Source organism: Balaenoptera acutorostrata, chromosome 16, assembly GCF_949987535.1.
Source record: "Balaenoptera acutorostrata chromosome 16, mBalAcu1.1, whole genome shotgun sequence".
Taxonomy (NCBI): Eukaryota; Metazoa; Chordata; class Mammalia; order Artiodactyla; family Balaenopteridae; genus Balaenoptera; species Balaenoptera acutorostrata.
This window is the reverse complement of record NC_080079.1, coordinates 28,804,090-29,365,846: the sequence shown is the minus strand read 5'-3', so window position 1 is coordinate 29,365,846 and position 561,757 is coordinate 28,804,090. Positions and strand designations below refer to the sequence as shown.

Genomic DNA, 561,757 nt, shown 5'->3' with positions numbered 1-561,757 from the left:
GCCACAGATATGGAGACTGGATTCTAGTGATGAAAAATGCTTTTCCTATGGGCAGGTCCCAAATGGTGAGGTTCATTTCTAGTTTTTTCTGTCACTTTCATATTTATTACCTCATTTTATACAAACACTGCTCTGGTAATAGAACTGATGCTTCCGTATTAGGAGAGTAACTGAATCATAGTACGAAGAGCTTGCCCTTGGTCATGAGGCTAATTAGTGGAGCCTCTATAAATAGCATGCACAAACTTGGATACCAATGAATGTGTATACCAAAAGCCTTCTCTTTTTTTTAATGTGCCCCTTCCCTCACTTTTATTTATTTATTTATTTTTAAAAGATTTATTTATTTATTTTATTTATTTTGGCTGCGTCAGGTCTTAGCTGTGGCACGTGGGATCTTGTTGAGGCATGTGGGATCTTTTGGTGTGGTGCGCAGGCTCTTCGTTGTGGTGCGCAGGCATCTCTCTAGTTGTGGCGTGCGGGTTTTCTCTTCTCTAGTTGTGGCTTGCGGGTTCCAGAGCGTGTGGGCTCCGTAGTTTGTGGCATACAGGCTCTCTAATTGAGGCACGTGAGCTCAGTAGTTGTGGCACGCGGGCTTAGTTGCCCCGCAGCATGTGTGATCTTAGTTCCCCGACCAGGGATCGATCCTGCGTCCCCTACATTGTAAGGTGGATTCCTTACCACTGGACCACAGGCAAGTCCCCCTTCCCTCACTTTTAAATCTTAACTTCTTTCCTCACTTTTTCAGGTATGATTTCAACATAGAATATTTGCCAAGGAATTTATGAGAAATGAGAGGCAAGCTATTTTAAAACTAATAATAACCTCAGTGGTTTCTGTTAATACTGGTTTCTGTTAATAGTTTTAATATTGGCTTTGGAATATAGAAAGAGATATGTAAGTATCATGTACACATGCACACACATCATGTTTAGTATTTTGGCCTAACCCTCCCCCATGCTTGGACTTCACTGTATGATCCTCCAGAGATAAGAGCAGGCTATGCTATTATCTCTATTTTATTTAGACAGATTAGCTAGGGATCTGAGAGGTGCTATGAATTGCTCAAAATTTAATAACAAATTAATGTTGTTTACAAGACTTGAATGCTAGGCTACTAACCTCTAAGTCTTATGCTTAAGGGTGCTTCTGGTATCTGGATGTAGTACAGAGAGCAATACTCCTGGGCAAATCAGACACACCTGGAATCATATCCTCGCTTCCAGTTTAAGTTAACTTAATTTTTTGAACTTTAATTCCTTTATTTTTAAATCAGGAATAATAACTAAACTATGGCTTCTGGTTTAAGGATATATTAAAACACGAAGTACATAGTATGTACCCATTAAAGTTCTTTTCTTCTAGGTTAGTTTCCTAGTATCAGTCTTTGATAGTTTAAAAGTCCTTCCAGGAAGCTAGGTGTTGAGTACTGAAGCCAATAGTTTGTGCCCTACACTATGTGAATATAAAAGAAGCAAAAGGTAACCCCTTACCTTGATTTTATTTTTCTACACATAGTCCTGTTTTAAAATATTTACTCATTATTTCATGTATGTATGTCTTCTCATCAATATTATAAGTATTTTGAGACTAGGGAACCATGTCTTCATATTTTTATATATTTCTCATTACAGCCATCAATTGTGTACTCATACTGTTGATTTACTTTGCTAGTGGAAAAAAAGCACTGGATTGAGAATCAGGATTACTGACTTTGGGAACTATGCTAGATATCTTCAGTTTGCCCCATCGAGATCCACTTTTCACTTTGTTCTGTAAACTGAGTCCAGCAACATAAAAAAGATTACAGTAAGTCCCCTACATATACGAGTTGTAGGTCCAGTTTGTTCGTAAGTCCAATAAAGTTAGCCTAGGTACCCAACTAACACAATCGGCTATATAGTACTATACTGTAATAGGTTTATACCACTTTTCATGCAAATAATACATAAAAAACAAATACAAAAAATAAAGAGAACATTTTTAATCTTACAGTACAGTACCTTGAAAAGTACAGTTGTACAGTACAACAGCTGGCATACAGGGGCTGGCATCGAGTGAACCAGGCAAGAAGAGTTACTGACTGGAGGAAGGAGAGGAGGTGGGAGATGGAAGAGCTGAAAGATCATCAGCAATAGGAGACAAAGGGAAAGCTGCAATTTCACTCACACCTGACGTTGATGGCACAGGTTCTGGTTCCTTGCTGGATTCAATTTTATCTACCCTCCTGAAAAAACAATACAGTTATGTCTGGGTAATAGCTCTTTTTTCTCGTCATACCAGTACCAGCTACATCACCACTGCTTTTATGCTTGCTTCCGGACATCCTGGGCTTGAAATAAAGATACTGTACTACTATACTCTAAACAGAACTGTACAGTAAAGTATGCAAAAGCACAACCACTTGTAGAGGATGCACGCATGTGACAATGTACACCAGACAGGTAAACTAATTTACGTGATTAGACATGCGAATACACATTCACATCTTTGAAAGTTCGCAACTTGAAGGTTTATATATAGGGGACTTACTGTGTACTCTATGACCAAATAGGATTTATACCAGGAATGCAAGGCTGGTTCAATATCCAAAAATCAATCAATGTAATACACCATATTGATAGAATAAAGCACAAAAATCACATGGTAAATCTCAACACTTAAAAAGCATTTGACAAAATCTAACACCCTGTCATAATAAAAACACTCAGCAAACTTGGAATAGAAAGGAACTTCCTCAACCTGATAAAGATCATCTGTAAGAAAACAGAACATGTAGCTAACATCAAACTTAATATTTTCTCCCTAAGATCAGGAACAAGACAGGATGTCCACTCTTAACCACTTCTACTCAACATTGTACTAGAGGTCCTAGCCAGGGCAATTAGGCAAGAAAAAGAAATAAAAAGCATCCAGATTAAAAAGAAAGAAGTAGGGGCTTCCCTGGTGGCGCAGTGGTTAAGAGTCTGCCTGCCAATGCAGGGGACATGGGTTCGAGCCCTGGTCTGGGAAGATCCCACATGCCACGGAGCAACTAGGCCCGTGAGCCACAATTACTGAGCCTGCGCGTCTGGAGCCTGTGCTCTGCAACAAGAGAGGCCGCGATAATGAGAGGCCCGTGCACCGCAATGAAGGGTGGCCCCCACTTGCCGCAACTAGAGAAAGCCCTCGCACAGAAACGAAGACCCAACACAGCCATAAATAAATAAGTAAATAAATAAATAAACCCAAAGTTTAAAAAAAAAAAAAAAGAAAGAAGTAAAACGTCTTCTATTTATAGGTGACACGATCTTATATATGGAAAATACCTTTGTGTGGAAAAGAATCCACACAAATTTTTAAAGTTGAGCAAGGTTGCAGGATATAAAAATCAATACACAAAATCAGTTGTATTGCTACACTAGCAATTAACAATCCTAAAATGCAATTAAGAAAATAGTTCCAGGGGCTTCCCTGGTGGCGCAGTGGTTGAGAATCTGCCTGCTAATGCAGGGGACACGGGTTCGAGCCCTGGCCTGGGAGGATCCCACATGCCACGGAGCAGCTGGGCCCGTGAGCCACAATTGCTGAGCCTGCGCGTCTGGAGCCTGTGCCCCGCGATGGGAGGGGCCGCGATAGAGAAAGGCCCGCGCACCGCGATGAAGAGCGGTCCCCGCACCGCGATGAAGAGTGGCCCCCGCTTGCCGCAACTGGAGAAAGCCCTCGCACGAACCGAAGACCCAACACAGCCAAAAAAAAAAAAAAAAGAAAATAGTTCCATTTATGATAGCATCAAAAATGACAAAATGCTTAGGAAAAAATTTAATCAAGTGCAAGACCGTACACTGAAAGCTACAAAGCTTTTTTTTAAAGTTTTTTGGCCGCACCCAACGGCATGTGGGATCCTAGTTCCCCAAACAGGGATCGTACCCACGCCTCCTGCATTGGAAGGCAGAGTCTTAACCACTGAACCACCGGGGAAGTCCCTACAAAGCATTTTTTAAAGAAATGTTTAAAGACCTAACAATAAATAAATAGATGGAATGACATCCCATGTTCGTAGATTGGAAGACTTAATATTGTTAAGATAGCAATATTCTCCCATTGGTCTACAGATTCAAGGCAATCCCTATTAACATCCCAACTGCCTTTTTGGCAGAAATTAACAAGCCGATCCTAAAATTCATCTGGAAATGCAAGGAACCCAAAATAACCAATCTTAAAAAGGAACAAAGTTGGAGAACTTACACTTCCTGATTTCAAAACTTACTACAAAGCTACAATAATTGAGACAATGTGTTACTGGCATAAAGATGAATATATAGCTCAATGCAATAGAATTTAGAGTCCAGAAATAAACCCTTTTACTATAGGCAATTGATTCTTGACCAGGGTGGCAAGATAATTCCCTGGGGAAAGAATAGTCTTTTTAACAAATGGTGCTGGACCACTGGATATACACTTGCAAAGGAACGAAGTGGGACCTTACATCATGTACAAAAGTTAATTCAAATGCATCATAGACCTAAGTAAAAGAGCTAAAACATAAAATTCTTAGAAGAAAACAGTAATAAATCTTTGTGAGCTCAGGTTAGGCAAAGCCTTAGATACAACAAGAAAAGCACAAGTCAGGAAAGAAAAAATAATGCTTCAAAGGGTAACATCAAGAAAGTGAAAAGACAACCTACAGAATGGGAGAAAATATTTGCAAATCATGTATCTGATTAAGGGCTTGTATCCAGAATGTATAAAAAATACTTAGAATTCAACAATAAAAAGACAACCCAGTTTTAAAATGGACAAGGATTTGTGTAGACATTTCTCCAAAGAAGGTGTACAGTTGGCCAACAAGCACATGAAAAGATGCTCAAAATCATTAGTCATTAGGGAAATGCAAATGAAAACCCCACTGAGCTGCCACTTCCCACCCACTAGAATGACTATACCCCCCAAAAGACTGACCGTATCAAGTGCTGGCAAGGATGTGTAGCAAGTAGAACTTTTGTGTGCTGCTGGTGGGATTGTAAAATGGTGGAGCTGCTTTGTAAAATAGTCTGGGAGTTTCTCAAATGTTAAACATAGAGTTGCTATATGGCCCAGCAACTCCATTCTTAGGTTTATATAATATAATATAATATAATATAATATAGTATAATATAATATCATATAATATTTTATATATATATATATATCTCCAAGAGAATTGAAAATACATCCACGCAAAAATTTGTACATGAATATTCCCAGCAACATTACTCATCTTTCCGAATTAGAGAATAACCATTTTGCAATCCCTAATGAAATAAATCAGTCAGAGACTTTTTTTTTTTTAATTTTTATTTATTTATTTATTTATTTATTTACTTATGGCTGTGTTGGGTCTTCGTTTCTGTGCGAGGGCTTTCTCTAGTTGCGGCAAGTGGGGGCCACTCTTCATCGCGGTGCGCGGGCCTCTCACTATCGCGGCCTCTCTTGTTGTGGAGCACAGGCACCAGACGCACAGGCTCAGTAATTATGGCTCATGGGCCTAGTTGCTCCGTGGCATGTGGGATCTTCCCAGACCAGGGCTCGAACCCGTGTCCCCTGCCTGCATTGGCAGGCAGATTCTCAACCACTGCGCCACCAGGGAAGCCCAGTCAGAGACTATTAATGCTGAAACCATTAGGTAAAAGGTTGATTGGGGACTGAATATCAAAATGGTGCCAAAGTATCACCCTATGGGTTATTTGCTAGTCATGAAAGTAGAAACTTGACATTATAATGGAGCTATCTGGTTGTTACCATCTTTTTTTTTTTTTTTTTTTTTTTTTTTTTTTCATCTTGATCTTTTGTTAGCACTTTTATGAGTTCATCAGTTTTTCATTAGAGTTCTGAAAATGCTTATTCATTCAGTTCAGCAGTACAGTCAGTTACCAGAAACCTGTACTTGTCAGAGTCTTTTCCATGAATTTCTTGAAGATGAAACTCTATTATAGGAACATATTTGCAAAATCATCAGAGTACACCCAGAACTGTCTGTAAATGACAAAAGACTTAAAAATGACCATGGTTAAAGATTTGATGAAAGTTCATAATAATGCAGTTGACAAGAAAATTAGTTATTTCTGAGATATACATTTTAAAGTAATAACTAGGATTATTACTTATAACATTATACCAGAACACATGAGATTTTTAGACGTTTCCTGTAATGTCTGAAACATTTATATTAACATATTTCCATACATATTTCCATACAAATACAAATATAAGATTTTTAGAAATTTCATGTAATGTCTGAAACATTTATATTAACATATTTCCATACATATTTCCATACAAATACAAATATAAGATTTTTAGAAATTTCATGTAATGTCTGAAGCATTTATATTAACATATTTCCATACATATTTCCATACAAATACAAATATAAGATTTTTAGAAATTTCATGTAATGTCTGAAACATTTATACAAATATAAGATTTTTAGAAATTTCATGTAATGTCTGAAACATTTATATTAACATATTTCCATACATATTTCCATACAAATACAAATATAACATTTTTAGAAATTTCATGTAATGTCTGAAACATTTATATTACCATATTTCCATACAAATAACCCAATGAAAGTTTAGTATTAGTTGTTTTGTTTGTTTTTTTATACTGCAGGTTCTTATTAGGCATCAGTTTTATACACATCAGTGTATACATGTCAATCCCAATCGCCCAATTCAGCACATCACCATCCCCACCTCATCGCAGTTTTCCCCCCTTGGTGTCCATATGTCCATTCTCTACATCTGTGTCTCAACTTCTGCCCTGCAAACTGGCTCATCTGTACCATTTTTCTACGTTCCACATACATGCATTAACATACGATATTTGTTTTTCTCTTTCTGACTTACTTCACTCTGTATGACAGTCTCTAGATCCATCCACGTCTCAACAAATGACTCAATTTCGTTCCTTTTTATGGCTGAATAATATTCCATCGTATATATGTACCACAACTTCTTTATCCATTCGTCTGTTGATGGGCATTTAGGTTGCTTCCATGACCTGGCTATTGTAAATAGTGCTGCAATGAACATTCGGGTGCACGTGTCTTTTTGAATTACGGTTTTCTCTGGGTATATGCCCAGTAGTGGGATTGCTGGGTCATATGGTAATTCTATTTTTAGTTTTTTAAGGAACCTCCATATTGTTCTCCATAGTGGCTGTATCAATTTACATTCCCACCAACAGTGCAAGAGGGTTCCCTTTTCTCCACACCCTCTCCAGCATTTGTTGTTTGTAGATTTTCTGATGATGCCCATTCTAACAGGAGTGAGGTGATACCTCATTGTAGTTTTGATTTGCATTTCTCTAATAATTAGTGATGTTGAGCATCTTTTCATGTGCTTTGTGGCCATCTGTATGTCTTCTTTGGAGAAATGTCTATTTAGGTCTTCTGCCCATTTTTGGATTGGGGTGTTTGTTTCTTTGATATTGAGCTGAATGAGCTGTTTATATATTTTGGAGATTAATCCTTTGTCCGTTGATTCATTTGCAAATATTTTCTCCCATTCTGAGGGTTGTCTTTTCGTCTTGTTTATGGTTTCCTTTGCTGTGCAAAAGCTTTGAAGTTTCATTAGGTCCCACTTGTTTATTTTTGTTTTTATTTCCATTACTCTAGGAGGTGGATCGAAAAAGATCTTGCTGTGATTTATGTCAAAGAGTGTTCTTCCTATGTTTTCCTCTAAGAGTTTTATAGTGTCCAGTCTTATATTTAGGTCTCTAATCCATTTTGAGTTTATTTTTGTGTATGGTGTTAGGGAGTATTCTAATTTCATTCTTTTACATGTGGCTGTCCAGTTTTCCCAGCACCACTTATTGAAGAGACTGTCTTTTCTCCATTGTATATCTTTGCCTCCTTTGTCATAGATTAGTTGACCATAGGTGCGTGGGTTAATCTCTGGGCTTTCTATCTTGTTCCATTGATCTATGTTTCTGTTTTTGTGCCAGTACCATATTGTCTTGATTACTGTAGCTTTGTAGTATAGTCTGAAGTCAGGGAGTCTGATTCCTCCAGCTCCATTTTTTTGCCTCAAGACTGCTTTGGCTATTCGGGGTCTTTTGTGTCTCCATACAAATTTTAAGGTGATTTGTTCTAGCTCCGTAAAAAATGCCATTGGTAATTTGATAGGGATTGCATTGAATCTGTAGATTGCTTTGGGTAGTATACTCATTTTCAAAATGTTGATTCTTCCAATCCAAGAACATGGTATATCTCTCCATCTGTTGGTATCATCTTTAATTTCTTTCATCAGTGTCTTATAGTTTTCTGCATACAGGTCTTTTGTCTCCTTAGGTAGGTTTATTCCTAGGTATTTTATTCTTTTTGTTGCAATGGTAAATGGGAGTGTTTCCATAATTTCTCTTTCAGATTTTTCATCATTAGTGTATAGGAATGCAAGAGATTTCTGTGCATTAATTTTGTAACCTGCAACTTTACCATATTCATTAATTAGCTCTAGCAGTTTTCTGGTGGCAGTTTTAGGATTCTCTATGTATAGTATCATGTCATCCGCAAACAGTGACAGTTTTACTTCTTCTTTTCCAATTTGTATTCCTTTTATTTCTTTTTCTTCTCTGATTGCCATGGCTAGGACTTCCAGAACTATGTTGAATAATAGTGGTGAGAGTGGACATCCTTGTCTCGTTCCTGATCTTAGAGGAAATGCTTTCAGTTTTTCACCATTGAGAATGATGTTTGCTGTGGGTTTGTCATATATGGCCTTTATTATGTTGAGGTAGGTTCCCTCTATGCCCACTTTCTGGAGAGTTTTTATCATAAATGGGTGTTGAATTTTGTCAAAAGCTTTTTCTGCATCTATTGAGATGATCATATGGTTTTTATTCTTCAATTTGTTAATATGGTGTATCACATTGATTGATTTGCGTATATTGAAGAATCCTTGCATCCCTGGGATAAATCCCACTTGATCGTGGTGTATGATCCTTTTAATGTGTTGTTGGATTCTGTTTGCTAGTATTTTGTTGAGGATTTTTGCATCTATATTCATCAGTGATATTGGTCTGTAATTTTCTTTTTTTGTAGTGTCTTTGTCTGGTTTTGGTATCAGGGTGATGGTGGCCTCATAGAATGAGTTTGGGAGAGTTCCTTCCTCTGCAATTTTTTGGAAGAGTTTGAGAAGGATGGGTGCTAGCTCTTCTCTAAATGTTTGATAGAATTCACCTGTGAAGCCATCTGGTCCTGGACTTTTGTTTGTTGGAAGATTTTTAATCACAGTTTCAATTTCATTACTTGTGATTGGTCTGTTGATATTTTCTGTTTCTTCCTGATTCAGTCTTGGAAGGTTATACCTTTCTAAGAATTTGTCCATTTCTTCCAGGTTGTCCATTTTATTGGCATAAAGTTGCTTGTAGTAGTCTCTTAGGATGTTTTGTATTTCTGCGGTGTCTGTTGTAACTTCTCCTTTTTCATTTCTGATTTTATTGATTTGAGTCCTCTCCCTCTTTTTCTTGATGAGTCTGGCTAATGGCTTATCAATTTTGTTTATCTTCTCAAAGAACCAACTTTTAGTTTTATTGATCTTTGCTATTGTTTTCTTCGTTTCTATTTCATTTATTTCTGCTCTGATCTTTATGATTTCTTTCCTTCTGCTAACTTTGGGTTTTGTTTGTTCTTCTTTCTCTAGTTTCTTTAGGTGTAAAGTTAGATTGTTTACTTGAGATTTTTCTTGTTTCTTTAGGTAGGCTTGTATAGCTATAAACTTCCCTCTTAGAACCGCTTTTGCTGCATCCCATAGGTTTTGGGTCGTCGTGTTTTCATTGTCATTTGTCTCTAGGTATTTTTTTATTTCCTGTTTGATTTCTTCAGTGATCTCTTGGTTATTTAGTAACGTATTGTTTAGCCTCCATGTGTTTGTCTTTTTTACGTTTTTTTCCCTGTAATTCATTTCTAATCTCATAGCGTTGTGGTCAGAAAAGATGCTTGATATGATTTCAATTTTCTTAAATTTACTGAGGCTTGATTTGTGACCCAAGATGTGATCTATCCTGGAGAATGTTCCGTGTGCACTTGAGAAGAACGTGTAATCTGCCGTTTTTGGATGGAATGTCCTATATATATCAATTAAATCTATCTGGTCTATTGTGTCATTTAAAGCTTCTGTTTCCTTATTTATTTTCATTTTGGATGATCTGTCCATTGGTGTAAGTGAGGTGTTAAAGTCCCCCACTATTATTGTGTTACTGTCGATTTCCTCTTTTATAGCTGTTAGCAGTTGCCTTATGTATTGAGGTGCTCCTATGTTGGGTGCATATATATTTATAATTGTTATATCTTCTTCTTGGATTGATCCCTGGATCATTATGTAGTGTCCTTCCTTGTCTCTTGTAACATTCTTTATTTTAAAGTCTATTTTATCTGATATGAGTATTGCTACTCCAGCTTTCTTTTGATTTCCATTTGCATGGAATGTCTTTTTCCATCCCCTCACTTTCAGTCTGTATGTGTCCCTAGGTCTGAAGTGGGTCTCTTGTAGACAGCATATATATGGGTCTTGTTTTTGTATCCATTCAGCCAGTCTATGTCTTTTGGTTGGGGCATTTAATCCATTCACGTTTAAGGTAATTATCGATATGTATGTTCCTATGACCATTTTCTTAATTGTTTTGGGTTTGTTTTTGTAGGTCCTTTTCTTCTCTTGTGTTTCCCACTTAGAGAAGTTCCTTTAGCATTTGTTGTAGAGCTGGTTTGGTGGTGCTGAATTCTCTTAGCTTTTGCTTGTCTGTAAAGCTTTTGATTTCTCCATCAAATCTAAATGAGATCCTTGCTGGGTAGAGTAATCTTGGTTGTAGGTTCTTCCCTTTCATCACTTTAAGTATTTCATGCCACTCCCTTCTGGCTTGCAGAGTTTCTGCTGAGAAATCAGCTGTTAACCTTATGGGGGTTCCCTTGTATGTTATTTGTCGTTTTTCCCTTGCTGCTTTCAATAATTTTTCTTTGTCTTTAATTTTTGCCACTTTGATTACTATGTGTCTCGGCGTGTTTCTCCTTGGGTTTATTCTGTATGGGACTCTCTGCGCTTCCTGGACTTGGGTGGCTATTTCCTTTCCCATGTTAGGGAAGTTTTCGATTATAATCTCTTCAAATATTTTCTCTGGTCCTTTCTCTCTCTCTTCTCCTTCTGGGACCCCTATAATGCGAATGTTGTTGCGTTTAATGTTGTCCCAGAGGTCTCTTAGGCTGTCTTCATTTCTTTTTATTCTTTTTTCTTTAGTCTGTTCCGCAGCAGTGAATTCCACCATTCTGTCTTCCAGGTCACTTATCCGTTCTTCTGCCTCAGTTATTCTGCTATTGATTCCTTCTAGTGTAGTTTTCATTTCAGTTATTGTATTGGTCATCTCTGTTTGTTTGTTCTTTAATTCTTCTAGGTCTTTGTTAATCATTTCTTGCATCTTCTCAATCTTTGCCTCCATTCTTATTCCGAGGTCCTGGATCATCTTCACTATCATTATTCTGAATTCTTTTTCTGGAAGATTGCCTATCTCCACTTCATTTAGTTGTTTTTCTGGGGTTTTTTCTTGTTCCTTCATCTGGTACATAGCCCTCTGCCTTTTCATCTTCTCTGTCTTTCTGTAACTGTGGTTTTTGGTCCACAGGCTGCAGGATTGTAGTTTTTCTTGCTTCTGTTGTCTGCCCTCTGGTGGTTGAGGCTATCTAAGAGGCTTGATGGGAGGCTCTGGTCTGGTTGTTACCATCTTAACCCAGTATAATCAAATTTAACATTACCAGCAATGGAAGAGTATACTGCTGAAAGACAGGATTTGAGGGGGGAAGAGGTCAGCCAGTGTGTATAACCTGTGTTAGGAAATTGCAGTTGGGAAGTCACCCAGGTGCCTCAAAGAAGAGCTAAGGGTTGGACCACCTGGAAAGTGGCTGTAACAAAGTGTGATGGTTAGCTATTGATCAAACAAGAGTGAACTATAAACAGCACCAGCTCAATACGGTGACTAACCATCCCAATTTTCTTGGAACTTTTTCAATTTTACCATTGAAAGTCCCATATCCTAGGAAATTCCTCTGTGCCAGGCAAACTGGGCAAGTTTGGTCATCCTACCAAATCAGTAAAATTACCTTTGCCTCTTTTCTCCGGGTCCTCACCTCCCTGCCCCAATCCTGGAATTTGTAGGGGAGAAATTGAATAACAATGAAAAATGATAAAAAGAATGACACTTCCCTCCCCAGCAGTAGCTGGTCCCTGAGCCAAGAAAGGGGAGGGACTTTAAATTGGGTGTGAGTTTCTTTTGTGGGTGGTAAAAATGTTCTAAAATTGATTGTAGTGATGGTTGCACAACTCTGTCAATATGCTAAAAACCACTGAAAAAAAAATAAAAACCACTGAATTGTACACTTTAAGTGGGTGAATTGTATGTAATTTATATCTTAATAAAGCTGCTTTTTAAAAGTAAATGTGAGAGAGTTTTAAATTAGATTAAATTAGCTTGGACCTTTTAAACCTGAAAGAGACCAAAAAGCTATAGGATCTGCCTGAGATGTGGTTAAGGGCAGAGAAAGAGTTTTGATACAGCATGGTTGAAGACAATGGTAGAAGCAAAATATCGTTTCTTATTCGTTTTGTATTTAGTTTACATCTCACAATAAAATGGCTACACTGGTTGAATGGATTTCTGTTCCCTGCAACTGAGAGTTGTGACTAAGACACCTGAAGAATATTCATTCCATCTGTTCCTGTATAGATGCTAAATTTTACCCTTGGATAAAATCACAAAGAGCTCTGTGTTTGGATTGCATTGCTGTAGTCCCTCATAGAATTAAAAAAAAAAAAAATCAAACCACATTGGCATTATGCCACTGGTCTATATTGGAAATGTAATAGAAGACAGTTGTATAAAATACAACAACTGTGTTGTTGAGGTCCTAGAGGAAACATTTTTTCTTAAGTGTTAGTCTGGGGAGTAGCTGGGCTTCTGAACAATTGGTTTGTTTATATCTTATGTACATGGAATTACGTTGTTATCAAGACATTTTGTTTGCCTATCTTTTCCTTTCTGAAGCTGCCACTGAAAGATAATGCTTTCCTGATAGGATTGTCAATCATATAGCTCTCCCTGCTCATGGGAGAGGGCACATTTACCCAGGCTAACCAGTTAGAATGCCTCATTCCTTTGTCCACATTGTTTAGTCTGGAGATGAGAACACAACACAAAGAGGGCCAAACAGAATCCAACCAAGGATTTTTTTCTGGTGCTCTCTTTTCACTAGAATCACTGGCCGTAAGACCTGTGAAACCATAGAGCTTTTGAGGCCATCTTTGCCAGCAAGTGAAAAGAGGCTACTTGAGAATGAAACCAACACAGAAGTAAATGTCCTGAGAACCTTGTTTGAGTTTCTGGACCCACCTGTGCCTAAAGCTAGTTCCATTCACAGAGTGTTCTATTAAATGAGCCAATAAATTTCCTTTATGTATTTATGCCTGTTTGATTTGGATCTTTGACACTTGCAACCAAAAGAGGCCTGACTGATACAGTTACTGATTCAGAGTTCCTCTTTCAACTGACAGAAACTCAGAGTCAAACTTGTATCCCACAGGTAAACAGGATCATATTGAATAAATTTTGTGTAGTGGGCTTGTCCCTTGTTTTATCTTTTTCTATCCTTTTTTTTCTTTACTCATTTTATCTTGTTATATTTTGTGTATTTTTGTAAGTTGCTTAAAATCCTTTTTATAATAAGGCACTAAATAGTAGACATTGTTTCCCATATTATCCTGAATCTGAATTGGAAAAAAACTAAGAGTTTATTCCTAGTGGACATCATTGATTTCCTACCAAAACTTTCTCTCTCATTTCTTCTCCCAGTTCTGATTTTGTTGTAGCAGTCACTCTGCATGTAGCCCATGTGATTTAGGAAAGGCTGACCTCACCCACAGCTTTACGGATGGGCCTGAGGAATCTAAGGATAACCTTATTTTCCTTGTCAGGAATTGATTCAGAAATTTGGGCCATTGGGATGCCAGGAGAAGTTTGCTAGTGGCTTCTATTTCTAGGACACTTGCTGAAAAATGACCCTTTCTCTCTTTTCCTATATGTTACGTGTGAATATGAGTCTTGAAACTGTTGCAGCTGTCCCACTACCTGTTTGAGAATAAAACTGATGCCAAAAGAGAGCAAAGCCAAAAGAATGAGAGGGAAATGGAGTACAACCATTGGAATAAATCAATCCTGAGAACTGCATTATCTCTGGGCTTTTGGTTATGTGAACCAGTAAATATTTTCATTTGAGCCACATTAAGTTGGGTGTACCCTTTATAAGGGTTCTAATATAACTGGAGAGTGAATTTTTGGCAATGTTTTTTTGGATTTGACCAAAAGCAAAGACAACAAAAGCAAAAATAAGTGGGACTACATCAAACTAAAATCTCTATACAGCAAAGAAAAGCATCAACAAAATGAAAAGGCAACCTATGGAATGGGAGAAAATATTGGCAAATCATATATATCTGATAAAGGGTTATAATCCAAAATACATAAAGAGCCCATACAACTCAATAGAAAAAACAATTCGATTTAAAAATGGGCAGAAGAATCAATCCAAATAGACATTTCTTCAAAGAAGACAAAGCAAAGGTCAATAGGTACCTGAAAAGATGCTCAACATCACTAATCATCAGGGAAATGCAAATCAAAACCACAATGAGATAGCACCTCATACCTGTTAGAATGGCTATTACCAAAATGACAAATTATTGTTGGTGGGGATGTGGAGAAAAGGAAACTCTCTTGCACTGTTGGTGGGAATGTAAATTGGTGCAGCCACTATGGAAAACAGTATGGAGGTGCCTCAAAAAATTAAAAATAGAGCTACCATATGATCCAGCAATTCCACTTCTTGGTATTTATCTGAAGGAAATGGAACCACTATCAAAAAGATATCCATGTTCATTGTAGTAGTATTTACAGTAGCCAATACATGGAAACAACTTAAGTGCCCATCAATGAATGAATGGATAAAGAAATTGTAAGATGCTGTACACCTGAAACTAACACAACATTGTAAATCAACTATACTCCAATAAAAATTTTAAAAAAATAAAAAATAAATCATAAGGTACATACACACATACATACAATGAAATATTATTCAGTCATAAAAAAGATGGAAAGAAATCCTGCCATTTGCAACAATATGGTGGGATGGATGGACCTTGAGGGAATTATGCTAAGTGAAATAAGAGAAAGACAAATAGTGTATGATCTCACATGTGGAATCTAAAACAAAAGAGCAAACTCATAGAGAACAGATTGGTGGTTGCTAGAGGTGGGGGTGGAGAAAATGGGTAAAGGTGGTTAAAACAAAAAAATTGGGAGAGTGAGTTTCCCCTCCAGCAGTTGCTGTGAAGGTTTCATAGCAACCTTCTTGTGTAGGGTTAAGAACTTTCCAAATCTCTATATAGTTTGAAAATTGCAAGGGAAATCCTATCTTTAGAAAAACAATCTTACTGATAACCACTGGCTTGACTGAGCTCAAAGTCCTGTAAACCTCTTTATAGCTTAATTAAAACAGTCAGAGTTTGGGACTTCCCTGGTGGCGCAATGGTTAAGAATCCTCCTGCCAATGCAGGGGACACGGGTTCAAGCCCTGGTCCGGGAAGATCCCACATGTGCGGAGCACCTAAGCCTGTGCCACAACTACTGAGCCCGCATACCGCAACTACTGAAGCCCGTGCGCTGGGAGCCTGTGCTCCACAACAAGAGAAGCCACCACAGTGAGAAGCCTGCGCACCGCAACGAAGAGTAGTCCCTGCTCGCCGCAACTAGAGAAAGCCTGTGCGCAGCAACAAAGACCCAACACAGCCATAAATAAAACAAACAAATAAATAAATTTATGAAAAAAAAGATTCCACGTCTTCCTCAAAGACATTTAAAATTTATTTATTTATTTATCTATTTATTTATTTAATGGGATGATGTGAAGTAAAGACCTAAATTAATTACTTTTTTTTTTTTGGCCGCTCCACGCGGCTTGTAGGATCTTCGTTCCCCAACCAGGGATTGAACCCAGGCCAGGGCAGTGAAAGCACCAAGTCCTAACCACTGGGCCACCAGAGAATTCTCAATTACTTCTTTTTTATTCTAATACGCTTCTGTCTAAAAAACATCGAACTGCTCATCCAATTCTCTCTAGTTTGTCGACAGTTAAAAGCTTATTCTTTGACTCTACCAGGAACATTATTCTGTGCTGTCAATAACTTTTACTATTTTTTAAAGTATATGTTCTTTTTAAAAACTACATAAATCTTTTAGTAGTTGACTCTTTTTCTGGTAGGCTTTAAACCTAGTTCAATGAGTTTATTAATTATTCTTCCAGAAGAATTTTACTATATTTCAGGTTTTAATATTAAAAAAATAGGTTTACCATAAGTAAAAATATTTTAAAAATTAATTACTTGTACATCCTTTTTGGTCTCTGGTTATTCTAAATTTTTTTGTTTGTTTTAGCAGCACAAAAATGTACAGATTAACTTGGGAGAGTTTGGGAGTAATTATTTGATTAACTCATATTATAGTTTTTAGTTTATGCTATAGGAAATGAATGTTAGACCCAATTAAAAAATACAAAGGGAAATAAAATATTTTTACTGTTACCACTGGATATCTATTTTAAGATATTGCACAAGAAAGAAAACCTTTCTTAAGTTCATATGTAATCATTAACTAAAAGTATGCAACTCTTTGGTTATCTTGAACATTGAACTTTTGTAGATTCTTCAAAGTTACTTAAATGCAACCACTTACTAATCAACATTTGCTTACTAAGTAGAAGTGATAGAGCATATTTTTCCCTGAGTCACTATGATCAAATGTTCCCTCCTACTGAATTATCTCTATGCAATCAATTATTTACAGAACACACACATTGAGCCATTAAGAAGAGATTTTTGGAAACCATTAAGAAGAGATCTGGGAGAAATCATTTTACCTAAGACCATCAGAGCTAAAGCCAGAATCCAGCCAGGTTTCCTGACTCCTTTACATGCTGCAGTCTTTCTTAGTACAGTCTTTAAATATCAATTATTACACTTTAAAAGAGAAAATTCACAGAACACCTCGTCTGATAGAATAGGAGCTTTCCTGAAAATGTGCATGTATTTGACATATTCAGATTACATCTTCAGGGCAGTAGGAGAGCTTGTGATTTAAAGAAATCCTGTGGTGTATCCTTCAGTAAAGGGAATCATCACACTATTTTTGTCTTTTGTGTAAAATTTTATATACATTAAATCATAAAATTTTGGAGATCTTCTAGTTGGACTTTCTTCCCAGAGCATATTTTCTCCAGTCTTTTCTACCTTGTAAAGGGGTGGGAGGATATCTGTTGATGTTTTTGCTGTACCAATATGGAGCATTATTTTTTGTAAGTTGTGGAATGTAAGACAATTTTCTTAACCTTTCTGAACCTCAGTTTCCTAATTGGTAAAATTGGAGTAAAAATACCTCATAGGATTATTGTGAGGATTAAATTAGATAAAAATTTTAGAATGCCTAACATAGAAATGTTTTTGTTATTTAAGAAACCCATGTGAAGTTGACATATAATATGTCCATTAAATGTGAGTTCTCTTAATGCCTGTAGATCATTGATAAAAATGTTGAAGGTGCTGAAGCCACTGCAGACCCTTTTGGAATGCCAGTAGAGATCTTCCTCAGGTTATATCATTTATATCATTCTGTTAATTTCTTTGAATATACAGTGGTTCAAGCAATTAAAGGTCCATGTAAATATGCTCTCATTCAGTCCATATAAAACATGATGTATCTTGTCAGGTGCCTTGCTGAGTTCAAGATACACTACACCTGCTGCCAAAAAAGGAAATTAAATTATGTCAAAGAGTGTCCTGCCTATGTTTTCCTCTAGGAGTTTTATAATATCTGGTCTTACATTTAGGTCTTTAATCCATTTTGAGTTTATTTTTGTGCATGGTGTTAGAGAATGTTCTAATTTCATTCTTTTTATGTAGCTGTCCAGTTTTCCCAGCACATATTGAAGAGACTGTTTTTTCTCCATTGTATATTCTTGCCTCCTTTGTTATAGATTAATTGACCATAGATGCGTACGTTTATTACTGGGCTTTCTATCTTGTTCTGTTGATCTATATGTCTGTTTTTGTGCCAGTACCATACTGTTTTGATTACTGTAGCTTTGTAATATAGCATGAAGTCAGGGTGCCTGATTCCTCCAGCTAACAGTGTCTTTTGCAGAGCAGAAATTTTTAATTTCAATAAAGTCCAGCTTATTATTTTTGTTTTCTTTCATGAGTCATGCCTTTGGTGTTGTATCTAAAAAGTCATTGCCAAACCCAAGGTCATCTAGATTTTCTCCTCTGTTGTCTTCTAGGAGTTTAATGGTTTTGTGTTTTATGCATTTAGGTCTTTGATCAATTTTGAGTTAATTTTTGGGAAGGGTGTAAGGTATGTGTCTAGATTTTTTTTTTTTTTTGGCATGTGGATTTCCAGTTGTTCCAACATCATTTATTGAAAATACTATATTTTCTCCATCGTATTGCCTTTGTTCCTTTGTCAAAGATCAGTTTACTATATTTATAAGGATCTATTACTGGGCTTGCTTTCTGTTTCATTGATCTATTTGGCAGTTTTTTCCATCACACTCCTGAAGTCAGATAGTGTTAGTTCTCCAACTTGGTTTTTCTCCTTCAATATTGTGTTGGCTATTCTGTGTCTTTTGCCTTTCCATATAAACTTTAGAATCAGTTTGTCGATATCCACAAAATAAGTTGTTGGGATTTTGATTGGGATTACATTAAATCTACAGATCAAGTTACAAAGAACTGACATCTTGACAATAGTGAGCCTTCCTAACCATGAACATGAAATATTTCTTTGAAATTTTTCATCAGGGTTTTGTAGTTTTCCTCATAAAGACCTGGTACATATTTTGTTAGATTTATTCCAAGGTATTTCTTTTTTGGGGTGCTAATATAAATGGTATTGTGTTTTTAATTTCAAAATTGACTTCTACATTGCTGGTATATAGGAAAGTGATTGACTTTTGTATGTTAATTTTGTATTCTGCTACATTGCTATAATCACTTATGAGTTCCAGGAGGTCTTTTTCAATTCTTTTGGACTTTTTACATAGACAATCATGTCATCTGAGAACAAAGACAGTTTTATATCTTCCTCCCCAATCAGTATATCTTTTCTTTCCTTTTCTTGTTTTTTTCATTAGCTATGAATTGTAGTTCAGTGTTGAAAAGATATGGTGAGAGGGACATCCTTGCCTTGTTCCTGATCTTAGTGGGAAAGCTTCTAATTTCTCACCATAAGTATAATGTTAACTATAGGTCTTTTGTAGATATTCTTTATCAAGTGAGGAAATTCCCCTCTATTCCTAGTTTCTGAAAGTTTTTATCATGAGTGCGTATTGGGTTTTTTCAAATACTTTCTCTACATCTATCTATTGATATGATCATGTGATTTTTTTCTTCTTTAGCCTGATGTGATGGGTGACATTAATTGATTCTTTTTTAAGAACTTTTTTTAACTGTACAGGCCAAACACAACACTTATAAAGGCTGAATTCAGCCCACAGACCTCCAGTTTGCAACCACTATTTCAAACATTTACTTATTTATTTGGCTGCGCCGGGTCTTAGTTGCAGCACGTGGGCTCTTTAGTTGCAGCATGTGGGCTTCTTTAGTTGCAGCATGTGGGCTCTTAGTTGTGGCATGTGAGATCCAGTTCCCTGACCAGGGATCGAACCCAGGTCCCCTGCATTGTGAGCATGGAGTCTTAACCACTGGGCCACCAGGGAAGTCCCGACATTAATTGATTTTTGAATGTTGAACCAGCCTTGCATACCTGGGATAAATCCCACTTGTTTCTGGTGTGTAATTCTTTTTATATATTGTTCGATTTGACTTGCTAATATTTTGTTGAGAATGTCTGTATCTATGTTCCTGAGAGATATTAGTCTGTAGTTTTCTTGTAATGTCTTTGTCTGGTTTTGGTATTTGGGAAATGTTGACTTCATAGAATGAGTTAGGAAATAGTCCCTCTGCTTGTATGTTATGAAAGAGACTATAGAGAATTGGTATATTTTCTTCTTTAAATGTTTGGTAGAACCCATCTGGGCCTGGTGATTTCTGTTTTGGAAGGTTACAAGTTATTGGTTCAACTTCTTTAATAGATACAGTCCTATTTAGATTGTCTCTTCCTTCCTGCATGTTTTGGCCCACTGTGTCTTTCAAAGAGTAGTCCATTTCATCTAGATTATCAAATTGGTGAGCATAGCATTGTTCATAGAATTCCTTTATTATCCTTTTAAAGTCCATGAGATCTGTAGTGATGTCCTCTCTATTCATTTTGTTGATGTTGTTGTTAAATATTTATCTATCTGGCTGTGCCAGGTCTTAGTTGCAGCACGCGGGATCTTTTAGTTGAGGCACGTGGGATCTTTTAGTTGTTTCATGCGGGATCTAGTTCCCTGATCAGGGATCGAACCCAGGCCCCCCCACATTGGGAGCACAGAGTCTTAACCACTGGGCCACCAGGGAAGTGCCTCTATTCATTTTTTGATATTAGTAATTTGTGTCCTCTCATTCTTCTTTATTAGTTTAGCCAGAGGCTTACCAATTTTTTAAAAATCTTTTCAAAGAACTAGCTTTTGGTTTCATTGATTTTCTATTTTGGCTTCCTGTTTTCAATTTTATTGATTTCTGCTTTAATTTTTATTATTTCTTTTCTCCTGCTTACTTTGGCTTTAATTTGCTCTTCTTTTTTTAAATTTTTCTAAGGGGGAAACTTAAGATGATTGATTTTAGGTTTCTTTCTTTCTCATACATGCATTCAATGCTGTAAATTTCTCTCTAAGCACTGTTTTTGCTACATCCTACAAATTTTGATAATTTGTGTTTTCATTTTCATTCCATTCAAAATATTTTAAAATTTCTCTTGAGATTTCTTCTTTGACCCATGTGTAATTTAGTATAATGTTGTTTAACCTCCAAATATTTGGCATTTTCTAGCTACCTTTCTGTAATTGATTTCTAGTTTAATTCCATTGTGGTCTGAGAGCAGTATTGTATGATTCCTATTTTTTGAAATTTATTAAAGTGTGTTTTATGGCCCAGAATGTGGTATATCTTGGTGAATGTTCCTGTGAGCTTGAAAAGAATGTGTATCCTGCTGTTGTTGGATGAAGTAGTCTATAGATGTCCATTATATGTAGTGATTGATGGGATTGTTGAGTTCAACTATGTCCTTACTGATTTTCTGCCTGCTGGATCTGTCTGTTTCTGATAGAGGGGTGTTGAAGTCTACAACTATAATAGTGGATTCATCTATTTCTCCTTGCAGTTCTATCAGTTTTTGTCTCATGTATTTTGATGCTCTGTCAGGTGCATACACATTAAGGATTGTTATGTCTTTGTGAAGAATTGACCCCTTTATCATTATGTAATATCCCTCTTTATCCCACATAACTTCCTTCTTCTGAAGTTGTTCTGAAATTAATATAGCTATTCTCACTTTCTTTTGATTAGTGTTAGCAGGGCACAATTTTTTCCATCCATTTACTTTTAATCTATACGTGTCTTTATATTTAAAGTGGGTTTCTTATAGACATCATATAGTAGGGTCTTGTTTTTTACTGACTCTGACAATCTCTATTTTAATTTGTATATTTAGACCATTGATACTTAAAGTGATTACTGATATAGTTGGATTAATATCTACCATATTTGTTATTGTTTTATACTTGTTGCCCTTGTTCTTTGTTCTTATTTTTGTCTTCTACTCTTTTTGTCTTTTTTTTTTGGCCATGCTGTGCAGCTTGTGGGATCTTAGTTCCCTGACCAGGGATCGAAACCTTCACCCCTGCAGTGCAAATGCAGAGTCCTTACCACTGGACCACTGGACCAAAGAATCAGAGATTCTTTCCTTAGCTGTGTCCAGTCTACTAATAAGCCTATTACATGCATTCTTTATTTCTACTCATTTCTATTACAGTGCTTTTGACTCTAGCATTTCATTTTGATTCTTTCTGAGAATTTCTGTCTCTTTGCTTACATGGCCCATCTGCTCTTGCATGCTGTCTACTTCATCTCTTAGAGCCCCTAACAAATTAATCATAGTTGTTTAAAATTCCTAGTCTGATAATCCCAACATCCCTGCCATATTTGAGGCTTGCTCCGTCTCTTTAAACTGTGTTTTTTGCCTTTTAGTATGCCCTGTAATTTTTTCTTGATAGCTGGACATGACATACTGGGTAAAAGGAACTGCTGAAAATAGGCCTTTAATAATGTGGTGGTAAGTATTGGAGGGAGAGGAAATGTTTTATGGTCCAGTGATTAGATCTCAGCCTTTTTAGTGAGACTGTGCCTCTGGACTGTGAACTTCACAAGTGCTTCTCAGCTCCCTCCCTTAGGTGGGACAAGAAGGCTAGAGTGGGCTGGAGTTGGGTATTTCTCTTCCCCCCAGGTTGTAACCCAGCAGATTAAGCTCTGGTTAAATAGTTTCTTCTGAGGGCAGACTTTAGGAAGAATAGAATGCTCTGGTATATTTCAAATGGTTACTTTTCCCCTCCCCCTGCCAGAAGCATTAGGAGATTTTTCTCCGATATTCACTGTGAGAACCTCCTCAAGGTAAAACTCACAAAAGTGTGCGGGGTTCCCCTATAACTGAGTCCCCGTGGATCTTTCTGATATCTCAGACTTGACTGAGACTCAGTCATCCAGTAGAGATTTGTGAACAAGATCCAGAAGCAAATGAGTGCCATCTTGGAGGGATTCACAGAACTGCCTCCTACTGATTTGATTAAAAATGCTGATGAAAGTAAGCTGGAGTTGCTGATGTGCAGCCTTGGCAATGTGGACGTGAACGACTGGAGACAACATTTATTTACAAGACGGACTACTGCCCAGACCACCCTGTCAATCAGTGGTTCTGGAAGGCTGTGCTGCTGATGGACACTGAGAAGCATATCCAGTTTTACTGCAGTTTGTCACGGAAACATCCTGAGTACCCAGGAATGGATTTGCCTAATTTTATGGTTCCAGTGGTCCCCAGCTGTTTACAATATAGCAATGGAGAAGTCCTGAAAAACCTCCCAGAGCTCACACATGCTTTAATCGCCTTGACTTATCTCCAACTGAAACCTTTGAAGATTTATGAGAGAAACTTGTGGTTGTGGAAGATACACAAGGATTTGAAGGTGTGAATTAAGCGCCCCCTGCCTTGGGATGGTTGTTCGTGGAGCAAGTCCTGCTTGTGCTTTTGTATTTGCCTAACAGACTTGGTAGAGGCAATGGCGGAATAGCAGTTGCAGGGAGTGGCTCCTGGAGCAGAGCCTTTGCTCATGCATTTGTGTAACAGAAAGTGGGGTCCAGCTGCTCACAGCTCAAAAGCCAATAAACAGGCAAGGTTGGTGGAAAGGAAAGTTTGCCTTATTTTGGTTGCCGGCAACTGGGGCAGGGGGTGGGGGGCAGGGGGTGGACGCCTGTCCAAAGGCCAACTGCCCCCCAACTGACAATCAGTGGGCAAGGGCATTTATAGACAGAGGGAGGGGCTACATGCAGAAACAGCACAGTCAGCTCTGACGGTCAGGTTGAAACTGGCCATCAGTGGTCTGATCAGAGTCATCTTGATTGTTTTAAGTACAGTTAGTCTTTAGTTCCAGGGTCGGTTTGTCCCCATTTCTTCGAGGCCAGTTCTTGGAACTGTGGCAGCTTAAGTCATGGCTACAGTCTGGTCATCATGTAGTTAACTTCTTCCACCTGGTAGGGGTTTCAGTCTCTACAAGACAGCTCACAGGATATGGCTCAGAATTATTATCTATAGCCCTTGAGAGGAACTAAAAGTCCTTGACTATGCTTAATGACTAAATTATTATTATTTGGTCTCCTTTGACTGTTTCTGTATTTTCTCATTTCTCTGATTAAGCTTATTTTTTGGCTAAAGTTTTTCCACAGACAAAAGGCAGGCTGAGAACACGGGGGGCAAGGACCATAGGGTCCTTCTCTGTTTCACTTACCCAAGTTCAGATGTGGGAACCTAGTCCCAGGTCTTGCATTTTCCACCACAAATTATCAACTGGATGATATCAACCGGCTACACTAATTACATTTCAGGAGAATTTATTCTATTTATGCTGTGCCTCTGTAAGCAAAGCCCTTAATAAATATTTTACATACTTAAAAAAAAACAAAAAACCTCTCAGTGACCCTGACTCTCCGACACTGAGCCTCTATCAATTAGTCAATTATAGTTCAGCTTTTCCTACCCTGGCACTGGTTCCACAGAAATTTTTGTTCATGGATTTTTGTTCTGGTAAATAGTGATTCTCTGTATTTGCCTGTCTCTCTGATTTGGGGGATAGCAGTTTGCCCTGTGACCTCACTTCTCTTATCCATCTGAGAAAATTTTTTGACTTTTCAGTTTGTTTAGCTTTATCCTTGTTAGAATGGAATGGTAACTTTCACGCCCCTTCATGCCAGAACCGCCCACTTCTTTTTTCATTTAATATTATATGTATATTCCACCTGTGCCAGTACATATTCTATAATCTAAGCATTTGTTTTAATGAAATTTAGATCCTCCACTTTCTCTTTTTTTGGCTACACAAAATGTTTAAGCACAAACAAGTACAAATCCTGCTTCCTTTTTTTGGAAAATATATATTTATTTATTTGGCTGCACCGGGTTTTAGTTGTGGCACATGGGATCTTGGTTGCCGCATGCGGGATCTTTAGTTGTGGCATGCAGGATCTAGTTCCCTGACCAGGGGGTCGAACCCGGGCCCCCTGCATTGGGAGTGCGGAGTCTTAACCACTGGACCACCAGGGAAGTCCCCTGCTTGTTTTAAAACATGATTATAATCTCTATTAGTCACCTTTGGTTCCTCTTACTTGCAAGAGACATCATGGGGGTTCCATTTTATTTTTAGAATACAACTCATCAGGTCCTCTCTTAAATCTCGATGAACGTTACCAAGCATAGCTAATTTGCTCTCACAACTTACTTGCTAGACAAATGCAGTCAATAAATCCTCCTCCATTTGCTTGAGAAATAGAGGTCTAACATCACTGTCAGAGAATAACAGGTATTTTGTTAGAACTGCAATACTGGTGTTGCTTTTCAATCAGTTTTTTTTAAAAGAATAGAACTTGCTTAGAGTTTGGCAATTTATAAATCTTGATTTATATAATGGGTCCTCATTTAAATTTTGTAATTGCCTAAATTTTAATAACATAGTTTCTTCTCACTCTCTTGAGCCTTATTTAAAGAGTCCTGAAGGGACATGAATTGGAATTGTGTTAATTTAGAAACTTTAGTATGCTAATCAAAGAAAGCTGACCCCTGTATGCTAGAGACTTTCTAAGGCCCCTTAGATATTGTCCTTTATTAAAGTCAAAAGTTCCTATAGAAGTTTATGCATATTTTTATCATCCCTGGTAAAGGAATTCCATTTTGCAGATATTGACAACTAATGGGTAAATATGAAAAAAGCTATTGATTTAGAGGGAGGAAGAAGGCTCTGAGCCTTAGAATTACACACTGGTGTATAATATACACAGTGTATTCTAACTCTGATCAGAAGCACATGATAATGACAACTTCTCAAACATACAGTTTTAAATGCCAGTAAATGTAACCCAGCAGGACCCTGTGGGGCCTTCCTAGGACAGACCCCTCCCCCATATCCTCAGCTTTAGCTCCTCTCTGAAGTACCCAGATAATAGTCTTTATGCACATTTCCTGAGCTTTTTTTACAGATGCTAAAACCACCACCAAATGGAAGAAATTAACTACTTGATGATCATGAGCACGGAGCCCCCAGACCTACTGGCGCCTAAGGATTGATAATGTTAACCCCTCTGACACCGCCCTGTTACCTCACAATCAACCAATCAGAGAATTGTGCATGAGCTGATTGCATACCCTGGGACGCCCCTCCCTCATCTAGCCTTTAAAAATGCGTTTTGAAGCCATTCGAGGAGTTCTGGTGTTTTGAGCAGCAGCGCTCCTGGGCTCCTTGCTGACGCGCTGCAATAAACGCTGCACCTTCCTTCACCACAACCCAGTGTCAGTAGATTGGCTTATACTGCGCGCGGGCCAGTGGACCCAAATTTGGTTCGGTAACAGAAATACCAGAATTACGACAGGCAGAAGCAAACAAGCAAGCCTAACGAAGATTTCCTGTTGTCTGCCACCTGCCACAGAATGGTTTCCTTTTGAATGCCACCTGACAGAAATTGCCACTGATGAATGGTCAGACAGCCAAAATCCCACATTACTGACAACAGAGGGGAAGAATAACTTGATAAATGCAAATCTGAAAAGCGACTTGGCTGGTGAGAGCCAAAAAGCTCAATCACTATCTACACCACTCACCAGAAGATCCAGGAAAGGTGAGCTATGGGCCTACGGGTTCAACATTGGAATGAGGTTCACCTTCGGGCTGTATACTTCTCTTGGCTCTGTTGATAGAACTCAGGTGGAAAGTCTTGGTAAACCTCTCTGGGTTGATTACCTCCACTGCTGCTTCCTGCTTTCTGTTTTCTTGGGAGATCTCATTCAGCCCTGCTGCTGCTGCCCCCCTTGCCCATTCCAAGGATGATTGGGGTGGTCTTACTCTCTGTGAAGGTGGAATTGCATTGGAGGGGTTTCTCTCAGCTCTTCTGCCTCTGCCCTAACTTTCTGTCGGTGAAAGCTTAGAACGCCTTGGTGTTTACTCTCAGCTCTCCTAACTGCCTCCTCCAATTTTGTTGTACTGTTCTCAGCACTTGGTAAGACCAGTGTGGCAAAGAATTGGGGACAGTGCAGTCTTGAAACCGCACAACTCAGATGGGACTCGAACCCAGCCAAAACCCAGATTGGGATTTGAACCCATGGGCTGGGACTCGAATCCACTGTCTTTTTTTTTTTTTTTAATTATGTATTTTTTTTTGGCTGCACTGGGTCTTCGTTGCTGCACGCAGGCTTTCGCTAGCTGTGGAGAGCGGGGGCTGCTCTTCATTGCGGCGCGTGGGCTTCCCATTGCGGTGGCTCCTCATGTGAAGCATGGGCTCCTGGCGCGCGGGCTTCAGTCGTTGTGGCACGCAGGCTCAGTAGTTGTGGTGCATGGGTTTAGTTGCTCCACGGCATGTGGGATCTTCCTGGACCAGGGATCGAACCCTTGTCCCCTGCATTGGCAGGCGGATTCTAAACCACTGTGCCACCAGGGAAGTACCTGAATCCACTGTCTTTTAATTGAGTTTGCACACCTGGTCTCAGGGCTTAATGAAGCTCAGGTTCTTTATGTCTCAGCACAGAGGAATTCAGTGAGAGTCAGAGTAATAGGTAAGAAGTGGGTTTATTTAGAGAGATACACATTTCATAGACAGAATGCAGTTCGTCTCAAAAGGTGAGAGGCCCTGAAATATGGGGTGGTTAGTTTTTATGGACTGGGTAATTTCACAGATTAATGAGTGGTAGGATTATTCCAACTATTTTGGGGAAGGGGCAGGGATTTCCAGGAATTGGGCCACCGCCCACTTTTGGCCTTTTATGGTCAGCCTTGGAACTGTCATGGCGCCTGTGGCCCTGTCATTTAGCATGCTGCTGTATTACAATGAGCATATAACGAGGCTCAAGGTCTACTGGAAGTTGAATCTTCCGCCATCTAGGACCTAATCGGTTCTAACCGGTTTATGTCATATCCCCAACGGCTATGTCATTCTTTTTTTTTTTTAAATTAATTCATTAATTAATTCATTTATTTATGGCTGTGTTGGGTCTTTGTTTCTGTGCGAGGGCTTTCTCCAGTTGCAGCAAGCGGGGGCCACTCTTCATCGCGGTGCGCGGGCCTCACTATCGCGGCCTCTCGTTGCGGAGCACAGGCTCCAGACGCGCAGGCTCAGTAACTGTGGCTCACGGGCCCAGCTGCTCCACGGCATGTGGGGTTCTTCCCAGACCAGGGCTCGAACCCGTGTCCCCTGCATTGGCAGGCAGATTCTCAACCACTGCGCCACCAGGGAAGCCCTATGTCATTCTTAAAGGGTTGTGCCCTGCCCCCTTCCCTCCTGTTTCATTCTGACTGTTTCTCTGGCTCCTCTAGAGTATAATCTGTCAGCCCCACACATGGCCTGGAAAAGTTTGTTGGAAGATGGAGTGATTTCTGCTGGACCCCCTTTATGGTAGACTACTCCCTGCTCCATTTCAGGCAGAGATGAAAGCTGCTGTGGCTCTCTTCTGTCTTATAAAGGTCTTGCCGTTTCTGGAGTTTAGTTGGCAAACTTTTCTTTAAAGGGCCAAATAGTAAATATTTGGGGCTGTGTGACCCAAGAGGCAAAATTGAACAGTTCTTACTGAAAGGCTGTTCATGTTGAATAGTCTTTTTCACATTTTATAATTAAAAATGTAAAACCAATCTTAGTTCCGAGACCAGACAAAAATAGGAGTCAGATGAATTTGGCTCATGGGCCAAATCAACCTCTCGTTTGGTTCATTTAGATTTCTTTGTATCCTCATTGGTGGATTTTTTAAAATCTATGATTATGTCATCTTTCCAGCTTGTTTCTGTTTGTACGGTCAGAGGTCTGTTCCAAAGCCACTATAATAATGTCATGCCTTTATCTGATCCTGCATCTGATCTCATTTCAAGGCCTAAATCATTTTCTGCTGTTACAAACACACAGAAAAGTATGGAAGTCCATCTTTTTTTTTTGAGTCTTTTACTTTTCTTTTTTTTTTAACATCTTTATTGGAGTATAATTGCTTTACAATGGTGTGTTAGTTTCTGCTTAATAACAAAGTAAATCAGCTATACGTATATCCCCATATATCCTCCCTCTTGCGTCTCCCTCTCACCCTCCCTATCTCACCCCTCTAGGTGGTCAGAAAGCATCAAGCTGATCTCCCTGTGCTATGCGGCTGCTTCCCACTAGCTATCTATTTTACATTTGGTAGTATATATAAGTCCATGCCACTCTCACTTCATCCCAGCTTTCCCTTCCCCCTACCCGTGTCCTCAAGTCCGTTCTCTATGTCTGTGTCTTTATTCCTGTCCTGCCCCTAGGTTCTTCATGACCATTTTCTTTTTGTTTAGATTTCATAAATATGTGTTAGCATATGGTATTTGTTTTTCTCTTTCTGACTTACTTCACTCTGTATGATAGACTCTAGGTCCATCCACCTCACTACAAATAACTCAATTTAATTTCTTTTTATGGCTGAGTAATATTCCATTGTATATATGTACCACATCTTCTTTATCCATTCAGCTGTTGATGGACACTTAGGTTGCTTCCATGTCCTGGCTATTGTAAATAGGGCTGCAGTGAATATTGTGGTACATGACTCCTTTTGAATTATGGTGTTCTCAGGGTATATGACCAGTAGTGGGATTGCTGGGTTGTATGGTAGTTCTATTTTTAGTTTTTTAAGGAACCTCCATACTGTTCTCCATAGTGGCTGTATCAATTTACATTCCCACCAACAGTGTAAGAGGGTTCCCTTTTCTCCACACCCTCTCCAGCATTTATTGTTTGTAGATTTTTTGATGATGGCCATTCTGACTGGTGTGAGGTGATACCTCACTGCAATTTTGATTTGCATTTCTCTAATGATTAATGATGTTGAGCATTCTTTCATGTGTTTGTTGGCAATCTGTATATCTTCTTTGGAGAAATGTCTATTTAGGTCTTTTACCCATTTTTGGATTAGGTTGTTTGTTTTTTGATATTGACCTGCATGAGCTGCTTGTAAATTTTGGAGATTAATCCTTTGTCAGTTGCTTCATTTGCAAATATTTTCTCCCATTCTGAGGGTTGTCTTTTAGTCTTGTTTATGGTTTCCTTTGCTGTGCAAAAGCTTTTAAGTTTCATTAGGTCCCATTTGTTTATTTTTGTTTTTATTTCCATTTCTCTAGGAGGTGGGTCAAAAAGGATCTTGCTGTGATTTATGTCATAGAGTGTTCTGCCTATGTTTTCCTCTAAGAGTTTTATAGTGTCTGGCCTTACATTTAGATCTTTAATCCGTTTTGAGTTTATTTTTGTGTATGGTGTTAGGAAGTGTTCTAATTTCATTCTTTTACATGTAGCTGTCCAGTTTTCCCAGCAGCACTTATTGAGGAGGCTATCTTTTCTCCATTGTATATTCTTGCCTCCTTTATCAATAATAAGGTGACCATATGTGCGTGGGTTTATCTCTGGGTTTTCTATTCTGTTCCATTGATCTGTATTTCTGTTTTTGTGCCAGTACCATACTGTCTTGATTACTGTAGCTTTGTAGTATAGTCTGAAGTCCGGGAGCCTGATTTCCTCCAGCTCCGTTTTTCTTTCTCAAGATTGCTTTGGCTACTCAGGGTCTTTTGTGTTTCCATACAAACTGTGAATTTTTTTGTTCTAATTCTGTGAAAAATGCCATTGGTAGTATGATAGGGATTGCATTGAATCTGTCAATTGCTTTGGGTATTATAGTCATTTTCACAGTGTTGATTCTTCCAATCCAAGACATGGTATATCTCTCCATCTGTTTGCATCATCTTTAATTTCTTTCATCAGTGTCTTATAGTTTTCTGCATGCAGGTCTTTTGTCTCCTTAAGTAGGTTTATTCCTAGGTATTTTATTCTTTTTGTTGCAATCGTAAATGGGAGTGTTTTCTTAATTTCACTTTCAGATTTTTCATCATTAGTGTATAGGAATGCAAGAGATTTCTGTGCATTAATTTTGTATCCTGCTACTTTACCAAATTCATTGATTAGCTCTAGTAGTTTTCTGGTAGCATCTTTAGGATTCTCTATGTATAGTATCATGTCATCTGCAAACAGTGACAGCTTTACTTCTTCTTTTCTGATTTGGATTCCTTTTATTTCTTTTTCTTCTCTGATTGCTCCAAAACTATGTTGAATAATAGTGTTGAGAGTGGACAACCTTGTCTTGTTCCTGATCTTAGAGGAAATGGTTTCAGGTTTTCACCATTGAGAATGATGTTTGCTGTGGGTTTGTCATATATGGCCTGTATTATGTTGAGGTAAGTTCCCTTTATGCCTACTTTCTGAAGGCTTTTTATCATAAATGTGTGTTGAATTTTGTTGAAAGCTTTTTTCTGCATCTATTGAGATGATCATGTGGTTTTTCTCCTTCAGTTTGTTAATATGGTTTATCACATTGATTTTGTGTATATTGAAGAATCCTTGCATTCCTGTGATAAACCCCACTTGATCATGGTGTATGATCCTTTTAATGTGCTGTTGGATTCTGTTTGCTAGTATTTTGTTGAGGATTTTCGCATGTGTGTTCATCAGTGACATGGGCCTGTAGTTTTCCTTTTTTGTGACATCTTTGTCTGGTTTTGGTATCAGGGTGATGGTGGCCTCATAGAATGAGTTGGGGAGTGTTCTTCCCTCTGTTATATTTTGGAAGAGTTTGTGAAGGATAGGTGTTAGCTCTTTTCTAAATGCTTGGTAGAATTCACCTGTGAAATCATGTGGTCCTGGGCTTCTGTATGTTGGAAGATTTTTAATCACAGTCTCAATTTCAGTGCTTGTGATTGGTCTGTTCATATTTTCTATTTCTTCCTGGTTCAGTCTGAGAAGGTTGTGCTTTTCTAAGAATTTGTCCATTTCTTCCAGGTCGCCCATTTTATTGGCATATAGTTGCTTGTAGTAATGTCTCATGATCTTTTGTATTTCTGCAGTGTCAGTTGTTACTTCTCCTTTTTCATTTCTGATTCTATTGTTTGAGTCTTCTCCGTTTTTGTCTTGATGAGTCTGGCTAATGGTTTATCAATTTGGTTTATCTTCTCAAAGAACCAGCTTTTAGTTTTATTGATCTTTGCTATTATTTCCTTCATTTCTTTTTCATTTATTTCTAATCTGATCTTTATGATTTCCTTTCTTCTGCTAACTTTGGGGGTTTTTTGTTCTTCTTTCGCTAATTGCTTTAGGTATAAGGTTAGGTTGTTTATTTGAGATGTTTGTTGTTTCTTGATGTAGCATTGTATTGCTATAAACTTCCCTCTTAAAATGCTTTTGCTGCATCCCATAGGTTTTGGGTTGTTGTGTTTTCATTGTCATTTGTTTCTAGGTATTTTTTGATTACCTCTTTGATTTCTTCAGTGATCTCTTGGTTATTTAGTAGTGTACTGTTTAGCCTCCATGTGTTTGTATTTTTTACAGATTTTTTCCTGTAATTGATATCTAGTCTTATAGCATTGTGGTTGGAAAAGATACTTGATACAATTTCAACTTTCTTAAATTTACCAAGGCTTGATTTGTGACCCAAGATATGATCTATCCTGGAGAATGTTCCATGAACACTTGAGAAGAAAGTGTATTCTATTGTTTTTGGATGGAAAGTCCTATAAATATCAATTAAGTCCATCTTGTTTAATGTATCATTTAAAGCTTGTGTTTCCTTGTTTATTTTCATTTTTGATCATCTGTCCATTGGTGAAAGTGGGGTGTTAAAGTCCCCTACTATGATTGTGTTTCTGTCAATTTCCCCTTTTATGGCTGTTAGCATTTGCCTTATGTATCGAGGTGCCCGTATGTTGGTTGCATAAATATTTACAATTGTTATATCTTCTTCTTGGATTGACCCCTTGGTCATTATGCAGTGTCCTTCTTTGTCTCCTGTAATAGTCTTTATTTTAAAGTCTATTTTGTCTGATATGAGAATTGCTACTCCAGCTTTCTTTTGATTTCGATTTGCATGGAATATCTTTTTTCATCCCCTCACTTTCAGTCTGTATGTGTCCCTAGGTCTGAAGTGGGTCTCTTGTAGACAGCATATATACGGGTCTTGTTTTTGTTTCCAGTCAGCCAGTCTATGTCCTTTGGTTGGAGCATTTAATCCATTTACATTTAAGGTAGTTATTGATATGTATTGGCCTATTACTATTTTCTTAATTGTTTTCAGTTTATTATTGTAGGTCTTTTCCTTCTCTTGTGTTTCCTGACTAGAGAAGTTCCTTTAGCATTTGTTGTAGAGCTGGTTTGGTGGTGCTGAATTCTGTTAGCTTTTGCTTGTCTACAAAGGTTTTAATTTCTCCGTCAAATCTGAATGAGATCCTTTCTGGGTAGAGTAATCTTGGTTGTAGGTTTTTCCCTTTCATCACTTTAAATATGTCCTGCCACTCCCTTCTGGCTTGCAGAGTTTCTGCTGAAAGATCAGCTGTTAACCTTATGAGGATTCCCTTGTATGTTATTTCTTGTTTTTCCCTTGCTGCTTTTAATATTTCTTTTGTATTTAATTTTTGATAGTTTGATTAATATGTGTCTTGGCATGTTTCTCCTTGGATTTATCCTGTATGGGACTCTCTGAGCTTCCTGGACTTGAGTATTTCCTTTCCCGTATTAGGGAAATTTTCAACTATAATCTCTTCATGTATTTTCTCAGTCCCTTTCTTTTTCTCTTCTTCTTCTGGGACCCCCTGTAATTCAAATGTTGGTGTGTTTAATGTTGTCCCAGAGGTCTCAGAGACTGTCCTCAGTTCTTTTCATTCTTTTTTATTTATTCTGCTCTGTGGTAGTTATTTCCACTATTTTATCTTCCCAGTCACTTATCCATTCTTCTGCCTCAGTTATTCTGCTATTGATTCCTTCTAGAGAATTTTAAATTTCATTTATTGTGTTGTTTATCATTTGTTTGCTCTTTAGTTCTTCTAGGTCCTTGTTAAACGTTTATTTTCTCCATTCTATTTCCAAGATTTTGAATCATCTTTACTATCATTATTCTGAATTCTTTTTCAGGTAGACTGCCTATTTCCTCTTCATTTGTTTGGTCTGGTGGGTTTGTACCTTGCTCCTTCATCTGCTGTGTGTTTCTCTGTCTTCTCATTTTGCTTCACTTATGTGTTTGGGGTCTCCTTTTCGCAGGCTGCAGGTTCGTAGTTCCCATTGGTTTTGGTGTCTGCCCCCAGTGGCTAAGGTTGGTTCAGTGGGTTGTGTAGGCTTCCTGATGGAGGGGACTGGTGCCTGTGTTCTGGTAGATGAGGCTGGATCTTGTCTTTGTGGTGGGCAGGACCGTGTCTGGTGGTGTGTTTTGGGGGTGTCTGTGACCTTATGATTTTAGGCAGCCTCTCTGCTAATGGGGGGGGGTGTGTGTTCCTGTCCTGCTGGTTGTTTGGCATAGGGTGTCCAGCACTGTAGCTTGCTGGTCATTGAGTGGAGCTGGGTCTTAGCATTGAGATGTAGATCTCTGGGAGAGCTTTCGCCATTTGATATTACATGGAGCCGGGAGGACTCTGCTGGACCAATGTCCTGAACTTGGCTCTCCCTCCTCAGAGGCACAGGCCTGACACCCGGCCAGAGCACGAAGGCCCTGTCTGCCACATGGCCAGGTACATGGGGAGTTTCTTGCCTTTTGGGAAGTCTGAGGTCTTCTGCCAGTGTTCAGTGGGTGTTCTGTAGGAGTTGTTCCACATGTAGATGTATTTCTGATGTATTTGTGGGGAGGAAGGTGATCTCCATGTCTTACTCCTCCGCCATCTTGAAGGTCTCCTCCTGGAAGTCCGTCTTATGGTTATCTTCTCAGAAGATAACTAAATGACTGTTTGAATAAAATGTATACATCTTTCAGATGTTAATAATCAGGAACATATCCACTGGTACTAGTGGTAAATATTTTTATCATTTGTGAATTTAAGGTAACCAAAGGTATAGTTAACCTTAGGCCAGGCATTAAAATATACCTTAAATTATACATGTATGTATGTGTACATTAAAGTATACATTACTCTCTTGTAATTAATCTCTGTAGGTAGTCTGTATATACCCACAGAGCAAAGTGGGGTTTTTTTGTGTTGACAACCAAAATGGCTTTGCGTGATCCTCCAAATGATGGTGTTTACACTTTAATATGTTGGCAAGCATGTCTGCCTGCTATTATTTTAGGGTGCCCTAATTTTAAAAGAACATATGCTTTATTAGGGGAAGTGGGTAATGGGGAGTGGTTATCTAATGGGTATAGAGTTTCAGTTTAGAAACACTTAGAAATGGTTAGGATGGTAAATTTTACATTATGCTTTTTTTACCACAATACAAAAATTTGCTTTAAAAATATTATTACATAAATAATACCCGATAATTATGGAAACATCAGTAAATACAGACAAGCAAAAAGGAAAATAAAATCACCCACAATCCTAACAGCTGAGATTTCTTATTGCATAAATACATAAATGCATAAATTATATGTAGGTTCACATTTGGATTTGCTGCTTAATAACCTGACTTTTTCAAACAAAGTTTACACTATTTTTAACCATGTTTTAATTTATTTTTATTTATGGCTGTGTTGGGTCTTCGTTTCTGTGCGAGGGCTTTCTCTAGTTGTGGCGAGCGGGGGCCACCCCTCATCGCGGGGCGCGGGCCTCTCACTATCGCGGCCTCTCTTGTTGCGGAGCACAGGCTCCAGACGCGCAGGCTCAGCAATTGTGGCTCACGGGCCCAGTTGCTCTGCGGCATGTGGGATCTTCCCAGACCAGGGCTCGAACCCGTGTCCCCTGCATTGGCAGGCAGATTCTCAACCACTGCGCCACCAGGGAAGCCCCCTTAACCCTGTTTTAAGTTCTATGTTCTTAATTGAGAATGCAGAGAAGTAGGATGTTTCACATTTCTGTAAACTCTAAGGCCTCAAGACAGAAATGCAGTGGCACGTTTAGGGGTACATGCCCCTCTATTGATGCTTCTCTGTTTAAGTCATGTGTCCTCAGGAGAAAGAAAGGCTCCCCCACTCCTGATTTGTCAGTCAGCTCTACTGACATCTTTCAGTGGTTCCTTTTAAGTATAAACCCATCTACAGAGGCTTCTGGTACTTTGGGAACTGGTGTGTCTACCTGTCCCTGGGGCTCTTCAGTCACATGTCTATCCACTGGGGTAATGTAAATATGTGTCTCAGCAAGGTTAACGATTAAATTGTTGGGATGAAAGGTCAGAAGACCTGCCTTTGGAACATCAGAACATCAGAATGGGAGATAACATATTGCTACTTGCCTTCCACCTTCTCTGAGGAAAAGAGTAAATAAGGAACAACACAGTCATACCAGAGTCTTCATTCTAGAAGTGATCTAGGAATTATGCTGGAGAAGTTCTGCAACTCTACTTTTTGGGTAAGAAATTACACTTGTCCTCACTGTTGACTCTTCTCAACTCGGAACAAGTAGTAGATTAGCCTAGAGTGACCACTAATAAGAACTAGAAAAGTTAGATGTGCAGTTGGTCTAAAGTTCAGGGTTTCTTTCTTTTTTTTCTTTTTTTTTTTTAAGATAAGTCATAATATCTCCCTAGGATATTGTATGTGGGAGAGATAATATATTTCTGCTCTAAAATATGTTTATTGTATCCCACACTCTTTTCTCGGACTAGGTAGCTGCAAAATTGCCTTCTCTAAAGAGAAATATGGGAAAAGCTTCCAATTTCATCAATGTTAGGAGGGGGAATTGTTGTTTGTGGAGTATGAGGACAAAGAGAAGGTCTATGATTGAGTCTTGCTGAGAAATGTTGATGTTGAAATAATACTGATATGTTCTAGAGGAACTGGCAATTAGTGATGTGACTAGAAGTTGAGGCTAGGGACGCAAATTTGGGCATCCTGAGCACTGAAACAAATTTTTTTTTTAAATTATTTATTTATTTATTTATTTATTTATTTATTATTTTTGGCTGTGTTGGGTCTTCGTTTCTGTGCGAGGGCTTTCTCTAGTTGCGGCAAGCGGGAGCCACTCTTCATCGCGGTGCGCGGGCCTCTCACTATTGTGGCCTCTCTTGTTGCAGAGCACTGGCTCCAGATGTGCAGGCTCAGTAGTTGTGGCTCACGGGCCTAGTTGCTCTGCGGCATGTGGGATCTTCCCAGACCAGGGCTCGAACCCGTGTCCCCTGCATTAGCAGGCAGACTCTCGACCACTGCACCACCAGGGAAGCCCCTGAAACAATTTTTGAACCATTAAAGCAGAGAATTCAAGACAGCGAGCCTCAGTACCAAATGGTTTAGTGGAATAGAAATTTAGGGATTTTGAGGAAGTGTGGTCTGCAGACTCCTAGGATCAGAATCATCTGGAGTGCTTTAAACTGGTTTAACTATCTTAGGTAATTCTTCTGAATTCTAAAGTTAGATAATTTTATGGGGAGAGGAGAAGAGCAGGAATGAGATAGCAGAGCACGTGGACAGCACTTCCCATCCTAGAAAGAACCTGGACCCCAAGGCCCTCGAGGCCAGGACATGTGTACCACAGGAAGGTAGGGCTTAACATGCCCCAGGATCTCGCCAGGCCATCTCAAGAGTAATTCTTTCTGAGAATCATCTGACAGATCATCTTGGTCAGGGCACCTCAGTCTTTAAAGAGTCTGTGCAAACAGCTGAACAAAGCAAAAAATATTTGTAAGAAGAGAATAATCTACCCTCACATGACTCAGATGTAAGAACTGGTGCCCCACCTTCACCTCACAAGATACTTCTATTTATTGCAGAATGCAAAGACCAGTAGAAAACTTGCTGGGAATAAGCCTTCCCTCCAATGTGCCACTGCTGCTCCTGTATCTAAGGCCTCTTCATGATCCAACTTAAGCCCCTGGGGCTATAGGAGATTAATTGCCAAAATGTGACTAAGCATTCTGCTACCTGCAGGTTAGGTTTGAGTGTCTGCCAGTGAGTTCAATCAATGCTAAAAACTAGAATAAGAAGTTTTTATATCCCAGGACTGTTCTCCCCTTTGGGTTAAGGAATGGTCCCTCTCCTTCCCACAACTTGGCAAATGTGGTGGTGAAATTAAATCATAATAGATGGTGGAGAAATTCACTTAGAATCACAGAAAGAAAGGTTTTTAGAGGGTGGATTGGTCAGAGAAGTCACTAAATGACATTTAATGGTGAATTTATATCAATGGAGTTGGGTAGGAAAATACAGCTAGTTAAAGGGTCAGGCTAAATATGGATATAGAACTGGGTTAAAATTGTTTGGAAGCAAGGGTAGGGATGGGCGTGGGCTGGGGGCTGGTATTCTCTTTTTTAAAATGCATGTATCCAACAATCATTCCATTTTGGTCCCCCAGAATTCCTCATTCCTGGATAGCCCGGAGGCGGACCTGCCACTTTGTTTTGAGCAAACTGTTCTGGTGTGGATTCCCTTGGGCTTCCTTTGGCTCCTGGCCCCTTGGCAGCTTCTCTATGTGTATAGATCCAGGACCAAGAAATCTTCTATAACCAAACTCTACCTTGCTAAGCAGGTACGGGAACCCCACTATTTTCTAATTAATTTTGTGGTACACAACAGAGACATTTTCTTGGTGGTTCAACTGTCTTATTCCCTGTCTTTAACCAGCTTTTCCAGGTAGAGCCATGCTCTGGATGTCCCTGTCTCCACCTGTCACATGCCTCATTGGCCCCCTGCCATACTTCTTAGTTAAGTTACTTTGATTTTTGCATAAGAATAATGACTCTTAAATCTTATGGATATTGGACTCTGGAAACACCAATGATGAGTAATCAGTCAGTTGAATAGTTATGGTCTTTTCAGCATTTGAGAAGCAAACACTGGATTATCTATCTTTAAGCTGTTCTAATTAATCAGGAGACTATAATTCAGTTGGCATCTACCATGAGGTAAAAATGAACTATCTAATGTGTCCTCTGCACCATTCAGCCAATCCAAACATTGCTCTTCTCCCCAGGCTTGGATCTGAAATAGGGCTTCCATTTTTCCAAAATCAACTCTGAGTCTGGATGGTCGCTCAAAGTAGAGGGAGGAAGGGTGTGTGCTCACGGTGACATGCCTGAGTAGGGAAATAATGGAAAGGACAGGGGCTGCAGGAGGAATGAGGGTAGGAGCCTCTCAGCCAGCTGCACTGATTAATGCAGAGAAAGTCTTGTAAGAACCAAAAGATCCTCAACTGAGATTGTAAAACTACCTCTTAAAATCTATCATCTGCTTCTTTTCACTAGGTGTTTTTCTATCCTGATTATTAAACAGGGCTTTAGAGAGCCAAATTATATTCGGTGTTCTATGAGCATACAGGCCAATGGCCTCAGGTTACTGCAGTCTAAAAAGAAGGAAGGAAGAAATTTGGCCAAAGGAAGTTGGATTTGCATTGACACTCTGAGGTGGGGTGGTGGTGTGTTTTGTCTACTCTGGATAGAAGAAGAGTCTGCGAGAGCTTGGAGCAGGGCTATTGTCTCCCTCACTGACCTGAGTGCCCAGCACAGGGCCTACCACTTGGTACGCATTTGTTGAATGTTGGTATTAAATGCATTCTAGGAATAGGGATTGAGTCAAGAGTGTGTTAGACTGAACATTGAACAGCATGCTTCAGTACCGTTGGGGATGAGACAGAGCTTTTGGTTAGTCAGTCAAGTTAGAGGGCTTCTATCATTTTCTGGAGCTTCCAAGAAAATGTTGGGTAATGAGTAAATCAGTATCCCATTTTTATCATAGCTATTAATTAACTTTTAATAAACAATTTTATTGAGAAATAATTCACATATCATAAAATTTCACCCATTTAAATACAATTCTTTTTTTTTAAAGTATTTTCATATGTGTAACCATCACCACAGTCAATTTTAGAACATTTTTTTCCCTCAAAAAGAAATCCTTTATCAACCCCTATCTCCCCATCTCCCCTAGCCCTAAGCAACCACTAGTATACTCATTGTCGCTATAGTTTCCCTATTCTAAACATTTCATACGAATGGAATCATATAATACATGATCTTTTATTATTGGCTTCTTTTACGTAGCATAAGGTTTTCAAGGTTCATGCGTGTTGTTTAAGGCTCATCCATAATATCCCATTGTATGGATAGATCATGTTTTGTTTAACTTTTGTAAATACAAATCTCTATGGATAAAACTCTGTAGATAAAAAGAAATGTATTAGCTTTTTTTTTTTCCTGTAGCTAATAATCCACTCACCCTTGCTCATAGTTTCAGGAGCTTCGTTTTTATAACTTATACTTTTTTTTGTCCTCCTCCCTGAGAGTGATAGGCACAGAGTAGCGTCCTCTTAAAAATTTCAGAACGATTGGTTTCTCCTCTGAAACAGAAGTATAATTCCTCAGAAAGTAAGAATTCACTTCTTCTCTGAGAACCTTCTTCTTGGATCACTCCTCAACTTGACTTCATTTCTTCACTTCCTGTTCTACCTGCCTTTGGGCTGTTTGTTCCTTTCTGATTCTCTTGAACTGTCATTGCTGTTTGGTTATTAGTGCAGTGTTTACCTCATCTGGACTAAGTCAATTTGCTTGACTAAGTTAGTGCAAGACTCTACCAGTTTGTTTAAAGGTGCACCCTTACCCGAAGGACCCTGTGCATAGTAGGTAATTGAATGAATTGAATTAAAAAATGAATGAATGAATGAGCTCATATTTAGTCCCAGGGTAACAAAAGAGGAGTATTGTTCTGGAGGTTGTGGATCTGCTAAGGTCAGATGTGCAGCAAAAGTGGACTTACTGTTGAGCTAGTGAGACATGGGAATCATCTTCAAGTATTTTTAGAAGTATAACGTACAAGACTGCCTAGCTTATTCTGAAAAGTTTCAGAGAGCAAGATCAAGGTAAGTCAGTGTAGGTTGTTCCAGGGGAGCTGACTTTAGCCAAACATACAGAAGAACTTTCTTTCCTTTTTTATTTTTTTGTGGATGATTTACCCTTTTTATCCCTTACTCTTACCTAAACTTAAAAAAGACAGAAAATCAAAGATAAGTAAATTATTTTCAGCTGTACCAAAGTTTAAGAACTTAAATTTGAGACAGCTTTATCAGTTGACTTTTCTTTGAGAGGGTTTTAAATAAGTTCAGTTGTGAAGACCATTACAAAGGTGGAAGAACTTTCTTATAGTAGTAACTGTCTGATAGTAGAATGGTCTGCTGGGGGATGTAGTTCCTGAAAATATTGAAACTGAAGTTAGACGTTTGTCTGCCAGGGAAGTGATGGAAATAGACACCCTCTGTAATGGGTCGAAGGTTCAACCAGAGTGCTTTCATAAAGCACTGGGAAAAGAAGGACTGTGCAAAGGTGGAAAGATATTAAATATGGCCAAACCACTTTACTTTCTTTTTTTTTTTTTTTTTGGCTGCACCGCATGATTTGCAGAATCTTAGTTCCCAGACCAGGGATTGAAGCCATGCCCTCGGCAGTGAAAGCACTGGGCCCTTGGACTGCCAGGGAATTCCTTACTTTTTTTTTTTTTTAATATTTATTTATTTATTTATGGTTGCATCAGGCCTTAGTTGCAGCATGTGGGATCTTTTTTTTTTTTTCTTTTTTAATATTTATTTATTTTTGGGGCTTCCCTGGTGGCACAGTGGTTGGGAATCTGCCTGCCAATGCAGGGGACACGGGTTCGGGCCCTGGCCCGGGAAGATCCCACATGCCGCGGAGCAGCTGGGCCCGTGTGCCACAACTGCTGAGCCTGAGCTCTAGAGTCCGCAAACCACAACTACTGAGCCCACGTACCACAACTACTGAGCCCACGTGCCACAACTCCTGAAGCCTGCCTACAGCCCATGCTCTGCAACAGGAGAGGCCACGACAGTGAGAGGCTCACGCACTGCAACAGAGAGTGGCCCCCGCTCACCGCAACTGGAGAGGGCCCGCGCATGGCGGTGAGGACCCAGCACAGCCAAAAATAAATAAATAAATAAATAAAATTTTAAAAAAAATTTATTTATTTTTGGCTGCAGTGGGTCTTCCTTGCTGTGTGCGGGCTTTCTCTGTTTGCGGTGAGCGGGGGCTACTCTTCGTTGCGGTGCACCGGCTTCTCATTGTGGTGGCTTCTCTTGTTGCGGAGCTCGGGCTCTAGGCGCGTGGGCTTCAGTAGTTGTGGCTCGCGGGCTCTAGAGTGCAGGCTCAGTAGTTGTGGCACACAGGCTTAATTGCTCCATGGCATGTGGGATCCTCCTGGACCAGGGCTCAAACCCGTGTCCTCTGCATTGGCAGGCGGATTCTTAACCACTGCGCCACCAGGGAATCCTGGCACACAGGATTTTTCATTGTGGCATGCGGGCTTCTCTCTTGTTGTAGCCCATGGGCTCCAGAGTGTGTGGGCTCTGTAGTTGAGGCACGCAGGCTCTCTAGTTGTGGATCACGGGCTCAGTAGTTGTGGCACATGGGCTTAGTTGCTCCTCAGCACCTCGCATCTTAGTTCCCTGACCAGGACTCAAACCCGCATCCCCTGCATTGGAAGGTGGATTCTTAACCACTGCACCACCAGGGAAGTCCCCGTACTTTCTTTTTTAATACCAGTGATATTGTGTCTCTTTAGGAAGTTGAGTTCAGTAAACTACATGTGCACTTGAAACTTCTTCAGTGATTCAGAGATCAAGGGCAAAGATTATTTACGGACTTGGTAATCATTAAACAACCACAGTATTTCCCTGAGTGTGATTAAGAAAAGCCTATGTATGTTTCTGATTATAAAAAGAATGCATTATTGTAGAAAGTTTATTTGATTATTGTAGAAAGTTTGTCGACTCTAGGGAAATAGGAAATCATTGATAATTGTATCACTCCGACATACTCCTGTTAACATTTTGAGATGTTTCCTTTTACTCTCTTTAAAAAACTAAAGAAACAAACAAAAAAACAAAATGAAAAGAAAAAGACTCGTTCTCACCCCTCTACCTTCTAGTCCTGTTCTCCAGAGACCGCCATTTAAAATTATTTTGATGGTTACCTCCATATCTGCAAATAATGTGTTTATACCTGTATTTCTTGATCCATCAACTTGAAAAAATATCTATTTCTGTCCTCTATGAAAGACAAAGAATTTAGCTCATTGACCCAACTCCCTAGCTTCCTTTTTCTCTCTTCCTCTTTCTCTCAGTCTTTTAATTTTGTGTGAGTATGTTCTGTTCTTCTGTAGGTTACCTTTATACCTAAAAATAATCTGCCATCAATTTAATTTAATTTATTTATTTGGCCGTACCACACAGCTTGCAGTACCTTAGTTCCTCGACCAGGGATTGAGACCAGGGTTTGTACCTGAGGCCACGACAGTGAAAGCCCTGAATACTAACCACTGGATCGTCAGAGAACTCCCCTCCCCCTCCTTTTTTTTTGCCATCAATTTTAGGCTCTAGTTCTTCCTTTCTTCTTCCTTAATTCACATATAACATTGTATAAGTTGAAGGTGTACAGTGTGTTGATTAGATATGTTTATATATTGCAATATGATTGCCACCATACTGTTAGCTAACACTTCTATCATGTCACATAATTATCTTTTTTGTGTGTGTGTGAGAACATTTAAGATCTAGTCTCTTAGCAACTTTGAAGTATGTGATACAGTATTTTGACTATAATCACAAGTGCATGACAAACTTGCAGTTAGAAGATAAATAAGTTCTGGAGATCAAATGAGATTTTTTTTTTCAGTTTATAGTCTTTTTTAAAACAGGCATAATTGACATATAACATTATAATTAGTTTCAGCTGTACAGCATAAGAATTTGAAATGATCACTACAATAAGTCTAGTTAACATCCATCACCATACATAGTTACATAATTTTTTTCTTGTAATGAGAACTTTCGATATCTACTTTCTTTTTTTTTATAAATTTATTTATTTTATTTATTTTTATTTTTGGCTACATTGGGTCTTTGTTGCTGCAGGCAGGCTTTCTCTAGTTGCGGCGAGTGGGGGCTGCTCTTTGTTGCAGTGTGCGGGCTTCTCACTGTGGTGGCTTCTCTTGTTGCAGAGCACAGGCTCTAGGCATGCAGGCTTCAGTAGTTGTGGTGTGTGGGCTTAGTTGCTCCGCAGCATGTGGGATATTCGCGGACCAGGGCTCAAACCCGTGTCCCCTGTATTGGCAAGTGGATTCTTAACCTTGTGCCACCAGGGAAGCCCTCCATATCTACTTTCTTAACAGTACTGTATTGTATATTTGAAACTTCTAAACTATAGTCACCATGCTGTACATTATATCCTCATCTCGATGCCCCTTTGTGTAAGACAAGAGATTTAGTGCCCCCAATAAAATTTTCAGAAAGAACGATAGTAAATAAAGTCTCTAGGTTCTTGCTTTCTGAAAATGTTGATCTGACTATGGAATGCTAGGTTCAAAAAAAATTTTTTTTTAAGTTTGAAGATGTTGCTATGTCGTTCCCCCAAATCCTGTTGCTACCAAGTTAGAATTCTTCTCATTCCTTGTTATCCTCTCTAGAAGCTTTATCCTCCTTATTCTTGATGTCCTGAAATTTCATAAGAGTGTCTACATGGGTCTTTTTTCATTCAGTGGGTTCTATACTTTTAACCTAAAGACTCATGTCTTTCTTATCTCTGAGAAATTTTTATATTATTGTTTTCTTTCCTTTCCTCTAATTTTAAAATTCCATATCTCTAGAACTTTCTTGTTAGATAGATGTTAGACTCGCTGAATTGATCCTCCTTCTCAACTTTTTAGAATTTCTTTTTCTCTTTTCCCCTCTTCTGAGAGATTTCCCTAATTTTTTCTTTTAATCATCCTAAACAGCCTTTATTTTAGCAATAATGGGATTGATTCCTAAGAATTCTTTGCTAAATAATAGCCCTTATCCTATTAGTTAAAGGTGCTTTCTTCGCTGGTTTTCATTATAAAGGGCCCAATATCTCTGCCTGAGCCATTCTGGATGAGTGAGGCTTATGGAGTGAGTAGGCATAGATGGATGGGAGCAGGGAGGGGTGAGGGTAGGGGAGCTGGTACTAAAGATCTTCATCTTGACGGATAAGGTACTGGTGGACCTCCTCAGTGGAAGTAATAATTCTCCCTCCTGATGGGTGGGCGGTAGTCCTTTAGAACAACAAGATGTGTGTATCATGTCTTATGAGCTCATAGTACAAATATTTGACAGACTTGGAGTCATCTTAGGGTCACAGAGTTGCAGTCATTAACTTCAAAGTTGATATGGAGAGAAGGCTGGGAGTAATGACCAAGGAAAGGGAATAGAGCCATCCCAATTGGGTTGGAGGAATTCCCCCTTTAAATCTATTTTATTAGTTATCTATTGCTATGTAACAAATTACTCCAAAACTTAGCAGCTTAAAAATAAACTTTTTTTTTTTTTCTTAAATCTCAGTTTCCATGGGTCAGAGATTTGGGAGCAGCTTACCTGACTTCAGGGTCTGTCATGAGGTTGCTGTTATTAATATGCAGGCTCTGCCTAAGGTCACCTGAAGGCTTGATTGGAGCTAGAAGATCTGCTTCTAAATTGACACACCCACATGGCTTTTGGCAGGAGGTCTCAGTTCCTTACCAAGTGGACCTCTCCATAGAGCTACTTGAGTGTCCTCACGATGAGGCTGGAAGTTTCCCTTGCTGTGAGTCATCTGAGAGAGAGAACAAAGAGGAAGCCACATTGTTTTCTCTGACCTAATCTTGGAAGTCTCATACTGTCTCTTCTGCCATATTCTATTTATTACAAGCAAGTCAGAGTTCAGCCCATCCTCAAGGGAAGGGAAACTAAGCTATCTTTTAAAGGGAGGAGTATTGAAGAATTTGTGGACGTATTTTAAAACCGTGACAATCAACATTCCTTAACAACACTTAGCATACTTTGAACTTTATTCCATTACTTGAATTATATATATCCATTGATTCCATAATTGAGTGTGTTATCTGAATCATTGCCTACCATTTTTATTGAAGTATAGTTGATGTACAATGTTATATAAGTTACAGATGTACAATATAGTGATTCACAATTTTAAAGGTAATACTTCATTTATAGTTATTATAAAATATTAGCTATATTCCCCGTGTTGTACAATATATCCTTGTAGCTTATTTTATGCTTAATAGTTTGTACCTCTTAATCCCCTACCCTTATATTGCCCCTCCCCTCTCCCCTTTCCCCACTGGTAACCAACTAGTCTGTTCTCTGTGAGTCTGCTGCTTTTTTGATATCAAAAAGAATATAATATAAATATAAATTCTCTAGTTTGTTATATTTTTTAGATTCCACATATAAGTGATATCATACAGTATATATGTCCTTCTCTGACTTATTTCACTAAGCATAATGCCCTCCAGGTCTATCCATGTTGCTGCAAATGGCAAAATTTCATTCTTTATTATGGCTGAGGAGTATTCCATTGTGCTTGTGTGTGTGTGTGTGTGTGTGTGTGTGTGTGTGTGTGTGTATCCCATCTTCTTTATCCATTCATCTGTTGATGGACACTTAGGTTGCTTCCATATCTTGCACTACCTACCATTTTTACCATCCATTACTGGGAACCATTCTATTCTAAATGATACCTTCCTAACAGTGTTTTTTTTGCATTCTCAGGTGCTTGTTGGGTTTCTTCTTATTCTGGCAGCCATAGATCTGGCCCTTGCACTCACAGAAGACACTGGACAAGCCACAGTCCCTGCCGTTAGATATACCAATCCAAGCCTCTACCTGGGCACATGGGTAAGGCCCATCATCACTTCTATCCTCTTTATCTTCTCTCTACTCATAGCCATCCAGCTGAAATTTGCTCTTGTGGAATGAAATAAAGTCCAATTTCATCTACCTTTTTCAAGGGACCTATGATGAAGCAAAGCTTGGTTGTAATAGGGTGAAACCAATTTTAGCTTTTCATTTGCTTTTAAACACTACTTTATAATGCCTTCTTCCTAGGGTAAGTATTAGCTTTAATGATTAACATGTGTACCTTATGCCCTCATATCTTGCCATCTAAGGATCACAGATGAAATCCAAGTTTCTTGATGTAAAAGAATTTTCTACATGCTGTAAACATTATTTTTAAATTGATTGGTGACTCTAATCAATGGATCACTGAGTCTAGACTTGTTTGTGTAAATTTGATGACAGAAACTTATGTCTCTCCTACAGGCAGGGTTTTTTGTGGGGGGAGGGAGAGCTGTACAGTGTTTAAAAAAACAATTGAATTCGTTACCATTATTTTATTTTATTTATTTATTTTTTATTTTTGGCTGCATCAAGCGGCTTGTGGGATCCTAGTTCCCCAACCAGGGATTGAACCCAGGCCCCCAGCAGTGAAAGTGCCAAGTCCTAACCACTGGACCGCCAGGGAATTCCTGTTACCATCATTTTGAAAGAGGAAGATACAACATAATTATTTTGATTCCTAAACTTTCTTGAAAAATCAGAATGCCTGGCAACTTTGGGCCGACATTCCCACAGGGCAGCGGTCAGCTAGGACTGAGTAGCAGTTGGTTGCATTAGACCAGGTATGTGCTCAGTACCGTCCTCCACCCTCACTTCACTCAGTAACATGCTCTGCTTGGCCCCTGTAAGGACGTCGTTTTGTCACCGTTGTTATAAAACAGAGAAGAGTCTAGGCAGCGGTGCACTGGAGTCAGCTCACAGAGCTGACTGTGCCTCTCTTCCCAGCCCTGCATTTGGCGACATCATGTCGGAGATTGAAATCCACCACGGTGGGAGTATTTATACCGTGGAAATTCACACATGCCACAAATCATGGCTTTGTTTTCAGAATGCCAGTTTACTAGCACAGCACTGGGTCTGGGAAAACAACATTTAATTATAACTAAGTGAATAATGCGAGGCAAAGTTTTTTGCTGTTGCTAATTGCTTAGTCTAATATTATTAGAAAATACTGTGATACAGACACCTTGCACCTCTTCAGCAGAATCTGCCTCCCCAACCTGATTACTGTAGTGCCTGAAATTATTTTCTTGGGCCTTAGAAAGATTTTTCTGGCTCCCAAAGTTATTCTATGTAGATGCAGGTGGTGACCTTTTGCGTTCTTGTCTGACTCCCTGCCCAAGTGTGGTGAATAGAGATGGGATAGGCAAGGGAGCTCCAGAGAGAGCACTGGGGTCCTGAAAGAAAAAGTCGGATGGTATCAGGGAGGAAATGTACTATTTGGCACCAGATTAGTTACAACAATCTCCCCCTTCAGCCCCCGTGTCTTCCCCTGTTCTCTGACATCCTTCTTGCCTCTTGCCCTTGGTGTTAGTGACAATATTTTTCAAAACATGATGTGAATTTCTCTCCAGATCCTGGTTTTGCTGATCCAGCACAGCAGGCGATGGTGTATACAGAAGGACTCCTGGTTCCTGTCCCTATTCTGGATTCTCTCAATACTCTGTGGCACTTTCCAGTTTCAGACTCTGATCCGGACACTCTTAAGGGTAAGGAGGAAAGAGATGGTGATATAAGGAGGTACCGCTGGGCAACTTCTAAGTTGGAGTAAATGACAAGGTAAATTGAGTTGCAGGGTAGGATTGTATTTAGGGGATTTGATAATAGACTTTAATCACAAGCATTGATACATAGGGGCCGTTTAGACTTAATTCAGGTAAAAGGCTCATTTTCTTTGTTTCCCCCCACCCCCCATAGGGCAGCAATTCTAATCTGGCCTACTCCTGCGTGTTCTTCATCTGCTATGCATTCCAGATCCTGGTCCTGATCCTTTCAGCGTTTTCAGAAAAAAACGACTCATCAAAAGTGAGACTCTAAATATGACCACTTCATATATTATTTAATTGGATGGTATCTTGACAGATGCAACTTTGAGATGTTGAGGTCTCATGAAGGTCCCACAAGCCCAGAATATAGTAGTATAGTCCATTTTGTGATGTAAGGAAACAAAGTGACTAGAATTTGGAAACACTGACTTTTATATTGACCCACCAAGCTTCAGCATAGACAGTTAATTCATACATCTATGCCAAAAAGTCTGCTTATCATTCTACTGGTGACCTTAGGGTCTCCAAACAGACACGTTGACCAGCCTACTTCAGTGTCATATCTAGTTTCTAGCACAACATCATATTTAGAAAACTCAGCTTCTGATTTTCGAGTTCCATGGAATTCCTGTTTCTCATTGATTTACTGTCTGATTTTTTGTGTGTCTTGCAGCATCCTTCAACCACAGCTTCATTTCTGAGTAGCATCACCTTTAGTTGGTATGACAGGTAGGAAATACCTGGAGTGTGGCTTGTCTATATCCCTCCCCCCTCACTCTCCTGAAAGTGATGGAAATCTTAATTTTAAAAGTGCCTGCCATGGCTTCCATTTCTCCTCTACTTAGAGTCAGAGAATGTTAAAACATACAGATCAGTTTACTGCAGTCCCTTCACTGGGCAGGTGGGGAAGCTGAGGAGAGGAAGGAGGGGGATTTGCTCTTGGTAGCCTGAGGAGTTCCATGAGAAAAAAAGGATAGAAGGAAAAGGAGGCAGTAGGACAGGAAAAGGGAAATTTGGGGGCAAGGAGTGTGGCACAGACTTGGGTAAGGGATGAAATAGCTGTTCTGGGCTCCCGGAGGATCTGGAGCAGCCGTCCTTGGCCTTTGTAGTTCCATGGACCCCTTTGGCAGCCTGGTAACACCCATGAATCCCTTCTCAGATGATGTTTTAAATGTGTACAATAAAAGACTCGGGATTATAAAGGGAAACAAATATACTGAAATGTGGTTACCAAATTTGTGATATAGTAATACATGTGCTTCTTTATTAATGCATTAAATATCAAGACCTAATGCTGGCTGGGTTTAATAGTTTCGAAGCAGTGATGAGTGTAAATGAGCCATGAAAACATCTGTGACTTTTGTTACCTGGTAACAAAGGCACAAGTACTCTGTTTTAGAACTGTGGTGGGTTGACTACATTCATATTAGAAGGAAAGGCTAAATTTCAGTTAGAAGCTAATAAAAATAAAGATGTAATTTATTTTCCATCCATGTTCTCAAATCCCAGGTTGAGGAGCCCTGATCTAGAGAGAGAGAGTATTAGAGGCAGCCTCCAGGTCTGCTCAGTTCCTTAAGGGCATCGTGGAGGCTCCTCAAGGAGATGCCAGGGCAGCAGAGAGGCAGCCAGTGTTTGAGAAGGAAGGAACAGGATCGGGGGAGGTGATGCGCTTTTGGCTCTCAATTCAGCAGGACTCCTTCCCCTTCTCTTGTTTTCTCCCACCTTCCATCACCCCCACCCACTCCCTTTTCTGCTCTCCCCACTCCTCTTTCAAGTTCCAAGAGCTAGGAGCTGGGGTAGTAGAGCGAGGGAGAAGCCCCATTCTTCCGTCCCTGCATCCTGGGACTGGATGGTTTTGACAGGCAGCGAGGAGACAACCTCTGGCCCCACCTGCAGGGCCTCAGCCTGTGGGTCACTCTTGTTCCAGCGTTGTTTTGAAAGGCTTCAAGAAACCTCTGACGCTCGAAGATGTCTGGGATATTGACGAAGAGACTAAAACAAAGACACTAGTCAGCAGGTTTGAAAAGTACATGGCAGGAGAGCTGCAGAGGGCCAGGCAGGCATTCCAGAAACGGCAGCAGAAGAACACCCAGCGGAACCCTGGAGCCAGGCTGCATGGTTTGGACAAGAACCAGAGTCAAAGCCAAGATGTCCTTGTCCTGGTAACTTTCCCCTGAGTGTCTGTTCGAATGTGCTATATGTCTTAGGCAAGAGGACACCAGTGTCCTGGTGACTCTGTCCTTACATTTTGACAGCACTTTATACTTTACAGTGCATTTTATATTATTAGTAATATTCACAATACTAATAGTACCTTAGTGCTGGATACATGGGAGTATAATATAGTACTGATCTCTCTCCTTTGGGGTATATTTGAAATTTTCCACAATAAAATGTTTTTTAAAATAGAAAAATAAAAGAATACCTTAGCATTACTAGAATCTGCATGTCAGTGGGATTTAGCATTAGCAGCTAATTTATTTTTTTATTCACTTGAAAATATTTATTGAGTACCACTGTGTGTCAGAGACCATTCTGGGCACAGGTATAAGGATCAGCCTGAAAGAATCCTCACCTTTAGTGAGCTGGAAAATAAATAATAAACCGATACATACATTACTCTTTCAGAGTAGTAAGTGCTATTAAGAAAACATGTTAATGTATCTGGGGTGAAGTGCTTCCTTAGACAGAGTTAACAGGAGAGGCTTCTCAGAGGAGATGACATTTGGGCCAAGATCCAAGCGATGAAAAGAGCCCATCAGAAGGAAGCGTATTCCACTCAGAGGGGGCAGGAGGGGGAAGCTGAGAGGGGAACATGGTTGGCTTGTTTGGAGAAGAGAGAGAGGATGCGGGAGTATGGAGAGAGAGGCTGAGTGAGTGAGGGGTGAGGTGAGCTCAGGAAAAGGGGCAGGGATTAAGTGGTGTAGACCCTCATGGGCCATGGTGAGGAGTCTGGATTTTATTTTAAGTCTGATGGAAAGCCGGTGGAAAGTTTTGAGCAGAGGAGTAATGCAATCAGATTTACATTTTTGAAAGCCCACTGAAGCAGCTGCCAGGAGAACGGATGGTTGGGAGGCAAAAGTGGAAGCTGGGAAGCAGGTTGAAGCAGTTGTTCAGGCAAGAGACCGATCAGATGGGACTTCAGTGAGAGAAATTAAAAGAGGATGTCACTGAGGCTGAGAAGCTGGAATTGGGGGCCTGCTGGGACTCCTGAGACAGGAAAAGGAAGAGGCGGGTGAGTGGGTGGTGATATCCCATGTAGTAGATTCCCGGGGTTGCTGAAACAAAGCACCATGAACCACGTGGCTTAAAACAACAGAAATATATTGTCTCACAGCTCAGGAGGCCAGAAGTCTGAAATCAAAGCATTGGCAGGGCCGTGCTCCCTCTAAAACCTGTAGGGAAGAAACCTTCCTTGCCTCTTCCACCTTCTGGGTTTTACCAGCAGTCCTTGGTGTTCCTTGGCTTGTGGATGTTTTCACTCCACTCTCTACCTCTGTCATCATGTGGCCTCTTCCCCCATGTCTGTGTCTCTTCTTACAAGGACACCAGTCATATTGGAGTAGGACCCATTCCATTACACACTCTAATGACCTCATCTTAACTTGATTACATCTGCAAAGGCCCTATTTCCAAACAAGGGCACGTTCTAAGGCACTGGGGGTTAGGACTTCAACATAACTTTTGGGGGGATTCTATTCAACCCATAACATCCCACAGTAACCATGAGCAAGAAGGGAATGAAAAGGCTTTTAAGCATCTGAAATATTTATAGATATAGATATAGATGTATATAATCATGCCCATGCCCTTCCCTCCCACGACGCCCCACAGTCCCCCAGTCAGAGGCTGTTCTTTGTTTTTACATGGTATTCTCACCAGGTTTGTTGCCTGTTTTCCTAATCCAAAATAGATCTGAAGTATCAGTTAGGAGGGGGAGAGGGGAACAGTGATGGCAGCTAAAAGGGTGAATGGGACCAGGCAGTGGAGAGAAGACCGAAACCTGTACAAAGAAGGCAGCAGGGCTCAGGGGCTAACACTCGGGAACTGTTCAGTAAAGACAAAGTCTTACACCACGCAGCTCTACAAGCACTGATGTTGTTTGGTTTTGTACCCAGGAAGAAACTAAGAAGAATAAAAAGAAGTCTGAGACCACAAAAGACTTTCCCAAGTCCTGGTTGGTGAAAGCGCTCTTCAAAACTTTCTACGTCATCCTCCTGAAATCGTTCCTGCTGAAGCTGGTGTACGACGTCCTCATGTTTCTGAATCCTCAGCTGCTGAAGTGAGTGACCAGGCCCTGGGTTGTCCTTTCAGGGCCTCCTCTGCCACTCTGCTTTTTGCCCCTTGTATATGCAGGCAGGAGCCTATTACTAAGTTTCCATTTTTTTTAATGCTCATAATTTTCTTCAACCTTACAGCATTGTGGTCATGAAAAGCACAAGGCATTTTTCAAGATCTAAAATGATCTGAAAAATCATTTAGATCCTTTAGCCTCCCTCTTTTCCATGTCCTTCTCCTCATAGGAAGCCAGATGCATCTTAGGGGTGCTTTCTTCTTAAACAGAACTGCTGTGAGCTGAGTCATGTCCAAAAGGTGGGCCTCATACCCCAGGAGAGGCTTGTACATAGTCTTTGTAACCTCATTGCTCCACAGTCAGGCATTCAGTGGGAGGTTCGGGTTAGTCATGACAGGACTTCAGTCTGCCAGGATCTATGGAATGAACTATCCTCCAGGGGAAACCCTTCTAGCTCACGCTGGATACATGTCCTAATTCCTTTCCAGGAATAAATCAACTTGCTACATAACAGCCTCTTTTACCAGAGGGTAGGGAAAGAGAGCGTCAAAGAAAGCATTGCAGTGGCAGCTTTGTAGAGCACACATTATCCCGTCTCACGGTCATGGGTCGTCAACCCTTAGCCCTTGCTGCTCATCTCCAAAAAAGGCAAGAGTGCTGGCATGGCTGTGGAGCTCAGTCTTCCAAGAGCATTGAATAATTCTGGTCACTTTTGTTACCTACAGGGTGGGATAGCATAGCTGGCTGTGCACAAGGAGGGTGAAGAGCCCTCAGAGGCTTGATGGGCACCACTTACTTGGTTTTGCTCTGGCAGATTGCTGATCTCCTTTGCAAATGACCGTGATATATATCTGTGGACTGGGTATCTCTATTCAATCCTCTTCTTCGCCGTGGCCCTCATCCAGTCTGTCTGCCTTCAGTATTACTTTAAACTGTGCTTTATGCTGGGCATGAAAGTACGGACCACCATCATGGCTTCTGTATATAAGAAGGTAAGTGGAATATGCCAGGCATCACCAAAGAAAATCCCCTTTGTAAACGTGAGCATTTCTTCCAAGATTGAGGAAAATTTGATGGAAATGATAACTGACCTCAACACTGGATTTTGGCTAAATGTACAGCCTTCTTTAGGTATTTCTTTGGAGATTAAAATGAAAAGTGTGTATACAGGCATAGAGCGTCTGTGTGTGGGGGGTGAGGTGCACTCCAGGGAAAAGCTGGCAAGCTGTTCTCTGCCCGGGATCTGCCTTTCAGCTTTGAAGGCTTGCGTACCATCCCTCTCTTCCTCTCTCCACAAGGTGACAACACCTTGGGACAGAATGTAAAGTCAGAAATGAAGCTGGCCAAGGGCAGACTCTTAAAATCACCAACATTTAAACCAAATACTACATGAAACTTGGCTCATAAGACCTGGTGTGTCCATCTCAAATCACAATTTTGCCATAGACTAGAACGCTCTGTGAACCACGACTCCACCTCCCTGGACTGACTTTTGCCTAGCAACTTCTTTTTCTCAGTCTTGAGTAACGACCAACCCTTCCTCTGCCTGATTCCTTTTGTGGATTTGTAAATACCTTCACACTGGTTACTAAGTTCTGCAGACTTGGGAGCTATTCCATTTCCTTAAGATGATTTTGTCCATCTTCCCTCTGACACGTTGCTTTTAATGTTTAACTTTCTCAGAGCAACTTTATTTCCCTCTGTCCTAGACACCAAGGTGAATTCTCATTTTTTTCCCTTAAGAAATGAAAGTAGAGTCAAGTATATCTCAATTTAGAAAATAAATAAAAAGAAATGAAAATAGTGACTACAAGCCTAAGGAGAAAATTCATACATTAGGAGATGAGACTTTTTATAGGTCAGAACGTCAGTCGGTTGCCTTTTCTTCCTCTTTTTCATCCGCCACTGGAGTGTTCCATCATAGTGATTTCTCTGTTACAGTTCCTGATTTTATCCTTTGCTTTCCTCTCTTAAAACTCCAGTGTGTCTTTTGTCTTTCCTGAGTAGATGTTGACTCATCGAGAGACCCAGAGAGGTGATCCAGATGTCTTTAGATCAGAAGTCTGGTCAAGTTCTTTGAACTCCCAGATACCCTCACACTGGAATTTGTCTTCTCCAAAATTAAAATTTTAACCCCCTTATTCCTTCTGGAGATACTGTATTTCTGCTGGTTTGCAGGATATGAGGTCACTAACCAGGCTGTCTCAGACATTTCTATGAACATACACTTTTACAATTGTGATGATTCATTTCCACTACTTTGATTCTTAATATTGATATATTCCAGGTTTTGCAACTGTTACAATCCATAAGGAATGTGTAAAATAGAGCCCTTAATGAGACCTTCATTCAAATAAGTATTGCTACTAAAATAGAATTTTTTTTAAAGATTTTGTTTGATGTGGGCCATTTTTAAAGTCTTTATTGAATTTGTTACAATATTGCTTCTGTTTTATGTTTTTTTTTTTTTTTGGCCCCAAGGCATGTGGGATCTTAGCTCCCTGACCAGGGATCAAACCCGCACCCTGGGCACTGGAAGGTGAAGTCTTAACCAATGGACCACCAGGGAAGTCCCTAAAATAGAATTTAAAATTGACTAACTTTATGTTTAGATTATGCTTCATTTATGAAATGTTATGAAACATTTTTACATCCATTATCAATTCTTAGCCCTGGGAAGTAACTGCATTATCCCTATTTTACAGAGAAGCAGGGCTTAGATCATTTCAATGCCTAGAATCACATAGACAGGACCTGCCTCCAAACAAGGGCTCTTGGGACTAAATTAATGACTTTTCCACTTTACAGAGATTTATTGAAAAAAGAAAAGTATAGTGATTACCTTGAAGGGTAATTAGATGTTACATTTTGTTTTTGTTTTTCAATACCAAAGGGGAGGCATAGCAGTGAACTGATGTCTCTAGAACCTTGGTAGCCTAACATTTTAGGAAATTTCCTTCTTTTTACTGTACAACCAAGAATTCTGATATATTCTAAAGACTTTATTGATGGATTAAGATGACAGTAGAGCTTCTAGGAGGAGGATGAAGGTGATCTCTAGGGCCAGTCATAGCCCATACACTGCCTTGTGGGAATTAGAAGAAGGCTTTCATTCCTCTGGAAAGATGTAGCCGACACCAGAGGGTGGCTTGCTGAGCGTAGTACAAGCTGGTTTCATGCACCCACCACCCACCCCCACCCCCCCAGTCCCTTGTCTGGGATCATTTGTACAAGGCACTGCTGTAAGTGACAGACTGTGGGTCTCAGCCTTCTGATCTCTCTAACATGAGAACAAGAGGCTCATGCTGCAAGATTCAGGCATCTAGATATTGCCCTCAAATTCCTGACAATAAACGAGTCATTTTGCTTCCAGTGTGTGAACCCCACCGCTTTCCTCACCATTCTAAGATCTCTGTCCTCCTTGGGAATGGTTGCAACCTCCTCACAGCATGGCTCCAAATAACATTGCCACATTAAAGTCTGCAAGGCAAGAATGAACACATGCTTCTTCCTTTCATCCCTCCGTTCCTTCCATCCTTCAGTATTTGATTTCCCTACTGTGTGCATGTGAAAGCGGTAGTGAATTGGACAGATGTAGCCCTTGTCCTTACAGAGTTTACTACTGGTGGAGAAATAGAAAAACAAAGTTACACAGTGCAGTGTGATGAATGTAATGACAGAGGTAAGCACGGGTTGTTAGGGGAATACACAGGAGAAATACCTAACCTAAACTTGGGAGTCAGGGAAGTCTTCTGAGAAGAAGTTCCATCTAAGTTGACACTAAGAGATAAATAGGACTTTTCTGAGCAAAAAAAGTGTGTGTGGAGGAACAGATGTTGGGGAAGGTAGGAATAGCAGGAAAGAGTGGTCAAGAATGAGAGAATGCTGTGTGTAAGGTTTAGTGGCAGGAAGATCACAGCCCCTTGGAAAAGTTGTGTCCATATGGAGCCCATCCTTCTACTGTCTTTCACTTCCTTCCTGAATTTCCCCTCTCACTCCCCAGTATCCTTGGCCTTGTCCAGGTGTCCCAATTCCAATCTTTGTTTTTAGGCGCTGACTCTATCCAACCAGGCCAGGAAGCAGTACACCATTGGAGAAACAGTGAACCTGATGTCTGTGGACGCCCAGAAGCTCATGGACGTGACCAGCTTCATCCACCTGCTGTGGTCAAATGTTCTACAGATTTCCTTGTCCATCTACTTCCTGTGGGCGGAGTTGGGACCCTCAGTCTTAGCAGGTGTTGGGGTGATGGTGCTCCTAATCCCAATTAATGGGGTAATCGCCACCAAGAATAGGGCTATTCAGGTAAAGAAACAGTCACTGGGGACATGTTTATGTTCTTCAAAGTCTAAAGTTTTTTACTTCCTCTATTCTTTTTTTTTTTTTTTAATTTATTTATTTTTATTTTTGGCTGCATTGGGTCTTCGTTGCTTCTTAGGGGCTTTCTCTAGTTGTGGTGAGCGGGGGCTACTCTTCGTTGAGGTGCGGGGCCTTCTCATTGCAGTGGCTTCTCTTGCAGAGCATGGGCTCTAGGCACGCGGGCTTCAGTAGTTGTGGCACGTGGGCTCAGTAGTTGTGGCTTGCGGGCTCTAGAGCGCAGGCTCAGTAGTTGTGGTACACGGGCTTAGTTGCTCTGCAGCATGTGGGATCTTCCCGGACCAGGGCACGAACCTGTGTCCCCTGCATTGGCAGGCGGATTCTTAGCCACTGCACCACCAGGGAAGTCCCTACTTCCTCTATTCTGACTTGTGATTGGAGTTTGAGCAATGCAAAGCTGGTAGAAGACTTGCCACTGTCCCAGATGAACTTGGCTTTATCTTCCCTTTTTCATCTTCTGGCCACTCTTAGGGTTTATATACTCTGTCTTGATTCACGTTCCTCATTGGAAAGAGAAGAGCCGCCCAGGGACCCTGCGTATAACTCTTACACCCTGCTCCACTGGGCTGTTCTTAGAACAGTGATTATTGGCCCTGTTTCTCCATCATAGCAATGCAAACCAGCCACACAGAGCAGTCACGTGAGCCACCCAAACTTTAGGCCTAAATCCTGGCAATCAACCCTGCTACCACCAGGTAGCAGGGCTCCATGTGGACAGTCGTTAGCTCTGCCAGAAATCATATTTTGGATGGGTGAGCTCAATGGTGTATGTCATTTAGTCCTTCATTTGTTTTGCATTCATTTAGTTGCAAATATTTTAAAAATATTGTTTGTACATCCTATTTTGGGGGGAACACAGCAGCAAATTAGACAAGGCTCTTGCTCTCGTGGAACTTATGTTCTACTTGGGGTGGAGATTCAGGCCATAAACAAGTAAAAGCAAAGAAGGAAAATGTCAGTTATAAGTACTATGCAGAGAATTAAATAGGGTGATATGCTAGTGAGTGGGTGGGTGGCAGTTTTAGATTATGGGATCAGGAGAGATCTCTGTGAGGAGGAGACATTGAGCTGAGCTCTGGACAGCACCAACCTGAATGTGAAGGAGGAAGCCATGGAAAAAACAACCTAGGAGGAGGGCACAATCAGGCCAAGGCTGTTCAGGTTCAGAAAGAAGATGGGTGTGGCAGGAGCGGGGAGGCAAGGAGGAGAGTGGGAGAGACACAGCCCATCACTGGGTGCCTCAAGTTCTCACCAAGTGACAGCCACAAGCACCACTGAGATTTAGTATCTGCAGCAAATCTGGACCCTCTCACATGGAAGTGTGTTCTGTGTTTGTTTCACTTTTTCCTGGCAGGTTAAAAATATGAAGTATAAAGACAACCGTTTAAAGATCATGAATGAGGTTCTCAGTGGGATCAAGGTGAGAAGCTGAGTGCAGGTGACCCTCTGGGCACAATGACGGTAACAGTGGGTTCTTGGGCTTAACAAACCTGCTAGAGGTTGTGGACTTCTGCTTCTGGGCCTGTGATGTGTCCCATGACTTCTGATTCATTAACCCAGAAGTCTCCCGTTTCTTCCCCTGGTACTCCTCTCAGGACCTCTTTTGATCATGATTTCTATTTAATTATGTTAAATGGCTTGTTTTGTTTTTGTATTTTACTGTGGAGGTTGTCAAATGTGCACAAAAGTAAAGAGAATGGTTTAATGAAGCCCCATGGATTTATCACCCAGCTCCAGCAATTATCAGCGTGACCTAACTTGTTTCATCTATATCCCCACTCCCCACTTCATGCCCTGCTAGATTATTTAAAATCAAATCTCAGATATTTTGTCATTTCATTTGTAAATACTGGCTATGCATTTCTAACAAGGAATAGGAATTTCTAACATAGGAATGCATAGTGCTTTTAATCTACAGTAGCCCCTCCCCTGTCCCCTTTTTTGGTCATTTTAGAGAAAACAAGTTGTCTTGTTCCAGTGTTTCTTGTAAATTGGTGGTTGGATCTAGAGGCTTGAGTAGATTTCGGCTTGTTGGTTTTTTGTGTTTGTTTGTTTGTTTGGGGTGGGGTTGAGGGGCAAGGATGCTTTCAGAGAGTGCTTGCTTCCTAACTTAGCGATGACGAGTGTTTATGGGCTCCAGGCGTTGTCAGCCTGACTCATCCCTTATTGTGTTTCCTGCCGTTCTTTCACCCAGAGCAGTGATTTGTGGCCCCAGCAACACATTTCAATCCCCTGGGAAGTTTGTAAACCCACTGAGGCTTGGGGCCTACTTCAAACCATCTCAATTGGACTCTCTGGGGGTGAGGCACAGGCATATATATATATATACGTGTGTGTGTATGTGTGTTTATATATATATATATATATATATTTTTTTTTTAAAGCTCCCTAAGTGATTCTAATATGCAGCCAAGGTTGAAAACCAGTGTCATAAAAGTTTTAGCAGCCACTGATGATCATTGCCTTGTTCTATTATTTCATTAATAGTTGCGAAAGGGTGATGTTTTAATTCCATTATTCCTTTGTCATTGCTTAGCTGGAATTCTGTAATGAAGAATGATCTTTAATCACCTAGTTGGTTACCCTAAAATAAAGTTTGTACAGGATAGGCAGGATAAATACAAGCTTCTTTACTCTATTTACTAGTTTTCAAAATAATGCATTTTCATCCTTCAAAGGTGACCAATAAATTCTTTTTTAATATATACATTGTTTTGAATTCATGGACTTTAATATTACCCTAAACCTCTTGAAAATGAAAAAGAGGTCCCTTTGAACATCCTGATATTTCTCCACACAGAGCTCTATATGCCTTCTTGCCAATGTGGCAAAATGAAAACATAGACCTGGTTTTGGGTCTCAGCTCTACCACTCGCTAGGGTGGTGACTTTGGACAAGTTACTTAGTCTCTCTCAACCTGTTTCTTTATTGTTAAAATGGATGCAGAATTCTGTTAGAGTAGGTGACTACCTCTTCCTGGTTTGCCCAGAACTTTCTGGGTTTAGCACTGAAAGCCCCATGTCCTGGGCAACCTTTAATCCCAGGCAAAGTGGGACAGTTGGCCACACTTAGGACTAAGTAAGATAATGTATATAAAACGTTGAATACCTAGTAAGTTGTCAACAAATACAAGTTACCTTTCTGTAATCATACTTTATAATCTGAACTTCTACTTCCCCAATTTTGGGGAGCATATCCTAAATCATGGGTGGATGGTATGCACCTGATGTCCTTTGGGGGCAACAGTGTAAGCTGTGCTCTTTTCTATCCTATTAGATCCTGAAATATTTTGCCTGGGAACCTTCATTCCAAAACCAAGTCCACGACCTTCGTAAGAAAGAGCTCAGGAACCTGCTGACATTTGGGCAGTTGCAGTCTGTGATGATTTTTCTCTTATACTTAACTCCGGTGCTGGTGAGTGACAGGAGTCAGTGGGCTGGGTCAGCTTTCTGGAGAAGAAGGTCTGTTTAGATAGACTGCCCGCACCTGTAGGCCTGACCCTGAAATCCAGGGACTCATCAAGTCCTCATGCTGCTATTCCTACCTCATGTCCCCACATCTAGTTTCACCCTTGTGCGCAATTTGGTGGTCTTGCCGCCCAGATCAAGTTTCCACGGGGTTCAGCATGAATGTGGTATCCAGGCATGGTCTGCATGGGAAGGCTTCTTGTCTTCTTGGGGAGGCCACATGGGTCTGTAGCAGAAGGAACACTGATAACAGGAGCCAAGAGGCTCGAGCTCTGGTCCCAGCAATGCCATTAGTTGACTTTATGACCTCAGACAAGATATTTCCTCCTCTTCTGGGCTCAGATTTCTCATCTGTAACATGGGAGGGTTGAGATAATCCCTAAGACTCCTTCAACTCTGATACAGTACTGTGTTCCTGAGACTTAGAACAAGGCTGCTTGATCCCTTTTAGGAATAAATCACTGATGGCTTTGCTTTTGCAGGTGTCTGTGATCACATTTTCCGTTTACGTCCTGGTGGATAGCAATAATATTCTGGATGCAGAAAAGGCCTTCACCTCCATCACCCTCTTCAATATCCTGCGCTTTCCCATGAGCATGCTTCCCATGATAGTCTCTGCCATGCTCCAGGTAGGTAGGAACTCTCACTGCTAACTGATTAGCTCTGGTTAAAAGCCTTAGAGTCCAGAATGACTGGTCTGTCATATCTCATTTCTAGCTTCTGCTGGTGGACCTTCAATTAGATTTTTTGGTCTCTGGAGACCAACAGTTTGATTTAGTAAAATCACCAGCTCATTGAGCCCCAGTTTTTCTGACTATAAACTGAGGATAATCATCCCAGTCTCATCCATCTCCTTGTGAGGTATTTATGTAGCATTAGGGAAATACGGCACAAAAGGAGAGAAAGGGCTTCTCTTTGGATGAAGCCACGTACATGGTGGTGAAACCAAATGCAATCTGGGAGCCTCAAGCTGTCGGAAAACGGGCCATAGGGAGTGTTTGGGTCCTGAAAACTGAGCACGGTCACTGAGATAGACCAGGTACCAGACCTCCGGAGGACGTTCACAGGGCAGGTGGCAGACTGGCGAGGCAGCCAGGATGACAAAGTGTGGCGACCTGCATTCATCCTGGAGGTGGTTGGCTTCAGACCGCTCAGGCCATAGGAAGGACTGGGGTTTAGGAAAAGACCTCTGCCGGTACTGGAGGGTGTTAAGGAAGGCTGCTAGATTTGGCTGATAAAGAAACAACATGCTCTTTTTAGATTCAGATAGTTTATCGCATAGAGAGCAAAAGCAGGACCAGCAGAGGTGACAGCTCCCTGCATAACAAAGGGGCCCGAGGACCATGGCATGTGGGCATTGAGGCACTGTACGGGTCATGGACTCAGTTACAGAAGAACATGCCAGGGGCCCAGTTACCAGAACCAGACAGAAGTTTTGTCTTAGAAGAAGGCAGAAGACAGTTTCTGGAACTAGGTCCAAAGAGAGCAGTAGAATTGACCTCCCCCCACACCACAGTGAATTTTCTGAGGGGCTGAAATAGAGCATCTTTTTTTTTTTTTTTTTAAACATCTTTATTGAAGTATAATTGCCTTACAATAGTGTGTTAGCTTCTGCTTTATAACAAAGTGAATCAGTTATACATATACAATATGTTCCCATTTCTCTTCCCTCTTGCATCTCCCTCCCTCCCACCCTCCCCATCCCACCCCTCTAGGTGGTCACAAAGCACTGAGCTGATCTCCCTGTGCTGTGCGGCTGCTTCCCACTAGTTATCTATTTTACATTTGGTAGTGTATATATGTCCATGACACTCTCTCACCCTGTCACATCTCACCCCACCCCCTCCCCATATCCTCAAGTCCATTCTCTAGTAGGTCTGTGTCTTTATTCCCGTCTTGCCACTAGGTTCTTCATGGCCTTTTTTTTTTTTTTTTCCCTTAGATTCCGTATATATGTGTTAGCATACTGTATTTGTTTTTCTCTTTCTGACTTACTTCACTCTGTATGACAGACTCTAACTCCATCCACCTCATTACAAATACCTCCATTTCATTTCTTTTTATGGCTGAGTAATATTCCATTGTATATATGTGCCACATCTTCTTTATCCATTCATCTGTCGATGGACATTTAGGTTGCTTCCATGTCCTGGCTATTGTAAAGAGAGCTGCAATGAACATTTTGGTACATGACTCTTTTTGACCTATGGTTTTCTCAGGGTACATGCCCAGTAGTGGGATTGCTGGGTCATATGGTAGTTCTATTTGTAGTTTTTTAAGGAACCTCCATACTGTTCTCCATAGTGGCTGTATCAATTTACATTCCCACCAACAGTGCAAGAGGGTTCCCTTTCCTCCACACCCTCTCCAGCATTTATTGTTTCTAGATTTTTTGATGATGGCCATTCTGACCGGTGTGAGATGATATCTCATTGTAGTTTTGATTTGCATTTCTCTAATGATTAATGATGTTGAGCATTCTTTCATGTGTCTGTAGGCCATCTGTATATCTTCTTTGGAGAAATGTCTATTTAGATCTTCTGCCCATTTTTGGATTGGGTTGTTCGTTTTTTTGTTATTGAGCTGCATGAGCTGCTTGTAAATCTTGGAGATTAATCCTTTGTCAGTTGCTTCATTTGCAAATATTTTCTCCCATTCTGAGGGTTGTCTTTTGGTCTTGTTTATGGTTTCCTTTGCTGTGCAAAAGCTTTTAAGTTTCATTAGGTCCCATTTGTTTATTTGTGTTCTTATTTCCATTTCTCTGGGAGCTGGGTCAAAAAGAATCTTGCTGTGATGTATGTCATAGAGTGTTCTGCCTATGTTTTCCTCTAAGAGTTTGATAGTGTCTGCCCTTACACTTAGGTCTTTAATCCATTTTGAGTTTATTTTTGAGCATGGTGTCAGGGAGTGTTCTAATTTCATACTTTTACATGTTCCTGTCCAATTTTCCCAGCACCACTTATTGAAGAGGCTGTCTTTTCTCCACTGTATATGCTTGCCTCCTTTATCAAAGATAAGGTGACCATATGTGTGTGGGTTTATCTCTGGGCTTTCTATCCTGTTCCATTGATCTATATTTCTGTTTTTGTGCCAGTACCAAACTGTCTTGATTACTGAAGCTTTGTAATATAGTCTGAAGTCAGGGAGCCTGATTCCCCCAGCTCCATTTTTCGTTCTCAAGATGGCTTTGGCTATTCGGGGTCTTTTGTGTTTCCATACAAATTGTGAAATTTTTTGTTCTAGTTCTGTGAAAAATGCCAGTGGTAGTTTGATAGGGATTGCATTGAATCTGTAGATTGCTTTGGGTAGTAGAGTCATTTTCACAATGTTGATTCTTCCAATCCAGGAACATGGTATATCTCTCCATCTATTTGTATCATCTTTAATTTCTTTCATCAGTGTCTTATAATTTTCTGCATACAGGTCTTTTGTCTCCTTAGGTAGGTTTATTCCTAGATATTTTATTCTTTTTGTTGCAATGGTAAATGGGAGTGTTTTCTTAATTTCACTTTCAGATTTTTCGTCATTAGTGTATAGAAATGCAAGAGATTTCTGTGCATTAATTTTGTATCCTGCTACTTTACCAAATTCATTGATTAGCTCTAGGAGTTTTCTGGTAGCATCTTTAGGATTCTCTATGTATAGTATCATGTCATCTGCAAATAGTGACAGCTTTACTTCTTCTTTTCCGATTGGTATTCCTTTTATTTCTTTGTCTTCTCTGATTGCTGTGGCTAGGGCTTCCAGAACTATGTTGAATAATAGTGGTGAGAGTGGGCAACCTTGTCTTGTTCCTGATCTTAGTGGAAATGGTTTCAGTTTTTCACCATTGAGGACAATGTTGGCTGTGGGTTTGTCATATATGGCCTTTATTATGTTGAGGAAAGTTCCCTCTATGCCTACTTTCTGCAGGGCTTTTATCATAAATGGGTGTTGAATTTTGTCGAAAGCTTTCTCTGCATCTATTGAGATGATCATATGGTTTTTCTCCTTCAATTTGTTAATATGGTGTATCACATTGATTGATTTGCGTATATTGAAGAATCCTTGCATTCCTGGAATAAACCCCACTTGATCATGGTGTATGATCTTTTTAATGTGCTGTTGGATTCTGTTTGCTAGTATTTTGTTGAGGATTTTTGCATCTATGTTCATCAGTGATATTGGCCTGTAGTTTTCTTTCTTTGTGACATCTTTGTCTGGTTTTGGTATCAGGGTGATGGTGGCCTCGTAGAATGAGTTTGGGAGTGTTCCTCCCTCTGCAATATTTTGGAAGAGTTTGAGAAGGATAGGTGTTAGCTCTTCTCTAAATGTTTGATAGAATTCACCTGTGAAGCCATCTGGTCCTGGGCTTTTGTTTGTTGGAAGGTTTTTAATCACAGTTTCAATTTCAGTGCTTGTGATTGGTCTGTTCATATTTTCTATTTCTTCCTGGTTCAGTCTTGGCAGTTTGTGCATTTCTAAGAATCTGTCCATTTCTTCCAGGTTGTCCATTTTATTGGCATAGAGTTGCTTGTAGTAATCTCTCATGATCTTTTGTATTTCTGCAGTGTCAGTGGTTACTTCTCCTTTTTCATTTCTAATTCTATTGATCTGGGTCTTCTCCCTTTTTTTCTTGATGAGTCTGGCTAATGGTTTATCAATTTTGTTTATCTTTTCAAAGAACCAGCTTTTAGTTTCATTGATTTTTGCTATTGTTTCCTTCATTTCTTTTTCATTTATTTCTGACCTGATCTTTATAATTTCTTTCCTTCTGCTGGCTTTGGGGTTTTTTTGTTCTTCTTTCTCTAATTGCTTTAGGTGCAAGGTTAGGTTGTTTATTCGAGATGTTTCCTGTTTCTTGAGGTAGGCTTGTATTGCTATAAACTTCCCTCTTAGCACTGCTTTTGCTGCGTCCCATAGGTTTTGGGTCGTCGTGTCTCCGTTGTCATTTGTTTCTAGGTATTTTTTGATTTCCCCTTTGATTTCTTCAGTAATCACTTCGTTATTAAGTAATGTATTGTGTAGCCTCCATGTGTTTGTATTTTTTACAGATCTTTTCCTGTAATTGATATCTAGTCTCATAGCATTGTGGTCGGAAAAGATACTTGATACGATTTCAATTTTCTTAAATTTACCGAGGCTTGATTTGTGACCCAAGATATGATCTATCCTGGAGAATGTTCCATGAGCACTTGAGAAAAATGTGTATCCTGTTGTTTTTGGGTGGAATGTCCTATAAATATCAATTAAGTCCATCTTGTTTAATGTATCATTTAAAGCTTGTGTTTCCTTATTTATTTTCATTTTGGATGATCTGTCCATTGGTGAAAGTGGGGTGTTAAAGTCCCCTACTATGATTGTGTTGCTGTCAATTTCCCCTTTTATGGCTGTTAGTATTTGCCTTATGTATTGAGGTGCTCCTATGTTGGGTGCATAAATATTTACAATTGTTATACCTTCCTCTTGGATCGATCCCTTGATCATTATATAGTGTCCTTCTTTGTCTCTTGTAATAGTCTTTATTTTAAAGTCTATTTTGTCTGATATGAGAATTGCTACTCCAGCTTTCTTTAGATTTCCATTTGCATGGAATATCTTTTTCCATCCCCTCACTTTCAATCTGTATGTGTCTTTAGGTCTGAAGTGGGTCTCTTGTAGACAGCATATATATGGGTCTTGTTTTTGTATCCATTCAGCCAGCCTGTGTCTTTTGGTGGGAGCATTTAATCCATTTACATTCAAGGTAATTATCGATATGTATGTTCCTATTCCCATTTTCTTAAATGTATTGGGTTTGTTGTTGTAGGTGTTTTCCTTCTCTTGTGTTTCTTGCCTAGAGAAGTTCCTTTAGCATTTGTTGTAAAGCTGGTTTGGTGGTGCTGAACTCTCTCAGCTTTTGCTTGTCTGTAAAGGTTTTAATTTCTCCATCAAATCTGAATGAGATCCTTGCTGGGTAGAGTAATCTTGGTTGTAGGTTTTTCTCCTTCATCACTTTAAGTATATCCTGCCACTCCCTTCTGGCTTGCAGAGTTTCTGCTGATAGATCAGATGTTAACCTTATGGGGATTCCCTTGTGTGTTATTTGTTTTTTTTCCCTTGCTGCCTTTAATATGTTTTCCTTATATTTAATTTTTGACAGTTTGATTAATATGTGTCTTGGCGTGTTCCTCCTTGGGTTTATCCTGTATGGGACTCTCTGTGCTTCCAGGACTTGATTAACTATTTCCTTTCCCATATTAGGGAAGTTTTCAACTATAATCTCTTCAAAAATTTTCTCAGTCCCTTTCTTTTTCTCTTCTTCTTCTGGTACCCTTATAATTCGAATGTTGGAGCGTTTAATGTTGTCCCAGAGGTCCCTGAGACTGTCCTCAGTTCTTTTCATTCTTTTCTCTTTATCCTGCTCTGTAGTAGTTATTTCCACCATTTTATCTTCCAGGTCACTTATCCTTTCTTCTGCCTCAGTTATTCTACTATTGATCCCATCTAGAGTATTTTTAATTTCATTTATTGTGTTCTTCGTCATTGCTTGGTTCCTCTTTAGTTCTTCTACATCCTTGTTAAATGTTTCTTGCATTTTGTCTATTCTATTTCCAAGATTTTGGATCATCCTTACTATCATTATTCTGAATTCTTTTTCAGGTAGACTACCTATTTCCTCTTCATTTGTTAAGTCCAGTGTGTTCTGAGCCTGCTCCTTCATCTGCTGTGTGTTTTTCTGTCGTCTCATTTTGCCTATCTTACTGTGTTTGGGGTCTCCTTTTCACAGGCTGCAGGTTCGTAGTTCCCGTTGTTTTTGGTATCTGTCTCCAGTGGCTAAGCTTGGTTCAGTGGGTTGTGTAGGCTTCCTGGTGGAGGGAATTAGTGCCTGAGTTCTGGTGGATGAGGCTAGATCTTGTCTTTCTGGTGGGCACGTCCACGTCTGGTGGTGTATTTTGGTGTGTCTGTGGCCTTATTATGATTTTAGGCAGCCTCTCTGCTAATGGATGGGGTTGTGTTCCTGTCTAGCTAGTTGTTTGGCATAGGGTGTCCAGCACTGTAGCTTGCTGGTCGTTGGGTGAAGCTGGGTCTTGATGCTGAGATGGAGATCTCTGGGAGATTTTTGCCGTTTGGTATTACATGGAGCTGGGAGGTCTCTTGTGGACCAGTGTTCTGAAGTTGGCTCTCCCACCTCAGAGGCACGGCCCTGATGCCTGGCTGGAGCACCAAGAGCCTTTCTTCCACACAGCTCAGAGTAAAAGGGAGAAAAAATAGAAAGAAAGAAAGAAAGAGGCTATAATATAGTGAAGTAAAATAAAGCTATTGTAAAGCAAAGCTATACAGACAAAATCTCACCCAGACGCATATACATATACACTCACAAAAAAAAGGAAAAGGGGAAAAATTAATATCTCCTGCTCCCAGTGTCCCCCTCCTGAATTTGGGATGATTCGTTGTCTGTTCAGGTGTTCAACAGATGCAGGGTACATCAAGTTGTTTGTGGAGCTTTAATCCGCTGCTTCTGAGGCTGCTGGGAGAGATTTCCCCTTCTCTTCCCTGTTCGCACAGCTCCCGGGGTTCAGCTTTGGATTTGGACCCGCCTCTGCGTGTAGGTCGCCTGAGGGCGTCTGTTCCCCGCCCAGACAGGACGGGGTTAAAGGAGCAGCTGCTTCGGGGGCTCTGGCTCACCCAGGCCGTGGGGAGGGAGGGGTACAGAGGAGGCGGGGCGAGCCTGCAGCGTCAGAGGCCGGCGTGACGTTGCACCAGCCTGAGGCGCGCAGTGCGTTCTCCCGGGGATGTTGTCCCCGGATCCCGGGACCCTGGCAGTGGCGGGCTGCACAGGCTCCCGGGAGGGGCGGTGTGGAGAGTGACCTGTGCTCGCACACAGGCTTTTTGGAGGCGGCAGCAGCAGCCCCAGCGTCTCACGCCCGTCTCTGGGGTCCGCGCTGATCGCCGCGGCTCGCGCCCTTCTCTGGAGTTCGTTTAGGCGGCGCTCTGAATCCCCTCTCCTTGCGCGCAGCGAAACTTTTTGGAGGTCGGACGTTTTCTGCCAGCGTTCAGTGGGTGTTCTGTAGGAGCAGTTCCACGTGTAGATGTATTTCTACTGTATCTGTGGGAAGGAAGGTGATCTCCGCGTCTTACTCTTCCGCCATCTTCTCCCTCCTCTGAAATAGAGCATCTTAATTTCCCTCTGTTCAGAGTGGGCTGGCCCCCAGGGCTGAGGTGTGGTTGAAGCACGCTGGGGAGGGGGACCGGGGGGAGGGGGCCAGAGGTTCCAGGTGTGGCAAATAGCAAATCATGGGCAAGAAGCCTGGCAGGTTGACTATCTGCTTCCACATCCAAGGCTGATGACGAAGTCAAACTCCTCTACTCGTGCTTGTCATTGAGGTTTTTTTTATCCTTTATGTCCTTCTCTAGGCCAGTGTTTCCGTAGAACGGCTAGAGAAATATTTGGGAGGGGATGACTTGGACACATCTGCCATTCGACATGACTGCAGTTTTGGTAAGTGCATTTGGAAGTTGCATCCCATGTATATTCACAGTGCTGGCACCAGTACTTTGCAGCAAGAAACTGATGGAAAGGGAAAGCTAGGGGACTTACCTTGCACCTATATTTGCACAGTATGCGTACTGTTATTACTTAAATTATGCTTTCATTTAGAACAGATTGCTTAGCCAGATTGCCAAGCTAAGCTGGGGCAGCTGTTCTGAGGATAAGCAGGGAATCCTGCAAAGGATCTAGAAAACAGAAGTCAAGATGGAGCCAAGCATGTGGAATTGGGAAGATAGGCTGGAGTGAAAGAACACACAAGTTCTAAAGGTTTAAGGATTGGGGGGCATCCATAGCCAGAAGGAGCAGTGGGTCTGGAATCCAGGGCAGGGACTGGCTGAGTTTATATTCGGAAGTGGAATTTATACAAGAGACTAGGCAACAGAGGGCCTGGGAATGTACCCAGACTGTCTGTAGATCAAGAATCTGGGCTACCAACAGGCTTGGGACTCTTAAGTAAAAAAAGGACATCGTATGCAGGCAACTCTTGGTCTCATCCCAGGAGCTTTCATTTGCCTCTTGTCAGCTCAGGAGTCAGCACCTGACAGAGGCAATCTTGGGCTCTGCTGGAGGAAGCAGTGAGGGACACCTGAAGCCTAAGAAAGGGAAGACAGACATGTGGGGACCTACATCTGACTTAAAGAGGGGACTTTTTCTCAACAGACAAAGCTGTGCAGTTTTCTGAGGCATCCTTTACCTGGGACCACGATTTGGAAGTCACAATCCAAGAGTGAGTTGCCTCCTTTTCCTCTTGCTGTTTTTTAGGATTCTCCTTGCCAGTCTTGTTATTGAAAAATTCCATGTAATATAATACATGGGGAAACGAGCTATGTGCATGTGTTCAGTTAGAGACTAGTGCAGGCTAAACCCCTGAAGGGATGAACTGACAGCAAAGATCCTGAGCCCCTGTCCCTATAACTACATCTGCTGCCCTGCTTTCCTACTGTGGGACAGTGCACATCCAGCTGAGAGCCTGTGAAGACATTTATTCTCCAGACTGTGGATGGAGGTAGTGCAGGGTTGGCAGGTAGCCTAGGTCTCTGGGTATGGTAGTGGATACACACAAGAACCTGAACTCAACTTAAGTTCATTTATTCACTTAAGAATAGTAATCAAGAAAAATCTGCCTTCTTTGCCCAGAGTGGTTGTTGGGAGCTGCCTCTATAATCAACTTCAGATCTGGAATTTTTCATCTACATAACCCATTCTCACATTCCCCTGCCTTAAGCCAACCCTTTCTTGCCACATTGCTGCGTGTAATGTGTTCCTTAAGCACTGCATGTAGTGGTACACCCAACTCAGCCACTGAGCACAGCACCACGGAGTACACCAGGAGCCCAAGCAGGCCAGATGTTTTCTTCACAACTGAGTATACCTGATCATCTCCCTGCTACACCCAGAACTTTCCACATTTCTCTCCTATTCCTAGATCCTTTAACATGGACTCTGGAGCTTGCCCCAGCATGTGTCAGGCCAGAAGCCCCACCTCTGAACCCTCCCAGCCTGAAAGCCTCACTTTGCAGAGAGCAGAGTGGCCATAGCTCTCACTTTGCTAGTAGTATAAGTCTGGAAGGAGTCCAGCTCAATGGGCAGGTTCAGAAAGCCTGTGAACAAGTTCCCCATGTTCCTAGTGTTCTAGGGACTCAAGTAATAGGGCCAGAACAGAGAGTTTCCAGGAGCCTGGCCCAGTGTGGGCCCCTCCCCAGCCAGACTCAGCCAGATATCCAGGGGGAGGGGAGCAGGGCATCTGTGCTTTCAGCAAGTGTTTTATTGAATAGTTATTCTCATTGAATGGCCAACTTGGGGATACATTAATCTGGTCCAACCCCATTAGCTTAGAAATGAGAGTCCAGGAGAAGTGACCCTCCAAGATCATGCAGCTCGGCAGTGGCAGAGTTGGGACTTGAACCAATAAGGTCTTGTTCAGTGGTACCACGTTGGTTCTAAAATAATTTTTCCAGTGGAAACTCACATTTGGCACAAACAACTTATATATGAGGGCTTACTCTCTAAACTCTTAGAGCAGAAAAAAAAAATCATTAGAGAAATACTTTGTAGTATTGTATATGCAAGACAAATTTTCCAATCTTGAGGGAAAATCTCCTAATAATCAGACTTCCTATGGAGTGTCTGAGAAGTGGCTTGAACTTCTCCTGAACAACACTCCTCCACACACCTGTCTCCTTCAAGTGCACTTCTCTCTTTCAGCGTGAACCTAGACATTATGCCAGGCCAACTGGTGGCTGTGGTGGGCACTGTGGGCTCTGGGAAATCCTCCTTGATGTCAGCCATGCTGGGAGAAATGGAAAATGTCCACGGGCACATCACGGTCAAGGTGAGAAGGAATGCCAAGGAGAAGGCTTCTGACACTCAAATGTGGTCTCTTGGTGCTGCCTTCTCATTGGGAGAATGAACTAGAATCTGATAACTGCTCCTGTCATGTTGCTGTAGGTGAGGTTGTGGAGACATCTGGGAGACTTGTAAATGGTAGATTCTTTGCCCCACCCCACATATATAATCATATTCTGGGGTAGATTCTAAAAACCTGCATTTTTTTTTTTTTTTAATTTTATAGCTACTTTATTTATTTATTTATTTATTTTTGGCTGTGTTGGGTCTTCGGTTCGTGCGAGGGCCCTCTCCGGCTACGGCAAGTGGGGGCCACTCTTCATCGCGGTGCGGGGACCGCTCTTCATCGCGGTGCGCGGGCCCCTCACCACCGCGGCCCCTCCCGCTGCGGGGCACAGGCTCCAGACGCGCAGGCTCAGCAGTTGTGGCTCACGGGCCCAGCCGCTCCGTGGCATGTGGGATCCTCCCAGACCAGGGCCCGAACCCGTGTCCCCTGCATTAGCAGGCAGACTCTCAACCACTGCGCCACCAGGGAAGCCCAAAACCTGCATTTTTAATGAGCTCCCCAGGTGATTCTCATATGCATACTAAAGTTTGAAAACTGTTGGATAGAGATGTCTTCTATCAAAGTATAGGTAATTCTACTATATCTGTGTTTCTGAAAACCTCACGTTCTGCGAAACTGTACAGTAAAAATAATAGGACCTGGGGGAAAGAGTTGGAACAGATCATTACAAACATATGTAACTTTGTAAACAGGGTAGCAACAAAAACAACAACAGCAATAACAATAAAAACAGTAGCACTGTAAAATCTCCACTGACAATTACACCCAGCTTCACAATTAGTTCTGGGCCTCTCACCTCTTCCTTTGAGAGCTGGGTGTTTGAGGGCACTTGCTTCCAGTACAAAAACATGACATAGAGTATAGATGTCGTCAATCATAATTTTTTTAGAGAGGAAATGTTTTCATGGCATCTCCATCAGTACTCTCAGCTTCCCCAGAGAGCTAAATTTAGGGGAAATTATAGGTATTTGGAATCATTTAACCAGCCACTACTTGCACCAAAAAGAGGCACGTCTATAGGTTTGTAGCTTTTCTTAAGATCTTCATACATTGCTAAGCCTTTCTTCTTAATTATAAGAAAGCTTGCCCCTAATTGCTTTACACTGACATGCTTGGAAAAATTTTAAGAACCAACACTTCTTCCACATTATACTGACATTATTCCCTGATTTACTGATTACTAATGAGATAATTTGCATTAAATAAACATGCAGTATAGCAGAGCAGACTCTACAGACTTAACTCTGCCTCCTAACTCCTTTCAGGAAGCTTTTTCTTGCTAACTCATAACTGGGTTTGTCCTCAAACACAGGCATTTATCAGGCTCCATCTCTCATTTGACATGATCTGTTTCGTGCATCAGCCTGGCACCCAAATTTCAATCTCTTAGTTCTTGCTTCCTAAGATGTTGTCTGTACCATTCCCCCATCAGTGTTGGCCCTCTGTTGGTCCTAGTAAACTCTCTGGGGTCTGACTAAAACCCTGCTCTAGAAGCAGCACGTGCAGTCACCCTCCATTTTTTGGATCATGGCTAGAGAGTGATAGTCCATAAAAGGAGACTTCAAATGATGCATAGGATATTGAATCTTTCTCCCTGGATGGTGCAATAAATACATGCACCTTTATAAATATCAATTGCTCAGTCAGCCTGACATACATTTTTTAAAAATCTACATTCCATTTGTTCCTCCCAACTCCTGCCACCCCCTCCTTCAACACTGCATTTCCAGAGGTACAAAACTGTCATATGGTCTGACCCTTCGCATCCTAGGGCACTGTAGCCTATGTCCCACAGCAGTCCTGGATCCAGAATGGCACCATAAAGGACAACATCCTTTTTGGGTCGGAGTTGGATGAAAAGAAATACCAGCAAGTTCTGGAGGCCTGTGCCCTCCTCCCCGACTTGGAAGTGCTGCCTGGGGGAGACCTGGCTGAGATTGGAGAGAAGGTACTTGGGACACCAAGGGGCCTTGAAGGGTGAAGAAATAGTGAAGGAAAAGAGTAAGGGTGGTGAAGAAGTACATGACAGTAAAATAGTTGATCAATTTTGATGGTCAAGCCTGGAACAAACACCAGAACACATGAGTTTGCACAATATTTTGTGCAAATAACTCAGAAATTTAAAATTTTGTACCTAGAAGCAAATATAGGAACTGTGTAATATAAAGGAGAGATGACGAGGCTAGGATCTGAGAGGTTAACTAAGAAGCAGCTGACCCAAATTTGACCTCACAGGTGGAGGGCCAGAGGCAGACCAGAGCCTAGTTGTCCTGACTCTACTTCTGTATACCAGTGAGGGCCAGAGTATGGTTCTAATAATCTGCTTTGAACACATAGAAATTTAGAGTATATTATTTTCTCATGTTGCCAAATGCCTTTCTTAAAAATTAATTTTTAATGACTGTTTTGAATTATATGAATATAGCATAATTTGTTTAGCAATCCCTGATTACTACATATTTGGGATGTTTTTATACTCTTTCCCCGTTACTAAACATGAATATAGCAGTTTTTTGGGGAAAGATCTTGAGATGTTAGAAGACTAGTGAAGGATACAGCTCTAGAATGACTTTGTTCATTAATTCAGCGTATTTTTATTGAGTACCTACTATGTGCCACACATTGTTTTAAGTGCTGGAGTTACAACCACAAACAGAAAATCTACCCTGATATAGCTCTACATTCTCATGGGGAGGAAGCAACAACAACAAAATAAGTAGATTATATGATATAAAATGGTAAGTTGGCCATGCTTTTAATTATTGGGCCTAAAGTTATTTATTTGAATCAAAGATATTTATTTGTATAAAGGAACTTGTGTTACTGAACTGAACTTGGGTCTGGCTGCCCACCACACAGCACAGCCAATCTACTGACGTTGGGTTGTGGTGAAGGAAAGTACAGTGTTTATTGCAGGGCCCAGCAAGGAGAATGGGCAGCTCATGCTCAAAAGACCCAAACTCCTCAATGGCTTTCAGGGAATGGTTTTTTATTGTTATTATTTTAAAATATTTATTTATTCATTGGCTGTGTTGGGTGTTAGTTGTGGCATGCGTGGTCTTCTGTTGTGGCACATGGGCTCTTCGCTTCGTTGTGGTGCATGTGCAGGCTTCTCTCTAGTTGTGGCGCGTGGGCTCCAGAGCATATGAGCTCTGTAATTGCGGCACATGGGCTCTTTAGTTGTGGCACATGGGCTTAGTTGCCCTGCAGCATGTGGGATCTTAGTTCCCCAACCAGGGATCGAACTGGTGTCCCCTGCATTGCAATAGAGACTTTTTTTATAACATCTTTATTGCAGTATAATTGCTTTACAGTGGTGTATTACTTTCTGCTTTTTAACAAAGTGAATCAGCTATACATATACATATATCCCCATATCTCCTCCCTCGTGCATCTCCCTCCCACCCTCCCTATCCCAGCCCTCTAGGTGGTCACAAAGCACTGAGCTGATGTGGCTGCTTCCCACTAGCTATCTATTTTACATTTGGTAGTGTATATACGTCCATACCACTAACTTCATCCCAGTTTACCTTCCCCCTCCCCGTGTACTCAAGTTCATTCTCTATGTCTGCGTCTTTATTCCTATCCTGCCCCTACATTCTTCAGAACCATTTGTTTTAGATTCCATATATATGTGTTAGCATACTGTATTTGTTTTTCTCTTTCTGACTTACTTCACTCTGTATGACAGACTCTAGGTCCATACACCTCACTACAAATAACTCCGTTTCATTTCTTTTTATGGCTGAGTAATATTCCATTGTATATATGTGCCACATCTTCTTTATCCATTCATCTGATGATGGACACTTAGGTTGCTTCCATGTCCTGGCTATTGTAAATAGAGCTGCAATGAACATTTTGGTACATGACTCTTTTTGAATTATGGTTTTCTCAGGGTATATGCCCAGTGGTGGGATTGCTGGGTCGTATGGTAGTTCTATTTTTAGTTTTTTAAGGAACCTCCATACTGTTCTCCATAGTGTCTGTATCAATTTACATTCCCACAACAGTGCAAGAGGGTTCCCTTTTCTCCACACCCTCTCCAGCATTTATTGTTTCTAGATTTTTTGATGTTGGCCATTCTGACCGGTGTGAGATGATATCTCATTGTAGTTTTGATTTGCATTTCTCTAATGATTAAGGATGTTGAGCATTCTTTCATGTGTCTGTTGGCAATCTGTATATCTTCTTTGGAGAAATGTCTATTTAGGTCTTCTGCCCATTGTTGGATTGGGTTGTTTGTTTTTTATTGAGCTGAATGAGCTGCTTATAAATTTTGGAGATTAATCCTTTGTCAGTTGCTTCATTTGCAAATATTTTCTCCCATTCTGAGGGTTGTCTTTTGGTCTTGTTTATGGTTTCCTTTGCTGTGCAAAAGCTTTGAAGTTTTATTAGGTCCCATTTGTTTATTTTTGTTTTTATTTCCATTTCTCTAGGGGCTGGGTCAAAAAGGATCTTGCTGTGATTTATGTCATAGAGTGTTCTGCCTATGTTTTCCTCTAAGAGTTTGATAGTGTCTGGCCTTACATTTAGGTCTTTAATCCATTTTGAGTTTATTTTTGTCTATGGTGTTAGGGAGTGTTCTAATTTCATTCTTTTACATGTACCTGTCCAGTTTTCCCAGCACCACTTATTGAAGAGGCTGTCTTTTCTCCACTGTATATGATTGCCTCCTTTATCAAAGATAAGGAGACCATATGTGCATGGGTTTATCTCTGGGCTTTCTATCCTGTTCCATTGATCTGTGTTTCTGTTTTTGTGCCAGTACCATACTGTCTTGATTACTGTAACTTTGTAGTATAGTCTGAAGTCAGGGAGCCTGATTCCTCCAGCTCCATTTTTCGTTCTCAAGATTGCTTTGGCTATTCGGGGTCTTTTGTGTTCCCATACAAATTGTGAAATTTTTTGTTCTAGTTCTGTGAAAAATGCCAGTGGTAATTTGATAGGGATTGCATTGAATCTGTAGATTGCTTTGGGTAGTATAGTCATTTTCACAATGTTGATTCTTCCAATCCAAGAACATGGTATATCTCTCCATCTATTTGTATCATCTTTAATTTCTTTCATCAGTGTCATAATTTTCTGCATACAGGTCTTTTGTCACCTTAGGTAGGTTTATTCCTAGATATTTTATTCTTTTTGTTGCAGTGGTAAATGGGAGTGTTTGCTTAATTTCACTTTCAAATTTTTCATCATTAGTGTATAGGAATGCAAGAGATTCTGTGCATTAATTTTGTATCCTGCTACTTTACCAAATTCATTGATTAGCTCTAGTAGTTTTCTGGTAGCATCTTTAGGATTCTCTATGTATAGTATCATGTCATCTGCAAACAGTGACAGCTATACTTCTTTTCCAATTTGGATTCCTTTTATTTCTTTTTCTTCTCTGATTGCTGTGGCTAAAACTTCCAAAACTATGTTGAATAATAGTGTTGAGAGTGGACAACCATGTCTTGTTCCTGATCTTAGAGGAAATGGTTTCAGCTTTTCACCATTGCGAATGATGTTGGCTGTAGGTTTGTTATATATGGCCTGTATTATGTTGAGGTAAGTTCCCTCTATGCCTACTTTCTGGAGGGTTTTTATCATAAATGGGTGTTGAATTTTGTCGAAAGCTTTTTCTGCATCTATTGAGATGATCATATGGTTTTTCTCCTTCAGTTTGTTAATATGGTTTACCACATTGATTGATTTGCATATATTGAAGAATCCTTGCATTCCTGGGATAAACCCCACTTGATCATGGTGTATGATCCTTTTAATGTGCTGCTGGATTCTGTTTGCTAGTATTTTGTTGAGGATTTTCGCATGTGTGTTCATCAGTGACATGGGCCTGTAGTTTTCCTTTTTTGTGACATCTTTGTCTGGTTTTGGTATCAGGGTGATGGTGGCCTCGTAGAAGGAGTTGGGGAGTGTTCCTCCCTCTGCTATATTTTGGAAGAGTTTGAGAAGGATAGGTGTTAGCTCCTTTCTAAATGTTTGATAGAATTTGCCTGTTAATCCATCTGGTCCTGGACTTCTGTTGGAAGATTTTTAATCACAGTTTCAATTTCAGTGCTTGTGATTGGTCTGTTCATATTTTCTATTTCTTCCTGGTTCAGTCTCAGAAAGTTGTGCTTTTCTAAGAATTTGTCCATTTCTTCCAGGTTGCCCATTGTATTGGCATATAGTTGCTTGTAGCAATTTCTCATGATCCTTTGTATTTCTGCAGTGTCAGTTGTTACTCCTCCTTTTTCATTTCTGATTCTATTGATTTGAATCTTCTCCGTTTTTTTCTTGATGAGTCTGGCTAATGGTTTATCGATTTTGTGTATCTTCTCAAAGAACCAGCTTCTAGTTTTATTGATCTTTGCTATTGTTTCCTTCATTTCTTTTTCATTTATTTATAATCTGATCTTTATGATTTATTTCCTTTTGCTAACTTTGGGGTTTTTTTGTTCTTCTTTCCCTAATTGCTTTAGGTATAAGGTTAGGTTGTTTATTTGAGATGTTTGTTGTTTCTTGAGGTAGGATTGTATTGCTATAAACTTCCCTCTTAGAACTGCTCTTGCTGCATCCCATAGGTTTTGAGTCATTGTGTTTTCATTGTCATTTGTTTCTAGGTGTTTTTTGATTTCCTCTTTGATTTCTTCAGTGATCTCTTGGTTATTTAGTAGTGTACTGTTTAGCCTCCATGTGTTTGTATTTTTACAGATTTTTTCCTGTAATTGATATCTAGTCTCATTGCGTTGTGGTCAGAAAAGATACCTGATACAATTTCAATTTTCTTAAATTTACCAAGGCTTGATTTATGACCCAAGATATGATCTATCCTGGAGAATGTTCCATGAGCACTTGAGAAGAAAGTGTATTCTGTTGTTTTTGGATGGAAAATCCTATAAATATCAATTAAGTCCATCTTGTTTAATGTATCATTTAAAGCTTGTGTTTCCTTATTTATTTTGATGTTGGATGATCTGTCCATTGGTGAATGTGGGGTGTTAAAGTCCCCTACTATGGTTGTGTTTCTGTCAATTTCCCCTTTTATGGCTGTTAGCATTTGCCTTATGCATTGAGGTGCTCCTATGTCGGGTGCATAAATATTTACAATTGTTATATCTTCTTCTTGGATTGATCCCTTGATCATTATGTAGTGTCCTTCTTTGTCTCTTGTAATAGTCTTTATTTTAAAGTCTATTTGTCTGATAAGAGAATTGCTACTCCAGCTTTCTTTTGATTTCCATTTGCATGGAATATCTTTTTCCATCCCCTCACTTTTTTTCTTTTTAACATCTTTATTGGAGTATAGTTGCTCTACAATCGTATGTTAGTTTCTGCTTTATAACAAAGTGAATCAGCTATACATATACATATATCCCCATATCTCCTTCCTCTTGCATCTCCCTCCCACCCTCCCTATCCCATCTCTCTAGGTGGTCACAAAGCACCAAGCTGATCTCCCTGTGCTATGCGGCTGCTTTCCACTAGCTATTGATTTTACATTTGGTAGTGTATATATGTCCATGCCACTCTCTCACTTCGTCCCAGCTTACCCTTCCCTCTCCCTGTGTCCTCAAGTCCATTCTCTACATCTGCATCTTTATTTCTGTCCTGCCCCTAGGTTCTTCAGAACCATTTTTTTTAGATTTCATATATATGTGTTAGAATACAGTATTTGTTTTTCTCTTTCTGACTTACTTCACTCTGTATGACAGACTCTAGGTCCATCCACCTCACTACAAATAACTTCATTTCATTTCTTTTTATGGCTGAGTAATATTCCATTGTATATATGTGCCACATCTTCTTTATCCATTCATCCGATAATGGACACTTAGGTTGCTTCCATGTCCTGGGTATTGTAAATAGTGCTGCAATGAACATTGTCATCCCCTCACTTTCAGTCTGTATGTGTCCCTAGGTCTGAAGTGGGTCTCTTGTAGACAGCATATATATGGCTCTTGTTTTTGTATCCATTCAGCCAGTCTCTGACTTTTGGTTGGAGCATTTAATCCATTTACATTTAAGGTAGTTATCGATATGTATGTTCCTGTTACCATTTACTTAATTGTTTTGGGTTTGTTGTTGTAGGTCTTTTCCTTCTCTTGTGTTTCCTGCCTAGAGAATTTCCTTTAGCATTTGTTGTAAAGCTGGTTTGGTGGTGCTAAATTCTCTTAGCTTTTGCTTGTCTGTAAATGTTTTAATTTCTCTGTCGAATCTGAATATGATCCTTGCCAGGTAGATTAATCTTGGTTGTAGGTTTTTCCCTTTCATCACTTTAAATATGTCCTGCCACTCCCTTCTGGCTTGCAGAGTTTCTGCTGAAAGATCAGCTGTTAACCTTATGGGGATTCCGTTGTATGTTATTTGTTGCTTTTCCTTTGCTGCTTTTAATATTTTTTCTTTGTATTTAATTTTTGATCGTTTGAGTAATATGTGTCTTGGCATGTTTCTCTTTGGATTCATCCTGAATGGGACTCTCTGCACTTCCTGGAATGATTGACTATTTCCTTTCCCATATTAGGGAAGTTTTCAAGTATAATCTCTTCAAATATTTTCTCGGTCCCTTTTTTTTTTCTTTTCTTCTTCTGAGACCCCTATAATTCGAATGTTGGTGTGTTTAATGTTGGCAAGACAGATTCTTAACCACTGGACCACCAGGGAATTCCCCAGGGAATGGTTTTAAAAGGCAACATTTGGGGTGAGGGTTGCATCTTGTAGACTTTCTTCTGATCGGTTGGTGGTAAAGTGGCAGGGTGATGTTTCAGGAATCTTAATCATCAACCTTCTGGTTCCAACCAGTCTGGAGTCTAAGTGCTTGTGGTCAACATGTAGTCTCCATCCTCCACCTGGGTGAGAGTCTTAGTTTCTGCAGAACAATTCAACGATATGCATCTAATTGTTACATATACCCCTTGAAGAGGAGCTAGGACTCTGTTTTATAGTTGAACTGTTGTTTCTTGACTGCCTTTCCTTTGTTTCTGCATTCCATCCCTTCCCTAGTTAGTAACTGCTTAAGTCTGCTCCTTGGAACTCAGGGAAGGCCTAGGAGACTAAAGCTTTTTTCTACAAACAAGAAAGGGGGGACACAGAGGGGGTTTTGTACACAGGAGGGCCCCGCAGTGTCCTGCTTGGTTTCATTCCCCCCTTTTCTTTTATACTCCCTTGAGGGGAACAGGTATGGGACAAGAAAGGGCATGAAGTTTTGGTTAGAGATGTTAATCATAAATTCAGCAGAGGAACTCAGTTTTAGTGGGACTCAGTTTCAGTACTTAATAGAAATTATTTTCTTCTTCAGGGTATAAATCTCAGTGGGGGTCAGAAGCACCGGATCAGCCTGGCCAGAGCTACCTATCAAAATTCAGACATCTATATTCTGGATGACCCCCTATCAGCCGTGGATGCTCATGTGGGAAAACATATTTTTAATAAGGTCTTGGGTCCCAATGGCCTATTGAAAGGCAAGGTGAGAAATTATTTAAAGTGATGAAGACGTGAGGAGGGGCACACATCTCCTAGGACTGCTGGGTACTGAAGCAGATTTCCTTATTTACCTGCCCCCTGGGCTGCTGAGGAGATACAGTGTCTGACTGGTCTCCCAGAAGATGATTTGGTGAGGGCTCCCATCTTGAGATCATAGCTTATGTGGGAAATGGCTAATTTGAGCCTTATTCTCTGGCTCCAACATTGAGCCTTTTAGGATGATTAATTATGATAAAAAGTCCTTTGAGATCTGTGGTATAATAAGAAATATATTTGGTCTTTTTCACTAGGTCCTGGCACAGAGCTGCTAACCCTTAGAATTTCCTGAGTGATACTAAGAATGTCTTTTGTTATTCACATTGAGCCCCTTTAGATCATACCTGAGTTTATGCTAATGAGTGACTTATGGAGGGGCCCCTAGATAGCCTCTGGACAAGGCTGTTCCTCAGAAAGACCAAGTGATGGGAGGATTGGAACTTTCAGCCCCACATACCAACTTCTGGGGAGAGGAGGATGGGCTGGAGATTGTGTTATAAAAATTCTTGAATAAGGAGATTCAGAGAGCTTCTAGATTGCTGAGAACATTAAGGTGCTGGGAAGGTGGCACACCTGGTGAGAGATGGAAATTCTGCACAAGCACCCCACCCCCGAAACCTTACCCTATGCATCTCTTCCATTTCACTGTTCCTGAGTTGTATCCTTTGTAATAAACGGGTAAACAGTAAGTAAAGTATTTTCCTGGCGTCTATGAGCCATTCTGGCAAATTATCAGACCTGAGGAGGGGGCCATGGAAATCCTCAATTTATAGCTAGTTGGTCAGAAGTATGGGTGGGATCCAAGACTTTTGGCTAGCATCAGAAGTCAGGGCAGTCTTGTGGGCTCTGGGTAGCTGTGGGTTTCTGGGTAGCTGGTGTCAGGATTGAACTGTTGGACACTCAGAATTGGTTGGTGTCAGAAAACATGCCAGAGGACCCAACAATTTACCTTGCTGGGACACAGGTCATCCTGCAGCTATTAGAGCTCTACTCTAAGAAGGCACTTTCCTGGAACTCTTGCAGGATGTAGGAGCACTATGCCTGGAAAGGATGACTCAACCTGAATATAGAAATAAAGCCTATAGGTTTTGGGTATTCATTATGTCCCAGGCCTGTGCTAAGCACTTTGATTGCATTGTCTCATTTGATTCTTGCAATGCCCCTGTGAGATAGTACAGATAAAGTGGCCAGAGCAAGTCACTGGAGCTGGTCATAGGCTTTCCTTACCATAGGCAAGTTAGCTCAGTAGGCTGAATGGGAGAGGGGCTGACAGAGCCCCTTGAGGGTTTGAGTATGCTTCTCACCAGTAGCAAGTCTAGTGTGAGGGCTCTCAGCACTCCATCTGTGTTTGGCCTTTTCCCTTCAAGGTTTTTTTGAATGCTGCCAGTCAGAGGGTGGCAGGGTTGACTGGGCTGCTGTCCCACTGAGGCCTTTTGCCTCTCTCTTGGATCAGTGAGTCAGCAGGAACTCACTCTCCCTCCTATGCCTGGTGCTGACTTCTGTCCTTAAGGCTAGTTGGCTCCATTCATTCATGAACTGAATACCCACCCTGGGCCTGGTTCATTGCAAAGACTGGACACACATCCCTGCTCTCAAGTAACTTACAATCGAATTGGCAGACATACCAAAAAGCAAACAATAATATTATAATACAAGAATCATTTTTAATGGCAGAATATACAAACTACCGTGGAAACACTGGAGGAATACCCAGTTCTTGCCTGGGGATTCAGGAAAGGCTACCAGAAGAGCTGGCTTTGAGCTGAGACTCAAAGGATGAGCATATCCCAAGTCTTCCTGATAAGAGCAACCTAGTGTCCATGGGGCTGTGAAGTAGAGAGCAGAGGCAGTGGGCTTCGGCTGTCTCTCTAGAGGCCCATCTCAACCCCCTGGAGCCTATCTGAGTCTCATTAGTGATCTGTGAGTGTTTATCTTTCTTTGAGTGGAATCCCTGTTTCAGTAGTCAATGTAGTCCATAAATAGACAAGAATACAAGGGATGCCAAGTCTTCCACGCCAGGGAGGGCCTGGGCCAAAGACACAATTTCTTGCCCTATAATGATTCTAACATACTAAAATAATCTGGGCAGTTCCTGTTAGATCAGTTACCTGTTTAGTGGGGGGGCATTTAGTTTTGCATGCCTCAATTATATTGATAGCCCTTGATCTCAAGTGATGTCCCTAAGCCCAACTCTTGGCTACCAGGAAGCTGGAGGAAACCGTGTGCAGGGCAAACCTCACTGTCGCTACAGGAAAATAACCGTGAATATATCCATGATGACAGGAGTCTCATCTTACACATGGGGTCAGGTTTTAGGATGAGGTGCTGGGAAGTAAAGAGGAAGTAAAAGAGATCAAGTGGCCAGGACCACATTTTGAAGGAAAGCCCCACAGTGACTCTGTTTTTCCTTTTTAATAGTCAGCTAAGGAACGTGGTGGACATAGGGTAGTCAGCACAACTTACTGTTATTTTTACAGACTCGACTCTTGGTGACACACAGCATTCACTTTCTTCCCCAAGTGGATGAGATTGTGGTTTTGGGGAATGGTACCATCTTGGAGAAGGGATCCTACAGCACTCTGTTGGCCAAGAAGGGATTGTTTGCTAAGAATCTGAAGACATTCATAAAACAGACGGGTCCTAAAGACGAGGCCACAGGTATGTGAAGAGGATTGGAACAGGATAGAACTTGGGTAGGGAAGGGGTAGTGGTAGTAAACTACCACTGTTTACCTCCTGAACTGTTCAGTATCCAGTGAACTAAATTTGGAAATGAATTATCCAGAGATCCAGTATCTGTTCTTTCTGTGTTTTGTGTCTCTGTAAAGAAACACAAACATAGAAACTTTATATCTGAGCCAAACTGGGGGATAATCCTGCTCATCTAGTCTCTGACATGCAGTCAAAGGGCACTCTTTAGCGGATGACTGGAGGTTTGGGGTGATTAGCCCTTGTGGGAGAGACACCAGTGGCACAAGGGGCCCCCTTTTAGGGAATGCCCTGCTTCTACTGACTCAAGTCACATATTCCACCCCATCTACCCAAATTCATGAAAACCACTTCCTGGACAGCTTTGTAATACCTGGTACTAATAATGTACTGCTAAACTGTTGATAAGCCCTAACAAAGGGATCTTGACTAATACACCAAAAGCCACTGGGTGTTTTGAACCAGAAAAAAAAAGTCATGGCAGTTGCATAGTCTCACAGTATACCACAGGAATAGCCCCTACCCAATACCACTACCACTGGGGTCGCTGATTAGCCCCAGTCAGTAATGGAGCCCTGGTCTCTGGGGTCCTTCCCAAGAACCTGCCAGCAGTAGTCCTGTGCATGGTTCTGGGTATCTGCTTCAGGTAGCAATTATCAGCAGGAGGTCAGGACTGAGAAAGCAAGATCTGGAGGGTACAGGGTCATTCCAAAAGTCAATCCGAAGAGGCAGTAACTACAGAGCCTGCAAGTGGGATCACAGTCAGGCCTTGAGGTCAGGACACGTGATGGTTTAAAACCACGAGATTCGGAAAGAAAAGCCTAAACCAAGAAGTCTGTAAGCATTGGTGGGACAGGGCGGGAACAAAGAATATGATGGTGTGGGCTATAGGGACTGGGACCCAGCCCAGGAAAGTGGGGCAGGGATTCCAGCAGAAAGGAAGGGGTCAGAGCTTTCCATCAGTCTTTATATGCTCCGCGACAGGCCTGGAGAAGACAAAAAGCACCTGCTTGGGGACTGAAGATCTCAAGCAAAGGGCAGTGTCTGATGCTGGATACCCCTGAGTTACTGCTCAGTCAACCACATCACCACAACCTGGACAGTTTTCTCCTTCTAATTCTACCTTTATTTTTTTATTTTTTATTTTAAAATTCATTTATTTATGGCTGTGTTGGGTCTTCATTTTTGTGCGAGGGCTTTCTCTAGTTGTGGCAAGTGGGGGCCACTCTTCATCACGGTGCGCGGGCCTTTCACTGTCGTGGCCTCTCTTGTTGCGGAGCACAGGCTCCAGACGCGCAGGCTCAGTAGTTGTGGCTCACGGGCCTAGTTGCTCCGCAGCATGTGGGATCTTCCCAGACCAGGGCTCGAACCCGTGTCTCCTGCATTAGCAGGCAGATTCTCAACCACTGTGCCACCAGGGAAGCCCTCTCCTTCTAATTCTAAACTTTTTTTTTCTGATTTGTGTTTCTGAGTTTCTAAGTTCTGTTTATAAACCCCCATGTGTAGAGAGCCCCTTTGAAAAATCCTATCTTTTGTGTACAAAGGACAGTTTGCAAAACAGCTCATTAAACCCTTGTTCTGGGAAACATTGATAGGCCATTTCTGAGAAGTTGTATAAGCCCCACTGCGTGGCATGCTGTTGTGTTGGTTCTGGGGCTTAAGGTACAGACTACAAGATGGTAGAATAAAGGGAAGGTCAGGAGGGCAAAGGTAACCTATATCAATATTGGCTCTGTGTATTTCCTAATTAGCTGCCATAACAAAACACTACAAATTGGGTGTCTTAAACAACGGAAATGTATTGTCTCACAATAGAAGAGGCTAGAAGTCCAAAATCAAGGTGTCAATAAGATTGGTTCCTTCTGAAGGCAATAGGGGAGGATCTATTCCATGTCTTTCTCCTAGCTTCTGGTGGTTTGCTGGCATTCTTTGGCATCCTTCATATCAATCTCTGCCTTCATCTTCACATGGTGTTATACCTTATGTGCATTTGTGTCCAAATTTCCCCTTTTTACAAGGACATCAAACATATTGGATCAGGGGCCCATGCTAATGGGCCTAATAGAGATGTTCTCTATTTGGTGAGAACTTTTCTTTAGATCTTTGGACATGGTTTCCTGTTGTTCTTTGAATATATTTATCATAGCTGATTTAAGTCTTTGTCCGGTAAGTCCAACATCTGTGCTTCCTCGAGTACAGTTTCTTTTGACTGCTTTTTTCCTGTGTACAGTCCAATACTTCCCTGATTCCTTGTATGTCTCATAATTTTTTGTTGAAAACCGGTCTTTTTTTTTTTTTAAACATCTTTATTGGAGTATAATTGCTTTACAATGGTGTGTTAGTTTCTGCTTTATAACAAAATGAATCAGCTATACATATACATATATCCCCATATCTTCTCCCTCTTGCGTCTCCCTCCCACCCTCCCTATCCCACCCCTCTAGTTGGTCACAAAGCACTGAGCTGATCTCCCTGCACTATGTGGCTGCTTCTCACTAGCTATCTATTTTACATTTGGTAGTATAAGTCCATGCCACTCTCTCACTTCATCCCAGCTTACCCTTCCCCCTCCCCGTGTCCTCAAGTCCATTCTCTACATCTGTGTTTTTATTCCTGTCCTGCCCCTAGGTTCTTCATAGCCATTTTTTTCTTTTTTCTTTTTTTTTTTAAGATTCCATATATATGTGTTAGCATACAGTATATGTTTTTCTCTTTCTGACTAACTTCACTCTGTATGACAGGCTCTAACTCCATCCACCTCACTACAAATAACTCAATTGCGTTTCTTTTTATGGCTGAGTAATATTCCCTTGTATATATGTGCCACATCTTCTTTATCCATTCATCCAATGATGGACACTTAGGTTGCTTCCATGTCCTGGCTATTGTAAATAGAGCTGCAATGAACATTGTGGTACATGACTCTTTTTGAATTATGGTTTTCTCAGGGTATATGCCCAGTAGTGGGATTGCTGGGTCGTATGGTAGTTCTATTTTTAATTTTTTAAGCAACCTCCATACTGTTCTCCATAGTGGTTTTATCAATTTACATTCCCACCAACAGTGCAAGAGGGTTCTCTTTTCTCTACACCCTCTCCAGCATTTATTGTTTGTAGATTTTTTGATGATGGCCATTCTGACTAGTGTGAGGTGATACCTCATTGTGGTTTTGATTTGTATTTCCCTAATGATTAGTGATGTTGAGCATTCTTTCATGTGCTTGTTGGCAATCTGTATATCTACTTTGGAGAAATGTCTATCTAGGTCTTCTTCCCATTTTTGGTTTGGGTTGTTTTTTTGATACCGAGCTGCATGAGCTGATTGTAAATTTTGGAGATTAATCCTTTGTCAGTTGCTTCGTTTGCAGATATTTTCTCCCATTCTGAGGGTTGTCTTTTGGTCTTGTTTATGGTTTCCTTTGCTGTGCAAAATGTTTTAAGTTTCATTAGGTCCCATTTGGTTATTTTTGTTTTTATTTCCATTTCTCTAGGAGGTGGGTCAAAAAGGATCTTGCTGTGATTTATGTCATAGAGTGTTCTTCCTATGTTTTCCTCTAAGAGTTTTATAGTGTCTGGCCTTACATTTAGGTCTTTAATCCATTTTGAGTTTATTTTTGTGTATGGTGTTAGAAAGTGTTCTAATTTCATTCTTTTACATGTAGCTGTCCAGTTTCCCCAGCACCACTTATTGAAGAGGCTGTCTTTTCTCCATTGTATATTCTTGCCTCCTTTATCAAAAATAAGGTGACCATATGTGTGTGGGTTTATCTCTGGGCTTTCTATCCTGTTCCATTTATCTATATTTCTGTTTTTGTGCCAGTACCATACTGTCTTGATTACTGAAAACCGGTCATTTTAAATAGTGTAACAATTCTGGAAATATGATCTCTCTCCCCTCCATCCTCAACCAGGGTTTGCTTTTGTTGTTCCTCCTGTTTAGTTTCCTGAACTAATTCTGTTAAGTCTACATTCTTTGTCTCATGTGGCCATAGAAGTCCCTGCTTGGTTAGCTTAGTGGTCAGATAATGATTGGACAGAGATTTCCTCAATTGCCTGGAACCGATACGTCACTCAGCCTTTGCTGAGAGGCTCTGTGGGGATGGGGGGTGGGGGTGGACATGTCTAACATGCCAGCAGGCAATTTATAGTTCTGCCTCAGCCTTTTTTCCCTGCTTGCACAGAGTCTGAAGGTAAGCCAGAGGTAAGAGAATAGGACATTCTCAAGTCTTTCTTGGGTTGGCATGCGTGCAACCCTACACATGTGTATGACATTCTCGATTGCCAGGAATATACTGAAGATATCAAAGCTCCCTATGGATATCTTATTCCCCAGGTTTTTTTTCCTCTTAAGTTCTTGGTCAGTTTCTTCTTTGCCCCAACTGTTATCACTGCCTCAGGCAGCTGTGATGTTAAACAACTACTGCTGATTGTTAGAGCCAACTCCAAGTCAGGTTCAGTAAAGACAAGCCCTGTGAATGGGGTTTTCCAGGGAACTGCCAGACAGGTCAAATAATGACAATTCTCCAGCAGTGAGGTTTTGAGCATGTTCTGGATCCACTCTGTTCCTTCCAGCAGCTGCTAGGCTGGTGATTTTCATGGTTACAATGATTGTGAGGCTGTTGGTTTTCTAGGCTACAGCAGATCTAAGGAGAGGGGAATAGGAATAGGGTAAATTAAACTATTACAAAACTTACTGTTCTTTCTGAGATTTAGCCACTTTTCTTAAATAAATGCTCCTGGATTGTTGCAAGCCTTTGGTTAATTTCAAAGTTATGGAAAATTTGATTTTGACAATTTTTGGCCAGTATGCTCACTGCTTTTACAGAGGTACCAATTTCTGGAGGTCATAACTCTACCATTTTCACAGACCAAGCTGTTTTACCTTTTATTTTCAGGATATGTTTTTTTGTTTGTTTGTTTTTTATTTTATTTATTTATTTAAATTTATTTATTTATTTAATTTATCTATTTTTGGCTGCATTGGGTCTTCGTTGCTGCACGAGGGCTTTCTCTAGTTGCAAGCGAGCAGGGGCTACTCTTCATTGCAGTGCACGTGCTTCTCATTGCGGTGGCCTCTCCTGCTGCAGAGCAAGGGCTCCAGGTGCGTGGGCTTCGGTAGCTGTGGCACCCAGGCTTAGTTGCTCCTCAGCATGTGGGATCCTCCCGGACCAGGGCTCGAACCCACGTCCCCCACATTGGCAGGCGGACTCCCAAACACTGTGCCACCAGGGAAGCCCCCAGGATATGTTTTTAAAAATGCTTTAAATTAATAAAATTTCTCAAATTATTTGAATTTCAAGCAGAACATTTTAAATTTACACTCACTTTTTTAGTCATTTCTGGGGATTATGACTCTTCTGTCTACTGTAACCCTTAAAAGTTCTTTCCTGCTCCAAAGGAACTTACAAGCTTCTGGGAATATTCTTCTCCTTTTTGACTGTTTCTCTTCCAGTGGAATATTAACTCACCTCCCCTTTATCCTGGTATTTTTCAATGAGATGTCCTAATAAATAGTATTTCTGGAGTAAAAGATTCCAACCTGTGTGTACATCTGGGATCTCTTACTAAGACCAACAAGATCAGAAAAGACTTCTCTTCTTGTTCATAGGGCTATGACAGCTCTATGCAGCTATCTCCCTAACCTTTGATGTGTCTCCTAGTCAATGAGGACAGTGAAGAAGATGACTATGGGCTGATGCCCAGTGTGGAGGAAATCCCTGAAGACGTGGCCTCCTTGTCCATGAAAAGAGAGAACAGTTTTCATCGAACATTTAGTCGCAGGTTGGTCATATATTCAGCTGGCAGCCCCCATCACTTCCATAGTTCCACTTGATCATTCTCTTTTTCTCTGTGGACTTTTCCTGAGTGTCCACATGGACGCTCCCAGCTCTTCTTTTGTTTCCCTGCATGGGGAGGAGGGTTGGGGTGGTGTGTTTCCCCCATGACCATCTGCTCTGAAATGCACTTTGATGTGAGCAGAGCGACTGTGACACCTGCTTGCAAGAAGACCCTCGGGATTCATCTACATGCTCAGGAAGGCTTCCCCTCTCAATCTCTCAGTTCCAGGTCCAGTAGCAGGCGTCTGAAGTCCTTAAAAGACTTGAAAACTTGGAATGTGAATATCCTGAAGGAGGAGGAAGAACCAGTGAAAGGACAAAAACTAATTAAGAAGGAATTCATACAAACTGGAAAGGTAAACACCACAGTAAAAAGTACCATTAGAGGTGATATAAGGCTTGGGATTTGAACATTTTTAAGTTTGATGACTTGAATACATATCTACAGAGGGATATGTCTTGTGTGCTTTGCCAGTCTTTAAATTTATCATTGAAATGTTAGCAGAGGCTCTGGGCTTTTTATCAAATTGTATTTCCATGAAGAATGACATGTTTCCTGTGAATATCCTCATACTACACTTCATGAGTGTTTGATTCCATTCTGATATGTGGTAAAAACAAAAATGCTTTGAGATGCAATTCTGGGAGCCACAGAACACCAATATATCAAGCTCATAGCACACAATTCAAATTAATAAAACTTAAAACCAAGCTCTTAAATTTCAAATCTTAACTTAAACATTAATAAAACAGATTCCAAGGTCTGTGGTATAGCCTTATCTGTCCCACTCTGTTTTTATATCTTTTCCTCTTAATTGCATCTAGAAGCTCATTAATAATCTGATGGTTATTTACCCTGCATTATATTTCAGCATTGATTATCATCCTGGCCCAGTTCAGAAATGTGATCACAGACTACCAAATTTTGCCACCTGCTATCCACTTTCCAAAGGACTGTACTCCCCCTATGATTGGTATTCTAGGTAACTCCTCACCAAAAGCCGCTAGGAACTCTACTAATATTGAGGTGGGGGTTTTGCAGGTGAAGTTCTCCATCTACCTGAAATACCTACAAGCAATAGGATGGTGTTCGATATTCTTCATTATCTTTGGGTTTGTGCTCTATTCCGTGTCTTTTATCGGATCGAACCTCTGGCTCAGTGCTTGGACCCGTGACTCTAAAACCTTCAATAGCACCAACTATCCAGCCTCTCAGAGGGACCTGAGAGTTGGCGTCTATGGAGCTCTGGGATTAGCACAAGGTATGTGTGACGGCTACGGCAGCCATCTCTGAGACAGTCTGTCAGGTCCACGTCCTTTGCCTGGACTCATGAAAAATTTGCTATTATGTCCTGCACAAGTCTTCAGGGATCCCTGTGCATGGTGCTGACTAAACTGGTTCCATTTCCAGGCATATTTGTGCTCATAGCAAATCTCTGGAGTGTCTATGGTTCCGTCCATGCAGCAAACATTCTTCACAAGCAGCTGCTGAACAATATCCTTCGAGTACCCATGAGTTTTTTTGACACAACACCCATTGGCCGGATAGTGAACAGGTTTGCTGGTGTAAGTATCTCAAGGGCTGTAAGACGTGTTTATATTCTGAGGATCTTTTTATTTCTGACAGGGAAAGAATTCTCATGTGCCCCTAGTCAACACTGGGCAGTTCCAGTTCTTTGGTCCACTCAGCATGCAGATATTTCTTGAACACCTTGTGTGAGGTCCTAAGGATCCTGGGGTTACAGGGATGAACAACTCTTTCCCTTTAAGTAGCTCACCATCTAATGAGGGGGACGGCCAAGGAAGTAAAGGATTATGATAGAATATAGGAAAACCAGTAACAACGATGTGTACAGTGGCATTCTCGGAGTACAAAAGAGTGACAGAGAAAAGAAACCAGCTCAACCTGGGTGACTGAGGGTGGGAAATGTCAGAAAAGGAGGGACTTAACTCTAGAAGTTAGCCAGGGAGATGGCGGGGGTAGGGGATGGGTGAGTGGCAGAAGCAGGATGTGAAGGATTACTCTGCAGAGGGAAAAACACAAGTAAAAGCACTATCACTAGTTGTGACAGTGAATAAAAGAGATAGCAGGACAACCCTTTGCTTGGTCGCTGCCTCCATCCCGAAACTCCCATCTTTGATGCTTTAAAAATAAGTAAACGAGGTCTGGATTGTGGAATCCTATGATTTTAATGGGGTTCTCCATCGACTGCAGATTCTGGGACCCTTAGCATTCATTCATTCAACATATATTGAGTACCTTCTATGAGCCAAGGACTGTACTAGGCATTGGGATGCTCAGTAAATGTTAAGATCATATAGATGGCTCTCTTCCATGGGCCAGACCGAAGTCATTGATTCTCAATGAACATAAGGTGGAAATTTCAGGAACAGAGGAAACTAGACAATTCTGAATAATATTCAACTATCACCAACAGAATTTTCAGTCTTATGTTTGTAGAAGAGGGTGCACATTTAAAAAGAATGTCTGAGGAGCTCTGAGGCCTTATTTGTTTGGTCTTGGAGCAGACACAGAAAGTCTAGCTCCCAGCCCACCGGCAGGTTCTGGGGACATGGTGACTGCTTCAAAAGTGGGCAGGCCCCCACTTGTCACCTTCCTCTGGAACAAAGATGGTTGGGTATGATGTCACTGGAGACAACTTAAATGGGCTTTCTGCTCTTAAATAAAACCTAAAAAAGTACACAATTTTGGATGGGGAGATTTCACACAGGAATTTTGCAAATGTTGCACACTCTTTTCTGCTGTTGTTATATATATATATATATATATATATATATATATATATATATAATTAATCTTCTGAAAAAGAGATCTTACTGTGAGTTACTTAGGCAACAGTCATATTTTGCTAACTGCTTTTGCATGAAAAAGGAAACTGTCATTAATTATATAGTATGTTTTGCGGAGGAGGTGGCTCAGACCATAAAGGAGAATTAGACCTAGGGTCCTCTGGAGCCGATGACTGAGCCCTTAAGAGGAGATAAAGGAGGGGGTGGAGGAAGGAAAGATGGAGAATCTGTGCCAGGTAAGGGTCAAAATTAATCTGCATAGAACTAATAGCTGGTGAGGATTTCTTTTTTTCTTTCAACCCTGGACATATAGTTATTTGCATTCTGATGTGACTGAGCAAATTCCCTGCTGGAACTGAGAAGATGTAAAATGTCACAGGAATTCATTAGCACACCAGCTCTCCTTCTTATGTGTCCCTAGGATATCTCCACGGTGGATGACACCCTCCCCACGTCTTTACGCAGCTGGGTTTTGTGCTTCCTGGGCATCACCAGCACCCTGGTCATGATCTGCCTGGCCACTCCAGTCTTCGTCATCGTCATCATCCCTCTTGGCATCATTTATGTGTCTGTTCAGGTAGGTTTGGAAATGGCTAGGTTTCCTTCCTTCTCTACTTATAAAAGCCCAAGCTCCTTCCTGAGACTCTTCTCTTGTGTTTATTGCTAGTCACTCTCCCCTCTCCAGCATCTTCGTCATTGAGCCAGATATTAACATACCAAGGAGCCCGTTGGCCACTTTCTGAAGCTGAAGTGTTAGCACTGATGGGTGGGTGGAAGTTCACGGTCAATCTCACCTTAACTGCTGCCCCGCACCCCGCAAGTCTAAGTGGGGCATAGTTATGTTTGGATCCAAGACTATTTTGAGGTTGGCTCTGGACAAAGTCTTGAAGCTCTGTAAGACCCTTCACGATGGTAAGGTAATTGGTTGCTTCTAGAAGAGTTGTGCTAAGGCTGCTTCCCTGGTTGGCTTAGGATTATCTACTTGGAGAAGTCCCTCAGCAGGAGCCCGGTCTCTTTTCACTTCAGGGCAGCTCTCCTTTCACTGGGGTGTCTGTGGGTGGCTTAGGCTCAATTCCAGTGTGTTCTTGAGGACACAGTTAGCTTAAGAGCCAAGCCTCACAGAAAAACTAGAGCAAGTGCAAGGGGCTCCACGCCCATGATAAAAACTGATGAGGGGAGGGAAGCTGTGGAGAGAATTCTTGTTCCACCATTTACCTTTGGGATGAATTGATCACCTTGAGAAAACAATTCTGAAGCCCTTCAGTCAAGGGCAGACTTGTGGCCTGTGGTAAGTTGACACCCCCTGGTGTTTGTGTTGAGTTCCTCAGGAACATCGTCATCTTTGTCAGTAACAAACCAACAAATAAGAGGCAGGATTATTTGAGGAAATGTCCAGGTATAACATTTTGAATTCTGACTCTCAAATGCCCAGTTCTTTCCTAGTTTCAACAAATCCTCTTGGAATCTAGTAGCACCACTAAGCCACCCCACTGAACCTCCCCCTTCAGCCTGTGCTATTACATCCAGTTCCAGTTCTTAGACCCTCAGCATTCCACACACCTCCAAACGATCTTTACCTTCACACACTGTCGAAGCACAATTTTGGTCACTTACCTGATTCTATTCAATTTTTATCAAAACCTTGGCATACCTTTCTTGGACCATTTACTGCCCATCTCCACTTTCCACACCCCTCGGTTCCCAGCAGCATTTATAAAATCTTTTAGAGACTGTTTTTCTAACCACTACAAAACTGTCATTTAGACAATATGTGCAGATTCTTGGGACCATACAGATTAGGCTGAAAAAATCCTTACGTGGTTTGAAAATTCCAACCTCTAGGGCTGAGGTGTGGTGTCCTTGCTTTCGTGCTCCTCTGTTCCCTCCAACCCCAGATCTTCCCATCATCCTCTTCCTCTGAGCCTCTCTCATTTCTCCTCTGGTCAGAGATGAGACCAGAGCCGCTTCTCTGTTCAGATGTGAGCTGTGGCCTCAACGTAAAGAATACTGGGTCACGGCCATGAAGGAAGAGATATAGCATATGTGATATGATTGTATGACTGAGTCTTCACTTTTTTGGGTCCAGATATTTTATGTGGCTACTTCCCGCCAGCTGAGACGACTGGACTCTGTCACCAGGTCCCCAATCTACTCTCACTTTAGTGAGACTGTGTCAGGTTTGTCTGTTATCCGCGCTTTTGAGCACCAGGAGCGATTTCTAAAGCACAATGAGATGGCGACGGACACCAACCAGAAATGTGTCTTTTCCTGGATTACCTCCAACAGGTGAGGCTGCCCCTGGATATTCACCCAAATATGTGCTTCGGGGTTCTGCACTTTTGACATTAGCTGTGGGAGGGCAGGCATGGCCAGTGTTGTGAAATTCACTCTTGCCAAACACGCCTGTCATGTGAGTAGAGAGGAGAAAGCATGAGCTTTGGAGTCAGAGACTGGGTCCCTCTGTCTGCTCTGCCATTTACCAAGCTGGGTGAATTGTCTTGACCCCTCTCAGGAAAATCTCATTTTCTTTGTTTGTACAATGGCTGGAACACAACCTACCTCACAGGTTTATTGAGGAAGTCACATGACATCTGTGAGCATTTGATAACCCAGGTACTGTTCAGGTGCTGGGTGAACTGGACATTCTGTTTGCTTCCCTGAGAATGGATGTGAGATTCTCCATAGGCAGGACACTCTTTGTAGGGTGGTGAAAGAAGCAGAGGTTGGAGGGAGGAAAGCTGGGAAATTTTAGGCAAAATCAATGATGACAAAAATGAAAAGCTCACATCCTGTGAGGTGAATCCAAAAAGGGTGAGCATTCTTGATTCCTCCAGCTTCATTAGACCCTGGCAAGAAGTCATGTGTCCTTGGGGGAGGAAGGTCTTTTTCAGGAAGTGAAAACTCTTGAGTGGCTTCTACACTGTCTTGTGGTGTGAAGGGCAGGCTAATGATGCTTAGTATTACCTGGAACATGGAGAGGTCAGAAATTTGATTGTAAAGATATGTTATATCTTAGATACTTTCCAAGAAGGAAACAGGGATAAGAGTCAATTTTCTGTTGGACCCCCATTGTAAAATATGTATCATATTTATTTGTACACATGCTAGAATTATTCAAATTTAGTTAAATACATTTTACTGGGAAAGTCAGTTTTCATAAATTACATCAATCTACATACTATTCAGTTCTCTACAAAGCCCGACATACCTCCCTGTCATCAGCTCACACCTAATTTCCCTCCACCTCCAGCTTCTTCTCTACCTTTTTAAAATCATGAAATCAGACAGGGTACATTGAACCTTCCTGTGGTGATTTCTTTCTAACCTTACATTTGGATTCTTTATGCCATTGTTTCCCATGCCTAATCAAAAGAACTCATTTGGAACATTTGTTAAAATGCAGATTCCTAAAACCCATTCCCTGAATCTCCTGGGGAAGAGTCCAGGAATTCTTTGCATGAATTTGTGTATTTTTAACAATTGCCACCAGATGATTCTTATGATTTGGCAAGTTTGGGAGACATTGAACTAAAGGATTCCCTTAGTTTAGCAAACTCTTCTAGTATCTTTTAAAATGCAATTTATTTTCTAAAATCCAATTTAAAAGACTTTAGGAACACATGGTGTAGTCAAATTGAGGCACCTCCTAAGAACGCAGCCCTACCAACTCAAGCCCTCTGAGAATGTTCTAGGAACACCTAGGTTGCTGGGTAAGGTAAGGAAGAGGACACCCCTCAGTGACACCTCTTTCTCTGGTTCTGTTGCCCTCCAGGTGGCTTGCAGTTCGTCTGGAGCTGATTGGGAACCTGATCGTCTTCTTTTCATCCTTGATGATGGTTATTTATAGAGATACCCTAAGTGGGGACACTGTGGGCTTTGTTCTGTCCAATGCACTCAGTGTGAGTCTGAAGGCTGGGAGTTTGGTTGAATTCATGCATTATTCTTAAATGGAGTCTAGGGTATACCGTGGAGTCTGTGCTCTTGATTCCTTTCTAGATCCAGAGGGACCAGGGGAGACTGAGGTTCAAACCCTGGCTCCATCTCTTACTAATTGTGTAACCCATGGACAGACTCCTTTCCCTTTCTAAGTAGGTACCAGTGTCATCTGGGAAACTGGACATAAATTTTCTTGCCCTGGGTAGTTAAGGAAGCAATCTCAGATGATTCAATCTAATAGTTTCCTGTCTCTTTGCCTGATTATAATCAAAAGAGAAAATAAATGAGTTTCTATTATAATACAGCAGTAACCAGAAAGTCTTCTGAACAAATAACTTCGATGTTTATTTTGTTAAATCACAGAATAATTGGAGTTAATTTTAATAAAGAATATAGAGTCTAATGGAACTATATAATGCATCCCCCATTTGACTAAGGGATAGATATCAGATGTTATTTCCTACCACTCAGTGACTGGCACTATGGTAAATGTTTAATGAATGATACTTATTTAATGAGTCATTTGGCCAGCTTTTGTGGACGCTTTCTGAACTAATATACTGGGGGTCTGCATAGCTACCAGCAGGCTCTATATGGTGCTATTTTCAGTTGGCGTTAATAAGGCCCAAGGTGATCATGGCAGGACACCCAAAAGGACTCTGTCATTTACCAGAATCACTGGGTTCCTTGTGCCACTGCCCTTTCATCCCCTCATTTCTAGGCTTAATAACGTAGGACAGATGGGGCAAAGAGTTGGAGAACTATTATATTGAACCAAAACAAAAGAATTCAAATATCAACAATTCATATGGTCCAGCCTCCACCAAGTGGTTACTCGTAGTCCCCAGCCTCCTGTGCCCTCCCTCTCTCCAACCACCATGTGCTCTACAGAGATTCCCTATGTGTATGTGCCAGGACTACATTTTTGCCTGAAAAAAGCTTGCATGTGAGAAGCTTGCCTCTGAGTAACCCACAGATTCCCTGGACTCTGGCCCAGATCATGACAGTCATCTTCCTAGTGGTTAGATGTTATCTCTGTGATGGCAGGAAGGCACCTGGAGTTTATTGGGGTAACAGAGGACAAGGGTCCATGTGGATGTCCCACCTTGAGGGCTGGGTTCTCAATGGAGCTGTTGTTGAGAGCAGAGAGAGGTGGCAGTTTCTTCTCCTACCCTGTGCTTTCCTTATGCTTTCCCCATTGGTAGAATGCCACCCCTAACCCCTAAGGGCTTACGGGCAGGAGACCCGCACCAACGGCCAGCCTCTCCAGCCTCAGCTTTGGCCCTAGGCCACTCCAAGCTAGTAGTGCCTTTCCTGTGAGCACCACACAGTTGAGCACTGAACTGTCCTCCCACCTTTCAATGCACCGGCCTCATTTCCTCCCCCAAGGAGGTGCGGATTGTCTCTTATACTTCTCCTTGCTCTCTTGTAGAGCCGGGCATAGTGCTGCGTGCAGAGTAGGCACTAGATTGACCTTGTGGTTTAACTGGTTGGGTTGGTTTCTGAGCCTGAGATGATCCTTAGTCTTCCAGTTTTTCTGTAGATCACACAAACCCTGAACTGGCTAGTGAGGATGACGTCAGAAATAGAGACCAACATTGTGGCTGTTGAGCGAATAAATGAGTACATAAACGTGGAAAATGAGGTAAGGAGGAATCAGAGGAAGCCAGGGACAAGGCCAAAAAAAAAAAAAAAAAGCTACCGCTTTGAGAATGCATCTTCACCTTATCTAGAGATTTCACATGGGGTCATAAAGGTTCTCTGGAAGTCTCCCTTGCTCTAACTGAAAGAACCTAATTTCTTGAAACCTAAAATAGGTAATAGTTTGGGAGAAGTCAGGTCTTGGGATGCACCAAGTTAAACAGTGGCTTCATTCTGGAGAGGCACAGAACAACCTCGTGGGATAGGGTTTCTTTAATTGAATAAGGTAGGACCCTTCTGGAAGTACCAGTCTAGTTCAGGCTATTCAATACAGATGCTCACGGGTGGCTAGCACACTGCTACCGTTCTGTGACATGAGTCCTGTGGGGACGGTTGAGCGAGTTGTCACCGTGTAAAGCACTTTTCCTCCTGTCGCCTTGCCAGGCACCATGGGTGACTGATAAGAGGCCTCCAGAAGGTTGGCCCAGCAAAGGGGAGATCCGGTTTAGCAACTACCAAGTACGGTATCGGCCTGAGCTGGATCTGGTACTGAAAGGGATCACTTGTGACATTAAGAGCACGGAGAAGGTAGGTGGAGCTGAAGAAAGGCCTGGGTGAGTCCTTGTGAACATAGAGGTGGAGAGCAGTGGACTCTGGGCTTTCATTAATCTGGTCGAAGTGAGAGGGTTGGGGCGCTTCCTCTGCCCTGGGGAGGTGTAGGGACACAGCACCACCACCAGAGGGCAGGATATCCACACAGGATCAAACAGACTTAGGGGAGGGCTGAGCAAGAGAGCCCTTACAGGCTATCTATCTCCCCGTCCGCATCCTCTCCTCCTGTGGCTGACTGGGCTCATTTCCTGTAAGTGCCAAGGCTTGTAGAGGGGGGAAGTCAGGAAGCACCGGCCTGGGGAAGGAACTGGTGGGAACAGCTGTGTGGAGGTTTGCCCCTGCAGAGACAATGGCCTAGTTCTCCTTCTGGTCTGCAAAGTCCTGGTATGGTTTTCTTGTTCTCTGAGGACTTGGGGTCTGATGCAGGGCCAAAAAAATGTCTGGGTACTGATGCTCAGGTCCAGGGCAGGGTCTGCTTCTCAGACCTGATGTCAGACCCAATCCTTCCCTTCTCCTCACTTTTAACAAGGATTTTTTAAAAAAATCTATAATTTCCGAGAATAATTGCAACAGATGTGTACATTTCCAGCAGTCAATGTAGTTCTCAGCAAGCAACAAGTTAGGAGGTAGGATGGGAAAGCCATCCTTTTCTGACATCCAGGTACTTTTTTCCCCACCAAAACCAAAATCAGTTTAACATCTTAGAGATGGAGTAGCCAGTCACTGTCTTTTTCCACCTGTGATTATGAATGTCCCAGGCTAAACTGTTGCCCTCAATAATTACATGGTGAACTAACATGCAAAGGAACTGTATTTACAGATTGGCGTGGTGGGCAGGACAGGAGCTGGGAAATCATCCCTGACAAACAGCCTTTTCAGAATCCTAGAGGCTGCAGGAGGCCAGATCACCATTGATGGGGTAGATATTGCTTCCATTGGGCTCCACGACCTCCGAGAGAAACTGACCATCATCCCCCAGGTGAGCTGTAGGATGTACTCTGTCACATGCAGCTTGTTCTACAGGAAACATGTGCACCTTCTTCTTGATGTGTGTTCATTTGGTGGCGTCATTTCTGCCATCTACCTGGGATACCTAAGCTAGTTCTCTAAGACACATTGCTTCCAGAACTTACAAAAATAAGTTTTACATTTTTTGGTAATATGCTTGTGTGACTGTCAGTATCTAACCAGTAGGTGGCAGCAACACAGCAGAAGTCAAATGGAGCAGATGATTGATTAGCATTTCTATAGCCCATCATGGTTTGCAGGACTTTTGCAATCAGCATTAGCAGTTTTGCTGCTGAAGGTTGAAACTATTAAGCTTTGTACTCCCCATTTGATATGGTTAAAAGAGAGGGGAGGGAATCTGTGGCAATTTTTGCCAGTAAGCGGAATGGTTAGTGCACCAGCAAGAAAGTCTTCCCTGCAGCTTCCTCTCCAGACCCTCCCTAACAAGGACTGCCCTGGAGGCTCTCGGGGTATGTGGGTCCTCATCAGAAACTGTCCTCTGCTTGCTGCAGCCAAGTCTCTGGGGTGGCTTTGGTCTGTCTGGTGTTTGCTCCCTTTGTTACACTCTTTTCTCCAGCCTCTCCAACAGCGTTAAGAAATTCTTCTCTTGTAACTATATGACCCCTTCCCCTGCCTGCCCCTGATCCCTCCACCTCCAAACCATGAGTTTTCATTTGGGGGTGTGGGACGTTCCTCTCATCTTTTTAAGGGATGCTAAGGCAAATTTGGAAATCCATAAATGAATTTCAGAATGAAAAACAACAACAAAACCAAGGACTTCTCTTAATGCTGTGTTTAACTCCCCGTGTTTAGCTCAGGCCTTCAGCGGGGAAATCTTGGAGAAGCTGGACCACTAACTAACCAGCTTTCCATCTCAGACCAGTCCTGCTCACTTTCTTGGCCGCAAAGAATTACCGGTTCCTTTTCTTTTTAAAAAAAAAATTTAAATATATATATGTGTATATGTATATATATATATATTAAAAGCCAGATGTTTATTTTTTTATTTATTAAAAATTTTTTTTTTATTTTTTGGCTGCATTGCTGCACGGGAGCTTTCTCTAATTGTGGTGAGTGGGGGCTACTCTTCGTTGCAGCGTGCGGGGTTCTCATTGCGGTGGCTTCTCTTGTTGCGGAGCACAGGCTCTAGGTGCGTGGGCTGCAGTAGTTGTGGCACATGAGCTCAGTAGTTGTGGCTCGCGGGCTCTAGAGTGCAGGCTCAGTAGTTGTGGCGCACGGGCTTAGTTGCTCTGCAGCATGTGGGATCTTCCCGGACCAGGGCTCGAACCCGCGTCCCCTGCATTGGCAGGCGGATTCTTAACCACTGTGCCACCAGGGAAGTTCCTACTGGTTCCTTTTCTGACGTTAGCCCCAGTAACTCCCTCGTCCCTTGACTTGCAGGATCCCATCCTGTTCTCTGGGAGCCTGAGGATGAATCTAGACCCTTTCAACAACTACTCAGACGAGGAGATTTGGAAGGCCTTGGAGCTTGCTCACCTCAAATCTTTCGTGGACGGCCTGCAAGCTGGGTTGTCCTACGAAGTGACAGAGGGCGGTGACAACCTGAGGTAATGTTTTATAACCCACTTCCCCCACAGGCTGTGGAGGAGGCGAGGGGACCACTACTTTTTAAAAAATTTTATTTATTTATTTATTTATTTATTTTTGGCTGTGTTGGGTCTTCGTTTCTGTGCGAGGGCTTTCTCTAGTTGCGGCGAGCAGGGGCCACTCTTCATCGCGGTGAGCGAGCCTCTCACCGTCGCGGCCTCTCTTGTTGCGGAGCACAGGCTCCAGATGCGCAGGCTCAGTAGTTGTGGCTCACGGGCGTAATTGCTCCGCGGCATGTGGGATCTTCCCAGACCAGGGCTCGAACCCGCGTCCCCTGCATTGGCAGGCAGATTCTCAACCGCTGCGCCACCAGGGAAGCCCGGGACCACTACTTTTGTTACTCATGCATGGTGGCGCCTGGCATCAAAGAATTTTCACTCTCCAGGTCTAATTCCTAATGCGTAAAACGAACCTGTTGTGAAGATTAAAATAGATGTGAATGTGCTTGGAAACTCTTGAAAACCTTTGTCAGTAAACATACCCTCACAGGACATTACAAACATGAGCTTGCAGATCCCACTGTTGTGCGGGTTTTCAGCTGCAGTCTGCAATCAGGCTGAAAACAATCCCCATGCCTGGCCCAGCCCCAGAGAGTCTGATGTAACTGGTATGTGGCATTGCTGGAGATGGGAGTTCTAAAGGATCCCCAGGGGTTGTTACAGGCACCTCACTTTGAGAAGCCCTGATCTAAGGAGCACGTGGAAGATGGAGATGTGCTGTCCGCAGGGTCCTTGGAACACCATAAACCAGCACAAAGACTCTTTTGGCTTCACAGTTCTTGTTACCTTTTCAAAGTGTTTCTTCATATGATGACACTTCACACTGTCAGTTAACAAGTTGGCCTGGCATTTTCCCTACAACAACCTCTTTTTTCCCTCCACACACTGATGGTCAGCTCTCAGTCAAAGCTGGTGGCTCAGGGGCGGGCCTTGCTGCAGTCCTGGTGTCTTCAGAGTGGTGGGCAGGGCAGGGACCATTAGCAGTTGGAGCTCAGAAGGGAAGGCTCAGTAGCTCAATCAATGGACCCACTGCTCTGGCTTCACCTGGGAGCTTGTTATAAATGCAGAATCTCAGGCTCTATCCTACTACTCAGAATCCGCCCTTTATCAAGAGTCCCAGGTAATTTGTGAGCACATTACAGCATGAGATGCACTGCCTAGAAGGTTGAGTCTTAAGTAGGCTGCACGCTAGAATCACTCGGGAAACTTAAAGTCCCAGTGCCCAGGCTGTACCCCAGACCGGTTGAATCAGGGCCCCAGGTGATTTCAGTGTGTAGCCCCAGGGAACACTTGTGAGCCTTGGTAGAGAACACCAGCATGTTTGTTTTCCCTCAGCGACAGATCTAGGAACTAGCAGGACTGAAGTAGGTCTTCAGGCCTATTAAAAAGGCCATTCAAACATTCAGTCAACAAACATATTGAGCACCTACTGGAAATACAGAGGAAAATGCCATAGACCCATCCATGCCCTCCTAGCACTTACAGTGTGATGGAGAAGACACACCTGGTGTGAGTAAATTCTGTGCAGTAAATGCTGCAGGTGTGCAGGGCCATGTGGGCAGGATGTGATAGGGGCCTAAGAACAGAATCACACCATCCTTCTCTGTGCATGCTGGGAGACACTTAGGTGGCATTACCAGCGCCTTGATTTCAGACCTGGTGTGGGGCTGTTGAAACCTAAAATTCTCTGATCAGAGACTGGAGATCAGTCAGCTTCGGGAGAGTCAGCAGCTGAAAAGCCATATTGATGCCTCAGCAACAGCCTGTTAACTATGAAGTCCAACTGAACCAGGCGGGAGTTGGGAAGCGTTAAGTAAATAGTTTTTCAGTGTCTCTGTTCTTACATTACAGAGAAAAACTGGAAGTTCATCTTGGGTGACTTCTCATCTCCTGCAGAAATTTTCTTACAGAGAATTACAGAACTTTAGCCACCCCCTGTTTAATACGTTCCCTAATGGCCACAGCAGGAAAGAGCAATTCCAAATTCACGAATATTTCCTCCACATCATTTCCCAAAGCTTCTTTATGTAAGTAAGAAGCCCAGCCTTCATTACTGGCTTTTAGCAATTTAAAGTGATTTGCCTTTTACAGGCATATTCGAATTCCACAAACATTGCATCTCACACCAAGACATCATGTTCATTAGATAGCAACGGTTTCTAATCAAGGGAGAAGGCCTTGAACAAATAATTAGACTTGAGACTAGAATTACACATTAAAATAACAAATGGATTTGCTAAGGCCACTAAGAAATGCCACTGGGGCATTCTCATGCAGTTTCACCCTATACTAATGGTGTCAGGTCAAATACTGCTGAAGTGGTGTACTGAGATATCACTGTAGCTAAATGCAAAGCACTATTCCGGGGCTAGAGTTTTCCAAACTTGTTAAACATGATAATCTCCTGGGGTGTATTCAAAATACAGGTTCCTAGGCTCCTCCCCATTCTGATTGAGAGCAGGGCCCAGAAATAGGAATTTTTAAATTAAGTACCCGCGGTGGGTCTTCCAATTAATTGAGAAAGTTTGGCAAACATTGCCCTTGGTAACAATAAACAGCTAGTGAAAGAGGCTAAGGCATTCTAGGGGAATTTGGAAGTGTGGGTTTTGAAAGTCTGATCTGGAACATGAAATCTGCTCCTCCAACCCCCAACCCAGGTTATTCCTTGGTCCTTAGGGGCTAATGCTTTGTTTCTTCCACTGGCTGCAGCATAGGGCAAAGGCAGCTACTGTGCCTGGCCAGGGCTCTGCTTCAGAAATCCAAGATTCTGATCATGGACGAGGCCACTGCTGCGGTGGATCTAGAGACAGATCACCTCATCCAGACAACCATCCGGACTGAGTTCTCCCACTGCACGACCATCGCCATTGCCCACAGGCTGCACACCGTCATGGACAGTGACAAGTGAGTCGGGGGGCGGAGCCTGATAGCCACAGCTTAACCCTTTGTCAACAGCGATAGCATTGGCCGTGAGGTCTCTTTACAGAAGGTTGAACTACCATCATTTTATTGATGAAGAAATGGAGGCTGAGAGATTGCAAGTAATTTGCCCAAAATTATACATCAAGCTAATGAAGGTCAACAGGGTTAAGGGAACTGTCTTGAAGGTAAAATGGGAAACTGTGAAACTATTAACTGAGTATGGGGGGTGGAGGCCCAAGCCAGGAGTGATAATATATTGCTCCATAGACCTTCCCAACTAAGCTGGGTCTCAGCTGCTCCCCCTGTAAACAGAAGCTTTCTGTTCCTTCTAACTCTGACAATCTGACAATTCAAAATGGGGGGGTCAGTAATCTTAAAACTGAAGAGAAGAGGCTCCCTTTTTTGACCAAGGGGAAAGCTCCCTTTTTAAATCAGTGTATCCTTAAACAATGTGTATCCTTAAAAAAAAAGAAAGAAAAAAAACTTACATAAATAGTATAAGAATATATGCAGTATAAGTCTATTTTGTTCAGTATTCCACATGGAATCCAAGTTGGTGCAGATAGGCGCTGTTCAGTCATTCTCGCTGCTTTGTAGCCTGGTATGAATAAACATACTGTTATTGTATTGGTCACCTGGACCCGCGCTGGTGTCCTAGCCTAGAGGCCCCTCGTCTTGGCCAGGGAGCTTCTTTTTCCGCTCAGATTCGCACAGCCAATAACAAAACCGATGCTAAGACTTTCCAGCACAAGCTTTATTCAATGGCCAAAGAATGGAGAAGTGGGAATTAGTTCACAAATCAACTTTCTCAACCCGATTTGGGCGGAGACACCATTTATATAGGAGGGTTGAGGGGAAAAGGGAGGGAATTGGAAAGAGTGGGAGGAATATCTATGACTAATCTGAGAAGAGGGGTGTGGTTTGGACGGGAACTGATGCAACCCTCCTTTTCAGTCCTTGTATGGGCTTTTCCGGTTGTTGTCATGGCAATTGTCCATATCATGGTGCTGGTAGGTGTGTCATTCAGCATGCTAATATATTACAACGAGCATAATGAGGCCCAAGGTCTACTGGAAATCAAATCTTCCACCACCTTGGGCCTAGTTTGTTCTAACCAGTTCTTGTTTTTCTCTTTGCAGCTTCCTCCTGAAACTTAGATACGAGCACTTGGTTTCCATTTGAGGGAGGGGCAGGGGTATGATTCTGGGGCAACAGCCTTGGTAACAATATCGAGACTTAGTTCTGGTTATTATAAATGCCAAGGTTTGAGACGCTGCTTTCTAAGACTTCTCTCTTTTTTGTTTCAGGGTAATGGTCCTAGACAATGGGAAGATTGTAGAGTATGGCAGCCCTGAAGAACTGCTGAAAAACACTGGCCCCTTTTATTTTATGGCCCAAGAAGCTGGCATTGAAAATACGAACTGCACAGCATTCTGACAGCAAATCTTACAGGTTAGAGAAGGACTATTAGGATCATTCCTTATTTTTTGTGAAGCATATCATACATATAAAAGTGTGTGTAAAATGCATGTTTTAAATAAGGATCATAAGTGAACACCCACGTCCCTGCCAGCCAAGATTTTTTTTAATGAGTATTACCAGCTACATCAGAAAACCCCTTATGATCCACTTTGATCGTACCTCCTTGCTACCCACACCCCACAAAAAGCACCACCATCCTAATTTTTGTGATAATCATTGCTTTGCTTTTTGTTTTAGTTTTACCACTTTCCTTAAACAACATGTACCATATTTTTAGCTTCTATGAATGGCCTGACTCATACTGCATGTATTCTTCTATGACTTCTTTTGTTCAATATTATATTTGAGATTCATGCACGTCCATGCGTGAGGCTGGTTCATTCTCACTGCTCTGTAGTACAGCAGTGTGTGAAAACGCCAGTTTATCCAATTTAGGTTGGTCAGCAGTGGGGTTATTTCCAGGCTTTGTTGTTTTTCCCTGTTATGAACAGTACTGCTATGAACATTCTGGTACATAACTCCTAAGATACATGTGTAAGAGTTTCTTTAGGCATAACGTAAAGGAATGGGAGGTGTGCATATGTTTAAATGCATATAGTAGACAACGCCAAACTGTTAATGCCAATTTAAAACATTTTTGTCAATCTGATGAGTATGAAGTGGTGTCTCCTTGAGGTTTTTAAATGTATAGTTCCCTGGTTACCACTGAGGTTTCCGTATGCGGTGTCTGCTGGTTCTTGTTCACGGTGCTTTATTTCCTTGGATACCTTGTGAATGTTTACCTTAAGTTGCTCAATCTCCTTAGCATTTTTTAAAAAACTGAAGTATAGTTGATTTGCAATATTGTGTTAGCATTCTTTGAGGCCTGAGTTGAATCTGTGGACATTCTTTGAGGCCTGAGTTGAATCTGAGCTCTCTTAAGAGGAATTGTGAAAGCTTCTGCCTGCCACCTGGGGGCATTACCCAGAACCAATTTGAATTAAATACTTCACTAAGGGGTTTCAAACCTTACAGTTAGTGGGACTTCAGACCACAGTCCTGTGCGAGAGCCAGCTTGTGGTTTACAGAATTTCAAGGGAGCTTCTTCCCCTTGATCTAGCAGCAGGTTGGAGATGGACATGTGGCCTTGTTGACTCCTTCCGCGTGGCGGGGTTTATTCTTCACTTACTTGTATACCACAGTACAGCCCTTTCGGGCTCGGGTTCGTCAGAGGGTCTCCTGTAGCTTCTCCATCTTTGGCAAGCCTCGGCGTTCTCTCTTGCCTCAGTATCCTCTGTTGTCCACAAAGGTCAAGGTCTCCAGGTTTCAGAAGTCACCCTAAGCCTTGACCCTTCTTCTCCTTCCAGGGTTTTTTGTGTCACATTATTTTGGGTTCAGCATATTCCTTACCTCCATTTCAGTGATGCAGTTATGAAAGATTTTTATTTATTCATCACTGTAGCTATTTGTTGAATGAGATGCTCAGAGACTTAAACTTCCTAAATGAGGGGCTTATACAGCTGCAAGGCAGGATGAGGAAGGGACAAGTTTCCTCCTATTTGCTCTATTCCCATCAGCATCACTCTAGCAATGTTGGTTTCCCCGCAGTGGCAGTTTTTCCAATACTCACAAAACCATTGTGGTCTTGCCAGCACCAGCGGAGCAGTGCCCCCTTCTGGGAAGTCTGGGTTTCAGTTTCAGTGACGCCAGCCTCTTCCCTTTTGTTCCCGCAGCCCTAACTGTGATGTTTGCTTTTGCCCTTGCTAGCTCTCTGATACTTGTTTTCCTTTGGCCCGTTCTTCAATGCCTATTTAATGATTCTTTATATTGCTCTGTTAAAAATAACCTGTGGTTTTTGTCTCCTGACTAACCGAATATATACAACCTTGGAGATAATCCAGTTCAAGTCCCTTATTTTTCAGATAAGCACCAGACTGAGAATGGTTATATGATATCCGGAGTCAAAACATGAGTGTTCATGGCAGAGCCAGGGCCAGAAACCAACTTCCTGATTTGATCTAATGATTTCTTCTTTTTCCTATAATGGGAGAGGGTTTTCGATCTACCTTCTCCTGTGGATGCAGATGAAGAGAGGGGAAGCGTTATCTTTTTCTCAGTAGTGATGACTCAGACATCCAGTGAAGGTGGAGGGAACCAGAACCAGCCTGGATCCAAAACTTTGATGACAACTCCTTCCCTCCAGACCTTCTGTTGGCCCAGGACCCGGGTAACCCAATCCACACTATGGACCACTTACAACATAATCGCTTTTTCCTACTTTCCTTCTGAGGTCCTCTTCGCTGCTTATCCTTGAAGCATTAAGATGTCCCTATGTTTTTGTCCTTGACCCCCCAGTTCCTCTACATTTTCTCTGTAATTGATTTCATACACTCTTGTGGTTTCAACTTCTACACATACGATTCTCATTTCTAGCCTCTTCCTCTGCTCCAGTTTTGAGATTCATATATTCAGTTGCTTCTGGTATTATCACCTGGATATCCTTCAGGTGTCTGACATGCAAATCACCCTACCTTGACAGACCTGTCTACTTTTTTTTTTTTTATAGAGCAGGTTCTTATTAGTCATCAGTTTTATACACATCACTGTATACATGTCAATCCCAATCGCCCAATTCATCACACCACCACCACCACCCCGCCGCTTTCCCTGCATGGTGTCCATACGTTTGTTCTCTACATCTGTGTCTCATTTTTTGCCCTGCAAACAAGTTCATCTGTACCATTTTTCTAGGTTCCACATATGTGCGTTAATATACGATATTTGTTTTTCTCTTTCTAACATACGTCACTCTGTATTACAGTCTCTAGATCCAACCACGTCTCAACAAATGACTCAATTTCGTTCCTTTTTATGGCTGATTAATATTCCATTGTATATATGTACCACATCTTCTTTAGCCATTCATCTGTCGATGGGCATTTAGGTTGCTTCCATGACCTGGCTATTGTAAATAGTGCTGCAATGAACATTGGGGTGCATGTGTCTTTTTGAATTATGCTTTTCTCAGGGTATATGCCCAGTAGTGGGATTGCTGGATCATATGGTACTTCTATTTTTAGTTTTTTAAGGAACCTCCATACTGTTCTCCATAGTGGCTGTATCAATTTACATTCCCACCAACAGTGCAAGAGGGTTCCCTTTTCTCCACATTTGTTGTTTGTAGATTTTCTGATGATGCCCATTCTAACTGGTGTGAGGTGATACCTCATTGTAGTTTTGATTTGCATTTCTCTAATAATTAGTGATGTTGAGCAGCTCTTGGCCATCTGTATGTCTTCTTTGGAGAAATGTCTATTTAGGTCTTCTGCCCATTTTTGGATTGGGTCGTTTGTTTTTTTTTACTATTGAGCTGCCTGAGCTGTTTATATATTTTGGAGATTAATCCTTTGTCCGTTGATTCGTTTGCAAATATTTTCTCCCATTCTGAGGGTTGTCTTTTCGTCTTGTTTATGGTTTCCTTTGCTTTGCAAAAGCTTTGAAGCTTCATTAGGTCCCATTTGTTTATTTTTGTTTTTATTTCCATTACTCTAGGAGGTGGATCAAAAAAGATTTTGCTGTGATTTATGTCAAAGAGTGTTCTTCCTATGTTTTCCTCTAAGAGTTTTATAGTGTCTGTCTGGTCTTACATTTAGGTCTCTAATCCATTTTGTTACTTTTGTGTATGGTGTTAGGGAGTGTTCTAATTTCATTCTTTTACATGTAGCTGTCCAGTTTTCCCAGCACCACTTATTGAAGAGATTGTCTTTTCTCCATTGTATATCCTTGCCTCCTTTGTCATAGATTAGTTGACCATAGGTGCGTGGGTTTATCTCTGGGCTTTCTATCTTGTTCCATTGATCAATGTTTCTGTTTTTGTGCCAGTACCATATTGTCTTGATTACTGTAGCTTTATAGTATACTCTGAAGTCAGGGAGTCTTATTCCTCCAGCTCCATTTTTTTCCCTCAAGACTGCTTTGGCTATTCGGGGTCTTTTGTGTCTCCATACAAATTTTAAGATTTTTTGTTCTAGTTCTGTAAAAAATGCCATTGGTAATTTGATAGGGATTGCATTGAATCTGTAGATTGCTTTGGGTAGTATAGTCATTTTCACAATATTGATTCTTCCAATCCAAGAACATGGTATATCTCTCCATCTGTTGGTATCATCTTTAATTTCTTTCATCAGTGTCTTATAGTTTTCTGCATACAGCTCTTTTGTCTCCCTAGGGAGGTTTACTCTTAGGTATTTTATTCTTTTTGTTGCAATGGTAAATGGGAGTGTTTCCTTAATTTCTCTTTCAGATTTTTCATCAATAGTGTATAGGAATGCAAGAGCTTTCTGTGCATTAACTTTGTATCCTGCAACTTTACCTAATTCATTGATTAGCTCTAGTAGTTTTCTGGTGGCATCTTTAGGATTCTCTATGTATAGTATCATGTCATCTGCAAACAGTGACAGTTTTACGTCTTCTTTTTCAATTTGTATTCCTTTTATTTCTTTGTCTTCTCTGATTGCTGTGGCTAGGACTTCCAAAACTATGCTGAATAATAGTGGCGACAGTGGACATCCTTGTCTTGTTCCTGATCTTAGAGGAAATGCTTTCAGTTTTTCACCATTGAGAATGATGTTTCCTGTGGGTTTGTTGTACATGGCCTTTATTATGTTGAGGTAGGATTCCTCTATGCCCACTTTCTGGAGAGTTTTTATCATAAATGGGTGTTGAATTTTGTCAAAAAGCTTTTTCTGCATCTATTGACATGATCATATGGTTTTTCTTCTTCAATTTGTTAATATGGTGTATCACATTGATTGATTTCATATATTGAAGAATCCTTGCATCCCTGGGATAAATCCTACTTGGTCATGGTGTATGATCCTTTTAGTGTATTGTTGGATTCTGTTTGCTAGTATTTTGTGGAGGATTTTTGCATCTATATTCATCAGTGATATTGGTCTGTAATTTTCTTTTTTTAGAGTATCTTTGTCTGGTTTTGGTATCAGGGTGATGGTGGCCTCATAGAATGAGTTTGGGAGTGTTCCTTCCTCTGCAGTTTTTTGAAAGAGTTTGAGAAGGATGGGTGTTAGCTCTTCTCTAAATGTTTGACAGAATTCACCTGTGAAGCCATCTGGTCCTGGACTTTTGTTTGTTGGAAGATTTTTAATCACAGTTTCAATTTCATTACTTGTGATCGGTCTGTTCATATTCTCTATTTCTTCCTGGTTCAGTCTTGGAAGGTTATACCTTTCTAAGAATTTGTCCATTTCTTCCAGGTTGTCCATTTTATTGGCATAGAGTTGCCTGTAGTAGTCTCTTAGGATGCTTTGTATTCCTGCAGTGTCTGTTGTAACTTCTCCTTTTTCATTTCTAATTTTATTGATTTGAGTCCTCTCCCTCTTTTTCTTGATGAGTCTGGCTAATGGTTTATCAATTTTGTTTATCTTCTCAAAGAACCAGCTTTTAGTTTTATTGATCTTTGCTATTGTTTTCTTTGTTTCTATTTCATTTATTTCTGCTCTGATCTTTATGATTTCTTTCCTGCTGCTAACTTTGGGTTTTGTTTGTTCTTCTTTCTCTAGTTCCTTAGGTGTAAAGTTAGATTGTTTACTTGAGATTTTTCTTGTTTCTTTAGGTAGGCTTGTATAGCTATAAACTTCCCTCTTAGAACTGCTTTTGCTGCATCCCATAGGTTTTGGATCATCATGTTTTCATTGTCACTTGTCTCTAGGTATTTCTTGATTTCCTCTTTGATTTCTTCAGTGATCTCTTGGTTATTTAGTAATGTATTGTTTAGCCTCCATGTGTTTGTGTTTTTTATGGTTTTTTCCCTGTAATTGATTTCTAATCTCATAGCATTGTGGTCAGAAAAGATGCTGATATGATTTCAATTTTCTTAAATTTACTGAGGCTTGATTTGTGACCCAAGGTGTGATCTATCCTGGAGAATGTTCCGTGCACACTTGAGAAGAAAGTGTAATCTGCTGTTTTTGGATGGAATGTCCTATAAATATCAATTCAATCTATCTGGTCTATTGTGTCATTTAAAGCTTGTGTTTCCTTATTCATTTTCATTTTGGATGATCTGTCCATTGGTGTAAGTGAGGTGTTAAAGTCCCCCACTATTACTGTGTTACTCTTGATTTCCTCTTTTATAGCTGTTAGCAGTTGCCTTATGTATTGACGTGCTCCTATGTTGGGTGCATATATATTTATAATTGTTATATCTTCTTCTTGGATTGATCCCTTGATCATTATGTAGTGTCCTTCCTTGTCTCTTGTAACATTCTTTATTTTAAAGTCTATTTTATCTGATATGAGTATTGCTACTCCAGGTTTCTTTTGGTTTCCATTTGCATGGAATATCTTTTTCCATCCCCTCACTTTCAGTCTTTGTGTCCCTAGGTCTGAAGTGGGTCTCTTGTAGACAGCATATATATGGGTCTTGTTTTTGTATCCATTCAGCAAGCCTGTGTCTTTTGGTTGGAGCATTTAATCCATTCACGTTTAGGGTAATTATTGATATATATGTTCCTACTACCATTTTCTCAATTGTTTTGGGTTTGTTTTTGTAGGTCCTTTCTTCTCTTGTGTTTCCCACTTAGAGAAGTTCCTTTAGCATTTGTTGTAGAGCTGGTTTGGTGGTGCTGAATTCTCTTAGCTTTTGATTGTCTGTAAAGCTTTTGATTTCTCCATCAAATCTGAATGAGATCCTTGCTGGGTAGGGTAATCCTGGTTGTAGGTTCTTCCCTTTCATCACTTTAAGTACATCATGCCACTCCCTTCTGGCTTGTAGAGTTTCTGCTGAGAAATCAGCTGTTAACCTTATGGGAGTTCCCTTGTATGTTGTCATTTTTCCCTTGCTGCTTTTAATAATTTTTCTTTGTCTTTTTTTTGCCAGTTTGATTACTATGTGTCTCAGCATGTTTCTCCTTGGGTTTATCCTGTATGGGACTCGCTGTGTTTCCTGGACTTGGGTGGCTATTTCCTTTCCCATGTTAGGGAATTTTTCGACTATAATCTCTTCAAATATTTTCTCAGGTCCTTTCTCTTTCTCTTCTCCTTTTGGGACCCGTATACTGTGAATGTTGTTGCGTTTAATGTCCCAGAGGTCTCTTAGGTTGTCTTCATTTCTTTTCATTCTTTTTTCTTTATTCTGTTCTGCAGCAGTGAATTCCACCATTCTGTCTTCCAGGTCACTTATCCGTTCTTCTGCCTCAGTTATTCTGCTACTGATTCCTTGTAGTGTATTTTTCATTTCAGTTATTGTATTGTTCATCTCTGTTTGTTCTTTAATTCTTCTAGGTGTTTGTTAAACATTTCTTGCATCTGCTCAATCTTTGCCTCCATTCTTTTCCCGAGGTCCTGGATCATCTCCATTATCATTATTCTGAATTCTTTTTCTGGAAGGTTGCCTATCTCCACTTCATTTAGTTGTTTTTCTGGCATTTTATCTTGTTCCTTCATCTGGTAAATAGCCCTCTGCCTTTTCATCTTGTCTTTCTGTGAATGTGGTTTTTGTTCCAGAGGTTGCAGGATTGTGGTTCTTCTTGCTTCTGCTGTCTGCCCTCTGGTGGATGAGGCTATCTAAGAGGCTTATGCAAGTTTCCTGATGGGAGCGACAGGTCACTGCAATGCTTTTAAGAAGTTTTTTTTTCTGCTAGTGTTGGAGGGTCTCCTGCAGAGGCAGGTGGAAGCTGTGGCTCACTGTGGGGACAAGGACACTGGCAGAAGAAGTTCTGGGAAGTACTCCGTAGTGTGAGCCCTCCCAGAGTCTGCCCAGACCTGTCTACTTCTTTCTCCCCTCTAAAAAGATTTTTTGCCTGTACTTTCTAACTCAAGTGGTGACATCATTGTCAATACAAGTCCTACAAAATGAAAACCTGTGTATCACTCGCAACTTTTCCTTTTCTTTCCAGATCAATCAGCCACCAAGCCCTTCCAGTTTTACTTCTGCACCCCTACTGTTTTTGCCATAGTTCAGTTTCTCCTCACTTCCATCCTGGACTGAGGGCATAGGTATCCCTACTTCCAGTGTTGTTTTCCTCAAATATATCCACCAGTGGCTACCAGAGTGATCTATTATGAAAAACTGACCAGGTTACTCTTCTGCTTAAACCCTTCATTCAATAGCTATCCAGAATAAAGTTAAAATTCCTTAGTATGGTATAACGAAGCTCCCTAACATCCAATCCAGTCTCATTTATTCCAACTCCCATACCTCATGTTAAGCTCCAGCAACATTAAAATGCTTTTAGATTCCCCATACACACAATTACTGTTTGACTCTAGCCTTTTCCTTATCTATCCCCTCTGTTTGGAATCCCATGACTACCTCTAACTAACTCATTAAGACTCAGTAAGAAGTCATCTTCTCCCAAGAGCCTTCCCTGACTCCCTCTCCTCTCAACCCCCAGGCTAGCTTCAGCACTGCAGTGGATTTTCAATCTTTTGGGCAGCTCTGCACCTGAACCTCAGTTCTACATGGACTCCTCCAACTTAAGATTCTTTGTGGGAGACCAGGGTGCAGCACTGTGATGAGTTTCCAGTAATCAGATACAGCTGTGCCAGATTTTGATTCAGATGCTGGAGACAAGAAAGAGGGAAATGTGTTCTGGCAAAGGTGACCGTCAGTCACTGTCATTGTCCAGAGGTAGGCAGTGGTGGTGACTAGTAGCAGGATCCAGTGATGTTGTGGTGTGATACTGAGCATCGTTCCTGGCTTCAAAGACTCAAATCTGGCTTTTTAATCCTCCCAAAGAGTCGGTGCGCAACCTATTATTATTTGAAAACTTCATTTCTGCTTAAGTTTACGAGTTGGGGATTGTTGTTTACAACTAAATAATGCTCCTCAGCACACTTAATTTGCTTTTACTGTATTTATTTTGTTAGATAATTTTCTGTTTGCATCTCCCTCACTAAGCTATGAGCCTCTTGAAAACAATTTTTTACTCTGTTTTATATCTCCAGTGGCTAGAATATAGTAGCTACTCACTTGTTTGTTTAGTTTTTTTTTTAGTGTTTTTCTATGTATGGGAATACGCAAGAGCCTGGGCTCATTGAAAATATTCCTTTGATATGCATCTTTTTTTAAAAAATTTATTTATTTATTTATTTATGGCTGTGTTGGGTCTTCCTTGCTGTGCGTGGGCTTTCTCTAGTTGCGGCGAGCAGGGGCTACTCTTCATTGCCGTGCACAGGCTCCTCACCACCGTGGCTTCTCTTATTGCGGAGCACGGGCTCTAGGTGCGTGGGCCTCAGTAGTTGTGGCACACGGGCTCAGTATTTGTGGCTCGAGGGATCTAGAGCGCAGGCTCAGTAGTCGTGGCACACAGGCTTAGTTGCTCTGCGGCATGTGGGATCTTCCTGGACCAGGGCTCGAACCCATGTCCCCTGAATTGGCAGGCGGATTCTTAACCACTGCGCCACCAGGGAAGCCCTACTCGCTTGTTTTTGAGTGTTCAAAAAATATTTATACAAAATACAGTGGGAAAAATGTATGCCAAGAGTACAGCAACAGGATTGAAGATGACAAAATAACTCCAACAGAAAGACTAAATATACCAATCAATCAGACCTATATTTTTTGCCAGCTAATTTTGTAAAAGTACCTTTTGAAACACCCTCTGAAGAAATTTGTTCCTTTTAGGTAACAAATGAATACATTTAATCACAAATTCACACTGATCATGACTTTACCTAAAAATTAGCAAACAATATTGTACAAACACTGACATTTAAATTCCTAAACTGCTGCAACTTAGATTTAGTTAGCAAAAACCATCAACATGGATTTAGTCTTCCACATAAATTAGACACTAAAACCAGTTTTTGAAAGGCTTCATATTGTTTGAAGACTAATGAAAAGTTGTAAAAATGCATGAAAGAATTGGCTGTAAGAAGCACTCCATTTTCATAGTATTCCTTTTTACTTTGTATGCAAATAATGGGTTATGCTGTAGAATTTAAATGCTACAGTGAAAAAGTACTTAGGAATGAAGTAGAAAAAAGGGAGTTAGAAAAAGAGTATATAGTATTTCTCTTAAGACTATTTTGGGGGATTTCACTGTGGTGCAGTGGTTAAGAATCTGCCTGCCAATGCAGGGGACATGGGTTCAATCCCTGGTCCAGGAAAATCCCACATGCTGCAGAGCAACTAAGCCAGTGCGCCACAACTACTGAAGCCCACATGCCTAGAGCCCGTGCTCCGCAACAAGAGAAGCCACCACAATGAGAAGCCTTGCACCTCAATGAAGCGTAGCCCTCACTTGACACAACTAGAGAAAGCCCGCGCACAGCAACGAAGACCCAACACAGCCAAAAAAAAGACTACTTTGGCTCTCACTGAATTAAAAAAAAAAAAAAAAGACTAATACTGCTCCTTTCTTCAACTTTAACAGTTAAGGCCCTGGTTGACACACTGGTAATCTCATGAATAGACAGTCACCTTGGTCCTCATCATGATAGCCATCTGGCTATTCTGCCTGATAACCACTGTCACTGATTTCAGATCCACTTGTCCTGTGGATGACGGGCTCTGTCGGAGCAACAGTCTTTGCAATGTTTATTTGCTGCTCAAGCCCATAGTCACTTGTTCTCACTGGGAAACAACACTGTTGGTATCCATCTGTAAAGACTGTCGAGTTGAGAGGGCAGAGAGCAGAAGTACCAAGAACTACAATTCTGCAGCCTGTGGAACAAAAACCACATTCACAGAAAGACAGTCCCAATGAAAAGGCAGAGGACTATGTACCAGATGAAGGAACAAGATAAAACCCCAGAAAAACAACTAAATGAAGTGGAGATAGATAGGCAACCTTCCAGAAAAAGAATTCAGAATAATGATAGTGAAGATGATCCAGGACCTTGGAAAAAGAATGGAGGCAAAGAAATGCTTTAACAAAGACCTAGAAAAATTAAAGCACAAACACCTAGAAGAATTAAAGAACAAACAAACAGAGATGAACAATACAATAACTGAAATGAAAAATACACTACAAGGAATCAATAGCAGAATAGCTGAGGCAGAAGAACAGATAAGTGACCTGGAAGACAGAATGGTGGAACTCACTGCCATGGAACACAATAAAGAAAAAAGAATGAAGACAGCCTAAGAGACCTCTGAGACAACATTAAAGGCAACAACATTCGCATTATAGGGGCCCCAGAAGGAGATGAGAGAGGGAAAGGACCAGAGAAAATATTTGAAGAGATTATAGTCGAAAACTTCCCTAACATGGGAAAGGAAATAGCCACCCAAGTCCAGGAAGCACAGAGTCCCAGGCATGATAAACCCAAGGAGAAACAGGCCAAGACACACACTAATCAAATTGCAAAAATTAAAGACAAAGAAAAATTATTAAAAGCAACAAGGGAGAAATGACAAATAACATACAAGGGAACTCCCATAAGGTTAACAGCTGATTTCTCAGCAGAAACTCTACAAGCCAGAAGGGAGTGGCATGATGTACTTAAAGTGATGAAAGGGAAGAACCTACAACCAGGATTACCCTACCAAGCAAGGATCTCATTCAGATTCGACGGAGAAATCAAAAGCTTTACAGACAATCAAAAGCTAAAAGAATTCAGCACTACCAAACCAGCTCTACAACAAATGCTAAAGGAACTTCTCTAAGTGGGAAACACAAGAGAAGAAAAGGACCTACAAAAACAAACCCAAAACAATTAAGAAAATGGTCATAGGAACATACATATCAATAATTACCTTAAATGTGAATGGATTAAATGCTCTAACCAAAAGACACAGGCCTGCTGAATGGATACAAAAACAAGACACATATGTGCTGTCTACAAGAGACCCACTTAAGACCTAGGGACACATACAGACTGAAAGTGAGGGGATGGAAAAAGATATTCTATGCAAATGGAAATCAAAAGAAAGCTGGAGTAGCAATACTCATATCAGACAAAATAGACTTTAAAATAATGTTACAAAAGATAAGGAAGGACACTACATAATGATCAGGGGATCAATCCAAGAAGAAGATATAACAATTATAAATATATATGCACCCAACATAGGAGCACCTCAATACATAAGGCAAGTGCTAACATCTATAAAAGAGGAAATCAAGAGTAACACAGTAATAGTGGGGGACTTTAACACCTCACTTACACCAATGGACAGATCCTCCAGACAGAAAACTAATAAGGAAACACAAGCTTTAAATGACACTTTAGACCAGATAGATTTAATATTTATAGAACATTCCACCCGAAAGTGGCAGAATACACTTTCTTCTCAAGTGCACATGAAACATTCTCCAGGATAGATCACATCTTGGGTCACAAATCAAGCCTCAGAAAATTAAAAAAAACTGAAATCGTATCAAGCATCTTTTCTGACCACAATGCTATGAGATTGGAAATCAATTACAGGGAAGAAACTGTAAAAAAAAAAAAAAAACCACATAAATGGAGGCTAAACAGTGAATTACTAAATAACCAACAGATCACTGAAGAAATCAAAGAGGAAATCAAAAAATACCTAGAACAAATGACAACAAACCATGATGATCCAAAACCTATGGGATGCAGCGAAAGCAGCTCTAAGAGGGAAGTTTAGAGCAATACAATCTTACCTCAAGAAACAAGAAAAATCTGAAATAAACAATCTAACCTTACACCTAAAAGAACTACAGAAACAAGAACAAACAAAACCCAAAGTTAGCAGAAGGAAAGAAATCATAAAGATCAGAGCAGAAATTAATGAACTAGAAACAAAGAAAACAATAGCAAAGATCAATAGAACTAAAAGCTGGTTGTCTGAGAAGGTAAACAAAGTTGATAAACCGTTAGCCAGACTCATCAAGAAAAAGAGGGAGAGGACTCAAATCAATAAAATTAGAAATGAAAAAGGAGAAGTTACAACAGACACTGCAGAAATACAAAGCATCCTAAGAGACTACTACAAGCAACTCTATGCCAATAAAATGGACAATCTGGAAGAAATGGACAAATTCTTAGAAAGGTATAACCTTCCAAGACTGAACCAGGAAGAAATAGAGAATATGAACAGACCGATCACAAGTAATGAAATTGAAACTGTGATTAAAAATCTTCCAACAAACAAAAGTCCAGGACCAGATGGCTTCACAGGTGAATTCTGTCAAACATTTAGAGAAGAGCTAACACCCATCCTTCTCAAACTCTTTCAAAAAACTGCAGAGGAAGGAACACTCCCAAACTCATTCTATGAGGCCACCTTCACCCTGATACCAAAACCAGACAAAGATACTCCAAAAAAAGAAAATTACAGACCAATATCACTGATGAATATAGATGCAAAAATCCTCAACAAACTACTAGCAAACAGAATCCAACAATACACTAAAAGGATCATACACCATGACCAAGTGGGATTTATCCCAGGGATGCAAGGATTCTTCAATATACAAAAATCAATCAATGTGATAAACCATATTAACAAATTGAAGAAGAAAAACTATATGATCATGTCAATAGATGCAGAAAAAGCTTTTGACAAAATTCAACACCCATTTATGATAAAAACTCTCCAGAAAGTGGGCATAGAGGGAACCTACATCAACATAATAAAGGCCATATATGACAAACCCACAGCAAACATCATTCTCCATGGTGAAAAACCGAAAGCATTTCATCCAAGATCAGGAACAAGACAAGGATGTCCACTCTCACCACTATTATTCAACATAGTTTTGGAAGTCCTAGCCTTGGCGATCAGAGAAGACAAAGAAATACAAATTGGAAAAGAAGAAATAAAACTGTCACTGTTTGCAGATGACATGATACTATACATAGAGAATCCTAAAGATGCCACCAGAAAACTACTAGAGCTAATCAATGAATTTAGTAAAGTTGCAGGATACAAAATTAATGCACAGAAATCTCTTGCATTCGTATACACTAACAATGAAAAATCAGAAAGAGAAATTAAGGAAACAATCCCATACACTATTGCAACAAAAAGAATAAAATACCTAGGAATAAACCTACCTAAGTAGGTAAAAGACCTGTACTCAGAAAACTATAAGACACTGATGAAAGAAATCAAAGAGGACACAAACAGATGGAGAGATATACCATGTTCTCAGATTGGAAGAATCAATATTGTGAAAATGACTATACTACCCAAAGCAATCTACAGATTCAATGCAATCCCTATCAAATTACCAATGGCATTTTTTACAGAACTAGAACAAAAAATCTTAAAATTTGTATGGAGACACAAAAGACCCCGAATAGCCAAAGCAACCTTTTTTTTTTTTTAACATCTTTATTGGAGTATAATTGCTTTGCATTGTTGTGTTAGTTTCTGCTGTATATCAAAGTGAATCAGCTATATGTATACATATATCCCCATATCCCCTCCCTCTCGCGTCTCCCTCCCACCTTCCCTATCCCACCCCTCTAGGTGGTCACAAAGCACCAAGCTGGTCTCCCTGTGCTATGCTAGCCAAGCAATCTTGAGGGGAAAAAAACGGAGCTGGAGGAATCAGACTCTCTGACTTCAGACTGTACTACAAAGCTACAGTAACCAAGACAATATGGGACTGGCAGAAAAACAGAAATATAAATCAATGGAACAGGATAGAAAGCCCAGAGATAAACCCATGCACATATGGTCACCTTATTTTTGATAAAGGAGGCAAGAATATACAATAGAGAAAAGACAGCCTCTTCAATAAGTGGTGCTGGGAAAACTGGACAGCTACATGTAGAAGAATGAAATTAGAACACTCCCTAACACTATACACAAAAATAAACTCAAAATGGATTAGAGACCTGAATGTAAGACTGGACACTATAAAACTCTTAGAGGAAAACATAGGAAGAACACTCTTTGACATAAATCACAGCAAGATCTTTTTTGACCCACCTCCTAGAGTAATGGAAATAAACATAAAAATAAACAAATGGGACCTAATGAAACTTCAAAGCTTTTGCACATCAAAGGAAACTATAAACAACACGAAAAACCAACCCTCAGAATAGGAGAAAATATTTGCAAACAAATCAACAAAGGATTAATCTCCAAAATATATAAACAGCTCATGCAGCTCAATATTAAAAAAAAAAAAAACCCAATCCAAAAACGGGCAGAAGACCTAAATAGACATCTCTCCAAATAAGACATACAGATGGCCAAGAGGCACATGAAAAGCTGCTCAACATCACTAATTATTAGAGAAATGCAAATCAAAGCTACAATGAGGTATCACCTCACACCAGTTAGAATGGGCATCATCAGAAAATCTACAAACAACAGATGCTGGAGAGGGTGTGGAGAAAAGGGAACCCTCTTGCACTGTTGGTGGGAATGTAAATTGATATAGCCAGTATGGAGAACAGTATGGAGGTTCCTTAAAAAGCTAAAAACAGAATTACCATATGACCCAGCAATCCCACTACTGTGCAGATACCCAGAGAAAACCATAATTCAAAAAGATACACGCACCCCAATGTTCATTGCAGCACTATTTACAATAGCCAGGTCATGGAAGCAACCTAAATGCCCATCGACAGACGCATGGATAAAGAAGATGTGGTACATATATACAATGGAATATTACTCAGCCATAAAAAGGAACGAAATTGGGTCATTTGTAGAGACGTGGGTGGACCTAGAGACTGTGATAGTGAAGTCAGAAAGAGAAAAACAAATATCATATATTAACACATGTGAAATCTAGAAAAATAGTACAGATGAACCAGTTTGCAAGCCATAGAGACACAGATGTAGAGAACAAACATGGACACGAAGGAGGGAAGTAGAGGGTGGGGGGTGGTGGGATGAATTGGGAGATTGGGATTGACATATATACACTAATATGTATAAAATAGATAACTAATAAGAACCTGCTGTATAAAAAAATAAAATTCAAAAAGAAAAGAAAAATTAAAATAAAAAAGACTGTCGAGTTGTCCTCTGGTTGTACCTCTGAGCACAGATATCTCCCCTGGTACTTCGTGCTAACATTCCTGCCTGCTGGCTCCTCTGTTAGTTTGCAAGTAAACTGTGATCTGGTTTGTCAGGGTTTACATTCTGGCATCATAAAGATCTCTCATAGTTCCATAAATATCTGCTAGACTGATATATTAGTTCGAATCTGTAAACCAATTCTACTTTGGCTAGCTTTTCATTTTCCTTCATCAAAGCATCTAATTTTTCTGCATACGTGGCTTCAATGTTAATGGTGGCACAGAACCGTTTTGTTTTAGCGGGACGTAGAGTTAGGGGTATGGCATAAGAGCAAAATCTGGCCTGCTGTTTTTATAAATAAAGTTTTTTTGAAACACAACCATGCTCACTTGTTTCTCTATTATCTATACCTGCTTTTGCGTTACAGTGGCAGAGTTGAGTTGTGACAGACTGTATGGCCTGAAAAGCCTAAAGCAGGGGTCCCTAACCCCCAGGCCATGGACCCATACCCGTCCTCGGCCTGTTAGGAACCAGGCCGCCCAGGAGGAGGTGAGCAGCGGGCAAGCTTGCAAAGCTTCAACTGCCACTCTCAGTCGCTCACGTTACCGCCTGAACTGTCCCCGCCCCGTCCATGGAAAAACTGTCTTCCATGAAACCAGTCCCTGGTGCCAAAAAGGTTGGGGACCGCTGGCCTAAGGTATTTAATTATCTGGCCTTTTATGGAAAAGGTTTGCCAATTCCTGCTCCAGAATCAACAGTGTGGTCTGGACTGGATCATGTTTCCATTCTCAGAAAGACAATTTGCCTCAAAAATGTCATGTGTGCCATACCTGCAGTAGATAGAATAACGGTCCCCAGAGATGTCCACGTCTGCATCCTCAAAACCCTGAGGATTCACCTCACATGGCAAAAGGGACTTCGCAGATGTGATTGAGGATACTGAGATGGGAAATTACCCAAAGTGGGCCCAGTGTAATTACAAGGATCCTTAATAAGAGTCAGGAGGGTCAGAGTTAAAATGAAGACGATGTGATGACAGAAACAGAGACATCTGAAGATGCTATGCTGCTTGATGGAGGAAGGGAACACAAGCCAAGAAACAGAGGCAGCTTCTAGAAGTTGGAAAAGGCAAGGAGACAGATTCTCCCCTGAAGTCTCTGTAAATAACCAGCCCTACCAACCCTGACTTTAGCCCAGTGAGACTGATTTCAAACTTCTGACCTCCAGAACCATAAGACAATAAATTTCTGTTGTTTTAGGCTACCAAATTAGCAGTAATTTGTTAAAGCAGCAATAGGAAACTAATACAATACCATAAGCCCAAGCAGCTCTGATTAAAATTGTCAGTATTCTCCAACTGAAATCAGTTTAGTAATTCATTGATCTTCACTGAATCCCACTGCAGTGTGAATTTGTAGAGGATTATGTTATCTTTAAAGCCCAGCTAGAAACGGTTTCAGTGCTCATGGCTATCACCCCTTCTATCAAATTGCAAAGATCTTATTCAGCTTAATCCTATTTGGAGGCAATCTTTTGATCTCACCTGAGAGGCTGCAGGAAGGTCCTCTGTTCAAATGAGTCACAGTGATTCTGACGACAGGAGGCGGCCATGACAGATCGGTAATCTTTCACTCTCAGCTTCCCTGATCCTGGAGCTGGGGAAGGGCTGCCACGGGGAAGGATTAGAGCTTGACTCCTCTTGAAGTCCCAGGGGACACCCAGGCGGGTGGTGCACAGGCAGTGCCTTGTGACATGGTCCTGCTGAGTCTGCAGACCCCCACGGTCTGCTGCTGAGTCCCATGCACCTGCCTGCTACCAATAAACGTTCCCGAATGAACACATTGCTCGCTCCTACCACCACGGCACAACTTACCTCTGGGAAAGCACTACCTGCTCCTTCAGGGTCACCTCTGAGTGGTACTAAGGAATAGATATTCCTATGCAGCTTGCAAAGCCTGCAATCTGTTGTAGAAAACTCCCTTATTGATACAAAACACTACTACTGATCTTCACTAACAATCACAGTGGGCTGGATGAAACAAAGCAGCACAAATTGGAGACTGGAGATGATCATCCCTGCTCTGTGGCACTGAATGTCTGCCACACCCAGCCCAGGTGAAACAGTACAAACTTCATCAATATGATGTACTAATAGATGGGAGAGTTTTAAATCCTGAGTTGTGTTTAGCGACCAGAGAGAGGATTTAGAATTAAGTATATGATGCTCAAGGTTTCTCGGTCTTCAGGCCTAAGGTTCTGCAAATGAAACACAATTCAGAGCACACCGTGTTCTTCTAGAGCCTGTTTGTACTCCTGACCCTGAAACAAAATGCACACAGAGTTCCAGCTTCACAACTAATTAAAAGGGTGACACAAAATTCAATCTACTAAAACCATGTATTTCTAGAACTCACTGTTCACAAAAATTTGCAGAATCATCTTATTTGTTCTCACAACAATCTTGAGAGGGAGGTCAGAAATCTACACGTTTCAGATGATGATAGATTCCCACCACCACTCCCTGTTCTCCGAGGACACTTGGGAGAAAGCATAACTGAAGAGCTACCTCCAGGCAGGAAAGGGAGCAAATTCATGACAGGAAGCAAGCAGGCAAACTGGATTTGGAAATTTTCTTCAACATTTCCTTCTGTTGTGCAGGAAACATCTGACACCCTTTCCTTCCTTGGTTTTTGTAATTCCTACTTTTCCAACAGTAGAAAGTTCTACTAAAAATAACTGCCTACACAGGTGCTTCTCAAATATAACATGCACACACATCACCTGGTAACTTGATGCAGTAGGCCTGGGGTGGGGCCTGCATTTCCAGTGAGCTCCCAGGGTACACGGATGGTGATGCTGCTGGTCTGAAGACCACACTTAAAAAATCACCTAGGGACTTCCCTGGTGGTCCAGTGGGTAAGACTCCATGCTCCCAATGCAGGGGGCCTGGGTTCGATCCCTGATCGGGGAACTAGATCCCACATGCATGCCACAACTAAGGAGTCCGCATGCTGCAACTAAGAGCCCACATGCCACAACTAAACATGTCGCAACAAAGATCCCACGTGCCGCAACTAAGACCTGGCGCAGCCTAAATAAACAAATACTAAAAAAAAAAAAAAAGCACCTAGCAACCACTGTGGAGAATAGTATGGAGTTTCCTTAAAAAAACTAAAAATAAAGCTACCATATGATCCAGCAATCCCACTCCTGGGCACATATCTGGAAAAGACAAAAACTCTAATTAGAAAAGATGCAGGCACCCCAATGTTCACAGCTGCACTATTTACAATAGCCAAGACATGGAAGCAACCTAAGTGTCCATCAACAGATGAATGGATAAAGAAGATGTGGTACATATATACAATGGAATACTACTCAGCCATAATAAAAAGAATGAAATAATGCCATTTGCAGCAACATGGATGCAACTAGAGATTATCATACTAAGTGAAGTCAAAGACAAATATTGTATGATATCACTTATGTGTGGAATCTAAAAAAATGATACAAATGAACTTATTTACAAAACAGAAATAGACTCAAAGACATAGAAAACAACTTATGGTATACCAAAGGGGAAAATGGAGCAGGGATAAATTGGGAATTTGGAATTAACAGATATACATCACTATATATAAAATAAACAACAGGGACCTACTGTATAGCACAGGGAACTAGAGTCAATATCTTGTAATAACCTATAATGGAAAAGAATCTGAAAAAGAATATATATGTATAACTGAATCACTTTTCTGTATAACCTGAAACATTGTAAATTAACTATACTTCAATAAAAAATAATAAATAGGGGCTTCCCTGGTGGCGCAGTGGTTGAGAATCTGCCTGCCAGTGCAGGGGACACGGGTTCGATCCCTGGTCTGGGAAGATCCCACATGCCGCGGAGCAACTGGGCCCGTGAGCCACAATTACTGAGCCTGCGCGTCTGGAGCCTGTGCTCCGCAACAAGAGAGGCCGCGATGGTGAGAGGCCCGCGCACTGCGATGAAGAGTGGCCCCCGCTTGCCACAACTAGAGAAAGCCCTCGCACAGAAATGAAGACCCAACACAGCCATAAATAAATAAATAAATAAATAAATTAAAAATAATAATAATAAATAAAAATAAAAATAAAGAAAAAGACTTAGCAGACATCTAGTGTTTACAATACTCATTTTTCATAAACTTGCTACCATCCCAATGATCTCCCCTTTGTTAGGGATTCATCATTTCTTCAATTTCATATTCTTTATAGGATGTTGCTGCTCTTTTTCCATTCTCAAGCAATCTTAAGCCCCATCAGTTAACTTTTTCTTAGATTTTTCCGGCCTTCGATCTGTCCTCCCTCCAAATCATCCTGCTATCATTTAGCTTTCCTACAACAAGGAATCCACCTAGGTAATAAGGAGTTTCTCATGAAATCTAAATTCCTTGACTTGGGCCTCGGGGCTCTCCAGTTTATTGTTCACTATGTGCTAGCGTTCTAGCATTCTCCATGTATTAACTCATTCCATCCATACCACAACCCTGTAAGGCGGACAGTAGTATTTTCTACTTTAGATGAGGAAGCTTCACTATCACAGGTTAGGTAAGTTGCCAAGGTCACAAAGCTCTTAAGTGTCTGCAGTCAGTCTGGCTCCAGAACAAGATGGAAAGGCTCAGCCTGAGGCATAAGTTTAAATTCAGGATCCATCAAAAATTGATGTAAGACTTGGGCAAGTCACAACGTCACTGGACCCCATCTTCCTACCTCATAAAATGAAAGAGTTGGCCTCACTGGCCTGTAAGTTTCTTTCCCATGGAGGCTGTCTATTCACCTACATTTTCTATTCCTTAACAGTATCAGGTGATACTTCTGTCACCCACTGTCCTCAGTGCCACCTCCGCTAGTGCTCCTGCTAATTCTCCCCCTCCCACCCCCCATCTGGCTTGAGCTGCTGTGTGGACTTGTTAGTTCATCACTAGTGCATCAGTTTCCACATCTGTAATGGCTGGGAAATACTTACCTCTTCAAGATTCCAGCTTTTCTGTTTTGCTAGGATTTTATCATAGGAAATGGCTTAATGAAGAGGCCTGCAGCACAGACATATTTTGAGTATAGAGTGATTCTGCTGAAATTATATTTGACAAAATGAATATTTAAAAAATAATTATTTATCTATCTCTGGCTATGTCTTCATTACTGCACGCAGGCTCTCTCTAGTTGTGGCGAGCAGGGGCTACTCTTTGTTGCAGTGTGTGGGCTTCTCATTGTGGTGGCTTCTCTTGTTGCGGAGCACGGGCTCTAGGCGTGCAGGCTTCAGTAGTTGTGGCATACGTGCTCAGTAGTTGTGGCTTGCGGGCTCTACAGCACAGGCTCAGTAGTTGTGGCGCACGGGCTTAATTGTTCTGCTGCATGTAGGATCTCCTGGACCAGGGCTCGAACCCGTGTTCTCTGCACTGGCAGGCGGATTCTTAACCACTGCGCCACCTGGGAAGTCCCGACAAAATGAATTTTTGACCTGAGTTTCTTCAGTTTGTCTCTCCCATCTCCTGGGATCTGAGCATCACTGAATTGTCAAGAAGTTACCCCCAGAAACGCGAGAAGGTTCAGGCTAAACATGGAGGGAAGTCAAGAAAACATACTCATGGCCCTTAGAAATGCTTTTATTTATAAAATAACTACTTAAATATAAACATCTCTAGATATAAACACTATTCACAAGAGACTCTTGCGTTGCTTCCTTCTGACCAACCAGCAGACTCGGGGGGCCAAGGAGTTCACAGGTGTCTCCCAATTCATCATAACTTTAAGGCAAAGGTGCATTTGGAGGAGCAAGGTCTGTAAGGCTGTTCTTAATTCCCTTTCTTAAAAGACAAAATTCACGGTTTCCTGTTCCAAGGTAGGCTTTCTATCTGGGGCGGACCTTAAGAATCAGAGCCCTGCTCAAATAGAAACTTCAGGGGGAGATTCTTAGTGTTAGGATTAGTAAATATCTTCCTGAGGCGGAGGGAGGCACAATCAGGCACTTTAGATTCTGTTTGGCTTAGACCACGGTCTCTGAAGCACGGGGGCTGATGAAACAGAAAATGCTTATTTCCAAGTCTAGGATAAGCTACTTCTGGGACTGCTTATCCGAGTTCAAATAAGACACACGCGTTATGTTTTCTGCATCTGTGGACAGCAGTGTGCTTGGGTGAAGGGGAGAGGCACCCAGTCTCCCAGCAGGCTGGAGTGGCTTCAGCCCATCGCAGAATGAATCCCTCTAATGAAATGGCGGGAGCTCTGATCCTGTTCTCCTAGGAAAGTCTATCAGATATTGAGCTTCGGGAGAGAGGCCAGGAGACAGTATCACGCACAGACCATATAAAGTAGAGATGACTGTCAGCAAGGTGTGGAGGATAGCACCTAACGGGAAGAGAACCTTTCAGATGAAGGTTCAAGTTAAAGAAAGACCCTAAACATTTTTTAAAAGGAGAAAGAAAGTAGTTGAATTTTGCCCAAGCTATCTGGAAGTGCAGTGAAATAAATAAGAAAAAGATCACATGTGGTAGCGTTTTAGGGACTTTTAGAAATAAGGAGTGTGTGTGTGAATGTGTGCCAGACACTGAGGTTTTAAAATACCAGATTTGGTACAAGGTCGACAAACTCCTTGCCACATGCAGAGGCGCAGCCTGAAAGGGCTCCCAGAGAACTCTTTTCCTCCAAGTCAGTTTCCGGTCAGTCGATCACGGCGCACGGGGCCACCCCAAACTCAGTGTGGCACGACCAACGCCAGCTTCTTCAAATGCTACAGCACAGCTTCCAGCATATATTGGACACTGGTCTTCTGACTGGAGATTTCTCATTTCCAAAAGCTGACCCCAGGATTGGCCTCTCTTCTCACGGTCACTGAATCACTTGCAAGCCCCAGGGTCCATTTCAAATTCTAGAAATTCTAGCAAGCATCAAGGTTGACAACCCAATCAAAGAGAGCAAGACTTATCTTGTGCCCCAGTGTGCCATGGTTAAGCCATGCAGGCAGGGCCAGTGTCTCAAGAGCAGGCGCCCTCTCAGTGGACACCAGGAGCCTTCAGCAGAAGGAAGCAAAGGCAGCAAGGTTGAATGGGAGGCAGAACAGGTTCAGGTGTACTCAGTTTTGCAGATATAATTGGATGGAACATAGCCCTTCTTCCCATTAACTTCGGCTAACCACCATTCTGTATTTCCTGTAACATCTTTAAACTCCAGGATCTTGAGTCTCTGATTGGCTGACACACTCAGCTCGTTTGGGTTCCGTGCCTTGAAGGTGTAGACAGCAAAATAGACCTGTGTGAGGAAGAGAAAGTGAGTTAGGAAATGGGAAACAGCTTAGAGCAAAGCTGCCCAACAGAACTTCCTGTGGTGATGGGGACCATCTGTATCTGCACCGTGCAATATGGCAGCCCTTAGCCACATGGCCATTGAGCACTTGAAATATGCCTAGTGAAATGAAAGAACTTAATTTTAAATTTTGTTTAATTTTACCTAACTTAAATTTAAATAGCTACATACGGCTTGTGGCTACCCTAATGAACAGGGCAGATTTAAAGAAAACCAAAATTCACATATTTTTACTCTTTCGGAGTTGACTTAAAGAGTGAAAGAAACTTCAGTCAGCCTGGAAGATGGATGAGACATGAGGATGCCCTTCCATACCCCTAACACAGAAATTCTGAATTTAAAAAACTTAAAAAAAAAACACAAAAACACAACTAACCTCAGAGTAAGAAAGGATGCTCTCTAGGTGCCCATAACAAAGCTATCATGCAAAGCAAGGGTGGTATTCAGTGATCAGAAGTCATGAGGCCCACAGGGGCACAGGGATGAATACACACCCGAAGGCTGGGGTTTAGGACCTGCTCAGGAACTGGAGCTCATGAGGCTAGAAGTGAGCTCCTTGCACAAAGTCAGAATCTAAGAAAGGGCCATTTCCTCCCTTATCACGTCTAGAAAAACTGCCTGCTGGTGGGTCCAGAGCTGGGATGTGCGTCCTGGGCTGTGGTTTGTACCGGAACCACAGAGAGCTCACAGACGAAGGTAAGACACACACAGAGACTCACTGCTGCAAGTGAGCAAAGGCAAGAGGCAGGTGGCCAGGGATTCCTCAGCTGTGGATGTGAAAGTGGCTTTAAAATATGTAGGTTTAAAATGTTTAAGATACAAAGACAAGAGCAGGCCATTATGAAAAGAACAGGAAAAACTGAAACAGAGCCAGACTTTTATTTCTGAATTCTAGAAATAAACATATAGTTATTTGAATAAAAAACTAAGTAGACGAGTTAAACTGCAGACTTTATGGAAAAATCAGCACACTGGAAGAGTGGGAAAAGCTTCATGGTAAACCTTGTAAATGCCCCAAGACACAACAGCCTGTGAAGTCAGCCAGGGAAGGGCCCAGAAGGGGTGGAGCTGCCCACTCTTACAGCAGTGAGTTTCCACAACTGCTTTAAGGATTTGTCTGCGAGCCCATCTCCAGGTCACCCCCAGGCCCTGGGTAGGCCTCTGACACGCCCACTCCTGGGAGGGCATCACCTGCATCTGCTCAGGCGCAGTAACCACCGTACCCGGGCCACACTCACCTGGTTGCCTTCTGCCTCGCTGTTTTCCAGCTGTCCGTTTCTGTCATCCAGAGACAGGGCTGTTCTTGCACATCCTTTTACGAGGTCTCTACCCTGCCCGTTTCGCCCTGGCACGGAGTCACCAGCCATTTCTGGATGCCTGGGGTTTCGGGAGCTCCTCAGAGTGGGAGCAGGCTGGTGAAGGTCTCTGGCAGCGTCTACCGAGTCCCAGGACCCGTGCTGGGAGGGGCAGTCTGGGTCCGAGGGGCATCTGGAAGGACTGCTCTCTGAGTTCAAGGATGCGCTGAGAGTTCCTTGGTCAAATTCCGTCAGTGAAGATGTGTCTGGAGGCTGTTTCTGGGAAGGCCCTGAGCTAAAGGACACGGCCACACTGCTGGGATTGAAGGTCAAGGTGCCGCCGCTGTTCTGCCGCCGGGGGAACCTGGGGGAGGAGCTGCCGTGCTCCGACTCGGTGGAGGAGTGGCTGCCCACGGAGGCGTCGGAGTGGCTGCGGCGTGCATTGTAGGGCTTCAGGAAGGAGCTGTACACAAAGCCTTTGGTGACTGCGGGCAGGAAAAACAAACACGAAGAGCTTTTCGTGGGAGGAGGAGGGTGGAGGAAATCAGGAGAGAAGAAACTATGGTTTAAGGTCAATAGTGAGACAAAATAAGATCCCTAGAGACAAACAGAACAGACACCATCCCAGGGCACAGTGTGGGTGGTGGAGACAAGATGCTGCGGCCTCCTGCCAGTTCACACCTATTACAACTGCACAACAGGTGAGTGACAAGGGGCTTTGCTGAGAATTAAGAGACAGTAACATAAACAACCACAGACCACATGTCTGAGCGTGAGCAGATGAAGAAAACAGAAGGGCCAGACCATGGGAGCAAAGGCTAAGGGGAAGATTTAACTAAGGATGTGTTCAATTGTCCATCGAGTGTGGTAAAAAGGGATTTTAAAAACCATCCTCAGCATGACAGAGCCCCTCGGCTATGCCTCCCTGCCCTCTCCAACCACACACTTGAATCTCTGTCCCTGGTTTAGGAATGAGGTGGGAATACTGTGAGAACTAGCTGCTTATATTAGTTAGAATACACATCTAACACATGTTCATATCAATAAATTGCCTAAGATGAGGACAGAAAGGGCCCTCAGCTAAAACTTTTAAGCATAGATTAGGGATTGAGATCCCTAATCCATAGGAAAAATTGTTATATTTATTAGGAAAGAATTATCTGCTAAGGCAGGGACCCAGAGTATGTAACCTTGACTCGAGAAAGGGCCATCTCTGTCTTGATCTTCAGAGTGTTTCCTGGACCTAAAAAAAAGGCCAGCCTGCATTTGTTCTATCTGCTGGGCGATGGGGAGGAGTTCCCTGAGCAGATGCCAAGGGGTGGAGGGTCTAAAAGCTGATGCTGTGAGCTTCTGGCTGCCACTTTACCCACCAGGATTTAGTAGATAAGGAAGAACCCCAAGGACGGGGGGGCTCAAACAGCCTGGATCTTCACTAGGAGTTCATCTGTCTATCAGTGGCTCTCACCTGTCATCACCCTGGGGGCCCCATCCTTTGTCCTTCCTTTCCCATTTCAATCTTTATTATTTTGGGTAAGCAGAACAGGGGGCTGGGGGAGGAGAAAAAAATCCACACAACACTTTTAAAGAAACTGAGAAATGTTAAAACTTTCAGTTCTTGTGGTATGAACATAGATGTTTATTATAGAGGCCCACAATCCTTTTCTAAAACACTCGGGGCCGGATGTGTTTTGGAATTCAGATTTTGGGATTCAGGAAAGGTAATCAAGTATACTATAGATTTCATGATATCCCCAGCAGGGTCTGGGTCAACACCCTATAGTCAAATCCATTCATGTTTCTGTAGCAAAACGTATATGACTAGTCACACCAAAAGGGAAAAGTAATGATCATAAACAGCCTCACATCATTTGTTCAGGTTTTGTCACCAAATGAGTTCAGATCAGGGCAGGTTTTGGCAAATTAGTTCTGAAAAAGAACCCTCTGATTTTTCAAAGCTTTTCAGATTTTGGAATTGTGGAAAAAGGATTATGGATAGGCATTATTCTTTGTACGTTGAAAAAAAATTCTGTATGCCTTCCCCACCCCCACTCCCACCAGAAAAAAAAGCTGTAAGCTGTTTTTAAAGTCGTTCCCTAAATAGTCATGAAGTAAAATTGTTTGCTGGTAGTGGAGGGGGGGGACTCAAAAAGCAAACAACCCCTTCTTACAGGTTTTAAATTCATACGCTCACAAAACACACCTACAGAACTTGTGGTTCACTCAGGTTAGGATCGAGAGGGCAAAGGACCCTTCAGGCAGGATTCACTGCCTGTAAAGGTAAAGCAAGGCAAGATCTTGCAAGGTAAGTAATGGAGTCTCCTCTGGAATTTTTTAAAAACAAAAACAAAATCAAAGACTGGTTTTGTTTCAGTAATGACTTGAGCATTACACTCTCTAGAGATGGAGAGAAATTTTAAGGTTGCTTTTCCCTTTAATCGAAGACTCTCATATTTTTCTCTGGCCTACACAGGATTCAGGCACAGTCCAAATCACTCTTTCCTCATTTAGAGTTACAGTAATCTGTCGTCTACTGTTCTTACCTCCATTGTCAATCAGCCAGCGGTTCTGGCTGCCCATGGGGTCCTTTTTCTTGATCACGCCCACCAGGTCGCCTTCCAGAAGTGAGACGTCCAGGTCCTGGGCAGCATTGAAGTTCCGTTCTGCTTGGAAGAGCTTTTCAGGGGGATACCTTGCCAAGAGGGAGGCCCGGAGTTCTTCCGACTGAAGCATGTAACTTGGCTGAAAGGCAATATAAGAAATATAATCATCAAAACCCCTTCCTGGCTGTTATCCCAGCAGCCGTATTTAATCTCATATGCTGTCAGTCTCAGAAATGGAGGCAATGACAGCCAGCTCCCTACTCCCATCAGATGCCTTTGCGCCTGAGTCAGACCACGTGGCTAGGTAAAAATCGTAATCTCTTAGGTCATGTTTTGGTGCCTTTGTAGTAAGAAAATTTAACACACCCTTAGTTTTATATCTGTTATCCTGTGACAAAAATATTTGATTAAAGTGCCACCTAAAGAATCAAAATATCTAAGTAATATGAGTAGGTCTTCTTGTATTTTACTGTATGAATCTAAACAACTGAAACTTTCCTTATCTGGACTTCATATCTATAAAAACAAATAATATTCATAAAAATAAGAAAAAGTAAACGTGATTAAAAAATCTGATTCCCTCTTTTAGATCATATAAATTAATGTCTATGGGATTACATGGGGCAAAAATATTGTAAGCACAGATAAATCAGCAGTCTTTTAGATTTTTAACCCATATAATCTGGTATATCTTATCCTACTTTTCAGAATATGCAAGAATCGAGTTCAAAAAGAAAATAACTCCAGGTTAAAAAGCGGTCAGCCATTAACTGTTTGGCAGTATATCAGATAACCACCTTTTCCAATACATGATCAAAAATAGGGAGCTTGGCAGAATTAACATACCCTTAAACCAGTTCCTCTGACTGATCAAAGTACTAATATTAATCCTTTACTAACTCCTTTCATTGTATAGGATAGGATCCAAGAATGCTTTTCAGAGGGCATTCTGAAGCCTGTACCAGCAGGCACACTAGTGGTGCATAGTGATAGTGAGTGAAGGAATGAATGAATGAGAGCATGATAGATTTGAACTCAATAACCTTTATTCTCCAATTATTATAAAATATTTAAACTCCTATTAAATTGCTCATCTGTAGAGACAGAGCTGAGTCCATCAATATTAATAATAATAATGATGATGATGATAGCTTACTTGAATAATGCTAACTAGTGCCAGGCAATGTCCAAGTGTTTTATATATTTTAACTCATTTGAATCTCAAAACAACTCTATGATGTAGGTATAACTATTATCTGTGTTTTAGACATGAGGAAACCGATGAAGCACTTGCTCAAGGACACAGAGTGAGTCATTGTCAGAATTGGGATCTGAACCCAGGCGGCCTCACTCGGGAATTCGCACCTTAACCACCAGGCCATATGAGCCTCTCCAGTTCCACTCACCAGGCCCAGGAATGGCTTTCGGGTGGACTGGCGGTCCATAGTTTTCCTCTCAAGTGACCTCTTGGTGGCAGGAAGAGACTCTGGGAAGAAGGTGAAAACCTGGAGTTGCTGCAGGACCCTGCTGTGCTCCTCATGGAAGACGGCAATCAGGTTCCCTTCCCTGCCGGTGACTTTGAGTAACTGGAGTCCATGCACAGGGAGAGCAGAGACAGAGGAAAGAAGAGAACACACGTGAACGATCCCAGGACTGGCACAGTCTCCCTAAAACTCAAGTGTAAGCCACCAACACCGCAGCCCAGTGCCCACAGCCCGAGCTGGCTGGCTCCTCCAGAATCTCTCAGGGTGGAAGGAGAGCCATTTAAAGGCCACGGGTTCCCCGGCTCCATCAAGGGATCAAGAATTCTGATTCCCGACAGGCCTGACCTAGTGACATACTTAATCTACCTAGTTTAATAATGTCTCTGACAACCTGGCTGTGTATTCCCAGAAAAACTCCAGGAGAACTTGGAAGTCTACTTTTCCATGGGGAGGGCGGGCCTCACCGAGAGCAACGGCTTCAGCTGCTCCAGCGCCTGGCGCACGAAGTCACAGTGGGCCTCGGCGTAGCCATGCACACAGTTGCTGAAGAGGCCCTGCGCGTACTGATGGAACTTGGGCAGCTCGTCCAGCAGCTGGGCGTTCAGGGCCTCGTAGTTGTTCCGGGCCGACTGCAGCTCCTCCAGGGTCTTTTTGTCCTTCAGCTTCTCTGCCCGTTCTGTACAGTTATAGAAGTCCAGAAGCTTGTCAAAGCGTTTCTGCACCAGCTTGTGGGGCCCCGTGAACATGCTCAGTAACTGATTCAGGGGAGAGATGACCAGCCGCTCTGTCCTCTCCTTCTGTGGGGACGAGAAAGGCACGGTGTTCAGTGTCCCGAACTTGTTATTCTCAAAACTTTCTTCAGGTGGATTTTGTTATGTCCTGTACCACCTGCTTTGCTCCTGGTGCACGAGCTAAACCCATGCAGATCCGACAGTGTTCTGCTTATCCAACACCAGATGTACGCACATATTCCACAAAGCTTCTCAGCTTGTAACTCTTCACCCAACAATTTGCTCACGCCAAAGAGTGTGCAAAATAGCTGCATAGTTGATAACAAATGCTAAACTACATACATGAACATGATGTTTGCATTACAACCCATTTGTGACCATCTGTCTGGTATCACTTACGTGTATGTGTCTATATATAACTTGAATTTAACTTAATATTTAGTTGTTAAAAATAGAATTACCATATGACCCAACAATCCCACTCCTGGACATATACCCAAACAAAACCATAATTCAAAAAGATTCATGCACCTCTATGTTCACAGCAGCACTATTCACAATAGCCAAGACATGGAAACAACCTAAATGTCTGTTGACAGATGAATTGATAAAGAAGATGTGGTACATATATACAATGGAATACTACTCAGACATAAAAAAGAACGAAATAATGCCATCTGCAACAACATGGATGCAACCAGAGATTATGATACTAAGTGAAGTAAGTCAGAAAAGACAAAGCAAATAACATATGATACCACTTATACGTGGAATCTAAAATATGACACAGGACTTCCCTGGTGGCGTAGTGGTTAACAATCTGCCTGCCAATGCAGGGGACATGGGTTTGAGCCCTGGTCCGGGAAGATCCCACATGATGCGGAGCAACTAAGCCCGTGCGCCACAACTACTGAGCCTGCGCTCTAGAGCCTGCAAAGCACGACTACTGAGTCCGCATGCCACAACTACTGAAGCCCATGCACCTAGAGTCTGTGCTCCACAAGAGAAGCCACCCAATGAGAAGCCCATGCACTGCAACAAAGGGTAGCCCCCGCTCGCTGCAACTACAGAAAGCACGTGTGCAGCAACAAAGACCCAATGCTGCCAAAAATAAATAAATTTATTTAATTAATAAACAAACAAACAAATAAATAAATAAATAAATAAAATATGACACAAATGAACCTATCTATGAAACAGAAACAAAATCAGGGACATAGAGAATACACTGGTGGCTGCCAAGGGGGAAGGAGGTGGGAGAGGGTTGGATTGGGAGTTGGGGATTAGCAGATGCAAACTGGTATATAGAGAATGGACAAACAATAAGGTCCCGCTGTGTAGCACAGGGAACTATATTCAATATCCTGCAATAAACCATAATGGAGGAGATGCCGCCGTCGGCCCTGCAGCTGCTGCGGAGTTGATACTGCTCCGAGCCAGCCAGCCGCCGGGAGTGGGGCGGCGGCGCAAACATGAATGTTGGAGTTGCCCACAGTGAGGTGAATCCAAATACCTGTATAATGAACAGCTGGGGTATGTGGCTGACATATGCATTGGGAGTTGGCTTGCTTCATATCGTTTTACTCAGTATTCCCTTCTTCAGTGTTCCTGTTGCTTGGACCTTAACAAATGTTATACATAATCTGGGCATGTATGTATTTCTGCATGCAGTAAAAGGAACACCATTTGAAACTCCTGACCAGGGTAAAGCGAGGCTCCTAACTCTGGGAACAACTGGACTATGGAGTACAGTTTACATCTTCACGGAAGTTTTTCACAATTTCTCCAATAATTCTATATTTTCTGGCAAGTTTCTATACGAAGTATGATCCAACTCACTTCATCTTAAACACAGCTTCGCTCCTGAGTGTGCTAAATTCCAAAATGCCACAGCTACATGGTGTTCAGATCTCTGGAATTAATAAGTATTGAAATGTGTTCTGAAATGAACAAAAATTTTTACAGCTACTGAGTTTTCTGTAAGGAAGGAGTGGTTAGTAAACTGCACTGTTTCTGTGATAATGTGAAATGAGAGGTAGCTACATTGGAGAGCCAACTGCTGGTTCTTCATATGCTGTTTTGAAGTGCAGATTCTTACAAGAAGATGCCTCTGTTTAATGCATCTGGTATCCTTCTGAAGAGGGGCTTTACAGGCAGGCTGGGCAGGCCCAGCTTATAAGTTAAATGGCTATAAAGTAAGGGTGTAGTAGATAAATCCAAGGAAATAAGAGATTTATAAGAAACTGAGTCCAGCTTAGCTTATAATGAATGGGCATTATGTTAGGAGAAGAAAATGTTTAGTCATTCAGTCATTGTCAGTTTAAGCAGAGTTACATGTAAACCAGAATCATTTCTTTACAAGTTTATTATAGATTGTTTTTATTACCATGCATATTCCTCTTGTGTTATATAAGAGGATATATACCCTCTTGTTTTATACAAACCAATTCCTACCTTATGAATGTACTTTTTTGGTTTTGCAGGCTCAACACTGTGTTGATAGATGAGTTCATTTTTACATTTATTAAGTTACTGAGTTCATGAAGGTCCACCTTCATGACTGATTGATGATAGAAGATAGTTAGGCATCTCAGAAGCAGCCTCTGAGTCGGCCTTCTAATTTTGGAACAAAGTGGGTTTTGCTGCCTTTCCAGATACAAGGCTGCTAAACCAATTAAGAAAATAATTTATTGCTCGTAATTAAAGTATATGGTAACTTAAAGTTCTGCTTATTTGGTTGAGCAATCTAATTGTTGAAGTCTGCCATTCTTTAGCGATGGAAATTTAAAATGGACAACTACATAGCCAACCTGTGATCTGGCAGAAAACTGCTTCTCTAGCAATACTATCAGAGTAAATAATGGAGTCTTTTTTTAGCAGGTCTGCAGTAAAAGATATCTTTTCTTAGTCCTCCTGCTCTCAATCTCCATACTTTGCCCATTAATATTTTGCCTGTCAATACATGAGTCTTAGTATAGATAACTCAGAATGGTAACTATTTCCAAAGCAGCAACCATATTGAATCCTTGTGACTTAAGAGAAGCTTTCTATAGTTGCTGACATTACTTGCAAGAAATAACTATATTCTACTTTGAGAAGTAAACATGTCAAAAAAAGTTCTGATATGTGACGAAACTGAAAAACCTAGTAATGTTTGTAAGCAAAATTGAGTGAAAACAATTATAATACCAACTTAAAAATCAATTTGTTTCAAACTGACTTTTGGGGGTAATGATCATGGTTTTGTATTTCAAAAGTATTGAGTTTAGAAATCAGTTGTATGATAATGCCTTCGTATGTCTTTTCTCGTGTATTTTTAAATAACCAGTAATCTATACTTTAATAAATTTTTCTTTGGTGTAAAAAAAATTAAAAAGCTATAATGGAAAAGAATATAAAAAAGAATGCATATATATGTGTAACTGAGTCACTTTGCTGTACAGAAGTAATTAACATAACATTGTAATTTAACTATACATCAATAAAAAATAAATTTAAAAAAAGATTTAGTTGTTACATAAATCTGGGGTAGAGAAACTTTCACACACCCATCATACCTCTTCTACTCATAACTACTTAGTAATAATCTGTTTTCACTTTTCAAAAGTTTTTGTCTAATTCTTTCTAGAGGGATAGACATAGAGGGCACAATATTGACACAAAAGAACACAAATAGGTGCTTAGTAAATTACTTTTAATAAGATGCTACTGTTAGAATAACTGTATGTTCCCCCCAAGTTCCCCCAATGTTTTCTAAAGATGCTTCAAGCATCCAGAGATCTCCAAGAAACTATCAAAGCCCACCCATTTCTACTCAGGAGATATATGTAGAATATATATTTAGAATTTCCCAAGCAATTTGGCATTTAGTAGTCTTTACAAAATAGTTTGTGCCATTTCAAAAATCTATTTGTTGATCTCTTAACTATGCATAAATATTCCATTTTAAGTTATTAGTTCTTTAGTTGTTTTCTTTTGATCAGTTATCAGTAGTGATACCAGATTAAATTTCCTGGTTTTCCTTTGTCCCCTGAAACTGGGCTGATCACAAGCTATAAAAAAATCTATTTGCATACATGCAGGTCCTATCTGTCCTTTCAGCTGATTGAAAGTCAGGTTCTGAATATAAAATTCTGATATGAACTTAGCTAAAGGACACTAGGAGTCCTGGTCCATGGAAGTGTGTTTCTATGGAATTAACTTTTCCATGAGCTGGATGTTAGAGAGAACCCTGGGAAGAGGCTCAACCTGAAAAAAGTGGGCTGAAGAGTCACTTACAAAATTTGTGAAGAGCTGGTCACTGATGTAGCGATGCACCTTCTCGAACTGTTCCAAGTCTCTGTGTCCCTTCTCCATGCACACATCCCACATGCTCACGGCAGCCACCACCTTCACACATGCTGATTCCTGCAGCCAGTTACAAACACAGGTAAGACCAGACAGAACTTCTAGCCTCCGTCATTCATCCTAGATAGCAGTTAGCAGTCAGAACCAAACTGACCTGCCCGTCCAAGGGCTGTCACCCATTGCTAGGGAGACAAGTCTTTTTAAGAGTTGGGTGCTCAGGTGTATACTTGCTACACATTTAGATAACATGGGGAGAAAACAGCCAATAGGGAGATATCAAAATTAGAGGAATTGTAGGGTAAAGTCCTAAGGCAAGGGAACCATACTTGGTCAAATCTCTCACTTTAAGCCAATGTGTTCCTGGAAAGTCTTATAAGCCCTCATTTTTACTTGATCACATTTTCAAAACATGAAGGGAGAGAGTTTGCTATTTAAAAGAAGTGTCGGAAGCACTTCAAATCAGTGGGTTATACTCAATAAATGATAATGACAGATAACTAGATAAAAAACAAGAAGTTGGATTCCTACCTCAAACCGTATATACTAATGTAAATTCCAGCTGTATTGATGACTTTAATATAAAAAAATAAAATGATAAAAGTATTGGAACATAGGACATCTTTTTAAAATTATCTTGGAATGGGAAAGACCTTTTAAAGTATGACACAGAACTAAGAAACCATAAAAGTTTAGTTAGACTACACAAAAATAAAACTCTTCTGCACAGAGAAAACATTTTAAGCAAATGCAGAAGTCAACAAACTGTGGCAGGGGGTATTTGTAAGCCAGCATCTCAGAAGAAGGGCTCTTTTCTTCAACATATACAAAGGTGCTACCAGTCAATAAGAAAAAGAACAATAAATCAATAAATAAGTGCCCCCAAATATAGACAAATCACAGAAAAAGAAATATAATGATTTAAACATACGAAAATATCCTCAACTTCATTCATAATATAAGAAATGTAAATTCAAACTATATTAAAATAGCGATTTTTACCTTTCTTGCAGGCAAAGATAAGACATTTTGATTTTGATAACACTGTATGTTAGCAAGGGATGGGGAAACTGTTTCATACATTGCTGGTGGGGAGTTTTCACTGGTATGATATCTATGAAATTTGCATTGCTACATGATTTGGCTCAGAAAATCTAGTACTCTGGCCTTCAGATATACTCGCATAGATCAGAAAAATGATCTATGTTCAAGGATATTTCTTCTGCCAATGTTTCTAATTTTTTGCAACAACTTAAACATCCATCGATGGGGACTAGTTAAATTTATTATGGCATGTCCATAACAATTAAATACTATGCAGTTGTAAAAAAGAACAAGGCAGCTCTGTGTGTGCAAATATGGAATGATTTCCAAAATGCAAAACCCAAGATGCTCAACAGTGCATGTGTGTCTCTCTCTCTCCCTCACACACATATCTCTGACAGAAGAATCTGATAGATGTGTCCGCCTCTATAGGTGACTAGGAGACAGGGGAGGGGGAGGAGTTACTTTTACTTTATACTTATCCCTTTGGTAGTTTTTGAATTTTGTACCATTTTACTTAGTTAAAAAATTATAATAGGGGGCTTCCCTGATGGCGCAGTGGTTGAGAATCTGCCTGCCAATGCAGGGGACACGGGTTCGAGCCCTGGTCTGGGAAGATTCCACATGCCGTGGAGCAACTAGGCCCGTGAGCCACAACTACTGAGCCTGTGCATCTGGAGCCTGTGCTCCCAACAAGAGAGGCCGATAGTGAGAGGCCCACGCACCGCGATGAAGAGTGGCCCCCGCTTGCCGCAACTAGAGAAAGCCCTTGCACAGAAACGAAGACCCAACACAGCCAAAAATAAATAAATAAATAAATAAATTTTAAAAAAATTATAATAATAATAACAATAATGATTTTTAAAAAGCAAAGTATCTCTTTTAAAGGAAATTATTTGTTTCATGGGATGAGATTTTCCTGTGTGAGGGACAGGGGTATATGGTATACTTATATAAACACTTTTCTATTAAATCAACAGAGAAATTACAGGTATTAAGAGAAAGGATTCTCGTCCTGGTTCTGATTTCATGAAGGAAGCACTGCCTGAGGGAAGGAAGACCAGGGCCTGCCTGATCTCCCAAGTTCTTCCAACTCTCTAGACCGATCTGTGGCTCTAACAACCTTAGAGGCCTATGTACAGTTGTAAATAAATATTATTATTAGGAAGCACACCCCACAAGAACCATTCTCTTACTATTTGATCTTCAAAATGATTTTGACAAAATGAACTGTCACAAGTGCTTCTTCTATAACTGGGTACAGAAGACAGTGGGAAAAAAGGGTGATGAAGATCGAAAGAGAGGGAGGAAAGAGCTAGGTCCCTTTACTATGAATACAACAGTGCTGATCTTCTGACGCTGTTTAACTTTTAAATAACCTGTAAGAGGGCCTTCCCTGGTGGCACAGTGATTAAGACTCCACGCTCCCAATGCAGGGGGCCCAGGTTTGATCCCTGGTCAGGGAACTAGATCCCACATGCATGCCGCAACTAAGAGTTCGTGTGCCACAACTAAGGAGCCTACGTGTCGCAACTAAGGAGGAGCTGGCAAGCCAAAACTTGTTTGCCTGCTGCACCTAAGACCTGGTGCAACCAAATAAATAAATAAAACAATAACAGAAGGATATTCGTTCAGTATTTATATCTGTAAGAATCCCAATAAAAAGTTTGTCATGGCATACTGGTCATTTGAGTCCAGGTTATTCCACATTCATTAAGCAATATGCTGGATGAACAGGAGAGCGGATGGAAATACACCGTATGTGATTCTTTTTTTTTTTGGCTGGGATCTTAGTTCCCTGACCAGGGATTGAACCTAGGCCCACAGCAGTGAAAGCACCGAATCCTAACCACTGGACCACCAGGGAATTCCCCACTGTATGTGATTCTAATGAGAGTGATGTCTTTACTCACCCGGATATGCTGGAGGTAGAGAGACAGGTCTCGGATAAAAGATTTGATCAATCTTTCTTGCATTCGGAAGTTTTTCTCTGTTTCTTCAAATACTTCATCTTTAATCTGTTCAAAATAAATAAGTGCTGTTAGCAAATTGGGACTCTTCCTCAGTAGATCTTATTGGCAAAAGCATCTTTCTTAAAAGCATCTTTTGTTTAAATTTTAAGCCTTTGATGTTTCCCTGAATCATGCTGAATTGGATTTGACAGAGCTCCTAAGTACACACAGGCCCTCCTGGCTCTAACTGACCCCCTCTGTTCCTGATGGAAACCCTTCGCTGGTCAGGCTGTTTGCTTCATCAGTATTGTTGCCTTGCCTGGTTTGCCCTCCTCTCTCCCTATGCCAAACCTGCCCCTCTCCTTTAAGGCTCAGATTAAATCTCTTGCCAACATGAAGCACACTCTCATGGAGCTCCAGTTTTCTTAAGTACCACAGCGTGTAAAGAACAAACTACTAAGCTTAGCAACTGATTCTTTAGCTGGTATTTTCCACTGACTGTATCACATACACATGGTTCAGTGCATGAAGTCTGGATACTGGATCTACTCTGTTGATAACTGTTTTACAAATCACTCAAACCTTAGACTTTACATTTCCTCATGTGTGACATATGGTGTTGAACAAGGTGATCTCTTAAATCCCTTCTAGCTTAACATGTCTACAATTTTAATTTCGTCTCCCCAAATAGATTATAAGCTCCTTATGGGTGTCTAAAACCATGATAACTACTACATGGTGACCGATCTGGCCTCCTGATTTGCCTTTATACACACTGTAAGCAGCTCACCAAGGCTCGGATGGAGGGTTGGGTGGATGGATTTAAATAAACAGTAGCTGCAGGTTCCTGTATCCACCAGCTAGCAAACACCAGGGGAGGTACTAAGAGGGGAATCTTGCCAATTCACACCATGCAGGTTGCCCCGTGGAGCCCTGAAAAGCAGCCAAAGACAGGCTGAACCTTCAAGCGCAGGAACCTCACCTGTGGGGCAAAGCCGGTGAGGTGCTTCAGGTGACTGCTAACCCGGTTGGATTTCTTGATGATGGAGTGGATGTTCAGTTTGGAAATTTTCTCCATGAGACTATCTTCATCACCCTTTCGGTACTTGAGGACTGGGGAGTGAGTCAAATTGGTGAGTGAAGAAAGCCCTCTTCTGAGCATGGACAGACCACAAACGAGACTAACAACCCAAACTAGAGCTAGTGCTTGTTTTCAATGAGCTTATAACTGAGTACACAAAACATTAATCCAAATCACCATTTATGGACAGATCGGATACCTGGAGAACAGCAGAGACTGTGCGCAGACTGGAGAAGGTTAGAGACGAGGAAAGAAGGTCGCAGAGGTGTAAGGAACAGAGCCTAAGATTTGGAGTCAAGGAAACCTCTGAGTTCAGTGCCTGGGTCTGTCATTTCCTCAAGGTGTGGCCTTAGGGAATTCCCTGGTGGTACAGTGGTTAGGACTCTGCACTTGCACTGCCGGGGCCTGGGTTCAATCCCTGGTCAGGGAACTAAGGTCCTGCAAGCCATGTGGTACGGGCAAAAAAAAAAAAAAAAGGTGTGGCCTTGAATAAGCCACTTCTCTGAGCCCCATTTTCCTTTCCAATAAGATGTAGAAAGTAACAGTACCTGACTTATAAGACCACCTTAAATGGTCTCATATACAAGTGAGATATTTATATCCAATCGTCTCACATAGTGAAATGCTATGCAGGAGTTGTTTGATTAATCTATGTGTCATGCATCAGGCACAGTCTTCAGAAAAGCCTGGAAATAAGAGTAAAAGGGTAGCAAGGGAAGCCTGGGTGGTAGCAAAAAGGCACACTTTACTGTTGTAGGAGATGAAGATGACATTACATGAGGAGATACGAACCAAGACAAAGGGCTAGATGGCCAGAGAGCTTTAACATCCACAGTCAACATTAAACACGGGTGACATGGCTGAAGCAGAAGGGGAAAATGATTTTAGATAAACACAGAGAATAGTGGAGAGACAGGCAAAGAGGTTATATTATAGATTCTTTGAGGATATGAATGATAAATCAGTTTAGCATGGTCACCATGCTCTACTCATTGAGTGTTCAAAATCAAAGCCTCGACAAGAGATTTGATGAGACAAAAAAAATGGCTCAGTTTGTTCTATATTATAAAGAAAGAGAGGGTGTTTGGCAACTGACTGCACAGTTCTGTGGGGGAGGGGAGGGGCACAGACCAGAGGCAGGACTCATGGCACCAAGGAGGCGGGCAAAGCCGGGTCTTCTGAAAGAAGACAAAAAAGTTCTAGCTTGACTGGAAACACTAAAATATCCAACCAGACGTGCGGAGCAAACACATAGAAGCGTGGCTTGAAAAGGACTGCTTTCAATGAGTTGAGAAGGCAATCACTCATGCTTGAAGGAACTCTCCTGATCAGCCATTCTCTAATCGGTCTTTATATCTCTTAGGAAAGACTCACTGCTATAAGCTTTATCACAGATGCCTTATTTCCAACATGCATGGTTGTGCTTTTATTATTATCACTGCTTTTTTTCTTTCATTATCTCATTTTCCCCAAATTCTATTACCATTTCTTCACCACAGCCCTATTACCTACCATGTGCTTGTCCACCTCTGGTGAAGTAATTAATTCTTTTGAGAAGGAGAACATTCTCAAGGGTATACCTCCTTTTCAGCAAGTATGCTTTTCTTACCCAGGTCCTTTCGACGTTTATATTCATTAATGTTAACGTTGATTTCCTTGACTGCAAGGACTGCATTGGTTAAAGGCACTTTATCTGGGTGGGATTCGGGGGTGGAATTCAGCAACTCCATCAGCAGCAGTGGGTAGCGCATTACTCTCTGCACTGGTTTGATGAGGAAGGAGCCCAGGTTAATATAATTTGTGCATCCCCTTCAAGAAAAGGAAAAACAGAGACTTCAGTCAACTGTCAATAACACAGGGCCTACAGGTGGTATTTGTTATTCCTAATATAGCTCCGTTCTTTCACCCTACTTCCCAACTTCATTCATTCACATTTACTGGGCACCTAATAAACACCAGGCAGTGTTCTAGGTGCTGCGGATTTAGTAGTGACCCAAAAAAGTCCCTGCCCTGGTGGAAAGAGGCAGACAATAATCAAACAAACATTATATGAAGTGTCATTTGGTGGTAAGTGCTAAGGAGGAAAATACAGCAAGGCAGGTCTACTTCTAGGTTTCTGTCTATAAAGGAAGAAAATAATGAAACGAGCTTCTGCATCAAGTGGCAAGAACTTACCATTCATTGTACAGGCTCCTACAGGGCAGTGAGCATGAAAAGAAGAAACAGCTGATTAAAAGAAAATACTGATGCTGGTTTTCACATTCCTCTCAGAACATATTAGTCCAACTAATGCCTATTAGCTGGGCAGACAAAAACCACATGGGATAGAAGGGGAATTGTGAATGTCTATGGTGGCATATCTAGTCTATTGAAAAAAGTCAATAAGCCCTTAACTTCACTTTGACCTACTTAGGCATATATTATATCCTTATAGCCTACCTCCCTAAGACAGGAGACGCTCACCTGATGGTCAAGAATAACTGACTTTATCTTCTTACCTTTTCTCTTTTGGACCAAACTATCTTCCTGGCAGCTTCTTACCTGAAAATGCTAACTTAATACTTTGTGTGTATAGATAAAAGTGATTTTAATGGATAAAACTACAAGCAGGAAGCTACTTAAGATTTCCAAGATATAGAATAGGAAAAGGCAAGTTACATAACAGGACCTACAATAATGTATCACTTATGTTTAAAATATGATAGATCCATAGATGTTATAAGAAGTCTAGACATAGACATGGGAGTGACTTCCAAAAGGCAGAACTAAAGAGCTATGATGGAATGAAGTGCTCAAAACTCCTACTTAAGATCTGCCAAGGAGTCCTGAAGATGCTTCTGGATCTTCTCATCCTTCTCATATATTTCCAGCAATGAGATGGCCTCATCATGATTCTGGCAATAAACCTTGTATGTTCCTTCAAGCTCATCTCGGTGATCAAGAAACACCGGTCCTTTGGAATATACACAAACATACAGTGTTTTTTAGTAACTTTCTTCTCACCATACTAAATGGAAGGTATATAACCAAACTTTAATACCAGATAATCCTATCACAAGAAATGAGAATAAGACTATCCTTCAAATTAATATGAAATTTCCATGTAATAGCTTAAAATTCTACTTATTTAAAGCAAAATTTAAGAGAACTATCTCATCCATGTATTTATTTTTCAGAACGCATACACATGCACACGTGCATGCACACACACACAGCTGGTCCCTGAAACAGAGTCCAGTCCCTTTTTTGTCAGGCAGAGTAAGGCATTTGCAAGTACTCTCCATATAGGCATGTGATCAGAACCTGTAAAGACCCCTCAGCTCTCTAAGCCCCAAATCTCCACAGGGGTGAAGAGATCCTTTTACGGCAGCAGCTTCCAACCTTTTCTTTGCACGTAAATACACAGGACTATTGTTTATCATATTAATAAATATATTAATTTATAATATAAATTAATATATAAATTAATATATTAATAATATATTATATAAATATAAAACCCCCTGAATCTATGATATAATAATATATGTACTTCTTCATAAAGCACTGAATAGCAAAACATAGCAATGAATCTAATAATCACCATAATTCAAAGTATGATTAGTGACACAAGAAACTGGTATAACGTGTTGTTTCTGGTCATTGCTGGAATTTCGAGATACTGCAACAACTTAATGTGATATGAGCATGTGACTTCAGTTGGTGACAAAGTCACTGTTCCCTACAGTCATACCTTAAATCAATGCTGAATTTCTGTTATAAATAAAGAAACTTCTATACAAGTTGGTGGACTACTTGAAATCTACTCATGGAGCCCTGGTCTACACCATTTGGGCATAGGAGCAATTCCTAAGCAAGCTTCCCCGGAGCAATTTCATTTAGATCAGCTGCCTGAATGTGCCGAGTCCCTGAATTGTTAAAACTGCTCTTCCTCTTGCCCTTCTTCCCTCTGTGTACTTGGTCCTTCCTTCTTCAGCTTGCACTGCTCCCCAAAAGACAACGTCCTCTCATCCTTGAGCTCCTCCCTCAAAATATGGCCCTACTTACTGCTTCCCCTATAACTATTTCTCCCAGCCGCTCTGGGCATAAACCCCTCCCCTCAGGGAACCCCATCCCTTTCTCTACAAGGTCACCTCTGTTCCTTCCATATTGTGTCCTATGGAATTCCCTATTCTTGTGCAGAGCACTTTCTATTTAAATGAAATGTATTTCCTTAATTATAGCTACTTCCAAAAGACAGCCTTGACTGTGTCCATACAAACCACACTCGCGCTGCTGTCCAACTGGCAGCCTTTCTTTGTCTAATCCTGTGACTCAACAGGCACAGGAGTTAAGAGTGGGGCTGCTTCCTTTTGACCTTCAGGGCCACTTTGGAATCCCTGAGCCACCAATGTCTTTATCCAGTTTCACCATCCGGTATTTGCCTGTCTTCTCCCCTTCGTATCCATTCCCCACCAGCACTCCCAGAACCTTCACTCTCACACCGGTTACTCTGCACCCTCCTCCATTCATGGGTTTTACCCTCCCTGATGGTGACTCTTCTAAATCAACTACAAACTAACAAAGCTACGACTTAATTTACAGTGTCTTTCAAATTTGGGTCAAAACTCATGAATGGGTCATGGAATCTACTTTATGGGTATGATCAGCACATTTTTGAGGAAATAAAATGGAATAGAAAAGAAAATAACAGAAAACATTGAACATAGTAAAAGTAAGCACAGACACACACACACAAACATGTATCCTGGTCATTAGGTAAAATGTATTTCTTTCTGTGGGACATGTTTAAAATAATAAAAAAGCCAGTTCCTTTGATATTACTACATATCCAGAGTCTCCTGGTACTTCTTCCTCATCTCAACCTCCTCGTCTTCTAAATCATCCAAGCCCTGAACACCTACCGTTCTCTCCTTCCCTGTGGACCCTGTCCTGGCTGTAACTAGAATCCTTCTCCAATCAGGCCTATAAATTAATTCAATGATGCTTTCTCCAGCATCCTGGATTACCCTGGATTTTCACCAAGTTATCCCCTCACTGTATATTTTTCCATTTTTATTCCTGGGTCATAAAAACTGCTTGGAAGGCATACTTTTATTAAAAGGGGAATTAAGGCATAGTGCAGAACAGTTTGAATAGTATGCTACTGTTTATATAAATTTTTAAAATGGGGATGGGGGACCAGGGTCAAGAAATACATATGTAATTGTTGTTATGATAAACTGTCTCTGGAAGGAGATATAAGAAAACTGGTGGGGACTTCCCTGGTGGCACAGTGGTTGAGAGTCCGCCTGCCAATGCAGGGGACACGGGTTCAATCCCTGGTCCGGGAAGAGTCCACATGCCACAGAGCAACTAAGCCCGTGTGCCACAACTACTGAGCCTGTGCTCTAGAGCCCACGAGCCACAACGACTGAGCCCACATGCTGCAACTACTGAAGCCCGCAAGCCTAGAGCCCATGCTCCGCAACAAGAGAAGCCACCGCAATGAGAAGCCCGCGCACCGCAACAAAGAGTAGCCCCCGCTCGCCGCAACTGGAGAAAGCGCACGCAAAGCAACGAAGACCCAACGCAGCCAAAAATAAATAAATAAATAAAATAAATTTATAAAAAAAAAAGAAAACTGGTAACATTAGTTGCCTCTGGTTGAGAAGAGCTAGGTGGCAGTGGACAGAAGAGTTTTCATTAAGCAGTTCTTGGTACCTTTCAAATTTTGTGCCACGTGAATGTATTAAAAATAAGTTACATTTAAAATATACACATATATATAATAAAATATGTATTATATATTAAAATAAATTAAACTTAGGCAAAATAAAACATTGCTTATGCAATTCATGTCAATCTGCCCTTTGCTAGTGGCTCAGCGAAGCTTTAATTTGCCTTCCCTGACTTCTCAGAACCTTCCCTTATCAGACATTCAAAACCTTGTCCTTTATTAGTTCCCCACTGAATGCACTGCCTGGCCTCCTGGTGGACCAAGACTGGAGCCCCCAGGCTGGTGCTCTCATCCAACCTCGGCTTCGCCTATTGCATAGCACGGTCACTGCACACTGTCCCTCCTTGTAAAGCTCTGAGCCGACCGGTTCCTAGGCCCTCTCCTCCCCCATCCTCCACATGCCTTCAGCTCATCTCAGTCTGCTACCTAAATCCTCGGTTGTCTTGGGACAAGAAAGGGAAGGGAAAAACAAAAATAAACAGCTGATATTGTATGGGGGTGAGATTATGGATATTCTGTTTTCATTTCCTCTTTTATTGTTGTCATAATACACAGGTAATAAAATAAATTGAAAAAAAGTTTGATTAATAATTAATTCCTTTCAGATACCAATCAGTTTCTCTCATTTCTTTCATAATTCAAATTAATGACCTACAGATACTTATTTCAAGTGCCTTATGAAATCCTATAAATTGGCTTTTATGCTTTATACGGTGACCCCTATAAAAATGGGGTCACCATGGCTACCTCTAAACAATGTGTGCTTCTCCTTCTTCAACCTCCCTGACCTCTGACCTCTCCAATTAAACTGAGAGCAGGACCCCAGGCTTCAGTTTCTCTTGCAGCTGTTCTGTACAGAATTTAACAGCATATGCAGAGATGACAGAAAAGACCTGAGTCTGAATGTCAGTCCCATCAAGTACTAGCCATGTGACCCTGGGCAAATTACTTCCCGCTGTTAAGTCTCAGTTTCCTATCCGTAAAGTAAGATTAATAGCAGCTAAACCTCATAGGGTTGTTGTAGGCAACAAGTGTGATAAAGCTTGACATACCTTGAAAGGGTGTGTGGAGTACAATAAACACTGGAGAAACGTTAACAAAGTTGCACCATCACCTAACATCCCACAGCCATTCCTGCAGGAGGGCAGAGCCCTGACTGTTCTTATGTCCATTTCTCTCCCAGGTGAGTCAGGTCAACACCACCTAGCCTAAGTCAACATCATGAGCCTACTCCCCTCTCTAGTGATCTGTGTAGGCATATGCATGTGACCCAGTTTTGGCCAATGAGAAACAAAGGGAATTCTGGTGAGGGGGCTCTGGAAAGGCTGCTTACTCTTAAGCGACGCAGGGTCAATTTTTCCTTCTGCTAGATGTTGTGATGTGTGTAGTGGAATGGCTAGAACTGTGGTAGCATCTTGTCACTATGATTCCAATAAAATAGCAAAGTGATAGGATGTCCCCTCCCACAAGGCACCAGAGCTGGTCTGTATGACCAACAGAATATGGCAGAAGCAATGGTATGTAGTATCTGAGATCAGGTTACAGAAGACACTGGGGGGACTTCCCTGGTGGCGCAGTGGTTAAAACTTCTCCTGCCAATGCACGGGACATGGGTTCAAGCCCTGGTCCAGGAAGATCCCACATGCCGGGGAGCAACTAAGCCCGTGAGCCACAACTACTGACCCCACGTGCCACAACTACTGAAGCCCGTGTTCCTACAGCCCATGCTCTGCAACAAAAGAAGCCACTGCAATGAAAAGCCCACGCACCCCAACGAAGAGTAGCCCCCGCTCGCCGCAACTAGAGAAAGCCCGCACACAGCAATGAAGACCCAACGCAGCCAAAAATAAAAATAAATTAAAAAAAAAAAAGAAAACACTGGCTCCCATCTTGAGCTTCCTCTTCCTCTTGGATCACTCACTTTGAGGAAAGCCAGCTGCCATGTCCTGAGGTCATGAAGATGGTGAAGAGGCTCATATGACAAGGAACCGAGGCTTGATGAGCTGAGTGAGATGACAGCAGTCCAGATAACAGCCTGACTCTAACCTCATGAGAGACCCTGAGCCAGAATCACCTAGCTAAGCCACTCCCAGATTGCTGAACCACAGGAAAGTGACCTAACATGTTTCTAGTTTTAAGGCACTAAATTTTAGTATAATTTGTTACACAGCAATAGGTAACTAACACAATTCCCTTGTTTATAAGAAATAGATAATAGTTCTTCAGACATTTTGACAATGACCCACATGAATAAGTACATTTAAAATCATGACTCAGGGCTTCCCTGGTGGCACAGTGGTTGAGAATCCGCCTGCCAATGCAGGGGACACGGGTTCGAGCCCTGATCCAGGAAGATCCCACGTGTCGTGGAGTAACTAAGCCTGTGCACCACAACTACAGAGCCTGCACTTTAGAGCCTGCAAGCCACAACTGCTGAGCCCGTGTGCCACAACTACTGAAGCTCACGAGCCTAGAGCCTGTGCTCCACAACAAGAGAAGCGACCACAATGAGAAGCCTGTGCACTGCAACGAAGAGTAGCCCCGGCTTGCCGCAACTAGAGAAAGCCCGCGTGCAGCAACGAAGACGCAACGCAGCCAAAAATAAAATTAATTAATTAATTAATTAAAAAAAAAATCGTGACTCAGTATACATATACAAAGAATTGGAAAAAAGTTTCAAAAAACTGTAGTTATTATTTATAGTACATTCTGATATTTTCTATTTTATTTTATTGGAAAAATATATATTGGGTGCTAATTTTTTTAGAGACCGTTCAGTAGTTTTTTTTTTTTATTAATAAGACTATAAATAAAGAAAGGCACCCCTTTTTTTTTTGGCCACATGGCTTGCGGGATTCTTAGTTCCCTGACCAGCGATCGAACCCAGGCCCCCTGAAGTGGAAGCTCTGAGTCCTAACCACTGGACTGCCAGGGAATTCCCAAGAAAGGCAACTTTTTGAAGATCAATTCTCCATGGCATTTCTACATGACTTGGGACAGCTCTTGTCCCAGATTAGATTTCCAAGGATGTTTATATAAACAGAAAGCCTTGGAAGATAGAGACAGATTCTCCTTCCTGGACAGACGGTAGGTTTGTTCCTGACCAGAATAACAATGTCTTCTTCCTGAACAAAGTTGGACGCATCTGTCAGCAGCCTGCTATAATACTGGGGTTTATCTAAGTGTGACTGGTTCCTTAGCTGTAAGATAAACCCACTGTGTTACTGGGTTCTAAACTGATCTCATAACCCACTAATAGGCTGCAACTGTCTGTCTGAAAAATATCATATCATGTGACAACAAAAATTTCTTCTATTGCAAGCAACCTCTATCACCTCAAGCTATATAAAAGGAGAAGCAGGGGGCTAAATAACCTTGGAACTAAGTAACTAACACTGTATTTTCCTAGCAAAACTACTCAGTACCAGCTGGGCCCTTCTCCCCCTGCCTCCTACTTATGAAGTTAAAAAAACAAACAAACAAACAAAAAAACCTACTTCTGAAACAATGGTAGGGGCTCATACCTACGGCATCGCTGATTTCCAGATCAGCCAATAATTGCTTTGAGACCTTAATCACCATCTGCATATTTCCAAAAAGTCCCTCAAAATCAATGTTTGGTATCTGAGAAAGGAAAACAAAACAAAGATGCATAAAAATAAAATTAATGGCATATCATTCACATTAGGAACATCTCTTCAAGGATGATACAAAAACTGCTCAAGGTTATCTTCACTTACTCTCATGAAGTTTCCAGAATGGGAACATCTAACATCGCCTTTAGTGTCACCATCTGTCCTTGATCCAACTACTTTCTTCTCCCCCCTCCCCCACCACCATAGTAAAATGACCGTAGAACCGATTTCTATAATCGTACTGGGATGCAAATTCCACCCAGTACCCAAATCAGATGGCACCGTCACTTCCTAGAGAAGTTCTGTGAGTGACTGCTCCAGAAGTCCACACTCAAGCTGAGCCCAAGTGGTCAAGTAACAAGCAATAGGATTGTAAATCCCTGGGATACCATTAATGCTTTTTCCCTATCTTCGGCATCTAAAAGAGTGTCTAGCATACACATATTAGTAAGACTTTCTGGAATGAACCTTATACAATCAGGTGCTACATCCAGGTAACCCACCATCCCCAGACTTCATTATAGTATTGTACAGCCTCCCAGTAAAGTGACAATCCCAGACTCACTGGAACTGTTTTCAGGAGCCACAGAAACAGGAAATGTCCCAGGAATTATTGCAGTAACTTAAGTTAATAAGTTAATAATGGACTTGATAAGTGACAGGATGGTGAAGGCTTAAGTTGATGACATACGTAAACTGGAGGCCTTGAATTAAGAGCAGCAAACCCAATAAATTTTATTTCAAACCCAATAAATCTTTGTGGTGAAAGCTCCCATACCCTAATGCATCAGGCTTGGAGAACCACGTTCAAGGCAAAGCTAACTTTCTCCCACAGTTCCCACCTGAGCCTGCTGCAGGGGTACCATGATCCGCTCGATACACATTTCCAGATCCCGAATGTAGTCTCTCTCCGTCTGAAGAAGTTCCTCTATCACCTTGGCTCTCTTCTCCAGCATCCTCTGCTCTGGGCTTTCTGTGGACACAGATCCAGAAGGGGCCACTAGTGCTGAAGACTGGGAGGAGAGGAGTGTCATTTCTAGAAAGGAAAAGAGAACTGGTCAGTAGCTCTGGGTGTAAAACCAGGCCTCTGCAATACTTTCAGTTGAAAAGAACACATTCTTTGAGAACCAAAGGCCTCGCAATTGTCAACCATCAGGAAATATGATCCTCAAGTCAGTTCTAATCATGAAGATGAAGAGCTTAGAAAGCCATCCCTGCAGAAAGAACTTCTCCCATCTGCGATACCATTTCTAGAATCTGTCCTAAAAACAAGTAGCTGGCCCATTTTATGAGGACAAATCAGTGTCCACAACCTCCTTGGGAAAGAGGTTGAAAGAGGTGCTGTTCTTAAAAAGAACTGCTTGTTTAAGAATCTGCCGGCCAATGCAGAGGACACAGGTTTGAGCCCTGGTCCAGGAAGGTCCCACATGCTGCGGAGCAACTAAGCCCGTGCACCACAACTACTGAGCCTGCACTCTAGAGCCCGCGCGCCACAACTACTGAGCCCGCGTGCCACAACTACTGAAGCCTGCGCGCCACAACAAGAGAAGCCACCACAATGAGAAGCTCGCACACTGCAATGAAGAGTAGTCCCTGCTTGCCACAACTAGAGAAAGCCCGCGCACAGCAACGAAGACCCAATGCAGCCATAAATAAATAAATAAATAAAAAGAACTGCTTTCACTTAGTTAGGTATAAAACCCGTTTCATGAACTTAGCAGCAGAAATACCAAGCTGGAAGTTACAAATACTGATACAGCACATTAAAAAGAATATTATGGGGAACATAATAATGCCAACTAAGGGAAAGACAAAAATTAGGTAGGAATTATCTGTCTGAGATCTGGGTGACTGTAGGGCCCACCTTATTCCAGTTACTGTGATGGTGGATTAAAATTAGCATGTAATAAAATATGTAAAAATTGTTTAGATTCTCCCTATCAAAACATTAATGAAGACTCACAGGCAAGTTTTGTTACTTCAAATGTCCTGGAAGATACAAATGTCCTATAAGTAGGAAGTTCTTTAATAGTATTTTCAATGAAAAAAGCCTCTATAGAACCACACCACATGATCTAAGAATGAAAACAAATATTTATATTTGTCATTAGCTTTTACATAATGACAATATTTTGTCATTAGCTTTTACAAATACCTGTTACATAGATACATATAAGGAGAGAACTATTATCTTATACATAAGATGAGATGGCATTTGTTCATTTAAAATGAATGTTAAATGCTAAAATAAACAACTGAGAAAATTTCAACAGTGAAGCAATCTCTGCTGTTTATTTCAAATTCCTTAAGATCCACTTTAAAAAATGACAAATTTGGTAAGTAAACATACTAGCAAGCCTGAGTATGATTACAAGAGTATTTTTACCCAGATCTAAGAAGCAAAAACACAAGTGTTCAAACTACTTACAGAAAACTAGGCTTTCACAGCAGATTTTAGTTTCCAAAAACCTCCCCCACTGCTCCTTCTCTAAGAATTTAGGAATTCCAATGTTTAAAAAGTGTAACCCAGATTCTGGTTTCTAAAAACCACTCTTCAGTAAAAGGAACCAGAATTCTTCATGTGGAAAGGGCATGGAGCCAACTTGAAGTAGCTCCCACTGGCCAAATCTGTACAATTTGAATATCAAGATAACTAAGCACAGCAAAGCATTGTAATCCATTGACTAAAATAAGAATCCACGAGCTCTTATTGATAGTATATAAATATATAAATAAATGGGGGAGAAGAGAAAGCTCTTTCTTATGGTAGAATGTCAGCTAATAAATATAGAACAATGGAATTAGAAAAATCAGTATTTTGCAATCATCGGAATAAAATTTGGTTCAGGCACAAACCATCAGTGAATGATTCTGGTGTTGGTGGTAGGGTTTTGATGATGATCAGGATATCTACATAGTTTTGAACTAGTTATTATAAATTGTTCATTACAAAAATGAAAAAATGACTCTAGAGTGGAGAAATGGGTTACACCAAAACCTAGTAATCAAAATTAACACGACCAATTAGGGACAAATAGACATCATGCACTTCCAAATGTCATGTCTATAAATAACACAATATCCCTATATAGAATTCCAGTCAAAAATGCATAATCTGAAATGAATCTTGAGGAAACATCAGACAAACCTAGGGGTTTGCATCCTTCAAAATGTCATGTCATAAAAGACAGAGGAAGCCTGGGGAGCAATTCCCAATTAAAGGTAACTGAAGGATTTCCCTGGTGGTCCAGTGGTTAAGACTCCAAGCTTTCACTGCACGGGGTGTGGATTCCATCCCTGGTTGGGGAACTAAGATCCCACATGCACAGGGCACAGCCAGAAAAAAAAAAAAAAAAAGGAAGAAAGAAAGAAGGAAGAGGGGCTTCCCTGGTGGCGCAGTGGTTAAGAATCTGCCTGCCAATGCAGGGGACACGGGTTCGAGCCCTGGTCCGGGAAGATCCCGCATGCCACGGAACAACTAAGCCCATGCACCACAACTACTGAGCCTGTGCTCTAGAGCCTGTGCTCTAGAGCCCGTGAGCCACAACTACTGAAGCCCGCATGTCTAGAGCCCGTGCTCCGCAACAAGAGAAACCACCACAATGAGAAGCCTGCGCACCACAACGAAGAGTAGCCCCAGCTCGCCACAACTAGAGAAAGCCCGCGCGTGGCAACAAAGACCCAACACAGCCAAAAATAATAAATAAATAAATTTATTAAAAAAAAAAAAAAGAAAGAAAGAAGGAAGAAAAGATAACTGAAGAGATGACAAATAAATGCAATGTGTGATCCTGAACTGAATCCTGATCTGGGGAAAAAATTGCTACAAAGGACATTAATAGGACAAGCTGATTAAATTGGAATATAGATTATAGATTGGGTGTATGATTAAACCAATTAAAAATTTCCTGAAATGGACAGCTACATGTAGAAGAATGAAATTTGAACATTCTCTAACACCATATACAAAAATAACTCAAAATGGATTAAAGACCTAAATGTAAGACCAGATACTATAAAACTCTTAGAGGAAAACACAGGCAGAACACTCTTTGACATAAATCGCAGCAAAATTTTTTTGGATCCATCTCCTAAAGTAAAGGAAATAAAAGCAAAAATAAACAGGACCTAATTAAACTTTAAACCTTTCACACAGCAAAGGAAATCACTGACAAAATGAAAAGACAACCTACTGAAAGGAGAAAATATTTGCAAATGATATGACCGATAACGGATTAATATCCAACATATATAAACAGTTCATACAACTCAACATCAAAAAAACAAACAACGCAGGACTTCCCTGGTGGTGCAGTGGAGAAGACTCTGCGCTCCCAATGCAGGGGGCCCGGGGTTTGATCCCTGGTCAGGGAACTAGATCCCACATGCATGCCACAACAAAGAGTTCGCATGCCACAGCTAAGGAGCCCGCCTGCCAAAACTAAGACCCAGTGCAACCAAATAAATAAATAAATATTTTAAAAAAACCAAAAACAAAAACGCTATTTCAAAATGGGCAGAAGAATTGAATAGACATTTTTCCAAAGAGGAAATGCTGACGGCCAACAGGCATATGAAAAGATGCTTAACATCACTAATCACAGGGAAATGCAAATCAAAACCACAATGAGATGTTAACTCATACCTGTCAGAATGGCTATGATCAAAAAGAACACAAATAACAAATGTTGGCAAGGATGTGGAGAAAAGGGAACCCTCCTACACTGTTGGTGGGAATGTAAACTGGTGCAGCCACTGTGGAAAACGGTATGGAAGTTTCTCAAAAAACTAAAAATAGAACTACCATATGACCCACCAATTCCACTCCTGGGTATATATCTGAAAAAAACAAAAACACTAATTCAAAAAGATATATGCACCCCAGTGCTCATAGCAGCATTATTTACAATAGCCAAGACATGGAAGCAACCTAAGTGTCCATCAACAGATAAATGGATAAAGAAGATGTTGTGTGTATACATATACACACACACAATGGAATATTACTCAATAAAAAAAGAACAAACCTTTGCCATTTGCAGCAACACAGATGGACTTGGAGGGCATCATGGAAAGTGAAATAAGTCAGACAAAGACAAATATTGTATAATATCATTTATATGTGGAATCTTTTTTTTTGGCCGCTCCATGCGGCACATGGGAGCTCAGCTCCCTGACCAGGGATTGAACCTGTGCCCCCTGCATTGGAATCTCCGAGTCTTAACCACTGGACTGCCAGGGAAGTCCCTTATATGTGGAATCTAAACAATACAAAAAACTAGTGAATATAACAAAAAAGAAGCAGACTCACAGATATAGAGAACAAACTTGTGGTTACCAGTGTGGGCGGGGTGGGGGAGTGGGAGGCACAAACTGCTGGGTATAGGACAGGCTCAAGGATGTACTGTACAACACGGAGAATATAGCCAATATATTCGAATAACTGTAAATAGAAAGTAACCTTTAAAAATTGTATTAAAAAATTTTTTTAAATAAAAAAAACTCCTGAAATGGCAGATCTATTGTGGTCATGTATGAAAATATCCATATTACACACTGGCACTTACTAAGGGGAATGATATATGCAACCTAGTCTCAAACAGTAAAGAAAAAAAAGTGTGTGTGTGTGTGTGTGTGTGTGTGTGTAGAGAGAGGGAGAAAGTGAACGAGAAAATGAAAACAAAAATATGGCATAATGATAAATACTGGCAAATGTGAATAAAGGAGGATCTGTGTACCACTGCAATTTTCTATAAATTTGATATTATTCAAAATAAAACTTAAAAAGACATAATTAGAAAATTTCTTTCTTTTTTTTGGTAGAATGACAAAATTTCAAGCAAAACTCTTATTTCATCAGCAGTTAAGTAAATTATGATTAAATTAATTGTAGTGTACAAAAAATTGATTTTCAATGCCCTTATTTTAAATTTTCTTCGTGATTTCAAAGCTATAGAATTTCAGTCCCAAATATGGTTTCAGAAGCAGTAAGCTGAGAAGAGAAATTCACCTTAAACACAGGACTAAAAAGCTCTGGAAAGGGAGAACACTCACTGAATTCCTACCACGTGCCAGGCGCTTTACATGTTATGTCCCTGAACTCATTTAATATTCACATCAAAACTCTGAAGTAGGGCTTCCCTGGTGGTGCAGTGGTTGAGAGTCCGCCTGCCAATGCAGGGAACACGGGTTCGAGCCCTGGTCTGGGAAGATCCCACATTCTGCAGAGCAGCTGGGCCCGTGAGCCACAACTACTGAGCCTGCGCGTCTGGAGCCTGTGCTTCGCAACAAGAGAGGTCGCGATAGTGAGAGGCCCGCGCACCGTGATGAAGAGTGGCCCCTGCTCGCCGCAACTAGAGAAAGCGCTCGCACAGAAACGAAGACCCCACACAGCCAAAAATAAATAAATAAATTTATTAAAAAAAAAAAAAAAAAACACAACTCTGAAGAAGTATTATTATTCCCATTTAACAGATAAGAAAACCTAGGCTTTGAGAGACTGACCAACTTGTCCCAGCCTGTGTAGTGAGTAAATGGCAGTTCTGGAATTTGAATCTAAATATATTTAAATCCAAATCCTGTATTTAAATCCACTTAATCCTGCACCGTTCTGCCTCTCCAGCCTGGAATCTCAATTTTAAAAGGTCAGGGCCTATTTGTTTCAAATCTTAAAAATTCCCCGGAAACTATTATCTCTCAGGAATCAAAGTTCTATTAATTATAATACTTGAAAGCATAAAATACCAGCAAGCACTCATCAATTTGAAGTCAGCAACCTACAACCTAAGAGACTCAATTAGATTTTTATTTATATTTAAAAAGAGAAAAAGAAATGGTAACAATTCTTCTAAAATATCAGCATGCCATTTTTTCCCCTGCAGGTGGATTTATAAACTCTGGAACAGACTTTAAAAAACAAAAAGGAAAACAGTTTAGCTCAATCAAAAATCCCTGTGGGGTGTTTTTGCTAAATTGTAGTTTCCTGGTCACCACCCCTGAGACTGATTCAGCAAATCTGGGTGGATCTGCAGTTTTACCAAAATGCTAGGTGCTTCTGAAGATGCAGGTGACCTCCAGGCTCCACACACACATGAATTAATACTCAAGGATTAAATCAAACTAGGAATACCTGGCTTGAAATAGCTGCAAATGTAAAATTGTTTTTCCATTATTCCAAATATACCCTAAGGGGAAAAAAATGATCGAAAATTTTACTATCTGGGACACCAAAGTGAGAGAGGGAGCCGCCATCCTGAAAGCCTTTGAATCTCGCACTCCCCCACTCTTTAACTGGGGAACCCTGAGAAAGTCCATTTTCACCTCTGGGCCTCAACATCCTCATACGTACAATGAGGATAATAATACCTGTTTTGCAGAACTGTTGAGCAAATTAAACAAGGTAATTACTCAACACAAGTTAGTTCTCCCACAACGGGCCAGAAAATGCCACCTCTACCAGGTTAAGGTAAAATGCACCGAGGAGAAATGGTTCAGATACCATAAAATTCCACTTTTCTATAAGAACAATAAAATCTGGGGATGCGGAAGCACATGGAGGAAACTGAGGCCCAGTACCAGCCTAACAATAAAAGTGGCAGACTAGCCCCACTTTCTTCCTAGGGCGGCCCTGGAGGCGTTAAGGAGCTGGGGCTGACTGCACAAACTTACTACTGTGATAAAGCAATTAGGGGTGGGTTGTTTTTTTTCTTTTGTCCCACCCCATCCCCTCCCCCGCAAAGTCCCGATTCCACTCCTCAAGATATCCTCACCCCCTCAGGTTAGTGCACGGTCCCAGGCTCATACCTCAGTGTTCCTAGGAAGCGGTTCAGTTAACCTGCAGCTTCCCGCAACTCTACCAACCACATTCCAAAGCAGAGTTAAAGAGAAAAGCCGCTCACTCTTCCCTTGCCTCTGAAAGCTGGCTCCGTCTTTGCTGGGGAAAATCTTTGAACCCCGGCGAGGTCCCAAGTGGCACTTGAATGAGGCGGCTAACTGTTCTACCTGCTTTTGTGAGGGCTCCAGCAACCCCGGAACGTACCTGCAGCGCCAAAATTCTGGTGCAAATGTTCCCACGGGTGGAAGGGCTGGCAGGCAGAGTAGAATCTTCCCAGAGCTCTGGAATGCTCCACAACCCCCTAAAATCCTTTGAATAGGGTAGGCATTTCCCCCAGGCTTTCCCATATTTACATATGAATCGTCCTGAGTCCTCCAGGCTATCACAACAGGGCCTGTCCTAAAGGACGGAGCTGGAATCCTCCACTTTCTGGACTGAGATGCAGAAGAGCTGGCCCAGCTCTGCTCAGACTCAACGTCTTTTCCCTATTAGCTTTCCTTTCCTAGTCCTAAAACAGCCACAACTCCACTTCAGGAGTTGTTTTTTTTTTTAAGGTATTTTTAAAAAAAATTTTTTTTAATTTATTTATCTATTTATTTATTTTTGGCTGAGTTGGGTCTTTTGTTGCTGCGAGCTGGCTTTCTCTAGTTGCGGTGAGCGGGGGCTACTCTTCGTTGTGTTGCGCGGGCTTCTCATTGCGGTGGCTTCTCTTGTTGTGGAGCACGGGCTCTAGGCGCGTGGGCTTCAGTAGTTGTGGCACGTGGGCTCAGTAGTTGTGGCTCATGGGCTCTACAGCGCAGGCTCAGTAGTTGTGGCGCACGGGCTTAGTTGTTCCGCGGCATGTGGGATCTTCCCAGAGCAGGGCTCGAACCCGTGTCCCCTGCATTAGCAGGCGGATTCTTAACCACTGCGCCACCAGGGAAGCCCTTAAGGTATTTTTTTTAAGGTATTTATTTTATTTATTTTTGGCTGCGTTGGGTCTTTGTTGCTGTGTGCGGGCTTTCTCTAGTGGCAGTGAGCAGGGGCTCACTCTTCGTTGCGGTGCCGGGCTTATCATTGTGGTGACTTCTCTTGTTGCAGAGCACGGGCTCTAGGCGCATGGGCTTCAGCAGTTGTGGCACGCGGGCTCAGTAGTTGTGGCTCGTGGGCTCTAGAGCGCAGGCTCAGTAGTTGTGGCGCACGGGCTTAGTTACTCCGCGGCACGTGGGATCTTCCCAGACCAGGGCTCGAACCCGTGTCCCCTGCATTGGCAGGCGGATTCTTAACCACTGCGCCACCATGGAAGCCCACTTCAGGAGTTTTTAATCATGAGTTTTATCTCTTTTTCCTACCCCTTGCTACATGTTGTGTTTTTTTGGATACTCTTTTCACGGAAGCAGTCTTATGATAAGAGGCAAAGATGTAAAGAGGGCAGCATTTGTCTACTTTTCTGCCCTTAGGACCTCTCATTCGGCAGGCAGTCCCTCTCCCCGGCCAGGCACAGGCCTCACTTTCCCCCGGGTCTTGCTACTCTAGGTACCTTACCCTAAAGCCATCAGAATGCAGATCTTACCTGGCTGGTCCCAGGACAGCAAGAACAGCACAGAGTAATTCACTGGAATTGGGAGCCATGCTCACAGCTCACAAACATTTACATTTTAAAAGAAAGTGAGGAAAACAAAGTTGCCTAACAACATGTCATTTTTGTTTAAAAAAAGAATGTGGAAGAAGAGGAGGAGAGAGAAAAAAAGGGAGAAAACATGCAAAAACCTCTACATATTTCCATATACACACATATAATATGTAAGTACACAGAAAAAGGTCTGGGAAGAGAATACACTAAACTTGTCAGAGAGTTTTGCCTCAGAGAGGGAACTGGGATTTGGGATAGAAGGATCAATGGGGACTTGAGCTGAATCAGTACTTTTTAATCTCACAAGAATCTATTAATGTATTGCCAGTACTTTAAGACAAACTGTCATGCTAGCCAAGATTCATCTCTACCGGTGAAATTTTAAGCAATCTGAGAGAAGAACTTCTGGTAAAGAGCCATCCCACTGCTACTAGGACGGCACCATTGACTCCTGAGGCTTTACTGGATGGTGCCTAACTCCCAGGTCGTTGCTTCCCTCCACCATCGAATGAAGCTCTTTTTAACCTTAAATTTTACCACATATTTATATGGCACTTACTCTATGTGTCAAGCATTGTTCAGGCACTTTACAAATACTGGCTTATTTAATCTTCATCATGATCCTACTATCGTCTCCATCTCACTACTGATGAATGAAGAGAAATTCAGTAACTGGCCCAGTATGTGGAAGATGTGAGCCCACACTGGCTCCAGAGCCTGCAATTGCTACTCTGCCTCTAGTGCTTTTTCCAGGTAGGCAAATCTTGGGAATTGTGACCTGGAAATCTACTTGTGGGTTTTGGTGACCACCTGGTAGCTAATGATAAAATGATGTGATTTTAAAGCACATTTAACCTCTGTATAGCCACAGGTCACCCACCATTAAGACTGGGAACAATTATGTATTTAATCACATATACATATGTTCACATCATTATAGCTGTACAACCCTACTCAGTATAATGTAAATAATCCCCCACACAGATCAAATCTAGCAGTGTCATACACAGTAAATATTCAATAGTATTCCAGACAATTTATGGCAGAAATTATGTGCAAGTGAAGGGATGTTTATCAGTGCATAAAGAAAATTTAGAAACCACCAAAATTTCTCCCAAAAGGGGCCTGTTAAATAAATTATTGTGTATCTGCATAATAGAATACTATTACAGCCATTGAGATACAGGTTTATATTCATTAATACAGAACATTGTCTCATGTGTGTTGTTAAATGGGAAAAGGTTACAAAAGAGTCTGTGAAAGAATTGCAATTTTGTTAAAAAGGGAAAAATATTTTCAATGCACATATTTGAAAATGAAAAAGTCTTGAAGGTGACAAAATTCTGATTTTTTTCTTTTCTTTTCGACTTACTGTATTTTCTAGTTTTTCTCTAGTGAACATATAATATTGATATGACAAAGGATAATAAGGTGGAAAAAAGAACATTTGCTATACAACAAGAATACTCTACTACTCAGTCCTCTCTCAATTACCCTGTTAAATCCCTTTCAAATTCTTCCCTCGCTTTTTTATAATCCGAGATTTCTTTCCTGACCTAATCCCTTCAAATTGCTGAAGAAAATGGGTAATAAAACACTTGAAATAACAATTTGCTAGTCTAACAAGAAAAGCCAAAAAAACCCCACCTGCTTAGCAATCTGTCTAGAAAACTGAGGGGAAGCGATCTTTGTAAATCTGCTCATATTCCCACCAGGCCAAGTAGGAGGATCATTAAGTCCTGGTTTTCCATGTGACCACATCACTCCAGCCGGCCCACGCGGCCCCACCACTTCTTTTCCTTCAGCACCTATGTTACTTGTATTTGGAGAAAGTTTATCCTGCTCAACGTTAAACTTTCAGCACTGTGGTCCCTGGCTGTTCTGCAGGACTCAGAGCAGACTCTTCCCGGATCACCAGACTTCAGGGAAGAATCTGTTATATTTTGGCCCTAAATCGCAAAAGTAACTGAAAAAACTTTCCCTGTGCCTTTTGCTCAGTGACTGACTTGCCTATTTTGGCAAGTAGCCTCCATCCAGCACAATCCCTACTGGGAGGGTTTTCACCTCGGGGGAAACCTAGCTCCAAGCTTCCCATTTCCCCCTTCTTCTACCAGGGCCTACCCAGGCCTTTAAAAGAAGAGCAAACAAGAGTCAAGTGCCCAGAGTACAAGAGTCTGCAACTTCTTATGCTGCCAGGATAGCGAAATTAACACTAGATCCTCTGAAACACCATTTTTGAACGCTCACCAAATCCTAGAAAGGTGTGCTGTTAGGGTGTTTAAAACTATGAGGTTATTATTATTGTTGAATCTTTAGGCAGCAGAAGTGAAATAATCAAGAAGGCAAAGATAGTTTTTGTAAAATAATAATTAGAAATAAACCATCACTGTTTAATAAGCAAATTTTGATTATAATCAGCCAACAAAACTTTACATGAAAACTTTATTTTCAGACACACATCTGATGTTTTATTTACCAGGTCTCTTGAAGGAAGGTATTATTGCTCTCATTTTATAAATGAGAGCAAAAAGCAATGAAATGACTTGCCTGAGACCACGCAGCTAATAACTATTCAAAACTAGCATCTCAAGCTGGTGCTTTCCATCAAATGTCAAGGCCTGTTCTGGGTTGCATGGTTTTTTGATATGAGTGTGGCTGTTTCCTGCACTGTATTTCCATTTTTGATAATAAACATTGCAGTGATGTCTCAAATTTTGCTCATTAACAGGACCCTCTGGTTATTTTTCTATCCTACTCTAGAAAACCAGACTTTCTTCAGCTTCTATTAGATAGTTTACTTTTATTCCTTCCACTTTTTCTCACATTTTATGTATCTTTTAGAACTGTGTACAAAACAAAACAAAAACCAGTTGATCTGAGTTATAATCCTGTTCAAACTTTTAATTACAAAAATATATGAAAATATTGACTAGAGAGCTACCAAGCAGACTGCTAGGAGATGGGGCAAAGTATTGAAAGCTGAAAAGCCCTCTAAAGCTTTCTTCCGTCTCAGGCAAGTCATTTCATCTGTCTGGTGCTCAGGAACAGCAAACCAAGTGGGGTGAAACCAGGTGGTCTTAGATATAAATTCATGAAACAAAACAATAATACAAAATAGAATGAACTTAAGCATTAACGTATTTTGGTTACATTAATTTAAAAGGGTGAACCCAGTCTTTCAAAATAAGGATTCTTTCCAAGTGTGATCCAATATTTTTATGGTAGAATCTGATTAAGCCTAGGATATCACTTAGTACTATCTTATTTTCTAGCTGAAACCTGGGGGAAAAAACAAAACCTCAATATGAGGGAACATAAATTGGGTTTTCCCCGGGACCCCAGTCATTCATGCTGTACAGGCTTCAATGAGCTCTTGGCATCCCAATACTCACTCTGTTCCCCTATATCTCCCCTGGCTTCCATTTCTAGGGACATATGTGGAGCTGCTTCTAGATCTTGAGAGGGCAGCAGGCTCAGTGAATTAAGGTACTCAGACTACAAGTCAGAAGATCCGCGATCTAGCCCTGCCCCCATCTTATCTGACATGTTACACAACCTCTCTGGGCTGTTGTTTCCAGGTGTGTATAACACAGCAGTTGAGCCTCTTTGGTTACTTCTAGGCTCTAAAATCTTATGTACTTTCCTACTCTGTTACTTCACTTACTCCTCTTGGTTTGGTATAACTACACTAGTCTCTATCTAGCTCCACAAGGAGTGTCACTTAGTGACTAACCTGGGCAGTTAGTCACTTCCTCTCCCCGAGGCCTGCGCTATTACGGAACATAGCACAACATATTTTAAGTAGTTGTTTCCTTATTATTCCTTGAACATAACAAGCCCAGCTGGTCTCTGTGCTTTTCTGCTTACCTACTGTCCTTTTAGCCCAGTTAGATGAAGGCTTCTCTAGTCCTTGGATTACTCTTTTCTCTAAACTTTATTTCTTGAGTAACAATACAAAATAATACTTACTATTTATCTTTTGATGTACATGTTCTGTGCCCTCAAATAGAATATTTCACTGGATAACAAATATTCATTGAGTACCTACTATACGCTATGTAAGGGTCTGGAAACACCACCTTCACTGCCGTCATGGAGATTAGAGTCTACTGAACTTTTCTGCATACCTAATCTGTACCTAATCTACAATAGGTAGCACAGCAACCAGCACTTAAGAGAAGGCACCAATTATTATTATTATTTAGAGTGCCCTACACATTGCTCTGCATGATTGTGATGATAAACACTATGCAAAGATTTTAAAAAATCATTAAATATCCTAACTTTTGTTTGTCTTAACTACTTAGCTGCCACACCTATGACACTGGGGTAAATAAGGTTTCAATCTTTCCCTGAGGGGCGGAGGGTGGAGAGCAGAGGAAACTGAATTCCATATCTCCAAATCACTGAGGAAAGGACTAGAGGAATTCTACAATAATTTTTGTCTAAGTATTGCTGTGAGGTCAATGGTAAGTGGAAACATCTCCATATTTCAGTAGATGCTAAGATGCACACTTCTTCATATTTTAACATTTCAGAAATGGAGATGTGTTTTCCAATCAGTAGCATGTTAATTAAAGTCTTCCAGGGACTTCCCTGGTGGTCCAGTGGATAAGACTCCACGCTCCCAATGCAGGGGGCCGGGGTTCGATCCATGTTTGGGGAACTAGATCCTGCATGCATGTCACAACTAAGAGCCCACATGACGCAACTAAGGGCCCACATGCTGCAAGTAAAAATCCTGCATGCCACAACAAAGATCCCGTGTGCCACAACTAAGAAGCCCACGTGCTGCAACTAAGACCCAGGGCAGCCAAAAATAAAAATTAATTAATTAATTATTTTAAAAAAGGAACTAGTTAAAAAAAATGAAGTCTTCTAATTAGAAGTCTTTCTTTTTTTTAATTTTTAAAAATTTATTTATTTATTTTTATTTAAAAAAATGTTTTTTTTTCATTTTTGGCCATGCCACTCGTCTTGTGGGATCTTAGTTCCCCAACCACAGACCAGGGATTGAACTCGGGCCCTTGGCAGTGAAAGCACTGAGTCCTAACCACTGGACCACTGGGGAATTCCCTCTTCTTTCTTTCTAATGCTACATAAATTATTCAGTGTCTTACAATAGATGGTGTTTTAGATTCAACGAAATGCAATATATTTCATCTGTTTGCCTCCTCTCAGCTTATGATTTGAAGGGTTTTCTTGACACCATGGAATGAGGTCCGTGATCTAGAATCTAGCCCTGCTCCCTGCTGTGCGGCCATGTACACAAATGTGTATCTTCCCACCAGAAATGACTTGCATTGCACTGTCACACCCCTGTGACTTGACAGCCTGATGTTTACACAGTTCGGGCACATTCTGGTTTCTCAGGAAATATCAAATTGGAAAACTCTGTGGTGTTAGGGAGGGAGTGTCAAGTTTCTGAGCCCCCAGCCCAACATTCCTTTGAAGGCTGGGCCTGCCGTGGCACTGAAAGTTAGCTGCTTGGATTCACCCCCCCCCCCCACTGCCCCGCTTCAACATCCTCAGGTCCGCAGGAATGACAATGTCCTAGAATACGTAGCCTCTTCCTATCCTACCTCAATTTCTTGCCTTTCCTGGTTATCTTTTTGCTTTTACAGAGACCGGGGATCTCCCCAGAGCAATATTCCTTTATCGTTGATGAAACATTACATAAAAATAATGTAGGTGACAGCTTGTGGAGAAAGCAGACAGTCTAGCTTACTGAGACTACCACACATGATCCCAGTAGGCAGCACCGCCTTACTTTCTCTAAAGCTTCGATTATCTCCCAACTCTTGACAAAATAGGGCCCTTCATTTATTTCCTTTTGCCTCCACATATTTTCTCATTCCCTCTTCTTTGCCTCCTACCTACCCATCTATCTTCAAACAAGCACTGACACCTGATTTTAAAAAGTAAATACACGAAAACTTTGTTCAACTCTGTGCCCCCCTCAGCCACAGTCACACCTCTGATTCTTTCTATGAAACGTCTTGAAAGAGTGGTCTTCATGCCCTCCCTCTATGACCTCCCTCCCCCATCTAAATCCTTTGCAAGTAATTCTGCGTCATCACCATATTCCGGTAATATTGCCTTTTCAGTCAACCGATACCCTCCTCAACAAATCCACAGCATCAGCCTTGACTTCCCTCTGGCATCTGAAAGTGTTGGCCATTCTCTCCTACGCTACGCCCTCCGGTTTTCTTCTGCCCTCCCCTAGTGTTCCTGCCCATCTCTCCTCCTCCTGTCCCACGCTGTGGGCGTCCCCTAAGCCCAGTTCTCAGACGCTTGTGCTCTCCCCAGCCATTCCCATCCTCAGAGAAGTCATCCACTCACAGTGTCAGTGATCACATCTCAGAGGGTGAATCACCACGTGCAGGTCCAGCTCTGACTTCTTCCTCAGGTTCTGGTCCAAACTCCCATCTGGTGTGTAAGATTTCAATACGCTAGTTCTTCCCCACGCTGTGTTCCTCTTTGTCACCACAACTCTGCATCTTTGCTCACAGGCTTTCCCCAACCGGGAATTTTCTCCTTGCTTCTCTCTTCCTATCTCAACCCCACTACTCCTTTAAGCTTTAGCTCAAATTCAAACATCTTCCTAACGTCTTTTCCAGTAACTCAAGTAAAAACTGAGCTTTTCCTCTTCTGATTGTCCATAGCATTAACTGTCTATGCTAGATACTTCTGTACTTTAATTATTCATATTTTTACGTTTTGTCTCTTCAACTGATCTATAAACTCCTGTGGGGGGGAGGGGTGGGGGGGAGGTATCCTTCCCTGGATACCCCAATGCTTGGTACAGTGCTAAGTACAAACACTAGTTAATAAACACCTGTTGAACTGCGTTCAAAGGGGATATGGGATCTATGTGCTGGTATAGTATGATTGATGATGATGATGATGATAGCAGCTCATGTTTATTTAGCATTTACTATGTGCCAGGCTCTGTTGCACTATTCTAAATATTTGCACATCTATAAACTCACCTATTCCTCATAATACTATCATGTACGTACATTATCTGGTTTTGTTGATGAGGAAACTGCAGCTTAGAGAGAATAAATAATTTACACAAAGTTACACAGGTAGCAGGGCCAAGGTGGGGGAAGGTACCTAATAGTTCTTACTGCAGTTATAAAATTGTATTTGATTCATTTGCTTTTATATGCTGCTTTCTGTTCAAAACTGTGAGCTCCTGAAGGCAGGCACAAGTCTTGCTCATCTTATCCAATGTCTCATTAGGGACATGGCTTGCATTTGGGGCAGAACAATTCTTCACTGTGTAGGATGGTCCTACACCCTGAAGACATTTAGTGTCCCTGGTCCTTGCCTCATAAATGCAAGTAGTCCCCTGCACCCTGCCATTGTGACAACTAAAAGATATCTCCACCCATTTCCAAATGCTGGGGCTGAGCCCGCCAAGCCTCAGAAAGCCTGCCGCCTCCAGAGCCCTCTACATACCAAATCAGCACCATCAACAGTCCCTAGAGCTCTGATTTAAGCTAGGTGATTCCCCATCCCAGCCTTCACCACTGCCATTTGGACCATGGATGGATACCTAATCAATGAACGGTTAATTCATATGATGAGGCCTAACTAAAAAACTCAAGCTGAGTCAATTATACTCTCTCCTGGGAATTTGAATTAAGAACTACCAGGCAGATTAGACAGAACAGAGGCAGAAGCTGCAAGAATGCCCCAGAGAGTGTTGGGACAACCATGGTTATGTGCAATCTAGTGAAGGAGTAGAAAATATAAGTGGAAGGTGTTGGTCTGTGGTTAGAGAAGACCAAGGCGGAGGCTCAGAGAACAGCAAAAACATCTTGAGGAAAGACGGCCTGTGAGAGAGGGATACAGAGAAAGGGAATAGCTGGTGCACGGGGTACCTGGCGTCAGTCCACTTGTACTAGAACAATAGCCTTAGCCCTCCTCAGGGTCTTAAGGTCGTTTCTGTCTAACCAGAACATAGTACAGTGTTTGGCACTCAGTAAATTTGTTAGATAAAGATACATGAATGGCTCATGTTTGTTAAAACAGAACCAAATTAGAATAAAAGCTGCAAAAAGGGCTCTGAAAACTGTAAAGCATGTAAATTAAAGTGGTACCACTATTACTACTGCTGATGATGAAATGTCACAGTTCATTCTGCTGAACTTTTGTTACTGCCCAGTTAATTCCTAGGAACAGGCCCCTGGTCTCTGAAGGGGCAGAGATCTCTTGGCACCTGCTATACTTATGGCTTGTAATCAGCCTATGAAATTAAGAATACAAAGCTAATGCCTTGGGGACTTCCCTTGTGGTCCAGTGGTTAAGAGTCCGCCTTCCAATGCAGGGGATGCAGGTTCAATCCCTGGTCAGGGAACTAAGATCCCACATGCTGTGAGGCAACTAAGCCCCCGTGCTCTGGAGCCCACATGCCACAACTAGAGAGAAGCCCGTGTGCCGCAATGAAAGATCCCGTGTGCCACATCTAAGACCCAATGTAACCAAATAAATAATAAATAAATATTAAAAAAAAAAAAAGCTAATGTCTTGGATTGACTGGCAGATATTTTATTCCAGTAGTTTGAATACAGACTATAGCTATAGAGATATATTCACATACTTGCAATGAAAAGAAACCTTGACTCTGAGAGTCTTAAAAACTTTGAACTCTCTGTGTAACACTGGGAAAAATGCCTTCAAATCTGTGCAGGTTTTTATCTTGGGAGAAAAACAAAACAAGAAGATTTTCTTGCTCCACTGCAATTACTGTCCAAACTTTTAAGGAATCGCTTTTACAGTAGGCCCTCTGTATCCACAGGTTCTGCATCTGCCGATTCAACCAACTGCAGAGCGAAAATATTTTTTAAATCCACAAAGTTCCAAAGCAAAACTTGAATTTGCTACACTGGCAACTGTTTACACAGTATTTACATTGTATTTACAGCCATTTACAGGTGTTATAAGTAATTGAGATGATTTAAAGTATATGGGAGGATATGCATTACGTTACCTGCAAATACTATGCCATTTTATCGAAGGGACTTGAGCATCTGTGGATTTTGGTATCTGCAAGGGTGTGAGGGTGGGGGTAGGGTGTTGGTCTTGGAACCAACCCCTCGCAGATACAGATACCAAGAGATGACTATATATCCCTCATCACCACTTCCCTCCTAAACTCCCCGTAATATGCCTTGTGTCTCTGTTGCTCCTATTCCTCACCTCATGTCCCAAATGCAAAGGTCTTTACTTAGAACACATCCTCTCATAGCTTTGCCGCATGTAACACGGTTGAACCCAATCCATTCGAAGCCCTTCTCTGGCTCCCCTAACACAATACTTTTCTGTTCTTCTAAGTTCATTTATTTGAAATGAACCTAAACCTGCACTTCTGGCTTTAACTGTGGTGCTGTAGTAAAAGCACTAGTCTGGGCATCAAGAGACCCAGTTTCTATTCCTGGTCTAAGGATTGACCAGTTACCTTGGCCACACAGTTCAAATTCTCTGAGCTCTATCTCTTCATTTATAAACTGAGTGAGTGGGATTTAAGTATTTTTTCATACTGTGACTCACATTTTACATTGTGGTTCAGTAGATACATACATTTATCTAATCCATGTATGTATGTGTATATACACACACTCAGAAGTATTACATGCTTACTTTTACTACATGAGATGTACTTGAAACTTTCTATTCATTTCTATTCTATTTTTCAAAAAATGCTAGTTGTAACCCACTAAATAGACTTCAAAACCCAATCACGGGTGGTTACCCACATGTATAAAATACTGGACTTGTTGAAATGTCAGGTTCCTTCTAGTAATAATATAAGAGGATTTTGTGTTGTAGCCTTCCAACCTTGAACCATTAGCCTTAACTCACATCTGAATTCCAGCTTCCTATTTCTCTCTGTAAGAGTTCTTCATTTAGATATCTTAATATCACTTAAATTAACCTAGTTAACATGGAATTTGAAGCACCAGGGTCCCCTTCCCATCATAACTATTTATGTTATTAGCAAGTGTAAAATCCTAGTGTTGACTTTTGGTCTAGTAATGGTAGAGTAACCTACACTGTACTAACCTCCCTACTGAAAATTATTAGCAACTCTGGACAAGAGTTTTTTTTTTAAATAACTGTGTGAAGACACTAGAAAGCCACCAAAAGCAGCCAGAAACTGGAGGAGATACGACTCGAAACATGGTTAGAAAACTAGGTAAGATCCCTATTTACCTGATACCTCCTCCCCCTACCCCAAGGCAATCCCTAGTCTTTCAGCATGCTGGAGAATAAAGCAAAAACTGAGAGCCAACAAGTGGTAATCTCATTGGGCTGCAGAGTCAAAAAGGTTCTGGGGCTCTGAAGTGGCTTGATATTAAGGGAGAAATCCTGCAAAAGACGAAGCTGCAGAGAGGACAGCCCCAAAATCTATGCAGAAATTCCCTTCAAATCCTTGAACTGTGCACGCAGTGATGAGACTCCAGGGAACCCAGCAGAAAGCGATAACAGCTGGAGGCTAAAGAGCCCGGCAGATATTCACAACTCTCTGCAGCTGGGAAGACAGTTTGAAATCTGAGTCCCTTCAAATTAGGAAGTTCAATAAATATGTCCAGTGTTCCACTTAGAAACCTCTGCAGAGCTGCACCTTAGGAGTAAGGCCCACCTCCCAGGACGAGGAGCCACACCCTAGGACTACGGGCAAAACCATAACAAACCTGCCCTAACAAAAATCTAAGCTTGAGGCCTTCACAGGAGAAACTGATACGACAGGTGAGGGGAAGTAAAAATCCTGGCAGAACAACTTGGTTTCTAGCCTGGGAGATGGTCGAGGAGCAGGCACTTAACAGCGCTTTGTTTCTCAGATGCAGCAGCTGGAGGGTGGGGAAGAGTGGGAGAGAGGAAGGCATGGGCATTCCACTTGGATAATTACACCTGCAAACACAGGGTCCGAGGGCAGATGTCTTTCCAGTTGTGGGGGGGGGGGGGGGGTGTCAATCTGGATCTCAGCAGGGCAGGGACCATGCAGTGACAGTCAGGGTAGGGGAAGGACTTGTAAGGGAAGAGAGGTGGGTAGATAAAAGATGAAGAAATCATAACTTATGAGCACCTGCTATGTTCCAGACATGTGATTAAGTGTTTTATTTATATTATCTCACTATGAGACAGGTATGATCATCTTCATTTTACAAATAAGAAATCCAAAGCTCAGAGAAGCTAAGTAATTCACCTAAAGTTACACTGTTAGTAAATGGTGGAGCTGAGATGTGAATTCAAGGCAGAAGACCAACTCCAAAGCTTGTTTCCTTTCTGTAATCAACTGTTGTGACTGTGTAACTTTCAGGAAGGGCAGTGGCACATGTGCTGTAAAACAGCTAGCAAAGAACATCAGAAAACAAAAAGATCTCTGGGACAGACTAAGATTTTGTTACAAGTCAAGGAGGATATTAGCGGTATAAAAAGGGGTGTCAATATGAATATACTATCAAAAGTTAAGTCCTCTAGTAGAGAGAGAGTTGTAAAAATGGAAATGGTATAAGGTGGAACTGAGCTGATTTCAGAGAGCTCATAGGGCATATTACAACACTCCAGAGAGAAGGGTTTGACTCCTAAGTCAAACAGAATAAACACAATTAGGAGGCTTAATACAATAAGGAACTAAAGATAGGAAACAAAGTTCATCTAAGGAATGGCTGTGGGGGAAGGGAAAAGGAACGATGCAAAAACTAACCTAAGGAATCACAGGATCAGATTTTTTTTTTTGAGCTGGAAGGAATTTAGAAGTCATCCAATCCCTATCATTTCAGAGCAAAAATGCACCTAGGAAAAAACACCTAGCTGCTAAATATCTCAGCCTCCCGACTAAAGGCGGGTTTCATTCTTATCTTTATAAATACAGGTAGAAAGCCTGCTTTGTCCAAAATGGTGCCCTGGAAATTCAAGTTAAGTCAAGCCTGTGTTGAAAGACCACTGGATAAACCACTGGCAGTTCCAGAATCACACCAGGGACTTATGTTTTCAGTGGCCCCCACCACAAATCTAACCGGTGGGCCTATTCTGAAGGAGACCTGGATGAGAAAGCTTCACTTGGGAGGAAGGTGTGACATGGATTTTCCAGAACGTTCACATTTTCTGACTCTAATCCTTCTCCTATCATCATATGCTGGACTCCCCCCAAATTGGCCAAAACCATAAAGTCTGCTTGGCATGAGTATAACACATATTAAAAAAAAAAAAAAATTAAAGATTTAACAGGAACAACAACAAAATAAAATAAACATAGTTCATTTGAGACCTGGAGAAGAGAAGACAAACTGGCAAGAAAGAAAGAACCTCTAATGATTAAAGACTCTTAATATCCCCATTTTACAGATACCTTAGTTAAAGCTCAGCGAGATGAAGCCATCTGAATACCTAACATGTACAAAGCACCATGAAGAATATAAATAATCTTCTCATTTCCACAAGGGTTTTAGTGCTCACCATTCACTTAAGATTCCTGAATGTCAAGGAATGAACAAACTATAAAACAAGTTAAGTCTTCCTTCCCCCTAATGTCTAAAGTGCAGGGATTGAGAGAAAGAAGATGCCAAGAAAAAAAGTTTTCACTTGGTGCCCTGGTAAAGAACTTGCCATCTCCATAAGACAAACAAAAGATATTAAAGTAAAAAAGGAAAGATACCTGGGATTAGAGACCCTGACAAAAACCAAGAAAGGTAAAGGAGAGTTCCCATGACGACAGTCTGATTTTGAAAGCCATGTCGCAAATTTACAGCACTATGCACACACTCGCTCTGTGACGTGCTGCCCAGAAGAATTAAATCTCTAAGGCTGTTCTCACTCAAGATACACTTAATAAGAATTTTGGGGGCCAGGTTCCTTAAGTATACAAATGTACCTGGTACCTGGTAGAACCATCACCCCTTTTATCTATTTCCAGGTCTTATCCTCTAAGAAGGCTGGCTGAGTTCATACCTTGGGCTCTCTTCCTGTTTTGCACAAATTCTGAGCGTCTCAGGGTGCTGGGTGCTGTGCTGCGGAAGCAGCTATTCCTTTTCCAAGTCTCCAGGCCATTTACTTTTCTCTCTTCCTCTAAATGCCAGCTATTCTTCTCTAATGAAGTGTCCCAAGGAATGCCACGATGATGTTCTCCTTGGTTCCCCCCGGTCCCCTGATTCCACAGTCCCTCCGGGATGACCCCTCTGCTCCCAGGTGCCATCACTCCTAGTCTGTCAATGCCATTACACTCCAAAGTCTTCATCTGGTGGAGAGAATCTGTTCCTCTGTAATTCTGAAATTTATATTCACAGTTTGCAAATAGAGTATCAGAGCCTCTATTCTCCATATCAAAATTACTCTGATCCCCGGCATGAGTCTTCACTTTGAGATCGATTTTATCATTTTGATAAACATTCCTGTCCCTGTCACAGTATTTGACAAATTCATTACCTTCACTGACACCATTCAAGTCTGGGAAGTCCGCAGACTGACCATTAGTATAATTCCCAGGAACGTGATATAGATCATTGAGGCCTCTATAATAAAAATTAGTTTCTTTACAATCCTCAAGATTGTAGTTAAAATTCCTATGGTCTACATGCCGGTGTTGAAGCTGACCAAAATTCTCCACAGAATCATCCAAACCCCTGTAGCCAGTCCACTGTCCAGTTTCTTTAGAGTCCTCAGGATTACGATTCAGATTCTTACGATTTACGCAGCCATTTGTCTCCCCATATCCTCCAGCTTTCCAGGTTACATCTGGGCTTCCTGCAAACGAATCATCCTTAGTCGCAGGGTTTGGATTCCCATAATCTACGTTTTCTGAATTCTTATAATCATTACAGCCTGGAGTCACACTTCCGTGGTACATACAGTCCTTTCTACTTTCCTTTGATTCCTCATTGTCCATACAGCTTGGTTCACTCTGCTCAAAATCCCAGTATCCACAATGCCTTTTTCTGTAGAGCTGATTCTGCCCTGTGGTCTGGTATCTGGAATCCAAGTCACCTTCTCTGTAAAGTCCATCCAGCGCTGTAACGTCCCTTTTCTGTAGACTCCTGCAATCTTCACACTCCCAGCTGGAGCTCCAGTGCCCTTTCTCCTCCAGTTCTCTTTCTTTCCTCATCTCATGGGTTTCACACATATTCACTGTGCTCAAAGACACACACTTTATCGCTCTCTTCCATGGGCCTGGGTTGAGCTGAGATGTGGACAGGTGCAGTGTAGCCTAAGGCTGAATCTGTCCTTCTTAAAGTGTCTTAAAATGTCTCCCAAAGCACTTTAAACGTTCTTCTTGCTACTCCAGTTGGAGCACGGGGAGATGTGAGGTTATTTCGACCTCAGGATCCAATCAGTGAGCTGCTCTATCTTTCCCCAGGGAGCCCAGAAGGTAATTAGTAACTAGCGTTCACGTGATTGGAGTTGGCAGCTTTGTTTGGTGTTTCCCTCAAGCTGGTCAAACTGGCTTAGCTGCTTTATGAGCTGAAGGTAAGAAGCATTTTTTTGCAGAAAAAGCAGAGTGAAAGAGAAACAGCCCCCTTTCAAAGCCCCAGGTAAGATCATGTAACCATCTCATCTGCCTCTTTAATCCTTTAGTAATCAATCAGGGGTATGAATAAATGCCTTCATGTGCAGCTCAAACGGGACCTCCACTACCTGTCCTCCGAGTTTGGTTTTCTACTCTCCTTGGACATCTGAAACTCTTCAGGACTCCCTTTCCTTTAGTTAGAGGCAGGACTCTTCCGCCTTTGAGAGCTTTGCCTTTATGGGATTCAGGTTACCCGTTAGTGTATACTCAAATCACAAGCTGTTCAAGCTCCTGTCTGCAGACACACTGGCTTATCCCACTCAGGAAAGAAAAAGTACATCTTTTATTCTGATCTGGTGTATGGGTAATTTTATAGGGTAAAAACTCTTTCCCAGAGGAATACAGTTATGTATGCTTTCACACTTTCCTTGATACTTGTCATGCCAGAGAAGCATCAAAACCATTCATCTCCTAAATCTCTTTTCCATCTAATTCATATAGTATATTTAGGAACTGGAGAATGAGGCTGGAAATCAGAAAGGTGGGTATAAAAGTACCATTTTGAATTCATCAAACATTAGATTATTTTATGTGAAGCACTGTGGAAGAGAAAAGGATGAAGTTGGTCTCTGCCTCTTACGATGCAGGAGCAACACACTATCAAGTAAGTAAGACTGCACGTGAAAAGTGCTGTAACAAACACCAATGGCAATGGCAACAAAGCAGAAGTCCCTGGTGGGACAACTGGAGGTTTCATGGAAGTGGTAGCATTTGAGCTGTGCCTTCAAGCATAAGCAGGGTTTCCAAAGACTTTCCACATATGGAGAACTAGGTAATGGGGAACACTCTGAAAGAATACATGTGGAAAAAGTAACAGGGATCATGCTGGAGGGGTAGGTTGTGGCAGATCCCAAGGGACTCGAATGCCACTTATTTTATTCAATGGATAATAAAGAGTCACTGAAGGTTTCTGAATAGGGGAGTGACATGCTAAGAGAGTCTTTAGTAAGATTACTCTTTTAGCTATCTGGTCATCTATCAAGTATCCTTGAACTTTTATCTAATCCCTATTTGTGAAACAATGTAACGTACCCTAAGGAGACCAGGGTTATATGCTTTGTCAATAATGAGATGTTTACTCTTGGGTAAACCACTTATTCTCTCTGGGACTCAACCGACCCAACTATAAAATGAGGCAGCTGGCCTCAATGACATCTTTGATTCCTTCAGTTTTAAAAATCCATGCTTCTATTTTCCTTGCAACTCCTTTTTCCTTTCCTCAAATACCTAATGTGCTGTTACACACCTTTTAGGCTCCACACTAATAGTTACTGAATGAACCTCTAGATTTTTAAATCTGATTTTCATGCAAAGGTTTTTGTTCCATAGTTCTGTTGCAGTAGTAGCAACAGCCCTGGCAGCTGCTGTGTTGTCAAGTGTGTATTAAGTGCCAGGATCAGGATGAGGGGCTAGGAAGTTGATATAAATGTTCTTTGATCTTCACTAACTGTAAGGAGGATATTATATTATCTTTATTTTACCACAGATAAAGAAAGAATCTCTGAGACTTTGAAAAACCTGTCCAAGATCACATAAACCAGTACAAGGAGGGGCCATAATTTGAACCCAGATCTGTCTGACTTCACGGCACTAGACTCAGAGGAGTATCTCAAAAACATAGGAAAGCCTTAATTTCCCTCAAACCAAGTAAACAAACAAGTACACTCCATCATGGTCTAATTCAGGGGTGGACCACTGCCGAGGCACGTGTGCACACACCTCGCCCCACGCTGCCGTTCCGTCTTTGTCTCCAGTCCTGGCCTACTTCCACCCTGCCCCAGTGCTGATCCTCACCACCCAACTGCGATGAGCACTGGTACCAGCACAGTCACAGAAAGACTGTCCAGTATGGACTGGCTCAATCATCTAAAACCTACTGCCTAAACCTGATAAAGACTGTGATTTGGTTCACAAACCAATAGGATGACAACGTAATTTGGGAGGACAGCTTTGACTATGAGTTATACAGAGGAACAGTGTAAAAGAGGGCACACGGGAGGAGGAATCAGGACAGCTAGCTTCTAGAAGTTCAATTTCTGCTAATAACCAGTTTGTAGCTATGCTTAACTTCTCTGGCTGTCAGTTTTCTTATGCGTAAAATGAAGAAGTTAACAGTTTCTCTGCCACTTTAAATCTAAAATTCTACAATCTTACTTACTTCTAAGTTAAAAGTAAATATATATCTTTCCCTGTTATGGAAAACAGAGTTTCCTTTGGCAACTTAAAGTCTTTGATAAAGCTAGCATGATAAGAAACACACCTAGTAAATCGACCAAGAGAACAGATAAAAAGAGGATAAATTACAGGTAAGAAGGATACTAGTTATAAAACAATCCAGTAGTAAAGGTTACACAAAGGTAAAAAGAAATGATCTTTGGATGAGTGGAGAGTGAATAGCTGGTTATAATATGGAGCTCCCCTCTCCCCACCTCACCCCCTCTTCTCTTTTTCTAAGCCCTACTGCCTGTGGGACTTTAAAGATATAGCCTGTATAAAAATGTAAACTGCCTCAGGTTTGCCTCATTACTGAGAACCAGAACTAATCAAAAGCTGTGAATGGGCTGCTCTTTCCATGTGATAAATCTGTGTGCAAAGAAATGTGGCCCAAGGGAATGAGGAGCATAAAGGAGGAATAACTTTCCTATTTTTCTCAGTCCTAGTCCTACTGGTGAAATACAGCTTTGTAGATAGTTATCTTCCCTTTCACTTGATACAAGTCACATTCCACAGGCCCTCTTCAAAAGCCCTGAGCCGCACTCTGCCATGATGTTTGTTACTTGTTACTACAGGGTGGGCTATCAGCTACAATGACCACCCGTGGATAGAAATTCTCCGAACATAATGCTAGAAGTGAAGGTGGGGCAGCAGGATTTGAAGGATGAGAGAAAAGAGGCAGAAAGTAGAGGAAAGGTAAAGGAACAAAAGGGAGGAGACAGTAAAAAAAAAAAAAAAAAAAAAAAATCTAGTAAGAACAGGTAATTACCTAAACTTTTCACAGTATCTCTGTAACTGCCCATGTGGTTCCTCCAGGCTGATGATCAACTGCTCCTCACTTTCTAACTCTGCCCCAATGACACTCTCTGATTCCCATAGTTCTTGCTATTTTCCAGAGCACCATGCAAATATCCCTCTCATCTTACGTGTTACTTTATTATACTTGTTTACCTCCTTTTATTACACTGATAATGGCAAGGACCACGTCCAATCTCCAGCACAGCTCTTACGTGGGGCACAAGAGGTACTCCCATGTTTAATGAGTTGATGGTGGTCATATTTATTGGGCACATGCTAGATGCGAGGCACAGGGCAGGAGAGCTTACAAGTTAAAAGCACAGGCTGTGCTTTTTTTTGAATCCTGACTCTGCCGCTAACTAGCTATATAATCTTGGGAAAGTTACTTAAGCTCTCTAAGCCTGTTTCTTCATCTTTTCACCATCAAATCTACCATCCTACCTGCATCTGTAACCATCTGCTCTGCTTTCCCTCTTGTTAGAATGGAAGAACTGTCTCTGCTGATAACAGGCCAATCTCTCTCTCTGTTGGTTCACTGATCCACTCCCTCCTGACCCCTCAAAGACTTTGTTTTGGCAATTAGGCCCTCCCTCTCCTGCTCTTCAGTGTGCCCACTCTAACCATCAGTCTCATGAGCCTATGAATGTTTCCCATCTTTTTAAAATTTTTATTTATTTATTTATTTTTGGCTGCATTGGGTCTTCGTTGCTACACATGGGCTTTCTCTAGTTGCGGTGAGCGGGGGCTACTCTTTGTTGCAGTGCGTGGGCTTCTCATTGCGGTGGCTTCTCTTGCTGTGGAGCACGGGCTCTAGGCACGCGGGCTTCAGTAGTTGTGGCACGCGGGCTCAGTAGTTGTGGCTTGTGGGCTCTAGAGTGCAGGCTCAGTAGTTGTGGCACACGGGCTTAGTTGCTCCGTGGCATGTGGGATCTTCCCAGACCAGGGCTCGAACCCGTGTCCGCTGCATTGGCAGGCGGATTCTTAACCACTGTGCCACCAGGGAAGTCCTGTTTCCCATCTTACAAACAACTTCTGCTTTGAAAGACTTGACCAAGCCAACTACTCAATGCCTCCATTTCCTTACCTCTCACTCTATCTTTAATCCATTCCAATAAGGCTTTTATCCCTTTGTTATCACTTTACCGAAACTGCCCTTGACAAGATCATCCAATCCAATGGTCATTTCTGAGACTTCATCTTACTTGGCCTCTCAGTAGCTTTTGGACACAGTCACTTTCTCTTTCTTAAAGCTCTTCCTTCACTTGACTGGCTGCTCCTTTTCCTTTGCTAGTTCATCTCCCTTGTCTTCCACATTCCTAAACATTGGCTGCCCCAGGTCTTTTCCTTTGTACCCAGTTACCTAGCACACAGTAGGAATTCAAGAAATTCCTTGACTAGGAATGTGGTTTCCACTCTTAGTGCAGCTGCCTCTCAGCCTAAGGGTTAATTAGGAGGAGTTGTAAAGAAGACCCTATCATTAAGGGTAAAGTAACTCAAGGGATATCAATACAGCAACAGCCTCCAGCTAAGTGGGAAGAGGGTCTGGAAATGAGGGAGAAGACAGATACTTAAGATCAAAAAGTAAGTTCCCCAGTAAAGGAAGAGACTATGGACTAATGAAAAGACAACTGATTGGGATAGGGGAAGGCAGAAACACAGAGAAAAGAGTCTGAGAGCACTGTAAAAAAAAAAAAAAAAAGACTGGAATACAGGAAAATATGAGGTGTTGGGGGGATCTGATATACTTTGAAGGATGTAAATGTTCTAAATGGACAGGGCTGTGAGAAGCATTCAAGATGTTTTAGAGTTTAAACCTTATGATGAACTTAAAGGTGAGTTAGGTGAGGGTTCAAACAGAGAAACTGGAAACCGTGAGCAGCTTGGGGATGTTACTAGTATGAATGAGTAAACACTTTGGAAACTTAAGTAACTTCATGATAAGCCAACAGTCAAAAGTATATCTGTGAGGAAGGATTAAATATTTTAAAAATATATATGTCAAAACAATATATATATATATATGTCAATACATATATATATGCTCTTAAATCCACAGATAAATGTAATTTAGCAAATAGTTTTCAACCAATGAGAGTACTAAAAATGTTATTGTTTGCATAAATTATTTTGGAAGTAAGTTGGCAAGAGTCAGTTGGGATCCCCTTCCACCTTGAGCACTTGCAGATCTGAGTTTTCCAACTGTTGCTTCCTACCACCCACTCTCAGAGGTCAAGCAATCCCTCCTTAAGTCAAAACACGCTGGCACTTCACTGTGGCACAGTGAGAATGTACATAAAGCTGTACAGTGAAACCCACCTGAATCTGAATCCTGGCTCTCCCACTTACCAACTGTGAGACTTTGGGCAAACCTCAGTTTTCTCATCTGTCAGATGTGGACAATTTTGGGAACTGGAAAAAGTGTATAAAAGCACCTAGCACATTGTTTGACAAAGTATAAGCGCTCAATTATTTATAATTGCTGTCATCATCCTACTCTTTCAGTTCCTATCTTCCAGACAGCGCACTCCCTGGGCCTCTTCTCTTTTTCTCTATCTATACTTTTTTTGTTTCTTTAAGTAATCTCATTAAATGTCATGACTTTAAATAACATCTATGTGCTGAAAGAATTTATGTCTATGTGCTGTCAAAATTCATTTGTCCCAAATTTATGTCTCCAGGCCTAACTCCTCTGAACTCTGGCCTGTGTATCAAATTGTGCAGTTGACCTCTGCCTCGTCCCACCTCCCCCACCAACCAGCACCTCTTGCACTCTTCACCATTAATTGAGAAATTACCGGCAACTCCAATCCTTCCAGTTGCTCAATCTCAGGGTCATCCTCATCTCTTTCGCCTCACATCCAGTCCACCAGCAAGTCCTACTGGCTCCAACTCAAATATACCTTATATGTGATGCTCAAAATAACTGATCACTTCTCCTCAACCCCACTCTGCCATCCTGGTGCAAGCTACCATCACCTCTTGCCTGGATCATTACAGTAGCCTCCTAACTGGTCTCTCTGCCTCTGCACTTCTGTCTTTTCTCAACGCCACAGCCAGAGTGACTCTGTAAAGTTCTAAGTCAGATCATGTTGCTCCCCTGCTCAGAACCTTCCTGGGGCTTCTCGTCTTACTCCGAATGATGGGCTACAAAGCCCATGCCTTTGCTCGAGTTGAAGTGGCCTCCTTGCTATTCCTCAAACAACAGGCACACTCTTATACTTGCTGTTCTAGCTGCCTGAAATAATCTCCCCCAACCCCCAAAATGGCTTGGCTGGCTTCCTACAATCATTCAGATCTTCACTCAAAAGTCACTTCCCTGATTCCATAGGTTCTTTTGCCTCCTAATAATACGTATATTTTTATTTATTGTTTGTCTCTCCCCATGGGGGCAGAGATCACTGCTGTAACTCTAGAATGCTGCCTGGAATATAGCAGGAGCTCAACAGTATTTATTGAATAAATGACTGCCCCAGAGTTTTTCATCTTTGGGGTCTTGCTACATCTGGTAAAGTGAACAGCAGTAGTCAACACGCTCAGGTAGCCAGTGGCAGCAGGAATGCCTGTGGCTGAGGCAGGAGGCTAGCTAGAGGCAGGTCCTTTCACTAAGTGCTGCAAAGCCTGGGTGAAATCTGAAACCCATACTTGAAGTCCCTGGAGCTATTCCAGTTTCTCCACCCCTCCGCCTGGAGCTGAGGTGAAGAAATGTTCACAAAGCCACACTACAAACTGCAAAGACTAGTGAGTCATGGGCTAATTATAAGTAAGCTAACCATTCCTAGCTACGTTTCTTGACATACATTAAACCCTGTCTCCTAAAAGGAAAACTAGCTTCTGTCCTGAATCAACATGGACTCTGAATGGCTTCTGACTATGGTTGCTGTTTTATGGATTTATACCAAGATAAAATCCATTACAAGTAACTGAGCTAATTTTTACTGAGCCAACACCCTGAACTAGATGTTACAAAGGCCGAGGATATTGGGTTTTTTCTTATGTACTGACAAACTAGAAAGAAAAATCATTATTTCTTTTACATGAACTTTTATATCTTGAAAGACCACAAAACGTTTTACCTTTTAAACTCTATTACCTTTTACTAGTTTGGGAAAGAATTCTTATACCTGAGGCATTCCAAGGAGTCTTCAGAATAATAAATTGCTTCTGTATGTAGAAAAACTATACTTTCAATTTTAAAAAATCTGTCTGGAATATTATGTATCACTTCAGTGTAAAGATGTTATTATTCCATATCAGTCATTCTCCAACTGGTTAACCTAATGGCTCTCTTTAGTGGACCTTAGATCTCACCCAATATCTTGGTGAAAATGTTACTTTCCTGAAAAACATATTCTGATTTGATGTGCAACAGTCATTTAAAATTCAAATTAAAAATTACCCCAAGAGTCTCTGGTCAACCTTCTTCCTGGCATTACCTTAAGGGGAGACGTTTAGGAGCAAGGTTCCTGATGCGGAAGCGGCTGACTCTACAATTTACCATCCACTGCACTGATTTAGAACAACAGGGTCTTGGCCCACGTGGAAATTAACTATGGCCATAATTCAAAGGCAGCAAGACAGAGAGACAGTGTGATTAAATACAGAGGTCAATATCAGTATGATCACTAGAGTTTCAAAGATACACAAATATGAATGATACTATGACTATATCCTTTTTATTAATCAGTGTATAGCCAGTGCCTGGGTCATACTATGTGCTGAAGAAATGTTTGCTGAGTAAAGAAATGAATGTACAACCCTGACTGTCCAATTCAGGCATGTGAACCTCTCCTCGAGGTAGAAAAGGACTATGATATGCTAAAATGAGATTCTCTCAGGGCCACAGGATGTAGTTCTAATAAGGACTTCTAAAAGTAACTTGTACTGGTAAATCTGAAAAGTCTGTGGACTAACCCTGAATATTTCTACTGCTTCAGAAGCCAAACTATTTATCAGATTTGAAGGTACCATTTTTGGTTTTGTTTTTGTTTTGGCCATGCCCCGCAGCTTGCAGGATCTCAGTTCCCCGACCAGGGATTAAACCCGGGCCATGGCAGTGAAAGCCCGGAATCCTAACCACTAGACCACCAGGGAACTCAATTATTATTATATGCTTAAATTATTAAGCAATTTTTTACTCTGAAGACTCCTTGGAATGCCTCAGGTGTAAGAATTCTTTCCCAAACTAGTAAAAGGTACTGTGTTTTAGATATGGACTTCTACTTATTAATTAGCAACTCATTTGACCAGAAGCTCCTGGAAGGCAGACAACACATCTATGTTTATTACTATATACCCTGCCCTTAACACAATGCCTGGCACATGGTAAAAACTTCACCAACATTTGCTGGATGAATGAGTGACTGACTCGATACCATCCTGAAGCCTACAATGACATATCATTCCCCAACACACTATACTCAAAAATGCCTCCTAGTATTCTACCCTGACTCTACATGATAATTCCAAACTTAAAACTCCTAATTCTCAGACATAGCCAAACACTGGCTTATCTAAAACTACTAATAATGGACTTTCTATTTCCAATAATTGAAGTTTAGGCCAACCTTCTCACAGAAAGAAAGCTTAAAAAGTTAGACGAACGATTTTTAAAAAACTATCAACACAATGACAAGATGGTAGAGTACAGGCCAAAACCAAAAGGAAAACTAGAATCCAGAGAGGTAAATAACCACAGAAACTACAATGCCCTGGGGCATCTACCAGTCCCAGAAAACTCAGCTTTTGTTTCAATGGCCCTCTGGGGAGAAGAGGTCAATAACCCAAAGCCCAAGGCAAGGTAAGGAGTCTAAAAGGAGACCTTTTCTATAATAAGCTAAGATTCCAGAGACTCCTGAGAGAGAATCAGAACTGGACCAGCCCTCCTGCAAAATTACATCTCGGGCTCTAATACCTTCACCGTCCAAGGTACTTTAAGCCTTGAAATTAGTTTAAGGTGGAGGTGGACTGAGAATGATATCGTTTCCATGTGGGAATTCCTCCTCAGCGTTGCTTAGGGAATTTATATGTCTTTCTGAATCGTAAGAAAAAAATCAGCCAAGAAATCTGGAAAAAAAGGAGAAAATACTATAATTCTCTGTGAGAATAAAGCTTAACAATAAATGTAGAGACATTACTGGTTTAAAAGGATCTACCAGTGTCAAGTTGAAAGCAAGAGCAGAAAATACTGACCCACAGAGTGAAGATTAAGGTTGACCGGGACAAAAGTACATAGGAGAAAAGTGACTAGGATCTAATCAGTTAGTATTGCTTTTAACTGTTGCTATGTTATGAATGTGTTTATAAAGCACGTGTGTTCATGGCCCTGTGTGCTAACAGTGAGTCACTCTTGCAAATAAAATAAATACTAATAAGCTTATTTGCACAGTATATTTTATATAAACCTTGTAAGTGATCGTCCAAGAAATATCAAATTTTAGAAGTAAAATAAGTCCTTAAATTGGCAATTCCGACACATGATTCTGTGTAGCGTTGCATCTCACTCAGAGGCAAATGTTCCATTATTTTAATACTACTCAAAAAATGTTTGCTCAGTGTTTTCCAGTGTTTGTATTTGCTATAGGTTATAGTTCTTTGTAAGTATTTTAACAAGAGAAATGCAGGGGCTTCCCTGGTGGCGCAGTGGTTGAGAATCTGCCTGCCAATGCAGGGGACACGGGTTCGAACCCTGGTCTGGGAAGATCCCACATGCCGCGGAGCGACTAGGCCCGTGAGCCACAATTGCTGAGCCTGCGCGACTGGAGCCTGTGCTCCGCAACAAGAGAGGCCGTGATGATGAGAGGCCCGCGCACCGCGATGAAGAGTGGCCCCCGCTTGCCGCAACTGGAGAAAGCCCTCGTACAGAAACGAAGACCCAACACAGTCATAAATAAATAAAATAAATAAATAAATAAATAAAAATTAAAAAAAAAAATCCAGAGCCTGTGCTGTCCAGTGCTCCCTCTTCAAAAAAAAAAAAAAAAAAAAAAAGAGAAATGCAGAGAAGATGTGAATATTAATATTGAATCATTATATTGTATTACCTGAAATTAACATCATATTGTATGTTAATTGTTTCAATTAAAAAATTTTTTAAAGATGTGAATATTGTCACAAATTTATTGTCTAAAATTTGAATTAGCAAAACAATATTGATTCCAATGGCAAAGTCAAAATCAGAGCAAGTAGACAAAATATTTTCACTGTTAAAAAAGAACATAAGGGACTTCCCTGTTAGCGCAGTGGTTAAGAATCCACCTGCCAATGCAGGAGACATGGGTTTCAGCCCTGGTCCGGGAAGATCCCACATGCCACGGAGCAGCTAAGCCCATGCGCCACAACTATTGATCCAGCGCTCTAGAGCCCGTGAGCCACAATTACTGAGCCTGTTTGCCACAACTGCTGAAGCCCATGCGCCTAGAGCCCATGCTCTGCAACAAGAGAAGCCACTACAATGAGAAACCTGCTCACTGCAACGAAGAGTGTCCCCCACTCGCCGCAACTAGAGAAAGCCCGTGTGCAGCAACGAAGACCCAATGCAGCCACAAATAAATTAATAAATTAATTAAAAAAAAAAAAGAATATAAGAATACATATGTATAACTGAATCACTTTGCTGTACAGCAGAAATTAACACAACATTGTAAATCACCTATACTTCATTAAGATTTTTAAAAAAGAAATACTCAATGCAAATAGTCGCTAGAAAATAAAAAAAGAAAACCTGTCTGTACAAAAAAAAAAAAAAAAAGAAAGATTATGAGCTTATGCAAAGCAACATGTACCCTAATGGCCCCACCTGAAGATGTTTTTGGATACTTTCTTAACACTCAACCAACATCAAAGGAAACTTTTTTCTATGTCTGGAATATTAGTCACAAAACAAAGATCAATCCCATCAGATAGGGCAACTAATACTTTGTGTATTTAAAATTTTGTTTTAAAAATCACTTTTAAATACTAAATATTTGTGGTATGATTTTACAGTTTTTAAATTATTTTTATTTAACATTTATTTTGTGTTAATATTCCCTTCTTTTAATGTTTTATATTATCAGATGTCTAGTATCATGTTAATTTTCTAATTTTGATAAATATTTTTGAGTTATGTAAGATATTAGGGTTAGGGGAACTCTACTATCTCTGCAACTTCTCTATAAATCCAAAATTATTTTAAAGTAAAAAGTAAAAAATATTTCAAAGTTTATTATCAGGTAGAGAATAATTTTACATGTCATTAAAATATATAATCTCATAATATTTTGGTTCATAATAATAAAAAATTATGCATTTATTTCATATATATGTGTATATATATATAAAGTCTCTGAAACTTTTAGTATAATCCTAACACAGGAAAATTGTTCACTGTTGATTATTACAGTCATTACTGTTATTACTTAAGAACATGTAAGTAAAAGAGTTTTTAAAAAAAATACAGAATAATTTATAATTTTAGGAATTACCAGGAATTCCAATTTCTTGTTCCTGAATCTCAAAGATTACTATCCTTCAGGAATTTGGAAACATTAGCTGACCAGAAGCAGCTGACAGAAATAAGTGCAAATCCTCTCTGGAGACAGGTGCCTTTATCTCCGGTCTTAATGTTTTCCAAATACTATGACTAGAACACAGTAAAAGGTAACCAGACACACAAGGAGTCTAGACCACATGAATGAGAATCATGTGACACCAAAAACAGTCCCACTAAGACTTAATATCTTGGAATTATCATATGCAGACTATAAAATAACTATTCTTACCATAGGTAAAGAAAATAAAAAACAAGCTGAAAGATACCTACTGGAAACAGAAAACTATAAAAGGTAACATATCAGATTTGAAAAAAAAATAGAGCTTCTAGGAAATGAGTCCTCATGACATCATAATTCCAGAGTTTTAAGAAGGAGCAATATGAAGAATAGTATAAAGGCTATATATATTTAGGTGTGAGCTATACGTAAATCTATATACCATCCTATACTTAAATTGAATCCATTCAATGTATTCCCTGTTGATCTAACTAGATTCACACTTATACGCATAAAGTGGAGCTGAATGTAAACAAAACAGTCACGTGTATCCTGCTCTAAAACCACCAAGCACAAACCAGAGCAGTCAGTTGACTACAGTTCAAATAAATAAAGTCATACCCTTTCTTCTTATACTTAAGTCTTGCAAATTAGAAGTGCTTCTTGGGGTTTCCCTGGTGGCGCAGTGGTTGGGAGTCCGCCTGCCAATGCAGGGGACATGGGTTCAAGCCCCGGTCCAGGAAGATCCCACATGCCACGAAGCAACTAAGCCCATGTGCCACAACTACTGAGCCTGCGCTCCTAGAGCCCGTGAGTCACAACTACCGAAACTGCATGCCGCGACTACTGAAGCCCACGTGCCTAGAGCCCGCGCTCCGCAATGGGAGAAGCCACCGCGGTGAGAGGCCTGCGCACCTCAACGAAGAGTAGCCCCCGCTCGCCTCAACTGGAGAAAGCCTGCGCACAGCAACAAAGACCCAAGACCTAACACAGCCAAAAATAAATAAATAAATTAAAAAAAAAAAGTGCTTCTTAATTATATTTTCTTCTAATTTCTCAAAACCCTATTAAATGCCTACCACGTGATAAGCATAGCTAGGCATCTGTCCATACACTTTCTTATTTAAAAAAAGAAGAAAAAAAAAAAAAAGAGGAGGAAGGAGGAGCAATAGCTACAATAAAACCTAATTTTGGGTCTGGCACAGCACTGGACTATTTTGCTACCATTAACTGTGTCTGACAAGGGGACCAGCATCTCAGCACTGACAGTCCTTAGCTCTCCAGTAGTCCAAGTTCAAAGTAACAACGGAGGAAGGAGACCTTTGAAAGTTCTGGAAGGTAGAGCAGAAACTTCAATTTCATTCAGTTAAACTAAATTCAATTCACCAAGTATTTACTGAGTCTACTACCTGTTGGACACTATACCAGGTGTGTGGGAAATGACAAACCAACTAATGTACAGTATCTGTCTTCTCATTAGGCTTCAAATTTTCAAGAGGCATATAAACAACTAAATATAATATCAATCAGGATTAGATAAATACTATATCGAAAGTTCTTTAAATCTTATGCCTTAAATTTCAAGGTTAGAGATTGTATGGGACTGGATTGGAGGGGTAAAGCCTGGTGCTCAAACTGATTAATTCTGCCTCTTTCAAGGGACTGCTTATATTGCTGGATATACTTTTTATGAAGACAGAAAAAGATGACCTTAAGAGGAACTGTCAGTGATTGCAAGAAATAAGTAATTTCATCATACTAGCAATTGATATAAATAATACACCTATTGAAAAGCAATCAAGTCAATATTAACACAGCCAATGCTGTATTTGGTGAATGCAAATAAAGAAAAGTTTCCTGATTAAGACTACACACACCTACTGCAGGTCTTTCACAGCATTAAACTTTTAGAACTAAAAAAAAACCCAAAAAACATAGTAAGAACACCAGCTGAATTATTCAATTAGTCCTGAAAAAGAAGGTCAATCGAATAAAAAAGAATACCAGTTTCATCCGTCAGTACCAGTCCATTACTCCATATAGTCCTTTAAAAACACTGCACACTGTTTTTATGCAAAGAAGACATAATATTTCTCTGGAACACTACTAATTCTAATAAGTATCATTATTGAGAAATTCTTGCTACCTGGAATTTGGGAGAGTTTTGTTCTGTTACCTGTATATCTAATGCAAGAACAGTTTACAAGTATATCTCAAAACTCGTATGTATGGAAGGTGATGGAGAATCTGGGGCTTGCTATGGCTTTGAGGATGTAGCGCTGAGCCAAAGTTCCCTCAGGATTCCTTTTCAGGCACTCTGAAATCGTCAAGGTATCTGGCATACCCCAAGAGTTCAGATACTCATATTAAATGAACACCCTCTTGAGGACATGTCTAAGTGCTCACCCTTGTGCTTTACCTTGAGAGCAAATGTCACCACTGCCTTGTTGAGCACAAATGACCCAGGGGCCCAGTGACCTGGCTGGTCCCTAATTCATCACCTTGCATGTGCTCCAGGACACCCTCCCAGGGCCATGCCTCTGAGTTTGGAGTTCCTGCACAACTGTGCCCACTTGCACAGCAATTCTTGCCTGAGCATATTTTAGACAGAGGTTTCCTCTCTTTCTGTAATCCATCTGCTTTCCATCTTTCAGAAAATTACTCAATTTCTGGCCTTCTGATAATACTCTTTCTTCTTGGAATTTTTTATTATTTTTTTTCATTCACTTTTAGAGATCTAAGGGACAAGGGGAAGTTGGTATGTGTACTTGGTCTGCCATCTTGATTTGGTCTCTCTGGGCCACCATGACCTTGTTTTTATTTATTAGGATCCTGCAACTCCTAGATCCACAGAGTGCTTTTTATTATTGACTTTCCTAAGGACATGTAGGTTCAGAGCTCTCTGGCACGCATGCCAAAGGGCATGCAGTCATGCTCTCCTCAGGCCCTAGACCAGCTGCTATTATCTCACTCTTTTCTTCTTCCTACTTTATAAATTATTTCTCCTGATAGGCTGGTGAATACAAATGAAGTCTCCAGAGCCTGGTCACCCCCCAAGTTAAGAGACAGCATTTGAATTTTTGAATGTGCAAGGTGGGAAACAGTAAACCATAGTAGTTAAAGACATGGGCTCAATTCCCGGTTCCCTTAGCAAGCTACTTAATCTCTACAAGTCTTGGTTTCCTCATCTATAAAGTAGCCATATGAATTAACCCAGTAGCTTCAAGGTAGCTGTGAAGATTCTTTGTGACAAATGCTTATTAATACATTAATAAATGTTTGTTATTATTATTATTATTGAAACTTAGTCCCTGGACCACAAAGATACAACATATCATTTTCTCACGAGTCTTAGCCTGGAAGTCGTCAGTGCTGAGCAGAGTCTGGTTAAAGAAAGTTATATCTGGGGACTTCCATCTGCACAACTGCTACGGATGTCACAGAGGTACAGGAGGTATAAATGTCACTGAGGTCTGAGCTTTTTTACCTGAGCAGCAAATGGAGTTAGGAGGCTATAGTGGTCATAGGATACATTCAGACAGAGCCATCTAATTGTGGTGACAGAGTGAGAAATTAGGTAATAAAAAGCAAACCATTCCTTAATTGTCCATCATAGATGGTAACATATCCCTAAAAACCTGGGTAGGCTGTTACTTGGACTTGCCAGTGTCAAGAAACAAGTATATACTATCTCCTCATCACTTACCTCTAAGTTGCTGGAGTTCCATGTTCAAACTCTCAATGTTACTCTCGTAGAACTCAAGATTCTCAGGGGTCTCTGCCCTTAGTGATTCCTCTTGCTTCTCCTCCAACAGTAAGTTCAGCTCTTCTTGAGCCCTGCAGCACATATCCAAGTCCTGTTCCATCTCCTGAATCCTCACCAAGACTAAGGGACACTGGGAAGTCTGGTCCAAAGTCTTCTCCATGTTCTCAGGGCCCTCCTTTTCTAGGGTCTCCCAGCCAGGACGGTTACAGGTTAGGAGCTTGGGGGGTACTGCATTCGTTCTCTGCTGGGCCGAGGGAGGCAGGGGAGCGGGGCGAGAGGGTCGCATTGCCAAGGGTGGTTCCGGTCTCAGGTTCTGGTCCACTGGCAAATGGGGAGCAGTGGATGCTGGAGTACAGGGACGGGGTGGCGGTGGCCTTAGAGCCTTTCTCCTCTCGGGCATCTCCTGCTGGATGATTAGCTTCGAGGAACCTCGGAAAATATCCTTTTCGGAGTTAAAGTCCATGATTGAAAAGTGGCGCAAAATTTTATCTGGTTCTGTGCCGGGCCCTGACAAGCTCTTCTCAAACTCTATCAGTTGTTGTGTCAACTTAGAATCCAGGTCCGTGTTGCCGTCTCCCTGTGAAAGTGCCATTGCTTCCACAGCAGGTGCCTTGTCTTGCAGACCAGGCTTCATCTCTGATCTCTCTGATGCAGAGCAAAAGCTGGAAGCATTTTCTTTGGGTGTGAGGTGCTTTTTCACACACCGCGCCATGCCCTGGAGTTGAGGGCTCAACTGGCTGGGTCTGACTGCCCTGGAGGCTAAACGGGAAAAGGTGCTGTGAAGAGGTGGCACTGGCTTCTGAAGGGTTTTCGGCTGGGAGTATGTTCTTCTGGGAGGTAGGCTGGAGTAGTCTCTAGTCCTTGCTTCTAGAGGAAGAGGGTCAGAGTACTGGTCGGGGCAGGGGTTGCTTCCTCCTCCTATAGGATAATACTGGTTTTTCTGCAATTCGGGATGAAAAGGTACTGGAGTTTGGGACGCAACACCATTGACCACCTCTGAAGGATCCTTCGTGGAAGAGTATTTGGCAAGAAGCTGTTCGTGCCCTGAACCTGTGCTTCTTGGGGGCCCTTCTGAGGTGCCCGTGTTCCAGTGAGAGTTTTTGTCTTCTTCATACTCAGAAGTCAGATGCTCCAGTGGGGAAGTGGATGTTTCAGAAATAACTGAGTTGGACTTCTCTGCTTTATACTCAGGAGATTCATGTCTTGTTCCTTCCACTTCTAAGGAGTTCTCCGAACAATCCAAAGATGTGTCAGGGATGTTGGTGAGGCTGCTTTCCTGCGGCAGATCCATGGTTTCCTCCACCCTTACTTGAGGACATAACTTTACAAAGCGGTAAGGAAAGATGCCTGTCCTGCCCTTCAGTGATCCTTCTAGCCAGCCATCTTCCAGGGTCCCCAGGATTCGGATTTTATCGCCTACTTCGAAATCCAACTCATTTGGCTCCAGGGCTTGGAATCTATAGAGGGCAATCCCGTAGGTGGCTGGCTGCTCGCCTTCCTCTTCTGGCTGTCTCTCTTCTCCTGTGTTGGTATCTACTTCACCGTTAGTAATGCAGTCATCGCAATTTCCAGAACTTACTGACTCATCCACAGTCCTCAGGGGCCCCAAAAGCTCTACAAAACCTTCCGGAAAAATGCCTCTTCGACCCTCTAACTCCCCTTCAAACCAGCCTGGTTCAGGAACTCCAATAATGGTAATCACATCCCCTTCTCTGAAGTCCAGCTCCTCATCCAGCTGGGCAGAGAGCCCCATCAGTGCCCGGGCTTGTCCCATTGAATACTCGGGAATCTGGAGAAGGGCACTCTGTGAGTGCCACTGCCGACTCTGTGAGGAGAGGCAGAGCTCCCTAACACATGAGGACGGGAAGAAGCCCCGGGCACCCCAGCAGCTCCGGCCCTGCAGCCAGCCGGCAGTGGGAGTGCCATCGAGAACCACTAGGTCACCTGAAGAAAGAGAAGAGAAGCAAAGATAATGACCTCGGTTATCACCTCAGCAGGATACTGGTATAACTAATAGTGCAACTCATCACCTTAAATAGCTACCAAATTCAAGGGAATATAAACCTAGAGTTTTAAGTGCATGAACACTTTTTGACAATTTAGTGACAATATAGTGAACATTCCTGTAAACCCATGGTTTTCAAAATGTGGTCTGCGGAACCCTGGGGGTGGATCCCTAAGATCCTTTCAGAGGGTCTGTGAGGTCAAAACTATCATATTTTCTTCATACACTTCATATACTTCAGCCAAAACAATGTAACATGGCAAACTGAATATAGATTCAAGTAAAAGAATCTAGACTTCTTCTATTAAACCAAATATTAAAGGCATCTGCAAAAAATGCAAACCAATGTTACTCTTCTCACTAAATTTTTTTTGTTTAGGAAACTAGTTATTTTTCATAAACTGTTATTTATGTTATTAATGCTAATATGAGTTTTTAAAAATAAACTGATAATTTAAAAAATGTCTCAGCTTTAACAGCTAATATGGTAAATATCAATAGACTCACACAAGCAAGTGCTCTTTAGGGTCTCAAAAACTTCGAAGAATGTAAAGGGATCCTGAGATCAAAAAGTTTGAGAAATGCTACTACCAACAACAGTCTGTACCACTGCATTCATTTATAAACGATGAAGAATATATTCATGGCCACTATAGTCCTTTGAATAGATGGATCTAATTTCTCACACCAAATTATATTCAATATCAAAAATCGAACAAAGAAAGAAATCTTCAGGAATGGGTTGGAAGTGCAGGGTGTGGACAACAAACTGTTCATTTATTTTCTCCAGAGCCCTTTTTTTTTTTTTTAAACATCTTTATTGGAGTATAATTGCTTTACAATGGTGTGTTAGTTTCTGCTTTATAACAAAGTGAATCAGCTATACATATACATATATCCCCATATCTCTTCCCTCTTGCGTCTCCCTCCCACCCTCCTTATCCCACCCCTCTAGGTGGTCACAAAGCACCAAGCTGATCTCCCTGTGCTATGCGGCTGCTTCCCACTAGCTATCAGTTTTTTTTTTTTAATTATTTATTTATTTATTTATTTTTAGCTGTGTTGGGTCTTCGTTTCTGTGCGAGGGCTTTCTCTAGTTGTGGCAAGTGGGGGCCACTCTTCATTGCAGTGCGCGGGCCTTTCAGTGTCGCGGCCTCTCTTGTTGCGGAGCACGGGCTCCAGACGCGCAGGCTCAGCAGCTGTGGCTCACGTGCCTAGTTGCTCCGCGGCATGTGGGATCTTCCCAGCCCAGGGCTCGAACCCGTGTCCCCTGCATTGGCAGGCAGATTCTCAACCACTGCACCACCAGGGAAGCCCTAGCTATCAGTTTTACATTTAGTAGTGTATATATGTCCATGCCACTCTCTCACTTTGTTAGAGCCCTTCTTGAACTCTCCTTATCCTGAAAATACATCATAATGAAATCTTAGAAGAATGTTCTAGTAATCGGCAGTTTGTTTTTGAAAATAACCAGTAGTTCCAATATTGCTGTTTCAGGCTATCTTCACAAAATATAATCTAAACAGTTAGCATCTGCCTTATTATTGAAGAAGGTGAGGCAAGGATTTGCCCCAGTTAAAAAATTACCCTATAGTTTTGCAGCAAATTGTTATGCAGCAAACTTTTAATTATCTGATTATGAACTATTCATTTTGTAGATTATCAGTTTTAATTTTTTTAACTAGCTCCACGCTTCTAACTTCCTTTTGTCCTCTAATTTCTTCTCTCAAAATATTTATTCCATTCGTCCTTACTCTTTGCTACCTCATCCAACTCCCATCATCTCACTCTTTTAAACCTCGCCCCAGACACTGTCTCTTCCAGTCTACCAAATGATTCATGCCAAACTAAGATTACAAATGTACCCATTTTATCATATCCCTCCCCTGCTCAAACGTTTACCATGAAGGCTTCTTCCTACCGCCTAAGGCTTCTACTCTAATAATCCTATTCTTACTACCTGAAATATATTTTTAAAAAATAAGTTTGCTGTGGACACTCTCCAAAGAGGTTTAGTTAACTAAGCTACCAAAAGGCTACTCTTATGTTTTCACCTCAGTGCAAACTGGTATTCACATCCAGTCACAACCTCCCCTGGCCCCATCCCCAGCTATCCAATATTATCTCACCTCTGAGACCCTATTCCATACAAGGGGACTTTCATTGTCTCCTATAGAAGCCTCTCCATCTGAAACCTCAGCATGCTTCCCTGATAAACCTTAGAAGCCTACACACATCTTGGCCATCTGTAGCCTACTAAAGAAATTATCACTTATATCAACAATTTTGACACTTGTATTTTTATATACTACACAGCTTCTAATGTAAGATTTTGCATTTACTGGTAGGCACCCAATACATTTTCACTGATTTCATACTGTTTTGCTTAGATGTCCCTGAAAATAGGGTCTTGGTCCTGTATTTCTATTTTCCTTTAATTTCTGATTCAATAACCATTGGTCAGAGCTTGGGGTCCTGAGAATGACAAGTGACTTTTCCCCCCACTAGTTCTAAGGCCATTACATCAGGACCACAGAGGGAATTCACTGGAGACATGGCTACTGTTCAGACACAGTAGGTCTTTTGGCGATTAAGAATAAAAGCGTGGTCCATTAGCCGCGCCCCGGCGGTTGCCGAGGCCGGCGCGGTGGAGTTGCAAAAGCTGCGGGTGCGGAGGAGCTGTGGAGCCGACCCCGCGAGCCGGGAGCATGAGGACCTGGTGTCTGTGTCAGATTTGTACCTGCGGGTCGGATTCTCATCCTTATGAAATAGTCAAACAGCCTCACCATGCACCAGAAGAGTATAAACCAAAGCAGGGGGAGATTGATCTTGGTACTACCTACAAACGGCATCTTAATTCTTATAAAGTGCAGCGTGTGGCAATAGCTCGGCCTTTGGAGAGACAAGTTAAAAAAGGGAAGTTGGATACTGTCCCAACCTATAAAGAGTCATTGTGGATGGAATGGGGGAAATACAGATACAGAAACCTACAAAGAAAGAACAAGGAATATATGGATGTTCTGTCACTAATCATCTCGGTTTGGATGTGGAAAGTTCTTCTGTGCTGTATGCAGAGGCACCTGTCATCTTGTCTATTGGAAGAAATATCACCAGACCGGAGCACAGCCATCTCTCCGTCGTGATTGGAGGCATCGTGGAAGCACCCCAGCGAGCAAATGTGACCATCCAATGTCCTGTAAAAGTGGATCCCTGTTGTTGCAGAATGTTTCCCTTGAAAGTGAAGGAACCTACGTCTGTACAGCCACCAATGCTCTTGGAAAGGCGATGGCATCATCCATCCTCCACTTGCTGGAGACTTTCTGGGAGCTTGGTAGCTGCACACATTGTTCTGCCACTTGCGGCCACTTGGGAGCCTGAGTTCAGAGACCCCAGTGTGTAATGGCCAACGGGCAGGAAGTGAGTGAGGCCTTCTGTGAGCACCTCCAGAAGCCGCTGGCTGGGTTCCAGCCCTGTAACATCTGGGACTGCCCCTCGAGATGGTTCACGGGCACGTGGTCAGAGTGCTCTGTGTCTTGCGGTGAAGGATTCCGCAGTCGGCAAGTGACCTGTAAGCGCACGAGAGCCAATGGAACTGTGCAGGTGATGCCTCCGAGAGCATGTGCCCCCAGAGAGAGGTCTCTGGGAAGAAGCCCCTGCTGCAGTCACCCGTGTGTTCAAGGGCTTAGTGAACCAGGGAACCAGCTGTTCTGATTAACTCCAAGCACTACATGGCTACACACTTGTCTCACTGGAAAATGCACAGCCCCAATTCTGTGCAGGGACGACGCAAAGCAGAGTGTGATACATCTTTCTGGAGCATCACGTTTACTAACTAGAATTGGAAGAACCAAGGAGTTCTTGGAACAAGAACTATCCCCCTCCCCCACCAACACGGAAGACAGAAGAGTAGGGGAGGGGAGACGTGCCCCAGGAATGACAGTCCAGTCTCTGAAGTTTCACCCAGGTGGGGGTTGAGGGGCAGACCTGCAGCCATAGTGGCCTCGCTTTCGGTCGCCCGGGCTGCTCCGGACCATCCTCTGAGCTGGCCAGGGTCTTGGATACGATGCTTCTGAAGGCCGTGCAGAGAACACACTCATCTTCCACTGGACCGGGCCCCAGGGAGCGCGACGGCCTGACCTTCCTGCCTCGGTCATTCATGGGGTTCACATGGGCTCACTTTATTATGACGCCTCTTGCTGGGCAGCTTGCAACACAGATGTTTTAAAATAAAGTTCCAGATTCTCCCAGCCACCCCTTGCTTTTTCTGGCTGTGGCCAGAGAGAGTGGATGAGGACACACTCTCAGGCTGCCCAGTGTGGGAGGACCTTCCAGTGTTGGACACACCCAGGGGGCAGCTGATTCCCTCTGGGGCTCCAATCCTGCTGCTGCTGGAGGTGGATGTCCCAGTGCCACACTGGGGGGCTGGGCTGGGGGTGGCAGTCCTCGACTCCAGGCTGGGTGGGGGACAGGCAGACTCACTGGTCTTCTGCCCTGCCTTCTGGTCTTCCTGCAGCTGCACATTTTTTCTCTGGTAGAGCCACCTGGTTTGCAGGGAGGACACCACAGGGCTTGGAGAAGGCTCAAGTTCACTGCCACTGAGGTCCCCGGAAGAGAAGGGCTTCACAGTTATGATGGAGACCCCCACCTTGGGTTTCACGGAGCTCACACTGCCTGTTCCAGTGTCCTGGATCTGGTTGCAAGTCAAGCCTGGAGTCCTCACCATTGTCACCTCCAGGTCCTCTTCACAGGGTGGCTGGAGTGGCTCCTTCTGGCCCATGTTCACCCATGGATGCCTCACGAGGTCAGGTAAGGTACCTCTGTCACTGGGGTTGAGGGCAATCATTTTTTGTAATAGATCCCTTATCTCCAAAGACAGATAAGGTGGGATGGGGTACTGCCCTTGTAGGATTTGCTTCCGCAGCTCCTGTAAGTCTTTTTCCACAAAGGGCCGGGACCCAGTTACCATGGTGTAGAGCACTACTCCCAGGCTCCACACGTCCACCGCAGGGCCGCTGTAGCTCTGCCCCAGGAGGAGTTCCGGGGCAGCATAAGGGACTGTGCCACAGATCGTGTCCAGTAGGCCAGTGTCATCACACTTGTTGCTGAGGCCAAAGTCTGTAAGTTTGATATTCATGTCGGAATCAAAGAGGAGGTTCATTGGCTTCAGGTCCCGGTGCACGATGCCCCTCTGGTGGCAGTGCTGCAGGGCGGAGACCAGCTGCTGGAACGGGCCTCGGGCCTCCGCCTCTGTCATACGGCCATGGATCTTCAAATAGTGGTACATGTCCCCCCCACTGAGGTACTCCATCACCAGGAAAAATGTCTCCTCCGTGTCAATCACCCCCAGCAGTTTTACAATATTGGGGTGATTCAGAGCCTTCATACTGCACACTTCCCGGGAAAGTGCCTGGACACTTGAGAAGTTCTGACGCCTTTTCTTAATGACCTTGACAGCCACCTGTGTCCCGGTCAGAATGTGCCGGGCCAACTTCACTTTACCGAAGGTGCCTTCACCAATGGTGCGGAGGATCTCGAAGTCATCAATATGAGCCTCCTTGTCAGCAGAGTTGGCTGTGAGGCCCTGCATCATGGTGATCTGCTAACTACACTGACTGACAGCACTACCTAGCAATGCTAACTATGCTAACTAACAATGCTAACTGTACTAACAGTGCTAAGTGTGCTATCTCTACTAACAACGCTAACTACGCTAACTGTACCAACAGCACTAACTAGTACTAACTACACTAACTATGCTAATAAACTATTAACTATACCAACTGTGCTAACTATACCAACAATACTGACTATGCTAACTGTAGAAAGAAAAATGAGACAAATAAAAAAGAGTAGAGAAAAGAGAAAAAAAAATCAACAAAATGGCAGAAACAAGGAAAAAACAAGCTAACTGTAGGTCCAAGGCCGTCAGGTCACCAAAAGCAGCTTCCTGGGCTCTAAGGACCAAAAACCTGGGCCCAGCTTTCTCTTTTACAGGGCTTTGTGAAGTACATCACAGTGGTGCACTCTGAGGTCAGAGCAAGAAATGGACCCATCACAGCTGGGGATAAGCCACAGTGGTTTTCTCACTTTTTGAGTGCAAGGCCCCTTTACACTTAGGAAAAAGGATCCCAAAGAAATTTTTCTTCACGTGTGTTATTAGATATTGGTATTCACTTTGTTATAAATTAAAATCTGTAGGATACTTCAGTGGCCTTTTATTTCTAGTTTGAAAATGTGTAATAATTTTAAAGACCTCATAATGTCTACACTTGAAATATTCAATTCCTTTTCCTTAAATTCTGGTCTCAAAATAATGTTACAACTTAATTGACTTCACGATACTATACAAAATGTTCTGTTGCATAACGCATGATAAAGTACATTATGAAAGTCTATGAAGCTGAGAGAAGATTTCCCAGGAAGGTAGGTCATGAGCAGATTTCTCATCAGGAGCCTCGGAGGCCAGATGGCATGGCTCAATGTACTTGAAGTGTTGAAGGAAAGAAACCGTCAACCAAGAATCCTATATCTAGCAAAACTTTCCTTCGAAAATGAGGGAGAAATCAAGACATTCCCAGTTAATCAAGAGTTGAGAGAGTTCTTAACCACCAGACCCACCTGCCACAGGGAGTTCTTCAGGTTGGAGTCAAGGACCCTGGACAGTAACTCAAAGCCTTATGAAGAAATAAAGACCTCTGGTAAAAGTAGACAGACGGGCGATGAGAAAAGCCAGTACTATTGTAACTTAGGTTTGTAGCTCCACTTTTTGTTTTCTGTTTGATTTAAGAGACTAATATATAATAAAACACACACATACAAATCAAAAAAAAAAAAAAAAAAGGATAAAAGCGTGGGCTTCCCTGGTGGCACAGTGGTTAAGAATCTGCCTGCCAGTGCAGGGGACACAGGTTCAAGCCCTGGTCCGGGAAGATCCCACATGCCACGGAGCAACTAAGCCCGTGTGCCACAACTACTGAGCCTACGCTCTAGAGCCCGCGTGACACAACTACTGAGCCCGCATGACACAACTACTGAAGCCTGTGTGCCTAGAGCCTGTGCTCTGCAACAAGAGAAGCCACCGCAATGAGAAGCCCGTGTACCACAACAAAGAGTAGCTCCCACTCGCCAAAACTAGAGAAAGCCAGCGTGCAGCAACGAAGACCCAACGTAGCCAAAAATAAATAAATAAATTAAAAAAAAAAAAAAGAATAAAAGCGTGCCAAAACTCCCACTCTCCTGGCTTTGAAATGAACTGTCTTTCCTTCCTTCCTTCTTTCCTCCCTCCCTCCCTCCCTCCCTTCCTTTCGGCTGCATTGGGTCTTCATTGCTGCATGTGGGCATTCTCTAGTTGCGGCGAGCAGGGGCTACTCTTCGTTGCGGTGTGCGGGCTTCTCATTGCGGTGGCTTCTCTTGTTGTGGAGCACGGGCTCCAGGTGCGCAGGCTCGGTAGCTGTGGCTCGCGGGCTCCAGAGTGCAGGCTCAGCAGTTGTGGCGCCCGGGCTTAGTTGCTCCGTGGCATGTGGGATCTTCCCGGACCAGGGATCGAACCCTTGTCCCCTGCATTGGCAGGCGGAGTCTTAACCACTGCGCCATCAGGGAGGTCCCTGAACTGGCTTTTTTAAACCTGCAGAATTAGAATATTTTCTTGTTTTACCAAATCTTCATGAAACCCTTATAATAGGGTTTGTTTTCCTATTTTCAGTTGGGTGACTGTTTTTTTCCTTTCCTTCTTTCTTTTTTTTTCTTTTGGCCACGCCACACGTCTTAGTTCCCTGACCAGGAATCAAACCCATGTCCCCTGCACTGGAAGCACAGAGTCTTAACCACTGGACTGCCAGGGAAGTCCGAAAACAATTTTGTTTGTTTTTATTTTGGCCGTGCTGTGCGGCTTGCAGGATCTCAGTTCCCCAACCAGGGATCGAACCTGATCCATGGCAATGAAAGCCTGGAATCCTAACCACTAGGCCACCAGGTAACTCCCTGGGTGACTGTTTTGATAAGCTTTATTACCTGGCAGATTGTCATTCTGTTGATTATTTCTACATAATAAAGGTTTTGGTTTTTTTTTTTTTTTTTAAAGGATTTTCTTATTTATTTATTTATTTATTTATTTATTTATTTTTGGCTGTGTTGGGTCTTCGGTTCGTGCGAGGGCTTTCTCCAGTTGCGGCAAGCGGGGGCCACTCTTCATCGCGGTGCGGGGACCGCTCTTCATCGCGGTGCGCGGGCCTTTCTCTATCGCGGCCCCTCTCGTCGCGGGGCACAGGCTCCAGAGGCGCAGGCTCAGCAATTGTGGCTCACGGGCCCAGCTGCTCCGTGGCATGTGGGATCTTCCCAGACCAGGGCTCGAACCCGTGTCCCCTGCATTAGCAGGCAGATTCTCAACCACTGCGCCACCAGGGAAGCCCTGGTTTTTTTTTAAAGTCATAATTTAGGCCCTGAAAAGCACTTTAGAGATAATTTTGGTGAACACTTTTATTTTATAGCCGTTACTGAGTTTTTTGCATTCCTATGCCTTAGGAATAGAGGCTGCTTAGTGATCATTTCTAAACTTCAAAAACAACAATATGAGGAACTCCTGGAATAGAGTGACCAAATTTTGAGAACAAAAAAATAGGAAGTGGGGTGACTCTTAGGGTCAGTCTGAGCCTTTTGCTTATGCACGATTAATCCCAGCCACCACGCTGCTTGTTTCTTCTGGTTAGATTTTTTTATTCGAATGAGAAATGCATTAAGAATAAGATGATAAGAAAGAATGAATGTCCTAGAATCTGAATATAAGTAGTTTGACTCTGCAGTATAAAGTCCCTCACTGAAATCTTCTGCCCAGGGACTCTGTACTCTATGCAGACCGACCACTCTTTACCTGGGTTTCCACACGAGCCATATCAGAACCTTAATCCTGATATCTCACACACGTGGCACCACAGATTTATGACACAGTGCTTTAACTGATAATTATCATTTATCTATTTATTTGTAAATAAATTTATCAATTTAATTTTCATTGGTCTTTTCTGGGGGTGGAGAGGTGGCCTAGAAGCATGAGCTTATAGGCAAGGGATAAGCATTCTGTGTTGTGTCAGGCAGTTAAATATTTCATCGCTCCCACTAATTTTTTTTCTCCCCTCTTTCTCTGCCTTTTCCTTGTTGTTTTGTTTTGTTTTTTCTCTCTTTTTCCCCCTCTTTATTTTCTAGGACAGCACCTACATTGATCTAAGAGACAAACTTGTTTCTGAATTTAAATATAACTCAAAATACAGGGAACAGACCAAAACAAATGGAAAGCTTTGGGAAAAGGAGAAAGGGTGACACCTGCTGGAAGAACCACTGGTGGTCTGGATTCCAAATAGAATCTCCCAGGGAAAATGTACATACACACAAAACTTCACATAATTATCAGGAAACAAGGTCCCCCGAAGCACATCCATGAACCCCAAGAATCCCAGGTTGAGAATAATAAAATAGCTAATCTTTATTGAGTGCTTACCCTCTGCCAGATGCGTTACATGTATAACCTCATTTAATCCTCACAACTACCCTGATGTAGGTATTATTATTTGTAGTCAAGGAAACTGAGGCCAAGAGAACTTAAGTAATTAGTACAGAATCACAGTTATTGAGTTGTGAAGTTGGATTTAAATCTAGGGCCATCAGAATTCTTATCCCCTAAACTATATTGCCTGCCCTAAATACATATATATTTTTAATAATATAATTTTATAGTTAAAATATGTAATTTTTTCTCTTATAAATCTCGATATTTCTGAAAGGTAAGTAAATAACAACTAAAGGCAGCATGGTAAAACAAAACAGATCTCAAACATTATCCCACATGCTCTTAAAGGTTTCCAAATCCCTCCTGACATATATTAAATCACAGAAGAGGAGAAGCTTCACTGCTACACTGAAGGACCAAAGGAAAGGCAAAGAAACAACAGGGAACTAGATTAATAGTACTAGAGGACAGGGATAAAGGAATGTATATACTCATGAGCGGAGACACTGATCTAATGGAAAAAGCAGAAGGGCCATTTTCAGTCTAAGAAGTAGAAGGGCCATTCCAAGCAGTAGACTTGAAAATCAGGAAGCCTAGATTCAAGTCATAAACTATATATAGTATAAAACAATACTTTCATTTTTTTTAGTGATTTTGTTTCTAACTAGTAAAATATCTGTTATATATATAGAAAACAAGAGAAATTAAAATCATTTCTGTGTCTCAAGCTAAACTTCCCAGAAAAAGACAAATTGTGTAGATACACCTACTTGCCCCATCCTCAAAGGCTATTATGTTCAAATCGGAAGACATACAGAACTAAAAGATGTGAACAGCATAGAAGGAAAGAGAGCTGAACAGTCAATGTGTTTACTGGCAGCACAGTATCACAGAAGATAAAACCACTAATAATTAGTACATCTCTTTCTATTCTCTCTTTTCCTATGTATCCCCCCTGCCCTGCAGCCTCTTCTTTTGAGCTCTGCTTATGTTTTTCAGCTCCGCAGCCTTAACTTGTTAAAAGATAGTCAAGATAAGATCTACAGACTCCAGGACCCAGCCTGACCTTAAGTCAGTCTTGGTAGAGGTGACTTGTGGCTGAAAGGTCCACACCAGGGTCTTCCTGAGAATCTCAGGTGGCTCTGGGATTCCTGAGGTGGAATTTAACTTCAAATCAAGTTCAGAACACATCAGTCCAGTCTTCCCAGGAGAGGCATTCAGCAGAAAATCTGTTTAGTACCTAAGACTTGACTATGCAAGATATATTATGAAGCAAAAAAACTAATTCCAGAAGCCACTTCCTCAAATTCCTCAAATGTTGTAGACATACTGTATATTCCCACATAGTACATTGTTATACACAGTATTTGCTCCAGGAACCAGGTGCAGGAAAAAACAATGCCCGGCCACCCACATCCTCTGCACAGCTCTGGTGGAAGCCACTGTGCTTTGGCCCTTTCTCCACGCCCTCTGACTGGTCTGACGTGGACTCAGCCCTCCTCTGGGAGAGCTGTGAGTAGGGACAGATATGAGGCTCCCTACTATAACATCTTCATCTATTTCTGTCTGTCTTCCCAACGCGGATTAGCAAAAAAGCACACAGAACAGAGGTAGAGGCTTAGTGTAAAGTGAAGGCAAGAAACTCTGAAAGCTGATTTTGAGGATTAAGGTCAAAGTCCAATATTCCTTTCTTCTCACTAACTAAGGGTTAGGGACTTTGCTAGGTCTCTCTCCCCACCTCTGCACTCTCTCTCTCTCCCATATGTGTACACGGTTTAAGAAATTAAGCCTATCCCTTTAGTGCCATACTCAAAAGAGTAAGTAACAATAGTAATAACATACCTAATAAATTATACAATTTTGATGACTGTTGTGAGTCATCATAAAATTGCACTGGTCATAAGCTTCAGTTTGTGGAACACTACTGGCTTCTGTGCTCATGCAGAAATGTATGGACTTAATCAAGTACATGTGCCGAAACGGTTTAGTCACTCTTTAGACGTTCATATGTCTATCAGAGTGTAAGAAGTGAGAAATACTTGGAATATCACTGAGACATGGCTATGACCATCCGTTTTAAACCACTTCCTTTTAAACTGGTTCTGATGAGAACTTTAATAACATTACCTAATCGTTGAATAGCAATGGGGCTGTTTTGCGTCTCTCTCTTAATCTGCATACCGTAATTCCTGCTCTACTATTATGCATTAATAAATAGTATGTTGTTAGCAAAGTCATATCAATTTTTACGGGAAAAAAAGATAACTGTAGTCTGAAGTGTAGCTACAACCTGGGGCAGTAGAAGGAGAATACTGGACTTACAAATAATCAGGTGATGTAACTTCACATTCTGAGGCCAAAACTTCTCAACTGCAGGTAACATTCTTTGAATCTCATTCGCATTATTATTATCATTTTTTTTTTTTTGGTAAGTGGAGGAAGTCATTTTCATTATTTTTAAAATGCAGTTAATAATACCCACTTTGCTACCTGCCAGGTCTGTGCTGAGAATGAAATGAGAATGTATTTGTGAGAAAAAATGCTGTGGAAATTATGAAATGCTACTCAAATACAAGGCATTATTATTGTCAGCACTATCTTGGTATTATTGAAGACTCTCTAGAGGTTAGTCACTTATAAAAATTCAAAAAAAAGATCTAGTTGTCAAAATGGACTGACTCCACCAATCTTATTTTAAACAGTCTACTCTTGGATGATCAACTTACCTCGATGGAGGGAAAGGCTGTTCAATTCTAGGGATGTAAATTCACAGATACAGACAAACAGTCTCTCGCCCTCTTTTAGACTGGGAATGGTAACAACTTCCACAAAACTGCTGGGGAACTGTCCTGAAAATAAAAGCAAACATTTCCAATATTAAAATTGCTTTTTTTCTGTCTGTGTACCAGGACAAAAAACTTTCATCTGAGCCCATTTATAAACCCTGAATTGAAAACTCACTGAGTACTCATCGCTGGAGAATATATTGTAGAAAACGTGCAGTGCACAAAATTAGGTGCATGCAGAACACAGAGAGTGCAATTCAATTCAATGAGCATTTATTGGGTGCCACTCTATCAAAGGCACACTGCAGAGGGGAAAATGAGTAAGACAGTCTTGGCTCTGAAAGATCTTAAAATTTGATTCAGACATAAAATCTAATTCAGACATAAACAATAATTCAGTTTGAAATCCAGTGTCACATCCTAGGTACACAAATTGCTATGGAAGTTCAGAGAAGGTAGGAAATGGGTCAGGAAGAAAATGAAAAATTTTATGAAAAAGACTACAGTTGAATCTGAAGATTGGCAGGGTTTTAACAGGTAATAGTAGACAAACAGGACCTGTCAGTTGGAAAGCATCGTAAAGTTTAGTTGATTCCACCTTCTAACTATCTCTTGCATCTGTCCACTTATCTCCAGATTCACCACCTCGGTCCAAGCCATCAACACCTCTCACCTGGATGACTGCAACCACTTCCCATCCCACCTCCCTGTCTTTGGTTTTGCCCTTTCCTATCATTCTTCAATCTGCAGCACTGAGCTTTCTAAAAGACAAATCTGATTGGGCTTAAAGCACATTTACAGTATCCTGTTTCCATAACTCCTTTCCATGGCATGCGCTGTCCTCCATGATCTAGCTTCTGCTCATCTCCCCCCGCTCAACCATTCACACTTCATGCCAGACTGAACTTTCTCAGTCCCTCCATGTTCTTTCTCTCTCATTCCAGGGCCTCTGAATAAGCAATTCTCTCTGCCTATCCTCTTTGCCTTGCTAACTCCTACTCACCATTTTTATCTCACCTGAGATGTCACTTCTACTGGGAAATAATCTATTATCTCCCAAAGGTGGCTTAAGTATCAATAAGAGTCTGTTCTAAGGACTGTATGATATACTCCAGCCCAGACTTCCATAAATATATATAAGTTAAAGATTGGATTTAACATAGATGCACAGTGTGGGGGAAAAACTTCCAGCCTTCCCTTGGCAAATTCATAAAAGAAACTGGTGCTAACGTGTTTTCAAGAATAGAAAAAAGGAAACCAGGTGCATGGAAAGTGGGAGTTAACTGCATCTAGGGTAGAGGGCAGATTTAATAAATTTAGGACACCCATGAATCTAGGAGGGCAGCTGGTACCTAACCATGTCAACCTTTTAAAGGAACCAGTTAAGGAGAGACGCAGTGATAACAGATATTCTCTCCTTGCTGGTAGAAACCACAGTAAACACACACAGAAAACACAAAAGGATCTGAAGTGTATTTATTGGGCTTCCCATTAAACCTTTATTTTTAATATGGAAAGAAGGGAGGGTCTGTGGTCTATTTTGTACGTGAGGAATTATGAACCTCTTACCTGTCACATCCTCTTTCTTTCCTAGAAGCCAAAATTCATCCATCACTGCCAACACCTCAATAACATCTCCCACAAAGAGTGGCAGTTCTTCTGATACACTAGGGCAGAAGTCAAAGATGGCTCGAACCACTGAGCCGGCCTCCATCTTTTATAACCTGGAAAGAAAGGTGGAAAGAAATGGGAAAGCATAAGTATTTAAGACACTGTACTATATATTGGTATCTTGAGAATTATAATTAAGATATAAAGTATCTTATTAATAATAAATTATTATTAAGATATAAAGTTTATATAAGACTACTTATAATGAAGTCAAAGCTAAGCAAATAAGAAGTTTGTGCTTTTAAAAAATCAAAATACTGTCTCATTTCTTTACAAACAATAATTTCCTCATACGTTTTCATTTAATTCTCCAAGTCATTCTGGAATTGAAAAAAAAAGTGACCTATAGCTATGTGGAATAGAAAACATGTAACTTGGAAATGTAGACTTTCCAATATGCTTGAAGAAGGCAATATGGGAATTAACATTTTTAAGGTACGAGGCAAGAGGGTACTCTTAAAATATGGTATTTAAAAAGTAGGGATTTTAAACATGGCATTTCATCTATTCCCCATAACTATCTTTTTTTTTTTTGCGTATCTTTTTCCCTTTGTATTTCCCCATGTATTTTATTTATTTTATTTCTTCTTCAAGTTTTATTGAGATATAATCGGCATACAGCTCCGCATAAGTTTAAGGTACAAAGCATAATGATTTGACTTACATACAACATGAAGTGATTATCACAATAAGTTTAGTGAATGTCTATCATCTCATACAGATACAAAATGAAAGAAAAAGAAAAAAATGTATTTTTCCTTATGAGGATGGCTCTTAGGATTTACTCTCTTAACAACTTTCATACATAACATACAGCTATGTTAATTATATTGATCGTGCTGTACATGCCATCCCTAGTACTTATTTATCTTATAACTGGGAGTTTATACCTTTTGACCGTCTTTGACCAATTCCTGCCCCGCCTCTGGTACCCACAAATCTGATCTTTTTTTCCATGAGTTTGTTTGTTTGTTTATTTTTGAAGTATAGTTGACCTACAACACTGTCAGTTTGTTACACAACTTAGCGATTCAATATTTCTATGCATTTCAAAATGATCACCACGATAAGTCTAGTTATGATATGTCACCATACAAAGATATTAGTTATTAACTATATTCCCCACACTATACCGTGACTCATTTATTTTACAACTGGAGGTTACTTCTTAAACTCTCTCACCTATTTCTTTCCTCCCCTCACCCCCCTCCCTTCTGGCAACCACCTGTTTGTTCTTTGTATCTATGACTTTTTTTGTTTTATGTTTGTTCATTTGTTTTTTAGATTCCACATATAAGTGAAATCATACAGTATTTGTCTTTCTCTGACTTATTCATTTAGCAGAACACCCTCTAGGTCCATCCATGTTATTGAAAATGACAAGATTCCATTCTTTTTTTATGAATAATATTCCATTGGCATGGAATATTCCATTCCATCTTCTTCATCCATTCATCTATTAATGGGCACTAAGCTTGCTTCCATAGCTTTTGTAAATAATGCTGCAATGAACACAGGCATACATATATCTTTCTGAATTAGCTTTCTTCAGATAAATACCAAGAGTGGAATTGCTGGATCATATGGTAGTCCTATTTTTAATTTTTTGAGGAAACTCCATACTGTTTTCCATAGTGTTTGTACCAATTTACATTCCCACCAACACTGCATAAGGTTTCCCTTTTCTCCATATCCTCGCCCACACTTGTTATTTATTATCTTTAACAGCCAATCTGACAGGTATGAGATGACATCTCACTGTAGTTTTTATTTGCATTTCCTTCATGTGCCTGTTGGCCACCCGTATGCCTTCTTTGGAAAAATGTCTAGATCCTCTGCCTGTTTTTTAATTGTGTTGCTTGTTTTTTTGATGTTGAGTTGGATATATCATTTGCAAATATCTTCTCCCATTCAGTACGTGGCGTTTTTGTTTTGTTGATAGTTTGTTTTGCTGTACAAAAGCTTTTTTTTAATATAAATTTATTTTATTTATTTTATTTTATTTTTGGCTGCATTGGGTCTTGTTGCTGCGTGCAGGCTTTCTCTAGTTGTGGTGAGTGGGGGCTCCTCTTTGCTGCGGTGCACGGGCTTCTCATTGCGGTGGCTTCTCTTGTTGCAGAGCATGGGCTCTAGGTGTGCGGGCTTCAGTAGTTGTGGTGCACAGGCTCAGTAGTTGTGGCTCACGGGCTCTAGAGCACAGGCTCAGTCATTGTGGCGCACGGGCTTAGTTGCTCCACGGCATGCGGGATCCTCCTGGACCAGGGCTCGGACCCGTGTCTCCTCCATCGGCAGGTGGACTCTCAACCACTGGGGGAAGTGATTGAGAGCTTTTTAATTTGGTGTAGTCCCCCCCCACAGCTATCTTAAAGATGAGGGTACTGAGGCTCAGCAAGTTAGAAAATTTGTTCAAGATCACAGAGCTTATAGCAGCAGGGCCAGGATTCAGACTGAGTGCATTCCGGCCTCTAACTACTGAGACTGTGCCTGTAAAAAAAACAATTTGACCTGAAGAACAGCAGCAGGACCCTACCTCAGTGGCCCAGATTTAAAATGCATTGAAAAAGACAAATCCATAAAAAGAACAAGAAAGGGCTATGTAGATGGCGCCTCCAGACAAGCTTTAGTACACTATACCAGATCAAGAATGTGTTTTCAGTTCAAAGACGCCTACGGCCCAAACTTGCATACTATCTTATGGTGTCTGTGCTGTAATAAGACAATGTGTCTGTTACTTTGTGTCAAGGGAGCCTAAGGATATGTTAAGCAATAGAAAGGGAGGCAATAAATAGAGGGCATATGCCATCAGCCATGATTACCTTCCGCCATGATTACCTTACACTTCTCCAGGGTCTTTTGCAAGGAGTGGCAGAAGATCTCCAGAGTGTCCAGGCCCCAAGCCTATTTTTCTTTATTTGCCTCAAGTATCATTTGGTGTTAGTAGAGATGAGGATTCTAACGTTCATCTCACATATAACTATAAACAACATCAAAAAGCACTAAGTGCCTAATTACAAAAAAGGATAGTTAGTTATAGCTCTAAGTTTACAGTCTACGAATGATGTGGACAAACATTTAGGCACATAATAAACTGTTCAGTCTGTTAATGTGAAGGGCCTATAAGATTTTAATGGCACATGCAACACACATATTACATATTTAATTTGAACTGTTGAGTAAAAAGAGCTTATCTTTGCATTACTGAAAGTTTTTTTCCTATAATGAGATGACTTGGGTACACAATGGAGAAGCGAAGTAGCTAGTACCGTTCCCCACATCCTCTCCCACCTCATATTTTCTTTAAGTATTAAAAGATATATATAATTAAAATCTCACACCGAGGAGGCAGCATAATGTGAATGCAAAGTACGAGGCTCCTTGAGTCAGAGAAATCAAGGTTCAAATCCCAGCTCCACTAGTTATTAGCTTTTTCACCTTGGATATATTACTTAAACTCTTTGGGCTTCAGCTTCCTTTTTCAGAAAAATGGAGATAATCATACTTTCATAATAATCATCAAGAGGATGATGATAATGATAAAAATAATTATACTAATGCCTAACATTTATTGAGCACTTACTATGTGCCATGCATTGTACTATGAATTCCCTCATTGAATTCTCACAACAACCCTATTGTATATAATTGGTTCCCATTTTGCAAGTGAGGATACAAGCTCAGAGAGGTTATATAACCTGTCCAGGTCATAAAGTCAGTCAGACATGGAAAAGGAACCCAGATCTGCCTGTCTCCAAAGCCTTAACCAGTATGCTAATAGTGTGAAAGGACCTAAGCCAGCACCTAGGTGCTCAATAAATGTTAGCAGTTATTACTAAACATCATTCCCATAATCAGCTACAAGACCAAATCTGTGCCACCAATACAGCATCACCAGAATGTGATATTTCAAGTATATAAACACTAGAGAATTTACCATTTCAACACGTCAAAACGTGGTTAACTCTGACCATGCTTTAAAATAGGCACATTATATACACCCTTGCCTTCTTCAATAGAAGAAAAGACACTGAACATGAACTTAGTAAGTTCATTATTAAGACCATACCTTACTGTACTCTGCTGTAATACAAAATACCAGTACTATGTAACTTTTAGGTCTTTCTCTTTTCTTTCTTTTTTTTTTTTTAATTCTAACTTTACTTCTTTAATTTTATCTCATCAATCTTTACTTTTTATTTTTGGCTGTGTTGGGTCTTCGTTTCTGTGCAAGGGCCCTCTCCAGTTGCAGCGAGCAGGGGCCACTCTTCATCGCAGTGCGCGGGCCTCTCACTGTCGCGGCCTCTCCCGTTGCGGAGCACAGGCTCCAGACGCGCAGGCTCAGTAATTGTGGCTCACGGGCCTAGTTGCTCCGCGGCATGTGGGATCCTCCCAGACCAGGGCTTGAACCCGCGTCCCCTGCATTGGCAGGCGGATTCCCAACCACTGCGCCACCAGGGAAGCCCTCTTTCTCTTTTAATGTCAGCTTTCCCTGTGCTATCACTTTATTTCCTCTGTCAACTTTTCTACCTCTTTCTAAACTGTTGTTTATAATCTGCTGGGGGGTGGGAGGACCACACACACCCCACCAAAATTATTTAAAGTTTCCAGATAAATAAAAACTAAACATGCGCCAAATGAGAGGCTAACAAACTCTTCTGCAGTGGTAAAGTACATGTGGTAGTGCTAGAGTCCTTCAACAGTTATTTTTTATGTGCTCTGAGGCCCCTTTCTTATTTTCTGGCTGTCTTCCAGACAGCTGAAGTTACCAGATGTCAAATTTCCACATAAGGGTGGTGTCATAAATATTTTTTCCCTAAAACAAACAGTATTTTTCAAAACCCTTAGACATCTATAAGTTATTAAAACAATTCCTCAAGGTTGAGCCAAGGTAGATATTATTTTCCTTCTACTACTATATTTTCTCAAATTCCATCTCACTATCAGACTAAATATATACCTCATTATCTAAAGTATCAAGTAAAGAATTAGCATACACCCCACAGGATAACTTAGAGACCTACCCTGTTACATGGAGGAGTAACCTTTGTTACTTGAAAGAGTTAAAGCTTCTCCCTGAGAACCTTCCTGCCTTACCAGAATATGACTCAGAAGCAGAGGAGGGTCTGGCTCAATAAATACTTTTACTGACTGACCTCCTACCCTATTGGAAGGAGCGCGTAATCGCTAAGGAATACACACCCTGGAAGGGTGATGAAATCAGAGCCTGGCTAAACTACATGATTTGTGGGTGAGACCAGACAGGAGATCTTTATGTCCTCTGTTTTATGTGGAATATCATGAATTTCATCTGTCTCCTCTGTATACACTATAAAAAGCAACAATTATTGTTTTTGTCTGGGCCATTTTAGAAGCCAGGACTGGGAATTCCCTGGTAGTCCAGTGGTTAGGAGTCAGTGCTTTCACTGCCGTGACCCGGGTTCAATCCCTGGTCAGGGAACTAAGATCCTGCAAGCCGCACAGTGCAGCCAAAACAAAAAGAAAAAGAAAAAAAAAAGAAAAAAACAAACCAAAAAAACACCCCAGAACATATATTTTGAAACTCAATCATAACTAGCTTATATATGAACTGTTCCACCAACTTCAGATGGAAGTAAAAAGAACTACATTGGAAATCAGAAAGCAGATGGGCTTGAGAGAAAGCAGAGGAAATAAATGCCTGTATGGCATAAAGTCTGGGACATCAGAAAGTTTGCTATGAAAACAACGCTTCTTCTCTTGCTGGTGAATGCCAGCCCTTCCACCTTTGCAGAGTCACTCTGCATTCGAGGTGTAAAGATCCTTCATTCTTCAAACCCTTACAGGATGTAAAACTCTATGAGGGAGGAGATTTTTGTCTGTTTTGTTCACTGGTCTGGAGTAATGCTCAGTGAGTAATTTTCGGTGAGCAAATGATTTTTTGAACTTTAGGAAAATACATGGAACTGTTCATATCAAAATCTCTACTTCCACTTACCTGAAACTAAAGTAACCATCTCTTCTCCACAGTTTTACCTTCCAGCTTGAGTAACAGTGTCATATAAATCTTTTAGATCAAACATTAAAATCTTGCATTTCTTCATCCTCTACAGCCCACAGACAGTAGGCTCAGCTCTCTGGCAAAGAGCTAAACCAGAACCAGAGTTCAGGTCTGTTTGACTCCAATGCCCATGTTCTTTTTACTATAAATGTTACTTCTCTTAAATCTCACTGGTTCTTCCTCCAAAATCTCTAGATTTCCTTTTTCTTCTCCTTAGTTCTCCGATATTGTATTATGAAAATCTTCAAACAGCCAAGTTGAATTTTTTAAAAAATTTTTTTTCAAATTAATTAATTACTTAATTAATTTATGGCTGTGTTGGGTCTTCGTTTCTGTGCGAGGGCTTTCTCTAGTTGCAGCAAGTGGGGGCCACTCTTCATTGCGGTGCGCGGGCCTTTCACTATCACGGCCTCTCTTGTTGCGGAGCACAGGCTCCAGACGCGCAGGCTCAGCAATTGTGGCTCACGGGCCCAGTCGCTCCGCGGCATGTGGGATCTTCCCAGACCAGGGCTCGAACCCGTGTCCCCTGCATTGGCAGGCAGATTCTCAACCACTGCGCCACCAGGGAAGCCCCAAGTTGAAAGAATTTTACACCCACCACCTAGAGTCTACCATTAACAGGTTGCTGCAGCCACTTTATCACATATCATCTCTCTATCCATTTATCAATCCATGTTATTTTTTGATGCATTTCAAGTATTTTTTATTTTATCTTTGATGCATTTCAAAATAAAGCACAGACATTTCCCCCAGTACTTCAGCATATGTCTTAACTAGAGTTTATTATTTGTTTACAGTTTGTCTGTTTTCTTTTTGGGAAGTACCATTTTCCTCTCTTCTTGGCTAAAGATACAATTCTTTTCTCCCCACTCATCTGTCAGTGAACCTGGTTAATCTTTTAAACTGTCAATCTTTACATATTACACAGTTGCTAAGAATTTACAAGGTTTTCCTACTCTCTATAATTCATTCACATATTCAACAAATATTAATCAAGCCAAACAGAGTCAATCAAATTCCCATGCAGGCTAAAAATTTGGCTCTGCTGGGTAGACTAATCATTTGATGACCCTGTAACCCCATATTCTTTAAATATTTATTTTCTAATTCTGTTGGTGACTGACAGGAGCATTTAAACTCTCCTCTATTGTCCTAAGCAACTCAACTCCTATCCCAAGGTATCCACCCTACACAGGACAAAATAAGACCCTGCAGATAACCTGACGACTATCTTAGAAGGAGATACTCAGGCTTATCTTTCAATGAGGGAGAGATCAAGAGAGCAGACAACTGTTTTTTTTTTTTTTTTTTTTTTTTTTTTTTTTTTGGCTGCGTTTGGTCTTTGTTGCTGCGCGCGCGGGCTTTCTCTAGTTGCAGCAAGCAGGGGCTACTCTTCATTGCGGTGTGTGGGCTTCTCATTGCAGTGGCTTCTCTTGTTGCAGAGCATGTGCTCTAGGCACACAGGCTTCAGTAGTTGTGGCTCGCGGGCTCTAGAGTGCAGGCTCAGTAGTTGTGGTGCGTGGGCTTAGTTGCTCGGCAGCATGTGGGGTCTTCCCGGACCAGGAATCGAATCCGTGTCCCCTGCATTGACGGGCAGATTCTTTTTTTTTTTTTTTAACATCTTTATTGGAGTATAATTGCTTTACAATGGTGTGTTAGTTTCTGCTTTATAACAAAGTGAATCAGCTATACATATACATATATCCCCATATCTCTTCCCTCTTGCCTCTCCCTCCCTCCCACCCTCCCTATCCCACCCCTCTAGGTGGTCAGAAAGCACCAAGCTGATCTCCCTGTGCTATGCGGCTGCTTCCCACTAGCTATCGGTTTTACATTTGGTAGTGTATATATGTCCATGCCACTCTCTCACTTTGTCCCAGCTTTCCCTTCCCCCTCCCCGTGTCCTCAAGTCCATTCTCTATATCTGCGTCTTTATTCCTGTCCTGCCCCTAGGTTCTTCATGACCATTTTTTTTTTTTAAGATTCCACATATATGTGTTAGCATATGGTATTTGTTTTTCTCTTTCTGACTTACTTCACTCTGTATGACAGACTCTAGGTCCATCCACCTCACTACAAATAACTCAATTTCGTTTCTTTTTATGGCTGAGTAATATTCCATTGTATATATGTGCCACATCTTCTTTATCCATTCATCCAATGATGGACACTTAGGTTGCTTCCATGTCCTGGCTATTGTAAATAGAGCTGCAATGAACATTGTGGTACATGACTCTTTTTGAATTACAGTGTTCTCAGGGTATATGCCCAGTAGTGGGATTGCTGGGTCGTATGGTAGTTCTGTTTTTAGTTGTTTAAGGAACCTCCATACTGTTCTCCATAGTGGCTGTACCAATTTACATTCCCACCAACAGTGCAAGAGTTTGTGGTTTTCTCCACACCCTCTACAGCATTTATTGTTTGTAGATTTTTTTGATGATGGCCATTCTGACTGGTGTGAGGTGATATCTCATTGCAGTTTTGATTTGCATTTCTCTAATGATGAATGATGTTGAGCATTCTTTCATGTGTTTGTTGGCAATCTGTATATCTTCTTTGGAGAAATGTCTATTTAGGTCTTCTGCCCATTTTTGGATTGGGTTGTTTGTTTTTTTCATATTGAGCTACATAAGCTGCTTGTAAGTTTTGGAGATGAATCCTTTGTCAGTTGCTTCATTTGCAAATATTTTCTCCCATTCTGAGGGTTGTCTTTTGGTCTTGTTTATGGTTTCCTTTGCTATGCAAAAACTTTTAAGTTTCACTAGGTCCCATTTGTTTATTTTTGTTTTTATTTTCATTTCTCTAGGAGGTGGGTCAAAAAGGATCTTGCTGTGATTTATGTCATAGAGTGTTCGGCAGGCAGATTCTTAACCACTGCACCACCAGGGAAGTCCCCTGATTCTTAAATCTGCAGTGATTTTTTTTTTAGTGCCGCAAGGATATTTTAACACTTTCTATGGACTGAAGACCTTGGCAGGTACCTCTTAATCCATTTTTGCTCCCCTGATGTACCAAGGAACATTCAAGATGATACGAGATAAGCTGTAGTTCCTGCCCCCAAGAAGCTTAGCTTAGTCCCCACCATTTCCCCAAAATATGTTCTGAGGACACCAATCATATTGCACCCAAATACAAGAGCTCTATGGTCATTATAAACCTGGGAAAGGCTATAAGCCATATTTCTCTCTTGGAGGGGCATAAAAAATAAAGACTGAGTCAATCCAGGCAAGAACCACTTTTTAATCCAGCTTTCCTAAATTTATCTGGCAAAGCACACTTTTTTCAGGTCAAACTTTAAATTTTTTAAATTGTTTCTCACCCCACTTATTCATAAATAGTCCTTGTGCAGTCCTAGCCAATCAAAATGCTCTCTGCTCCCATAAAGCACTTTCTGTCCAGAACTTGTTCTTTGTTTACATGCTGTTTCTTTTTTCCATGGTGGGTTCCACTGTCTGTCCACACATTTAAACTCTCCCCACTCTCTACTACTTCCAGATGATGCCCTTCTCTCTTGCTCAAGCCCACCTCCACCTTTCATGTCTCAGCTCCCTTGCTCTTATTCACCTTGCAGATTTGTGAGACATCAGACTGGACATGTAAAAGTTACAGCCATGAGAGAGAATGTATTAATGAAAACATACTCAGAAATAAAAATAACACTTAAAAAAGTATATCATGCAACCCAAGTGTCCATCAAAAGATGAATAGGTAAACAAAATGTGGCATATACATACAATGGAATATTATTCAGCCTTAAAAAGGAAGGGCATTCTGACACATACCACAACATGGATGAACCTTGAGCATATTATGCTAAGTCACAAAAAGACAAAAACTGTGTGATTTCACTTATATGATGTATCAAGAGTAGCAAAACCCATAGAAACAGAAAGTAGAAAGGTGGTTACCAGGGGATGAGGGGAAGGAAAATGGGTACAGAGTTTCAGTTTGTGGCGATGGAAAAGTTCTGAAGATGGATGGTGGTGATTGGTTGCACAAAAATGTGAATGTACTTAATGCCACAGAACTGTACATGTAAAAATGGTAAATTCTATGTTATATATATATTTACCATAAGAAAAAAGATTTTAAAAATCTATGTCATAAAATGTGAGGGAATGTGAAAGAAGGCCTGGTAAACTTCAATAATTTTTGATAAGAAACATATCTGCAAGTCTGGACAGACTTTACAAAAAAAATCTCCTGAGATAACAAACTAAACTTTTCCCCTGATAGACGCTGATATCAAACCTGGGATAGACTGAGAACACTGAACAATAAGCCAGTGCTGGGTGTCTTCCATTTCCCCTTCCAGGTCTGTCCTCCACCCTTCTGCTCTGCTCTGTGCTCCACAAGGCTGACCCATAAGAACTGCATCAAGGTGCTCTTTTACCTATGGTTTCCAGTTGGGTTCAGCCAACGGGTGGCACCAGCAGGAGATCTGAAGGCAGAGGGATGGTGAGGTTGGGTATTTTATTCCCATGTGTCCCTCCTTGCTGGGCTGTGGGTTGGCTATATTGTTCTACTAAAGGCTACAGCCACCATCAGAAAGCCCCCTCAAAACAGCTCTTTCTCTTGGGTTAGGTAACCACCCGGTTTCTTGCCCCTGAGGTCTGGGTGGCTCACCTGCTATCCCTGGGGTACAGTACAATTCTCTGTTATTTTCCCTAAACCTGTCTATTCCATTCTAAGTGGGACCTCCTCAAATTATCCAATTTGAGTGTGCCTTCTATATTCTGCTGAGCCCTTGACAGATACATGCCCAAAAGGATTTTCTGAATTTATGAGAACTATGCATAAAAAAATGGAGACGGAAAATATAGGAAACTATATAAAGTTAGTTTTCTAAATCTACCATTCTAAATCTAGGTGAGACATAAGAGGTAGATATATAAATTTTGAAGGCTTAAAACATGTTTAGAAAAATATTGATGCCTGGGGTCCTGTGCACCCACCCTTCAAAAAAATCCCCACTTTTTTGACAGATTTGGTGCATCGGACCAATCGGACTCTAAATTGTTTTGAAATTCTGAGCGATCTATTTTACTACTAGGAAAGTGGGACACAATGTGTGAGAGCTTTGAAAATTTACTATATTCTTTCAAATAGCACTGATGACACCTTGCACATTCTTCCTAATATTGCCCAATTCATAGTATAAGTCTAAATTCTGGACTTTCAGAAGAAAATTTCTGAAGGAGTTTCCTTAACTAAAAGACAGTTTCTCCTTTCTTGTTTGCTCCTACAAAGTGGGTGTGCTGGAGCATCACAGGTACATCTTTGTCAACCTGAGAAGAGATGCAAGAGGGTCCTCTTCGTAGGGACTCTCCAGTATAGGTTCCTTCAAAGGAATATGCTTTCATGAGCATCTGGAAATTTCCTTATGTCTTGAAACTGAACTCTCCATAAAACATTTTGGGGAATGGAAATCCATTTAAAAAATTTCGAGTCCAAGCAATGAAAAGTAATATTTAACCTCAAAAGCAATTGCACAGTTCTCTTATTCTTGGCAATATAGGACTAAAAAGAATGAGCTCTTTGCTCTGGGTGAAAGGATAAGAGGTGTCAGAAAATGAAGTCTAAATCTGTTTCCGGAAGGAAATGAGAGAAGCTAGGAAAACATCATTTCCTCCTCTGGTTTATGTCACTAGAGTTCATTTTGGACAGAAGGTCAGCAGTCACTGCCAGGTGATTACTCAGAGAACTAGCAACAGATGAAGAGGAAATGTAGAACCCATCTTGATCATGGTGGCCCCCATGAAGCTGAGCAGCATGGCCTGGGCTAACTGTCCTCCAACAAGTATCTTCTTCCAACCCACTGTGCTCTCCTGATGACAGCAGCACTGACTCACATGTACTTTGCTAAACAGGTTACGGAATGTTGGACTGTAAGAAAAAATAAAAAGCTGTTCTGACTTAGGTGGGATGATCAGAGAAATGAGAGTAGAAAAGGAAAGGAATCTGCTACTGTAAACTGTCTTACAGTTTATATTATATTTTGCTTATTTCAAACTTGTCTCAAGTTGGAAGGCAACAACCTCAGCGATGGAACAGGACATAGATCAGAGTTTCTGCCAATCATGGAAGGGCCCTTCAGTCCCCTTCAGGATTTAAATGGAACACCTCTCATCTAAAACAACTAAATTTTTTTTTTTTTTTTACAAAAGACAATTTAAATTAAGAAAGCTTCAGGACTGACTCTTATGGGATAGCTGTTTCAACTAACTTGAAGGATTCCACCCTCCCTCTCTCTCCCCCACATTAAGCTGATATTTTTCTCCCTTTTTAGTTATTTTAAAAATTGCTTATATATCTCTACATCAATTTTGTCTTTTTTGAAAAATTGCACTGGTGGAGGAAGGTCCCAAGACTAATATTTTAGGACTACCAAATTTGAGGACATTTACATTAAAGAAACATTTTTCAAATGGGTCAACCTAAGAGTTCCTTAACTACTTGCTTGCTCAGGTTCCTATTTCTTAAATCCTGCATGAATCTCAATTATGAACTTTAAGCATCACTGACTCCTAAGTAAATACATTGGACATGTCTGAGCTAAGTAGCTTTATTAAAATTAACAGCTGTGATATGTTTTGTATATAATAAATGCCCAGATAATACATCTGACAGCAGCTGTAGAAGTGCAGATTAACTTGAAACTATAAAGTGAAACTTCAGGGTGAAGCTGCAGTTAACAAGGAACGAAACAAACATGTGGTAACAGGCAGTTTTTAGGACAGTTTCCAGGAGATGCCAAGAGAATTTATTAACCCAAGCTATGAGGATTAATAGTACAGAGATCTGCAAGGTAAGCATCTTTTTTCTTTTCCTTATCTCTTTCAAGCACAGGCTAGTTTTTTGGCTAAAGAAGATTTAAAAGACAAGGAGTTTCTCTACCCTTCAGGTTTTTTACAGTATAAAATATTCTTGATATTTTGTAAGAAAGAATCAGGAAGGGAATTTAGAAAACTAAAGACTCTGAGGAAGAAAAATAGGGAGGAAAGAAACTGTGCAGTTGGAGTTTAAAATAATTGAGACCATTCTCAGGGTGAGTGATTCTAGATCATTCTATGCAGTATCAACTTCCAAGGACCGTGGAAGAGAGGGACCAGCAGCTTTATACAAATAAGTAAAAATTAACACTTCTAGTTATAGAAACTAGAGTCACTATACTTGAAAGGAAAATGTATATATGGATCTTCTGGTAGTTTCTATCCAAGATGAACCAGAGAGTTATGCCAAGACATAGCAAACTTGGTGAATGGTGGATTCCTTAGATGGTATCAATGAGGATTTAATGTCCTAAGTCAGGATGTTCAAACCTAAAATTCAACAATGGAAAGGTTCACTTGATTTAAAAGAGATCTCTCACAGGAAAGGAAGGGCAATGGTATGATATGTAAAGAAACTAATGTATCTACATGGAAACATGTGAATCTAGGAGTGAAACATTAGGAACTGTAGCCAGGATAAGAAAAAGGGAGAAACAAACAGGTGGGAGATTTATATTACAGGCTGCCATGAGAGATGAAGAACAAAGATGATATTTTAATAATAAGATTACAAAATCGATACAGAAACTAACCAAAAGTAATGTCTGGTAGTTGATATGAGCTAGAATACTAATTCCCTAACAAATAGCAAATGCATACAAATCACAGTCCAATTAATTAGCTACAACCTAGAGATTTCAGAGTCCTTTGCTGGGCTATCTAGGCAGCTAGCATGTCAGATCATCGTGATTCCTACCAAGAGGAATGAAGGAAATAGTTCAGGACTTTGCTCTAGTTCTGCGTACTATTTTGTTTTGGCTTTTTTCCTCTAAACCATGAATAGGTGTTGAATTTTATTAAATGCTTTTTCTGCATCTACTGAGATGATCATTTTTCTCCCTCTATTCTGTCGATGTGGCAAATTACACTGATTTTCAAATACTAAGTCAACCTGCCATTTCTGGAATAAACCCTACTTGCTCATGATGTATTACTCTTTTTATATAGTGCAAATTTACTTTGTTGAAGATTTTACACCTATGTTTCCCAAAGGATATTAGAACGTAATCTTCTTTTAAGTGTCCTTGTCAGATTTGCCAATAAGGGTTAGGCTAGCCACATAAAGAACTGGAAAATGTTCCTTCATCTTCTAATTTCTGAAAAAGTCTGTGTAAGATTGGTATTATTTCATCCTTAAATATTTAATAGAATTCGTTACTGTAATAATCTGGGCCTGGAGAACTTCAAGGAAAGGTTTTTCATTAAAAATTCAAGGGCTTCCCTGGTGGCGCAGTGGTTGAGAATCTGCCTGCCAATGCAGGGGGCATGGGTTCGAGCCCTGGTCTGGGAAGATCCCACATGCCACAGAGCAACTGGGCCCGTGAGCCATGATTACTGAGCCTGCGCGTCTGGAGCCTGTGCTCCGCAACAAGAGAGGCCACGATAGTGAAAGGCCCGCGCACCACGATGAAGAGTGGCCCCCACTTGCCACAACTAGAGAAAGCCCTGGCACAGAAACGAAGACCCAACACAGCCATAAATAAATAAATAAATAAATAAATAAATAAATTTAAAAAATAATCTGTTTAAAAAAATAGAACTTTATAGCACAAAGAGTAAATCTTAAAAAAAAAATTCAATAGCTTTATCACATATGGGGCTACCCAAATTTTTCATTTCTTCTTGTACTGATTTTAAGTTGTATTTTTCCAAGAAATTTGTCCATTTAATCCAAGCTGTCAAATTTGCTGCATGAAGTTGTTCAAAATATTCCTATATTAAGACTTTAATATCTGTATGATCTATAATGATATTGGAAATTGTGTTTTCTCTTTTTTTCTTAGTCATGCTAGGGGTGTATCAATTTTGTTCATCTTTTCAAAGAACCAACTTTTGACTCTGTTAAATGTCTCTATTGTTTGTCTGTTTTCTATTTCATTGATTTCGTCCTCTATTATTGTATCTTTGTTATTTCCCTCTTTCAACTTTAGGTTTAATCTGTTCTTCTCATTCCTGTGAAAACTTAGATAACAGATTTTCAACCCTTCTTCTTTTCTAATATAAGCATCAAAAGCTATGAATTTCCCTTTAAACACTGTTTTAGCTACACAGATTCTGATACAGTGCTTTCACTTTCATTCAGCTAAAAATTTCCTAATTTCCCATTTGATTTCTTCTTTTAACTATGGGTTATTTAGAAGGGTGACATTTACTTTCCAAAATATTTCAAATATCCAGAGATCTTTCTGTTATTGATTTCCAGTTTAGTTCTGCTGTGGTCAGAAAACATGCTCTATATTATTTTAAATTTATTGAGATACTTTTATGGCCTGGCATATGGTCTATCTTAGTGAGCGCTCTATGTGCACTTGAAAAGAATGCAGTTGTTGAGAATTGTGTTCTATAATGTCAGTTAGGTTGAGAAGATTGATGGTGTTATTTCATCTCATATATACCTTTGCTGATTTTTTATCTACTTACTCTATTAATATTGAGAAAAGAATGTTAAATCCCTAACTCTTATTGGGATTTGTTTTCCTCTTTAATTCTGTCAGTTTTGCTTCATGTATTTTGAAGATCTGTTACTAGGTAAATGCACATTTTGAATTTTTCTATCATCCAGATAAGCTGACCTTGTTATCATAAGAAAATGTCCCTCTTTATCTCCTTACCTTAAAGTCTACTTTCTCTGACATTAATATAGCCATGCCAGCTTTTCATGCTTACTGTTTACTTGGTATACCTTTTTCTATTTATTTATTTTATTATTATTATTTTTTACTTTCAACATACCTATGCCTTTATATTTAAGGTACATCTCTCTTTCCTCCCAGCTTTATGGAGACATAATTGACATATAATATTGTGCAAGTTTAACATGTACAATGTGATGATTTGATACATATATATTGTAAAATGATTACCACAATAAGGTTAGTTAACACATCACACACCTCAAATAATTACAATTTCTTTTCTTGTGGTGAGAATATTTAAAATCTACTCTCTTAGCAATTTGCAAGTATATAATACAGTATTGTTAATTATAGTTACCATGCTGTATATTAGATCCCCAGAACGTATTCATTTTATAAGTGGAAGTTTGTTCTCTTTGACCAACATTCCCCCATTTCCCCCACCCCCCAGCCCCAGAAACTACCACTCTACTCTCTTTTCCTATGCATTTGGCTTTTTTTTAGATTCCACATACAAGTGAGATCACATAGTTATTTGTCTTTCTCTGAATTTCTAAAGTGCATCTCTTTTAGACAGTTGCTAAGTCTGATCATTTATACTTTTAAATTAAAATATTTGGACCATTTACATTTAATGTAATTACTGATCTTGCATTTGTTTCTATTTGTCCTATTTTTTTATTCTTTCTTTACTGCCTTCTTTGGGTTAATCAAATATTTTTTAGTATTTCATTTTAGTTCCTCTAGTGGCTTTTATTTACACCACTGGATTTTTCAAGTGGTTGTTTTAGGGATTGCAATATGCATCATTAACTTATCACAGTCTACTTACATTTAATATACCATTGTACATACAATGTATGAAATACATAACTGTATAATTCCATTTACCACACCATCCTGTCCGTTGTGTTATTGTTGCCATATATATTATTTCTACATATTTGTGGTAGCTTTAAAGTAGATCCAAAAATTTTTTGATACTACTCCCTATCTCCTCTCCTCCTGAGTGTGGGCCATACTAGTGACTCATTTCTAACCTACAGAATGAGGTGGTAGTGACAGTGTGTGATTTCCAAGACTAGGTTGTGAGGACACTCAGGCAGTCTTATGGAGAAGCCCACATGGTAAAAAACTGAGGCCTCCTGCCAACAAGCATGTGAGCAAGCATCTTGGAAGGAGATTCTAGGGTCCCAGACAAGCCTTCAGATGAATGCAGCCCCCACCAACATCTTGATGGCAACTTGTGACACACTCTGAGCCAGAACCACCCAGCTAAGCCACTCTTGAATTCCCAACCCACGGAAACTGTAAGATAATAAATATTTAGTGTTTTAAGCCATTAATTTTGGAGAAAATTTGGTATACAGTAATAGATAATTAATGCAATATATTATAAATCCCATAATACAATACCATTTTTGTTATAAACAATCAGTTGTCCTTTAAATAAATTAAGAAAAGAAAAAAAGTCTTTCACTTTTGCCTGTACAATTACCATTTCTAGTGCTCTTCATTCCTTTCTACAGATCTGAGTTTCCTCCCGGTATCATTTCCTCTCAGCCTAAAGAACATCCTTCAGCATTTCTTGCAGTATAAGTCTGCTGACAACAAATCTGCTCAAATTTGAAAATATTTTAATTTTACTCTCATTTCTCAAGGATTTTTTGCTTAGTATAGTATTTTGGATTGATGGTTTTATTTTTCTTCTTTCAAACTTTAGAGATGTTGTCCTATTGTCTTCTGCCTATTTCAGATGAGAAGTCAGCTGTCATTCTTTGTTGTATGTAATATCTTTTTTCTCTGGCTACTTTTAAGAATTTTCTTTTTATCTTTGGTTTTCAGCAGCTGACTACAAAGTGTTTAGGTGTAGTTTTCTTCATATTTATCCTATTTGAGGTTCACTAAGATTTTTGGATCTATGGGTTGATGTTTTTGACTAAATTTGGGGAAATTTTGGTCATTATTTCTTCAAATATTTCTTCCTCATCTTTCCTCCTCTCTTTATGTGATTCCAATTAGACATGTTAAATTACTTGATACTGTCTCACTGTCACTACAGCTCTGTTCTCCCTGTCCCTACAGCTCTGTTCTCCCTGTCCCCAATCTTTCTTCTTTTCAGTTTGTATAACTTCTATTTATCTGTCTTATAGTTCATTGGCCCCTTTCTTCTGCAGTATCCTTCCTGCTCTCTTAAGTCCATCCAGTTAATCTTTATTTCAGCTGTTGTACTTTTCAATTCTAGAATTTCCATTTGGCTCTTTTTAATAGTTCCATTTCTCTGGTGATGGTCCCTTTCTATTCATTCATTATGGCCATCTCTTCTTTTAAATATCTTAACATATTTACATTAGCTGTTTTAAATTCCTCATGAGCTAAATCCATCATCTCAGTCATCACACAATGAGTTATATTTTTTCCTCTACAGTATGTGTCACATTTTTCCTTGTCATATTTTCACTTCTTTGCATTCTAGTAATTTTTATTGTATGATATACATTGTGTATGATATGTTATAGATGGTCTGGATTATACTGTCTTCCTTTAATGTGTGTTGAATTTTGTTTTGACATTCAGTTAAACTACAGGAAGATCCTCTTGATCCTGTTAGGCTTGGTTTTATATCATGTAGGTTGGGTTTTGTCCTGAGTCTTAAGGTACGGCATTTATTGTAGGTATTGTTCTTACTCCTAAAGTTGTCCTAGCTGGGGTCTCAAAGGAATGCCTGTAGTGCTCATCAAGGTCTCTCTACTCTGGCCGGACTAGAAATCCAATATTTCTGAGCACTGTGCACCCTCAGGTATCTCTGCTCAGCTCTCAGCCCTACAGAAGCCACTCTGACTCAGGCCTCACAGAGGCTTGCCCTGTGCGTGCCCGGCCCAGCCCTTGGCCAAAGACCTGAGATAAATCCCCAAGAAGATTCCTGCCCCTATATCCATTTGCTGCTGTCTCTCCTCCTTTACTCTGACCTACAAATCTCAGCCCTCTCAGACCTATGAAAACGAAAGCAGATGGCTGTTGTAATAAGCCATTGAGATTTTGAAGTTATCTGTTGCACAGCCAAAAAAAAAAAAAAAGGACACAGTGTGATATCAGCTGTTTTGACTGGATCAGCTGAGCACTTCACTTTTCCATCAAACATGCATAACTCTTATTATCTGCGTAAACTATTATCTTCTAAGACCCAACTCATGATACCTCCTCTATGAAGCCTACAGAATTAGTCCCTATCTCCTACATGCTCTACAGGGCAGGGATTCTTTTCATCTATTTTATGCACCGATGTATATCAAGCACCTAGAGCACTGCTTGGTATGTAGCAGGCCCTCCATAAATAGTTGCAGAATTAATGATTTAACACACTTAACTACTTTAAGTTATATATCAAAATATATATTCATATTCCCAATGATCATGCTCCTCTTTCACACAGAGCTGTACAGGATCTCACAGGACTCATTTCCACATTAGGAAGGTTGGGCTTTGATTTTAGGTACTTGGGAGCACCTGAAATATTCAAATAAGCAAGTATATTTGTTAGAATTAGAACTGGTTCTAAGTAACTGAGCACCCCCAAATACAAGAGGAAAAAGTGTGTTTGTGTGTGTGTGTGTGTGTGTGTGCGTGTGTGTGTATACACACAATTTTTTTTCCAGAGGAAGACAAAAAGGTATTCCAAGGTAAATCATCCTGGTCACTTATCTTCATATCATTTTTTTTTTTTTTTGGGTTGCATTGGGTCTTCGTTGCTGCACACAGGCTTTCTCTAGTTGCGGCGAGCGGGGGCTACTCTTCGTTGCAGCGCGTGGGCTTCTCATTGCGGTAGCTTCTTTTGTCGCAGAGCACGGGCTCTAGGCGAGCAGGCTTCAGTAGTTGTGGCTCACAGGCTCTAGAGTGCAGGCCCAGTAGTTGTGGCTCACGGGCTTAGTTGTTCCACGGCATGTGGGATCTTCCTGGACAAGGGCTTGAATCCGTGTCCCCTGCATTGGCAGGTGGATTCTTAACCACTGTGCCACCAGGGAAGTCCTTCATATCATTTTTAAAGAACAGGTTTATTGAGTTATAATTGACATACTATATAATTAATCCATTCAAAGTGTACAATCCAATAGGTTTTAGTAAAGCCCCAGAGTTGTGCAACCTGCACCACTATCAATTCTAAAACATTTTCATCATTTCAAAAATAAACTCAATACCCATTAGCAGTCACTTCGCATTTCCCTCCAAAAAAATCTCCCCATCCATCCCATCCCTAGACAACCAGTAATCTACTTTCTGTCTCTATAGACAGAAAGATTTGTCTATTCCATATAAATGGAATCATACAATATGTGGTCTTTTGTGACAGGCCTCTTTCACTTAGCATGGTATTTTCAAGGTTTCATGTAATTTTCAAATACAATCAGCTTAAAACACATAGAATAATTAAGAGCACAGATTACAAAGCCAGACTATCTGGATTTATCTCCTATCTCCACCCCATATTAAAGTTATGTGGGCTTCCCTGGTGGCACAGTGGTTAAGAATCCACCTGCCAATGCAGCGGACATGGGTTCAAGCCCTGGTCCGGGAAGATCCCACATGCCGTGGAACAACTAAGCCTGTGCGCCACAACTACTGAGCCTGCGCTCTAGAGCCCACAAGCCACAACTACTGAGCCTGTGTGCCACAACTACTGAAGCCGGCATGCCTAGAGCCCGTGCTCCACAACAAGAGAAGCCACCACAGTGAAAAGTCCACACACCGCAATGAAGAGTAGTCCCCGCTCGCCTCAACTAGAGAAAGCCCACGCGCAGCAACGGAGACCCAATGCAGCCAAAAAAAGAAAGGAATAAATAAAATAATTTTTTAAAAATTACGTGATTTGGCTTCCCTGGTGGCGCAGTGGTTAAGAATCCGCCTGCCAATGCAGGGGACACGGGTTCGAGCCCTGGTCCAGGAAGATCCCACATGCCGCAGAGCAACTAAGCCCATGCGCCACGACTACTGAGCCTGCTCTCTAGAGCCCGCAAGCCACAACTACTGAGCCCGCGTGCCTAGAGCCCATGCTCCGCAACAAGAGAAGCCACTGCAATGAGAAGCCCGAGCGCAGCAATGAAGACCCAGCACAGCCAAAAATCAAATAAATAAATTTTTTAAAAAACTTACGTGATTTGAGGCAAGTTACTTAACTTCTCTGTGCCTTAATTTCCTCACCTATAAAATGGGTTTAGTAATAGAACCTGCCTCACAGGATCACAGTGAAATTTAAATATGTTAGTATACGTAAAGCACTTAGAATAGTACCTTACATATAGTAAGCACTACACAGGGGTTAGCTGTTATTATTATTACTGTTGTTATCATCATCATCTGCATTAAAGAGAAGGAGATTATGGATAGATAGTCTCAAAATCTTTTTCATAGCTTTGGGATGTGTTTTGGTATTTAATAGGTTTTAAAATGAGTGTCTCAGGAGAAAGAAGTGGGGAATGACTGCTAATGAATACAAGGTTCTTTTTCAGGGTGATGAAAATGTTCTGGAACTAGATAGTGGTGATGATTGCACACCTTTGTAATGTACCCAAAAAACCCCACTCAATCGCATACTTTAAAAGGGTGAATTTCATGGTTTGCGAATTATATCTCCTTTTTAAAAACTGAGTGGCTCTCTTGTTTCAGAAACTGCTGTACTTCAAGCAAAAAATAGTGAAGGCATACATGGATATCCTGCCTTGAAAAAAGCTAGAAATTTAAATAGCTTCCCTATTTCTGCCCCGCCCCATCCCCAAGTTTTTCCTGTACTTATGTTTTAAAAACGTGTCCTCGTTATTAGCTGCAAATGGAGGGTAGGTAATACAGTGTTTGATTACGTGGACTTTCACTGGGCATGGATACATAAAGGAGTAAATTTAAGATGAGAAATCATTTTTGCTACTGAATTGTATTAAGTAATAACTACATTCATAACAGTTAAGAGCTCAGACTTAAGTCAGAGAGAATTAGGTTCAGTTTTTGGCTCTGCCGGTTGTCAAGCTATGTGACCTTGGGCAAGTCACTTAAACCACTCTGAACTTTTGTTTCCTCATCTGTAAACTGAAGATAACAATAGTAATTTATTTCATGGTGTGTTATGAGGATTAAGTTTGATCATGTAGGTAAAACATTTAATACACTTCCTGGTAAATAGTAAGCATTCAGGTATTTTGTAAATGTCACCTATGAGGATGGTGATGATGATGATGATGATGATGATGATGATGATGATGATGATGAAGGGGGAGGAGAAGGAGAACTGTCATCGTCTCCCAAACTGATTGTAACAATAATACAGATGAGGCAGCAACTTCTGGGTGGGGCTAACTGCTCAAAACTGTTACTGTCTTTTTGAGAGGAAGGGGGAGTAATGTGACTCTTTGTTGTTACTGGTCACAAGGACAGAGCAATTGACATCCCCTTCTACCCTAAGCTCTAAATGAACTGTGTATTCCCACAAGGATTTGGCAGCAGTTTCACTTACGAGATCCTTGCCTATGGGTCTAAGAAAACCTTTGCCAAATGTCTTCCAGGGATAGAAGAGGAATATGAAATTAATTTATTTACTCTTCTAAAAAAACCCTCTACTTCTAGGAAAAACATTAACACTATTGTTCAGTCCTTCAAACTCATCTACCTTTGAAAAATTGTTCTTTGGCTTGACATTTACAATTTAAGATTGCCACTGCCCTACTTCAGACTCTCACCATCTTTTCTTTGGGACCATGGCAATAGCTTCCTAATTGGTTACCTACCAGTCTTATCTCCCTCTGTTCTGTTTTCCACACTGCAACTAGGATTACTGTTTTTAAATACAAAATCTCATAATTCTCTACTGCTTGAAGTTCACAAGAGCTTCCCATCCATCACTGGTAGGAAGTATCTAAAACTCCTGTGCAGATCGTACAAAGCTCTTCATGATCTGGTCCCCATGCATACGTTTGGCCTCATTTCTGGACACTCTCCACCCACCATACACCCTAAACTCTAGCCTCATCAAAATACTGGCAGTTCTCTGCAAGGCAGTTCAGCTTTGTAACACATATTATTAGAACACAATACATCTACAGACTGCTTTTCAAACATATTATCTCATGTGTGTGCTGTTGCTTCCTGTGATCAGGGTGAATAGGAAGTGCTTATTTTTGTTAACTGATCACTTCAAGGAAGAGCAGTCAGTAACTAGCAAATCACTGACACTTTTGCCAGTGTCTGACTGACACTTTTATTGTGAATTATAATTATATTTTACTTTTTAAGTATTTGGAGTAACCAGAAGAGAATGTTGACCAAGCCTGATTCCCACCTATGGAATATAAGAATAAAGTTTGAGGGACTTCCCCGGTGGTCCAGTGGCTAAGGCTCCACGCTCTCAATGCAGGGGGCCCGGGTTTGATCCCTAGTCAGGGAACTAGATCCCACATGCCACAACTAAGAGTTCGCATGCCGCAACTAAAGATCCCGTACGCGGCAGTGAAGATCCCACGTGCCCCAACTAAGACCCAGTGCAGCCAAATAAATAAACAATAAAAAAAAAAAGAATAAAGTTTGAACATACTGGTAAAATTCAACACAAAGATTTCCAGTAATTTACTGTTATTAATGCCTTTAATTAAAGCAAACCTCTTACTTAAGATAACCAGTTAATCTCAAAATAAAAGTATAAGCAGGGCTGTAATAAATGTATTATTAAATGTCCTTCTCATTCTATGTTAGATTTTTAGCCTTGGTTTATTAACTGTTCGGCTTTAAAACTAGATGAAAATACTGACATTGAGATACTTTATTCTTACAATCGTCAAGTCACTAAATAAAGCCAAACATAGCGTCACACTTCAACAATTTTCATTCTTTTTACTTTAATATTGATTGATTACCCTGCAGAATTATCACAGTTGACTAGCAGGTCAAGGCAGCAAGGCTACAAGAGAAACAAAACAAAACTGGACTTCTTCATGTCTACAGTGGTCCAGATATTATAATTTCTGAACAACATCTAGACAGTGACAGCAAAAAGACCAGGTAATGAACACTATAGGTTTGAAGACCATACGTATTAGTATTATGCTCCACAGTCTGGCTAGATGCTCAAGAATACAATACAGGACCCCCAACAGGAACTAACAAAGGTCTGGTTTTAATGTAAACTCACTCTCCTCTTACCTGACCCTCCAGGGATTCTGTTTCCTGATAAGCAGATCTAAACTGTAAGAGGATAATATCCCAAGGAGGTTCTGGCACTGAGCCCCAGAAATCCTTAAAGCAACAGACACTGTCTAAAAGAAGAAAACCAGACCACTCACTCGCTTCTCCATTCTCTTCTCTGACTCTAGGGAACACGAAAATGCCTTGCCAAAGAGAAGTTATAAAATTCCTTCTGAGGCAAAATGTTTTTAAATAGAGATGGTCTGCTGTTGATTATGTCATTCCCTGTCACCTGGAACATTTTGGAAGACTCCTTGGAAATGACCTCTGGGCCAGACCAAGCTATATGTGGGCTGGTGAATCCTTTCTATCTATGGAGGCTGAATAACTTGGAACCTCCTAGAGTGACGACAAAAATGTAAATTAACTCACAACAGGACAATAAGGTTGCATCACAAACCATTTTTAAAAATCCAGAATGTGGGAAACTATATGACAAAATTCTTTAACAAAATAAACTATAATCAAAAATTAAAATGAAGGGCTTCCCTGGTGGCGAAGTGGTTAAGAATCTACTAGGGGACACGGGTTCGAGCCCTGGTCCGGGAAGATCCCACATGCCGCGAAGCAACTAAGCCCATGTGCCACAACTACTGAGCCTGCCCTCTAGAACCTGTGAGCCACAACTACTGAAGCCCTTGTGCCTAGAGAGCCCGTGCTCCACAACAAGAGAAGCCACCACAATGAGAAGCCTGCGCACCGCAATGAAGAGCAGCCCCCGCTCGCCGCAACTAGAGAAAGCCCACGCACAGCAACGAAGACCCAACACAGCCAAAAATAAATTAATTAATTTTAAAAAATTAAAATGGAAATGGAAAGAAAGGGAACTTATCAATTAAAAGCTACTTAAGAAACATATTAGCTGAATGCAATGGGTGCCATTTCTTGGATCCTGACTCAAACAAATCAATTGTTTAAGAAATTGAGACAAATGGGAGAAATTTTGAACACTGACTAGTTTCTTGATTATATTAAGGAATTACTGCTGCTTTTTTTTTAGGTGACAGTAATGGTACTGTTGTCATATGTAAATAGAAGGGAATCCTTTTTGTTTTCTAAGTCGCTAGAACCAGAGGATCTACAAAACGGCAAAGGGAGGTGGAACACAGGAACCAACTCAGCTTTCTACATCTTAAATTGAGTGTTGGATACGTGGACATTTATTGTATTGGTCTTTATTCATTTTTGCAAATCTTAAATACGTTATTTGGAAAAGGTCAAAAAGCCAAAGAATGCTACCTGGATTTGTAGTTTCAGAGCCTTTCCCTTTTTGAGGTGCCACCCGTTTCTGACTGTAGAGTCGACGACGCAGGATCTGGGGAGGAGCTCCCTGAGCAGTCCCGGCTGCAGACAAAATCCTCCCAGCCCCTTCACATCTCACAGAGCACTGGTGAGTAGTGTGGCGAACAGGAAAAAAAGCACAACTGGCAATAACCATGTGACCATATAAGTCACTCCTGTTCTTCAGTCACCTGCTTACCTGAGGCCTGCTACGGCACACTGGTTAAGAGGGTGGGCTTTGGAGAAAAATAGATGTGAGTTTGATTTCCTGTTCTGTCACTTAACAGCAATATAAACTTTAGGGCAAGTTTCTTAACCAATTTGTACCTTAGTTTCTCCATATGCAAAATGAGGATTACAACAGCACCTTCCTTATAAAATTGTTCTGAAGATTAAATAGGAATGCATTTAGTACTATGACTGGCTAAAATATTAGCTGCTGTTATTATATTATTGTTGTTGTTTTATATTCCTTTCCCTTCATTTAAATTCAGACTGCTAGTGAAACCAAAGACATATTCATAATTATAATTAATAATATACTTATTGCTATCATCATTGTTGCAGGAAAGAAAAAGAGACATATCTGATTAGAGTAGAAAATAGGGACATGAAAGTAAATTAGAATATATATGGACAGTCTGGATCAGATTCGAGGGCCAGGTAACAAGTGTCAAGCAGTAGAATAACAGTACGCAAAATAATAGTGAAGTAGTATTTCAGGGCCATGCCTCAGACAATGGTCTACCCAAGATAGACTGGGTCTATGGCCCTGGGCTCCAGGACAGCATTTCGGTGTATTTGTGGCAACCCAGTTTTTTTTTTTTTTTAGCACCCTACAGAGTGCTATTTCATATGATTGAGCCTTGCTTTATAATAAAGTGACCAGGTATATGCAGCATGACTATTCATCATGACAATCCTGAACCAGATCCAGAAATGACAGAAATGCCAAAGGTTTCTGCATGGCTGGGGATGGGAGGAAAGAATAAACTAGAAAGCGGGAGGACACGGGGTGTGAGGCTGGGAGTTCAGCACAACTCGGCACATTCACTGCAACTTTTTCTGCTGATGGGACAGATCATTTATCGTAAGAGAATCAATCACCTCATGAAAACAATGCAGAGTGTGTGCTGGGCCCAGAACCCATGGCTAGAACGTCAGCAGTGACTATTCTCTCTGGGGCCCTACTCCCACCATGTGCTTGTCAGCAACACAGACACTCACACTCCACTTTCAGAAACCACAGACCCCACAGGAGCGGCTAAAACAGATGCAGAGAAATTAGCTCTGTGGCTGGGTTGACAGTTACGCTTACAAGGTCAAGGAAGAAATGGGGACTCTACTAGTTTATTGAACACATGCATTTAAAGGAGGCTAAGAGTACTTTCTTCCCTTACCCCTCCCTTAAGATTTCCCCTCTCTGTAAAACAGAGCTGCCTCCTTACAGACTGACTCATTTTGTGGGTTCCATCTGTTGAGGGCATGCTATGTACCAGGCAAGGCTAAAAGGTGCTTGGGATTTATCAGTGAACGAAACAAAGATTCCTGCCCTTGAAGAACTTCCTCCTTGAGGGATGGGGAAGGCAGACAACAGCATTTTAGGAAGTGACAGGTGTTTTGGCAAAATGAAAAAGCAGGGTGAAGGGATGAGGAGTGAGGAGGAGAGGGCAGTTGGATACTGAATCTACCAGCCGATAAGAATGTTAACTTAAAAATTCTGTCACTTCCTGCAATTTATTACCACACTCCCTCACCAGTCATCACACTAGCAGAAGGTGATTAGGAAAACGAGACAACAGCGTTGGGTTTATTTCAGGGTCAAAAGAAAATAAATTACAACTATTTTCTTCATACTTTTTATTTTCTGAAAAATGAATGCAAATGTAGTCTAAAGAAGGAAGGTGCTAACTGAACTGAAGCAAAGTGACATCAAATAGACTTCTCCCCTTCCTCTCCTCCAAGCTAGTCTTCGGTCTGCTGGCATGTGGCCTATGACTTCTCCATACTCTGAGGCCGGGCTGTCTGTGCACTCCCACACAGCCTGTTCAAAATGTCCAAGTCATCAGCAAACTGTAACCCCAGCCCTATAAGCTAATCATATCTTTCTTATTGCTTTTTTTTGGAAGATCAGTCAAAGCAAGACAAACAAGAGTTGATGGCCTAAGGCTGAAAAAGAAGGGGTGATACAAAATTATATAGGCCAATGTTAGGTGCATTCTCCTCCTCCACAAAGTAGCCCCTCTATTCCCACCCCCCAAAAAAAGATCAGAGAGAGAGAAATAAACATTTTAACAGGGGTTGATGCTAAAAGGCAGGATTAAAGATTAGCGTTTCTATTTGCAAATTTTCTACAATTAAGAGGTATAATTTTTATAATTAGGGGAAAATAGTTTAAAAAAAAAAAACCCAATCATGAACCAAAAGAGATAGCCCTGAGAATCTACTGCACAACACCCTAGCAGTTATGGCTGCTAAAGAGCTACCTGCTGAACCATGTCAATATTTTGTGAGATATACTTAGGTGAGATTTATACCTGGAGCAGAGAGTGATCCACAGAGTAAGGAAACTATAATTTTACATATCTTATATTTACAATCATGCTGACGACTACAGTTATGCTGAATATGGCGCTCTCATTCTTCACAACAGCTTTTTAAATTCTGACTCAAAGCAGGAGGAAAAAGCTGATCTAACGGTGAAATAAGCTTATATTGGAATTGTGAGATGTTTACCATAAATTTATATACATAGGGTTCAGAAATATTGAAGACTTTTATTAATCTTCTTATGCTTGAAGCTTAAGCTAAGCTTAGGATTTTGGTTTGCAGCCTCCTGATGCCATCTTATTTCTTTGGAAACAAATCCTGCAAGAGTATTTGACAAGGTTTAATACCCATTTATGATGAAAATGCTCAGTAAACTAGGAATACATAGAGAAGACCTTAACCTGACAAAGGTACACCTAAAATCTAAAACAAACATTACATGAAATGGGGAAACTTTAGACTCATTCTCTTTAAGACTGAGAACAAGACAAAGATGTTCACTAGCATAGCAACTGTTTTGACATTGTCCTGGAAGTTCTGGTCAATGCTGTAAAGGAAAGATAAATAAGAAGTATAAGGATGAGAAAGGAACAACAAAACTATCACAATTTTCAAAGGATATGATTAACTATGGGGGAAAAGAAACAACAGAAAACAGGAGACTATTTGAATAAGACAGTGAAGCCAGGCTGTGAAATACAAGATCAGCTTACAATAATCAATACCTTTTCTCTTAAACTACCAATAGCCAACTAGAAAACAATAGTAATAGAAATAGACATGATTCACAATAGCAACAAAACTATCAAGTATTAGAAATTAATTTAACCAAGAATATACTCTTAGACCTTTATGGACAAAACTTTGAAGTTCTAATAAAGGACTTAGAAATGAACTGATGAAGTATTTAGGGTTAAAGGGTCATGATGTCTGCAACTAATAACTCAAGTGAGTCAGAAAAATGCATAGAAATGTAGAGAGGGAGTAATGAAGCAAATATAGCAAAATGCTAACATCTGGTGATCTAGGTAAGGGATATACAGGAGCTCTTTGTACAAATCTTAGAACTCTTCCGTTAGTTTTAAATTATTTCCAAATAGAACAAAAATTCTGAAAAAAATAAGCTGAATAAATGGAGAAACATATTACATACTCTTGAATGAAATAAGTTAATATCAAAAAGATGTCAAGCCTCTGCCAAATAATTGATAAATTCAATGTAATCCCAATAAAAATTCCTCAAAAAATTTGAGGAACTTGATAAACATATTCCAAATGTTATATGGAAAAATAATGGCACAGAAGTAGCTAAGAAAACTTAAAAATGAAGAACAGAGATGGGGCACTTGTTGTGCCAGTCATGAGGATGTATTACCAAATCACTATAATAAAATCAGAGCGATAAAAAACAGAGCAAGAACTGACAAACTAATGTAACAGAACAGAGGCTTAGAGATAGACTGGTGTATCCATGGGAACCATATAGGAGAAAGAGGGTACCACAATGTAATGGAGGAAAGCATGGGGTTTTTGGATATGTTATTGGAAAAACCGGCTCATTAAATGGAGAATAATAGGGCTGGATTCCTATCTAACACCATGTGCAATGTGGGCTCTAGATGAATTAACGAAATAGCTATGACCTAGGGACTGGGAGGGCCTTCTTAAACAAAACTTTAAAAACTCTAAGCCAGGGGCTTCCCTGGTGGCGCAGTGGTTGAGAATCTGCCTGCCAATGCAGGGGACACGGGTTCAAGCCCTGGTCTGGGAAGATCCCACATGCCGCGGAGCAACTGGGCCCGTGAGCCACAACTACTGAGCCTGAGCGTCTGGAGCCTCTGCTCCACAACAAGAGAGGCCGCGATAGTGAGAGGCCCGCACACCGCGATGAAGAGTGGCCCCCACTCGCCGCAACTGGAGAAAGCCCTCACACAGAAACGAAGACCCAACACAGCCAAAAATAAACATAATAAATAAATAATAAATAAAAAATTTAAAAAAAAACAAACTCTAAGCCAAAGAATTTATTTACCTGATTATATTGAAATTAAGAATTTTTCTTAATGTTCTTGGATTGGAAGAATCAATATTGTGAAAATGACTATACTACCCAAAGCAATCTACAGATTCAATGCAATCCCTATCAAATTACCAATGGCATTTTTTACGGAACTAGAACAAATCATCTTAAAATTTGTATGGAGACACAAAAGACCCCGAATAGCCAAAGCAGTCTTGAGGGAAAAAAACGGAGCTGGAGGAATCAGACTCCCTGACTTTAGACTATACTACAAAGCTACAGTAATCAAGACAATATGGTACTGGCACAAAAACAGAAACATAGATCAATGGAACAAGATAGAAAGCCCAGAGATTAACCCACGCACCTATGGTCAACTAATCTATGACAAAGGAGGCAAAGATATACAATGGAGAAAAGACAGTCTCTTCAATAAGTGGTGCTGGGAAAACTGGACAGCTACATGTAAAAGAATGAAATTAGAATACTCCCTAACACCATACACAAAAATAAACTCAAAATGGATTAGACCTGAATGTAAGACTGGACACTATAAAACTCTTAGAGGAAAACATAGGAAGAACACTCTTTGACATAAATCACAGCAAGATCTTTTTTGATCCACCTCCTAGAGTAATGGAAATAAAAACAAAAATAAACAAATGGGACCTAATGAAACTTCAAAGCTTTTGCACAGCAAAGGAAACCATAAACAAGAGGAAAAGACAACCCTCGGAATGGGAGAAAATATTTGCAAACGAATCAACGGACAAAGGATTAATCTCCAAAATATATAAACAGCTCATGCAGCTCAATATTAAAGAAACAAACAACCCAATCAAAAAATGGGCAGAAGACCTAAATAGACATTTCTCCAAAGAAGACATACAGATGGCCAAAGCACATGAAAAGCTGCTCAACATCACTAATTATTAGAGAAATGCAAATCAAAACTACAATGAGGTATCACCTCACACCAGTTAGAATGGGCATCATCAGAAAATCTACAAACAACAAATGCTGGAGAGGGTGTGGAGAAAAGGGAACCCTCTTGCACTGTTGGTGGGAATGTAAATTGATACAGCCACTATGGAGAACAATATGGAGGTTCCTTAAAAAACTAAAAATAGAATTACAATACGATCCAGCAATCCCACTACTGGGCATATAACCAGAGAAAACCATAATTCAAAAAGACACATGCACCCCAATGTTCATTGCAGCACTATTTACAATAGCCAGGTCATGGAAGCAACCTAAATGCCCATCGACAGACGAATGGATAAAGAAGATGTGGTACATATATACAATGGAATATTACTCAGCCATAAAAAGGAACGAATTTGAGTCATTTGTTGAGACGTGGATGGATCTAGAGACTGTCATACAGAGTGAAGTAAGTCAGAAAGAGAAAAACAAATATCATGTATTAACGCATGTATGTGAAACCTAGAAAAATGGTACAGATGAACCGGTTTGCAGGGCAGAAGTTGAGACACAGATGTAGAGAACAAACGTATGGACACCAAGGGGGGAAAACTGCAGTGGGGTGGGGATGGTGGTGTGCTGAACTGGGAGATTGGGATTGACATGTATACAGTGATGTGTATAAAATTGATGACTGATTAAAAAAAAAAAAGAATTTTTCTTGATGAAAGGACAACAAAGACAAAATTAACATATGAGAAGATATCTGCAAAGTGACGATAAGTGAACATCTATAAACTGTCTTCCACAAGTCAACAGCAACACAGATAGTAACTCCAATAGAAAACAGGCTAAGACCAGAATAAGTAATTTACAGATGAAACTATATGCATAAGAGATGCTCACAATCATTAGTAATCAAAGAAATACAAATAAAAATGACAAGGTATCACTTTGCACCTAGGAGATTATAGAAGGTGGAGAGCTAGAGAAAGCTGAGTCCTGGCTGGGACATGAGGATACAGGACCCCTCGAACACTTTTGGCAGGAGCGAGAGTGGTGCAGCCATTGCGGGGAGGAATCTGGCACGGTTTGATCAAATTCAGGACATGCAAGCCTATGACGCAGTGATTCCCTTCAAAGTGTATATCCCACAAGTATATTACACAGCTTTATAAGTGGACAGGTATGAAGATGCTCATTGCAGCAATGTTTGTGGTGGTAGGAAGTAGAGACAACCTGAGTATCTATCACACAGAGAGGAGATAAGTAAAACTGTGGTTCACACACACAGCATGGAATATAATGCAGCATTTGGAAGCAAAGAATTAGATGTACATGTAGAAACACAGGTGTATCTTAAAAACAGTACTCAGAGAAAAAAGAAGCAAAATGAAATACAACATTACAAATTAAAATACATATAAAACAAATATCCCCACTTTGCAAGATCCTATACAGACAAAAAGAAACGTTATATGTGTTCAAACGAGCACCTGTGAAGCATGAGGTGAATGGGAGGAGGAGAAGGGAATTAAAAACAAAAGAAATCTTTTAGGCTCCTTGCATGTTAAAAAAGAATTCAAATGACCTATGATAAAAATAAAATTAGAATTGTTTCCTTCCCCTAAGTTCCCAACTTTCCTAACAACAAAAGCAACTTTGGTTGCCAGCTCTGTTGATGAGTAACAGCTTTTCATCCTTTTTCAAGCAGGAAGGGAAAAATTCAGGGATCAGCAGAGTACTAAAGGGATCAGTGGAAAATAGTCACGAAACAGTGTTTTTGTTCTCATGACCTGACAACCTGACTGAAAAGACCCGATTACCTCTTGATTAGGAGTGATTCAGCTCAAGACACGTTGCTGGCGTCAAGTTTTCATGTCCTTTGAAACTATTTACTTTCAGAACCCCTTCATATACAATCCTTTGGCCTCCTCATGGTGATTCCACACTACTTAGAGTCTAAAAATTCTAGAGCTAGAGAGCACCTGGTTATTCTACAGATGAGGAAACACAGGCCAGAGGAGGATTGTGGTTTAGGCTCACACAGCTGGTATGAAAGGGAAGCTCTTACTGACTGTGCCCTTGTCCCCCTTCTGCCTCTCTGGCCCAGCAGCCAGAGTGATCCTGTTAAAACGTAAGTCATCAGAAGCTTCTCTGTTCAAAACCCTCTACGGGCTCCCCCCTCACTCAGAGGAAAGGCCAAAATCCTTACAAAACGGCCTACACTGCTGTGCCCCTCCCCACTCCCACCGCCTCTCCTCTGCTGCACTTTCCCCTCGCCCACATGGGGACCGCCTGGCCACTGTGACCTCATCATCCCTCACACATGCCAAACATGCTCCTACATCAGGGCTTGGACCTTGCTCATCCCTCCGCCTCCTGCTCACTCTCTCACTCCTCTCAAGTCTTAGATCGAAAGTGATTTCGGTAGAGGCCTTCTCTGGCCACTGTGCACTTTGTGTGTACTCCCCCTGCCCCACTTCTTTTTTCTCACTTACGCCTCCTTCAGGTTCCCCACAGCACTTACAATCGTGTGACCATGATCCATTCACATATTTATTTCGTGTTTGCTTCCACACCACCAGAATATCTACTGCATGAGGGCAGGGCTTTGTCTGCTTCGTTCACAGCTGTATCCCCAGCACCAAGAACAGATACAGGTGCTCCATGACTATTTGTTGAGCCTTGGTTTAACAGGTCCTTCATCACAGAGCTCATCTGTGATCTGATTTCATGACTGCTACTTTAGACCGTTTTGCCTTTCCAGGCAAGAGACTGATATCTTATAATTAGCTCCTGGCCAACGAGACTGAGTTATCCAATCTCGAAGATTAGTTTATTCAGATGTTTTCCTAAGCAAGGCATAATAAGCAACTATTTAATATTAATTGAATTTATGTTTAAAACTTTTCATAAGTAATCTGAATGAATTTTAAGGATGCTTTAGCTGAAGATCAAGAACAATTGAGAATTTCAAAGCAGATAATCTTGTAATAATGCTGTGGGGTAGGTAATACATTAACCGACTTCAGAAACGACAGAATAATAAACCCAGAAAAAATTCAAGCATTATACCTGGCAGTGGGTATGCAAGCCTCCATTTGCATTTGTAGTTTAATTGTTTTTATCATTTAAAAAAGTTCCCCCAATTTAAAAAGTACCTGTAATCTGAACAATCACTGCAGTGTCTGAAATTTGAGAAATCGCTTTTTGCTTATTTAGCCCAACCTTGATAAAGTGAATGGGAGGGTTGAGAAGAATAACGCATTTGAAGATTCACTATGCATTCTGCAGAAAGGGTTTCCTTCTGAGGCAGAGAGAAATGAGTTTACTGGCTCTGGAGGCTTCCTAAATTGCAGCCTCCAAGTTTAGGGAAGATAAAAATCTAAACACATTCCATTTAACCCTTTTTCAGAGCCAGAGCCTCATGGAGTCTTGCACTATGTTCTAAAAATGAACACCCACTCTTAGTTTTTAGGAGATCTAAATGACGATTCAAGAATTATGATTTATCATGTACTTTAAGAGGAGAAAAAGTAGTGTAAGTTCAATCGGTGCTTGAGAGAGGCTCTGAATTGCCTCTTTCATGTGGATGAACAAGGAATGTGAAAGGGTCTCTCGAGGTAAGAGGGACCCTAAGAAGAAAGGACCCAGAAAAGAAGAAACAAGAGATGGGAAAGGCTCTGCTTTGGGGCTGCAAGACAAAATAACTTGTACATATTTGGACAGATTGTCCATGAAGATTATTATCATATCTCAGTTGAAAATTCACACAATATGAACACTGTATAAAAGACATCTTATCACATTTTCTGAGGCAGAATGTTCTCGGCTTATTGCAAAAGTTATCTGTGTGCCGCACAGACCCCATCCCCAGGCCAAATTTTAGCTATTCTCCACCATACACAAAGCACTCTATTCCAGTCTCTGACTTTAGTGAATTTAACACGGAGGTAATTTGAAAAATCTCTTTTCACTTATGTTAGCTCAATAATGATAAAGTGACTGGGAGTGTTGAGAACAACAGTGAATTTGAAGATTCACTATGCATCACGCAGAATTTTTTAAAAACATGTTTTCTCAAAACTGTGTGTCGTTGACACAATGAGTGACATATGTTTCAAATTAACACGTAAAAATCAGGGAACTTTGGAGATGGAAGGTAGTCTTAGAGGTCCTTTGATTCAATAATTTAGAGAAAAACAGGTGCTGGGGATAAACTAACTTGCTCATCACCTGGAATCTATTCTATGTTACAAGAGTAATAAACGCAGCACCAACTCTAAGAAACCACACCTGTATGCTGGCAGGTACTTCACTTTTCAGTATACAACTACAGATTAATCAGTTCTGTAACTTCAGCTATACAAACACGTGAAGCTAAACTATGCTCAAACGCTAAATATTAGTGCTACCACTGGCGTGCCACATACCACAGCATCAGTGATTATGAAAAGTGTTTCAACATAAAACGCTCATATTACTATAAAAGAATTACTGTAAAAATAGACCTAAAGGCAAGCTATCAATTACAGAATAATGTTGTGAGTGCCCTTCAGTATTATATCAATATAAATGAGACAGACAATAAAGGATAATGAGATTCCATTTAAAGTGGGGTTTTTTTCATTTAAAATTTAACTCTATACACCAAGCATTCCCCACAGCACCTAATTTCCAGCAGACCTGGCCTGTATGTAACCCCAATATTCCCTTATTCAACTAACAGCACTGACACCCTTTTCAAGGTTAAATACTCTGAGAAATTGATGCCTGGTGGACATTAGTACCTGCGGCAGAAATGCAGGTGTACAAAACTCCACCATAACCAAACTTGCATCTCTAGCCAAACAGGTCTTACTCTTGCTTCGGTAAGCCATTCCCTGCTTGTCTCCCTGACACAGAATCACGGACTCCTATTCCGACTCAATGTGACTGTGCAAGCCAGAAGAATCTCTTCATCTGTTAAATAAGGGGGCTGGACTAATGCTGGATTCTTTTCCAGCTTTCAAATTCCGCCTCATTGCCGGAGCGGCAGGGTGGTGAAGTGAAAAGAGCCCTGGGCTTGCCTGACACCATTTAAAAAGCCCACGTCTGCATCCCTCGGACTGCCGGCCACCCGGCCTCCAACTCCCCGGCACCTCCCTGGGCCCGACTGACCTGGACCGGAGAACTCCGACGAGGACCCGGCGCCCTGCTGCCCCTCGGGGGCTCCCGGCCGGGGCAGCGGCCGCGGCGGGGCAGGGGCGGCGCAGGCCTGGCCGCCCGGCGCGTTCCTCGGGGCGCGGGTCCCTTCCGCCCGCCGTCCCCGGACAGCAACCCCGGGCTCCCCGCCCGGCCTCGCCCGGCCCCTGACCTGCTCTCCGCCGCCTGGCGGTCCCTTGGCGCGGCGGGCAGCTACGGCCGCCTGTCCCAGGCCCGCTGTCACCTCCGCCCCTGGAAGCGGCGGGCGGGTCAATCCTGCGTGACTCAGCGTGGCGGCCCCGCCTCCGGCCTCCCGCCCAAGCTTCCGCCTCGCGCGGCCCGTGCGGCCCGGGGGCGCCACGCTCCTTCCCCGCGCGCCCACCCCCTCAGGCGCCCGCCCCGCTCTCGCACTCTCTGACTGCCGGCCTGGCTGCGCCCGCCCCATTACGTCAGAGGGGGCGGTGCCCCAGGACCTCCATTCGGGGAAACTGAGGCACCGGGCGGCGCGGTGCCGACCATGCTAGGGCAGCTCGAGCGTCGGCTGCTCGCGGAGGGTTCCGTTCTACGTGCAGCTCCCGCTGATCGAAAGCTCCTTTCCTCCCTTGCCGATCCCTCACCCGCCACACTCCCCCTCCAACCTAGAAAAGGGTCAAATCCCATTTAGAGAAGCCGCATTCAGTTCCTGCCTGTGGTGCGGTCCTCTGTGCTGCCCGGAGGCAGATTCCTTCATCCCCTCACAAATACTCGGCGTTCACTTCGGTCTGTTCATTTTTTTCTGAGGAAAGTCTCTCAGGACACCTTTGAGAATTTAAGAGCAAGGAACAGCAGAATGCAAGAACGAGGCAGGGCTGAGAGCACGCTTTTAACTCGTTCGTGAATCCTCGCGGGATTCCTTTTGCGTATTAATGGCCTCAAAGTCACACTGCTTGGTTTGTAGCTTGAATTTCTGTGCCTGGTTTCTGGGATCTACCTGGGGGATGCTGAAGAAGATGCAACAAGTCTGTCACTGTGAACGTATAACAGATAAACCTCTACAGATGGTCCCCACCTAAAATTGTTGGACTTAAGATTTTTCCACTTTACAATGCTGAGAAAATCGTAGGCATTCAGGAAGAACCACAGTAGAAATTTGAATTTCAATCTTTTCCCGGGCTGGCGATATGCTCTAGGATACCCTCTCCTGATGCTGGGCAGCGACAGTGAGGCAGCTCCCGGTCAGCCACAGGATCAGGAGGGCAAACCACCGATACACTTGCAGCCGTTCTGTACTCGTACAACCATTCTGGGTTTCACTTTCAGGACAGTATTCAATAAATTACATGAGATAACCAATGCATTATTGTAGAATAGGCTTTGTGTTAGATGATTTTGCCCAACTGTAGGTTAATGTGAGTGTTCCGAGCACGTTTAAGGTAGGCTAGGCTATGATGTTGGGTAGGTTAGGTGTATTAAATGTATTTTCGACTTAGGATATTTTCAAATTACCATGGGTTTATCTGGACATAACCCCACTGTAAGTGGAGGAAGATCTGTAATTCAAATTTTTCATCAGCTGTTTCTCCTTTCTAGTGTTGTGTGTGTGTGTTAAAATACATGTAACATAAAGTTTATCATTTTAAACGTTTTTAAGTGTATTGTTCTATGGCATTAAGTACATTCACGTTACATCACCACCATCCGTCTCCAGAACTTTTTCATCTTCCCAAACTGAAACTGTAGTCATTCAACGTTAACTCCTCATTCCTCTCTCCTCCCGGTCCCTGACAACCACCGTTCTGCTTTCTGTCTCTATTAATTTGACTACTCCAGGTACCTCTTGTAAGTGGAATCATACAGTGTTTGTCTTTTGGGTTTTCTGTTTGTTTGTTTGTTTTTGCCGCGCAGCGCGGCTTGGGGGATCTTAGTTCCCTGACCAGGGATCGAACCCCCGGCCCTTGGCAGTGAAAGCCTGGAGTCCTAACCACTGGACTGCCAGGGAATTCCCAGTGTTTGTCTTTTGTGATTGGCTTATTTCACTTTGCATAGGTCCACAAGTTTCATCCACGTTATAGCATGTGTCAGAGTTTCCTTCCTGGGACTTCCCCGGTGGTCCAGTGGTTAAGAATCCACCTTGCAATGCAGGGGACACCGGTTCAATCCCTGGCTGGGGAACTAAGATCCCACATGCCGCAGGGCAACTAATCCTGTGTGCCACAACTAGAGAGCACCCATGCCACAACTATAGAGCCCACGTGCTATGGAGCCTGTATGCCACAACTAGAGAGAAGCCTGCACACCACAACAAAGAGCCCCAGCACCACTATGAAAGATTCCGCGTGCCACAACTACGACCCGACAGAGCCAATAAATAAATAAATAAATAAATAAAATATTAAAAAAAAAAAAAAAGAATTTCCTTCCTTTTTAAGGTGGAATAATATTACTTTGTATGCATATACCACATTTTGTTTATACATTCATCTGTCAATGGATGTTTTCCATCCAACGTTTGCTTCTACCTTTTGGCCATTATGAATAATGCTTCTGTGAACATGGGTGTACAAATATCTGTTTGAATCCCTGCATTCAGTTCTTTTGTGTATATACCCAGAAATGGAATGGCTGGGTCACATGATAATTCTATGCTTCATTTTTTGAGGAACTGCCATACTGTTTTCCTCCTTTGTTTTTTGATGCATGTGCACATTGTGGGCAGAAAACTTTCTAGTAAAATATCAATATTCTGGATTTCGACAAAATTGTCAGCAAATGCTTCATTTGCCTGTAAGACAGTGACTTTTCTTCTCTCAGTAATAAGTAATTAACATTACAAATCCATTGCCTTTATTTTTGAAGATATTGTTCCTATTCAGTTAACTACAATTTTGTTTGTGTTCTGGGGATATATTTTTCTAATGGTCTTTGGACAGAGTCAAGTATGCCACATGAGGGAAGAGGGGTAAATTGGGTAATTGGGATTGACATACACACACTACTATATATAAAATAGATAACTAATAAGGACGTACTTTATAGCACAGGGAAATCTACTCAGTACTCTGTAATGGCCTATATGGGAAAAGAATCTAAAAAAGAGTGGATAAATGTATATGTATAACTGATTCACTTTGCTGTACACCTGAAACTAACACAACATTGTAAATCAACTATACTCCAATAAAAATTTTTTTAAAAAGTATGCCACATGAAAGCAAAATGAAATTAAAATCAAGCATTTCATTTAAAAAAGAAAACAACTGGGAATTCCCTGATGGTCCAGTGGTTAGGACTCCCCACTTCCACTGCCAGGAGTCTGGGTTCGATCCCTGGTCAGGGAACCAAGATCCTGCAAGCAGTGCAGCACAGCCACAAAAAAATAAAAGAAAAGAAAACAACTTTGGATGTCTTAATGTACACCCAGCCCGACTGGGACCTGTTTCTTTTACCTAAAAGAGTCAGTTTCAGAATGATCTGATTACTGAATCTAAATCTTTGGAAGTGGGTTCTTTGGTGAGTACACTAAAGTTTAAGAACCACTGCCGTAGGGCATCGAGAAGATTCTGAATCATCAAAGGCAAAATAATATTCTTTCACTCATCAACAAAGATTTACAATGCAGCATTTGCAATGCAACAAGCATCATGCTGGATGTTTGGGATTCAGCCTGACAAAGACAACCAATAAGCACCCTGCTCTCATGGAGCTCACATTCTAGAGTGGGGTAACAGACAATAGATAAATAAACAAATGGTAAGCCAAATAATTACAGGGTATGGTGAATGCTGTGAAGGAAATAACCCAGATGATATGATAAATTAGATCGTAGAGAATTAAATCCTAATGCCCTAGGCATCCATTGTATGTAATGATTTAACGTCTCTCCCATGCAAGGGGAATGGTACAAGTTATACACAGTCCTTGAGAGAAGTGAGTACAGAATCACTGTGTTCTGTGGTTTAGATGAGGATCTGGTCTGATAAGGGCCAAAGTAAGAAGTGGAAACCTTCTTTGAATATAGTGGTTGGTGGTCAGGGAAGTCTCTGGGGACATAACGTTTACTTGAGACCAAAATGATGAGAAGGAATCAGCCGTGTAAAGAGCTGAGGAAGTACCTTTCCGGTGGGAGAAACTGAAGGTGCAAAGCCCTGAAGTAGAAAACAACTTGCTCAGTTTCACAACAGAAGAGAAGGCTGTGTGAGAAAGAAAGCAAGTACTATGGGATGAAATTATAAAACAAACAAGGGTGAAGATCATCCTGAGCCTGATGGGCCATGGTAAGGAGTTTGAATTTCATTTTAAGTCAATGTATTGATACATTATAAAATATCCTCAATTGAAGGGACTGAAATGAAAAGGATCAAAAGAGGTAAATGTATGTGGAACTTCTTTGTTAGCAATAATAATAGTATCTGCATGTGCGATATTAAAAAGTTTGTTTTTGGGGCTTCCCTGGTGGTGCAGTGGTTGAGAATCTACCTGCCAATGCAGAGGACACGGGTTCAAGCCCTGGTCTGGGAGGATCCCACATGCCGCGGAGCGACTGGGCCCGTGAGCCACAGCTACTGAGCCTGCGCGTCTGGAGCCTGTGCTCCTCAACAAGAGAGGCCGCGATAGTGAGAGGCCCGCGCACCGCGATGAAGCGTGGCCCCCGCTTGCCACAACTAGAGAAAGCCCTCGCACAGAAAGGAAGACCCAACACAGCCAAAAATAAATTAATTAATTAAAAAAAAAAAGTTTGTTTTTTCCCCTGGATAATCCTCAATAAACCAAAATCGATTCCTGTGCATTTTGATTAATCTCATTGATCAAAATTATTTAGGCATGTCATCCTTTGATCCCATGTCTGAACCTAAATCCAGCGTGTTAGGACACACTCAAGTATCCATCGCTGTTATGATGGGCTGCGTCACTAACAGTGTCCATGGCTTTGCCGCAAATCAAAGGCAACTCCCCAAGGTTTCCCTCTGGAACAACTTAGTGGTAGAATATAGAAGGCATAGGTTTAGTCTTCTATGTCAGAGAAAGAAGAGATAGCACTTGGAAACACTAATAACTATGCATTAAAATGGTGCCAGAATGCACCGGGACAGAAAGGAGAGGACTCTAGTTGAGTGAAGGAAGGAAGGCTAGGGGAAGTCTGGTGCTCTCTTGGGGAAGGGAGGAGTCCAGGGTGATTTTTGAGAGAGGGTATCTGTCTAGTGGACTTGCGCTGAGGCAAGGCCAGCTCCTAGAAGAAGACAATGGAAGCCATTTGGTTCCATTTAGGAATAGACCCCAGTTGGCAAAAGTAAAGCCAATTCCCGTTTTGTAAGGAAGTTCTGAATTCAAAAAAAGGACTGTATCATGTTTATCTTAAGGGTTGTTCTTATATATTAATATAGTGTTTCCTAGGGGCTTCTTCTCTTCCTATCTGCTTGCAGAAGCTTGAAATTAGTTTAATGAGGAACAGGAAATTCTTTCATAATTAGAAGTAAAAGTCAAACTGGCAAACAAACAAATCTACCTTAAAATGCTAATGCCTAGTTGAGGTAATATTTTGGAAAAAACTCATTCTCTTGTGTATCCATCAAAATATATTTAAGTGACACTATCAGATCCCTTCCTATTTCCATGAGGACACAAGAAAGAAAGAAGATATTTGGGAATCTGGAAGAAGATAGGGGAAGGAAAGAAAAGGGAAGCTGAAATACTGAAGACAAGTTTATAGTAAATGTTTATTGAGAGCTAGCCTTATGTTAAGAACTTACCATATATTATCTTTTTTCTTTTTTTTAAGATTCTTTTTTGATGTGGACCATTTTTTAAAGTCTTTATTGAATTTGTTACAATATTGCCTCTGTTCTGTTTTGGTTTTTTGGCCTCGAGGCATGTGTGATCTTAGCTCCCCAACCAGGGATCGAACCCACACCCCCTGCATTGGAAGGCGAAGTCTTAACCACTGGACCGCCAGGGAAGTCCCTATCTTTTTTCTTTTATTAATCAGAAAAAAAGTTATTACCCCAAGAAACAGAACCTGGGTTCCCCCATTTGAATAGAATCAATAATTCTTGAAAAGTAATTTATAAACCGTCTTTATTTTCTTTCCCAGGTTGTCTACAATAATGAAGAAAGATAATCAAGGTCATCATTTCCTTCTCCAAATAATATTGGTTATTTTTTCTTAGCACGTATCATGACAACAACCCAGCAAGTAATTGTTATCTTTAGCTTATAAATGAGGAACTGAGGCTCCCTGGGGTTAAACAGCTGGCCTAGTGCTTTCCACACTTCCCATACTTTAGTCATTCCTATACCACTTTTTGCCATAATCTTGCACTCTCAGAAAACCATCACAATAGCTTTTCACTAAAAGGCACACCACCTTTCTAATTTTTAAAATATTTTTATTTACATTTACTCACTTTGTTTTTTAAGGGAAATTTTGTACCACTCCCATAAACGCAAAACCAGTATATAAATTGAAATTAATAGGAGGTAATCTTTAAAACAAATACAACGAAAACAAAATGGTTACTTTTTAAAATGTTTTTAGTTCTTTTATTTATTTATTTTTAATTAATTAATTTATTTAATTTATTTTTGGCTGCATTGGGTCTTCGTTGCTGCATGCAGGCTTTCTCTAGTTGCGGCTAGCAGGGGCTACTCTTCGTTGCAGTGCGTGGGCTTCTCACTGCGGTGGCTTCTCTTGTTGCAGAGCACGGACTTTAGGCGCGCAGGCTTCAGTAGTTGTGGCGCACAGGCTTAGCTACTCCACAGCACGTGGGATCTTCGCAGACCAGGGCTCGAACCCGTGTCCCCTGCATTGGCAGGGGGATTCTTAACCACTGCGCCACCAGGGAAGCCCCAAAGTGGTTATTAAATTCTAATTCTGAGCTTGAGGGCTACTCTCCATTTGTTAAAAAAAAATGAAACTAGTCAGTGTTAGAAAGTTAGAACCAAAGAGAAACTTTCTCCTTGATATATTCAGAAAGATCTAAAGAAATTGTTAAAAGAATAACTTTCTAAGTAATTTATTGCTTGATCAGAACATCAAGCAAAATTGGCTCATGCACCACTTGAGTTGTCCTAAAGAATATTTTGAATACTACTTGTGATTCTTTACCCATATTTTGGGAAATACCTGATTTGCCCAAGATAACAGAGCTCGTAAATGACAAAGCTAGGATTCAAACCACCATCTGCCAAAGTCTTTCCACTGTGCAATGTGGGCTCCCCACTCATATAGTTTCAGAACTTTTCTCTGAACCGGCCGTGTTTTTCTTCTCTTGGCAATGTTTTATCCTGGTGCATCCATGAGACTTAGTGACATCATGACCTTCAGTGTCCTTCCCAAAAATGTTCTGGGAACTATAAATCACACTCCAGAGGAGGGCTGACTCTTGTGTGGCCTGGTGGAACTGTGCTCTTTTGATATGACACTGTGCTTCTTTAACACAGTCTGGGAATGTATTACCTGCTTAAGGAGCTGGACCACATAGCTGTCTCTTATTGAACTGTGGTCAAGTTCATGTCCCTCCTACCCCCACCTCCTACATGATATATATCTGTTTGAAATTAGTGTAAAGTGTTTCACATAAAGGAGTCATCCAACTTCAAGCTGTACTAAGTCAGGTCTATATTAGCCAAGCAAAGTAAGGCACTAATGAGGACTATGATTCAGTCCTTTGACAGGGCTGATCTCAGTCGCTTCACACACTGTTGTAAAAAGTGTCCACCTCTCCCTCTCCTCACATTAGCTGGGTTCATCGAAGGCAGAGACTAGTGGATTTATCCTTGTCTCCTATTGCCTAGCAAAGTGCCTGGCACATAGGTGTGTCTGATAAATGTTTGTTGAATGACTGAGTTCACTTGAGTTAAAGTCATAGTAAAATTATAACAGTGCTTGATTTTAATAAAATTGTAATGTTCTTTTGTTGCTATTGTCCATAACCATCCATTCTTCTTTATTTGGTAACAGTGTTTTGTTTTTTTTAAAAGACGGGAACCAACTCTCCTACACTGGCTTCCCATACCCACCCTCCGCCTTCTGGGAGTGGGCATACAACCCCAGACTGACCAATCAGTCACCATGATGGTTTTTGGGACAGACATGTCACCCAATTTGTGCTCTTGAGAGTCAGGCCCAAGAATCAATAGTTTGTTGCTAGGCTGGTAGAATACAAGCTTGAAGCTGCTATGGGTCATCTAGTCCTGCAAGGGAGCACCTGTGTGAGAAGGCAGTCACCACTGAAGACAATGAAATCAAGAAGTGGAGAAAGATTCCAGCCCACATAACTGGGGCACCTGGATCCAGCCATGTCTGAAAACCCTTCATATAAATTTTTAGTTATTTGAACCACTAACGGTCCCATCTTTAAACTACTGGTTCAGAAGTGCTAGTCTGAGATGAAATGTTTACTGTCCCCTAGCAAAATGAGAAAAATAATTTCATTGATAACACTTTTTAATTCTGAGATTATATCTTTCTAATTTTTGGCATTAGAGTGTTTATGAATTGATGGTGATGGTAGATTGCAATTGTATTTTTCTAATAGTCCTTAATAGAAAGTTAGTATAAAATAGAAAGTTAGCCTAAAATAGAAAGTTAGCAGACCCTTTATCTATCCCTCTGTCTTAGTCTGCTCCAGCTGCTATAACAAATTACCAGAGACTGGGTAGCTCAAACAACAAACACTTATTTCTCACAGTTCTGGAGGCTGGGAAGACTGAGATCAGGATGCCAAGCATGGCCAGGTTCTGGTGAAGACCTGCTTCCTGGCTTGGAGATGGCCTTCCTGTAGCCTCACGTGGCAGAGAGAGTGAAAGTGCTAGCTCTCCTCCTCTTCTTATAAGGACACCAGTGCCATCATGGGGGCTTCCCTCTCGTGACCTACTTACCTTCCAAAGTTTCCATCTCCAAATACCATCACATTAAGGCTTCAATGTATGAATTTGGGGGGGGACACAAACATTCGGTCCATAGCACCTTCCATTAAAGAAATTTCTTTTTAATCTGTCTGTGAAATAAGTCTGCTATAAACTACAGTGTACGTAAAATACTATATTTGTATATACAAAAAATAATAAAGTTGTGATCCTTTTATTTCTCAGTTTATTTGTACTTCAACTGAGTCCAGAAAGGATTTAAGGAAATTCACTCGACTCCTTTGATCTAATGCCCAGGATGGACTCTTCATTCCAAAGGCCTCATGTGAGGCAATCTGAAAGGAAGTCAAAGAGGCCTTTCCTCCCTCCTCCTGTGGGGTAGGCATGGATCCAAGTGATGGTTTTATCTGTCTGCTCCCTGGGGCTGTGCAATAAGAAGCGATGTGTCAGCAGAAATAGGCACCACCCCTGAAGGCTTCTCCTTAGCTGCTGGTCACCCATCTGGCAATGGCTCCAGGTCCCTTGCTTCTAGGTGAAGCCACATCCCACATGCAGCAGGGCCCTTGATGGGGTGAGGGCAAAGGTTCAGGGAATGTGTGGGAAGTGAAGAGAATGAAGGTAGGAGAGGGAAAGATCCATGAGGGGAAGGGGCGTGGGCAGGAACAGTAAGTGCAGAGGGGAGGAATAAGAGAAAGTGAGAGGGGAAAAAGCCTTTATACATAGTGGAATTTAACTTTTGGGAGGAGGGAGAGAAGTGATGTTTGCTTAGGCATTTGCCCAGGAGGAATGTTTACTCAGGCTTAATAGCCAGAATGAAGTTAGTGTTAAAGTTGAAGTGAAGTAATATGCTAGGCAGGAGGTGGGCATGACGGAGTGTTGGTACAGGGTATGTGTTGGGAGTGTGTGTATTAGACAAATCATCGTACCACATATGTGAAGATGATGCTCTAGACACATGAACTTTGACTTCTCCCGTTCTGGTGGCAGATTTGTCCCAAGCCAGTGTGTTCCACTTTCTCAGTCCTTGTTTTTGAGATGGCTGGTCTTGTTAGGGGCGTTCTCTGTGGTCATGGAAAAAATGAATCTTATTGGCTCACTTATGACTAGACTAAATGTGGTTTGGATGCTATGCTGTGTCTTGGACCTATGCTGGGTTAGGCTTCTAGCATGTTAGATCATAGATTGGGAAGCTAAACACACACACACACACACACACATCCTTAGACCCAGGAGATGCAGCTGCTCGAAACAGCCAGGCTCTTTCCTGCTGCAGGGTCCTTGGCCTTGCTACTCCTTCTGCCTGTACCTTTCATTCCTATTCTTTGTAAGCCTTCATTTTTCTTATCCTTTGTATCTCAGCCCAAATATCACCTCTTCAGAGAAGTCTTCCCTAACCATCCTATTTCAAATAGATCCCCTGGCATTTCCTCTCTCAGTACCACTTCTCAGCTAGTAATTCTTTTAATGTATTTGTTTAACGAACTTGTTTTATTCTTTGTCTCTCCCTCAAACCCTCAGAATCCAAATAGGTAGGAACCTTGTCTCTCTGGTTTACCACCATCTCCCTGACTCTTAACACAGATAACACAGGGTCTGATTCATAAAAGGACTCAACTATCTGTCAAACGAATGAACTGCCCTGAATCCATATCTTGGGTCTTTCGCAGATAAAAACTTGACACCACTGTATTGGGATCTTTTTGTTTTAGAATAAAATTTCCAACTGTGAGAAATTATGTTTGGCTATTTAAGAGGGCTCCTGCTGCTGCTTTTCCTTCAAAGTGTCCTGAAGGTGGATAGAAGAGTTTAGGATGTTACACACTGTTTATTGATTTTGGCTCGTTGGGAAGGGCAGAAGAGCCTCCATCTAAAGAAGAGTTCTGTCTACAGAGTCTCTGGACATGCTTTACATTTTCTCTTGCTTTAGTATTTGTGCCAGTGGTACATCTCCACAATCTAGTAACAAACAATTTGGTGCAAATAATGGGAACTACTGTAAGCAAGAAACTACAGTTATCCAAAGGCTGAAGTCCCTGCTGTCAGAGACATGTACTCTTGAACTCTTGACTATACCAGCCGTCTTCTTTAAAAAGAGTTGTATGGTTTTGTTTTTCCCTGTTCTTTGTTTCACATGCATTCTGTATGAGGTAGAAGCATGGCAGCCATACCACTCCGTAGGCTGATCACAATTGGTTATTTATATTTTATTGGTTTATATCCTAATTTACAAAACAACTTGAGATAGTTTATATATTAGTTTTCTATTACTGTGTAACAACTTAGCATAAATGTAGAGGCTTCAAATGGCATGAATGTATTACCCCCCGGTTTCTACTGGTCAGGGGTCTGGACATGTTTTAGCTGGATCCCCTGCTGCCGTCTCACAAGGCTGCACCCAAAGGTGGGCTCAAGCTGATTCAAATGGTTGACACAATCCATTTCCTTGTGGTGTATAATTGTGTCCCCATTTTCTTGCCAGCTGTTGCCTGGCACCACTCGCATCTCCTAGGGGCTGCTTCCCTTCACAGGCAGTTCACAACCTATCTGTCTGCTTTCTTCCACCCAGGCCTGGGAGAGAAACTCTCTGCTTATAAAAGGCTGGTCTGTTTAGGTTAGGTCCACCCAAGATAATCTCCTGTTTGATTAACTCAGAACCAGCTGGCTTGGAACCTTGATCACATCTGCAAAATCCTCTTGCCATATAGTGGAACATAAGTAGGGGAGTGATATCTTATCACAGTCACATCCACCTGCAAGGGGAGGGATTATACAAGGGCAGGGGTCATGGGGACTCATTTTAGAATTCTGCCTACCATGGTTTATAAAAATAATTTTAAAAATGCATGCTCAAAACTATACTAGATAAAAGAAGAAAAACAGTAAAAGAGGAGAGGAGGAGGAAAAAATGTGAAAATAATCCTGGAATCATTCACTCAACAAATATGTTTGCTGTGTTTATATATACCAGGCACTGTTCTGAGTGCTGGGCAGAGTAAAATGAAAAGGTAAGGTAGTCACAGCTTACCAGAGCAGAAACTTCTTCAGGCACCAGTACCAGGTCCAACAGTCATTCGGTATCATCCTGTCTGAAAATTGGAAATTCTCCTATCTAGTCACATGAGGAAAATCACTGTGTCAAAAAAATTTTCAATCTGGAAGGAAAAGTGCTAGGAAGAATACGGAACAAACAAAGACCTTCCAGCACATGAGATTTAAAAAAAAAAAAAAAAAAGAGAGAGACAGAATAGGCTGGGTTCAGCTCCTCCGGATCTGCCTCACCTCCAAACTCCCCTTTGCACCCCTAAGTCCATGATGTCCCTGTCAGCCTCACTGGTTTACAATCGACTACTCTGATGAGTGATAATACTCTGAGGAGGGTCCAGGGCAGGAGCTGCCTTCCCCTCCCTACTGATTTATGAGAGTCTCACCTTTAATTCCAAGTGAAGGTAGATATTATCTCCATTTTTTTTTTCCAGATGAGTAACCATGATTCAAAGAAGGTAAGTTACTTGTTCAAGGTCATGCAGCAAATAAGGAGCAGAGCTAGGATTAAAACTCAGGTCTGTCAGCGTCCAAAATCCATGCCCTTAACTACAGTATTCTACCCCTTTGGGAAACATTATCTATCTAGGCTCGCATTTTGTGCGGAAGACTTCCTCTTTAAAATAAGATCCTAGATATAGAATAGAAAGGCTCCTGGCCAGGAAAATGCTGGACTCAAAGTTGGAGGACATTCCTTCTTGTCCCCTGAATCCTGCCCTCTCTCTCCCCCACCAGCTCTGATTTCACATCCTTCCTCCATATTGAGAAATTTTCGTACAGTCACGGCCAGACCCTGTATTTTCCATATAATATTCTGTCTGTATTATCACCTCCTGCTTAAGTGAGTTTTACTCAGGATAGTCTTTAAGGTTTGGTGGAAAACCTGCATCTCCTTTAGTGCTTAAAATCCTCAGGATGGCAGGCCGGGAGTGTCTGAATGAGAAGGCTGCAAATCTTGAAGAGGGCAGTGAAGCCATCGGGGGCTGACAGGAAGCCCTCTGGGTAACTCATGAGTTGCCTGGTGGTCCCCACCCCTGTTGCCCAGCCCCAGTTTGGGCCACTTCTCACCTGGCTCTCAGCAGCCTCCTCGCTGAGTCGGCCTTGCCGCTGCTGCAGCCAGCTCTTGAGGCTGCAGCCAGGGTGATGGCTCTAAATGTGATTCTGCTGCTCCCCTCAGTGGAACCCTCCAGCGGCTCCTTGTTCTTCTCAGGATAAAGTCCAAGCTCTGTAATATGGTTCAAAGGTCCTGCACGGTCTGGCCCCTCCCCACCCCACTGGCCTCTCTGGGCACGTCACTCACTCCCCCTGTGCTGAATTTCTTGCAGCTCCCCAAAGGCCGCCCTCTCCCGAGCCTCCAGCCCTCGGTACTTGCAGTCCCCTCAACCTAACTCTTGCTCCCCCATTTCTCTCCCCCTGGCCAACGCCTATTTATCTGACCTTATTACATCTCACCATAGACTTCACGAACTCTGAGGTGCCTTTCCTGATCTTCCCAAGACTATGGTAGGGCCCTTCGCACAGTCTCCCCATCCCCCCGCCCCAGAGTTCACTGCATTACAGCAATTATCATAAGGCAATGTAATGACCTATTTGTCTTCCCAACTAGGTCACGGCAGCCCTGAGATAATGAGCTGTATCTTATTTCTCTTTGTATTCTCTGCATTTATTGAGTGCAGGACTCAATAAATGTCCCCTGCATGAATGAATGAATAAATGAATAAATAAAAGCATACGGTTGGGCCAGAGAAAGCACTGTGACCATACTTTGCAAACACCAGCTCTGTTAAGTGGCTATGTACGAGGGAAGGTGAAATCAAAGTAAGTGATATTCAGACAATCTGGAAAAACCGAGTGCATATGGCAACCTCAGGCACAAAGTCTCACTGAATTGAAAAGAGCCCTCTCAAGTAGCTCCTTCTTTCTAACAATAAGAAGGGAACCAAGGGATATGGGATTAAAATTGGGAAGAAAGAAAACATCACCTGAGGAGAGAATTTCCTTTTTAAATGGGAAAAGATATATTTTTCTTCTGTTTCCCTTTTAACCGCAGATTGAGCGATTGCTCAAGTAACAAAAATAAATCATGTGTTAATCCTAATCGTGAATGGCCTCCTACAGAGGGTGGATTGTCACAGCTAGAGCACCTCTTGTTTTCTGGTGGGTGTGGGAATACTTGTTGAGAGCAGCTACTTTGCTCAATGTTAGGAAAGGTCTGGGTGAGTTAGAGGCTGGGGAGCCAGGGGGGAGGCTGACAAGGTGGGGGGAGGTGGGGCAAGTTGGGGGAAATGGAGCTTGCCCTGTCTCACTGAGGCTGAGCCCTGAAATGGGTGATGATGGGTAAAGAACCCCCAGCAAGCCCTGGGGACAGGGTACTTGGGAACCCCAGCAGGCCCAGTGGGGGTTTATGAACTTGCCTGATGTGTGATGAAAGACTACACATGCCTTCAAAATCTTCAGTGACATCTGCTTTGCTTAATAACACTTTTAGTACAAATGGGTTCGTTCTGGAGAACTCAGTGGGGTGGGGAGTGCTGTGTATCCCTGGCACAGCGTCAGGACACAGTCATTCCACAGGGGCGTCTGCATTACACTTATACGCCCAGAAAATGTTTGAAAGATGCATATTGTTTAAAATGCCCATGTATGAAGCAGCGGGACTAGGTGTTGTGTGTGTGAAATCCTTTTCTTAATAAGAAACTATTGGCTCTTGTTGAAACAGTCCTCTGGGATTTCAGAAGAATTGGTCACCTGGTCTTGCTATGTAATGATGGATCATTTCAACCTTTCAACCATTCATCCAGAAACCTTCACTGGGTATTTACTGTGTGGCAGGCTCTCTGCTAGACTCTAGAGATAGTGACTAACCAGCCAGAACCAGCCTCTGGACACAGCGTAGACTGGCATAGAGCCTTCTGGACCTAAACCATACCCTCAGAATCGGAAAATCTTACTGAACACCACTGCATGTATGTACTGCTGCATCAGAGGGTTTACCCCTGGAACAGATGGAGACCATTCTGAATTGTTCTGAATATGTTTATATTTAAATATGTCTCAGATAATAAAATAGAAAGAATGCTTCATCTGGTGTGAGAGCGGGAACAAAGCCTTTCTAAAGTGTTGCCCCGGGCACTGTGGATTTCAGGCAGGGACTCTCTGGGACTGTTTCATCATCATTTCTTTTTTCCTAGCTGCCCGGGGCTGCACTTTCTTTGGTAAGACTCTGCCTCTATGCCCTGAGTTGGGGCCTCTCCTCTTAGGGGCTGCTGGAGGGGTGCTTCTCTTGAGTTGGAAATTAACCTGGAAAAAAGAAAAAGAAGCTAGGCGAGCACAGGAATCAGTTTTCCATTTCCTAGGATTGAAATTGGCGAAGACCAGTTTGGACCTTGTTTTACCATGGTTCTGGGTTCTGAGGACAAGGGACCAAGGAGAATATCACAGCAACCACCCAGAACAGCATTGATGGTGTCATACAGGCTTGGCTAATACTCCCCTCAACGTGGCACATAATCACTGGTGATACATAGGGTATATCGACATGAACTTAATATACATTTATTTATTTGTAATAGAAAAAATTATATCTACACCTCAAACCATGATTTTACCGATACTGTTGTTCAGCGCAAGAACTAAGATTGACGGTGCCACAATAATCCCCTTTATGCCGACTCTGTGAATCATAGGTGTTGCGCTCAGGAATGCCAAAGAATGCCTCAGACCTTCAGAACTAACCTTTCTGTCATAATTGTTTGGAAATAGAGATAGTAGAGATGATATAGATTGTTAGTATGGATTCTTAAATTCCCAGTGTCCATGCGCATTAATGTACTGTTTCCAGCAGTACGCTGAGACTTCCCTTCTGGCCATGCACACAGAGGTAAAGATGCTTCTGACTGACAAGTGTGGGAGGTGCTGGCTGTGCAGAAGCCACAGAGCTGCCCCAGGAAGGAAGAGGCGAGGGCGTGGCTCAGTGTTCTGACCACACTCCCCAGAGGCATCCTTGGCTTTCAGGCCCCGGGAACAGTGTGAGCTGCTGAAGCCAGCGGGGAGTTGGAAAACATGTGACAGACAGACCTCTTCACGGGGTTATTTCTTGACCCTTTCACAACAGACCACAGCCAGCTTTTCTGCTAGCTCTCCCAAAGCGGGAGAAATCAGAGCCAATTGCACTGTATCAGTACTATTTCCTATATAGTAGTATAAGGATCGAGGAAACGAAAGAAAGAAAGAGAGAGAGAGAGAGAGTGAGAGAGAGAGAGAGAGAGAGACAACAAAATGAGGGGAGGACAGAGGAAATTAAAGGAGTGGGACATCTGGAAGGCAGTGGGGAAAGCCAAGGGGAAAACACTGGACTCTCGGAGATACTTTAAAGCGTTTTAATTGCAGCATGAAAACCCTCTAGTAAATGATCTTTTTTCTTTTCTCTTCCCTCAACCAAATGGATCTCTGCTTTAGAATGGGAAAAGACTCAGCTGGGATCAATAAATGTATTCTTAGTTGTGACTGTATCTGAGAATTGTATCCAAAAGACAGATTTTCCTGCCTCTGAGTTATATTTGATACAATGATGGGTTATCTTAATTAATTTAAAGGCTATATGACAAAGGAGATGAGATCTTTTGAAGCAGAATTTGTTACTTAAGAGGATTTGTCCTTGTTTGAATTTGTAATTGAACAGACTTGCATGTAGTGCAAGACTTCTGTAAGCAGCTGCGTAACAGTCATTTGATTTTAGGGTAGATGAGGAGCAGGGGGATAACAAGAAAAAAGGGAAAGAGGATGCATTGGTAGGGAAATTGGGACCAGGTAACTGGCTGCCAGGGAAGAGTTACTCTTTGCTTCCTGCATCTGCAAGTAGAAGTCGTTTATATCCTGCAGGAGATGGGAGTGGAGGGGAAAGGGGGAACTGTCTAGAAATTTCAGAGGAATTTTCAAAGGATTTAAGGAGCTCTTGACCTTGATCCTTGTGTTAAAATAAGGGGTTATGAACATAGGTTGTGAGCTTAGAACGAGGCCCTGTAACAGACTGGCTAAGAAGGCAGTCCTGAAAGCCCCACAGAGGCTGGAATCATGGCTCCCACTTACTCACTGTGTGGTACTGGATAAGTTACTTATGTTCTCTAAGCTTCACTTTCCTCAGCCACAAATGGGGATATGTAGATCTACCTTACAGGGTTGTTATGAAGGTTAAATGAGATAATTCTGGAAAGCTCTCAGATAATGTCTGACACATAGTGGCTGTTCAATGAATAGTACCTATAACTATTTGAAAAGGCAAGATACTTGACTGCACTGAGTTAACAGGGAAAGGGGAGGGAGGGTCTGCTAAGCTCTTGGGATGTATAGAGAAGGAACAGGACAGACTGAGGAGGGAAGACCTGACATGAGAAAAAGGTCCATAGATGCTCATTAACCAGGATGGCATCATTACCTTTTCCTCATTTGAGAAACCAGAGGATTAGTGTCCATGATCTTTGAGCCTCTTTACCTCTGAGATCACGATCTAATACGACCAAAGCTAAAAAGGTCCAGGCTGTAGATCAAAAAAGTTTTTGCTTCTCATCCTATCTATAAAAGAAAGCCTTTTGGAGAGCTGAATATTGGAGAGCAGCTGGCTCTTTGCTGAGGTGAGTGGAAAGCAAGGCTGCCCAGGCACATGGGCACCAGAAGGGGGCAGAGTGCCATCTGGTGGTAGTCCTTGCTGACGGTGCAGAAGAACGTAAGCCTGTGTATCTGCGCAAGGTCTCTGGGATTTACGAACTAACATTTGTTGAGCACTTTCTATGTGTAAGTCACTGTACTAAAGGCTTTACGTGCACTTTCTCATTTCAACCTCTTGTGAAGGAGGCACTATTATTACCAATTTACAGAGGAAGAAACAGAGTGAGAGCGATCAGGTAGCTTGTCCAAGATCTGTGGACAAATGAGCTGGATTTAGAATCAGGTAGTGTTTTAGTCATTATGCTATGTTAAACAGAATGAAAAGGAAAAACCAAAAAGAAGTGGGTAAGGTTGTAATAGGAGAATGACAGAAGAAAAATTAGCATATGAGAGCAATGAATTTTATTTAGATGGTGAAAGAGGGAAGCTTGGCAAAGATTAGAACTATACAATCGATTATTTGTAACTCTGCATAAGTGATCTTTGTGGTGCTCTGTAAAGGTCAGCCTAACTCACCAGTTTGGGTTCCCCAGGACCCACGGTCACACTCACTGTCTCTGGGTCAAACTTGGGTGCTGTGGCAGTGACAGTGTAGGTACCTGGAAGCAGCAGCCGGAAGTAATCTCCATGGTCACCTAAAAGTCACAAGGATATAACTCAGCCTGCTGATGAGAAATCTGCCCCAGGTGAGGCCTTGATATGAAAAAATGATCTGAGGGTTTTAGCTGACCACAAGCTTGATTTTTCTTAACAGCATGATGAAACTGGTAAAAATCTAAAACAATCATAGGTTGTCATAACGTTGTAAGAGCATGGGCCTCAGCTCCTGGGAAGCAGAAGTTTCACTGTGCTCTGCACTGAGAGTACTGTGTTTAATTTTAGACCCTGTATTTTAAAAGAAACTCATGTCCAGTAAAGGGTTACTAGAAGAAAGGCTGAAAGATTTATGAATGTTTTGCCTGGTAAAGAGACTAACATGAAATCTCTGTTTCAATGTCTGAAAAGTCATTGTGAAGAAATGACATCTACTTAAAGAAATAATGGGGACGGAAGCAAAAACTCTTTTGACAAAATATGAGCTACCAGAAAAGAAATGGACTGCTTTATGAAATTGTGAGCAGAGACTGAATGAGGGGCTCTTGAAAAGCTACACAGTTGTGCAGTGCACAACCCGCACCAATGGACATGGTCTGGACAACCAGCTGTCAGTGGTGTTGTATGTGTGTAATCTTGTATTGAGTGGGGGTGCTCCACTAAAGATCTGAGTTTGAGAACCCTATTTCTAATATTTCTTCCACCACCATCAAAAGGGGAAAATAAAATGGAAAAGAAAGCCTGTTTCTCATGGCAGGGATGTAGCATTTTGACTAATGACTTTATATCTCTTTAGGATAAGTTACGACTGTGCCTTTAAAATTTCTTTTAATTGTACAGCAATGAATAATTGAAATAAATGCAATTAAGAATGAGACAGATAAATAATGAGGAAGTCTCTTCTCTGCTCCCTGTTAAATGTAATTTACTGTAAAATTCTTTAGCAAAAGCAGTGTGTTTTAATGCATATGTTGGATACTTTGTTATACCCTGGGGGCTGTCATTTTCTTTAATTAGGGGCTCACACCCCAGAGTGGTTAGCTAGCATTGTACCAGAAAGGCCCAATTCCAGATGCAGCTGTTGCAAGGGCTTCAGCTATCTTTATTTCTTAGCAACACTAGATGCTTTGCTAAGTAGCATAATGAATGTTAGCAATGAGGTTTTCTGTTACTGAAATGAGTAATTTGTCAATTTAGCATAATGGGTGTTGGAAGTGGACTCTTATTGGTGAAATTGGTGGTATTCAATGTATGTTGATTGGCTAGAATGAGACATTCCCCACCCTTGCATGAATAGGGTATAAGAATCTATGGCGGGTCAGAGGGCAGACAGCAGAAGCAAGAAGAACAACAATCCTGCAGCCTCTGGAACAAAAACCACATTCACAGAAAGATAGACAAGATGAAAAGGCAGAGAGCTATGTACCAGATGAAGGAACAAGATAAAACCCCAGAAAAACAACGAAGTGAAGTGGAGATAGGCAACCTTCCAGAAAAAGAATTCAGAATATTGATAGTGAAGATGATCCAGGACCTCGGGAAAAGAATGGAGGCAAAGATCGAGAAGATGCAAGAGGTGTTTAACAAAGACCTAGAAGAATTAAAGAACAAACAAACAGAGATGAACAATACAATAATTGAAATGAAAACTACACTAGAAGGAATCAATAGCAGGATAACTGAGGCAGAAGAACAGATAAGTGACAAGGAAGACAGAATGGTGGAATTCACTGCTGCAGAACAGAATAAAGAAAAAAGAATGAAAAGAAATGAAGACAGCCTAAGAGACCTCTGGGACAACATTAAACGCAACAACATTTGCATTATAGGGGTCCCAGAAGGAGAAGAGAGAGAGAAAGGACCGAGAAAATATTTGAAGAGATTATAGTTGAAAACTTCCCTAACATGGGAAAGGAAATAGCCACCCAAATCCAGGAAGCTCAGAGAGTCCCATACAGGATAAACCCAAGGAGAAACATGCCGAGACACATAGTAATCAAACTGGCGAAAATTAAAGACAAAGAAAAATTATTGAAAGCAGCAAGGGAAAAATGACAAATAACATACAAGGGAATTCCCATAAGGTTAACAGCTGATTTCTCAGCAGAAACTCTACAAGTCAGAAGGGAGTGGCATGATATACTTAAAGTGATGAAAGGGAAGAACCTACAACCAAGATTACTCTACCGGCAAGGATCTCATTCAGATTCGATGGAGAAATCAAAAGCTTTACAGACAAGCAAAAGCTAAGAGAATTCAGCACCTCCAAACCAGCTCTACAACAAATGTTAAAGGAACTTCTCTAAGTGGGAAAAACAAGAGAAGAACAGGACCTACAAAAACAAACCCAAAACAATTAAGAAAATGGTCATAGGAACATACATATCGATAATTACCTTAAATGTGAATGGATTAAATGCTCCAACCAAAAGACACACGCTTGCTGAATGGATACAAAACCAAGACCCATATATATGCTGTCTACAAGAGACCCACTTTAGACCTAGGGACACATACAGACTGAAAACGAGGGGATAGAAAAAGATATTCCATGCAAATGGAAATCAAAAGAAAGATGGAGTAGCTATACTCATATCAGATAAAATAGACTTTAAAATAAAGAATGTTACAAGAGACAAGGAAGGACACTACATAATGATCAAGGGATCAATCCAAAAAGAAGATATAACAATTATAAATATATATGCACCCAACATAGGAGCACCTCAATACATAAGGCAACTGCTAACAACTCTAAAAGAGGAAATCGACAGTAACACAATAATAGTGGGGGACTTTAACACCTCACTTACACCAATGGAAAGATCATCCAGACAGAAAATTAATAAGGAAACAGAAGCTTTAAATGACACAATAGACCAGATAGATTTAATTGATATTTATAGGACATTCCATCCAAAAACAGCAGATTACACTTTCCTCTCAAGTGCGCATGGAACATTCTCCAGGATAGATCACGTCTTGGGTCACAAATCAAGCCTCAGTAAATTTAAGAAAATTGAAATCATATCAAGCATCTTTTCTGACCACAACGCTATGAGATTAGAAATGAATTACAGGGAAAAAAACATAAAAAACACAAACACATGGAGGCTAAACAAGACATTACTAAATAACCAAGAGATAACTGAAGAAACCAAAGAGGAAATAAAAAAATACCTAGAGATAAATGACAATGAAAACACAACGATCCAAAACCTATGGGATGCAGCAAAAGCAGTTCTAAGAGGGAAGTTTATAGCTATACAAGCCTACCTCAAGAAACAAGAAAAATCTCAAGTAAACAATCTAACCTTACACCTAAAGGAACTACAGAAACAAGAACAAACAAAACCCAAAGTTAGCAGAAGGAAATAAATCATAAAGATCAGAGCAGAAATAAATGAAATAGAAACTAAGAAAACAATAGCAAAGATCAATAAAACTAAAAGCTGGTTCTTTCAGAAGATAAACAAAATTGATAAACCATTAGCCAGATTCAACAAGAAGAAGAGGGAGAGGACTCAAATCAATAATATTAGAAATGAAAAAGGAGAAGTTACAACAGACACCGCAGAAATACAAAGCATCCTAAGAGACTACTACAAGCAACTCTATGCCAATAAAATGGACAACCTGGAAGAAAGGGACAAATTCTTAGAAAGGTATAACCTTCCAAGACTGAACCAGGAAGAAATAGAAAATATGAACAAATCAATCACAAGCAATGAAATCGAAACTGTGATTAAAAATCTTGCAACAAACAAAAGTCCAGGACCAGATGGCTTCACAGGTGAATTCTATCAAACATTTAGAGAAGAGCTAACACCCATCCTTCTCAAACTCTTCCAAAAAACTGCAGAGGAAGGAACACTCCCAAACTCATTCTATGAGGCCACCATCACCCTGATACCAAAACCAGACAAAGATACTCCAAAAACAGAAAATTACAGACCAATATCACTGATGAATATAGATGCAAAAATCCTCAACAAAATACTAGCAAACAGAATCCAACAACACATTAAAAGGATCATACACCATGACGAAGTGGGATATATCCCAGGGATGCAAGGATTCTTCAATATATGCAAATCAATCAATATGATACACCATATTAACAAATTGAAGAAGAAAAACCATATGATCATGTCAATAGATGCAGAAAAAGTTTTGACAAAATTCAACACCCATTTATGATAAAAAAAACTCTCCAGAAAGTGGGCATAGAGGGAACCTACCTCAACATAGTAAAGGCCATATATGACAAACCCACAACAAACATCATTCTCAATGGTGAAAAACTGAAAGCATTTCCTCTAAGATCAGGAACAAGACAAGGATGTCCACTCTCACCACTATTTTTCAACATAGTTTTGGAAGTCCTAGCCACAGCAATCAGAGAAGAAAAAGAAATTAAAGGAATACAAATTGGAAAAGAAGAAGTAAAACTGTCACTGTTTGCAGATGACATGATACTATACATACAGAATCCTAAAGATGCCACCAGAAAACTACTAGAGCTAATCAATGACTTTAGTAAAGTTGCAGAATACAAAATTAATGCACAGAAATCTCTTGCATTCCTATACACTAATGATGAAAAATCTGAAAGAGAAATTATGGAAACACTCCCATTTACCACTGCAACAAAAAGAATAAAATACCTAGGAATAAACCTACCTAGGGAGACAAAAGACCTGTACGCAGAAAACTCTAAGACACTGATGAAAGAAATTAAAGATGATACCAACAGGTGGAGAGATATACCATGTTCTTGGATTGGAAGAATCAATATTGTGAAAATGACTATACTACCCAAAGCAATCTACAGATTCAATGCAATCCCTATCAAATTACCAATGGCATTTTTTACAGAACTAGAACAAATCATCTTAAAATTTGTATGGAGACACAAAAGACCCCGAATAGCCAAAGCAGTCTTGAGGGAAAAAAACGGAGCTGGAGGAATCAGACTCCCTGACTTCAGACTATACTACAAAGCTACAGTAATCAAGACAATATGGTACTGGCACAAAAACAGAAATACAGATCAATGGAACAAGATAGAAAGCCCAGAGATAAATCCATGCACCTATGGTCAACTAATCTATGACAAAGGAGGCAAGGATATACAATGGAGAAAAGACAGTCTCTTCAATAAGTGGTGCTGGGAAAACTGGACAGCTACATGTAAAAGAATGAAATTAGAATACTCCCTAACACCATACACAAAAATAAACTCAAAATGGATTAGAGACCTAAATGTAAGACCGGACACTATAAAACTCTTAGAGGAAAACATAGGAAGAACACTCTTTGACATAAATCACAGCAAGATCTTTTTTTGATCCACCTCCTAGAGTAATGGAAATAAAAACAAAAATAAACAAATGGGACCTAATGAAACTTCAAAGCTTTTGCACAGCAAAGGAAACCATAAACAAGATGAAAAGACAGCCCTGAGAATGGGAGAAAATATTTGCAAACAAATCAACGGACAAAGCATTAATCTCCAAAATATATAAACAGCTCATGAAGCTCAATAGTAAAAAAACAGACAACCCAATCCAAAAATGGGCAGAAGACCTAAATAGACATTTCTCCAAAGAAGACATACAGATGGCCAAGAAGCACATGAAAAGCCGCTCAACATCACTAATTATTGGAGAAATGCAAATCAAAAGTACAATGAGGTATCACCTCACACCAGTTAGAATGGGCATCATCAGAAAATCTACAAACAACAAATGCTGGAGAGGGTGTGGAGAAACGGGAACCCTCTTGCACTGCTGGTGGGAATGTAAACTGATACAGCCACTATGGAGAACAGTATGGAGGTTCCTTAAAAAACTAAAAATAGAATTACCATATGATCCAGGAATCCCACTCCTGGGCATATACCCCGAGGAAACCATAATTCAAAAAGACACATGCACCCCAATGTTCACTGCAGCACCATTTACAATAGCCAGGTCATGGAAGCAACCTAAATGCCCATCGACAGACGAATGGATAAAGAAGATGTGGTACATATATACAATGGAATATTACTCAGCCATAAAAAGGAATGAAATTGAGTCATTTGTTGAGACGTGGCTGGATGTAGAGACTGTCATACAGAGTGAAGTACGTCAGAAAGAGAAAAACAAATATCGTATATTAATGCATATATGTGGAACCTAGAAAAATTGTACAGATGAACCGGTTTGCAGGGCAGAAATTGAGACACAGATGTAGAGAACAAACGTATGCACACCAAGGGGGGAAAGTGGCGGGGGGTGGGGGTTGGGGGTTGGGATGAATTGGGCGATTGGGATTGACATGTATACACTAATATGTATAAAATAGATAACTAATAAGAACCTGCTGTATAAAAAAATAAATAAAATTAAATTTAAAAAAAAAAGAATCTATGGGACTTCCCTGTTAGCACAGTGGTTAAGAATCTGCTTGCCAATGCAGGTGACACGGGTTTGAGTCCTGGTCCAGGAAGATCCCACATGCCGCGGAGCAACTAACCTCACAAGCCACAACTACTGAGCCCGTGTGCCAGAACTACTGCAGCCCACGTGCCTGGAGCCTGTGCTCCGCAACAAAGAGAAGCCACCACAATGAGAAGCTCACGCACTGCAACAAAGAGTAGCCACTGCTCGCCACAACTAGAGAAAGCCTGCGCACAGCAAGGAAGACCCAACACAGCCAAAAAATAATAATAGTAATAGAAAGAAAGAAAGAAAGAAAGAAAGAAAGAAAGAAAGAAAGAAAGAAAGAAAGAAAGAAAGAAAGAAAGAAAGAATCTAGCAGGCCCTGAAGCTCTTACAGATTCCAAAGCTTGGTTCCCTGTACAGTCCTGGCTCCAGTCACTGAGCTGGAGGATTCTGGTGTCTGATGCTTGACTCTGGGGCTACAGAATTCTGCCTTTAGAATGTTGTTGCCTTTGCCTTGAATGAACTGTTCATGTAAGACGTGTTGGGATCACCTTAAAGAATATAAATTATCTCCTTAAAGCTGAGATTCATCTAGTTTAAACAGACTGTCTGAGCTGTAAGATGCCTGCTTGGTACAGCCTGCATGGTGAAATGTGGCTGAGCATGCTGGTATCAAGGCTGGGGGAGGAAGGCAAATCTCACCTGCCCCTAACCACTGGCAGCTACTGCTCTACATTAAAAACCAAACAAACAACCCCAAACCTGATCAAATTGGGCTGGGGCAGTTGGCAACACCATTGTGCTGTGAGATATTCCGTACCATTCTAGAAGGTTCCAAGTTGGCTCCGAGATTTGCCCCCACCATCAATCTTGCCCTGCAGCGAGCCCATGGAATGCCTTTTACTAACTTTTCCCTGAACGGAGGTGTAGCGAAATGCCTGGCTCGGGGACAAGACTAACATCAGTTTTACAGTCTTTTTTTTTCCTAGCCCATTCCACACCAGTATGTGAGCTATTAATAACCTCAAACCCAGGAAACACCCCTAACAAAGTTGTATGAGGCAGTGACTCCTGAATGCTGAGAGAGATGTTACATTTACATCTTCCTGGGCCTTGCCTCTTAATTCCTATCCTCAATCCTGTTATCCTTCCTTCCTCCAATCCACCACCCCCAGTGTCCTTGATGTCCCTGCTGGTCTCACTGGCTTACAAATTGGCCTCCTGATTATGCTGAAGGTGGTGAGGGAGTGAAAGCTTCCTTCTCACCCCACTAAGCAGTGGCCACCTACCTGAAGTGACATCATGGTTAATCCCACTGACAGAAATGACAGCATCCACAAGATTATTATAATTCTCATCCCGCACCATTCCCTTGATGCCTTGGTGTACCTGTAGGAAAGTTTATAGTGTATAGTTATGCTCATAAAACCTTTGTGCGGTGTTTGAGAGTCCACGAAGCCCTTTCCCATGTGTTTCTGCACTTGATCTTCACAAAGATTATGGTGATAGACCCTTGACTGGTCTCTCTGGTCTCACCCCGATCCCCAATAACCTCAATAGAGCAGTCAGAGTGATCCTGTTAAAATCTAAGTCAAATCATGTCACTAATCTACTTTCTATCTCTATGAATTTGACTACTCTTGATATCTCATATAAGTAAAATTATACCATATTTGTTTCTTTGGGTACTGGCTTATTTCACCTAGCATAATGTCCTCAAGGTTCATCCATGTTGTAACATATGACAGAATTTCCTTCTTTTTTAAGGCTGTATGCCCATTGTGTATCTATACCACATTTTGTTTACCCCTTCATCCACCAATGGACACTTGGGTTGCTTTCACCTTTTGGCTACTATGAACAATGCTGCTATGAACATGCATATACAAATATCTCTTTGAGATCATGCTTTCAGTTCTTCTGAATATATACCCAGAAGCGGTTTTGCAGGATCATATGGCAGCTCTATTTTTAATTTTTTCAGGAACCACCACACTGTTTTTCATAGTGGCTACACCAGTTTACATTCCCACCAATACTGCACCAGGGTTCCAATTTCTCCACATCCTTGCCAACACTTGTTATTTTCTGTCATTGTTTGTAAATTTGTTTTTGTATAGCAGCCATCCTGATGAGTGTGAGGTGGTATTTCACTGTGGCTTTGATTTACATTTCCCTCATGATTTTGAGCATCTTTTCATCTACTTGCTGTTGGTCTTGCACTTGCAATTGTGACTTCATCAGGGAGCCCCTTTTCCCCTAGATATCTTTGTGGTTTACTCCCTTACCTCCTTTAAGTCTGTTTAAATGTCACTTTCTCTGTAAGGCCTTCTTGAAAGCATTTTGCATTTAACATGTTATAAAATTTATTTTATTTCTTCTTTATTGTCTGTCTCTCCTCACTAGAATATAAGCTGCAATATATACAGAGATATTTGTTGTTTGTTTACTCTTCTTTTTAAAATTTATTTATTTATTTGTTTTTATTTTTGGCTGCGCTGGGTCTTCGTTGCTGTGCGCAGGCTTTCTCTAGTTGAGGTGAGTGGGGGCTACTCTTCGTTGCGGTGAGCGGGCTCCTCATTGTGGTGGTTTCTCTTGTTGCGGAGCACGGGCTCTAGGCGCGCGGGCTTCAGTAGTTGTAGCACTCGGGCTCAGTAGCTGTGGCTCATGGGCTCTAGAGCGCAGGCTCAGTAGCTGTGGCGCACGGGCTTAGTTGCTCCCCGGCATGTGGGATCTTCCTGGACCAGGGCTCGAACCCATGTCCCGTTCATTGGCAGGCGGATTCTTAACCACTGCGCCACCAGGGATGCCCTGTTTGTTTACTCTTAATCCCGACCATATAGTACAGTCTCTGACAGATAGTTGTGCTCAACAATGTTGAATGAATTAATTTCACTGGTAGAGAAGCTGAGATCTATTGTAATGAGTCAGAGCAAAAGTCAGACCTGAGTCACACAAAACACCCTGCCTACCATCAGAAAACACTTCCCTTTCTGTAACCAGAAATGTTAAAGAATGGGATTTACCTGTTCCAAGAATTGAATTAGGGCTTCCCGATTACCCAGCCACTCGCGCTGTAATTCCTCTTGCCGCGGAAACTTGTCACAACTCAGTTCCAGCGTGATCTCAAAACAGTTGGTATGGAGGTAATTAAAGTCTTGCATTCCTAAGGGAAAGAGGGAGGTGGCAGATTTGTACAACCAGGTTCCCACCCAACACCCCATGCCAAATACAGATTGCTGGGGCTTAACCCCAGGGTTCTGATTCAGTATGTATTCAGTGAACATTTACATTTCTAACAAGTTTCCAGGTGACGCTGATGATGCTGGTCTAGAGACCATACTACCATTTTGATACAAACTTCATGATCTTGGAATTGCACCCCTTTAATTTAGGGGAATGATTCTCAGTGGAGGCAGTGGGTCATGCTTTCTCAGAGGATGGGAAGGGAAAGGGAGGAACAAGTATAATTCGAAAAAGTATATTTTATATTTTAAATTTGGGAGGGGGTACTTATTGCTTTCCTAATGCAAACTAAAGAAAGTAAAGTTCAATCTTCTTGCCTTGGCTTAAATTAACAGTAAACTATTGGTAGATATTGGTAGATGTAGTAAAGTGACAAGGAAGATGATTCTTAAATCTGTTATCTAGTCTTATAAACTTCCAGTAATACATGATGATACTTGATGTTCCACATGAATATTAAAGGTAAGGTGTTTTTTTAAAAATTATCGTATTTGTTCAGTGATTTTTAAACTTTCCGTGAGAAAAGGTAATAAATATATATCTGTCTTTGAAAAAGGGAGTGTCATGGACATGTATACACTACCAAATGTAAAATAGATAGCTAGTGGGAAGCAGCCGCATAGCACAGGGAGATCAGCTCGGTGTTTTGTGAAAAAAAAAAAAAAATCTTGCCTTGGGTTCAAGTGAGTTTTCGGCCACGATAAGTCTACCGCCTTCCCAGTACATGATGACTCCCTAACCTTCCTCCTGCCCACTCTCCATAGGACCAGCCATCAGCTCAGCCCTCTCCAGTGAGTTTTCTGCTACCTGGGCTCTGACAGGTCAGATGTGACAAGATGGGGAAAGACAGCTGCTGCAACATGATTCCTAAGAGAACCTGGCTTCCTGCTTCAGCCTCCTCCCTAACCTTAGGTTCCCTATCTACTGAAGGTCTGTGAACAGAGGTTCTATCTTGACCCTCAGTGATGGGAAAAGCCCAGGGAATAGAGAGAGAAGCCTCTTGCTGGAGGTTTCTGCTATGTAATCATTGGCCAATGTCCACAGCAAACCCCTTCTGATGGGAGATGAATAGGCAGGGTACAGAGAGCACATATCAGAGGAACTGTTTGTGTCCGGGCCAGCATCTCTCCTTCTTTGCTACGTGCGGCATACCTCATGCTACTACGGAAAAACCTTAACATCTATAAACCAGGCATTTCCAAATCCTCTATGTGCATTATTTAATACTTACATCAAAATTACAATGCAAGTAGTGTTATTCTTAAAGTACAGATGAGGAAACTGAAGCACAGAGAAGTTAAGTAATTAGCCTGAAGCCACATAAATGGTGAATGGGCAAGCCTGGTTTCGGCCCAGTGTACCCTTAGAACCCACGCTCTTAACCACTTGACTGCATTATTCCCTTCCTATGCCCCAATCCACTATGTAAACCACCAGTTTTAAAGGACCACAAGGTGTCCCGACCTCAATTTTAAGAATCACAAGATGATGTTAAATGCCAACTTAAGACTTCCCATTTTTCAGATCTCTACTTGAGTGCAAAATAGCATTCCTGTCATTTCTCTGTGAAAAAGAATGATAGTTTAAAAGGAGAAACGAACCCCATTCTACTTCAGCTTACAGCACTCTTGTGCCTAGCACTCTTCTTACCCTTGCTGAGAGAATACCAGGAAGCCCCATTGGTGATGCCATCTGGGAAGTAATCCCCACAGTTCCAACCTTGGTGCATCCATCCATGTGCATAGGAGTAGACCTTGGCCAGCTACAGGTAAAGCAGGTGGAAAATGACCTTGAGTATCCCCAACTCATGTGGCAATGCTCATACTCAGAAGCAGGGTGAGGCCAAGAAACCCACTAGGTGTAACAACTGATTATTTGCTTTAGCGAAAGAAAATACTAGAAGGAATAGAGAGATGGGGTGTGTGTGCGTGGAGTGGACTAGAGTTAGGAGACCTATCTTCTGATTTTCCCACTATACTGGGCCTAAATTTCTTCAAGTGCAAAGTGAGGGGTAGCACTCGATAATGTATAAGCTCTCTTCTAGGTGTACCTCAATGAGGTGTACCTCATTTTCCAGCCGAGTTTTATAAGAGAAATCAAGAAGCAAGAAAGATAGGCCTTCGTGACAAAAAGAATTATGTATTGGGGGTGAGAGATGTGTGTTGGAAAGAGAGGAATATATTCAAAATCTCTATAATTCTCTTTCATTACTATTTTATAACAGTGGACAAAATGAGATTACTAGAGAAGAAAATGGAATAATATACTTGCTTTGCAAAGCAACAACTAGTGTTATTCTCTATGTAATTCATTAACTGTTGAATTAATAATGTTATCATTATAGGGGAATTCCCTGGCGGTCCAGTGGTTAGGACTCCACACTTTCAATGCTGGGGCCCAGGTTCGGTCCCTGGTCGGGGAACTAAGATCCTGAAAGCCACGAGGTACAGCCCCAAAAAAGAAAAAAATTGAGATACTAAGTAATGTTATCATTATATTAATTATATAGTATTAATAATATTAACTATAAAATAACTAATCTGTTAATTTTATTCTATTGCTGTTTTGAACTATTATGTAAACCTTTTTCATGTGCATGGTCTATTTTTCATTAATATAGCCATATTACCATAAAACCGTAAATTAGAGCCCCCAAATTCACATTTAATGCTCTAGCTTACCACCAGCACTATTAGGCTTTTGGCATATTTCTTGCTTGTCATTAGCTTAAGTAGTTTTTTACATTTTGGTAACTGTACTGTAAAAAGCTTTCCTATTTATTTACTTTTTCATGAATTTATGGCTTATCATTCAAAACAAAATTTAATATACTAGATTGTAAGCTCTTAACGAGCAGGAGGTGTTTTCAATCATTTTCTGTTCGTTCATTCCTAACCGGGTCCTGTGTTACTGATTTGACCTCAGTCACTCTCCTAAGCCCCAAGTTCCTCTGGCTGGACAGGCAGCCATTCTGCATACCTTCTGGAAAAGTGTGTCATCAGGCGTGGGGGTATTGGCAGTGCGGCGGAAACCTCGGACCCGGTGCTCAAGGGACTTGTCATATGGGTAATTGGCCACCACTGCTCCTCCATGGAGATTGGCTGAAAGGACAAAGTTGAGGGAGCGGATCCACTGGATCACTGCCTGGGTCTCGGGTTCCACCTGAGGAGAGATGAGAGCTTGGCGGTGAAGCTGCAACTGAAGCCAGATGGCTGTTTACATGAGTTTGTCGGGTTGTGGCCTGAGAGGATGGCATGTCTGACAGGAAGTGGCCTGAGAGGATGGCATGTCTGAATAAAGCAAAGAGAATCCTGCCAGATATGAGAAGTGCAGATGGGGAAATTTTGATCTTTTGCCTGATAGTTTAACAAATGAAGTGAATGGAACACTTGTTTAAAATGAAATCTCATATGGAAACCCAGTATTCAATAGCTAAAAAGAGGTCATCTAGGGCAGTGAAACTATTGTGCATGATGCAAAATAGATACATGTCATGATACATTTGTGAAAACCCACAGAATATACAACATGAAGAGTGAACCCTAATGTAAACTATGGACTTTTGGGTGATGATGACAAGTCAATGCAGGTTCATCATTGTAATAAATGTACCACTCTGGTGGGAGATGTTGATAATGGGAAGCAGGGAATATATGGTAATATTCTGTACTTTCCACTCAATTTTGCTGTGAATGTAAAACTGCTCAAAAATGAAGTCTATCCAAAAAAAAAAAAAACAAAGAGAGAGAGAGAGGGAGAAAAAGAGCAGTTTGAAGAGGGGTAACATGAATTGGAGAGTGCAGAGTCCCAGTTTGGCCTCTCTCTGGCAACAAAGAAAGGGTCCTCCAATTTACCCACTGTTCCAGTAGCTTCTGGAGCTCCTCTGTAGAAATTTAGGGTTCTAGTAAATATATCTGAAAATTGCTGGTTTACAGCAATGGTTTTCAACCTCCTCCTTCCCCCAACACATCTGCTGTGTTGTTGACATGTGGAATGTTCTCCTGTGGTCATACCCAAATTTCATGAATTAGACATACTGTAATATGGGCCAGTCTTGGCTAAGTAGTGAGATTCCACCCATTCTACTGCAGATTTCTATTGCAGATTATATTGCTAGTGAGTGACAGTATTCTAAAGAAAGCCTTGAATCTACTGGACTTGTAAGTAAATAATTTACAGTCTTCACTGTTTTTCCTCCCCTCAAGATGGATGTGCTTAGAGGTTATGTGGTGTTAATGTGTTAACGGCTCGTCCTGGACCAAGGGTCAGTTGTGAAGGCCCCCATCTTTTCTATTCCAAGGGAGACTGAATGAATAATGTTGAGTCTCACCCAATCAGAATGGATATAATCCCAAAGGCACTGGTCCAGCTCTGTGACCAGGGCTCAGATTCTTTAAAGCAGTCCTTTCTCCATGTCCTAACCCTCCATCCATCAGAAGGAGGCCAGCCTCTCACTGTTCCTGGCCCATCAAGAGCAAGAGGGACTTCTCATTGTCTTTTTTCCTTCTAAGATGCAGACAGAGGAGCCAGTGGGAGTCTAATTGTTACTGGCTCAATTACCTTATTTTATGTAGACAAGTTTAATCAATCAGAACATCCTTCTGGCTGGATATGTCAACGAGTGCAAAGTTATTTTTGATGTATTATTTGCTTGAGCCAAGAGCATAGCTGCTATCCAAAATCTAAACATGTCGGCATGACTTTTGCTTCAATTCCAAGGGGAAAAAAACTGATAATATTCCATCTAGAAACTCCCAATATAAAGCCTTCCACCTGCTTTAATTTTCTCTCCCCAGTCTCTTAAGTTTAGATATTCACAGAGAATGTTTAGAACTAGCCCATACGGTGTAAGAAACAGGGTGGTGGTGATGCTCCAAGGATGACAAGAGTCATTCCCAGGAACAGGACGACCATCAGGCTGAAACCATTCGCATTACCAAGGGGCAAGAGGTCTGGGAGCATCAAATGGGATCCTTTGATTGAGAAAGCAAGGGAAATGAGAGTATGGTAAAGTAGTCAAGGGTCATACAGAAAGAGAAGAAGAAAAACTTCTCTTCTGAGGGTGAGACTCCCTGAACCTCTTTCTCTAGCTAATTGTTGATAAGCGTACAGTTCATCACATGCAAGAGAGATTTCTCTTTAGAATGCTACAGTTCTCTGTCGACAGTATAGTGCAGTAGAAAGAATGTTGGATGAGGAGTCAGAAGACCTGGGTTTTAATCTTGAGTCTACCAATTACTAGCTGTGTGAGTTTAAATTATTTTTTCTATAAGTGTTATCTGTAAAACGGGGATGGATAACACTGCTTGATGCATTTACCAGAGTGTTAACGATGATCAACTGAAACGCTAGCTGAGAAAGAATTCTATAGAATTATAAACTGCTGTGCAGCGGTATGATACCACTTTCACCTCCTTTGCCACTCTCACCACTAACATCAAATATCATGTGCTCAGTGAAGGGCTCTATTCTCAGGGAGGGAAAAAATACAAAGAGGCATATGTTATAGTTAGCATTGCTCTGGACAGACTAGAACAGAATTGGGTTGATGCTTTATTATTGCATATTTAGTTTATGTGAAGATTCAGGGAAGAAATTCCAGATGCTGATTTACCTGCTTCTGCTTGCAAATTTTGTCTTATACCTGATTTTTCCAGTTGTCTGGAAGGGGCAAGTGGTGGTTGGGGCCTCCATTCTTCTCATTGTAGTAGATGTAGGTATTGAGATCAGGGAAGTTGCGGTTCAGGTCCACTCCGTTTGCATTGTTCCTGCCAACCAGATACCCAGAAATGTCTCTGTCCTAGTGGGAAAAGGAAGAAATGAAAGATGAAGGTTTCAGACTGAATGCTCTATTTGAAGAACACTGTATAGTTTTTTTTTTTTTTTACACATTAGCTCGATCTATTAAACAATGTAGCATTTTCTCCTTTAACTCATCCAAAGTCTCAGTGGCATGGTTCAAGTTTCCCTATAAACCACATGCTGGAGGTAGAGATCCCAGGAGAAGCTCTTACAAAAGGAGGGTGTTTCAGGATAATGGGAACCCCTATTTTAAAAAAATTGTTTATGTCTATTTAATCAGAATGACAGAGGTATTTGCAGCGAGAAAGTATAATTTTTTCAGTTATATATGTATTTTTTTCAGATTATTTTCCATTATAGGTTATTACAAGATATTGACTACAGTTCCCCGTGCTATACAGTAAATCCTGTTGCATATCTATTTTATGTATAGTAGTTTGTATCTGTTAATCCCATACTCCTAATTTATCCCTCCCCCATCCCTTTCCCCTTTGGTAACTATAAGTTTGTCTTCTGTGTCTGAGTCTGTTTCTGTTTTATATAAAGATTCAATTGTATATTATTTTAGATTCCACATATAAGTGATATCACTTATCACTTATAGTATTTGTCTTTCTCTGTCTGACTTACTTCACTTAGTATGATAATCTCTAGGTCCATCCATGTTCCTGCAAAAGGCAACATTTCATTCTTTTTATGGCTGAGTAATATTCCATTGGATATTTATACCATATCTTCTTAAACCAATTGTCTGTCGATGGGCACTTTGGTTGTTTCCATGTCTTGGCTATTGTAAATAGTGCTGCTATGAACACTTGGGTGCATGTATCTTTTCAAATTAGAGTTTTCATCTTTTCCAGATATATGCCCAGGAGTGGGATCGCTGGATCATATGGTGGCTCTATTTTTAGTTTTTTAAGGAACCTCCATACTGTTTTCCATAGTGGCTGCACCAGTTTACATTCCCACCAACAGTGTAGGAGGGTGAGAACCCCTATTTTTTAAAAACGGTTTTATTGATATATATAGCTTACATACCACAACATTCATCCATTTCAAGTGTACAATTCAAAGAATTTTAGTATGCTTACAGAACTGTGCAACTTTTACCCCAATTTAAGAATACTTCTATCACCCTGAAAAGAAACCTCATGCCCATTTACAGTCACTCCTCATTTTTACTCCACCCCTAGGTAATCACTTTCTGTCTCTATGGATTTGCCTTTTCTGGACATTTCAGTAAGTGGGATCATATATTATATGTTTGGCTTTTTTCACTGGGCAAAATGTTTTTGAGTTTCCTGCATGTTGTAGCATGTATCAGGACTTCATTCCCTTTTATTTCTGAATAATTCCATTATATGGATTTATCACATTGTGTTTATCCATTCACCAGTTAATAGACTGTATTTGTTTCCTGGGACTGCTGTAACAAATTACCACAAACTAGGTGGCTTATAACATCAGAAATGTATTCTCTCACAGTTCTGGAGGCTAGAAGTCTGAAATCAAGCAGGGTCATGCTCTCTAAAGGCTTTAGAGGAGGATCCTTCTTTGACTCTTCTAGCTTCTGGTGGTTGCTGACAGTCCTTGGAGTCCCTTAGCTTGTAGATGCCTCACTCCAACTTCTACTTCTATCTTCACATAGTCTTCTCCCCTGTATGTCTGTGTCTCTGAGTACAAATTGCTATCTTCTTATAAGGACACCGGTTATATTTGACTTAGGTCCCCTAATCCAGTATGACTTCACTTTAACTTGATTACATATGCAAAGACCCTATTTCCAAACAAGGTCATATTCATAGGTTCCAGGTAGACATGAATTGGAGGGGGCAGAGGGGATACTATTAAACCCAGTACATGGACATTTGGTTTGTTTCCACTTTTTGGCTATTGTGGATAATGCTGCTGCAAACATTTGTGTATAAGTCTGTGTGTGGACACATGTTTTCATTTCTAATATCTAGTAGTAGAACTGCTGGATCATAAAGTAAGTCCATATTTAACTTTTTCAGAAACTGCTAAACTGTTTTCCAAAGTGGAAACCATCCCCTCCTTTATTTATTTATTTTTACTTAGGATCCTTGATTATCTTTTTTCTGAGCAATATCAACTTCGTGGATCCCTTAACCTCTCTGCTCACACTTCATATTTCAGCTTTTATTTGGTCATGTATTCATTCATTCATCCATCCATTTAATCAATCCATATCTATTTAGGTCTATCTCTATTCAAAGTCCCCTGAAAGACACTAGGGAAAGAGATCATGAGACATTATGCTAGCTTTCCAGGAATTCATGGTATATATGGGGAGATAGATATTTACATAAATAATTAAAATATATAAAGCAGTAGAATAGAGATAAGTTCACAGGCTCTTGCAAAACTGAAATTCTATTTGGTGTTTTGTTTGGCTTTGGAGAAGGAGAATAGTGTCCACTGGAGCCCTGTGGACTGAGAGGGGAGAGCCCAAATTGGTGGCCATTACTGGAAGTAGGGTGAATGCATGGACTAGGAGGCTAAAAACTCACAAATGTACTACTACTCTCGTATTTTTCTAAGAACTCTTTATTGTTCTCAGATTTCTCTATTTTCGTGGCATCGTGCTCACATTTTATTCTTAGATCTCATTGAAAACATATTTTTTGACATTCTCTTAAGTCTCCTACATCAATACTGTTCCAGTGGAAAACATTTATATGATTTTTCTATTTGGAGTTTGATTGTTCACTTCTACGAGATAATAATTTTCATTATGCTTCCAGGGGTTTTCATTGCTTGCTGATTTATGTCAGCGTTAACTCATAACTGTCCATATTAACAGTTATGCTAATTTACCTATCAGCTGACTTACTACTCACACCGGGTCATTAGTTAAGCTGGCAGTAAGGACTTCCTTTAACAGAAGTTCCCATAAACAGGGTTCAGTTATTAGCTTCCTATCACTGCTGTAACAAATTGCCACAACCTTAGGGCTTAACCTTGCACAAACTTATGATCTCACAGTTTTGGACGTCAGAAGACTGAAATGGGTCTCACGAGACCTAAAGGTGTCAGCAGGGCTGTGTTCCTTCTGAAGTCTCTAGGGGAATCTGTTTCCCTAGAACATCTTCAAATCTCTCTTTGCCTGTGACCTTCTGCCTTCCTCTTCCACATTTAAAGGACCCTTGTGATTGGTCACACTAGGCCCACCCAATAATCCAGGGTATTTTAAGGTCACTTGATTAACAACTTTAATTTTGTCTGTAACCTTAATTCCCTTTGCCATGTAACATTATATATTCACAGGTTCCAGGGATTAGGACTTGACTATCTTTGGGAGGTGGAGCCATATTATTCTACCTTACCTACAGGTGCCTTTAAATTTAGGTGGCCAGGCAGGTCTTCCCTGTGTAGCCATGCAGACAGGTTTCCTCTGGGTACGGCACATAGCTCTGGGAATCTGAGAACCCAATGGGTCCTCTCTTGGGTTCAGGTTCAAGATCTGCTCCCTTTGAACAAGTACATAGCAGGTGAGCAGAGGTGACTGGCTCCCCAGAGACAGCTCTAGGATTTGGCAGGGGTTTTCTCCACCTCTTCCCACCCCCACTTCACTGCACAAAAGATGTGGGCAGGTCTGAGGGGCTTCTCCAGTCTCCCCACTGCAATACAGGGAAGGGCCACTAGAAGGAAAGTGGCCAGGTTGGGTTCACCCCTACAGCACTCTCAAATTGTCCTGTTCTTTTGGAAACTCAAGTCTCGAGGCATGTTCATGTCCATCTCTCTGATTTCCAGTTGGGGGCAGCGGGGGAGGGGACAAAGTTTTTTTTTTTTCATTTGTTGAGTCATGTCAGCAGGAGGTTGTAAGATTGCAAGGGTCAAATTTGTGTTTGCCTCAACATCTTGGCTCCATTACCCTCCCTGCTTCTCCTCACCCCTCAGCCCTGTCCTCTAGTAGGCTTAAACCAGGATGGGCCATTCAAGGAGAGATACTGAGTGGTTCCACTTGTATGGGACAGAGTGGTCAGATTCATGGAATCGGAGAGTGGAAGGTCATTGCCAAGGGCTGGGAGGAGGGGGAAATGGGAAGTTACTAATGAAGGGATATAAAGGTTTGGTTGAACAGGATAGATAAGTTCTGGAGATCAGCTGTACGACCTTTTACCTATAATCAACAATAGTGTATTGTACACTTAAAATTTTGTTAAGAGGGTAGATCTCATCTTAGGTGCTCTTACCACAATAAAAGCAAAATTAAAAAAAAAAAGTAAAGTAGTGCAGTCTAGTCTTAAACATAAAAAACATTTTAAGACTACCCCCAATAAACATATTTTTAAATGGAAAAAAAAGAATCTTTCATTTACACCCCCCTCCAAAAAAACAAACAAACCCAAACAAACCAGGTTTAAATACAGCTTTTAAAGGAACATATCCATTGTGTAAGGCAGATGCCTGCCCTCACCCATTGAAAATTCTCATTCAGTAGATTTGGGGTGGGGAGAGGACCTGAGAACCTGTATCTCAAAAATCTTCACCTACAATTCTGATGCACAGCCACAAAAGAATCACTGACTTAAAGTTAGGCACACTGATATTTCGAATTTATGTTAGGAAATAAAGCCCATAAACACTTTTTTTTATTTGTCCCCTGAACAATGTAACTCTAAAATAAAGAATTCAAAGGCTGAGTACTATACTAGTAGAGGAAAAAAGCCATACAGAGATGGAATAAAGTATGAAGAATCTATAACAGGACTAACCCGCCACCCCACAATTCTGAGAAAAGCTCATTCTTTCTCTTTTCCCCCCAAATGCAAATGTAAGTGTAGTGTGGGAAGAAGAGGATTTAGGGTTGGAAGCTAAAAGTTCAGGGAAGAAGGGCCGTTTTGCAATATCCCTTCACACCTGTTCAGTACCTTCCAGTTGATAAAATGTTGTCGCTGATACTGCTTCACTCATCCTCACAATGAAATGGAGAACTCAGCTGGAAAGGCGGGGGAGGGAGGGAACTGAGACTCAGAGAGAACCCCCATTCATTGCATAGGGTGCTACAGTGCTGAACCCATCTTCACACTTCAGTCTATTTCTCCAGCTTTTCCTCTATCACATCGTGGCATTTACAGTGGGACAGAGAGGACACCTCTGGTCTCCCGGTTTTTCCTTACTCCCTAGGACAGCTCTGCTCTCCTTAGGGCCTCCCCCTGGGGCTCGGTACCTGGGCGGCTGCGGCCACCTCGTAGCCGTCGGGGTTCATGGACGGCAGGATGTGAATGCGCGTGCCCTCCACCAGCCTGACGATGCGCTGGTTCCTGTTGCGGAACTCCTCGCACAGAAACTCCGACAGCTGCAGCAGCAGCTCGCGGCCCAGCACCTCGTTGCCGTGCATGTTCCCCACATACTTGACTTCCGGTTCCACTGCAAGTGAGAGAAACACACATAAAGAAGATGGGGAAAGCTTACGAGTGTAGTTAATTCCTAACCATGCAAAGGGACGTTTCCCCTCTTTTTCAGTAATGAATGAAAGAAAACCTCATGCTTCTGTTAGGTCTTTTCCAATAATCCCTGTGCCCCCTTTGAACAAACTGCAACTACAAATGCTACAAAAATTCATGCACGGATAATAATGTCTACTATTTATTAAAACCCTGCTGTGTACTAGGCATTTATGTTATTGTTAATCTTCACAGAAAACCTGTAAAGTAGGCATTATTAGCCTCAGGATGAGGGTACTGGGTATGGAAGAGGTTAAGTAACTTGTCTGAGGTCACCTGGCAGATTAATAATGGAGGTCAAAGTCCAGGTGGCACTGAGGTAGCTTAATGCTTCTCAGAGACAAATCTTTTCAGGATAAGGGTAGTGCTTTTCCAAGATTTGCTGGCCTAAAGTCCTCCAGGTTATAGCATAACAATTCCTAATTGCACCAGTTGAAAATTTAATTTTCTTGGTACTCAGGTTAAAACTCCCCTTCATATCTGAGAATGCTGTGTCTTGAGGCACAGAGTAGGAAGGAGTCTATGTATGTCTCATTCCTTAGTCTTTTCTTTGGCTATGCTAACTGTTCAATTGAAGTTAGAACTGAGCGGTCATGAGAGGAGCCTCTAGAACCACTTTAAAAAAATCATTCTTGCCCTGTTTTAAAAGGAAGGAGAAAGCCCTTGCCAAGTGATTTCCCTTCCACACAGCACTCTTTTTTTTTTTTAATTATTTATTTTATTTATTTATTTTTGGCTGCATTGGGTCTTCGTTGCTATGCGTGGGCTTTGTCTAGTTGTGGCGAGCAGGGGCTACTCTTCTTTGTGGTGAGCGGGCTTCTCATTGCGGTGGCTTCTCTTGTTGCGAAGCACAGCCTCTAGGCGCGCAGGCTTCAGTAGTTGTGGCACGTGGGCTCAGTAGTTGTGGCTCGTGGGCTCTAGAGTACAGGCTCAGTAGTCGTGGCGCATGGGCTTGGTTGCTCGGCAGCATGTGGGATCTTTCCAGATCATGGCTCGAACTCGTGTCCCCTGCATTGGCAGGCAGGTTCTTAACCACTGCACCACCAGGGAAGCCCCCACCCAGCACTCTCTTGCCTTCATGCCTTTTCTGATTCTGTGTCTCTTCATCTTCACATTTCCATGCCCTCCTCACCATCCATCTAGGCTCAAATGCTCCTTACTCTGTGAAGCCATCTTGGATTCTCCTTGCTGGGAGTGAACTTGCTATTAAACTTCCCTTTTATGATACCACCTTCTACTCTGAGTTTTGGCTAATTTTGCACATGTCCTATTTTCCTTACTGGACCTGGCCCTTGCAATGTATGCCATTTTAAACTTTCTTTAGGATACAATCCATTGTTATTTACCTGCTACAACAGTCTTTCCCAAAGGAATGTCTATAACACATAAGGACTGTGTGGTGGATTTTCTATCATGTACATTCTTTAATCTTAGTGTATTTCTTTAATCTTATCACGTCTTTCTTACTTTTCTTGGTGTTAAGTTATCCTTTATTTTACGAAAGGATGGGGATAGCAGATGGCAGGTAGTAGTCTTCAACATCCTTGTTCAGTAAAATAAAATTTGGAAAATCTATTTTAGTCCCCTCTGATCTCCCATATATATATATTTGTGTGTGTGTGTGAAATCCATAAGTTTGGGAACGACTGCCCTGTAGAACCTACCATAGTGCCTTCCTCGTAGGAGGTATTCAATATAAAATTCTTTTGTCTCTACTTTCCGTATATCCAGAATACAATACAACCACTTCTCCTAACAACCACTGTCATCATTTTGGTTCAAGGTCCCACAATTGCAAGTGTGGATTACTACAATAAATCTCCTACTTGAACTCCTTGCATCTGCCCAGCCATGCAAGTCTATTCTCCTGAGTCAGTGTTTAGCAAACGTTTCCTGTAAGGGACCAGATAGTAAATCCTTTGGGCTTCCTGGGCTATATTGTCTTCACTGCAGCTACTCAATGCTTCCAGTGAAAGCAGACATAGATGATACAAAAACAAATGGGTGTGACTGTGTTTCAGTGAAACTTTATTTACCAAAACAGGTAGCTGGGACCCACCACCAGAGCCTCCCATCAAGCCTCTTAGATAGCCTCAACTACCAGAGAGCAGACAGCAGAAGCAAGAAAAACTATAATCCTGCAGCCTGTGGAACAAAAACCACATTCACAGAAAGATAGACAAGATGAAAAGGCAGAGGGCTATATATCAGATGAAGGAACAGGATAAAACCCCAGAAAAACAACTAAATGAAGTGGAGATAGGCAACCTTCCAGAAAAAGAATTCAGAATAATGATAGTGAAGATGATCCAGGACCTCGGAATAAGAATGGAGGCAAAGATCGAGAAGATGCAAGAAATGATTTACAAAGACCTAGAAGAATTAAAGAACAAACAAACAGAGATGACCAATACAATAACTGAAATGAAAACTACACTAGAAGGAATCAATAGCAGAATAACTGAGGCAGAAGAACGGATAAGTGACCTGGAAGACAGAATGGTGGAATTCACTGCTGCAGAACAGACTAAAGAAAAAAGAATGAAAAGAAATGAAGACAGCCTAAGAGACCTCTGGGACAACATTAAACGCAACAACATTCGCATTATAGGGGTCCCAGAAGGAGAAGAGAGAGAGAAAGGACCAGAGAAAATATTTGAAGAGATTATAGTCGAAAACTTCCCTAACATGGGAAAGGAAATAGCCACCCAAGTCCAGGAAGCGCAGAGAGTCCCATACAGAATAAACCCAAGGAGAAACACGCCGAGACACATAGTAATCAAAGTGGCAAAAATTAAAGACAAAGAAAAATTACTGAAAGCAGCAAGGGAAAAACGACAAATAACATACAAGGGAACTCCCATAAGGTTAACAGCTGATTTCTCAGCAGAAACTCTGCAAGCCAGAAGGGAGTGGCATGATATACTTAAAGTGATGAAAGGGAAGAACCTACAACCAAGATTACTCTACCCGGCAAGGATCTCATTCAGATTCGATGGAGAAATCAAAAGCTTTACAGACAAGCAAAAGCTAAGAGAATTCAGCACCACCAAACCAGCTCTACAACAAATGCTAAAGGAACTTCTCTAAGTGGGAAACACAAGAGAAGAAAAGGACCTACAAAAACAAACCCAAAACAATTAAGAAAATGGTCATAGGAACATACATATCGATAATTACCTTAAATGTGAATGGATTAAATGCCCCAACCAAAAGACATAGACTGGCTGAATGGATACAAAAACAAGACCCATATATATGCTGTCTACAAGAGACCCACTTCAGACCTAGGGACACATACAGACTGAAAGTGAGGGGATGGAAAGAGATATTCCATGCAAATGGAAATCAAAAGAAAGCTGGAGTAGCTATACTCATATCAGATAAAATAGACTTTAAAATAAAGAATGTTACAAGAGATAAGGAAGGACACTACATAATGATCAAGGGATCAATCCAAGAAGATATAACAATTATAAATATATATGCACCCAACATAGGAGCACCTCAATACATAAAGCAACTGCTAACAGCTCTAAAAGAGGAAATCGACAGTAACACAATAATAGTGGGAGTCTTTAACACCTCACTCACACCAATGGACAGATCATCCAGACAGAAAATTAATAGGAAACAGAAGCTTTAAATGACACAATAGACCAGATAGATTTAATTGATATTTATAGGACATTCCATCCAAAAACAGCAGATTACACTTTCCTCTCAAGTGCGCATGGAACATTCTCCAGGATAGATCACATCTTGGGTCACAAATCAAGCCTCAGTAAATTTAAGAAAATTGAAATCATATCAGGCATCTTTTCTGACCACAACGTTATGAGATTAGAAATGAATTATAGGAAAAAAACGTAAAAAACACAAACACATGGAGGCTAAACAATACGTTACTAAATAACCAAGAGATCACTGAAGAACTCAAAGAGGAAATCAAAAAATACCTAGAGACAAATGACAATGAAAGCACGATGATCCAAAACCTATGGGATGCAGCAAAAGCAGTTCTAAGAGGGAAGTTTATAGCTATACAAGCCTACCTCAAGAAACAAGAAAAATCTCAAGTAAACAATCTAACCTTACACCTAAAGGAACTACAGAAAGAAGAACAAACAAAACCCAAAGTTAGCACAAGGAAAGAAATCATAAAAATCAGAGCAGAAATAAATGAAATAGAAACTAAGAAAACAATAGCAAAGATCAATAAAACTAAAAGCTGGTTCTTTGAGAAGATAAACAAAATTGATAAGCCATTAGCCAGACTCGTCAAGAAAAAGAGGGAGAGGACTCAAATCAATAAAATCAGAAATGAAAAAGGAGAAGTTACAACAGACACCGCAGAAATACAAAGCATCCTAAGAGACTACTACAAGCAACTCTATGCCAATAAAATGGACAACCTGGAAGAAATGGACAAATTCTTAGAAAGGTATAACCTTCCAAGACTGAACCAGGAAGAAACAGAAAATATGAACAGACCAATCACAAGTAATGAAATTGAAACTGTGATTAAAAATCTTGCAAAAAACAAAAGTCCAGGACCAGATGGCTTCACAGGTGAATTCTAGCAAACATTTAGAGAATAGCTAACACCCATCCTTCTCAAACTCTTCCAAAAAATTGCAGAGGAAGGAACACTCCCAAACTCATTCTATGAGGCCACCATCACCCTGATACCAAAACCAGACAAAGATACTCCAAAAAGGAAAATTACAGGGCTTCCCTGGTGGCGCAGTGGTTGAGAATCTGCCTGCTAATGCAGGGGACACGGGTTCGAGCCCTGGTCTGGGAAGATCCCACATGCCACGGAGCAACTGGGCCCGTGAGCCACACCTACTGAGCCTGCGCGTCTGGAGCCTGTGCTCCGCAACAAGAGAGGCCGCGATAGTGAGAGGCACGTGCACCGCGATGAAGAGTGGTCCCCGTTTGCCGCAACTAGAGAAAGCCCTCGCACAGAAACGAAGACCCAACACAGCCAAAAATAAATATATAAAAATAAATAAATAAATAAAAGATTTAAAAAAAAAAAAAGAAAGAAAATTACAGGGCTTCCCTGGTGGCGCAGTGGTTGAGAATCTGCCGGCCAATGCAGGGGACACGGGTTCAAGCCCTGGTCTGGGAAGATCCCACATGCCGCAGAGCAACTAGGCCCGTGAGCCACAGTTACTGAGCCTGCGCGTCTGGAGCCTGTGCTCTGCAACAAGAGAGGCCACGATAATAAGAGGCCTGCGCAGCGCAATGAAGAGTGGCCCCTACTTGCCACAACTAGAGAAAAGCCCTCACACAGAAATGAAGACCCAACACAGCCATAAATAAATAAAATAAATAAATAGATAAATAATTAATTAAAAAAAAAAGAAAATTACTAACCAATATCACTGATGAATATAGATGCAAAAATCCTCAACAAAATACTAGCAAACAGAATCCAAAAACACATTAAAAGGATCATACACCACGACCAAGTGGGATTTATCCCAGGGATGCAAGGATTCTTCAATATACGCAAATCAATCAATGTGATACACCATATTAACAAATTGAAGAAGAAAAACCATATGATCATCTCAATAGATGCAGAAAAAGCTTTTGACAAAATTCAACACCAATTTATGATAAAAACTCTCCAGAAAGTGGGCATAGAGGGAACCTACCTCAACATAATAAAGGCCATATACGACAAACCCACAGCAAACATCATTCTCAATGGTGAAAAACTGAAAGTATTTCCTCTAAGATCAGGAATGAGACAAGGATGTCCACTCTCACCGCTATTATTCAACATAGTTTTGGAAGTCCTAGCCACGGCAATCAGAGAAGAAAAAGAAATAAAAGGAATACAAATTGGAAAAGAAGAAGTAAAACTGTCACTTTACTGCAACAGTAAAACTGTTTGCAGATGACATGATACTATACGTAGAGAATCCTACAAATCTCTACTATACGTAGAGAATCCTACAAATGCCACTAGAAAACTACTAGAGCTAATCAATGAATTTGGTAAAGTTGCAGGATACAAAATTAATGCACAGAAATCTCTTGCATTCCTATACACTAATGATGAAAAATCTGAAAGAGAAATTATGGAAACACTCCCATTTACCATTGCAACAAAAAGAATAAAATACCTAGGAATAAACCTACCTAGCGAGACAAAAGACCTGTATGCATAAAACTATAAGACACTGATGAAAGAAATTAAAGATGATACCAACAGGTGGAGAGATATACCATGTTCTTGGATTGGAAGAATCAATATTGTGAAAATGACTATACTACCCAAAGCAATCTACAGATTCAATGCAATCCCTATCAAATTACCAATGGCATTTTTTACGGAACTAAAACAAATCATCTTAAAATTTGTATGGAGACACAAAAGACCCCGAATAGCCAAAGCAGTCTTGAGGGAAAAAAATGGAGCTGGAGGAATCAGACTCCCTGACTTCAGACTATACTACAAAGCTACAGTAATCAAGACAATATGGTACTGGCACAAAAACAGAAATACAGATCAATGGAACAAGATAGAAAGCCCAGAGATAAACCCACGCACCTATGGTCAACTAATCTATGACAAAGGAGGCAAAGATATACAATGGAGAAAAGACAGTCTCTTCAATAAATGGTGCCAGGAAAACTGGACAGCTACATGTAAAAGACTGAAATTAGAATACTCCCTAACACCATGCACAAAAATAAACTCAAAATGGATTAGAGACCTAAATGTAAGACCGGACACTATAAAACTCTTAGAGAAAAACATAGGAAGAACACTCTTTGACATAAATCACAGCAAGATCTTTTTTGACACACCTCTTAGAGTAATGGAAATAAAAACAAAAATAAACAAATGGGACCTAATGAAACTTCAAAGCTTTTGCACAGCAAAGGAAACCATAAACAAGACGAAAAGACAACCCTCAGAATGGGAGAAAATATTTGCAAACGAATCAACGGACAAAGGATTAATCTCCAAAATATATAAACAGCTCATGCAGCTCAATATTAAAGAAACAAACACCCGGATCCAAAAATGGGCAGAAGACCTAAATAGACATTTCTCCAGAGAAGACATACAGATGGCCAAGAAGCACATGAAAACCTGCTCAGCATCACTAATTATTAGAGAAATGCAAATCAAAACTACAATGAGGTATCACCTCACACCAGTTAGAATGGGCATCATCAGAAAATCTACAAACAACAAATGCTGGAGAGGGTGTGGAGAAAAGGGAACTCTCTTGCACTGCTGGTGGGAATGTAAACTGATACAGCCACTATGGAGAACAGTATGGAGGTTCCTTAAAAAACTAAAAATAGAATTACCATATGATCCAGCAATCCCACTACTGGGCGTATACCCAGAGAAAACCATAATTCAAAAAGACACATGCACCCCAATGTTCATTGCAGCACTATTTACAATAGCCAGGTCATGGAAGCAACCTAAATGTCCATCGACAGACGAATGGATAAAGAAGATGTGGTACATATATACAATGGAATATTACTCAGCCATAAAAAGGAACGAAATTGAGTCATTTGTTGAGAAGTGGATGGATCTAGAGACTGTCATACAGAGTGAAGTAAGTCAGAAAGAGAAAAACAAATATCGTATATTAACGCATGTATGTGGAACCTAGAAAAATTGCACAGATGAGCCGGTTTGCAGGGCAGAAGTTGAGACACAGACATAGAGAACAGACATATGGATACCAAGGGGGGAAAACTGCGGTGGGGTGGTGATGGTGGTGTGCTGAATTGGGCGATTGGGATTGACATGTATATACTGATGTGTATAAAACTGATGACTAATAAGAACCTGCAGTATAAAAAAACAAACAAACAAAACAATTAATACTAAAGTTTCATTGGGTTATTTGTATGGAAATATGTTAATATAAATGTTTCAGACATTACATGAAATTTCTAAAAATCTTATATGTTCTGGTATAATGTTATAAGTCATAATTCTAATTTTTATTTAAAATGTATATCTCAGAAATAACTAAATTTCCTTGTCAATTGCATTACTATGAACTTTCATCAAATCTTTAACCGTGGTCATTTCTAAGTCTTGTCATTTACAGACAGTTCTGGGTGTACTCTGATGCTTTTGCAAATATGTTCCTATAAAAGGGCTTCATCTTCAAGGAATTCATGGAAAAGACTCTGACAAGTACAGGTTTCTGGTAACTGACTGTACTGCTGAACTGAATGAAAAAACATTTTCAGAACTCTGATGAAAAACTGATGAAATCATAAAAGTGCTAACAAAAGATCAAGATGAAAAAAAAATTAATTACATGGGACTGAGTGAACTGATGAGGATGATTATAATTTTTGTGACTTTGTTTGAATTAAAAAAAAAAATCCCACAAGGACTCAGAGGCAAAGAATATACAAATCAATTTTCACTGCAAAGTAAAGGAGCTGGGGCTTCCCTGGTGGCGCAGTGGTTGAGAATCTGCCTGCCAATGCAGGAGACACGGGTTCGGGCCCTGGTCTGGGAAGATCCCACATGCTGCGGAGCAACTAGGCCCGTGAGCCACAACTGCTGAGCCTGCGCGTCTGGAGCCTATGCTCCGCAACAAGAGAGGCCACGATAGTGAGAGGCCCGCGCACCGCGATGAAGAGTGGCCCCCACTTGCCACAACTAGAGAAAGCCCTCGCATAGAAACGAAGACCCAACACAGCCAAAAATAAATAAATAAATAAATAAATTAAAAAAAAAAAAAAGTAAAGGAGCTGTTACAGTGGAGGATTACTGGACTGAATGTCAATATTATGACATAGTATGAGTGTGTTTCGTGTTTGGTAATTGCAATCATTGTTGCTTTTGTTGTGGTCATCCATTTACAATGTTCGGTGTCAGTCTATTTATCTCTTGTAAAAATAAAATACAGTGTGTGTGTGTGAAAAAATTAAAAAAAAAAAACAACAGAGAAACAGGTAGCTGGCCCTCAAGGCTCTAGTTTGCTGACCCTTGTTCTGAGTGATCTTTTAAAATTTTTAGTCAGATCATGTCACTCCTCTGCTTAAAACCCTCCAGCGGCTTCTCACTTCACTCAGAGCAAAAGCCAAAAGTTTTGCAGAGACCTGTAAGGCCCCACGTGATCTCCTCCTGCCCGGTATCCCCGACAGCTCTGCTCTGACCTTGCTTTCCTGTGGTTCACTCTCCTGGAACCACAGCGGCCTCCACGCTGTTCCTCACACATGCCAAGCATGCTCCGGCTCTTCCCCCTGTGCAGTGTTTTCCTTCCCAGTCTCAGTACGGCACCTCAATCACGTACTCAAAAATCACCTCGAAGGAGAAGCTTTTCCTAAAAGGCAACACCCCCTCCCCCACTCAACCCACAATTGTCCACAACTCCCTATCTCTCCTTCCTGGTTTCTTTTTCTCAATAGCACTTATTTTCATCTGGTATAATATATATTTATTTAGTTACCTATTTATTGCCAGTCTTACCTTGCTAGAATTAAGGCCCTGAGGGCAGAGTCTTTGTTTTATTCTCTGTGCTATATTCAGAGTCTACCAAAGTGCTTACATTGAGTAGATCATCAGGAATGCTTGTGGAATAATTAAGGAATGAATGGATGTACCGTTGATAGGGCATCAGAGAAAAGAGGGATCAGTGAGGTACAATAGTATGAAAAGCTTCAAGAAAGGCACCGAATGCTAGAAAGTAGAAAGGGCACCAAGAAAGGGGCATGGAGTGGGGGGCTAAGCCTACAATGTCCATTAGCACCCACAAGCTTCCACAATGAACACACGACCTGAGTAAAAGCAGGGTGTTTGCTCTGCAAGTGCATTTTCAAAGCAAGGACCTTATCGTCACCTAATCACGTAGCCTTCCTTGAGCCAGCCTCCCATCCCCCTCTCCCCCCTCCCCCGAACTGGCCACTTAAGAGTTTGAAGCTGTCATGGACAGAATCCACTGGGTGTGAGGTTGCCACTGAAGGTTTTTAAGCAAGGGAGGGAGGGGATTATATCAGTATTTGGGCATCTAGCATCTGTGTCTTAAATGAAAGGTTTAGAGAGTGGTGGCCGTTAGGTGTTAGGAGAATGGTCAGGAGCCTGGTGCAATCATTTAGGCAGGCTGTGACGGAATTTGGGCTGGAGGAAGGGTGAGGAAGTGGAGAGGAAAAGAGACTTGAGGTTGACAGTTTGAAGGAGGAACTGACGTATTTGAATGCCACAATTGCTGTAAGTAAAGCAGTAAAGTAGAAACAACTTAAATGCCCATCAATAAATGAACTGTTAAATACAAACTTGCAACCATGGAATATTATGCAGCCAAAAATGATAATGTAGATCTACATTTACAGACATGCTACTCATCAAAGACTATGAAATGAGAAAAGCAGATATAGTATGATTCCATTTTTATTAAAAAAATGACGTGTATGTAAGGGGAGGTGGCTTAAACATGCATAGAAGAAAGTCCGGAAGGAGATACATCAATATGTTAACGATGGTCATCTGTGAGTGGTGCGATTATGGGTGAGGTTTTTTCCTTATCTAATTTCTACTTTAATCCAAACATGGATGGCTTTTATAATAGAAACAAACTAACAACAAATAATGCAATGAATAAGATGAATACCCCAAACCTCAAACTCTCTCCAGGATCCCATACTCTGAGTACACCGTCATTCCCCTAAGAGCTATCCCTAAACTCTGGCAGAACTAGAAGGGCTAACTGTTTCTCCAGAGGCATTGGATACGGAAAGGCAGAATAGTAACAGCAAGGAAGAAAGAAGGGTAATGGGAGGGAAGGCGGGGGGATGGAAAGGGAGCAGGGAAGAAGACTCACCTTTTACCATTAAGGTCTTGAGCAAACAGAACCCAAAAAGGAGGAACAGACTGGAGCCTGAAATGGGGTTGCAGCTCCCCAGAGGCAGGGCCAGTTTGTAGGCTAAGCAAGGAAATACTTAGCCCAGGCTGAGGAAGTGGTGATACTTTATGGGTGGAGGGGTCCAGGAACCTCCCCAGAAACCACCCCAATTACTGGATTTGTAAGGGAAAGGTCCTGCCCACACACACTTTAAGACACATGCTCAGGGCTTACAGGGCTCGTGGATTCCAGGGTAGTCGCTGAATTCCAGCACGTAGAGGTGTCTCCCCTTCACACTGCGCCCAATGCTGTAAACCCGCGTGACATGGGGGCATTCATTGTGCACCTTGTACAGCGTCCGCACGAGGTCATCATAGCGGTGGTGGCGAAAGGTTACCGGGGCAACCAACTTGAAGAGAAGGAGCTGGAGGAAAATTGAGACCAGGTCTGACATCTTGCTGGGCTTTTTCAGAGACTCACTAAAATGGGCCCCGCTTCTCCCAGTAACCAGTCAAAATCCAAGGGCCAAGAACCAGCTTTTCCTAGTTTCCCACCAGTAAACACCAGTGTGACAGTGCCTGGGAAGAAAGTTCAGAACTGTCCCTCCAAAGCCAGAAGTTATTTATGTAGCTCTGGAATAGGCACTCATCTCCCCTCCCCCATTTCTCTGCCTCTCCTAATCCATGAAAACCTTTTGAAAGGTTTTTGCACTTCTTCAAATTGGGTAGTTTCACTGATTCTGGTTTACTGATTAACTGGACTGTAAACAGGCTTCAATAAATAGCTGCTTATAACCCTTTGATTCCCGGAGAATTTTGAGAAGCTTGGCCTGTCCTTGTTCCCTATATTACAATATAGGAAAGGGTATTAAAATAGAACACTCTGTCCTTTTGATCCATTCTACATCCTATCTTTCTGAAGCACAGCTCTGTTTTGTCCCTTTTCTCCTCAAAAATCTTCCAACAGATACCATTGAGAAAATGAAAAGGTGAGCCCCAGGTTGGGAGAAAACAGTTGTCAATCATGTATCTGACAATATATCCAGAATAAATCAAGAACTATTACAACCCAGTAATAAAACAAATAACCCAATTTAAAAGTGGGGAAAAGATTTGAATAGACATTTTATTCAGCTAAAGTAGATATATGAATGACTAATGAGCACATTAAAGATGTTCAACACTATTGGTCATTAAGGAAATGCAACTTAAAACCACAGTGAGATATCACATCACATCCACTAGAATGGCTCTAATCAAAAAGACACAATAACAAGTGTTGTCGAGAATAGGGAGAAACTAGAACCCTCATATATTGCCGATGGGAATATAAATGGTGCAGCCACCTTGGAAAACAGTTTTGCAGTTTCTTAGAAGTTTAAATATATACTTACTATACAATCCAGCAATTTCCTAGGTATCTACCCAAGAGAAATGAAAACACATATCCACACAAAAACTAGTATGTAAATGTTCATAGCAGTATTATCCACAATAGAAAAGTAGAAACAATCTAAATATCCATTAACTAATGAATGGATAAACAAAATATGGCATATCCATGCAATGAAATATCATTTGACAATGGAAAGGAACGAAGTACTGATACATTGTACAAGATGGATGAATCTTAAAAATATCATGCTCAGTGAAAGAAGACACAAAATATCACATATTATATGATCCAATTCATAGGAGATGTTTAGAAAACACAAACATATAGAGACAGAAAGTAAACTAGAGGTTGGCTAGGGCTAGGAGTGAAAATGCAGAGTGACTACAAATGGGCACAAGATTTCTTCTTAGGGTGATAGAAGTGTTCTAAAATTAGATTGTGGTGACTGTACAACTCTGTAAATACACTAAAATTCATTGAATTGTAAACGGGAAGCAGATGAATTTTATGGTATACAAATTATATGTCAATAAAGGTGCTTTTAAAAAATAAATAAAAATAATTAAGTACAGCCACCCAAAAGTTAACTATAAATTTACCATACAACACAACAATTCCACTCCTGGGTACCTACCCAAGAGAACAAAGACTTGTACACAAGAATATTCATAGTGGCATTATTTGTAGTAGCCAAAAGTGGAAACTACCCAAGTGTCCACCAACTGATGGATAAATAAAATGTGGTATATCCATACAATTGAACATTATTCAGCAATAAAAAGGAATAAAATACTAATACATGCTACAACATGGATGGACTTCAAAAACGCCATGCTAACTGAAAGGAGCCAACACAGAAAACCCTCTTATTGTATGATTCCATTTATATGAAATGTCCTGCAAAAGTAAACTTACAGAGACAGAAAGTAAAATAGTGACTTAGTAGGGCTGGGAGTGGGGAAGGAGATTCACTGTAAATGGGCATGAGGGATCTTGTTGGAGTGATGAACATGTTCTAAAACTGGGTGATGGTGACGGTTGCATAACTTGGTAAATTTACTAGAAATCATTGAATTGCACACTTAAAATGGATGAATTTTATGGTATGTAAATTATACTCCAATAAAGTTTTTTTTTTTTTAAAACAAAGTTTCAGTGGAATTTCATGCACTAGAATGTAAAATCCAAATGCTTCTGCCTGGTTTTCAAGTCACTCCTACCAGGTCCAATTGTGACCTCACCCCAGTGCAGCCCCGCTGCAGTGTCTACTGTCTTCTGAGCATGCCCTCATCACCTGCTTTCCTGCTTTTGCTTATGTTCTTTCCCCAGGTAGCTTAACTCAGCTCCAAACCCTGGGTCTTCCTCATGTCCCCTTGCAATTGCTGTTACCATCAGTCTTTGCATCTGCAATCTTATGACTTTGCCTGTTATGCACTTATCCACTGTGCTAGGTGTTAGGTGTTAGGATAGAGGGCAGCCCTGCTGATGCATTGTTCCTGCCCTCCAGGATGATCGTCAGCCTCTAGCACACAGCCTGGCATGGGTGCACATTTGTTGAATGAATGAATGAATAGCCCCATTATTGACTTTTCCTCTTGCATCCTCCTGCACTTCAGCAAACTTTTCCAAGGAAATCCTATGCTTTTCTCACCTGTCAGTAAAGACAGCTATCAACTCTTGGGTATATTGGGTGAACAAACTATAGCCAGGCCAGTCTGGCCCACAGATGGTCTAGAGAGTTGGCCCAAGATCAGTACCAAATCAGCAGCACCACAGAGTAAAAACCACAGGATTTTGCACCCACTGCTAAAATCCCATAATTTTCTGATGAGATCCTGACACCCCAGGTGGTGAGGGCAGGCATCAAGAGAGAAAGCTGAAAGGACATCACTAATGCTGTTACACATTAAGCCCTTGATCTAGGACTGATGAAATAAAATTTATATTTTAAGGCAGGACAAGAAAAAATTAAACATACAATTTTCTCTGTGTGTTTGTTTGGACCTCCTCCCTCCCTCCCTCATGTGCAGTGTGCATCCACATTACACATTAACCAGAGCTCCTCAAAGATGGGCCTGCTCTACAGTGAAGATCAATGTTTTTCCTAGCAATGTAACTTCTTAAAAGAATATTGTTCTTTCCCAGCTCTGTAGGGGGTCGTGGTGACTTGCTGCTCGCTTTCTACGTGCTTACGTGGACCATGTATCCTTGGTGAACTTTATGTAAAATATCAATATGCCATTTTGATGTACAATCCTTTGTCTCGAAAACGTATGTGACTGTGCCTTAGACTCCTAACAGGTGGAACGGTTCTCAGAGCTTTCTAAGAATATGCTTCCCGGAATGGGCATCATCAGAAAATCTACAAACAACGAATGCTGGAGAGGGTGTGGAGAAAAGGGAACCCTCTTGTACTGTTGGTGGGAATGTAAATTGATACAGCCACTATGGAGAACAGTATGCAGGTTCCTTAAATAACTAAAAATAGAACTACCATACGACCCAGCAATCCCACTACTGGGCATATACCCTGAGAAAACCATAATTCAAAAACACACATGCGGCACATGCTCCGCCCACCCCGGAGCCTCGCCCTCCACCACGATGAGCAAATGAGCACCAGAGAGGGCGTGAAATTTAAATTCCACTCAGGGGAGAAAGTGTTGTGCTTCGAGCCTGACTCCACCAAGGCACGAGTGCTGGACGATGCCAAGACTGTCGATGTTATTGTTGGTAAAGACAAAAAAGGCAGAAAGATCCCAGAATATCCGATCCATTTGAATGGGTGGAACAGAAGCTGGGATAGATGGGCAGCTGAAGATCATGTCCTTCGTGACACCAATGAAAATTGGAGATTACAGTGTAAGTTGGCAAGAAAAGCTGTAGCTCGCCTGAGAAGCACAGGAAGAAAGAGGAAGCGCTGCATGTTGCCTGGTGTGGACTCTGTCTTAAAAAGCCTCCCTGCTGAAGAAAAAGATGAAAGTGTTGAAAACTTAATAAGCAGTTCCTCTGATGACAGTAGTGAAGAAAAGGATGAAGAAATAAGTGAAGAAAGTGATATTGAAGAAAAGACTGAAGTGAAGGAAGAACCAGAGCGGCACACAAAAAAGGAAATGGAAGAAAGAACAATAGCTATAGAAATCCCTGAAGTTCTGAAGAAGCTTGAGGACGATTGTTACCGTATCAACAGGAGGAAACGGTTAGTGAAACTTCCATGCCAGACCAACATCATAACTATTTTGGAATCGTACATGAAGCATTTTGCTATCAACACAGCCTCTTCAGCCAATGAGAGGCCTCATCACCATCACGCTATGCCACACCCCAACATGAATGTGCATTATATCCCAGCAGAAAAGAACGTTGACCTTTGTAAGGAGATGGTGGATGGATTAAGAATAACCTATGATTACACTCTCCCATTGGTTTTGCTCTATCCACATGAACAAGTTCAGTATAAAAAGGTGACTTCGTCCAAATTTTTTCTTCCTATTAAGGAAAGTACCACAAACGCTAATAGGAACCAGGAGGAGTTCTCTCCAAGCCCACCTTTGTTGAATCCATCCACACCACAGTCCACAGAGAGTCAGCCAACCACAGGCGAACCAGCCACCCCCAAAAGGTGCAAAGCCGAGCCGGAAGCTTTGCAGTCTCTGAGGAGGTCCACACGCCACTCTGCCAATTGCGACAGGCTGTCTGAGAGCAGCGCCTCACCTCAGCCCGAGTGCCAGCAGCAGGACACATCTGCCAGCATGCCCAAGCTGTTCCTGCACCTGGAAAAGAAGACACCTGCTCATAGCAGATCATCCTCACCTGTTCCTCTGACCCCTAGCAAGGAAGGGATTGCGGTGTTTGCTGGCTTTGAAGGCAGAGGAACTAATGAAATAAATGAGGTCCTCTCCTGGAAACCTGTACCCGACAGTTACCCCCCAGGTGACCAGCCACCTCCACCCGCTTACATTTATGGGGTGCAACACTTGCTGCAATTGTTTGTGAAACTTCCAGAAATCCTTGGAAAGATGTCCTTTTCTGAGAAGAATCTGAAGGCTTTACTGAAGCACTTTGATCTCTTTCTGAGGTTTTTAGCAGAATACCATGATGACTTTTTCCCAGAGTCTGCCTATGTTGCTGCCTGTGAGGTGTACTACAGCACGAAGAACCCCAGGGTGATTTATTAAGGTTTTGATGGTTCTGGAAGAGCAGCTTCTCTATCTAGCTTTGCGCTCTCGGTCCCCAGTAAAGAACTAGGGAGTTGGTGGGCCTTCCTTACAGGCACAGTGAATGTGATACCCGTCTTGGGGGGCTGTGGCGGGCCCACTTGTTTGAGCTGCTTACCTCCTGTAGTTATTTCTGTTAAGGATTACTTCCTAGGTGCCTGAACGGCCTCCAACATGTGACCCTTGCCATGGTACATGTCATCTGTGACGGCCAGAAAAGAGCAGCTGTGTTCACAGTGAAATGTTCACGAAAGTGTGTGTAGGTTGGGCTGTTTCAGTAGACGGAGTTACGTGTTAGCAATAACCACATTTTTTAGTTATTTGTTAGCATTAAACAAAATCGTTTTGCAAGCCGTTTTCATTCTTGTGATGAGGCTGAGCAACAAAACATTAGTTTTGCTTGGAAACCGAAAAGTAGTCCCAGAATATTTTAGAGGGAGTTGATATTGATGGCAAAAGAAAATGTGCAGCTATACATTTGCTTGTTACAGTTCCTTTTCTATAAAACCTTATTTTTGGTGATCTAAATAAAGCATTGCCTGAATGTTTGAGATTTTATAGCTACACTTGGTTGTGTAATGTATAGTTCCCTTTCTGTAAGATGTTATTTTTGGTGATTTCAAATAAATCATTGCCCATCTTGTTGGAAAGAACCAAGAGAGAGTTTTCAAAACAAAAAAAAAGACACATGCACCCCAATGTTCATTGCAGCACTATGTACAATAGCCAGATCATGGAAGTAACCTAAATGCCCATTGACAGATGAATGAATAAAGAAGATGTGGTACATATATACAATGGAATATTGCTCAGCCATAAAAAGGAACGAAATTGGGTCATTTGTAGAGACGTGGATGGACCTAGAGACTGTCATACAGAGTGAAGTAAGTCAGAAAGAGAAAAACAAATATTGTATATTAACGCATATATGTGGAATTTAGAAAAATGGTACTACAGATGAACCAGTTTGCAAGGCAGAAATAGAGACACAGATGTAGAAAACAAACGTATGGACACCAAGGGGGGAAGGGGTGGGTGGTGGGATGAACTGGGAGATTGGGATTGACATATATACACTAATATGTATAAAATAGATAACTAATAAGAACCTGCTGTATAACAAATAAATAAATAAAATAAAATTCAAAAATTCAAAAAAAAAAAAAGAATATGCTTCCCAGGTTACAATCTTCAGTTTGGCTTGAATAACATTCCCCCTTTTTCCCCTCTTAACTTGATAATTAATTGAATTTTTGTCAACAGGACAATATCTACTGTCATTATTGAAGGCTTGGCTTAGTGGTCCCGAGATAGTCCCAAATTGTTCCTCTGCAGAAGAATTCCCATTTCTCTGGTAAATGTCTCTTTAGTTCTTATGGTGACCTCACTCATGCTAAACAGATGACACCCATTCTCTAGGAGAGGGATGTACCCTCCCTGCTTGTATGAACTTCGGGTTGTTGTAAACAAGGAATACCCTCTGTACATCAGGGCTGAGGTTGACACTCCTTCCCTGGAATTTCACATAGAGTACCAGAGCATATGCCCTGAAGCCAGAGGGCATACAATGTCTCTCAAAGCAACTAGAAGTAGAAGGAACTTGAGTGTCAGGGGGATATAATATTTAAAAAAAATTTTTTATAGCTTCATTGAGATGTAATTTACATATAACACTGTGTACATTTAAGGTATACAATGTGATGATTTAATACATGTACGCATTGCAAAATGATTACCACATTAGGGTTAATTAACACCTCCATCACCTCATGTACTTGTGTGTGTGTGTGTGTGTGTGTGTGTGTGTGTGTGTGTGTGAGATGAGAACATTTACAATCTACTCTCTTAGCAACTTTCAAGTATATAATAAAGTCCTGTAAACTACCATTACCATGCTGTACATTAGATTCCCAGAACTTATTTGTCTTAGAGCTTGAAGTTTGTACGCTTTGCCCAACATCTCATTTCCTCTACTCCCCAGCCCCAGACAACTACCATTCTACTCTGTTTCTACGAGTATGGCTGTTTTAGATTCCACATATAAGGGAGATCATACAGTATTTGTCTTTTTCTATCTGGCTTATTTCACTTAGCATATGCAGAGATATACAATTTTAAATACAAGTTCAACTCCCTCTTAGGCCATTTGATCTTGGGCCAAATAATTAACTTCTATAACCTCAGTTTCCCTCCGTATAGGATGGAGAAAAATCAGCTCCTTCCTCATGAGTTGTGTGACTCAAACAAGATAATATACATAAGGCCTTTTGCACAGTGCCTGGCACATAGTAAGGGCGTAATAAATATTATTAGCAGTATTAATAGTAGCAGCAGCATTAAGCCTCTATCTACTCTGTGCTAGAGACCAGGCTAGGTGATGGAGATACAATTCATTCATTCAATACATATATTGAATATATCTAAAGGCTTTACTTGTGTCATTATTTTTGATATAGAATAAAACCAACAAAGATCTTTGACCATGTGGTGCTTACATTCCAGTGAAGAGACAGATAACCAAGAGTGAAAAAAGCAGCTACTATCCTCAAAGATACAGACTAGTGAACAAGCACAACACTAGGGGAAGAGTGATGGATGCAACCACATGGGCCATCGAGCAGGGTCACCTAACCTAGTTTTGGGGGATCAGGGAGGGCTTGCTGGAGGATATGTGGGAGTTGAATCAGATCAGAGAGTCCTGTATCCTCCTGTGGTAGGTATAATAATGGCCCCCAAAGGTGTCCACATCCTAATCCCTGGAACCCATGGATATGTTATGTTACATGGCAAGAGAGAATGAAGTTTGCAGATGGAATTAAGTTTGCTAATGAGCTAATCTTGAGATGGAGGGATTATCCAGGTGGGCCCAGTGTAATCACAAGTGTCCTTATAAGAGAAAGAGGAAGGCAGGAGGGTCAGAGTCAGAGTGATGAGACGTGAGAAGGGCTCAGTGGGCCATTGCTGGCTTTGAAGATGGAGGAAGGGGCCATGAGCCAAGGAATGCAAGCAGCCTCTAAAAACTACAAAAGCCTAGGAAACACATTCTCCCCTGGAGCCTTCAGAAAAGAATGCAGGGGCTTCCCTGGTGGCGCAGTGGTTGAGAATCTGCCTGCCAATGCAGGGGACACGGGTTCGAGCCCTGGTCTGGGAAGATCCCACATGCCGCGGAGCGGCTGGGCCCGTGAGCCACAATTGCTGAGCCTGCGCGTCTGGAGCCTGTGCCCCGCGACGGGAGGGGCCGCGATAGAGAGAGGCCCGCGCACCGCGATGAAGAGCGGTCCCCGCACCGCGATGAAGAGTGGCCCCCGCTTGCCGCAACTGGAGAAAGCCCTCGCACGAACCGAAGACCCAACACAGCCAAAAATAAAAAAAATAAATAAATAAATAAAATCAAGTAAAAACTTAAAAAAAAAAAAAAAAAAAAAAAAAAAAAAAAGAAAAGAATGCAGCCCTGTCAACCCTTGCTTTTAGTCCAATGAGACCCATTTCAGACTTCTGATCTCCAGAACTGTAAGATAACAAATCGGGGTTGTTTTAAGCCACTACATTTGTGGTAATTTTTTACCCACAATAGGAAATGAATACACCCCCTAATACCTTAAGTCTTGGATAGAGCTGGGGTTCTTGGAAGTCAGGGAAAGCTGGAGCAGAAAGCTCACTTGTCTGACATCCTCCGAGGGTCTTGACTCAAATCTTGGGAAGCCAGCCCTGCAGAGCCTTGTTTAGGCAAATGAATCAAACTTCCCAACCCACACCTTCAGTAATCTTAGTTTTAAAATTTCTTTCTATCCTCCAGCAGTAACTCTGAGCTTCTGCAGTACAGTCTCAATGTAATTTAAGCCTGCTTAATAAATTATTAGTTGACTGGACCTATAAGTGAATCAAGAGTCCAGCTCAATTCAAGTCAGCAAGGACTCTGAGAGCTACTTGGGTTTTAAGGGTTAGGAGAGTGTAGGGCAAAAGGAACCTGGCTGAGCATGGAGAGTAAGGCAAATCAGTCCTCGGGAAAGATCTTCCAATTCTTTGCCTGGAATGTTCTTCTCCCAGCTCATCTTATACTTCTGATATTAGCACAATGGTGAACTACACATGGAGGCCTTCCCCTGATATCTCATCTAAAGAGGCCTCCCCTGGTTATGCTCAGTCTTATCTCCTGTTTATTTCAATCAGAATATTTGACTTAGTCTGTACTTATTTATTTATTTGCTTCTTTATTGTCTACTGGCTTTCTCTTCCAGTAGAAGATAAACTCAGTGAAGGGCAAGACTAACTTATCTTACTTACTGTTCACCACTAAATCCCAGTATAATGTTCTGGATAAATTTTAAAATGAAGGAAGTAATGTATGAACTGAGATCTGAGATCTGAATGAATAGATGTTAACCAGATTAAAAACGGTAGAGGAGTGTGTGTTTGGTGAGAGTTTTAAGAGGGGTGAAGCTTATTGATCCCTCCTTATAACGCTGACCCTGTAGGAGTCTGCTGGGGTCTGTTCTTGAATTTCTTCTCTTTATCAGCACTTAATTCCAGATGGTCTCATCGACAAATCCCACTATAAGCTGATGACCCTCAAATTTATATTTCTTGCTTCTACTTCTCTGAACTCCAAAACTGTACTTCCAGCTACGTACCTCATACCTCCATGAGGATTTCTAATAGGTACCCATTCCTGTTTTTTTTTTTTTTTTTTAACATCTTTATTGGAGTATAATTGCTTTACAATGGTGTGTTAGTGTCTGCTTTATAACAAAGTGAATCAGTTATACATATACATATATCGCCATATCTCTTCCCTCTTGCGTCTCCCTCCCTCCCATAAATCATAGCAAGATCCTTTTTGACCCACCTCCTAGAGAAATGGAAATAAAAGCAAAAATAAACAAATGGGACCTCATGAAACTTAAAAGCTTTTGCACAGCAAAGGAAACCATAAACAAGATGAAAAGACAACCCTCAGAATGGGAGAAAATATTTGCAAATGAAGCAACTGACAAAGGATTAATCTCCAAAATTTACAAGCGGCTCATGCAGCTCAATATCAAAAAAACAAACAACCCAATCCAAAAATGGGCAGAAGACCTAAATAGACATTTCTCCAAAGAAGATATACAGATTGCCAACAATCACATGAAAGAATGCTCAACATCATTAATCATTAGAGAAATGCAAATCAAAACTACAATGAGATATCATCTCACACCGGTCAGAATAGCCATCATCAAAAAAAATCTTCTTCATTTGACAGTATGTTAAGTCATGGTTTAACCCCTTGGGAAAAGAGTGTGAAGGTGGAGAGCTGCCAGAAGGGTTACACAGTGCATTAGTGGAGCTATGTGGATAAAAACACCAATAGCATGAAAGAAGCTTGTGTTATAAAATGTATCATATATTTGCAATGTTGTGAAGTTTTACTGTGTTGAGGAGACTAAATATATGAACATACTTTTCACCAAAAAGAAAAAAAAAAAAGAGCAAATGGTCCTTAACCATAGATAAGCTACTGGTTCTCACTTGCTTTCATGATAAAAAGAAATGTAAATCAAAACTACACTATGGGGCTTCCCTGGTGGCGCAGTGGTTGAGAATCTGCCCGCCAATGCAGGGGACACGGGTTCGAGCCCTGGTCTGGGAAGATCCCACATACCGCAGAGCAACCAGGCCCGTGAGCCACAATTGCTGAGCCTGCGCATCTGGAGCCTGTGCTCCGCAGAAAGAGAGGCCACGATAGTGAGAGGCCCGCGCACCGCGATGAAGAGTGGCCCCCACTTGCCACAGCTAGAGAAAGCCCTCGCACAGAAACGAAGACCAACACAGACATAAATAAATAAATAATAAATAAATTAAAAAAAAAAAAAACTACACTATGATACCGTTTCTCACCTATTAGTTTGGCAAATATTAAAAATTTGAAAATGTACTCTGGTGACACGCCAGTGGAAACATAGGCACTCATACATCACTAGTGGGAATACAAAATTTGGACAGAAAAGTCACAATATCTAGCAAAATTACATAGGCTTGTACCCTTTGGTCCAGTAACCTCACTTCTAGAAATATATCTCAAAGGTATGCCGGCAAAAGCACCACCAAGAATATACTCTAAAGACAAAAAGAACTGAAAAAGAAATTATCTGCTTATAGTATTCTTTTGTTAGTGTTAGTGTTGTTAATATCATTTTGAGAGTGTTGTGAATATTGTGGAATAATGCAAATGACTAATCATGTTGAGAACTAAGATTTTCTATGTGGAAGTACAGAGGAACAGATGTAAGAGTAACAAGGTTAAGTAAATAGACTTTAGTACTAAATTTGAATTAGAAATATCAGGAATTAGTAATATAAAACTCATGAAATATCTGTAGCTCTTTTTTTTTTTTTTTTTGGATTATGAATAGCTTTTATTGGCTTTCCTATATTTTCTGATTTTTGTAAAGTAAACCTGAATTATTATGTAATGAGCAAGGAGTTAAGTAGAAAAGGTAATGCTATCTTTGCATAACCTTAATAGTTGAGAATTAGGATTGACGATATTTGAAAATTTTGCCGCATTTCTTTCCTCTGCTCACTTTCTTTTTTTTTTTTTTTTTTATAGACTGACACCAAGCATTGTACATGGATGACCACAACAAAAGCAACAATGATTGCAATTACCAAACATGAAACACACTCATACTATGTCATAATATTGACATTCAGTCCAGTAATCCTCCACTGTAACAGCTCCTTTACTTTGCAGTGAAAATTGATTTGTATATTCTTTGCCTCTGAGTCCTTGTGGGATTTTTTTTTTTAATTCAGACAGAAAGTCACAAAAATTATACTCATCCTCATCAGTTCACTCAGTCCCATGTAATTAATTTTTTTTTTCATCTTGATCTTTTGTTAGCACTTTTATGAGTTCATCAGTTTTTCATTAGAGTTCTGAAAATGCTTATTCATTCAGTTCAGCAGTACAGTCAGTTACCAGAAACCTGTACTTGTCAGAGTCTTTTCCATGAATTTCTTGAAGATGAAACCCTTTTATAGGAACATACTTGCAAAATCATCAGAGTACACCCAGAACTGTCTGTAAATGACAGAAGACTTAAAAATGACCATGGTTAAAGATTTGATGAAAGTTCATAATAATGCAGTTGACAAGAAAATTAGTTATTTCTGAGATATACATTTTAAAGTAATAACTAGGATTATTACTTATAACCTTATACCAGAACATATAAGATTTTTAGAAGTTTCCTGTAATGTCTGAAACATTTATATTAACATATTTCCATACATATTTCCATACAAATACAAATATAAGATTTTTAGAAATTTCATGTAATGTCTGAAACATTTATATTAACATATTTCCATACATATTTCCATACAAATACAAATATAACATTTTTAGAAATTTCATGTAATGTCTGAAACATTTATATTAACATATTTCCATACAAATAACCCAATGAAAGTTTAGTATTAGTTGTTTTGTTTGTTTTTTTATACTGCAGGTTCTTATTAGGCATCAGTTTTATACACATCAGTGTATACATGTCAATCCCAATCGCCCAATTCAGCACACCACCATCCCCACCTCACCGCAGTTTTCCCCCCTTGGTGTCCATATGTCCATTCTCTACATCTGTGTCTCAACTTCTGCCCTGCAAACTGGCTCATCTGTACCATTTTTCTAGGTTCCACATACATGCATTAATATACGATATTTGTTTTTCTCTTTCTGACTTACTTCACTCTGTATGACAGTCTCTAGATCCATCCACGTCTCAACAAATGACTCAATTTCGTTCCTTTTTATGGCTGAGTAATATTCCATTGTATATATGTACCACATCTTCTTTATCCATTCGTCTGTTGATGGGCATTTAGGTTGCTTCCATGACCTGGCTATTGTAAATAGTGCTGCAATGAACATTCGGGTGCATGTGTCCTTTTGAATTATGGTTTTCTCTGGGTATATGCCCAGTAGTGGGATTGCTGGGTCATATGGTAATTCTATTTTTAGTTTTTTAAGGAACCTCCATATTGTTCTCCATAGTGGCTGTATCAATTTACATTCCCACCAACAGTGCCAGAGGGTTCCCTTTTCTCCACACCCTCTCCAGCATTTGTTGTTTGTAGATTTTCTGATGATGCCCATTCTAACAGGAGTGAGGTGATACCTCATTGTAGTTTTGATTTGCATTTCTCTAATAATTAGTGATGTTGAGCATCTTTTCATGTGCTTCGTGGCCGTCTGTATGTCTTCTTTGGAGAAATGTCTATTTAGATCTTCTGCCCATTTTTGGATTGGGGTGTTTGTTTCTTTGATATTGAGCTGAATGAGCTGTTTATATATTTTGGAGATTAATCCTTTGTCAGTTGATTCATTTGCAAATATTTTCTCCCATTCTGAGGGTTGTCTTTTTGTCTTGTTTATGGTTTCCTTTGCTGTGCAAAAGCTTTGTAGTTTCATTAGGTCCCACTTGTTTATTTTTGTTTTTATTTCCATTACTCTAGGAGGTGGATCAAAAAAGATCTTGCTGTGATTTATGTCAAAGAGTGTTCTTCCTATGTTTTCCTCTAAGAGTTTTATAGTGTCCAGTCTTATATTTAGGTCTCTAATCCATTTTGAGTTTATTTTTGTGTATGGTGTTAGGGAGTATTCTAATTTCATTCTTTTACATGTAGCTGTCCAGTTTTCCCAGCACCACTTATTGAAGAGACTGTCTTTTCTCCATTGTATATCTTTGCCTCCTTTGTCATAGATTAGTTGACCATAGGTGCGTGGGTTAATCTCTGGGCTTTCTATCTTGTTCCATTGATCTATGTTTCTGTTTTTGTGCCAGTACCATATTGTCTTGATTACTGTAGCTTTGTAGTATAGTCTGAAGTCAGGGAGTCTGATTCCTCCAGCTCCATTTTTTTGCCTCAAGACTGCTTTGTCTATTCGGGGTCTTTTGTGTCTCCATACAAATTTTAAGATGATTTGTTCTAGCTCCGTAAAAAATGCCATTGGTAATTTGATAGGGATTGCATTGAATCTGTAGATTGCTTTGGGTAGTATACTCATTTTCACAATGTTGATTCTTCCAATCCAAGAACATGGTATATCTCTCCATCTATTTGTATCATCTTTAATTTCTTTCATCAGTGTCTTATAGTTTTCTGCATACAGGTCTTTTGTCTCCCTAGGTAGGTTTATTCCTAGGTATTTTATTTTTTTTGTTGCAATGGTAAATGGGAGTGTTTCCATAATTTCTCTTCCAGATTTTTCATCATTAGTGTATAGGAATGCAAGAGATTTCTGTGCATTAATTTTGTAACCTGCAACTTTACCATATTCATTAATTAGCTCTAGCAGTTTTCTGGTGGCAGTTTTAGGATTCTCTATGTATAGTATCATGTCATCCGCAAACAGTGACAGTTTTACTTCTTCTTTTCCAATTTGTATTCCTTTTATTTCTTTTTCTTCTCTGATTGCTGTGGCTAGGACTTCCAGAACTATGTTGAATAATAGTGGTGAGAGTGGACATCCTTGTCTCGTTCCTGATCTTAGAGGAAATGCTTTCAGTTTTTCACCATTGAGAATGATGTTTGCTGTGGGTTTGTCATATATGGCCTTTATTATGTTGAGGTAGGTTCCCTCTATGCCCACTTTCTGGAGAGTTTTTATCAGAAATGGGTGTTGAATTTTGTCAAAAGCTTTTTCTGCATCTATTGAGATGATCATATGGTTTTTATTCTTCAATTTGTTAATATGGTGTATCACATTGATTGATTTGCGTATATTGAAGAATCCTTGCATCCCTGGGATAAATCCCACTTGATCGTGGTGTATGATCCTTTTAATGTGTTGTTGGATTCTGTTTGCTAGTATTTTGTTGAGGATTTTTGCATCTATATTCATCAGTGATATTGGTCTGTAATTTTCTTTTTTTGTAGTGTCTTTGTCTGGTTTTGGTATCAGGGTGATGGTGGCCTCATAGAATGAGTTTGGGAGTGTTCCTTCTTCTGCAATTTTTTGGAAGAGTTTGAGAAGGATGGGTGTTAGCTCTTCTCTAAATGTTTGATAGAATTCACCTGTGAAGCCATCTGGTCCTGGACTTTTGTTTGTTGGAAGATTTTTAATCACAGTTTCAATTTCATTACTTGTGATTGGTCTGTTGATATTTTCTGTTTCTTCCTTATTCAGTCTTGGAAGTTTATACCTTTCTAAGAATTTGTCCATTTCTTCCAGGTTGTCCATTTTATTGGCATAAAGTTGCTTGTAGTAGTCTCTTAGGATGTTTTGTATTTCTGCGGTGTCTGTTGTAACTTCTCCTTTTTCGTTTCTGATTTTATTGATTTGAGTCCTCTCCCTCTTTTTCTTGATGAGTCTGGCTAATGGCTTATCAATTTTGTTTATCTTCTCAAAGAACCAACTTTTAGTTTTATTGATCTTTGCTATTGTTTTCTTTGTTTCTATTTCATTTATTTCTGCTCTGATCTTTATGATTTCTTTCCTTCTGCTAACTTTGGGTTTTGTTTGTTCTTCTTTCTCTAGTTTCTTTAGGTGTAAGGTTAGATTGTTTACTTGAGATTTTTCTTGTTTCTTGAGGTAGGCTTGTATAGCTATAAACTTCCCTCTTAGAACCGCTTTTGCTGCATCCCATAGGTTTTGGATCGTTGTGTTTTCATTGTCATTTGTCTCTAGGTATTTTTTTATTTCCTGTTTGATTTCTTCAGTGATCTCTTGGTTATTTAGTAACGTATTGTTTAGCCTCCATGTGTTTGTCTTTTTTACGTTTTTTTCCCTGTAATTCATTTCTAATCTCATAGCGTTGTGGTCAGAAAAGATGCTTGATATGATTTCAATTTTCTTAAATTTACTGAGGCTTGATTTGTGACCCAAGATGTGATCTATCCTGGAGAATGTTCCGTGCGCACTTGAGAAGAACGTGTAATCTGCCGTTTTTGGATGGAATGTCCTATATATATCAATTAAATCTATCTGGTCTATTGTGTCATTTAAAGCTTGTGTTTCCTTATTTATTTTCATTTTGGATGATCTGTCCATTGGTGTAAGTGAGGTGTTAAAGTCCCCCACTATTATTGTGTTACTGTCGATTTCCTCTTTTATAGCTGTTAGCAGTTGCCTTATGTATTGAGGTGCTCCTATGTTGGGTGCATATATATTTATAATTGTTATATCTTCTTCTTGGATTGATCCCTGGATCATTATGTAGTGTCCTTCCTTGTCTCTTGTAACATTCTTTATTTTAAAGTCTATTTTATCTGATATGAGTATAGCTACTCCAGCTTTCTTTTGATTTCCATTTGCATGGAATATCTTTTTCCATCCCCTCACTTTCAGTCTGTATGTGTCCCTAGGTCTGAAGTGGGTCTCTTGTAGACAGCATATATATGGGTCTTGTTTTTGTATCCATTCAGCCAGTCTATGTCTTTTGGTTGGGGCATTTAATCCATTCACATTTAAGGTAATTATCGATATGTATGTTCCTATGACCATTTTCTTAATTGTTTTGGGTTTGTTTTTGTAGGTCCTTTTCTTCTCTTGTGTTTCCCACTTAGAGAAGTTCCTTTAGCATTTGTTGTAGAGCTGGTTTGGTGGTGCTGAATTCTCTTAGCTTTTGCTTGTCTGTAAAGCTTTTGATTTCTCCATCGAATCTGAATGAGATCCTTGCCGGGTAGAGTAATCTTGGTTGTAGGTTCTTCCCTTTCATCACTTTAAGTATATCATGCCACTCCCTTCTGGCTTGCAGAGTTTCTGCTGAGAAATCAGCTGTTAACCTTATGGGAGTTCCCTTGTATGTTATTTGTCGTTTTTCCCTTGCTGCTTTCAGTAATTTTTCTTTGTCTTTAATTTTTGCCACTTTGATTACTATGTGTCTCGGCGTGTTTCTCCTTGGGTTTATTCTGTATGGGACTCTCTGCGCTTCCTGGACTTGGGTGGCTATTTCCTTTCCCATGTTAGGGAAGTTTTCGACTATAATCTCTTCAAATATTTTCTCTGGTCCTTTCTCTCTCTCTTCTCCTTCTGGGACCCCTATAATGCGAATGTTGTTGCGTTTAATGTTGTCCCAGAGGTCTCTTAGGCTGTCTTCATTTCTTTTCATTCTTTTTTCTTTAGTCTGTTCTGCAGCAGTGAATTCCACCATTCTGTCTTCCAGGTCACTTATCCGTTCTTCTGCCTCAGTTATTCTGCTATTGATTCCTTCTAGTGTAGTTTTCATTTCAGTTATTGTATTGGTCATCTCTGTTTGTTTGTTCTTTAATTCTTCTAGGTCTTTGTTAATCATTTCTTGCATCTTCTCAATCTTTGCCTCCATTCTTATTCCGAGGTCCTGGATCATCTTCACTATCATTATTCTGAATTCTTTTTCTGGAAGGTTGCCTATCTCCACTTCATTTAGTTGTTTTTCTGGGGTTTTTTCTTGTTCCTTCATCTGGTACATAGCCCTCTGCCTTTTCATCTTCTCTGTCTTTCTGTAACTGTGGTTTTTGGACCACAGGCTGCAGGATTGTAGTTTTTCTTGCTTCTGTTGTCTGCCCTCTGGTGGTTGAGGCTATCTAAGAGGCTTGATGGGAGGCTCTGGTGGTGGGTAGAGCTGACTGTTGCTGTGGCGGTCAGAGCTCAGTAAAACCTTAATCCACTTGACTGTTGATGGGTGGGGCTGGGTTCCCTCCCTGTTGCTGTGGCGGTCAGAGCTCAGTAAAACCTTAATCCACTTGACTGTTGATGGGTGGGGCTGGGTTCCCTCCCTGTTGGTTGTTTTGCCTGAGGCAACCCAACACTGGAGCCTACCCGTGCTCTTTGGTGGGGTTAATGGCAGACTCTGGGAGGGCTCACGCCAAGGAGAACTTCCCAGAACCTCCGCTGCCAGTGTCCTTGTCCCCACGGTGAAACAGAGCCACCCCCCGCCTCTGCAGGAGACCCCCCAACACCAGCAGGTAGTTCTGGTTCAGTCTCCCCCAGGGTCACTGCTCCTTCCCCTGGGTCCCGATGCACACATTACTTTGTGTGTGCCCTCCAAGAGTGGGGTCTCTGTTTCCCCCAGTCCTGCCACAGTCCTGCAATCAATTCCCACTAGACTTCAAAGTCTGATTCTCTAGGAATTCCTCCTCCCGTTGCCGGACCCCCAGGTTGGGAAGCCTGACGTGGGGCTCAGAACCTTCACTCCAGTGGGTGGACTTCTGTGGTATAAGTGTTCGCCAGTCTGTGAGTCACCCACCCAGCAGTTATGGGATTTGATTTTACTCTGATTGCGCCCCTCCTACCGTCTCACTGTGGCTTCTCCTCTGTCCTTGGACATGGGGTATCCTCCTTGGTGAAGTCCAGGGTCTTCCTGTCAATGATTGTCCAGCAGCCAGTTGTGATTCTGGAGCTCTCGCAAGAGGGAGTGAGTGCACGTCCTTCTACTCCGCCATCTTGTTTAATCTCCCTAGGTACCCATTCCTAAGGCCACTAACCCCCACTCCAGTCCCTGGAGCCAGACAGAGCCTTACAGATACAAACTGTGTCCACAAGTGACACCAATCAGTGATGGGTCAATTGGATGAGGAGAAACCAACCGTGTCCCCAGCACTCCCTTTTCACCTTCCCCTATTTAATATTTCCTCAAAGCACTTTTTACCATCTGATATATTGTATATTTAATTGTCTGTTTATTGTCTTCTCTCCCTATAAGGCTATAAGCACCCTGTGGGCAGAGAATTGATCTCTTTTATTTTCTGATGTGTCTCTAGCAACTAGACTGGGGCCTGGCATGTAGTAAGTTCCACTAAATACTTGTGGAGTAAGTGAATGATTGAATGATTAAATGCTTTTACCCACATAATCCCATTTGAACTTCACCTCAATCTTTCTTGAGACCATTATATTCCACTTACATATATGAAGATCCCTAAAACTTAAATGATTTTCCCAGCTCATATAACATATAGTTAGAAAATCTGGAGATTAAATTAGCTTTCTGACTCCAAAGCTTGGTGCTTTCCATAACACGGAATGCCTCCACCACGTGGGCCTGGTTACATCACAAAAACTGCCTTCAATCTGGCTTCCAGTTCTTAAGAGTAACTGAAAAATCCTTCTTTTAAAAAATAACTTTATATGCTTATGTAAAAATGAGTATGTTTGTTATGAAAACATAGAAAAATATGAGGATAAAAATAAGATACTGCCCCCATACCCCATCAGCTAGGACACTGTAATCAACTGGTGACAATCAATCTTATTGTGATGACTCTTAAAATCTGTTCTTTCCCTTTTCAGTTTCCCCAAATTGGCAAGTATTACCATGATTGATCCAATTTCTTAGACCAAAACCTAGGACTCATCCACAATCCCTCTCTTTATCTCACTCCCCATATCATCAAGTTATACAGACTGCTTTGAAAGTATGTCTGAAAGTATGTCTGGAAACTGACTATTTCTCTCACCTTGACCACTGTCATCTTAGTCCAGGTGACTGTATCTTACTCGCTTGGATGGTGAAAACAGCCCCATCATAGATTTCTTGTTTGGACAATGACAAAAGCCTCCTCAAATATTCTCCATTTCCTTTTTTTTTTTTTTTTTTTTTTGCCCTACTAGTTTTATTCCCTACACCGTAGCCAGAGTGTTTTAAAAACATAAACTAAATTACTTTCTGACTCAAAACATTTCAGTGATTTCCCATACTTAAAATAAAAAATTCTTACAATAGCAAAAAGGGCCAGTAAGCAACGGTCACAAAATCCTTTTAATTTCTTAAACATACCAAGCTTATATCTACCCCAGGGCCTTTATACTTACTATTCTTTCTGCCTGGACCGCTCTTATCTTAAATGTTTGCATGCTCTTATCTTAAATGTTTTCCCTTTACATCACTTAAGTCCACACTCAAATACCACCACCTTAGAGTGGCTAGCCCTGACCTTCCCACCTAAACTAGTCCCTGGTTGCCACCCCTTACCATTATCTATTCCTTTACTTGATTATTCTTCATAATACTTATCATTATCTAAAGGCAAACTATATAATTATTTGTTCCTTTTTTGGGGGGTTGTATTTACCACTAAAATGTAAGTTGTATGAAGGCAAGGATTACTGTCTTGCTTTTATTTATTTATTTTTGGGGGTCTTTTTCTTTTTTTTCTTCTCACTACTTTGTCCTCAATGCTTAACATAATGTTTAACACATACTAGGTGCTCACTAAATATTTGTAAAAGAATGAATTTGCAGATAGAGGGATAGATAATTTTACATAAACGGATCATAGTCTTTATGCTTTTAAAAATAAAAAATACTACATTGAACATATATTTAACAGAAGAAAAAGAAGTTGAAATAAAGCTGAAGGAATCACTTACCTTTGGAAAAATGTTTCTTCACAAGACGAAATATTAGTTGCCAACTAATGGCTCTAAAGAAAAGAAAACCAGAAATCATTAAGGGATGGTGATTATGTTGCTATGTTTTTTCAACAACATTTGTAGAGAAGGAAAAAGAGTGTAACAGAAACAATTTAAACTTAAATGAAATTTATATTTTCAAGATTATTAGGTTGATACCTTTTCAAAGTGCATTTATCTGCCCTTTGCAGTAAGTTTCATTTACTCATCAAAACCCGCCACAAAATCAAAGCTGTCAGTGTCTCTTATAAAAAGCCATGTGCTCCTGATGCTCCAAGGCTGTGCTGAGCTCTTTGTAATGCTCTTCTTTTTTTCTTTTATTTTTCTTCCTGAACTCTTCCTTTTGCCACCTCCCTGCTATTCTGCCTTCCTGAATGGCTTTCTCTATATTCTCTGATTTTCATCAGTGTTCCCTGCCCCCAACACCCTATATGCTTCAGGACTAGATAGAAAATGCCAAATGATTGGAGCTTGACCTCTTTCTTACATAAATGGAGCTTGGAAGCAATAGGTTCAAGACCAGTGTTGTGCTCATCAAATGGCCCAGGCTCCTTCTAGCTTGTTGCTCTACCTATCTCAACACACACTTAACTTATTGTCCAGACAGATGTTCCAGCCCCATTGTCACAGTCACAATCCAACCACCAGGAAGGAGCACACCTTCTTCCTTCAAAAGCAAACTTCCCACCCTCACACCCTGCTGGTAAGAATGGATAAATGAAATGTGCTAGATACATATTCAGCAATAAAAAGAAACAAAGTACTGATCCATGCTGAGACATGGATGAACTTTGAAAACATTACGCTAAATGAGAGAAACCAGTCACAAAAACCCCACATATTGTATGATTCCATTTACATAGGGTGTGTGCATTATATCTCAATAAAGTTGCTTAAAAAAATAAAAACAAAAGCAAACTTCCCACAGTTTTACACATGACTCCCACTTACATCTCATAGGCTAGAAAGCAGTCACATGGTCATGCCCACACGCAGGGAAGCTAACAAATGCAGTCTTTATCCCAGCCAGCCAGCCAGCCAGCCAGCCATGTGCTCAGCTAAAAAACCAGAGGTCCTGGTATAGCACAGGGAACTATATTCAACATGTCGTAATAACCTATAATGGAAAAGAATCTGAAAAAGAATATATTATATATATGTATAATATATATATAACTGAATCACTTTGCTGAACACCAGAAACTGACACAACATTGTAAATTAACTCTACTTCAATTTTTAAAAATCAGAGTTTCTCTTACAGTAAAAAGAGAGGACAGATATTACAGAACACTGACCATCTCTGACCCACCCTTTGTCAGACCTTGTACCTTGTCCATCTACCCGCAGAGGATCACTGCATGTACTTCTCAGGAACATGACACTTAATTTTAGGTAAACTGATCTCTTTCCCAGAGTCTGTACAGGGATGTGTTGGCTCTGTGTTCTCATATATTTTAGGTCAAAATTCTCTTCATTTGGCAGCCATTCTTCATAGTTTTGTTTTGTAACTCTTGCCTTGTTAATTGAAGGTGGAAGTTTCTTTTTTACTTTTTGCCCTTTTATTTTGCTTTCAGTTGGTTTCAGGACTTGGAAGTGAATTCAAAATGCCCTTTCCCTGCTATCTTTAACTGGAATTTGCCAGAAGAAATATTCTTGAATATGCTTGCCTCTAAATGCAACCCTTCCGGGGTTTCTTCTATTTTTGGATCTAGCGGGACCTCCAGGGTTGGATGTTCACTGCTCTCTGTAAACAAGCTGCTCCTCCCGACCAGATAAACTTCCCTCAGAACTTCGCCCCCCAACACACATTATCTGCTCCAGTCACGTCTCACTTGTCAGTCACAGTTTTGTATCATCTGTAGAGTGCTGCGCACACGTCAGTTGTATTTATTTCCCGTATTGCCTTGACTAGGATGCCGTCCCACTTTGCCCCTTCCTCAGGGCCCTCAGGCGCAACCCGTTAAATCTAAATGCCGCCCGTTTGCCCCCAGGGCAGCTCTTCTTGGGCTATGGTACCACCTGCTGCCCAAGTTGAAAACATGGGAGCCGGTCGAAATTCTCCCTTCTCGTTCACCTCCCGCGCTTACTCACCCTCGAAGCCCTGTCACTTCTTTGCTGCTGATCTCACCACGCGTCCTGCTTCTCCCCTGCACAGCCGCTGCTTGGTTCTGCGCCCCTTCACCCCTGCCGGGACCGGCCCTGCTGCCTGGAACTCACCCACGCCAGCTGCACACCTCGTGCTCTTCCTTCAACGCAACCACGTCGCGCCTCCCGCTCGCCCCTCCCTACTACCCTTCAGACCCTTTATTGGGTTTCCATTTTCCTCGGTTAATTCCAAACATCTGTCCCGGAAACAAGGCCCTCCAGCACCTGACGATCACTGTCTTTCTCACCTCTCTTCCCCAACACCCTTCCTTCCTGCTGGCTTTGCCAAACAATGAGCAGTCTTTCAAAAGACTGCATTTTTTTCCCTCCAATTTTAAAAAATTATGGTAAAATACACCAGCATAAAAGAGTGTTTAAACAACTCCTCTCCCTCCATTTAGAAGCTAGCTGACTCCTATTTGTGTTTCAAAACCAAGTGCAGGCATCATTTTCTATAAAACTTTTCTATCACTTACCTCTGGTCTGACTTCTGTTGTACCTTTCTTGTGTTTCCTTAGAAAACTCTGTGCATACTTCTCTACAAACAGCATTATGATGTCACTTTTGGTTTATTTGTTTGTCTTCCATGATTAAAGCATAAGGCCCTTAAGACCAGGGACAATATCTTGTTTCTGGATTCCCAGTCCTTAACCTATACTTGGTATATAACAGGGATTAAACAAATTCTGAAGAGTAATAACAAAAAATGAACTATCTCCTCTCTATTTACATTTTGTTGACCTTATAACAGGGCAGGAAATGACTCACTGGAATTCCAGAAATCCAGGCTCTTCCACATGCCCCCACTAACCCTGCTTCCAACAGGGCAATTGTTGGTTTAGTGACACGTTGATTCAGATTGCCCTCTAGCTGATGGAAAACGTGCATGGCATGGACTCTGAATCCGTTCTGTGTACCAGTGTTGCCTAATTTGTCAATAGCCTGTACCTGTGTAATCCTTACTGGGAGTAAAGAGGTTCTTTCTGAGTTTGAAAAAACTAATGTAATATGTGTTTACTGATACGACATCATGTGAGGTATGAGGGTATCAGGGTATTAGGTTAACTGGAAAAGAGGAGCCTGAATCCAAGTGATCTGGTCATCTGCGATGACGGGACCAACATACATCAGACTCTGAGCAGCCTGTTAACTGGACCAGTAGCAGTCTATGGGTCCAAATGTAGTAAGGGGCAACTATATTTCATTGATTCTAAAGGTGCTCTTGATTTCACATTTTAATGTTTCTGAAACAGAAATGCATCTTAAAACAGATGGCATCTTAGATTCAGAGAAATAAAACATTATAATAAGAAGTATAAGAGAAATCCAACATCACTATTATACCAGAGAAATATAATAACCAATATTAATTGATTTAATCGTAACTGAGCATGGAATATCACACATTAAAACAAGAAACAGAGTAGAGAAAAGCAATGAATGGCTAAAAGCTTGAATTTGCATTGACTGTGGGAGAATTTTCAGTGACTTGATAATAAAAACCATCATTTATGAGCCCCTCCTAATTGCCAGGGAAAATACATACATTATCATTAATCCTCACCCTCCTAACCTGGAAGGTAGGTGGCGTTAATTCCATTTTTTAGATGAAGATCTGAGAAAGTCTGGACCTGCCCAACGTCACACAGCTAGTATATGTCAGATATGATCAGATTTTAAAACCTATTGCTGAAAAATTGTATAGATGATCTTATTTGCAAAGCAGAAATAGAGACACAGACATAGAGAACAAACGTATGGATACCAAAGGGGGAAAGGGGGGTGGGATGAATTGGGAGATTGGAATTGACATATATACACTACTGATACTATGTATAAAATAGATAACTAATGAGAACCTACTGTATGGCTCAGGGAACTCTACACGATGCTCTGTGGTGACCTAAATGGGAAGGAAAGCCAAAAAAGAGGAGATATATGTATACGTATAGCTGAGTCACTTTGCTGTACAGTAAAAACTAACACAACATTGTGAAGCAACTATACTCCAATAAAAATTAATTTAAGAAATAAATAAATAAAACCTATTACCTTTATTTTATTCTATGCTCCCTCCTGAAGAAAGCACTGACCTTAAAGATAAAATTAATTGTTACCTAAGAACAAAAAATTTTTTTTTCAGTTTGAGCAACTAGATCATCATTGAAGAAACATATTCCTTCTGTGTTAGAAATTAATGGAGAAGATAAATAGGAAAGAGAGTCCTGAGCAAGCTTCTTGGGTTTTGTTTATAAGGGCCCTGAGAATGGAAATTCATGAGGGTTATTTCATCCTAAATGACCAAAACTATGAAGTTAAGTCCAGCTTCACTGAAAATTCAGAGCTAGAAATGACCACCCAATATAATTTTTGTACCGATTATGTAAAGGCCTTTGAGACTTAAAAGTTGATATCTCTAAGCCTAAAGGCATTTTGTCCTAAACCTTTCTTGCTGTGATTTTAAATCTGTAGAAATACCAATAAGACAGGACCTATGCATGCACTTGAATCCATCTCTCCCGTCTCCTCCTCCTACAACAGCATCAGCTTCAACCTAGCCTGAGTTTACCAAGATCCCTTGAAAACTCTAGATTGAATTGTTGACTCTGTAAGTGGCCCAATTGCCTCCAGTTCTGACTGTGCCTGAAGCTAGGATGTTCCCTTCCCCTTACTAGCCTGTTCCAATTCTAGACTTCTGATGTCCTAGCTTGCTTTGACCTGGGATATTGCCTTGAAACTGAGTTTTGACTGTTGCATGACCTGAGGCAGGGTTTGAAAGACACCTATGAGCCAAAAAGTACTTACTAGTCATCATGCTTCTATTTTATCAGGAAAATGTATGCTAATTATTGATGCTTTTGTGCTTGTGTATATATTCTTTTTTTCAAAAAAGACAGCTTTATGGGAATTCCCTGGTGGTCCAGTGGTTAGGACTCAACACTTTCACTGCCAGTGCCCGGGTTTGATCCCTGGTAGGGGAACTAAGACCCCAGAAGCTGCACGGCACAGCCAAAAAAAAAAAAAAAAAAAAATACAGCTTTATTGAGATATAATTCACATACTATAAAGTTCACCCATTTAAGTGTACAGTTCAGTGGTTTTTATAAAATACAGAGTTGTGCAATCATCACTGCAATCTAATTTCGGAATATTTTCATCACCCTTCAAGAACACTCCCTAGCCATTTGCACTCACTTTCCAGACCTACGCCATCACTAATCTATTTTCTGTCTCTATGGATTTGCCTATTCTGGACATTTCATATAAATGGAATCATATAATACATGGTCTTTTGTGTCTGGCTGCTTTCAATGTTCATCCATGTTGTAGCAAGTATCAGTACTTCATTTCCTTTTTATGGCCATAAAATATTCCATTGTATGGATATAACACATTTTGTTTATCCATTCATCAGTTGATGGACATTTGGCTTGTTTCCACTTCTTAATTATTATGACTCATCCTATGAACATTCTTGTACAAGTTTTTGTGTTTACATATATTTTCATTTCTCTTGGGTAGACACCTAGGTGAAAGTGCTGGGTAATACGGTAACACTATGCTTAACATTTTGAGGAAATGCCAAACTGTTTTCCAACGTGGCTGCACCATTTTACATTCACACCGGAAATATATGAGGATTCCACCTTCTCCACATTCTTGAAAACACTTGTTATTATCTTTTTAATTTTACCTTACTAGTAGGTGTGAAGTGGTATGTCACTGTGGTTTTGATTTGCATTCCTCTGGTGACTAATGATATTGAGAACCTTATCAGGTGTTTATTGGCCATTTGCATATCTTCTCTGGAGAAATGTTTATACAAATCCTTTGCCCATTTTTAAATTGGGTAGTCTTTTTATTGCTGAGTTATATGAGACTCTTTCTGACCTAACTTTGTTAATATAGGAGGTGCCAACCATGGCCACAATCCAAAGCTAGCTGCTATTCTCTTGGGCGGAAACCCTTTAAGATCTCTCTTTCCCAGGCTAACATCTCATCTGTGGGAAACGCCCACACACCCTTTGACCTTAGGAATTCTGAGAGTATAGGCCATTCGAAATTAGCGGCAGCCATTGTCTCTCAAAGACTTCCCCAGGTGTATCTCAGCCCTCAGTACATTGTGCTACCCCAGTCCTGGGAACACTTGTCAAACTCTCTAAATTGTTTTCATGAAGTCCCCCTTGCTCGGTTTGCCATGAGGGGCAAGCATCCTCCTTTTATTCCTTTTGGTGAGAGTAGCGAAACACACAACCTTCTGCCTACTCACTCCTAAGAAATACTGTTTCTCAACTTCAATCTTATGAGAATTTCCAGGAGGATGAGGGGCTAAGGCTCAGAAACTATTTTTGAAGCAACTATTTTTAGCAAATTATTTTTGCAGCAACTCCTGATTGGTGATCTAGCACCATGCCTTGGAATGCGGTCATGTTTGGTAACTATTGCCTGGATGGCCCAGCTGAAATGTAGACAGAGAGTTCCATTTTAATCCACACATTTTATTACACATCTTTAGAGAATGATTTTGCCTTAATGCAACGTAAACTCAATTAATGTTCATAACCACTCTGAAAGTGAGTATTGTGATCTCCATGTTACGAATGAGGAAATAAAGTTGGGGAAATGTTAAGGGACTTGCTCAAAGTGATATTTCCTTGATTTTACCTCGGCAGTGTGCAAATGGACGCTTAGAGCTGCAATCCAAATGGCTCCAAATTTCATAGCCTGTGTGTGGGGCTAAGAAAATCGTGGAGCTGATGCCCGTGGTTTAGTCTCTGAAGGGACATGCAAGTGAAGAGAATAATCTGTCAAAAGTAATTAAAACGGAACTCCATTATTTATTTCTGTCTTTTAAAGAACATTAAGCCACAAACATACTTCAATTCTCTTCCTTTTCCTTCTCAATTCCCTTGCTCTCAGCAGCTCCCCTAGAATTTATCCCTGTCTCCCCAAAGTCACCAAGTCAAACTGAATTCTCCCCGCAATCATCATCCTTCTGTTTCCTCTTCTCTTCACGTTATTTTATTTTTTATATTTTTAAAAATATTTATTTATTAGGCTGTGCCATGTCTTAGTTGTGGCATGCGGGATCTTCATTGCTGCATGCGGGATCTTTGTTGCCACATGTGGGATCTTCATTGCGGCATGCAGGATCTAGTTCCCTGACCAGGGATCGAACCTGGGCCACCTGCATTGGGAGCACAGAGCCTTTTTCATTTTAATGATTTAAAAATTTTTTTTAATTTATTTTTTTGCTGCGTTGGGTCTTTGTTGCTGCACACGGGCTTTCTCTAGTTGTGGTGAGCAGGGGCTACTCTTCGTTGCGGTGCACGGGCCTCTCATTACAGTGGTTTCTCTTCTTGCAGAGCACAGGCTCTAGGCGTGCGGGCTTCAGTAGTTGTGGCACGTGGGCTCAGTAGTTGTGGCTCACGGGCTCTAGAGCGCAGGCTCAGTAGTTGTGGTGCACGGGCTTAGTTGCTCCACGGCATGTGGGATCTTCCTGGACCAGGGCTCGAACCTGTGTCCCCTGCATTAGCAGCCAGATTCTTAACCACTGAGCCACCAGGGAAGCCCCTCATTGTAGTTTTGATTTCATTTCTCTAATAATTAGTGATGTTGAGCAGCTTTTCATGTGCTTCTTGGCCATCTGTATGTCCTCTTTGGGGAAATGTCTATTTAGGTCTTCTGCCCATTTTTGGATTGGGTTGTTTGTTTTTTTAATATTGAGCTGTTTATATATTTTGGAGATTAATCCTTTGTCCGTTGATTTGTTTGCAAATATTTTCTCCCACTCTGAGGGTTGTCTTTTCGTCTTGTTTATGGTTTCCTTTGCTGTGCAAAAGCTTTGAAGTTTCATTAGGTCCCATTTGTTTATTTTTGTTTTTATTTCCATTACTCTAGGAGGTGGATCAAAAAGACCTTGCTGTGATTTATGTCAAAGAGTGTTCTTCCTATGTTTTCCTCTAAGAGTTTTATAGTGTCTGGTCTTACATTTAGGTCTCTAATCCATTTTGAGTTTATTTTTGTGTATGGTGTTAGGGAGTGTTCTAATTTCATTCTTTTACATGTAGCCGTCCAGTTTTCCCAGCACCACTTATTGAAGAGACTGTCTTTTCTCCATTGTATATCCTTGCTTTCTTTGTCATAGATTAGTTGACCATAGGTGCATGGGTTTATCTCTGGGCTTTCTATCCTGTTCCATTGATCTATATTTCTGGTTTTGTGCCAGTACCATACTGTCTTCATTACTGTAGCTTTGTAGAACAGTCTGAACTCAGGGAGTCTGATTCCTCCAGCTCCTTTTTTTCCCCTCGAGACTGTTTTGGCTATTCGGGGTCTTTTGTGTCTCCATACAAATTTCAGGATTTTTTGTTCTAGTTCTGTAAAAAATGCCATTGGTAATTTGATAGGAATTGCATTGAATCTGTAGATTGCTTTGGGTAGTATAGTCATTTTCACAATATTGATTCTTCCAATCCAAGACATGGTATATCTCTCCATCTGTTTGTGTCATCTTTGATTTCTTTCATCAGTGTCTTATAGTTTTCTGCGTACAGGTCTTTTACCTCCTTAGGTAGGTTTATTCTTAGGTATTGTATTCTTTTTGTTGCAGTGGTAAATGGGAGTGTTTCCTTAATTTCTCTTCCAGATTTTTCATCATTAGTGTATAGGAATGCAAGAGATTTCTGTGCATTAATTTTGTATCCTGCAACTTTACCAGATTCACTGATTAGCTCTAGTAGTTTTCTGGTGGCATCTTTAGGATTCTCTATGTATAGTACCATGTCATCTGCAAACAGTGACAGTTTTACTTCTTCTTTTCCTATTTGGATTCCTTTTATTTCTTTTTCTTCTCTGATTGCCGTGGCTAGGACTTCCAAAACTATGTTGAATATAGTGGTGGAAATGGACATCCTTGTCTTGTTCCTGATCTTAGAGGAAATGCTTTCAGTTTTTCCCCATGGAGAATGATGCTTGCTGTGGGTTTGTCATATGAGGCCTTTATTATGTTGAGGTAGGCTCCCTCTATGCCCACTTTCTGGAGAGTTTTTATCATAAATGGGTGTTGAATTTTGTCAAAAGCCTTTTCTGCATCTATTGAGATGATCATATGGCTTTTATTCTTCAATTTGTTAATATGGTGTATCACATTGATTGATTTGCATATATTGAAGAATCCTTGCATCCTTGGGATAAATCCCACTTGATAATGGTGTACGATCCTTTTAATGTGTTGTTGGATTCTGTTTGCTAGTATTTTGTGGAGGAATTTTGCATCTATATTCATCAGTGATATTGGTCTGTAATTTTCTTTTTTTGGAGTATCTTTGTCTGGTTTTGGTATCAGGGTGATGGTGGCCTCATAGAATGAGTTTGGGAGTGTTCCTTCCTCTGCAATATTTTGGAAGAGTTTGAGAAGGATGGGTGTTAGCTCTTCCCTAAATGTTTGATAGAATTCACCTGTGAAGCCATCTGGTCCTGGACTTTTGTTTGTTGGAAGATTTTAAATCACAGTTTCAATTTCATTACTTGTGATGGGTCTGTTCATATTTTCTATTTCTTCCTGGTTCAGTCTTGGAAGGTTATACCTTTCTAAGAATTTGTCCCTTTCTTCCAGGTTGCTCATTTTATTGGCATAGAGTTGCTTGTAGTAGTCTCTTAGGATGCTTTGTATTTCTGTAGTGTCCATTGTAACTTCTTTTTCATTTCTAATTTTATTGATTTGAGTCCTCTCCCTCTTTTTCTTGATGAGTCTGGCTAATGGTTTATCAACTTTGTTTATCTTCTCAAAGAACCAGCTTTTAGTTTTATTGATCTTTGCTATTGTTTTCTTTGTTTCTATTTCATTTATTTCTGCTCTGATCGTTATGATTTCTTTCCTTCTACTAACGTTGGGTTTTGTTTGTTCTTGTTTCTGTAGTTCCTTTAGGTGTAAGGTTAGATTGTTTATTTGAGATTTTTCTTGTTTCTTGAGGTAGGATTGTATTGCTCTAAACTTCCCTCTTAGAACTGCTTTTGCTGCATCCCATAGGTTTTGGATTCTCATGGTTTGTTGTCATTTATCTCTAGGTATTTTTTGATTTCCTCTTTGATTTCTTCAGTGATCTCTTGGTTATTAGTAACATATTGTTTAGCCTCCATGTGTTTGTGTTTTTCATGTTTTTTTCCGTGTAATTGATTTCTAATCTCACAGCGTTGTGGTCAGAAAAGATGCTTGATATGATTTCAATTTTCTTAAATTTCCTGAGGCTTGATTTGTGACCCAAGATGTGCTCTATACTGGAGAATGTTCCATGTGCACTTGAGAAAAAGTGTAATCTGCTGTTTTTGGATGGAATGTCCTATAGGCAGGCAGATTCTTAACCACTGAGCCACCAGGGAAGTCCCATCTTTATGTTATTTTATTATGGAATTTAACCTCACCTCCCAAACTAGTTTCCTCTTCTGTCTGGTCTCTCTTCATTCTACTAGTTCTGCATCCCAAGTTAGGGAACCTAGCTGGCAAATTCAAAACTTCTCAGAATGCATGGAAGGAGGAGACTCTGAGTGACAAAAGACAAAACTCTTGTTAGCTAGAAAGGAGTGTGAGGGTGGGAAGAAAACAGAGACGTTCACATGTTAGCAAATCACATTAACATTTAGGTCCAAAATTTACAGCTTCAAAATCCCCACCTCAAGGACCTCAGCTCTACTTTTTTTGTGTGTGGTAAAGTATACATGATGTAAAACTTACCATTTTACCCATTTTTAAGTGTACAGTTTAGTGGCATTCACATGCCACTTCACATTCACAATGTACTTCACATTCACAATGTGAAGTACATTCACATTGTTATGCAATCATCACCATCGTCTATCTCTAGAACTTTATCTTCCCAAACTGAAACTCCATACCCATTAAACAATAACTCCCCATTCTCCCCCTCCCCCTGCAAGCGCCATTCTACTTTGTCTCTATGAGTTTGACTACTCCAGGTACCTCATATAAATGGAATCATACAATATTTGTCCTTTTGTGACTGGCTTATTTCACTTGGCATAATGTCTTCAAGGTTCATCCATTTGTAACATGTGTTAGACTATAAATCCTTCTTTTTTAAGGCTGAATAATATTCCATTGTATGTATATAATCACACTTTGTTTATCCATTCATCCACTAATGGACATTTGGGTTGTTTCCACATTTTTGGCTATTGTGAATAATGCTGCTAGGAACATGGGTGTACAAATATCTGTTGGAGAGAACTTAAAAAAATCGGTTCTTTTGAGTATACACCCAGAACCTCAGCTCTGCTTTTATTTTTTTATTATTATTTTCTTTTACTTTTTTTGGGGGTGGGGCATGCCACGTGGCATATGGGATCTTAGTTCCCTGACCAGGGATCAAACCCTGTGCTCCCTACGTAGGGAGCACAGAGTCTTAACCACTGTACCGCCTGGGAAGTCCCAAGCTCTGCTTTTAAAGCTTCTTTCCCTCCCAGTGTCCTGGAGCCTGGGCTGCCTGCTGGCATTTGAGCCAGGCTTTTGTGGCAGCTGCTGCTCATAGCACTCCACTGGGCCACCACTGGGCAGTTGTTCTAGCCATTCTTTTCTGAGTCACTATTCTCTTAGCAATACTCAGTCTTTCCTTGAAATCTGCCCGCTTGCTCTCCAACCCCCAGCCCTGACCCTCATCACTTTCTGAAGAAGATGTAACTATGCATGTCTGAATCCTACCTATGAACATGGTTTGAATTCTTATCCAAGGGGGCTCCTTGGGCCCCCATGTAAATCAGTGGCTGCAAATAGATGGGGTGGGGCAGGGAGAGATTTGTGGTGGGGATTATCATTTCATCTGGTTATGATATTCTAATTATAGAGTGCCCATAGCTCAAGGAAAGGGATTTTTGAGAATTCATATAAAGTCAAACATTCAAAGAAAATCTATTGTGGAATAAAAGGATTTATTTTGTGAATGTGGCAGAAATCATGTAAGTGCTTTCCATTGGAAATAGGAAAAAATACACATAGGCCATAATATTAATTTCTCTATTTTGAAAAACTATAGAAAATCAGCGTATCTCCAAAGCCACAGAAAGAGTGAAGGCTCCACTATTTGCCAGTTGTCTCAGTAAAGGCCTTCTGTGGGCCTGGTCTTGGTTTGGCTGGATCATGGTTTATAAAGTACTCTATAGGATGTAAGTATATTGTTTTACCCTTGGAGTTTTCAGGACCCAGATCCTCTTTGGCAAGGGATTTGTAGGTTTAAACAAATATCCATCAAGCTTTTAGTGAGTAGTGTTTCTGTCCTAGGCAGTATTTAAAATGAAAAGAGACTATGGGGTGGGAGAAGGAATGAGAGGAAAAAGCAATTACTTTGATTTAAATTGTTAAAAGAGAAAAGTTCTTCTTTTGTCTAGGGATAAAGCACAGCTTGTAGGGTTGTGGGATGTTGATAAGCCCGGTAACAATGGGTTTGGTCTCTATGTTCTTTGGCTCCCCCAGGGGCTTCAGGACAAAGTTTTGCAGAATGGTGGTGAGAAACAGGAACAACTCCACGCGGGCCAGGCCCTCTCCAACACATGCCCGTTTCCCTGGAAGGAGGAGACAGTTCCATTAGCTTGCTCCAAATTCAAATACAATAGCTCGTATTCAAATACTATACACTCCTAACAGCCAATGAAAACACTGATCAGAAAAGGGATGGCTAAGAAACTGCTGGAGGACAATGAACTGGTACAGTTCTTCTAGACGGATATTTGTCAATACATATCAAAACTCTCTAAAGAAATTTTCACTCTTAATTCAGCAATTCTCCTTCTGGGGATTTATCTGTAGGAATTAGAGATTCACCTATGAGGGTGTCACTTGCATTGTTATTTATGACACTGATGAGTTAGTTGAAAACTAGACATCCACCTATACTGGATTAATTAAATAAATCCTTGTGCATCTATCATGCAACACAACCTAAACATGTTTGTACGGAAGATTATTTAATACTGTCTTATATCACAACACACTAAGCAAAAGCAGGTTATCAAATAGATTGTACAGAATGAGCCTGATTTTTTAAAATAAAATATACATTTATTATGTATATCTAGACAACTGTGTGAAGTATATATAGCAAAATATTAACAGCGATTATAGCCTGAATCTGAAATTCAGGCTATAGCTGAAATTGCAAATGATTTTCCTTTTTCTTTTTTCTTTTTTTTTCCTTTTTACAAATCCACCCAACCACTCATCCATCTATTTATGGCTGCGCTGGGTCCTCGCGGCTGCTCGCGCCCCCCCACCCCCACCAGGCTGCGGAGAGCAGGGGCCACTCCTCGCGTCGGTGCGCGGGCCCGCACCGCAGCGGCCCCTCGCGTCACGGAGCTCTGGCCCCAGGAGCGGGCTCAGCAGCCACGGCCCAAGGGCTCCAGAGCGCAGGCCCAGCAGCCGTGGCGCACGGGCTCAGCCGCTCCTTGGCATGCGGGAGCCCCCGGGCCAGGGCCGGAACCCGAGTCTCCCGCATTGGCAGGTGGACTCCCAACCACTGCACCACCAGGGAAGTCCCTCCGTTCTCTTTTTTTTTTTGCTCTTCTGCATTTTCCATCTTTTATACTGAACACTTACTATCACTGTAATTAAAAATAAAATAGGGCTTCCCTGGTGGCGCAGTGGTTGAGAGTCTGCCTGTCAATGCAGGGCACACGGGTTCGAGCCCTGGTCTGGGAGGATCCCACATGCCGCGGAGCAACTCGGCCCGTGAGCCACAATTACTGAGCCTGCGCGTCTGGAGCCTGTGCTCGGCAACGAGAAGCCGCGATAGTGAGAGGCCCGCGCACCGCGATGAAGAGTGGCCCCCGCTTGCCACAACTAGAGAAAGCCCTCACACAGAAACGAAGACCCAACACAGCCATACATACATACATACATACATACATACATACATACATAAAAATAATGTAAGCAGACAAGAATAGCATTAAAAAAATAAAAATTAAAAATTAAAAAAAATAAAAAATAAAAAAAATAAAATATACTGTTATTTTTGAAAATACTAATCAAATGATTGACTAGGGTAACAAAGAAAAAGAATGGGTGCTGAGAAATCCTAAGTTGTCTTTATGACTTTATGAGAACTAGCAACTGGGAGCCAACCAGCGCTTGCAAAGAGGCAAGGGTATGTGGGGCTCCGGACTTCAGAGGGGAAGAAAGAGGATGAAGTGGCCAAGGCGTCTCTGATGGCCTCTCTAAGAATCAGAAAATTAATAATGGTTAATAATTGTATAAGAAGAGAGAAACTTGAACATTTTGTTTTGAAAAAGTCATATTATGAAAGGGAGATCAACAGGCAAGAGTTTGTAAAAGGAGGTCCCTTTGTTATCTGATAATGTGTGACATCTGAATTAAATTGATTTGCCTTGGTTTCTTTAAAAACTAGCATTGTACTCAATCACCAAACAACAAAAGAGTCCCTGGAAGACTTACCTGATCCTACTGGTATACAGACGTAAATGGATCCATCCCGATTTGGGGGTTTATAACAGATTGATTTGATTGACTTTGCTATCATCAATGGATTACTTAGTTATGCCATATTCAGTAAAGCTAAAAGTTATCCAAAAGGTGCATGTGTACGGTTTGGATGGGGTGTATTTGTATTTACCCATGGAAAAAGGCACGAAGTATTCTGTTTTCCTGACGCTGCCATTTTTATCCAAAAAGTGACCTGGGTCAAACTTCTCTGGGTTGGGAAATTCCTTGCAATCATACAGGACCGAAGACAGTAATGGCAATACAGTAGCGCCCTGGAACCAAGAAATGGAGAGTGGAGTGGCACATTATCATGCTTACCTTTGGTTCATAAAAAGTCTAACACTTTTAATCACAGTGGACTAAATAGGATCGAGCACTCTTAAGTTTGCCTGGAGAGGACTGTCTCGTGTGATGGCTCTTTTACACACATTATCATACAATATCTTTTATCAAGTAGTAAGATGGTTCTCTGTGGGAAGAGCACTGTTATGGTCAAAGTGCAATAATCAATTGTTAAAAAGCTAAGGTTTGCAACCCATATTGTCTAGACATGCGCTTTACTGGAATTGTTGCCTCAAATTGAAAGAGCTCACATTTCATTATTTTTTTCTTTCTGAATTCAAGTGTGAATGGAAGAAAATGAGAGATGGAAACTTGTAATCTATAAAATCTATTGGGTCAAACCCCACTTCCCTCACTTGTAAAACGGGGTGGGGTAACAACAATAGGCTTTCCTCTTTGCCCCATTAGATTTTGTAAGATTTAAATGACAAAATAATAACGACCATTGATACGGAACGCTTCACATTTACCTGACATTGTGTTTAGTAGTTTATAAATTTAATTCTCACTTCAACCATATCCAGTAGGCTCTTTTTGTTTGTTTGTTTGTTTGTTTCACATTGTATAAATGCAGAAATTGAGATTCAGAGAGAAGAAATAACTTACTTGAGGTTATACTTTTAGCAAGTGGCATGGTTAGAATTTGACCCATCTATCTATGGGTCATAAAGCACCCCTGTTTAAATGAAAGCCTCCTCTTCCCATTTTTACTTCATTTTGTATTTCCTGAAACATTATTTCACAAGTTTTGGAGTAGGTAATACATGCACATGGTATAAAGTACACACACACAAAAAAAGTACGAAAGGGTTCAAAGTGAAAATAAGTCTCTTTCCTATTCTCAAGTCCCCTGGTTTCCTTCTTAATGTAATCACTGTTACCAGTGTTTGATATATCCTTTATGATATATCATAAGGATTATAAAAAAAAAGGTGCACACCTATTTCCTACTTTTTCCACAAATAGTAGCATCCTGTAGGGTTCTGTAGCTTGCTTAGTATTCTACTTTACATAAATAATTTTTAGGGAATTCCCTGGCGGTCCAGTGGTTAGGACTTGGTGCTTTCACTGGCAGGGGCCAGTTTCGATCCCTGGTCGGGGATCTAAGATCCTGTAAGCCATGCAGCGTGGCCAAAAATAATAATAATAATAATAATAATTTTAAGTTCTTTTTAAATGAATATTCAGCACCAATATTGCTGCAATGAATATTATTTTGGGGGAAATATATACAAAGGATAAATTCCTAGTAGTGGAACTGCTTTTCAAATTTCTATGCACATTTTGAATTTTCATAGAAATTGCAATGATGCCTTCCATGGAAGTTACACCAATTTATACTACTAGCAAAAACATATGTTTTTTTTATATCTTGCCAACATATTGTGACAAGTGAAAACATGTTTCTTTATCATTTTTATTTTCAATATATTTTATTGTGTAAGTATATTTTCACATATTTAAAAACCATTTGTAATTACTTTCACTCAAATTTAAATTTTGTCTCCCATGCATTTTATCTGTTGGTTCTGGGGTTTTTTCATGCTGACTGTAGGAGTTCATTTTATTTTTCAGCAATTCATTCTTTGTTCTTATGAACTATGAAACATTTTGTCTCAATTTGTCAATTGTCTTTTGACTTGTTTCTTTTTCTTACGTAGATTTTTCTTATTTGCATGTAACCAAATTTATCCATTTTTAAATGTATAGCCCTCTTATTCCTCTTTTCTTTGGTCAATGTTAGAAAGTCTTTCTTCACTCTGAAATTCTCAAAAAAAATTATTGCTTTTATCCTTAGCACTTTTATAGTTTAATATTCTATGTGTATATATTTGAGCCACCAAGAATAAATTTTCATATGAAATTTATTTTATATGAAAGTTTGAGGTAGGGATTTCTTATTCTTTTTTTTCCAACTCCCCTGGGAGTTCTACAACTGAATAATCAATATTTTTCCTCTAGATTACAAGGAAAAAGCCACCTTTATCATATACTAAGTTTCCATGTATAATTACATTTATTTCTAGACTTTATTTGATTGATCTGTCGACTCAAGAAGCTGTATTATAGTGCTTTAATAACTGTGACCTTATATTATGTTTTAATATTTGGTAGGACCTGTCCCTGACTCTTCTTTATTTTTTAATTTCCCATATCAAATTTGAGATCTGTTAGTTTAGTTCCAAAAAAGTATCTAGTTTATATTTTCATTGAGATCTCATAAATGCATAGATTAATTTCAGGGTAACTACTATCTTCCTACCTGAACACAGAATAAGTCTTCTAATTTATTCAAAACTTGTATATCTTTCATTAACATTTTAAGGGGTTTTTTTTTTTTTTGTATAAATCTTGCAAATCTCTTATCAAGTATATTCCTAAGTATTTTATCCTCGTTTTTATCAATAAAAAGCTTTTATTCATTATGTTTTTAAAACATAGCTTTTATTTTATATAGGGTAGAAATTGATTTTTTAAATAATAAATTTGTACCCAACCACTGGAAAATTCTATTTTTGCAGTGGTACTTAAGTTAATTTTCTTGAGTTTTCCAGGTACAGTTATGTCACCTACAAATTGACGCCAGCTCTTAAATGTTTTATCTCATTACCTTTTTCTAATTCTAGTTAAATACTGGTAATGGTGGATAGCCTTGTCTTATTCTTGATATTAATAGGCATGCTTTTAGTCAAAAAGCATGATTTGGGAAATATGTTTTCCGTGGCTAATGAGGTATTTATCGATTCCTATTTTTTTAAGGGTTAAACTCTTTAATATTATCAAAAGCATTTTCTGTACAAATGTGATTATCATGTGATTTTTCTCTAAATTCTATTTATATGGTGAATTTTATTAAACCAGATTTTCTGGTGTTAGACAATTCCTGTGTTCCTGATTACCTTCACTTGCTGGTGATGTAGTATTTTTAATGTGATGCTAGACGTATGTGTTAATAGACTTTTGCATTGACATTTGGCAGTAAGGTTGGGGGCTGTTTCAGTTTTGCAGTATTCTGTCACCTTTTCTTCCTCTTCTATACCCTTGAATGGATTAAATGTAAAACCCAACCCCTTAATCACTACAGAAGACTGACTACAGAAGACTGACTACTCTTTTGTTAATTGTTAACTGTCATGGGCAGCAATATCCCAAATGTCTTGGTATATGAGGTCTTCAGAGGAAAGAATTCGGGTTAAAGAAAGTTGACATTTGACTTGATTACTTTAGAGCTGCATATACATTTTCCATCTCTTCCCCCTTTTTAAAATCCATCATGGAAAATCAGGTTTCTGTTCCCACAAGATTCGCATTAATGCAAATCACTTCTCCCTCAATACATTCTACGTGAGAGTGTGAGGGGCCTTGGGAGCCCCAGGTCAGCTTCCCCATTCCAGGAAGGCAGAGACAGGACCACAGAGGTGACAGAATGGCCTGAGGGTGCACTGCATGGCAATGACAGATTTCAAACCCAGGCCATGTGACTCTGACCTTGTGTTCTTTCCATGTCTCTCAATTGCCTCTCTTCCTGAAACAGAACTGAGATGTCTCTAACAGGCCCCACTGAGGTATCATGCTGCCCCTTCTATCCCAGCCAGCTTTCCCAGACACCTCTAACCTTAGGGATGAAGTACTGTCTGAATTTCGTGTCCCGGACCACAGTACGGGGCATGTTAGAAGGAAGGAGGGTGATGTATCTTTGTATCTCATGAAGCACGGCCTCTGTATAGGGCAGCTTTATCTTGTCCTTCATGCAGGGGCTTTGGTTGCATCCAATTACACGGTCAATTTCTTCATGAACTTTGGCTGCAAAGACATGAATCATGAATGCTACTCAAGAGATGTGTCCCCTGGACACCTGGAAATGCTTACGATGTATAATAGAAAGTGGCCTAGAAAAGGCTCCCAAGGTCAAAGACATGTTGTTAAACAGCCCACGGGTCTGCTCCTCAATGGAATTTCTATTTTCTATTTTCTGGTCTAAAAGACCAGAGATTTTGCTGCAGGAAACATAAAAGCTGCATCAGCTATGTCCTTGGCCTCCTGCCTGAATTGGTTTGTCCTCCTGTACAGGTGAGGAGATGACATCTGTGGCAGGGATTAAGGTTTACCCCAGATTCCTGGCAAAGCAGCTGTAGAGAGGAAATGTTTAATCCTCACTCTAGTAGGAGCAACTGCCTTGTCAGCCTCATCCAGTCTCCTACACATTTTGTGAGAATGGCGAACACCATTTTGTTAAGCAGTATAAACACTGGCTTTCTAAGACCTGTGCTCTGAGAACGTGCTTGAGAAAATCACGCTACTACAATTTCATTTTTTAATTTTAAATTACATTGGAGCTAAAAATTCCCTTTGGGGAGTCTGATCCATTTTCAAGATGGAAAAACACAGGCCTGTGAGGTGAACTAACTTGTTTGAGGTCACACAGGCAGGTATGGGCAGGCCGAGAATGAGAATCCACCATGGGAATCCATGCATCCCTCATCTAAATAAGGCTCACTCTTCAGCATTGCACCACATATGGAAGAGTTGGGATTCAGAAGCTCCTCTGTGTTTAAACTTAAATGAAAGTCTTTGGGTTCGTAAAGTTCTCTCTTTCTTATCAGCATCATTTGATATAATTCTGATCTATAAAATCAAACCACATGGATGACCCTTTGCATGATGTTCTACAAGGCAGTCCAAAGAAAGAGAAGTCGTCACTGCCAGTAGTATCTTCCCACCCTCACCAGCGCCAGAAGCTCATATTTTATCCTACATAAATACTTAGGATATTTGCTGTACCTTGAACCTCAGGGTATTTCATTAGGAGCAGGAGCCCATAGCTCAGAGTGATACTGGTTGTCTCTATTCCTGCTGAAAACAGATTTGATCCACAGGTTGCCAAGTTCTCCAAGTGAAATTCAGACTCTGGGTTCTGTTTCTCCTGTAGATGGTACAGTTAATGGTCACATGAGTTAAAAAGAAGGCAGTGGCTTACCAGAGTTCTATGATCACACCCCATCCTAGCAATAGGCTTCATTTTGTGCACGGTAGGGTGGTAGATAAAAAAATCCGTCATGGAATCGAAACTTCTGGTTCAAATCCCGGGTTGGTCAATGAACAGATGTGTGCACTTGGCAAGTTACTTTACCTTTTTACTCAATTTCATCATCTGTGAAATTAGGGTAAAAAATAGAACATACCCCATAGGGTTATTATAAAGATTAAAAGAATTAATCGGTGGAAGATCTTGGAAAAATTCTTCATATATACAAATACTCAAAGAATGGTATCTTCTTTTACTATATTTAACGAAAAAGACTAGATGATAAGCTCCATGTGAGCACAATGTAGAGAAATCACTGGTTTGGGACTGGTCTGTTTCCTTCACTTACAAAGACATAGGTATTAGCAGCCCCACACTCTCACATATGACACTCATCATTATTAATGGCATTTCTTTTTTTTTTAATTGGAGTATAATTGCTTTACAATGTTGTGTTAGTTTCTGCTGTACAACAAAGTAAATCAGCTATATGTATACATATATCCCCTCCCTCTTAAGCCTCCCTCCCACCCACCCCCATTATTGGCATTTCTACTATGAAGATTGTACTTGTACATATAGGACATTTTGACTTATAATTTTTTGCATGGAATCTACAAAGTCTTTAGAAAATAAACTGATCCAGGGCTTAAAAACAGTGAGTGAGCTTTCTTTTTTTTTTTTTTTTTTTGCACCCTTCTAATGTTTAAATCAAAAATATATTTTTATTTTTATTTTTTCATATATCTACATTTACTTTGCAAAAGTAATACATATACATCATAGAAATACAAATACATTGTAGTGTTACATACAGGAATGCATTATATGTGTACAAATACATGAACATTGTCAAAAATTTAGAAAATACAGGGGAACTAGAAGAAAATTAATCCTATCATTTAAGTAATAAACATTGACAATATTTTGGCATATATTCTCCAATTTTTTTCTTTTTCTTTTTTTTGAATTTTAGAATTTTATTTATTTTTTTATACAGCAGGTTCTTATTAGTTATCCATTTTATACATATTAGTGTATATATGTCAATCCCAATCTCCCAGTTCATCCCACCACCACCACCACCACCACCCCCGACTTTCCCCCCTTGGTGTCCATACGTTTGTTCTCTACATCTGTGTCTCTATTTCTGCCTTGCAAACCAGCTCATCTGTACCATTTTTCTAGATTCCACATATACACGTTAATATACGATATTTGTTTTTTCCCTTTCTGATTTACTTCACTCTGGATGATAGTCTCTAGATCAATCCACGTCTCTACAAATGACCCAATTTCATTCCTTTTTATGGCTGAGTAATATTCCATTGTATATATGTACCACATCTTCTTTATCCATTCGCCAGTCAATGGGCATTTAGGTTGCTTCCATGACTGGCTATTGTAAATAGTGCTGCAATGAACACTGGGGTGCATGTGTCTTTTTGAATTATGGTTTCCTCTGGGTATATGCCCAGGAATGGGATTGCTGGGTCATATGGTAGTTCTATTTTCAGTTTTTTAAGGAACCTCCATACTGTTCTCCACAGTGGCTGTATCAATTTATATTCCCACCAACAGTGCAAGAGGGTTCCCTTTTCTCCACACCCTCTCCAGCGTTCGTTGTTTGTAGATTTTCTGATGATGCCCATTCTAACTGGTGTGAGGTGAGATACCTCATTGTAGTTTTGATTTGCATTTCTCTAATAATTAGTGATGCTGAGCAGGTTTTCATGTGCTTCTTGGCCATCTGTATGTCTTCTTTGGAGAAATGTCTATTTAGGTCTTCTGCCCATTTTTGGATTGGGTTGTTTTTTTTTTAATATTGAGCTGCATGAGCTGTTTATATATTTTGGAGATTAATCCTTTGTCTGTTGATTCATTTGCAAATATCTTCTCCCATTCTGAGGGCTGTCTGAGGGCTGTTTATAGTTTCCTTTGCTGTGCAAAAGCTTTTAAGTTTCATTAGATCCCATTTGTTTATTTTTGTTTTCCTTTCCATTACTCTAGAAGGTGGGTCAAAAAAAGATCTTGCTGTAATTTATGTCAAAGAGTGTTCTTCCTACGTTTTCCTCTAAGGGTTTTATAGTGTCTGGTCTTACATTTAGATCGTTAATCCGTTTTCAGTTTATTTTTGTGTATGGTGTTAGGAAGTGTTCTAATTTCATTCTTTTACATGTAGCTGTCCAGTTTTCCCAGCACCACTTATTGAAGAGACTGTCTTTTCTCCATTGTATATCCTTGCCTGCTGTGTCATAGATTAGTTGACCATAGGTGCGTGGATTTTTCTCTAGGCTTTCTATCCTATTCCATTGATCTATATTTCTGTTTTTGTGCCAGTACCATATTGTCTTGATTACTGTAGCTTTGTAGAACAGTCTGAACTCAGGGAGCCTGATTCCTCCAGCTCCATTTTTTTCCCCTCAAGATTGCTTTGGCTATTCAGGGTTTTTGTGTCTCCATACAAATTTTAAGATTTTTTTGGTTCTAGTTCTGTAAAAAATGCCATTGGTAATTTGATAGGGACTGCATTGAATCTGTAGATTGCTTTGGGTAGTATAGTCATTTTCACAATATTGATTCTTCCAATCCAAGAACATGGTATGTCTCTCCATCTGTTTGTGTCATCTTTGATTTCTTTCATCAGTGTCTTATAGTTTTCTGCGTACAGGTCTTTTGTCTCCCTAGGTAGGTTTATTCTTAGGTATTGTATTCTTTTTGTTGCAATGGTAAATGGGAGTGTTTCCTTAATTTCTCTTCCAGATTTTTCATCATTAGTGTATAGGAATGCAAGAGATTTCTGTACATTAATTTTGTATCCTGCAACTTTACCAGATTCACTGATTAGCTCTAGTAGTTTTCTGGTGGCATCTTTAGGATTCTCTACGTATACTATCATGTCGTCTGCAAACAGTGACAGTTTTACTTCTTCTTTTCCTATTTGGATTCCTTTTATTTCTTTTTCTTCTCTGATTGCCGTGGCTAGGACTTCCAAAACTATGTTGAATAATAGTGGCGGGAATGGACATCCTTGTCTTGTTCCTGATCTTAGAGGAAATGCTTTCAGTTTTTCCCCATGGAGAATGATGTTTGCTGTGGGTTTGTCGTATGAGGCCTTTATTATGTTGAGGTAGGCTCCCTCTATGCCCACTTTCTGGAGAGTTTTTATCATAAATGGGTGTTGAATTTTGTCAAAATCTTTTTCTGCATCTATTGAGATGATCATATGGCTTTTATTCTTCAATTTGTTAATATGGTGTATCACATTGATTGATTTGCATATATTGAAGAATTCTTGCATCCCTGGGATAAATCCCACTTGATCCTTTTACGATCCTTTTAATGTGTTGTTGGATTCTGTTTGCTAGTATTTTGTGGAGGAATTTTGCATCTATATTCATCAGTGATATTGGCCTGTAATTTTCTTTTTTTGGAGTATCTTTGTCTGGTTTTGGTATCAGGGTGATGGTGGCCTCATAGAATGAGTTTGGGAGTGTTCCTTCCTCTGCAATATTTTGGAAGAGTTTGAGAAGGATGGGTGTTAGCTCTTCCCTAAATGTTTGATAGAATTCACCTGTGAAGCCATCTGGTCCTGGACTTTTGTTTGTTGGAAGATTTTAAATCACAGTTTCAATTTCATTACTTGTGATGGGTCTGTTCATATTTTCTATTTCTTCCTGGTTCAGTCTTGGAAGGTTATACCTTTCTAAGAATTTGTCCCTTTCTTCCAGGTTGCTCATTTTATTGGCATAGAGTTGCTTGTAGTAGTCTCTTAGGATGCTTTGTATTTCTGTAGTGTCCATTGTAACTTCTTTTTCATTTCTAATTTTATTGATTTGAGTCCTCTCCCTCTTTTTCTTGATGAGTCTGGCTAAGGGTTTATCAATTTTGTTTATCTTCTCAGACAACCAGCTTTTAGTTTTATTGATCTTTGCTATTGTTTTCTTTGTTTCTATTTCATTTATTTCTGCTCTGATCGTTATGATTTCTTTCCTTCTACTAACATTGGGTTTTGTTTGTTCTTGTTTCTGTAGTTCCTTTAGGTGTAAGGTTAGATTGTTTACTTGAGATTTTTCTTGTTTCTTGAGGTAGGATTGTATTGCTCTAAACTTCCCTCTTAGAACTGCTTTTGCTGCATCTCATAGGTTTTGGATTGTCATGGTTTGTTGTCATTTGTCTCTAGCTATTTTTTGATTTCCTCTTTGATTTCTTTAGTGATCTCTTGGTTATTTAGTAGCCCACTGTTTAGCCTCCATGTACGTGTGTTTTATACAGTTTTTTTCCGTAATTGATTTCCAATCTCATAGCGTTGTTGTTAGAAAAGATGCTTGATACGATTTCCATTTTCTTAAATTTTCCAAGGCTTGATTTGTGACCTACAATGTGATCTATCCTGGAGAATGTTCCATGTGCACTTGAGAAGAAGGTGTATTCTGCCACTTTTGGGTGGAATGTTCTATAAATATCAATTAAATCTATCTGGTCTATTGTTTCATTTAAAGCTTCTGTTTCCTTATTAATTTTCTGTCTGGATGATCTGTCCATTGGTGTAAGTGAGGTGTTAAAGTCCCCCACTATTATTATGTTACTGTCAATTTCCTCTTTTATAGCGATTAGCATTTGCCTTATGTATTGAGGTGCTCCTATGTTGGGTGCATATATATTTATAATTGTTATATCTTCTTCTTGGATTGATCCCTTGATCATTATGTGGTGTCCTTGCTTGTCTCTTGTAACATTCTTTATTTTAAAGTCTATTTTATCTGATATGAGTATTGCCACTCCAGCTTTCTTTTGGTTTCCATTTGCATGGAATATCTTTTTCCATCCCCTCACTTTCCTTCTGCATGTGTCCCTAAGTCTGAAGTGGGTCTCTTGTAGACAGCATATATATGGGTTTTGGTTTTGCATCCATTCAGTGAGCCTGTGTCATTTGGTTGGAGCATTTAATCCATTCACATTTAATTCAGCATTTAATCCATTCATTAAGGTAATTATCGATATGTATGTTCCTATTACCATTTTCTTAATTGTTTTGGGTTTGTTTTTGTAGGTCCTTTTCTTCTCTTGTGTTTCCCACTTAGAGAAGTTCCTTTAGCATTTGTTGTAGAGTTGGTTTGGTGGTGCTGAATTCTCTTAGCTTTTGCTTGTCTGTAAAGCTTTTGATTTCTCCGTTGAATCTGAATGAGATCCTTGCTGGGTAGAGTAATCTTGGTTGTAGGTTCTTCCCTTTCATCACTTTAAATATATCATGCCACTCCCTTTTGGCTTGTAGAGTTTCTGCTGAGAAATCAGCTGTTAACCTTATGGGAGTTCCCTTATATGTTATTTGTCATTTTTCCCTTGTTGCTTTTAATAATTTTTCTTTGTCTTTAATTTTTGTCAATTTGATTACTATATGTCTCAGTGTGTTTCTCCTTGGGTTTATCCTGTATGGGACTCTCTGTGCTTCCTGGACTTGGGAGGCTATTTCCTTTCCCATGTTAGTGAAGTTTTCGACTATAATCTCTTCAAATATTTTCTCAGGTCCTTTCCCTCTCTCTTCTCCTTCTGGGACCTTCATAATGTGAATGTTGTTGCATTTAATGTTGTCCCAGAGGTCTGTTAGCTGTCTTCATTTCTTTTCATTCTTTTTTCTTTATTCTGTTCCACAGCAGTGAACTCCACCATTCTGTCTTCCAGGCCACTTATCCGTTCTTCTGCCTCAGTTATTCTGCTATTGATTCCTTCTAGTGTATTTTTCTTTTCAGTTATTGTATTGTTCATCTGTGTTTGTTTGTTCTTTAATTCTTCTAGGTGTGTGTTCTTTAATTCTTCTAGGTCTTTGTTAAACATTTCTTGCATCTTCTCAATCTTTGCCTCCATTCCTTTTCCAAGGTCCTGGATCATCTTCACTATCATTATTCTGAATTCTTTTTCTGGAAGGTTGCCTATCTCCACTTCATTTAGTTTTTTTTCTGGGGTTTTATCTTGTTCCTTCATCTGGTACATGGTCCTCTGCCTTTTCATTTTGTCTGTCTTTCTGTGAATGTGGTTTTCATTCCACAGGCTGCAGGATTGTAGCTCTTCTTGCTTCTGCTGTCTACCCTCTGGGGGATGAGGCTATCTAAGAGGCTTGTGCAAACTACCTAATGGGAGGGACTGGTGGTGGGTAGAGCTGGGTGTTGCTCTGGTGGGCAGAAGCTCAGTAAAACTTTAATCTGCTATCTGCTGATGGATGGGGCTGAGTTCCCTCCCTGTTGGTTGTTTGGCCTTAGGTGACCCAGCACTGGAGGCTACAAGCTCTTTGGTGGGGCTGTTGGTGGACTCCAGGAGGGCTCATGCCAAGGAGTACTTCCCAGAACTTTTGCTGCCAGTGTCCTTGTCCTCACGGTGAGACACAGCCACCCACCCCACCCCCCATAGGAGACCCTCCAACACTAGCAGGTAGGTCTAGTTCAGTCTTCTATGTATGGGTCACTGCTCCTTCCCCCTGGGTCCTGATGTGCACACTACTTTGTGTGTGCCCTCCAAGAGTGGAGTCTCTGTTTCCCCCAGTCCTGTTGAAGTCCTGCAATCAAGTCCTGCTAGACTTCAAAGTCTGATTCTCTGGGAATTCCTCCTCCCGTTGCCGGACCCCCAGGTTGGGAAGCCTGACTTGGGGCTCAGAACCTTCACTCCAGTGGGTGGACTTCTTTTTTTTTTTTAATTTTTTTTAAAGAATTTGTTTTTTGTTTTTTAATTTATTTATTTTGGGCTGTGTTGGGTCTTCGTTGTTGCGCGGGCTTTCTCTAGTTGCAGTAAGTGGGGGCTACTCTTCATTGTGGTGCATGGGCTTCTCATTGTGGTGGCTTCTCTTGTTGCAGAGCACGGGCTCTAGGCACACAGGTTTCAGTAGTTGCAGCATGCGGGCTCAGCAGTTGTGATGCATGGGCTTAGTTGCTCCACAGCATGTGTGATCTTCCCGGACCAGGGATCGAACCCGTGATCCCTGCATTGGCAGGTGGATTCTTAACGACTGTGCCACCGGGGAAGTCCCAGTGGGTGGACTTCTGTGGTATAATTGTTCCAGTTTGTGAGTCACCCATGCAGTGGTTATGGGATTTGATTTTATTGTGCTTGCGCCCCTCCTACCATCTCATTGTGGCTTCTCCTTTGTGTTTGGATGTGGGGTATCTTTTTTGGTGAGTCCCAGTGTCTCCCTGTTGATGATTGTTCAGCAGTTAGTTGTGATTCCAGTGCTCTCACAAGAGGGAGTGAGTGCATATCCTTCTACTCTGCCATCTTGAACCAATCTCTGAGCTTTCTATTTTACAATTACTATACTAAAAATAATAGGGATTAAATCTTCTTTGTTGATGTATCCCCAACCCTTGGCACAATAGCTGGCACTAAGAATTTGTTGAATAAATTATTGTTTAATATATATAAACTAGTTAAGCTAATAAAATCTCTATTTTTCACTATAATTAAATTATTTTCATTGCTGATTAATTTTTGGTGGGCTTCTAATACCACTGTTTTTAAATTTAAGAAAAGTATTAGAGTACTTCTTTTAACTATTAGCTTTACTTTTAAAGCTCTGTATCAAGTTTTTCTTAACTCAGTTTCTTTATACCATGTCTTTCCTGTTCATTTCAAAATGGGATGATTTCTGCATATGGATGTCCAAGTTTTTAGGCACGTTGCCACTTCCTACCTATAGTTCTTACTGCCTTGATCTGGAATACTGAGCATTTTAAATAACTCCCTCACAACAGAAAGTCCAGTAGGTTTTGAAAAATCTTTGCTTGGGAAGAGAGTGAGGGAGAAAATGGAAATATCAACATATCTTCTATTTATGTTCTAACTCTCTATTTATGTTCTAACTCTGTAATTTAGCTAAGTAGAACTCCACCATTGGTGAACTCCACCATTTTGTTTAATTTTTAACACACCCATATCTGTTATGTAGTAAGGTTTAGAGATTAAAACATAATGCAACAAAATTTACAGGAAAGCAGAAATGCTTCAGAAGTTTTTTATCCATTTTCTGTTGATAGTTATCTTAAAGGAAAAATAGATGTGGAGGGGAGGAGAGGAAGGAATGGTTGAAATCCAGACGTTGGCGTATCAACTTTCTTTTGTTCCTTCCTCTAGACTCTTTCAGAGGATCTCAAGGCTTTGGTATGTATGCTAACAACTGTCCCTTTCCAGTGTTTCCTGTATTGGTGAATGGCCCCAGCTTCCATCCAGTTAGGCAAGCCAGGAACACAGTTCCTCATCTCTTGCATTTCCCAACTCACCACCAAGACTGTTAATTTTACCTCCTAAAAGTATCTCAAATCTATCCACATCTCTTCATTTCCACCACCAGTACCCTTGGCCATCTTCTTTGCCTTGGGCCAGTGCAATCATCGCGTATAGAAAATGCTATTGGTGCCCTGCTGAGATCCCTTTTACTGGTTCTGATAACCTACCTCACAGCTGCTTTGGCTCACACCTGCAACTTTCTCTGGAGTCCCTTGGACACTGGACCCACAATGACAAGAGAAGCCTGGGAGGGAATCAGTCTCCCAGACCACCATCATGGGGCTGCCTGTGACCAATGACTGATAGGTGCAAGAGTACAAAAGCCCAGCTCCATTGCCCCAGGGAAGGACAAACTCTGCAGTGCAATTTATACTCTAGAGCCCCCTGTAGGATCAGGTAGAGACTAGGCTTCACTTGAAACCACATCTATTTTTAATTTTTCCCCTTCCTTATCCTGTTTCTCTCATTCACATACATAGAAGTTTCTCCTGATAGCACTCCCTTAATAAACCACTTCCACACAAATCCCTATTTTAGGTTCTGCTACCAGGAAATTTACCCTGAAACAACTCCTAGCTGTTCTCCTTGCATCCACTGTTGACCCCTACAATCTGTTCTCCACATCACAAATATGGTCATCCTTTACACAGTGCTTAGACCCTGCAAATGATTTTCACTGATATTAGGGTAAAAGCTAAACTAATTAATGTGTCCTGCCAGGCTCTGCATGAATGGTCTGCCTGCTGACCTCTTGCTGTTTCAGCTTCTCTCCCACCACTCTCTCCTGCTCCCTCCCTTCCAGCCACACTGACTTTCTGTCTACCCCTCATATCCCCAAGCTTCCCTCTGCCTCAGGGCCTTTGCACATCTTGTTCCTCTGCTTGGTATATTTTTCTTTGCTACTTTTATGCAGATAATCCCTACTCACCTTTCAGCTCTCAGCTCAATTGTTCACCTACGTGAGCAGGGATGTATCCACTGGGCCTTGGTTTAGAAGTCCCTTCCTGACTCGAATTAGACTAGCATTAGTGTTCCTGCCACATTCTCCCATAACAATCTTGTACTTCCCCTATTAGCACTTCATTGTTACTGTTTGTTTTGATGATCTTTGCACTAGACTGTAAGCTCCATTAAGTCAAGGACTGTATCTTTGTTAATTAATTAATTAATTATTTCAATAAATATTTATGTTTATCTACAATATTTTAGGCATTGTGCTAGTTGCTGGTGATACAAAGCGTGAAAAATCGACAATACTGCAGCCCTTTGTAGTATACAGTGTAGTGGAGAATGTAGAGGTAAATTAAATAAATACTTTGTTAAACTATGATAAGTGCTATGAAAGAAAATTACAGGGTAGTATCTGATTCATCATTTTATTCCCTTTACCAAGCACCATGACTGATACAGAGTTGGTGTTAAATAAAATCTTTAAATGATTGAATTTATAACCTGGCTATTTTTTTTTTTCTCTTTTCCAGACAAACATCTAGTCCTCTGAGAGCCAACAACAAACTTTTCCATCAGAATGAAGAGGCTATTTTGATGTACATTGTTGATAAGTGGAATGAGCTTGAATGACTCTACTGACCCCAGGGAAATTTCTGAGAAGAAAAAAGGGCATCAACATGCCTTCCTTCAACATGTTTTCTAAGGAAATCAAGCTTTCCAAATCAGCCCTCCTAGAGATTAAGAAGACTAAACAAGTTATTATTAATTGTTTGCTATAACTTGCACATTTATGATATACTTGAGTGGTGTTTTTCTTTTGTTTATATATATCTGGGGAAATTTGGCATAAATGAGGTTAATTTTATAGGGCTCAAAGAATTATTTTCAGATTTTAAGCTGTTATATGTGTATATACATTTAAATATCTTTTTTACAATCTATTGTTTGTCACAGTCTTGACTGTTTTTCTACTGATGTTCTCATGGACACTCATGCTGGTATTTTATGTCAGTGATGTTCTGAGGGTTGGTGGCTGTGTGATACTTGTTGTTCAATATGTTTAATACCATCCATGGTTAACGTATAATGTATTTGTTTTAGAACCCTTTATCTGTCACCAGTTTCAAATAACAAGATTGTTCTATGGGAAAACACAATCCAGTTTTTATAATGTATTGGTCTATGACATGCTACCTGGGAAGCACTGTGGCAAAAATGGCTGACTATGTATGTGTAAATAATGTGTAGAGAAGATGCATGTGTGTTTAGCCACCCCAAGATAAATATGTGCTCAGAAACATGCATATATATATATATGCATGTTTATATATATATATATGTATATATATATACATATATATATATATGTAGCTCATTGTAAATATGTATCGAGAACACTTCATTAAATGCTAATATCCAAGTGTAGGAAGTAAATAGAAATACAAAGGAAAAAGAGGGCTTTGGACTATTTTTAAATTTCTGTTATTGTTAATAGTGTACCCCATTGCCATAAGATATCAAAATATTAAGAATTACCAAAATGGGGACTTCCCTGGTGGCGCAGTGGTTAAGACTCCACGCTTCCAATGCAGGGGGCCTGGGTTCGATCCCTGGTCAGGGAACTAGATCCCACATGCATGCTGCAACTAAGAGTTCACATGCCACAACTAAGGAGCCTGCCTGCCGCAACTAAGACCCAGCACAACCAAATTAAAAAAAAAAAAAAAAGAATTACCTACATGGTGTGATTATGCTTTCCTGCATTTCCATGGACTGCTAAAATATAGTATCAGGGAAAGATGTCACATACAGTACCTGCTCCATCTTGCTGAGGAAACAGTCAATGTAGTCTCGAGGGTTATTATGATCCAGGGACTTTTGATGCTCCTTCACTTTTTCCAGAATAAAATATTTAATATCATTAAGCCTTTTTGAGAATGCTTTGTGCTCTCCAGGGAGATGCTTTATGAGTTTTGGCCATAGATTGTAAATCTAAAATGAGAAAAAAAATACATCAGCAATTCAGTTTGTGAAGAGAGACCAGTGTTTCTAAGTGGAGCACCTAACCCTCTGTGGGGTCTGGCTAGGGAGAATCTCTTCCTCCAGCTTCTGAGCCGAAGAGAAGGGAGGGTGACCATCACGTACATGAGAGAGCAGCCCCTTCCCATCTCCTTGCTCAATCGACCTTGGCCAACCTCAGAGTCAGAGATGGGGAGAATGTGCGTAGGGGCCTTAAAAGAAACGTAGGCAACTGGGAACGTGATGTCTTCTTTTGTGGAAGTCAACTCACAGAAGCAAGCAGAGGGCAGCCTTCCATAGGTGCTGGGGTAAGCGACACTGCACTCATCCACTCGACAAGACACACATGGAGGGAAGGTGACAGTGCTTGTTGGCACATGCTCATGGGGCAGGGGGGGAGCTCGCAGCCCTTTACCCTGCCTATGGGGTCCCAGTGCCCCCATGAGATCAACCGCAAGGGCAGATGCAGACTTGGCTTTACCTGGTTCCAGGGAGAGTTTATTCGATTAAAATTTTTATTCAACAAACTCAACAGGGAGAGTAACGTCTTATTGTTGTAGTGGAAACGCTCGTTGAAGAGGACGGAGCAGATCACATTGCAGGAAGCACAGGAGAGGGTGAAGACAGGGTCCAAGGGCTGAGCTGATGTGAGAAAAAAAAAAACAATTCTAACATTTAGAATTTTCATCAGCCTGCATTAGGGCTTCAAGAACAGGGCCTCCCTCTTGCTCATATTGATACCTATATTTTATTTTCTCTAAATTTCTTCAGATTAGGATGTAGGGATCTTCTACTAGTACTACATGCTCTCTAGTATTATACTATGCTACTACTACTAATTATTATGTTATTCAATGAATACTGTAATAGTCGTAAGAGCAACAGGTAATATTACGGAGTATTATACATGCTGGATACTGTGTAAATGTTTTGCAAACTGTATTATTTAACCCTCATTCTGAGGTTTGGTTTTTAGCCCCATTTTTCACATGAGGAAACTGCGTTTTAGAGAAGTTAAGTAACTTGTCCAAATTTACACATCCAGTAAGTGCCGAAGTTGGGAGATGAATCCAAACAAAGGGATTCATGAGTCCTAAGTAACAGTTTTGGGTCATTTTCTTCCTGTGGCCTTTTTCCTAGTCAACGCCCTGACTCATAGAGCAGATTGTGGACTATTGCGTGCCTCCCAAAGGAGGAGCTTTGGTGGGAAGCTCTGTGTGTAGAAGCCCCTTGTCCCTAAAGGATGGTCAATGGAACGCACCCTCTGTTTTCCTGAGCTCCTCCACCAGAAACTGGGCCTCCTCCTGGACCCTCTCCTCGAGGCTCCTCTTCCCCATCCCAAAGTTCCTCAGGGTCATGAGGGAGAAGCGCCGCATTTGTTTCCACCTGTTTCCATTACTGAAAAAGATTCCTAGGAAAAGAAGCAAAGAGCAAGAAAGAATTTTGCATCATGGAGTCCGACTTTCCCTGAAGCTTATCTCTTGTGTCCACCCTGCACTGTTGCCAGTGCCCGTTATCAGGGATTTAGCAACTGGCCTTTGAAGAGCACAACATATTCTTTGGTTTGGGTGAAATATTTGTCACAAAGAAAATAAAACCCAAGCTCTGGTCAACAGAGGGCAGGGGTGATGGAGTCAGGAGGCGGGATCATTGGCAGGGAGAGAACATTCCCAAGTGTGGGAAGGGCCCTCTGCTTGGTTTCGTTAAAAATAGTAAAGACTGGCATGTGTTCTCACAAACCTCTTTCCTGAGTGTCTGTTTTACACTTAATATCCCTCTAATTTGTGGTTTAATCCTACCTGTGATTTTCTCTATTAGAGGATAAGCAACTGGAAAGCAGAGCAATAGGGAATATATGTTTCCATTCGCCTCTGAATTTACTACAGCTAATGTTAGCTAATCTGAACAAGAAGAAACTCAGTAGCAAAGGAACTCAGTATGTTCACACCAGTGATTTTTCATTCCTTCCTCTGTACAAAACCAGTTACATGTCCTGAATTTCCTTAATGCACCACCAGTTTCCTAGTGCCCAAAATCCAAACCTCAGGGCATCTTCATATCCCTCTTGCCCTTCACCCTATACATCTGCACTTGGTAAATCCTGTCGATTCCACCTCCAAAATGTCTTTCTCATCTGTCCCTTCTTGTCAATTCATAGTACGCTACCACACTTCAGGTTCTAACACTTTTACAGATTTTAAAAGTTCTAATCATCTTCAAACCAGTTTCCCCTTTCACTCCTCTAAATCTACAGTTTCCAGGTTACTCAAAATCAAATACAGGGACAATTAGGCTGGTGCTAAAATTCATTCAATGGGTCCCCCTACCCCACCCCCACCTCCCCACGCCAGTCTCATTCTGACACCTTTAAAACCTCAAACATTTCCATCATTCTCTCCCTTGGCTCTAACTCTGAGCATATAGACCAATCACAGCTGTTCACTAAATGCAACTACATTGTTTTGCACCCTTATTTTGTTCATTCTCTCCCCTTTGCTGATAAGTCTGCTCCCGCCCTATTCGCTTTGTTGTGTTTCTAGCTTTCCTTTAAGAGCCATCTTGAAAACCTTCTCTTGGAAGTCTTCCCTATCCTCTACTGGAGGTAATCTTGCCTTCCTTTAACTGAATTGGCTTGCATGATGCTTTAATACAATTTATCTTTTCTACCTTGTATTACAGCAATTTGTTTACTTGTGTTACTTCCTATACTAGATTTTACTTAGTTAAGTGACTGGCGCATCTCTCCAAATATTTCCTGTGACACATGATGATCTCTTACCTTGCACATAGAAGATGTTCAATACACAATAATTTAAATATTCATTTCACATCTACCAAATTAGCAAGCATTAAAAAGAAATTTTGTACCTAAAGCAATCAAGCTTGTGGCAAATTTGGTGCATTGTTTAGCCTCTTTGTATATCATGACCTATTCTGGAAATTAAAACAATATTTATAGCAAAAACTATTAAAATTGTCTTTGATCCATTAATTGCTTTCCTAAGAATTTACACAAAGAAATAATTCAGCAAAAGTTAAAAGGTGTACACTGCAATGTCATCTATACTGATTTAAGAAATTTGTAAACAATCTAAATGCTAATGATAGGGTAATTTTTTGCATAATTATACAATGATAGTAAATCAATATTAGGAAAAGTAAGCAATTGTTAAAATGATGATTATGAAAACTATGTAAAAATAGCAGAAATGTTAATATTTAAAAGAAAAATCAGTATACAAATATGTCTATACTATAATTACAACTATGTAAAATATGTGCACATATGAACAACATCTGGGAGATGGTACATAAAAATAAATACGTTACATCAACTATACTTCAATTAAAAAATTTTTTTTAAAATTTAAGAATAGGTTAGTGTATTGAGACTATGGTTAGTGGTTCTGAGTTCTAGAGTTAGGCAAACTGAACTCAAATCTCTACTCCAAAACTTTCTAATTTGGGTGAGTTATTTAACTTCTGTTGCCTCAGCTTTTCCTCTGTTGAATGGAAATAAAAAATATCTTCCTCATGGGGCCACTGTGTTAACTGAATATGGTAATACATGAGAAACCTCCAGCACAGTATCTGGCACATAAGAAGTATTTAGTTAGATAGCCTCAACCACCAGAGGGCAGACAGCAGAAGCAGGAAAAACTACAATCCTGCAGCCTGTGGAACAAAAACCACATTCACAGAAAGATAGACAAGATGAAAAGGCAGAGGGCTATATACCAGATGAAGGAACAGGATAAAACCCCAGAAAAACAACTAAATGAAGTGGAGATAGGCAACCTTCCAGAAAAAGAATTCAGAATAATGATAGTGAAGATGATCCAGGACCTCGGAATAAGAATGGAGGCAAAGATTGAGAAGATGCAAGAAATGATTTACAAAGACCTAGAAGAATTAAAGAACAAACAAACAGAGATGAACAATACAATAACTGAAATGAAAACTACACTAGAAGGAATCAATAGCAGAATAACCGAGGCAGAAGAACGCATAAGTGACCTGGAAGACAGAATGGTGGAATTCACTGCTGCGGAACAAACTAAAGAAAAAAGAATGAAAAGAAATGAAGACAGCCTAAGAGACCTCTGGGACAACATTAAATGCAACAATATTCGCATTATAGGGGTCCCAGAAGGAGAAGACAGAGAGAAAGGACCAGAGAAAATATTTGAAGAGATTATAGTCTAAAACTTCCCTAACATGGGAAAGGAAATAGCCACCCAAGTTCAGGAAGCGCAGAGAGTCCCATACAGGATAAACCCAAGGAGAAACATGCCGAGACACATAGTAATCAAATTGGCAAAAATTAAAGACAAAGAAAAATTATTGAAAGCAGCAAGGGAAAAATGACAAATAACATACAAGGGAACTCCCATAAGGTTAACAGCTGATTTCTCAGCAGAAACTCTACAAGCCAGAAGGGAGTGGAATGATATACTTAAAGTGATGAAAGGGAAGAACCTACAACCAAGATTACTCTACCGGCAAGGATCTCATTCAGATTTGATGGAGAAATCAAAAGCTTTACAGACAAGAAAAAGCTAAGAGAATTCAGCACCACCAAACCAGCTCTACAACAAATGCTAAAGGAACTTCTCTAAGTGGGAAACACAAGAGAAGAAAAGGACCTACAAAAACAAACCCAAAACAATTAAGAAAATGGTCATAGGAACATACATATTGATAATTACCTTAAACGTGAATGGATTAAATGCTCCAACCAAAAGACACAGGTTTGCTGAACAGATACAAAAACAAGACCCATATATATGCTGTCTACAAGAGACCCACTTTAGACCTAGGGACACATACAGACTGAAAGTGAGGGGATGGAAAAAGATATTCCATGCAAATGGAAATCAAAAGAAAGCTGGAGTAGCTATACTCATATCAGATAAAATAGACTTTAAAATAAAGAATGTTACAAGAGACAAGGAAGGACACTACATAATGATCAAGGGATCAATCCAAGAAGAAGATATAACAATTATAAATATATATGCACCCAACATAGGAGCATCTCAATACATAAGGCAACTGCTAACAGCTATAAAAGAGGAAATCAACAGTAACAAAATAATACTGGGGGACTTTAACACCTCACTTACACCAATGGACAGATCATCCAAAATGAAAATAAATAAGGAAACAGAAGCTTTAAATGACACAATAGACCAGAGAGATTTAATTGATACTTATAGGACATTCCATCCAAAAACAGCAGATTACACGTTCTTCTCAAGTGCACACAGAACATTCTCCAGGATAGATCACATCTTGGGTCACAAATCAAGCCTCAGTAAATTTAAGAAAACTGAAATCATATCAAGCATCTTTTCTGACCACAACGCTATGAGATTAGAAATGAATTACAGGGAAAAAAACGTAAAAAACACAAACACATGGAGGCTAAACAATACGTTACTAAATAACCAAGAGATCACTGAAGAAATCAAAGAGGAAATCAAAAAATACCTAGAGACTAATGACAATGAAAACACGACAACCCAAAACCTATGGGATGCAGCAAAAGCAGTTCTAAGAGAGAAGTTTATAGCTATACAGGCCTACCTAAAGAAACAAGAATTATTTAATAAATATTAGCTAATATTATATAATTATATCTATTATAATAATAATTCAATAATACTCCAATTATTATTATAACATCTAATGTTCATAATTATTAATAATAACATTATTATTATTGGATTTTAGGAATATTTTTATCTCTTTAAATTTTTAACTGTTTTTGCATCACTTTTAAATCAAAAAGCAATTACAAGTTTGGTACAATTTTTATTTAATCCTTAATTAGACTTTTAAATGTTGCCTTTTTTTGCTCTTCATTTATTCTTCCATTTATTTAATAAATTTTCATTGCTATCCTGTGCCAACTAAAAGCATGTCACTTGCCATCCGGCTCTACAAGGATTAGGTCAATGGCCGCTGCAGTCACTGACCTTCAACAGACCCTGAAAGGAATTCAGAGGGGAGATCAGGAATGAGGCACTTTGTGCTCTGGGGAAACTGACAGAACAGGCCTTCAGATAGTTAGATATTTTCAGGAGAAAACTTTAGGAACTCAATTTCTTGCATTTCCTCATACTTAGAAAAGCAATAAAATCATTTAGGGAGACATCTGTTCCTCGTGACTAGCAGCAGCCTTCTACTGAGATGGGGGCTTGATTGCACATACCCCCTTCACCAAATCATATATATACTGACCTCCCCCACTCTCTCTTCAGAGCAGTTTCTCAGAGCTATCTGAGACGCTGTCGCCTGGGCTATAGTCCTCAGTAAGTCCCCAAATAAAAGTGAACTCAGAGCTCTCACACTGTGCATTTTTTGTTTGGTTGAAACCGGCTATATGCCAGATTCTAAAAATATTACTACCGTGAACATTCTTGTTTATAATTTTTCCCACATCTTGTATTATCTCTCAAGATAGGTTTCTAAAGGGGAATTACTCCATCATTATGGATATCTCTTTAGAGAAGTTGGGCTATTAAGGGGCAAGAAACCTGGAACAGTAACCGAAGGGAGTTGTGAGGAGAGTGCTGTGGAATATTCACATGCTCCTGGGAATGATTCACTGGAGAGTGAGTTTATCAGTCACAGTCCAACCAGCAAAAGAGAAGCCTCTCTCAATATTTAAAACAGAGGAAAATTAGTCCAGGGAATTGGTTTTAAGGTGATGGAAACACTGAGAGGCCAAACCAGGGACAGCGAGACAACTGGTAATTATCAACAGCAGAAAACTGCTACCATCTCCCCATGGAAGGGACAAAGGAGCTCAGTGGCTGGGGTTACCTGGCCAGGAACCAAAGGGGCCCTGGAGTTACGGGGGGACATGCAGCTCTTGGAAGAGATGTTATCTGAGGCACAGAGAGAGGGGGTCCTCTGGCTCTCCTTCCACTCCCCAATCTCTTGCCAGTGCCTCTCTTTGGTTGATCCCAGTCAGAGCCAGCTGTTGAAAGAGTGTGGGAATTTCAGCTTGCAGTAACTGTAGCACTGGGAACCAGGGCCAGTAGGGAAGAGAGAGGAGTGGCTTTCAAGACAAGCAGAGAGAGATGGGTAATCAGGGATGGAGAAGGCATTACCAAAGAAGTAAAATCCTTGGGAAGGTGAGATGCTATAGGATCTAGGGCACATGTGGAAATTTTCCCTGTCAAGAAAAGGGACACTTTTTCAATTGTAACAGGAGAAAAAAAAAAGGAGAATGTGGGTGCAGGGGTAGATAGACCCATAGATAAAATGTTAAGAAACTGGAGAGTTCCTTTCTGATGCTTCTGTTGTTACAATGAGTTATGATACAATGGTTCTGAGAGAGGAAATGTATAATGCGGGTGTTAATAGGAGGAATGAGGAGTCTCTGAGAGTGGAAAAGGGAGCCAATCAGAGGAATGTGTTGTATTAAGAGTCTAATTGAGGTTTAAAGTATTAATTTAAAGGGAAGCCAGTGTAATTACTGAGAGAATATCTCTAGCAGTGTTTATCTTCTGGACACACGCACAGAGAAGAAGATGGTTGAATTCTTCCAGTGTTGGAGTATATGCCAGGCAAATGTGATGGCGGGAGAGAGTGCCAGTATATTTTCTAGGTTCTGATTACAATAAATGAGCTATGTGAAGGCTGCTTTGATTCACTGATGCTGTCAGTTAAAAGTTTAAGGTCAAGGCTCTTGACAATATCTATTTCAGAGGAAAATCTGACGTCTTCTATTGCCCTATTCCGAAATTGAAATGCTTTTGGGAGTCCAAATCTGGGAATGTACACATATACGCACATGAATCTCACATACAGTAGTCAGTCTCTTCTTTTCTACACAGGGAGTTCAGTGTTGGTCCAGGGTTGTCTGTGACTCAATGCAGAAGACTCTCTAATCCTATCTTCCACTGCAGGACCACTTGGCTCCCACTTAAACTTCTGTTCTTCAAATTTTCCCTTATCAGTGCAGAGGTGATACTTTCCTCTTCTACCTGCTTGTTGTGGGCAGATTGTGTTTTCCAGAGTGAACCACAACAATATCTCCCATCCCTCATTCTCTTCTGTAGTGTGACCACCACCACTTCCCCATCAAGAAGGGAAGCCTAATTCCTGTCCATTTGGATTTGGGTTGGCTTTTGGGAATTACTTGCAATGAATAAAATGGTTCTATGTTCTAAGATTTGGTCTGAAGAAGCTTTGCAGCTTGGAATGCTCACTCTCCAGATGCTCCCCCTCAGGATGCCCCCTTCTGGACTCCAGGCACCAGCGAGAAGCCCAAGCCACGTGGGTGGGCCACTTGGAGACGCTCTGTTGACAGGCCCAGCTGAGCTCAGCCTTTGGGTCATCCTTGCCCAGAAGCCAGACTTGTAAATGAAGAAGCCTCCAGATGATTTCAGCCCTCAGCTATTTGAATCACCCTTAGCTGCTTTATTTGGAAAAAAAAAAATTGGATGTCTGCTAAGGCCCCAGGCCTTGTGGATCAGAGAAAACCCCTTCCACTATGCCGTGTTCAAATTCCCGATCACAGAATCCATGAGCATTAAAAAAAAAAAAAAAAAAGTGGGGGCGGGGCTTCCCTGGTGGCGCAGTGGTTGAGAGTCTGCCTGCTAATGCAGGGGACACGGGTTCGAGCCCTGGTCTGGGAAGATCCCACATGCCGCGGAGCGGCTGGGCCCGTGAGCCACAGCTGCTGAGCCTGCGCGTCTGGAGCCTGTGCCCCGCAACGGGAGGGGCCGCGATAGTGAGAGGCCCGCGCACCGCGATGAAGAGCGGTCCCCGCACCGCAATGAAGAGTGGCCCCCGCTTGCCGCAATTGGAGAAAGCCCTCGCACGAACCGAAGACCCAACACAGCCAAAAATAAATAAATAAATAAATAAAGTAGGGGAAAAAAAAAAAAAAAGTGGGGGCTGGGGGGTTGTTGTTTTACATCCCTGAGTCTGGGGTGGTTTGTTACACAACAAGAGATAGCTGTGATACTTTCCTATTTTTCTCACTTTGTTCAGAATCTATACCCATTATGTAAATATCTTTTTAAAAAAATATACTTCTTTCTCTTTACCACACCTGCATCCCTGCAGGCGTGGACTGTTCCAAGGAAGCAATGCCCTCTCCACTCCCACTGCACTGGGGCAAGTATGTGCATGGGTGAATAATTACATAGTTGGTTGTTTCTATTTATGTAAACTAGATTCCTCAATAGGTCTCTACAGTTTATATGTCCATAGATATAGTACTTTCCAAAAATGTTACAGCATTGCACTCCTCCAGGTAAAGAATGAATGGCTGTTTATCCATACCTTTCAGAGCACTAAGTTATTTTAATTTTTGCATTTTAGTGACTGAACAATGGCATCTAAAACTGGTGTGTGGATTGAATGAATACGTTAAAGTAAGGGGGCCTCTCTGGCACTTGCCGCCTGCGTGTTGGTAGAAATCCCAGAGTTCCGCGCGTCGGAGGCCCTTCTGCCGCGGCTGCCATTGCAGAGCAGCAGCCATGGCTCTGCGCTACCCATGGCCTTGGGCCTCAACAAGGGACACAAGGTGACCAAGGACGTGAGCAAGCCGAGGCACAGACGCCGCCGCTGGCGCCTCACCAAGCACACCAAGTTCGTGCGGGACATGATCCGGGAGGTGTGCTGCTTCACCCCTCATGAGCGGCGGGCCATGGAGCTGCTCAAGGTCTCCAAGGACAAGCGGGCCCTCAAGTTCGTCAAGAAAAGGGTGGGGACACACATCCATACCAAGAGGAAGAGAGAAGAGCTGAGCAATGCCCTGGCCGCCATGAGGAAGGCGGCAGCCAAAAAGGACTGAGCCCTTACCCTCTGTGCACAATAAAACTTTTTCAGAAAAAAAAAAAAAAGAAAAGAAAAAGATAAAGTAAGGGCTTGAGCTGTTGCAATCTGTCAATGAGATAAATGTTAAAAGATTAAAGCACTAGACAAAATATTGAGTTGATAGTTAACAGAAAATGTTTCAACAACTTGACTAGACACAAATCTTCAGCACTGTATTATAGTGTTCAAAGATCACTAGATCAGAAAGCTATCTAGTATTTTAGCAGACATTTCATTTACGAAGGTGTTATGGGTTTGTTTCCCCTCAAAATATGTTGATGCGCTGGCCCCCAGTATCTGTGAATATGACCTTATTTGGAAATGGGGTCTTTGCCAAGGTAATCAAGTTAAAATGAGATCATTAGGGTGGGCCCAATCCAATATGACTGTACGCTTCTAAAAAGGGGAAATTTGGACACAGAGACTTATATACACAGAGAATGCCATGTGAATATGAATCAGAGATTGGGGTGATACATCTACAAGCCAAGGAACAACAAAGATTGCCAGCAAAGCACCAGAAGCTAGGAGAGAAACATGAAACAGATTCTCCCTCACAGCTCTCAGAAGGAACCAACCTCACTGACATCTTGATCTCAGACTTCTAGACTCCAAAACTGTGAGAAAATAAAGTTCTGTTGTCCTAAGGTTTGTACCCAGTTTTTGGTACTTTATTATGACAGCCCCAGGAAACTAATGCAGAAGGAAAACTAAAATATCAATGAATGGTTCTTCTCTTTGTTATTTTCCAGGATAGAAAGTTTTAGGAAAGGAAGAGCTGAGTTATCTGTTCCCATTACAGGCAAGTAAGGAGCAGTAACAAGGATTTTATAGGAAGTTTGAAAACCAATTTTCTCAGAGTTGTGAAAACGGCAATTTTTTGAGCAATAATTTTTTCCCTCTTGAGCTCAATCCAACCCAGAAGCTTCCCGCTCCAATCAAAAGTTAATTTTAGGGGCTTCCCTGGTGGTGCAGTGGTTAAGAATCTGCCTGCCAACACAGGGGACACGGGTTCAAGCCCTGGTCTGGGAAGATCCCACATGCCGCGGAGCAACTAAGCCCGTGCGCCACAACTACTGAGGCTGTGCTCTAGAGCCCGTGAGCCACAACTACTGAGCCCATGTGCCAGAACTACTGAAGCCCGCGCATCTAGAGCCCGTGCTCTGCAACAAGAGAAGCCACCGCAGTGAGAAGCCCGCGCAGTGCAACGAAGAGTAGCCTCCGCACACTGCAACTAGAGAAAGCCCACGTGCAGCAACGAAGACCCAACGCAGCCAAAAGAAAAAAAAAGTTGATTTTAAAGCTCACACACAGACAATGTAATCAACGTGTTTAGAAAAAAGGGAAGAAGTACAGGGAAGGTTTGGTTGCTTCTTAGGTGAGCAAATGCATCCTGATCTTATGTGAGAGGTCAAAAATTGCTTCTCTTTTATCACTTAGTACACTGCATAATATTTAATTAATTATTCATAAATATGCTTTGAAAAGAATTGTTTCTATTTCTTTGGGGCTTGCAATTTTACAATTTGAAGTGGATTGGAGGAGACTTTCAGGCTGTCCTAGGTTTTTGTGTGTGTAATACTTCATACATATGAAGGAATATATGTAACATATGCCTAAGTTTCGAAACATAATAATAAAATAATTATCTGTGAGCCTATTGTCCCAGTGAAGAAGTTGAGCTTGACTAAGACCATTGTAGCTCCCTGTGTGTTACCGCTCTGATCCTACCACCATCTCCTGGCTCCCTCACCACCGCCCCCCAACCCCCCCACGCCCCCCCACCCCCGCTGCCATCCCCAAACCAGGCTGACATTGAAAACACAGTAATTTCTATACCTAGTCATCTGTTTATTGTTGCTGCCACTATGCCACTGCAGCCTTTGCACCCTGTGAAATGAAACCCCAAGCGTGGCTTCTCCAGCTCCCTTTACCCTTAGACCTCTGGGTGACAACTTTTTTTTTCAAAATGTTCCCAGATTGTTTTTTATCACAATCATATTTGCAGATTTACCGTAAAGGGAACTTGGAGTCTGTTTTTGATGTTTATCTCAATAGTTATCAGAGCATCTGTTGAATAATAAAAGAATTTGTCTGGTCTTTGTCCCTGGTTCCTGGGAGAGAGCTTCTAAACCCTTGGATATGCCCACTTCTAACACAGAAGTGTCTTTGTTATTCATGCTGAGTCTCTGGGATCACACTTGAGTTTATGATAACGAGGTGACTCACGGTGGATCCCTAGACAGTGTCAAGGTGCGGCTGGCCATGCCAGAAAGACCAACTTTGTATTTAGAGAATTGGAGCTTTCAGCCAAGTGATATCAGCCTCACCTCCTGACTTTCAAGGAATAGAAGGAGCTAGAGACTGAGTTCTATCACGTGGCCAATGACTCAATCAATCGTGCCCAAGTAATGAAGTTCCAATTAAAAAATCTGGACACCAAGCTCTGGTGAGATTCCTGGTTGGTGAACACATCAATGCATCAAATGGGTAATGCATTCTGCTTCCTTGGAAGAGAATACAGAAGCTCTGCATTCGGGCCCTCCCAAACCTTGCCCTATGTGTCTCTCCATTTTTATCTGTCATATAAATAAAACTGTAATTGGAAGTATGGCACCTTCCTGAGTTCTGTGAGTCATTCTAGCAAATTACTGAACCTGAGGTGGTCACGGAATCCCTGAATTTTCAGCCAGTTGGTCAGAAGTGTGGGTAACCTGGAGACTCCTGAACTTGTGGCTGACATCAGAAGTGAGGGCAGTCTTCTTGGGAATGATGCCCTTAACCTATGGAGTCTGCACTAACTCTGGGTAGTGTATCAGAATTGCAGTGCAGTATTGCAGCATCTAGTTTGTAGCTTGTTGCAGAACAGACACTCATTAGGTTAATCAGACTTTTTTGCTAAAGAGAATTAACTTTTATTTTGAAACATACCATATCCTCTCTGGGTATCGTCAATAATTGGAATACGTCCTCTGCAAAGGAATTCATCACCTTGATCAATTAGAGCTTCCTTCACCGCCTCATATCCATGTAAGACCACAGTGATCTGGGATCCAAGGTACAGAGTGTAAACGGGGCCATACTCTTTGGCCAGCTGGAAAGAGATGCAAGTGGTTGTAAGGGCTATTGTGAAATCTCTCCATTGGAGGCTTCAGTGGAAATTAAGTAATGATTCACATGTAGCTTAGACTTTGCTCCATTAATTTCCTTTCAGGAATTTAACCTGCGGTACAGTCATGGATTCATTCTTTCCTTCATCTATACATGCAACAATTGAGCAAATATTTACTAAGCACATATATTGTGTCAGACACTGTGCCAGGAACCCTCATGGAACTTAGAGTCTAGTGGAAGTTAACAGGCAGTAAATAGCCGAACAAACTACATTTGCAATAGAAACTGAGCATAATTCTATGAAAGCGATAAAGAATGTACTATGTTGGATGATAATGGGAAAACAATAAAATAGATGAGGAATCTATGAGGAGGTAACATTTAAGGTAAAACTAAAGATGAGAAGGAAGCAGCCAGGATAAGGGCCAGAAGGAGAGCTCACTACACAGGTATTAAAAAGGATGAAATCTATATATTTATGATAGCATTGTGCCAAGAGGGAAAATAGAGTGCTACAACATCTGACAGCTAGGGGTGTTTTCAAATGTATTTTACAACCGTGCAGTTAAATTCAAAGCAGCCATTTGAAATTACTTGAGGATGTACAATGGTGCAGAAACATGTTCAAGTTCTAAATTAAATTGTTGAAAAATAAAATTATGTTTAAAAATCCGTTAGGGAATTTCCTGGTGGCCCAGTGCTTAGGACTCCGTGCTTTCACTGTCAAGGACGCGGGTTCGAGTGCTGGTTGAGGAACTAAGATCCACCTGCAAACTGCGCGGAGTGGCCAAAAATTAAAAAAAAAAAAATACATTTGTTAAAAAATCCATTTGTATATTATAATCCTCCATTTTTTATTTATGATTATTTCTAAGAAGAAAAACTTGACACCTTTTTTTCTTTTTGCCTTTTTTTTTTTTTTGACTTAAATGGTAGAGAATTTTGCCATTTTGTACCTCTTTTCTCTGTCCCAGGAAAATGAAACTTACTTCCTTTGTTCCCTTTGAATGAGTGTCTCTCTATATTTTGGGGCACAAAATGCCAGGTCCTCCTCTCCCAACCTCACCCTCAGCTGATGACTTTGCTCTCTATTTCACAGAGATAATAGAAATAACCAGAAGAGAATGTCCATATGCTTCTACCATAGCATCTACTTGTTTACCTGAATCTGTGCCCATGTACATAGTTTTCTGTTAATATAAATGACTCTCCATGCTCCTAAAAAAGGCCCAATTCTCCAACTTGTGCACTGGATTCTAGTCCTTTCCAGCTATGGCAACATGACTTTCCTCTTTACAGCAAAATTGAGCAACATCACCCTATTTTCCCCCTTCCCTAGCCTCTGGCCACCACCATTCTGCTCCCTACAAGTTTGACTCTTTTAGAGTCCACATTTTGAGTGCATACAGTATTTGTCCTTCTGTGTCTGGCTTATATAACTTAGGATAATATCCTCCAGGTTCATCCATGTTGTTGTAAATGGCAGGATTTCCTTCTTTTTTAAGGATAAATAATACTCCTGTGTGTGCATCATATTTTCTTTATTCATCCATCAGAGGACAGTAATTAGGGTTGTTCTGGAGAATATATGCTTGCACAATGAACTCATTGAGATAATACTTTTTCCCAAAGAATATTTCCAAAGGAGTGAATGTCAGTCAGGGTAGCCGAGCTGGGCTGTGTCAGAGCAAGATGTGGGGATCACTCTTTAGAAGGAGGATCACAAAGTATCCCACAGATTAGTATAAAATAGTAATAATAATATAAAAGGACATTTATTACATTTGCTTGGCTTGCCTTTTGGTTAAGTGTTACACGCAGAGGGGACTGGAAGCCTTTCAGTCAAAGTATGTTCTGACTTCAGAATTTTCCCATTCACTAGAATTCAACCCGTATCTCAGGTCAGGTCAACACACCTCACTACCTGCTCTAAAGTGATCCAATCCAGAAAAAAAAAAAAGATATCTGTCTTGTAATACAGAAATAGACACCCCAAAGTGTCCTAGTGGTGAGTTAAAACTAAGAAAGCTTGAAGATGACATGAAGATAACCTGAAGATGACCCCCCCTTACCTGGAGATGACCAGACTCTAATGAAACCCCCTTACCTTGGAGAGAGATGCAGGGACGTCCTTGAGGTTTAGTTGCATCAGATTCCCAATGATGGGAAGGGGAGTTGGGCCAGGGGGAAGTCTTCCCGCTTTGTGACTTTTCTTCCACACAAAAAGGAAAACCAGGCAAGTGACGCAAATCACAAGAGCAAGAGTAGTGATTTCCAGCAGTGCCATCTCAGCTACTCGATGTTGGTAACTGTCTGGATTGCTTGTTAGCAAAGTCTTGTACACACCCGGGGTACGACCTGCCAGCCAAAGGCTGGTCTGAGTTCTTGGACTTGGGGAAAAAAACAACCTGGAATTGGTTTTGGCCGTATTTACCTTCCTGAAGCTTGAGATTAGGGAGGATTCATATCTTTCCTACCTCTCGTTCACAAAATCTGCAACTTTTGATTTTTTAAGCCTCTCCATTACATGTACTATTTCCTTTTAGCACTAATGATTCATTAACTATAAAGCTGCGGGATTAAGAGGTACAAACTATTAGGTATAAAATAAACTACAAGGATATATTGTATAACATGGGGAATATAGCCAATATTTTACAATAACTATGAAGAGTATAACTTTTAAGAAATTTTTCTAAAGATTTTTTTTTTTGGATGTGGACCAGTTCTAAAGTCTTTATTGAATTTGTTACAATATTGCTTCTGTTTTATGTTTTGGTTTTTTGGCCACAAGGCATATGGGATCTTAGCTCCCTGACCAGGGTTCGAACCTGCACCCCCTGCAGTGGAAGGCAAAGTCTTAACCACTGGACCACCAGGGAAGTCCCTAACCTTTAAAATTTGTGAATCACTATATTGTACATCTGTAACTTAAATAATATTGTACAGCAATTATACTTCAATAAATAATTTTTGTAAAGCTAACAAAAAGGGCTTCCCTAGTGGCTCAGTGGTTAAGAATCCACCTGCCAATTCAGGGGACACAGGTTCAATCCCTGGTCTGGGAAGATCCCACATGCCGTGGAGCAACTGAGCCCGTGAGCCACAACTACTGAAGCCCGCACGCCTAGAGCCTGCGCTCCGCAACAAGAGAAGCCACCACAGTGAGAAGCCTGCGCACCGCAACCAAGAGTAGCCCCCCACCCCCCGACCACAGCTAGAGAAAGCCCGCACGTAGCAATGAAGAACCAACGCAGCAAAAAAATAAATTTATGTAAAAAAAAAAAAGCTAACAAAAAAATTTTTTAATTGCAATCTACAATGATTGATTTTTAAGTGTTAAACTAACCTTATATTCCTAGGATGAACACCTCTTCTTTCTCATGATGTAATAAAACTTTTCTACTTTGCTGGATTTGATTTGCCATTACTTTGTTAGGGATTTTTGTACCCATGTACATGAGGAATGTTGGTTTGAAATTTTGTTCTCTGTAATGTGTTTGGTTTTAATATCAGGTTTATGACAGCCAGATAAAATAAGTAGGCAAGTGCTTCATTTTTTTCCTTTTAATAAAAGTTTTTAAATTTTTAATTAAAAGATTAGTATTATTTTTCCTGAAAAGTTTGATAAAATGCCACAGTGAAACAATCTGATGCCTTCCTTGTGCGAGAATTTTTGTTATTACCTCATTAAAAAAAAGAGTTCTAGAAATGGATAATGGTGATGACTGCACAAAATTGTGATCGTACTTAATATTACTGATCTGTACATTTAAAAATGGCTAAAATGGTACATTTTATGTATATTTTACCACAATAAAGAAAAAAACCCCGATTACTTAGTTGGTATTTGAAAACGTTCTCTCACTTGTATTTGCATTTAAGGTAATTAATGCTTTTATTTATTCTTTGAGATAAATCTTACTATTTTTTTTTTTAAAGGTCATTCTTTTTTCTTTTTATATTTTTATTTATTTATTTATTTTTGGCTGCGTTGGGTCCTCGTTGCTGCACGCGGGCTTTCTCTAGGTGTGGTGCGCGGGGACTACTCTTCGTTGTGGTGCACGGGCTTCTCATTGCGGTGGCTTCTCTTGTTTCAGAGCATGGACTCTAGGCACGCAGGCTCAGTTGTGGCACATGGGCTTAGTTGCTCCGCGGCATGTGGGATCTTCCCGGACCAGGTTCGAACCCGTGTCCCCTGCATTGGCAGGCGGATTCTTAACCACTGCGCCACAAGGGAAGTCCCAAGATAAATCTTACTATTAATAGTAATGTCTCAGAATCTAGACATTATCTTATGGGGAATTTGTTAAAATAAATCTTTTTCAAAATCTAAAAAAAAAGTCTACTGTTGTTTCCTACTATTACAGAAAACATTAAAAAATCTATTTAGCACTAAAATTCTTCATTGTTTCAACTTTACTATTTTTCACTAATTTCAGAGCCATGTATTTCTCTGTATTTTCCCACAGCAGACTATTTGCTTCCATTAACCAACCTTATTGGCCTGCATTCATATATCCTTTAGCTGTGGGGCCACTAGGCTGGGATGCAGCCATAGCCGATGACGGGTCTGTGCATGAAGAACCCAGGCATAGGTAGCTTAGGGACTTCATATATTAATACATTGCTGTATTCCTTCCGGCACTTTCTGTGAAACCAGTGTCCACTGATGCTTACCCTCAGTTGTTTGCAAGCATTTGTTTGCAGACATTCCACAATGAGGTAAATTATTGACTTTGAAATGCTTGAAAAGTTAGAACTTTAATGTTTTGGACATTGAAAGCAAGTGAATAAACAGAGTGGACTGGTAAACATGTTGGAAAAGGGAAGTTTTAAAATTACCTAATCAATTTCCCTGCTTAAAAATCTTGAAAGGGTTTTTTTTTTAATTTTTGGTTTTTATTAGACTTTTCCTTTTATTACTAAGGCTTTATGTTTCTAGAGCAGTTTTAGGTTCACAGCAAAATTGAGCAGAAGATACAGAGCTCCCATATACTCCCTCAAAGTCCTGAACCAGAGTGGTATATTTGCATGTGTATGTCCAGTTGTTCCAGCACCATTTGTTGAAAAGACTATCTTTTCTCCATTGTACTGCCTTTGTTCCTTTGTCAAAGATTGGTTGACTATATTTATGTGGGTCTATTTCTAGACTCTTTTCTGTCCCACTGATCTACTTGTCTCTTCTTTTGCCAGTACCACACTGTTTTGATCACTGTAGTTTTATAATAAGTCTTGAAGTTAGGTCATGGCCTCAACTTCATACTTCACTATTACACTAGCTATTCTGAGTATTTTACCTCTCCATATATACTTTAGAATCAGTATGTCAGTATTCATAAAATAACTTGTTGGGATTTGATTTGGGATTGCATTGAATCTATAGATCAACTTAGGAAGAAGTAACACCCTGACAATACTGAGTGTTCCTATCCATGAACGTGGACTATCTCTCCATCTATTTAGTTCTTCATTGATTTCTTTCATCAAAGTTTTGTAGTTTTCCTCATATAGATCCTGTAGATACATATTTTGTTAGATTTATACCTATTTCATAGTTTGGGGTGCTAATATAAATGGTATTGTGCTTTAAATTTTAAATTCTGAAATGTTTTGCTTGAAAGGTTTATTTCTAACCTTTGGAAAAATCACTGGTATGTAACAAGACTCAGAAGGCCCACAATGATCCTCTTCCCCTCTTGACACCTACCTCACCAGTCTCATTTTTTGGTGCTCCTATTCTCACTAATAATGTTACACCTGTACTAAACTTTGGTCCATTCCTGGAAGGTTCTTGAACTGAGGTCTTCACGTTATAAGGCTCCACATGTGAGCTTTCATTTTTTAAAGTAACAGCTTTATTGAGATATAATTCACATACAATTCACCCTTTTAAAGTATACAGTTCACTTTGTGTGGACATGTTTTAATTCTTCTGGGTAGATACCTAGAAGCAGAATTGCTGGGTCTTACGGTAACTCTTTGCTTAACATTTTGAGGAACTGTCAAAACATATTCCAAAGTAGCTGTACCATTTTACATTCCTACTAGCAGTGTATGAGGATTCCCATTTCTCCCCATCCTTGCCAACAATTGTTATTGTCTGTCTTTTTTGTTATTGCCATTCTAGTGGGTATAAAGTCCTATCTCATCGTGGTTTTGATTGGCATTTCCCTAATGACTAATGATGTTAAACATCTTTCATGTTCTTATTGGCCATTTGTATATCTTCCCTGAAGAAATGTCTATTGAGATCCTTTGCTCATTAAAAAAAAATTTTTTTGTAGAATTTTTGTTATTCCCTGATCTTTAACTGGCTAGCATACCTTCTCGTTCTTTATCTCCCCCTTCTCTTTTTTTACACTACCAGTAGTACATTCTTCCCATTTGTATAGCCTCATCATAGTTGGAATTCTTTGATTAAGGTCTACCTTCCCATGAGACTGTTGATTCTAAGAGAACAAAGACTACATGTCTTATTCACTATTGTTTTGTTCATTGTTGGTCCAATACTTAACACATTTTAGGTTTCCTGGCACATACCAGGCACTTGAACACTCGAATTGTATTTAATTTGATGCTCACATTGTTTCTCCTGTTGTGTCAGGAGGGCTGCTGTCTCCACTGAGAAGGTTTTAGGGGTTACCTCCACTCTGACCATTTGTGCTCCTCTCTTCCATTGGTTGAGGGTTGTCCCTCGGGATATTAATTCTTGTGCATATCTGAGTTGAAAACATCTGCAGAATGACTGCAGCGTCCATAGTATGGGAGGAACCCTGCAGTGAAAAACAACATGTTAATTGCCTGCAGGGCACTGTTGAGGCATGGGGACCCAGTGAATTGCATTTTAAAATACAATAGCATCTGGTGCTCCCATTGCCTGGAACGCATTCTACCATTACCATCATTCTCTTCAGTTGCCTGGCTGCCTCCTGTATATCCTTAAAAATGTGGCTCAGATCTGACATTGCCTCCTAGAAACCACCAGGCTGTTTTGACCCCCACCTGTACTCCTTGCATCCAGTGTTCTGCCTGCTGTGGTACTTACCACACTATCATACTTGCCTATTTATTTGTCGTACCACCCAAACAGCAACCCCTCCACCACAAGGCTAAAAGTCTTTTTTGTTGCCTCAGCAACTAGCACATACTAGATACCCAGTAAATATTTATAGGAAGAAAAGGAAAGATTTAAAAATACTTGAAGATAAAAAATTGAAATAGCTGGCGTCTTAGTCTGCTCAGGCCGCTATAACAAAATACCATAAACTGGGTGGCTTAAACAACAAACATTCATTTCTCAGTTTTGGATACTGGGAAGTCCAAGACCAAAGTGGTAGCAGATTTGGTGTCTGGTGAGAGCTCTCCTCCTGGTTTGCAGATGGCCTCCTTCTTGCTGTGTCCTCATATGGCCCAGCGAGACATCTCTTCTTATAAGGGTACTACTTCTATTTATGAAGGCTCCACCTTAACAACTTAATTATTGGGTTGGCCAAAAAGTTCCTTCTGTTTTAAAGTAAAAATAAAAGACACATTTTTCATTTTCACCAAGAACTTTATTGAACAACGTATTCACCATTTTGTTCCACTACCTTCTGCCATTTTTCAGGCAACTTCATAATTCCACCTTCCCAAAATTTTTTATCTTTTTGAGCAAAGAACTATTCCAGATGCCTTTTACAGTCTCCAAGGGAACTGAAATTTTTTCCATTAAGAGAATTTTGTAAAGACCGAAATAAATGGAAATCTGAAGGTGCAATGTCTGGTGAATACAGCGGATGAATCAGAACTTCCCAGCCAAGCTGAAACAGTTTTTGCCTGGTCATCAAAGAAACATGTGGTCTTGTGTTATCCTGATGGAAGATTATGTGTTTTCTGTTGACTAACTCCAGACGCTTTTCGTGGAGTGCTGCTTTCAGTTGGTCTAATTGGGAGCAGTACTTGTTGGAATTAATTGTTTGGTTTTCCAGAAGGAGCTCATAATAGAGGACTCCCTTCCAACCCCACCATATACACATCACCTTCTTTGGATGAAGACCAGCCTTTGGGGTGCTTGGTGGTGGTTCATTTCGCTTGCCCCACAATCTCTTCCTTTCCACATTATTGTACAGTATCCACTTTTCATCACCCATCACAATTTGTTTTAAAAATGGAACATTTTCAGTGAGCCACAACTACTGAGCCTGTGCTCTAGAGCCCCCAAGCCACAACTACTGAAGCCCTGCACCTACAGCCCGTGCTCCACAACAAGAGAAGCCACTGCAACGAAGAGTAGCCTCCGCTCACCGCAACTAGAGAAAAAGCCCGCATACAGCAACGAAGACCCAACGTGGGCAAAAAAAAAAAGGAACGTTTTCATTATGTTTCAGCCAAGAATCGCATGCGGAAATACGGTCAAGAAGGCTTTTTTCGTTTAATCTATGTGGAACCCAAACATCAAAGCGATAAACATAACCAAGCTGGTGCAAATGATTTTCAACACGTGGTATTAATGTTGATTGTTCTCAATTAGTGTCTCGATTTGATCGCTATCAACTTCAACTGGTCTACCCGACTGTGGAGCATCGTCCAGCAAGATATCTCCAACACGAAACTTTGCAAACCACTTTTGACACGTTCAATCAGCCACAGCACCTTCTCCATACACTGCACAAATCTTCTTTTGCGTTTCAGTTGCGTTTTTACCTTTCTTGAAACAATAAAGCATAATATGCCGAAAATGTTGCTTTTTTCCTTCCATCTTCAATATTAAAATGGCTACACAAAAATTCACCAATTTTGATATGCTTTTCTTCAACACACGCTGATATGACAGCTGTCACAATACAATCTAACAAAATTGTTTCGAATGAATTTAAAGACAACTAAGCGCTACTAGAGCCATCTTAGGGAAAAAAGCAAACGAACCTTTTGGCTAACCCAATATCTGTCAAAGGCCCCACCTCCAAATACCATCACATGGAGCATTAGGGCTTCAACATGACTTTTAGGGGAACACATTCAGCCTGTAGCAGATGGAAGGTAGAAAAATGGATACAAAGAGATAATAGGAGAAAAACATGAAAGGCACTAATTCCAAAGAAACGTGGTAAGGAAAACAAGTAAAATGTCATTCTGAGTTATATAATAATGGACACTTGGGGGAGTGAGCAATGAATTAACAGTAAATTAGTTTAAAATGCTTACACAAAGACAAGAGACCAGAGGATAGCTGAGAAGCTGGCCCAGCTTGTTGAGATGTTCCTGGAGGGCTGCGGTTGAGGTTTAAAATCCAGCTAGCTTAGGTCACGGCTGCTGAAGACATAGTTCAATGTGTGTTTTCTGATGCACTTGTATGTATCAGGCACTGTGCTCTCTGTTCATCACAGGAACTTACAGGCTACTCAGAGACAGAAACATATATCGACTCCAATAGGCTGGGTGAACTAATGCACCCCAACAAACACCACGTGCAAATCACTATTCCAGGTGCATAAACAGATCTTGCTGAACCCACTGAAGAGCTCTGTAAGAATATGTAAACAAGTTCAGAGATATTAGGTAATTTCCCATGGTTACACACTAAGCCCTGACGTGGACACTCTAGCCTAACTTCTATGTCCTTTTTTCCCCACTACTCACTTACCTGCCTTTCACATTCATCCTTTTGTTCTTTCACACAACATACCTGACCAACTCATATGGGCCAGGCACAGTGCAAGGCATGAGCAACAGATACCATCCCAGGGAAGAGCATGGTCACAGTCCCTGCCCCCCAGGGAGCTAAATATTTGTGAGAACAGACATTAAGCAGGTAACGTGAGGCGTGTGGAGTGTTACAAACAGGGAAACGTGGGGTGCTGACCTGAGCAAGCAGTTCCGGAAGACCTCTCTGAAGAAGTGAAGACTCTTTAGGAGTTAGCAAAGCAAAGTTGGAGCTATAAGGGAGAAAAAGTAGGCCAGGTGGATGGAATAATACATGCAAAGGGACAGAGAGAAGGCACATTCAAGGACCTGGGCTGGAGAGGTCAGTGTGTACACACTTGGGACTTAATCCTAAAGCAATCAGAAGCCACAACGTCTAATTCACAAAATTCCTTCCCCACAGCAAGAGGCAGAAATCACTTAATTCTAAATCACTTCATTTTAAGACGTACCAAAAGCCTACAGGATAATTAGTTTGAATTAAATTTCCCTGGTTTGTAGCCACAGATGTAGGATACTATGGGGTTGGATCCCACAGGAACCCGAGTAAAAGGGCTGCTTTCCCCAGAACTCCCAATTATCGAGCCCTGATGTCCCAACAGCACTGTGAAATTGTCCCCAGGAGGGAATGTTGAGAGCTTGGGCAGAGCAGGTCCAACCCTGGCTCCTGGGTTAACATCTGAATTAGTGAGGTTAATTATATCATACCATTGCCAGTTATAACTTATACAGTTTGTCTTTTCTCCACCTCAGGATAATGTCCCCTCCCCTCCTCAGTGTAAGTATTTCAGCTCTCAGGCAGTCTCCGAGGGGCACGATGCTCCATCCTCCCTCTTCCCTCCTCTGCTGCTGGCTGCATCCCACAAGGAATCAAAACACCCCTTGTTAAATTCCGTGAGTCAGGAAAGAATGGAAACCCTGCTTTCAAAATTCTTACACGAGGCTTCTGGGAAGAGTGTAAGGAGAGCGTCTATAGTTAAGTTAAACTAGTAAATAAACTGGCTCCCGAGCTGAAATGGGCAGGACAGCCTGAGGAGCAGGTTAAGCAACAGAGAAAGGAGACATATGGGAAAAACACAAATCACTGATAGTAAAATAATTTTATTTAGTTTCTTTTTTAAAAAAGGTAGCATTTCACATATAAATTTAGACTTCAAGATTACCAAAAGGAACATCCCTGAAGGGGGGCACGGGGGGTGGGCAGACTTTGAGCCCCAGTGAGCACAGAGAAGCACATTCCATGGAGAGTTTAAGCAGAAGTCCTTTCTTGAGAACTTCACAGTGCTACTTCCCTGTTCCTCAACTCTGCCACCAGAGCCTGTGGTTTGTAAGAAAACCCATATTCATCACTTTGGGGCAACAGTTTTTAGCTCATGGGAATAGGAAACATCCCTAGGAATGAAAGCACAAAGGTCAATGATCCAGATTTCCCACAACAATCATTATTTATATGCAGCAACAATATATGACAGGTAAAGAGTTTATTATATAGTTCCCAAAATCTTTTAAAAAGGGCTAGAGAACACAAAATTCATTCATAAAGAGAATGTATATAATTAAATGAGCAAAAACAAAAAAATTCTTCTTTCCATATTACAAATGCCTTTATAGGATAAGGCCCCAGGAAAAGACCTCAAATCTGGGACTCCTTTCCTGTATTAAGTGTCTGGCACAACCCAGAAGCTGTCATGAGACTGACAGTTCGCTTAAAGGTTTCTGGAAGTGGTCCCATGACTTTTCTGTCTGGCTTGAACACAGTGTACACAAATGGTGTCTTAAACTGTGTAAACTCAGGCCTAACTACAGGGCACACTGATTCAAGAAAGTTAATCTTAAGATTAAAAAAACGTCCAGATGAAACAGATCTCCCATAGCCAGAGGCTAACTCTGTCATCCTCTCATGTAAGTTTAAATCCACTGGCTGCCTAGGAAGTCAGTGGAATAATCCTGATCTCCTAGTTGAGGTGAAAGCTGCGGAACAACTTAGATTTCAGCATCTCAGGGCCAGGAGGGAAGGAGACAAAGATGACCAAGGGTGCTTTCTAGGTTACTCCTTTGATCCACCCGGTGGGCTCCTGATCAGTGTTGAGAAGGAGAACCCGTGGGCCAGTAACCATGGCAGCCCCAGGATCTGACCTTTAGGCAGAGGTACCGGGGCAAATGAATGTACCCCAAATCCAGTTTTAAAAATAAAAACTTCCTGCAGTTATGATACAACACTGTGCAGTGAACAGCTAGGAACTGGATGCTGCTTCTATTTCTGGTTAAAGTCCTGTTCCACTCTTGGCCAGAGCTGAGAGGTGACATAGAAGGAGTTGTCTGAGCCTAAAAACCAGGCACCTTAGTCACACATGGCCTGGGCAGTGACATAGACAGCCATCACCCAATGGAGGGGTATGCACGGCCCCCAGAGCTTTGGTTCAAAGCAAAGGTTTCATCTCACCCAAAACTTCAAACTAAGCTCTATCTCTGAGCCTACTAATGCAATAAACTAATGATTAGGAATCTCTATGAAGAATCTCTGATTGGGTGGCAAGGTGCATGTCCCAGCAGGCCACCATCTTGACTCTAGGAAAACAAAAAGGTGCAAATCGTATCAAGTAAATAGTTGCTCAAGTGGAAGATCATTTCCTGGGGAACTTCAGCGGACTAGATGCTAATCACATGGATGAATGCTGGGACTGCACCCCAAAGAGAAAGCCTGGGTCCTGGCATAATCAGTCTTCTTTACACTTGCCACATCCTGGCCGCCTTCTCTCTGACCTCCTATCTCTTGAATGACTGAGCACACATTTCCCCGGGGACCAATGTAAACATTATCCAATAAATCTCAGCTAAGAAAAACACAGCTTGTTAAATATTTAGTGTTTAACATTCCAGTGCAGGCAGTATGTTAGCATCAGACTTCCCCTCATTCATGAGTACCAGTTTAGAAAGGAACACACACAGGATATTTGATAAAACTGCACCTGAAAAGACCATCTGGGTGCCAGACAGCTGGCTCTATCCTGCAATCAGCTGATAAACCAGGACTACCACAGGAAAGGCAGAACAGACGGAGCATGAGTTCTCTGTAAATCTGAAGAGTCGTATAACCATCGTTCCCACTTAACCCCTTGGGCCATATCTTGATATGGGAGAACATTTCCACCTGTTGCATCAACCTGTGCTCTCCTTGTTTTGGATGGGGCTCTCCCCAGAGGGCTCAAGAGCCTCCTTAGAGGGGAGAGAGTTTTTTCTTCCAGTCCTAACCTCTGAATATTTCAAAGCACAAGAGGAGTCCACGAACATGCTAGGGATGTTGCTGCCAAAGTAGATCTTACTGTTAGAAGCAATGGCCTGGTACCTTTTGAGCTCCAGATATTCCGGGGTCAATTTGTGCTGTGAGAGGCAAACAAGAGCAAAGGCATCAGAACACTTTGGTGCAATAGTCACTGCTCTCTTTCCTTACACAGATTTTCCCTATTGTTCTCCTGAATATCATTCCTCAACTGTGAATTGCTACCAATGACCCTCTCTCACTTTGAAGTGTGGCTATCACATTGACACCGTTTTTCAGAATGGCATAAAACTACTTCCCCTTTCAGCATAAGGCTCACCTCAATGACAAAGTCACTTGTGCCTGGGCAGCTTTCCCCATGACAGATTTGGATCACTGGTTTGGAAACTGAAATTTCTCATCTTGCCTTCATCTTGACCAAATTCCATTCTGTTTCTATAGAGTTGTGTCCTCCAATATGTTAAGTTTATTTCTAAATTTACACTGGATTTCAAAGTACTGACAACTCTCGTTCTGACAACCTACCATATATCTTCAGACTTCTTCTGAATATAGATTATGTTGTTCCTTCCTAAATGGAAAAAGTTTAAGCCCTGTCTATACCTTAAATCTTGACTTTAACCTTTCAGATTGCATCATATACCTTAGCAACCTCCTTCTCAACTTTTCCTCTGTTCCACTCTACTGTATAATTAATAACCTTATAAACCTAGGTCATATCCTTCCCTATGTCCTTCCCTTCTCAGACTACTAGGGGTTCTAGCTGACTTTTAATTAAATAATTCCTACTAACTAGGTCTGTACTCTCTAGACCTAAACTTACCCCAGTCCCTATACAAAAATTGTTCACTCACACATCACCCAACTTCCTTTCTCAAATTACCACATATGAAATTCCTCATGACTAGAGTATTTTTTAAATCCAAAAAACAAGCAGTACTCAACTGGGGGCATTCGGAAATGTGTGTGTGTGGTGGGGGGTGTGGACTGTTAAAATAATTGGTGAGCACTACTGACAGTTTAGCAGGCAAGGGCCAGAATGCATGAGATAGTCTGCAACAATGAAAAAGTATCTCACCCCAACATGCTAAGAATGTCTGATGAGAAACTCTGCTCTAAACAAGCTTAGCATCTACCCAAAAGGTCTACCTGATCTGGGAAGCAATTTTAAGTGAACTTTACTCCTCTCCTGTCACTCTTGTCATTTCAGGAGAAGACCTTTAACTTTCCTGATTATTGAGCCCTTATACAGCAGTACAAATGGATGAATTTATGGCATTTGACCTGGGTTTATATATCTGCTTGCCTTTGTCCTAGCTCCCCACTTTTATAAAGAACTATACAAAGTTCTCTACCCATAGAATGTGCAACATATGTCTTTCCAAGTGACTGGCCGATTCTAGAGGGCGTGATGGTAACTACACTTCCTTGACATTGGATAAAATCGCCTCCATCGTGTTAGAACCCCCACAGGGGAAAGCAAAAACTTAACCTGTATTACTAGGAGAGTGACACAGAGAGCCAGTCACCTTGTTTGAAGTGGCATATTTGTGTGCGGCATAATACTCAGCATCTGCTTTCGCCTTCTCTCGGGCCAGGAACGCAGCATCTAGTAAGCAAAACAGTCAGGGTGTTTAAAACAGAGCAAAGTTGCAATCCATTTCCTCAGCTGGGTAAGAGTTCAGACTCTACCTTAAGTAGAAGTCCCTTTATCCACTGCTTGATATTCCAATCATTCACTTTACTTTAAAGGCATAAAACAACATTAGCAGTTTTCAAATCCCAGTCCCCAGACAACTCCTTCTCAAAGGGGAATACTCTTGTCAATGTCAAGTTAACTCTCAGCTCGTCTGAACCCACTTCATTTTCCACCTTAAGTTGCTCCTTCTTTCCTCCACCCCTCATCACCCAAAGCCTCACACCCCACCCAGGCTCTAGGCTTTAAGTATTAATAATTAAGTCCAGACATGAGAGCTATGCTCTATTTACCGCACTGTCTCCATCCCCTTCAAATCTGATTCAGAATCAGTTAATGTAGAATGATAGGAAGCATCATTATATAAGCAAAAGAGGTTGAATATTTGGTCTTCAAGACTGTGAGCTAAGAACATCGACATCCCACTATGTGTAATCAAGAGTTTGGGAGCCTCTATGAAAACTGGGGCTTCTTTTTCCCCCAGCTAATTGTTTGGTTATTTTTTTGGTTGACAGGTAGAAAAGAAACTGGTGGTAGGGTTTCTTATCTTGTATATTCTTTAAAACTGATTACTTTGCCTGAGAACAAATAAGCCCCAACTTAAGGATGGAAAATGAAAGGCTGAGTTTCCCATAGTCACAAACCAAACAAAAGAGCTAGATACGCAATGGCAATTTAAAAAAAATTTGTCTAGAATATCAGGCCAGCTACTTCCTCCAGACCACCCACCATAACCCAGACCCAGTCCCTGAGACAGAGAAGCAGTTCAGGATGGTCAGAGCCTCTTTTCTCCTTGAGGTACCTTCAATTTCAGAAATGCGCTTTTCAGTTTCTTTCTCCATCACCTTCTGCTGAAACCGAATTTTTGCCACTTGTGCAATCTTCTCTGCTTCTATAATTATATACAAAACAAGACCTTCAAAAACACTTCTCTAGTTCCAGAGGTACTTAGAAACATGAGCACATAGTCTAACGCTTAATTATATAAGGTGTTATGGGCTCATTGTTTCATTGTTTTATCTATTCAGACTATAAACAACTCAACAGAAAAAAGGGAATTTATTTCCTACTTCACTGTTCTATTTTGACAGTGCTTGTTTTGTGGAAGGAAGGAAGAGTACAAAAGGTGACAGTTCCAGTCCTTCATGGGATTAAATGGCAATGGCCCACAAGCTGATGGGGAAAAAAAAGATACTTCATGAACGTTCTCAGAACAAAAACAGAGCAACACAAATGTATGGCAACATAGGACAATTATATAATGTGGCAGGAGAAATAAAGAATAAGGAAGATAAAACAAGGAAGACCTTCTGGAAGAAATCTTAAAGAAAATAATAGACCATGACCTAAGAGGACCTGGCAGAAAGTGTAAACAAAAACAAGATATACGAATTAGCATAGCAAGTCGCAGTTAAAGAGGTGATAAAGAGCCAGCTGACAAAGGAAGACAACAAAAAAATTACAGAGAGGGCTGGAAGACCCCTGTTTTGAGTGACAGGCTAAGGAATTTAACTTTTATATATACTCAGGATCAACTGTTATGTAACCATCAGGGAAATGATGTGATGAAGGGTTACCAGAGGAGGAGTATTCTGACTACTGTAGAAGATAAAAGAGAAAGCAGGGTAATTCACCTGAGAATGTGAAAACAAGTGTTGGGAGTGAACAAGGTAGCTGCAGCAGGCAATTACAGGCAGGGAAAACAAAACATCCTTAGCAAATCTCTGGCCTAACCAAAGGATTCAGGACCAGGGAAGAAAGACTCTAATTATATTTTCAATACAATCACTGCAATTCTTGAAGAACATTCTCAATTCTCCTTTTCAGCCAAAGAAGTTGAATATTTTAACATATCTTCTCCTTGGCCTCTGGAGGAAGTGTATAATGGAAAGAACATTTCCAGGTGGTTTCTTCTTTCCATAAGGCAGGATCCTTTACCAGCTACTCTAGGGCATACTTCCCTATCTCCCTATCAGCATAAAATCAATCTATCACCATACCATCCTAAAAACAGGCTATGTTCAGCTGGGCTAAAAATTTAGCTATAAGCAGAAACTCAAGATAAAATTTGAATAAAAAGTCAGGAATCTGGAGCCTGCAGCTAGAACCCAGAGAATGGTGCCTCAACATGGGGAACTGATGCAATAATCCCATTTCACACTGTTCTCTGACGTGTGGGCATAAACCAATAAAGAGCATGACCAAACCTCTAGTTCTAGAAAAATGGTGGAGTAGGCTAATGAGAAACCCTTCCAACACCTTAAAATGCTAGATAAAATATAACAAAATTGTTTTCTAATGTATAATTGAGATCATAAGAAAGAATGAGAGATCCTCAAGAGAGACAAGTAAAGAGAGAGCTGAGAGCCTGTATGATGGCAGCCCTGGGAGTGGTTATTAGACTAGTAAGAGAAAGGGCCTTGGGCTATTGCCCATGCAGGGCCAGGAGATGAGGCCTTGAGATGTTAAAACTGAAATTCCCCTATAAAACCCGAGGACCTGCTAAAGGGCTGCAACTCTACCCACCAGCCCAGTGGCATATCATAGTGAAACTAGAGAATATGCAAAGATAGAGAAAAAAAATTTTTTTTAACAGAGAAAATTCTTAAGAGTAAAAAGAGGAGCAGAAGCCAAACAAAAACAAAATAATATTGCCAAAGTGACAAAGAAAAGTAAGTTTAGTTGGGCTTAGAACTGTAGGCTAAATTACCATTCAAGAATGAAATAAAAGTATTTCAGACCAAGGAAGACTGAATAAGTTTTCCAGTCATTAGCCTTTACTGAAAAAAAGCTAGCAGAAAAAATGAATGAATTGCCAGAAGCAATGGAGAGGAAAAAATTACACAACATATTTAAATCAAAATAAAATATTTACTGTAAGAATCAGTGATGATAATAATCAATGGGGGAATAAAAACAACATGAAACTAAAATACTAGGCAACAATAATATGTAAAACTGGAGGACAGTGATAAGAGTTAAAGCATCCTAAGGTATTGTTCAAGAAGAGGAAGGAAAGAATGATTAACTTTAGATTCTGTCAAGTCAGGTATGCTTGTTAACATTTTACAGGCAACAACTAGTTACAAATTCTAGAAATAGAATGTAAAACTTCTAATCAAGTAAAAGGAAGAAAATAATAAAGAAAATACAATCAATTCAATACCAATCAGAAAAGAAGGGGAAAAGAAGCATGGTAAATGGCACAAAATTAAATGATACAAACAAGTCCAAATATAGCAGTAACCACGATAAATATAAAAAGACTAAACTCACCAGTTAAAAGACAGATTCTCACATTGGATAAGATAACAAAATCCAGCTATATGCTGTTTACAAGAGACACACCTAAAACATAATGACATAGAAAAGTTGAAAGTAAAAGGATGTGAAAAGACACATCAAGAAAATAACTAACCAAGAGAAATCTGTCATAGCTATATTATCATCAGACAAAATAGACCTTAAGCCAAAAAGCATGTCTGGCTATAAAAGAGGGTTATTACATAACTGGACCAATGCTACACAGAGATGTAACAATCCAGTTCTGAAACTAAACATTCTTAATGATATAGCCCCAGAATACATAAAGAAAAAAAGTTATAAGTCAACAAATTCATGGTCATAGTGGGAGATTTTAACACACCTCTCTCAGTAACTGATAGCTCAAGAAGGCAAAAATTAGAAGAATACAGAAGATGTGAACAATGCAATTCATAATCCTGACATAATGAATATGCAGAGAAACCTGCATCCAACAAATAGAGAATATACATTCAATCTTTTCAAGCACACATAGAACATTTACCAAAAAAGGACCACGTACTGATAATCCACAAAACAAACTTCAACAAATACTTAAGAATCCATATAACAGATCATATTTTCTGACTACAATGCAATAACATTGGAAATCAACAATAAAAAGGCAGCCCCCGGAGAACCAATTAAATTAGAAACTGAAAAATATACTTTGAATAATTCATGAGTCAAAGAAGAAATAATGGACATTTAAAAAAAAAAAAGAAAACCAAACACCAATAAATAAACTACATCCAAAACCTGTGGATGTACCTAAAAGCAGAACTTAGAAGAAAATGTATAATCTTACACGTTTCCATTAGAAAAGACTAAAAACTGAAGAATTTAGTAACTCAAAAAGTAAGAAAAGAACCAGTGAGTAAACTCAAGGCAGAAAATAAATAAATAATAAAAAATAAGTGTAAATAATAATTGAAAAGAAAGTGACTAAAGAATCAACCAAATCAAAATTTAGTTCTCTGAAAAGATGCATAAAACAGATCTCTGATCCAGCAAAATAGAAGGCACCAATAAACAATATCAGGAATGAAAAGGGGCATACAGATTTGGTAGAGGGTTTAAAAATCATAAGAGAACTTTACAAACAAATTTATGCCCCCAAATTTGAAATAACAGATAAAATGTGGAGAATTTTCTATAAAGTATAACTACCAAAACTGACTTAAAAAAGAAACAAATACCTTACACAATACAGAAATTAAATCAGTAGGTTAAGTGTTGCCATAAAAATTAAACGAGCATACAAAAAAGCCCAAACTCCACTAGACCAAGATGGTTTTTATAATTGAGTTCCACCATACCTACAAAGAGGAGGTAAAACATATTTTATACAAAATGCTCCAGAACACAGAAAAAGAAGAAATGCTCTCCAACTCATTTTGAGGCTAGTGTAACCATGATACAAAAAACAAACAAAAAACCCCTGAAAACCTGAGAGTAAGAATGTAAGAAAACAAAAAAGCTGACCATTTATGAAAATAAAAGTAAAAAATTAAAAGAAATTATTAGGGTAAAACTTCTACTTCATGATCAAGTGAATTTATTCCAGGAAGACAAAATAATTCTGTAAGAGAAAATCTATTAATATAATTCACCATATTAATTGCTTTAAAAAGAAAAATTATATGGTCATCTCGACAGATAAAAAAAAAATTCTAAAAGTTTTAGCAGTCATTCATGATAAAAACCCTTGGCAAGCAAGAAACAGAAGGAAATGTCATTAACCCGATAAAAGTTAAGTATAGCAAACATCACTGGGACTGTGTATTTAAAGTTAGGAACAAGACAAGAATGCCTGTCACCATCTTTCTTTTCAACACTTCACTGGAAGTCATAGCCTAAAGCAGTAAGGTAAGAACTAAAAGGTGTGGGAGTACAGAGAAAAAACCAGAACTGTCCTGATCTGAAGACAATATGATTACTTGGGAAATCCAAGAGACTATTAGAAACAACAGCATTTTCAGCAAGATTGCTAAATGAAAAAATTAACAGCATACCTATACAAAAGTAAAAACCAGTTTGAAAATGTGCCTTGAAAAAAGAGCCTATTTATATAATAGCAAAAAATTTGAGGAATATATAGGAATAAATCTCTAACAAAGAGTGTGTAAGAACTTTGCGAAGAAAATTATGATACTTTTTTGAAAGACCATTCTTTCATTTTTCATTCTCATAAATGGAGAAATATAACAGATTTATAAAACTCAGTATCATAAATATTGTAATTCTCTCCAAACTGATGTACTATATACAAGTAATGTGATTACAATCAAAACCCTAACAGTATTTTATAGAACTTGAGGAGCTGGTTCTAAAATTTATTTGGAGGAATAAAGGGCCTGGAATAGTCCAATACAATTTTAGAAATAGGAACAGTTTTGAGGAATAGTTAAGAAGGAACTTGCTCTCTCAGATAGCAAGACTTAAAACGAAAGCTACAGTAATTAAAGCAAGGTATTACTGTAAAAGGATAGACCAAGAAATTCAAAGAAAATAGAAACCCTAACAACAGAACAAATTATATATAGGATCTTATTATATGACAGATGTGGCATTAGAAATAAGTACAGGAGGGCATCCCTGATGGCGCAGTGGTTGAGAGTCTGCCTGCCAATGCAGGGGACACGGGTTCGAGCCCTGGTCTGGGAGGATCCCACATGCCGTGGAGCAACTGGGCCCGTGAGCCACAGCTACTGAGCCTGTGCGTCTGGAGCCTGTGCTCCACAACAAGAGAGGCCACGATAGTGAGAGGCCCGCGCACTGTGATGAAGAGTGGCCCCCGCTCGCCGCAACTAGAGAAAGCCCTCGCACAGAAACGAAGACCCAACACAGCCAAAAATAAATTAATTAATTAATTTTAAAAAAAAAAAGAAAAAAAAAGAAATAAGTACAGGAAATAAGGAACTATTCAATAAATAGTCTAAGACAATTGGCTTGCCATTTGGAAAAAATTAAACTGAATTTCTATGTCACACTAAACATTAAAATAAATTCCAGATGGACTCAAGACCTACATAGGAGAAGAAAAACTTTAAAACTTTTAGAATAAAATTATTACTTTGGGGTTGGGGAAGAATTCTTAAAACAAGATAGGAAAAGCACAAACTGGAAAGAAAAAGACTGATAAATTTGATTACATGAAAATGAAATATATATGTATGTCAAAGACATCATAAAGTTCAAAGACAAGCCACAAATTGAGAGATGATATTTGCAATGCATAAACCTGGGAAGGGATTAATATCCAGAAGATACAAAGAACTTCTACAAATCAGTTTAAAAAAGTAATCAAATAATGGGCTAAAGATATTAACAGGCAATTCACATATCAAAAAAAGGGAAACCCGAATGACCCATAAACAATACCCAACTTTACTAGTAACTAGGAAAACTCGTATCAAAATTATGTGATACTGTGCCCATCATCAAACTGGTATAAATTTTTAAAAATCTTGTAACTCCAAGGGTAGAGGACAATGTGTGGAAATGGGAATTGAATAAGGTAGCACAGAAATTGAAACTTAAACACTGCTGAGGAGAGGGTAAAATGGAGAAAGCACTTTGGAGAGCAATTTGGCAGCGTGTTGTAATTTGAAGATGTGTGTACCCTATGACCCAGCAATTCTACTTCAAGATATGCATTCTAGAGCAGTGCTTCTCAAACTACCTGTGGGAAAGCATTTTTTTTTGTATTTCAATATTTTATAAATTATAATGAGTTACTAGAAAAATATTAAAAAAGAAAAACATAAGCTCCAGTTTTTTATTAGATTCAACAGACAATAAAATTACTGTGTTAAAATGCTGTAAGAACTTCTAAACACTCATTCTCAATTTCCATACTCATCTCATTGTGGATCCAAAACAAAAAGCCGGTGACAGGGCACTGACCCACACCACATGTGCAGTAGCACTTCTCTAGGAAAACTCTTGCATGTGTGCACAGAGAGACATGGATAAGGGTATTACTGCAGAACTGTCTGTAATAAGGAAAAACCAGAAACTAACTCATTAGTAATCCATCAGAATCAAATGAGGCTCACTCATAGAATGAGATACATACAGAGCAGTTAAAAATAAACTAGATCTACATGTATCAATATGAATAAAACAATGTTAGTAAAAAAAGGAAGTTGTGAAATAAAAGGTGGAGTTTGATACCACTTTTGTAGTAAAACAATTCTATGAATTGTTTATTGTTACATATTTAGAGTAAAAGTATAAAAATATGGACAGAAAATATACATCAACTTCAGAATAGAACGTACTCTGAGAAGACAGGTCAAGAAATAAGACCAGGGATGGGTACAAAGGAGGCTTCAAATAGATATATAAACTTTTTCCTAAAAGAAAATATGATCTGAAGGAATATGGCAAAATGTTAAGCCTTCATTATATTGTTCTCTGTATGTTCCTGTATATTTGAAATATTTAATATAAAACTCAAACTTTCAGCAAACCAAGGAACAAACAATTGAGAACCTAAGACGGCAGTCGAATACACAATATGCTGGAGTGTTAGGGAAGTCACTGGGACTCAAAATGAGCCGTGAGCAATCCTGCTGTACTTCTAAAGGCGGTAACATCTATCTATCCAGATAAAACTAGGTGCACGTCAACAGCAAGGATGCATAGTATAATCCTGAGCTTTGGCCAAAAAACCTGCCTGTTCTGAATCTGTATAAACAAAACCCCTACTCCACCAGAGGCTAGAGCTGCCCCCAAACCCTATCCACATTTCCTGTCCTCAAAAGACAACAGTGGGGGCCAACACCACGGTGAAGAGCCAAAGCACTTCATCAACTACTGGCCTCATCTACTTTTAAAGGCTTTAGGACATCTGAATACACAAAGCAATTTCCAGAATTCTCCACTATGTATGATGCAATCTTATTTGAGTCCCATCAATATCCAACATGAGATGGACAAAGAACAGGACAAACTCATAACACATGTACTCAGAGGCATCCATTTCAGAAAGAAATCCAAGTACCTATAACAGCCTTTTTCCTCTCTGTCTCAGCTTCTTTCTCCACAACCTTTTGTTTTTGTGCAGCTATAAGAAGTTTTGTCTTCTCAGCTTCCCTGTGGAGTAAAATATTACAAAAAATTAGAAATGATGTACAGTCACAGGTAGTAATTCTGACTCTACAGTGGGTCAGAGAACCATTTTCAACAAGAACTTTCTGACTCAGTAAGGTAGGCAAGAGAGGTGTTATCCTATTTTACTAATAATGAATTTGAGGTTGAAAGGTTAAATGATTTGCCCGAAGTCACCCAGAAATAGGAATCAAATTTAGTATATTTGAATTTTAGTCAGACCCTTTCCTCTAATCGTATCAAGGAAAGGCCTGTGATATGGAAGTGTCTGGAGTATATGAATGCTTCCTCTGCTGTTAGGCCTCCAGCTAATGTGCACCAATTAGTAAAAGGCACTAACCTCTGGGCAGATGTAGCCAGCCCCTCAGGTGCATGGTTTGGCAAGCAGAAGGGCGCTGGATTTCAGCCCCTCTTCAGGCAGACACCCCTGTGTAGCAGCCCTATTTGTTATACAGAAGATATAACTAAGTGGCAGTTACTAATTAGGTGGTGAACTGGGGCTCAATGCAAAGAACTTTCTAAGAATCTGAGCTTTCTAACAATGGAAATAGGTGGCCAATCACTAAGCATGTACAAGTGGCAACTGGGTGACCACATGGAAGAAAGGGTATAAAAAAAGATCACTATTAGGTGGGAAGTTAGACTGGATTATCCCAAGGGAGCATTTAATTCTAGAATTCCAAAAGTGTTTAAAATTAGGAAAGATCCAGAATTACCTGAAAAGTAACTCCAATAGTTTCCCCAAACATCACCCCCCCCCCAACCTCTCTCCTTTCCTCCTGCCAACATTGATAAAAGACATAAAATGACATTCTGGATACTATGAGTTATTTGAGGGCAGATAACACATAGTTTTCATCTTTCCATCACCAGAAGCTATTATATTTAAAGCCTAAGACATCCTGAGCCTTCAAGAAATTTATTTTTCTTCTATAAACGGATCAGACCCATGATCTACTCAGCCTAGCACTCTGTGCTTTACAGTTTTAAAAGAAGAAATCCTTTTCTACAATGAAAAAAGCGAAGATACAACTCTGCATAATAAAAGATATAGACTTGGGAACAACAGTAACTCAGAAGTGTAACACTCTACAAAGAAGTAGTATTATTACTTTTTGGACCCCCTGTATTTATACGTCTTTTGTTTTCTTGACTTTTGCAAAGTTAGTTTTCCAGTATTTCATATTTTGCCTCTTAACATATCTGTCAAGTTTCCTAAAGACTTTTGTTTCTTCTTTTCAGTACTTGTCATATGAGAATAATACTGACATTTCAACTGCAACAGGTAGCCCCCTAAAGGAATCTTCTAAAACACTTCGAAACTAATTTAATGTCAAGCAAGTAACTTCCCATTCCCAGTCAGCCCTGGACACATAAAAGAGAAGACTACCAGGAGTCAACCCAGGCAAAGCTTCCCCAAAGGCAAATTATAAAGATCACGTCTAATTTTAGATACATAATCACATACAATGGAAAAGCAAACTTGATACCAATGTGTTTATTCTTACCATTTATAACACAGTAACAAAATATAGGCACTCTCTTCAACCTTAACAGCTAGGACTCTTTCTCTCCTCTATTAATATTTAATTCAAGGTATTATTCACATCCAAATTATAGCTCCTTAGGCTTCCAACAACAGTTCTACAGCAAACTGCATCCTTAGCCACTGAAGCTGCTCCTGAAATGTCCATATATAAAGAGAAAACTAATAAGAGTCTAGTGGGAATTAAGACACCAGAATAGGTAATATCACTAGAATTAAAGAATGGAAGATAGACATATACCCCTCCCCAGTGTAATATCTGAAACATAATTTTCCTCTAGACTGGTAAATTAATGTAGACAGCCCTATATAAAAATATTGGGATCCCATGCATATTACTCACATTAACTCAAAATTTCTTCTTATGGCTTCTGGGATTTTGGGTTTTGTAACACGCACAGCCTAAAAAATAAAAGTGAAAAAGCCAAAGTGTATTTGAAAAATAAATCGTCAAACTAAATCTTCTGCAAAACAGCTCCTCAAATGAAACTAATAAAACAGCTATGACATAGCTGCCTACTAACACACGTAGGGATCCCACTAGAAAATCTACTGTTCCTGCCATCACCTCCAAAAATCAAAATAAGCTGCTTCTTGTTTCCTTTAAAAAATGCCTGGCTATAGGATAAACCACTCTACCTGCTGAGGAAATAAATTTTTAGGGAAAAGGTTCTCTCTTAAAAGACCTTTCACAAAGCTCTTAAGTTGGATACTTATGTTTCCTTTTCAAACCTGCAAACCAAAGAAACAGAAGGAAGGCAAAATTTCAAGATTTAAATTATAAAGTAGGAAACAGTCAAAACCAAAAATATAAACAAGCAAAAACCCAGGTCAGTATATGCAACTTAATACAGTGGACAAGTAAATGAATTTACCACTTCCTAAACCTGCAATCACTCAGTACTGGCTACAAACAAACAGCCCAACACTGAGGGAAAACAAACACCAATTAACAATTAACAAATACCAATTAGCAGCTTGTATTCTTTCTTCCTAGAACCTCACTTAAAACAAAGTCTACTTATCTCTGTAAACACTGTTTACTAGACCCTGTTTCCCTAACCATAGTGTACTTTGGCAGAATTATCTATGAAACAGGATAATTTTGGGGTGCAAGAGCCGGGTACAAAAGCCCCTCTGTGTTCCCTGTTTCTGGTTTGTAGAAAAAGGCTTTATAGTCTCCTAGGCCTTCCCTGAGTTCCAAAGAACAAACTCAAGCAGTTACTAATTCGGGAGTGAGGAAATGTAGAAACAAAGGAAAAGCAGTCAAGAAACAGTAATTTATAAAACAGAGTCCTGGTTCCTCCTCAAGGGATATACGTAACAACCTAATGCATACCTTTGAGCTGTTCTAAAGTAACTAAGGCCCTCGCCCAGGTGGAGGGTGCTGACTACATGAGCACAAGCACAGAGACCCCAGACTGGCTGGAATCAGAAGACTGATGATTAAGATTTCCGAAACATCACCATGAAGAAAGTCATGCCCCCTGCAAACCTCACCCCGAATGCTGCCTTTAAAGACTCTTCTCTGAAAGCCACTGGGGAGTTTGGGCCCTTTGAGCATGAGCTGCCCATTCTCCTTGCTGAACCCTGCAAAAAAACCCTTACTTTGCTGCAAACACCCACTATCAGAGTTTGGCTTTCTGTGCTGTGGGCACATAATCCCTTACAGGGTTACATCTGCTTGGGAAATACAGATTCCGAAGGCTGACTTTCCTGTATCAAGGACTTGATCTCTCAGAAGTGTTTGATTTTACTAGTTAAACATCCTACACCACCCCTCCACCCTACTACACACACACACAAAGCACTTTGCTGATCTGAAGAAACTTTTAATTTCCCTCTGAAAACTGGTTGAACTTTTAAGCAACAAGGCCTTTAAGCACATAGCCTTTTTTTAGGGCTTATGAAAGAAGGCTTTTAAAACTTTTAAGCAACATAGCCTCCCCTACATAAAAGAGACAAGTCAGATCTGTACATAATTTTGAGGATAATAATAACTAAATACAAGAATTAGAGTGAAATGGAATAAGAAGCTGGGGACCATGATGAAAAAAGTCATTTCATGCTAATGGTAAGGCATGTGAGGCCATAAAGAACAACTCATGGACATACCCAGAAGACAAAGAAAAATTCAGAACCAGAATTTGTAAGAGATGCCAGATTTCCCAAGTGACTACCAGAAATACAGATGACTTCCAATATGATTCAGGGGGAAGCACTGTCATATTGCATTTAATTATGAGACTGGCCATGTATCTTTATAGTCTTATAAAAAGAGCATGAAATAGGACTTCTTCTGAAGACTTCTATCTTGCTGTGTGAGGCTGAAGAACATACTACATGCTTGCCAATCTTGGGAAATCTCATAATTTTCAAATATGTGAAATATAAGCACCTACTGTAACAGATACCATGAGTAATTTGCTTCATAAGAGATTTAAGGAATAAAATGGCAACATATTCAAAAACAATGGTCAAAATACACACACACAAAGACACACACACAGTGAGTGAAGAAAGGGAAAAAAAAAGCTGATGAAATGAATATGTCTGTTGAAACTGGATTATAAGCATATATTTTAAACCAAAAGCCAGCATTTAATATATATAGTCACTGCCTTAAATAACATAGGAAAAAATATCAAGAATGCCTATTTTCACCACTTTAATTTGCCACAGTAGTTGTTCAAGAAGAAAAAATGGGGTACAAATACAGAGAAGGGAAAAATGAAAATACTGATTGTTACAGAGAAGGTTCACTCAACAACAAATATTAACTGGGTGCCTAGTCTGTACCAAGTACTGTTTGTTCCAACCACTGTGGACACAGCAATGAATAAGGCAAGACTGCTCTCATGGACTTTAAAATTTTAAAGGCAGAAAAAAAGGCAATAAAGAACAACAAAAAGCAAATAAATGAACAAGAGAATTTCAGATAGTTATTAGTGTTATGTGAAGAATTAAAATACTAGGTTGGGGTGGAAATCAAGATTTTTATTTTGGCGTAAGTATATAACTAAAAAAAATCTAGGGAAATTCATAAAGTTTTAGTCAAGCAAGATGAATAGCTCTAGAGATCTGCTGTACAACACTGTACCTATAGTCAATAAAAATGTATTTATTGTACACTTGAAATTTTAAGAGGGTAAATCTCATGTTAAGGATTTTTTACCACACACACTCACAAATCTAGGGAAATTAACCAAAAGAATTACTAGAGACAGTTAATTCAGCAAACTTGCAAATATACAATAAAGTCACCAAGAATCATTTGCATTCCTCAATGCTTAAAAAAAAAAGACTACATATTTAATAGCATTAAAGCTCATTAAATTCATGGATATTAATTTAACTTGGGATATGGATTTCTCACCTAGGTCAGAAATTCTAAAAGAGGGGCTTCCCTGGTGGCGCGGTGATTGAAAATCCACCTGCCGGTGCAGGGGACACAGGTTCAGCCCTGGTCCAGGAAGATCCCACATGCCATGGAGCAACTAAGCCTATGAGCCACAACTACTGAGCCTGCGCTCTAGAGCCCACAAGCCACAACTACTGAGCCTGAGCACAACTACTGAAGCCTGTGTGTCCTAGAGCCCACGCACCACAACTACTGAGTCCACGTGCTGCAACTACTGAAGCCCATGCGCCTAGAGTCCATGCTCTGCAACAAGAGAAGCCACCGCAATGAGAAGCCCGCGCACCATGATGAAGAGTAGCCCCGCACTTGCTACAACTAGAGAAAGCCTGCGCGCAGCAACAAAGACCCGACACAGCCAAAAAATAAATTAAAAACTTTAAAAAACAGTAAAAAAAAAAAAAAATTCTAAAAGAAACAAAAATGATAATACAATTATAAGTAAAGTCATAGACTATGTTCCTAATTTTTAAATGTATAAGCCAATTTAGGTACCTGATATGACTTGAAAATACTAATAATGAAAACTCACCTTGTAGAATAAACTGGCAGAAATATCAAAGGCCATTATTATTATTATTATTATTTTTGGCCGCACCATGCAGCATGTAGTATCTTACCAATAGTTCCCCGACCAGGGATCAAACCTGTGCCCCGTGCAGTGGAAGTGTGGAGTCTTAACCACTGTACTGCCAAAGGCCATTATTTTTTTAAAAGATAATATAGTTTATCAAATTTTAAAAGTGAATGAAAAGTTGAATTATCATGACCATACGGTAATATGTTAAAAATAGGAATGCTGAAAAATAGCCTTTAAGTTCTAAAAATGCATTCCAACTATCATAAGAAACTATTTTATAACAAGAATAAAGCAACCAAAAAAATGGAGATCTTGATCTATCAGTTTAAAACCAATAAAGTGACATTTTTTCATTCAATAACATTTATAAAAACAACAAATAAATATAGATAAGTTTAAAAGATCCTTCTTTCTGCTGTGCAGAAAATGATGTGGACGAGTGAAAAGTGAGAAAACAGGATAGAAGACTACTGCAGAAGTCCAGGCAAGAAATAGTACTTGGTCTAAAGAGGTGGCAGTGAAGATGTTTTAGATGGATTTGGTAGAATCAGCAGGATACGGGGACTGATTAGATGTTAAGGGCTAGAGGGTCCTCAAAGACGCCTCCCATACCTCTAGACTGGCCTGAGGGTAAGAAGGAGCCATTTACTAACAAGAGGGAAAAAACAGGAGAGAAGTAGATTGGATGGGAAAAGACCAAGGGCTCAAGAACTAATGAAAGAATAGGAAATAGAAAAATCAATGGAACAGAACAAAGTTCGAAAAGGACTTTACTATATAACGGAATTCAGCAAATAATATGATGGCATTTCAAACAAAGAGGAGAGAGGGGCATAAATTATTCAGTAATTGCTGTTGCTAATAAATTGGGGGAGGGGCAGATTGGAGCCCAACCTCACAAATGAAATCAAAATGGATTCCAGATGAATTAAAATTTTAAATCTAAAAATAAAACTGTAAAAGTAAAGAAAATGTTGTAATTTCTGATTTTATTTAAATTTCTATATTTTAAAGTTGGTGAAAGGCTCTTAAAAGCATAGTAGCACAGCAAAATGCCATAAAGAAAAAAATACTAAAATTACTGCTAAAAGTACTAAAATTAAACTTCAGAATTGTCAAGGGGAAAAGAAAAGTTAAATGACAAAGAAAAAACCTAGGAGAAAATGTTTACTATGCATTTAAAGAAGAGTTGCAATAATTAACATATCAAAAACAGTTTATTTAAGTTAATGAGAAAAACAGATAAAAACAACCGAAAAATGAGCAAACACAATTCACAAATCAAATACAGAGGGCCAGTAAACATCCTAGGGCATTCAACCTCAATAATTAATACACAATGGCAGATTCATTTTTTCCAAAAGGATTTAGAGAGCAGGTATGCATCTGTTAATTATTTGAGTACGATCACACAATCAAATGTATAGAAAACAACGGCTCATCAACACTGCTGATGAGAGAGTATAAGCTACTAAAATTTTTCTGAAAGGCAATTTGGCAATATATATCAAAAAGCCCCCAAACAAGGCATCAATCCTACGTTTAAGAACTTATCTTGGGCTTCCTTGGTGGCGCAGTGGTTGAGAACCTGCCTGCCAATGCAGGGAACATGGGTTCGAGCCCTGGTCTGGGAAGATCCCACATGCCGCGGAGCAACTGGGCCCGTAAGCCACCACTACGGAGCCTGCGCGTCTGGAGCCTGTGCTCCGCAACAAGAGAGGCCGCGATAGTGAGAGGCCCGCGCACCGCGATGAAGAGTGGGCCCCGCTCGCCGCAACTAAAGAAAGCCCTAGCACAGAAACGAAGACCTAACACAGCCATAAATAAATAAATAAATAAATTTGTTTTTTAAAAAAAACAAACACAACAAATTAAAAAAAAAAAAGAACTTATCTTAAGGGAAGGATTTTAAAAGATGTATGTATAAGCTTGGTCATTATAACATGCACATAACAGTAAAAACTGGAAGCCAACAGGGATTAAATAAAAACATTAAAAGTGATGATGCAGCAAATCTTACTTTTGACTTGAAAAGATGCTTATATATATTGCTGGTGAAAAAAGCAGCTATGGTATGATTCCATTTTAGTTCAACATTATTTATAACTATAAACATAAGTTCCTCTGTATTAAGAAGAGTCTGGAAAGATACAACGAACTATGTTATCTCTGCATAGTAAGATTACTGTTCAATTTCACTGTTATTCATCTTTTTCCTAATATCTGATTATTTTTACAACACATATAACATGCGTGTGTATAAAAATATTGATAATATACAAGGTACTACTACAAATCAGTAAGAAAAACATTTCAATAGAAAAATGGGGAAAGAATATGAATAGGCAATTGACAGATGAGTACAAATGGACAAAAAAATAAACAAAAAGATGCTCAACCTCATTAACAACTAAGGAAATGCAAATCAAGGAGAGAGATAACGTCACATCTATCCATACAGCAAAAATCAGCATGTCTGATTGCTTTACATGCTGATGAGGTTGTGGAGAAACAAGTATTCACATACACTGCTGGTAAGAATGTAGATTTAGGGACTTCCCTGATGGCGCAGTGGATAAGACTCCACGCTCCCAATGCAGGGGGCCTGGGTTCGTACTGGTCAGGGAACTAGATCCCACAAGCATGCCGCAGCCAAGAGTTCGCATGCCGCAACTAAGGAGTCCACGTGCTGCAACTAAGAACTGGTGCAACCAAAAAAATAAATAAATATTTAAAAAAAAAGAATGTAGATTTATACAGCCACTTTGAAAGATAAAGTGTACATACAAGGAGGTATGTCAGGAATATTCAATACGCTATTGTTTATTAATAGCAAAAAATTGGAAACAGTAGGGAAATGGTTATGTAATATAAGGCAAGGAACTCTAGGGGGCTGTTTAGAAGAATGAGCTAGATCTCCAAGTAACGACCTGAGCAGAATCTAGGAATCTGTGGCATTCACATTATCTTTAAAATTGAAACGCTACTCCAGGACAACCAAGAGAGTTTTACAAAGTTAGCTCTGGGACATTTCAAAAGAACCCTTAACTTTGGCAGTTCCCCCTCAGGCACCTGGCAGAGATAATGGCAAGATGGAGGACAGGGGAAAACCTTCAGAAGTTTTCCAGACTTGTTTATGAGATCGCACACGATCACTCACAGTAAATGCACACTTCTCAGAAGCAGTGCAATCTAGAAACTAAGAAAGGACATTAGAGAAGCCACATTACCACTTCTCAGGTAATCCAGATCCAAAGCCACTGTGTTCTAATGTTACTGACCATGACTACAGTAGAAAAGGCATCTTACAGTGACACCCAATATTAACATCTACCCCACACACTTATGTAAAACAAACAAAAGCCTCACAGACTGATACTTGAACTTACTACATGCCATGTGCTCCGGTTTCTTTTCCTATTCAATTCCATCTTATTTAAAATGCTGGTCGTGACCCACTAAAATTGATTTTAGAACCTACTAGTGGATTTCAACCCAATCTGAAAAAATACCCAAAAAAAGCAGTCATTCTCACCATTCTATCTCCCAATGCCACTGCCACCACCACAACACCACTAAATTCTTCTGCTACCTTGCTTTTACTCAGGTCTTTCCACCCACCTGAAATATCTTCCTTACTCTTTTCCACCTTATAAATCCTATTAATTCTTCCAGACCTACCTATCAATCAAATCCCAACTCAATCAGTCATTTCCAGGCAGACTCTCTTGAAATGTTCTTTAAACTCTTAGAGCAATAATCATCCAATCAATTCATCCGTCAATTAATACTTTGTCTAGAATTATTATTCAAATTTTATACGTGAAATTCTTTTTCATAATCTTACTGAGGGCAAGGATTAGTCTTAAACTGATTTATAACCATTACTGTATCTTAATAATGCCACACACATACATAGCTGTATACGGATTTTATTTCCTTGCAAGAGCCTCAGCTTATTTGTTCCCTCTAAGAGTTCAGAAAAAAATGCCACCCATAACTGAGAAAGATATTCTGTAAATCACCCTAGCACTACAATTAAATAACTGCTGAATAAACAGTCTGATGAAAGGACAATTAAATACAAAGCTCTCAAAATTCCCAAAGAATTTCCCTAGGAGAAGGGCTTACCTGTATGGTGAGGCCTGGGGCCATGACATTTAAATCTTTCTGCAGAGCTTGCTTGAGGTTTTCGTCTATTTGATCTGTTTTTGAAGCCAAGAACAACAGCTCTTATTACACTCAAAAGAATTTCCTTACATTGTATTAACATTTAAACAAAACCAATCATAATTAGACCTAAAGTTTCCATGGTACTATTCTTTTATAGAGCTTAAACCATTTCACACACATATGAAAACAAATATATATATATATATAGTTTTCCTTTTGTGTGAGGAAAAATTGTGAGGAATTACCGATCAAAGAAATTAAGAAGGAAAGATGGCAAGCAGCTACTTGAAGTTTATCAAATAAATGGAGAATCTAGGTTTCTAATATCTAAATTCAGTGTTGCTACTTAATATGTGTCCTGATTCTCTAAAAAAACAAATTTTCATCTTCAGTCAATCTTTATCCAAATTCCCAAATAACTAAATTTCATTTCCATGGACCTCTGCCAATTATTTTGGATTTAAAAACAGAGAGGGTGGGGGGAAGGCTCATAGGAAGGTCCTTGAAGCACACAAGAATGGACAATAAAGATGTCACTTCACTTGGCTTTGTAACTCATGAATTTTCTATCCACCTCAACAGTACTTTCCCCATTATTAAATAACCAGTGATGTGACAATTAAGGACAGACCAGTTTTCTCAAACACCACCCCAATAGTTCTCAATCATCAATGAGGAATCAATTGGTAGATTTCTAAATTGATTAACCATCCCTATGCCTGCCTCTAAGAAATTCACTAAGAATTCCAGGAGGGAGAAGTGAGCAGCCAATAGCAGCAACCCAATCCCTGGCGAGAGCTTTCCCTACCACAAATGAAAAGTAACTTGTACAGAAGAGAGTCAACATAGCAAGCCTGAAACTACTATCCTTAGAAAGGCCTGTTTGCAATTTGGCCTCTGGCTGTCACCTGGGGTCATGGATTTGGAGAGTATTCCCTCTATCCCCAGAACTGATAACAATGACTCACTGTGCCTAAATTGTTTATTCAAACAATGTGTTTTATGCTGAACATCTACTTTCCTTCTGGGAATCTGGAATATTGGTATATGCTAGGCAGAGGGTACCTACATGACCAGCCCACAGTAAAAATCCTGCCTAGAGAGTCTCTAATGAGCTTCTCCAGCAGACAACATCTCACATGTGTTGTTACAATTCAATGCTGGAGTAATTAAGTGTATCCTGCATGACTCCACTGGGAGGAGACTCTTGAAAGCTTGTGCCTGATTTCCTTCAGACTTCACCCAAGTGCCTTTTCCTTCTGCTTTGTATCCTTTTGCTGTAGTACATCTTAGCTGTGAGTATGATTATACTGAGTCCTGTCAGTCCTCCTAGCAAATCATCAAACGTGGGGGTGGGTCTTGGGAACCTCCAAGACACAGGTTCTTAATTTCTCCAAATTATCTATTAAACTAGCAACAAAGCTAATTTTCAGCATATTATCACAGTAAAAACAGAATATAGTCTGGGACTTCCCTGGTGGCACAGTGGTTAAGAATCCACCTGCCAATGCAGGGGACACGGGTTTGATCCCTGGTCCGGGAAGATCCCACATGCTGCGGAGCAACTAAGCCCGTGCGCCACAACTACTGAGCTCACATGCCACAACTACTGAAGCCCACGTGCTCCAGGGCCTGCAGGTCACAACTACTGAACCTGGGTGCTACAACTACTGAAGCCCACATGCCTAGAGCCTGTCCATAACAAGAGAAGCCATCACAATGAGAAGTCTGTGCACCGCAACGAAGAGTAGCCCCTGCTCACTGCAACTAGAGAAAGCCCGCGTGCAGCAACGAAGACCCAGCGCAACCAAAAATAAAATTAATTAATTAAAACAAAGAATATAGTTTGTAACAAATGATCTTTTTCCAATCGCTACCAAGTTACATACTTTATATTTCAGAAAATGGTTATCATTCTTAAAATATCTTGTTTGAGTAACTATTTGCTTAATTTAAGCAATTTTAAGCAAATTTAAGCAATTTTAAACTTAAGATAAAGAATATTTTAAAGACAATTGCTCTATTATAAATTCAGAATAAATGCTCAAATAGCATAATGTTTACTAATATTATTATAGCATTCACAGACAAGTTGAACAAGATTTCTAATTGGTTATTTATATATTTAAAACAAATGAGACACTTACCAAACAATTCAATGTAAACTTCTTGAAGCGTGTGGGCACTGCAAAACTGGTTCAGTTCATGGTGGATTTTATTGAAGATTAAGGTCTTGTCATAATCTGCAGTGTAGTTCCTCACGATATCAAACACTGAAAGAGAGGTACTATCCATGTTCACCCGTGTATCCTCTAATTCAGCCAAGGTAAAAGTTACAGTGATAAAATATACATGAGGAAAAGTGCCAATGAAATAGTGAAAACATGAAACACAACTCCAAGCCTTGATGTGTTCCTTGTGCCTCATTCTCCAGATATTACTGCATTTGCAATTCTAATGGGCAAACTTCAAATTCCATACTAAGGAGAGTATATATTATCTTGGAGGTAATAAGGAACCGTCAAAGATTGAGCAAGGGCATGACACAATCAGATCTGTACTTTGGCAGCAGAGTGAAAATGAATTGTGAGGCATATAAATCAGAGGCAGGGGAAGTGTAAAGCAATTACTGCAAGGTAAAAGTTTAGCTAAGAGGTAAAGAGGGCCTGAACTAATTGAGGAACAGTGGGAATGAAAAAAGGAGACAGCTCCAAAAGACCATTTTCAAAAAGGCAGTTTTTAAAGGCTGTTAAAAAAAAATAAAAAAATAAAAAATAACAGGCTAGAAAGGAAAGAAGCTAACATTTCTGGGCCAGACTTTATACCAGGCAATTTATATACATTAACACAATTCTCACAAAAAATCTCCTAATTTTGCATAATATGAAACTGAGAAACAGAGAATTTCAGAAATGTGCCTAAGGGTACATACTAGAGCATGCCAGAACCTGTGCCCCACTTATTAAAACATGCTGCTTTCTCCCTTCAAATCCAAGACTTGCTCTACTCGCCTTCCCACGGAGGATACTAGATGTAACCGGATTCCAGATCACAACAGATGAACAGGCCATCAATAAATACTCGCTGACTACCTCGTCCTCTTGGTCATTTCCAAATGAGTTGGTGATACAGTAGTTTCCTCTTTATCTCTGGCCAGAAAACGAGCACTATCTCCCCTTCTTCTATTTTTTCAATCATAGTTCATTCCACTGATTTGTGACCAGGGAAAGTAGATGATAAAAGACAGGAAAATACTTAATTGCTGAAAAATATAATCTAAATCCACTTGATAGTAATACAGGTTGCTCTCTGTTCTGAAATTCTTTTGCTATTTGTGCCTGTACCAGTGATATGAAACTTAGCACGACCTTACATTCCTATATATATACATATATATGTGTATATATATACATATATATATATACACACACATATATATATATACACACACATATATATATATATATTTTAGGTCAGTATCATGTCTTCTCAAGTAAAATAAAAAGCCCTTAAGGCAAAGGCTCTAACTTCACCTTTTAAAATTGTTTTTGCCAACACAGTATCAGGACATAGTAAGCATGCAAATTTTAGTAGTAAGGATAAAAATAAAATGGCAGATCTTTTTTAAAAATTTATTTTATTATAGTTGATTTACAATGTTGTGTTAATTTCTACTGTATAGCAAAGCGATTCAGTTATACATATGTACACATTCTTTTTCATGTTCTTTTCCATTATGGTTTATCACAGGATATTGAATGGAGTTTCCTGTGCTATACAGTAGTACCTTGTTGTTTATCCATTCTCTATATAATAGTTTGCATCTGCTAATCCCAAACTCCCAATCCACCCCTCCCCCACAGCAACCATAAATCTGTCCTGTCTGTTTCTGTTTCATAGGTAAGTTCATTTGTGTCACATTTTAGATTCCACATATAAGTGGTATCATATGGTATTTGTCTTTCTGACTTACTTTACTTAGTATGACAATCTCTAGGTCCATCCATGTGGCTGCAAAATGGCATTATTTCATTCTTTTTTATGGCTGAGTAGTATTCCACTGCATGTATGTACCACATCTTCTTTATCCATTTATCTGTCAATGGACATTTAGGTTGTTTCCATCTCTTGGGTATTGTGAATAGTGCTGCAATGAACACTGGGGTGCATGTATCTTTTAAAATTATAGTTTTGTCTGGGTACATGCCCAGGAGTAGGATTGCTGGATCATATGACAGCTCTATTTTTAGTCTTTTGAGGAACCTCCATACTGTTTTCCATAGTGGCTGCACCAATTTACGTTCCCACCAACAGTGTAGGAGGGTTCCCTTTTCTCCACACCCTCTCCAGCATTTGTTATTTGTAGACTTTTAAATGATGGCCATTCTGGCTGATGTGAGGTGGTAGCTCATTGTAGTGCTGATTTGCATTTCTCTAATAATTAGTGACGCTGAGCATCTTTTCATGTGCCTGTTGGCCATCTGTATGTCTTCTTTGGAGAAATGTCCATTTAGGTCTTCTGAAAATGGCAGATCTTTTGATTGAAAGCAGGGTCTCGAAGAAACCCAAGTACACCCATGTTCATAGTAGTATTATTCACAATAGCTAAAACGTGGAAGTAATCCAAGTGTCCATCAATGGATGAATGGATAAACAAAATGTGGTATATACATACAATGGAATATTATTCAGCCTTAAAAAGGAAGGAAATTCTGACACATGCTACTACAACATGGATGAATCCTGAGGACATTATGCTTAGTGAAATAAGCCAGTCACAAAAAGACAAATATTATATGATTCCATTTATGAGGTTCCTGGAGTAGTCAAATTCATAGAGAAAGAAAGTACAGACAGAAATGTCAGAAAGACAGAAATGGTGGTTGCCAGGGCTGGGAGAGGGGGTGGATGAGGAGTTCTTGTTTAATGGGTAGGGAGTTTCAGTTTTGCAAGATGAAAAGAGTTATGGAGATGGATGCTGGTGATGGTTTCATAACAATGTGAATGTATGTAATGCCCACTGAATATTTAAAAGTGGTTAAGAAGGTAAATTTTATGTTACATGTATTTTATCAGAATAAAAAAAAATTACGAAAAAAAATCAAACATTAAAAAGGTCGATATTACTTCATAACTCCTAATTAAGTTTTTGATTTGAACAGTACTCCATCTCTGTGAGTTTTCATCTTTTACCAAGAAAATGTTCTCCCCACACTGAGCACTTTCAGATTGCTTTGCAAGTTATAGCAAATCTCAACTAGAAAAGATTTTTCTATGGTCACAAATCAATGTAGCCAAGGAACTGATCAGTTATAGACTTTTAACACGTAAGGATATTATTTCTCATCCTGACTGGATAAAATGCTACTTTCTAGAAATTCTAGAAAGAATCAATGACTGTCTTGTTCTTAGATACACTCAGCTCAGCTCAGAGTAACCCATACAGTTGCAGAAAGTCAACTCTGTCCAGGATTTGTGACCTATTTCTGTTGCCATTCCCTAGGAATGGAAAATATTCCAGCGATTATTTTTTTTTAATATATATCAGCAATGAATGAGGTCATAAAACTTTCCTTAGGGAATCTATTCCTATTCCTTACAGAATCTCTCAGTTACAGATAACTCTGATTATAACTATAACAGAATAGATGGGTACCATACCTGCACAAGGGGCCAACATATTAACCACTTCTATTCGGTCAGTATAGATCATGACCCCACCACTAAAAACAGAGAAATGGAAAAATGTGAGCCAAATACAAACCTATTATGTCCCTAGATTAATTCTACAGCATCAAACAAATCCCACATGACAGAAATTTAGAAGGAAAATCTAAAGACATATACTACTGATTGATTAAACTGACCTCACTGATCACTACTCAAATGACCCTGCACACACTCACCTGGCTCCTCTCATAACCAAAAGGTCACCTCTGTAACTGCTGTGATCAAAATCACCTCACAGGAAGACTAGATCTATAACCTAGAGCTGCTTAGCACTTTGCCCTTATTAAATGAAGCCAACAGCTAAGGCAGTGCACTTCTCAAACTTCTCCATCAAGGAATCTGGTAAAGTGGTTCCCCAGAGGTATGGAGGCCAGCCACAGGCTGAAATTCTTTTGATTCCCTGCCTTATCTTAATCTACTTTTCATCTGTATTTATCCTAATATGAAAAGAAGAATTTTCCCCCAAACCTTGAAGTAAAACTGACACTCCAGAAAGATAGGTCTTGTTAATTAATGGCTTCCTATACTTCCTGGCCTATCAGCACAGACCCTGAGGAACATGTGAACCTCAATTTAAGATACATGAAGTTAAGAGATTTTGAAACTATACAACTAAGCCTTCCTACCAACTTACATTGACATTTTTTTCCTGATAAAAAAGCATAATACCTGCTCACTGAAAAAATCTGACAAATACAGGAAAGCATGAAGATAAAAATAAAATTTACCCAACATCTCATCAGCTGCCCATTTTGAGTCACCTCTAAAGGGAATCCATAAAAAAGTTACAGATAGACCTAGGGAGAACTTGTATCAAATACATTAACTTAAAACAGAGAGAATTTGCTCCCTCTTTAAGAACATTTCTGTGATATTTTGGTCATTTAAAATACAGAATTTAAAACATACACTGAACTTTATACTTTTCTTCTGATACAATTCAATGTACTGATTATACTCTAAAAATAATTTGGGCCTTGCTTGCCTTTCTTGCCCCAATACTTTACAGCAGTGATTTTTCAAAGTAAGATCCTCAGACCAGCTCAGGATCACCTGGGACTTCTGCTAGAAATGCAAATTCTCGGGTCTCATTCCAGACCTACTGAATCAGAAACTCTAAATTAGATGGCATTTAATACTACAGATGACAAGGTGAGCTGATTTCATTTTAAACTATCTACTGTTAGTTTAAAATGGCTCCTAAGATGGAAAGGTCCTATTTGGAGACAGGGCTTTTCTCAAATAATGCTCAGAAGAGAAATCCCCCTGGGTTACTACGATGCCTATTTGAAAGATGTTTAAGTGATCACAGCTTATGAACAGAAAATACATCTGAACCAAAGGGAGGTTGGTAAGCAAGGGGAACGCTTACCTTGTTCCACAAGGCACATTTTTAACTTCATCAGTTTGCAGTGTTGTCTGGGGAAGAAAAAATACCTCATCAATACTCAACACACATATCATCAAAGAACCACTGGTCCCAAAGGAAAATCTCTAGAGAACTGCTGAAAGGTAAGTACAGGAGAGCTCCATTACAATTTTAGTCCCCAAAGATTAGCTATCAGAGCAATCTCTTTTTGTATCCTGGCAAACATGAAAGACTAGAGACAGAATATTTTACAGTTAATGTTTGAGTCAAGATGCACCAGGAAAGCTTCAATGTTCAATCTGAAAGTTTCAATGTTCAATCTCTCAGTCAGTCCCTTATTTGCCTGGAGCTGGCCTGGGACTGCAAACTACATGGATTACCCACAAGGATACTACTGCTAGGATTTGTACTCTGAACCCTGATTCCACTGCTAATATTAATGGTTACAATGAAGGCAAAAGATAACTATTATATGCATACAAGCAGTCTTCAACTCAAAGGGGCCCTTGAGCTCAACACCAACCTTTTCCTCTAAAGCTATAGTCAATATTTTAGTTCAGGTCCTAGAGATTTCTCAGACAGTCTCTCAATTTCCTTTTTAACAGAAATGCCACCATCAGCACTGCTTCCTCCTTGTGAACCAACCATCTGGTACTTAATTACTCTGCTTCTGTCACAACTTGGTTTGGATCCAGAATGACTCCCTATTGCACTTGAAGGCTTCCAACAGGCGAGCACATAATGAGTGTAATCTGGACACACTGCACCATATTAAGCCCACAGCAACATAGTACTTTATGGAATACAACAGAAAAAAGAAGCATGGTCCTTGTTTCCAAAGAGCTCACAATCCAACACAGGAGATAAAATCCTTACAAAGCAATCCATAACAGGTACAAATAACAGAGTATAAACTGAATTGTTAGGTATTAAGTGATAGAGTAAAATAATCATTTGAAAAGCTCTCTGAGGTGAAATATTTATAAGCCCAGTCTAGAGAAGGAGAAATAAGAACAAATAAGTCAGAGAAGCATCTTACATTCAATACCTATCTATTCAAATACACAAAGTTGAGGACAAACTGTGTGTACAGGTGTGAGGAAGCAGTTGGCTTGCCTGGAGCAGAGGGGACAATATAGATGAGAGGTGAAACTCTGAGAAGAGAACATGATGATGTTAGGTAGAGGGCCCTGAATGTTTGCTGGGGGCCTTGTGCTCTCCCTAGTCCATCTTATACACAGCCACAAACAAACCTTTCAAAAATAGGACTTTTCTTTCATTCCTTTGCTTATGTGTGATGTGGTTCTCATTATCTATCATATCTAGAGGCAAGAAAACCAGCTGGGAAGCTAAAGTAGTAATTTATTTAGGTCAATGTAGAAAAGGCCATGGAAATTTAAAGCTTTCAACCCAGGAGATACAATAGAGAAGGTATTTGATAACTAGTTTCATATAAAATTCCAGGAGGAAAAAGAATAGAATATTAAGTCTGGGGTTAAAAGGGTGATAGTAAACATTAGTGACAGGATCTAGGTAGAGTGAGGGAAGTTGATAGAGAGGTGAGCTCAATTTATTTCCTTCAAAACATTAACCAAATTCAACTTCCAAATCAACTTTAAATATACATTCCTATTTAAACCTAAAGGATATTCTCTAGTCAATTTTCAAACCAAGTAGAACTAGGAAAGAGTTCAAATGTTAAATCTTCAATTTAACATCCTATATTCATGTACTTTTATACTTCTTTTATATTAACTCAAAAATTATTTTCCCAGTATGAATGTTTATTTTAAAAGTCTTTGGTTTTGTTATATAAATATATATTTTAAAGGCTGAAGGTTTTTATATTTTTCTAAACATAGTTTTTTTTTCTTACATCATATATGGGATCTCACATTTCCCCAAGATGCTTCTTAAATATTCCTTTCAAATGCCAAGTCTGTTAAGCCATTTGTTTATATAAGCTATGTCTTCTAATGTGTTCCAAAAATTCCTAAAAATAAGTTTCTTTATCTCATTCTTATGAAAACAACTTCTTAAAAGGGTTTTATTAATATAATTCTTTCCTAGAACACTACAGTTTCACATATAAAGACAGACCATTTTTATTTAGTCACACTGACTCCAGCAGTAAATCTTTTTACTAATTTCATTTCTTCTTTTTTTAAAAAATAAGATTATTTATTTATTTATTTATTTATGGCTGAGTTGGGTCTTCGTTGCTGTGCACAGGCCTTCTCTAGTTGTGGCGAGCGGGGGCTACTCTTCTTCGCGGTGCGTGGCCTTCTCATTGCAGTGGCTTCTCTTGTTGCGGAGCACGGGCTCTAGGTGCGCAGGCTTCAGTAGTTGTGGCACGTGGGCTCAGTAGTTGTGGCTCGTGGGCTCTAGAGCGCAGGCTCAGTGGTTGCGGTGCACAGCTTTAGCTGCTCCGCGGCATGTGGGATCTTCCCGGACCAGGGCTTGAACCCGTGTCCCCTGCATTGGCAGGCGGATTCTTAACCACTGCGCCACCAGGAAAGTCCCTCATTTTCACTTCTTATGACAGTTTATCACTCTATGTGTGTGTGTGTATATGTACGAATACACACACACACACACGCAAATATATAAACACACACACTGTGTATTTGTTATATATGTAATTAAACTCTAAAATCTATTTGTTTATTGTATCTCTTTTATATATCTCTGCGTCACTATGACTCAACGTACTAAGCTCCAAGAAGGCACAGACAAATCTGCCTGGCTTTGAACAAGATCTAAAAAAGCCCCTGATCTCTAAGGGTCTGATGATGCCATTGATAACATCAATATAGACTATTTAAGCTGTTGATGGGTTCATGCAAATAAAACCCCTTGTTTCACAGAAGAGTAACTGAAGTCTAGAATGGTTAAGTGATTTCTGCAAAGTCATGTAAACAATTAGTGGCAGAGCCAGAGCCAGAACCTAGTTTACGGGTTTCTGGCCCCACGTTCACTACACCATACCGCTTCCAGAGATATCAGCTCAATTTAACAACTTTCACCACAAACAGAAAGGTCAGAAATATAAACGTGTTATGACCCCTGCCTTCAAAAAGCTTGGACACTTTCTGGAAAAAAAAAATTCACACAAAAACTTAAGAGAACAATACAAGACAACATTATTAAAGGAAATAAGATCAAGGGCCAAAATTTACCATACAGACTTTAAGGGCTATGGAAGAGGAGGAGAGGGATTTGTGATGAGCCTTAAAAAGGCTGGCAAGATTTAGACAGGAAATAAGGAATAAAGAGAGAGATGGTGAGAGAAGAGGTGACAGCATCAGCCTAGGCAAGAGTGAATAAAATAAATATGGGAAAACAATATGGAAATCAGTCTGACTAGGGGAAGAACACTATACTTCACTTTAACAGACACAATTCTTGCCCCAAGCCATCTAAAAGGGAATTGGAGGGAAATCTGGAGGATTTAAGTATTCATAATGAAAATCTCACTCAGCAGGAAGCCTAGACTTTAAATTACAAGATTAAATACATTGAATTTTCCCGAGCCCTGAAAAATTAGCAGCGGATAATAGACAAACTTCTGAATCCAAAGATTTATAATCACACAGTGCCTGCAAAAGTAGTAACAATCTAATCCTGTTTTGTCATCTTGTTACCTCAAAAGATATTTACTAAGTGTCTGTTCTCAAGAACCAGCCGCTTATTTAAGATATTCCGGGATTCTGTCAAAATAGAACACTCACTAAGGTTCCACATAAAATTATGCTTAATGTTCCAGGCAAAAATGTGAAGCAGAGAAGCTGTGTATAAAAATTCAGATCCTCCATGTTAACAGTAGCCCAGGAGCTTGCCTCTACGGAAACCAAACACCATTCTAAACCAAGTTATCACTGGTCTGTATCTCTAGTTGTGTTTCAAAGTCCTGCTTTTATTTTGACAGCAGCAACAGAAAACCTGCTGCATACCACTATATAGATGGGAGAAGTGAGTCCTTCCAAGCTGCCTAGCTCATACTTCTAATATACCTCAAGAGAGTGACGTGGTTCAAAACCATAACTTAACGCTGTGACAACTGTACTCTGAACTTTTAACTCCTACATTTAAGTAAATACTACCATTAGCTTAAGAAATAAGGAATTCGGGCTTCCCTGGTGGTGCAGTGGTTAAGAATCTGCCTGCCAACGCCAGAGACATGGGTTCGAGCCCTGGTCCGGGAAGATCCCACATGCCGCGGAGCAGCTAAGCCTGTGTGCCACAACTACTGAAGCCTGCATGCCTAAAGTCCATGCTCTGCAACAAGAGAAGCCACCGCAATGAGAAACCCACGCACCACAACGAAGAGTAGCCCCCACTTGCCGTAACTAGAGAAAGCCTGAGCGCAGCAACAAAGACCCAACGCAGCCAAAAATAAATGCATAAATAATAAATAAATAAAAAAGAACTAAAAACATTAAAAAAAAAAAAAAGAAATAAGGAATTCTATCTCCACCCGTGAATGTGGTCACTGTTCCGCTCACACCTGTCTATCCAGTGTGGGGGCTTCCCTAGGAATCACTCACCTGCACAGATCTGAACGTAGTAATGAAAGGCAACATGATATGATAGCCTGGTCCACTGGGGCTAGTTAGTAAAGCTCCTCCCCTGCAAAAAGATGTTTCAATTTGACAAGATTATAAAAAGAGAAATTCTCTTTCCAAATCTAAAATGCTATAATAAATATTCATTCTTACTCATGCTATTGATCTACTAAACCCTCACTAATATGAGTTACTAATGATGAACAACTGCTGGTCCCTAAAATATCTGCCACACCTGCAAAAGTGAAAAGATCAAATTAAACTGCCCATGTTACACCTTGTTTCACAAGTTCTACCAACCATACCTCTGGGTCTCCAGCACCACTCTCAGGTATAAAGATTCTGTTTGGTCTTTAACCTTTTGAGAACTACTTGTGAAAAAAATTCGAATGGCTCTCAGTTGATGTACTTTAATTGTACATAGCATGAGCCAGATCAAAACACAATACATTTAATCACCAGGCTGAAAAAAAAAGATAACACGAACTTTCAAGGAAGGAGAAAATTTCTGATGCTCAAGATTCTTTTAATCTACCTACAAAGCAATTAAAATGTTGGGGGCGATTAACATACACACTACTATATATAAAATAGGTAAACAACAAGGACCTTCTGTATAGCACAGGGAACTATACTCAATATTTTGTAATAACCTATAATAGAAAATAATCTGAAAAATAATATAAATATATATATGTATAACTGAATCACTTTGCTATATACTTGAAACATAACACTGTAAATTAACAATTTAAACAATTCTTTTTTTAAATAAAAAAAGAAACTTATTTGGAACAAAGAAAAAAATACTGGGGGCATAAAGCCTCTATAAAATCAACAACAACAAAAAATTAGCACGGAAAGATGAAGGGTGAGGGGATAAGACTACAAATAGATATAAGTGTGGACTCGTTCACCAAATTCTGGAATGTGAGAAACATGAAAGCACATCTTGCAAGTTATAAAAAGGAGGTAATTTGGAGGGAAATATAAAAAAGAAGTCCTATTTTACATATTGAATAGTAAATTAATAGAACTTACCTTCCTATCTTGAAAATATAAATAGGTTTGCAAAGAATTCATAACAAATAGCTAACAAAAGATGAACTGTTTGAGGTCCATCCTTAATTTTTTGAGAGCCATACCTTGAAATGTTCTTTCCTTGGCTTAACTATCAGGAAGACAATGCTGAACTAGATGGAAATACAGACTAATCTGTCATTTTTAAAATGCCACACCCCCCACCTGCTAAGACATATCACTAAAATTGTATTTGAAATTAGTGCTTCACAGGGAAGACTTTCTAAGACTCAGGATGGATCTAAAAGTAGAAATTTTGGTTTTACGAGATGACAGAAGCCAGCAAAAAGTTGAAGCTCTTTCAAATACATCGTTGTCTCAGTTTCTCCAAACTGTCCTCTGTCTATATCAAAAGAACTGGTGGTAACTACGTTGAAGGAAAAGCTATTCATCTCAGCTAGAGATCAACACATTCCACACCACTGCTTTCCTCAACTTGAAAAGACAGGGAAAGGTGGGAGGAGGATGTGTCTGTCACAATCCTGTGTTTGTCTCCCAAGGTCCAGGAATTCAACAACTGTCATGGTCTTAATGGCCTTACAAGCCCAAACCAGACACCAGAACTTTTTAAAGGAAAAAAAAAAAAAATCTAAGAAACAACCAAAAACAGGACCAGTTTCTAAATAGCACCTACAGCTGCAAACTAAAAGCCAGTACAGCTGTATGGAATTTAACAATGATTTATCCATTTCTTCAGCCACAGGTGGAGTCACCACTGCCTTCCACCCTTCATTTTTTTCTGCAAATGACTGAGTTTACTGACTACTAGGAACAACTGCAGGGAGTCTTAACCTCTGCACACAATGTACATAGCACTGAAACTGTCCAACACCTGGAGGATGCTCTGCAAAAGCCTGCCACAGCTCCCATACTCTCCCTAGGGCTGCGACGAAAGTCACTTCCTAGGACTGGAAAGAGCTCCCTGACACCGCAGAGGGAACAACTTCCCAGACCCTAATGGGAGTCTTCCTTCTGCCTGCTCTAGAACCTGAGCTGACTGCACGTGCCACTCACCTGTAGTACACGGCCAAGTGTCCTTCCTCGATCTTGTGGATGGAGGCGTAGAGGAGGACAACCACCAGACCCACCACTCCAGCCACCAGAACGCGTGCTTGAGTCATATTCATCCTAGTTCCTCCTGGATGAGGAAGGAACGGAGCCCCAGCCCCGTGAGTGACAGGACCACCTTCCGTTTTCCACCTCGCCCTCCCGGGACCTGGCCCCCTCCCGCAGGCCGAGCTGAGGAGTCCTGTGCCTCGTTTCCCTCCTCGCAGAGCTCGCTTCCCCGTCGCCAACCTCTCCGCGCGAGCCGGCCCGTGGGTCGCCCCTGCTCGGTGAGCGTCTTGACACCCCTCCCCCCCCAACAGCCGCTCCTCCCCGCCCAGAGGAAAGCACTAACTGAGAAAGGGGCCAGCCGCAGACTCCGGACAGAGGCCGACCCCTCGGCCGCGCCTCACCGATCAGTGACGCACCGCCCCCCGCGTGCACGTGAAGTCTCCACCCGGGCCGCACCAACCGCCGCCAAGAGCCGGCCCCGCCCACCCGCGGGGCACTGCGGCTGCGCGGACACGCACACCGACGCCGCGCTCGCCCCGCGACTAGAGACGGGGAGCGGACGGGACAAAATTCTCGCCGCCTCCCGCCGAGCTATCTCGCGCGAAGGTACGTGGGCTCTCCACTGTGTACTGCTGGTTTCCTGCTCCGGAAGAGACGGGAAATCGGCAATGTGGAGTAAGGAAGGAGGCAGAGGAACGGAGAGGGCCTCTGAGACAAGGCACTGGTCAGCGTGTTCTTGTGCAGAGTCACCTATTAACGTGCCAGAATGCTGATCCAGTGAGGGCTTTATGAAAGCCATCCAAGCAATAAGAACAGAATAAACTAATAAGCACGTAAACGTGGGTGTGTGTTGGAGGGTCCTCCGGGAAGACTGAAGACAGTGAGCATTGGAGCTTCCTTGAAGCCTGTGTGATGGAAAGGAGTCGGATGCTAGGCTAGGCCCAGATTTTGAAAGGCTCGAATTCACTTTTTCTGTAGGGAGGGAAAACTGGATGGCTAGAGAATAGAGACACTTTCTTTTCACTACATATTTTTCTGTTCTTTTAAATTATGCATTATCTGCATGTATTACCGGAAATAGAAAGGACAAAGTGAAAGAGTAGAGATGGGAGTAAGAAAGATGGATACAAAGGCAATAAGGGCAGCATGTTAGAAGAGGTTGGGCAGTAATGGTGTAAGCCTTGAAAGGCTAGCAGTGGGACCACAACTGGACAAGGTAGACTAAGGTTGGAGGGCTCTGTAAACTCTTGGGCAGGGAAGTATGGGAAAGCAGTACCTTAGGGCCAGTGAGTCTACAAAATGGCTTAGAGTGGAGACAAGAGACAGGGAAGCCAAGTTGTTAGGAAACTGCAGGCCCAAGGTTACAATGGTAGTAACAGTGGAAATGGGAAGAGGTAAATAAAATCAATTAAAATCTTCTTTAAAGGAAGCCCTCCCAGACCACTGTACCTTCTCCCTTCAATAAATGCACTTACCTGTATCATTCATTTGACTTCTACTACCTAGGAATGTATGGGACCTTGTCTGTACCAGATAAATGTTATTTGCAGAGCTTAGCTATTTTAACTGATAAAAAGCAAAGAGAATAAAAAATAACTTGTCCAGCCTCTGTTTTCTGGATGGATTCTCTTAGTTTTTCATATTGCTTGAATTAGGGAATGAAATGGATATAATGCACAACTGACACTTAACTCTGAAAAGTTGTCAGCCAATAAACAGTGTTCAACTCATGTATCATAAGCAAATTTGAGGTGATTGCACTATAAAAGACTGTTCTGACTCACACCACTTGCCCTTAGGTATCACACAGATCAGGCTAGCCTGAGATCACATCAGCCACAAACCATAAAAATGGCCCCACCCTCTACCAGATCTTTTATCAGTTATTACAATGATATTTAGAAAATGCATGATCATTTAAAAAATCCTTTAACAATAATTTCATTCCAAATAAACATTCTTATTGTACTGCCTGTGTTAACTTTTCTGATCTTCCCATTTTGCTCAATATCTTCCAAGCAATAGGTACCCAATAAATGTTTATTGATTAAAACCTAGAACTGGAGAAGAGAGAGACTGCCTATTTTAACAGCTGGTAGTCAGAATGTCCATATTCAGAGAAACACTAGTACCAGATGACTAGAGTTAGGAGAAGACAACCCCAAGGTATCAAACTTAGATGACTGGGAAAATGACACTACTAGCAAAAATGGGGATGGTGTAACTAAGACAGCAGTTTATAGGGCAAGGTATGAGCACAGTTTTTAGACATGGATAGTGTTGATAGAACATCTCAGGAGAAAAGACTATATTAAAGAAGCTACCCAATACTGTCTTTACCATAAGTCCTGTTTCATTCCTAAGGAAAGTACACTGAGAGCCCATTATGTTATTCTGTGCTCCAACTCTGCTTCATAAAACCTTCACATTTTCCCAAAGCATATTCAATTATTATAATCTGATTTTAGTGAATAGAGGTTCAAAAAGTAATTTAAAAATTATTTAATACACAAAGTGAAAAACTGTCTAGAATACAAAAGAATTTCACATTTTTTTTTTAAACAAGTAATACCTTCTAACTTATTTAACAGATGATAGATCCACAATCCTTTATCTGAAACCCTTGGGGCCAGGTGTTTCAGAATTATGAAATTTTCAGATTTTAGAAAGGTAATTCAGTGCATATACCATACTACATAAACCCCAGGCAGGGTCTGTGGCAGCACCCTACCCCCAAACAAGCAAACACGTTAATATTTCTACAGCAAGAAAAAAAAAAAAAAGAATATTCACACTAAATGGGATAGATTCAATGTCAGTTCACGTTGGATGTGCAAGCAGGTGAATTTTGTCACCAAGCTTATGAAAAACCTTGTTATCAGAGCTTTTTGGGTTTTGGAATTACAGATCAGGAGTACAGACCTTTATAAATTTATATGACAAGACATGAAAGATTCCTTAAACAAGAGACCCATTTTTACAAATGAAAACACAGATAAGCTTTCAAATACATTATAAATTAACAGGCATCTTTTCTTTGATATTATTAAATGTACATCTTAAATACATATACACATAGCACACTTAACAAGATTTGAAAGAATCAACTGGTATTAAAGGCACAGATGCACAATCCCTTCTGCAGGAAAGGGATACAGCCAAATGTGCATTTGGGATTGAAATTGAAAATGGGATTAAACTAACTCCTTATGATGCCAGGAAAAGCACTGTTGAGTGCAACACAAGGAGGTAGAGTTTATTCTTCAAGAAGTACAATTCTACTTGCAAGCAGTCTCTTCCACAGAAACACAGGCAAACAATTTTTACTTAGAATACATGTTAGTTGAGATTTTCTTCTCTGTATACATTACTTTGGCCTTATACCCAAAAGTTAAATGTTGAAAGATAGTCAAGTTAAATAAGTAATGTTTTATCAAGTTTGAAGACAAATGGATTCCAGCGATGCTCCTAAGTAGCTGTAGTATTTAAACAAGTCCACTGACTCATTAAATTCTATCTGTTCAGAGGTTAAAATTACCCCGAGTCAAAATATTGCACTGTGAAATCATGTGTAGTTTCTGATCATAGTCATTTCTTCCATTGATTGGTGTCTGAAGAATGGTTTCATAAGAGAAAAACAAATTTCCAACATGTGCAGCAACAACCTCATAGGTTTGGGACAGTCAGTAAGTGGCAAGTCATTCTGTTAACCAACTCCAATCAAGATTCTAAAACCAGGCATGAAAAAGTTACAATTAGATATTGACTAAAAGTGGTAGGTATATGGGTGTTCATTTCTGCAAGTTTTCTGTATATTTGGACATTTTATAATCAAAATTGAAAAACCAAAAGTACAAATAAGTTACAATTAAGGAGTTTAGTTTACCTTTTCTGCTAACTAAAAAAAATATTTCAGAGTTTTTATAAGTATTTGAAGCAAATAATTAATGAAAGAGGAAATAAGAAAGAATTAACATCAAGACTAAATGTAGTGAAAGTTAATTCAGTAAACATTTTATTGTAGTTTCTCCAAGTTTTAACAAATAATTCACAGTAACCAAATCTTCATATAAACACTTCTATAAATTATAACCATATTAACATTATTCATTTTGCATACAGCAGTTACTATACTTGAATCACAGTACAAATCATGTCCAATCTTATTGGAGAAAATTGATTGCTGAAGCAAAAAAGTACAAACCGTTCGATTTCAGTGGTCACACTGCAAAGAAAGCTCACTACTCATTTAACTTGACCAAAAATGCTATTGTTGAAGATAACTGATGACATAATCCTAGTATATCCATGAGTAAGAGAAGATGGGGAGTTGAGATCAAGCATTCCTCAAATGCTCTTTCCTCTGAGTTCTATTCCCCATCTGCATCCCAAATGCCAGATAAATCTAGCATGGAAAGTTAAATCCTTTGCACCCAACATACCTAAAACAGACATCCGTATCCATATAAAACTTACCATCATACTGTTGCCCTGTTTCTCATTTGCTTCATGAATAATAGTGCTTAAATGGCCAAGACATTTCAAATTTTCTTCTATTATTTGTGCTAAAGTCTCCCTGTGGAATGAAAGCAAAGAGGCATATGAATTTCCTCTATTTTCTGGTCTTCAGGGTCAGGATGATTCTGCCCTTCCGACAACACTGCAACCCTGCAACCCAATGCAGCTGATTCCTGTAGTCTTCAGTTTCCTCATCCCTCCCACCCAGAGGCAAGAGTCCTATTTGTTACTCCAAGCTGCTGCCTCTGCCCAGCTCTAACAATGAGGAGTCCACTATAACTGCAATCTGATTTTCCTCTGAAATATAAGTAGCACTTATATACAACTTTTTCCCCCTGAAAATGCTCACTGGGGAAAAAAAAGAGATCCTGTGGCACAGCTAGATGAAAGATCTCTTTGTTTCTGAAACATGTCCCTTTCCTTACAAGTAGTAAAAACATCAGCATGCTTACTTCAGAAATACACATGTAGGGGAGGAGACACAAAAGTACAATCTTTTCTGCAAATATCAGGGAAGGTGAAAAAAACTGTTTGGAAAATACAGATGACAGCAATGAGAAAGAAAACAAGCAAGCTGATTCCTGAGGACAGCAGAAGAAACCTGTGACAGGGGAGCTGCCGAAAACCAAGAAGTATCCCTGAAGTTTGTATTTGAAGGAAATCCTGAATTTGGTTTCCACCTTCTACACTTCCCTCTTCCATATGGCCTCCATCCTTACCTTTTACTAACCCTCACTCCCTACCCGACTAGAATCAGTTCTAAGCCATGGAAGATAGTCACTATTAGCTTAGAACTAAATTCTCGTTCAGCTTATTCAACAGATAGAAAAATTGAGGCCAACAGTTCCCAATCTTTGGTGGTTAAGTACCGCAGGTACATTATAACTGAAGTTTTCCTTTATAATGTATTCCTACTGGAAAATGTATTTAAAAATTCCTGTTGAATATACTTTTGCAAACAACCACAACCTCACATTGAAAATCACTTGTATAGAGGTAACATTTGCAACCATTTGCATCCCCTAATAAACCTACATGCCTTTAATGAAAGCAGAAAGGTATTAAATTTTATTTGTGTCAATTCTGATTAATGGAATATTTCCTAAAGTCCATATAATTAATTATAGTCTATGCTGTAGCTGTGGATGTATTACATTGGGCCAAATGTATAATGACCCCAAGATATACCCTGGAGCTTGCTTTCTTTAAGAAGATAAAATACCTGGTATCAGCTTGCCTTCCTGCCATGTGCTTTTCTCTCATAAAAGCAGAGTACAGAATGTGCAGCTGCATGACCTCCTGAGCAGTGATGTTACATGGCTGCACCTCTGCAAAACTAATTATGGGCAGAGCTTCCAGGAAATGCTGGTACTGCAGAGGCCTCCATGAGTTGTGAGAAAAGCGACAATACACAAGCTAGCAGAGAGCCGCTGGCTCTGGATATGGCACATCTTATGCTGAGAAAAATAACAGAAATGGATAGTCATTCAGCTTTTAGCAGAAGAGTAGGAATTAAAAGAAAATATAGGACTTCAAACTTGAGTTATTTGCAAAAATGATTTAAGGCACTGAAAAAAGTCATTTTAGAAATACTAAGTTATAAAATGAGTAGATTAAACTCAATTCCATTAGAGGGCCCTAAAATGATAACTGCAAAAAGACAGCATAATTTCTCAGAGATAAATAGTTAAGTGAGGAATAAAGTTTGGCTAAAAGATTTGATAAGCCAATAACAGATAAAGAACTTAGAACCTGGACTGAGCTAATAAGAAGTAACATTAGCTGAAGATTCACTTCCCAAGCATTTTACATACACTGTCTAGCTGAATTTTCACAGCACTTCCCATTTTACAGGTAAGGAAATGTGACCATTAAAAGAGTCAAGTTAACTGTATAAGGTTATTACAAAGAGACAATCAGGACTCAATCCTGGTCTATAAGGAAGTGAAGAATATGTCTTAACCACTGCACTCTACTGCCTCATTCCTACCACTGCTCTTGAAAATACAACTATCTATTGTAACAAAGTGAACCCACCCATCTTGAGGAGTTACCACGCATGACAGAGGATGTTCACGTTCTGCTGAAGTTGTGGGCAGCCATGCTGATGCCTGAGGGGTTATACCTTCTAGACTGGATCCTACAAGGGACCGAGCAGAGCTCTGTGTCTGAAGGAAAAAAAAAAAAAAAGATTACAGGCAAGCACCTCCACACATTCATATTCCTAAGACTTAACATTTCTATCACTACTTTTATGCATAACCAGACTATTTCTGTATAAACCTATCTCTACTTTTACACACCCCTACTAACTATCCTGTCCTTGACCCCTTTCTTCATTGACTAAAACCGAATGTATCTATCCTTCTATTCTACTTTACTTGGAAAAAAAAAACTCCAGTTGAACAAAGGACTGGTTTTTTAAACTAGTCAGGCACATCTACCCCCAAATTGGGTTGGGATACCACAGTGGTCTAGGGTTGAGAGGAGTATAAAAACAGGAAACTGGAAAGGAGAGAGATAATGAAAGATGATCATGAAGTCCTGTATCAGAATTGCTAGTGAGACACCAAGCAAAGAACATGAGCATCAACCCAACATAAAATATACACGTCTTCAAGAGGACACAGATCATGCTGATAAAAATCCCTTTTGCAGGGAGTAACAGCAAATCAATGTCATATTACATAATTCATTAAAAATTACTTACACAGGCAATTTTAAGGAGATGCCATATTTCTTTCTGCCTCTTTCCCTGCATAAACATGACAGTATTGTCAGCTTCTTTGATGTTACTGAGGGCCATTTCCACCTTGGGCAGTAGATCAATAATCTTCTGCTTACAGCCCAACAACTTGCTGGAGAGGTAAAATCTGTGTCAGACACTTATACATCCCCCAAGACTGTACCCCATACTCCCAAACCCAGCTGGGGGAATGAATCACAATCAGCATAGATTTAATGACTCATCTACAAAGCAATGCACACAAACAGGACACATAAATGCATGCAGCTGTGGTCAGGGTTCCCAATGTACTGCCAGTACTCTTCCTGGTTCTAGTATATTTACCAGAAAAGGGTATTACACTTTGAAAGGAACATGATAAAAGTATCCTGGCTTTTCAACAGGAAGGAAAACAATATTTCTACCTCAAATGACCGAACAGCTCCTTGAGAACCCGGTCCTGACTCTGCACAGTATGCACAATGATTTTCACCATCTCCGTGCTGTCGCTGTAGGAGTGATCTATAAAAGATCTCAGTCAGTAGGTATAACCTCTCTTCTGCGTGAACATATCAGCCTCCAAACAAAAAATTCCTAAAAATCTGAAACTAGTTTTAATTAACATCTCCATTTAATTTCAAAACTAAATTAAGATAAAAGATTTTAAGATTATATATCTATAAATAATCATCTAACTAAAAATGAAGTCTGTGTGTTTGTGTGTATATAATGTATATATAGATTTACAACTGTATCTTCAGTTTTAAGAAGAATCATCTTGGCTATCCTTAACCCATACTAACCCAAGCCCCAGACACATATGCAGCTTTCTGGACAAGAGATCATTTTTTCTTGGATGATTAACATCATTTGTTTAGAAGCAGTAGGACAATTCATCAAACTTTCACTGACTCAAAGGAAGGAATCCCAGCTAGGCTTGCTTGGAATTTCATGTTTATCCACCTGTTTATACCCATGAAAACGTTGAAAAAAGCTGACCAACTTAAGCCAAATCTGATGCACTAATAAAAGGACCTGTAGACACCTTGAAAATTCAGTTTGAGGGTAGTATAAAATCTTAAAGCAAACTGGCAGCTGACAAATGCCCTCAAATGGGATGGTTGTGTGGTCACAGTGAGTGGGTTCTACTGTTATAGATGCCATCGCATTTAAAAAACAAACAAACAAAAAAACAACTACAATTAACTGTTATATTTCAGAAAATGGCTATTTAAGTTTTAAAACATTGGAAGGTTGCTCATGGATCATGCTGGTATTTCCCCGGACAATAATTAGTCTCGAATGCAAAAATATTATTATTATTATTTGCTATTCTCCACTTAAAATTTTCTCATTTAACCCTCACAGGAGTCCTGTGAGATGGCTACTGTTGTTACCCACATTTTACTATGAAAGGAGTATCGAAAGAGGTTTAAAAAAAGTTGTGTCCTTTGTTAGCACTGCAAAGACCTTGCCTAGCACTCAACTTGATTCCCCACACATGTTTTTCTTTGTCTCTCCCTCAACAACAACCAGATCCAGAGACTCCAAAAAGGCTCCTCTCCAAACAGCACTTCTTCATAAATCCCACGGACTAGGCCCAACAGCTTTCCCATATAACTAGCTCTTTTAGATGGTCAAAGACCTCAGAACTTTAACCTACTCCAACATAAACAATGAAGAAAGTTGGTTTTCACCATTTTCAGCTGAACAAAAGTCTCAAGGCAACTCTAAACTGGAAAAGACACCAAAAACCATACCTCAGGTGTGATTACATAAGCCCCAACAATAGACAAAACTTCTTCTCACAACTAGTTTGTCACTCAAGGTGACTATCAGTTCAAAGAAGCTACCTGGATAGCAAATTTATTTCTAGGCCCTGTGATATGCTGATATGTATGGCTACTGCAAAGTTTTTATAAAAATAATCCAAACAAATGTTATCAATGACTGTGGAAAGTTAATCCACTGAGTCAATGGATGGAATTTTATATCCTTCATCTGCAATATCTGATTCATTGGCCAGAAGATGGAGAGTAATGAATATCGATTAAAGAAAAAAAAATTAGCCTTGCTCTATCTGAAATCTTAAATTTCAATATTTTACTCTAACCACAACTTTTATCATTTATATCACTTTTTTGTCAATATCTTCAACTTTTCTGTCCTCTTATTGTCAGCAAGATCCTAACCCTAGATCAGTCTAACCACCTGCTCTATCAGTTTCTGTATCCAAGCTACTAACCACTACCAACAAAAAAATTATACTATCATTCTCTCTGTTGTAACTACTAATTCACAGGTTTTCACTTCTGCTCTGGATTCTTAATAACTGTCTTGGATCAGCAACATCTGCCATTGCACACACCAGCTTTCAAAAATCTTTAGCATACTCCTTAAATCTATGACGTCACACCTCTTCAATTACAGATAACCCCACTTCTTACTTCGGGATAGGAGGACATAAAGCAGGAAGATCCTCACCTTCCAACCCCTATACCCACATAAGTGTCTGTATCCACACACATCCCCCCCTCTAATATCAGTGGCAACAAGCCCAACCCCTCCTACTACTCTCTGGAGTCAGCCTCTCAAACTTGTTCAGAGACTTCCCTCTCCACAGGCTTTTGGCCCCAAGCACATAAATAAGCTCAAGTCTTCCTTCTGAAAACTGACCTCCCTTGATTCTTCATCTCCTCCTAGCTGCTCACCTCTCTTCTTTCCTTAACAGCCAAGCTTCTGGAAAGAATAGCCTAGATAACCAGTTCTCAAACTTACTGGTCTCAGGACACCAACACTCAAAAATTCTTAAGAACTCCAAAGTGTTCTTCAGGAATTAAACTGAGAAATATAAAAATATTTATTTATTCATTTAAAAATAACAATAAACTCATCTATTAATACATTTTTATTCAAAATAACTGTATTTCCCCCTCAAAATTTAGTGAGCGCATTGGCATTGTTTTACATTTTTGCAAATCTTTTTAATATCACCACCAATCTTATCAGAAAAGCATTTAAGTATTGGGAAGCTGACAAATTTCAGCTGATGGATAGACGTTTTCCTACATTTTAATTTTTTGCTGGAAACATGGAATTTTATCATTGACAATACTGTTGGCTTTTTTCCTTCAAGTGATAGGCATGCTCCATTAATTTTTAGAAAATATCTGCCCCACAACCAAATCTGAATAACCGTAGTTTTCCTGACAGTCATTGTTCCAAGTAAAAATGGTGTTCCATTAAAGAAGAGGCCAGTCAACAGCAATGTAAACAACCGCTGAGGTGGTTTTCCTTAAGACAACCATCATACCTCAGTATGTAGCAGAAGCACTTTATCAGTACTTTCCATTTTGTCACACAGAATATTAAAAAGACATATACTCAAGGGTTGAGATTTAAATAGAAATTTTACTGCTTTATCAAGGACACTCTTAAATAAAACTGGTATTTTTTTTAAACTATGAATGCATTTTAGTGAAAATCAATGACTACTAGCATACTTTGGTGCTCGTGCCTTCATTCATGCTAAGCAAGGTGCAAGCTGTTTACCCACCAATGCTTTTGCAGCATCAGTGAAAATGTCAACATAGTAAAAAAGGCAAATAACATCCTAGTATTATGAAAACAGTTTTGACCTCACTGACTCCTCTGAAAAGGTTTCAGGAATCCTCAGGGGTTCATGAGCCACACTTTGAGAATTGCTGATCTAGACTGACTTCTCCATTCCCCCCTGTCCCGCTCCCTCCTCAGCCAACTACAATCTGGCTTCTGTTGCCAAAAGGCCGTTATTTTACCAAGATCACCAATGATATCCAAACTACTAAGTCCACTGAATATTTTCATTATCATTTTTATTACCCACATCTCTGTAGCATTTCACCCTACTGATCACTTTCCTCTTGAAACTCTCTCTGTCTTATTCCCATAATATCATTCCTGCTACATATTTGAGCCATTTCTCAATATTTGTAGGCTCTTCTGCTTCTAGCCATTTCTTGAATGTTGGTATTCCCTAGGATTCCATCCTTGGTTTTCTTATTCAACATACTTTTTCAAGATGATCATTTTATTCCTATAGCTGATTACTCTCAAAATAGCTAAATATCTAGCCTGGACTTCTCTACTAAATCCATATATATATGTACACGTGTGTGTGTGTGTGTGTGTATGCATGTATATGTGTATATGTATGTGTTTATATATACATGCATATACACATACATACATATATAATACTGCTAGACATCTCTATTTGAATGTCCCACTGACACCTTAACATCAACATGTACAGAAATGAACTCATGTTCTTTTCCCATTAAGTCTGTCATCTTTCCTATACTTTCCATTATGGTGAGTGGTCCTACCATGCACCCAGCTGCTCTAGCCAGAAACTTGGCAGGCATCCATGATTCTCTACCCCATCTCCTGCCACCCATATTAAATCCATCACCCACTACTATCAGTTCTACCTCCTAAATCTCTCTCATGCCCTTACCCTCCTCCTCTTCACCCCACTGCCACAGTTCAGGCTCTTTGCCTTAGCTAATGACCCAGTTTATCCTGAGCCATGATTACTTCAACAACCTCAAAACTAATGCACGTCTCTAGCCCAGCCTCACTTTAATCCATTATCCATAATGCTACCAGAGCAGTATTTCTAAAATGCTAATCTGATCATGCCATTCCCCTGCTTGAAACTTTTTAGGGTTTCTCTTTGCCATCATGATGAAATCCAAAATCATTACTATGACATACCAAATCCTTTATTATCCAGCCACATCTCTGCTTCTGAAACTACAATCCAGTCACGCTGCATCTCCTCAAACATGCTAATTGTTACATGTATACATCTTTACCTATTATACTTATATATGCAAGAACCTACCTCCTTTCACCGAGCTACTGCTACTTATCCTTTAAGGCTCATCTCAGATATCATCTCCTGCAGGAAACCTCCTCTAACCAACCCTGACCTCCAGTCAGGGTTAGATGCCTATTGTATACGTACCTCATAAATGTTTGTAGAAATTAACTGAACAAATTCCACTACAATGAAAACCAACATAGAGGAGATTTTGATATTTGCTAAATACAATTTAAGATGTATATTAATTTGCATGTGTTTGTAAATTTTAAGGTGTAAAACTTATGGGTTTTGTTTGTTTTTTTACAATTTCAGTATATAGCAAATTAGGGCACAAACTTCACCTTTTATTTCTTCTATAACCCTTCAAAACAAATCAGTTTTTAATTGAAGGATAATATCTTGCACATACATAATACTTTATAGTTTTCAAAGCACTTTCACAAACATCCTCTCAAATACATTGCCACATACAGTCACTGAGTTAGGAAAGCTAGGTTTCAACCCCGTTTTGCAGAAGAGGGAAATGAGATACAGGGAGAAAAGGTTATTTGCCTGAGGTCACTTGGTCAGTAAAGTGCCCTATCTAGAATTCAAGCCTTCCTATTCTCAATCCAGTGCTCTTTCCAGCAGAACATGCTCTGTATTCAGCAGATGTTCAACAGAATTGTTTTGCCAACGAAATAAGCAATCAGTGACCACGTGCAGATGAAGGCATCATTTTCAAAGTAAATGCTTTGGCCTAGCACATGGGCATCCCTCTGCCCATTCCACACCTGAACCCACAGTATCAAATTCTTTCCAATCTGTTTAATTTTAAGCAGCACTTAATTTTTCCCATCTTTCCACACATTTTCTTGCTTCCTCTTTCCCTTCTTTGAGTTCCTTTTTTCTCTTTCATTCCTTTCTTTCACTTCCCTTTAAAGTTTATTCTCTTTCAATTTTCTTACTTTGCCTTCCTAATTTCTTAAATTCTCACAAACTTAAAAGCTGTCGTACCATAAACATCTCAATGGCAATACCAAAACTGGAATTTATTCTGAAGCTTATTTAAAATCCAGTCTCCTAGATTTGCTAGTGATGGTTTCCTAAAATGCCTTTGTGTACTGTGAAAAAGTGTCTTACCTGAAGGTCTGTGCTTTAACTGCTTATATAGATCAATGGCACGCTGTTCCCTATGAAAGAGAAAAAAAGGTTCTATATGTGAAGATAGTTTAATGACTTTAATAATCCCCAACTTGAAATGAACAACATTATTTGAATAGAGTAATGATCCCATTTTAAAGCAAGTACATATTGCCAATGAATATTTTACAGAGCGTTTCACTGGGTAATAAGCAAGATCTTAAGATGCAACGTTTAATAAATTAACACTTCATATCTGCTCTGATCTACTATCACATATATAATGTCCTTGCACCACAAACACTTAAATGGGAAAAAATTATGACCTGTGATTAGAGAAAAAAAAATCTCAAGTTTCTAATCAAAACACTTAGGAAGTTAACCTTATTTAGGGAATCTAATAGACAATATCTTCCTTGAACCAGAAGTATGGTAAGTAGGGAAATAGTTTGTGACTAGAATACTTGAAAATTTCTTAACACTCACATGAAAAGATGTTTCGATTGATTTAAAAAGCAAAGGTCAACCCAAAGAGTTACTTCCAAAACTTCCTGTGACTAAGAAAGAACTTCCTTTTTAAATATGATGCCAAAATATTTGGGGAAAGGAAAACTGTAGAAAAGAATCACATATAGACTTAATCTGCCAGAAGTACAAAGAACGAATAATCTGCTACCAAAAATTACAGACACCAACACCAACAACACGAGTTCACCCTTACAGAGATTCCATCAAGTCTCCCTGACGTCGTCCATAGGGGCTCTTCTGTAGCTCCATGATTTCAGTGTGCAGGGACATGATCTGATCCTCCAGGTACCCAATGACACCCACCTAAAATATGATGAAACACAAAAGAAATGACAGGCTCACCACCACACAACACAAAGAACTCAGAGAATGACTGGCTGCAGTAAGAGAACTAAGTGATTTAATGCAAAACACTGATTTTGTTGAAGCCTTTTTATCTTTCAGATTATGACATGTAATTTTCACATGAGCACCAACTTATTCCTAGGCTTCTCTCTTTTCTCTCCTGACAACAGTAGACTACTAGCATTTTCTTTTTTCTCCTGAGAAGCAAAAAGATAAAAGTGTCACTAACAAGAAAAAGTGGCCATCAAAACCACCGCATCTCAGTTCTATGATTTTCATTGCCTCCCAACTGCCTTGAATAAGGATGCAGAAAGATAAAGGCATGGGATTTCCCAACCCAGGATACCAACTGCCCCACCCATGCCCTCAGGGAAGTGCTGGCATCAAGAAGAGCAACAACTTAGTGGGACCACAGACAGATGTACCGGGTAAGGAAGGAATCTGCCACCTAGCGAATGATCTATACCTAGTGTGACCATGTAACTTATTTTATATAATTTATTGTCCGAACTAGCATAATTTTGAGAGTATTATTGATAATTATGGCAAGACAGGTATAAACTGAAACTGTCCCAGGTAAACCAGGATGTCCAGCCATCCTATCTAAACCAGTCATAAAAATAACAGTGATAACTACCATCTGTTATTCACTCCCATTTAATCTGTATAACCCTATTAAAAAAAGGTACAGTCCCTATAATATCATATGGAAACTGAAGCTCAGTGAGACTTCAATTTAGTCTCTTTTGCCCAAAGCCTTGGTTTTCATCCACTATGGTACTTCCCTCTATATATACAAAGTATCTACTAGATATTTGGCTGATATTCAGGAATGACATGAAAAATACTCTACAAACCAAAACCAAAGACAATTTCTAAGGGAGACCTCAGGAATTAATAAGCACACAAAGTGAGCTCAATGATTTTACCTCAGCATAGTGGATAGCCTTTTCTTCCATTTCTTTCCATGCTTTTAACATTTTTTCTGAGGCTAAAAAAAAAGTCTTAATTGGTTATCTCAGAAATAGCCATAGCTTTAATTACTGACCTACCCATCTTCTTGCCATATCAACATCAAAAACAGAGTTATGAGTTGAATCGTCCCCCCAAAAGATATGCTGAAGTCCTAACTCAGTACCTCAGAATTTGACCTTATTTGGAAACAGAGTCACTGCAGATGCAATTAGCTAAATTAAGATGGACTCAATCCAGTATGACTAGAGTCCTTATAAGAAGAGAAGAGACACAGACACAGACACATGAAGGGAAAGCTCCATTTGACAACAGAGGCAGAGATTTAAGTGCTACAGCTGCAAGACAAGGAATGCCAAGGATTGCTGGCAAACCATCAGAAACTAGGAAGAATCAAGGAAGGATTCTTCTCCACAGGTTTCAGAGAGAGCATGGCCCTGCCAACACATTGATTCTGGACTTCAAGCCTCTGAAACTGTGAGATAATAAATTTCTGTTGTTTTAAGCCACACAGTTTATAGCAATTTGTTATGGCAACCCTAGGAAGCCAACACAGATGATTTTCTCTTTAAAAAAAAAAAAAAAGAAAGAAAAATTTAACAGTAATACATGAACATGATCTTTTTAAAAAATCAAATACTATATTGGGGTATAAAAAGAAAAGTCTCTCTCTTCCCCTCCATCCTCCACCCTCAGGGATCCCTCTGTTAGTCATTTCTTACATAGACACATACATATCCTTTTCTCTCACAAATGGGACCATCTATATATACTTTTCCTTCTTTGCTTTTTTCCCCAACTTAAAACATTGCTGCCGTTAAAGACCTAAGTGATCTTTTAACATCAGCACACATAGGGCTACATCACTCTTTTTAAACAGCAGTATAAGATATACAACTGACAAGTCAAAGATAATTTGATAAAATAATTATACTGTTTGCCATTCATCAGAAGGCCTATAATATACAAATATAAATAAAACATCAATCATAGAACCAGCTTTAGTCGGTAAATTTATTTACCCAACTAGACACTGCTGATCATTTATTCTGAAATACACATGCCTTGCTCAAGATAAGTATACAAACCAGATTTATTTCCCAAAAAGAGATCTGTTTCATGAAAGAAAATAGAAATGCTGAAGGCGACCCTTTTGGTTTATTATTTGAATTTTAACTCTGCTTTTCACATTTCCTTAGTACATCTGAAGGGAGATAAACTTGGAGTGAAATACTGAAAAATTGGAGGCTGCATACAATAAAAAACAGTGGGACTCCACGGTAGGTGGTTTGGGGGAAACAAAAACCCTGGAATTATTTGTGCTATTATTTATAGAAAGATAAGTAGTTTAAGACTTCCCAGGCTAAGAAGTCACCCCAATACAGACTTTGTATCTATTTTCTAAATGAGGTTTGACAATTACAAATTCTTAAATCATTTTTGTATTTTTCTGAAGCTGAACAATTTTAGTCCAACTGTGGTGGTGGTGGTGGTGGTGGGGACGGGAGGTGGGCAGGGAGGGCAGGGGGGGAATAAAGTTGCTCAACTAAAGGTTAAAAAAAAAACAACTAACATTCAAATCAAACACAGTTTATGATGATCTGAGATGTCCTCTCTCTTGTTCTAGTATGAACGTAAGTGAAACAACTGGCTAAGAAGAAGGCAACATAGCAAATGGCTTTAAGAGACTAGACACTTCTTTCAAATACATTACCCAACACTTACATATCCCATAAGTCATCTGCTCACTATATCTTTCCAAGTCAAGTTGAATGCTTTTGTGAAAAAACTCCAATTTAGCTTTCAGTTGCTGAGATGCTGAGATTAAAGTGTTCTTCATTTTTGTCAAGTTAGCATTATATCTAAGAAGACTTAACCTAAACCATAGCAAGAAAAAAAAAAACATACAAGCATTTCAGAAACACTGGACAAAAGTTTAAAGACTCAAATTGCCATAAGCCTAAAGCCTATGTTTCTATAAGAAATAGGTGATCTCTAGAATCTGTTCTCTAAAGACTTCCTGCCCATGATACTCTATGATAAAACAATCTTCTTATACTAGGACTGCTCAGGAACTACTGTCAAGCTTTTGCAACTGGATGGTTTCAGACCATTAGTAAGAATTCTACAAGTCTGATCAGAATATTACATTTCAAATTGGCCCAGTATATAGTATTGCATGGGATATTGACTAGTGAAAACTGGCAAAATTAATTCTTGAGCATTAATGCACATGACATTGGGCGTGTAAACAAGAGAATCCACTTACATTGCTGCTCTCTGTCCCTGAAAGAGCCTGCTGTAGTCTTCTTTTAGCCCAGACACATAGTGCACTGCTTCAGCCCATACTTTACGCAGCTGTATAATTGGAAGCTGTATTTTGCTGTCCTGTACTATGTGTAAGAAGTTGGGGAAAAGGAGAGGGGAGTTACTTTTTAAGATTCTAGAGTTCATTTATTATTCTTTGTGATTTCCTGTCCATACAAATAGCATTCCCATAGATACTAGAAACGGATGCTAGAAAGAACCACTTGTTACCGTTTCATTCAGTCAATGTACATTTACCGAGCACCTGTACGCCTAACATGAGCCCTCCAGATACAAGGGGAAATAAAAATGAAGAAGACGTAATTACTACATAATTGCAAAGCTTACAATTATTCCTGTCTATTTTTTCCTTGCTTCTCTCCAACCTGGAATACTTTTTTTTCTCTCCACTAATTCAAATTCTTTATTTCTTTGAAGATCTAAATCAAGTCCCACGTCCTCCACAATCTACCACAGTCTTTTCTGCTTCTGAATAACAAATTTCATCTCCTGGACTACCAACCCAGCTTCAGGAAAACTTTATTTTTTACAGTATGTAATTACAGGGTAAACAGCAGCTTAATAAGAAATGCCTTCCTCAATGTAAGACTTACGAAATTATCTATTTATGATTATCTCTTGTCTTTTCTTTGGTAAAAGGAATGCTTCTTTCTAAAACCATGGCAGGTATATATTAAGTTCAATGAAATTCCATTTTAACATTATAAAATTCTCCAAGATTGAAGAGAGATTCATCTCATACTTAAGGTGGCAATTATATTCTCTGTTATTCTTTTCCAATGTAAATCTTCAGAGAAAGGTCACTACACTAGATTTCATATTGAGAAAACACATTATCTGAAACAGACTTCAAAAAAATAAAGCTGTGTATCTGGAAAAATCTTTGCCTCTCCTAATAATGATTAATAGCCTCAAATAACTTTTCTTCTGTTTTTATATACCCACACTTACTCCTGAGGCTTCCTCTAACAGACCAAACAAACAAAACAAAACAAAACCCACACCTTTTAAAAAAGAGTCTGGGTGAGGAGAGCCTGGAAGAAAAACCATATACTGTCAAAAATAAAGTCTGAAAGGGCCTAGAAATGATACCCCAAGTATCATATCAAGTATACAGATTTTGGTTTCTAATACTATTCTCAATTAAAATGAAAGGAACCAGGGCTCCTTGGAGAAATGGCCGATTCTAGGACTAGGGCAGGAAATTTAAAAGATGGTCCTGGAATACCATGTGGTACCAGAAAGTAAGGAAGTGCTTAAGAAAACAAAAACAGAAACACCCTTATTGATGGGGCAAGTAAAAGGGGCACAGGAAGCCAACTGAAAGAGCTCCTAATGTAAGCTCCAACAATTTGAACAACAAAATAAATAAACTAGCATTGGATTATAATCCATAATATAAAATAAATATCCATGAATTCAAATTGATATAATAATTGAATAAATTAATAAATGGGAAAGAAGAGATAAATCTTGTGTGCAAAAGAATTACAAATAAATTATGTAGATACTCTACCCTAAAGGAGGGGGAGCATAACTCCCGCTCCTTAAGTGTGGGTTCTTGCACAGTGATTTCCTTCCACAGAGTACAGTATGGAATGGGGGGAGAAAGACTAAACTTTACAGTGGAGAAAGCTGACAAACACTACTTCAGCCAGGTGAGCAAGGTCAATACTAATAATCATTAATCATGTTGACAATATGTACCCTTTACATAATGTGATGAAAACAGCACTTGAATTCTGTGATCTTTCTCTCAAAAATCCATTTTCCTAGTCTAATCATGAGAAAAAAAATCAGATAAATTGCAACAGAGGGGCATCCTACAAAATATTTGACCAGTACTTTCAAGGTCATCAAAAACAAGGAAAATCTGAGAAACTATCACAACCAAGAAGAGCCTAAGGAGACATGACAACTAAATGTAATGTGGTATCCTGGATGGGATTCTGGAACAGAAAAGGGACATCAGATTAAAAACTAAAAGAAATCTGAATAAAGTATGAACTTCAGTTAATAATAATATATTGGTTCATTAATTGTAACAAAAGTATCATACTAATGTTTAAGTTGTTAACAATAGGGGAAGCTATATGTGTGGGGGAGGGGAGTAACATAAGAACTCTATACTATCTGCTCAATTTTTCTATAAATCTAGAACTGCTTTTAAAAAAAAAACTAATGAAAAGGAAAGATTATATAATTTCAGCCCTTATGCCCAATTTTGTTCTTGATTTTATAATTTTGTGCTTGTTTTTAGTTTTGGGTAGACAGAAATTGATCACTTAACTTCTTCAAAAGAAAATAATAATTCTCTCAGGATAAATGAAATCATTTGCATGTTAAGCAGTACTCATAGGATAAAATAAGTATTTGAACATGCTTAAATAATGAAGGAGAAACTAAAAAGTGGGCTTAATTAATAGTGAAGATTCATTGTTTTATATGTGAGAACCCTATCCACAGGAAAGTAAGTCTTCTCCCAAATGAGGGATCTGGTGGTGATTTAAAATCTACCTCTTCACCTTTCAAACCATACAAACCCATCTTTCACCACATATAGAAACCTGAAGTATGAGACACAGAACAGAAACACCAAAGGACCATTTCTACTAGTCATGTTGAGTCAAAATTATATTATTTCAGATTTAAAGCTCAGTCAGTAAATGAACTATACTTACCAATATAATTTACACAGTCAGATAAACTTCTGGAAGCAAATGGTCCTTCATATACAGTCTTGCTTTTATCAAACAGATAAATCATATAGCTATCACAGCCCCTCTGAAAGAGAAACAAACAATTAAGAAAAAAGATCCTTGAAAATCCTAGGTTCTCTGAGTACCTAAGCATCAGATTTCCTACTTTGAAATGCCAATGGTGAAGTCAATTTCATTAGCATACATCTCACAGATTTAAGGTCTAAACTTTTGTTTAGGAAAAATAAATAAGTAACTGTAGTATGGACTAAAGTGAAAAACAATCACTAGACCCAAAAGGACAAAAGCAAAAAGTCATAACAACATATATCCATAGAATGGGAACACTATTCAGCAATCAAAAGGAATAAAGTAATGATATGTGCTATGACATGAATGAATCTCAAAAATATAACAGTATGAAAGAAATCAGACACAAGAGATTATAGATTATATGATTCCATTTATATGGAATGTTCAGAAAAGGCAAATCTATAGAGGTAGAGAGTAAATTAGTGATTTTTCTGGGGTGGACAGAATGGATATTAACAGTTAATGAACATGAAGGATCTTATTGAGATGGAAGTGTTTTAGAACTGATTTATGATGATGGCTGTGCAATTAGGATAGTTTGCTAAAAAAAAATCACTAAATTGTACACTTGAAAGGGTAAATTGCATGATATATAAAATATGCTTCAATAAAGTCAAAAAAAGAAAAATGAAAAAAGAGCCATGACCAAAATCATATTTTACCATCCATCTATCCTCTAACAAGACCTATGAGACTGCTGGTCTAATTTGAAGGTTCTAGGCTTTAGTACAAAAAGGGGAAAAAAAAGGGAGGAGGGAAGTGGCACCAAAGAGAAAGTCATGCATAGTTCAAAACAATAAATGTTTCATTTCTATCTTTTCACCTTGCAAAGCAATAAGCGTAATGAGTAGGATAAAACTAAAAGAAGAATTCTAAGATGCGGACCATCCCCCAAAGGATTCCAAGTATACATCAAAAATGCAGGGCATGCAATCCCTCTGTGCAAACAGATTTCTTATACTCTAGGTATATTAGAATTGTCTTACAACTCCATCCAAAACACACTGAGAGGCTGGTTTCCGAGGATCCAAAGAAATTCCCGTCTCTGAAAGAAGCTCTTGAGAACCAGTATTTATTCCAGTTTCACGCTCAATACGAGACTGTAGTGAATGAAGACTTTCATCAGGTGGTAACAGAAAAGAAATGATCTTTGCAGAAGTCATATTTAGGATGTGTACTATCTGTTTAAATAAGAAAAAAGAGAAATAACTATTGATCATTTGCTACATAAAAGATTCAGTGCTAGATACTAAAGAGAATTTAAGCAAAAGGCATTATCTCTGCATTAAACAAGGTTCATTCATTTTCCAAAGTGAGATCGCCTTCTATAATTATAGAATGACATTCTGAAAACTGAAGAGTAGAGTTTACTTTTCTACTGCAACAGATGTTAGTTCCAAGGAATAAAGTTTCAAAGCTCTAGGGATGTACAAAATCAAGAAATAAAACCCCCAATTTAAAAAGGTAACACGTACAGAAAAATGGTACAGATGAACTGGTTTGCAGGGCAGAAATAGAGACACAGATGTAGAGAACAAACGTATGGACACCAAGGGGGGAAAGTGGCGGGGAGGGGTAGTGGTGGTGGGATGAATTGGGAGATCGGGATTGACATATATACACTAATATGTATAAAATAGACAACTAGTAAGAACCTGCTGTATAAAAAAATACATAAAATTCAAAAATTCAAAAAATAAACAAATAAATAAAAAGGTAACACTTTTTTGAGAAATATATCACTGACCTGGAAGGAAATGTTTATGAATTGCCTAATAGATGCCAACAAGTTAAGTGCTTTCACATAACGTCCTGTTAATTAGATCTTCTAATCTCCATTTTGGCAAAGACAGAAACCAGAGCTCTGAGAACTTCTTGCCTAAAGCCCCAATGAAAATAGCCTGATACAGGCCAAGTAAGTGTGAGACTGAGTTAGGTGGGGCTCTACCCCAGTAACCAAGGACAGCCACAGAGTTAGAGGTCAGTCTTTTGAACACTACATAATTTTAAATCCTTTTCCTTCTACTGTCCTTAGATAAGCCATACAAAATTAATACCTATGTTTCCCCAACGCTTCACACTGACTAGTGTATACAAATGATTAAAATTATCTCTGCTAGAAATGTTTATTACAGAAGTAAAGCACTAACTTTCTTTTAATATATAATAACCTTCTAAGTTTAAAAAAGGTGGGGGGAAGAGAAGGGAATCTTCCAAGTTGACATGGATTACAGTACAAGCATAAAAGCTGGGACCTTCCATTCCATCCTGGCCTAGGCAGATTTCACACTGTGACAGTGGCCACTAAGAACAATAGCAGAAATTTAGTATGAAAATCCTAAGGTGGACATTTACTTTTACATAGGGTATATTTCAAACTAGGGTGGGGTGATCATAGCATCCCACTACTAAAGCCGAGCTAGAAGGGAGCAAAAGAAAGCATGAGGAAATACAACCTAAATTAATCCTTTTGTTCACTCAAATATTTGATAAGTACCTACTATGGTACATACTATTTAGTGTGTTGTGCTAGTAATGGGTATGCAAATTGAGTAACTTACTGATCCTTGCCCTCCATAGGATAATAGTCAAATAAAAGATATTAAGAAACATTAAAAGAACTAAAATACAATGCAAAATGCAATAGGTACTGTAATGATGTAAAATATTGTGCCGATTCCAAAGGAGATTACTTGGTGGGAGGAGAGGGATGCTTTATAAAGGAGGCACTATTTGAGCTATACTTTGAAAAGGAAGAATGATTAGAACAAGAAAAGATTGAAAGAAGAAAGGTTCTTCTAGGTAGAAAACAAGGTAGGCAGAGAGGTAGAAAGGGATGAGCATAATCAGAGAATATAAATTATTCAGTTCAAATGTACCTAAAATGATGACCCCTTAGGGCATAACAGGAGCTAAGCCTGGAAGTGCAGGATGAAATGAGACCAAGATAGATTCTGAATACCAATGTAAGAGTTTGGACTTTGAAAGGGAACTATGGAAGGCTTTCTAAATTGAGAACCTGGCAAGTTCAGAATTGTTAAAACATTCAAAAGATAAATCTCACAAAATAATTGGATATGTAAATTGAAGGAGATGGAATAGTCAGACAGCCAAAGTTTCCAACCTAGGTAACTGGAAGGGTGACAGTGCAAGTAAGAGGCACAGGAAAAGCTGCAGAAGTAACTAACGGAGCAAACGTGCTCAGTTTTTAATGAATTATGTCTTGGATAAGTGGGACCACCAAGTGTAGTTATAAATACTCCACAGAGAGTTGTATAGTCACAACTAAGGAGATAAATTTGGAAGTTATCCATATTCAGTTTATAGTTAAAGTTATACAACTGGAGAGACTGCCAAAGAAAAGGAAGAAAAGTAATATGGAAGAAGAGAAAGCTAAGGAGCGACTCTTAGCAGCAAAGAATGTTCAGTATACTTTTTTCAACTTTGCTACATAAAGTTTTTCATAATAAATAGTTGGAAAAATCTGCAGACTCGCTAAACTTTTTTTTTAAGGGAAAGAAATATTTCAGTAACTGTTTTGTTGATTTCTTCTTTAAATGAAAATAAAACAGATGTCATTCCCTCCTTGAACAATGTAATAAACACCTTAGAAAAATGCCCTGCAATAACACCAACCTGTTTTGCAGTTCATGCTTCTGTGTTCATGACATTCCCCTGCCTGTATATCTTTCCTCCTGCCCATTCCCAGGATTAACACTTCCTTATCCTTCAAAATTCAGTCCTATTATTACGTCTGGGAAGCATCCCTGAACTACTATGAATAGTACCCTATACATACCTTATTCTGTACAACCTCAAAATAATACTGATCCTTTAAAGAAGACATTACTGTACCTGAGCTATAAGTAAGTATATGTGTGTGTGTGTGTGTGTGTGTGTGTGTGTGTGTGTGTATTTTTTAATTTTTTTTTTTTTGCCCAGATTCACAGATATGCAAACTGTGGTGTTGCAAACTGAACTAAAGTCTATAAACCACAAAACACAAAAGGACTCTTTCCCCATGCTCTATGACAAGCACATGCTCACAGACCCCTTCCAAGTAAAAGTGATGCTATGATTACCATGACAAGGCAAAAAAAAATCTGAGATAAAAACCAAAATTTTTTGAAGGCAACAAAGAACTAAAGAGTGTTACCAAGTCCTGCTTGTCTAACACATTAGGGGATGATTTATTCCTTGGCACAGTAGAAGAAAACCAAATCATGACACCAGATATCTTTTCAATGTCAGCCAAGAATGACACCAACATGGCCTCAAGTTCCTATTTAAAAAAGTATATCAACATGAGAGTAAAACTCTCACGTAGTAGTTATATGACTACTTCTTTCTCATTTCAATTTTAGAAATGCTATCTGCTACAAGCAATCAACAAATATGAAAAGACCATAGATGAGAGTTGTTTTTGGGTATACAGCATAATAGAACCTCTCATTCATATCACTGGATATTTACTGAGAACCTGGTACATGCCCTGCTTTGTACACAATGCCGGCATAGGGACGGTGTGGTGGTAGGGTAGACAACTGTTAATAAAAGTAGTAAAAACAATCCTAGCATTGAAAAGACAATCTGTATAGACAGGCATGAGTGGGAGATGAGAAACAATTAGAGAATATATAATAGTAAAAATGATTAAATGACAAACTGTGAAGTACAGACCATTCAGAGAAAAGGAGAGTTGAATACGTGCCAGCGTAGGTGAGGAGATACACAGAGATAGATATCAGTATGGGCAGAAGCATCTGTCAAAGCACAAAAATGCATAATGGGCTTGATGGCATAAGGAGCAGTGACAAGCTGGTCCTAAGTGAAGTAAAGGGTAAGAGAAACGAAACAAGCACTTGGATGGGGTGGACCTGAATTAAGAAAGCCCCCAAAAGCCAAGCAGATCAGTTTAGACTTGACTTGGTAGGCAAGAGAGAACTGTTAAGTCTCTTGGACAGGAGAATAAAAAAGCATTTTCAGAAGATGAGACAGTTCATGTTGCATGGACTGTAGGATGGAAAGGAAATATAGAGGCATGAAAGCCAGGTAGGAACCTTCCTCACCAAACCAAATCTAGTATGATTAGACCTAAATGAATGAGGTGAAATGGTACCAATATGAGAAAGGGGAAAATCCAAAAGATGCTACAAAGGAATAATCAACAAGACCATTTCAAAGTAAAACTGAGAACGCTTACTAAAGAAATAAAAATGCATCCACTCTAAGGATATCATCTTCTTTTTCATATAAGCATCAGGAAAAGATTATTAAAATATATTTATGCCCATTTTCCAAATAAGTTAACTTCAATGCAAGTCTTATGAAGTAGACCCCATTCAAACTAACCTTCAAATTCAGAATGTGATCCATTAATACAAAACATCTTGGCTGCTTCAAAGTAAGATCAATAGGTCCTCCTCTCTGCTGAGGATCCCAGTTCAGCATCAACTGTAGCCAGTTTTCCATGGGTTCTACTATTAAACTAGAAAACATACAAAAATGGGATAACACTCATTACGTTCCAATTTTCCTTTAGTTTTGTAAAAAAAAAAAGAAAAGGTAGTTTTATAGGTTGTCCATTTCCTTTGTCATTATTTGAATCATTTTATATCTTACTTTCAAATAATTCATGAAATGACACATGACAAGCTTTTCTTCCATAAAAAACAACCCCAAACGCACATATGCAAGTTACCAGCAACTCCAACAGGTGAATCCAGTTCCATTCCCTAAGGAATCCATTCACCATAGTATCCCAAGAGTGTTCTTAGCACCTAAGCCAACCAGTTGAATGGCAGTTCTTGTTTCCACTAGACCTGTGCTGTCCATATGGTTGCCACTAGTCACAAGTGGCTCTTTGCATTTACACTTAAGTTAATTAAAATTAAATAAATTTCAAATTCAGTTCTTCAGTCATACCGCCCACCTTTCAAGTGTTCAGATACTCATGTGGCCGGCACAGATATAAAACATTTCCATCATCACAGAAAGTTCCACTGGATAATGCTGCTTGAAACAGACAACAACTCTACTGTTCTTTTACAACCCTGAAGAAGCTGAGGCAAACTTCCTCAACTAAAATATACATACCTACAAAGGCTATTTGGTTGAGGTAAATGGCTACTAAACCGAACTTCTCCTGTCATCTCTTCGCATGCAAATATACACTTTGGATCCTTCTTCTTAATCTTCTCATGCCTATAAAAACAAAAGCTACCTCAGTTGACAACCTGATTCTCTCAAACACTAAGAATTTCTGCCTTTTAATTTTATTCAATTATGTGTTAAAAAGCAATTATACCATTTAAAGAAAGGCTGGGGGGGAAGCGGGCAACTGAAAATTTCCATTCCCATTAATCATAACAAAGTTCTCTTCCATTGCTTACCAGGTAAATGGCTGCAGATGATGCAAAAAAGGCCTATACCCAGCAATACACTCAAACACCATGGTCCCAAAGCTCCAATAATCAACGGTGGCTGTGTAAGGCTTATTCTCAAAGAGCTCTGGGGCCTTAAAAAGAAAAAAATGCTTTAAACATCAACACTATAAGAGAAAAGCTACATGAGTTCTGAACTATTATATTCACAACCTTCAGAAATAAGAATGAGAATCCTGTACACTTAAATTCAAAGAAACAATACATGTCTTACCAGATACTGCAATGTTCCCACAAAAGATGTACACAGACTTCCTTGATCAACATCTTTGGCATATCCTAAATCAATTATTTTATGCATAATCTGCAAAATAGTAAGTATTAAATGGTTGAGAAATTTGAAAAGGAAAGGCAATGATGTCCTTATAAGGCTCTGGAGAGGGTGGTGGTGAAGAGCATGGGCTCTGAAATAACACAAACATGTTTCAAGCCTGAGCTCCATCATTTAAATAGCCATGTGCTCTTGATCAAGTTACTTAACTTTTCTCAGTTTCCTATGTAATGGTATTACTAACAATCCCTACTTCACAGAATTGCTATTAGGAATCAATGAAATAGTGAAAATAATTTAACAGTGTCTGACATATGGTAAAAACTAAATATAGACTGGCTATTAATTTTTATTTTGGTATATTCAGAATAAGCTTGATCCATTAAAACTGGAAGGCAAAGGCAACTTCCAAACTTGTAAGAAGCATCATACCATTTTAGAGTGGATCAATGTGAGTAAACACCTATCTAACTTCAAGAATATCCTGAAGTCTCAGGATACAAAAAAACCCCCAAATAGTTGGTGCAAAGCATACACAAAGGGCTTCTAAGAGAAGATGCATCATCAAGGTTTCATCACCTCCAAATGATCATTATCTTCACTACCTAAGGCCACACAATCCAATTCAAGGTTCAGATTCTTGGCTTTATGTCTTTATTGGAATGGAATTTGGGCACCAGAAGCAAGAAAACTGCTCATATTACTTTGATAAAAATATACGTTCCAGGAATCAATTCACAATTTCTGGTTCTTCTCAAGATGACTCTTTTAGGAATCTGAGGAATCAAGGTTTTGAATTTTAATTAAATATAGAACTTAGGACTTTTGGGGAGGAGAAAGAGTTTTGTTTTGTTTTGCTTTGCTTAAATAAGAAACATACTTTAAACATATTTTTTTCTTAAAGCAGACGGAGGATGTGTTTTTTGGATGTGCTTTGTAAGGATTAACAAATTACTTACTCACTGCCTACCTCTGCTAGATACTGTGCTGGAAAAAAGAAATGAACAAGGTGTAGTTCCTTCTCTAATGGAGCTAACTGTATTAGCAGAGGAGACAAACAACTAAACACAAAACCACACTTCAGTGTAGTGAGGGCTGGGATGAAGTATAGAATGCTATGGAGGGCACCAAACCTCAAAGACTAAACTACATCATGGAGACTCTATTCGATTGGCATGGACATTTCTTCAGGTTTTACCTACCTTTCCACCAACATCCTGAAGAACTATGTTTTCAGGTTTTAGATCACGATGTATAATTTTGTTTTCATGCAAATATCGTATCCCAGATCCTAAATAAAGTTTAAAATGTATTTTGAGGTAATAAACAACACTGAATTTAAAAAAATTCATCTCACATTTTGTACAGATCTGCTCTGATGCTCGAATTTATATGGACCATCATAACTACGTGATTAATGATTTAATAGAAGCTCAGATTTTCTCCACAGAAAATCCAGTAACAAATACTGCAGAATTATAACATGTACTCATTTAACTTATGAAAATTAATATTAAAAAGAAATGGAACAAGCAATTGAGAAAATCCCTGTATTTATCATTGGAGCCTTTCCTTCCGACCTAGATCACCCTCTTCAACTAGACTTTTGCCTCTGTGACCTAAGAAAAGAAGCAAAATCAAAATATACAGAGAAGCATAGTCTGGGCTTTTGAACTTCCTCCAAGGGCCTATGTCCTGGTTATTTTAGGAATTCTGCAGAAGTAATTATGATTAAAAAGCGACTTCACCCTAAAAGAACCTGGGCCCATGAGATGCAATGTCACTGGTAAATAAAGTTACTATGTTAATCAGGGAGGGAGCAGGAGTACAACTCAATAAGGTCATTTCACACCATTTTTTTTTCTGGCAATTGGAAGATCTAGTAGTCAAATGGACATCTAGCCAAACACAAAAAATAAAAAACAAAATATCCTAATTTTAACTTAGCATCAACTGTAATAGTTAAATTTTTCTAATAATTTCTTATAGATAAAAAATTTCTTATAAAGTTTCTTATAGTTAAAAACCTATGCTTTGTACAGTACATCAACAATTCTCCTAATTCCCAAGTAGTATATAGAATCTTTTATAGACCAAAGGGGCATTAAATTATGATGGCATTTTCATATTGATTACATACCTATATCACTCAGTAAAGAAAGTATCTGGCTTTCTTTAAGTCCACAGCAATTTTCTGGTTTGTTGAGTAGCTAAAGAAAAAAAAAGTCTAAAAATGTATATTGCCAATATTGCTGGGCAGTAATACCGATACATTAATCATTAATCATTATACTCTGAGAGAATACTCAAATAAGAAAATAAGTCATGATTAAGAAAATATAAGGAGGAAAATTACCAAATCCATACTGAGGACATGTAAGTTTCATGACAAGGTTTATACAAGTAAAAATAAAGGGAGAAAGTTTTTGAAATAGAAGTTGAAAAATCTCACAGATAAATATGTAAAGATAGCCATATGGTAGGTTTAAAATGAGATCGGAAAGAAAGATTTGCAACAGAGAAAACAACTTATTAATAAACACTTTAAACATTGATACTGTGGACTAAAACCATCAATACAGTCCCATACTGAAAACTGCACCACCAATAACAAAAAATGCATGTTCTAAATCAGGGGTCAGCAAACATTCCCCGCAAAGGGCCAGAAAGTAAGTACTTTAGGCTTTGCAGGCCATATAATCTGTCACAATTACTCAACTCTGCTGCTATAACAAGAAACCAGCCACAAAAGCAGATAACAGGCCATACACTCCAGACTCTTACTCTACTGTATTGAGTGGGATTTGAACACTGCTAAAGTTCGTGATTTACTATCTCATCATCTCAAGACATCCACACTACCTTCCGGAGATCTCCTCCAGAACAATATTCCATTGCTAGAAGAGGCACATCATTAATCAAAAAATTCAATTCCTCAGGAACATCACAGGCCTTTACAACATTGGCGTGGTTCAACCTAACAAGGGGAAAACATTATAATAAAAAATTTGTTTCCAATGAAAAGGGACTGAGTTTGAAATGGTAGTTAATTGGGGGGCAGTGAGGCGAAGAAAGGCTGACATTATTTATAATATTCTAATCTCTCATTTGTATAATTAAAAATTAATACTTGTTAAAAAGAAAATCTAGATAAAAATACTATCACAATTACTACTATTACATTTTTATATGCCAAGTAGTAAGCACTTTACATACATTAACTCATTTACTTATCACAATAATCCTACTATAGGTAGATTTATTAAGAGTTTCACCACACAGGACAAAACTGAAGCACAAATTGGTTAAGTAACATAAGATCACACAAGGAGTAAGTGGTCAAGTAAGGATTCAAATCTGGCAGTCTGGCTCCAAAGCCTATATCATACTACCGCTCCCATAATCACTTACAGTGTCACCCAGCTGTGATCACTATTAAAATTTTGGCATATTTCCTCCCAGTTTTTAATTTGTGCACAAATACATTTTTTTCAATAAATATCGAATCACATTATATATTATTTCCTAACATCTTTTTTTAAACTTAGCAATATATCATCCCATCATCATCATCATCATCATCATCATCATCATCATCATCATGCAGTGGATCTCAAAACTGGAATAGATTCCCAGGGCCTAAGGACCTAAAGAAACAGAATTTCCATGTGTAGGGCCTGAGGATTTATATTGTTGACAAGCTTTCCTAGTGATTCTGCCACACAGCCAAGTTTCAGAACCATTATAGTGCATCAAGAACACTGAAGTCAGAAAGTACTTATTTCAAATCCAGACTCTTATTACCTACCAGTTGTATGACTCTATAAGCTTCAACTTCCTGCTCTATAACATAGAGATAATGCCTAAACTCAGGGTTGTTGTGACAACTAGAAGAATTACTTGCAAGCACATATTAGCACACTACCTGTGGAGGTTTTAAAATATGTCTACTTCTCCTTCAAAAGTTTAATTCTCTTTCCCTTGAGTAGAGGCTGTATTTAATGACTAATTTCTAACAAATAGAAATTATTTGTAGGACTTCCCTGGTGGCGCAGTGGTTAAGAATCCGCCTGCCAATGCAGGGGACACAGGTTTGATCCCTGGTCCGGGAAGATCCTACATTCCGCAGAGCAACTAAGCCCGTGCGCCACAACTACTGAGCCTGCACTCTAGAGCCCACAGGCCACAACTACTGAAGCCCGTGCGCCTAGAGCCCGCGCTCCGCAACAAGAGAAGCCACTTCAATGAGAAGCCTGCGCTCCGCAACGAAGGGTAGCCCCTGCTCGCTGCAACTAGAGAGAGCCCGCGTGCAGCAAGAAAGACCCAATGCAGCCAAAAATAAATAATAAAATAAAATAAATACATTTATTAAAAAAAAAATTATTTGTAAAGGATGGAGTGTTACCTCTGAGGAAAGATCATAAAGATATGTCAGCTTTCAACTTGCTCTCTCTCAGATTACTGACTTTGGGGAAAGCTAGTTGACATGTCATGAAGACATTCAAACTTCCCTATGGACAGGCCCATATGGTGAGGAACCGATGCCTCTAACGAACAGACACTAAATAAGCGTGGAAGTGGATACTCCAGCCCCACTCAAGCCGCTGGATGACTGTAGCTCCAGTCAACATTTTGAGATGTTTCAGGAGGGATCTCCTGAGTCAAAACCACCCACCTAAGTCATTCCCAAATTCCTAAACCACAGAAACTGTGAGATATCAAGTTTGTTGTTTTAAGCCACTAACTTTGAAGATAATTTTTTACAAAGCAATAGATACACTGTTTAACAAAGTAGGTGAGAGTAAAGAAATGAGAGTAGTGATTGTTATTTAACTATAAAGTGTAATAGATGAGCACTGCCCAAGATCTAGAAGAAACAGATTCTGCTCTCAGAAAGCTGAGTCTGATACCTAGCTGACTTTTTAAACTAAACCTACTTAAGCATGATGTGATATTATTACTTGAAATAGAACACATATATTTAATGAGAAAGAAAAATATGTTCGCCGAAAGATCCTAAGAAGAATAGATTCCTAGCCTCCTTCCCTATGATGACATCTGGATGGGCTGCAAAACTGGGGAAACGTAAGTCATCAAGTACACTTACTTCTTCATGATCTGGATTTCATGGCACCACCGTTCTCTGTTTTTGGTGCTTAGCTCCAGGCGACAAGACTTAATTGCTATTTTGAGATCAAGTTCCTGCCAAAATAGAAAATCAACAGAAAATTATAAATTAGGTTCTTGTGCAGATTTACTTGCTAAGAAAGAAATGCCAACCCGGGGAAACAAAACTCTTTAGCTTTACTAATTAAACATATTTATCCACAGTTCTCTTGAGCCAATGCTTTTGCCAGGTAAACCATGAGACTATTAAACTAATGCTTTAAAACTGACCTTCAAACACACCAAAGCACACAAGCAAAAAGTCACTGAGGCTGATCCTATAACAGATCTCTTCAGAACACTGTCTCACATATACTGCTAGAATAATACAAAGGCCCTGTCTCCCTAGTAAACTCCTTTTTGAATTTAGTCAAGACAGCTAACAAGGGCCCCAGGCTCCAGCATAACTAGAATGAGGAGAATAATTCAGGGTTCCCAGGCTCAACAGCAAGAAATAGTTTTAAGATGACCAAACCTAATACAAAAAAACTCCAAAATTAGTTCCTAACCTTTGCATTTCAAATGACATTAAAAAAATCTTAACAATGGGGCTTCCCTGGTGGCGCAGTGGTTGAGAACCTGCCTGCCAATGCAGGGGACACGGGTTCGAGCCCTGGTCTGGGAAGATCCCACATGCCGCGGAGCAACTGGGCCCGTGAGCCACAACTACTGAGCCTGCGCGTCTGGAGCCTGTGCTCTGCAACAAGAGAGGCCGCGATGGTGAGAGGCCCGCGCACCGTGATGAAGAGTGGCCCCCGCTTGCCACAACTAGAGAAAGCCCTCGCACAGAAACGAAGACCCAACACAGCCAAAAATAAAAAAAATTAAAAAAAAAAATCTTAACAATGATTGTATATTTACATATCTATAAAATGAACCTAACAGCTCTTGCCTCTATGACTAGTAATTTAGCCAATTCTAACTGAAATTAAACCCAACCTGATGCACATTACAGGAAGTAGCCAGACCTCATCACATTCTGGCAACAGTAATAATGCAGCCCAGGAACAGGAAGCAAGACAGCTTGTATGGGGTGGTCTGAAATGGGGGATAGCTAAAGATAAGACAGCTGATGTATAGACAGTAAGGACCTAGGACAGACTACAATCCAACCTAACCACTGTCCTCCCTCCCTTCAACCTTTCTTTTGTTTTGCGTAGGTACCCAGTTGCTGCTAGGTCCCATGTAAGCTTTTACTACCAGGGAGTCAATCTAACCATGAACAACATTAAGTCCTAAATTATCATATGAATAAGGCAGGAAGCTATCTATTTCGAAAAGATCCCATCCTATAGGATCCTTCAACTTCTCAGTTTATATTTCACCTACTCTGTGAAGGCCTAATTCACTCTACCTTTTCACAAAGAATGTTCTGTGGAAAGTTTATGGATGTCCAGCAAAACAAAAAAAGAAGAGTTCTGTGTTAAAAAAAAAAAAGAAGGTAATATTCGGGAGATGGATGGTGATGATGGCTGCACAAAATGAGAATGTACTTAATGCCACAGAACTGTACACTTAAAAATGGTTAAAATGGCAAATGTTATGCCATTTTAACAATTAAAAAAATTGGAAAATACTAAGTTCAATTAGTTTCTTTACTATAGGACTTCACAGAGCTTTTAATATGCTAATGTGGGTTATGACTCTCCAAATGAAGAAGTATTATATGCAGCATTTATACAATGTATTGATCACTGTGTCCTTTTTTCAAAGCATTTCACAAGGTTAGTTTTTCCAAACACGTTTTGAGATGTGCTACCCTATTATTCCCTAGGAAGAGTTCTTTGGTTATTTTGCCATGCTTCCACATCACTTTACAAGTACCTTCATTATATAGGGTACCAAATTGTACTTAAAGTGTCTACTTCTCCCACTAGGCTTGAAATTTCCTTGAGGGCAGAAAATACTGTTTTTGTTGATTCTGGTACCATCAGCACCCAGCACAGTAATCAGCTAAATAAACCATCTCACATCCTTTTCCCTTTCTCGTGATTTAAGCAGCACAGGTGAAATATGGAGATGTGGCTTCCACCAAAACATAAGGATCTTGAAAGTTGTAAACTCAAAGCTGTAAGTGAAAAAGTAATTATGCTGTTTTCAAGTCTTATGACAGAGTATTTCTTCTTTTCTCACTACAGGCTCAGTTGTCAAACATCCCAGTTCTGGGGAAGGGCCACTGTGGACATCTGGAAAGTTCCTGAGAGATTTCTAAGATTCTAGAGGAACCCAAATCTCTTCCATTTAAAAAGTGATGAATTCCATAGAGACAGAAAGTAGAATGGTGGTTGCCAGAGGTTGGGGGGAGGAGGAAATGGGGGCGGGGGGTGGTGTTATTATTGTTTAAAGGGTACAAAGTTTCAATTTGGGAAGATGAAAAAGTTCTGGAAATGGATGGTGATGACTGTTGCACAACAATGTAAACGTACAATGCTACGGAACTGTACACTTAAAATGGTTAAAATGGTAAATTTTATGTTATACATACTTTACCACAATTTTTTTTAAAATTGATTTATTCATCCATCCCCAGCCAGGGACCAAGCAAAGCAGTCACATAAGCATGCTAGCATGCACACTTCTTTTTCTTATGACCAGACTGATGGGGAACTTTAGATAACAAGACCACAGTCAATATTCTGCTGGAAGTATTTGGCTCCCTCTCTTTACTCTTTGAGTGCCTTATGTCTGATGGTGAATATTATTAAATTTACTACTTGTCTGGCTGTCAAAGTACTTAATGCCTTAGTCCTTCACCTTCCTTTCTCCCTGTCTCCAAGATTCCCTCCTATGCTCTATCTAGAAACCTGCTTCACAAAATGTCCTCAGTTATATCAGTGACATTTGTCATTGCAACTGCCACACAAACAAGCCTATTCCTCCCAGGTAGATTCCCATCTACCCTATATGGTGGGCTCTCTACTCACACCCATATTTCTTAGGACAGCAAATCAGGCTTTCTCCTCTTCAATCCACTTCTTAATTCATAGGGCAATGCAAGCATTTTAGTAATACCTTAACTGTTCACCTTGTCCCATCTGTTTCTCCACACAGATTTATCTTTTACAAAAAATCTTTGAGAACACCACTTTCACCTTGACATTTCCGTTTTTAATGTCAGTTAATGATGATGAAGATGATGACAATAGCAACAACATAGCAGCAGCAGGAGCTAACATCTGAGGGCTTACCATGGGCCAGGTACTCTATTTAGCTTTAGACACATCATTACCTTATTTAACTCTCAAACAGACCCATGATGTATATACATTATTATAACCATTTCATACATGACAAAACAAAAGCTATACTGCAGGGATTATTATCCCAGGGTCTATAAACCTAACAGGTCTGTGAATGTCCTTCAAAAGAGCATGGACCCCCTCAAATGGCCATGCATAAAGTTGTGTGGGTATGCATCTGTGCATGGGGAAAGGGTTCATAACTTTTATTGGTGTATCAAAAGACTGGCTCAAACATTATTGTTAGCTGCTGCTACAATGGTTAAACATTTTCAGTTAAATCAAAGCACAATTCCCAAGTCTGATGTTGGCTGTCTTCCACCTGCTAGAGCACCTCACCCTCAATCTATCTCCTTCCCTTGTGAAGCCATGATCATTTTCACCAGCTGATCCTCATACTGTTCCTTACCTAGAACGCATCCCCAATTCCGAAGCCTACCCAATGCGTCCAAAAGCTTAACTGTGGACCCACCATGACACCGTCCTTATCTACTCCAGGCACTACAGACATCACATGGCCTCCAAGCACACACATGAACACACATTCCAACAGGCAGGCCCATCTTCTCCCCCACTTATGCTCATAACACACACTCTGATGTGCGTCTGCCTTACACACCCTGACTCTACATTCAGAGGGACACATACGAACCGTCACGCTCAGTAAACACTTTGTCACGTCTTGACAGTCATAACAAAAGTTCCCCATAACAGCTCTACCTCACACACACTGACCAGGACCTCAACTACAACCTCGGACTCAGACACCAGGCTCACAAACACAACTTGTGCGCTCTCTCTCTTACACACACACACACACACACACACACACACACACGCTCACTGGCCCACAATACTGCCCAAGGTCTCACCACCAATCTCTCACATACAGTCACTGTGTTCCACAGGCGCCCTGACAAACACCCACCGCCGCTCCCTCGCGCGCCCCGCCTCACCCGATGTTGGTACAGGCAAACATTCCCGAAGCCGCCGGTGCCCAGCCGCTCCCGCATCTCCCAGGGCCCGCCCGCGCCCGGCCGCAGCCCCGGGGGCCGCTCCATGGGGCGGGAGGGCTAGCGGACTCACGTTCCGCCACTGTTCTGAGGCCGGTTCCGGGCTGCCGAGGCTCGCGGGTCTCTCTTCTCGCGAGAGGATGCGTCACTTCCGTTAACTGCGACAGGAAAAACCCCGCCCCAACTTCTCCCGGGGACCGCAGGAGCCCAACCGGGGAAATGGTGGGGAGAGGAGGCGAGCATTTTCAATGCATTCTAAGTGCCCTGGGAATTTTCGTGGCTGAGAGAACCCATATGTGTTTTTCCAGTCTTCAAAAATATAAGATCCCTCCAAACCCTTCATTCCCTTTAAATCAGTTTCCAAACCAGTCTTTCCCGTATTCGTCTTTTCTAAACGTCACGTCGTCTCCACCCCTGTCCACACTTCACCTTTCTTCAGACCTCTGCCATCTATCCTCCAGCTTCACCACCCTCTGAGCTGGCACTGGCAAAGGTCACCAAGGATTTGAATATTGCGAAATCCGTAGAACTAGAAAGAATTCTGCGCTAACAGGCCCACTGATGCATTAGGCTTCGTAGTTTTTTTTCTTCTCTTAAATGATTAATCATCTTCCATTGACAGTCAGGTCGGCTCTTCTTTTGCTTGACTTCCTATACACCTGTTCCAGGATCTCCCCTATAACCCCAAACAACTCAAGGATGTGACGCTGTTCTGGAGTAAAGAATGCTCCTCCTTACTTCGGGAGCTTCTCCCTAAACGCCCTCACTGAGCTTGCTGTCAGGCATACCCCCAGTTGTGGGTTTGCCAGCGTGGTAGTTCCTCATTGTGGGGATTGTTTCCCATGAGCAATGCAGGGCTGCAGGGGCAAGCTTCCGAATGCTATTGGTGCAACAAGAAGTGCTTCTGAGTGGCAGATTGCCTTAGAATAGGGGAACCAGCTCCCCGTTTTCACTTTGAGTTGCTTGTATGCTTCACGGAACTTGGGGATCTCATCAATCACTCCAAGGTATAACATCAGCATGGAATTAAATTCTCTAAAGAAATGTGTCAGCTCTGTTAAGTGTGGTCATTTGAACCTCGTTTGAGATTATGTGCACTTGAACCATGATTTGTGCAGCCCGGCCTACGAACTACATAGAATTCCAGCTAACACTTTGTGACACATGATTGTGCCACAACAGATGTAGCATGTTGAGACTTCTCAAGGTGGATACAGCATGTGCACCACAGCAGTGCTGCTGGCTGCTGTGGAAGCATTGAATGGGCTTTGGCAGAGCAAATGTCTGTTGTCACCAGAATCCCTGAATATTGCAACGAGAATGTTGATCACTGTATGATACAAAACAAGTTGTGTTGTAGTTCTTCATCAGTAACCTGTGTGCAGTATCAGAGATTCTGGTTTCCTATATGTGCTTGCTAGCCATGGAGCTGGAGCATCAGACTTGGAGGTGGCAAATGGTACCTCCAAAAACATGTCCCTTAGAGCTGGGCAGACTGCACAGATGATTGTGGCAGCTTGTTCTAATAGTATGAAGCCCTCACTTGCTAGGTGTACAGCATCTAGCTCTGAAGTGTATCTGATTTCCACAGGTGGGGCCAAAATCCCATAATTCTCACTTGGAAGAGCTGCGAAGGGATGCTGAGGACCTGAAGACCCTGAAGCGGCCATCTTCGCAGGAACTGGGTTGTTTCCCATAGTTCACTTTTTGAGGTTTTTCTGAATTAAAAAAAAATCCTGGCTGGTTAACTTCAGGCTCCATAATCTTCAAGTTTGCCAGTTTGTTTTCTTCATGTAAAAAATGGAGGTAATAATACCTACCTCATAGATATTTTTTTAGGATTAAGTAAAACAGTGTCTGGGCCATAAGTGCCCAGTATATAGGAGCAATTATTTTTCTTTTGGCTTCCAAGATCTGGCATTCTCCTGTGATCACTCTCTCTCTCTCTCTCTCTCTCTCTGCTCTTTCTCCATGTACTTACTGGATCACTCTATTTCCGAGCACTCCTTAAATATTGATATTTCTCAGGTAGTCATCTTCAGCTTAGGACTGTATTCACCCTATTTCCATCCATTCTCATAATTTCACCTATGGCCTATACCCTGATGAGCCCCAAAACCCTATCACCAATCCAGATCTCCATGAATTTGTAACTATCAAACAGCAACTAAAACTCAGTATCTAAAGGAGAACTCGTCTTCTTTTTAAAAATCTGCCCCTCCTCTTCCCAATTAGACTGTAAATTCTGGACAACAGGGATCATGTTGGGACATGGCTATACTCCTGGAGCCTGAAAAATGCCTGGCACATAGGAGTTAAGTATTTGCTAAAGGACCGAATGAGCTCTTCTGTATCAGTAAGATGACTGCTATAAGAGAAAAATGGCAAAGGCCTTCTCCATCCTGGGTTGCTCAGTGAGAAGCCACCTGTGAGATCCTGGGATAACAGCTGGGCCTAAAGCCCTGGCCCCTCCTACTATACACACACACTACTTCATTTCAATGGTTATAGGTAACATGAACACAAGACACTTCCCAACCATGAAAAAGCATTTGGATTTTATATGATAGTTTAAATATTGTTGAAAATGTTGATAAACACAAGCTGTACTTGGAGTTTGATGACAGACATGCTTTTAACATAAGATCTTCATCCTAGGATGCGACTTTTTCTAAAAAATATTCAATCTTAGGCCTCTTGCTGCAGGCAGGTTCCATGGGAATACACAAAAAAGAGGCAGGGAAACAGTCCCCATGGGAGACTGTTGTTTCTCAAAAAACAGGCTGCCATTACATCCTGTGAAGTTCATAAAGTGCTTTTCCCTTTGCTCAGTCACCCAGAGTGAAGTCAAAGGGCTCAAAGTCTTTCCGGAAGCGACGAGCCAGGGTCTCCTCCTCTTCCTTGCTGATCTGACACTGCCTCCAGTCAGACTTGTCAGGAATATTAAGGATAGCTTCACTAGCCAGGACCTCCCTGCACAAAAAGCACAAAGAAGTCAAAACGGACAGTATCAGTCCAAAACCCACTCTTCCTTCCATTCCTCTCCAGCCAGAGAGCTCCACTCAGCATCACCCAAAGAAGGCATGCAAATTTCTCTGACTTTGCTCATACCATTTTCTCTGCCCTGAGAGCCACCTCTGCCATTCTATCTATCAAAGTCACGCCTGTTATAAGTGACCAGCTCAGGTCTTAGCTCTTCTAGCCCCTCAAATTCCATTTACTTCTCTGAACAACTTGGAACTACATTACTGGTACCTAGAGAAGCAACATGGCACAGTAGAAAGAGGGCAGCCCCTGATATCAGAAATATCAGGGACTGGATTCCATTCCTAGCTCTGCCACTTGCTGTCTGTGACTTGAACAGATTACTTCATCACTGTGCCTTGATTTCCTTGCCTATGAAATGCAAAATAAGGGTTTTCTGATGTATGGAGACAACATAATCAAAGCACCAAACTAGCTGTAATTACATCCTGCCTTAGACTCTAGTTTTGTCATCTCGGGCCATTAGTGTGCTGAGGTGAAAAGTCAGGCACCTAGTCTCATACCCCACTCTGACTTTCTGCCTTTCTTTCTAGTGCACTCAGGCCTACATAGGCACAGCAGCACAGGCTCAATGTCAACAAAACCACCACATACACAACCTATCTTCTAAATGCCACTGCTTTATACTTTTACTTATTCTGATATATTAGAAATAACTCCTTTGCAGCCAATTAAGCTGACTGTGCTCTTTTCCCCATGGGGCCCCGGTGTGCAATGACTGAAAACAGCAGCCTTCTTAGTAGTGTATGCAGCCTGTTGCCTCTATGGGTTGCCCTAAGGGACCCTGGAGACAGCCCTTTCCAGTGGACATTCATGACTGGCATGCTGTCCCCGATCTAGGCTCCACACAGGTACGCACAGTGCCTTGGGAAAGCCCCAGGGCACAGTGGCCAGGGTCCACATTGGCCAAGTCATAATGTCCATCTGCAACTGCTCCTGCAGAACAAGGAACATGTGATTGAGGCCCTCCGCAGGGCGAAGTTCAAGTTCCCTGGTTGCCAGAAGATCCACGTCTCCAAGAAGTGGGGCTTTAACTAAGTTTAAATGAATCTGAAAACATGGTGGCAGAAAAGCGGCTCATCCCGGATGGCTGCGGCATCAAATACATCCCTAATCGTGGCCCCTGGACACATGGCGGGCCCTGCACTCGAGAGAGCCTTGGCGCCGTCCCCTCCTTACTCGTGCCCACCAATAAATCCTACTTTCTTGTCAAAAAAAAGAAAAGAACTCTATTTGTATATTTGTATGGTTCATTTTCCACTTTGAAGCTACAGTAAATAGAAAGGCTGAAAACAAATCACATGAGTCTTCTAAAAGTCAAAGGACCTAAGCTCAAGTTCTAGTTCTCTGGGCAGACCATCAGTCTACCTCTTCATCTGTAAAATGAAGATAGAACCACCCTTCTTGTGCAGCAGGAAAAAAAATATGTCTTTTCAAGTATTTTGTTAACTGTAAAATGCTATGTAACTGTAAGTTACTACTGTGAAAAATACTCAATGTTGAAAATACAACCAACTACCAAGAGCACAAAATCATTCAGAGACTCTCTCCTTTGTGAGCTTATGTGCCTGTGTCATCAGTGTCCACACCTGTGTCTGTTGCTGAATCAATAACACAAAGATAATGTCAGATGTTTGAAGCTCCTAACACATTTCTTCTCATTTATTATCTTTTTGAAAATGTAGACAACTACGTTTACTGGACTTATCCAATGGTGGCAATCTCTTGGAGGCTTTCCAAATTGGTCCAAAAAGGGTTCAAGGTTGACTCAAAGCTCAGTTCTAACTAGGGAAAAAAACCACTGCAAATCACAGACACCAGCATCGGATAATCTGTTCCACACATTTTCAACTCCCTCCATACTCTCTCTTCTTGCCAGCAAATTCCTGCCTTCATTCTCTGCCTAATTTATACCACTCCCTGTACAGTTCTGCAGTCATGTTCTCCATGATATGAGGAGCAAAAATGAAGCCTCATCCAGACCTTTAGGACACTACAGAGTAATGAGTTAAGACCTCACATTTTGGGGTCCAGCAGGCCAGGTCACTGTGTGACCATGGACAAGCTACCTAACCACTCTAGAGCCATGCTGTCCACTATAGAAGCCACTAGCCTGACATATTTAAATTTAATCCTAATTAAATTAAATTAAAAATTGAGTTCCTCAGTCACATTAGCCACATTTCAAGTGCTCAGTAGTCACTAGTAATGTGGCTGGTGATAACTGTATAGGACAGTGTACTTTTATAAAACATGTCCATCATCATGGAAAGTTCTATTGGCACTCCTCCAGAGCCTCATTCTTCACACTGGTAAATTGGGATGACAGTGCTTACCTTACAGAGTTCGGAAGATTAAATGAGGCAATGCATGGAAAGTTCTTGGCACAGTGTCTGGCACAGAGCACATGTTCAATTAATAGCAGCGTTTTCCTCCCTTGGGCTAGAATGCCCACATGCCAAAGTTTACCCTCTAAATCTATCTCTCAGGCTCAACTTCAGCCCTTTCATGACGCCTTCCACCAAGTAGAAATGGGCTCTCCCTTCTCTGAATTTCTAAAGTACACTGTTCCTCAAAACTTTGTTACGGTACTTTTCACATTCTGCATTGCATTACTGTCATATATGTAAACATCTGACTTGCCCTAAGACTATTGGTTCCTTGGGGCAAGGACTGTTCCTTGTTTGGCTTTTTACTCAACTGGCCATGCAGCCCACTACTTCGTTCATAGTAGGTCTAGTGAAAATACATTTAAAATAAGAAAAATGTACAAACCTTCCAAACTGCAAAGGAAAATTCTTTTTAATTCTGTGGAAAAGTTTCTCTCCTGTGTCAAGTTCAACATAAAAATATGCTGCTCCTGGCTGTGCAATCTAAAGTAAACAGAGTCATATGAGGACATGCAATAGTGCTTTAAAAGTCAAAATCCCAGCTCATCTCTTAAAAGCTTTAATTTGGCAAATAATTCAGCTTAGAAGCACAAGAAAAAGGATGTGAGCAGATATAAATCCCAAACCACTTAGTGGAACTAGAGTTTAAAAAGCCAAACTGGCAGATATTACAAAGATCTTCCCAGTAGCACCTACCTTCTTAAGTTCCTGCCTTAGGAAATTTCTAATTTCTTGCTCTTCCCAGGAAAGCATTAAGGCCTTGATGTAATACCATCTTCGTCTCTAGTCTCATCAATACGCCATGCTCTAGTACCAAATTGTCACCTGCCTATTTAACATTTTTTAAACACCTTGAGTACCTCAGGCTCAACATGTCAGAAACCAGGTCTTTACTTCTCCTGGAATATGACCTTCCCCTCCTGTTTTACCTGCTTGATGTCGGAGTGCTCTGGGATTTCCAACAGCTCTATCTGTTGCTCCTGTGCCTGAGTAATGAAGGCATCTTTAATGTCATCAGTAGCGCAGCGGCTGAGTGGCACAGGAATGACCTGGGGCAGGGGGGAGGAGCAGGAGAAATTCTTCATGCAGGTCTCAGAGAGGTCATGCCTCCTGCACAGTCCCTGAGACGTAGCAAATCCATCACAGGGGTGGAGAAACACCCCTCAGCAGAGATTCTCCTCAGGCCAGACAGGTCTATGTCAGCCTGTCTGTAAGGACTTAAACTTATGAGCTTGCCTGCCACATGTGGGAGCCCATCTCTGATGTGGGAAAGGCTAGAAAGAGATCTCTTTGTCATTAAGCCTTTGCCAGCTCCTATATAATATATGTGGCAGAGTCAGGCCCATTTGAAAACTTAACAAATGTGCCAGAAAGAAAACCACCACAACGACAATCAAATTATCCATAACAGTCTCTGAATTTCTGAGCTGCTAGCCCCAGGCAGGATCTGAGACTATTTCCTACCTCTGAGCTGCCACTCATGCTGAGCTTCACACAAAATACCCACTCTCTTCCAAACTCTATCAAGGCCCACACCTTTCTTGGAACCTTCGTCGACTACGCATTCCTTTTCTAACAAGGCACTTACTATCTGTGCTATTCACTTGTACTGCCATGCACTTCCCTGTGAATCCCTGTAAAATCTCTGGAGTTATCACCAGAAACTCTTTAACCTTTTAAATGAATATTATTTAAATATTAATATGAAAATTCATATTAAATATTTTAAATATTAAATCAACTATTTAAATACTTAACCTTATATTAGAATCAAATACTTAAATATTAATTAAAATTAAGTATTAAAATTAACATTATTTGTTGATGGGCACTTGGGTTGTATCCATGTCTTGGCTATTGTAAATAGTGCTGCTGTGAACACTGGCGTGCATGTATCTTTTCGAATTAGAGTTTTCATCTTTTCTGGTTATATGTCCAGCAGAGGGAGTGCTGGATCATAGATAGCTCTATTTTTAGTTTTTTGAGGAACCTCCATACTGTTTTCCATAGCAGCTGCACCAATTTACACTACAACCCAAGTGCCCATCAACAGACGATTGGCTTAAGAAGATATGGTACAAATATACAATGGAATATTACTCAGCTATAAAAAAAATAATGAACTATTGCCATTTACAACAACACAGATAGATGAACCTAGAGAATATCATACTTAGTGAAGTAAATCAGACAAAGAAAGACAAATATTATATGACATCACTGATATGTGGAATCTGAAAAAAAAAAAATACAAATGACTCTATATACTAAACAGAAACAGACTCACAGACATAGAAAACAAACTTATGGTTACCAAAGGGGAAAGGGAGGGGAGGAAGGATAAATTAGGAGTATGAAATTAACAGATACAAACTACTATACATAAAATAGATAACCAACAAGGATTTACTGTATAGCACAGGGAATTATATTCAATATCTTGTAGTAACCTATAATGGAAAATAATCTTAAAATATATATATATACATATATATATGTAAAACTGAATCACTTTGCCGTATGCCTGAAACTAATACAATATTGTAAATCAACTATACTTCAAAAAAATTAACATTATTTAAATATTTATCAATATCCAGGTCCCCATACAGCCCTTCCAAGTTCTTGGGCAGAGACCACATACCTGTAGCTGGAGGTGATGGCTCTTATAATTTCTCTCAAATAGAACACAGCGTTTGCCTTGACTCTTAAAGAAGCGCCTCAATGTAGCCTTATACTGCTCCACCTCTTCCACCACCTCTGCTGAAAGCTCCACCACTGACTGGTAGTGTCCGATGGGCAGGATGAGGACATGGTCATCAGATAAGCCTCCTTTGGCCAGGGCAAGGTAGCACTGAAGAGGAAGCACACAGAAGTGAGACGTCAATACCCCATGTGTGATTCTTCAGGGAGAAAAGCCTCTACAGAGCGTGAGCCCAAGGGTGTGGGAAAAGTGCTCAAGAGGTTCTCAGTAGAAATTCTCCTCCTAAAAAAAATCTAATTTTAGAGGTTATAACAACAATGTTGTCAAGCACCTGCTGAAGAATGAGATTAGATGCAACAAATTTCTTTTTTTCTGGCTGCACGGCTTGTGGGATCTTAGTTCCCTGACGAGGGACTGAACCCGCACCCTCGCCAGTGAAAGTGTGGAGTCCTAACCACTGGACCGCCAGGGAGTTCCCAGATGCAACAAATTTCTATGCAACTATCAAATGAACTGGGAGCCAATGAGCAGCACGCAGACTGGCTTTTGGCTACAAACACACCAGAGCTGAAGGAGACTGGAACAAACGGTTGGTTTTTCCTCCCAGGCTCCGAACTTGAAAACAATTTTTCAGTTATTATCACCCCCAGCCACAGAAAGATACCACTTCTGACTTCAAATGAACCACTTTCCCTACAGTGACACCCAATCTCACCCCTAAATACACCTCTTAGGCTCACAAAAAAGGCTAAGATGGGGGCTTCCCTGGTGGCGCAGTGGCTGAGAGTCTGCCTGCCAATGCAGGGGACACGGGTTCGGGCCCTGGTCTGGGAGGATCCCACATGCTGCGGAGCAGCTGGGCCCGTGAGCCACAATTACTGAGCCTGCACATCTGGAGCCTGTGCTCCGCAACAGGAGAGGCCGCGATAATGAGAGGCCCGTGCACCGCGATGAAGAGTGGCCCCCACTTGCCGCAACTAGAGAAAGCCCTCGCACAGAGACGAAGACCCAACACAGCCATTAATAAATGGATAAATAAATAAATAAATAAAAATTAAAAAAAAAAAAAAAGGCTAAGATGACATGATTAGCATCCAGTGTCCCTACAGCCTTAAGCTGCTGACTAACCTCTACAAAATGAAAGCAAACATAACCTAATAGGGAAGGAAGAAGAAGAAACCTCAAACTCAGGTACATCCAAAAAAACTGTAGTTCCCAACAATGGCTGCCGGCAGCTAAACAGCAACTAAAAATATTTCTGTCAAAACCCAAACACGCAAGACTGCTCTACCACTCAGACATTCTTTGAAGGGAAGACACTGAGTGAGTAGAGAAAGGGCCAGTGAATATCAACACAGGCAAATGAAGGTACTGGAGCTTTAGAAAAACAATCCAAAGTATACTTTTAGTGTGGTGGGTTCAAAGTTAAGGCTGAAGGAAGGAGTCATTTATTTTTCATCTACACTGAGAAAGCCCAACAGAATGACAGGATAAGTATCAGAAACAAACTAAAGCATGATCACCCTTGATCTCCTTGGCACAGAGGACTGAACACGTCTATAGAGTTAATATCCCAGATGACTAAAGTTCATCAAAACCTCATATGTGCTAAAACATTAAAAAAAAAATTTAAATAACCAGTAAATCAGTTCCCAAAAATTTTTAAATTTAAAAATTTAAAATTTTTTAATTGTGTTTGTTTTAAAAGGTTACTCTAGAAGCCTGAGTTTTCTAGCCTTTCCTTTATGTCAGTGGGTCACCGCCATAAACAGCAGTCTTTATACTGTGATGTGCACTGAAGCTACTGAAGTTTCTAGTCTAGACTAAATAACACCCCCCAAGACAGTACCTTCTAGTTCTTGTGAATAGTTTCACACTTGGCCGATCTCTTCCCTTCTTTTCAAACTCTCAACTTGTAATCTGTTCTATACTTGAATTATCTCTAATTTTATCTCAAATGTATAAGTAGGACCTGAATGAATATTTCTCCCATAGAAAAATGCATGGGGGCTTCCCTGGTGGTGCAGTGGTTAAGAATCTGCCTGCCAATGCAGGGGACACGGGTTCGAGCCCTGGTCCCGGAAGATCCCACATGCCGCGGAGCAGCTGGGCCCGTGAGCCACAATTACTGAGCCTGCGCGTCTGGAGCCTGTGCTCCACAACAAGAGAGCCCGCGATAGTGAGAGGCCTGCGCACTGCAATGAAGAGTGGCCCTCACTTGCCACAACTGGAGAAAGCCCTCGCACAGAAACGAAGACCCAACACAGCCATAAATAAATAAATAAATAACATTTAAAAAAAAAATGCATGGATTTTGCAATAGTTACTCTGGACTCTTAGCAGCCCGCACCTGCTTTTACCAATTTATAGCCATGGGCCATTAGCATACTTCTATGTATATCCCTTGAGGAAGGCATGGCAAAGACAGAGAAAAAGCCAGGGGAAAAAAGTAATGAAAGGAGATCAAGAGGAGTGGCTACAGAGGGGACTCCAAGCCCTGTGCCAGACACCCACGGTCACCAGAGGTTCCCAAGAGGTTTCTAACAACAAAGGACAACGCAGGTAAGTGTAAACTTGATTACTAGGTAGGCTCTAGGCTAAAATCATCATGTGACCTCCTACTTGGGGTGCTGGGTTGGGCCACAATCAAAATCTGAGATACTTTTTGCCCCTCTAGCTTTAGGTCTAGATGAGAAGCAAACAGGTTTCCTGATTATCCCCTAGGCTCATACCCTAAGCCAGATACCCTAGGCAATAGAAAGGTACAATAAATGGAAAGGAAAGGCCATCTCTCCTGGAGGCCCAGAGCAGCACGGAGCTAAGTCACCCATTCCAAATCTCATGTGCCCTGCATGGCATTCTGAACCTACTGAAGTTTCCTAAACAGAAGGCAGTCTGAAGCCTTCTCCCATACCATACCATATGGGAGAGAAGGATAGCATACACTAATCCAAGGAGGAAACCAAGATCCAAGAGTTAACCCAAAAAGGGTATTCCTATAAAAATAAGAGTTTTTCAAGTTTGCTTCTCTTCCCACTGAAGAGTTCATCCACAGGCTCTATGGCCCAGCTGTGTCACAGGCCTTGACCCCATTCATGCTCCCCCTAGAGACAGGAGTGTGCCAATAAGCAAGACATAAAAATTAAATGTAAATGACTGGGACTCTTCAGTCAAACAATAATGGCAGGAGATGGATGTGACTAGAGTGTAAGATGACACAGATTCTAGTCAGTCTACAGGAGGCCACAGAAAAGGGCCCTCACTGTCAGGATAAGCTGAGGAAAAGGTCATCCCCAGGAAACAAAATTAGAATAAATCAATGAAAAATGGATGAAAGTATCTGTCCGCAGAAGCATCACACACTAAGAAATGATTTGTAAATATTTTCCTCCGGAGCCTTGGGAAATAGCCAATTCTAGTCATGGGTGACTAGGGTGCAAATGTAACCCTGAAAATTAAGCTTCTTTCATTCTAAACGAATGAAAAAGAAGGATAATGGTCTATATGAATCCCAGAGGAATGAGGGTCAAAAACTAATATTATTTAATACCTAATCAAGCCCTGCCCAAGGAAAAGTATCTGGGGAAATCTGAAATAGGATGACCTTACTGTGAGACACACATAGTTCATCAGAACTTTCCATAGCCTGAATAAAATCCTTCTCAAAATCATCCAGTTCTCATAGTCTGATTCAGTGCTTACCAAGCAATCTTGTAATTATTATCTTGGGTTCCCAGATACCCATACCAGGAATGTGGATGTGGGTATTCCCGTCATTAGGAAGCTATATCCTCTACTACCAGGCAAAACTGAGAATTTATCTCTTTAGTCTTTTATATAATCAGTGTAAATCAGTTCTCAACATTGCATAATTATCACAAATAAAAATTAATAAACTCAAGTTTTTAAATCTGAAGATATAAAAAAGAATATCAACATTTTTAGCCAAATATGAGTGTATAAGCAACAGAAGACTGTCTTTTTGGGACAAAGAAAATCCTTGTGTTTGTACTTCCCTGGTGGCACAGTGGTTAAGAATCCGCCTGCCAATGCAAGGGACACGGGTTCAAGCCCTGGTCCGGGAAGATCCCACGTGCCATGGAACAATTAAGCCCATGTACCACAACTACTGAGCCCGCGCACCTACAGTCTGTGCTCTGCAACAAGAGAAGCCACTTCAATGAGAAGCCCGCGCACCGCAACGAAGAGTAGCCCCCGCTCACCTCAACTAGAGAAAGCCCGCGCGCAGCAACGAAGACCCAACACAGCCAAAAATAAATTAATTAATTAACTAAAAAAAAAAGAAAAGAAAATCCTTGTTTTAAATAGTAATTCAAAAAAGCAACTCATCACCCCCAAGTAGTATGAAATAAAAACATATAAAGTTCAAGAATTACATAAAAACATCACCCTAGGAGAGCCATACCTATTTGTCAGAGAGGAGGGAGAGAAGGAGCAATCTTGTGAAACTGGCTCTACTAAACCACAGGAGAATTGCTATAGTTACTCTAGTCAAAAAGACAGAAAATAACAAATGTTGGCAAGGAAGTGGAAAAACAGGAACCCTCATACATTGCTGGTGGGAAAACAAGATGGTGTAGCCATTTTGAAAAATAGTTTGGCAGTATCTTAAAAAGTTAAACATAAAATTACAAGCAATTCCACTCCTTAGGTGTCTATCCAAGAGAAATGAAAACATATGTTCACACAAAGACATGTATGCAAATGTTCATTAATAGCCATAAAGTGGAAACAACTCAAATGTCCACCAACTGATGAATAAATAGACAAAATGTAGTCTATCCATACAATGGAATACTATTTGACCAGAAGGAACAGAAAACCGACACATGCTACAGCATGAATGAGCATCAAGAACGTTATGCTAAGTAAAAGAAGCCAGACACAAAGACACTGTACGATTCCATTTATATGAAATGCCCAGACAGAAATGAAGACAAAAAAGACTAGTGGTTGCCTGGGGCTGTGGGTGGGTATGGAGACTAACTGTAAATGGGCAGGAGGAATCTTATTGGAGTGATGAACATGTTCTAAAACTGTATTATGTGATGGCTGTACAATCAGTGAGTTAACTAAAAATCACTGAATTGCACACTTAAAGTAGGTAAATTTTATGATATGTGAATTATGACTCAATAAAGTTAACAGAAAACAAACAGGTGTCTCCTCTGTAAAAGGTTCATGGAAGTAACTCACATGTGTGCCAATGTTGACCACCAAATGCTTTTCCACTTCAGGGCTGGCAAGGCAAAACCAGCAGGGTCCTGGAGGCTGAGCTTCATGTGGAAGAAAGACAAATGTTACCATGGTCCAAGCACTCCAGCACATAACCACCCTACAGAATTCAGCCTTGTCTGATCTTTGTATCCTGCAAACACTGATATGTACACAGTACTGCCACAACGGACTGGGTCTGCTGTGCTCCCACTATGACCCCTGCCCCCATCACCATTATCAATGAAACTAAACCTCTATTAAAAGTTCTGAATTTGTAACCAATCCACAGGTAGGTGATCCACGTGATAACCATATATTGACTAAAGTAACATGTAACTGGCAACTAACTGCAATGAGAGGACACTCAACTGGGTGTCTGGAGTCCCAATTCTTGTTCTAGTCATGCCACCAGCTATCCACATGACCCTGGGAGTACGTGTACCCTCCCGAAGTCAGCTTCTTCATCTTTGAAACAAGGGGGTGGAGAAAGAGGATCTCAATGTAATAGCTGTAAGTCTTTTCTACCAGTTTGATTATTCCATTATTTTATAAACCCATACTGGTTTTGTAGGCTCTTAACCTTACGTTTACAGACATGACGGAAAGGAGCTTTTTCCATAGTTCTGACAGGAATAGCCTCAGACAGCCTCAAAGTCAGGCCACCTTTGCATTCTTTTATTTTTCTTATTGGTCCTAATGACTCAATATACAATCTTCTTCTGCCAGAAGAGGCTCTCTTAGCAATGCTGTTTCCCAAACAAGACCCGAAATAACAGTTATTGCTCACGTAAGAGACCTCTGGAACCAAGGTACTTACGAAGTTTGCGAGGCTGCTTTGGGTGAGGAGAAGGCTTGCTATCTCTGCCTGTAGATGAACGCTTCCTTCCCTGCTTTTCATTTAAATCAAAGAAAAACTGACAGGCTGAATCTTCCTGGAACAGCCAAAGGTAGAAGAGTAAATGTTATTAAACTAACCTTTAGACAAGTAGCCAACCATCCACATACAAGGGAACGTTCCTGCCATGTCATGTCTTTCCTCCCTGCCCTTTCTGCCTCTCCTAGAGAAGAAAAATATTTTCCCAATCCTGATGCCTGGACTCTCAGTCATACCTCTCAACACTTATCCAAGCTACCACCAAATTTATTCCTTTGGAAAAGTGAATTAAAATGCAAGTTATACAGCAATTCTTGCCTAAAACAGAATAGCATGAACCCACCCACATTCCTTTCCCTTTCTCTCTCAGTAGGGACATGGTGCAGTCTTACAATTTCACAGATCAAACAATTCTGAGTTTTAATGAAAAAGATAAGAAAAAAAAGTCTGAGAAAGCAGACCATGTATACTAGTAAGGAAACTTGACATTCCTTGCTTTAGTGAAGGGAAAACGAATTTCAGAAAAGTCTGCTATTAAGAAATTTCTTCAGAGTAAATCTTATTCACCTATACCACTCATTATAAAATCACAAATTACATTGCTACCAAGCAGTTGGATCCTTGCCTGAAAAGTTAAGAACAGAGAATTAACTTTAGACAAGGAAAGACTTTACGTGTGTAACCCCAACATATGAACCAAGTTTAGACAATGAAAGACTAAAAATATGAAACTGTTAACCCCAAACTATAATTAAAAAAACAAACAAAAACAAAACAAAACAAAAAACACATTGAGCTTACTGGAAATCTACTAAGGCTTTCTAATCACCAGCATGATTTCCCAAAGGAAAAAAAAAAAGATTTAGATTCGAGGGATTAAACTTGCCTTGTGAATTAAACTATAACCAAGAAAAGGACACCTGTAATGGGCAATCCTGCCCAGAAAATGCCACCTCTCAGTCAGAACATACCTCAGGGGCAGGAATTTGCTTTCCTAGGGATGCTTCCTTCACAGACTTTCTGTACGGGTTTTCAGTGACATCTGGAGGCTGTTTTACCAGTTCTGCTACATTCATTAGTTTCATAGGAACAATACTGAATGCATAAAGATACTTTGGGAGAAGAACAACATAATATTAAGGGAAATACTATTTATGCAAATGTAATCAACCTATTTTACCATAGAATTTCACATAAAGCTTCAGAAACTGAGTAAGATCAAAGAGCAGCAACCAGCCCATCTGCGGTTCAGAGCATCCATAGCAATGCCATTTCAGTGATCTCTGCAGGGGCAAACCACGGGCTGATGAAGTAACAAGCAACTCATCAAAGCCCAGCCCTTACACAAAACAACTATCACTGCAAGGCCCAGAGGGACTTGCTCCATAACCCTTGAAGACAAACTGCTTCTGTCTCTGAGTCCTTTATCTTTGTGCACTTTGTCAATAGTCACTGCACTGCCCTTCTTTTTTTCTAATGAAAACTAAATTGGACAACTTAGTGTTTCCCTCTGATTTTATACAATTTCTGCTGTATATGCTGATAGATTTTCTTAGAGATTAGTAGCAAAGAAATAAATATTCACATAAATATCTAAAACCATGGACTAATGGCACAGATACTGAAAACTTTACGTGAGATGTGAATAGATGCTTAACCTCACTACTGATCAGGGAAATACAACTAATTAACAATGATACACAACTTTCTTCTATCAGAATGGCAAAAAATGTTAATAAAAATTTGACACTACCTATTGAGAAAACAGACTCATACACTGCTGGTAGGGGTGTAAACTGGAACAAAATTTTGAAATGAATTTACTAATACTTGCCAAATTTTAAAATGTGCATATTCTTTGAGTGAAGTATGCATTGCTTAGGGTTAAGGCTAACATGTCCCTGAAAGTAAAGCAATAGACTAAAAATACTGTGAGTGATGCTCAGTCTTTAAAAGGCAGTTTAAGAAAAGGAAGAAAGGAAGGGAGGGAGGGAAGGAAGTTAAAAAAATTACAAATCTAAACTTGCTAAGAATGCATTGGGCCTAAAAGTTTAAGATATTATGGAAAAAACAAAATAGGTATTTGTTTATCTTTTGCATGTACATTGTTTATGGCATATTATAGTAGGATAATCTTCAGATAATTTACATATTTTCCCACGTGACTGACTGTTCTGATCTTTAGCTATTCCAATCCACAATATCCTGCTTTTGGCCCTACAGGATCAGAAATGCTCTCAGGGAAGTGAGAAGAACAATATACTTTTCTGGTATACCCTCTTTCATTCACCTGCACTGTTTTCCAGTATAAAGACAGATTCCAGGTATCATTAAGATTCCCAAAGCCAAGGAGGGCTTAGGTAAATCCTTGGGAAGATTTTATTATTTCTGCTAAATGAAGTTGCTAAAAGAAGCAAAGCAAGAGTACCATCTGAGGTCAAACTCATGAAAAATACCCATAGAGACGACCACATGGATGTGGGAAGAAAGACATCATTCATTTGAAATTTTGCCTTTGTTCCACTGGGCCTATTTTCCCAAACCCTTCTCTAAAATCTCCTACAAAGGACCCAAGGAAACCTGACCTTTCATTACCATATTATTATAAAGTGTAAAGTCACTGAAGTACTGGGACATCGCAGTTGGGGAGAAGAGAAGATAATGAATGCTAAACTGGGCAAGAGGAACATTTATCAGGCAGACAATGAATATTAACCAAACACCAAATACTCAAAATTTACCTTTTTCTTTTCTGGATTTCCAACATTTGCCAGAGCTATGAACCTGGTGGCGTGCTGTGCATTTTCCTGCAGAATGATGTGGTTTCTATAATATGTTGGAAAGATAATAGGTTACAAACAAACTTTACCTTTTTTTTTTTTTTTTTTTGGCTGCACCTCGAGGCTTGCGGGATCTTAGTTCCCTGACCATGGATTGAACCCAGCAGTGAAAGTGCCGACTCCTAACCACTGGACTGCCAGGGAATTCCCACCAACAAACTTTACTTTTGATCTGCAATTATGAAATGTGTAGACTCCATGGGGCCATGAAAAAAGCACAGGTCCTAAGTCTATCACTACATCACCACCAGTAACATCTCAGATGTTACCTGTCCATCTAGTAGAATAATCACCCCTACTTCCCAGGGCTGCTGTTAGGAAGAAAATGAGATCACGCATTTGAAAGCACAAAAAACTCTAAATTTGGCTTTAAAAGAGTCGGAAAATTGGCAAAATGTTGATAATTGCTGAAGCAGGTTATGGGTTCAGGAGGGATCATTATACTATTCTCTCTTCTTTTGTGTAATAAAAAACTATAATAATGAAAAACAAAGAGAAATGAGTTTTAAGTGGAAAAAAATGCTTCAAATGGTAATACATAGCATGAGTTCATTCTCTTAGGAAAAATATAAAAATACATGAGTGTCTATGTTTCCTAGAAAAAAAATGCCAGTATTTTTATTATGATAGTTATACAATTCACCAGTTTTTAGTATATTCACATATACTAAGCCACTACCACTATCTAATTTTAGAACATTTTCATCATCTAAAAAAGGAAACCCTGTATCTAATAACAGTCACTCCCCATTTCCCTCCAACTAGCCCCTGGCAACCGCTAATCTACTTTTTATCTCTATGGATTTGCCTATTCTGGACACTATAGATAAATGGAATCATGTAATATGTGGTATTTTGTGTCTGGCTTCTTTTATTTAGAATAATCTTTTCAAGGTTCACACATGTAGCTTATATCAGTACTCCATTCCTTTTTCTTACTGAATAACATTCCATCATATGGATATACCACTGTTTATTTATTTACCCATTCATCAGGTGATGGATATTTAGGTCATTTCCTCATTTTGGTGATTATGAATAATGCTGTTATGGTCATTTGTGTACAAGTTTTTTGTGAACCTATGTTTACATTTCACTTGGAATAGGAGTGGAATTGCTGGGTCATATGGTAGGGAAATGCCAAATAGTTTTGCAAAGCAGCTGTACCATTTTACATTCCCACCAGCAATGTATGAGGGCTTCAATTGCTCCACATCCTCATCAGCACTTATTATTTGTCTTTTTGATTATAGCCATCCTAGTGGGGTGAGAAGTGGTATCTCATTGGTTTTGATTTGGATTACCCTAATGGCTAATGATGCGTGAGCATCTTTTCATGTGCCTATTGGCCACTGGTTTACGTTCTTCAGAGAAATGTGTATTTGGATCCTTAAAAGTTTTGAGTGGCTTATTCCTATAACCCTTCTGTTTTTAGTGCATGGTTTCAGAGAACAAGAGGTTTTTCTGGAATGCATATATGGAGATATAAAAGAAAAATCCGTAGTACCTATGGTTATATCTTAGGCTGTGGGATTATAGGGAAAGGGCAGGTTATATTCTTCTTTTTGCTCACCTATATTTTTTTAACTTTCAACAACACATATATTGCTTTTGTATATTAAAAAAAAAGGTTTTTATAAATCATTTTAGGGATTACCCATGCCTTTAAAGTGAAGATCTTTCAGAGTTAACTTTACTTAGCTCTATTGCTTATAAAACACTGGTTTTATTTTCTCTGTAATACAGCCTTTAAAAACTCCATCTCCAAGCTATACTGAAAAAAGAGAGAGAGAAAAAAAAATGATACAAGTTCTTGATTCCTAAATTGAAATACTTCTTAGGTGATTACCCTGAGTTTAAGACTATACAAGCAGTAACCGTTTAACCTGATCAAAACAGGACTTACTGTACATCAAGCTATGATGATTAAACAGCATTGTTATGTCAGACCCTCAAACCTTTAAGGGGCTTTAAATGATACATTGGATGATACAGTATTATCCAATCCCTTGTATTTCAAATTAGGAAACCAAACTCAGAAAAGTGGAATGATTTGAGAGTCACTCATTTCATGCCTGAGTAACTAAAAGAAACCAAGATATTATATGGCTGAAATGAACATGAGAAGTTTACACAGAAAATCCAGGCAAATTCTTCAAAAAACCAAAAAGAATGAAATGCTACTCACCGATATGGAAGCCTCTCATAATAAGTCTTTTCCAATGCAGCAAAATGATATCTTGGTTTCAAGCCTGTGGCAAGACTGGAGATCAAAGCAGAGCCACATTTTTTGGTATCCACTTCTCCCTAGTAAATAGAAACTTAGTCATCATAACAGACCTAAGAGTTATCATGAAATGCAGAGATATAACAAGACACTTTGAAATGTCTTTGGAATATTTATGTGGCTACAATGTGGGCAGTAGAATTTGCATCATGAATTCCATACTTATGGCAATCAGAGAAATCTCAACACATAAGGGGAACCGGGCTATTATAAATGCAGAAATAGGAACAGTTGTTGGAAGCCAGAGGTTAAGGGAGAAGGTAACTCCTCCATATTAAAACCCAAAACAAGGTTTATTACAATCCTCTTTTGGAAAGTAAGCACTCTCTCTCTGGAGCCCACAGACTGTACGTCTATAATTTGCTTCATTGTGCTCCTGTAGTTCTGACAATGCAGACAGTCATAGTCATTGCAGAAGATCAAAATTAAAAGCTAGCTTTCAGGGCCCCTAGGATCCATAGAATATTTGCCATAGAACATTCATGGACTTCATCACATAAGCATACAATTCTTTATTTTGCTTCAGTCAAGGAAGGTGTGGCTTGTGGAAGGGCACAACCATGCCCTTGTCACAGTTTGTAATACAAAGTCTGTCAAAAGTTAGGCTTGTTCCCAGAGCTTCCATTAACAATAAATTATGTGCTCTCTCATCCATAACATTATTTATGAACTTCATTCTAAGAGAAGGTATTAACTGGAAATAAAGAAATTACCAGAGTTAATTTTCCACTAAGTAAAGCAAAACCTTCCTTTTGTCTTATGCTTGCCTCCTTCAGGTGTCTGCTGAAGGGCAGGGAACTGACCTTGAGGTTAGCTGCAGTACCTTAGGGACTAGTGAGATATACTGTTTTCTCCCCTATAAATACCTTGTATGATTACTTATAAACTTTCATCAAAATCTACTTTAATCAAAAATTGTAAACTTTTTTAGCACCGCTCTTCATTCCTCCTTATAGAGTATCACGTGTCTTTCTCCCATCATCACTTTAGTAGTCTTTCTCTGGATCTTCCCTAGTTCTGCTGTATCTTCTCTATGCTGCAACCAGCACTGCCTCTTGTATACTAGTGGAAGAATAACCATAGGTTTGTGGAAGGGGAAGAAAGTGTTGTCCCTTCTCCCTTCAAAATCCTGACAATGCCTGGTATTTTGTTGGCCTTTTTAGTCATGGACACATTATGTTAAAGTTGGCAGAGTGGCCTACAAGGCCCTTTTCTGGATCATCTCTGATAACTCTACATCTAGGAATTGATATTTGTCCCTAAATGCATTCTTACATTTTCCTTCACTGAAGCTCAGCTGATGCTTTCTGCTCTCACATACAACCTTTCAAGGTCTTCCTTAGGCTGATTTCCACCAAGGTAGCTCCCCATGATAGCTGTCACTCACCAACCTGGTGTACATCCTCTTCCTACAAAAATATTTAGATCGAACGCCATGGCACGCTCCAATACATTCCAACATTAAAGCTTTCCCATTAGAAAAGTACTAAGTTTTCAATATATTGTTTCCCAACTTTAGCTCACTATCCTCAATCCCATGATGATTCCACCTTTTAAAATATGCTGATAGCCAAAAAGATATAATCTGAATGGAAAGGGGGAAATAAAACTGCAGAGCTGCCACTAGCTATAAATCTTTTCACTGAAAATTAGTGACCCCTCAAAACTTAAGAAGAAGCTTGAGAAAGGGTACTTGAAGCAGAGAATATAATTTAAAAAAAAATTCATTTATAAGTAAGACTTCAGCATTCTCTCTTCAGTGAATCGTGCTTTCATTAAGATCAACTTTTGCTTTGGTCAGCCAATAAGGCTTTAAGTATCCCGAAAAATTCACAAAAGATTTCTACTGAAAGGAACTAAGAGCTGAAATAGTCACATAAAGAACAAAAAAGATCAAATTAAGCCACTGCAATTTGCTTTTAGAAATTCCAACTGAACAAACGCTACTCACAGAAGAATTCCCAAAGTTCCCCACATACTTGGGCCACGGGGATGTAAGCAAGATATCAACACCCTTAAACTGGGATGTTGACCACAGCATTGTTCTCAGGGAAAACACATCCTTGGGACTAAAACTGTAACCTGGGACAGGTTCATTTAAGGACTCTGTCCCACTGAGGTACACAATCTGCAGCCCCGAGCTTCCAGTGAAGACACCTTTACGACCTGGGTTCAAAGAAAAATGGACAAGTTTTAGTCAAACTGCTGAATGAAATGTCACTCTGGTGATGAATCTCTTTCCCCACGCCCCACTTCCAGCTCCTAGGTCTCAATGTTGGATGGCTACAACAGTATTCCTGTTCAGTAAGTAAGAGCAGTCCTTATGGGAAGGCTGCTGGAGCCCACAGTCTGATTGCCCCAGGTGCCTTGCAAATTAAAATCTTGGGAAGCACTGATTAAGAAAAAGGCTTTCTGCCTTCCAGAGACTCCAAAGGGACTAAAAGAAATCTAGACACCTGGATACAGGGAGAGGCACTGAGAAGAAAAAAAAATAATTGCAGCTGTGAGTAAGCTATAGTCTAGAATAAATGTACTCTTCATGAAGGCAGAAGCTTCCAAATGAAGGAAAACATTTGGAAAAAGCAATTACTTGTGAAAAATTAAGAGACTCTGCCATCTTCTAAATTTATTCATAGCTTGTGCCCTTGATTCCGTTTCCTTCTTGCTGCCTCCAGAACCTTGTTCCATCAATTTTCACTTCCCTTTCATCTACTGGGTCTCTTCTTCTCAAATGGCTCTTTCCACATACTAACTCATAAAGGAACACACATACTAACTAATAAAGGAACACACATATTGACTAACAAAGAATAATAAAGTAAAAAAGGAACACACGTACTAATAAAAAAACTATAAAAAGAGCATTTATAGCAAAGGAAATGTAGAAGCTTTCTAAAGAAATGAGAGACCAAGAGAGAGGAAATGTGAAGACCATTTGAGCCATTTTAGAAAAAAATGAGTTGAATGATCCAAGAAGCAGTAGTGGTGGGGGGAGGGGAGCAGGTGGAGAAGAAAAGCAAAATTTGACGGTGCTTTTTACAACAGCCAGACACTGAAAGAACCACTAAGAGTTTCAGGGGGCTGTGGAGGAACAATTTTAACCTGGAATTGAAGAGTGGACCTGGAATCAGAAAAAGTACAAAAGCAGTGAAAAACCCAAGAATCAACACTAAAAACTTGAGTTTTTCAAAACCTCAATGAAACCTAGAGCTATAGCAAATTAGAAGTCCAATTAACAAATAAGCTGTATACATCAGCAATGTTATATGGTGAGACCACATACATAGAATTTTTTTTTTAACACAATTTATACCTAAAGTACTCCAAACACTGTAGTCAAATAGTTTACTCCTCTAGTTGGCTGAAAGAGTATATTTTGGGTTGTGAAAGTACAAGGAGATTGGGGAGAGGTGGGAGACAACAGAGGAAAAATGACATAGTCTTAAAGGTATAGACACTGACTTTAGGGAAAAAAACCCTGATCCCCATTCTCTCAGGCAGTAATGGCAGATGAATCCAGCCACAAATTTCCTGGGAGGCTCATTCCTGGGACACATTATGTTCATTACAAACACACAAGATATCAACTTACCCAGATAAGTAATGTTTTCAGCTAATTCACACCCATCAACATCTTGGAAATATTTTACTGTTTCCTGGTTATTGGCACCCAGCACGTATGTCTGAATAGGAGCTAGTGAGAGAAACAGACACGACACCAGCTAGTTACCAGTTCTGCTTTGGAACCTGAGAACTGTTTCCCCATAGGAAAAACACTTGTAGCAAAAGTAAAGAGTCTGCAATCCTAGGGAATTCCCTGGCACGGGTTTGATCCCTGGTCCGGGAACTAAGATCCCACAAGCCACATGGCACGGCCAAAAAGAGTCTGCAGTCCTATATATGGAACATGGTCACCACATAGGATATCCTACAACCAACCTTGTGGCTTGACTATTAAATGGTATCACTAGGCTGATGAAGTAACATCCTAGAGAGGATGGTCAATGTATAGTTAGGAAAACACAGACCCCAAAGAGCTTAATAAAAAACACTGAAACTGGGAAAAAGAAAAAAAAAAACAGAGAACACATATGGTTGCATTATTCAATTCCTTCCTACTGAGAAGAGAATTCTTTTTCTGGAACTAAGTACAACCAAATTCAAAATGTGAACATTTAGATACATAGGCATTCTTCCCAGGTCAATGCAGAACTCAAAGGGAAACTCTTAAATCACTAACGTGTGAAAAACAACTAGGCAAGAACCATGTAGCCTTGAAACTTTATTAGAAATCATATGTTAAAAATAAGTTCTGTACCTTTCTTGATGCCAGTTTTATATTCCTCCCATTCAGCATCTGGAGTGGAGCCAAAGAAATTTCCTACACACAACAGCAGCTAAAATGAGTTTTTTAAACAGATATATGAGATTTTAAAAAAATATCAAATAGTACATAATTAATTGATCATAACTTTATTGAGCTAATTATCCTATTTAATGATCTCAGCTTTTTCCTTAATCGATTTACAGAATTTCCTTAATCAATTTACAGAATTTCTAAACATAATTCTTTTACAACAATTGTAGTAGTTACTGATTCTATAAATTACTAAATTTTGGCTCCCTGGATGTCAAATACAAGCTGGTGAAGGAGACAAGAGGGTCAGGGAAAAATGGAGAAATCAACCTTGAAAAATCTCTCTGCAAAATACAAAACTATATTAGATACCCTGAGAGATACAGGGCATAAAGGACACATTTCCTGCTTGTTGTCTTTACTCAACCTTTATCCCAATGAACAAATTATCCCCATATCTAGAATACTCTTCTGTACTCTAAAAATTTACAGTCTAGCTGGCAACAACACAACAATTACATAGGGCTCTTTAGTTTGTGAAGCATTTGCACATATGCCATCTGACTTCACTCATACCATATACCTATGAAATAGATCTGTGCTTCCCGAACCCAGGGTCAGAATCACTTAGGGAGGTTCTGCTAGTCTGTTTTCAGTTTTGCGTACAGTAATAAAGTAACAAAATTCAAATTCAAAAAGTATAGAAAGGTCTACAGTAAACACATCTCCCTTCCCACACCACTTTTCAGCTACTAAACTCCCATGCTCAGAAAAGGAATTCGGACTTCCCCGGTGGCGCAGTGGTTAAGAATCTGCCTGCCAATGCAGGGGACACGGGTTCGAGCCCTGGTCCAGGAAGATCCCACATACCGCGGAGCAACTAAGCCCATGCGCCACAACTACTGAGCCTGCGCTCTAGAGCCCGCAAGCCACAACTACTGAGTCCACATGACACAACTACTGAAGCCCGCGCACGTAGAGCCCATGCTCCGCAACAACAGAGGCCATGGCAATGAGAAGCCCGCGCACCGCAAAAAAGAGTAGCCCCCGCTCACTGCAACTAGAGAAAGCCTGTGTGCAGCAAGGAAGACCCAGTGTAGCCAAAAATAAATAAATAAATTTGTATACATAAAAAAAAAAAGGAACTCAATCTAACAAAAAAGGAGAGTATGTGTTCGACTGAGAAATGTATAAAGGAGCCCAAACTTTATTTTACTATGTTTGATTACAACAGTCAAATTAAATGCAGTAAAAAGAAACATCTTACATCAAAGTTTCCACTTTTCTTCTGAATTGCTCGAACTCTATTGAATAAAACATCAAACTTTCCTTCAACATCTCCACACGCCAAGCTGCAAACAAGACATAAATGTTAAGGCAATGCAGGACACACAAATAGGCCTGCCAGGTTTGGTATATACTAGTCTTCCTGGATTAGGGAGATATGTGATCCAGTCTCTCTGAGGTTACCTGAGAGGTTCACTGCATGTGAACTATTAATGACCACTGGGCAGCTCCACCTAAAGGTCTCACCAATAACTTCACCATATCTAAAATTTAGCTTATCATTTCCTCCAAAATCGAACCAGCTTATTCTCACTTGCCAAGTTTTGTGGCTGAGTCTACTGCCAACTTGGTTACCAAGACTCAAAAATCCCCCATCCAGTCATCGTCTCCTCAATTCCTTTTTACAAATACCTTTCACAGTCATTCTGTCCTTTTTGTTTCCACTACCACTATCTTAGCACAGGGCTTCGTTCATCCATTCAACAAACACACTCAGGACATCTACAACATGCTTGCTAAGTGCAGTATGCCAAGTACTATGCTAAGGACACGTTAGGAGTATAAAGAAGAAGGAGACTCAGTTCAAGCCTCAAAGAGTACACAATCAGGGAAGGGGCGATACGCTGATAGTTATAAATTTATATGAAAAAGGGCAATAATAGGAGGTATGTGTAAAGTGTTATGGGGTAGGGAGATAGAAACTGGTAAGACCTGAGGTTTGTAAGCCAGACTAACCCTAAGTTGTGAGGTAATTTGTTCTATAATCTCGTTTCTGAGTTTTTATACTTTTGATTTACATGGTTTTTCCACTTCTCATATCATTTTCTTAATGTCTTTTAACTCATCTTGAAATATTATAGTTCTTGTTGTTTTGTCAGTATGTCTTTCTGGTGTGCTTTACTGTCCATACCACTGAACATTTTCAAGGTAGTGAAAATGTGGGTAGTGACACGACCATGTATGTTTTAGAAAGATCATTTTAGTAACAGAGTGAAAGATGGTCTGGAGGAACAAGTGACTATATAAGCAAAAATACCAGCAAAGAGGGCAATGTCAAATGAAGATGGGGAGGAGAGAAACAGACGAGAAATTTAGAATTCTGAAGACTTGAACACAAACTGGAGTGGAGAAGTAGAAATGGAGGATAATTACAGGGTCGAGCAACTGAGAGTCCTGTAGTTTATGCAAAGGCAGAATCGGAGAGAGATACAGTGAATCTGGTATTGGATACAACGCAGAGAATATACTTACATTTCCTCTAATACCCTCCCTTCTTCCTGTCCACCCTACATAAAGCCAGCAGTTTAATGTTCTTTCCTCAAAAACATTAAGACAACTCCACTGCCTGAGGAACCACAGCTTTCCACAAGTCCCTGATCTCTCTTCCCAATGCTTTCTCCAAGTTTCCATAACAGAAACCTTCCCTATTGTTGATCTGATCACTCTCTGTCTCTGCCATTCCCTTGGGGTAGTTATTTCTCCTAACAGTCCCACACTACCCATCTTGAGTCTAAAATTTTCCCATCCTTCAAGGCCTATCACATCTCTAAAGCCTTCCTGACCAGCTCAGAAAGTCCTCTTCTCAAAACTTCAGAAACCCATATAGCTTTTCAGAGCAATCTCTGTAATAAATTATTACCACTTTCAGTTATCTTCTGAGCACCACCTCTTCTAGGAAGCCCTCCAGCCCCTATCAGTCACCAATTCCTGGTGCTCCCACAGGATCCTGCACTTCCTCTCTCATAGCAGTTGTCACATGGAATTATCTCTGTTTTGGGGAGAGCCATTGTCCCGTTTGTACATCATAAGACACCTCAAAGTTCATCATCTCCTCATCTGGGCGCTCTTCCAGTGTTTCCTATCCCACTGAAGAAAGAAATCTAGGACCGGGACAATGCTGACACCTCCTCACTCATAACCAAACCACCTCCAAACCCTGTTGCTGTCCTCTCCTTAATAAACCTTGAATCCCCGCACTTCTCCTCTGCCTTTACGCTATCTAATCCTAGCTGTTTTCTACTTTGGCAATAATATTTTCTTCACATTGCAACCAGAATCGCTTTCCAAAATGAAAATTTGATCATGCCAAGGCGTTCTTAAACATTCCAGTGATCCAGTGACTTTTTTAGGATAAAGACAAAACTATTAATCAAGGCTCAATCCTCACTACCTTGATTCCTCACATTAATCCAAGTACCCTATACACCCTCCCAGAACCGTGAACCTTTTCCTCCTGACATTTATCAGGACCGTAATTCAACATTTATCTGGATTCTTTGATTAATATACGTTTCCCTAAACTGTAAGATCCATTAGGGCAGGAACTCCATCTGTGCAACGCCTAGCACAGTGCCCGGCGCACTGCAACTGTTCAATCAATATTGTTGAATGAATGCATAAATGGAAGTCCTCTCTTCATCATCCCCTCAAAAAGCGCGCCAGGGCAAAGGCCCTGTCTCTCTCTCCTGTCGACCACTGCCCAGAGCCCATCAATGGGCCCCATGCCTACAATTTTTGCCTAGTAAATATACTGCGGGGAGAAACGAAGGGGAAATGATGTCAGAGACCAAGACGGCCTAATATGGAGGAGGCCTGACGCTAGGAGCTTCCTCTTCTCTCAGCGAGTGTCGCCAAGAGTCCCCCTCTTCAGAAGCGAAAACGGACAGGAAAAGAGGCCGGCAGTGCCCAGGCAAAGACGCGATCGAAGCTCACCAGCAGCCGCCGGGCTTCCGCCCCTGCTTTTCTGTCTTTAGAAAACCCCCTGCAGCGCGCGCGCGCGCGCGCACACACACACACGCTTCAGGCTCAGGGTCACACACACACACACACACGCTTCAGACTCAGGGTCACTCTCTCTCACACACACACACGCACGCGCGCGCTTCAGACTCAGGGTCACTCACAGGCGCAGTGGTTTCTGAGCCATCTGCCCTTATCGCCTGGATTGGGACGACCACCGAAAATAGGGACAGCGAACCCACGCTCTTCCGGAAAAGGCGGCCGCACTACGATAAGACGTCAGCGCTCCCAGCCAATGAAAGCTCAGTTACCTACGGAGAGCGCCGAGGGACAGATGCCTCTCTCAGGTGGTTTTTGCCTCGAGCAGGAATCAAGAAACCGGGAGCGTGGAGAAGAAGGGACAAAGGACGACAAACATTCCGATTGTAATTTTTTATTTGGGGGCAGTTGAAATTATTGAATTGCTAGAAAGCTCCCTGCACGATGTTGGCCCCAACCTAATGAGGTAACTCTCGTGGGCAAGACAGACCAAATAAGTAAATTTAAAAAAAATAAAAAGAGAGTACTTGGGAAATGTGTAATACACGATTTTATTTTATTTCACTTTTTTGGCCACACCAAGGGCACCTGGGATCTTAGTTCCCCTACCAGGTATGGAACCCGCGCCCCCTGCAAGTGGAAGCACGGAATCTTAATCACTGCACAACCAGGGAAGTCCCTCTAGTCTCTTTTAATCTACAATAGCCCACCTACCTTTTAGTTTTGTTTTTCATGACATTGAGATTTTTGGAGAATTAAGGCCTTATTGGTTGGAGACAACAGTGTTTAAGGAAATGGAAGTGTTCCTGACAACTGAGGGGCATGGGAGACTCACCAAAGGCAGCCAAGCAATTCAAAATTAACTAAAACTTAAAATAAGTTTAAGGAAGAACAACAAAGTTCTGATTTTCCTCACAACTTCTACAATGCTTTTTTGGGAAAAATCAAGTTAACTGCCTCAAAATATTGATGCCTCTGTACTGCTCTCACATTGATATTTTTTCTGCTCTGGGGGTAATACAGCACAGCCCAGCAGTGGAGGTCAAGACGGAATCCTGAAGAAGAGTAGAAGTTTATCAAGCATGGGCAGGTGATAATTTCAGGAAGAGGAAACCTCAGTTAAGATATGAAAACTCATCCATAGAATTCTGTGTTATCTTTTTTCTAAATTGAGGTATATGGAATTCAGTGTTATCTTTGCAACTTTCCAGCAAATCTAAGTCTGTTGTAAAGTAGAAAGTTTATGGGAAAAATCTCATCCATTCGAATTTAAGGTAGCTCAAGATAGCTCAATACAGTGTTAGTGTCAGAGTAACAGGGAATAAAATTGAAAAAAGGAATAAAATAGGGGCCTTGTATGCATGCTAGGAAATCTGGCTTTAGAAAACACATTCTTCCCAAGCGCACATGGAACATTCTCCAAGATAGATCATGTATTAGGCTACAAGTCTAAATAAATTCAAGAAGATAGAAATTATATCAAGTATCTTTTCTAAGCACAATGGCATGAAACTAGAATCCAGTAATAGGAGAAAAATTGGAAATTCACAAAAACATGGAAATTAAATAACACACTCTTGAACAACAGATGGACAAAAAGAGATCAAAAGGAAAATCAAATGAAACAAATGAAAATGGAAACACAACGTACCAAAACTTATGGATATAGCAAAAGCAGTTCTAAGAGGGAAGTTTACAGCTGTAAATGCCTATATGAAGAAAAAAGATCTCAAATAAATCTCAAGGAACTAACATTACACCTCAAGGAACTAGAAAAAGAACAAACAAAAATGCCTATATGAAGAAAAAAGATCTCAAATAAACCTCAAGGAACTAACATTACACCTCAAGGAACTAGAAAAAGAACAAACTAAGCCCAAGGTTAGCAGAAGCCAGGAAATAATTAAAATTAGAGCAGAAATAAATGGAATCGAGAATTGGAGAATAATGAAACTAAGAGTTGGTTTGGAAAAGATAAACAAAATTGACAAAACTTTAGCTGGACTAACCAAGACAAAAACAAATTAGGACTCAAATAAATAAAGTTATGAATGAAAGAGAAGACTACAGAAATACAAAGACTATGTAAGCAATTATCTGCCAACAAATTGGACAACCTAGAAGAAATGGATACATTCCTAGAAACATATAACCTACCAAGATTGAGTCATGAAGAAAAAATCTGAACAAGTCAATAATATGTAACAATTCAACAGCACATTAAAAGACTTAAATGCCATGATCAATTGGGATTTATCCCTGGGATGCAAAGATGATTCAACACACACAAATCAATAAATGTAATACACTACATTAATAGAATGAAAGAGTAAAACTATGGTATTTTCAGCTCTATCTTGGGAGAACCCTATATCCTAAATATAATTGGGGATGTTGTCCACTCTATTTATGTATATCAATTTCAAAATTTCAGAATTTGTGTCAGGATGTGTATCTGGCTAAATGCTTCAAATCTTGTATGAAAAAGTTATAGAAAGTTTAATAAAGAGCCAAAGAGAGTTACATTAGACTAGTTCACCCTCAGAAACACAAAAGTAATACGAAATATTTATTAAAAGTTTGGTTTCTAAGTTAAAAAAAAGTCTGGCTTTTTCAAAGAGGCCAGGAGAAGTCATGAAAGAAATCTAAGCGGAGTAATGTGGCCAGTTTACATTTTAGAAAGATTGGTCTGCCAGCAGCGTGGACTGCAGGTTGGAGGGATATTAAGATAAGAAGAGACCACAGCCATAGTCCAGAGAAGAAGGGGATAAATGATGGTGGACTAGAACTTAAATGGTGGGAAATGACAAAAACAGAGTTAAGAACTCTTTTGGAGATGGAATTGGGGACCTCAGACACCTTTCTAACCACTAACACCCAACTCTGGATATGGTTGACTGTCTTCCAAACTAGACTGGTCAGTCAGTATCCTCCATCCACTGATGTCTTTAGTCTGAAAGGAAAACAGGTCCCTGGGATCCCCCCTGACCCTGCAGACACAAGTAGGAAGATATTTTATAAAAATGCTTTATTTAATGAGTAGCAGCCCGAGTGGCATCCCCACCTCCCCACCTAACACGTACACACACGTACACATCCTGTCCTTATGTTTCCAAAAGGGAGCACTTGCCAAGATGATATCCATCCCCAGCCATCTGACTCATACAGAGAAGAGACAGGAGGGGCCCATCACATACACCAAACTATCGCAACAACACTCCTTTCACTGTTTCTGTTCAGTCTAGAAGACTTGGCCTGAAATTGTTTTAAGATTTTCTGTTATTTGCAATGTTATGGAAAATTACTGACATTCACAAGGTGACAAACTGTCAAGAACAAGGCTGTTTTGTTTTCCTTTTTAAATTTAGAATCTTATTAGCAATACATTACATCCTTAATAGAAAAAAACAACCATTTACACAGTAACTCAAAAACCAACCATTTAAGAAAATAACGTAGTAATCAACTGCTACCAGGGAAAACAGGCCTGCTCGTTTGATCCTACTGGCAAGTCCAGGTTTATGCAAACTTTGAGAGAGTCTCTGTCCTGAATGGATGATGAAGCATTCAAGTAAAAGGTAAGGAGTTATAAGCGTGAGTTTTTGAGGGATTCTGCCTCAGAAGAAGTTCTTCCAGGAGTAGCCAGAGTCCTCCAGTTTACTCCAATGTTGCGAAGTTTCTGGGACGACCAACATAGTTGCCTTTTGAGGAGTTTTGACAATTCATCAGCCTCAAGATTCAGGTCTTATAAAACATTCTTCCCACATTAAAAAAGACTTTGTCCCATAGGAATAAGTTTTTCATCGCTTCTCCAGCTTCTTGTATTTGGCTTCTGCAGGGGGGAGAGGGAGAAGAAGTTATATCTTTTAAAATTGGCTCTTAAAAAGATACTTTTCAGTTAGCATTTCTAGGCAAATTCAAAAACGTCTATTACATTAAAAAATATCTATTAACTTCAGTCTTCTTAGCTGTCCAAACTGTATCCAAATTATAGGCATACCATAAATGGCAACTATCATATTAGCTAAGGACAGATATTTGGATATCTGTCCAAATATAATCAATGTGCACAACTTAAGGAGTCAAATATACACACACAGAACTGAGAACATAACATGAGTTCCCTAAATTCTAACCCTATCAACAGTACCTGCTCAGATGCTCCACCAGGGTTAAGCAGACCTACTGGCACTTGAGCCACCAGGAGCCTTACAAAGCACAGGAAATTGCCTCTCCAGGCTCTGTCCCAGGCACCCTCTGAGAGCCAGACTGGGACTTTCAAGAAGTATGTTTCACCTTTTATTTTCTTATCCCTACCCCTCACTCTAGGAAAACAATTTTGAAAGATACAGAAATTTAAAAGACCATCAAATAAACCTCAATGTTATGGATTCCCTTTTTCTTTAAAACCTTGAAAGCATCTGGCACAATGCCTTCTAAAGTTCACAGTCACCGTTTAGTAAATTTAATTGTGGACAATGAAACTGCTAACTACCATGCATGTCAAATCTCAGTCTGCTACAAACCAATCTCTTGAAGTAGTCAACAGCTGTCAATGATAAAAATAAAATAATCTGTAAATTATATCTAGGCTAAAAACAACTGCATTATTTTTAATCATGGATGTAAGAGCCAGAGTCAATTAGCAAGGCATCAATACTAGTACCAGTTTCCTCCTTAAAGGAAAAGTAACCCTTCAAGAAAGCCTTGATTGACGACTACTCTGTTTTTTAAGACACGTATCTACATTATTAAAGATGCTTCAGCCTGCTGAACCACAATGAAGAGCTTGAGCTTTGTAATCAATCAGACCTAGTTTGAAATACAGCTCTTCTATATACTAGCTTTGTGTCCTTAAGCAAGTTATAACCCCTTCAACCAGTTTCCTCTTCAATAGAATGGGGATAAAAATCATGTACTTACCTCAGAGACTGAAGGATAAAAAACATAATAGACGCAAAATATTAAGAACAGTGCCTGATATATCATTAAGTACTCAGGAAATGTTATTTTATTATTGTCACTAATAAAAAGTTACTTTCAAGAGGTTTTGTGAAGATTAAAATAGGTCACTGTAGGCACATCATAAATGTTAACCATCTTATTATATAACGTCATACTGGCAGGAGGGTACTCATCAAATCAGAACAGAAATAAAAATGGTTACCCAGTTTTTTTGAATACGCATCCAACTTGTAGGCTGCCTGCTCAAGAGCTGCTACCTGCTCCTCAATTACATTGATCTGATCCAGATAAGGCTGTAGTCCAGCATCTTTAAAAACAAAGACAGACCACAGGTTTATACAGCATCAACAAGGAGTGCAGAAAAAAGTGGAAAGTAAGCATGCTAGTGTCTCTCCAGCTCTGCCTAAGACAGAGTGGGTGGAGTGACATGATTCTGATCACTAGCAGGCAGACGCCTTAGAAGACAGTAGCTAGCTGATCAGGTATGACGGTGACCTAAACAAAGTTAAGTCTCTCTCATCTACTGGTTTTCCTCTCTTAAATTCCTTGCTCCTCAAGCAATCTTCCCGTTACTGATTCGGTTTCTTGGGTAATCCTAGACCAAGAAGGGAACACAAATATAAGACAGGGAACACAAGTATAAACAGGGAACACAAATATAAGTCAATGGGAAAATACATTCTACCAGTCTAAAGTAGCATTTTCCAATTATAAATGTTCTGGTTTTCTGTTTATAAAGTAGTCCTTTATAGATTTCACTGTTAAATTAATTCACTGTTTTTCCAGGAATAAACGGATCAAATCAAGATTCAGAAGCAGAAATAACCATACCACCAAAGCATGCTAATCCTCACAATGGAAGAAATTCACCTTAACTTTCTAATTCACTTTTAGAAAATAAGCTCCCTGAGGACAGGGGCCATGTTCCCTTCCCTTCTCCACTGCCCCAAGCACAAAAGAACATTAAATACAAATACGTTTAATTGTAAAAAATTATTACTTACACTTCTGGTTTAAGTCCTTTAAGTTTCTACTGATGTTTACAGCAATATCTTTCATTTCAAGATACTTCAGGCTGGTTAGTTTATTCATATTTTCCAGAAGCTTATAGTCTTCACTGGTGGCTTTAAAACAAACAGAAGATGTGATGCCTTTAAGATTTGTTTAGATAACTGGAATGTGGAATTAACTACCAAATGGTGGTTCAAGGCAGGACCTAGGGAATGTCAAAGAAGCAGGCCACTTTTGATCTATGACATTTATACTCAGCCTATGTACTCTAAATGTCTAAGTAGAAATTCAGGCAACAATCAGCAAACTATTTAAACCAAATAAACTCCAGAAGCTTCAGGATCTTAGTTAGAAAGGAAAATGATAAACTCATGTACCAAGAAAAGGGAGGTGAAACAGTCTTGGTACCTCTACAACATGAAAACATATAATTTGGCAGACTGCAGCATAAATACATATGTATATCAAAATATATATAAAGTCAACTAGGAGCTCAACACTTCTTAGTAACTCATTTATTACTTGTGATTCTGTACTCCATTTTATACACTGACTTCCAAACCATTTGCCTGCTTCTCACATCCTCAATTCCCTTCCCCATCCCTACTCAAAGCAAATGGCCTTTACTCCAACTTTCCCAAAAGCCAAGCCCACTGACATAAACTGCCTCAATCTTTCTGCCTCACTTTCACACTTCCCTGTACCTTAGTATCTTCTCAAGAGGCAGAAGCGTTCCTGTTCCTGCCACGACAGATCCCAATCCTTCTACCTCTTCAGGGCCTGTCTTCAGTCATCTCCTTTCCCTTGCCCTTCCAAACTCTCTCTCCATCCTGGCACCTTCCTCTCTATCTAGAAATACATTCCGGTTTCCTCCAGCCCAAAAGCACTCCCTCTATTGTACACCTACATCATTTGCTCAGTAAAGCAAAGGAGCTTCACTGCTAACCCTTCTGAAAGAGTAGCTTACACTCACTTCCTCCTCCTCACCATTCACTCATGTAAACCCTTCCAGTCTGGTCTCTGTCCCCACCACCCAGAAAAATTACAAGCGCCAAGGTCATCAGTGCTCTCCTAACCACCGAATCCATGGCCTTTTCTCAGTCATTATCCTCCTGGGCCTCTCCATAATATCTGACACTACTGATCTCTCTCTCTTCATGAAACACTCATTTCCCTCGGCTGCTATAGCATTTTCTAACTGCTCTTTTTGAGTTTCCATACCAGATCTCTTCTCATCTAACCCCCTTAACTATCAGTTCTCAACTTTCCCTCAGCTGTGACACATGGCTGAGGTTTACATGGGTGGCACATTTCCATGGGCATTCCCAGGGTTATGCTAGCTTCCTTTCAAACTCAAAAAAGTATCTGTATAGGTAAGAAGGACAATCATAGGGAAATTACAATCCACTTAAAATTCATTTTGTAATAAATCATTTGGAAACCTAGGTACTTTAAGTACTGTTAATAAAAACAAATTAATTGCCCAATACAGGCATTCCCTGAGATTTTAGTCCAGGTCCTCTTATCGACCTCTATGGTCTTCCCTGGCAGTCTCACCCTGCACAGCCTCAACTCACTCTGCTATGCAGGTGACTTCCAAATCTGTTTCTTCTGCTCTGATCACTCTCTGAGCTCTGCACTCACATGTTGAAGTCACCTGGATGTCTTGATAACAGTCACCTGAGTGTCCCAGTAATAACTAAAATCAGCCAAGTCAAAACTGAAAATATTATTTTCACACTAAACATGGTTCCTCTTTCCAACCTGCCTATTTTGGCTGATGACACCACCCAGGCTTAAAACTGCAGACACATCTTAAGCTGCTCCCATCCCTTAACACCCACTTCAACAAGTCCTATAAATTCCACTTCTATAATGTTCTTGCATCCATGCTCCCCTCCCCATTCCTTTTACCATCACTCTGTCACAGACCGTTACTTTTCATCTGAAATATTGCTCTTCTGTGTCTCCTCCATATCCATACTCTCACTGCTATCAAATTAGTCTCTCTCAAACAAGGGTCACACACTCAAATACCCAGGAGCCAACAATATTATGCAAATGAGTGAAGCAAGCCAGCTGTTTGCATATTAAACGCAAGATTACCCACTTCTACAAAGAAATATACTCTCCCACTTCTTGGAACCTATGATCCTCTTAGTCTTAGTCTATCATTTACTTTACCTATTTTGATAGGCATTAATTGGTACAGAAAACCATTTCTGTACCACTACTCAAAAAACAACAATATAAGAACAGTAATAAATGGCAACTGACACCAGGTCTCTCTCAGTAAAAGGAAGAAAACAGGGAGTAGTGGGGACAAACTGCACAGCGCTGGTCCATTTAAAGGAGACAATGCCCAACTCTAGCCAATTAGAGCCTTGCAAGAATGGGGGACTACTACTGCCAAATCTTTGGAATTTTTAAAGAAAAGCCAAAAAAAAAAAAAATCTAGATTTTGTTGGTTTCTTTTGCTCAGAAATAAACAAACAAATAAATAAATAGGCTGTTGGAGACTCACAACCCCTCCTATTCTGCACCAAGCATTTTCCCATACATTCTGGTTCATAAATTTATCTCACAGCAACTTCCTGGGGAAGTGAAACAACATAACAGCCTTTATGAAAAGCCACACTGGACCAGAATTCATTTTTTAGATCCTCCTCCACACATGGGTCATGTGTCCACCTGGAAATACACACTGGACCAAAAAATTAATCATGTCCCAAAGGGTGGGAGAGACGAACCTAATAGATCCCTAAATCTGCAGGTCACTCCCCATTTCCCTTTAACCTAGTAAATACATCTTAGCCAAACACACTGCTTGCTTATACCACTTCACTCACCAGTCATTTCCCACTTTTTGGCCAATCGCTTTACAACCCTGTTCAAAATACACCTCCCCCAAAGAAGCACTTCTTGATGAATTCTTTTTTGTTTTCTCAGCCTCAGTCTACACTACGGAGGCCTGCAGGGCTGTATTAAGTATTCTTATGTGTTTCTGTACCGAATTTTTTTTTTATTCAAGTACAGTTGATTTACAATGTTGTGTTAATTACTGCTGTACAGCAAAGTGATTCAGCTATACGTATATATACATTCTTTTTTCTTTACATTCTTTTCCATTACGGTTTATCATAGGCTATTTTTTTTTTTTTTTTTTAATTGAGGATCTTGAATCAGATGCGTATGTTTGATTGATTGATTGATTGATTGATTTTGGCTGTGTTGGGTCTTCGTTTCTGTGCGAGGGCTTTCTCCAGTTGTGGCAAGCGGGGGCCACTCTTCATCGCGATGCGCGGGCCTCTCACCGTCGCGGCCTCTCTCGTTGCGGAGCACAGGCTCCAGACGCGCAGGCTCAGCAGTTGTGGCTCACGGGCCCAGCCGCTCTGCGGCATGTGGGATCTTCCCAGGCCAGGGCTCGAACCCGTGTCCCCTGCATTAGCAGGCAGACTCTCAACCACTGCGCCACCTGGGAAGCCCTATCATAGGCTATTGAATATAGTTCTCTGTGCTATGCAGTAGGACCTCGTTGTTTATCCTGTGTTGCTGAAAGTAGTTCGTGAATTTCTCTAGGGAACGGATGGACTTCTTTCCTACACATTCTTGACCTCCCCAAACTTCCACCAGGCATGTTTCGAGGTGTGTGGGGTTAGGGAGGGAGCCGCAGACTGACGCTGCTAAAGCACCTCACTGGCCTACCAGGGCCAAACCCCACCTCCAGCGAGGGGTGCCCGTAACTACCGGAATCAACCCGGGCCCCGCCTCACCCGTCAGTTCCCCAGTCAGGTAAGTTGCCATCTTGGAGAACATGTCCCGGCAGAGCTCAGAGATGTCAGCCTCAGCGGGCTCCTTTGCTTCTTCAGCGGTCTCCACGGCGGCATCATCTGGATCAAAGGAGAATGAGTAAGTGCCCCGCCCTGCCCTGGTCCTAATCCTGCCACAGAAGCCACTCCCTACATCCCTCCACCTGTCCTCATTGCATCAAATCGGCTCCATTCTCCATGTGCCGTAATTTCGAGTCCCTCACTTCGTCCCTGCCCCACCTGACACGCCAACTCTGCTCCCTTGCACCGGCCTCAGCTCACACTCGACCCCGCGGCCAAACCTCTCAGTCGCCCTGACAGGACAAACACGCGTACACACAGGCGCGCCCCTCCGACCTGCCCGCTCCCGCCAGGTGAGCCCTGGCATTTCGGACCCGTAACCCAGAGCCCCAGGCCTCCCACTGGACACTTCATCCCCATCCACTCCACATACCCCGAACGGGCTCCTCGCGGTGGCTCTCTGGGACACCCTCAGCCGCCGCCGCCATGCCTGGCCCAGCGCTGCTTTTGGGTCTGGGTTGCCTGCGCATGCGCGCCGGGCGTGCCCCGCCCTCCCCGCCCAGGGTTCATTGCCCTGTGATTCTGCGCTTCTGGGCTAAGGCATACCGCAAGGAATGAGTGATAGCCTAGCGCAGGCACCAAGACGAATTTGAAGCTAAAATAGGCTTCGTGAGTCGATCACCTGCCAAGAGTGGACGTCTGGCACAAAGGATGCGCTCCATTCTGCGGCCACTCCCTGGCGGGATCACTAGCCTAGTAAGACCTCGAGTCCCCAGGGGGCTGGAGTCACAGCTGGGGCTGCCTGCAGGTGCTCCCAAATGCCTTGTTTCCCCTGTTGGAAGAAAAAGGGACAGGTCATTTGGAGGAGGACCTTGTGTCCCACTTTTCCTTTTACCTGGATCTGTTTCTCCAACCCCAGACCCTCTCCTAGAGGCTAAGGCTGCCCTCAAGGCCAGAGCAACCAACTTGAGGTCTTCCCTCCAACCCCCACCTCCACGATTCACTGACTACTGGGAACATGTTGCCCCAGGAGCCTGAAACACTGGTCTTTCAAAAATGTTTTGCCTCGGGTTTCCCTGGTGGCGCAGTGGTAAAGAATCCGCCTGCCAACGCAGGGGACACGAGTTCGAGCCCTGGTCCGGGAAGATCCCACATGCCGCGGAGCAACTAATCCCGTGTGCCGCAACTACTGAAGCCCGCGCACCTAGACCCCGCAAGCCACAACTACTGAGCCCGTGCGCCACAACTACTGAAGCCTGCGCGCCTAGAGCCCATGCTCCGCAACAAGAGAAGCCACTGCAATGAGAGGCCCGCGCACCGCAACGAAGAGTAGCCCCCACTCGCCGCAACTAGAGAAAGCCCGCGCGCAGCAACAAAGACCCATCGCAGCCAAAACCAAAAACAAACAAACAAAAAAAATGTTTTGCCTCTCCCCACTGAGTGGAAAAGATGGCAGAGTTCAGCTGTGGGAGCCGAGAGGAGCCGGGTGAGAGGCCACTCACCATGCCTGGAGAGGGAGGCAGCTGTCCTTTCTCCTCCAGCATCGTCAGCTTTGAGCCCACGGCATCAACCTAGGTCATGACTCCCTCCAGGACAGTCTCCAGCTGCAAAACTCTCCTTGTGAGCCTGTGCAAGATGTGAGAGAGACCAAGGGAGCAGAAATATGTGTGTGGAGGGCTGGGTGATTCCAGGGGTAGTGGGTACAGAAGAGTATGTGTCTGGCTGGGAGCAAGGAAGGTAAGGCCCAGCCTTGCCAGGAGAATTAAAGGGGGAGAGGGGTTTTCCTTGGGGTAGTACAGGGAATTGGAAGGTTGTGGAAAGAAGCTCAAGGTAGGATGACATAAACACAGTCAGCCCTGCGCCCCCTGGCTGCGCGTACATGTAGAATTCTTCTTCTGAAACCCAGCCACCTGCTTCGGCAGCCTCTGGACTCGACTCGCCTGGTGGGCTACTCACAGTGGACCGGCGCAGGTTCTCAGTCTCAGCGTTGAGGGCCACCTGATCAGGAAGTCAGAGAGCAGAGAGAAGACGACTTGGAAGCCATCAGCTCCTGCCCCATCACCTGCTCTAATGGGATCGCAGGACCAGGCCTTGGGCTCCAGTGCTTGCTATTCCCCTTCCCTCTCAGACTCTGGAGACAATAGAATCAGAATGGTCGTGCTGAACACAAAGCTGGCCTAACCTCTGGGAGAGAATCACCTCCACAAGAAACAAAACACAAGCTCCTTGAAGCATTGATGAATGAGGCGCTCACTAGAAGCCAACTCCGTTTGGGAGAGCAGGGACAGTGTCCTGGCACTGTTCCTTTTACCCTTGGCTTTTTGGTCTATACTGGATAGGGATGAAGCAGACATAGCAGGGGCAGCTAAGGATCAGAGTTGGAGAACCCCAAGGAGAAGGCAGGTGCTCAGAAGGAATTGTTAGGGATTCTCAGACAATTGGTCCTTTTCTCCCTAAGACGATGTTTTAGAGCAATGGTGATCAACCTTGGCTATGCACTGGAGTCACCTGGGGGGTTGTAAAAAGGACTGATGGCTGGGCCTCCCAACTCCCCCAGAGATTCTGGTCTAGAGTGTGTGGCCTAAGCATGAGGACTTTTTTAAAGCTCTCCAGGGCGTTCTAATATGCAGCAGTTTGAGAACCACTATTCTAGAGAGCCCTTTCCTGCCCATCTGTTGGAGGATTTTCAGTTTGGGTTTGTGTTCCAGGTGTGCTGGCAGGGAGGGGAGGGTGAGCAGTTTCCTTGTAGTCTCTCCACCAGCCAGGCTCCCCCTTTCCTCCTCCAGGTCCTGTCGCATTTGTTCCTGCTCCTTCTCATCCAGGATGTGAGTCCCATCTTGGCCAAACCTGGTGAAGGCAGCCGTGAGCTCAGTGATCTCATGTTCTATGTGCCCCAGCCTGAGGAGAACAGGGTGATGAAATGACTTCTGACCTGCCGTGGCTGTGAGCTTTCCATTATGGACTCCCCACTCTTTTTTGCTAGACTCTGGCAAGAGTCTTGCTCTCTAGGGAAGAAGGGGGCCACATGAGAAAGCCAGGATATCCAAGATGTAGCGATTTGACCCCCCAAGAAGTCACTTGAATCTATTTCATCCTTCCCTGACTCCTGCTGACTAGGTTCAGGCCCTCATGATCTCCTAAAGGAATTATTGCGAAATCTCTTTGCCTCCAAATAACCTGCCCTCTCCCCCACCCCCCTTGCCCTATGGCCTTCCCTTCCCCTGAAATCCATCCTTCACAATGCAATTAGAGTAATTAACCTTTCTAAAGCACAAGACTAAATATACCCCTTCCCTGCTTAAAATCCCTCCTGGGCACCCTATTCTTTGAATAAAGTAGTGGTGTTCAAGGCTTTTCCCAGTGTGACCTTAGCCCATTTCTCTGGCCTCATCTCCTGCTCTGCCCGACCTTTCATTTGATACCTTACATGCCTAGCTACTTATTACTCCTGTATATGTTGCTCAATTTCATACCTCTTTGCCTTTGTATGTGCTTTTATTACCCCATGCTCCCTCTCTTCTAGTTACTTCTGTTGTGGAACTTGTTCTGTGATTCTGTTTATTTGCTTACATGTCTAGGAACTCCTGGAGGACAAAGACTTTGTCTCATTCAACTGTGTGCCTGGCCCACAGCTGGTGCTCACAATATATTTGTTCAATGCTTGTTAATATGTTTAACTGGGAAGCAGGGAGAGGATGGCTAAGGAAATAGACCTGTGTTTGTGGGGGAGCATAGAACTAAGATCAGAGTTTTGTGGGAATGAGGGATGTATACGATGATTAGGGTATTATTATTACACTAGTCCTAAGAGTTGTTCACCAAGGTCCAGAATATCATAGAACATTGTCAGAGTCCTTTAAACCAAGGGCACTGTTCTGAAGGTCAGGATCAGAGCCCTATAAACCAAGGTCAAAGGCCTGTAAACCAAGGTCAAAGGCCCACTGGCCAAGATCAGAGGCTTATAGGCAAAGGGTGTATGCTTGAGGGTCAAGGACTTATAGACCAATGTCAGGGAAGGTTGGATCTCTGGGTGCTCACTCCTTCAAGGTGTTGGTGAAATCCATGAACTGGATCTCCTGCTCCCCACCCTGCAGGACCTTCTGCACGTCCGAAACCTGCTCCTTCCTCAGATGCAGCCTCAGTAGGGTCTTGTTGTAGCCCTGGAAGGGGAAAGGAAACAGGCACCAGTTCCCACAGCCTCCTCTTCATCTCTTGCTCCCACCCCCACCCACAGGGTGACAGGATCCCAAGGATAAGCTGAAGGCACACAAGGGCACAGGCCCCTAACCAGTCAGGCACAGACCAGGACACAGAGCCTTGAACCTGGGCCCTGATGCAGATGTGTGGCTCAAGGAGACTAAGTAGTCACCTGTTTCAGGAGGTCCGAAAGCTGTAGCTCATCCTTCTGTCCAGCCAACTCCTACTTGACCTCTGAGTATGTGTCATTGATGATGGCCAGAAACATATTCTGGAGGATAAAACAGGGACCAGGGTCCTCACTCCCAGACCCGTTAACAGCATCGAGCCCATTGACCCTATTAATGTCCCAGACACATGTTCTAAAAGGGCCAGTGCTTTCAGCAGCCCACTAATCCCCACATCTCTGGGTCCCCAGAGCCCAGCCTTTCAGCACAATTCTGTTACAGATGGGTCATGCTCCCTCATCAACCGGGTGTCCTCACTCAACTGCTGCAGTAACCTGACCACAAAGATACCCCAACATATGCCACAGACCCCCTCCATGTAAGACTCCACCAGTCACTGAAGCCAGAAACTTTCCAAGGTGAGAGTAAAATTGTGCTCTCTTTACCATCCATCCCCAGTCCATGTCTGTATCCCCATCTACTGATCAAATAAAGAAACACACTGGCTTTTCTGATAAAAATCAAACCCAGATCTTTCATGGTTGGCAGGGAGAGAGAGCAAATACAAAGCAGTGGTAGTAGAAAAAGCCAGAGATCCCCAGAGGAAGGGGAGTCTTAGAGAATAGGCGGAGAAGCTTCTAGGGGCAGTCTCTTCTCCTCATGAGGCAGTTTTCCTTCTCTTTCCATCCTTGGAGGATAGGGGTTTGATTTTAGCGAGGGAGCCTGCAGATTCCCTTATACTCTGCAAACTGCCTAACTGTGCTGACCACACATTAGCCAGCTCTCAGAAGATCCAGAAGCTCTTCCCTCCCCTACCTCTCCACCCTTGATTTGAGAAACCCATCATAATCATTAGTGAAGAACATGGAGGGGGGTCAAAACCCCACCCTGCAGGCCATCCATGTCTCCACCCCTCAGGTTCCCAAATCCCACCCTTCAGAGGGACCCTCACCAGGAGCACAAAGAAGACAAAGAAGACATAGGTGACAAAGTAGGCTGGTCCCAGGATGCGGTTGGCATTGTCGATAGCATTGTAGTCAAAATCCCCAAGGATGATCTGGAACTGAGTGAAACTGAGAGACCAGGGTCTGGGATTCACCCAGAGCCCGACCACAACGCTGACCCCATCCCACTTTCCTCCCTACTGCTCTTCAGTGAACTCAGACCCCTCCCTGCACCTCCGCCCAATCTGATGGAGACAGAACAGGGTGCAGAGACACTGAGCACACACACCAGGGTTTCCAGGAACTCACACAGATGCTTAAGCACAGACAGGCCCACATCCATATACTCAGCTGCCCCAAGGATACACACATCCACAGAGCTGGAGGGTGAAGGGGCAGAACACACACATGGACTTGATGAAAGCGTTGAAGCTTTCCACTTGGGTCCCAAAAAGCAGGTAGCCCAGCTGGGCGTAGGCGAAAAACTCGATGAAGAACATGACGGCGAAGCCCAGGATGTCCTTGGCACAGCGGGCCAGCCTGGAGGAGAGCTGGATCATGGTCTTATTGAAGCTGATGTACTTGAATATCTGGAAGGGCCATGTTGAACCAAGTGATTAGGGAAGAAAACAGAAAAGCTTGGAACGGTCCATCCCAGGGGCCTAAGGGGGCCACAGGAGTTGCCACACCAGACAAGGAAAATGAGACAAGTCCTGAGGAAGGGAGAATGCATGCCCTGAGGTGTTGTCAGGGGTGAGGAATCCCAGGGTACCTTGATCCAGGCAAAGAAGAGGTTGACGGCGTTCATGTTGTTGTACTGTGTCTGCCAGAAGGCGAGGAACTCAAAGTCAGCATACGTGTTTGGCTGCTGCAAAAGCTTCCCCATCAGCCGATTCACCTCGAGGGTTCGGAATATGTGGAAGCCTACATCCACAATGGAGGGCTGTTACAACAGGGCCCGGGGGGTGTCAGAGAGTCAAGAGGATCTCAAGGGAAGTTCAACAGTGAGGTCCCAGGGGAGAGCTGCGGTGGGTAAGACAGGTGGGGGAAAAAACCACATCCTTCCCTGCTGAGTTGTTGACTATCTCAGGTTCAAATGGAACTGGATAGGATGATTGGGGAACGTCTTAAAGCCCAAGAGAAGGCTTTAGGGCCAGTGGTAAATATGTAGGTTGTAAAGGACCATGGAGAAATGGAGCCAAGCAATTTTATTTCCCCCACCACTTCCCAGCCTTGGTCAGAAATTAATGTGTCCTGTTAATAGGAAGGAGATGAAGATGAAGAGGCAGAAAATTTTAATAGAAGAGAAGAGAAAAGGTGGGGGGGTTGTCAAGGGGACAGGTCATGAAGGCAAGAGACAGAAGAGGAACTTAATATCAAGTACAAAAATAAAAGAGCAGGGCCTGGATCATAAGCCAGAGGGAGAGGGGATATGGAGACAGGATTTTTCCAGGGCTGAGCTAGGGGAACATCAGCCTTTGGTTTAGGGAGCTGTTACTCAGTGATTTGACCAGAAGTCACAAGGAGGACTTGGGACTCCAAAAAGAAGAACTTGGAGCCCCTATCATGGTAGATCCCTTCCACCACCCCATATGTCCCAAGTCTAAGATATCTGTCCCTCACCAAGATGACCACCAGGTCCAGAATGTTCCAGATGCTGCTGAGGTAACGAAGCCGGTGGATGTGGAGCTCCAGGATCTTCTCCACTACGTAGTAGAAGATGAAGATGCAGAAGATGATCTCACAGCCAATGATAAAGAAGTCCCAGTTGCTGACATAGTGGATCAGCTTAACTGTGCGGATTTGCCAGGATGCGATGGCACCTCCTGTAGCTGGAAACTCCACCACCAGTCTGTGGGAGGAGGGGGAGATGTCTGGTGGGGCCTGGGCTGGGACAGTTCTACCCATCCCCTCCCCTCTCCACCCCCACCATAGGGTACAAGTTTAGAGAAGGGTCTCCAGCAGAGGAGAAGGGAATCAGGAGCCATGGATGGAGGGAAGGCAGGGAAAGGGGACCCACCTCAGAACACAGAAAAGATTAATGTTGGCATTGTAGACTGAGAAGTCAATGAAGACCACCCAACTGCCCCTGTCCAGCCACAGGCCCTCCTGAAGGTCCCTGAGTGCCTCTGCACTGGCCTGTTGAGATCCTGGAAGGTCCAGGTAGTAGCCACCTCTGCTGTAGCTTGTGAGCCGGCCCCAGTGAGAGGAGCCCCCCAGCTCATCCTGCGAGTGGTAGGTCCATCTGTCACAGAAGAAGCCATCTGAACAGAGAGGTCTGAACCAGCCCCAGAAGCTGGTCTCCCAAGGCAACGGCAATACTTTATAATTGTCTGGGCTTTACAGTTTCATATATATATATATATCACACATATAATATATATTTCACATATATTACCTTGTTTAATATAACTATTTGAGGAGGGGAGGGTAAATATTATCTACATTTTACAAATGAGGAAACTAAGACTCAGATATCTGAGATAATCCAGCTAGTTAGTGGCAGAACTGAAACTCAAATGTAAATCTCCTGATTTTCACGTTGTCACCAAGCCTACGGATGACAAACCCAAGCCCACTTTTGACTCCAGCCTGAGTCCCCATAAGGGAAGCACCCGGCCCACACAAGCCAGAAAAGACCCCTTCTGCTCTTGCAGTTTTGCACCTGTCTACTTAACCCTATGATTTTTTGTTCTGTCCACAAACTTTCCTCCCTGGACCCTTATTTCCTTCCCCTTCTTTCCTGTCCTATCCACACATCTCCCCTCTCTTCCCTAATTCCTCATCCATCCTTGGCTCCTTGCTGCCTTCCCCTATTAGTTCCAAGGGTCAGACTCTTCCAAACATGACTCGTGTGGCAGCATCAATATTTCATCCATTCTCCGTACCCCTGAGGGAATTCTGGGCAAGAAAGGATGCTTTCTCTGGCAGGACTGCCTCCAGAGTAGGGCAACTGTGACTGTGACCTGTGTGTGGAAACAAGTCCAGAGGCTATGGCTCTGTCTGCTAACATACCCTCTCTGTTCCTCAGTGACCCCAGACCAAGGTCTCCAAACAGTCACAGATGGGTCTCAGAGAGATGCCCCCCAGCTCCCCCAAGTACCCCCAAGGCTCCTTAAGACTCAATGGAAGTGGTTCCCACACCTGGGGTGGTGTCAGGCTCAGAGGGGCAAGCCCTGCGACACTGGTGGGGGCACTCCCTCACGCTGTGCCATTGAGGAGCCCAAAGGGGAGTTGCTCCTCCTTGTCTGGGGAGTAGACGTCGTAGCAGCTCAGAATGTCCTCGCAGAAGTCCTCGTGCACCACTCAGGAGTCATTGCGGACCCTCAGCTGCTGCAGCCTTGGAGCCCCCAGCAGCAGGTTCTCATAGTAGATGAAGGAGTGGGAGCCGCGGCCCAGGCTCTGGTTGTTGTACCATTTGGTCCAATACAAACTGTCCAGTAGTGGGCCCTGGGCAAACTAGACCACGAACTGGGTTGAACCTGACCCAGCCTCATCCTGACCCCTACCCTTAGAATGACCTTTTCCCACATTCCCTGACCCCTCCAGCTTGTCTCCAGTATGCTTCTGTTGGACTCTTGACCCATGAACCTTGGCCATGAACCTTGAACCTTGGCCAGATCTGACCCATGAACCTTGGCCAGATCTTAGCCTGATGTGGCCTTATTCTTTATTTAAAATACATTTTGAAGTTCTGCCTTACCTCTGATTCTCAATACTAGTTTAAGTATTGACTTAAATCTCTGATTATCATCCGGATTTCTAACTTATCACTACCTGAACTCTGTCTAGTCTGACGCTTTAATTCATGCCTTTAATTCATCCTTTGACTCAGCCTGATTCTGGAATGACCTGGTCTCTAGATATGGCCTTATCCACTGTCTGACATCCCTGAACCCTGGCCTGTGGCCTCAGGCTTTAGGCCATTGAGAAGAAGAGGGGAGGGATAGAAGAGATCTCATACTCACATCCCAGAAGTCCGCCATGCTGCTGATGGCCTGCAAGGAGACTCCAGTGTCTGATGGGGTATGTAAGAAGAGCTCAGACATCACTTTGGTGTAGTAATAGGCGCTGGAGTTTGTCATTCCATAGGTCACTATAAACCAACCCAAGAGGCTGTGTCTTGAACACTGTTCCCTTCTCCATTATCCAGAGGGTACAGGAAAGCCTCTGCCCTGAGGCCAAAGATGCCACCCGGATGGGACCTATTCCCTAGAGTTGGCTAAGGAGGCTGACGGTTGCATTGGGGAAACCAGGGAATACCTTAGGGAAGAGTTGTGGTTATAAGCTCTCTTTCTCTCCTCCCAACTCACCTCAGAAAGACTGAACTCCACTCAGTAATTATCTCTTGACATTGTCATTCTGAATATTCACTTTTCTCTTCCTGAACCAGCTTAACTTCCTAGTTCTTACTCCCCAGAGCCAAGAAATTTCTACCTTCTGCATCAGGTAGTGCTTCCTTTTATTTGTCCTCTATTAATGCCCTTGGGAAAATGCCTCCAAATTCTAGAGTATGCCAAGGCCCTGGTCAAATATCATACAATGGAGATGTGGGATCCTGGACCTTGGAGTCAGCAACTCTGCAGTCACGGGAGTAGGAGGTAGGCATGGCACCTCTGGCCCTGGTGCATCCTGATGGGCACAGTTGTCTCCTGAGAGAGGGACTCAGAGCATCCCCAGATCAAAATAAAACCTGGCCTTTGCCCTGAAGAACTAGATCTCCCTTGACCACCCTAATATACACATCCAGTCTGAAGTAGGGCTGTCAAGGGATGCTATAAGTTTTCTGGTTAAAAGGCACAATTTGAAGAGTATAAGCCATTTACTTCATAGATTGCCCCTCAATTTAGATTTGTTTGATATTTCCTTGTGTTTAAATTCACATTATACATTTTTGGCAAGGAATATCAAAGAAGTAGACTGTGTCCTTTTCAGTGCATGATATCAGGAGGCACAAATTGTCTAACTGTATTATTACTGGTGATATTAACTTTGATCCCTTGTTAAGGCAGTATCATCCAGCTTTCTTCAATATACAATTATTATTTTTCTCTTTGTAATGAATACATATTTTGTGGGGAAATACTTGGAAACTATGCAAATATCCTGTTATTCATCAATCTTTCACTTACTAGTTTTAGCATCCTTTGACGACTTTTGCCTAATTATTACTATTAAGGTTGTCAAGCTGTGATTTTCTCATTCCATCATTCCTTCTGCATTTATTAGTTGGCATTCTCTTCAGGAAGAGCTTTTCCTTCTTCCTCATTAATTTATTCATGTATGTATATCAGTATGAACTCATGGATTCTTGTCTTTTCTTTAAAATTTCTATAATTCTATAAAAAATTTATAATTTGTTAATATTTTGAATTGTTACTCAGTTTTTTTAGCCAGGTCATGAAAAACAAAGAAATTGTCCTAAAATACTAAAGAACCATGAAAACTAAATGCAATATGTGCATCTAGTTTGGATTATATCCTGGACCATAATTTTTTTCTTTTGCTGTAAAGGCTATTAGTGGAATAATTGGTGAAACTGTAATAAGGTCTGTTCATTAGATGATAGTACTGGATCATCGATAATTTCCTGACTTTGATCATTTCCTTGTTTTTACAAAATACACATTAAAGTATTTAGGAATAACAGGACATTATGTCTGCAGTTTACCCTCAAACAGTTGTGTGTGTGTATGTGTGCAGAGAAAGAGGCGGGCAGAGAGAGAGAATGATAAAGGAAAAGCAAGCATGGTAAAATATTCGTATTTGGGAAATCTAGGTGAAATATATGTAAGAACTCTTTGTATTACTCTTGTAACTTTTCAGTTCTCTAATTAAACTTTAAATCAAAAAATTTAAAGTGGGATTTGTCAGCTTCTTGTGAGCAATTCCCTTTAAGAATTTTATTTTCAAATCTTGGAACATATTTTATTCCCTTTCTGGAAAGGGAATGCTTTGGTGTGGACTGAATTTCATCCACAGTCTTGGGGGAAAGAGAGGCCGGTGAGTGGTCCCAGATTAGGCACAAGCAACATCATACGTTTCCAGGAGGAAATCAGCAAAAAGAAAGCATTATTATTTCACATTTCCGCATTCCACTCTATTAATTCCAAGAAATGACTTGACTTCTCTGTAAATCAAATCTGTGATTCCCATCCTTAGTATCTGTAGGACTCAGACTCAACTCTTCTGGATCTGGAAAATGGGTTGGAAATCAAACTTCTGTCTGCTGAGGGTCCGCAGCAGTTAGAACTGATGGTCAGTGAGCTGAACTTTTCCTAAAGACATTGCTGATTAAATTGTTATACCTCTAGATGGCCACTAGGTGGTAGTCACGGCTACATCTTTTTCTCCTCTCCAATTCTCCAATTATAAGTTACCACTCAAAATCAGTATTGCTCTGAAAAGATTGTCAACCCTTTACGGAGGCATAAAATCACTGATTATTATCCAAGACAGTAAAGACTATGTATTCTGAGAAAAATGGTTTCACCTAGTCAAATGCCCACTGATATTCAGAACACCTAATATATGCCCTATGTTAAGTGCTTGACATGCTTATTTCATTTAATCCTACAACAACCCTATGTATTAGGTGCTATTATTTCCCAGTCTCAGAGGGCTGAAGTCACTTTCTCAAGGTAAACAACTAAGGGAGCCAGGATTCAAGTGCAAATCTGTTTGCCTCCATAGTAAACTAATTCTGTTCTGTTTTAAGGACAGCACTATATCCAAAAGGTAGAAGTTACAGGAGGGAAAAGTTAAGTTTCATAAAAGGCAGAGATTCCTAACCATTAGTGCTTCCTATTAAGAAAAGGACCACACTTCACAAACATCATTTTGCCCCTGAGAGTGTCAGCAAATGACCATCTGCTGAGGATCACGTGGAAGGGGTTCCTGCAATGGGCAGTGGCTGGCCTTCCTGGATCCTTCCTTTAAGATCCAGTGAAGGGGGCTTCCGTGGTGGCGCAGTGGTTGAGAATCTGCCTGCCAATGCAGGGGACACGGGTTCGAGCCCTGGTCTGGGAAGATCCCACATGCTGCGGAGCAACTAGGCCCGTGAGCCACAACTACTGAGCCTGCGCGTCTGGAGCCTGTGCTCCGCAACAAGAGAGGCCGCGACAGTGAGAGGCCCGCACACTGCGATGAAGAGTGGCCCCCACTCGCCACAACTAGAGAAAGCCCTCGCACAGAAACGAAAACCCAACACAGCCAAAAATAAATAAATTAATTAATTAATTTAAAAAAAAACTGTTAAAAAAAAGATCCAGTGAAGGAGTGGAATTGCTCTGTGTGTTTCAAAAGGTAACACTAGGCCAGAGAAAGGGAAGGAACAGGGAGGAATCAGAATTTGTGTCAGTATATCAAATGTCAGTATGGCAGTACTTTAACACCTTTTAGGTGTAGTGAGGGCCTCATTCCAGGAAATTTTCAGACACTGCACAATGACTGCATGAGAATGCTATGAAAGGGATTCAGAGACCAGGTGGCCATCCACTACAGAGAATCTGATTTTTTTTCTCTTAGACAGAAACTAAATTCTCCTATACACTATATCATGCCTTTTAACCTTGGCTTCAGATCAAATTCACAGTTGCTGAATAATAACGATAATCACCACTACTGACACTTATTATTCACCAGGCTTTGAATACATTGACTCCCATAATCCTGAAAAAAACCCTCATAAAGTAGGAACTATCTGTATTTTATGCAGATAACTGAAATCCAAAATGTTATTAAATAACTTGTCCAAAGATCAGATAGCAAGCAGGTAGGCTTGAATTCAAACTCAGGTCTGATTCTCTCCAAAGACCCTGAATTTAGCCACTGCTCTACATTATACTAACATATCACTCTACTACTCAAAATCCTTCTGATTAGGGACCTGACTCTCCTTCCAAAGGTCAATCCAAATGGTTAGGATTGTGCACGTTTATAAGGTGTCCTTATAAGAGAACTATTTGAAGAGTTCAATATCTGAGTCAGAAGGCAAATTATGAAAGCAGTTGGTAAACTCAAAAGATCAGCATCTTAAAAGAAGCTTCAGGGGGCTTCCCTGGTGGCGCAGGGGTTGAGAATCTGCCTGCCAATGCAGGGGACACGGGTTCGAGCCCTGGTCTGGGAGGATCCCACATGCCGCGGAGCGGCTGGGCCCGTGAGCCACAACTACTGAGCCTGCGCGTCTGGAGCCTGTGCACCGCGACAGTGAGAGGCCCGCGCACCGCGATGAAGGGTGGCCCCCCCTCGCCACAACTAGAGAAAGCCCTCACACAGAAACGAAGACCCAACACAGCCATAAATTAAAAAAAAAAAAAAAAAAAAAAGAAGCTTCAGAGACTTCCTTGGTGGCGCCGTGGTTAGGAATCTGCCTGCCAATGCAGGGGACACAGGTTCCATCCCTGGTCCAGGAAGATCCCACATGCCGCAGAGCAAAGATCCCACATGCCACGGAGCAACTAAGCCCGTGTGCCACAACTACTGAGCCCGCATGCCACAACTACTGAAGCCTGTGCACCTAGAGCCCGTGCTCCGCAACAAGAGAAGCCACTGCAATGAGAAGCCCACACACCGCTCACCGCAACTAGAGAAAGCCCACGCACAGCAAAGACCCAACGCAGCCAAAAATATAATAATAAATTAATTTTAAAAAAAAAGAAGCTTCAAATTTCTTCATTCTGGTGTAAATGAATAAATGTATATAAATCTGTATGAAGAATCATACTCTGACATAGATGAGTCTCAAAGAAGGAAAAAAATCACAGGCATAAAAATGTTACCTGGGTTATTTACAATATCAAAAAATTACAAGCAACCTAAACGGCCTACAGAGAGGCAATAAATTATAAATAATTATAAATAAATTATATCACTGAGCCACTTAATGGAGTATGATACAGCCATTGAAATGGTAATAAAAGCAGAATGCAAAATTGTTTCACTGCTATCATTACATTTAAATATTTTAAAAATATTAAATATATAAAACCTTAAAGGAAAATTGGACTTTTTAATGAACAGTATAATAGGCAGATTTTATTTCTCTTCATTCCCATGGAGTTCAATTAATGCTATAATCATAGGACATAAAAATAATAAAATCATTTAAAAAATCTTGGGGCTTCCCTGGTGGCGCAGTGGTTAAGAGTCTGCCTGCCAATGCAGGGGACACGGGTTCGAGCCCTGGTCTGGGAAGATCCCACATGCCACGGAGCAAGTAGGCCCGTGAGCCACAACTGCTGAGCCTGCGCGTCTGGAGCCTGTGTTCCGCAACGGGAGAGGCCGCGACAGTGAGAGGCCCGCGCACTGCGATGAAGAGTGGCCCCCGCTTGCCGCAACTGGAGAAAGCCCTCGCACAGAAACGAAGACCCACCACAGCCTAAATAAATAAATAAATTTAAATTAAAAAAAAAAAAAATCTTTCCACCTATTTGTTTTCAAGTCACAGAATGAAATTTCCAGGTGCTGGATGCTATACTGGGCTTTGTGACTACTTCCTAAGACCCTCTCTTGGTTCATACCATGATTTTATTTGAGGTATCACACCTCTACTAATCATCTCACATATGTTGCCAGGTGCTGAATCCACAGCTGGCTCTAGGACTTGGACAGGGAGCTCAGGGCTAAGCTAATCCACAAATACCCTTCCCTTGGTACCATTATCAGTTCAGCTATGGGCATGTAATCCATTTGAGATCAAGGACTCATGAAGAGAGATTTCTGGAACATTTTGGGACCTACTGTCTCTTACTAGATACGAATAAGAAAGCCCCAGATGATCCAGACTTAGCATGAAACTGACTGTGCAGCTGACAGAACTGAATAACAGAAATAGGTGTCTTTGATGATGTCCTTAAGCCACTGGATTGATCAGCCCTGAACCCTGCCCTCCTTTGGACTTTCATTACCTAGACAAAAAATTCCATTCAGGTTTAAGCCTGTTTTCACTGGATTTTATTTTATTGTGGCATATTCCTTACTTATAGGAAAACCATGACATTTTCAAAAAGATTGCATTATTTCTGAGGAAAATGGAGCTAGAAAAGCTTCTGCTACTGTCTGAACGTCTCTAGAGGGCTGTGGATGACTTTAGCATATCTGTGACAAAGTCTACATTAATTAAAATACATTATTACCCTATATTGAAGAGGGCTTGCTGACTAGGTCAACTGATGATGATATTCTAGGAACATGCCTACTATTTATTTCTCAAAGCTTTCTGAACTATATTTTTGGGTAAAGTCACGTTTCTAGAATATCATGAACTTTATACACACAAACATTCATATGTGTGTTTATAAATATCTATAATGTACATATATGCACACATATATGTATGTATAGAGATACATAAATATATATATGTATGTAAATATATATATGTATGTAAATATATATCCCTACTCCTAAAAATTGCCTTTATAGAGTAAGGATATTATACAGATTTTAAGGGAGGCAGATATAAAAAACAGTCAAAAGAAAAGTAGCTCCAATCTTTAACATTGCTTTTATCCATTATGATATTCCCTGTTTCTTAACCCAACAAAGCCAATTCTTCCCAGAGTTAGCATCTTCTTATTAACTGGTGTGCTCTTTCTTACTCACAATGAGAACTACTCAATCTATTTGCGTTTTCTTCTTTGCTTTGGTTTCCAGGAACCTCAGGCTTTGTTCTCACTTGCAGTGCATTTGTTATCTTAAGTTATCTTCCTCCCCTATCTCTTCCCACATCTTTTGTTAAGTCTTTTTATTACAATTCTAAAGGGTTATATTTTATTGTATCTGTGTTTTTGTTTTTTTTTTAAACAGCCGATTATTTATTTATTTATTTTTAGCTGTGTTGAGTCTTCGTTTCGTGTGAGGGCTTTCTCTAGTTGCGGCAAGCAGGGGCCACTTCTTCATCGCGGTGCGCGGGCCTCTCACTATCGTGGCCCCTTCCGTTGCGGGGCACAGGCTCCAGACACGCAGGCTCAGCAGTTGTGGCTCACGGGCCCAGTTGCTCCGCGGCATGTGGGATCCTCCCAGACCAGGGCTCGAACCCGTGTCCCCTGCATTAGCAGGCAGACTCTCAACCACTGCACCACCAGGGAAGCCCCTGTATCTGTGTTTTAAAAACATATATATATATATTTATTTGTTTGGCTGCGCCGGGTCTTAGCTGCGGCATGCGGGATCTTTTTTTTTTTCAGTCATGGCATGTGGGATCTAGTTCCCTGACCAGGCCCTGAATTGGGAGCGCGGAGTCTTAACCACTGGGCCCCTGTATCTGTGCTTTTTAATGTAAGTGGCTCAGATTCCTTTTGGACATAGGTGGGGCATAAGTATATTGTAATTAAATAAGTGTGAGTGTAATAATTATTATTAATCATCATCATCGTGAGCTTGAATAATAACTTGATTTTATCCATTCCAATGTTTATAGTAGAGACCAAATATTCTTGTCCTCTGTTTTGAATTGCTGGAAGACCTTCCCAGCTCAGAGCAATAAGAAGTCAGCAGTTGCTTTGTGCCTCTCCTTTCCCAGGTGATTGCCATACAGGTTATCATCATGTTACTGAGCTCCTTCCCTGTCCCTAATTACTATTTAAGGGAACATAGCCATCCTTTTCTAACAGCACTCTTTCTGAGCAGGAACGAGATCCCTTCTCTCAACTAATTGACAAAGAACCTTGAAGAGCTGGGGTGCTTCTGCCAGCAAGTGTATAATTCTTTTGTGTGTCTACACTACTCCTCTGTTGGAAACTCTGTGCCTTCAAGTGTTTGACACGCAAAAGCCAACTGCTCTTTCCTAAGCTGGCTAGCTCTGAGGAAAAGCATTGAGGATGCTTCTCTAGAAAAATGGAGGTCTCTTTCACCCCAATCCCAGCCCTGGCAGTCATTATGTGGATAGAACTTCCACTGTGATATCAGTCCTCCAACTGTTGAAGAGTTGGAAGTTCCTTGGGCTTTACCAATTCTATATATTTAACCAATAGGTCCTCTAATGGCCTTTTCCTGAGCCTCTCTTATCACCTGGCTTGCTGAGAAGCTCTCTGAAATATCTTTACCTATTTATTAGGACACTGGATCCCATTTGGCTTTGGTCATGTAAATAATTTGGAGGGAAATAAGGTGTATGATTATCCCTACAGGGTGAGTCTACTATCTTGTGAAATAAAATACAATGCCGTGAAACTCACCCTTCTTAATGCCTCCCCAACAGCTTCTGATGATAGTTTCACAATAGCTTAGCTAAACACTTTAATACTCACTCCTGATGGAAAAGAACCAGATCTCATCAGCTTCCATTATGATTTATGTCAGGGAGGTTATGAGTTCCTTGATTTCTCCAGGTTCCATTAGCTGTTGCTGCTCCCATGCCAAACTATGGACACGATTTATTCTCCCCCTACCTGGCACAGACTGCTAGTTATTCCCCAGTAGTTTTCCTCTCCTTCTTGCATAATAATATAATTTTATCTAGGGGCACATGGCTGCCCAACTGAACACCACATTATCCAGCTTCCCTTGCAGCTAGGTATAGTGACCATTTGAATAAATTTTGGACAATGGAATACAAGTGGAGTGATATGTTCCCATGTACATCTCTGACTTATGTCCTTAAAAGGAAGGAAAATGCTTTCCCTTTCTATTTTCCTACTTCCTGTTGGCTAGAGCATGGACGTAAGAGCAGGAGCTGGAACATGAGACAGATGCCATATGTTGAGGATGGCAAAGCAATAAGGTAGAATGAGCCTGGGCCCCACATGACTGTGGAGCCCCACATTAGTCCAGGGCTTCTTATACCTCAGATTGTTACATGGCAGAGAAACAAGCTTCTATCTTATTTAAGCCACTGTTATTGCAGCTAAACCAACATCCCAACTGAAGTAATTCATATGAATACATCCATATCAGAAGGGTACTTTGCAAAAGGAACTTTTCTAAGAAAATTAGGATAAGCATAGAGGGAAGAAGAGTTGAAGTCAACAAGCTGTTAGCACAAAATTCCTATCCTAAGAAAAGCCAAGTCTAATCTCAGGCCTCTTGGTTAAAACCATTTACTGGATACACAGAACATTTTTCCTTTTCTTAGTACGATGTCGCCTATTAAGAAATTCTTTTGTTGTCAGGACTTCCCTGGTGGTCCAGTGGGTAAGACTCCACACTCCCAATGGAGGGGGGCCGGGTTTGATCCCTGATCAGAGAATTAGATTCCGCATGCATGCTGCAACTAAGATCCCACATGCCGCAGTGAAGATCCCGCAACTAAGACCCAGTGCAGCCAAAATAAATAAATAAATAATAAATAAATAAATAAGTAAATAAATAAATAAACAAATAAATACAAAATGAAAAAGTTTTTTAAAAAAAGAAATTCTTTTGTTGTTCTTCTTCTTGGGCAATTCCTCCCTTCACGCTCTTCTTTGCTTGCCATTCCACCCACACATTCTGATTAATGCTATTGGATCATCCAAAGTTGGATTCCAAATACCTTATGGTTCTTAAGATGGAGAGTAGGCAGAAGAAAGTTGGGACCTGGAAATGAGGGAAGGGTTAAGTCCTCAGAGTGTTCACTGAAAGATTTCACATCAGTGTATCTAAGAGAATACAGCTGAGAGAACTATATCACTCACAGCTGCCTTGGTAACTAAGCATTATCAAGCCTTTTAGGACTTACGTTGAGAGGATTAAAGTTCTAGAGAACCTATGACTACACATTCCCATTTTTTCGTAGGATATCAGATTCCCAGCCACAGGGTTATGAGTTGCTTTTGAAGGAATTCAATCAGGCTGAAGGTGATCATTCTGAGAAGTGGAAAACGAATCCAAGAACTGACTAGAACTGATCCCCCTAAAATTTCTGACAGCTCTGAGATCTTATGACAGGGGTAAGAAAGACCTATAAAAATGTGTCCATGCTGAATCAATTTTGTAACAGATCATCTCAGGGGATGAAATACTGAAATAAGATACTACATGACTGGAGATGGGACTAGGGAACAGGCCACAAGAATACACTTGTGATTAGCTGCTGGAATTTCTCTGTTCTTTTCAATTTCTCAGTGCAGATGCAAGAGCGAGCAAAAGCAATTGATTCTTATAGATTTAATATAACCTTAGCTGATGGATTGTAAACTGTTACATGGTTTCAGAACCACTTGAAACGTTTATTAAGACAGCAGTTAAACCAGGAGGTCAAAGGCCCGGAGGAAGATGGATGGTCTTCTTCAGGGCCATCCTGGAAAGAAAAATACTGCCCCCCAAATAGCATAGTTCTTGTCCAAAAACCTCAAGACATAGAATGAACTTCAGCAATATCAGGAGAGATATATAAGACATATATAGCTTTGGTCTCTAAGAAGAAGGGCACACTGTTTCAAGAGAAGATGCCAACTGGGGTATAACAAAAGAGACCTGCATTAGTATGGGTTTTTTTTACTGGCTGATGAGTCAGAAGTGGTTCTACACATATTCTCCTAGAAGGTTACAGAGGAAGACTGTGCTTGCTCTTATCTGTGTTTCCTTGAAAGATTTCGCCTGAGTTCTCCCAGAGACTGATCATCTTGAAAACGCCAAGGCCATGGAGAGTAGTATAGACCTGAGGTTTAAAGACTTTGCTGCCTAGGACTTCCCTGGTGGCGCAGTGGTTAAGAATCTGCCTGCCAATGCAGGGGACACAGCTTCGATCCCTGGTCCGGGAAGATCCCACATGCCGCAGAGCAACTAAGCCCGTGCGCCACAACTACTGAGCCTACGCTCTAGAGCCCGTGAGCCACAACTACTGACCCCATGTGCCACAACCACTGAAGCCCACGAGCCTAGAGCCCATGCTCTGCAACAAGAGAAGCCACTGCAATGAGGAGCACGTGCACTGCAACAAAGAGTAGCCCCCTCTCGCCACAACTAGAGAAAGCCCACGTGCAGCAACGAAGACCCCACCCAGCCAAAAATAAATAAATTAAATAAATTTTTTAAAAAAATAAAGACTTTGCTGCCTATATCTAACTACACCAAAGAGATACTTAATACTAAAACTGAGGAAGCATTAAGAGAAGAACCCTTGATGTTAAAGGGTGCCATGGCTAGAGTCCTTGAAAATGTGGACCCAGGAAACTCGGGAAACCAGGCAAGAAATACCTAAACCACATATATAGGGGTTACCCCAATTATGATGCCACCATTTCACACATTGTCCTTATAAAAGATTACAGAAAGGTGACTAAGGTAGTAGAATTGGTAATGAGTGATTTCACTGCAGAGAAGCCATGGATTTCACCTGTAATTTTGCAATCCAAGCTGCATGCATCAATGATTCCGTGAAGATTGTAGGATAATCAATACCATGACCAAACCATATGTTCATCCAATGCCAAGAATTGATTCTCTCTGGAGTTACAGGGTCTGTTAAGGGTAGCCCATCATTGATTGGCTCATGTGATATTGCAAAATAAAAGCAGTCCAGGAAAAATGTATGAAGACAGCTTCAGACACGCAGATAAATGCATCATCTCCTTTACTACAGGGCATGCGCACTCAGTACACAAAAGGAGGCTCTCAAATTGCTCTATAGAAAGGGAAGACATATTTAAGTAATTAATATATGGATTGATTTTTAAATCATTTAAATAGAGACCATGTCATTATCACTTTGAAGGGTGTGAACTCCTTGAAACACATTATCAAACTTTTCCTATGTAAGTTGGTACAACTGAGGCAGGAGATATATGGGCTCCAGGCTAGACATTTACAACTGGCCTCCTGTTCACACTTCCTGGGGTAAGAAGAAGATAGGCTCCAGGCCAGACATTCATTACTAGCTCCCTGTTTACATTTCCTGAAGCAAGAGACAAATGGGCTCCAGGACTACATACTTATGACTGGACTCCTGTCTATATTTCGAGATCTGCACCTCATAAAAACCAGCAACAGAAATAGGGTAAATAACCGGACATTGGACATTTTTAAATGGCAGGGACAGAGTGGGACTACACCCTGTTAAAAGATCAATAGGTCATATATTTCCCATCCTTGGGGCAAGGGAAACATTGCACATGTGCAGAAAGGCTCCTTGGGGGTCAAAAAGGAGGGGGCACCACCCCGTAATACGTGATGCTAAGGCCATCCCATAGGCCTCTGGCTGTAATCCATCTTGGAAGAAAGTTGCACACACATGCTGGGGAGGCTCCTAAGGCAGGTCAGGTGTGGAAAAAGCAACCAGATAATTGGCCAAAGGTAAACAAAGACCCAGAAGAACTGACCTATATAAATGACTTAACCGCCTCTTTACTGCACTCCTCCTCATTAGGGAGGATGTCCCACCCTTTCTCTCCAGGTGTGCATCTCTGCCTTGCTTCTATCTTAACTAAACAAACTGTTTCTCTGTGTGCTCTCCCACTTGTTGTTGTGCTATGTCTCTAATAATAAACTTTGTACCTGTTTTTACAGTTTTGCCTCTGTGAGAAATGCATTTTTCACTGGGGGCAAGAGCCAGGGGGTGTGGTGGCTAGGTTTCCTAGTTTTCATCCAGGCTACCCAGGTTCAATTCCTGGGCAGGGAATTAAGATCTCGCTTCACACCACCACTCATTGCTGCCTCGCCAAGATCACAACCACTATGGAAAACAGTATGGAGGTTCCTCAAAAAACTAAAAATAGAATTGTCATATGATACAGCAGTCCCACTCCTGGGCATATATCCAGACAAAACTCTAATCCAAAAAGATACACGCACCCCTATGTTCATAGCAGCATTATTCACAATAGCCAAGACATGGAAGCAACCTCAACATTCACCAACAGATGAATGGATAAAGATGTGGTATATATATACAATAGAATATTACTCAGCTATAAAAAAGAATGAAATAATGCCATTTGCAGCAATATGGATGGACCTAGAGATTATCGCTAAGTGAAGTAAGTCAGAAAGAGAAAGACAAATACCATATGATATCACTTATATGTGGAATCTAAAATATGACACAAATGAACCTATCTAGGAAACAGAAACAGACTCACAGACATAGAGAACAGACTGGTGGTTGCCAAGGGGAAGGAGGTTTGGGAAGGATGGAGTGGGAGATTGGGGTTAGCAGATGTAAGCTATTATATATGGAATGGATAAACAACAAGGTCCTACTGTATAGCACAGACAACTATATTCAGTATCCTATGATAAACCATAATGAAAAAGAATTTTAAAAAAGAATGTATATATATATATATATATATGCATAACTGAAATACTTTGCTGTATAGCAGAAATTAACACAACATTGTAAATCAACTTCAGTTAAAAAAACAAAACAAAACACACCTTCCCTGGGGCTCAAGAACCAAAAGTGAACAATGTTTCCCTGGAGTTCCCATCAGAGAGAGCCTTTCAAAGAAATCTCAAGAAGCTGTGTCAGGGACAGGAGGACAGGGAAAAGGCTACGGACAGTGGACCAGAGAAAAAAGTCAAAAGGAAAGAAGAGTCTAATACTGTGGGCAGAGGTAGGTGAGAAGAAAGCAAAGTGGACCTGAGCTGGGGAAAGAGACGAGAGAGAAAAAAAGAGATGCTGGGAGAGTCAGGCCAGGATACAGAAGTACCCAGCAAGAAGCACTGCCCCTGATTCCTGCCTTCACTGCAAGCTGGCAGTTCCTGGAAGATATTTTGAAGTGTGTTAGTTTCTACGAAGTACATCAAGAGATCCTCCTACACTGAGATTATTGCCATCAGCCATCAACACCTTGGGAAAGCCTCCTACATTTCCCACCTTCGGTGGACATTTCATCTCTGTTTACACAGACCGCCTTCTAGTGTAAACCAACCAAAGCCTCTTATCTAAAATTTATGTATATTTACATGTGCCTAGAAAATGGCTGAAATGATATACATCAAGCTATTAATAGTGGTTAATAACAGTGGCCCTATCGGACTTTTTAAAACAAGGACTATGCATTAGTTAAAATTACATTTTCCTCTCATACTTGCCCTTCCAGACTCAGCAAAGCTCTTGCATTTCCATAGTCTGAGGTCTTAGCTGGCTCTTGCTGCCTCCTTCGACTCCTGCCTCCTCCAGGCTGAAAGCCAGAGTTGTTAAAACAAACAAGCAAGCAAACGGCAATGACTTTAGGCTTCCCTGGCATTGACTCTGGGCCTCCTCGGATGTGAATGGTTGCCTGCCTCTGGGACCTGCAACAGTTCCCAGGTCTCTCTGACCATTTTGCCCCTCACATCTTGTCATGGTCCAGAGCACTCCTTCACCATTACATTCATCACACCACAGGTCACTGTTGGTTTACATGTCCACCTCCTTTGCTCCTTGAAGGCAGAGGATGAGTCTCTCTATTTCAAACCCTTTAACAGTTGGCCTAGGGCCTGACACATAGTAGGACTTCATAAATGTTTGAACGTATGAATGTATGAATACCCAAGCTCTCCTTGTCTCACCTGTCCTTTTCCTTCATGCTGTGAAATAATCTGCTCACCTTTGAGAACCACTGCCCTATGCCTCATTTCTGTGACTAGCACCTCCACCCAGACCTGAGAATCTGCCTGAATTTAAAACCCTAGACTTCCTGCTGCCACCACTCCATAGTGTAAAGAGATCATTATCAATATTATTATAATCCCTTACCTGTGTACCACATTGCATAGTTTTCAAAGAGCTTTTCCATGCAATATCTTGCTATAGCCGGTCAGCCATGGCCTGATTGTTCCACCTTACCCATGAGCGGTTTCCTATGAATCATGAAGTTCAGAGTTTATATGAATAGCTCAGGATCATTCAGCTGGCGAGAGGCAGAGTCAGCACTCAGACTTGTGCCTTATGAGTACGTGCTATGTGTCCTTTCTCTGGCCACTTACACTGGTGGTGGCCCAGATTTCATCAGCTAGTGCTGCCTGCACTTCTGTGCTTGACTGAAGCATGGTGCGAAAGAACCCAGAGGGTTAGTGGCAAAGGAAGAGAGTTGTAGAAATGGAATAAATAAATAAATTTGAATTTAAAAAATCCGAGTTTAGTGATGTCTCACTTCCTCTATTCATGCTATTGCTACTCTTGTTGCTTTATGGTTTTTGTTTTGCTTCTTGAGGGTTCTTCTTAAAAACCCTTTCCCTGATCCTAAGATCTAGCACTTAAATGTACTACTGTACTTCTAGTGACCAATGACAGTCCCACATGGGGGAAACTAAATGACAAGTTGTCACTCAGCATTGGACAACAGGATATGTCCAGGCCCACCGGTCTTGTAATAGTGATCCATGCCCTGGAAATTCTGGGACACCAGGGAATTCTGCTATAGCAAATATAGGTCAAAGCCTGCTGGTAGGGCCTAAATCCCTATCGTTTAAGTTGAACTGACGCAGATCACCTCACCCTAGTACTAGAAGGACTTCGTAATTCTCTGGGTCTGGATAGGCCAAGGGTAACTGAGTGTGCTGAGGCATGAAATCATCATCCCATGGCCATTCTTAATCCTTGGCAACCCCTTCTAGAGGGCTAATCTTTCTGATCCTTGCTAAGCATTATCCTGGTGTTTTCAAACAGACCTTGGGCTTCTGGTGGGTTAAACTTTACATTTCAATATTTTCCAAATTTATGGAAATGATGTGGAATGACAACTGATATTTATTGAAAGCCCACTATATGCCAGGCACTGTAATAATAAGTACCTTATTTGTTTTCCATCAGTCTCACAAAGGCAGACATTATCCTCATTTGAAATACAAGGATAACACAACATTGCAAATTAACTATACCCCAATACAAATTTTTTTAAAAAGGGGGACTTCCCTGGCGGTCCAGTGGTTAAGACTCCATGCTTCCACTGCAGGGGTCACGGGTTCGATCCCTGGTCAGGGAACTAAGATCCCACAAGCCGTGCAAAAAACAAAGAAAAGAAAAGAAATACAAGGAAATCAAGGCCTCCAGAGATTTAAGTATCTTGACCTACATCTTGTCAAAGGCACGTGTCTAGTAACTGGTTGTACCATCATTTGAAGCAAGTCACCTTATTCCAGGTCCCATGCTCTCTCCGTCACCACTGTGCCTTCACTAATGTTATGATATTATGTGACCAATTATCTTCTGCCATCATTACAGCCACATGGGGGTTAGGGGCTCACCCACAGACATTTCCTGAACATCCAACATCTTTCTGTTCCTTTCTTTGTTAATTCTAGGTATGCTCAGTCAAGAAAGACATATTCTATGATGGTTTCTCAAAAAATTAAAAACAGGACTACCATATGATCCAGTAATTCTACTCCTAGGTATTTATTCAAAGGAAATGAAATCACTATCTCAAAAAGATATCTGCTGAGAGGGCCATTTGCAGCGGGCGCTGGAGGCTGCGTTCGGCAGGCACTGCGAAGACGTGCGCAGGAGTGAGGCCCCCGACCGCTGCAGCCCCTCGTCGCTGCGGTCACCTCGCTTCTCCGCGTCTCGGTCGGGACCCGGTCAGCCCGGGCGCCGCGCTGCCGCCCGGACCGGCCCTCCAGCAGCTCCCGGCGCCCGGGAGCCCCGCCCGGCCGCTCGCCCGTAGCACGCCGGCCGCACAGGTCCCCGGAGCCGGGCCGAGGGCGGGAGGCGTCCCCATGGCCTCCGCCGGGTGGCGGGACGGCTCCGACCAAAAGAAGTACCGGCTCGTGGTGGTCGGCGGGGGCGGCGTGGGCAAGTCGGCGCTCACCAACCAGTTCATCCAGTCTTATTTTGTAACGGATTATGATCCAACCGTCGAGGATTCCTACCCAAAGCAGTGTGTGATGGGTGACCGGGCAGCCCGGCTAGATATTCTGGATAAAGCGGGACAAGAGGAGTTTGGAGCTATGAAAGAACAGTATGTGAGAACTGGCGAGGGTTTCCTGTTGGTCTTTTCAGTCACAGATAGAGGCAGTTTTGAAGAAATCTATAAGTTTCAAAGACAGATTCTCAGAGTAAAGGATCGTGATGAGTTTCCAATGATTTTAGCTGATAATAAAGCAGATCTGGATCATCAGAGGCAGGTAATGCAGGAAGAAGGACAGCAGTTAGCACCGTAGCTTAAGGTAACATATATGGAGGCGTCAGCAAAGATTAGGATGAATATAGATAAAGCTTTCCATGAACTTGTCCAGGTTATAAGGAAATTTCAAGAGCAGGAATGTCCTCCTTCACCAGAACCAACGAAAGAAAAAGACAAGAAAGGCTGCCACCGTGTCATTTTCTAAGAATCCCTTGAATTTTAGCTACCAATTTCCAGGAAAAGCCCTCATCTTCTCCCTCTCTCCTTACAGTTTACATCACGTTGGTACCTTTCTAGCCTTAGATAAATGATCACCGTGGTAACCTTAGACCAAGAAGCTGGCTAATCCTTTCCATGAAGCTAATCCAATGGTCATTCAAGACATTTAAAGGAAACACTAAGGCTGCTTCAAGGATTATCTGATTCCTTTAAAATGGATATCTATATACACAGACACATTCTTTTTTTAAGGACTTACTTTTAATAGGGATGAACCAGTTTTGGAACCTAAGCTGTTTGCCAAGCTGAAGTCAGATTGTGAAATAACTTTTAACTTCTGGAATCATATTGCCTACTGTTACTCTAAATAGAAACATAGGGAGTTTTTTTTAAATGTGAATTTTTGCCTATCTCTAAAAATTTTGATGTCAACTTTAGTTAACCTTAAATACACTGAATTGAATCCACAAAAGTGAGACATCTCAGACCTTTACTGATGCTATAGCCTTTGTTTTCCAGTGGCCAAAATACCAAAGTGCCTATTGTATTTATAGGTTAAAAACTGCGTGTAAAGCCTTTAATATTATTCCTAAAGATAATATTCTATGTGGCCAAATATTTGGACTCATTCTGGACTTAGTCATTTTAGTGTTCTTGGTTTTTAAATTTAACCCTTTTCACAGCCATGTTGAGAGTAAAAATAAATAATTCCTGTTTGTCTTCCTTTTCAAGTATTTCTGGATAAGGGTTTCAAAAAAACTAAAACTGTTTTTGTTTGTAATATAAAATATGGAATTGATCTTTCCAGGGTCAGAGATGATTAATGTTTTGCTATATACTTTTATACATTATTTTCTTATCAAACCAGTTAACAAGTATTTTTATATGTTTGTAAGCAAATATGCTTTCACAGCATACCTTGTGTATGTGTAAAGATAAGTATTTAATTCTCACTGTGCACTTTTAGCTGACAAAGGAAAAAAAGTCAAAACTACAGAAACTGTGGTAGAGCCTTACATGCTGTTCTGGTCCTGGTTGTACCCACCTTTGGCCAGTCACATAGCTACTCAAGAAACCTTCCCAATAGAGTACAATGGGATGAAAGTCTGAAATCACTTCCTATATCCCCTACTAGATATTGACGGTTATATAAAGTAGTAAGTGGTAAAACTTTTAATTGACAATTAGTATAACTGTGGATAACGTCTGATTTTGTTTTTAATTCTGTGGATTGTGTTTAAACAATTCAAAAGTATGTTCCTGATTTTGAGATACTAAGTGGTATTGCACAGTTGTCACTTTATTGAATGTGTACAACAGTTCCATGAAGTTTTTAAAGCATACCCTTGAATAGTTTCAGGGGCTAGAATTAAAATTGATCTCTTATCACACACACACAAAAAGATATCTGCACCCCTAAGTTTATTGCAGTATTATTTACAATAGCCAAGACATGGAAACCACCTGAGTGTCCACTGATGGATGAGTGGATAAGGAGAAGGTGATGTGTGTGTATGTGTGTGTGTGTGTGTGTGGAGAAAGAGAGAGAGATATTGTATGATTTCACTTATTTGTGGAATCTTAAAAAACAAAGAAAACCAAACAAACACCAAAAAACAAAAACAAAACAAGAACAAAAAACCCCCCTGAACTGGTAGATACAGAGAACAGATTGGTGGTTACCAGATGCAGGAGATGGGCAAAATGGGTGAAGGTGGTCAAAACATAAAAATTTCCAGTTATAAGATCAATAAATCCTGGGGTACAGGACTGGTGACTATAGTTAATAATACTGTATTCTATATTTGAAAAGTTGCTAAGAGAGTAGATCTTAAAAGTTCTCATTACAAGAAAAAAACTGTAACTATGTGTGGTGATGATTGTTAAGTAAACTTATTGTGGTAATCCTTTCACAATATGTAAATCTATCAGATCATCATGTTGTACACCTAAAACTAATACAATGTTACATGTCAATTGTACCTCAATTTAAAAAAAGACATATTCTTCCTGATCTCCAAGCTTACTTCAGCCCCTCCTGTTAATGCAAGATTCCACCAATCTATGGACAGAACCTTAAAATTCTCTACAAGAAAGCAGAGTGAACAGAGGCAGGCATTTCCTTACAACCAGTAGCGGATAAAGAACATCCAATTGACTTTAGTTGGTGTGTAGATACAAGTCACCAAAGGCCAAGGGTCTCTGCCCTCCTCCCCAGCTCCATGGTGACCAGACCCAGCCTTGTCTTGGCTCAGAGCCACTCCTGTGGGGGGGGAGTGGGGGCAGTCCCAGGTGCACCTTTGAGATAACAATACTGTCTCCTAAAACAAACAGCCATTGTTTCCACACAAAGACCTTCAATGTTTCCTCCATCAACAAAAGGCTACAGCCATCATGCCAAGAAGACAAAAGGCTGGAAGCCCTTAAAGAAACAGCATGACAGTGGGAGGGAAGGGGTGGAGGCAGGAATATCATTCTCCAGCACTTTCTCTGCCCAGTAATTGGACTGACTCCACCCATCAGGGACCGTTTTGAATTACTGATTACTCCTGGACTATTCATAATGACAATAATAACAGCTTCCTAATCTGTCGAATGGAAATAATAATATCTATCCCTTACAGGATCGCTGTCAGGATCAAATGAGATAATAGGTATGGAAGCTCTTTGTAAGGTTTAAAGGGCTGCACGACTGATATGGTTATTATGAAAAGATCGATGGTTCACCCACAATGCCTGCATTAAAAAGATAGATCTATTTTAGCCAGATGAGACTCCAAATAGCCCTGGTGTCTAGACCCACCCAGTTCCTAGAGTAAAGCATAAGGGAGAAGAAATGTGGTCAGTATGGCTGACCACTATAGTTTACTAGGGCCCATCCCAGGCCAAACTGCTGTGCAGGTGATGCCTGACTTAGTTGACTGTTCTTTCCAGCCCCAGGAACCCACATCCTGGAAATAAGCCCTTTGATGGTTGGTCCCTCACCTAGGGTCTAATGTGCCAAACTTCACCCCCAATCTTCTTCTTTGCCTGTCTTCAAATATACTTCTTATGCAATTTACACAAAAGTAAATACACATAGTATATTAAAACATGAGAAAATTGTCCATCCTCACTAGTAACCAAAGACCAATAAATTAAGGTAAATTGTACTATGTTATGCCTATTCAGTAATAAAAAATATAAATAAGAATATCCAATGTTAGTGAAGTTGTGACAAAAATTGGTATGATCTTACAGTGCTAGCAACATAATAAATTTATATGATTGCTTACAGAGGCAAAATGACAACACATAGCAAGTACCAAGAATACATTCCTGTCTTTGTAGTAATTTTCTCTCCCTGGAAATTCCAAGGAGATAATTCAACAAAAGTGGTGAAAAAAAGCAGCAAGCATAGATATATTTACCTACTCTAGGCAAATATTGAAATAACAAGAGAAATGCTTTAGTTAATTGTGGTGTGACTGTAGTCATTAAAATGAAAATATAAAAACAACTTACAAACATGAGGAACTATGATATAATTGTAAGTGGAAGTGTACAATATGATACAACTAGGCAAAAGTATGTTAATACCACATATATTCTCTACATTTGCTTATGTACTATAGCCCTTTGGAGAGCCAAAAAGCTATAGAAATATCTAAGTGGGATTTTTTTTGCCCTGAAGGAAACTACTTCCACCCCTTTGGGGGCTATATCATCCCCACTGAGAATATATAGTCTAGTTGCAGGTGGCCAGAGCTCAGGGAGGCTAAGGAAGCTGAGATGCCAGACAGGTGAGGTCAGGACCCTGGAGAGCACCAAAGAAGCCCTCCTGAGACCATGTCCAAGGCTCAATGTTGCCTGAAGATTAGCCTGAAGGAAGGAAGGGGCTGGGAGAGCATGGGGCCTAGGAAACTAGTTTTAGTAGTATTTTATTATGTGTTGTAGGAACCATCAGAATGTGAAGGCCTCCAAATTCTTTTTCATAAGAATGTTCTTGAGGGGGCTGGCAGTTTGTGCTTATAACTCTTCAATGGCTCCCCACAGGGTCCTCAGGATAGCATCCCAATTCCTTATCGTACCTTATAAGACCCTTCATGACCCGCCCCTGCTTAAATGGCCAGCCTTGTCATCTTTTACTACTTTGTTCTTCAAACGCTCTGCTCCAGCCACACTGATGCACTCTCACTAAACCATGCCCTCTGTCACTTCTGGGGCTTGGCACATGCTGTTCTGTCTCCCCAGAAACTTCCCTTGTCTTTACCTCTCTTTCAGGGAGCTAAATTCTCCTCATTTTTCAGATTTTAGTTTAGAAATTATTTCCTCTGCATGTCCTCATATATTCCCCAAATCTGGATACAACTGAAGTAACAACATCACAGAACTCTGAACTGGTCAGACTGACTATGGAGTATTTTGTCCATTACTGGGCATCATATAGATCAGGCCTAGAGACAGGCAAGCAGGATGGTGAGCATTATGGAATATTTTTTACTATATGCTAGGCACTGAGGTAATGACTTCATGGATATTGCCTCATGTACCTTATGTAATAATCCTACTGGATTGGGTAGGTACAGATGAGAAAACTGAAACTCAGAGAAGTTAAGCAACTTACTCAAGGTCCCTCACCTGGTAAATGGTAGAACCTGGTGTTTGAACCCAAGTCTGTGTAAATTCAGAGCCCATGCCTTCAATCTCTGCATAATACCACTTCTGGAAACCATATTATAATGACTGGTTTAGTGAGAAACTACAAGGTAACTAATCCAGGGAACATATTACCAAGGAGAAACATGATAGCCATATTCAGTCACAGTTGAAAGGTTGTCACTTCGGAGAGTAACAGGGAAGTAGATGGCTCAATAGAAAGAAGTTCTCAAAAGGAGAAGATGAGCCCCTGAAAGGCTCAAGGATCAGTCATCTCTGTATATCTCAGTCCAATGTCTGGCACAGAAAGGGGAGCTCAGTGGATGAAAGGAAATAGGGCTTCCCAACAGTAGAAGAGCTGCCCCATGAAAGAGTGAAACTCCCATGGATGTTCTCACGATGGGGCTGCTTGGTCACCTGACAGAGCACCACAGGAGGGATATTGGAGAAAGGATTTCTGCATCCTTGAACTAGATGACCTCTAAAGCTCCTGGCCACTCAAGGATTCTATAATTATTGGACTGAGTCCACGACTCAGACTTTGGCAAGCTACAGACCATCTAGTATTTGTCAGTGCATTGAGATCTCAAAAAGTAGAGAACACAAGTAGATAGGACTTCTGGGCTCCCAGAACTTAAGCTTCCCACCCTGAAGCCAGAATGGTTCACTCTAACTCTGGGGAGCTAGAAACCTCCCAATCTTGCTCCAAAGGCTAACCTGGAAATAGAGATATTCGAGTCATTTATAGAGAAAGGCTCTGCCTGCAGGTTACAGCTGCTGTCACAGGATCTGAAAAAGGAGAGAAACACTCCTTCCTAGCAGATGGTTGAGACAAAAAGTCAATATGTCAACAAATGAATTTCTGAGAGTCATTGCTGAAAGGAGTCAAATGGGCCCCACAAAATGTACACTGGTTTGGCTGTTGTTCCCCACGTGCTCTGCCTCCTTTCACTCCATGCTGATGGCCTGTGGTAAACACACAGAACTGTCCTGTCTATCCCCACAGAGTGAGTCCCAACAGAGTACAACCAAAACAAGTGTTCGGCTTTCCTAGAGGGCTCATACACATGTGGATAGTTCACAAAGATGACGAAATTTTTAACCAAAACTTATATAATCAGACCTTCAGATTCTACTTGCAAACGATTCCTGCATCCTAAAAAGAACAGAGGCTTCTGTGGGGTATAAAGCCACCTAGTAATGGAGGCACCTTAGTTGTAAGGTCCAAGCTGCAACTTCAATCAACACATGCATACACACACAACTCTATGAAACTAGCCAAAATTCACTTGTGCAAAAATTTAAAGAAGCAATTAATAGATAAGCAAAGCATGTTTATCTGTAGGCCTTATAGCATCTATCTGGTCCACCTTTATTATTATCTCCAATTCTTTGACTCTATTCTTCCATGGATCACCGATCTATTCACTTGCTTCTCTCAACTTAGAGACCAAACCTTCCCAGCTTATATCTATAGATAGATCTTCAGAAAAGCTTCCCTCAAAGCCTGTGGCATGGTGCTCTTTCACATGGGAGAACCTTAGCTGCACTGACTACCACACCATTTGCATCTTTAATCCTTTTATTAGGGATCTGAGCGCTAAGGCCTGCTGAATCTTTTTCCTCCTGCCTCCAAAGAAATGTGGATCAGACCTAGTATAATAACTCTGTGAAACCCACCAAACTATTTTTTATGAACAGAAAGGAGTGTCTTGGGACTTCCCTGGTGGCACAGTGGATAAGAGTCCACATTCCCAGTGCAGGGGGTCCGGGTTCGATCCCTGGTCAGGGAACTAGATCCCACATGCATGCCATGGCTAAGAGTTCACATGCCACAACTGAGGAGCCCGGGAGCTGCAACTAAGGAGCCTGCGTGCCACAACTAAAACCTGGTGCAACCAAATAAATGAATAAATAAATAAATAAATAAATAAATAAATAAATAAATAAGAAAGGAGTGTCTTCCACTCTTTACAGAAGGGTAAAAACTTCCACCTGCTAATAGAAAACAGTGGCTGTTAAGTAGATATCAGGAACTTGAACTTAAAAAGTGGATTCCCCTTGTAACACTTGACGAAGTAACCTGTATTAAAAGTTTTCCAATAGTCTACCTTTTTCTCCTGAACTCAGTGACAAGTTCTTTTTAATTAAAAAATCTTAAGCTGAAAAGGTATAAAATAGAATGTTATTATTGATATAAAGATCCCAGGGCACAGCCTGCTCATACAGATGGAGGCTGTACCCACAGATGTTGCCCACAGAGGTGTGTGCCCAGTTGTTGTACACATAGATGTTCTCACACACAGATGTACACAGAGACAGATGTTACTCACAGAAACAGATGTCCACCAGGAACACGACGTACACCAAAATCTCCCGCAGGGTGGTCTTGACATAAAGTTCCCGGTTCTCAGCTGTGTTCTCAGTCAAGGTTGTTTCCCAAAGTCCTAAGGGAGGGACATTGGAAAGATGCCCAGGATTCCCAGCAGCAGGGTTGCTTCCAGTTACCCTACCTTTCAGTCCCTGGACTTTATTCTCATTTCCACGCCAGCCCTTTTACCTGTCACCTTATCCCAGGTGGGGCAGTCTAAGGCATCATCACATCCATGTCTTCCCTCAAACTAGCTCCCTCACACTCTTCTGGGTCCCCAAGAGATGACTATGCCAGGCTTTCCCTCTGGGAGACCACTAGACTAGCCTCTGTACTCTGGGGCATTCAGCTCTAACACAGACCATTCACAAACCTCAAAGACACACTGAGATTCCACCTCTTCTTCAGACTGTATTCCCTTCCAACAGCTTCTGTGGACCCCTTCTCCTGACTCCAGTATCTCAGGAGAACTCTCCCCCACCAGGTACCTCTGATGCCACGACAGATCTGAAGGCAGCAACTGGACACCAAGGTCTTGTGTGCCTTCTCCTGGGGTCCATCTTCAGGCTTCTTGGGTTGGGGTTGAGGAGGCACCACACTGGAGACGGTACAGATCCTCAGTGTCCCACGCGGGGAGGGGGCGCCACTGTAGGTGGGGTTGTCCCAGGCTCTGCTCCCCAGCTTTTGTAGCTCCTGCCCCTCGGGACATTGCACAGCATTCATGGGGAATGAGGCAGGAGACCCGGTACCTCAGGTACCCACTCTCACCTGGAGAAAGAGAGAACAAAGACACAGCCCAGCCTAGCCAGCAGAGGGCAAAGGAAAGGGAGCGTGAGAGCAGCTGGTCTCACACAGCCTCTGTCTCCTGCCTTTTGTAGGGGGAAAGCGGTGCCTGTTCAGGGGAGGGAGCAGAGGAGAAGAAGGGTGGGGAATGACCATCAATCCCATCAGGGGCTCTCCCCTCACCCCCCCACCCCCGTCTTGCTGCAAGTGCCGGGGCCAAGAAGAAAGGGAGTGGAGGGAACTGGGAGCCAGGGGCTTGATGGGGAATAGGAGGGTGTGGAGACTGGGGCTGGAAGGAGAGAGGTGAATGCTGTGGGGAGAGGAGGGCTGCTTGCAGATGGGGCCTGGGAGGGATGGTCCTGAGTCAGACAGAAGAGGTGATGAAAGAGCAATGGGTGGGGCTGGGAGGAGAGGGAGGCTGGTGGACTCCACAGCAGGTCTGAGTTCATGTCCACTAAAAGCTCCTGAAAGGGCCGCCATGGATCGGGGTGGGGACCAAGGGCAGGCACAGGAGACTGAAAAGTGTTGCCTCCCTCCCAGGCTCAGCCAACGGTGTCTGAGGCTCTTTTACTGTCTCACCTGGAGCTGTCCCCTCTCCTACCTCATTCCACCCCCGCAGCTGGGGGAGAAGGATAGTGGCAGGAGGACCCCCTGCTTCAGATACTTAAGGGACAGGTTCTCTGGCCACTGATGAGGAGGGGGAAAGCCTGCAGAGTTCCAGATTATCTGTATCCTTTTTTCCGAGGTCTGCCCTCTTGTAGCTTATGGGTGAGCTATGCTGCTAGAAAGGTCTTCTTTGAAGGTGTAGGGCTCAGCCTAGGGAAAAGGCTAAGCACTGACTGGGAAGATGGATCAGAGAGCAAAGGGCGAGGACTGTGTGACCTGGGACTCCTTAAGGGGAAGGTATATCTGGACCCAGCTCAGCGGAGAATCTTATCTTGTGGCTCTGCTTAGTACTAGACCTACAACTCAAAGCAGAAGCACAAAATGCTCATAGAAGAGGTATCCAGGCTGATCCGCTTTTTATCCAGTCTTGGTTTCTGAATCAAAACCCTGGCAAGGACCCTTAAGCACATCCTTGCCTGTGCCCAGATCCAGCCTCTGATCACATGCCCTGGCTCGTTCGTCTACAGGCTCAGTATGGGGCTGGTCCCACAAGTGCAGGTGGTTACCTCCTCCCTGATGGCTGGAGTGGGGGCTGCCGTCTCTCCAGCTCCTGGCTCCCCATCTGGGCTACTCTACTGATGCGGTGGCCTGAAGCCCACCTTTGTGCTCAGTACAACATCAGCCTGGTGGAAGCCACCAGTCTTAAGTGTCCCCATAAAGAGATCCTGATTCCAGACAACCCAGGGCTGGGCTCAGCTCCTTGATAAATAAATGTACCTCAGCATTTGAGATAGCGGCTGTCCTACCCCTGGGTCTGCTGCATGGAGCTCCTGCCCCAGGCCCAGATATTATGAAGGGAATTAACTCTCTGTCTGGGCTGGAGTTAAGGCCACTCTGTGAGCTTTCCTAGATGGAGGAGTTTCCCATCTTTCCGTTTTTTTGGTTAGTGGGACATACATTCCAAGGTGTTTGTTTTCTTTGGGAAGACAAAGGATCAGGAACTGGGCCTGTGCTGCTCATTTTGTCTGAAATCATCTGATAGTGAAGGAAAGGGAGCTGCTACCTCTCACCCACATGCTTTTCAAACAATTGCAAAAGGACCCCTGGCTTGCAAAACTGAACTCTGGGACAGAGGTGATGAACAGGAAGCTAGCAGTATAGTCCAGAGAAGTGGGGAAAGGAACTGGAGATGGTTTCTGATTCCTTTGTGGTAATTTTGTATCCTAAGGGAGGCTTGTGAATAGCAGGTGTTTGGATGGACCCAAGAAGGTTCATCACGTGACAGGTCCCAGACCCCTGATGATGCTGAAAGCTCAGCTTCTCTGTACACTGGTGCCGAATCAAATCTTAGAGTTCTGGGTGAAGTGTAAAAGGACAGCTTTATTGCTTTGCCAGGCAAAGGGGGACACAGTGTGCTCCTGCCCTTGAAAACTATGTGTCCCTCTTGGAGAGGATAGTGAGAAGTTTTACAGTAATGGTTCAAAGAGGCCGTGCTCAGCTTGTGGACATTCTTCTGATGGGTTGGTGGTGAGGTAAGTAGGAGTCAGCATCATCAACCTCCAGGTTCCAACTGGTCTGGGGTCTACATGCCTGTGGGCAGCATACCATCATTAATCATTAACTTCTCCCACCTGGAGGGGGTTTCAGTATCTGCAGAACAGCTCAAAGATATTGTTGTGTGTATCCTTGATGGGGAACCAGGACCTTGCCCCAAGGCTGCACTACTGTTTCTCTTGACTGTTTGCTTCTCCCTGGTCTCTCATCCCCTCCCTTCCCTAATTAGTAACTGCTTGAATCTGCCCATTGGAACTCGGGGAAGGTCAAGGAGGCTGAATGAAGACTATATCCTGTAATCAAAGAAATGGGGGACACAGAAAGGCTTTGTGCCCAGGAGCCCCACAGGGCACTGCTCGGTATCACTGGGAGCTTAAGGCCAGCAGTGTGTGTCCTGTCACAATCACCTACCTGGCCAACACTGCGCTTCCCTGCTCAGTCTTGAGCACTCCCCAAGTAAGGATCAACCTATAATGCCCCCAGGGGGCACAGGTTATGCAACAGAGCTTGAGAAATGTTCTTGAAAGATGTTCTGTGTTCCTAGGAGGTTTAGTCTTACTCAAGAAGTTGTAAATGTGGTAATAAAGTGGGATCTCCTAATGATTTAATGGCCAGCAGTTCTCCATGCCCTCCAGCTTCTATTGGCACTTGACTTCACTCTGTTAAAAAGGGCAGCTGATTTCAGGGGAGTCCTGTAGCAAAACCCAAGAGGCTTGAACTTGAAACCAGAACTCCTGGGTTTAACTCTTTGTTCAGCAACACACTAACCAGATGGTTCTGGGCAAGTCCCTTTTGAGACTTTCTTTACCTATCTGCAAATTGTTGATAATAAGGCCAGCCCTGTTGACCTTAAGGACTATTTTAAAACTAAAATAGAATATAGACGTCTTTATAAACTCTGTACACTATAAAGCACACAACAAATTTAATGATCAAACCATTGCATCCATCCTGGTGCATTCCACTCACACACAGCAGTTCATGGTTAAGGTAGACACCTTCAGCCAGGACTCTGTTGTCATTGCCCCTGAAGGACAAGGGTCCCAGAACTCTCTGTGTCTACACCCATTTCATTTCAGATGATACCAACAGAATGGAATGGCAGCATTTCAGGTGGAGAGTATTATACAAGTAGCCTTTCAATGAAAGCACCTCTTAGAAGAGTTTTATAACCACATGACAAGCCTTGTGAGTCATCTAAACCAAAAGTACCTCTTCATCATGAAGCCTCTTAACCACTTGGTGAATTGGTCCCATTGCTTCAGTGGGATAAATTTTTTGGTCATGTGCTCTCCTCATGAAGACACCAGGAAGAGAGTTATCCTATTCCCACCACCAGAGTCCAGAGACATCAAAGTCTATGAGATGGAAACTTGTGGTCCATCTCCTTATAAGTTTTCCATAGAACTTCCTCTGGGATAAGACACTTTCCATACTTTAGAGAAAGGAACTCTGGGGAGATTCACAGTCCAGGTTCTACAGGGAGAAACAAGCTGCAAACCACCTTCTGTATTTTACATAGTGACTCAACCTTTTTCACCCCAATAGACATAAACAGTAGGAAACACTTTATAAGTAACAAGGGCTCACTATGGCAATGATTCTCAGTGGAAGACACTAGAAATCACTTAACCATAAGAAAGAACCCTGGGTATAAGAGCTTAACCTTCACCACCAGAGTCATCTGCATGGTAAAAATACCAAAATTTGGGGCTTCCCTGGTGGTGCAGTGGTTAAGAATCCACCTGCCAATGCAGGAGACATGGGTTCGAGCCCTGGTCCTGGAAGATCCCACATGCCGCAGAGCAACTAAGCCCGTGTGCCACAACTACTGAGCCTGGGCTTTAGAGCCCACGAGCCACAGCTACTGAAGCCTGCGCACCTAGAGCCCATGCTCCACAACAAGAGAAGCCACTGCAATGAGAAACCCATGCACTGCAACAAAGAGTAGCCCCCGCTCGCCGCAACTAGAGAAAGCCCACGAGCAGCAACAAAGACCCAATGCAGCCAAAAACAAACAAATAAATAAATAAATTTATTTTTTAAAAAAATACTGAAATTCCAGTAGCACAAGACTTCAACAACAAACATCGTGGACCAAGCAAACCAACCTGAGTAGGCTAAGCAGAAGGGACTCTTCCCCTGCCTGTTTTCATGTAACAAACACCACAGCACTGCACCAGGGGCCACCACAAGTCCCAGCTTCTCCATACACCAGAATGAACAAGCCAGATCTGTTGGAAGGTCCAGGTATATGAAGTCCTGTTGCAGCTGTCCCAGCCCAGGACAGCAAGAAAATAGCCTTTGTTCTATTTCACCAGGGACCTCACAGAGAGGCTGGAGGTGACCCATCTCCTCATCAAAAGGACCCACTTTGGAAGCAGCCGCATAGCACAGGGAGATCAGCTCGGTGCTTTGTGGCCGCCAGGGGGGGTGGGATGGGGAGGGTGGGAGGGGGGGAGATGCAAGAGGGAAGAGAGATGGGAACGTATTGTATATGTGTAGCTGATTCACTTTGTTGTAGAGCGGAAGCTAACACACTATTGTGGGGCAATTATACTTCAATAAAGATGTTTGAAAAAAAAAAAAAAAAGGACCCACTTTAACTTTTTTCTCCCTTCCTTCCACCTCTCTGATTTCTAAGTCCTTCTGGAATACATTTTGCATCTTCCATCTCTCCAAAAAGAACCCTTTTGAATGAGACCCTCAGCTTTCCTCCCATTTCTAGAGGACCCTCCTGGACATCAATGTCCGTCTGTCCATACCTTCTACAGAAGATTGGACAGATGGAGGGAAGCAATCAAACCCAGGTGGTAGGAGACAGATGATATCATCAACAAAAATAAGTAAGTTAGTTGTCAGTTGACTAAGCCCTGGGAAATGTGTCTGAGGCCACAATCATGTCCTCTTGCTGAGTGTAGTCCGGTCATCTGGAGAGCTCACGTGTCCTGACATAATCCGTCAGCATTATCCCTTCTAGGCAGAGCTCCCGCTGTGGCAGGCAGGGTTCTGTAGCTGGTGTGGAGTGTTAGGCCACTTGCTGGAGGGGGTGGAGTGGGGAAGGAAAGAGCTCCACGAGAGTTGGAGATACCAGCCTAGAAAGAAAGGGGAGGAGATACCAGGAGAAAGAAAGGCATGAGAAGGAAAAGGGATGGAGGGTAGAGAGGCTCAGGGAAGAGGACGTGAGAGAACGCAATTCTTCTTCCCCTAGGAGCCACTCACCAAATCTCACAATGAGGCACCGTTGACTGAAAGTCCCAAGCCTGTGAGGAGGCGAGACTGGAGCACCAGGGCAGATTCCCCAGGGCTCACTCTTCCAGCAGCACCTCAGGGTTTCAGGGCAAGCACCCAAGACACCTCCTTGTCTCCGCCTCTGAGAGCCCCGTTACGGAAGACACATATTCTTCCATCCTGAGTCCTTCCAATGGTAATTCATTCTATAGATGTTTATTGAGTGCCGAATATAGGTAGGGATTATGCTACACTTTGGGGATGAAGCAGTAAATGAGACCATCAGGGCCCCTGTCTCATGAAACTTACATTCTGGTGAAGAAGATAAACATTAAACAAATACACAAATAATTCATGATTTATAATCATAAAAAGTGCTGCAAGGGAGAAGCAAAAGTGCTGTGTGGCTATACCCAACTTTCTGAGGCCAGTGAAGAATGGAATGATGATTTCTATCTCTCTTCCCCCTTCTTGTCCCTGCAGCAAAGTATGCACAAGGAAACAGACTGAGTTAAAAGACCAAACAAGGAGAAAGTTACAACATTGCAAGAAATGTTAAAACGTACAGTGATCTTTATCCCTGCATGGTCACTGGAATGTGAGTTGAGCTAAGCTTGAATTACTCAAGGCTCAGGTTCTTTCCAAAGACACAGATCCAACCACTTTTTCACTCCTGAAATTGGTTATCTCTTCAAAATCTGAAAAGCAGACAAATGAATAAAAGAGCTAGAGTAGTTGGTGAAACTACAAATTGATTAAAAATTTCCTGAGGTGATGGTTTTAAAGGTGTATACTTATCGCCAAACTCACCAAGTTGTACACATTAAGTAAGTACAGCTTTTTGTATGGCAATCATAACTCAATAAAGGTCAATTGTATTTCAAAATTTTAAAAAAATTTCCTGAACAGGAATTCAGAACCAAGAGCTTTCTTCTCTTTTATTCCACTGGCCCTGTAATCCCAAATCTAGAACTCTATCTTGGTATTTCTATCAGCATGATTGATCACAGTTTAAAAAAAAAAGAAAAAGCTGAAAAAGAGGAAGCCCAAATATCCAACAATAGAAAAAAAGAAAAGATTAAATAAATTAAGACACATTCACATAATGGATTTTTGTGCAGAAATTAATGACATTTTTGAATAATAGTTAATGTCATAAGAAAATGCTCAATATATGTTATATGAAAATTCTGGCATATACATCTACAGAATCCAAATTTCCTGTGTATATACTTAGATTGATGCATCAGAAAAAAAAGGAGTAATATTGAAGAATAAAAAATTTAGTAGCAGTAGCTCTGGATGGTGTGATTATAGATGCTTTTTATTTTGCTGATTTTTTTCTACAATGATTATGAGTACTTTTATATTTGGAAAAAATAATAATTTTTAAAAAGCCAGTTGTCAGTAGTTATGTTCATAGAGACCTGAGGTTCATTTTCATTTGAGACTCAGAGAACCTCTTGGCTGGTTGCCTTCACCACACTAGCTCTCCCTGTCAGTGAAATATCAGTACAGTTCATTTCTTGACATGGGAGTCATCATGCAATAGATTTGCTTATCACCTGCTTGCTCTAAGCCTAATTGTTACTTCCTTGGAGATTACAGTTGGGGAAGAATATGAGCGAAATGTGTGACAGGTATGAAAATAGCTACAATGATAAGTAATGTAATGAGAAGTACAGCATCTAACAGAGGAAGGGAGGTGATTGGGTTTGGAAGTGGGAAGGTCAAGAAAGGAATTTTGAACAAAATGGCATTGAGATGGATTTTGAAGGATGGATAATATTTTAAGAGACAGTAATAAAGTATAGTTACCATTTATTAACCACCCACATGCCAGACACTTTACTGTGTATTATCTCAGTTAATTCTCACACAATCCTATGGGATAGCTTTGCATTATCTCCATTTTATGGGTGGAAGAAATTGAGGATCAGAGAGAGAACTTATGGTGGCATTAGGCTTCCGAATTGGGTCTGACTACAGTGATAATGACTTCCTGTGTGTCATCATGCAGGGGCAGCAGAGTGTACAAAGGGAGGCAGGTGGGAACTTGGAAGTAAGCCTCTTTTGGAAGAACAATCCCACTTTGGCTGGAGAATAGGAAGCCTGGAAAGAGAGTTGGGAGCAAATATGGAAGGCCTCAGATGCCAGACATTTAATTCATTAGGCAACAGAAAGACAAAGATAGCATCTGAACAGAGTAATGAAATTAAAGCTATATTTTATGAAAACTAGTGTGACAACAGGATGGGTTGGTTTGGGGAGAAATTGGAAGCAAGAAAATCAGTTGGAAGGTTGCTGTGCTAGTTCAGGGACAGATAACGAAAGCCTGAATTTCCTTCGGTGAAATAAGAATAGAAAGGAATGGAAAGATATATGAGAAATCTCATAGGCAGAACCTGCTGGGATTATAATGCACCTGGTTGGATGTGGGGTGCAAGGGAGAGAAATCAAAAGTACATCTAAGGTCTCAAACCTGGACAACTGGAAGGGTGGTGATGCTATTAAAAGGGGGGTGAGGAGAAGGATCAAAAGGAGCGGATTTCAGTAGGAAGGTGATGAATTCAGCTTTAGGTATATTTGAGTCTAAAGTGTTAAGATGATGAAATCTGAGAGGCCATTGAACAATTTGGGTTAGAGTTTGAGAGGGTAATAAAGACTGGGGAGAGCGATGTGGGAATCATGTGGCTAGAAGTGTTTATTGGAGCCACAGGAACAGTCAAGATTGCCAAAGGATTGGATTGAACAAAGAGAGAAAAGGGCTTAAGGAGCTGGAGGAAGGAAGAGGAGCCAAAAGGGAGAGAGAGTCATTAGAGACAGGAGGAGGAACAGGGATTTTCAAGACACAAAAGCCGGAGGAGCAGTGTTTTAAGAAGGGGGTGCTGATGGACAGTATCAAATGGTGCTACAGGGCTTCCCTGGTGGCACAGTGGTTGAGAGTCTGCCTGCTAATGCAGGGGACACGGGTTCGAGCCCTGGTCTGGGAGGATCCCACATGCCACGGAGCAACTGGGCCCGTGAGCCACAACTACTGAGCCTGCGTGTCTGGAGCCTGTGCTCCGCAACAAGAGAGGCCATGACAGTGAGAGGCCCGCGCACAGCAATGAAGAGTGGCCCCCGCTCGCCGCAACTAGGGAAAGCCCTCGCACAGAAATGAAGACCCAACACAGCCAAAAATAAAAATTAATTAATTTAAAAAAAATGGTGCTACAAGGTCATGGGGTCCGATAAAAGCTTTTGGATGTTTAGACTAGAATCTCTCAGGGGACCTTGCAAAGTGAGGAGGCTAGAGATACCTGATTTGGAGGAGTCGGGGTGGAGAGGTTAAAGGGTGGGTGGTGAGGCAATGAAAGAAGCAGCTCCATTTAACTGCACACGTAATTTACTAAGTATTTACTGAGTACCTGCTGTGTGACCTTCTTGCATATCTGTTTGGGGATGTCCCAAGAAACCGAAACCCACCATCCTCATCTTCATGTTCGAAAAGCTTCAGTTCATACACCTGCAACTAATACAACACTGTAGATCAACTATACTCCAATATAAAATAAAATTAAAAAAAATAAAAGTTTCAGTTCATTCCAGCTCCTCTTATGGTGCTGAATTTTAAAAACAGCTTTATTGAGATATAATTCACAGACCATACAGTTCACCCATTTAAAGTGTACAGCCGATGATTTTTAGCATCTACACAGACATGTACAACCATGGTGCTGATTTTAAAGGATAAACGTTTGAGTGCAAAGTTTGGAATTCAGTTCCTCTAATTTATGCTGTAAATGAGGGAGAGAGGACCCCAAACCCCAGAATAAATTCTCCACTCCCACCCTCTTGAGCAGAATCACAGAACAGAGTGAAAAGGTGCAATGGTGCTTTGCCTAAAATGTCCACCAGGTGGCAGCAGGCCCTTCACCCTGTCTCCGGTTAGTTTAAGCGCAGACAAAACCAGTTTGGAAGGCTATGTGCTCAGAGGGTCTCCAACCTAGGGACTGTTTCTCTCCCCTGCTCCTTCCTGTTACTTATTCTTTTTTTTTTTTTTTTTTTTTTTTTTTTTTTTTTTTTGAGGTTAACAAAATATTTATTGCTATTAATATAAAACGTGGTAATACGTACAGTAATGTTAACATTTGATGCTAGACTCAACAGCAAAAATAGAATAACAATAATATCAGATGTTGAAATAATTAACATTTATCCCTGTTACTTATTCTTTTCTTCTGGGTAACTCTAAAGGTTCTGGCCCTGCTAACCGGTCCCAACCCACAGGGATTTATCATTCTGGAGACACAGTAGCTTTCTGAGTTAATCTGGGTCTTTTGAGAAGCAGTAGCCACAACTGGATAAAGGTGCAAAGGTTTTTAGTGGGGGAAACACCTGCGAGTGAAAACAGGGAGTGAGCCTAGGAAGGCTGGGAGAGTTGTCAGACCAGAATGTAAGTCTGACCCCGAATGAAGGAGAGAGGGTAGGAAAGTTGGGTGGATTCCTGCAGTATAGGTAGTCTAAGAAAGGTTTGCCAGGACCTACAGGGAGCCAAAATAAACCACCAGGAGAATTCTGTGTCTCCCAGGAAAGGGGCTGCCTTAATATCCCTGCTAAGCTCAATTATTGGCTGGGCTGCTCCTAGGAATTGCAAGTTCCCAGGCTGCACACCTAGAAGCGGCCCAGGTGGAGGCTCTTGGTCAGCTACTCCACCAGTAGTTGGAGGTCTGTAAGGCCTGTTCTCATGGCCTCCACACCTTCGTTTGGAGAAGGAGTAGCCTCAGCCCTCAGGAGTCTCCACCAAGGGCCATCTGTGTTCCCCACCTCTGAGAGGGGCAATCCAATCCCCACCTCACACCTCTTGTGCTGACTTTACTCCCCACTTTCCAACCCCACCCCAGAGACCCAAGAACAGACTCCCATTCCCTGCATCTGACTCTCTGCTCTCCTGGATGGATCCAGGCACATGCACCCTCCCAAGAAAGCCCTACTTTTTCCAGGCCCTGCCTTTGGCGCCTTCTTGCTTATAAGCCCTGAAAAGTGAAGGAGGTAATGGGATTAGCTGGGTGTTGGCTTCAGCCCTGACTCACAGGCCCAGGTACCAGCCTGCCCTGGCAGGAAGCGGTTGGCCAGCACCAGGCCCCATCCCTTTCCTGGGGTCCTGCTGTCTCGGGTGACCCTCCTCTGGCCCCAGAGTTGGCAGTATGGTTCTGGCCTCAGCCAAGGCCAAGTATATAACAGGGCAGACATAGCTTTGTCACATGGTCAAGAGGCCCAGGTAGCTCTTGGGGGTCAGAAGGAAGAAGTTGGCATTTGCCCATGGAAAGCAGAAGTTTGGTAAGAAGGGTGTTAGGAAAGAAGACTGCTGGGTGCTTGGCATGACAGGGACTGACTGAGTCAATAGCCTCTGAGGCTGCCCTGAGCGCTCTTGGGGCTGAGGGGACCGCTGTGCACGGAACTCTGGGTTTGGCGCCTCCCTCCCCCTGGCTGGTCCTCAGTTGAAAGACAAGCCTGGCAGGGATGGGATGAATACAGCTGGCTCTCTGGGCTGCTGCCTGAAAGGAGCACATGGGGAAACCAAGGATTCTGCAAGAGCATGCCTGGGCCAGATGACATTGCAAACCCAGAGTCCCCTAGGGAAATAGAAGGAAATAACTCTGGGCTTTAAAAGGGCATCCATCCAACCCCTGGCATGGGAGCAGCAGAGAAATAGCCTGGAAATCCACCCTGATTACATTATTTACACCTAGACATCAAAGGCAAAGCTGGGGGCAAGCGTGGGATTTTCCCTTTTCAGGTAGGGGTTGGGAGATGCAGGACCAGCACAACTCATTCCCACTCTCTGCTTAGCACGATCGTTCTGTGCTTGGCAAAGCACTACTTACTAGACAAATCTATGAAGTATCTACCACACACCCAGCAGATGTAGGAGATACATTACCACCACATCATCCTCCACCCCAATAGCCCCAGACTGGCACAGCTTTTCTGAGCCTTGTAAAAGAAGGTTAAATATGTCAATAAATATTAGTAGTTTGTCAGAGCACCTAGCCCAGTGCGCAGGAGTCGACACTTAAAAAAATGCTAAATGTGTTTGTCTCAGGCCCATCCTCTTCTTCTAATCAATTCTAGGGGCACTTCTGTTAGGAAGGGCCCCTCTCACTTTCCTGAACCCATACCCCACTTAATATGTATGGTATGTTTACAGTCTGCCATCAACAGATACGATCCTGCCTGGTTAGCTCTTGTGCTTTGTCCTGTTTCTCTTGGAAAGCTGCGAGCTCCCCAGGGGCAGGACCAGAACTCTGGCTCCATTCTCCACCCCTGTCCCCTTCAGAACAGAGAATTGACCTTCCACTGGGCACTGCGAAGCCTCAGTCAACACTCAATCCCCAGGTGGATACACTGGCTCCGAGGATGGAATTGGCCCAGAGGGAGAGCAGCAGACTCTTGGCTGGGAGAGGCTGGGGGTAGGCGGGCACAGAGGGAAGCTTGGCTCCGAATACAGCCAGCTGCCCTCTGGACCTTGCAGCCCTGCTGTGCCCAGCTCAGCTGCTGTGTCAGTGCAAAGCAGGGTGACATCAGCTGTGGAAGAGGTTACTGTCAGGCAAAGGGAAGGGCAGGGGAGAGCAGGCTGTCTGTGCTCCCTGGGTGCATGAGGCTACAGGCTGGATCAGCTGGGGAAAGGGTGCCTTGTGCGGGGTGGGTACGGACAGGGGCCTGCAGGGAGCAGCAAGGGGGGAGGGAGAGGGAGGAGAGAAGCCAAAGAGAGGGGGCAAAGGGCATGGAACAGCTAAGGGCCCGAACCTTCCACCTGTAGGACAGAGGGAACACTGGTTTGGAATTGTGGAAGACAGTGAGACTCCTTTAGGGCACTCAGCCACTGTACGGAGCAAATGGGGGCACACCTCTCTCTGACCACAAAAGCAAGGCTGGGCAAACCCCTCTCCTCCCCATTCAGCTCAGAACAGAGTCAGGGCAAGAAAGACTTTCATTTCAGCTCACGTATTTGTTATTGGAGGCCCTGGGCCTGTATGTGCCTGTCCTCTCTGCTGCCCACCATAGATGAAATGCTCAGGTGTGGGATGCCTTCCCGGGCTGGGGGAAGATCCCCTGCGGAAGGTCAGGTCACCACAGAAATCGCCAGGCCTGGCCCTGGTCCCGTGATCTCTGTCCCCAGGTCTCACCTACCCAGGGTGTCAGTGAAATCTCTGGTCCTGGACCCTGGTCCTAAGACCTTGGTCCCCAGGTCTCGCCTGCCCAGATTCTCAGTCCCTGGCTCACACACTCTGCCCAGAGACGTGAACTGTTCCCAGTAGCACTCACTCTGATCTGCAGACATAGCCCCAGCTCCCAGAGACAGGTAGTAATTACTTGGTAGAGGCCCCTCCCCCGGCACTCACAGCTGCATATGCAAGTATGTGCGTACACAAAGGCATGTGCGCCCACGCACACGTGAGCGTGTGCACACACACACACACACACACACACACACACGCTGCTGTTCTGTGCCTGACGGGCAGAATCTGGGGGAGAAGGGCTGCAGAGAGGTAGGTCACAGCTCCAGGGATGGTACAGATACACAGACGTGTGGTCATACAGGGAGCTGGCTGGACTAGTGCACCGGCCTTTCCTCAACCAGGGTCACACAGCACAAGACCTCGCACCATCTCTCTGGCCTGGGGCCCTGGAGGAGCATGTTCCAGGTCCTAGTCAGCAGAGGGTCAGTTCTGAGTCTCTCTCCCTCTTCTAAGCCTCTAAACTTGTCCTAGAACTGCCCTTCTCCACATCATCCATCCCAGTGGCCCCTTGAGGCTTAGCACTGCCATCTCCTCTAGGAAGTCATCCCTGATTCTCCCATGCTGGTCTGGCGTGTGCCTCTCCTCTGGAGTCCATAGCACCCTGTGCTAAACTCCATCAGCCAGTTACAAGGATCTCCTCCACTATGGTGAACTGCCCAAGGGCAGGACCTCCTTATGACCTCAGCACTTACCACTGTGCCTGGGACCACGTGGCACTCCACATTCACTGAATGAGGGAACCAATATATTTATGGGGGTGTGGGGGCCCCATCCCTTGTTTCACTTGATCTCCCCCAGAAGCCAGTGGGTACCCAGAAGGCAGAGCAGCCTGGTCCCCACTCCTCCGGGCAGGAAGAAGGGAGGCCACTGATGCTAGCTCTCCTGGCTGTCTGCTGCCTGTGACTCAGCTTGGACCATGAGACAGGGAAGAGCCCACAGCCCAGGAGGCTCCTGCCCCTTCTCTCTGCACAGAGGACAGGTTGGGGCAAACCCCGGGCCAGATGTGGGCATTGGCTTCCATCCCTCCTCCACATTGACAGATCCCATGGGAAAGCCTGAGGTCACGGTTGTGAGGACAGTTTATACAGCTCTGGCCTCTTGCCCTGATGTCACAATGCCATGGGCAGTGTGGATGGCATTGTGGGGCAAGTTCGGTCATACCCTGTCTCAGTGTGCTTGTTTGTCCTGAGATGCCCTCAGGATCTGAGGGGCTGAAGCGACAGTGGCTGGGGGAAAGCTTGGGTACTCGTTAGTCATGGGGGAAGAGATGGGCCAAGTTTCTGGCATCACTGAGTAGGACCTTAGGTGAAGGGAATGTATTATCTTTACTTATGTACATCCAAGGTTTGGCTTAGATCTGCGTAAAAGAGCGAGGAAGGAGGGGGTAAGGAAGGACAGACCGGGGGGAGTTGGGGCAGGAGACAGGCCTGATGTCCCTGAGCACCTATGAGGCTCACAGCTGGTCCTTCTGTAAGCCTGACCTTCCCAGGCTCAGACCTTATAGATGTTGCTGGCCTCTCCTTACAGAGATCGTGGAGGGCAAAAGGAAGGGACTGTCAAATGGGCTGGACTGTCCAGGTTGCATGAAGATCTGTGAACATATTTCTCCTCCAGCCCCGTTTGACATCTGACTGGGGACAGTCACAGATCCTCAAGGGAGGTGTTACCCAAGCACCCGGCCCCACCACTAAGCTGCAACTCCATCTTCCTCTTTCCTTCTGCAGCCTAATGTGCCATGATCCCAGGCATGTGTCCCCAAGCTCCCTCTCCCTGAACAAGGAGAGGGAAAAGGGAGGCCCAAACTGTGTCCAGTGCTGGGGCCTATCCATGTCATAAGCAGGTGTTCACGAGAATCACGAGATTTCTTGGGATAAAGGTCACACACGTGCAGAAAGCCTATCACAGGGCCCTCATCCTTTCCCCAAACCCCTGGGAGACCAGAGCTAGATATTTATTGACCTCCCACCTACGAGGGAAGTATATGATAATTTAAGTCTGCTTGTCCGCATTTCACAGACAAGAAACTGAGGGACAGCATTAAAAGAGCAAGTCAGAGATGAAGCTGGGACTAGAGTTGGAAGAGAAAGGAACAGGCTCTGGAATCTTGCTATTTTCCATACTCCTAAGTGTCAGCTTATTTGCCCAGCAGAGTCGTCTACTGTGTCACCCCCTTGCCTACTGCACACAGGGAAAGAAACTGAAACCTACAAGGGTAGGATGTGGTTGGCCACAAAGCAATGCAGAGCCAGTATCATAATGCCTGGGCTGCCAGAGTCTTCAGAACAGGGACTCTGGAGGCTTCAACCTGAGTCCAGGAAGCAGACAGACACTAGTAAACTGTCGGAATGACCAGCATGCAGAGTGTGTGCCCCTACATTTCAAAACCCTTGCCCAGGGCTTCCCTGGTGGCGCAGTGGTTGAGAATCCGCCTGCCAATGCAGGGGACACGGGTTCGAGCCCTGGTCTGGGAAGATCCCACATGCCACGGAGCAACTAGGCCCGTGAGCCACAATTACTGAGCCTGCGCCTCTGGAGCCTGTGCCCCGCAACGGGAGGGGCCGCGAGGGTGAGAGGCCCACGCGCCGCGATGAAGAATGGCCCCCGCTTGCCGCAACTAGAGAAAGCCCTCGCACGAAACGAAGACCCAACACAGCCAAAAATAAATAAAGTAGCTATTAATTTAAAAAAAAAAAAAAAAAAAACCCTTGCCCCGGCCATGTCAGAGTCAACAGAGGGACTGTCTTGACAGACATGGCAGCTGATGTTGCAGCCAAGAGTGACTCACAACCACGGGAGGTGAAAAAGGGAGAAGCAACTTTGCCTCACAAGTCTGCTTCTTCCTGAAAGCCCGGGAAAGCTCCGGGAGTGGGCCACCCTCCCTACCCACACACCTGGAGGACTCCTCTTCCAGGCAGATCATGGCTTCCCAGGGAAGCCTACCGCACTTTCGCTGGGCTGCTTAGAGTGGGACGCCCAAAGCCATGCTTGGAGCAGCAAGGTCATTAAAGAGAGGCCTTCACACGAGGGGAGGGGCTGATGCCATGCTGATAAGCGCCTCTATATCCCAGAGGCAGCTCTCTCTCTCTTTTTCCTCTCTCTTGACAGTGACCTGCTTGCCTGCTTGGGGTCATGTCCTTTCTTTGTGGGTGGGAGGAAATTTTGACAGGACAATCAACATCTTTGCCCTTCCAGCAGTGGGAAGAGGTAGAAAAGTCCTCTGAATTGACCTCCCTTTTCTCAGGTGTCCCTGTGAGCCAGAGGTCAGGTATATGCAACAGCACAAGTACTGGGGATATTTCAGCTGCCGGACTCTGATGGGGAAAAAAATGAAATAAGAGCTAGGGCACAGAAATCCTCAGAAACCGCCTCACCCCTAGCAGAGGTCAGGAAGGGATGAGAGGCCAGGTGAAGAGACTCAGTCCCTCTGGCAAGCTCTGCCTGCAGGCTGTTTCCTGCAACTACCTGCAGCCTAGAAATCAGCCTCACCAATGGAGATTCTGTCTACTCTGGGTCCAGCCCAGGAACATACAGGACAGCAAGTCTGAGTACATATTTGTGTCCCAAAGAGGAGCCAGAAAAGTCATAGCTAAGTGGGAACTCAGCCCAGAAATAGGCACAAATGTTGAAGCAGGGGACTATTAGGGCCAGCGGACAGCAATTTAAAAAAAAAGAAAAAAGATGTGAGCTTTGGGTTCCTCTTGAGCACAGACCATGCCCAGAATCTCCAAAGTTCCTGCATTTCATAGAACCATTTACTCTAAATTCCTTTATTCTTTTTTTTTCCTGCATTCAACGTTATATATTTGTTTATTTTTTTAATTATCTCTCCCACCAGAATATAAACTCCATGAAGACAAGAACATGGAGCTTTTTCACCAGTGTCCCTATCTCCCAGAACAGTGCCTGCTCTAGAGTAGAGGCTCAATGAATATTTATTGCACTTTAAATGAATGAATAAAAAAATGAATGAAGCAAATTTTCAGACTCCCTTTCCTGGGTTCTACGCTTGTTCCCAACCCTTCCTACTTCAGTTGAGATAAAATTACCATATAATAAACTATGCAGATCATAAGTACTCTGTTTGATGAATACTGACGATTGTATATAATCAGGTAACCAGCTCCGCAAACAAGATATAGAACATTTCAATCACCAAAATCTTCCCTTGGGCCCCTTTCCAAGTCAAATCCCCCTATCCTGGGCAACCACACTCTAACTTCTCATACTACACATTAGTTTTTCCTGTTACCAGATTTCATATAAAGGAAATCAGTCAGTATATACTTTCGGTGTCTAGCTTTTGGTTAGCATGTTTTTTAGAATCATCCACGTGGTTGCATGTGTTTGTAGTTCATTCTTTCCACAAATTGTTTATCCATTCTCCTCTTGCCAAACTTTGGGGTTGTTTCCCATTTGAGGCTATAATGAATGAAGCTATAATGAATTTCCTTGTACAAGTCTTTTGGTGGACATATGTTTTCATTTCACTTGAGGACAGTCCTAGGAGTGGAATTACTGGATCTTAGGATGGATGAATGTTCAACATTTTAAGAAACTGCCAAACTGTTTCCAAAGTAGTTGTACTGTTTCATGCCTCCACCAACAATGTTTGAGGGTTTCAGTGATTCCCCATGGTCACCAACATTTAGTGTTCTCAGTCCTTATCACTTAGCCATTCTAGTGTTAGTGGTATCTCATTATAGTTTTAAAAAATAGCTTTACTGAGAAACAGTTTACATGCCATACGATTTATCCATTTAAATTGTACAACTCAGTGGCTTTTAGTATATTCACAAAGTTGTACGTCCAATACCACAATCAATTTCAGAACATGTTTGTTACCCCGAAAAGAAACCCTGCACTCCTTAGCCATCACCCCCACCCCAACACACACAACCTCCCCATTGCCCCCTCCAAGCCTTAGGCAACCACTAACCTACTTTCTGTTTCTATAGATTTCGCTATTCTGGACAGTTAATGTAAGTGGGGTCATACATATACGGTTCTTTGTTGAGTGGTTTCTTTCACTTAGCATGATATTGTCAAGGTTCATTCACGTCGTGGTATGTACCAGTACCGCATTCTTTTTTACTGCTGAATAACATTCCTCTGTAAAAATATTCTACATCTAATTTATCCATTAGTCAGTTCATGGACATTTTAGGTTGCTTCCACTTTGGGGCTGTTATGAATAAAGCTGCTATGAATATTTGTGTACCAGTTTTTGTGCGGACATATGTTTTCATTTCTCTTGGGGATATACCTGGGAGTGAAATTGCTGGATCAGATGGCAGTTCCATGTTTAACCTTCTGAGGAGCTGCCAAACTGTTTTCAAGAGGCTGCGCCATTTTCCATTCCCAGCAGCAGGATTTCAATTTCTCCATATCTTCACCAATACTTTTTATTTGTGGTATTGAATATAGCCATCCTAATGGGTATGAAGTATCTCATTTTGGTTTTGACTTGCATTTCCCTGATGGTTAACAATGTTGAGCATCTTTTCATGTGCTTATAGGTCATTCGTGAATCTTCTTTGAAGAAATATCTATTCAATTTTTAATTGGGTTAGTTGTCTTTTTATTATCGAGTTGTTAGAGTTATTTGTATGTTCTAGATATGAGTTCCTTATCCAATATGTGATACGCAAACATTTTCTCCCATTCTGTGAGTTGTCTTTTCACTTTCTTGATAATATCCTCTGAAGCACAAAAGGTTTAATTTTGATGAAGTCCCACTTATCTATTTTTTCCTTTGTTGCCTATGCTTTGGGTGTCATATCTAAGACTAGTGCTTTTCAGTAATTTTTCATGTGCTTATTGGCCATTTTTATGCCTTCTTTTGTGAAACGTTATGCTTAAATCTTTTGCCATTTTTGAGTTGTTTATCTTTTTATGTACTGTAGTATATGTTCCCATTCCCTGTCCTGTCTATTTGTTTTCTTTTTTTTTTTTTTTTAATAAATTTATTTATTTATTTTTGGCTGCGTTGGGTCTTCGTTGCGGTGCGGGGGCTTCTCATTGCAGTGGCTTCTCTTGTTGTGGAGCACAGGCTCTAGGTGCGCGGGCTTCAGTAGTTGTGGCTCGCGGGCCGGAGAGCGCAGGCTCAGTAGTTGTGGTGCACGGGCTTAGTTGCCCTGCAGCATGTGGGATCTTCCCGGACCAGGGCTCGAACCCGTGTCCCCTGCATTGGCAGGCGGATTGTTAACCATTGTGCCACCAGGGGAGGGGAGCCCTCTATTTCTTTTCTTAATAGTTCCTTTTGGTATCAGAAAATGTTAACTTTCCTTTTTAAAAATTATTTATTTATTTATTTATTTATTTTGGCTGTGCCGGGTCTTAGTTGCGGCATGCAAACTCTTAGTTGCATGAAAATGTTAAATTTCATGAGTCTAATTTATCCATTTCCCCCTCTATGGTTACTGCTTTTTGTGTCCTGTCCAAACAACCTCTGCCTACCTCAAGGTCACAAAGATATTTTCCTCTGTTTTATATATTGGGTTGGCCAAAGAGTTTGTTTGGTTTTTTCTGTAAGATGGCTCTAGTAGCACTTAGTTGCCTTTAACGTCATTTGAAACAATTTTGTTAGATTGTATTGTGACAGCTGTCATATCAGCGTGCATTTAAAAAAAAACTTATCAAAATTGGTGAATTTTTGTGTAGCCACTTTAATATTGAAGATGGAAGAAAAAAAGCAACATTTTTGGCATATTATGCTTTCTTATTTCAAGAAAGGTAAAAACGCAACTGAAACGCAGAAGAAAAAGATTTGTGCAGTGTATGGAGAAGGTGCTGTGACTGATCGAACATGTCAAAGTGGTTTGTGAAGTTTCATGCTGGAGACTTCTCTCTGGACGATGCTCCACGGTCAGGTAGACCAGTTGATAGCGATCAAATTGAGACATTAATTGAGAACAATCAACGTTATACCACGCAGGAGATAGCCGACAAACTCAAAATATCCAAATCAAGCGTTGAAAATCATTTGCACCAGCTTGGTTATGTTAATGGCTTTGATGTTTAGGTTCCACATAAGTTAAGCAGAAAAAAACCTTCTTGACCGTATTTCTGCATGCGATTCTCTACTGAAATATAATGAAAACGTTCCGTTTTTAAAACAAATTGTGATGGGCGATGAAAAGTGGATACTGTACAATAATGTGGAAAGGAAGAGATCGTGGGGCAAGCGAAATGAACCACCACCAACCACACCAAAGGCCAGTCTTCATCCAAAGAAGCTGATGCTGTGTATATGGTGGGATTGGAAGGAAGTCCTCTATTATGAGCTCCTTCCGGAAAACCAAATGATTAATTCCAACAAGTACTGCTCCCAATTAGACCAACTGAAAGTGGCCCTCGATGAAAAGCGTCCAGAGTTAGTCAAGAGAAAACACATAATCTTCCATCAGGATAATGCAAGACCGCATGTTTCTTTGATGACCAGGCAAAAACTGTTACAGCTTGGGTGGGAAGTTCTGATTCATCTGCCGTATTCACCAGACTTTGCACCTTTGGATTTCCATTTATTTCAGTCTTCACAAAATTCTCTTAATGGAAAAAATTTCAATTCCCTTCAAGACTGTAAAAGGCACCTGGAACAGTTCTTTGCTCAAAAAGACAAAAAGTTTTAGGAAGATGGAATTATGAAGTTGCCTGGAAAATGGCAGAAGGTAGTGGAACAAAACGGTGAACATGTTGTTCGATAAAGTTCTTGGTGAAAATGAAAAATGTGCCTTTTATTTTTACTTAAAAGCCGAAGGAACTCTCTGGCCAACCCAATAGAAACTTTATGGTCTTGGGTTTTACATTTAGCTCTATGACCCCTCTCAAATTAATTTTTGTGTGTGGAGTGAGCTAGAGGTTGAGGTTCATTTATTTTATATGGATATCCAGTTGCCCCAGCAATACTTGTTAAAGAGACTTTCCCCTCCACACTGTATTGACCTGGGACCATTGTAAAAAGTCAGTTAACCATATATGTGTTGGTGGATTTCAAAATTTCTAATTTATTTCATTGATCTATTTGTCTCTACTTTTTCTAACTCCACACTCCCTTGAATACTCTAGCCTTATAGTAAGTCCTAATTAAAATAGTTTAATTCCTCCAACTTAATTCCTCCAAGATTGTTTTTGGCTACTCTAGACCCTTTTGCATTTCCACTTAAATTTTAGAATCAGCTTGTCTATTTCCTCAAAGAAATCTGTTGGATTTTTATAGGGATTAAATTAATCTATAGATCAACATTGAGTCTAACCATCTATGAACACAGTATGTCTCAATTTCTATTTTGTCTCCATTTCTTTAAGAATTTTTAAGTTTCTCTCAGCAACGTTTTGTCATTTTCAGTGTAGCTATCCCGCAAATATTTAGTTAGATTTATCCTTTGTATGTGATATTTTTGATGCTATTGTAAACAGTATATTTCAATTTTCATTCTCCAGTTGTTTTTAAATAGTATATAGGATGGAATAATTTTTTATATTGACTTTCTATCCTTGACCTTTCTAAAGTCACTTACCGATTTGGGCTTTTTGTGTGTGTGTATTCCGTACATTTTTCATACACAAGTTACATCTTCTGCAAATAATAACAGTTTTACTTTTTTTTCCCTATCTTTATGCTTTTTATTTCTTTTTCTTGCCCATTATGCTAGCTAGGATTTCTAGTACAATGTTGAATAGAAGTGGAAAGAGATTACATGCTTGCCTGTTCCCCTATTTTAGGGGAATAATTTTTGAATATTTCACCATTAAGTATAATATTAGCTGCAGCCTTTTTGTAGATGTTCTTGGTCTATAAGACCAGATCCAGGAACACTTGAGAAGGGCTGAAGAAGAGAGAGACTGTTATCTGTGACTTCTTGCTAATGACATCTTATTTACCTAAGAGAGCTAAACAGGGTCTGTTTCTTCTTCATCTCTTGAGTTGAAGAATCAAAACAAAGTTCAGAAACTGCCATGGTACCCTGTTCCCCCTTTCATAGAGCAAGATTTATAGGTCCAATTTCCATCTCCCAAGCATACTTTATACTTTCCTATTATATGCTAAAATATCTATCATCTTAATCAATGTATAAATGCAATTGGATACAGATATTGATCACATACTTATTTATAACTTCTAATTTGCCATTGACCTAATACTTCTTGATATCAAAGCTCATGCTGGGACTTCCCTGGTGGTCCAGTGGTTAAGACTCTGAGTTTCCAGTGCAGGGGGTGCGGGTTCAATCCCTGGTCAGGGAACTAAGATCCCACATGCCAAGCGGCACGGCCAAAAAAAAAAAAGTTAAAGCTCATGCTTTTCCCATAATATTACTCCTACCACACAGCCATGTTTTATGGGCTGCGGCAAGCTACTGAGGGTTTTAAAGTAATGGGTGACACACTCATAGCCATGTGATATGCCCCAGATGAACTTCAGGGAGGAAGCCCAAGCTAGGGAACCATTCACCTTTCTATCATAGTTATCAACAGTGAGATGGGCTCCCCCAAACTCTCTCCTTATCCGGACTTTCCTTAGACTCCCAAAGGTTCCCTCTTTGGGACAAGGGTAGCATCTTGTCTTCAGAGAGGAATAAAATATTCCTGTTCTCCATTTTTGTCTTGGCAGGCCTCCCATTCCTTTCTCTGGCAGAAAAATGAATGACCTACCACTTGGCTTACATAATAATGCCAGCATTAAGTGATAACAGTAGTAATACCTACCTGAGTCTAAGTGAGGAGGAGGGCAGTTTCCAGGGAACTCTGATTTTTCAGCTTGTTCTCTGCTGAAGTCCAGGGTCTGGAGGAAACAGGCAGTTAAAGAGAAAGAAAGCTGGTCTCAACGGTAGAGCCACCTTTGGCCACAATTGAGGGTACACCCCCAAAGCAACCCTGAATCTTCTCCCTTGAAGGATAACCCTGTAGATGGCAGAGGAATTAAGCAAACTAGACATTGCAGGGAGAGCCTGGAGAGGAGCAGCATGTGCTTAGACTTCTCTCCCACACACCTGCTGAGGGCTTCTGAGCCGTGACGAGATAGCTGTCCATATCTGAAGACATCTAATCTCATTCAAAACTTTTGTACTAGACAGGGAGCCAGGACTGGAACAGAGGTGGATGGTGATGGGCCAGGGAGCTGGCCTGACCCCAAGACCAGTGGCCCACTAGGGAGCTCCTTAGTCCTCCTCCCAGGCACCCGGGTGCCTCTCTTCCTGAGAAGCTAGTGGTTGGCACAAAACTCCTCACTTTCTCCTCTTCCCAGAGGAAGGATCCTGGGATAGTATTTGGGGAGGCAGGGGTGTGGCAGAGGCTGGGAGAATGCACAGCCTGCCTGGTTCCCAGCTTACTCCCATGGTAAGGCTCCCACAGGCCCAGAAAAGACAGGGCCATGAGGGACAAATGAAGTCAGAACATGTCAGGGACCAAAGATTCTGAGCAGGGATTACGACCTTGGGCTCCATCATCACATTTCTGGGCTCAGCTCCTAGCTCCATCATTTACTGGCTGCTGTGACCATAGACAAGTTATTTAATCTCTCCATAGCTCAGTTTTCTCATCTTTAAAAGGGAATAAAGGACTACCCACCTCACAGGGTCACAAGTAAGGATTAAGTGAAATGATTCTTGTGGATTGTCTTGCAGTAACAATTCACTACACGTTAGCTATTCTTGTTCCACTTACAAGTACTTTCTCTTGCTTCTGAGTGAAAGCACATGTCTGGTGCTTCCTGCCTTTCCCCATGAAGGCAATTCCAAAACTACAACCCGACAATCTGAAGAATCTCCAAAACATCCCGCACACGTTCTGGAGGCGTGGGCACAGGGATGGGACAGCTCACTGGTGCCTGGCGGTGAACGTCCCCTGCTGGGCGTGCCCAGTGGCTGAACATCGTGCGCACGTGCAGGTTTACACATCAGTGCATCTATGCGTGCGCGAGGCTGGAGACCCGCGGGTTCAGCAGTCCGGGGTTAGCGCCGCGCCGCTGGTAGGCGGGGCAGAGCCATTGTTTCGCCGCGGACCGACCGGCCCCCCCCACCCCCTGAGCGCTCGCACGGAGAGAGGCGGGGCTTCGCTGGGCCCGCAGCCCGCGACCCCGGGCTTGAAAGCAAGTCTCCCCTCCTACGCGTCTCGGCGAGCGGGAAGGCGGGGGTGCAGTTGTGTGTAGTGGTCGTCCGTGTGGCTTCCCCACTCCTCCCCGGGAAACTTCCCCAGTGCCCATCCATTCGCGAAGTGCCCGGGGCCAGTCCTGGGCTGGCACCCACCCCCCGTTTCCAGTTCCCCTATCGGGTCCTCTCCCTCTTCCAGAGAGGACCCTTCCGAGCGCCTCCGAGGCGGCGGGGTGCCGGGCAGAGGCCCAGCGGCCGGTGGAAGAGAAGCCTAGAAGGAGAAAGGGAGGGGAGGGGGAGTGAGGAGCTCGCGGCAGAGGAAACAGCAGATTGCGCCGAGCCAATGGCAACGGCAGGACGAGGTGGCACCAAATTCCCTTCGGCCAATGACGCGCCAGAGTCTACAGAAGCCCATTAGAATTTCCCCAGGGGCAGGGCCAGAGGCAGGGGCTGCGGCGGCCAAGCCGCGGTGTGTCTGCAGCATCCAATTTTTGCGTCTCCTCCCCTCTCCCGCCCATGCGGATCTCCCACGGTGAGCCAACTCTGCTTACTTTGCCCCTTGTTGGCAACGAATAAAAGGGTCTGAGGAAATACGGGACCCGGTCACCCACTGCCAGCTTTAGCCTTTAAATCACCAGCTTGGGGAGATCCACGCACAGCAGGTCGGGTCCGGACACCGATCCAGCGCGCACCGTGCAGCAAAGGGTTCCGAGCGCAGCGCCGCGGATCGCCGTGCAAAAGCGGCCTCGGGAACTAATCTACCCTCAGTTCGGGCTGCCCCGAACTCCGCTCCGCAGTCTCAGCCCTGGGAAAGTGATCCCAGCGTCCGAGAGCCCAGATGCCGGCCCACTTGCTGCAGGAGGAGGTGAGCTTCCAAGTAATGGCCCCCAGACCGCGGGTTCGCCGGCGCTGGTCGGGCTTCTAAGTGACTCGGTGGGGGAAGAGAGTTGAGATCTCTGCACACAGCCATCTTTTGCGAGTTGTACTGCCTTCAATTTGTTGGGAATGGGGATTGTAATTTGGGAACTTAGGTCCCCAACTTTTGTTTCTTAAGCTTTAAAGAAAAATCTGGTCGTGCCGGTACTCTTACGTATGTAGGCGTGCGGGCTTGTCTTTGTGTGTTCGTTGGGGTGCGAGTGTTTTACTCCTCTTTCCTATTTCCCTTTCACCTTGAGGTTTCACCCCCCTCCCCAGTCTCTCTGCACCGTTCCTAGGGACTTCCCTCTCTTCCATCTGGGATAGACCTTGCCCTCAGGTAACGTGGGTATTGGGGCCAGGTCTGTGCCTATACCCCGCCCTTCCCCCAGCTTGATTAGCGAGTGAAGTGGCCCCTACTATGTCCACGTGTCCTCTCCTCTCTCCTGACCCTCCACTTCCTCTCCCTTCCAGATCTCTAGCTCCTACACAACCACCACCACTATCACAGCGCCTCCCGCCAGGCTCCTGCAGAATGGAGGGGGCAAGCTGGAGAAGACTCCCCTATACTTGGAAGAAGACATCCGCCCTGAAATAAGAGATGACATCTATGACCCAAGCTACCAGGATAAGGAGGGCCCAAATCCCAAGCTTGAGTATGTTTGGAGAAACATCATCCTCATGTCTCTGCTACACTTGGGAGCCCTGTATGGGATCACATGGATCCCCACCTGCAAAATGTACACCTTGCTCTGGGGTAAGACTTTCCCCTGTCCTCCTGACCCAGTACCCCAGGTTCTCTCCACTCTTGATAAAGCAGGATCTTACATAGAGCAGAAACACCAGCCCTTCCAGGCTGAGGTTTTCCCAGCCATTTCTCTTTGGTGTCCTGAGAGGCTGGGTGGGCTGGGAACAGAGCCTAGGGGGGTTGGGATGCAGGAGTGTCAGTTCTGGGGGTCCTTTAATTTGGGTGTTGGGGAGGGACCCCTGAGACCATGGGCCGCAGGTTTTGAAGTGAGCAGAACTGTGCCAGAGAGTCAGCTTTCCCGGAAAGAGGTTTTCTGTTTCAAGTCTTTTGCTTGACTACTTGTCCCAGCCCTGCCAGCCACGAAAGAATCAAGGTCCCTACCTGGGAGGCATGGGGACATGGGACTAGACTAGTGGCTTTAGAGGGTATATGCTGAGCACAGTCATGGGATAGCGAGAGAAGCTACTCAGGAAGAGTTAGTAGAAGAGGGAGGAACAGAGCGGTGGTCATCCACAAAATTATTTTGCCCTGACCCTTGGCCCTGTCAGTCTCCTTAGTTACATAGACAGGTGAAGAAGTCTCCTGCGTAACCCAAGTTACACAGATTCGCTGCTCTGTGACTCCATGTAGGTCTCCAGGGGACTGCACATGCCACTCAACAAAATGTTCTTAGAATGAGATAAGGTTAAAGAAGTGTTTCATGTCCCATTCCCCACTCATCCTGCTCCAGCCCCTCTCTCCTGAGCCTGGGTAGCCCTGGCCTTCAGGCTGCTGCAGTGAGGGAGACAGTCCCCAGTGCATCCCTGCCCTGCCCTTAGCTCAGCTCTTTCAGGAATCCATGGGCTTGGGCGGAGAGCAGGGCCCTGCCCCCTGCACACACACATGCGCTGAGGGCATTTCCACCTCTGCCACCGTAAGTCTGACTTCGGAAGGGGAGAGCAGGGAAGCCTAAAGACCCAGGGGACCCACATCGCCACTGTCTGAGGGGGGTGGGCCAGAACTCCCTCTCCAGGAAGCAACTGTAGGATTTCCAGAGCAGTCCGGGGTGCAGGGCACTTGCAGACAGCTGCACTCTTGGAAGGGAGTTATGTAGTAGGGCCAGCAGGCAGGTCTCAGCCGAGTCCTCCAGGACCTCTTTAGTATAAAGTTGCTTTTAGACTAAAGAGGTCCACGGAGCTTTGTCTTGGGGAATCCTCTTGGTGCCACAGACAGAGAAATGCAGCTGGGTAGATCCCCTCTCTCAATTTTTCCAGATACACACTGGGGACGACAGTACATTTTTTGAGATTAGAAAGGTAGTGCTCCTTAAGTTACACGTGTGTCATTGCTGGGGCCGGCCACATGCAGATGAAATCTGTTCATCTGCAGACCAGGAAGGGCTCTTATATTTGTGAGGGGAGGGGGACATCTGTTCTATAGCCCTTCTGAGGACCCAGCAGAACTTTAGTTCAGCGTGAGGAATCAAGAGCAGGGACAAGGATTCCCCAGGGAGACTGTGGACCCCTCTTTCTACCCCTTCTCCCCAGTAGAGGAGTCTTCACCAGGTGTTTAGTCACCTGCAAGCCCCTTCCAGCCTCAGGTCTCCCTGTATGCCTCTCGTAAAGTCCAGAGTTTGGCCAGACCGCTGCTGCTCACTCCTCTTCCTCGGCTGCTAGCGCAGGGGGCAGAATGCTATCCCCGAACCAGGGCTGTGCCCGCTACCTTTTTGGTGCCCTGCCCATGGGTGTGTGCTGTGCCTTTGGACAGAGAAATGTGTCACACAAAGACTGGATGAGTTGTGACTATTTTACTCCTGTCCCTGGGCCCTGTGGTGGATGGCTTAGCTGACGGAATGACCGATTTGGTATGGGGATATCAGAACTCTTAAGGAACAAAAGGGGGTTGGAGGGAGGGTCAGAGGGTCCTTCGGCGTTCAGGAGCTTGGCTTTACCTTTTCTTGTTTTATCCCTAAGGACAGTGTTAAATTAGCAAATGGTTGTGATTCCAGCATTTCTCATGACTGAGCAATTTTGAGCAATTTTGTCTCAGAAGAGCCCTGAGGGAAGGGCTGAAGAGATATCTCTGGCTACGCTGAGATGCCATGGGGCAAAACTTCTCCAGTCTCTTTCTTAGGACTAAAGCTATGAGGTTTTGCTTAACCATCAATTTGGACTTTAATAGAGAATGAATTTCCAGCTGACACAAGGCCTTCTATTAGATAAGCCTTAGAGAAAAAGGCACCAGAGGGCTTGGGTGCTTTTCCCAATTCCTTTGTTAATGCAAGGATCTTATGTGCTTTCTGAGTCAACTTGCCAGGGTCTTCGGTGGCATGAAACAGCCCCAATAACTTCCTTGCTTCTGAGCTGAGTGCTTCTTCTTTTGTGCCCAAAGACATTTTTTTTCACCCTTAGTGATTGGCGGGCTGTAGCTCAACTGTCATTTATCCAGGTGCAGGTGCAGGCAAGATACTGCACGTGGGAGGATATTACCACGTGGCCGGAGACCAGCAAATCATAGGGGGCCCTAATTCAGCCCAGAGGGACTGTGGGTAGAGCTCTCCCTAGGACAGACTCTAGCTCCATGGCTCTCCTCCCCATCCTGTAGGAGGAATAGGATAGGGTAGAGGAAGATGGGTGGGGTGGGAGCTTGTTTAGGAAACTGCTATCTATGGCTGAAGAACACAGGACGATTTGTTACAATGTGTGGTGTCTCCAACTGCAACTAAGTTCAGTGGCCACTGAGGATCCATTGTTTCTAGCTGCTTCCCTAGGAATGAAACATTGTCAACAGTCACTGCTCTACCAAGGCCTCAGCCCCTGCCTCCTAGAGTTACTGAACAGAGGAAGGTAGGTATGCCAAGCAACCCGCCTCCCAGTTAGAGACTCTGTCTGGCGCCCCCGGAGCCTGCAGGCCTCCAGGAAGGTGAGGCAGGACAGCATTGGGGTGCTCCACCCACAGCTTTGAGTCCGTGCCGCTATTATCTAGAATTAGCCTTGGCAGAGGGAGTGTGGGCTGGCAGAGGGACATGGCAAAGGTGAGACACAGGAACCTTGTGCCTATCTTGGGGAGGTGGATGGTACACATCCTTGTGCCAGACTTTCGAACATAAACTGCTTATTGACAGAAAATCTAGTTTCAAATCTTGGCTCCATTTCTTACTTGCCATGTGACGACAGATAAACACTTAACTTCTCTGAGCTTCTATTTCTTCAACTGCAAAGTGAGGATATTAAACCCCATTCAAGGTATCCAGTGAATCGGAGAATATAAAATCCTTGGCGAAGCTTAAGACGCTGTGCAGCTATGACTTACATACAGGGCAAATTTTCCCCTCCTATGGCCACACCACCTGCTAAAAGATTGAAATGCTTTTGTACCAGCTGGTAAATAGCCCTAGTTCTGAGCCCCCTTAATGTCCCCTAGAACCCAGGGACCCTTGAATTGGTCAGTGCCCAGACCATACTGTCTGTTAAATATTTTAATACCATCCTTGCTTATGTGTCTTAAGCACTGCAGGAGTAGTCTGTGGTCCTTCAAACCTTGGAGAAGGTTAGCAGAAGGTCAGAGGAGATGCGATCTGGGAGAGTGTCCTTCACGAATGAGAATGCCAAGTGGCTGGGGGGTAAGAGCCCTCTTCTCTGTCCTGCCTTTCTGAAGTTCCTGGGACTCCTAAGCTTATTCCAGCTCCTAGGTTGAGAGGATGAGAGGTGATGGTATTTTTCAAGTGATAAAATCAAAGGAGCCTAAGAGATCAAGGTATCCCTGGAGTTCAGGAAAAAGCAGATCCTCACTCGGAGGCTAAAGAACACACAGACTCTGACCTGAGGAGAACATCATGTGAATGCTTTCCCAGATTAATGACTCCCTGCCCTGTCTTCTCCTGGCAGCGTTTTTCTACTATCTGATTAGTGCCCTGGGCGTCACAGCAGGAGCCCATCGCCTGTGGAGTCACCGAAGTTACAAAGCTCGGCTGCCCCTGCGGCTCTTCCTGATCATCGCCAACACGATGGCATTCCAGGTGAGAAGCCAACTGTGCTCAGCTCTTTTTTCCTCACTCTTTATTGACGATCTGGGGGCAGAATGGAGGCGATCAGTGCCTGGAGAGGAGCAGCACCTGGACAGCCACTTCACTTTCTCCTTATAGTCAAGTTCAAGTTCAGTCCTGAAGTCCATAAAACATAAGTTTACTTCTGAGTGACTGGAAAAGGGAGGTAGGAGATAAAGAGGAAATACTCTCAGTGTATAGGGTCATTTTTGATCCTCTGTTATCACAAAGTCTGGCCACTGTGGTCCTTCATAAGTGCATAAGGCAGGAACTGAAGGCAGGAACTGACCCTGGTTTCCCTGGCAGACATTGAACAAGACATTCACTACTTTAATGTCTTAGGACTCCACCACAATGGGGCTGAAGTTAATGTTTCACAGATTCATGAACTCTGTTGTTTTCAGGTAAGAAGATCAAACACTTTTATAGTGCTAACTATATGCCTGGCACTATTCTAAGCACTTGTCATAGATTACCTCATTAAACCCTCACAACGATCTTAGGAGGTAGCTGCTATCGTTATCCCCATTTCACAGATGGGGAAATTGTGTCACTGAGGGTTTAGGTAGACCAACGCTATGGTCCTATGTTGGGCTACCAGGCTGCCTAAGTCAAGTGTTGAGGTTTGTTGAAGCAGGAAGTTTATAGCAGAGATAGAATGAAGGAAATTGGAGAAAGGGAACTCATAGTTATTAAGCAGTAGCAGAGGGTAAAGGATAGCATGTAGTGCAAGGCTTAGCTTGGAGCAAGAGGAAAAAACAAGGAAACCAAATTAATCCCCTTCTCCATGGCAATATCCCACGGTTACATAATCATCTCTGCCATAGCACTTAATGCCTTGAAGGCTCCCCACGTTGTCCCTGTGGGGCAAAAGAAGGAAGAGATTGTGCAGACTCCCCAGCCATTGGAACTCGCCTGAGAGGGTGTCTCTCCTCAGGCCTTCATTCCTCTTCTCTGTTCCTCCAGAATGACGTTTACGAATGGGCTCGAGATCACCGTGCCCACCACAAGTTTTCGGAAACACATGCTGATCCCCACAATTCCCGACGTGGCTTTTTCTTCTCTCACGTGGGTTGGCTGCTTGTGCGCAAACACCCAGACGTCAAAGAGAAGGGTGGTTTGCTAAACTTATCTGACCTAAAAGCTGAGAAGCTGTTGGTGTTCCAGAGGAGGTGAGTGACATGATGATGGAGCTGGGGACCTGGCATTTGGTGACCCACTTTTTTCTCCTGGGACTTGTCAACATGAGCTGAGAAATTTACTGGGTTTCCATATCCCAAATTATAATTTAAAACCCTAATTTTTAATAGCCCACAGGCCCATAGCCATAAACTGTTGTTGTTTCTTTCTCTCTGAGCTATCTAAACCAATTAAATTCAACAAATGTTTGTTGACCTAGGACGGTCATGGATACAAAGCTGAATGTGTCATGGTCCTTACCTTCAAGGAGTTCATAGCTTATTGGGGAGTGGAGGGATAAGCCAAGTGTCCAAATACCTATGATACGTGGCAAAATATTTTCCATACCCAGGAGAGGCACAAAGGGGAGGGAGGTTGCAGAGTGGGGACATCAGGGAAGGGCTTATGAAGAAAGTAGCTTTGGAATCCACTGATGGATAGAGATTTTCACAGGTGGGGAGGTGGGGACAGTGCAAACAGAAAGAATGAGCTGAAGTGTGTTCCAGCAACAGAGTCCTTTGAAGTACAGGGTGTGGTAGGAAATAAGGCTAGAAAGGGAAACCGATGCCATTCTTCTGGATTCTTAAAAGCAGATGAGGTTTAATTTAACCCAGGCAATAGGAAACCCTGAAAAGGCTTTTGAGCCAGAATGTGGCATGGTTGGAGGTGTGCTTTAGAAAGGTCACTCTGGGGATAGGTGAAAGAAGGCCTTGAGCTAAAGAGGTGGGAAGCAGGGCCACAGGTGGGGAGGTAGTGGGGATCCGTGCAGGGAAGTGGTGGTAGGAGTGGAGAGGAGCTGGAAGCAGGGGTTACTAATGATACAAGAGGATCAGACTTGACTGCTGAAGGGATGTAGGAAATCAGCTCCCTCGGAATGTCAGTGGCCTGCTGTACATTTGGGAGAATGAAGAATGGGACAGGGCCTCCAGAGGGACAGACCTGCAGGCATCTATCTGCCAAGAGCACTGATAAAGAGAAAGGAAGCCCAAAGGCAGGATGGAAAAACCCGGGAAGGAGAACTCAGTCTGTAATTTGGACCCACCTGTTTTACCAAAGTGGTATTATGCTGTAGTAAAAGAGAGCAATGGATTTAGAGTCAGGAGACAAAGCATTCCAATCCTTGCTCCACCGGTGTCTGGTGGTGTGACCCTAGAAAAGTCATTTAACCCCTCATTACCTCATCTAAGAAGTATGATAATAACACTACATTCTCAGAAGATTTCCCACCCCATTCCCTCTTGCTCTGTTTCCTGCCACATTGTGCTCACAATGTAGAAAGAAAGAGACAGCCCAACCGTGTGAGAATAGAAAATCAAGTAGGTCTCAGAGTCCTCTCTCCACTGACCGGGCGTGTGATCTCTCAATGTAGGTACTACAAACCCGCTGTCCTGTTGATGTGCTTCATCCTGCCCACACTCGTGCCCTGCTACTGCTGGGGTGAAACTTTTCCACACAGCCTGTTAGTCGCCACCTTCTTGCGTTATGCCGTTGTGCTCAATGCCACCTGGCTGGTGAACAGTGCTGCCCACCTGTACGGATATCGCCCTTATGACAAGACCATTAACCCCCGAGAGAATCTCCTGGTTTCACTGGGAGCTGTAGGTAAGTCACATCTAGTGGTCTGCAGCTTAGGGTATTAGGCTAGGAGCCAGAAAAACCAGATTCACCTATTTTATGACCCCTCTCTGTCTTTACACTATAAAACTAAGGGGCAATATTAAAAATCCTTGAGAATTAAGCAGCAAGTCCTATGTAAAGAGAACAGGGTGAGGGACTTCCCTGGTGGCGCAGTGGTTAAGAACCCGCCTGCCAATGCAGAGGACATGGGTTAGAGCCCTGGTCGGGGAAGATCCCACATGCCGCGGAGCAACTAAGCCCGTGAGCCACAACTACTGAGCCCACGCGCCTAGAGGCCGTGCTCCGCAACAAGAGAAGCCACTGCAATGAGAAGCCTGTGCACTGCAACAAAGAGTAGCCCCCGCTCGCCGCAACTAGAGAAAGCCCGCACACAGCAACGAAGACCCAATGCAGCCAAAAATAAATAAATAAATGAGAAAAGGGTGAATAATAACAATGCCTTTGATTCCAGGTTCCAGCACAATCCCCAAATGCTATGTATGATGAGCCCCTTTGGGTTGGCCTTTTTCCAGTCATCTCTGATCTGGGTGGCTGGTAAGCCTAGTGTTTTACATTTAGACGTGCTATACAACATGTAGAACAAATAGGTGTCATTTAATTCAATAAGCTTCTCTTTTGTCACCTTGCTATTTTCAGAGAGGCCATACTTGAAGTGTATTTCATGCCTTATTGCTTGGTGATGCCAGTATGAAGGACATCAAAGCAACTGTTGGTGGCCCTTTATCACCACCTACCATTCTCATCTCTTGTCCTTTATTTTTCTCTCTTCTGCTCCTCTTCTGTGCTGGGAACACTCCCTCCCCTCAACGTGGCTTAGGGAACTCCCAGTAAAGCAGTTAGTTTGATCACAAGTACCTGCTCACTGATCTAATGCTGACTATTCAAGAATTTATTTATACCATTCCAGTTCCAATAGCCAGAGTCTAAGGCAACAGGGTTCTACAATCTGTCTCCATTTTTTTTTTGTCCGTCACTCTTTTCAACTAAATATAGACCTTGACTAAGGCCTGAAATTAGATTTCCTTAAGCAGACCCCATGGCCTCTTCCACACCGGTCATCAGTGCTGTTGGTCATTCAGCATATCGAGGCAACCTCCCTGCTCCACACATTTACGTACACCACAGCCTAGCCTTCGCTTTGTTCTCTTTAAAACCTTCCTTTATATTCTCAACCCTGACCATCTTTTTTTACTATCTGCACTAAAGACATTTTTTTATCTCTTTTTAACTTTCATGCACCTTCCCCCTCCTTTCAGACACCTTGTACTGTTGTCCATGTTCTTACTCTGAACCATGTTTGAAATCAATCATACAGGCTATTTTCATAGAAAATTCATGAACATTATGGAAGTTTCTGGAATGAGATCGGTCCTGTCCTGCAAACAGATCTGTCTTCCCCAGCCCCAGCCTCTTTATGAACATCCATTCAAAGTGGCTGCCAGTAGCTTACTTTGTCTCGGTTATCATTCCTCCATACCTGCTCTCCCCGCTTATCACCTCACCCTTTGTTCTCCAGTAGCCTGCTGCCCTGCCATTCTAATCTTTTTCTTCTTGAATTACCTCCCCCGCAGTCACATGCTCTTCTTCTCTCTGCTAAAGCTGGCCTCACCCCTTGAGCCTCTCTTGGGCTGTATCTTGCTGCCCCAGTTGCAAAGTCTCATCCTTCTTTCGCCCACTGACCTTCCTCCACTTTTTTTCCTCCCATGGCAACGTGTGTGTGTGTGTGTGTGTGTGTGTGTGTGTGTGTGTGTGTCTGATTCAGTTTAAATCTGATAAGTGTGGGCCTGGCTAGTGCTTATACAGAGCCTAGCTGCAAAGCCGTTTATGGAAATTAGTAATCCTCCATCAGTACCTTTAGCCTTGGGGTTTTCCTACCCTCCTACTCAGTTCACACTGGATAAACTGATGATCCACACTGTGGATAGTCAGAGAAAGGACGTACCTTGAGATGATGCCCTGGATGGTGTCTTTCCCATCGCAGGACTTCCTTCCTTTTTGGTTATTAATGCCATTATTACTCTACTGGGGCTCTTTCATCTTCAAAGGGCTCAGCACACTCTTTTACTAGCTATTCTTTTTTTTCTTTTTAATTTATTTTTGGCTGTGTTGGGTCTTCATCGCTGCACGCGGGCTTTCTCTAGTTGCGGCGAGCGGGGGCTACTCTTCGTTGCGGTGCGCGGGCTTCTCATTGTGGTGGCTTCTCTTGTTGCGGAGGAGCGAGGGCTCTAGGCGCCTGGGCTTCAGTAATTGTGGCTCGCAGACTTCAGTAGTTGCGGCACGTGGGCTTCAGTAGTTGTGGCACGCGGGCTTCAGTGGTTGTGGCTCAGGGGCTCTAGAGCGCAGGCTCAGTAGTTGTGGCGCACGGGGTTAGTTGCTCCGTGGCATGTGGGATCTTCCCGGACCAGGGCTCGAACCCGTGTCCCCTGCATTGGCAGGCAGATTCGTAACCACTGCGCCACCAGGGAAGTCCCCATTAGCTCTTCTTTACCCAGCTTTACCCCAGCCTCATAAGGGTCGGTGTTGTTATTATTGAATGAGGTTCAGAAAGAAGATCCTGCCGCAGATTAGAGAACTCCCTGTCTGGAGTTTCCACAGCTTGATGCATTACAGAAATTATCCTGAATCCAGAAGCTCTTTGATTTTCCTCTATCCAGCAAAGTGAACTGCTCATCTCAGAATCTTAGAGCTTACAGGGACTACCTAAGCCTTTTGATTCTTATTCCCTCAGAGAGCTTCTGTTTATCAGCCTCACCCCCCACCCTAGGGTCAAAGCTCAAAGAATTAGAAGCCAGAGCAGTCTACTCTGAACCAGCAGAGGCTGAGGAAACTTGGGCCCATGGGCTGGGCCTTCTTTCTTCTGACTTGACTGTTGCTGCCCAATTCTGTTGGTACCTTCCACCCTTGGAGAGAGTACCCATTGCAGTGGGGACAGGTGTACTCCTTTGCTCACCTTTGTAAGAAACACAGCAAAGGTTCTTCATTGTGGACTCTCTCCTCTCCCCACCCTAACACATGCATGTATACACAGAGCCTTTAGGGTCTCATACCAATATTTAGTGAAGCTCTGGAATTTTCCAGTCTAAAATCCACTCCCAGTGATAGAAGTTTCTCTCAAATCATCTTATCCTCTCAGAAACTGCCCGTCCTCCTCCCACAAAGGCTCCCAGAGAGCCATGGTGACCAGGGTCTCCCCAGTCGTTTCTTAAGATGCCTCTGAGGGAATCTGTTTGGTTCAGAGTTTAAAAGACTGGATTCATTCATTCATTCATTCATTCAACAGCGGCAGGTTTCTACTAGGTTTGAGGTACTCCGCTAGGTAACCAGAGTGCCAAGATCAAGAAGCCAGCAATCCAGTGTAGCTCCATAACTTTTCTCTGCTTTGTTCCAGGTGAGGGCTTCCACAACTACCACCACTCCTTTCCCTATGACTACTCTGCCAGTGAGTACCGCTGGCACATCAACTTTACCACATTCTTCATCGATTGCATGGCTGCCGTCGGTCTGGCTTACGACCGAAAGAAAGTATCCAAGGCTGCCGTCTTGGCCAGGATTAAAAGAACTGGAGATGAAAGCTACAAGAGTGGCTGAATTTGGGGTCCCTCGGTTTCCTTTTCCAAAAGCCAGCTGGGCAGAGGTTTAATGTTCTGTTTATTAACTACTGAATAATGCTACCAGGATGCTAAAGATGATGACGTTAACCCATTCCAGTACAGTATTCTTTTAAATTTTCTTTTAAAATTGAAAGCCAACAACTCTGCCTTTATGATGCTAAGCTCATGTTCTTATTTCTTTTCTTTTCTTCTTTCTCTTCTACTCCCATTATCCTTCCCTTTGTTTTGTTCCTATCACCTTCCTTTCTCTTCCCCCTCAATGCCCCCCAGGCAAGCAGCTGGTCAGTCATTGGTGGGTTTCCAGCTTCCAAAGCCTAGACAACCTTTCTAGAGTCCAAAACTAGTGGTCTTTGCCCCAGATAACCCTTTCCTTGAGCTGTCCTGAGCTTTAAGGTGGGTGGCTCAAGCTAGAGATATGACAAAATCTTCTGGGAAGGCCCCCAGTTAGCTTCAGCTTAGGCTTTTGCTATATGAAATGGAAAAATAACTTTATTGGCACAAAGCTTTGAAAGCAGGTAAATTGTCAGGGGAGAGAGTTAGCATGCATGATATGATTGATAAATAAGGATGAGTTGAAGTGGGAAACAAGGCAGGAAGCTCCTGCTGTGATCGGACACCCAGCTGCCTGCCCACCAGCCAGCATGCTTCCTTTCTCTCCTGACTCTGATTGGGGAATGGCCGTGGAGCTTGGCAATGCTAGAACTCAAAAGCAAATCTCAATGTCCCAATATACTTTAGGCTGAGGATAAAGAACAAGCATTTAGTTTACGATAAAAGTGGTCTCTGCTGGGGAAGGACTTTTTTTCTTTCTTTTATAACAGGAAGATTTCTTATTCCAGATAACAAGAAATCTTGAGGTTGGTTGTTTCCAGAATTGGTGACTCCAGTAGCTCATGGAACCATCAAAATTCTTTCATCTCTCTGCTGTGCCATCTTTGGTATAGTGCGTGGTCAGCTCCCCTCATAGCAATAAGGTGGCTTCAGCATTTTGAGACATCCAAAAAAAGATGTGTTGGTGGTACAGTGGTGAGCATAGCTGCCTCCCAAAAAAGAAAGGATTTTAGGAGGTGGAGTTGGGTCAAACATAGAGCTATATGTCCATGGGTACTTTGCTTGGAATATTAAAATAATCCTTTTAGAGTATTTCCCTCTGAAGGAGAGTGGGGCTTGAAGAAGAGGAAGAATTAGGCGGGTTGTCTCCTTTCCTCTCACTGCTGGACAGGAGATGGAGAGGTTGAGGGGCAGGGTCTGTAGGCAGTTCCTAAGAGGGAACATTACAAAAGAAGGGCTCTGAGAACACATGGCTGTGGGATTTGGAAGGTTACTGAGTAAGTTATTGGGTGTCCTAATATGGAAGCTGGTTATACAAACAAGTTAGATGTTGGGTTCATTTCATTAATTTCAATTTCTCCTTGGACTGAGAAAGAACTAGAAGGCTTCTCCCCACAGTGTTGAACCCTTTCACTCATTCCTTCTCTGTTAACTTCTAGCCTAAAGTATAGGACTGCCTGGGGGGAGGGGTAGGAATCTCTTAACTACCCTGACTATGGATTCCTGGCTCTGCCCTGTCTGTCCATTTTCTCCTGCCAGTTCTGTCTCCTCCCCAATGTTTTCTTCTTTCTCTGGATAGGCAAGCCTCCTTTGTGTGTATTCAGAGGCAGTGATGGCTACTGTGGTCCAGGCAGCTGGGTAGCTGAACCACTGTTTCTCTTTATAAAGTTGAGCAAGCTGCCACTTTCACTTGGCCTCCAGAGTCTCCACCTACACCCTTGTGCTTCCCCACCACACTGATGACTCAAGACAAGGCTAGCAAACCCCGCTGGAGACATCCTGCGCACAGGCATTCCTTCTCATGAGGCACAGCCAAGCCAAATGCTCATGTTGTGCCAGTGAGCCAGCCATGGAGCAAAAGAGGGTTTGTTTTTAGTCTCCAGTGTCTCGGTCAGAACCAGAGAGGATGCTGGATGCCTCCTGCTTACTCAGTAAGCCTGCCCAGCCTGAGTCAGTGCTCCCAGCTGACAGTGCAATGCTTGCAGAAGTGGGAGGAGCCAAGTCTTCACTGGGAAGCACAAGAAGCAAAGGCGAGTTCCAAAGTGCCTCACTCAAAAGGAGGTCCCGGCCCCTGGAGCTAGGGTATACAGCAAAGCTTTGGCTGAGACTTGGGATGTGAGATGCCATGAACTTTGTTGAACAGCATCTCTGTTCAGCAAACTAACCAGCATTCCCCACAACACAGGCTAGGGCAGACAATAGTATAGAGGAGTTCTGAAGAAACATCAGTGTCTGAGAACCTTGGGCCACTCCTGTCCCTGTAACCTCAGTCGTCAATGCAGAAGCCTGGCTTTACTCTATTAAGATTGGAAATGTACGGTACCAAATGCTCTGTCCACTGTTGAGCCCCAAGGATGGAAGGGAGGAGAGCATTTCTTTCTGTATTAATTGAATAGATGGAGGCCACAGGGGTTGGGCTGGACTAAAGGCATCCTTGTCTTTTGAGCTGTTCCTCTCAGTAGAAAAAAATCTAATGGAAGATCACTGTAGTTTAGATCCACTGACCCAAGTACCTACCCCTTGGAAATGCCTGTGGGGTAGTTTTAATTCCACAGGTCATCAGAGGCCTGCTTTACACCTGATGATCAAAACCAACTTTTATCTTTCTATTCTAATTGTGTTCAATGGATCTGATCTATACCATGACCCTACACAAGGCTGGATGGGGTCCAGTTTCTAACAGTCCTTGCTTTGTGGGCGTGCTGACAACTTATCTGGGTGCCTTACATCTTTTTTAATCAGTGTTGCATCTGAGCCTGCTCTGCTTCCTCCCTGCTCCCTCTGTGGAGTTCTTTTGCACCTGAGAGCCTGCAGAAGTGGCTAGTAGAAAAGGGGGCCTGGCTGGAGAATTATCAGTATAGCTGTTTGCAGGATTCCCTTCTGGGCTTTGTTTTGGAAACTTTTCTTAGGGCTGTTTTTATTAATTGCCCACATATGATGGAGGGTGGAAGGAATTTGAATGTATTTGACTTATAATTTTTTTTTTTAATATTAAAAGATGGTTGTAGCATTTAAAATGGAAACTTTTTCTCCTAGTTAGCTAGTATCCTGAGTGTATTCTCTGTAAGTGTAGCTCAAATGGGTCAGCGTGAAAAGTTAAAGAAAGCACGATGTCAAGGTTACACGGGTGGTTAAGGCCAGGGCCTCTCCTACCACTGTGCCACGGACTTGCTGTGTGACCCTGGGCAAGTCATTTAACTATAATGTGCCTCGGTTTTCCTTCTGTTAAAATGAGATAATAATACTGACCTACCTCAAAGGGCAGTTTTGAGGCGTGACTAATGCTTTTTATAAAGCATTTTGGGATCCTTCAGCAGAGGAATTCTCTTAAGTCCTGAGTATTTTTATAGTAGCAGTATCCACCGTGAACTGTGTCCACCATGAACCATGTGTCCTGGATGCTATCATGGATCTATACGGTTCTCTCTGAGAGATTGAATAAACCCATTAGATAAGTGGTGGATAACTAGCCAGACAAAATCTGAGAATGCATAAACTCATTGCCATGGAAACATACACAGGATACCTTTTCCTTGATTGGGTGGGATTTTTCCCTTTTTATGTGGGATAGTAGTTATTTGTGACCTAAGAATAATTTTGGAATAATTTCTATTAATATCAACTCTGAAGCTAGTTGTACTGATCTGAGATTGTGTTTGTTCCTAATAAAAGTGAAGTGAATCTGATTGCCCTGTGTTTGAGAGTTTTTTTGGCTGTGATTCAGTCTCTTGGGACTTATTCACCACCCTATTTATGTCCTGTTCCTATATCTTTAAGAGTAAAAAAGAAGTACAAGAAGCCACAATGGTTGACTCATACCCCAGTAACCCGCCCTGCTCTCCTGCCCTTCCTAGGGGTAACTTTAGGTTAAACTCAGCCTTGGCAACAGGAAGCCAGTAGTCTGCTGCCATTAGATCAAACACATTAACACCAGCTGGCACTTCGGGCCTGGGGAAATGTCAGGACTCCTGTGTGTCCCATGGTCACATGGACCCAAAACAGAGATACTAAGAGAGGAAGGGAGCAGCAGGAGACACTCTGGAAAGAGTCCTGTACCTGGCAACCCAGGCTGGGCCATCCAAATCATTCCTCTGAAATGTAGTCCCTCCCGCTAATAGAGTAGCTTCCTGAAAATGCTGATTAACAACAGCAGGAAGACAGGAAAAACAATCCCAGGGAAGGCTTGTAAATTCTTGGGGTAGAGAGGCCTTCATGATCATTAGGTGGAAAAGGCTTTAGCTTTTACTACCTTATCTGAGAATCTTCATGTGGAAAAGAGAAGGACTTTTTACAGTTTGAAGAAGCTCCATTTTCCAACAGAAGCCACCTGGACAATGCCTGGGCTTCTAAGCATTCCACAGAACCAGCCCCCTTCACTTTCTAATGTAAGGTCACCCTCACCTTGGACAAGAAGCAAGATTCTCTCAGAGTGATTCTGAGCATCCAACATCAAGTCTATATTCATTGAGGCCTTGCCAGACCTTAATAAGTTGACGGTGGCACTTGCTTAATATCTGGCTTTCCACCCCTTTCCCTCTATTTTGTTTAAAATGTTCAGGTTGGACCATTTTTTCTGTTGTTCTATAATTGCACTGTTCCTTCCAAGTCTCTCCTTTGTCTTTGGAGACAAAGACACCAGCCACATGAGAAAGGACAGCTGCTGTAAACCATAGCAAGTCTAGATGAAACACTTGCGATACCAGATTGCTTGGAAAAATCCATATATGTACCGTGTTCTACATTAGATAGAGGGATTGAGGCCAGGCATCAACAAACCCCACAACCTTCTGATGCAGGAAATCCAACTTCTGAGTCCACCAGACCCGTGGACGCAGTGATAACATTCACGATAGCCAGGCACTGTAGTGAGTGCTGGACAGTGCATTATCTCACAGTATGGAAAGCAGGTGCTATTATTACCCCAGTTTTACGGATGAGGGAACTGAGTTCACTGGGAGAGAAAATACACTGTGAGGGAGTGAGCAACGATGCTGTGATCCAGCTCCAGAACTTTGCTCATTAACTGCTCTCCGTGCGGGTGTGAAGTAGATGACAAATTAGATAAACCCAGAGTGCATAAATCTCATATATGCAAGTAGATGCCCAGTGATATTCACTTATACTCAGAGGCAAAGCCTGGTTGCAATGGCAGGGAGCTTAATTTATTCAGTCAAATTGCAGACACGTCCTCTGGTCCAGAAGAACCCACTCACTCCACATCATGACCTGTTTTAACATTCAACCACCCCTGAGTTTTAAGCTCTCAGACCATAGAAGCATAGCTGACATTTCCTCTATACTTATGCAAACCGTACTCCACCCTGCTGTCACGTTTTGAGATCCTTAAGGGCATCTTCTCTTAGAAATGTCTCCTGCACCTGAACAATCAGTGCTTGATAAAATTATGGAAAGATCTCATGTCTTGTGAATTCTGTCTCTGCGACAAACCATGTGAAGTGTCACAGGGAGTGGGGTTGCATTCTGTGACCTATAGTAACTTACTAAGCCGCGGGCACAGTGCTGATTCTTGCATACTGACTCTGGGGCAAATGCCACAGGCCTTAATTGCAGGTTCCAAGCAGCTGAGATTCTATACTGGGGTGGCTAGAGGCACAGCCTTCCCCTTTTCGGGACCCGGGCCTGCTCCTCCCCCGCCCAGGCCTGCCCTGCCTGCTGCACCCAGGCCACAGAGAGCTCACAAAGCCCAAGTGTCTGCTGTGCTGACTCACGCGGCGCTTCTGCGTCCAAGCTAGGATTGTCTCGAGGGGCCCGAGGGGCCCTCTCCTGCTGGCCCTCTCCCGTAGGAGCAGGGAGCAGCCAGGGTCAGGCCAGGCTTTAGAACTCTGTGACCAACCAGAGGAAAGGGAAAGTGAAAGGGCAGATTGCTCCTCACCGCAGTCGGGATCCTCAGAGAATTCTGAACAGCAGTAAGGACTCACCCTTCGGTCTCTGTATTTGTTTCATATACATATGTTTTAAGTAAAATTCACATACCATAAAATTAGCCATTTTAAAGTGAACAATCCGGTGACATTTTAGTCCATTTACAACGTTGTGCAACCGCCACCTCTATCCAGTTCCGAAAACTTTCTATCACCCCAAAAGAAGACTTTGTACTTGTTCCACAGCCACTCGGCCAACTCCCCGCTCCCGCCAGGCCCTGGCAACCACCAGTCTGCTCTCTGTCTTTATGGATCTACCTATTCAGGATATTTCATATAAATAGAATCCTGCAACATGTGACCTTCTGTGTCTGGCTTCCTCCTCTCAGCATAATGCTTTCGAGGGTCATCCACCCTGTAGCGTGTATCACTACTTCATTTCTTTTTATTGCCAAATAATATACCATTGCATAAATATATCACAATTGGTTTCTCTGTTCATCGTTGATGAATATTTGAGTTTCTTCCACCTTTTGACTATTGTGAATAGTGTTGCTATGAACACTTGTGTATAAGTAATTGAGTACCTGTTTTCAGTTCATTTGGGTTTATACCTAAGAGTGGAGTTGCTAGGTTATATGGCAATTCCACGTTTAACTCTTTGTGGAACCACCAAACTGTTTTCCACAGTGGCTGCAGCATTCCCCACCAGCAATGTGTGAGGGTCACCCTTTATTCTTTTAAAAAAAAATTTTTTTTTAATAAATTTATTTATTTTATTTTGGCCGCGTTGGGTCTTCGTTGCCGCATGTGGGCTTTCTCTAGTTGCCTTGAGCGGGGGCTACTCTCTTCATTGCAGTGTGTGGGCTTTTCATGGTGGTGGCTTCTCTTGTTGTGGAGCACGGGCTCTAGGCTCGCGGGCTTCAGTAGTTGTGGCACGAGGGCTCAGTAGTTGTGGCTCGCGGGTTCTAGAGTGCAGGCTCAGTAGCTGTGGCGCACAGGCTTAGTTGCTCTGTGGCGTGTAGGATCTTCCCGGACCAGGGCTCGAACCTGTGTCCCCTGAATTGGCAGGCAGATTCTTAACCACGACGCCACCAGGGCAGTCCTCACCCTTTATTCTTAACATGTACACATTTGTTCCTTTCCTGCTCCCTACTTCCAAGAAAGCCAGTCCCAACAGACTTCCCTTTCCCCCGGAGTAGAGGGTGGGAGAAGCTGCACCTCTAGTAGAAAGACGGTCAATGCACAAACCTGGGCAGCAGGAACCCCTCTGGCCTTATGCTCTGCCTCTGCTCTTGCCTTTTCAACAAACAGGATTCTGTGACCAGGAAACAGAGGAGGGCAGGCTTCCATCTCCCTGTGGCACACCCACCACAGCCATTTATGTTACCCCATAAAACAACCCTCCTAGCGCCCTCCAACACCTCCGTCCCCACACAGAACATTCCATTAACCTGTCTTAAACAGTCAAAGCTGAGAGCAGAAAGGAAGCAGCTCTGTGTGGAAGCTGCCAGCCCTGGCTCAGACCTGCAGGCGAGTGTTCTAACTCTCAGCTCAAGCTTAAGATCTCCGAAGATACAAGCCCTAGCCTTGTCCTGCCCAGCCCCCCTGCTAAAGGGCCTGCCTGTCTGGGCCTGTCAGGGCGCAGACGTGAATGGAGAGGAAGAGCCTCCCTCTCCACCCGCTCTCACCGGGGTTACTGCCGGTCACAGAGCTATTTACATTTACAACAGCCCAACAGCGCCTGATCAACCCGGAGCCAATCAGCAGCTCCCAAGCTTGTCTGACTCAGTCTGCGCCAATCAGGAGGTGCTATCCTTATAGTCTCTCTCTCTTTGAATCACAGGACGGCTGCCGCCCTTTTTGGGGAGGGGAGCCTGACTCAGAGCTCAGCCTCTCCTAGACCTCAGTTTGCCATTCACTGGAATGGGGAAAATACTGAAATACCATTCACCTGGGAAGACATCTGCACTATAGAATTCTAGGAGAGTTTTACATAGGAATGGAGAACACCGTGCTTTCTTTCCCAGCACAGAATCCAGTGCTTCTCTGCTGCGAAAAAATGTAGAGAGATTTTCTCCTCCCTCACTCCCAGCGCCCCCTTAACTCAGGATTATCAGTATGGGCTCTTAAACCATGACTGCCTTTGAGGCAGTACGAGACCTTGCTGACCACGGCAGGCCAGTAGGCAGAGCTAATTTTTATTCTCATCTGCAATAGTGCAAACACCTGTCATGTAAGAGACAGCGAGCAAAGAATCAGCAAAACAGGCTAAAGACTGGATAGTCACAGGGTAGAGCAGAAGCAGGAATGTGTTCAGAGCGGTCAGGGCTGAGGTAACAGGAGCCTGCAGGAGGAGTGGGTGAGTGGGAGCGCAACGTGGAGAGAAGCCTTGAAAGCCTGCCTGGAGAGTTTAGACTTGCTTTTGTGAGCGATAGGGAGCCGTCAGTTATTTTGAAGCGGGAGAGGAAAATAATCTCCGTCTTTCAGAAAGTAAACTCTGATGTTTCAGAAAGTTAACATAAGGAGCAGATCAAAGAAGGACGAGGTTATGGCTGGAAGATCAGTTAGGAGGTCATGACACCTGAAAACTAGGATAGTAACCGTCAAATGGAAAGGAAGGGCACGGGCTGAGAGGTATTTTGGAGTCAAATCAGTAGCACTTAATTGATTGGATATGTGAGATGAGCGGGGAGAGGAGTCAGAAATGACTTTGAGGTTTCCCTCCTCTGTGACTAGAAGGGAAGCACCTGCACTAACTGAAATAGTTTTTTAAAAAGAGAGAGAAGCAGATTTTGGAAAGGGAATAGTTCAATTTTTAACATGTGGAGTTTAAGTTACAAGAAGAATACCCATGTGGAAAAAATACCTAGTAGATGGTAGGGAATAAGAATCTTGGTGTTTAGAAGAGAAATAAAGATGAGATCCAAAGGGTTTATAGTGAAACTGAAACAGGAGGGAAGGGGGCAGGGCACAACCTTTGAAAGGATAACATAGCCCGAGGACGTAACACAAACTGATTAAAACCAAATGGGTCCAAGATGGAGGACAAGTCGACTTCCATTAGACCTTAAGCCTCAGTATACACTCACTGTAACACATCAGCAAGCTAAATGACACAGCCACAGGGGCCCTGACAGTTCCAAAGATCCATAAGGATCAAAAAGTGGGCGGTGGCCCAATTTCTGGAAATCCCCGCCCCTTCCCCCCCCCCCCCCCAAGTAGTTGGAACATTCCTCCCACTCATTAGGCTATGAAATTACCCACCCCTATAAAAACTGACAACCCCGGTACCCTGGTGCCTTTCTCACCTTCTGAGATGGCCCACACTCAGTGGAGTGTGTTTCTCTCTAAATAAATCCACTTCTTACCTATCACTTTGTCTCTCACTGAATTCTTTCTGTGATGAGATGTCAAGAACCTGAGCTTCCTTAAGTCCTGAAACCAGGTGTGTGATCGCAGTTGGAAGACTGTGGGTTTTGGCTGAGTTTGAGTCCCGGAACATGGGTTCAAGTCCCAATATGAGGTGCACGGTTTCAAAATTAGGGAGAAAAATGATCACCTAGGAAAAGATTACAGAGTAAGAAGTTTCAGCAACAGAATCTTGGGACGTACCAACACTTAACTGTGTCCTCCTTAAAGAGGACACAGAGTTAGCAAAACTAGCAAAACCTAGACTAAGTATGAGATATGAAAAAAACAAGCAAACTAGACTAATATAAGACAAGTAACAAGTTGTTTCCAGAAAGAGGGAGCAGGACGTTGTAAAAAATAGATATCTGAAAAAAGGACATTGGTTAAATAAATTATTAAACATTCATTTAATGGACTGCTGTGCAGACATTAAGATTATCTTGTAAAACTATATTAATTACCATCAAAAGATGTTTAATACATCTTGTTAAGAGAAACATTCAGATTAAAAAATAGTATGTACAAAATTATTTTTAAAAATTATATATGTGACTGCAAAAGGGCACGAGGGAAAATTTAGTGTGAGGGAACTGTTCTATATTACTATTGGGGTGGTAGTTACACAGCTGTATACGATTACCAAAAATCCTCAACCCATAATGCCTTAAAAAAGGAGGAGTGGCTGTTGATGGTATCTACTTCATAGGGTTATTCTGGGAATTAAATGGCATATTGCCTGGAACACAAGATGGGCTCCATCAGTGGAGAAAGAAAGGGTAACGCTGAGGAAGGAAAAACTTTTTCCTTTTCCCTTTCTAGGTTCTTCTGTTTGTCTAAGAATTAAATTGACATGAGACAGATTAACAGGAGAAAATCAAATTTAATTGCATATGTATGGGGACCCATAAGAAAAATGAGACCCAAGGACAGCTGTTACAAGGTCTTGAGAGGGGTAAGCCACTCCTCATCAGATTTGTCCAACCTCTGGAGATGCTGTGAGGAGGGTCCTGTATGGGGCGTGGTAATGGATGAGATTACCTCTTAGGTTCCATCTAGTTTTAAGACTCTACGATTTCAAGTACATGAAAGCCCTTTCCAAAGGTGACAGAGGTTAAATTTTGTTATTTTCAGTCTGTGGAATGGATGTCCACCTTGTCTCTTTGATGATTGTCTAGCTATATCCCATCTCTTCATGGTTTTAAGCACATCTATTTAAGCTATTTTTATGACCTGGACTAGATGAGCTTAAAATGATCATATCTGGCTGTTAACCACTAACAGCATTTCTAACTAGGGGTCTGGTAGAAATTTATGATGATGATGATGATGTTTTATTGAAGTATAGTTAATTTACAATATTACATTAGTTTCAGGGGTACAGCATAGTGATTCAGTATTTTTACAGATTATACTCCATTAAAAGTTATTATAGGGCTTCCTCGTGGTGCAGTGGTTGAGAGTCCACCTGCCAATGCAGGGGACACGGGTTCAAGCCCTGGTCTGGGAAGATCCCTCGTGCCGCAGAGCAACTAAGCCCACGTGCCACAACTGCTGAAGCCTGCGTGCCTACAGCCCATGCTCCACAACAAAAGAAGACAACGCAATGAGAAACCTGTGCACCACAATGAAGAGTAGCCCCCGCTCGCTTCAACTAGAAAAAGCCCGCGTGGAGCAGCAAAGTCCCAATGCAGCCAAAAATAAATAAAAATAAAATAAATCAATTTATTTTAAAAATTATTATAAGATAATGGCTGTAATTCCCTGTGCTACACAATATATCCTTGTTGTTTATCTATTTTATACGTAGTAGTTGGTGTCTCTTAACCCCATACCCCTAATTTTCCACTCTCCCCTTCCCTTTCCCCTTTGCTAACCATTAGTTTGTTTTCTATATCTGTGAGTCTGTTTCTAATAATTCGTTAGTATTATTTTTTAGATTACACATAAGTGATATCATACAATGTTTGTATTTCTCTGTCTGACTTATTTCACTAAGCATAATATTCTCTAGGTCCATCCATGTTACTGCAAATGGCAGAATTTCATTCTTTTTTATGTCTAAGTAATATTCCTTTGTATATATATATGCTATATCTTCTTTGTCCATTATCTGTTGATGGGCATTTTGATTGCTTCCATATCTTGGCTATTGTAAATAGTGCTGCTATAAACATTCGGTGCATGTATTTAATTATTTGGTTTTAATATGAGTGCACATTATACTTCATATCTGTATCACTCATTTTGGCATTCTGTGATATAATGGAGAAACTATTAGATGGGGAGTCAATAGGCCCTAGTTTCAAGAAGTGGTCCACTCCTTACTAGATGCATCACTTTGGGAGAGGCATTAAATGAGAGGTTTTAAACATGTGAACCATAAACCCCTGAAGATCCCCCAAGAAGCTTTCAAGGTAACTTTGAGACCAAAATGAGTTTCATAATAATATTAAGCCTTTGTTTGCCTTTTTTCACCATCATGTTGACATTTGTACTGAAGTAATGGTGGGTAAACTCTTTGCACCTTGACAGGAATCAAGGCAGTAGTACCAAACGGTACTAGTGGTCATTTGTATTTGTATTTCTCACTGCCATACACTTGGAGGGAGTTCAGTTTCACTTAAAAGTGTTCTTGATTAGGGAATAAAAATTATTAATTATATTAAAGCTTGACCATTGAGAACATATCTTTTAAAAATGCTGTGTCAAAAATAGGAAGTATGCATAAAGCACTTCTGCTGCATATCACAAAATGATGAATGTATTAAAAACAGAAAGTTAGACAAAATGAGATGGCAGAGAAACATGTTCCAGACAAAGGAACAAGATAAAACCCCAGAAAAACAACTAAATGAAGTGGAGATAGGCAACCTTCCAGAAAGACAATTCAGAATAATGATAGTGAGGATTATCCAGGACCTTGGAAAAAG

At 41.1% G+C, this 561,757-nt stretch overlaps 12 protein-coding genes, 1 long non-coding RNA gene, 3 other non-coding genes and 2 pseudogenes across 36 annotated transcripts; 8 read left to right on the top strand and 10 right to left on the bottom strand.

Annotated features, from left to right (window-relative positions):
- The first annotated feature begins 35,966 nt into the window (after positions 1-35,966).
- On the top strand, positions 35,967-105,589 carry ABCC2 (ATP binding cassette subfamily C member 2). Of its 4 annotated transcripts, none has more exons than XM_057531107.1 (32): positions 35,967-36,112; positions 38,051-38,224; positions 46,262-46,387; positions 47,965-48,099; positions 48,308-48,415; positions 48,830-48,885; positions 50,084-50,318; positions 52,275-52,438; positions 53,265-53,442; positions 56,501-56,755; positions 58,182-58,247; positions 60,104-60,241; positions 60,777-60,923; positions 68,671-68,755; positions 69,467-69,533; positions 71,012-71,138; positions 72,991-73,167; positions 80,500-80,667; positions 83,198-83,378; positions 89,088-89,208; positions 89,488-89,620; positions 90,307-90,526; positions 90,676-90,830; positions 92,497-92,652; positions 94,162-94,361; positions 95,848-95,911; positions 97,555-97,656; positions 98,097-98,240; positions 99,085-99,243; positions 100,674-100,840; positions 103,589-103,783; positions 105,109-105,589. In XM_057531107.1, the coding sequence occupies exons 1-32, from the start codon at positions 36,080-36,082 to the stop codon at positions 105,236-105,238; spliced, it is 4,566 nt and encodes a 1,521-aa protein (XP_057387090.1). In that variant the 5' UTR covers positions 35,967-36,079; the 3' UTR covers positions 105,239-105,589. The 4 variants fall into 4 exon arrangements, 3 of the variants coding, with proteins under 3 accessions (XP_057387090.1, XP_028023557.2, XP_057387092.1); XM_028167756.2 differs by having other exon boundaries at positions 95,848-95,974; XM_057531109.1 differs by lacking the exon at positions 97,555-97,656 and having other exon boundaries at positions 95,848-95,974.
- Positions 105,590-126,729: 21,140 nt separating this feature from the next.
- On the bottom strand, positions 126,730-243,997 carry DNMBP (dynamin binding protein). Of its 3 annotated transcripts, none has more exons than XM_007187375.2 (17): positions 243,582-243,997; positions 207,597-207,751; positions 205,968-206,090; positions 191,678-193,681; positions 153,253-153,446; positions 152,300-152,399; positions 145,862-146,009; positions 145,232-145,249; positions 144,666-144,865; positions 142,958-143,088; positions 141,937-142,041; positions 138,914-139,042; positions 134,369-134,701; positions 133,827-134,006; positions 132,361-132,559; positions 129,764-130,305; positions 126,735-128,471 (listed from the first exon to the last, which is right to left on the bottom strand). In XM_007187375.2, exons 2-17 carry the CDS (start codon positions 207,739-207,741, stop codon positions 128,286-128,288), a joined length of 4,737 nt encoding a protein of 1,578 aa, XP_007187437.2. In that variant the 5' UTR covers positions 207,742-207,751; positions 243,582-243,997; the 3' UTR covers positions 126,735-128,285. The 3 variants fall into 3 exon arrangements, with proteins under 3 accessions (XP_028023575.2, XP_007187437.2, XP_057387085.1); XM_057531102.1 differs by having other exon boundaries at positions 243,778-243,997; XM_028167774.2 differs by lacking the exons at positions 191,678-193,681; positions 205,968-206,090; positions 207,597-207,751; positions 243,582-243,997 and adding an exon at positions 174,820-176,086 and having other exon boundaries at positions 126,730-128,471.
- On the top strand, positions 135,892-138,094 carry LOC103018881 (ORM1-like protein 1; annotated as a pseudogene).
- Positions 143,415-143,486, top strand: TRNAA-UGC (transfer RNA alanine (anticodon UGC)). Its single transcript has one exon. It is a non-coding gene; the product is annotated as a tRNA-Ala (tRNA).
- A 6,178-nt stretch (positions 243,998-250,175) lies between the features above and the next one.
- Positions 250,176-256,745, bottom strand: LOC114238528 (uncharacterized). 2 transcript variants are annotated; one of them, XR_003623854.2, is made up of 5 exons: positions 256,560-256,745; positions 255,878-255,992; positions 255,475-255,558; positions 253,376-253,510; positions 250,176-252,873 (listed from the first exon to the last, which is right to left on the bottom strand). It is a non-coding gene; the product is annotated as an uncharacterized LOC114238528 (long non-coding RNA). The 2 variants fall into 2 exon arrangements; XR_003623855.2 differs by lacking the exon at positions 255,475-255,558.
- Positions 256,746-257,817: 1,072 nt separating this feature from the next.
- CPN1 (carboxypeptidase N subunit 1) lies at positions 257,818-316,719 on the bottom strand. 4 transcript variants are annotated; one of them, XM_057531104.1, is made up of 10 exons: positions 316,644-316,719; positions 314,508-314,560; positions 282,423-282,622; positions 277,071-277,226; positions 274,406-274,588; positions 273,077-273,188; positions 271,207-271,346; positions 269,470-269,569; positions 261,672-261,790; positions 257,818-258,791 (listed from the first exon to the last, which is right to left on the bottom strand). In XM_057531104.1, exons 3-10 carry the CDS (start codon positions 282,591-282,593, stop codon positions 258,633-258,635), a joined length of 1,140 nt encoding a protein of 379 aa, XP_057387087.1. In that variant the 5' UTR covers positions 282,594-282,622; positions 314,508-314,560; positions 316,644-316,719; the 3' UTR covers positions 257,818-258,632. The 4 variants fall into 4 exon arrangements, with proteins under 4 accessions (XP_057387087.1, XP_007187435.2, XP_007187434.2 ...); XM_007187373.3 differs by lacking the exons at positions 314,508-314,560; positions 316,644-316,719 and adding an exon at positions 293,535-293,594; XM_007187372.2 differs by lacking the exons at positions 314,508-314,560; positions 316,644-316,719 and adding an exon at positions 293,790-294,227 and having other exon boundaries at positions 257,819-258,791.
- On the top strand, positions 297,563-299,128 carry LOC103017954 (male-specific lethal 3 homolog). The gene has a single exon (XM_057531103.1). It carries the CDS (start codon positions 297,563-297,565, stop codon positions 299,126-299,128), a length of 1,566 nt encoding a protein of 521 aa, XP_057387086.1.
- Positions 316,720-326,621: 9,902 nt separating the features above from the next.
- On the bottom strand, positions 326,622-361,160 carry LOC103017669 (cytochrome P450 2C23-like). Its single transcript, XM_007187370.3, has 9 exons — positions 360,882-361,160; positions 358,592-358,754; positions 347,079-347,228; positions 346,299-346,459; positions 345,614-345,790; positions 334,333-334,474; positions 333,167-333,354; positions 329,339-329,480; positions 326,622-327,272 (listed from the first exon to the last, which is right to left on the bottom strand). Exons 1-9 carry the CDS (start codon positions 361,059-361,061, stop codon positions 327,061-327,063), a joined length of 1,515 nt encoding a protein of 504 aa, XP_007187432.2. The 5' UTR covers positions 361,062-361,160; the 3' UTR covers positions 326,622-327,060.
- On the top strand, positions 355,316-355,637 carry LOC103017388 (60S ribosomal protein L36-like). The gene has a single exon (XM_057531552.1). The coding sequence runs from the start codon at positions 355,338-355,340 to the stop codon at positions 355,635-355,637; it is 300 nt and encodes a 99-aa protein (XP_057387535.1). The 5' UTR covers positions 355,316-355,337.
- A 5,138-nt stretch (positions 361,161-366,298) lies between the features above and the next one.
- On the bottom strand, positions 366,299-405,931 carry ERLIN1 (ER lipid raft associated 1). 6 transcript variants are annotated; one of them, XM_007187365.2, is made up of 14 exons: positions 405,774-405,931; positions 405,331-405,454; positions 403,219-403,300; positions 398,675-398,721; positions 397,234-397,295; positions 393,720-393,845; positions 391,531-391,604; positions 383,745-383,803; positions 381,749-381,840; positions 374,237-374,326; positions 373,268-373,347; positions 371,805-371,839; positions 368,619-368,691; positions 366,299-368,279 (listed from the first exon to the last, which is right to left on the bottom strand). In XM_007187365.2, the coding sequence occupies exons 2-14, from the start codon at positions 405,441-405,443 to the stop codon at positions 368,154-368,156; spliced, it is 1,059 nt and encodes a 352-aa protein (XP_007187427.2). In that variant the 5' UTR covers positions 405,444-405,454; positions 405,774-405,931; the 3' UTR covers positions 366,299-368,153. The 6 variants fall into 6 exon arrangements, with proteins under 6 accessions (XP_007187427.2, XP_007187426.2, XP_057386618.1 ...); XM_007187364.2 differs by having other exon boundaries at positions 405,716-405,870; XM_057530635.1 differs by having other exon boundaries at positions 405,789-405,860.
- Positions 405,932-407,859: 1,928 nt separating this feature from the next.
- CHUK (component of inhibitor of nuclear factor kappa B kinase complex) lies at positions 407,860-441,817 on the bottom strand. 4 transcript variants are annotated; one of them, XM_007187362.2, is made up of 21 exons: positions 441,648-441,817; positions 437,394-437,488; positions 435,149-435,263; positions 434,427-434,496; positions 433,489-433,577; positions 432,230-432,319; positions 431,965-432,089; positions 431,669-431,776; positions 430,925-431,060; positions 426,559-426,753; positions 425,462-425,564; positions 422,722-422,845; positions 422,178-422,329; positions 420,410-420,471; positions 419,329-419,438; positions 418,608-418,657; positions 413,041-413,137; positions 412,601-412,748; positions 411,928-412,058; positions 409,849-409,948; positions 407,860-409,100 (listed from the first exon to the last, which is right to left on the bottom strand). In XM_007187362.2, the coding sequence occupies exons 1-21, from the start codon at positions 441,750-441,752 to the stop codon at positions 409,071-409,073; spliced, it is 2,235 nt and encodes a 744-aa protein (XP_007187424.2). In that variant the 5' UTR covers positions 441,753-441,817; the 3' UTR covers positions 407,860-409,070. The 4 variants fall into 4 exon arrangements, 2 of the variants coding, with proteins under 2 accessions (XP_007187424.2, XP_007187425.2); XM_007187363.2 differs by having other exon boundaries at positions 411,945-412,058; XR_451442.2 differs by lacking the exon at positions 407,860-409,100 and adding an exon at positions 411,113-411,347 and having other exon boundaries at positions 409,863-409,948.
- Positions 441,818-444,240: 2,423 nt separating this feature from the next.
- Positions 444,241-469,743, bottom strand: CWF19L1 (CWF19 like cell cycle control factor 1). 4 transcript variants are annotated; one of them, XM_007187361.2, is made up of 14 exons: positions 469,630-469,743; positions 466,707-466,791; positions 465,401-465,479; positions 464,675-464,776; positions 463,034-463,248; positions 460,984-461,102; positions 458,697-458,781; positions 456,927-457,067; positions 455,899-456,013; positions 455,061-455,140; positions 449,784-449,993; positions 448,069-448,188; positions 447,525-447,622; positions 444,241-444,677 (listed from the first exon to the last, which is right to left on the bottom strand). In XM_007187361.2, exons 1-14 carry the CDS (start codon positions 469,650-469,652, stop codon positions 444,533-444,535), a joined length of 1,617 nt encoding a protein of 538 aa, XP_007187423.1. In that variant the 5' UTR covers positions 469,653-469,743; the 3' UTR covers positions 444,241-444,532. The 4 variants fall into 4 exon arrangements, with proteins under 4 accessions (XP_007187423.1, XP_057387121.1, XP_057387119.1 ...); XM_057531138.1 differs by having other exon boundaries at positions 465,401-465,463; positions 469,630-469,667; XM_057531136.1 differs by lacking the exon at positions 469,630-469,743 and adding an exon at positions 469,439-469,589 and having other exon boundaries at positions 465,401-465,463.
- On the top strand, positions 445,411-445,545 carry LOC114238537 (small nucleolar RNA SNORA70). Its single transcript, XR_003623868.1, has one exon. It is a non-coding gene; the product is annotated as a small nucleolar RNA SNORA70 (small nucleolar RNA).
- On the bottom strand, positions 448,381-448,528 carry LOC114238538 (small nucleolar RNA SNORA12). Its single transcript, XR_003623869.1, has one exon. It is a non-coding gene; the product is annotated as a small nucleolar RNA SNORA12 (small nucleolar RNA).
- A 3,124-nt stretch (positions 469,744-472,867) lies between the features above and the next one.
- BLOC1S2 (biogenesis of lysosomal organelles complex 1 subunit 2) lies at positions 472,868-479,839 on the bottom strand. Its single transcript, XM_007187360.2, has 5 exons — positions 479,744-479,839; positions 479,254-479,370; positions 475,474-475,593; positions 474,672-474,776; positions 472,868-473,336 (listed from the first exon to the last, which is right to left on the bottom strand). Exons 1-5 carry the CDS (start codon positions 479,796-479,798, stop codon positions 473,305-473,307), a joined length of 429 nt encoding a protein of 142 aa, XP_007187422.2. The 5' UTR covers positions 479,799-479,839; the 3' UTR covers positions 472,868-473,304.
- A 219-nt stretch (positions 479,840-480,058) lies between these two features.
- PKD2L1 (polycystin 2 like 1, transient receptor potential cation channel) lies at positions 480,059-537,026 on the bottom strand. Its single transcript, XM_057530591.1, is given in 19 exon segments — positions 480,059-480,142; positions 480,813-480,936; positions 481,190-481,308; positions 482,073-482,208; positions 483,349-483,470; positions 483,680-483,778; positions 484,627-484,747; positions 485,027-485,208; positions 485,391-485,561; positions 486,242-486,470; positions 486,639-486,863; positions 487,824-488,077; positions 488,587-488,714; positions 512,781-512,894; positions 513,307-513,586; positions 519,559-519,690; positions 522,403-522,506; positions 535,984-536,059; positions 536,941-537,026. Coding segments are annotated over 15 exon segments (2,343 nt in total). The 5' UTR covers positions 513,542-513,586; positions 519,559-519,690; positions 522,403-522,506; positions 535,984-536,059; positions 536,941-537,026.
- On the top strand, positions 505,184-505,795 carry LOC103014866 (ras-related protein R-Ras2-like; annotated as a pseudogene).
- A 693-nt stretch (positions 537,027-537,719) lies between the features above and the next one.
- SCD (stearoyl-CoA desaturase) lies at positions 537,720-553,217 on the top strand. The gene is made up of 6 exons (XM_007187359.3): positions 537,720-538,230; positions 538,755-539,037; positions 542,895-543,025; positions 544,019-544,224; positions 545,601-545,833; positions 549,258-553,217. The coding sequence occupies exons 1-6, from the start codon at positions 538,204-538,206 to the stop codon at positions 549,455-549,457; spliced, it is 1,080 nt and encodes a 359-aa protein (XP_007187421.1). The 5' UTR covers positions 537,720-538,203; the 3' UTR covers positions 549,458-553,217.
- Positions 553,218-561,757: the final 8,540 nt, after the last annotated feature.

Bases quoted from the DNA above. Each gene is read 5' to 3' on its own strand.
- ABCC2 (XM_028167756.2), top strand. From the start codon at position 36,080: ATGCTGGAGAAGTTCTGCAACTCTACTTTTTGG. The intron at 48,100-48,307 runs GTAAGGAGGAAA...CACCCCCCATAG, and splicing joins TGATCCGGACACTCTTAAGG to GGCAGCAATTCTAATCTGGC. The intron at 92,653-94,161 runs GTAGGTTTGGAA...TTTTGGGTCCAG, and splicing joins TCATTTATGTGTCTGTTCAG to ATATTTTATGTGGCTACTTC.
- DNMBP (XM_007187375.2), bottom strand. From the start codon at position 207,741: ATGGAGGCCGGCTCAGTGGTTCGAGCCATCTTTGACTTCTGCCCTAGT. The intron at 143,089-144,665 runs GTAAGAAAAGCA...CTCACTCCCCAG, and splicing joins TAAACGTCGAAAGGACCTGG to TCCTCAAGTACCGAAAGGGT. The intron at 142,042-142,957 runs GTGAGGTTCCTG...TATTTTGAACAG, and splicing joins TCACCGGCTTTGCCCCACAG to ATTAAAGATGAAGTATTTGA.
- CPN1 (XM_007187372.2), bottom strand. From the start codon at position 294,009: ATGTCAGACCTGGTCTCAATTTTCCTCCAGCTCCTTCTCTTCAAGTTG. The intron at 269,570-271,206 runs GTAAATCCCATT...ACTTTCCTACAG, and splicing joins TAATTCAATTCTTGGAACAG to GTACACCAAGGCATCAAGGG. The intron at 258,792-261,671 runs GTGAGTTAGGCT...TCTTTTTTCCAG, and splicing joins GTCCTGGGGAACCCAAACTG to GTTAATTTCCAACTCAAGAG.
- LOC103017954 (XM_057531103.1), top strand. From the start codon at position 297,563: ATGAGCACCAGAGAGGGCGTGAAATTTAAATTCCACTCAGGGGAGAAA.
- LOC103017388 (XM_057531552.1), top strand. From the start codon at position 355,338: ATGGCCTTGGGCCTCAACAAGGGACACAAGGTGACCAAGGACGTGAGC.
- LOC103017669 (XM_007187370.3), bottom strand. From the start codon at position 361,061: ATGGCACTGCTGGAAATCACTACTCTTGCTCTTGTGATTTGCGTCACT. The intron at 329,481-333,166 runs GTTAGAGGTGTC...TCTTGGTTCCAG, and splicing joins GACAGTACTTCATCCCTAAG to GGCGCTACTGTATTGCCATT. The intron at 327,273-329,338 runs GTAAATACAAAT...TCCTCCTTCCAG, and splicing joins CTTCGTGCCTTTTTCCATGG to GGAAACGGGCATGTGTTGGA.
- ERLIN1 (XM_007187365.2), bottom strand. From the start codon at position 405,443: ATGAATATGACTCAAGCACGCGTTCTGGTGGCTGGAGTGGTGGGTCTG. The intron at 373,348-374,236 runs GTACCTCAAGGA...TTTGCTTACTAG, and splicing joins GCGCATTTCTGAAATTGAAG to ATGCTGCGTTCCTGGCCCGA. The intron at 368,692-371,804 runs GTACCAGGCCAT...TCTCCCTTATAG, and splicing joins GAATATCTGGAGCTCAAAAG to CTCCAACTTTGCTTTGCTAA.
- CHUK (XM_007187362.2), bottom strand. From the start codon at position 441,752: ATGGAGCGGCCCCCGGGGCTGCGGCCGGGCGCGGGCGGGCCCTGGGAG. The intron at 435,264-437,393 runs GTAAGTGTACTT...TCCCCTTGTTAG, and splicing joins GAAATCCAGATCATGAAGAA to GTTGAACCACGCCAATGTTG. The intron at 422,330-422,721 runs GTAAGTGGATTC...GCTATGGTTTAG, and splicing joins CAGGGACAGAGAGCAGCAAT to GTTAAGTCTTCTTAGATATA.
- CWF19L1 (XM_007187361.2), bottom strand. From the start codon at position 469,652: ATGGCTCAGAAACCACTGCGCCT. The intron at 466,792-469,629 runs GTGAGTGACCCT...TCTTGTTTGCAG, and splicing joins GCTCAGAAACCACTGCGCCT to CTTGGCGTGTGGAGATGTTG. The intron at 456,014-456,926 runs GTATGTTCTGAC...TGGCTGTTCCAG, and splicing joins AGCAAATTCCTGCCCCTGAG to GAAGATTCAGCCTGTCAGTT.
- BLOC1S2 (XM_007187360.2), bottom strand. From the start codon at position 479,798: ATGGCGGCGGCGGCTGAGGGTGTCCCAGAGAGCCACCGCGAGGAGCCC. The intron at 479,371-479,743 runs GTATGTGGAGTG...CCTTTGATCCAG, and splicing joins CCGCGAGGAGCCCGTTCGGG to ATGATGCCGCCGTGGAGACC. The intron at 475,594-479,253 runs GTGAGGCGGGGC...TTTGTTTTAAAG, and splicing joins CCTGACTGGGGAACTGACGG to CCACCAGTGAAGACTATAAG.
- SCD (XM_007187359.3), top strand. From the start codon at position 538,204: ATGCCGGCCCACTTGCTGCAGGAGGAG. The intron at 539,038-542,894 runs GTAAGACTTTCC...TTCTCCTGGCAG, and splicing joins AATGTACACCTTGCTCTGGG to CGTTTTTCTACTATCTGATT. The intron at 545,834-549,257 runs GTAAGTCACATC...GCTTTGTTCCAG, and splicing joins GGTTTCACTGGGAGCTGTAG to GTGAGGGCTTCCACAACTAC.